The 576,716-nt window shown below is 40.8% G+C and overlaps 31 protein-coding genes and 2 long non-coding RNA genes across 48 annotated transcripts; 18 read left to right on the forward strand and 15 right to left on the reverse strand.

Annotated features, from left to right (window-relative positions):
* Positions 1 to 26,202: 26,202 nt before the first annotated feature.
* Positions 26,203 to 36,760, reverse strand: LOC145449692 (uncharacterized). Its single transcript, XM_080328105.1, has 2 exons — positions 35,385 to 36,760; positions 26,203 to 26,713 (listed from the first exon to the last, which is right to left on the reverse strand). The coding sequence occupies exons 1-2, from the start codon at positions 36,610 to 36,612 to the stop codon at positions 26,541 to 26,543; spliced, it is 1,401 nt and encodes a 466-aa protein (XP_080184231.1). The 5' UTR covers positions 36,613 to 36,760; the 3' UTR covers positions 26,203 to 26,540.
* A 144-nt stretch (positions 36,761 to 36,904) lies between these two features.
* LOC145449689 (amyloid-beta A4 protein-like) lies at positions 36,905 to 265,131 on the reverse strand. 3 transcript variants are annotated; one of them, XM_080328102.1, is made up of 21 exons: positions 265,111 to 265,131; positions 50,760 to 50,870; positions 50,518 to 50,685; positions 49,793 to 49,925; positions 49,336 to 49,463; positions 47,195 to 47,372; positions 46,593 to 46,772; positions 46,121 to 46,309; positions 45,629 to 45,739; positions 45,384 to 45,571; positions 44,890 to 44,955; positions 44,676 to 44,828; positions 44,078 to 44,227; positions 43,700 to 43,772; positions 43,387 to 43,449; positions 43,112 to 43,270; positions 42,422 to 42,501; positions 42,247 to 42,354; positions 41,805 to 41,981; positions 41,161 to 41,192; positions 36,905 to 38,559 (listed from the first exon to the last, which is right to left on the reverse strand). In XM_080328102.1, the coding sequence occupies exons 2-20, from the start codon at positions 50,805 to 50,807 to the stop codon at positions 41,172 to 41,174; spliced, it is 2,373 nt and encodes a 790-aa protein (XP_080184228.1). In that variant the 5' UTR covers positions 50,808 to 50,870; positions 265,111 to 265,131; the 3' UTR covers positions 36,905 to 38,559; positions 41,161 to 41,171. The 3 variants fall into 3 exon arrangements, with proteins under 3 accessions (XP_080184228.1, XP_080184227.1, XP_080184226.1); XM_080328101.1 differs by lacking the exon at positions 41,161 to 41,192 and having other exon boundaries at positions 45,384 to 45,568; positions 45,635 to 45,739; XM_080328100.1 differs by lacking the exon at positions 41,161 to 41,192.
* On the forward strand, positions 67,079 to 84,100 carry LOC145449691 (uncharacterized). Its single transcript, XM_080328104.1, has 7 exons — positions 67,079 to 67,747; positions 67,833 to 67,917; positions 71,443 to 71,594; positions 77,518 to 77,716; positions 77,805 to 77,987; positions 80,751 to 80,872; positions 82,284 to 84,100. The coding sequence occupies exons 1-7, from the start codon at positions 67,653 to 67,655 to the stop codon at positions 82,987 to 82,989; spliced, it is 1,542 nt and encodes a 513-aa protein (XP_080184230.1). The 5' UTR covers positions 67,079 to 67,652; the 3' UTR covers positions 82,990 to 84,100.
* LOC145450029 (signal recognition particle receptor subunit alpha-like) lies at positions 84,353 to 98,754 on the reverse strand. The gene is made up of 13 exons (XM_080328480.1): positions 98,632 to 98,754; positions 98,492 to 98,575; positions 96,486 to 96,649; positions 96,096 to 96,244; positions 95,251 to 95,374; positions 95,016 to 95,184; positions 93,189 to 93,292; positions 91,220 to 91,416; positions 90,776 to 90,948; positions 86,622 to 86,835; positions 85,302 to 85,427; positions 85,081 to 85,217; positions 84,353 to 84,478 (listed from the first exon to the last, which is right to left on the reverse strand). The coding sequence occupies exons 1-13, from the start codon at positions 98,752 to 98,754 to the stop codon at positions 84,353 to 84,355; spliced, it is 1,890 nt and encodes a 629-aa protein (XP_080184606.1).
* Positions 106,945 to 112,576, forward strand: LOC145449699 (acidic phospholipase A2 Cc1-PLA2-like). Its single transcript, XM_080328113.1, has 4 exons — positions 106,945 to 107,158; positions 107,729 to 107,910; positions 111,318 to 111,436; positions 112,401 to 112,576. Exons 1-4 carry the CDS (start codon positions 107,042 to 107,044, stop codon positions 112,520 to 112,522), a joined length of 540 nt encoding a protein of 179 aa, XP_080184239.1. The 5' UTR covers positions 106,945 to 107,041; the 3' UTR covers positions 112,523 to 112,576.
* LOC145449693 (choline/ethanolamine transporter FLVCR2-like) lies at positions 113,200 to 116,329 on the reverse strand. The gene has a single exon (XM_080328106.1). It carries the CDS (start codon positions 116,326 to 116,328, stop codon positions 114,934 to 114,936), a length of 1,395 nt encoding a protein of 464 aa, XP_080184232.1. The 5' UTR covers position 116,329; the 3' UTR covers positions 113,200 to 114,933.
* On the reverse strand, positions 116,369 to 118,677 carry LOC145449695 (choline/ethanolamine transporter FLVCR2-like). The gene has a single exon (XM_080328107.1). It carries the CDS (start codon positions 118,584 to 118,586, stop codon positions 117,219 to 117,221), a length of 1,368 nt encoding a protein of 455 aa, XP_080184233.1. The 5' UTR covers positions 118,587 to 118,677; the 3' UTR covers positions 116,369 to 117,218.
* LOC145451015 (uncharacterized) lies at positions 138,878 to 140,910 on the reverse strand. Its single transcript, XR_013918672.1, has 2 exons — positions 140,772 to 140,910; positions 138,878 to 139,072 (listed from the first exon to the last, which is right to left on the reverse strand). It is a non-coding gene; the product is annotated as an uncharacterized LOC145451015 (long non-coding RNA).
* On the forward strand, positions 140,926 to 156,833 carry LOC145451013 (sodium-dependent proline transporter-like). The gene is made up of 15 exons (XM_080329501.1): positions 140,926 to 141,141; positions 143,299 to 143,437; positions 143,794 to 143,925; positions 144,734 to 144,903; positions 145,588 to 145,709; positions 145,786 to 145,924; positions 146,330 to 146,464; positions 148,839 to 148,942; positions 151,249 to 151,373; positions 151,677 to 151,789; positions 152,014 to 152,145; positions 153,532 to 153,631; positions 153,714 to 153,859; positions 155,268 to 155,444; positions 156,361 to 156,833. Exons 1-15 carry the CDS (start codon positions 141,139 to 141,141, stop codon positions 156,535 to 156,537), a joined length of 1,914 nt encoding a protein of 637 aa, XP_080185627.1. The 5' UTR covers positions 140,926 to 141,138; the 3' UTR covers positions 156,538 to 156,833.
* Positions 167,952 to 171,227, forward strand: LOC145451014 (methyltransferase-like protein 27). Its single transcript, XM_080329502.1, has 5 exons — positions 167,952 to 168,191; positions 168,254 to 168,359; positions 168,648 to 168,762; positions 170,097 to 170,217; positions 170,360 to 171,227. Exons 1-5 carry the CDS (start codon positions 168,021 to 168,023, stop codon positions 170,600 to 170,602), a joined length of 756 nt encoding a protein of 251 aa, XP_080185628.1. The 5' UTR covers positions 167,952 to 168,020; the 3' UTR covers positions 170,603 to 171,227.
* Positions 260,028 to 277,010, reverse strand: LOC145449704 (uncharacterized). Its single transcript, XM_080328118.1, has 19 exons — positions 276,765 to 277,010; positions 276,491 to 276,695; positions 276,195 to 276,361; positions 275,954 to 276,135; positions 274,819 to 274,934; positions 274,594 to 274,760; positions 272,846 to 272,963; positions 271,683 to 271,858; positions 270,722 to 270,946; positions 266,569 to 266,905; positions 265,907 to 266,051; positions 265,777 to 265,840; positions 265,311 to 265,475; positions 264,368 to 264,569; positions 263,481 to 263,764; positions 263,255 to 263,422; positions 261,772 to 261,848; positions 261,568 to 261,710; positions 260,028 to 260,361 (listed from the first exon to the last, which is right to left on the reverse strand). The coding sequence occupies exons 1-19, from the start codon at positions 276,924 to 276,926 to the stop codon at positions 260,222 to 260,224; spliced, it is 3,243 nt and encodes a 1,080-aa protein (XP_080184244.1). The 5' UTR covers positions 276,927 to 277,010; the 3' UTR covers positions 260,028 to 260,221.
* Positions 277,011 to 296,091: 19,081 nt separating this feature from the next.
* On the reverse strand, positions 296,092 to 325,693 carry LOC145450376 (uncharacterized). 3 transcript variants are annotated; one of them, XM_080328893.1, is made up of 18 exons: positions 325,551 to 325,693; positions 323,641 to 323,775; positions 319,158 to 319,324; positions 317,817 to 317,993; positions 316,548 to 316,919; positions 316,403 to 316,483; positions 315,678 to 315,797; positions 315,165 to 315,373; positions 312,176 to 312,342; positions 311,435 to 311,520; positions 310,689 to 310,847; positions 310,520 to 310,621; positions 309,679 to 309,828; positions 309,476 to 309,616; positions 300,684 to 300,762; positions 298,311 to 298,467; positions 297,765 to 297,963; positions 296,092 to 296,632 (listed from the first exon to the last, which is right to left on the reverse strand). In XM_080328893.1, exons 2-18 carry the CDS (start codon positions 323,741 to 323,743, stop codon positions 296,477 to 296,479), a joined length of 2,625 nt encoding a protein of 874 aa, XP_080185019.1. In that variant the 5' UTR covers positions 323,744 to 323,775; positions 325,551 to 325,693; the 3' UTR covers positions 296,092 to 296,476. The 3 variants fall into 3 exon arrangements, with proteins under 3 accessions (XP_080185019.1, XP_080185017.1, XP_080185018.1); XM_080328891.1 differs by having other exon boundaries at positions 298,311 to 298,470; positions 325,551 to 325,692; XM_080328892.1 differs by lacking the exon at positions 325,551 to 325,693 and adding an exon at positions 323,935 to 324,175 and having other exon boundaries at positions 298,311 to 298,470.
* LOC145450379 (fibulin-7-like) lies at positions 302,101 to 307,064 on the forward strand. 2 transcript variants are annotated; one of them, XM_080328898.1, is made up of 8 exons: positions 302,101 to 302,348; positions 302,810 to 302,946; positions 303,021 to 303,130; positions 303,251 to 303,425; positions 304,269 to 304,475; positions 304,598 to 304,700; positions 304,875 to 305,097; positions 305,986 to 307,064. In XM_080328898.1, exons 1-8 carry the CDS (start codon positions 302,224 to 302,226, stop codon positions 306,388 to 306,390), a joined length of 1,485 nt encoding a protein of 494 aa, XP_080185024.1. In that variant the 5' UTR covers positions 302,101 to 302,223; the 3' UTR covers positions 306,391 to 307,064. The 2 variants fall into 2 exon arrangements, with proteins under 2 accessions (XP_080185024.1, XP_080185025.1); XM_080328899.1 differs by having other exon boundaries at positions 302,102 to 302,348; positions 304,875 to 305,070.
* Positions 319,902 to 322,086, forward strand: LOC145450385 (uncharacterized). 2 transcript variants are annotated; one of them, XR_013918482.1, is made up of 4 exons: positions 319,902 to 321,227; positions 321,305 to 321,370; positions 321,429 to 321,521; positions 321,743 to 322,086. It is a non-coding gene; the product is annotated as an uncharacterized LOC145450385 (long non-coding RNA). The 2 variants fall into 2 exon arrangements; XR_013918483.1 differs by lacking the exon at positions 319,902 to 321,227 and having other exon boundaries at positions 321,253 to 321,370.
* A 222-nt stretch (positions 325,694 to 325,915) lies between the features above and the next one.
* On the forward strand, positions 325,916 to 343,931 carry LOC145450375 (uncharacterized). The gene is made up of 16 exons (XM_080328890.1): positions 325,916 to 330,358; positions 330,418 to 330,570; positions 332,723 to 332,901; positions 334,084 to 334,255; positions 334,874 to 335,154; positions 335,221 to 335,358; positions 336,758 to 337,412; positions 339,840 to 340,034; positions 340,635 to 340,820; positions 340,967 to 341,123; positions 341,503 to 341,705; positions 341,770 to 341,922; positions 342,511 to 342,766; positions 342,824 to 342,954; positions 343,355 to 343,417; positions 343,485 to 343,931. The coding sequence occupies exons 1-16, from the start codon at positions 329,468 to 329,470 to the stop codon at positions 343,539 to 343,541; spliced, it is 3,870 nt and encodes a 1,289-aa protein (XP_080185016.1). The 5' UTR covers positions 325,916 to 329,467; the 3' UTR covers positions 343,542 to 343,931.
* LOC145450377 (uncharacterized) lies at positions 337,432 to 354,715 on the forward strand. 4 transcript variants are annotated; one of them, XM_080328894.1, is made up of 14 exons: positions 337,432 to 338,584; positions 346,057 to 346,186; positions 346,247 to 346,359; positions 347,600 to 347,688; positions 347,912 to 348,118; positions 348,180 to 348,385; positions 348,445 to 348,569; positions 349,306 to 349,438; positions 349,831 to 350,011; positions 350,341 to 350,401; positions 350,918 to 351,116; positions 351,175 to 351,275; positions 353,350 to 353,424; positions 353,967 to 354,715. In XM_080328894.1, the coding sequence occupies exons 1-14, from the start codon at positions 338,528 to 338,530 to the stop codon at positions 354,609 to 354,611; spliced, it is 2,322 nt and encodes a 773-aa protein (XP_080185020.1). In that variant the 5' UTR covers positions 337,432 to 338,527; the 3' UTR covers positions 354,612 to 354,715. The 4 variants fall into 4 exon arrangements, with proteins under 4 accessions (XP_080185020.1, XP_080185021.1, XP_080185023.1 ...); XM_080328895.1 differs by having other exon boundaries at positions 351,178 to 351,275; XM_080328897.1 differs by lacking the exon at positions 337,432 to 338,584 and having other exon boundaries at positions 346,012 to 346,186.
* On the reverse strand, positions 344,122 to 345,698 carry LOC145450381 (sphingosine-1-phosphate phosphatase 2-like). Its single transcript, XM_080328901.1, has 5 exons — positions 345,294 to 345,698; positions 345,079 to 345,228; positions 344,921 to 345,010; positions 344,615 to 344,852; positions 344,122 to 344,559 (listed from the first exon to the last, which is right to left on the reverse strand). The coding sequence occupies exons 1-5, from the start codon at positions 345,681 to 345,683 to the stop codon at positions 344,225 to 344,227; spliced, it is 1,203 nt and encodes a 400-aa protein (XP_080185027.1). The 5' UTR covers positions 345,684 to 345,698; the 3' UTR covers positions 344,122 to 344,224.
* LOC145450380 (cation channel sperm-associated protein 1-like) lies at positions 354,599 to 369,041 on the reverse strand. Its single transcript, XM_080328900.1, has 12 exons — positions 368,925 to 369,041; positions 363,044 to 363,207; positions 360,602 to 360,829; positions 360,300 to 360,539; positions 358,724 to 358,870; positions 358,312 to 358,381; positions 358,206 to 358,251; positions 358,086 to 358,139; positions 357,804 to 357,879; positions 357,626 to 357,695; positions 357,447 to 357,561; positions 354,599 to 354,675 (listed from the first exon to the last, which is right to left on the reverse strand). Exons 1-12 carry the CDS (start codon positions 368,981 to 368,983, stop codon positions 354,646 to 354,648), a joined length of 1,299 nt encoding a protein of 432 aa, XP_080185026.1. The 5' UTR covers positions 368,984 to 369,041; the 3' UTR covers positions 354,599 to 354,645.
* A 2,634-nt stretch (positions 369,042 to 371,675) lies between these two features.
* LOC145450382 (uncharacterized) lies at positions 371,676 to 380,538 on the forward strand. Its single transcript, XM_080328902.1, has 11 exons — positions 371,676 to 371,849; positions 371,937 to 372,110; positions 372,937 to 373,170; positions 373,254 to 373,369; positions 373,774 to 373,886; positions 373,953 to 374,066; positions 377,911 to 378,013; positions 378,086 to 378,212; positions 378,578 to 378,673; positions 378,738 to 378,908; positions 379,170 to 380,538. The coding sequence occupies exons 1-11, from the start codon at positions 371,718 to 371,720 to the stop codon at positions 379,443 to 379,445; spliced, it is 1,656 nt and encodes a 551-aa protein (XP_080185028.1). The 5' UTR covers positions 371,676 to 371,717; the 3' UTR covers positions 379,446 to 380,538.
* An 8,048-nt stretch (positions 380,539 to 388,586) lies between these two features.
* Positions 388,587 to 389,785, forward strand: LOC145450384 (lipopolysaccharide-induced tumor necrosis factor-alpha factor homolog). Its single transcript, XM_080328903.1, has 2 exons — positions 388,587 to 388,924; positions 389,215 to 389,785. The coding sequence occupies exons 1-2, from the start codon at positions 388,626 to 388,628 to the stop codon at positions 389,435 to 389,437; spliced, it is 522 nt and encodes a 173-aa protein (XP_080185029.1). The 5' UTR covers positions 388,587 to 388,625; the 3' UTR covers positions 389,438 to 389,785.
* A 56,568-nt stretch (positions 389,786 to 446,353) lies between these two features.
* Positions 446,354 to 450,903, reverse strand: LOC145450748 (uronyl 2-sulfotransferase-like). Its single transcript, XM_080329257.1, has one exon. It carries the CDS (start codon positions 449,118 to 449,120, stop codon positions 448,182 to 448,184), a length of 939 nt encoding a protein of 312 aa, XP_080185383.1. The 5' UTR covers positions 449,121 to 450,903; the 3' UTR covers positions 446,354 to 448,181.
* Positions 450,904 to 466,311: 15,408 nt separating this feature from the next.
* Positions 466,312 to 470,368, reverse strand: LOC145450622 (WD repeat-containing protein 31-like). Of its 2 annotated transcripts, none has more exons than XM_080329131.1 (2): positions 470,159 to 470,368; positions 466,312 to 467,464 (listed from the first exon to the last, which is right to left on the reverse strand). In XM_080329131.1, the coding sequence occupies exon 2, from the start codon at positions 467,456 to 467,458 to the stop codon at positions 466,454 to 466,456; it is 1,005 nt and encodes a 334-aa protein (XP_080185257.1). In that variant the 5' UTR covers positions 467,459 to 467,464; positions 470,159 to 470,368; the 3' UTR covers positions 466,312 to 466,453. The 2 variants fall into 2 exon arrangements, with proteins under 2 accessions (XP_080185257.1, XP_080185258.1); XM_080329132.1 differs by lacking the exon at positions 470,159 to 470,368 and adding an exon at positions 467,854 to 469,997.
* Positions 470,369 to 471,607: 1,239 nt separating this feature from the next.
* Positions 471,608 to 474,162, forward strand: LOC145449430 (DNA replication factor Cdt1-like). The gene has a single exon (XM_080327791.1). The coding sequence runs from the start codon at positions 471,729 to 471,731 to the stop codon at positions 473,739 to 473,741; it is 2,013 nt and encodes a 670-aa protein (XP_080183917.1). The 5' UTR covers positions 471,608 to 471,728; the 3' UTR covers positions 473,742 to 474,162.
* On the forward strand, positions 474,130 to 475,549 carry LOC145449432 (TBC1 domain family member 13-like). The gene has a single exon (XM_080327793.1). It carries the CDS (start codon positions 474,213 to 474,215, stop codon positions 475,404 to 475,406), a length of 1,194 nt encoding a protein of 397 aa, XP_080183919.1. The 5' UTR covers positions 474,130 to 474,212; the 3' UTR covers positions 475,407 to 475,549.
* A 2,947-nt stretch (positions 475,550 to 478,496) lies between these two features.
* Positions 478,497 to 479,757, forward strand: LOC145449433 (U11/U12 small nuclear ribonucleoprotein 48 kDa protein-like). Its single transcript, XM_080327794.1, has one exon. The coding sequence runs from the start codon at positions 478,599 to 478,601 to the stop codon at positions 479,655 to 479,657; it is 1,059 nt and encodes a 352-aa protein (XP_080183920.1). The 5' UTR covers positions 478,497 to 478,598; the 3' UTR covers positions 479,658 to 479,757.
* A 580-nt stretch (positions 479,758 to 480,337) lies between these two features.
* LOC145449431 (tyrosyl-DNA phosphodiesterase 1-like) lies at positions 480,338 to 482,233 on the forward strand. Its single transcript, XM_080327792.1, has one exon. It carries the CDS (start codon positions 480,457 to 480,459, stop codon positions 482,149 to 482,151), a length of 1,695 nt encoding a protein of 564 aa, XP_080183918.1. The 5' UTR covers positions 480,338 to 480,456; the 3' UTR covers positions 482,152 to 482,233.
* Positions 482,234 to 482,309: 76 nt separating this feature from the next.
* LOC145449434 (phytanoyl-CoA dioxygenase, peroxisomal-like) lies at positions 482,310 to 488,181 on the forward strand. Its single transcript, XM_080327795.1, has 7 exons — positions 482,310 to 482,499; positions 482,912 to 483,088; positions 483,157 to 483,294; positions 483,591 to 483,672; positions 484,639 to 484,823; positions 487,556 to 487,705; positions 487,771 to 488,181. The coding sequence occupies exons 1-7, from the start codon at positions 482,440 to 482,442 to the stop codon at positions 487,957 to 487,959; spliced, it is 981 nt and encodes a 326-aa protein (XP_080183921.1). The 5' UTR covers positions 482,310 to 482,439; the 3' UTR covers positions 487,960 to 488,181.
* A 4,102-nt stretch (positions 488,182 to 492,283) lies between these two features.
* Positions 492,284 to 506,462, forward strand: LOC145450520 (uncharacterized). Of its 3 annotated transcripts, none has more exons than XM_080329041.1 (13): positions 492,284 to 492,439; positions 493,941 to 493,988; positions 494,070 to 494,141; positions 494,598 to 494,633; positions 495,122 to 495,163; positions 498,189 to 498,224; positions 498,346 to 498,378; positions 498,511 to 498,748; positions 500,422 to 500,490; positions 503,268 to 503,411; positions 504,330 to 504,416; positions 505,648 to 505,722; positions 505,789 to 506,462. In XM_080329041.1, the coding sequence occupies exons 1-13, from the start codon at positions 492,389 to 492,391 to the stop codon at positions 505,914 to 505,916; spliced, it is 1,059 nt and encodes a 352-aa protein (XP_080185167.1). In that variant the 5' UTR covers positions 492,284 to 492,388; the 3' UTR covers positions 505,917 to 506,462. The 3 variants fall into 3 exon arrangements, with proteins under 3 accessions (XP_080185167.1, XP_080185168.1, XP_080185169.1); XM_080329042.1 differs by having other exon boundaries at positions 494,070 to 494,114; XM_080329043.1 differs by lacking the exon at positions 494,598 to 494,633.
* A 2,959-nt stretch (positions 506,463 to 509,421) lies between these two features.
* On the forward strand, positions 509,422 to 510,213 carry LOC145449702 (BPTI/Kunitz domain-containing protein-like). Of its 2 annotated transcripts, none has more exons than XM_080328115.1 (3): positions 509,422 to 509,582; positions 509,752 to 509,925; positions 509,987 to 510,213. In XM_080328115.1, exons 1-3 carry the CDS (start codon positions 509,504 to 509,506, stop codon positions 510,157 to 510,159), a joined length of 426 nt encoding a protein of 141 aa, XP_080184241.1. In that variant the 5' UTR covers positions 509,422 to 509,503; the 3' UTR covers positions 510,160 to 510,213. The 2 variants fall into 2 exon arrangements, with proteins under 2 accessions (XP_080184241.1, XP_080184242.1); XM_080328116.1 differs by having other exon boundaries at positions 509,423 to 509,582; positions 509,758 to 509,925.
* Positions 510,214 to 513,181: 2,968 nt separating this feature from the next.
* Positions 513,182 to 515,978, reverse strand: LOC145449688 (GATOR2 complex protein WDR24-like). Its single transcript, XM_080328099.1, has one exon. The coding sequence runs from the start codon at positions 515,976 to 515,978 to the stop codon at positions 513,357 to 513,359; it is 2,622 nt and encodes an 873-aa protein (XP_080184225.1). The 3' UTR covers positions 513,182 to 513,356.
* A 56-nt stretch (positions 515,979 to 516,034) lies between these two features.
* Positions 516,035 to 517,359, reverse strand: LOC145449696 (protein FRA10AC1 homolog). Its single transcript, XM_080328108.1, has one exon. It carries the CDS (start codon positions 517,144 to 517,146, stop codon positions 516,208 to 516,210), a length of 939 nt encoding a protein of 312 aa, XP_080184234.1. The 5' UTR covers positions 517,147 to 517,359; the 3' UTR covers positions 516,035 to 516,207.
* A 20,457-nt stretch (positions 517,360 to 537,816) lies between these two features.
* Positions 537,817 to 540,028, reverse strand: LOC145449698 (uncharacterized). 2 transcript variants are annotated; one of them, XM_080328112.1, is made up of 7 exons: positions 539,687 to 540,028; positions 539,453 to 539,605; positions 539,073 to 539,231; positions 538,968 to 539,013; positions 538,849 to 538,907; positions 538,279 to 538,446; positions 537,817 to 538,180 (listed from the first exon to the last, which is right to left on the reverse strand). In XM_080328112.1, exons 1-7 carry the CDS (start codon positions 539,780 to 539,782, stop codon positions 537,986 to 537,988), a joined length of 876 nt encoding a protein of 291 aa, XP_080184238.1. In that variant the 5' UTR covers positions 539,783 to 540,028; the 3' UTR covers positions 537,817 to 537,985. The 2 variants fall into 2 exon arrangements, with proteins under 2 accessions (XP_080184238.1, XP_080184237.1); XM_080328111.1 differs by having other exon boundaries at positions 538,849 to 539,013; positions 539,687 to 540,027.
* Positions 540,029 to 541,291: 1,263 nt separating this feature from the next.
* LOC145449697 (uncharacterized) lies at positions 541,292 to 543,632 on the forward strand. 2 transcript variants are annotated; one of them, XM_080328109.1, is made up of 6 exons: positions 541,292 to 541,611; positions 541,693 to 541,845; positions 542,067 to 542,225; positions 542,285 to 542,449; positions 542,852 to 543,019; positions 543,118 to 543,632. In XM_080328109.1, exons 1-6 carry the CDS (start codon positions 541,516 to 541,518, stop codon positions 543,310 to 543,312), a joined length of 936 nt encoding a protein of 311 aa, XP_080184235.1. In that variant the 5' UTR covers positions 541,292 to 541,515; the 3' UTR covers positions 543,313 to 543,632. The 2 variants fall into 2 exon arrangements, with proteins under 2 accessions (XP_080184235.1, XP_080184236.1); XM_080328110.1 differs by lacking the exon at positions 541,693 to 541,845.
* The last annotated feature ends 33,084 nt before the right edge of the window (positions 543,633 to 576,716 follow it).

A 576,716-nucleotide genomic window follows, 5' to 3' on the forward strand; every position in this document is an offset into this window, starting at 1 on the left:
ACCTAATTGTCGGAGGTTTATCTAGGCTTCTCCTCGCCACATGGTCCGCGTAAGTAGTCTCTAAAAAAGCTTAGAAGTGGCCAATGTAGTCGAAACACCATGAATATCAAACAACAACAACAAAAACAAACACTTTCGCACTGTGACAGTGACACATCACATACGGCTTACTGTCTCCGTAAGTCTGTTGCGAAATCGATCTTGGAAAATATCTTAGCGAATAAATATATGAATGAAAGCCGTAAACTTTAGAACACTGTTCAGAGGACGTCATCGAGATGAAGAATACGCAATCTCATCTCCCAGTTCGGTATGCGTAAAATATATTGAGGTATTGGCTGATCAAGTGATCAGCTGTTAGTCGACATGACATGGACAACAAAATAGCTATCGAACTTGACAATGCGGATTGTTATCAAACGGCCCGAAGGCTGTAGATTCACGGTAACATCGGCATTGGAGAACAGAAAATTAAATAAATATTTAATTGCAAACTTTATAAACTGTTACATGAGATCATTGAGATATACCTTTCGAAATATCATCACCTATCTCGGTATGGAACACAGCTAAAATTATCACAGACCAACACCGGCATTTGCGTGAATCCCCGATGCGGTAGGTAAGTGTCAGATAAGCGGACATCTCTACCATACTTGACCTCAATAACAAAATTACTGCCCTAATCTTTGAGTGTGAACGTTGATACTGAAATCAAGAGATACCTTGCAAAAGATCATGACAGATCTATAGGTATTAAGCATCCTTAAAATCAATACAGGCCAATACCAGCTTTTGCATAAAATCTGTTGGTGATAAATAACTAATCAGCTCTCACCAGACTTAGGAAATGAAATCACAACCCACATAGTCCAGTGACAAACTTGAAACTTGGCACCGCCTTCTTTACTAAAATTAAGACATATCGTGCCAAATCTCATGACCCATCTCGGTATGCAACATCGTCCAAATAAACGGATACCATTACCGGCTTTTGAGTAAAATCTGTTTGAGATACATCACGGATCAGCACACACTAGACTTCGTGACGAAATTACTACCCTAATCCTTGAGTAGAAACCCTGAAACTTGGATCAGTGTAGGATACCACCATCACGACATGACATGCCAAGTGACATAACATACCAAGTTTCAAGAATTATCATGGTGCGAAACACCGTCAAAATCGACCTATACCAGCAAAGGTCGACTCAAAGGACAGCATAGGACGGTAGCAGAGTTCAGATATAGATACCATTATTACATCACACTGGCAGGGCAACTCGTCAAGTTGCCCCGCTTGCTGTGATAAATGGAGAGAGTAGGCTAGGCATTTACAAAGCAAAAACTCAGAAGATAATTTGATTTTCGCCGAGACTTCGCTATATATAGGCATTTACAAGCGAAAGCAGAAGAAGAATGCGATTATCGCAGTGATTTCGGTATATCCTGATTGCTGTGCGTGAATAAATAGTAAATCATTGATATAGAACATAATTTTAGGGGGCAGTGCCACAGTTGTTCTATAGGACGAGTCGCCACTGGATTTGGTTAAGGTGATCACCGAGCACCGATTACCAGTCTATAGAACGTTGTTATATTAATTAACGTACGCTGTGAGCGGTCAATATATTAGTGATAGAACAATGGAGGTTCAGTAAAACGCAAAATCATTGAATGAATGAGATTTATCGCTGCCACAAGTCACACCAGCGTATCGAGAACAATCCGAACATTTGTAAAGTATACAGCAATTTTGATCGACACCGATTACTTGATGACTTGAAATTGACTGGTGAATTTATCTCCGAGTAACGAGGTAATTCGCGTTTCTGAAACGCTGAGTCAAGTCATTTTTGCAAAGTGACTCGAGTCAGGTCAAGTCTTATGAAAAAGATGACTCGAGTCAAGTCATGACTCGAGTCATCCCAACATTGGACACACTCCGCAATGTTACAGAAAGGAAATCATGTTCCAAGGCCGTAGGGGCCTTTAGAGTTGGCTGGCTAGGCTATCAGTATCAGTTTGTTAATATTTTCATCATGTCAAAACACCACAAAAACTGAGATACAATGAAAAGATAGGAAGGTGCCGACACGAATACGAATAGTCTATGAGATCAGACACCCACTACGGTCTAGGCCTTGGGCCAGTGGTTCCCAACCGGGGGGAATTACCCCCTTGGGGGGATTTTAAAATTTTTAGGGGGGAATCTGGCTTTGGCATTGTATCGGAAGATACGCTGGGTTCACAAGGTTTTTTGATTTTTATGGTATAGAACTGTTGAGTAGAAATTAGTTCTTTACAATTGCATGTTTCTTTGGCGGATTTCAAGCTTGGTATATGTTTAAATGCCTTCCGTAGCTATTACACCCCATGATAAAGTGAGGCTCACGAAACGATTTCGTTGGGTCCGCGACAGCCTCTCGACCAAATTGCTACTAAGCAGGAAAACGTCAAGCCGAGTTCAGCACAAGGCCACTAGTGAAATTTGTTTAACTTTTTAAGCCAACATATGAGCTAACGTGAAAAACATACCATACCAAATCCATCTATTCAACTCAAGTCCATAGCAAGCGGACTTGGTCAAATTTGACTGTACCTTACCAAGGTTTAGCGCGGTCCGGATTCGCCATAGTTCGGACATATCTGAATATGTTTGGCCATTAATTGCTCAGTCAACACATGGTTGCGCGTTAAAAAGCACATTTTTTTAGTCACAGGCAACTTTTTCATAGGGGGGAATTTTAGCTCAAATATCGGCCAAGGGGGGCACGAGACGAAAAAGGTTGGGAGCCACTGCCTTAGGCGAAGTAAAGAAGAGTCATGCACGCAGACGCACTCGCAATGGAAAGTAAAGCAGAGAGTATAAAAGGCAAGCGACAAAATGAGGTGACGTGTGGCGGAAGGCGAGATCGATAAGCTATTTCCAGATTTTTCTGAAATTTTTCACCAGAAACCCTACCAGTGGATTAGCAAAATTCCTAACGATGTTGTGTTGGCCTAAGTTTCACAACTTCAATATAAAATCTTCCAACAGAATGTGTAGAAGAGAATAAATGATGTTACTGGCAAACTCCGCACAGGCCGTTGTCTACGATAGAAAATCTTCAATATCCAATCCCTGAGGTAATCGGCTCTCTCTGTGGTGAGGCAGACTCGATTCATCACCAACGCGCTACCTTTAATCCAAGATATATAGCGTTGTACCGGTCATATATAGTTAGTCTTTTTATATTGACAGCTCTTATTAATACACGTGTATTAAGCTATATATCAGCTACATGAGAAGCGTATAACCTGTTCAAAGTGCTGGTTGAATACAGAAAACGAATTTCGCGGGTATCGGCAAGAGCAGACATACCGAATCTTCCACGGACAGCGAACACGATTCACCTAATCTAAGATATATTGCATTGCAGTTGTCACATACCGGGCCTACGATATCGCAGGCCCCGAATATACTGTTACAGTTCTGTTTTATCGATGTCTTTTATCACCAGACATGCATCCAGGCATTTATCAGCTATTTCATGATCGTAAAACCTGTTCAAAGTGCAGGTTGAATACTGAAAAACATTTTACGCGGCTACCGGCCGCGGCAGACAAGATTGATTTTTCACAAACACGCTTGCGATAAGGCAACATATTTACTATTGTGAGAGTCGTAGGGAGTTGAAAATCATACCATTAGATAGCTGTAATTCATAAGAATTCATTACTATCAATATCTTAGACACTGGTATTGTACAATATTGCCAACGTGACTAGTAAGGAAATACAAATAAGCCCGCGAGCTGTGTTTAATCCAGCTATGTGTAATGTGACATAAACAGGGATATCATCCCTTTTAGATGTCATAGGCTTGGGATGCTGATCATATTGACACCAATAAACTGCACTTGGTGACTTGGTCATGTGTAAAGCGATTCATATTGATATGAAAGAAAACATTGCTACTGCGCAAAAACGACGCCCGCATGTCACCTATGTAATGAGGCACTATACCGTGTATTTTGATTGTCTTGCAAATTTATATTGGTAGTTTTGATAGATGTCTAATGTTATAGATAAAATTGTTGTATCAGTTAGAATCACACAGATTCAAGAGCTTAGTGGCTGCCGCCGTGCACGTAATCGACACGTGGTATGAGTCATCGTAGGACCGACCGCAAACCGGACGGTTCTATACCAATACAGAGAAAACCATTAGCGAGAATGGACATTACCGAGAATGCCATTACCGAGAATGGACATTACCGAGAACGGACATTACCGAGAATGGTCATTACCGAGAATGGACACCACCGAGAATGGACATTACCGAGAATGGCCAATGTCAAGAATATAGCTTACTGGGACTGACGTTGCCGAGAAATTTATACCTGAGCATCGATACCGAATGTGGCAACGCCGTGATGCACTCACACGACCTGTGCATATGCATAACATGCCTGCATTGCATATATTGCAGTCTCGGTAATGTCCATTCTCGGTGGTGTCCATTCTCGGTAATGTCCATTCTCTGTGGTGTCCATTCCCGGTAATGTCCATTCTCGGTGGTGTCCATTCTCGGTAATGGTATTCTCGGTATTGTCCGGACACCAAACCGGACTCCTCGGAATCCGTGGCGAGATAGCGTAGTGGTATAGTTCGCAGCTACAACATCAATGGGTTGTAGGTTCGAGTGCGACCGACGTCGATTTAAGAATTCCTACTGAAGTGTAGGAGGTTTATCAAGGCTCCTCACATCCGCGTAAGCGGTGTCTTACCAAAAGCCTAGAAGTTAGCCAATGGTCAATTGGTCATGCTACAAGTCGGCAGATACGGAAACAAAGGTAAGGAATATCGGCCTGGTGTCAATGACCATAGTAGTCGACAAATACCATGAATACCATGACCTGACGTGTAGAACAGTATCCCGGCGGTCATCCGGCAGTCGACGAGCATGTCCAGTCCACGTTCAAGTCGAAATACAAGCAATTTCTACCAAATGAATACTAGTCCGCCCGCAAGATTACCGGACCACGACCTGACCTATCGATCTCGTCTTCCCTGACATGCCATCCAATTTGTATCGCTTGCTTTTTCTGTACAATCTTCTTTTACTTTTCGTTCAGTGTGCATGCCTCCTCTTTACATCGCCTAGGCCAAGGTGGGTGTCTGATTCCAAAAATTACTCCTAGTCGTTCGACACCTTCCTATACCTTTTCATTTTATCGCAATTTCAGTGGTGTATTGAACTGATGAAAATTGCTAGTGAACCAAACCGTACGCGCAAAGCGCGCGTACATCTAATTCATTTCTACAAAAGTCCGTACGGAAAACACGTAATTCAGGGCTCTTTCGAGAGATGATATCGGTCCAAAGTTAGTCAAGCGATCACCATTACATAACAGCGATCACCATTACATAACAAGGTTTATAAATGACGTCACGACAAATCGAATAATAGTTTTATCTTTTCTTGATGAGAAATCGAGAACACTTGGGTTTATTGTACTACGATCTCACGTCTTTACAACAGTCGAATTGGCTCAGTCCATTGTGCATTGATACGCGATTTCTGGAAATGCTTATGTCGTTGATTCAATTCCGGCAGTTTGGATTTTATGAACAATTTCGTGAATCCACCTAAATTTTGGCATAGAAGCCCGCCGTTCAAGGAAGGTTTAGAGCAGAAACGCGGCGATAAGGACAGACAGTATGGCGGCTAATCAGACAAATGCTTGCTGTCGTGACAGCATAATGCAATATACAATGGAATATGACAGGGTGGACACTGGACAGACCTGCTTCATGCGAGATCCGCATATCGAAAATGATAGCTTTAAAAGAGCCACAACATAAAAATTCAATAATACCAATTTATGATGTCACAATGAAATAGGGGCTATCGAAGGACGTTTATTTTTGTGCGGTGATACGGTGCGTCTCCACCTGGCCTGCAAGGTGTTTGAAATCAGGCTGATATGACGCATAAGCAGTGCGGAGCAGTTCCTTCACGTGCTGTTGAGAAGATTTCAGCTCGGTAATCTCGACGACATTTTCTTTGCCAAACTCTGCACTCTGCAGTTATTGCCAGACTTTACAATACAAATGGTATTTACCACGAGCCCGGAAATGATTTTGACCTGCGCTGGCGAAATTATATCAATTTCATTGTTGAACACAATTATTTATCATTAATTGATGACGAGGCATCCATTGTTTCGGGTGATACGTTTGTGAAGTCGAATGGAGAGTTCAGTTGCAAATATCTAACCCTTATTGCCACCTTCCCCCGAATTTTTGCGTAAACCATAAGGAAAGAAACAACACGAAAACAATACGGATATTGTTAAAACCCGATAAAATGCATTGATTTATATTCAGGTTAACCTCTCTAGCAAGATGGCGAAACGCAGGTACAATCATTATGAGTCGCAATCAAAAGGTGAAACAGTCGCTTGCGGCTCGCGAGCCGCAGTTTGCCCACCCCTGGTATATTGATGTACTCAATGTTGGATCGCAGCGATAACGTTAAAACACCCGTCCGCGTCTCTGGCGGAATTATAAGCAATACGTTACCACTACCCATCCTCAGTAAGCCAATAAATTCCCCGTGTTTATGCCTGAGTTCTGATGTTCAGTTGGCCAAAAAGATTTGCTTCGTTATAATTATGAGAAATAGACTGTAAAATTTTTATTAAACTTGAGAGACGCATAAAATGAATAGTATATGGGCCGAACTACACATGAAGCTATAACGACAGTACGGGTAGTGATGACAAATAGCACGGTCTTATTTCGCCAATCCATTCACTGTGTAATCCTAATTTAATTTTAGGCAATACTAGACAAGCAACATCGCATTTACACCCGAAGAAGGCCAGATCACAAACAATCAACAAAAACCGTAGCCGTCTGCAAACAGACAAACATTCTGATGAGTAGATTTAAAAACGCTTATCACATTTGTAACTAATGTTGAGATGTTTTGAAGAAAATTCTAATGAAATAATCCCTCAACACAGCAAATGTCTAGTATGTTCATTGTTCATGTCATGCGGACCACATTTTATAACCACCATACTATGGTATTCGGTTTCACTCTTGTCACCACTAGGAACAAGTCGGTGACATTGTTACCCAATTCCGTAAAACCAAAAATTGCGCATTGACTTCGGAGTTTTATGGAAAATGGAATAAAAAGTAGTTCTTCACAGAAGCGAAAACGCCAATGTGGAACCTTTATATGCAGTTTTATGCATGGAAAATACATTAGGTACGCAAAAATATAATTCAAATATCTCGACTCGACTCGAAAGGTCCCCGGAATTCAGAGAAACCCGTAGCGAATTTACTAATGATGATAGCCAATTCCCAGCGTCTGTCTTTGCGGTTGCATCTCTTGCGTTCCTCACAACGCATACACAGGGCTAACGCCGGATTACGACTACAGCAGAGGGATCACAGAAATATGCCGACTTCTATCGTCGTTAGTGCAGTTTTTTTAGCGGTTCATAACTGTATTCAATCGGCCGATCTCGGTATTTTTATCAATTTCATTGTTCGCTGATAAGGCTGGGCACAATAATTCGAGTACTCGAATCTGAATCCAGAATTCATTTTGATGATTCGAGTCGAGTAGCAAAAGACGATTTTTTCGAGTACCAAAATTATGCTCTTCTCGCAACTGAAAGTTAATGTACTAACGAATTATAGTTTTTATACCATTTTCCACTGTAGAAGGCTTGAGACCTTGATTGGCCGTGTCGCAGCATACGAGGCATAAACTACAAAGCTACGCACGTTACTGGAAATACCTCAATTCCGAAGTCATCATCATCCCACAGCGGTGTCAGAAGTGCAATGAAATCGGTATGGACCAAAAATACTAAAGTATCTTTATTGTGACAGATAACAGGCCTTATTTTTTTTCTGGTGGCATGACAGGTACATATTTGAACTTTGACATAGTACATTCTGTTAAGACGACATATCGAGTGATACTCGAATACTCGACTCGGCTCGAAGCGTAATACGTGATTCGGAATTGAATCACTCAGATACTCGATGTTGCCCAGCCCAATACCATTCAATTGTATATTGAAGTTCTGCACCTCTAAGAAGCTGTTCAAATGTTTTTGTATCGTTCTTTATTTCAAGCCATGACGCCACGGATATTCAATTGTGACGTCATCATGGATTGACATGGAAAATTGAAAATATAAGGTAGACAAAGACATAGCTTCTTTGACGAAATAGGCTTCGAGCCCCTGTCATGTACGGACTAGTAGTATCTTTAACCAGGACTAAATCGTCATGAAGCATTTTACGGTCGGTGATCATCATCACCAGAACATCCGCATTCATCCGTACCTATGACCTATATCTACGTAACTGTATCTGTTCAACCGATTATTATGAGGGTTCCAACCATGCCACATCGTATACGTCGGTTATATCGGGTGGTAATCGACCGTTGGGCTCATACAACATGTCTTTGGAAAGTATTTATACAATTATGGCATAATTATACAGCTTGAAAAAATCGTCTTTTTTGAAAAAGTAATTTGTTTTAAATGCAACCCTACATATACCTACGACTCTATTGATGAAAAATATGGCTCTTTGATAAATTTGCAATTTGTCACTTTGATCGCACTGCAGAGATATTAGGGTTTCCTGGGAGTAGAAGTATAGCTAACTAATGTATCAAGGTTCAGCTGGCTGGCTACTTAACCTGGAATCCTGTTCTCCTGGGTGAGATCTTCATAAGACACAGATATTACCTAAGACATACGAATGTATTTCAGACGATAATGCAAGTATGTTTAGCAAATGAATCTCCCTGATTCTCTCGAATCAGGGGTTATGTAACAGAAGTAATTTACGACAGGATGTCTCTCGATTGCCGGAGTATGGCGCGATAATATACGAGATATAAATTTCATGGTTGAACGATATCAGGGATCTCCTGCAGCATCTTATCTATCAATATCGCCGCAAGTTTTTCATAAATATTTATAACGGCCGGCATCATTATTCTCGTGGTAGCTGAGACAAGTCTTTACGGGGTCAAAATAGTTCCCTATCCAGTGGGTTAGGGGTTTAGAAAACCCCTCTCAACATCTTAAAATTCAATCCAACTATTGACTGCTGATAATTGGTTATTTTCCGTCCAATGTAATGGATTTTCTATTATAGGGTAAATACGGTACTGTCAAGTTATTTAGCGGTAGCCTATGCATCGGACCAATCTAATCCGTCGAATTCGATACGAAGTTTACATAATGGTTAAAACAAAGTTGACGTCAATATCATATCCAATTTCATAATCAGTGTACCCCAGGGATCACCAACGCGGTGCCCGCGAGCGACCAGTAGCCCGCGAGGACCAACAGAGTCGTCCGCGGTCGCAATAGCAAATATTCAAATGAGAGTTTTGAAAGTTGATGCGGGCGCGGATTCATATGTGTAGCAGTTGATCATGCGTCAGTCGACCCCAAGGAACATAATTATACGAACGAAGTTTTCGATCGGGCCGTTGCTCATCTTCGCCCACGCGGTGGCTTAACGGGAATCTAGTTGATATTCCCGAGTTTCGACGCGTACATAGACGCTTCGGCGCGCAGAGCGGCAACGCAACTGAGCCAGGAGATGCTGGTGCGAGTCTGTTCTGTTCTTGGTAAGGGGCGGAAACCCTACCCGTACTTTGAATGTATAAGTGAAGAAATCCAACTGAGTGGAGAGAGTAACTGGTAGCCCGTCGCATTATTCAGTGCCCAAGAAGTAGCTCTTATGGTTTCAAATAGGTTGGTGACCCCCGATGTACCCAATATTGCACACCTAGCAATCTCGCGTTTCATAATCGCAGATAAGAAGACGTGATGAAGGTTGTATGACAATGCAGTTTTTGAATCTGAATTGTCTTCGTGATCATCGGACTGATCTTATCCGTCGAATTCGATACAAATTTACATAATGGTATAAACTAAGTTGACGTCAATACCATATCCTATGTCACAATCGGTGTACCCAACATTGCACACCGAGCAATCTCGCGTTTTATAATCCGAGAAAAAGAAGTCATGATGAAGGTTGTATGACACATGCAGTTTTTGAATTTGCATTTTCTTCGTAATCATCGGACTGATCTTATCCGTCGAATTCGATACGGAGTTTACATAATGGTAAAAAAGTTGACTTCAATATCATATCCAATGTCATAATTAGTGTACCGAATATTGCACACCGAACAATCTCGCGTTCTATAATCCGAGAAGAGAAGACACGATGAAGGTTGTATGACAATCCAGTTTTTCAATCTGCCTCGTCTTCGTGATCATCAGCGCCAAACTAACTCCTTTGGAATTGACATCACCGATTACGAATTCTAATTCTAAACATGATCATCTACATTGCAGCTTATTAAGTAGCTTGCTCGCACTGCCGTTTAAACCTAAGCTTGTTGCGCAACGTCATGTTACCACCGAAGAATTAGAGATTTGAGTAATGTTAACCAAATGATATCAGTTAATTATATTCTCCATCGCCCAAGTTATTATCCAGGTTTTGACCAACTGATTGACCGTGCATGACTGCCAGTACAACAATTGACTTATGTACCCCCCACGCATAATGCAAGGATTCCTTGAAAGCCGATTAACTGTAAAAGGTTAGTTACGGAGGAGGAGACAGAGATTCACGCATCTGATTTCGCGTTAAAATGTGCAACCTAGTTGTATTAAGTTCCGAAAAATATCATATGGCTCTCACAGAAATGAAAGGAAAATGTGAAGCTTGGAAAAAGCTCCAGACCTTAGTAGCTAATCTATAAATTGTCTCATGCTTAAATGTCGTTTTTCATTGTGTCGCATGTTCAAATGTCCGGAAGCCAGCTTGGTTATTGTAGGCGTTATAAAATCGCATCAGTGTATACTGTAGCGTGGACACAGAAAATTTCGTGCACACGGCAAATCATAAGTCGTGAACTTCTATTTCGTGCCACCATGATATCATGGGTTTTCTATTGTGGCGCAACAGTCACTTGAAATTCCTATATGGCTCTTTCAGAATTACAATTGAAAATATAGGGTCAACATGATAGGGTTACCATACTTTGTGAACCTGAAAAGAGGTGACTTTTTCAAAATTTTCAGACTTGCAAACCGGAGGAAAATTCTGAAAAAATGGTAAATATATTTTGCAGTTCGTGATCTGTTGACTGAAAAAAAGGTGAACTTCCCGGATTAGCTCCCAAAGTAGCCGCAGGAGCGTTCCTTCAGTGCTGATTTGCAGTATCTCAGTCAAGTTTTGCCCTTGACCAAATTCTCAAAAAAGAGGACATAATCTCAAAAAAGGGGACATTTGGGAGTCCTCCGAGGACAATTTCAAGAAAGTCAAAAATAAGACAAATCCTCTTAAAAGAGGACGTATGATAAGTAGGGCAATTTTTTTTGACCTAAAAACGGAAGATTTTGACCTAAAAAATCTAAATTTTGACCTTTTTTGACCTAAAAAAACTGAAATTTGACCAAATTTTGACCTCACGTATGCAAATTAGGTGTTTTCGCATATAATGTTAAAATTGTACTACTTATCTTCATTTCTGGTTGGAACTGTCTGTCCTTACAAAGTAGATTGGCCTGAAAAAACGTTTTTGGCTCAAAAACTGACAGATTTTTACATGAAAAACTAGTTTTTTAACGGAATCTGGCCCTATGAAGAGTTCCAGTAGTTACATTACGTATTCTGGTGGAAATAATTAAAATTTGTTGTAGTACAACGAAAGATCCTTTCCTACATTCTGGGGTAGAAAGTGTCTGTCCTTACTACGTAGCTTGCCAAGAACGGAGAAAGAACGTTCAACAGCAGCATTTGTTGGCTGACAACCTCAAGTCGTGTGCACACTGCTGGTGACAAACCGTGTTGCTTCATTCTGACAATGTTGTCGCTATCACAATTTTTCAGCTTGCGCTTCTTGATATAAGAACCATGCAATGTCCAAGCAGTCTTGCTTCAGCTAAGATATTGCGGTACGTTGACCATAAAATCATGTCACTATTTGTTTCATTTGACCATTTATGATTCACAATGAGCAGACGATGGTCCGTTTACAACGGTAGGCCTATAAAGTAGGCTACAAGCTGTAAAATATCAAATGATAAGTTCACGGACAGCGCAAAATCTACGATACAAACGAAATGCAGAGGTCAAAAAATGTATGACTTTGTAAACAATTTTGACAAATTTTGACCTAACGCTACAATTTTGACCTAATTTTGACTTTTTTTGACATGTCAAAAAAAATTGCCCTAATGATAACCCTATATTACTCGTCTCACTCGCTGAACGCGATTATGCGTGAGTCATCATCACCCACAGTTTATTAATAATTTTATCCTTTCAAAACACACATAAGATTGCGAAAGAATGAAAAGATAGGAAGGTTTAGAAACGACATGAAGTGGCCTTTAAAATCATACAGCCACCTGGGCTAACACGATATTTGTTTAAAGCTTGTTTTATTGAGATACAGGCCTACAACAGTGTTACGGGTAATGAATGTGTTCAATGCTCTTACGAACGTCTTTATCTTGCTCGCTCTCTCTCTCTCTCTCTCTCTCTCTCTCTTTCTCTCTCTCTCCCTCTCTTTCTCTCTCTCTCTCTCTCTTTCTCTCTCTCTCCCTCTCTTTCTCTCTCTCTCTCTCTCTCTCTCTTTCTCTCTCTCTCTCTCTCTCTCTCTCTCTCTCTCTCTCTCTCTCTCTCGTCCATGGGCCCTTCATCAGATCGTTGCTGCCGCCTTATAGATCGGCTCAGTCTCATTACTTGGCTTTATGAAGAAACTGTAATTGTAGTGAGTCGGCGATTAGAAGCCCATCATTGACACATCAACACGTAGAAGACATGTAGAACAGGTAAGAAAGGTAGATTGTTTACAGAAGGCTCATGCACAATTGCGAACTGTATGATAATAATTTAGGACAGGGGTTCTCAGCCCTTTCTTGGCCGTGGCCCTCGGTGGCCCACCTCTTGTCTTAGGTTCTTAATCCTGTTCAATGCGTGGTAGTCGACTGCGACGATATGCCTATATGTCTAAAATAGACGCATTTTTCTCTTAATTTACTGCTGATATTTAAATCTACACCCCTTGAGACATGAAATCGCGCGAAGCGCGACGAAAATTTTCGAGTTGAATAAATATCCTCCAACAAACGACCAACGAAATAATCTTGGGCCCCTTAGAGCTCCCCAATCGGGGTTTGGGTGCGGCAGTTACTTCCCTCGTAGATCATAGGCTAAAACTTCTGTGTGTATTATGATCGTCCGCTGTTCCATTCTCGTCGCGAAGCACAATGATCAAATTCCCGCATCCACTTTGTGATTAGAGTTTTAGTTCCACTATTGCGGGGAAAAATATAATCATTCTGGACCAGCTTCAAACAATTCATTAATGAATGGGGTGCTAGTACTACAGAGAAGTACCCGGTGGACCCGGTACCTTGGTCCACCGGCCGTTGATGATTTGTTCCGAGGTCAAATTGAATAGTGAACTTGAGTACATCCGTAAAATTTTCTTTGACAACGGATACCCAGAGTATGTCATCAAGCGGACAATAAATAATAAGTTAAGTCGTCGGAATGATACCAAACCAAATGAAACCCCCGAAGAAGTCTCTCGTGAAAGTAGGGATGTGTACATTCATCTACCCTGGATTGGTCCTGTTTCTTATCGATTTGAGAAACAAATAACTTCAGCAGTCTATCGCTGATATCCAGCGGTGAAAACCAATGTTGTTTTTACCACGATACCAATGTTTCCTGCAGCCCGAAAGGACGTTCTCCCGGCTTTACAACAAAGTAACGTTATTTATGAATTCAAGTGCCACTGCGATTGTCGGTACGTATAGGGAGAACTTCCAAACGGTTGCAGGACCGTATTAAAGAACACATCCCACCGTCTGTCAAATCTTATATCTAAAAATCGCAGCATAACAATCCGCTTGTTCTCGAGCATAACCAGGCCATGGGTCAAAAATCTTCTATCGGCAAGCATTTACTAGAAAATCATACATGTGCTGTTAACTATCACGAGGACATGTTCTCTATATTGGCTAAGGGTCGCAATTTGTTTCATTTGTCTGTTCTTGAGTCCACCATCGTCACTGTGAGTAAACCTGGTCTGTGCCAACAGAAAGAATTGTTGCGTCATTTGAAAATCGCGTTTTGGTTCGCTATCTCCATGCCCACGCTTCAGTTCTCTCGTTTTCCTAACTTTGTATATTTCTGTGTGACGTCATAATTAGCGATATATATTGTTGTTGAACATAGTTATTCGAATTCTCGCAATACTGCTGACGATATCCCCTGACGAGGGTCAGCCGAAAAGCTTCGGGAATAAATATGAATATTTTATTCAAATGTGTTAAAACCAAATTTGCATTAATTCTAAAATTTTCTAAATAGCCTCGTGCCCCACCTCAAAATGCTCTGTGGCCCACCCTTTGAGAACCCCTGGTTTAGAATAACATAAAAAGGCAAGCGGTGAAGATAAAGTGCAAGTGGCACGTGTCAGAAGGCGAGGTCGATATATGATATTATGGTCCGGTAATCACGAGCGATGGTTAGTGTTTATCCTGCACAAGTTCCCTGTATGTTGACTTGAATGTGGACATGGCCGGTGACTGTCGGATCGCTGTCGAGAACGAGCGAGAATGTCGATACAGCTACAGCTACATGATATGCGCTATGCAATGTGAATGTTACCAAATAATGTTTTCTGCGTTTCAAGGCATTCATGTATGATAACTAGGGCAAGTTTTTGTTGCACTCAAATCGTGAGCAAGTTGCCCTTTATTTTAATGAAAGTTGCATTAAAAAGTTGCATGTATAATTTTTTTTAGAAATATTAGTGTATAAATATTAGTGTATGAGATGATCGAAAAGTTTACGATTTGCAGGGTATCCACATGTATCGTTGGTTTCTTTGCCATTCAATCGATCATGCATACATCTTCAATTCTTCATGTTCTTTAGGTTTGAAACCTACGTGACAGCAGAGAGCATAGGGTTGGTAAAATTTGTGACTTTTCCATTTCACGGACGGCCTGATAGCCGCCGAAAATTACGTTTGCCGGTATACGCAGCAAGGAGACAACGCAATACGGAATTAATTTTCCACAAAAAGTGAAACAGCAAAGCAATAATTCATAGAACGAGTCAGATAGCAAATCCGAAACCTCCTAGCTCAGCAAACTTGACAGAAGGCATTGCAGCAAAACTCAAGTGTGCGACCGGGGCCTACGATATCGTAGGCCCCGGTGCGACTTTAGCGAAATCAATAGCCTGAAAACGTAATTATCAGCGGTCTCGCCTGGGCCCGTCAAAGTGGAAAGAACCTCAACTTAAACGACTGTGAAACAATCAAGCGATATATTTCTATATAGTTGAGGGCTTGAGGCACTCTCGTGTCTCGTGCTTCGCTGTGGTTTTTGAACTTCTAGCTTGCAAGAAATTGCGTCATAGATAACATTGAGATGTGGCAAATCCATCGCATAGATTTTTGTTGAGCAAATCAAAGAGAGAACTATATAAGAAATTGCTTTCTAGCATGCTTTTATCACCACTGTACATTTTGCGCAATAGGCCTACTTAATCAAAGTTGCAGTAAAAATTTGCATGAAATATTCCAAATAGTTTCAATATAAGAGCTGAAAACACCATACTACGTAGAGCAGGGCTGGCCAACCTTTATGGCCAAAGGGCCACATTCGATTGACGAACTTTTGCGCGGGCCACTATCCGCGCTAAGCGCGAAATTTTTTTGAAGTTCATAGGTCAATAATATTGTCACTAGACTATATTGCGGGTCTGATGTATATCGCTGGGCTAAGTTTGCGAGGACTGGGCTATTCGGCGCATGGACTTATCGATATCGAAAGCTGTGACCAACATGCGTCAATCATTTCGTGCCTAGGTTTCATGGTCGACGGTCTTACTGCGAGCGCAAACGCAAGGTCGCATATGTTGAACGACACTTTGTCTCGTAATCGCGAATATAGTTAGACTCAATCTGATACATGAGGTGTTCTTCCATTTTCACAAAAGAGCAACAATTTTAAAAACAAGAAATCGAGTGACAACATATTGCGCTAAGCTTGTAGAAAATTTTTTCCTTTGATAAATCTATCGCAAATCATTCTGCTCTATTGTAGTGTACGAAGATATACCAATATGTGAATGGCTGATGGATCTGTCAATGCGTCGGAACTGATATTTTAGTCATCGCAGCTCAAGTATTGCGGCCAGACTAATCAAATTTTTAGTTGGCCTTGCAAGCTCAAAATCTGTGCAATTCATTTTTGATGATATTCGAAATTTCGGAAATTACCTCGCGGGCCACTCAAAACCTTCTCGCGGGCCACATGTGGCCCGCGGGCCATGGGTTGGCCGGCCCTGACGTAGAGTGTGGGACGTGCGGATATATAGGAGGCTGTCAAATAAGTTGCAAAAGCTTTCCCTAATGATAACGATCACGATGATTGATATCCTGCTCAATTAAATTGATTTAACTGCAGGTAGCCTATTATTGTTTGACAAGCATTCCTCCATATTCAAAAATAACTTTTACGCAAATATCCAGTAGATCACGTTTTAGATTCTGCTCCAAATATAGAGGGAACTACGTCTCGGACAAATAGGGATCGTGTGGGCCCTGAACAGTTTTAGTTGGTATGAACACGAACCTATGACGTCACATGATGTAACAATGTTAATCTCAAACACTACTTTTTCGTAAGAATATAACTGTGTGGTGGGTACGTCTGAATACTTCAGACTGAGACAGGGAACAATAATTTTACATACGCAATGATACCTGATTGCCGATGTTCCGTTTGAAAATATAAAATCTGGATAGTCAATCTTCAGCTCGTTATTTCACCCTGACTAGATTCATTAGCATTGGTATAATTCGTACATTGTCCAACGTACAAATGTATATAGACCACATAACTACTGTATCTATATATTTGGAAAGATTGATAGATATATATCAAATTCCGGATTGATTGTTCCTAATGTCTAAAGACTGGAAAGCACATTCATTCTTCCTTTCCACGTCTCGCCTGTACAAAGACATATTTGCCTTGCGCTGGTAGTCGTCAACAGGGCTGGACAAAATATAGTATCTGAGTCAGTGGTTCCCAAACTTTTTCGGTGTGAGGGCCAAATTTAGAATTTCAGAGTACGGTCGGGGCCGCACGAATACTACGGCTATGAAACGGACCCAAACAGTCATCATGGCTATTTCGGAGTAGTTTTATTGCCCTGGCGAGATTTCAAAACTCTACACTGTTTACCGCTACTTATCTGCAGCATTGGATGTCCGTTGAGTGAATCAGCTTTTCTCGCCTAAACGCGCGAAGCGCGAGAAATTTATGTAGTCTCATGACTGAATCGGTCAATATGATCGGGAATTGCATGTATTGCTATCAATTTTCATCCTGTCTCTGTTCACGTAATCTGATTTACCGGTAGAGCTGAGTGAGGTGTGTTTGAAAAGGTATAGGTCGCCTCAATAGTAATTAAACATCTCCGGCGGTATACCTGTTGGTAGCAACGTAACTGCACTTCGTCAGGACCCCGGGCTCCCATAGGGTAATAACCTGACCCCGCATCACGTTGTTCGCTTTTGCCACAAAATTAAACTGTTTAGTGAGACAGCGCGACGCGCGAATATTTCGATAATTCATGATAAAATCGGTGAATAAGATCCGGAATTGCATTGTTGTCCTCTTTGCCCACGTAATCAGATTTACCGGTAGAGCTGAGTGACAGGTGTCTTTGAAACTGCTGACCCCGTAAAATTAAACATCATCGGGCAGGCGGACCCCTAGGTACGACTTCTTTACGTGATGTTATTTCGTGACCTCCTGTCTGCTATATCAAAAAATGTAGAATTGCCCAAACCTACTAAACTGAAAGATCACACGATTTCAGATTGGCATTTCTTCACTGGCATATAATTTTCTTTCTTGCGGGATAAGATTTGTCTTGTGAGGTACAGGACAAGAACATTCGGCGCCAGTCATTTAGGCGCCTATATGGACAATTAAACCTATATGTATTTTGTTTATATAACGAAGTTTTTGGTATTTCGAAGTTTTTTGTCAGCATAAAAGCAGTCCTTTACGGCCAAGGCTTTCTCGCCGCCGACCGTTCTGACACACTTCTTGGAGTCACATGTTACATGGCCTGAAACTTTATATGTCTTGGTGCGCTGTGTTGCGGTCATGGCCAACGCTGATATACCCATTTCTATAAATCTTGCGTATTTTTTCTTGGGGAAGAGTACCCAATAATCAAGATATGTGGCCAATCGAAATCGCACATAGCGCGAAAAATTTTGAAAATGTTGCATAAATTTTCAAAAAATACTCGGTAATTTATGCTAATTCACGAAATAATTTTGGGCCCCCTTCGAGCTCCCCCTCAATTGGGGGGTTTGGGGTGCGGCAGTTACGGCCCTGACTATAAGGGTGGAGTGAACAAAAGAAAATTTTGAATTTCAAAAAGTGCCTCTGATATTTGGTCCCAAATCAAAAATGAATAACTTCTATCATAATTTCAGGTTCTTACGCCCTCTAGTGGCCGAGCTAATTCACCAAACGAGTCGAAAATAGATAATTTTGCCATATCCTGATAACTGCTTATACTAGAAAGCCAGTTTTGGGTTTAAAATCTGCGGAAGCAACATGTTTCTATCTCACTTCCATAGAATTTTGTCCTGAAAATGTACAGAAAAAAAGTTACAAGCAAATTGTCGATTTTTAGACCGCAATTAAAAGTGTTGGATGGTTGTATCAAATTTGCAATGCCAATTAGCATGTGACTGTTTGTTACATTGCTGCTTTAACAACAAAATCTTGTTTGAAGGAATTATCAGTTGATTTTTATATCAACCTAGTATAATTTGGATAGTAGAGAGCATGATTGAACTTTCTTCATAGTTGCAAAGGAGCTACATGACCATTGGATTTGGTACAGTGTATTTTCCATAAATGAGTTTCCTATCGCGCGAAAAGTCAATTAACTGATATTGAAATTTAGTCAACTAACTCAGTATCACAAGAAATCTAGAACATCAAATTCTTATAAAAAAATGGAAACTACGTTCTTGCAAGATATTGATAAGCTTTTCGGCATCTTCTGCTGCGATAGCAAAAAGAGAGATGAAATTTCACTCCAATGTGGCTTAAGGATGGCACCGAAGGATTTGAAGATCAAAAAGCAGAGCGCAAGGGAAAATGTTTGGTTGACGCTGTGTCTCTTTCATCAGCTGACAAAAGATTTCGAAGGCAGTCAAGCTCAATCCAACAACCCGGTGCTTCTAATGCAGGTGCCAGCACTTCTATTGGGCAATTCAGCTTTAATCAAAGTGATTCAGAGTCAATGCAATCTTAATCAACATCTTCTGGTAATGATTCAACTTTTATGGGAGGTGCTCAACCATCAAACCAAAAGCATGTGTTGGGGATCAACAGGGCAAGCGTTTGTGAACGGTATGATGTATTGTACCTTACAGGAGCTGCTGCTCCAACTTGTGTATTGCAATATGTTGGAATAATCAACTAAAAAAGTGATTCGTTTGTGGTAGATCACGGCAAATAACGAGGAGAGAGAGAAAGGTGCAGAAAAGAAATTCAAAGAAGAGAAGCAGAAAACTTAAATCTTGTGTATGGACTCTACTTTGACGGAAGAAAACATGACACTTTAAATATGGTTGAGGCACCCACTGAGAATTCTCTATGACAACAGAGCTGGAGGAAAATATTGTTTTAGTAGGAGAACCAGGTGAGTATTACCTCAGTCACTTGTCACCTCCCAATGGAAAAGGTCGTATTTTGGCAAGAAATATATCAGTTTATTTCCAACACCGACCTCTGCAAAAACCCAGCTATTGTGAGATCAGACGGTGCAGCTTCAATGACAGGGAGATTCAAAGTCTGCATTTGTGCAATGGAAGAAATTTTACAAAGACCACTTCAATGGGCTATCTGCTTGCTTCATGGTAATGAGCTGCCATTCTACATATCCGCCTTGAAAGTTGTAATTTATAATCTTGTTGCGTGTTTGAATTACGCATTGCTGTGAAAACATATCGTAATGGCAGCTCATTACCATGAAGCAAGCAGATAGCCCATTGTAAAAGTTCATTGCACGAATGCAGCCTTTGAATCTCCCTGTCATTCAAGCTGTGCTGTCTGATCCCACGACACCTGGGTTTTTGCAGAGTTTGGTGTTGGAAATAAACTGATACATTTCTTGCCAAAACACGACCTTTTCCGTTGGGAGGTGACAAGTGACCGAGGTAATACTCACCTGGTTCTCCTACTAAAACAATATGTTCCTCCAGCTCTGTTGTCATAGAGCATTTTCCAGTGGGTGCCACGACCATATTCAAAGTGTCCTCTTTTCTTCCATCGAAGTAGAGTCCATACACAAGATTTAGGTTTTCTGCTTCTTTTCTTTGTATTGCTTTTCTGCACCTTTCGCTCTCTCCTCGTAATTTGCCGTGATCTACCACAAACGAATCACTTTTTTAGTTGATTATTCCAACATATTGCAATACACAAGTTGCAGCAGCAGCTCCTGTAAGGTCCAATACATTATACCGTTCACAAACGCTTGCCAAGTTGATCCCCAACACATGGTTTTGGTTTGATGGTTGCGCACCTCCCATAAAAATTGAATCATTACCAGAAGATGTTGATTGAGATTGCATTGACTCTGAATCACTTCGATTAAAGCTGAATTGCCCAATAGAAGTGCTGGCACCTGCATTAGAATCACCGGTTGTTGGATTGAGCTTGACTGCCTTCGAAATCTTTCGTCAGCTGATGAAAGAGACACAGCGTCAACCAAACATTTTCCCTTGCGCTCTGCTTTTTGATCTACAAATCCTTCGGTGCCATCCTTAAGCCATATTGGAGTGCAATTTTATCTCTCTGTTTGCTATCGCAGCAGAAGATGCCAAAAAGCTTATCAATATCTTGCAAGAACGTAGTTTCCATTTCTTTATAAGAATTTGATGTTCTAGATTTCTTGTGATACTGAGTTAGTTGACTAAATTTCAACATCAGTTGATTGACTTTTCGCGCGATAGGAAACTCATTCATGGAAAATACATTGTATCAAATCCAATGGTCATGTAGCTCCTTTGCAACTATGAAGAAAGTTCAATCATGCTCTCTACTATCCAAATTATACTAGGTTGATATAAAAATCAACTGATAAGTCCTTCAAACAAGATTTCATTGTTAAAGCAGTAATGCAACAAACAGTAACATGCTAATTGGCATTGCAAATTTGATACAACCATCCAAGACTTTTAATGGCGGTCTAAAAATCGACAATTTGCTTGTAAATTTTTTTCTGTACATTTTCAGGACAAAGTTCTATGGAAGTGAGATAGAAACATGTTGCTTCCACAGATTTTAAACCCAAAACTGGCTTTCTAGCACAAGCGGTTATCAGGATATGGCAAAATTAGCTATTTTCGACTCGTTTGGTGAATTAGCTCGGCCACTAGAGGGCGTAAGAACCTGAAATTATGATAGAAGTTATTCATTTTTGATTTGGGATCAAATATCAGAGGCACTTTTTGAAATTCAAAATTTTCTTTTTTTCACTCCACCCTACTGACTATAGGACTACCAATTATGCGGCTTTTAGCCTGCTAAGCAGTATGCATCTCGGTGTATTCAACCGTGAGTCACGTGTTGCACATCTAGTTATCATAGGGTTACCATACGTCCTCTTTTAAGATGATTTGTCCTCTTTTTTGATTTTTTTTAAAGTGTTCTCGAAGGACGCCCAAATGTCTTCTTTTTTGAGGATTTTGGTTACATATAGGGCCAAATTCGACTGATATACATTAAGTCAGTACTGTAGGAACGCTACGGCGGCTATTTCGGGAGCTTGACAGGAAAGTTGACCTTTTTTCGGTCAACCACCTGTTAATGTGAAAGAAAAACTGTATTTTCCGTGAAATGAGCCTCTTTTTCTTTTTTAGTCAAGCGACCACGAAGTGGGAAAAATTTACCATTTTTCCAGGATTTTCCTCCGGCTTTGAAAGTTATCAATACCTATTTATATCTATAGCTACTGCTCGCTCAACTGGAAAGTTAGGGCACATTACATTGAAACAGCAGCGACGTAACGTTAGCAGTCTATACTCACAACTTTCCTACAATTCTATAATTAAAAACTACAGAGGCCAAGCCGAGCAAGAGTATTTTATAAATATAAATTTTATTTATAGTCATAACTCGATTTCTTAATATATTTTTGGGGCCGCAAGAAGGTTATGTGGGGGCTGCACTTGGGAATCACTGATCTGAGTGATTCGATTCTGAATCACGTAGTACGCTTGGACTCGAGTATCACTCATTGTGACGATCACACCAGAATGTACCATGTCAAACTTCTGATATGTACCTTTTATGCCACTACAAAGAATATAATACCTGCTATCGGTCATATTAAAGATACTTTGGTATTTTTCCAACCATACCGATTTCATTGCACTTCTTGACAATGTTGTGTTGTGATCATGACTTCGAATAGTGCTATTTCCAGTAACGTTCGTAGCTTTGTACTATGTCTCGTATGCTGCGGCACGGCAAATCAAGGTTTCAAGGCTTCCTCAGTGGAAAACGATATCGAAACTATAGCCTAATTCTTGCTAATAAATTAAATTTCAGTTACAAGGAGCGTTTAATTACAGTACTCGAAAAAAATCGTCTCTTACTACTCGACTCAAATCATTAACATAATACTTCATTCAGATTCGAGTACTCGAATCATTGTGCCGAGCCCTAGTCGTCAATAATGAAGATGTACTTGATGCCATTCGTAACCTGAGACACGCATATAGATCTGGACACTGGAACGAATGCCTTATGATAAGATGTTATAGAGACTATAAAGCAGGGGGGTCAAACTTAACTGGCGTCGTGGCAGGGCTGTGGAGTCGGAGTCGGAGTCGGAGTCGGTGGAGTCGGAGTCGGAGTCGGGGTAATTTTCGCTTGATGGAGTCGGAGTCGGAGTCGGAGTCTTGAAAACTGTAATAGCTGGAGTCGGAGTCGGAGTCGGAGTCGGTGGGAAAATACTGACTGGAGTCGGAGTCGGAGTTTGTGAGAGTGACTATGATTTCGACTCCGACTCCGACTCCAACTTCTCTATCATGAAAACATTTGCTTTCAAATAATTTTCAATATAATTTTTATGTACCACCAATCACTGTTATTATTAACCATACAGATCAGCTGCGGCCAGCCCGTGGCACGCAGGCCAAATTTGGCACACGAGAAGGTTAGGGTGTGGCCTGCGAGGTAATTCTCGAAATTATTTATGACATCAGGTACAATTGCAAGGCCAACCAAAATCTGATTAGCATGACCGAATTTGATGATGACTAAAACAACAGTTCTGAGGCATTGACGTATCCAGGGGTCAGCCACATTTATCCCAGATCTTCGTATATGACCATGAAGTATAATATTTCATAGCAGATTTATTTGACTTGAAATTTTTGTCGGTACTTCGCATGATTCATTTTCACTAGATTTCTTGCATTCAGTATTTGAGCCCCCTTTTGAAAATTATACATACATATTCTTCACAGAATTGAGTCTAACTATATTCGCAATTAGGAGACACGGCTTCGCTTGTGCACTGGCAGCGAGATCGTCGACAAAACATTTGCACAAAATGATAGAGGCATGTTCACTGATACCGGCGATTTTGCTATGTGCAAACGTCGAATAATCCTGTCCTTGCCAAATGAGCCCAGTGGTATACAGATGCGACCCCTAATGTATGTTAGCGACGTATTCATTGATATAGCTATAGCCTAATTCAGTCGTTATCTTGCAAAAAAAATTTCGCGCTTTGCGCGACCAGGGCCTGATTGCGCACTGCACAGTTGGATGAATTAATGTTATCAATTTTAGAGCGTAGTAATATAAGTCTTGTTTGCAATGTTTCATAATTCGGTTCGCTCCTATCGACGACTAAAAAAAGGTTATCAACATTCCCGTTGCCCGCGCAATGGTTCGTAAATCTCAGGTGTCCCTTTCGCCGAAAAATTTGCCCACCCCTGATATAGATAAAAGACATTACTTGCAAATTACAACTCAGTTGCAGAGGGAAAGAAAATCGCAAGATGCGTTTTCGCGATGCAGTCAAAATTGATGCAATTTTTGGAATTATACCATGATACTGTGACAGAGAAAATGCATCGGCTGGTTTTGTAAAATTGTCAAAATATGTAAATATGACCAAATGATGCTTCCCATTTGACAAAATTAAAAATATTTGTAGTGTAGCTTAGCTGTTTGGGTCGAACAAATGATTAAGAAAGACTGCAAGTCCCAATCCTTGAATACTTGATTAAGTACGTGTAGACTAGACATACGCTATGGTCTTTGACTACTTAACTAAATTCCATTTATGAACAATGTCTATTACTAGTAGTAAGAGTGTTTGTGCTTGTAATCAAGATAGTGTGTAATGACAAAATTAGTAAGTTCAATTTCTTTATTAGTTGCTAAGTCATACACCAGAGCTTCACTTGGATTTTTTATCTACATTTTTATTATACAGGATTGGATATCTGCCATATTTGAATGATTCATACATTTCAGGATATTAGAGAGTCCATGTTATAAAAACTTGAATAAGGAAGGATATTTAGCAAATCTTTATTTCATGTTAATTGCATGGTGGATAATTCGAGCTGTGCAACAATGAAACAATTCAGCATGCCACAGTTAACCATATGTTTGCATATGTTTAATGGTTGTATGATAGTCATTCAACCGACAATGTGGCATATAATTTTCGAGGTAAATTGGTAATAATGCTGGAGTCGGAGTCGGAGTCGGGAGTCGGAGTCGGTACGTTTAAAGACCCAGGAGTCGGAGTCGGAGTCGGAGTCGGTACGTTTAAAGACTCAGGAGTCGGAGTCGGAGTCGGAGTCGGTATATTGAAAATGTGTGGAGTCGGAGTCGGAGCCGGAGTCGGTGGTAAAATTTACCGACTCCACAGCCCTGGGTCGTGGGCCGGAGTCAAACCTTTAAATCAACCAACCAACTATAAATACGGACATTAGAATTGGTCCTTTATTATTAAATCGCGATTAGGGTTTCTATGTCTATCTTGGAACTTTTTAGTCAAAAGTGACCCAGTGATGCGACCAAATGTATTTTAATTGTACTTTTTTGTTACTATTATGTTATCCATGCGACCTGCATATAACAGTTTCGCTTTGGCTTTTTCGCTTCAGCGACTAACTACTTTTTGGTTCATATTACCATGAAAATCCGAACTCAGCGTCCCGGAATTGGATGTCAGTGTCTCCAATTTGTTCCTGACTGTGACTATATAAAACCGGTGTAGATGATCATAATGTGGCCTATATATGATCTTGATATTTGCTGCCATGAGGAAAATATTTCTTACTATAAGATCTCAACATTTGTCGGCAATGTCCTGGATATGACAGACATTTTTCAATTAACTCAGAATTGCTTCGCGGGCCGGATGAAATCGTCTGGCGGGGTAACCCGTCGGTAACGTTTTATCAGATCAGATCTCTTCCAGGTTATTTTTGCCTGTTTGAGAAGGGGTTCCCAGCCACGAGCTCGCGTCCTCCATGGCAGTCGTTCGTCTATTTTCTTGGGATCACGGAGAGGAAGAGAGATCAGATTTATTTTCGTCTGCATATTCGAGATGCTTTGACGATGTAGGCCTACATGCGATAGAAACTTTAGGTCATGCTATCAAGTCTGCACGGTTTTTCTCTTCCATCCCCGAATGCTGAGAGGATTCTTTTTCATTAAGACTATACGCTGTGTTGACAATATACATACACACACACGGTAGGCGCGACCGAATAACTTACATATCGCGGGACCCCTGGGGGATACAAAGCACCGAATCACAGAGTACGAGTTGTATCGTGGAACTACACCGATAAGCTCTCTGAAACCCGAAATTATTTTGCAAACCAACAAAAAGGGGACTATTTTAACGGGAGATTTCTTTAAATGAATTTTTTTCAATAATAATAGAAGTTGATAAGTAGTGATATGTGGCTATTACTTTGCCAAATTTACGGCCCTTCTAACTAAACCATACAGCAAACACTTTCACACAGACATTTTCTTTTTGTCTATTACATCCTGTCAAAATCGCCAATGATCCAGCAGCCTACCAACCTTGAACTGTTAAGTGCCCTCCACCAACAGCTGCACCCGAAAGGAAGAGGAAGTAATGATGTCAAAATGTGGTTCGTATCCAACAGCTATTACCCCAATAAAATGATAAACTGAAATTATTGAAGTAGCTGAATAGAAACAATGATATGACATCAGATACCAATTCAACGAAATGGAAATAGAAAATTGCTAACAAAACGTCGATTTTGGCACAGCTAGACTAATTTGTAGTTGGCACTGAGCAGCGAGTGATTAGGAACAGATCTGCTATAAATCCGGATCGCCACATGCATACTTTAGAGACCTGAAGTTATATACAAATACAGCAGTCGTGCATGCAAGTATCCAAGTAATAATGAGAAGGCAGAGTGAAACGAAGATCCATTGATTTCTTTTCTTCATGGTCTTTCTGAGACGATCCTCGAGCTCACTCCTGGACACTGTAAGAAAAGCAGTTCAATAATATAAAATCAACATGATCTTCTCTAAGAACAGTAATTGAAGACAAACGTATGTGACTAACGGGTCGATGATTCCAATGATTGCTGTAACGTAAATAGGCCGTCGAAACCGTGACGGTTGTTGTTGTTATTTCCACCAGCAATCCGCTGCTGAGTACCCTCAATGGGCAGTTGGGTACATCATGGATGTATGGTAAGACAAACATGTTTCCCTCATTATCTGAACGCCTGGAGTTGAGGTGCGACAAAAGTGTCTTTGAAAACAGCGGCCTCAGCTTGAATAATGGAAGTATATGAGGATGTGTTGGGAATCAAGTCAGTATACCATCCGGCTACAAGGCTTTTCGACTCGGGCCAAGTCATGTAATTTCAAACATTTTCAAGTCAAGTCACGCGCATTTTCAAAGATACTCGAGTCAAGTTGAGTTAGCGTATCTGAAATTTTACAATTTCGAACCAACCAGGTCATAAAATATTTTCAGTTTTAGTGTTGCTTGATACATGTGCAATTGTGCATAATTTGATAATTTTGAAATGGTTTCATGCCATTTCTAAATTACTAAAACTATATGAGAATGGACCCCTTGGGAGTACGCAACACCAAATTAGGGGATACGAGATGTGTGTGTTTGTGTTTTTGGGGTATTCATGGTGTTTGTCGATTACTATGGTCATTTGCACCACGCCGATATCCTTCTTATTTTCCGTAACTGCCGACTTATAGCACCTAGGCTTTTGTAAGACACCGCTGACGCGGATGAGGTGGCGAGGAGGAGCCTAGGTAAACCTCCAACACTTTAGTATCGGAATTCGGAAAGTCGACCTCGGTCGGACTCGAACCCGCACCCATTGGTGTTGCAGCCGCGGATTATACCACTGCGCTATCTCGCCACTGACGGGGATATGAGATGCAATGAGCAATTATAAGCTTAAACATAACATTATTTGACAGATCATCAAAAAGTAAAATTAATTTAGAGCAGATTTGTTCAATTGAAAAATTTCAAAAAATTTATTTATGCTTCGCGAGGTTTCGTACAGAGTATACTATACCTTCCGATAAAATAATAGTGGGCCTAATACTAAACGACTCAGGCCGCATTATGCCACAATACTGAAGTGCATGCTGACGTTTCAGACGTCATCAAATGTATCAACTGGAGCAATGAAATGATATTATAAATACAATATCTTCTGTCTCTTTGTCAACAATTTCGACGAGGACTTACAAGGGAATATATGCTTACGCCTTGACGGTCTTGGTCAGACCGGACAATGTACAGAGGTGGTCAGTAACAAAGTACTTCTACTTTTTTGAAGTACTCAAGTAGTTTTCCGCTACTTGGGTACTTACTCAAGTATATATAATTTCCCGCTACTTTAACTTCTACTTCGTAATATTTTGTGATCTGCTTACTTACTTTTCGCTATTTTTAGTTCGTCAAGTAGCAGTAGTTTAATCCTCCAATCAGGAAGACAGCCTGAGAAATTTCGGGGCTGTTTTCACGGAGTATCAACATTTAATATTCATGAAAGATTAGTAAAGCCCAAAATTTTCGTCGCGCTTCGCGCGAGTGACCAATATGATTTTACGAAAGTATCGGTGAATATAATTTAGGTATCGGGTTGCGTGGTTCCGTTAACTCCGCATTGTCGCCTATATGAAATAATTCATCACAGTATATATGGCTCATCATGACGTTTGAAACTGATGCTTCACAATTTAGCATTTACTTATCATATCGTAATCTAGCTGTCCATGGCGTGTCTTAATCTGGAAAAGTGGACTCCGCTTTTAGAAGTAGTAGCCTATTTATATTTATATTTAAATTCCCAGTATCATACTTTGAGTTCTAATTAGTATCAGTTCTTTTGCCTGGAGAACATGCATGCTGAAGTATAAAAGAAAGCGCAGTAATGCGTCTAATTTCCGGAAATACAGCTACACACTATGGCATTTTTTACGATCTACTATATTCTTTATTGACGTTCACTAATCGCGCAAAGTGTTTGCATTTACACCGTATCCGATACAACTTCTCCGTATTGCTCGTCGACTAAACTACTGGCCTTATAATAAGGGGGAGGGTGCCATACCATGATATTTTCTAAATCGTGCTGTTCGAGTAAAAAGAGGATTAGTATCGCATTTCCATATCAATACTGTCATTGTCATCCCATGATGTGGACGTATGCTTCTGCTGTCGAAAATTGGATGCCTTCTGGTATACATCAATATGAAACAAGCTCTGCACCTTTCGCATAGCTCAATTTGCAGCTTTTGACAATCCATGCGAACGAACTACGATCGTTTTCACAACTACTTACTTGAGTAGATTCAAAGTCAGTCAATTATACTTCTACTTCAAATAGTTTTAGGGTGCTTATGGACAGAGGTGGTCAAAGTAGTCAAGAAAGCTACTCAAGTAGAAGTAGAAGTAGCGACGAAAAAATCTACTCAAGTACGAGTAGAAGTACTTTCTCCATAAGCAACCTAAAACTGCTGGAAGTAGAAGTAGAATTGACTGACTTTAAAAGTACTCAAGTAAGTAAGTAGTTATGAAAACGATCCTAATTCGTTCACATGTATTGTAAAAAGGTGCAAATTGAGCTATGCGAAAGGTGACGAGCCTGATTCATATTGATGCATACCAGCAGGTATCCAATTTTCGATAGTATCATGGGATGAAAATGATAGTATTGATATGGAAATGCGATACTAATCCTCAGTTTTCTCGAACAGCACGTTTTAGAAATAGCATGGTATGGTGCCATCCAATGTTCCCTCTAATTTTTCGCGAGTCTGCGAAAGCACGCCAACTCACTGCGCAGGCCCTTGGACAACAGTGCGCAACCATAGGGTGATTAATCGGACTTATGGGGGGCTTCGCCCCCCAGACCCCCCTCGGGCTATGCATTTTTTTGCGGCTGCTTATCATCTACATTGTAACTCTGTTTGGTGGGTGTGTCGCCTGAACGCGCGAAGCGCGAAAAATCTCTGTAATTTATGATTGAGTAGGTATATTGCTATCAATTTTTATGCTGTCTCTGCTCACGTAATTAGATTTACCGGTTGAGCTCATCGAGTCAGGTGTGTTGGAAAAGGTATAGGACCCCTAAATAGTAATTAAAGGTCTTCGGGCGTACCTACTTATGTCTTCCGTTTTCACATGCTCCGACAACCAGTCCATGTTAAACGGCTCGCACTTCAATGTTAATTTGGCTTCTTGACGGGATGTCATCATTAAAAGCGATCAGTATAAACAGTGACAACCAGAATTAGCGAGTTTTCACTCAACGTTGGCCACAGGCAAGCACCTAGTCCAGAGGTCTCAAACTCAAATGTGCTCGCGGGCCAATTTTCCAGTTTTTGACGACGCCGCGGGCCACAGCATCAATAGGCGTATTCTATGTCTTTCCAAGTAGGCCATATTCGACTGGATGAAATTGTCCTATTCAAAAGCAACCGACCTATCAGACTGACATTAAACACACATAGCAAAAATGTGATTTACTTTTGAACAATTTGGACCTGGCACGAAAAAGATAATCACATTTATAACAATTTGAATAGGATTGCCGTTGTACTTGATAGATAATAATTATAAGATATAGATACCATGCGGATGGACAAATGCATGATGTCATCCTAAAAGCTATCGCGTTATAATTTTGAAGCTACTATGAATATTTTGAGTTTAACAGATTGATGTTGGATATTGATCTGATATAATCACAGCATTTAGGGTTGAGCAGTGTAGCGTAGCCCAATCCAGGATTGGGGTACACTCCCGATAACTGGGCTATTAATCTCATGATTGTCCTTGGTCAAATACCGTGGAATATTGGGGAATATAAACAACAATATAAAAATATTATTGAATGTGTCATAGTAATAAAAATGTCGGAACGCCGAACATCGTCACATCGTTGGAGCGTACCACTGCGGTATTCAGTAGTCAGTATCTTTAAGTGGCCTTAATAACATGGATATAGGGACCCACGATGTAACTAACAAATTGCCAATTGTTGCCATAAAGACTTGCTTGGATAGCGGAGTACCAAGCTATTACCTTCTGATCTATTACTATTCCCCATGACACGTGAATAGTTTGTTGCGTCCATATATTTGTGACCAAGTTACGGCCTTCCGAGTCAACTTGAGTCATTCTCATTTTGTCATCGAGTCTGCCGGAGTCCGAGTAATTCTATGCAAGTTCGCGTCCAAGTCACAATAACTTACAAATTTCAGTCATGAATCATCTAAGGGTCCGGATTTATCATCATGAATTGGAAATGTGGCAAAATAGTGAATCTTTTACAGCATGGTAGCGTTTGCAATTGATGTGATGGTGAAGTTTGATGAATAGTTTCAGGCTCTCGGAGCAATTTGAGAAGGAATTTTAACTTTTAAACATAAAAAAGATATATGTCTGTCACTTAGATATTGTCAAATACTTGAAATTCTAAAATGTCTTCACGGGCCGCACATAATAATCTGGCGGGCCGCGTGTTTGAGACCTCTGAGCTAGTCAAAACACTTGTAGCGACACAAATGGACGCTTGTAACCGCAAGTAGACGGCGAATCGTAATTTTGTACGACCATATGGGACGTCACAATAAATCCGTGTACGTACATGGTACATATAGATTACTAGTAGGCATACACAGTACACACCCGACTGGCACGAGAACGCACTTCAAATCAATACATGCGATGGATGTAGGCCTACCGTGTTAAAACACTGATGTGACGTCTTCCGCAATGCACTCATTACTATCAAGACATATAGTAATTTATAATGATACGAATATTCAAGTCTGACTGAAGCAAGAACAATAATAGTGTATGACCTTATCGACAGAACATTCCCGTTAAAAACGAATCGAATAAAATCAAAATTGATGCTGCTCCGAAGCTGATTCAACGTTGCGCAATTAAGCATATCCCGATCAACGTTTGTAAGGGTATTGATATTTTCAACAATATTGGTGCTTGTACTTGCATATTCTGCATATTATCCTATCTCATCACACCTGATTAGATTTGCCTGATGGAAATGCTGACTTCGAAAATTCACGGCATGTAATTGTACAGTAAATCTTATGCAATGTTCATGCAACGCGGAGAATACTATTCGTTAGTTTCCCGCAGAATAACCTCAATTGTTATTTATAACTTAGTTAAACCATGTTATTTCGCCATTCCCAGAGAAAGACTGCGCTATTGAAATGATATTATTATCGCTGACGCGTACGAGACCATACTAAAAGAAACATTTTCTTCGTGAGGCCCACGTCATTGCAAATTATCATTTCTTCACAGTGCGCAATTGTACCTCGGTTTCAGACTTCAGTGAGAACACTATCTGCCCTTGACAATGTTCCCTCTAATTTTTCAAGGGTCAGCGCGCTTGCGCGGTACCTTGGAGAACAGTGCGCAACGACTAAAAAAAAGTCATCACTTCAGATTTTTTGTGCGCAGCGTAGATTTTCTGTGCGAAGAGACCGTTTCAGCACTGCGCATTTGCGCACGTGCGCAGCTTAGAGGGAACATTGCTCATAACCCTAATATCGTTTTTGGTGATCATGGTGTTTGTCGACTACAATGGTCATTTACATCAGGCCGATATTCCCTATTTTTGATTCTGTAGCCCCCGACTTGTAGCACGAAACACTTCTAGGCTTTTGTAAGACACCGCTTATGCCAGGGGTCGCTAACTCAAAACGGGTCGCGCGCCACTTTTCAAAGGTCGTAGCAGCCGCGGTACGCATGAATTCAATATCGAGATAAAATAGGCCACACAGTTGAACAACGACGCTATCACTTCACCTATTCAGCCCTAATGAATCGATATCTTGGTAAATTTGTGGTACTGAGCTTATCGAACGCCTTGAAATCTTAATTAGTGATTGCTGCGTGTGTTGATTGATCAGAGAGCAGACATGGCGGCGCCTGTATGACAATGATGTTCTCAAATTCACATTGTCTTCGTCATTATTGGCGAGAAATGGCTTTGAAGTGACATTGCTGTCGTTAAATACATTCATTAAATGCGATTTACACCTTGTATATGTGGATAAATAATCGAATAATGTATCAATTCAGCAATCCGGCCCGCCAAGTACATAATTTCACTATATCCGGCCCGCCGACTGGAGAAGTTGCCCGCCCCTGCAATAATCAGATATCTTACAATAATAAAACGCGCGTAGCGCGAAAAAAATTCCTGAAAAATTCCAAAAAAATACACCATGATTTATGTTAATTCTTGAAATAATTTTGGACACCCTTCGAGCTCGGCCCCTCCAATTGGGCGGTTTGGGTGCGAAAGTTACGGTCCTGAGTAAATCTTACGCAATGTTCATGCCACGCGGCGTTTCTCGGAGATTAACTTCGAGCTAGCCCATTATTATTTATAACTTTGCTAAACCATGTTATTTCGCCACTCCCAGAAAATAATGCCCTATTGAAATGATATGAGTATCGCTCACGCGTACGAGGCCATACTAAAAAATATCTTCCGTGAGGCGCACGTGATTGTGAATTCTTATTTCTTCACGGAGCGCAATAGTTACCTTTGTGGGGCGAACTTGTACCTCGATTTCAGACTTCAGTGATAACACTATTTGGCCCTGACAATGTTCCATCTTGATTTTCACGAATCTGCGCGCCTGCGTGGTCCATTGGACAACAGTGCGCAACAACTATTTAAAAAAACATCATTTCTGATTTTTTGTGCGCAGCGTAGATTTTCTGTGCGCAGAGACCGTTTCAGCACTGCGCATTTGCGCACGCGCGCAGCTTAGAGGGAACATTGGTGCCATCCCCCATATTATAACGCCCGTAGTTTAGTCGAAGAGCAATACGGAGAAGTTGTATAGCATATGGTGTAAACACTGTGCGCGATTAGTAAACGTTAATAAAAAATTTGGTGGACCATAAAAAAGCCATATTGTGTAGCTTTATTTGCGGAAATTAAAGGCATTTCTACACTTGCTTTATACTTCAACATGTATGTTAACCAGACAAAAGAACTGATAATAATTATAACACAAAGTACATGATACTGGGAGTTGAAAGTGAAACATAAATACTACTTATAAAAGCGGAACATGTAATTCATGCCTTCAGTCCAGAAAGTTTCAAAGGTGGTATGCTAAAACAGCTCTAAAACTAACAAAAAAAAGTCAGAGTCCACTTTTCCAGGTTAGGACACGCCATGGACATGCTAAATTAGGATAGGACAAGTAAATGCTAGATTGCGAAACATCAGATTCAAACGTTATGATGAGCCATATATACCGAGATGAATTATTTCATTTGGGCGCGACGAAGCGCGACGAAAATTCTGGGCTTTACTAAACTTTTATGAAAATTAAATGTTCATAATCCGTGAAAGCAGCCCCGAAATTCCTCAGGCTATCTTCCTGATTGGAAGATTGAACTACTTCTACTTGACAAACTGAAAATAGCGAAAAGTAAGTAAGAAGATCACAAGATATTGCGAAGTAGAAGTAGAAGTAGCGAAAATCAGAGTAAGTACCACAAGTAGAGGAAAACTACTTGAGTACTTCGAAAAAGTAGAAGTACTTCGTTACTGACCACCTCTGCTTATGGAAGAAGTACTTCTACTCGCACTTGAGTAGATTTCTTTCGTCGCTACTTCTACTTCTACTTGACTAGCTTTCGTGACTACTTTGACCACCTCTGGATGTATTAGGCGTCTGACTATTGCTACAGAGATATCGAGCAGAGTGTAAAACGGGTTTCTACACTTGCTACCGATAATATACCATTAACAAGTTATACAGTAGCCAAGACTTCAATAACATGGATTTGCTTTTTATGATACGATAAACGTATTAAATCAAAATAGGTCCCGTGCGCCTGCTAGATTTTTTACAATGATGTGTTCTTTACATCAATTTCATTGATTGGTTGAATAACCATCATTCGCTGACTACCAACATGAAGGTCAGTGTATTTCGTCCGTGATGCTGTGTGATTGTGAGTCAAGCTCACAGCAGAAAGTCACTAAATATTCACAAACGGAAAGCTGAAGATTCCGCGCAAACTTTTGTATCAAAGCAAGTCACATTTTGGAGATTGGCAATGTGCATGCTTGTTCAGTGATGATATTTTTATGCTGCCAGCGCCATGCATAGATGGTCCGAAGTTGAAATGTGAAGAATTTCAACCAAAGATGTCATAGTGACGTCATAAATTGTAATGTATAAAAAGGTTCACAATGCAGAACCTTCCAAGCTCGTTTGTGAATGTGAAAATAAACCTTTAAATTTCTTAGGTTCACACACAGAACGCGAACATGAACCTCACGTTCACGCCATCTCTAATGCATAGTGTGTTTGTGGTGTTATCTTTTATTTTCGTTTCGAACATACTTCAGAGGTTAGTTTCATGAGATTGTAAAAACTATCAATATCCATTGGACAAATAACGTCGTGAACCCTCGCCATGACGAGAAAGGTTGATGCGAAATTACCGAATAATAAAAGAGAAAAGAGACGTTTGTCAAGATATATCTCGTCTAAATATCCTTGCGTACTGAGTTAAGTATATCAAAGTCTACTAAAACTCTTAGAATAGGATGAAATATGTTAAAAGTAATCCAATACTCTACTCACACTCTTCAATTTCCAGTTCCTTTGGTTCAGATTCATCGACATCTATCCGAGTTTCCAAATTCTCGGAGTACCGCAACCTTTTTTCGACGGTTGCTTTACCTCGCGAGTCCTTCCCATCCAACTCACCTCCGGAAGATGAGGATGATAGTCTATCATCGCTGCCAATCGCATCGACTTCGTCATTACCACCAGCAGTCCCACCGTTTTTCCGGTTTGCGTCGGCAAACGACACACGATGCGCTGCATCTGGAGGCTGAGATATCGTCTCATGATCAGATTCGTTCACGGACGACATCGACGCTGACACCGTGAGATATTTGAAATCAATGTCGAGATTTGCTGCAACATCAGGATCAATACTTCGTCTCGATTCGCGCCGAATATCACCACTCCCGCCATGTATCTCGTTTGCAGATTCAGTGTCCGAGTCAACACTATTGTTCCTCGCTTCGCTCGACTCTTCAGCTTCGCCCAGCGTTTCTAAGTCAGTAGGGTTTATTGTTTGCTCTGTTTGGACGCATTCTTGGGACAGACGGCCCGGTAGAATAGTAGAGTCTGCTTCATTTATGTTAGCAGGATCGACCGACGTCTCAAAATTCAAACCATTTTCGTCTTTTGTTTGGTCGCCCGAATCGATGCATTCGTCCTCGTCAGATTCAACCTTTCCAACGGTTAAGTCAGTAGGGTATATCGTTTGCTCTGTTCGGACGTATTCTTGCGACTGATCGTCCTGTGGAAGAGTATCGACTGCTTCAATTGTCTCAGCTTCTCCGAACGACATCTCGTAATTTATACCATCTTCGTCTTTTGTGCGGTCGCCCGAATCGATGCTTTCGTCCTCGTAAGACTCAACCTTTGCAGCGGGTAAGTGGACGCCGGTTGAATCGACCGAATTTCCATCGTTGCCACGGAAATCGCTTTCCTTGTCGACGGAATCGATTGGTACGCTCGTTGGCCGATCATTGTTGTCAAATGACTCGCTGATATCCGATTTCTGCTCAAGCTGGATACCAGATGACACCTGGTTCGAAAATATCACATCGTTTTCACCCGTTGAAATTTCGCTTACGCTAGACGTCCGGCTACGCGTATTTTCACCTTCACCGCCCATAACTTCACTGGCCGGCGATATGTCATCAACCTGTACTTCAGATTCCAACACAGGCTGCGATTGAACTTCTAGCGTCGCATCTTGCTGCGTTGTGTCAGCATGTTCAACGGCATCCATCTTAACTTCTGTCAAAGCGTATTCGCGTTGCGTATTAGATATATCCGTTTATCCTAATCCAATATCCTGACACTCGCTATCTGTTCATTAGCTAACTGAACTACAGAAAAGCGATTGATCTGACAGTTAGCGTAACTGCATGGACGTCACATAGTATAGATTCGTTCTCCGTATAATAGTAGCGTAATACTCTAAACATAATTCGGACGCAAGCCAAATCGTGCTACATAACAGACATCACTAAATTTGAACCGACAGTCAGCCTTTCATTAAAACAAGCAGCACAAAAGTAAGGGATAATATTCCATCTATTTTACAACTGTCAAATCGCATTCTTCCACAATACGAAAAGGATAGCAGGGCACATTATATACAGTGTCGATAAATATATATCTGTAGACCGTACGTCAGATGCACAAGGGATTGATGCAACAAAGTTAGGGATGGTGCTGATGGTCGGCGGTGCGAATGGTAAGATGGTCCACGTTCGCGAACCAGCCGTGACCTGTTCTACCACGTTAACATTACTTCGTGATATACAAAAATTTTGCAATAATAATATTACCGATTAAAATTTCATGGATTTCAATACCGAGATTTGAGAATGCCGCTTGACCTATCACGATATTTCAGCTGCTAATAAAAGGACTCGCTTCCGTCACTGCTAGATGCTTAGGACAGACCTATGAATTCCTGATTAATGTGGATGTTTTCTATGTCTGGTGAGATACAAATGATTCATTTACTTGGAATCCGCATTGTGATGTCATAGGATTGTGTTCACAGGGGTACGCCAATCCCTAAAAAATAGGACCGCATCCACACGAAAAGAATATACGCAAGGACGGTTCATGCAAAGAAACGGAGAAAATTGTAACATAAAAACAAGATAAATGTAACACGCTTCATATGTGGTTAGTCGAGCAGATTGAAATAATGACGAAGGGAAAAATACGGCGAAGTGCAGCGCGGAAATTAACAGCGTTTGGTTTTCGTAATTAATCGAATCAGGGCAGTGATGCGAGTTAGCGCCTCCCGGCATTATATCTCGGGACCGAACCAAGACTTCTAAAATCCGCTCCGCTATACGATACCGACATAATCCACAAACCATGGGCACTCACAATATATTTACGACCATATATCGCCTAATAATATAGAGCACGTCCCACAATTGGGCGTAAACCGTTACTTCAGATGATAGAACACAGGCATACACAGAGAATTACTAAGGAAACGGAAAGGGATGAATAATTATCGTATAATCGAGAGAAAATCGTTAAAAACTGCAACGCAAACGCTTGTGTCACGTTCCGTTACTGATACGATATCACAATCTCGATGGCGTCACAATGGCGTTGAGGACAGGAAATATTGTCCGTTACTCGCTGACTGCTGCCTTCGCCGTGCATTTCATTCGGATATAGTGAAATTGTGAGTGTATCAATAACTGCAAAATCGGTACCTAATATCACTTGAACCGACCCATGTAGAAATAAAGAACTGCGAAACTAGGGAGTTATAAAGCTGCTTCCTAGAAAAGGTGCTGAGAGGAATGGCTTTGGGGAAAAGCCAACATAACAACATGTAGGCTTTTGGGGGTTAATGGTGCGTACAACGGCATTAAATCTATCTGAAGAATTCGCCATATCGAAGCAAAAAAATACATACCACCATAAAATCTTAGTCATCAGCAAAAATAGAGAAAAATGCACGAGAATAAATTCATTAGGGAAAAGTCCATTCGCACCATATAAGCCGTCGCCACGCGAGCTAGACAATAAAGTCTAGCGATGAGTTTCAAAAATATAATAAAGTAACTATATGTCCGCTTCAAGCCATGCGCTTTTCGAAGAACTTGTAAGTGGGGTTTTCGTAGCCGTTCTGCTGCAGCGCCAGCAGCTGTTTTTCTTCGGGAGTTAATTCCTTCTGCGCCTTGTCTCTGGGCTGAAAGCGGAGTACAGAATTTTAGGTGTGTACTTGATAAATTTCGTATGTACATAATGTAACGTAGGGTATTTCGTAACATAGAGTAGGCAAAACCTACTTGAATACTACGAAACAGCGGAAATACTTCGTTACTGACCACCGCTGATAAAGATGTACCGGTACTAAAATAGTGAATGTAGCGTGAGCATTCCCGGGTATATTTTAAGTATCATGCTCTGATAGTCGTGCCGCAGGACGGTCTGATTATAGATAGCGAACTATAGATAACTAACCTACGGATAGATAGGCAACACGTGACTCACGGTCGAGTGATGCGACAACGGCAGATTTGTTGTCGCTTCATAGCATGAAACGGGAGCGTAATTGCTAATCCCATAGATGACGACCCGAGCGCTCAAATTAAATAAAGTTGATCTTATTTGAAAGCTACGGTCGCACTGATTCTGATGATATACATTACGCTTTCATCAAGGCAATGGAATCACCTCGAAATAGCCTTCAAAGTCTGGAAATCAGCATTGTTCTAAACAATCGCAACCACGCACGGACCGTTGTTATGGTCATTGTGCTGCGCCGTAGCAATTGTTTACAACAATGCCGATTTTCAGACTTTGAAGGCTATTTCGGGGTGGTTCCATTGCCTTGATGAAAGCTTAATGTATATTATCAGAATCAGTGCGACCGTAGCTTTCAAATAAGATCAACTTTATTTAATTTGAGCGCTCGGGTCGTCATCTATGGGATTAGCAATTACGCTCCCGTTTCATGCTATGAAGCGACAACAAATCTGCCGTTGTCGCATCACTCGACCGTGAGTCACGTGTTGCCTATCTATCCGTAGGCTAGTTATCTATAAGCGAACCTACGGATAGAAGCGCAACACGTGATTCACGGTCGAGTGATGCGACAACGGCAGATTTCTTGTCGTCTCATAGCATGAAACGGCAACGTAATTGCTAATCCCATATATGGCGACCCGAGCGCTCAAATTAAATAAAGTTGATCATATTTGAAAGCTACAGTCGGTGTGATTCTGATAATATACATTATACTTTCATCAAGGCAATAGAACCACCCTGAAATAGCCTTCTAAGTCTGGAAATCTGCATTGTTCTACACAATCGCAACCACGCAAGGACCGTTGTTGTGGTCATTGTGCTGCGCCGTTGCGATTGTTTAAAACAATGCCGATTTTCAGACTTGGAAGGCTATTTCAGGGTGATTCCATTGCCTTGATGAAAGTTTAATGTATATTATCAGCATCACACCGACTGTAGCTTTCAAATAAGATCAACTTTATTTAATTTGAGCGTTCGGGTCGTCATATATGGGATTAGCAATTACGTTGCCCTTTCATGCTATGAAGTGACAACAAATCTGCCGTTGTCGCATCACTCGATCGTGAATCACGTGTTGCGCATCTATCCGTAGGTTAGTTATCTATAGCCTAATCCGCCTTTCCAACAGGTGTAGAGACACGAGGCTTTCAAGCGACACAGAACCAGCGTTATCCGGTTGGAGACAGACAATTGGGGTCTGCCCTGAGTATAAAAAGGCGAAAAGTACATGCAAAAGATTGTAATGTAAGCGAGAGCGGAAAAGGCCACCGTGATCGAGGCACGAAAGTGGAATGTGAAATCGAGGATTCCAAAATCAATCAGCCACTAAGTTACTAATTGGAAGAGCGAGAAGATGCATCATTCAACCAAGCTCGGGCACCCATACGCGTTACACAATTAGATGTAAATGTCATCAGCCGTCCGGCCGAAATTACCGGCAGTAATTTGTACACCTCAATGACATGGATTGTGATGTGCATTACGGTACACTGATGATGTCACGAGTATTCGTCGATAAAAAAACACAGCCTCATTATTTCGTAGCTGCGCACACGACCATCCACACCTTTCTCCAATAGAGGCGATATTAAACCTCATCACGCAATCCACATCGAGCGCAGTCCTACTTAAGAAATTCAACCCTCATGGCATATGTGGAATATTGAACAGCCCAAGACGGAAGCTATGGATTACTACGATCTCCACACACATACGGAGTCTACTTTCTACAGCAGGGGTCGGTCAGCTTCTGTGGAGGGTAACTTACAAAAAATTGTATAGGAAGGCAGGCCAGAAGTACGCTGCGGCAATGTTAAAATGTTAATATGTGGCATATACGTCTATCGGCGTATAGCTAGGATGAAAATTCGTAAGGGTTCAAATAATTCCCACGATCTATCATCCGCTGGTCGGCGATCGGACCAAAAAGTTTGAGGTTACCGAAACCAGTCCCACACAGTATTTTTGGATAGGCATCAACTACGCGGTTGATTATGTCAACGTGTATTCTACAGCCTCAACAGAAACTGACCGACTAATAAAAGCAGAAAATGAAAAGGTGCTGCCCTCATTCTGAATCAGAGAATCAATCACAGCCGAGGAGACCTCTGTCGATTCGTATAGTCGCAGTGATTCATGCAAGTCGGAATAAATCATTTCTATTCGCTCGATTAACATTGTCAGGCAACAAGAAACAGAGATCGCAGCCACAGAATCAAGATATCTTTAGCACTGGATTTTAATGCAGCATGTCGCTCACCCGGCAGGCTTTCACACCAAAAATTCCGCCTCCTGATAAACATGTAGCATCGTAATCTACGGACCAATCTCCGTGATTTACTACGAAATGCAGTTATTCGATCATGTCAAGCAGACTGCTACGATATATATTAGTTTGATAAATTGCACTACATGCCGATCCAAATCAACGGTGTTAACCCCTCATTCAGACAACACAAAATAGCAGATCCCCATACCCATGGTCTGTGTTTGGATAGATTTAGCTCGGTAAGGAAACACAATTTCAAGAATTGAACTAATCCAAGGCTGTACGGGGTCATTCCCCTCCTGGATGATGTATTTTGCAATTTACAAATGCGTCATCAGTGCTTAACTAGGACAACTCAGTGACGCCCCATCTCAATCGACAACTTGGAGCTAATTGATCGGTATTTCTTTCCGATCTTGCGTAGTTTACATCTACTTCCAAGCAATATGGCCGTGTGTTGAGAAGGTCTACTTCCGACTCATATTTGAGTAAATAATTCCGGCGGAATTGGTACTCTAGAACAAAACCCTTTCACTTAAGCAGCATCGTAAGGACCCTTTTCTTTGAAAGGTCATATTAGAACAATTTGAGCGTTAGAATGGGGCCGGAAAATTCAGATCCCTCAAAATACCGACCTTGTCCACCACAATCTTCGTGGGTGGCCGGTTCTGATTTTTCTTGACCAGGGCGACCGCAATCACGATGAGAAGCAGTGCGGCGCCGCCCGCGATTCCGAGTACGATATGAAAATTGGTGCCGAAAGATGCCTCGTTAACCGGGTCCGCGGCAGCAAGATACTGCGGTCTCGAATTCTGAACAGACAAAGGACCAGGATGCATTCTCTGTACACGTTACCAGAAGATACTGTTTGAGGTACAGAAATTTGCCGGATATTTTAGACTGGTTAATCGTTAGCAGCTAGTAGCGAACTGAAAAGAACATTGTATAATATCAACAATCGTACCACCGAATATGACATCGCCGACATAAAAATTCAATTAAGTGAAGTGAACAGAGAGCTTGAGCTTCATGTGAGCCCATTCTGTTGGCACAAACTGGCTTGCTGGAAAAACTCACCATGTCGGGGTCGACGGGATCTCCGTAGACATCGAAATGGCTGTCCACGTCAGCATCCAGCTCAGATTCCTCTTCCGTCTCGTCTTCCACAGTGATTCGGTTCGAGTCCTATTGTCGCAAAAAAATCAAAATCAGACCTACACACACTCGGAACGTAAGGCACGTCGAGTCTTACGTAGTCGGAAACGCCGGGCAATACAACTTCGCTATCCAACACATCTCCTGCGTCAGGGTCGTCGAATTCGGGGGTCACGCCTGTAACATTAAGGGGCTTCAGTGAGAAGACAGTGGTGTGATGCGGCGATCACTTTCAAGAGAGTACGCCAGTAGTTTTGAGGCTACACGAGTTTGAAAATTTTCAATTTACAGTAATATAAAATATTAACAACTAAAATTTAAAATTTTACTGGCCACCCCATGAAATTGTCAAGTCGTCTAAAAAGAACGATATATAACGATTTTGGCTAAATTCCAACCAGTAGAAGCGAAGTTATTGCAGTTGAAAGTTTCGAATTTGAAAACACAGCATTGGAAGTGGGTAATCCCAGAATAAATACCGAAAAACTCGAATAACTTTGCTTTTACTGGTTGGAATTGCGTCAAATTAAATTTGCATCGTTTCTGTTGGCAACTAAACAGTTTCATGGGGTAGCCACTAAAATTTCTCAGCCCGAGCGTATGCGCTTCAGCACCATCAGCAAGAATTTTGAAGATTCAACAAAACAACTTAGGAATCAAAGAATTCCGACAAGGGGATTTCAAACAGTAGTGAAGTGCTGTGAGATTTCGGAACGGTGATAAGATGGTGTGGGTACTTCGGCGCCCAGCACTTTCGAGGCACGAAAACAGAAGCGGCAAACCTTACCCGGGCATGCAATTCGGCAATCCTCAATGCTGTCAAATTTGTTTTCGTTTCCGCCGCAGCCTCCGTAGATAAAATGCTTGCACTCGCGCGTCTCGGCGTCGAAGTAAAAGGCGTCGATTGAGGCCCGGCAGTTTCCGACCTTGTACGGCAGAGCGCATCCTGTTGTTACAGACGCCGGGATAAAACAACAACAAAGAACATGGAGACGTTTAGACAATCGAAGGTATGCCAGGATCCCGCCGCAGTCAAAAATTTTCAGCAAACGTAATACTTACTATTACTGAAATCGAGATCGACGTCAAAAACTGGCGTGTCGGGTACAGTGGCGATTATCTCATCTGAAAAGATGAACATGCCGTTATACCAGGACGGAGTTGAAATTTCGTTAAATTTTCTCTTCGCAACAATCTTGTAACTACTTTTGCAGTCAGAGATGGAAAAACATATTCTGGCTGAACAAGGACCTTGTCAATATGATCCGACTCCGACTACTTCAGAATGGAGCCAAACTGCCTAGTCCTACATTGCCGGCAACAAGCTAACATAGCGACAACTAGGCATAAAGAGACCTCACGAAATATTTCTTACCCACTTCCTCCTGAAATCGAACCATGACAGTTGGTTGGCCGTCCAGCACGGTCCTTGTTTTTGTGATTCTCAGCTGAAAACAAAATCGCACTTTTGAGGAAGGTTATCAAGTAAACTGCAAGCCCATCGATATCGCTTTTACATGTAGCCGTTTCGTTTCAAGGCAGTGATGGTTTCAAGGCAGTGTTGGGGTATGTCGAGTCAACTTTTTCACAAGAATTGACTGGACTGGACTCGGTTCAAAATGTGCAATGACTCGATAAGACTAGCGACTCGAAGGCAGTGACTTGTTCCCCACACCGTTTCAAGGCAATTGGTGTCATTTCGGCATGACGTCACCGCCAAATTTTCATCAGCTGGAAAGTGTCGGCTACTTACGTCAATTTCACTTATTCGCTCCTTCAGCTGAGCGACGCCATTTTCATCAAAGCTCTCTTCCAGGGCCATGTAATAGTGCTGAATGACGTGAGACTTTTCCTTGGCCTCGACGTCGATATACTTTCGCAGCGAATCGACGATATGCCGACCCTAAAATACGGAATTGAAATTGTCGTAATTCATCTCTCGCGTCTATGGCTATGGACAATGATTCGACTTGAGTATCAATATTGAAATTAAACACTCCTGGCAGTGGTCACTAAGAGTTGATATATCAATAAAGTTATAGTGCTTTCCACCAAGGCAGCCTTGAAATGTCGATTGGTCGTATCGCAGTATATGATACATGTAGTAAAAAGCTACAAATGTTAGTGGAAATGGAATATCTGTGAAGTTGTAATCAACACACAACATTTTCTTGAAGTGCAATCATATTAGCTTGGTCAAAAAAGTACCAAATTACATTTGTGTGGTGAAGATCTGGCATTATATAGTTTGTGGTAGGTATCGCAAATTCTACATACTGGCACTTTCCATATCAGTCATAATTATCAGTCGTAACACGATTCTGACCAGCCATCATGGGCCGGTGGGTTACCTTTGGCGTTTTCACGGTGTCAAGGAACTTGTCGAGGGCTTTGCTTCGCTCTTGAATGAACATGGCGTCCATCCGAGTCATATGGAATTCGTTCAGCGTTCTCATCTTGCCATTGAACTCTTCTTGAACGACGGAAATTCGATCTTGCAGCTCCTACACAATTAGAAATGAAGCTCGCGACAAAAATCGAGATTGAAGCAAGACCGCCACATACGTCCTCCTTTTGTAACTTTGCAGCCTGGTCCAGTCCCTGGGTCTCCGCCTCCCACTGGGCAAGAAGCTGTAAACAATTTTCAAGTAAGACTTCAGCTTGCGCATCACCAAAAGGGGGACGCAAACATTAGCACATTTAGTCGGTTCTATTACAAGCTGAGGACTTATCCAGCCCGCAAAAAGGTGGAAAGAATCAAACCAGGACACCAATTGAACTAGCTCATTAATTATCTCTACTTTGTAGCGATGCGTTGATGAAAGGATTCAATAACTAGTATTCCCCAGACAATATGAGTAAGAAAAAATTAGTAGTAAAGGCCAGAAAACGAAACTACTTGAGTGAGGAAAACAAATACATGAACACTACTTGAGTACTGCTGTAAAGCAGCACTTTATGCTGGTGACCATACGGTTTTTGGGGCGATGGTGCGATAAAGCCAAAATCGTTGGGGAATCCGTGATTAGAGATCAAGGAGCGGAGCACGAATGACCCACCTCATCCATCTTATCCTGACGATGAGCCCGCAGCTCCTCGAATTTGTCAGAAAAGACGTCGTGCTCCGTGTCCAGCGTGGTTTCGGTCGTGTAGAATGGTGACGAGCCACTCGTGGACGTCGTCGTAGTAGTGGTCGACGTAGAAGACTGTGCGGTAGTGGTAGCTGTAGTAGCCGTAGTAGTTGGTTCTGTATGTTAAGCTTAGGTAAAACCGGTGCATCGAAACTATAGTATAGTTGACATACCTTCAGCTATCACGTCCATGGTGTCGTCCGGAATAACAGGTCCAAGGTTGAACGTTGGTAACGCCAACGGTTCTCTCTGCAATATATCTTCGGCGCCAGGCTTCCGGTAACCTGCCGAGTATGGTGCGTTTGTCAAGAAACATGAGAGACAGTACCAAAGAGGTGCAAAAGTGAAATGGGCATGTTGAATTGAGCAATTGCCGATCCCTCATAATCCTAATCTACCCCTACCCTAACGCAAATACATACATACCGAGTGCCGACTGTCAACTGCTCACAGCTCGGGCTCGTATTCAGTATAACATTGATTTTAGAATTGATTAAAACAGTATTGATGAATCATTTTCATCATATCAATAGTTATTACATCACACTTCTAATAGCAAATTCAGCTAGCGCTCAATTCCACATGCCGAATTAACTGGTAACCAAAGAAAGCGTCTGACCATCACGAATCCTATCCAAGCCACGTACCAAAACGACGGTGTTTACCTGAGCACGTCTTTTCACAATCGTCCTTCCTGTCGAACTTGTTCTCGTTACCTCCGCAGCCTCCAAACACAAACTTTTTACACACCCCGGCCCGCGCATCGTAGTAGAACTTCTCAAAATACGCCCGGCACATGCCTGTTTCGGAGGGCAGTCCACAGAAAGTATTGTCGCTGCCGACATCTGCCTGACCTGTTACGAGGCAACAACAGAAAACAAATAAATACCAAGCACTCGCGCGGTGTGTAAAGATGAGATGGGAATTGCAAGAATTTACATATTCTATATCAAAAAACCGTAAAACTGCGAGAAAACAGCAAGAAATCTAAATTTTTTACGTTCTTAAAGAGAGAACGACTTCAGAATCAAAAGTATGATTTGGTCACATTCCATTCCACACCAACATAGAGCTCTAATCAGATATATCACAGCACAACAGCCGTATAAATATCGATCAAATCAAACGTCACTTCACCTGTCCTGGAAAGAGCGCATCTGCGCCGGCAATCTTCCTTGGTCTCGAAATTATTCTCGTTCTTATTGCATCCGCCGTAACTGAAGACTTGGCATTCGCCGGACTCCGAGTTATAATACCACTTAGGTATAGAAGCCCGGCACGGCCCTATTACTTTCGGAAGTCGGCAAATCTCATCGCCTGAACACAACGGACGAGAGTTGATAACATACAAGCAAGAAAGGCAGTTTAATTTCGTCTGCGATATCGAGGTGCTTTGACGATAGAGAGGTGAAGGGAAACTGTAGAGTCAGGATATCAAGTAAGCACCACCATTTTTCTTTTTCCTCAAGCTCATAGCAGGAAAGCCGCAGATAGCCTACTAGTTTTACAAACAACGAGACTAAAAATTAATAACAGACCACATCAAAATACAATCCTTGGAGAATTGATCAGTTCCACAACAAGACCGCAGATAAATAACAGAAAATTAATCCGTTCCTTGTAAAGCACACAAAAAGTGGCATCTAACTAATAATTTAAGGCATCAAATTGATCGCATCTCGAACCAACGATAGGATATACAGAAATCCTCGGAAGAAAAAGAACAATGTTGATCTTACCGTCGAGTTGCTTTTTGACGATAGTTGATCTGACGGCAGGAACCCTTTTACCTTTGTTTGGTTTAGGGGCACGCAATATCGGAGCAACGGGACGCTGACAACATAAGAATTGCACTCCGTGATATTGGCCTGCTGCAGGGCAACTCTCCAACAAGGTAGGCTTCGACATTATCTTGCCCTGCAAAATGAGAAACAGATGATTGACGGTACCTAACCGAGCTGGACGTAGCTTGTTGGGTTGGTATGGTATCAGTAATATACAGCACTCCCAATTTGACCATGAGTAATAGTTGAGCAATATTTTAATACTGAGTACAATAATTCCACACCACATGATGATACCTTGAAAATTACCAAAGACGGAACTTTCGCTTTGAAATACGTCAAGGGGATCCAATCGTTAACAAAGCTAGCTTTAAAACTACACAGAGAAAACAGAAGAGGCCAAGTACACACAGACCATTCAACCGTGTGTAGCACTCTTTGAGTTTATTATGAAGAGCTTACTTCACGCCATCTTGAAATCATCAAGCACTCTTCAGAATAAACAAAAGGCCTATTCACACCCATTGGAAAACAAATGAGTATTTCTGAAGTCCAGACAAGATCACAAATCAATTACAACGCACATCTCGGTATTCTCATATGGACCAGGGTATAAGTAATACATAATTCAGTGAGGTGTAAGCGGGAGGTAGACCCAGTCACTTCTACCACACTAAAATGAATTTAACTAGAACAAACAAGAATAAGGATGTCACTGTGCGGGAAATGTGTTTTACTTAAAAATTTAAGGAATCACAGCTAAATGTTACGGTACCGCGATTAACACCAATATCCACTTCATCGACATGAACGCCAAATGTACCAAATAAAGGCGAATAGTCAAACAAATGTTTAATTAACATTGCTGTTTCAACTTATAAGACATGTTTGGTCCCTAACAGGGTATGACATCGAGACGAAACGTTGCTATTCAGTAGCCTTTAATTAGAAAATTGCTATGAAGTCGGATGTCATTACCGACTTAATCATGCTATCTCAATTGAATGAGTTGGAGTTTGTAAGAGGGGTGTACTGCATCTAAGTAGTGAGCACAGTATGGAGTTACAGTGAATCAGCAACTCGACTATAAGACGGCAAATAACACAATTTGTGATATTTGCTTTGGACAGAAAACAGGGTTTCCTAAATATCCGTCCAAGTCGAAGAATAGACACATATTTGATTACCGAAGGATAGTCCCACAACAAACAAAGAAGTACATATCAAATTTCACGAGAATTGAACAAATGCTCTGTCACATGTGGCACTTCCCACATATAATCGCCCTGCGACATGACCGTATTGATCCAACAGATACATCGAACATCAGAAAAAAAAATTCATGAAACTTGGGGCTGAGTGAAAACAGTTAAACTGGAGTTACGAGCTTAAATAATTCATCGATATTCAAGACCGGGCTGTGCTGGAAGGTATTGATCAAGAATTTAAAATAAGCTCACACGACGGCTGTTATATCAATTTTTCATTGCATATTGACGAAGATATATATGCGGCATATCATTAGAAGAGATGAAAATGGGAGAGATATCAATATGGAAAGCGATGAAAATAGCCGGGGTCGCGAAGGTTTAGGCTGCAGCACATTATAATGATCAACCGACTATCAGGTCAGTAACCTTCGTAAAAAGTCTTTTAAGTTCGCAATTTATATACATTTTTTGTACAAAATTCATGGTCAGTAACAGCACAATATTGATGAATCAAAAGCACAACCTACGGCTGAGAATCGCCGATTTCCCATACCAGACTAGAAAGACATGGGGTGACCCGTCTGGCATCTTAATTTATAATGGATAGGTAGAGTGAATGGCAATCAATATCAATTATTCAATAGGAGATGAAAGCGTAATAGACAAGCAAGACCATGATTATGCAGTGGGGATCCTCTGAAAGAGCACAGTGCTCATAAAAATTGAGAAAGCCCAAGACACTGAAACACAGTGATTAAATGAATCAGCTATCTACATTAATGATTGTCATGTAGTTTGTTCAACTAAGGTTATCCTTTGATGCACTTGCCAAATCACATAAGCGGCGGAATCATTTGATATTATTGATTTCAAATCATGTCCCACCTTGGCCTCACACAGACTTGAAGCGACAGTTTTCCAATGTCCCAATTCGAAGCACTGGGTGTAGTCGATCTCGTGATGATCGGTACATCCCTCCGCCAATTCCAAAGGCGTCGCAACATATCGACCAACTAAAAATAAATTTCCATGTTATATATCAGCCACAAGACACATTCAAGTTGGAGCATGTGTGCTATGTCTGTCAGCAACACAGCTTGACATATCTAGAATTAGATCTTCCACTAGTTGTTGGGCAGTGCGCTGTGCACACAAAACAAAGACTCTGGTCTACAAAATCTATGTGCCAGTAAACACATGTCTGTGTGACTTCACAAGTTAGTGGCAGATTATATGACACAGCTGTTGTCCTCATCGTCCAGACAGTGATTTGACAGCAGAAACATTGTTTCAGCATTCATATTTAGTTCACAGGACATAATTTCGATAAGATGTCACTGACCGACACATCTGACAGGCTTCACTGTGTGCCTATGTCCACGGCATGGCGGGTTGGTTCCGGCACGACACCAATGCGATATTGTAACTGATTTCTCTTCCTCCAACACATTTGTAATCATCAGATTAGGATAAACCTATGAAGAGAGGATAATAATATTGAGAAAGTGTGCCACACCACAAGCTTTTTGAACAAATCATTTAGATATATCCCATAAACCTATAAAGATTATTATTCTGTATCATAAAAACCTGATTTTGCTTGATAGAATATGGGTATGAATCCACTTCCCGAACAAGTTAGCTAATAAAAGTATGGATTAAAATGGCCGCCAACAAAGAGTGTAGTACAGAGTACACGTTTCTATTCAAGAATGGAATTAGTCATGAAATGAAGTAGCTGTTCTCTGAGCAGCACTATCTTGTCTGCAGTATTAATCATGATTGAGTGAATACACAAGAATTCATGTCTTCTGAAAACAGAGACTGGCTTTTGATAGCATTTCATTTACAAAATCGGGATACGGTATGTTTATCTATTTATAGACACCAATTACTTTTCAATAAGACCTCCATTGATACAGAATTCAGTGATCAACATAGAACTAAATGCCACACTGATATCCTGTATTGTAAAGAAACTAACAAAAAAGGGTCGGTACATGGTGTTTCTATGACAGGTAAATGCCGTACTCCCATTCTTTAGCCATGAAGCCAAAAGTATCTTACAGTCTTGCAATAATCCAGTAACTCCTCTGAACCGTTTATGCAGTCTCTGCCAGATGATATCCATTCACCAGTGTTTACATTCCTGTACTTAGTGGCCTTGCCACATCGCATCGCAAGAGCAGGCGTGAACTTCATAGTGGGAGGTTCATCGATCACGCTCAATGCTTCCTGAAATAGGTATGGCAGTGTTGAAAGTTGATATCGTTAATTTGGTAATGGTCACATTGTAAACGGCAACTCACCCTGAACACCAGAGAAACAAAGAGGAACCTCAGAATTCCTTTAGTCATCGTTTTGATATACCTTAACTGCAATCAGAGATATACTATTCTTAAAAATAAAACGCTTGAAATCTGAAAATCACATATATCCGATAGTAATTGGACATTTAACTCGATTAACACACCAATTACAAGGTACAGTTTAAAATTTCATGTAAAATTTCATTATACATCAGTATAGTATAATGAACACTTTGTTTAATAACAAGACAACTGTTCCAAGATCATAAAAATGTGACCAGGCACCTCACAATCCAGCAGGTCCCTTATACGAGTGGGCCTATATTAAAAGTGCACCAAATCGATAGATATGTGATGGATCAAGAGTCAGAAACTAGCTACAGTACATCTCACTGCCCCATGTCTCATCAATGCCTAGAACTTGAGATACGTGACAACATGTCCTTACCTTGAGTATTAAATTACAAGATACTCGAGATAAGTAATCAAAATATCAGCAAAGATGGCACTAGGTAATAAGGTATGGGTAAATCATACACGTGACCCTAATAGAACAAAGACTAGTAAAGCAGGCAATACAGGATATTCCTGCCCACAATAGTTACTGCATAGTTGAATGTAGCTCACTGTCAATCACATATCACAGCGACAGATTGAGGAAGTGTTAAAATGTTGAGTCAAAACCGCAGCTTATACGCAATAATGTATTATTTGCAATGAGGTATGCAGCAGAGGTTGGCAGTGCCTACGCATCACATCCATCAAAATACACCACCCTATTGAAAACTATTATAGTGTAGGCTATAAAAACCCGCCATGGAAACAGAGCTATGCCTCTATTACTAGTAAGGTCATCGACCCTCAACTGTAAAACAAAATTAGCTAGATTCAAACCTGCTACGCTGACAGGAAATGAAAACAAACTCCATGAAAAATGCAACAAGAGTAACTGAATCTCACCAAGGATTCACTTCTGGAATCACCACTGCCTGACAAAATATGGAAGTCGAACTTTCAGATTACTCACATAGTCACATTACTAACCTTTGATAATAAAGGATACCATCAGTAACTATTAAATGAATGCACAAACTAAGAATAATGTCGAGCACTCAGCTTAAATAGAAAAAAAATGCCGCTATGCCTTTGCCATAGTTTTTTCATACTGTGACTCGAAAAATGAACATGTTTGCAAAGATGAACTGATAAGTATTTTCAGCAGTTTCCAATGTCCAAGCAGGAATTGGCATAAAAAGTGTACTGCGAGTCCTATTTAATTGATGTATCACTAACACAAAGTCCTACATATCATAAAGGTAAGTCAAGGTTTGCAACATACATAATAGGTACTAAAGGTCAACTGCGAAATTCACAGGCAAGCTATATTAAAATAGAGTTCTGCAACTCAAAGCTATTTTATACGGATATCCAATCGCCTTGTCTGGTATAAAGCCATCTGGTTCCACAGTGGGTGGCTGAATGATAAATAAAATCACGAAATTTGACCACGAACCCGAATAAAACCTTCCAGCAGTCCAACTGTGCACTATCCCTTAATGGTTCCTTCAATGATAGATAGTACTTCTAATGTCATACTGTGACAGGCAATAAATGACGAAGTATTTCCTTCTAGTTAGATTACAGGCCTAGCAGTATATTTCATTGTGAATGTATTACCTTCCTGAAGTGGAACACAAGATAGCAACCTAATACCACATTAAGCAACATCAATATGACTCTGACAATGAACCTACCGCGCGCGCGACATTGCGCGAGTCCGTTACAATTCGGTATCGTAATTGCGCTATCACAATGATATCCTACCGTGCGCTACACAGATACACAGCGGTCTGTCAATTGTCACCATGAAACCATTTCATAAAATATGACGTGGCTTCGGTGACCAGTCGATTTTGACTTCATCAGCGAGATTCACCGTGCAGTCGGATTAGCACATATTCGACGCATAGCAAGGGCACATGACGCGTAATTGTCATAAAGTCGAAATACGTGTTGCGAATATACAAAGAACTTATAATCGTCGAAGAACTACAACACAAAATACATGTCGATCAGATCCGATGATTGGCCGTGAATCATTACCGCTGTCGCAACAGGGCAGACACAAGATAATGCAATATTGTATCTGGCGGATCGCGTCGCAACGTTTAACCGTTGTCTAGAAATCGAGCCTGGAAACAGATAAGGAGCAATCTATCAGCACCGAACAGGGGAAATATGGCGTGAATCGATAGTTTTTCGTGAGAAAAGGTGTACGCGCGTATATCCCTCGACATTTCATGCACTACGACTTTCATGAAACGTAGCTCAAGATCTGAATCCGCGACACAAATTTGAAGGGATTTAGTGAGAGGCCAAAAACCAACGCATTCACTTTCAACGCAGATTTGAGCGAAACCGTAATTGTTCACAGACGGAAGTAAACATTAACGCGCATTCCGCCACTTCAACTGCCCGAAAATGCATTAGATTAAATGCCGATTCAACGAACCGCAAGTAACACTAGTCTGAAATTCAAGTTCGAGGTTGCGAGTTGCGGCCAGAATAATGACATTTTCGACCGGCACAAATAAGCGACGCGTCACGCGTGGTATTGTCCCGATTCCGCAACACATCTTTTTTGCTTATGCGCTAGTCGCGCTCGCGAGACAGAAATTTAGGCTTAGCGCATCAACGGGGCGTATTCACCCAGACAATCGCAGACACGTGCGCACTGGCGTCAACAAATGACGTAATCTAGTCTGCGCCGTCGTAGAATCTAAAAGAAATCAAACGGATCGACCAGGACCATCGCATTTTGATTCGAATAAAATAGTATTTACGGTGAGCACATCTACAATAAATAAACAAAGAATCGGTCACCGTAAATACTATTTTATTCAAATCAAAATTTTTAGACGGCAATATCTCCGCTTCCACTGGTTGGAATTGAACCAAATTTGGTGAGCATCGTTTCTATAGACAGCCTAACACTTTCACGGGGTTAACAGAACATTTTCAAATTTTTTATTGTTTATTTTTATATAATAAATATAAACTTTCTTTACCTGTAGCAAAGCGGTTACTGGCTGGAATTGAACCAAATTTTGTGTGTAGGCTTAAATTAGGTAACCTAACAATTTTATCAAGTAGCCAGTACGATTTGAGAAAAAAAGTCATTTTTGAAGAGCCCTACGGGACAGTCGCGTAAGAAACGAAAAGATAAATACACTGTAGGGAATGAAGAGAGTTTCAATTTGTCTGTGTCGTCGAGGTGCTCGGGTGTTGTAGATGTGAAGGAAACATAACTTTATCACGCCAGCACGATCATTTTCCTGGCCAAGCTATCCCGAAGTAATGAGTAGGGCTGGGCAAAATCGAGTATCTGAGTGATTCGATTCTGAATCACGTATTACGCTCCGAGTCGAGTCGAGTATTCAAGTATCACTCCTTATTACGTCACAAAAGAATGTACTATGTCAAAGTTCAAATATGTACCTCTTATGCCACCACAAACGATATAATGCCTGTTATCCGTCACATTAAGGATACTTTGGTATTCTTCCGACGCTACCGATTTCATTGCACTTCTTGACAATGTTGTGGGATGATCATGACTTCGGAAATGTGTTATTTCAAGTAACGTTCGTAGCTTTACACTATGTCTCGTATGCCGCGACACGGCCAATCAAGGTTTCACGGCTTCCTCAGAAGAAAATAGTATCAAAACTATAATTCTCGTTAGTAAATTAACTTTCAGTTGCGAGGAGCGTATAATTTCAGTACTCGAAAAAATCGTCGTTTACTACTAGACTCGAATCATTAAAATTAATACTCGATTCAGATTCGAGTACTCGAATCATTGTGACCAGACCTCGTAATGAGCGACAATCGGAGAAGCCGCGGACACCAGTTGGCTAAAGCGAGTTTCTGGTCTGAACTGAACATTCTACCAGCGAGAGGTCAAGCGCGCCACCACTACACAATCTCGTCGGTCTGCTAATACATCTAATCAGGACTAGGCGAGCGTTCTAAGGCGAAAAACTGAATCCCGACGTAAGACTTTGATTCATGAAGTTGATGATCGGAACAGCAAACCAATGTCAGGCGGAACCAGCGTGCATATTAAAACGCGATAGTCCGGTAACGCGGGTGGCATGGGTTCTATATCATTGAGTTCCCCAATACGTACTCTTTACTTGGCGCATCTACTCAAGCTAAATCAAGGCATTACATCAGCCCCACTATTAGCGGAAAGGGTGTGAATTCCCACCAGTGTAAACCCCTGATACACGAGTGTGAATTATACCCATGGGCCATGGCACACGAAACGATTTTACAGTGGGACGAGGCGAATGCATCTGAAAGAGCAAATATTTCTAGTCTAAGTATTTCCGGTATTCCACTGCAAAATTCGGTCGCCAACTACGGAAATCATGATGTCATCAATAGCCGCTCGACAGGAAACAATACAACCGCTCGAGACGTGGTGGTGACCGCGTCGAGAACTTATCTTCTGGCTTCTCGATGCTCGCGGATAAACAAAGTTCCAAACGTGGGAAAGGGAATATCTGCTGTGCGCCTCTGACCTGCCTCTGCCTTATTAGATATATTCGACTAAACCTCAACCAACGATAATGATTTCATTAAGCCCATCCAATAATATCGAAATCACTCACCGACGTCTTATGATTTACATAAGAGCGACTGTGGCGCGCGTCGCGGTCACAGGTCTGCGAATTCAAGAATTTTTTACGCGGAACGGGCTTTTCTCATTATACTTGCGATTATTTCCGTAGCACAAGCGTTGTTATCGTGCTTAGTTGCGATGTTGCGAGAAACGCTGTTGCCAGAGGCGGTTGAGCTCCAGCGAGTAGGCATGGGGCAGAGCGGAGAGCGCATTCAAGTATTCGAATCCAACGAGGGTACGGATTGAAATGATTGCAAGTTGAAAGTTATCCATAATGACATTGCGCTTTCGGTCGAATGCATTCGTCACAACAGAGAGCAGTGCGTGCCTCGTTCACAGCGTAATGCACACACATCGGACTCGTGTTCTATAAAATCCTTACCTAAGCAAATGACAAAAAATCAACTCTCCGGCGGTTTGTACTGGATGCATGACCCCGTTTACTCCGTTACGCGACGCGAACGCAATCCACGACGAATTTTACCGAGACCTAGCGCCGAAAATACGCAGGAAATTAATAGCAATGGAATTCACGCGAGTGACGCGACCAACGCTGTTTTACTTTCAACTCGCTTACCGAAACGAATCTCAATCAACATTCGAGCAATATGCATCACACAGCGTCAGACGTCGGCTGCGCGTTTCGGGGCATTATGAATGGTAATGTATCGGTTGGCAGTATTTCCAAAGTCACAAAAAACTTTGTCGCGTTCAGTCATTCCAACATTGAGGAAGCCCAGTGAGATACAGTATAAACCTTTTCCAGTATAGGCCGTTTCAATTTCGTCCACCCTTTCTTTTACTGAGACGAAATACGTCCGTGTCATTTGAAAATGCTCCAAAACTGTTACTGATTCACTAAACAGACGGGCATTGCATAGGAAGCCGCGCTTTGCGCAGAGAACCTGTCGCTTACGGAACAGACGCGATTCGGCCTAGACGTGAATTTGTAAGTAGTCACACGCCAACCTTAAAAGTAACCGCATACCGGAGAATCCTTGGCATATAAGGTCACCAATTCAAACGCGAACTCGGTTAAACCTACGGCGAGATCGTCGTTCTTGTGATGAGAAGAAAAACGAAACAAAACATGGTATCCATGTTGTTACGTTCCGTCAAGTCGCATTACTTCCCAACGTACAAAGCGAAATATGGAATCATCAGTGGACTATGCGTTTTTCAAACGTTCATTAACTATTCAATGAATAAGACCAGCCGAAGGTGAAATAAGTGTCCGACAATTGATTCAGGTTCGGGCTATGGTAAAAAGTTTTTCGATTTGTTCAGATTCTCAAACACCGCAGGTTAGGTATTTCCGTCGTCGTGCACGGCAAGCAATGACAAATGGACAATCAGTGCAGGGAGTGGGCCATGGCTATCTAGAGTTCTGGATATCCCTGGGAGTGAGCGCACATCAGTGTGGTGTCGCTCTCAACTGAAGCATATCCAGATCTACGAAATTGCATCATCAAGGTGGAATGGGCATTGCCCACCATCAAGCCTACCAACAAATGGCTTGACATGAAACTAACCCTCATGGAAATAGAAACACAGTCTGCGGAGAGAATTGAGATTAATGATGACAAATGGAACATTGAGGGTACGGAAATATGAAGCAGTGAAAACAAAACATACTAACACGCCTATGCAACTTAGCTTATAGTTCACATTTTAGCACAGGCAGTGAGGTTGGTGTATTGCATAGCAATCAATAGTCTGCTACGGCTATGACCTCAACTAGGCATAGCCGTCAGTAATAAGATCTTTGGTATGGGTGATTGATAAATACATCTGAAAGCCTTACTAGCCCATAAATTTCTAAACTTAGCAATCAGCTTGTATATCCGATGGAAAAATTCAAGATGTATGACACTGCAACATTTTTAAAAAGCTCTATCCATCATCCATGTATTATGCATAAACGAAAGCAATGCTATCAATACTGCCATGGATTCTATGTATGATATAGCGGTACTGAGCTAGATGCAGATATCGATAGACTTATGCAGCTAATATATTTTCCATCCGGTGGAATGAGTGAGTAGGCAATTGATGGATACATTGCATTGCAGTCCTGGTGGTTTTCAAAGTAGGATGCCCTCAAGTCTTGTCAGTATTATATTATGAAATTCATGAATTTTGAATACAGTTGTATCTTGCATCTATGTGTGTACTGTCTACCATTACTACCAATTTTCATCCAGATCAAAACGTGTAATTTGGAAACATAGACTGACATGATCCATGATCACCGACTGGCTTGGGTGAAACATCCATCATAAATAGATTGTTTTATAGAAAATATTTCATGTCATTACATTCTTTGTCATGGAGTACAATAAACCAGACACCGTCTTCAGTAGGAAACTGAAACAGAAATCCTTCAACTTGCTAAAAGCCTCAAGCAGGAATTCAAATCTAGGAGATAAATAAGATGACTCAGGCATCAGTAGGGCCTATGCAGTTGAATTTTCCGTCCATAATTCTAACCACATATAGATAGAAATCACAGAGCTAATAATATCTTTCTCAAACAATGTGTAATGTAGAATAGATATCAAGCCTAAATTAGAGATTCCTGATTATATAATAACTATAGTACCATATAACAGCAGCCTAAATACATTTACAGTAGGCCTCCGCCTACACTGCAGATGAACACAAACAACATGTCTGTCTCAACATGACATCTTGCGGAGTAGTATATGCATTTTAAATCAACAAAATAAACTGATCGTGGAACTCCTTTGCGGATAACATTTGCAATGGAAAATTCAGTTCATGTTTTCGGAAAATTTAGTATTACTACAACATGAAGTAAAACTGTAGCAGTATCGTTGCTACAAAATATTACCAGGACACAAATGAATTTCAGCCTCGGCCTATAGCCGGGAGGTCATTCGAATTGACCTCGTGAGTAAACAATATTCATACGAAAGTACCGTAGGGCCTACAGAACAAAAATTTGGCTGCAGTTTTGCCCCACATATCTAGAAGATCTACGATCTAAAACGGCGGCGAGAGTTGGTTGGTGCGAATACTGATCTGACATGATCTGTTTATGCATTTCCTACTTAAATTAATCTCAATAACATGCAACAATATTGGTAATCATTATCAGCTTGGAGCCTCAATCAACAATCAATATAACTCAGCACAGTATCTAATCACATTATGATCGATTATGTACAATTGTATATTGAGCCATGCCACCATGTCAATGATAACTGCTTGCAAAAAGCGCTGTATTCACAAACACTTACCTGTTTCTTCTGTGTGATATGTAGATCACTTAATTATTACATAACATGAACTCAAGGTGAATCGTGTACATATATAATGAGGCCACAGTTCTACATAGTGACCTATTGACGTCAGACGTGAAACTCACTAACAGAGCACTCAAGTCTCCAAGAAACGACATGATACAGTAAGTGACAACGAAATTTTCAAGTTGAAGATGTATTTGATTACGTGACGATCAAGTCAATAATTTGGAGTTATACCAAGATTCAGCTTTTCTGGTTGAGGTGATCGATCACTGACATCATGATCCTGGCCCTGGGAAAGGATCCGGAATAACCATTTTCCCAAAAAGCGACATACAGCGTACGATGGTATGATTATATTCCCTCTCTAGTCCTGCGTCGGTGTTAGTACATATCGACACTGATAACAGTAATGTAAAATACATAGATTACATCAATATCATTTCATCATATCTATGCTGAACTTGACGAGTGACAACTATAAGAAGACCAAGTCAATACGATACGCCTTCGCGAGCAGAAGGTATGACAGCGAGTCGCTACGCAGTGAACTTCGTACTTAAGGCTTGTCATTCGTAAACGCAGAGTTGGTTTACATAAAAGACTGACACCATGCGACCAGAGAAGATTTGCGAGTCTCTACTCCAGGGCCTCCCAAACTAGGGGTCGCGACCCTGATGGGATCGTTGACCTATAGATATATAACCTACCTGCGAATAGATACGTCATCATCATCGCCATTGGTTTATTAGCAATTTTATCAGTTCAATGCACCACAAAAAATGTGATACAAACAATGAATAGACAGGAAGATGTCGAAGCGACTTGGATTTGTCTATGGAATCAGACACCCACCTTGGCCTAGGCGATGTAAAGAGGAGGCATGCACACTGAATGAAAGTAAGGACGACAGTATAGAAAAAGAAAGCGACAAGAATAGGGCGGCATGTCATGGGAAGCTATCGATAGGTCAGTCGTGGACCGGTAATCTTGAGGATGGACTGTATTTATTCAATAGTAATTGCTTGTATTTCGACTTGAATGTGGACATGCTCGTCGACCGCCGGATTACCGGCGGGATACTGTTCCACACATCAGGTCCGGCATATTTTATTGAGCGATGATCCTTTCGGTCGATCATACGATATTTGGACGACGTGGACGCGCGTGTGCTTTTGATTCCGAGGTAAAGAAGTCATTGAAATATTCGGGGCAACGACCGCAGTGGAACTGATACATAAACTTGGCGATTTCTAGTTTCCGCATATCTTTTATGTTTAGGACGCCGAATCTCTTCAGCAGCGACTTGTTGGATGGGCAACCAGGCCCCTTTGGGGCCCTAGCTATGATTCGGAGTACTTTATGCTGTCGTTTTTGCAGTGACTTGAGTGCAGTTATACTTGCAGCCCCCCATCAAAGGATGCCATAATGCAGGGTTGTAAAGACTCGAGTCAGACTCGAGTGACGATTATCTGATGACTCGACTTAACTCGAGTCATTTTCTCAAAATACGGAAATGACTCGACTCGACTCGAGTCAATCTGTGTATTGACTCGACTTGGACTCGAGTCTGCGCATGACTCGAACCAAGTCATATGACTCGAGACGCAGACGGCCAAGACCGATCTTTTATCGTAATAACGAAGAATAGTAAAGTAACCACCCTATTGGGATTTCGTTTATTGGTAGGCCTACTAGCACGTGAGAATGCGACCAGAACCTGCTAAAAGTGAGGAAAATTACTATATAATAAATGCGAACCATTCAAAATCACCAAACAGAGTAATAAAAAGTGAGTGTAACAAGATTTTAGCTGGGAACTGAGCGATCAACGTATTTACTTGGACTCGATTCGAGTCATAATACCATGACTCGGACTCGACCCTCTGATCGATGACTTGAACTCGGACTTGACTCGGTGGTGAGTTGAAAATGACTCGACTTGACTCGAGTCAAAATCATAAAAGTGAAATTAACTTGTGACTCGGAGCCGTGTGACTTGTGGTTACAACCCTGCCATAATGTAACTTCGATTGGATTAAGGATTTATAGAGTATCAGAAGAACCCATGATGGCATGAAGCGCCTAAGGCTGTAGAACAGGCCGCACTTCGGTGATAATTTAGTGTCTAGGGACTGAATATGACTCTTCCAGGACATGTTCGAGTCCATTAAAACCCCAAGATATTTGGCATTATCTGTGTTGGAACGGGCTAACCAGCGATATTAACGGTTAGGTTATTTTTTTAATTTACTGTCAGCAATTGGGATTTCGAAGCGTTTATGCAAAGGTTGTTCTGGGCCGTCCACTCACGGACTTTAGGTATTTGGTCACTAGTCAGGGCACCCAGCTCTGCCGTCGAAGATGCGGAAGAAAGGAGGTGAGTATCATCAGCGAACAGTGTGGTGTTCAATGAGGAGGTTTCAAAAATGTCGTTGACATATAAGGTGAAGAGGACCGGTCCAAGTACTGCGAGCCTTGGGGTACACCACAGGTCACCAGCTTAGGAGAGGACAAGGTGTTTGAGATCGCAACCATTTGTTGGCGTCCAGTGAGGTAACTTTTCATGAGCTCAAGCTGTGAGCCCCGAAGTCCGTAACGCGCCAATTTCGAGATGAGAATTTTATGATATACGCAACACCGCGACAGCTTTCAAATAAGATCGACTCTATTTAAATTGAGCGCTCAGATCGTCAGCTATGGGATTAGCAATTATGCTGCGTTCAAATTGCTGAGCAGTAATTACCTCTGGCGTGAGAACGTGACGACGGACGTTGCGTATCTATCCATAGGTTAGTTATCTACGGTTGGCCTAATCTCTGGGGTAGCATAGACAAAAATAAAATACCGATGACCATTACATGCTACCCGGTATACAAGGTAAGGTATTATATCCGTCAAAGCGTCATTAAAAGTGCCACCTATATAGGCCTACTTTAGAGCAGTTGTTCTCAACTGGGGGTCAGTTCGGGTTTGAGTACACGCTGGTGATACGAATACGATACGTCCCCACCAGCGCTGCAAGGTGTTCAAAATCAGGCTCATATGTCGCCTAAACAGTGCGGAGCAGCTCCTTCAAAAGGCGATGAAAATTTAAGGAATATATCAGCTCGGTAATCTCTACGACATTTTCTTGGCCAAACTCAGCCGTTATTGAGCCTTTAAAATACAAATGGAAGAGTCGATGGTGACCTGTGCTGGTGTAATAAATAATTATCAAGTTCATAATTGAACAAAATGATTTATCATTGATTGATGACCAGGCCAGGGATATCTAGTTCTAGATATCCCTGGACCAGGCATTGGTCGATGCGGGTGAAACGTTTATGTCCCGGGCGGCCAACACGTGGCTCGCGGGCCAGATGTGGCCCACGAGAAGGTTTTGTGTGGCACGCGAGGTAATTCTCGAAATTAGATGGGACATGGTAAAATTGCAAGGCCAACCAAAAATTTGATAAGCCTGATCGCCAAATTTGATGATGAATAAAACATCAGTTCCGACGCATTGACGTAACCAGGGGCCAGCCACATTTATCGAAGAGCTTCGTATGACAATAGCCTAAAGTAGAATATTTCGAAGCAGATTTATTTGATTTGAAATTTTTCTTGGCACTTCGCATGATTTATTGTCACTCGATTTCTTGCATTTAGTATCGGAACCCCTCCTGAAAGTTATAAATACCCGCAATTTACAGAATTGAGTCCAACTATATTCGCAATTAGGAGATAACGTGTCGTTCAACATGCGACTTCGCTTGGGCGTCGCAGCGAGATCGTCGACGATGAAATCTTTGCACAAAATGAATGAGGCATGTTCACCGAATCCGTCGATATTGCTGTATCTAAACGCCGAATAATCTTGTCCTTGCCAAATGAGCCCAGTAGTAGGCCTATACAGAGGCGACCCCCAATATATGCAATGCAAGTAACATATTTATTGATCGAATTCATCCATTACCTTTGAAAATATTTCGGGCTTCGCCCGACCCGGACATGAATGCACAGTGCACACAGCACAGTTGCACTGCACAGTGCACACAGAGTTGTCATGACATATTTGTTATCAATTTTAAAGTGTAGTAATATAAAAGTCTTGTTTTCAACGTTACTAAATTCCGTTCGCTCCTATCGGACGACTAAATAAAGATCATTAACATTCAAGTGACCCGCGCAATGGTTCGTAATCTCATGTGGTCTTTGGCCGAAAAGTTTGGCCACCCACCCTGGTTTATGTGAACTCTATAGTGATGGAGTGAACGTGAGGCTCACATTCGCGTTCTGTGTGTGAACCTCTGAAATTTAGAGGTTCACGTTCGCAAACGAACCTTGGTAGGTTCTGCACTGTGAACCTTTTCATATAATACAATTTTCACGTCATTATTACATCTTTGCCTGAAATCTCTTGCATTTCAACTTCAGGCCACTCAATGCATGGCGCTGGCAGCATAAAAAACAACACTAAACGAGCATGTACCTGGACAATCACAACGATTTTACACGCGCTGTTACAAAAGTTTACTCGAAATATTCAATTTTCCTTGTGCGAATATTTAGTGACTCGGCGCTAACATCAAGACCGAAATACACTACGTGTAAGTAGTCAGCGAATGATGCTTCTTCAACTAATGAATAAAGTTGATATAAATAATACATCGTTGTCTAATGTAAAAATTCAGCAGACGTAAGGGATCAATCTTTATTTGATATGTCCATTGTATCATGAAAATCAAATCCGTGCGATTGGGGGTGTTGGCTGCTGCATAACTTGTTTCTGGAGTAATATCGGTAGCTAGTATGGAAACCAGTTTCACACTCTGCTCAATGTCTGTGTAACAATAGTCAGACGGCGAATATATTGTCCGGTCAGGCCGTCTGGCCTAGACCGTTACGGCGCAATCTTTGATATTAATATATCATTTCACTGAAATGTAGGGTTGAAATGAGTAATAATATGACGGGACGAGACGTCATAAGGTTAGCGTTTGCGTTCACACATAACCTTTGAATAAGGTTCGTGTTCACACGAACTTGAACCTTTCGGGAGTTCACATCATCCCCAGTGAACTCAATTCGAGAGTTCAATTGCAGATTTCTAACCCTGTAGTTCTACCTTCCCCTCCTAAATTTTGCATCTTCCGTAAACCATAACGAAAGAAACAACACCAAAATAATACGCATATTGTTAATACGCGATAAAATGCACCAACTTATAATCATGTTAAACCTCTGCACAGGGCCGTAACAGCACTTCGCCAGGCCCCCCCAAAAAACTTTGGTCTTGGGCCCCCCATAGGGGTATAAACCGAACGTCTGGGGGGCTTCGCCCCCCAGACCCCCCTCCGGCGATACACTGTTTACCACTATTCATTGGGAGTTTCTTTGGCGAATCAGCTTTTGTCGCCTAAACGCGCGAAGCACGCAAAATTTCTAGAATTCATGATTTCATCGGTCAGTATGATCGGGAATTGCATACATTGTTATCAGTTTTTATCTTCTCTCTGCTCACGTAATCAGATTTGCCGGTAGAGCTGAGTGAGGTGTGTTTGAAAAGCTAGGACCACTCAATATTAATTAAACATCTTCGGGCGTATACCCGTTGGCAGGAACGAAACAGCACCTCGTCAGGCCCCCAAAAACGTGGGTCTTGGTCTCCCATAGGGTGACCCCCTGTTGTTTGCGTTGCGACCCCCATCCCGTTGTTTGCGTTTGTCACGAAATTACCTGTACTGCATTGTGAGCCGGCGCGAAGCGCGAAAATTTTCGATAATTTATGATAAAATCGGTCAATCAGATCGGCGATTGCATATATATTATGCTATCAATTTATTGTCTTCTCTACTCACGTAATTAGATATACCGGTAGAGCTGAGTGAAGTGTCTTGAAAACGGGAGGGCCCGTAAATAATGATTAAACATCTTCGGGCGGGCGGAACCGTTGATATGACTTCGTTACATGATGTTATTTCGTGACTTCCAGTCTGCTATATCAAAAATATAGAACCGCTCAAACGTAGGCTTCTAAACTAAGAGACGCACACGATTTCAAATTGGTATTTCTTCAGTGGCATAAAATCTTTCCCAGCGGGATGGTATTTGTCTTGTGAGGTTCAGATTGCAAAGACAGGGACATTCGGCGCCAGTCATTTAGGCGCCTATGGACAATTAAACCTATATGTATTTGTATATATAGCGAAGTCTTTGGTCTGCATAAGGGCATAGACCTTTTCGGCCAAGCTTTTCTCGCTGCCAATCGTTCTGGCATACTACTTGGAGTCGCATGTTATATGGCCTAAAACTTGATTGTATGTCTTGGTGGGTCGTGGTGCGTTAATGGCCCAATACCCAATAATAAAGATAAATGGCTACTTGAATTCGCGCGCAGCGCGAAAAAATTTTTAAAAAGTTGCATAAATTTTCAAAAAATACTCTATGATTTAGACTAATTCACGAAATAATTTTGGGCCCCCCATCGAGCTCGGGCCCCCCCAATTGGGGGGTTTGGGGTGCGGCAGTTACGGTGCTGCCTCTGCAGCGAAATTGTGAAACACATATGCAATCATTAAAGAGGCGCAATCAAGGGCTGAAGAGCCGCAGTTTGCCTCCCTGCTATATACGTTGCTGTAGCGTCCCTGATACGGCATGAAAAACCTAACAGGGACTTCGTCGTGTTCGTGGGCTCGGGACCTCGCCTTTCCGCGATCGCACGCACCGGTAACACAAATCCGCATTGCTTCATACGCATATATTCATACAACGACATAACACCGCAAAACATACACTGGCATAATACTCAACCAACTACGTTACACAACATAATTCACTGCACGAAACCCAGTAGCCCTAGACACTTCCTACTGTACTAATCCACTTGAACTACTACTTCAACTTCAGACCCCATAACATACTCGCTCACAACCAGCACCTCCAGCCACACTCCCAGCCAGACCAAGAACTCTTCCACTTCTCCCAGACTCCCACGTGCAACTACCACGAACATTCTAGAAAACAGCTCAATGACAACACAATGCGATTACCAGAGCGTTACAGTTGCTATAGTCTTGACTGGCGGAAGTTGAAGAGTACATATAGTTGCATAATTGCTAATACTGCGCACATAGTCGGCAGCTTCTCACATGGTCCGTGAGTAGGTTTGAGCGAAGGTGCCAACAAGTTTTTTAATAATCAGCACGCCAAACTGAATGGTGAAGTCGCGGAACATTTTCAAATCAAAATTTGGGGTCGCGACTATAATAAGTCTGGGAACACCTGCTCTACTCTCTAATAATTATTCGAACTTCCATCTTGATCTACAGGTCATTTCTCCGAGCCGGCGCCCGAAAACCTGTTTCCTCGGCTAATTTCCGTTGGGTTGACCTTCAACCATCGCGTCAATGGTATAAAAAAGTCAGTTTATACGTGTTTTCTCAGCAAATATTTTCATTTCTAGTTGTCTCTATGTCATCAACTATAACACTGACGGCAATAAATAAGGACGATTTGCGAAAAAAGAGGGCATTTGAGCGTCCTGGGAGGACATTTCAGTTTTCTTGAAAAAAGAGGAGTAACAAAATGGAAGAACGTGTTCAACTGTGGCATGCATGTTGTACAAGTACAATCGTCGCGATGTACCGAGAAGGCCTTCGATATCTACCCATTGACGTAATGAGCATGAGCAGAGAACAATGAGCACCGTGGTATCGGACCCGCGGATGAAAGCGAAACCCAAATTTCCGGCTTTTTCGGAGCAATTTCTAATCCCTCTAATATTTCCATCGTTTGCGATCGTGTATTTCTTCAGAACAAATTGATAATTTGATGAAAGGTAGGCCTATATTGTCTTTCTTGGACCATTGGATCATGAATACCGAGATTTAACAATTTATTGAGTTTAATGCGACATCAAAAACGCCTATTTGTGTGCTTCTAAATAACAACTGGTCACAATGGTTGATCTGAAACATGTTTGTCAAATTCGTTTTATTAAGACGCGATTTCATGTTTACTGAGATCATAAAGAATATTTGTTCCGGCGTCTTTGCGAATAAGCTGTTGTATACGTGGGTAGGGTACATAGACGGGCATAGAGCATAGGCTAATGACAAACAAATGTATCAACAGAAACTGTAGCAGTTACAACGCTGTTACTTTGTAATATAAGGATAATGATATGTTGGGGTTAGAGTAGGCGAGATACGTTTTCAAGAATTCAAGACCTTTTCTATTATATTTGAAATGCTAAAACCTAAAATTATAACCGTAACAGAATTGAGTGGTATTCATTCGTTCATCGAGTATAGTCAAGTATACGTAGAGTGCTTTTCCAATGTAACGGAAAGAGCTGCCACCTTGGAGATACGCTGATATATTATTGTAAGTTATCGTCAGCAGTAGTATTCAGCGACCAGGGCGGCTCTAATAAATATACGGACTACTGTTTAACGAAAAACTTATATCAGCATATCGATAATGGTAGTTATCTTGTAATGGATCTCAGTTACAAGAAGGTAAAAGGAATCCAAGCACCAAATTCAAAAGGGATATTGGTGCTTTATTGAACCTGTAGGAATCACTTTCCAGGGAACTGTACGAAGCACTATATTGAAACTGTATACATATTTGAAGCAGTGTACTCTATCAAAATTAGACCATGGCTTCATTTTGCCACAGGCATTTCAACCCTTGAAGCGTAATTATTGAAGGTTATAAACATATAAAATTATATATCAAACCATATGTTATGAAAATGTAGCTTATATATGTCAATAGACCTATCATACTACAGTATATTGAAGCTTCTCGTTTTGTCCATCTTATTTGCAATTATTATTGTATGTATATTATTATGCACTCAAAATCAACCGTATCAAATCACTTATTCATATTGCTTGCGATGTGTAGAATCACATACAGTATATTTGATCTTCATCGATTGTTATGGCAACTAAATCAAGAACGAGAACTAGAAACAAAAGAGAGAAGTGGGAAGAAAGGGAAGCGCGTCTTCTTTGTAAAAGTGTTTATGATCATTTGTAAGTTCAAACATCTATGAAGAATAAATGTAATTCGGTGACAATTATTATATTGTTATCATCGTCATGTACTTGATGGTCGCAGGGCATACTATATCCAAGTGCAATTGCCGGAAGAAAGATTCGTTGGAAATGCGCAACTAAAGAGTGCGGGCTCGTCAAGGATAAATGTACGTATATAAGTAAAAATCGACGACAGAATTTATAGAGATTGCGTCCATTGCAATCGACATATTAGTTGTGTTGTGGCAACGGATTAAGGGGATGGAAGCCGTCTAAATTACCTCCAATTACGAATTATGTAGAGTATGAATTCATTTTGTTGTTTTAAGTATACTTGGCAATACGGCAAAGATTCAACAAAATCGATAATCGTCTCACTTTCGCTTTTGTTCAAAAAACATTCATGTGAATTGGAATCAAAATGTGGAAGCTATATAGGCTTATTTTATCCCGGCTTAAGTTGAAATTGATTGCATTGCGTCAGAAGCGAAAACTTTTCCACCATCATGCAAGGCTTAGGACATTCAATCTTCAAAATTCTGGTTCTGGTGATTTTATTATTATATTCCCCGATTCAAACAAGGTCAACTAAACATATTCAGTTGGTCATGGTTCAAAGCACCACATGATTTTGATATGATGATAAGATATAGGAAGGTTTAGAATAAGACCGATATAATTAGTCCGTTACAAGTAAAGTTACAAGTCACTGTTTCCCTATTCAAGTTAAAATCTTGTTTATTTCCAGGTATGTGATGTTTATGTGATGATAAACTGTTATGTCATACGTTTCCAAATCATGATTCGTAAAATATTGCAATCAGTGCACGTGATTGACGGTTATCCACACTCACGAACGGGGGCGGGCAACATACGGCTCGCGGACAGTTTCCCGTCTTAATTGATAATGTGGCCCGCCGGCCGGTGTCCGGTCAATACCGAGAAATCCATTTCCGAGAAAGCCATTACAGAGAATGGGCCCCACCGAGAAGGGACTTTACCGAGAATGCAATGCAGGCATGTTATGCATAGGTCGTGTGCTTGACTGCTTGTGCATGACGGCTATGCCGCATTCATTGTCGATTCTCAGCTATAAATTTCTGGACAACGCCTTCTCAGTAAGTTAGATCATTGGCATTGACCGTTCTCGGTAATGGTTTTCTCGGTATTAGTAGCCTACAGAACCGTAAATGCCGATAATGCAGTACTCGCTTCTACTTACTTACGCGTTAGTTCCACTCTCGCACGCTGCGCACACACGCAAAAAATAACATACAGTCACTATAATTTGACGTAGTAAGCAAGTAGTGGAGGATCTCGGTAGACTAGGGCCGCGGGGGTTCTATACCAATACCGAGAAACCCATTGCCAAGAATGCATGCGAGAGTGAAGCTTACGCGTAAGTTCGTAAATGCGAGAAGACTTGCATTATAGGCCTTTACGACGTACTCGACCCGAATGAATTGATATCTTGGTAAATTTGGGGTACCGGACTAATCGAACGTCATGAAATCTTAATTAAGGATTGCGCCATGTGTTGATTGATCAGAGAGAAGACATGGCGGCGCCTGTATGACAATGGTGTTCTCAAATCCACATAGTCTTCGTCATTATCGACGAGAAATGGCTTTGAAATGACATTACTGTCGTTACAACTTACAATACATTCATTACTTGCGATTTTTTTGTATATGTGGATAAATGGGCGAATAATGTATCGATTCAGATATCCGGCCCGCCAAGTACTTAATGTTCCTACATCTGACCCGCCGACTGCATGGAGAAGTTGCCCGCCCCTGCTCACGAACGATCTTATGTCAAGCAATGAACGATGCGACCGAAGGCTGACATTTCAACAAGATTTGTAGCACTAAATATTTGTTTACTGAAGCCAGCTATTACCCGTTTTGTAGTTTATGGTGAGCATCGAGATGGTCTCAGCATTTAAAGGGGCACTGCGCTCTAAAAATGATGTGGTCTCAAATTGAAGGTAAAAACGAACAAAAATTTTTGGCCGCAGCCATTTCCTTCAGAACGCCACCGTAATGGAGCTGCAATTTATTGAAATTTCTACAAGACCAGCTGCCGCGGCTGCTTAACGCGTTACGTGGCACGATGTCCTCATCGTCGCACTTGCTCAACGCGATTAGGCAGTCACGCAGAGAACGAAATTTAGACAGTTGTCAGCCGATGTTATGAAGGAAATGTGTCCAAGTTTCGTTCTCTACGTGACTGCCTCATCGCGTCGAGTAAGTGCGACGATGAAGACATCGTGCCATGTAACGGGTTAAGCAGCCGCGGCAGCTGGTCTTGTAGAAATTTCAATAAATTGCAGCTCCATTACGGTGGCGTCCTGAAGGAAATGGCTGCGGCCAAAAATTATTGTTCGTTTTTACCTTCAATTTGAGACCACATCATTTTTAGAGCGCAGTGCCCCTTTAAGGAATATAATTTTAGTCGGCATTATGGGGGAAATAACGCTGTGTATACCTAAAACTGGCTGATGCGGACCTGCTAGCAAAGCAAGCAAAACAGTCAGGCTATTGTACCAAGCCACACCGTATTGTACTAAGCCACTCACAATAATAACGCTACCCCTTAGCAACATGTGTTTGTGTAATTGTGTGTAATTTGTGTAATGTAATTCACTGATGCTTTCAATTTAGAAACAAATCTGCACGCCTCAGAACATAGTCTAAACCAGTGGCTCCCAAACTTTTTTGAGCTACCGTCCCCTGGACAACGAGGGGGCGCTGGCACCCACTTTGGGAGTCTCTGGTCTAAACCTTTTGTCTCGTCCCGCCAAGATATTTTCTGCTTCACATTTGGCCCGCCGGGAAAAGTAATTGCCCACCTTGATCTAGGCCGTGCATTCTATTGTAGGCTAAATAAGAGATATGTAGAGTAGGGCTCTTCAAAAATGACTTTTTTCCTCAAATCGTACTGGCTACTTGATAAAATTGTTAGGTTACCTAATTTAAGCCTACACACAAAATTTGGTTGAAATCCAGCCAGTAACCGCTTTGCTACAGGAGAAGAAAGTTTCTATTTATTATATAAAAATAAATAATAAAAAATTTGAAAATTTTCTGTTCACCCCATGAAAGTGTTTGGCTGTCTATAGAAAAATTCGAAAATTTTGATTTGAATCAAATAGTATGTACGGTGAACACAACTACAATAAATAAACAAAGAATCGGTCACCGTAAATACTATTTTATTCAAATCAAAATTTTTCGACGGCAATAACTCCGCTTCCACTGGTTGGAATTGAACCAAATTTGGTGAACATCGTTTCTATAGACAGCCTAACACTACCATGAGGTGAACAGAAAATTTTCAAATTTTTTATTATTTATTTTTGTATAATAAATAGAAACTTTCTTCTCCTGTAGCAAAGCGGTTACTGGCCGGAATTGAACCAAATTCTGTGTGTAGGCTGAAATGAGGTAACCTAACAATTTTATTAAGTAGCCAGTACGATTTGAGAAAAAAATTCATTTTTGAAGAGCCCTAATGTAGAGTACACTCAATGAAAATTAACATAAGATAACATATGAAGAACAAGTGATAAAAATGAAGTTGCACGTGTCGGTAGACGAAGTCGATATGTCAGACCATGGTCCGGCAATCTCGAGCGCTACCAATCCTCGCCGAGTAATGGTTTCGTATCAAATTATTTTTATATGCAGAAAACTTCCCTGCCTCGTGGATACAATTCCGAAGAGAAAAAGCCCGAGGAAGGAAAGTTCCGTTCTACCAAACCCAGCACATCTTTCAAGTCTGCTAGCTCGGTCACTCAGGATCAAAATATAAAAGCTAATACCAGATCGCAACGAACGAGGTATGCCACGAGGTGTACATAAAATACACACAGGAAATAGTCCACTCCAGTATAATAATGTTTTGTGGACTATAGAGACCTTCAATATTGTGTGTAACTGTGTATCTGTCAACTCGTATGCACAATTGCACATTGCATCGACCCCGGTCCTCAAAGGGATAAAGATGAGTTGGTGACGGAAATAACGTCACTTTGATTCGGTCAGCAATGTCTGATGTCCATGGCTAGTGTCATTATCGCAAGAATGTCACAATAACAACGGCATCGATACCGGTGAAATTCTCATGCCATCGTTCTCAATTGTCACTGTCACGGCCGTGCTATAAGGCAGATACTGACTCATAATGTATTACCAGCCTGGTGTAAATGACCATTTTAGTTGAAAAACAGCGTGAATATGAATGCCACAAACAACAGCCACTGTTACGGGAAGCCTTGTGGCTATAAATGTTTTATTCTTTTATGGATACACTTACGATTCGAGTCAGTCTGATATATACGAAAATAGGCAATGATTACAGGGGTATTCACGATGCTATCGATCGATGTATACCTATTAATTATATAATACATCATATATATCAGATCATAGGTGACGACTATTATTTTTTTACGAGGTGGCGAAGTGTTGTGACGTTATAGTTCTTCCTTATGGATGACGTCATCATCGCCATAAAACGCACTTTTCTACATGCCGCTGGTGTACGTGGAGCGTTAAACCATTCGCGTGACGTTTTAATATCGGCCCTGCAGCCTGCATTCGTTAATATCAAACCATGCAGTCGAGTTAATAAATGGAATCTTAAAACGGTACGATTATTCTCTAAAGTGTAACTGCGGCCTGCGCTACCAGTCCCTCGGTCCGACGGAATGCATCGAACAAAAATCAGAATTTACGTCGCTGAGAATCTGGAATTGCATCAATGCTATTCACGCGCAACGCGCCGTGTGAGTAACGAAATACACTAGGCAGTGGCCTGCCAAGTGACACACGACAACTCTCGAATATTGCAAGCAGACAATAATGATGATTACAAACGCGAAATCGCGCAGCCAATCAGTAATTGTCTCTTGCGGGTTCTTGCTTCGCGTTGACCAACTCACATCGCGGCAATTATTTGCAGATTAACAGAGCGATTAGGGCGGCATTGGTGCATTTCTTGATTTACGTTCGCGAAGCATTTCGGGAGTACATCGGTCAATTCGTAAATTCAATTTGCATGTCGACGGCCGCCAACACATACCAATTGATTTACGTGTTGACGGCCGCACAAATCTCCCTCTATGGTCGCAGGTTGGTCACCCCTGGGTTACAATTAATTCCACACTTCCGGGCGCATGCCGCGATGATCAATAGAAATCTACTGTCTACCTAATGCCTATTGTTTATTATTCGATATTGTTGTTCTCGATACGAGTACCTCCAGCAATCAAGTTTATCGGAATGTAGAAGGTTCCCTGCTCAAACGAACCGTATAAAATCAGAATTTGTGCCACCCAGAATCTTGTGATGCATCAATATTTGACAATGGCATAGCATGGCCTACTGCACGTTAATAATGAAAGGTACACAGAAAAATGACTTTGTGCGACAATTTCGGTGTACGAATGTATTAAGTAGATAACAAGAAATATGGATGATGGCAAATGAGAAAGCGTGTATTCTAATCAGTATCACCACGAATGGGTTTTGAGTCTGACACCGTATTGAGTAGCTTTCGTCGCGACAATTGTTTTCTCATTATATCGGTATTTAATCTGTATTGCTGCATTACCAAATAATGTCACTAGCAAAGCCTTGTTGGAGAAACGAATCTGCGCAGAAATGAATTCCAATTTGCAGCCACACACCAACACACCCTCCAATTTCGCGCTCCGATTACCAAGACTATCACGAAGCTAGCTAGCTCACGAATGGTTTTGTAAACGAATATGGGCGGACATAATTGAGATTTCAGAAAAGCAGAACGTATATTTGGGCGCCTGATCGGGAGAGGAGATCTAGGATGGTGCTTCTCAGCACATGCTAGGCGGGTAGCCAGTCGAAAAACTGGCGGGATTTAGATTTTTTTCAAATTTACTAATATAGCATCAATTCAATTCGGGTCAAGTACATGTGTAAATGGCGATCATGTAATCTCCACGTATTGACGATTTAAGGTGTATGATAAGCTTGGCAAAGAGCCGGGGAGTGCCATCAATTAGCGAGTCCCTGATCTCTGGTGAACAATTAAATACGCGCGCGTATTAGCGTATTACGCAGTCTCGGCGACAGTTTTCGCAAATCAAAATGTCCGAACTTGATGGACACCGATTTCAAACCTTTGTCGCCTTTCAGAACTCAAGCCATGATACACATCTTCTAATCGTTACGTTCAAGTATTAGCGGGAATCAATTACGCACGTTAAAGTCTGTTTGCAGCGATTAGATGTTATTCAGTTTCGCGATGTCGCTTTTTAATCAATATGACATAAAACAATCACTAATTAGCGCAAACCCGACCGCATTGTCTCCAAACCAGCGAGAGATAGGAGCCAAAGCATGCTATGCCCGAGACGCGATAGCTAGGTCAGCAATGATATCTTTCACACCAGGCCTATCGCAGATGCTATTGTGTAGGCCAGCGATGATATCGTGCACACCAGGCCGAAGCCGCCAATGCAGATGCGATTGCGCAGCCAAGCGATCATATGGTGTGAAGTGCAGACTTGGACAACTAGATAATTCTAGTTGTCTAATTTTACTAAATTAGAGCGAAATGCCAGTAATCTAATTCTAATCTAATTTGTGAAATGTTTCCATGCTCTAATTCTAATTCTAATCTAATTTGCGAAATGTTATTATGCTCTAATTCTAATTCTAATCTAATTTGTGAAATGACCCTATGCTCTAATTTTAGTTCTAATCTACTTTATTGTTTTCCTGAAAATGCCTCTTTATCCGAGGCATTCTGCAGCTAGTTAACAAAAATTCCCCTCTCGCGTAGGGAAATCCAGCGACAAGCCACCATCGCCTTACTTAGACCGTGCAAGTTCAGTCATAGAAGTTATTGTGACGAATAACAGCCTGCTAACATAGTAGCTTCACTAGCTTGTAGTCTGCGAACAACATTCTAGCTTTCAAAACTTACGTTCAAAGTACAACGTCGTTCTGACTGACATGGGCCGTGCTCATGGTTACCACAAAAGAAGTAATATTTTATTAAAGTAGTACAATACAACAAGAAATATCATGATCATAAACGACATTTTATTTTGAACTATATGAGCTGTGCACGATACCCGACAACGCTTTCGATGTTGGGGCTATCCTAGCGAGACATCTTACTGGCTGAAAGACTATCTCATTCATAAAGATTGATCTTGTGGGGAAGTCCTATACCGTTTTCTAATCGTCTCTGTCTTGGCAGTGTCCGAGCCAGCCATTGCACGTCAGGGGAATATGCTTAGTGATACAGCTAACTCTCCACCGATGGAATGCTGTTGCCATCGCAGAAGCCGTTTGAGCTAGTGTGGAACAGTGTTGTTGTGCACAGGCGAATAGCTTATTTTGAAACAACAACAATAATTTATAACTGATATAAATTTTAGCATTTCAAAATGCTTTATTTCGCGTTTTTCCAAAATATCAAATCAGATCGCCGGCCGCGATTGCGGTGACCCCTGGTATAGTAAAAAACGAGCCAAGATTACTGTACACCAGTGGTTCTTAACCTTTTTTCTTCCAACGCCCCCTTTCAAAAATTATCGTGCTCCAGCGCCCCCCCCCCCCCAACTTGATATTGCAAGGAATGTAATAAAGACAATGAGTAAGAGGGAGGGCCGTAACAGCACTTCGTTAACCCCCCTAAAAACGATTGCCTTGCGCACCCATAGCGTGATAAACCGAACTTCTGAGGGCTTCGCCACCACCATATCGTGATTTTGATGGTCAGCAAAGTTTATGTGGCCTGGTCGCCCTAGGTACCAAATTTTCCATAATGCATGAATGAATAGGTGGTAATTACATATATAAGTCGCTATAAACTTTTTATCCTCCTAGCCCACGTAATCAGATTTACCAGTAGCACTGAGTGAGCTGTTGTAGAGGAAAATAAAGGGCACGTAATTCATAATTAAACATATTCGGGCGTGCCCGCAGGTACAATTATTCGTTACCACTCTTACCAGGGCCGTCCGCTATTTGCCGATAGCCAATTAGGTATCTACATTGGGTGTCCATTTACTGAGGCAGCTATTCTCGCCTATTCGCGCGAAGTGCGAAAATTTTCACTAATTAATGATTGAATTGGTCAATATCATCGGGAATTGCATGTAAATTGAGATCAATTTTTATCCTCTCTCTGCTCACGTAAACACATTTACCGGTAGAGCTGAGTGAGGTGCAATGTTCCCTCTAAGCTGCGCACGTGCGCAGTGCTGACACGGTCTCTGCACACAGACAATCTACGTTGCGCACAACAAATCCGGAGTTATTACCTTTTTTTAGTCGTTACGCACTGTTGTCCAAGGGTCAGCGCAGTGAGTTGTTGAGTGTGCGCAAACTCATCAAAACTTAAAGCGAACATTGTGAGGTTTCTTGGAAAATGTAGGCCCCGTTACTAATAATTAAACATATTCGAGCGGGCGAACCCGTTGGTATGACTTCGTTGCATGATGTTATTTCGTGACCCCCTGTCTGCAATATCAAAAAATATAGAATCGCCCAACAGGAATATCCCTGTCGCCCAATCGTACTAAACTAAAAGACGCACACGATTTCAGATTGGTATTTCTTCACTGACATATAATTTTTCCCTGCTAGATGGAATTCGTCTTCTGGGGTTCAGATTGCCAAGACTGGAACATTCGGTGTCAGTCATTTAGGCGCCCATGGACAATTAAACCTATATGTATTTTGAAGGCTATATGTAACGAAGTTTTCGGTGTTAATTTTCTCTGAATACTCATTAAGGATACTTCCTATCACCACATCATCTACTGCGAAGCCATTTTTCTCCAGCGCCCCCCATACCGCCCCCCTGAGCCCAGCGCCCCCCATATCGCCCCCTGAGCGTTTCCGCCCCCCTTCAAGATCGCCAGCGCCCCCTGGGGGGCGCTGGGGGCAAGGTTAAGAACCACTGGTGTACACCGTACAGACGGTAACCATTTTTGTGGTTATGGGAATGCACTGTGATTTGATTTGAGCTGGTTGTTGCTGTATTCATTTCCCATTCACAATTTCATTCAATTTCCAAGTTTTTGCGAATTTAGTAATTCTAATTCTAATCTAATTTGAAAAAAATGTTTAGGTCTAATTCTAATTCTAATCTAATTTGGAAAAGCTGTGTAGTTCTAATTCTAATTCTAATCTAATTTGGGAAAAACTGTGTAGCTCTAATTCTAATTCTAATCTAATTTGGAAAAAACTGTGTAACTCTAGTTCTAATTCTAATCTAATTCAAAAAAGCTGAAAATTTTCTAGTTGTCCAAGTCTGGTGAAGTGGGCCTATTGCACGCACGGTAATGAATGACCAAATTTCGCGACCATCTCAGCGGGAGATCATCACAGGCTCTTCTCGCTAATTGACAATACGTTTCTCTCAAATCAGCCGCGCGGAACACTGATAACACAATTATTGAATTGCAACTGAGCATTAGAGTTAGAATGATCATTGATCATTTCAAAATGACGGGGTTTCGCGTTTCAAATAGGGCAGTTCGACCCCGAAACCATCGTGGCTACGCGCCTGCCACACGCGCGTATTGAAATCGAAGACGTCTCTAACGAGGTCGCATCGATTCGCCTGATTAATTACTAATTATTGGTCACAAATCACTTGGGCGTTTGAGCATTTTGTACGAGGTGGCCGCCACCTCGTAAGGTCTGCGCCACCTCGTAACCTCGTAAGTCGGCGCCTATAATTTTCATTTCTGATTATAGGTGCTCCAGGTCCATCAAACAATCTACGATAAACACCAGAAGATCAAAAAGCTCTGGCAGTGTCAATACGCTGCTACCTCCACTCGAAGCAAGCCCATATCTTACCAATCCTCCTCAAACTCTGCAAGCAAGAAAGAATATGTCAGGATTCATGCGACGAGAGGCAGAAAGGGTTGCTTCTACAGCTTCCCAACTATTGGTTGGTTACATTCCGATTTACGATCAATGCTCTGAGACTATTTGCCTTACAATTCCGAACATGTTCCGTACTGAAAAATCTTTTTCAGAGTAACATATCCTTGAATGAGGTTATGGTTGTACAAAAGTATCGCTCTCCGTGTAAGAGTTGGATGGCATGTTCTAGCAGTTTGTCAGACCACCCGAACGGGATGTTAACTTCGAATACGGCCATAAGATACGCGGCTGAACACGATGATCGAGAGGCTGCGAGAAAATACGCCGAGAAGAAGGTAATGTAGGTCTACGCGTCTACCTAGAACAGAAACCGCAGGCGGTAGATTAGCAGAGCTGTCGTATCCTCCACAATTGTAAGGGTAGGAGTTGGGATATTACAGGCGATTTCAGCCACGAATATGTATATTTATTATTAAATATTTGGAAACATTTCGCTAATATTATTGTTATATTTTATTATCTGGCATGTGTATATCCCATCATTGCACTGCTGAATATAGGCAGAGGTGGTCAGTAACGAAGTACTTCTACTTTTTCGAAGTACTCAAGTAATTTTCCTCTACTTCTGGTACTTACTCAAGTAGATCTGATTTTCGCTACTTCTACTTCTACTTCATAATATTTAGTGATCTACTTACTTACTTTTCGCTATTTTCAGTTTGTCAAGTAGAAGTAGTTTAATCCTCCAATCAGGAAGATACCCTTAGGAATTTTGGGGCTGTTTTCACGGATTATCAACATTTAATTTTCATAATAGTTGAGGAAAGCCGTGAATTGTCGTCGCGCTTCGCGCTCAGTGGTTATGGAGTAACCAAAATGATTTCACGAAAGTATCGGTGAATATAATTTAGGTAGCAGATTGGCGTGGTTCCGTTCACACCGCATTGTCGCCCTTCGCCATATGAAATATTTCATCACGCTAAATACGGTCCATCATAGCGTTTGAAACTGATGTTTCGTAATCTAGCATTTACTTATCATATCGTGATCTATCAGTCCATATGGCGTGTACTAATCTGGAGAAGTGGACTCTTTTCTTTTTAGTTTTAGAGCTGTTTTAGCATACCACCTTTGAAACTTTCAGGACTAAAGAAATGAAAAAATTACTTTGAGTTCTAATTAAGATCAATTCTTTTGTCTGCATAACATACCTGCACGTGTAGTAATGCCTTTAATTTCCGGAAATGAAGCTACACAATATGGCATTTTTACGATCCACCATATTTTTTATTAACGTTTACTAATCGCGCACCGATACAACTTCTCCGTATCTTCGCCTTATAATACGGGGAGTGCGCCATACCATGATATTTTCAAAAACGTGCTGTTCGAGTAAACAGAGAATTAGTATCGCATTTCCATATCAATACCATTATTTTCATCCCATGATGCGGCCGAATGCTTATGCTGTCGAAAATTGATCACCTCCTGGTTTGCATTAATACGAATCAAGCTCGGCACCTTTCGCATAGCTTAATCTGCAGCTTTTGACAATCCATGCGAACGAATTACGATCGTTTTCACAACTACTTAGGGGAGATGTGGTACCGATGGATCAAAAATCGAAAAATGATCGCAGACCCTGAAATGTTCAGCCGTAAACAGCAGATCTTTTGCTGGCTCAGCACTTTGATACAAGCTCTACCTATCGCGCACATATACATGAATATCCGTCTTCTCAAAAAATATTAATGGACGTTCAAAATTTGTTGCTCGAACGTGTCATCGGTCCCCACCCGGTGGGTCCAATGACACACGACCCGGGGACCTACGACACATATACCCTAAAAAACTCAAATGTCACTACTTTTCTTTCTCAGTATTATAATCTAAGCTGCAGCAAGCCAAAGAAGAATGTTTGGTCGTAACGGTCAAAAAATAGAATAAATAGTAACTCGAATGTTGTCATAAAATCACGTTTCGATTTAGGCTCGGACTTATAAATTTGAGGGTACATACATATTGCATGAAAATCGACAGTGTGACTTCCAAATACCTCGTTATAGCGATAAAACATCATATGCAATTATTACATAAAGATTTTCTATACGTAAGCATGTTTCATTTGTTTCGTGATTAGTATGCTTGATTATTTTGCTTGATTTGGCTATTGTATCATCGGTCCCCACCCAACGAATTTTATACATAAATCGAAAAAAGTCCACTCAAGGAAAGTACTGAAAAAACTAATAGGTGCCATTATATAGCCTGATACAAGCCCTACACTTCACAATAAAAATGATTGCTGGTTTTTTCGTGTTGAAGGTTACAAAGAAAAATGTATATGTCGATCTAAATTTAGTTTACACCCCCTAAAACAAAAATCATCTGTGAGAGACCCCATTGCTCGCGCACGTCGATTTTTTTTTGTATGTGAGGAAAGATTTTGCCAGCATGCAATTGTAGACAAGTTTACGGAGTGCAATCATGGAATTATCATAGAGAATTTTCAAAGTATTTTCGGTCCCAGTGATCCATCGGTACCACATCTCCCCTACTTACTTGAGTAGATTTAAAGTCAGTCAATTCTACTTCTACTTCAAGTAGTTTTAGGTCGTTTATGCAAGAAGTACTTCTACTCGTACTTGAGTAGATTTTTTCGTCGCTACTTCTACTTCTACTTGAGTAGCTTCCTTGACTACTTTGACCACCTATGAATATAGGATATTTGCAGTTGCCAATCACCTATGTATGTAAAGTCCAGAACTTATCCTATTGTATTAAGACATTATTGTTATTCTGTTGTATTTAGGCTGGAATTTAAAACAAAATGTGTTTTATACAGTAGTGTTTTGAATAATATCTTTAAATTTTCTTGTTTCAAAATTTGTATGATTAGGCCATAATTGACTACTTCCGAAAAAAATATGTAGCATGAGCCTACGGACGATTTGCACCCGATCGAGAATAGGCTACGTATGAAATATGGAATGGTTAGATTCCTCGCTGTAGAACCCTGATCTCTATAGTCACAAAATATCGAGTATTTTCGAGTTTAAGTCCCAAAAGTCATCATACATTTGCATGATTTCCTACAGCGGAAAAAGCAAAAACGGACGAAGAAGAACAACCGTCAAGAAAAGACGAACAGATTGATTTCATCCAAACCTAATTCGGAGCGATATAGAGCATCTACGATGCTTGTGAATGTTTCTGAAAGGTAAAATAGCTATTGCCTCAATATAGAGGGTAGGCCTAGTCATAACATCCCGATTTTTCAGATTTGTCCTTATTTTTAAAGGCAGTGTCTGATAAAACTATACATTGTCTTTTTTCCGGCATTCCTGGCGTGTAGGGGACTAGGGTTAAGCCTACTTTTCCTAGAGGCGGTAATCTTTCATAAATCGTCAATGATAAATTCTCGAGACATTAACTCGCGAGAAGGAAAATTTTCAAATGGAATATATCGAACCCGAAAATACTCCGTGCTATATCAAGTAACGAAATAATTATAGGCCACATCGAGTCTGCTTCCTCGTCAATTAGGGGTTCAGGGTACGGCTGTTATGGCTCTGCAGACCAGCTATATCAGGGGTGGGCAACATACGGCCCGCGGGCCGGATCCGGCCCGCAAAGGGATTTTGTCCGGCCCGTGGCGGACAGTTTTCAGTTTTACATGATAATGTGGCCCGCGGCCCTAGTCTGCCGAGATTTCCCACTACTTGCTTACAACGTCAAATTTTAGTGACTGCATGTGCATGTTATTATATACGTATATGCGCAGCGTGCTAGAGTGGAGCTTACGCGTAAGTTCGTCGAAGCGAGAAGACTTGCATTATCGGCATTTGCGATGTACTCAACCCTAATTTCGTTTGTGGTAATCATGGTGTTTGTCGACTACAATGGTCAATCACACCAGGCTGATATTTCTTATTTTTCATTCTGTAACCGCCGACTTGTAGCACGGCACACTTCTAGGCTTTTGTAAGACGAAAACACTGCTTATACCAGGGGTCGCCAACTCAAATTGGGTCACGGGCCACTTTTCAAATTTCGTAGAGGTCGCGGACCGCATGAATTCATTATCGAGATTTCTCAGGCCACACAGTTGAACAACGATGCTATCTCGTCACCTACTCAATCCTAACGAATATATGTGTTGGTAAATTAGGGGTACCGGGGTTATCGAACTCCTTGAAATCTTAATTGAAGATTGCACCGTGTGTTGATTGATCAGATAGAAGCAGACATGGCGGCGCCTGTATGACAATGTTATTCTCAAATCCACATTGTCTTCGTCATTATCGGCGAGAAATGGCTTTGAAGTGATATTACTGTCGTTAAAATGTATTCAATAAATGCGATTTATTCCTTGTATATGTGGAATGTGGATAAATGGGCGAATATTGTATCGATTCAGCAATCCGGCCCGCCAAGTACTTAATTTTCCTATATCCGGCCCGCCGACTCGAGAAGTTGCCCGCCCCTGAGCTATATGATATCACATCTGCATTCAACCCTGACCCCGCAGCACTGTTTACAAGTATACCCAACTCGAAGAAGTCTGCGACAGACATACTGATGATCGTAAACGTTGTGGTTACTCCACTACATCAGAATTTCTCGTTTAGTTCGTCGTCATCGGAAACGTCAGATGACGAATCGTGCGACAGCGAAGAATCGACACCGCGAGCGAACCCTACGAAAAGGGTGGTGCCAGAACGTTCTTCGTCATCCGTCTTCCAAACTAACGAAGAACCGAATTTCGAAAGCCACAGAACAGAACAAAACGAGTTTACGGCGGACGGACGCTCAGAGTCGTTAACGAATCACACACAGCTCGAAGCAATGTCACCAACAAAATCAGCAAGCCATGACTTTGCGTATTCGCGGGAAGATGAATTGCACGGAAGTGACGGATCCGCGACCAAAATCGGCGGAGGAAGTAAACAAGCTACATTTCATTCGCTCACTAAACACCCCAGCGATCATGGAGCACCAGCCGGCCGCCAACCTAAGTTACCAAACACCAATGGAACGAACGGAACATTTCAAGCGCAACCGCGGGATGTCAATCATGAAATTGCAGTAGCATCAAGTCAAGCGAATAGCCTATCAATATCCGACTGGCCTGACCCGCAAAAATCTACTGATACAGAAGTATCTGATCGATCGCAGCTCCGTCACCCTATTGACTGCCAAGAGCTACTAAACCAAAACGTTTCCAGTGACGACGAAAAATCTTCCACCACGTCGTCGGTCAGGCGATTGATCGAGGAGGCGCGTTCATCTCTGTCAGTGCTTGGTTCGTCCTCGTCATCAAGCGAAGAGGATTAGACCAGTTATTTAAACAACTGCTGACCATAGATTAGAATAAAGGGCTTCGTTCTCCCTTCACTGTATATATAAAACACTACATCGCTCAAAGATATATTTATATACATACAAACGCGAATTTTCTCCACATGCTGTCTTTCATCCTAGATCAAGGGTGTCAAACATACGGCCCGCGAAGCAATTCTGAGTGGATTGAAATTTTTTTATATTATCCTGTACATTACTAACAAATGTTGAGACGTTTTGCAGGAAATACTTCGATCAAATATTTAACCCAGACATCAAATGTCGAGCATGTTCATAGTCCACATAAGCACCCGGTTTCACTCTGATTACCATCAGGAACAATTCGGTGACAGCGACACCTCATTTCGATAAGGCAAAAACTGCACAATGAGGTCAGAGTTCAATGGTAAAATGGACCAAAAAGTAGCTATTCACAGAAGTGAAAGTGCCAATGTAGAGCCGTTATATACAGTCTACATGGAAAATATCTTGGTTATAGAAATAAATAATCGAAATATATATGGTTGCACCGCTGTGTCACTTCCGACCCAACATTTCCATGGACTCAACAGAAACCCGACCCGAAACGTCCTCGTTTACAGTTAAATAGCTTGGATTCCCCACAATGAATACTCAGGGTTAACGCCAGATTACGACTAAAGCAAGTAAGCTTTAGCATATAGTAATACGCCAACTTATATCGTCGTTAGCGTCACTGTTTTATCGGTTCTTACCGGTATTCAACCGGAAAATCATCGTTTTTTGCCAGTTCCATGATTCGCGAATAAAGGGTGTTGCGACTTGCTAAAATTAAACCCATATCATCCACGTGTTATCTACAGATGCATGAAAAAAAGTATTGAAGGGAAAAGCAAAGGGCACGCGATAACATTTTGGAATCAGTGAACTGGTCTGGCCCGCGACACAATTTGACTTTGACACCCCTGTCCTAAATCAACAGTCGTAGGGGTATAAAGAGATTTTCGTAGTCGCACAGCAACGATATTTATTCTCAATAAGGACAACAGATATCTCGAAACTGTACATAGAATGGGTTATTGCACCTCGACACACACAAATAAATAAGCACGCAATGTACCCAGAACTGCAGAGGAATATCGCTATAATAACGACTGGAGCCGCACGATCAAATACCCGGCTACCGAAAACACCATATCAAATCTTTGCTAATACACAAAAATAACTTCACATATACCACATCTCCGCAAAACCGCCTGACAGACACGTTGAAAATTACGCAGAAGTATAGAAACAAATTATCATGAGAAAAACAGGAGCAAGAACCCGACAAGTCTCGTGGGAACGATTGACATATCCTTACGATCCACCGGGTAATCTATTTTAGCAAAGCATTCACAATGGCTTTCGCGTTGAGGCTACGTAGGTCGGGGTAGGACTGTCCGGTACCAACGAACACAATGGGCTGCCCGGTGGTGTATGTCATGGATATGGCGGCACCGACCTAGAATAGAATATACATAGTTACATACAATCATTGTATTTGAAATCGCTGCTTATGCTTGTAATAAGCAGCGAATTACGGCATTACTTAACTTGAGTAGCGATAGTGACTATACCCAGCATAAAGCAATGATCTCTTCAACATACGCATGCGTGATATGCCACGAATGTACAAGCGAAACGGTGACTAATAACTTGGTAACACCGCGGGTTAAACGTGTTCGCGAATGTGAATACAGAAAATTAACAATTAATCAATATATTCATATCGAAATGATCCCGAATATTTTAGTAGTACAAAATACCAGTAGAGAATTGGAAAGGACACTGTATGTCCACAATTATGTCACAAAATATGACGTCACGGGCATGTAATTTCGAATAATCGGAGCGGAATTTCATGCCGGTGACGTCATATTTTGTGATACGATTGTTGATATACAATGTTCTTTCCGATTATCTACTAGTTGCTGACGAGTATCAGCCGAAAATATTAGGGTTCATTTCAACATGAATATACTATTCAATTGTACATGGAAGTTCCGTACCTTCAAGAAGCTCTAGAAAATTAGGGGTCGAAAAGTCGGTTAACACTTTTCTCACCTTGTCGTCGATAGTATCGAACTTGGTAAGGACGATTCCGTCGATTAATCTCGGATTTTGCATTTGCGAGAAGTCGGCAAGAGCTTGATTGAACTTCACCAGCTGGTCAACAGCCTCGTTGCCAACCAAAGCTTCGCCTGTTCGCAGACAAAAGACAACGTCACGGCACGCCTAGATCTCGCAACGCTAGAGACTAGAGCTGAATTGACAACGGAACTCACCGACGAAGAGTACCAAGTCTGGCGAGTTGACTGCGATCAATTTGGCGAGGGATCTCATCAAAGGCTCGTTGTCCTGCATACGACCGGCGGTGTCGACCAAAACCACGTCGTAATGTTGGTCGCGGGCTGGAAAATATACGCGCGTTCACAATCGCCGAATGAATAACCAACTCTGTGTAAGCTTTAATAGTGACGACACCTTCATTTCATATAAGTCGTTTAGTGGGCGCTGCCAAGACAAGGACGGGTCGCGTTTGGCAATCGGGTTAACATTTAAAAACGAGTGTCAGCCGAAACAATTCTGATTCATTTCAATATCAATATATTGTTCAATTGACAATCGATCCCGGCACGGACCTATTTTTCGCGAGTCCCTTCACCAACAAATTTCGGCCAGAAGACAACAGTGCGTTTATGAATTAGTTATTCACCGGCCTGTAACGAAAAACTTCAACCTTTTGGTAGTACTCAAAAACATCTTGTCTGCTTGTACTACAAATTAGACTGGTAATATTTTTTGGACAACTTCCACCTTTTCACAGTTTTTTTTAGGCAATATTACTTCTGTAATAAGAATATAGTTTGGGTATGTCTCCATCGCGTTCAAGACTGAAATTGCGGTAACGTCCCGGCAAAATAGCGAGGAGGCTTGGTTTGATTATGTTCACAGCAAGGTCAGTCCACGGGTAAGAGTTGGCGTCATTATGGTTGAAGATAAGGGTCCTAATTAGGGTTGCATTTGAAACAAAAATCAATTTAAAACAAACGTGTTTAAAACAAGGCCCTAATGACAAAATAACCCTTAATATTGGAGTGACGTTATTGTGAACAAAGCGACTGACTTTATTTTTAACATGATTATTGGACTAACCTCATCGTGATCATGAGACTGACCTTATTTTGAACAAACCTGACCATATTTCGAACATATCAAACCAACCCAGAAGAAAATTGCTGCCGCACGACTGGAACTGAACTTTTTCTTCTAAATTTCACCAGTTTGAACTGTCATTAGTCATTCGCCACAGTCGCAAAGATGCAGCCCGCAATTTCAAAAATTCAATTGGCTACTAGAAGCATGCAACGCCCAAACCAAATCTCGGTTAATAAATGTCTTATTCGAGCACTTTTTCGAACTTCATCTCCTACTCCCAGTAGAAGCAGTTTTGAAAAGTCTCGAAGTTACCATTTCTACTTGCAAAGAAGTAGAAATTTACAGCGTTACTTCTACTTCTACTTGAGTACTGACGGTTCTTTGCGTTCGCACTAGACTCAAGGAACAGTGTCCCTAGATGATGATATAATCAGACGCGATCGTACCGGCGCTGACGGCTTGCTTGGCGATGCCGGCGGCGTCCTTTCCGTAGCCTTTTTCGAACAGCAGTACGCTCTGGTTGCCGCCGTGGTTCTCGGCTGGGTGAAGCGCGTTGAGTCTCGCCACGTGCGTGCGCAGTTGCTCGACGGCGCCCGCTCGGAAAGTGTCACAAGCGGCGATCAGGACGCGGAATCCGTTCTCGACGAGCCAGAAGCAGATCTGCGGCGAGAGTATTGATGTTAACGGCCCTGTCTGGCACAATGTCCTTAAATTTCTTTCAGCGGGAAATCCTAGAATTTTTTGGCCCCTAGAAGTGTCACTTTCGCCAAGCCCTAGCCGCTGCCTCATTACTAGTTGGGGTGCAGTTATTAGTGTTCATATCGTCGTGTAGCTATCTTAAGATGTGGCGAGTGTTGAAATGATGACAAAACAAAGGATATAGGTAAAGACAGATTTTATAAATATGGATAATGCAGTTTTGTAGTTAGGAGTTACAACAGTCGTTATTCATGGAACCCTGGAAATACATTACACAGCGTAACTAATGCAGTGTCTGTTGCTATTTTGTGAAACAGAATGCCGACAGAGCTCACCAACTTTTTGCAAGCGACAAAGTGAGAGCAACTACACAGGATATATTTTTATGATCGCACCACATGATGTACATTGTATAGTGTACCGTATGGTAGATTTCCTGTCACTACCACATGGATTACCTTAACAATTGCAAGACTTTCATCAAGTCGCGAGCGAGGTATTCCGAGACTGAGACTATTTGAATTTCACGATTGAACTGTAGTAAAACCAAGGCATCTACGCGGCTTCTTGAAAAAGTATCATCGATATCATGTAGAACATTGCTTACGAACCGGTGGGCCACGAAATATTTCTATATAATACAGTTTCTCTTTGCCCAATATTCCAAACACTATTATCTTCTCGCGATTAGACTAGCAAATATACGTTCTCCTCTGAATTAATTATTTTTGCGCCCATAATCGCCACAAGTCCAATCTCCGCGCTCACAACAATTCGCAAGCCAGATTTTCGTGACAGTCATTTGAGAGTACCGGTAGCGCGAAATTTGGCAGTGCGTTATTGCGTATGTCTGAGAATTGGAATTATTTCCTTCCTCCAAAGACTTTGCGAAGGGTGAGCGTGAAATGGCGCAATCCCGCCCGATTTGTTGTTTTAATCAGCCAACCATTGGGGCGACAAAAGTTACTCGGAACCCCTTCGAAGTTGAATGGCAGGAGTAGCAATATGAGCCCATATCGCGACCTCATCAACTAGAATTCGCTTTCTACTAATTTCCCAGAGGTTTGAGATTCGACAATGGCCCGTATTGTTGTCCGTTAGAATGAATCCAATAAAATAAGATTTTGAGCCACTGAGAACCCGGTGTTGGATCAATAGGCTATGTGACAACGTAATCGAAAGGCAACCTCGGGCACTTCACGCCGTGAGTAACGCGTTAAATACAGGACAAGTGGCATTGATCGACAATACGGGAATCCGGGTGTATCGAGCAGACGAAAATTAATATATGAAACAGATGATTACGAATGAGAAAGCGGGGATCTAATCAGTAATTCGATAGTAACGTCCAACACAATGGGGTTCTGACATCATTTTGAATACAGGAAATGCAGAGCCTCTAGGCGCAAATACAACTCAATTTAGATAGAAGGACAAAGTGCATTTGCTCGTATTATCGAGAGAGCAGAGAGCACGCGCGTGTTGAAATCGATGCCCCTAACGATGTTTTGATTTGCAGTGATTTCGCATTTGATTACTAAATTAGTGACGTAGCTTTCTGCAATATACATGTACAGTACATTGTACCATGTACATTAGGGTTGTCCAAAATTTGGAAAATCTCAAAAAGTCTCCGTGATTGTGTCTCATTCTATAGATTATTGATAAAAAACAACAATTAGCCTGAAAAAAGCTTACAGGAAAGCCGTTAAGATTTCGGTCAAAGCGTTTGAAAGTAGCTGCTCAAGAATGGGCGTGCCACTGACCATAGAACGGCGAGAAGACTAGTAATGAAATAACCACGGCTTTTGATTGGCTAATTGGCTATGCTTCAATGACCACGGCAGCAGCAGCTCGCTGATCAGGTGTTCAAGAAGTCTGCTACCGGCGGGGATTCTGAGTGCGCTTTGTTAGTAGTTTAGCAGGTGATGATTTAAGATTAATTCAGGACATGTTGAGGTACGAAATACATTATGAACAAACAACAACTGCTTCACAGAAGCTTTTACATCATGACTGCTTAATTGTGAAGGAAACGGCTGAAGCCTTAATGACGTGTTTTCATCGAGAGAAAGCAAAGGCGCTTATGCAAGTGTTGAGCGAATTCACCGTTTCAGTACGGATCCACCATCAGTGAATACAAATATATAAAGCTTAACAATGACACTATACGTTGTGTGATCTTATTGGGCTGAAGCTTTAGTATATAGGTGACGTTTTGAATGCTCGGTTGATCGGCGGAATCAGCCGGTTATGCTTGGCCCTTATCAGATGCTTACAACAAATTGAATGCACTTGTAGGCGTGTCAAAGTCCTTAATGATAACGCAGAAAAGAGGTGGTAATGTACGCACACTCGCACAGGATATGGTATGTCAAAGTCCTTATTGATCCCGCAGAAAAGAGGTGCAAAGAAAAGCACAGACTATGCTGCATATAGTATCCAGCATAGTTTGGATATCATATCCAGCATAGCCTGTGCTTACCTTAAACCTCTTTTCTGCAGCATCATTAAGTACTCTGACAACTCTTATAAGTGAATTCAATTTGCTGTGAATTCAATTTGCTGTAAGTATAACTGTCAAGCATAACCGGCCGACTCAGTCGATCCCTAGAACCTTCAATACTTCACTATATACTACAACTTGGATCCAATAAGATCACACAAAGTATACTGTCATTGTTAAGCTTTATGTATTTGTATTCACTGATGGTGGATCCGTACTGAAACGGTGAATTCGCTCAACACTTGCATAAGCGCCTTTGCTTTCTCTCGATGAAAACACGACATGTAGGCTTCAGCCGTTTCCTCCACAATGAAGCAGTCATGCTGTAAAAGCTTCTGTGAAGCAGGTGTTGTTTGTTCATCATGTATTTCGTACCTCAACATGTCCTTAATTAATCTTAAATCATCACCTGCCAAACTACTAACAATGCGCACTCAGAATCCCCGCTGGTAGCAGACTTCTTGAACACCTGATCAGCAAGCTGCTGCTGCCGTGGTCATTGAAGCATAGCCGATTAGCCAATCAAAAGCCGTGGTTATTTCATTACTAGTCTTCTCGCCGTTCTATGGTCAGTGGCACGCCCATTCTTGAGCAACTACTTTAAAACGCTTTGACCGAAATCTTAACGGCTTTCCTGTAAGCTTCTTTCAGGCTAATTGTTGTTTTTTATCAATAATCTATAGAATGAGACACAATCACGGAGACTTTTTGAGATTTTCCGAATTTTGGACAACCCTAATGTACATCTAAAGGTTGTTAGTTTTCTCAAATAAGCATTACTAGGTAATGATCATATGTTTCGAACCGCATTATTGGTCGGAAGGTGCTGATCAAGAAATTGCTGGTATGCAGCATACTCGCAACACAATAATCACAGGGTACGAGCGGCACTCAGCACACCCGGTTCGGCGTCCATGTCTTTGTGTGTGTGGACCGTGCAGTTTCTTGTCGGTGTACGTACATACAATTCACATAACCGAATCAGGAGATATGGAAAGATGACTCTTTAGGTAAATTATCAGGCCAGGTGCCTCGATGTAACCACTAATAAGGATGTAACACCGCAAATAGTAACGCTGCAGATCTTACCATAACGGGCAGTTTTACGAGAAGCAGCATATCGCGTAATAGGCAAGGAATAACGTCTCAGGACAACTGCAGCGAGACGTAGTATAGATGTCAGTTGGAATCAGTCCAAATCAATTAGGAAAAAAACGTTACTACAGCACATTAGTTGATGTCATCATATCTAAGATTAGAAATGAAAGAACGTGCTGCAAATCAAAATTGGCGTGATTTGAATTTAATAACATCTGCGAGAGGAAAGCAAATACTGCAAGCCAACAGACTTGGAAAATACATGGAAATAACATTCATCACTGCCAGTAAACTCACCTTTGCAAGATTGGTAGATTTTCCGACCCCGTTAACGCCACAGAAAGTAATGACGTACGGGGCCTTGTTTCGTTGAGCATCTAAGACATCGCGCAGGATATCGACACGACGCTTTGGAGTGAGGATTTGAACGAGAGACTCATCCAAGCATTGCTTCACAGTTGAAGCGACGGCTAAAAATCAAATATACTTTGTCAGAAAAACTTGTACTTGTACTTGAGTGACAATTTATGTCATAAAAGACAGTTTGTCTCGAGTTACATGACTTGGTCGAGTCAATGGACAATGTGACTCAAGTCAAGTTTAAGAAAATGACTCCAGTCAAGTCGAGTCACCGAAAAATTGCGACTCAATTTGAACCCAAGTCAATTTAGGCCATGACTCGAGTCATTACAGCCCTGGCGTATGCAAACTGACCACTGACAACGCAGTGTCAACACTCACAGCTGAATGTGCCGAGCACTCTCCCCTCCAATTTCTCCGCGACAGAATCGCACAGCTTCTCCGCGATATCGGCAGCGACGTTCTTGCCGATGAGATGGTCCCGCATCTTGTCCAGCACGGGCGTCAGATTCTCTTTCGTGAGCGCTTTCGCGCCAACAAGTCCGCGGAAAGCACTGAAAATCCCCGTAGACTTTGCGCTAGAAGATATAACACCAAGTCAGAGCAGACAAAGACAGTGAGACACCACATATTTTAGCTTCATGTTCATCGATTCCAGATGTCGTTAAAGTAGTCAGCGTTGGTACTCAAGTGCAAACAGAAGTAACACCCTAAATCAGTGACTCCAAAGCTGTGCGCTGCCACAGATTGTCAAGTGTGCCACGAATCTTTTTGTAATTTTTGAAAAGTACTAATATATGTAAAACAAGTACTAATATGTAAAACAAGACATGCTGGCAGTCTGGCAAGCATATGTTACAATTAACACATTTGGAAGCAATGAATCAAGCAATCTTTCTGCAGAAAAACAACTCATTGATATGAGAATGAAACGTCCTGTTTTTTTAAAAAGCTGTGTTTCTACAGATGAGATACTATGGTGTGATTTAAAATCCTATATCGCGATAGATAAAAGAGCAATCAGAACTTTGTTGCCATTTGCATCAATGCATTCACGACCGTGAACATAGCTTCTTTGTTTTGGCTGAAATTAAAAACGGTGCACGAGAGAGACTGCTTGAAAGCGAGAGAATTCTTTTATTCGTCAAACCATGAAATACCATATGGGCAAAAAGGGCAATGTTCACACATAGCCTATACACGTAGAATGGTGACATAAATTTATTATTTACCTAAATATATATTACAAGGTAGACTAGGAGACCCGGTATGACGGAAGTCTTCAAGGCCGGAGTCACTCAAGTATATTGGCGGTATTAAGAAAAATAATAATCAATTTCTCTCTCAGTCGCATAGCAGAGGAACGAGTAAAGAAATAAAACTTAAGTAACCAAAAGGGGAAAAACACTAGTGAAGGACAGTTTCCATCGTTGACAGTGTAATTAGAAAAAAAATTGACTAAAGTACACTGTGGTAATATTATTGACATATAAAATGAGACAAAACAACAGCCTTTCTTCAAAATACATCACTGTGGTCACAAGATATATTATTAGTAGGCCTACTTGGATAAGACAAATTTGCAATAGCGAGCTTTAAATGGTAGATTGCGGGTACGTTGAAATCGAAGACGAAATGCAGTATGTTGGGAACAGTGCTATGTAACCTCGTTTCAGTGATATACATGCTCGTATAAATAAGCATAGCCCTCGCATTACCACATAAATTTTTTTTGTCAAACAGCAACATTTTTGCAAATGTGCCGCGAACGATTTACAATTTTTCTAGTGTGCCACAAGTAGAATTGTCGATTTGCAAGACATTTAAAAACTGAATGAACATGAAAAGACCTAAGTAAGTAGATTTGGTCCAGGTATCGCACAGCGTCTAAGATTTGTTCTAATTTTGAAGGGTGATGGCTAATATAACTACATTGTCCTTATTTTCAAGATTTTTCATTATTTTGAAAGTCGATGTCTTGTATAACTATATTCTCCTTATTTCTAAGCGGTGTCCTTTTTTTTGGACTTGTGTGCAAGGTGTTGACCTTGAAGTTTCTTGAGTTTTAGCTGTTGTTACTTTTCGATCCCTGCCGATGGCAGCCCTGCTTAGCTTGGCAATGCAGATTCCAAAAGATAAACAAGGCCAAACTGTATTGCAATCCCTGAATTCGTTCATATTAATAAAAAACCGCCGTTCACGACGAATCCCACATGAGGTAAGAATAAAAAATGCATGCAATGACACCGTGTCACGTTGCTGGTTAAATCACCAGAATATATGTTGAACATCGGCCATCATATCATCTCAAACCTGAGACCGACAAAGCAATCGCAAGTGTATCACCAACCTCTGAACCTCTTCTTCCCCTCCATCATCGCTCATTTCTTCGAAATTATCGTCATCGATCTCCAACCCTTTGATGTCTCCGCCGCCGGTGCCAACTATCGCGAGCTTAATGGAATATTTCACCATTAACTGCACGGTTACAAGTACAACCAAAGGTGTGGAGTCAGGGTTTGCCAGAATTTCTCTTTATCGGAGTGGGAGTCACAGAAATTCGATATTACCCTTTGAAGTCGAAGTGTGTAATACATACTGGGTGGAGTCGAAGTTTGTTAAAATACTTCTTCAAAATCGAACCAAGCGTTTTCAAATATTGCTAAAAAGTGCTGTTGTAGTTACAGAAGCTATCAAGCATGTAGGCGTAGGCTACCTTGACAAAGTTGATTTCATTCTGCAAGTTAGGTTGATTCACTAGATCAGGGGTAGCCAACTCAAAACGGGTCACGGGCCACTTTTCAAATTTCGTAGCGGCCGCGGGCCGCATAAATTCAATATCGATATAAAGTGGGCAACCACGTTCTAAAACTCTACGTCAGTACAACGCTGTTCTACCTAACATAGGCAATGCGCATAGTGACCACAAAAAAATTAATATTTTATTAAAGGATTAAAAATACAACAAATGATCACTGTCATCAATTTCATTTTATTTTAAACTGCGAGCTGTGCACGATACCTAGAAACGCTCTTTGGAACTATAGCGAGATACGTAACTAGCTGACAGACCACCCCCACTTGAAGCTTAATCTTGTGGGTAAGCCCTAAGCCAGTGGTTCTCAAACCTTTTTTGATATGCCCCCTATATGATACTTAAAAATTTCGCGCCCCCTTATCGTCATATCACAAAATGCATCCATAATGCTGGCTATCCGAACGGATATTTTGATGGTATGGAAAGTTATGAATGTTGACGAGAGAATTCTATAATATGAATTCCGGATTATACACAGAGCACTATAGCTATAACTATGAATTCGAGGAAAACCGCGCCGAGCGCGATTTTTTTTTTAGTTGAACGCAGCTCCACGGCCCCTTCAGATGCTTTCACACCCCCATATGGGGGACGTACCCTCAGTTTTGGAACCACTTCCCTAAGCAGTTTTCTAAGCGTCTCGGTATTGGAAGTGTTTGGGCCATTGCACGTCAATTTCAGAATTTCAAAATGTTTTCTTAGCTTTCTTCCGAAATCTCAAATCATGTCGCGGGCCGCAAAATATGACCTGGTGGGCCGCATGCGGCCCGCGGGCCGCGTGTTGGTGACCCCTGCACTAGATATTAATAAGGTTGATTCACTAGATATTAATAATAATTAAATGTGTACCGTAATAAACGTACAATATATAGATTTATACAATAGTTACAGTTATATATGACTGTTGGAATTGGAGTTGTGAGAAGACGCAGTCGGTGTGTATATAATTTCTTGAGTCAGATTCGGTGGTAAAGTGAGCCTGCTCCACAGCCCTGGTTATAAAGCTCAATATACTGTTTCGAATCCATCAAGCACAACGCTAACCAGGGTTGCAATCCAAGAATTACATGTCGCACCCTAACACACCAACTTGCATAGACAACGCCAAGAGAAACGAGTGACACTAGGCAAATTTGAGTTTCCACTCTTTGCGTATCCACTCTTGGGTGTATTAATTAACCCATGAAAGAAACCCATAACCACCAATATAATCGGCGTCCAACGTGATCACAACTAGGGCTGAGAACAATGATGCGAGTCGAGTAGCGCGAGTCTATTTTTTCGAGTACTCAAGGCACACATGTCGTCCAGCCCTAGTCGATCGGTTGTAGAAGCTTGAACCTCCCGTATAGAACTCACGTCATGATCCAGTTTTTCTTGACGGTTGTTCACAAGTACGGACGAAGCGGTGTCACCGTTCGTTTTGTCCTTGGGGCTGCTGTAGTCGAGGGCGGGCTGGTCCTTTGTGGTGCCGCCCTGCTCCCAAACTCGCGCCTGCTTGCCCTTGGGCTTGGCCTCGGCCTTTTTCCTGAAAACACAGACATCAGTGAAGAAACAGCTCTAACAAAAAGACTCGCTATTAACGGTGGCTTACGTCGGCTTTTTATTACGTCCGCCGATCCGGTTTGCCATCGCTTCCCGATTTCTCTGTATTACGTCATCGCCCAACGAGCTCCCGTTACTGGGTTTGCTGGGTTTGGGCGACGGCTTCGGACTCGCTGTCGGATCAAAAATCCCAGTTAAATCACTGTTGAATATTGGCTCCTTGACCGACAGTTTGTAACGCAAAGACATTGGCAGAGCCGTGTGGCGGTCAGTATTGATATAATTCTACCTTTTGGAAGCACTCCAGTGAGCATTGTCTACTCCCACTGCTTACTGTAGCACTTTTACTTTATTTTACACCAATTCTACTTCAGCAGTTCTTGAAGCCAAGCTTCTGATGTTGCACGTTTGAAATTTTATGAAGCGTAAGCATTGATAGGTTCGAGTCACTTTCATTACCTGTAGGCTACCTATGTGTGAAATTGCCACAGCGAATGACCGATGGCCGGCAGGCGCTTACGATAGCAACAGACAGTAACTTTTTGATCGCTGTTAGTTGAAGTTGAATCTTGCACTTGTGAAGTTTCAGAAAACTGGCGCTAGCGATTGACTGACCATAAAATCTGTAACGTGTCCTGGCTTTCATCCACATCTACCTCTTCAAACTACTACAATGAGAGTATTTCTAAGACATTTCATTCTCTACTTCTACTTGAAGTTGTGCTGGCATGCCCTGAAAATCGCAGTTCTACACAAGTACCAAAATGACTACCTTGACACCATCTGGTCATGTGGTTACGTTAATACAGTTGGACTAGCCCTAACAGATCATATCGTCACCTCCATTCAAATTTTATGTTTGACAAAGCAATAAATGTCTGTCTGTCTGCCTACCTTGCGAGATAGGTGCAACGTTTTCCTTATCGCTTTTCGACGGCGCCTTTTCCTTTTTATCTTCAATCAGAGACTTGACGGTTTTCTTGGACTTTTCAGATTGATGGAACCCTTTCATTTCCTTTTGCACTTTTGAGGCCTCCGCATCTCTGAGGGAGTAAACGTGAAAAATGACTTACAGAGAACAAGAAAAGTTCATGTCCTAGGGACCTCCTGAAGATGTCCCACATTATACCGTGAAAACCGGAGAAAGTGCCACCAAATTACTGCTAGTTAGCTTGGCTTCATGGGTTTTGTTCTGCATGATTGGTAATTACAATAAAATGACCTCATACATAACAATAAACACGAGGCAACTACAGAATTTAAGGAAATAATTTGGAAGCTTACTTCAGCATCTTCACAAACTTATCCCCGAAACCAAATTCCATTTTGATTAGCGCGGTAAATCCACCGTTTTGCAGCTTCTGTCGGTACGAATCTCGAAATGTACGATGAACATCGTCGATAAACTTATCGACGTACGTTAGAGACAGGATTTTTTGATATCCAACCTGCACAAAAAACAAATAAACTGCTATTGTAGATAGATAATTTCTGCTAATGGTACATGTAGGCTATGATGTATTATTGTGTAACGCTATGTCAGTTTTTTGTAATTGGATGACCAGGATTTCTTTCAGACAGATGTCAAAATGGGAGCGGGAGAGAGATAAGATATTCTTTTTTGCCTGCACCATCGAGATGCTTTGACGACAGAGATGCGATACGACTGTAAGGTCTCCTAGTCTGCACCCCGTTTTTTATTTTCCTTCATGCAATCCGTGGATGCTGAGCGCCTAGCAGGATAGCTGCGGATACCAGTTTTTGAGTCTTTGGTCTGACCCGGCGGCCTGGGATCGAACCCACGACCTACCGATCAAGAAGCCGGAGGAGGCATCACCATTAAACCATCTCTGACATTGGACCTATTCAAGTTCAAAGCAGATTGTATATGATCATGAACAATTTCTGGATTAGAATCAAAATTTAACCTGGCTCATTTTCATTACCATTTCCATTGGAAAATACCTTGGGTCAGCAAGTGGGTGTTAAATAAGAATGGAAAAAGTATTTAATTTTGTCAAGATAAGGTGAAAACAGCACACCCACTGCTGCGAGTGCGAGTAAATGTTTTTCATAAGTGAATCTTGCAAGGATTCAGTCTCCCTGCAAAGAATGCAGTACCTGAAAATTGTGAGTAGCAACATATTAGACAAGAGACAGAGAAAATGTCATTCGGCCTTGGTGAGAATTTTTTTCATCAGGTAAGTATAACACCACTTATGACCTTTGAGTTCTATTACACGTACTAAACTGTGATTAATCTGGTAGATGTTGCCAAGTTAACTATTAATTGACCTGCATGAATGTCCATATAAAGTAGGCAGGATTTTAGACATATAAAATTTGCCGATTGCGACAGATATAAGAAGCATCAAACAAATTACACTCCACATTTTGTACAATGAACAGAAGTACGGTATTGCAAGTTGAGGATAGTTAACGGTTTCCAATCAAGTTAGTTCAATGCCTCCTTATAATATGATCATACAAATTTCTGTATCATATACGTATCGAGGAACGGAGGAAGGTATATTTAGATGCAGCTTATACCAAATATCTTGTATCTCAAATTATGAGGTACCGGCAACGGCGATAATGCATGCTTAACTCAGCAGATACTGATGAAATTGAAAATATGCAGATGATTTAAATGTTTGAGGGGTAAACTTACGGAGTTTTGCTAGTACCTCATTACCATGGAATTTCATTACAGGCAGATATTCAAGATTATAATGTAGCCTACTTCCACACAACTTCCTGTGAATCAATCAAATTTCAAATTTTGATACCAAAGTCCAAACAAACTAAAGTCAGAGCAAACAGACACGCAAACAATTGGCCTTGGAAGATCTTATACGAGTTTGAAAATGTAGATCTGAATTGCGAAGTCAAATTGCAAAAATCTAACACCACTGAATAACAGGGCAATCCCAAATGCACATAATGGTATAAGGCTATTGACCACTGCAATCAAGCGAATTAATTGCGTGTGATGGGAAATTCTTTTGGAGGTAACAAAATTCTCATACAAAAATTCTGAAAAGTTTTACTAAGAAAACACAATGAGCCGTATACAGCAAAAATGCAACCTGCTCAACCAATACCGATTGTAAACTACGCTGTCAAAAATATCAATCTTACGAACCTTATTCACTACTTTTCTAGTCAGAACTGAAGTAACATCAGTCATTGTTAAGGGCCTTAAGACACCTACAAATTATAAATGAAAACCTATAGGCCCTATAGTATGGGGCCTACAACCATCTAATTATCACAATACAATGTCTCACCACAAAAACAAGTTCAAACTCATTGTCGAGTTGATACTTCATGGTTAACTGCCCGTGATCAAAACGTGACGAGCCTCCACGCTCCTGAAAAATGAAAGTTTAATTACTTTGTTGTAAACCTACTATGCTATAACACAAACCTGCAGGATCACGCTTTTGATCAGAGCGTTCACTGGCTCCGATATATTCGTTTTAATTCCTTGGAAAGTATAGCACCAAAGAACAAAACCGCCTTTGCTTAGAATTGCGAAAAAATCCAACATCTTGGTTTAGATACTGTTACTGCGTAGAGAACCTGAAAATCTTGATGAAAGTATCATTGATTAGTGGCGCTGTGTAAAATCTAGTAATTTAAGATAAACGAATGAATTGACCCAGTCGGTATATATATGCATCAAGTAGGCTACATATAAACTGCCGGGAGGGATACGTATAGAAGATTTCGAAAGACAGAAGTGTGAATGTAAATAAAATAAGAAAAACCAGACCCTGGGCTACTTTCCATGGATATTATTACGAGATATAGCTGCGAAACACTATATTATTGAGTCCCTACTCACTGCTATACTTTAACAGATGTAATTTGCTCTCTATGTTATAGAAGTTTGAATGTTAGGAATTGTATTAGCCAATCAATTATATCAACAGACAACAAATATTCATTCTAGTGCTAGTGCTATAGTCAGTCAATGACAAACTGCTTGAATGACCGTGTAAATTTATATGTGTTTCAATATGGCAGGAATTCCATCCACGACCTAGCCAGTAGGAAATGGTGACAACCAGATATCAAAATTCAGGGTGATCGACAGTGACCAGCTGATGAACCTTCTATTTCATGATTTAATGCTAGTCAATATGCCCCGGTGTAATACTATGAGCTATTATCAAGTCTGCTGCCTCATTCAATATCTGGTATACACAACTGGATATGCCTACGGGCTCAGGGCCCTAGTCTACATACGATTTCATCTTAATTATCTGAAATTAGGGATATATGAAGTGGTTTTATCGGGTGATCGTGAAACGAAGATGTTATCCGGACAGGTAAAGTCAGCAACCCAGATTCTACTAAAAAACAAAACAGTGATAAAAAATCGACGAGATCTCTCCAGAAACGAACCAGAGATGCCACTGGAATATTTTGGAAAAACCCGGATGCGGACGCTAAATAAACCCAGAAAAAAACATCCTTTATTACACTCAAATTGCTATGAGATAGCTGTGATACTGGAAACTGACAATCATTATTACAGTCATGCAGTTATAAAAGTAAGTTTTAGTCCTTGATAATCAAATTACAAATCTTTCCTCTCAACGCATTGCTATGAAACAATTCGTGCGCGCCGTCAACACTCAATAGTGCCGGGTTGGAATCCCGATACGTTTAGCGTAATATATTTGGTGTGCCAAGACAGTTTTCAGCGTCACACCTGCATGTATTCAGTAGAATCTTTGATATGCACGAGACACCGATTCCATATTGGCAATAGTGTACATATCACCGCGCCGCAAATGTTCGAAACAATGCCATTCATAATCTTGCCCATCTCTGAGGGTGATTTTCGGGTATTTCCATGCTGTGATCTGACCAGTTGAAAGTATAGCTTTTTGAGCGTAAAATTGACTTGACGAATATGATGTTGAAAAAAACTAGATTTCAAGGACAAAAACCCATCAACCCAGGAACCCAGGTGATGCTCGAAAAATCCAGATCTGGGCGGCGAAAAAAACTAGGGGCGGCATGTCTGTGACACTATAGATAACTAGCCTCCGTAGGTTGGTTATCCATAGTATCGCTATGATAGCGATACCATACTAACTGCTGGCGAAACGCTTAACCAGCGAAGCTGATCCGCTGATGTGGAATGTCGAGGGGGAAATCCCAATAAAGTACCACTTCTCTATATCTCCCCCTATGGTGAACCGTAATTTTGCGGCCCGCGACATCTTTCATTATAAGCGCAATTACTAATAACACGGTATTGTTACAAATTAATTTAGATACTTAGCTCTTTTATCGCACCGTCTCTGTTTCGTTTGATTACTCATTCTTGAAGACAGTTGTTCTCAAACTGGGGGGTGCGCCCTCTTTGGTGCGTGAAGCATCTGAAGGGGGCGCGAAGCTGCGGTCAACTGAAAAAAAATTTCGCGCTGCGCGCAATTTATTCCCAATTCATAGTTATTTATCTGTCTATAGTCCGAATTTCATATTTGAGAATTCTCTAATCAACGGCTCTAACCTTTCATGCCATCAAACTAGCCGTTTGTATTGCTATCATTCTGGTTGCATTTTGTTATATGACGATAAGGGGGCACGAAATTTTTCCCTAACAAAAAGGGGGGCCGTGACTAAAAAAAGTTTGAGGACCACTGCTTCAATGTGTTCTTGTTTCTTGATATATGCTCGACTTCAGATTGTTATTGTTTTGAATCGTTATTCGGCTGGACTCTGGTTCAAGAGAATCCCGCTACGTAATAGGCCTACACTTGCGAACTGTTGTTGAGATTGCCGACGATGTTACAGACGCATCGTTTAAAATTGCTTCGAATATCGCTAAACCCAAGAAATCTGATATAGAAGGTGTGATTTCAATATAATCGTAACATAGGCTACTTTGCGAATATTTGCTGTTTCCGGAACTTGGCAGCAAGGACAACACCACCTGACAAATTTCGAAGATACAATCGTCTGATTCAATCGTGACCAGACGAGTAACATCAATATCAGTCAATCTTTTATCGCATGTTCTGAAACACGTTGCCGCGTAGACTACTTTAACACAGCCTTGGATGAATCCACCGACATTGCATCATCATCATCATCATTGGTTTATTAGCAATTTTATCAGTTCAATACACCACAAAAAATGCATAACTAATTATCTGGTTGAATTCTATCAGAGTGCACATCTATGCAGAGAAATGCTGGCGGAGCAAACGTGGGGAGGGGACCAGCGAAAAATATCATATTGACAAAGCTGACTTCTGTAACTATTGGTACAGGGCCCCAGGCATGAACGGAAAGGAGAAGGGTTGATTGGTTTGCTCAGAAATGTCCCCAAACACCAGACTTCTTCTCATATCACTCAGAGCTCAATGTGATAATGGCCTCTGTAACGCAAAAGTTATAGTAATTTTATACTTGCTCGCCCACGCATTGGAACAGAGAGTTCAGCTCTCTGGTGGCAGGATTTGAAGTTGCATATACCGACTTGACAAAGAATGTAATGCACGCTCCATGAAGGGATTTACATGCGCCGCTAGAAGATACATATTCTCACAAGCTGCTGCAGCTGCAAACTTACGAACGCTGTCCATTATTACTTTATAATGCATAGAAATGTACTAAATGCCGGTATACGACTGGTAAATAGGCTACAATAGACTAAATTTAATAGTAGCCCATGAATACAAGGTAACATTGTTCTGCGGCCCGCAGCGTCTTTTGCTGTTAAAATGCGGCCCGTTATACGAGGGAAGTTGAGAACCCCTGGTATAGAGTATGACATACTCTATAGTGAGAGTATCGAATGTGACTGAGAGAGTGAGAGAGACTGAGACTGACTGAGAGAGAGAGGCTGAGTCGCTGGGACAAGGAAATTTAGATGCTGTTTTAAAGGGGGCGCCAACAAGATCTAATTTTCGCAAAAGTTCAAAAAAGTCAAGAATTTTCGTCCCCCCGTCAGACTAATCGTGCTAAGCGCAAAAATTTTCTATAATTCATGATTGAATCGGTCAATGTAATAGCTTAGCAATTTACCACGTGGTTGCCAGTGAACTCGGCACCTGGTGAACTCGGCACCTTCAACTCGGCACCTTGAACTCGGCACTTGGTGAACTCGGCACTTGATGAACTCGGCACTTCGTTTGACCGTGGATGCTGTGCGATATCTATTGTTTCAATTTTATGACAATACAATGTTCCCCATGACACCAATAAATGTTTCCCACGAACACATCGAAACTTATGAAGGCCAAAATAATCAGTTTTTGCCTTCAAAGAAACGGATATTATAAATTAAATATCGCCCTTTAACTATATTTTTTTAGCAGGATGTTTCCCTAATGGGCAATTCCCTACACAGACAACCGATGTTCCCACCACTACCTCTTCAAATCTCCTGAAATTTGGTACACGCACAGATGAGCTAATTCCAAACAGGATGAACTTTATTTCATGAAAATTGGACTTTGGGGTCAAAAGCTACGTCGCTTTGAAAATTGACAATTCTCTGCTCATTTCGGGTCTGCACTTTCAGGTTTTATCAATGCAATATTCAAGAAGGTGTAGCTAGATGATAGACGACAGTTGAGATACGGCACTTGGATTTATTTGAAGCTTGTCTGATCGTCTATATTTTCAAGTGAAATTTAATGCCCTGTAGGTTAGGGTCAAAGGGTAAATTGAGGGGGAATTTGGTCAATGGTCTAAAATCAGTCAGGCGTTACACGATTTTGACTGCGGATTGCTCAAAAACATATTAAAATATTTTGGAAAATAGGATCTTAAATGAAAGATTGCTTCAAGGAGACTTCGTTCATAGCTGTTTGATTTTGGTGTTTTGACCGTAAAGTGATGAAATTGCAGTTTCAAGAGCACACTTCATTTGCACATGGAAATGCAGTAGTAGTAGGGTGTGTTCGGACATCTATTCGGGGGTGCGTGTATACACCATGTCTGGGGTGTGTTCCGACATCATGTCTTGGGTCTGTTAGGACTGTGTTGCCATTCGAACATCGTGTCTGGGGTGAGTTCGGACTGTTTTGTCCCTCGGACATCGTGTATATGAGGGGGGTGTTCAGACACCATGCCTGGCGTGTGTTAGGACTGTGTTGTCACTTTGACATAGTATCTGGGATATGTTTGTGTTGCGCCAGACATGACTCAGACCTGATATCTGCGCACTAATTTTATCCGGACATGCTCCGGAGCTGATACCTGTCCACTAAATACCCCCAGGCCCAGTCCGAACCGGATATATGCGCGCTTAATGGGCACAGATATGCGTCAGACGTGATACCCGCGTCCTAAACGACGCGTTTTTGCTGATATCTGCGAAGCTGGGTATATCCACAGTAGTGGTTGGATAATCCGATTTGTGCGAATAATTATCGAGACGACCGATTTCGAATCGTAGGGCGAGGCCGTTTACAATTCCATTTGTGTGCCTTGGAATCAACTTTTATCAAAATACACCAACCAAAACTCTGTCAACAAAAGGAGTTCGTGTACCACCTAAAAATAGTACATTGAACGCTCTCTCATTCGAAATTTCATGCTGGTGACGTCATATTTTGTGATACGATTGTTGATATACAATGTTCTTTCCAATTCTCTGCTAGTTGCTGACGATTACCCCTGACGAGTGTCAGCCGAAAATATTCGGGTTCATTTCAATATGAATATACTATTTAATTGTATATTGAAGTTCTGTACCTCCAAGAAGCTCTTCAGATACATTTTCCTACAATTTTCGATTACAATATGATCTACACTTGGTGTGCTGTTCACTCGTGGGGTCCGGAAGAGGTATGCTAAAAATACCTACTTTTTTCAAACTTTTCGGACTTACAATACGGGAGTAAAATCCTGATAAAAATGTAAATGATTTTTCCCGACTCTGTGGTCGGTTGACTAGAAAAAGATCGTCACTTACGTCGGAACCACGAATCACAATTTTCCTGTTTAGCGTCATTTATGACCATTTTCACTCGAATCAAAATCAGTCATCTTAGCTCTAAAATCTGTAAAGGAGGACGAATTGCCAAAAAAGAGAACATTTTCAAAAATCCTCCTAAAGGAAGACTTATGATAACCCTACCTATTTTGAGTTGATGTCCTTTCTGAAACGCAGCTATTTTGTGACGTCTGTTCACTTATTTTGTTACGTACGTTTCATAGGCATGTAAGATTCGTCATTATATAGGCTATGTGCAATACGTATGAGCCGGGCTTCTGAAGTATAACACTGTAAATATCCCATAACGGATGTTATATAAGCTCCCCGAATGGTTATGGTCAGATGATTTTCTAATGAATTTATTAATAAACACTAACCACGCCACGTCGCATTATTATGTTTGGCTACTTAGGCTAGTTCTATGATATTGTCAAGAATGCTTATCTCGTGATGCAAAATGTAATAAAGGTCAATACATCCGAAAGTTGCAGCAACTCATCTTGTATGCATATAGCTCAATCAGATAGCTCTTCTATTAGCAGTTCAAATTGACCAAGCAATGTGCCATTTAGGCCAGGGGTGTCAAACATAAGGCCTGCGGGCTGCATCCGGCCCGCCAGACGATTTCATCTGGCCCGCGTAGTAATTTTTAGGAGATGAAATAATTCCTGTATTTATCCAGCATATATCTAAAAAATGCTTAGATTTTCAGGAAGAAATACTTCCATCAATTAATCCCAGTATCACTAAAACGTTGCATTTATGGACAAGTTCGTTGAAAGTATTAGGGTATGAGATACTAGAATCGATCCGTATTCAAGGTACTGTAGCAAAACTGAGTGTTGGCGACTTCAACAAAATCAATAGCCTGAAAAAATAGACCCAGTGAAAATATAATTTTTGGCAGTCTAGACTGAATGTACGTCAAATCAGAAAGGACCTCAAATTTAAACGACAGTGAAAAAGTCATGCGATCTATTATCATATACTGCCAAATATTTCCAGTAAAAAGTTAGTTGCATGCAAAATCGAAAAACTTGAAAAAATTTCCGTGAAAAAATGAAAAAAGTTGCAAAAAGTTTCATGAAAAATCGAAAAAGTTACATGAAAAAAATGGAGAAAGTTACAAAATGTTTCGATATAAGAACCCTCCAAACAGCTTAAAACATCATACTACATAGCTTCTGAGTATTTAGGAAGCTGCCGGAAGCTGCAAAAAAAGTTGCAAAAGTTGAAAAAACTTGCCCTAGTAATAAGGTATTCAAGTGAAATACAAGGGCTTGTATTTTGAGGTAACATTTTAGAATCATTTGATTAGTCCGGCCCGCGAGCGATCTGAAGGTTTCAATCCGGCCAGCGACACAAGTTGAGTTTGACAGCCATGATTTAGGGTATACCGGTACCAAGAGACCATTTCTTTCCAAAGTGACCCTCATATATTCTAACTTAGATATGGAATGGCTAATATTCGTCCCGCTCGCTGAATGCGATCATGCGTGAGTCATCATCACCGTCAGTTTATTATTAATTTTAGCCCTTCAAAACACCACATGATTGTGATAGAAGGAAAAGAGAGGAAGGTGTAAAAACGACATGAAGTAGTAGGCTAGTCTTCGAAATCATACTCCCACCTGGGCTAACACGATATTTGTTTATTGCTTGTTTTATTGAGACATACAACAGTTATATGGGTAATGAATGTGTTAAATGCCCTTTTGATCGTCTTTTTCTTGCTCGCTTCCTTGCTCTCTCCCTTCCTCTCTCTATCTCTTTCTCTCTTCCACGATGCGGTCTCTCTCCCTCTCGTCCATGTGCCCTTCATCAGATCGTTGCTGCCAACTTGTAGATCGGCTCACTCTCACTTCTTGATTTCTTGAAGAAACTGCAATTGTAGTGAGTCGGCGATGAGGATCCCATTGACACCTCAACACGTAGAAGACATGTAGAACATGTAAGAAAGGTAGATTATGTACAGAAGATGAATGCACAATTGCACACTGTATGAAAGTAATTTAAGATAACATAAAAAGGCAAGCGGTGAAGATAAAGTGGCATGTGTCAGAAGGCGACGTTGATATATCATATTGTGGTCCGGTACTCACGGGCGAACGCTGGTATCCGTGACCTCCCCGCTTGGCGCTTATACATTACTGGGATAGCATGGAGGGTGGTGCAAGAGTTAGAAAGCTGTACAAGGCTATATCTGTACCTTCCTTGTCCAGCAGCGTATCCACATCATGCACTCATGGTATGCGTATGCACAGATCGTGTGTATGTATATCATGAGTCGGTGTATATGCCGCAAAACATCAAGGACAAAAATAAACTACGTCCCTTCCTTATACAAATCAAAGAAATTGAACTATAACAAAAGAAAAAGAAATTTAAAAAACGTGCTAATTTCAAAAGGAGAATTTAGTGTTCTACGCGGCGAAAGATCACAAAAAGATGCTACACTCCGCCCTTCGCATCTCCAAGATTTCATAATAAATCCTGTTCAGTTTTCAACCACTGTCACTGGGCATGTCAGGTCTTGGAGTTTTTTTTTGCGGAAGCCCAATTGATGAGGGAAAATGATAGACATCTTGACGAGGACTGATGATAGGCGGGAAAGCAGCAATTTTTCGAATACGATCCCGATGCACGTGTAGTGGAATTGTATGTAATAACATACGATAGATGTACCAAACATAAACCCTGCGGGTAAACTTTTAGTCGCGGGTGCGATCGTATTACAAATGATCTGATTTGAACCCGCGAAATATATCTATACGTATATTTCGCGCTTTTATCGTTGTTTTCTAATTTTCAGTGTACGCGCGATATAATTTTGACCGATTATACTGTGATAATCAAAACAGACATCATGAATTCCGGAAGTGCATCACGAGGCTCAAAGTGTTTGTATATCTCAATGATGAAGTTAAGGCTGACTGTTATCTTTGCTGTGATACTTCTTCTTACCGGTCGAACATCAGCTGAGGTAAGATTGAGAAATTCATCATTATTCGTTGCCCGGAATGGGCTTATCGGTCTTATATTGTGTCGGTTCAAAACATTCACAGTCTGTATGATCCATGCTCATGCTCATGCTCAACCAAGGGTGAGAGCTGCGATGGCGGGGCGAGTGCCGACTATATATTACCTTGGAAAAATTAACGGCTGTTATTATCAGGTTTCCTCGTGACTAATTTAGGGTTCGGCGAATTGGGTTCTTTGCTTTGACGTGTAAGTTTTCAAAGGTACATATCCCCATATATCGGCTGACAAGAAAGGTATTATCGTATATGAATCAACTGTGTGGATCTAAGCCAAAGGGCATGCCTAAGGAAAGTGCGATTTGAAGTAGGCTATACGTCATCCACTCCTATAGTTACGATCTTAGACACGTTGTAGTGGTAGCTCTATGGCGCCACTAGGGTGTGACGACATCGCCGGTGCTTCGGTGCTTGGTCGTCACTGAATACATGACTGCTTGAGAACTCACGTCTCGTATATTAGACAGACCGTCAGTCACGTTACTACACACGTGTCGTTGCTTCATTGTCTGCAGAATGAATCACCGGAACGAATAATCCGGAAGCGGAGTCTAAGCGATCTTGGAGCAGTTATTGCCTGTCCCCAAGTCAATTTACCCCGGGTTTTCGCCATATTCTGGAGCGCACTGCATTATGGAACATACGGCTGTTACTGTGGTATTGGAGGACTTGGATCGCCGGTTGATGAAACGGATAGGTAAGTCGATCAAAGCTGATTTCTGAAATATCACCAGCGAGTGATGCATTTTATAGATAGGCTATAGTCCTATGAAATTAATGATTTTTTGGGGAAATATTCATCAGTACGTAAATACGTTAGAGCAGAGGTCTCAAACTCAAACGTGCTCGCGGGCCAATTTCCTAGTTTTTGAGGACTCCGCGGGCCGCAGCATCAATAATAGGGATATTCAATGAATAATTTCCAAGTAGGCCTTATTTGACGGGACCTTGCAGACAGGCATTCCACACACATCGTGGAAATGTAATTTACTACTGTACTATTCACGCTTGACGCGGAAAAAAATCACATTTTCAAATAAAATTGTTTTTGTGTCGAGCATGATTTTTTAATGAATGAGTTATAGACATCGTGCGAGAGCATGCATCATGACATCGTAAAACTGTCGGGTTATAATATTGCAGCTAGTGGACCTTTGACGTGTCACAATTTCATGTAGAATATTTTGAAATCTACTGAAGATTGATCTGATATCAGAGCATTTGAACGATGTAGCCTAATCCTGGTTTGATATACCGGCAGTCGTGATAAGAATGGCCTATTCTTACTGTCATCGCCAAAGTCAAATTAAATCAGCGTTAGATTTGGTTTTCGAATTTTATTGGAAGATATCAATATCAACCTAAATATAATCAATATATAGCCATAGTAATAGCATTGCTTCTTGACCTTTTTAACCCTTGTGCTTCCAATAAGATTTCTTGTAGCCCCTGACCATTTTCAACACAATTTCTGATGGTACCCAATTACCCATATTAAAATCAGGAAGCCCATTCACATAAAATCGTGCGTAGCGCGAAGACTATTTTCCAGTTGAATAAATTGGCCAAGAAAATAGTCCACAGCATACAGGCCTACTTTCTCGTACACCCTGTGATGTGGTGCTTCGTACCCCGATGGGGTCTACGAACCCTGGTTAAGAATCCCTGTAATAGAAATGTACAATCGGCGAAGAAATCATTGGTGTTACAGCTGTAGAGCGTACTACTACTAGGGATGGTGTGAACGCGAGGTTCGTGTTCGCGTTCTGTGTGTGAACCTCGGAGATTTAAAGGTTCACGTTCACAAACGAACCTTGGTAGGTTCTGCACTGTGAACCTTTTTCATATATAAGACAATTTTCATGACATTGTAGCATCTTTGGTTGAAATTCATTGCATTTCAACTTCGGACCACTCTATGCATGGCGCTGGCGGGATAAAATATCAACGCTAACCGAGCATGCACCTTGCCAATCTCAAAAAGTTACTTGCTTTGTTACAAACGTTTGTTCGAAATATTCAGCTCTCCGTTTGAGAATATTTAGTGACTATATGCTGTGAGCTTGACCCGCCATCACACAATATCAAGAACGAAATACACCACATGTATAGGAAATCGGGGAATGATACTTGATCAACCAATCCATGAAATTGATATCGAAGTCTGATGCAGAAAATGTCGCAGGCGTACGGGGTCAATCTTGAATTCATATGTTAATTGGATCATAAAAACCAAATCCGTGCGCTTATGGGGTGTTTGCTAGGCCTACTGCTGTATAACTTGTTAATGGGGTAATATCGGTAGCAAGTATAGAAACCCCAAACCCGTTTCACACTCTGCTCAATAACAGCGTAGCAATACTCAGACGATGAATACATTGTCCGGTCTGGCCTAGACCGCTAAGGCGCAAGCTTGTATTCCCTTGCAAGTCCTCGTCAAAATTGTTGGCAAAGCGACGGAAGATATTGATTTTATGGGATTATGATATCATTTGATTGCCCCAGTTGATACATTTAGTGACGATCAAAACATCAATCTGTACTTCAGCATTGTGGCATTATGTGGCCGGAGTCGTCGCAGGGCACGTGTACATTAATATAGGCTATCACTTCACTGAAAGGTATAGGGTCGGAATTAGTAATATGACGTCACGTGACGTCACGAGGTTCACGTTCACGTTCACACAGAACCTTTCAAAAAAGTTCGCGTTCACACGAACCTGAACCTTTCAGAGGTTCACACCATCCCCAACTACTACCTTACTCGCCGTCGATAATAACACGGATAAAGAGAACATCAACACCCAGCATGTAACCAACCGTATACGTCACGGGGGTCACAGAATACCAATGGTTGCCATACTGACCTGATTAGATAGCTATTTACCCTACGCAACGCAAGCTACGACCTTTTGATATATTACTATTCCCCATGACCGTTTCATAGATTGTTGCGTCCGTAGGAATACCAAGTCACTGTTCCGAGTGGCAAGTGCTTCTCTGATTTTAACGTTTGACCCGACTCAACACGAGTCCTTTTTATTCAATCCCCCAGTCAGTCCGAAATCGAGTCGTTTTAAGAAAAGGTCGCACCAAACCAAATCACAATTTTCAGTCACCAATCATCAACGGGTCATGTTTTATAATCATGAACTGGGAATGTAACGTAATCGCTGATCTTCTACCGCAAGGTAGCTTTTAAAAGTGAGGTGATAGTGAAGTTGGTTGAGATTTCAGTTATTTTTATAGTAGTTTTAGCGTGCATTTTAAGTTCTAAAAAAGATATATGGCACTTGAATATATTGTTGAATACTTGAAATTCCAAAATGCAGTCGAGGGCCGCACAAAATAGTCTCGCGGGCCGCGTGTTTGAGACCTCTGCGTTAGAGGCACAGGCGTTAGAGCAGTAAGCTTGCGTGTGCCACCTGATATCATTATGGCGGTGAATAACATTGCTTTGATGGAATTGAGACGTATTGGCGATTTAGTTTATAGCGGAGGGCCAGACATGGGGTGATCACGTCATGAATGTAATCGATTGCGATTGCGATTACGATTACTTCTGAATCACGCGATTACGATTACGACTACGATTACAGCAAAATCAGGAGGTAGTCGATTACGATTACGATTACGATTACATTGCAAAAGTAATCATGGTTACTCACGATAACATTTATTTTGCTTCTTCGAACTTATCATTGAAGATATATTTGACTAAATGACGGAATAAATTCATTTTTAAATAACGAGCCATTACCTCGTCACGACACATCAAGACGTATGCAGTTTCGGCCAACATGATACTACACAAAGTGTGCTACCAAAGAAAGACCCTGGCCGAAACGTTCTATATATGACTTTGTATTTTTTCCGAATGTAATCGATTGCGATCACGACCACTTGAAAACGCTGTAATCGATTACGATTACGAATCACGATTAAGCCATGTCTGGCGGGGGCTCGCCTGATTCTCGGGAATTTTGGGTAGTAATAGCTATAGTGTGTACTAAATATGTCACGAAATCATTTGCATGCTATTTGAAGGGATATTTTTGTAACTGTCTATTTGGTGACTCGACACATATACGATTAACGTTGCAGATGCTGTGTTCGACACGACCAATGCTGGGACGACGTGGCAAGGTTTCACGGTGAATCAACCATGACGCTCCGTCGCACCTCATATAATTACGGATGCTCGCTGTCGCAGATTACCTGTCGTGAGAGCATTTAGCGTGTTTAGTTTTCATGGTGCTACGATTGAGCTTGTAGGACAATATACTTAATATCCCCCAGACGGTTAATTGGTCGATTCCCGTACTGTCACCTCTTTTTGAAATTGTTCTTCGTAAAGGCGGGCCCGATTCTACACGGAGTTCATCACGCCTTTTGAATATAGAATCGGAAGAATATAGGCGTTTCATTTACCGACACAAATATGTTCCGTTGTGGCTATCAATTTTTGACTAAATATGTGATGAAAATTTCATTTCCTTACACTTGCAAGCACCTATATGCCGTGTAAGACCGAGAAATTGCTTTTAAAAGATATATTACGCTGTTGCAGTTGTATTTTATTTTTGGGGGCACAACTAGGAGTGTATTTAAAACAAATGGTGCCTTGTTTTAAACATGGTTGTTTTATGTAGATTTTTGTTTTAAATGCAACCCTAGTCACAACGGATCTTCTTATCAGTTGATACTGCGTGTTGGGTTCACAGAGTTATACTGGAAAATGGCTGAATATTTGATTCGAGGGATATTCATTTTTTACTGTCGTTCCTTCTCTTCAAACCCCACTGCACTGGCAGTGTGGCAGCAGGTACATTGCAGTGACTGACAATGTGGAGTGTTATGTTGTATCGTTTCTTTGAAACCACTCTTCAGTCTTCACGCATTCACATTGTAGCCTACATCACTGCAAGTGGCGCGACAATGTATGTTCTACCAGCACCATATTATCATGCACAATGACACTAATGTAACAGGAAACAGTGTTCGCAAGCGTCAAACTGACGATTGAACGGATGTTAAGAACAAATGAGACTTTGGTGTGCGTGCGACATTACTTATGAGATCTTGCGGTGTCACATGTCAGTCTGCCGCTAAACTCTCTCAGTCACATTCCTTGAGTTTCATCGTTCAATCCGGCTGTGTGCCATTATGATTCGTTCTGTCTTGCAGATGATAGTACCGGACTGCAGAAGGACCTATGTGAGTGCGACAAAACACTCGCTTACTGTCTGCTCCATCATCGCCACACATACTCCAACTGGTACCGCCACCATCCTCAATCATTATGCTAAAAGATGGATGCAAATTCCGTTATCGTGACAGTAAACACTCATGCCTCGTTCGTATTGACGTCGTGTTCATTTTTTTTGGAAATGGAAATATTAGCTGCATGAAGATGTTGCTTCGTCGCATGTATATCAGATTGAAACAAGCTCGCAGCACGTGGGCGAGAGTTATTGAGACAATGCAGTATGCATGCTACAGACATATATCAAGCAATGTCGTAGTCTATAGCGGTGTGACGAACACGGTCATTCGATCAGAACTAAATGCATTCGTTGAGTTCACCGATTCACGGCATTGATTAAATAAATTTCGCAATTATGTGTCTGAAATGTAATTCGAAAAAATGGCCGCATGCTGTTGACGAAACAAAGCGGATATAGCTGTATGCAAACGCTTATCCTTTAACGAACATTACAATATTGATCAAATCGTTCAGCAGAATGACTTGAAAAAATAATTCAACAATTAGCATAGTACTAGACTAAGCCTAGTACTACGATAGTGTACCACTATATCAGAATATACCCAAAAGTAACTCGCCGACTTCCTTGCCAACTAGGTTATTTTTTGCTCAACCTCAACCGCGAACTTTGTGCTTAGATTCATTGTACTAAAAGGTTATCCTTCCAGTTATCTTTGCTGATAGAGACTATACAATAACTGTTTAGTGTTGACCCACACATGCTCGAGTACACCCATTCTGATATTGAAATTTGTGACTGAAACAAGTATAAAATAGACAATAAGTAGAAATTAAATGGGCAAAGCAGAAAAATCGTGATTTAAATTTAAACGGCAGACGAACGTAAAATATAGTCCGTAGAGACCATGCAGCCAGCGGATACGGTGAAATTATTTTGTGATCACGTAATGATTTGCAGTTTTACTTCATGGGTTGTAGTGGACTGCGGCGATTTCCCCCAGTTTATTGAAGCAGGAGCAGAACAAATGTTTGAAAACGACGGCATTAGCATATGCAGTTGGTTAAGCGCCAGCGTCACGACACCAATGGCAGTGGTTCGAATCCCGGTTTGGACCGACTTCCATGTGTCAGAGGTTTATCTGGGCTCCTCATCGCTAACCTCGCTGCGATCGCAGTGTACGAAAAACCCCAGAGTTAAGGTGAGCAGAGCCAAGTGGTCGGCAGCAAAGACTCGAGATACGGACGCACGAACAACGAGAGTGACCGATGGTGGGAGAGTGCGAGCATGGAAGTCGACCGTAATATCACAAAAGGACCGCACAAAGACGATGATCTTAGTTACAGTTCTGAGCGCAAATGACCTTCTAGGCGACAATGTTGTGAATAAAAACGAAAACGAAGCACATTCATGACCCCAAACAACGACCATTTCACCACCGCAGACGAATGGTGAAGTATTGTAATTAAGCGCACAAAGCACCGCGTTATCGTTGGTTCAGTACTGCTTGCAAGGTAGATAACCTCAAACTTACAACAGACCTAATAAGTGATCGACGAGATTGCGCAATGAGGGGCATAGTGTCCTACAATGGTGTGGACACAAGCAAATCTCACGGCTCAACGCGATTGGGTTACGTCATTCTTTCCATTTGACCAAAGGCAATTTACGGCACTATTTAGACTGGCTTGCCGAGCGGGGAGTCTGATAAAATTGGTATCAATCGAAAGCTATCGCAGTGCTGATTGTGGAAAGATAAACTTTACTCTGCTCGTGGTTCTGGAACCCCCAAAATCAGCCTCGAATTGTGCATTGTAACGGATTTTGGTATTGTGACATAACAAGGCCGTCTGAAAGCAAGTGAGGAGCAGCGCAAGCCGCAAGCGTATTGGTCGTTGTTTTGCAGGCGATTGAGCATCCACACTCTCACTCCAATGCGCACTTGTTCCTGAGCTGCGGCATATTATTCCGGAAGGCATTGTTGCGTCAAAATGCAAAACCTCGTTACAATGCAAAATTCGAGGCTGAATTTGGGGGTTCCTTCAGTACCACGAGCACAATCAAATTTACATCAACCTAATCGGTGCCGTGGCAGCTTTCGGTTGGTAACAATTTCATCAAACTTCGCATTTGGCAAGCCAGTCGAAACACTGCCGTATAATGCCTTTGGTCAAATGGAAAGAATGACGTAACCCAATCGCAGTGAGATTTACTTCTGTGCACACCATTGTAGGACGCTATTGGTGGAGCGTCCGGCTTCTTGGTCGGTTACTCGTGGGTTCAATCCCAGGGCGGGTCAGACCAAATACCTGATCGTTGAAACTGGTATTTGTGGCTTCGCGGCTTGGCGCTCAGCATTTCCTGATAGCATGGAGGAGTGGTGCAAGATTTAGAAAGCGGCAATTACACATCATGCACTCATGGTATGCATATGCACAAATCGTCAATGACAAAATGTATAGCGTCCTATTCCTTATCGAAAAATGTCAACTATGTTAGCCACCATCGACCAGAGCCATGGCCTCTTCTGATAGTGACTGGTAACGTGTTCTTTTTAAATCGGGCGATATAGTGACTAACAACATGCATATTATAGCAGAAAAAAGAGAAGTAAGAATATATAACCATTTTTCTCCATATTTCCCAACACACGACGGAAATAACAGTGAAAATATAATTAAAACGAGTCCCGTCAGCAAAGTCAACGCGATTCCTTGTGAGCTCTCTGAAACGGTTGGATACGATTGCTGCTTTAGGAGTTGGCCGGAGAACGACACCACGGACAATATCACGAATGTAAAGAGACATATTGCAACTTGAAAGGCCACCATGAAGTCGACATGGAAAAATACTAGCATTTGAAGCGACAAAATTACCGACAAAACACCGAGCACGCACGTCAGATACGTGTGACATTTTGTCTTGTCCAGAACGGCACCCAAGATTGCTGACGCAATAGCGCCACCTAACGTTGGTAATAACATTGCCATGTGCTTCCGATCGATCGTGCATATGACAAGAGAATCATCAGAGCCATCTTGGCCCGGTTGCGAAATTGAAATAAGGAGATATTGCTGGTAAAACACATTTAAACCCACAGAACTGGACAAGAGTAAGAAGAAGCTGATTCGATTGGAAAACAGGTGTCCTAACTCATTAACAGATTGGCGTATCGCCTCTCGCACATCCACGGAATGGTCGTAAATAATCGCTTGCAGTCTTTGAGCCTCGACTTCGGTCGGCGGGTATTTCGGAAGGGATGGGATGAATATCCAAGAGATGACGGTAACTAGAAATATTAAGATGCAGGAAATGGCGCATAGCAATATGTAAACAGATCGATAGTCATCCTTTTCTTGAAGCACATCGGCAAGCGACGACTTGAGCAAGGTAGGGACAATTACGACAAGCCCATTTCCGACAGCTAGCGACGAGTATCCTACGCTGAATATCGTGCCTTGCTCCTCTTCGCCAAACCACGAGGTACTCACAAAGATGACCAGGGTCACGAAAATCGCAGTGGCCATCGAGCACAAGACTTGGGCGATAAAGATGACGAAAACCTGGCTTCTCTGTATCAATGCGCCGATCATACCAGCCAAGCCAATCGACAATAATATTGTAACGGTGAGAATCCATCTTTTAATGTTGAACGGGTGAATCTTGGTCCATACGGCGAATCCAAAGCTGGCCAGTATCGCGACAATAATGTCGCCGAATATATTCCATTCGTAGCTCTTCACGTCCAGCTCATAATCCATTGCGAGATATCTGTAGCTCGCGGCGAAGAATAGCCGCGTAAATCCATTCGTGAGCCCAATGCACGCCAGCGCTATTGCCACCAACCATCTGATCGGTGACAATTGTACGTGGACGATATCAGTGACCATTGTGTCGCATTAACATGACCAGATGCTATTTTGTTGCAGCTCTATAGCGGAAGTTGAAAAAAATATGCAGTAACAAACCATCGATATCGGCATTTAGTGGTTGTACCATATTTCGAGCACAAATCCTAGTCACATAAAATTGTTAGCTACTTTTAAACATGAAACAGGCGCACCACAAGCCAATATAGCGAGTCGATACTGTCTGACACTCTCCCTCTTATCCTAACAACGCCAGCAGTGTATTCGGGTTCATAACGTAGCACGATATATTTCCATATGCAAAGCTAAGCTAGCAAAGGACACATATACAAGCTGTAGCACATGGAACGTGAGTTTCGAACACACACTTTTTGACTGGCTGAATTGCCGTCATCGAAAATCGCATTTCCGATTGACCATTTGCACGTGTTTCGCTAGTTAGGAGTTAAACGACTGTATTGCAAGATGCAGCACACATGTAACTTAGCAATGACTATCGATATAATAATTTGGCCGCACATTTTGCACATAAATCCCAATCCTCATTTGCAGCGTCTGTTTTATACCTCGATATGATTGCAAATGTTCGACATCACTTGTTCCTATTTGGAAACAGGGCCGTGGCAGAGTCGTTCATATACAAACGATGAATACTATATTTAGTTAATAAATACCAACGGCAAAATTATAGCATGAGAAGTGCTTTTTTCAGCAAGGTAAGGTCTCGTTACATAAACGAACCGAGATATTTCTATTCGAGTGAAATCGATATCTATAGATTCCTCAAATATAGCACAACGCTTGAGTATTCTTTATGATAGAAACAAATGTATTGCGGGCAATAATTCGCAGTAGAATTGGTAAAACAGCGTTGGTAAACCATCGAACTATCGCGACTTGTAATCGTCGTATCACGGAAGACTTTGATAATTAAATCTGTTTAATCGTGGGTTTATAGTGAACATCAATATAGGTAAACAAGAACACCATAAAAACATCATCAAATAAAACCAGATCTCCCCATATGCATCGATTACGGACCGGAAAATAGGAGATATGACTAACTGAAGCAAAGAGCTTGAACAGATAAACGTTATACCCTGTGTTATTTCAGTCACGTTTGGGAAAACGTACTGCTTCAATATTTCACCACAAAAAGATGCGATAGGAGCTAGGCTCGCCCCAAATAGGAATATGACAGCGTACGGAACTAGAGGTACGCGATACCGTACGGACAGGAAAATGAGCACAGGAAAAATAACGCAGCTAAAACCCAGAACGCATGCCAGGATTCGATATGATTTCAACTTATCTAACGCCCGACCGAACACGACGGTGCCGAACATACCTCCGAGAGACATGCACGAAAGCATGTATGCCTTATTCGCATTCAGTTCGATAACTAAGCTACCGCTTATGTTTTTCATTGGCGAAGATATTGAACTGGGCAGGAACATAAATTGAAGAACCAATGCTGTTATCGCTACGTCATAAGCTAATATTAGAAACAGTGACCTTCTGTCTCTTGCCAATATCCGAAGTTCTCGAAAGAAGTCGCGGCATTGCTCACAAAACCCTGTTGCCAGCACGGACTCAGCTATCTGCAGCCGGTGGGCTTCCACCAACGTTGGTGGGAATCGTGGCAGATCTGGTAAAAAACGCCATGTCACCATAGTGACGCCGACGCAACTGACACAGAGCACCCCAAAGATAACCACCATGACAAGTTGAAAACGACCCACACTATTTGAATTGTATATGAGCGATCCTAGAAATATCGAAGGCACTATTGTGGCAGCACCGTTACCCACCAACCCTGCCGCATACCCCAGTCCATACACTGTGGCCTGCTCTTTTTCACGGAACCAAACCGAAGCCGTTGTCGGCACCAAACCCATAACAGTGACGGTGGCGAATCCATTCAGGAATTGCCCTAGAAACATCAACGGAAGTAATCTGGCCTCGAGAAAAGTAGCGATGATTGCGGTAAAACAAATCAAATCGAGGATGAGGGCTACTAGGAACCACGTTTTCAGCGTCACAGATCGGTATTTTGCCAGTGTGCCCATTAAACATCCGAAACAGACGGAACCGCACGCACTACCTAGGTACAGCCAATCCACAATTTTATCGTCGATTTTGAAGTACGACGACAGTAATCCGTTAATAGTCACGAATATGAAGACCGTAAATCCGTTTATCGCGCCTACGTAAACCAGCAATGCAGCCACCAGCCATCTTATAGGAGATGCTTGAATTATCTCATCGTTCCGATTCATCCCATGCGATCGGCAATGTTGAAGGCTCTGCTTTTTCCGACGCCGTAATCGTTCCCCGCACTCACGGCGGAGTTGCAAAAGTCAAGAATCGCAGTACAGGAAAAGTATATCGATCACATGAAAAGAGGAAGTGGCTGCATTGAGAGAAGTCATCGATACACTTCGGTAGTAGGTGATGCACCCAATTTTGAAGCTCGTTTACGCATACAATTACGCAGTGAGTTTTCACTCGCTGCGCAGTTAATAGTAATGTACATTGTCGACTTGAGAACACACCGCTTTTCAGAATATAGAACCTATCATAAATGCAACAGAACGAGACTTCCAGAAGCATTCTCATGAGTCTTGAAATGCGTGTCACATGAAGCTGTTACGCATCCGAATGGATCCATATATATTGAGTATTTTTAGTCTGGGAGTTGGTATCTGGAAACACGTGAATCTATGAGCAACGTCTACAAAACAGTCTTAGGTGAGACCGTCCAATGTATTCTCAAGTAGTCAAAACTATTACTACAATCACATTGATCAGAGTGAGAACCGGTTGTTATGTTCTTGATTTTGTTTGAACAATATCTCATACGACGAGGTTTCAATATGAAATCAGTATATTATCAGCAGTATAACTTTAAATACAGGCGACACCATCCGGAGCGCAAGTAAACGAAAGGCGTAGACACCAGAACGCAAGGGTATAAATACAAGCACGACGCTCGAGGAAATAATGATTGGCGGTAATTACTCTAGAAATCAAGAGTTGAACGACATGCATGTAAATTCGTGAACATAACACCGGTTTCGATACTTGTTGCGTATTAGTTCAAAAAGTGACTGAACAGCCAACACCCTAATCGGATAGATTTGGTTTGATGATATAATAAACATATCAAATAAAGATATATCCCGTATACGCCTTCTATATTTCTTCCGTAAGACGACTATGCACTCATTAAATCAATCCATAGCAATTTATATAATTTACGTCGAATGCGGGTCAAGGAAACGGCAGAAAGTTACTAAATATTCACAAGTGGGTAGCTGTAAATTTCGAGCAAGCGTTTCTAACAAAGCAAATGAAAGTATTGAAAATGGCAAGGTGCATGCATACTGCATACTCATTTCGTGCTGCGGAGTTTCCTTTCTTTACTGCCAGCGCCATGCAGAGAATGGTCCGAAGAAGTTGATATGGAATAATAATCAGTAAATCGTTGAATTATGTTTTTACCTGAACAAGACGCACACAATGTACAATGCGATAAGACAGAATGCGATGTGATGAAAAGATGGGTGATGCCGAACGACGCAAACCAGTTTCTATACTTGCTACCGATATTATCCCATTAACAAGTTATACAGCGGTAGCCAACACCCCAATCGCACGGATTTGGTTTTTATGATACAATAAACATAAACATATCAAAGCAAGATTGACCCTGTACGCCTGCTACATTTTTTACATCAGACCACGATATCAACTTCATTGAGTGGTTAAATAAGCATCATTCGCAGACTACCTTAATGTTGTGTGATTGCGGGTCAAGCTCACAGCAGAGAGTCACTAAATATTCGAGAAAACTTTTGTAACAAAGCAAGTCAAATTTTTGAGATTGTCAAGGTGCATGATCATTTAGTGTTGATTTCTTTGCTGTCAGCGCCATGCGTATAGTGGCCCGCAGTTGGAATACAATAAATTTCAACCAACGATGTTATAATAAAGTGAAAATTGTAATATATAAAAAAGGGTTCACAGTGCCAGGGCTTTGGAGCCGGAGCCGGAGCCCGGAGCCGGAGCCCCGGAGCCGTGCATTTTCACCGGAGCTGGAGCCGGAGCCGGAGCCGGAGCTGGAGCCCGTTATTTGAGGAGTAGTTCCGGCTCCGACCTATTTCCTAAGATGCCATTATATATATGCAACAACCACATCTGCTGATTTATCATAATTGAACAGCAGGCCTGAATATTAATGGCGTGCACAGCAATGGCATAGAGTAAAAAGCAATCTAGTGCAACTATGATGTTGTCGACAATTGACAAGTATTCAGTATGACGTCACAAGCCGGCACGGCGGCACCTATATGTCTTCGTTGCTATATCGGATGTTACTGACGGCTGACAGACTCTAGATTACTATAGATAACTAACCTATGGGTAGATTAGTAATCTATATAGACCAGGAATGGCCAACCTTTTCGGCTAAAGTGGCACATGCAATTGACGAACGAGTGTGCGATCCACTAGCCGCGCCAAGCGGGTAAAATTTTCTAAGTTTATAAATAAACTAGGTCAATAATATTATTACGTGAGTATTGCGGGTCTATTGTATACCGCCCACTAGGCTCAGTTTGCAAGGACACGACTATTCGGCGTCTGGTCACATCGATATGGAAGGACTCCGATAATATGCGACAATCATGTTGTGCCTACATTTCACCGTCGACGATCTTTATGCGAGCGCAAACGCGAAAAGCCTTTCTCCCGTAATTGCGAATACAGTTAGATTCAATCGGGTAAATTAGGCGTTTTTTTCATTTTCGGTAGGAGGTAGGCTACCAAGCAAGAAATCGTGAGACAATTAAACACGCGAAGCGTGAAGACAAATTTCGCTACTATTTTAGTTTATTGTAATGTACGACGATTTACTGAAAATGTGACTGGACCCTGGGTCTGCCAATGAGTCGGAAGTCGGAACTGATATTTTGGTCAGCAACATCCCAAGTGTCGCAGACAGAATTGTAATTTTTGGTTGGCATTGCAAGTTCACAATCTGAGCAATTCATTTTCGATAATATAACAGGAAATTACTTCGTGGGCAGGCCCATTCGATAATTTCAGAGCCGGAGCCGGAGCTGGAGACGGAGCAGTGGTAATAATGAGGCTCCGGAGCTGGAGCCGGAGCTAATGTATAATAGAAGAGAGCTCCGAAGCCGGAGCTGGAGCAGTTTAAATTTACGGCTGCTCCAAAGCCCTGCACAGTGCAGAACCTACCAAGGTTCGTTTGTGAACGTGGACCTAACGCGACCAGAACGCGAACGTGAACCTAACGTTCACAACATCCCTACTGACATCCACCTCGGCCTAGAGCAGTGGTTCCCAAAGGGGGCAGCAGCGCCCCCTGGGGGCGTTCGCGAGCGTGAACGGGGCTCTGGCTATGAAATAGACCAGTGCTTTTCAACCTGTGTGACGGTTCGCACTTGTGCGAATGAAAAAAAATGCAGTGCGAATGACGAAGGTGGTGCGAATAGTGCGAATGAAAATATGGATCAAGTGCGAATGACGAAGGTGGTGCGAATAGTGCGAATGAAAATATGGATCAAGTGCGAATGACGAAGGTAGTGCGAATGGTGCGAATGAAAAACCGCATCAAGTGCGAATGAAAATCGTGATTAACTTTTCTGACGTGGAATAATTCAATAGGAAATTGAAGATCAGTATAACTTTTGTAGTTGCGAAGCAATTGTAAAAACTTAATACGACGAACCACTTATCATAGCTCTCACAAGCCGTAGTGAATTAATATTCCCGCACTCTAATTATTACGTAACCAAAAGCCTAGGTTGAAAGCTGGTGTAGTGGCAGTATAGAGATCTCTACAATCTTTATAGTGGAAGACATACAGTGTAACAGCCCGTGTGAGCCTGCGACAGGCTTGGAAAATGACGTCAAATTGACTTTCTGCTTTCTTTCGTTAAACAATCATCATATCTTCGTAGTAACTGCCCGATTTGCGCGAGGCACAAGGATAGTAATAAATACCATCACTACAGACTCACATTCGCAAGTTACTGTAATGCAAATTTTTACCCCTTCAAGGGTTATTAAAGTATGGACCGCAAAGGGTATAATTTTGGGACGACACGGTGCCGGAGCTATTTGTTAATATGTATGTAATATGGGATGAACTAGTGTAGGGGTGTGCAACGAGTAAGTTCAGGCCTGTGAGACTCATTCATTTTGAGGCCAACCCCTTCTGCGTCGGGGCACATGAAGACGTAAAGTTTTGGCAAACAAGCCGCTGATAAAATATGGTGCCAAAAACATAAGCGGCGACAAAACCTCGGTCTGAAAATGACCCACGCTGGATGGCCAAACCTTTCGAGATGGATTGGATATGGCACGGAATAGTCCCGTTCTTGCAATCTGAGTACAACTGTGATACGCGTAGGAATTTAATTCGCCCTAGTTAGAAATCGCGTGCGTCAGGCATGTAGGCCTATTCTAGAGCTGTGCTGTGTAGAATTGTGGTGTGCGCGTTCTGTATGTCATAGGCTTACATGCCCGTAAAATCGTAGCCTACAACTAATATTAAAAATAAATTCGTCTTCATGGGTGAGACTCGGGTCGCGAGACGCCACAAAAACCCAGATTTTTGTGGTAGTCTGAAAACTGCTTTACCGTTATTAAACTGTCATGAATTTCCAAGTTAGATTGAGCTAAAGAAGAGAACACACAGTATCGTGAGCTATTTGCTCTTCTCAAAAACTTGCGAGACATAAGTTGGAGCAACCTATCGTCACTCGTCAGATAGATAGCTCTAATTCTTCTTAATCGTTTTGTACCTTATGTTCCAAAGAAATAAAGCAAAAGCCCCAACACAAACATGTGGGTTTTTCATCCTTACGACAAACTGAAGCCTCGCGGAACCTTTGTGTAAGCAAATAAATACGAATTCTGCCAGCAAGCATTTTTCACTCGCGAAAACTACGCTGTATTTTGGATAGGAGTGCAGAAGAGATTTCAAGACCTGGCCATTCAAGCACTAAGTAGACGTTTTTGTACAAATTCCCAAGAACATTGTGTGGCTGAAAATGGTTTTAGTGAAATAATTGAGAGCAAAAAGAGCGAAAAAGTTGCCTTTTTGATGAGACACTTGATAGCTTAAACTACATAGTAGCCAATTTGTTGCACATCTGAACAAAATGTTTTTAAGTAGGCCTATCTTCGTCTTCTTTTTGTATAACAATTTTCGATTAGTTTGTGCGAATGAAATTTATTTTACAAAAAAAGTGCGAACGGAGCTCAAAAAGGTTGAAAAGCACTGAAATAGACGATATGGGGCACTGGATATATACGAGGGCGGTAGGGGGCGCTGAGAGCAAATATGGGCGGTGTAGGTTTAGAAGGCAACTGCTGCATAATGTTGAAAAGATTGATAAAAAGTAGCTAAATTCGCAGTGAATATGCATAATCGATTCATTCGAGGCAATTTAGGGTCGTCCGTCCATTTATTCAGCTGTACCGGATAAGTCCAATGTTACTTGACTATGTTGATCCTGCCATTCAATGGACAAATTTAGCAGTCGTTAGTATCCCTGATAAGCGTGGTTCATTGTGTGCTGTGAGAACTATGAAGTATTTAAGCAGTTATTGCTCGCTGTAAGGTGTGATGGCTTTATTCTCTGTTTCAAGCGATCGTGGATTTTCCACAGCGCTTTCGACACGGCGTGACTCGTGACCTTCGACACGACGTTCTAGTTGCGATAAACGATATCGCTTCTACTCGGCGGGCATATTTTGCAAAATTTATAAGAATATATCCGGTCTAAGTAATGATGAAACCTGATGAAGGTGAAAATGGCACTGTCCGGATTCAGTGATAAGCCGCCCGCGATATTTCAGCAAACCTTTGCGACACATGAACTGTTCCACTTCTCAAGCTTACATGAGCTACCGATCCAGCTCAAATGCCCGATTTTGATGGAGAAACATAAATCGATCATTTCCGAAAATTTCACGACAATATAGTGATTTGATTCCAGGATATATTCCAATTAGAGATTCCTCACTGGATAATCAGTCCATTCTGTGAAGTTCTCGACCATGAAATGATTGAGGAGCTGATTACATTGTAGTGTAAACCAATTTTGAGCTCAATCCAACGTTCTATATCTCCGATAATTCGTTCTGGACTTACAATTGAATCGAATAGAATTACTCTCATTGGAGTCAGGTTGACTGTTTCATCGTTGCCCTTCCCCGTTCATATTTGAAAGATCGTGTTGTCAGTGCCGTGACTCAGTGCTGGGATGACTGGAGTCATGACTTGACTCGAGTCAGACTCGAGTAATGACTTGACTCGAGTCAGACTCGAGTAACCTTTTTCGTATGACTTGACTTGACTCGAGTTACTTTGCTAAAATGACTTGACTTTACTCGGCGTATCAGAAATGTGGATTGACTGGTGACTCGAAGCAAAGTTCACGAGTCAATTTCAAGTCATCAAGTAATCGGTGGCAATACAAATTACTGTATCTTGCATATGTTCGAATTGTTCGCGAAACGCTGGTGTCACCGGTGAGAGCGACCAATCAATCAATGATCGTGCGTTTTACTGAACCTCTGTGGTTCTCTCACAAATAAATTGACCGCAAACGAAGTGGTCGAAGCTTACAGCTTACGTTGTCGTAAACTAGTATGATAAAGTGATTTAGTAGCAAAATGTCTATATCTGTTCTATGTTCTTACCTTAACCAAACCTCTTGTTCTATTGAAATTGAATTCTAATATAATTTATCTAGTCCTCAACCATTGGCACAGGCTCGAATTGTATCATATCAATTTGTAAAGGGGTAATGTATCGCATCTTATCAATTCGTTTCTCTATTTTCTATTTTGACTGGTAATTATAAAATGAGGCTATGCAATTAATTACGTAGTTTAGCAGTTCTACGTATATGTGAGCGATACAGCGCCTTCCCTTCGTGTATATTGAACTGTATATCTGTTCATCGGTTCAAAATAAATGACCAGTCAATCTGTATTTCAGACAGCTAGCAAAATGCAATGATGTTATCAGGCCTTGACTTGACTTGTGTCTTGACTCGTGACTTGACTTGACTTGACTCGACTTGACTCGAGTCACCTTCAAAAAGCAAGTGATTTGACTTGACTCGAGTCACCTTCGAAAATCGATTGACTTGACTTGACTCAAGTCAAAAGGTGCAGTGACTCGAAATGGCTCGTGACTCGAAGGTAGTGACTTGATCCCAACTCTGCCGTAACTGGAGATTTTGGAATGAGGTTGTTCTTATCAAAACTCACCCCAATATGACGAGAATGATCATAATAATAATAATACACCAGCTGTATCCGTCTCATTATTAGCTGTAATAAATGCAGAACAACTTTCATTTTATGATGAAGGAGTGGTGAAGGGGGTATCGGGGGCGCCGGCACTTTACTCGTTGTCCAGGCGGCGGTAGCTCGAAAAAGTTTGGGAACCACTGGACTATATGCCCACCGTCACAGCTCTTTTCAATGTTGCTCTTTTTGAAGCCGCGGCTCTTTAGTTTTTTCCATTCCTGGTGCGTGCTTTCTTTCGTCAGATATTTCTCTGGGCTTTTTGTCCCCGTAAGAACGGCGACGGCGGGGGATGAGGAGGCTATATAAACCTCAGACGGGAATTGAACCGGGGGTCGCCCAATAACTAGGCCGCTTATCGTCACCACTATACGCTATTTCCACCAAAGATTTCATAATTGCGTGAAAATAGTAATGCGTGAAATGGTTCACAGTGTTTGTAGATAGATTGATTGATTGACTAAGCACAATTCGCTGTCTTCCTATGTAGTGTGTTTAGCTCTTGTTATTGCGCGGTTACGGGCAACGCTCACTGCAGAGAGTCACTAAGGATTCACAAACGGAAAGCTGAATATTCCTAGAAAAGGTGCATGCTCGTTTAGTCACCTTTAGTGCTAAACTTCTTTTCATGCTGCCTGCGTCATGGGGATAGTGGTCCGAAGTTGAAATGAAAAGAATTTCAACCAAAGATGTTATATAGGCGTGGGAAATTGTAATAGGTGAAAGAGGTTCACAATGCGAAACCTACCAAGGTTCGTTGTGAACGCGAACCTTCAAATGTCAGAAGTTCACTTCACACACAGAACGCGAATGTGAATCTCAACTTCACATCATCCCTAATAAGCAGGGTATAGTTTAACGCAATCGACACCATAGTTGTCAGTGTCCAACTGTGCATGTTCTTGATTAGTAAGTAGCTTTGTAGTACCGGTGTTAAAATGAAAGCGCATTGCGCAAGGTTATGTCACCGCCGAATACTCAAGTTTCGTAAAATATCATAAGGCTCTTACTGTAATACATTTGAAAAGATGACACTTGCAAAAGGTCTATGTAACTCAATTTTCGTATACTCAAATAAGGCAACCAGCATGATTAGTATACAAGTTTTTACAGAGGAATGTGACGCAAACTACGATCCCAATGTAGGGAGTTCGAATTAGTATCATGATGATGACACAAATTTTCAATTGTAACGTAACAGTGGATTGATCTGTATGGCTCTTTCGTAGTTAAAATGGAAAATATATGGCGAATATCGCGACCCCTGTCCTATACGCTCGTTAATTCATATCAAGATGAAGATCTTAGGGATTACAGGCATAATGATCACGATTTAAAATCGAAGATGATTCAGAAAGTACAGTAGTTTATCAACACGAGTTAAATGATCTGACGTAGGCTTTGGTACTTGGAAGAGAAATATTCAGTACTTTTAGCATCCTTGCGAATTGGGAACAGATTACAAGAAAGCGAAGATATATCACTTTTTATCACGAGAAACGACATTTTCATCGTAGGACCACTTTCGGTAGATTCGTGTATTGCCGTAATACTGGCATTGGCATGATACTGTGACCATGGGTTGCTGGAAGAGATAGGAATCCCGATTTACCACTCAAGTGAATGGCTAATGTCTATTGGTAGCTCAAAAAGAATCCTAGATTGTGACATTCTCCAAAATGACAACGTCTTAGGCGCAGTAACAATTGTACAGCGTACACTCACCTTCGTGAATCATACAGAAACATTGAAAGTAATACAGAAACATAGAATTGATGCAATATCACAAGCACGATTGGGACTGGATTATATGTGTCAGCTTTGGAATATTGTGTTTTCTTAGTGGTTAGACAATAAGGATGCACATGTAGCCCTAATACACATGTGCCACTGCCATATGCTTATGTCGGACATTTAAAAAAGCTAAAATATATATATAATTTCCCTGAAAACCTCGGCATAGTCAGCGATGAGCAAGGGGAAAGCATCCCCCAGTATATGAAAATGATGGGGGTAAGATACCAGACTAGATTGGAGCTTACACATCTTAGCTTACTATTGGTCGAGTATCAAGCGAGACAACCCGCAGAATTATGAGTACTTAGCGGAAATTTCGACCCTGACACTCGCATTTTATTTGTCCTGCAGAAGCAATATCAGGTTAAATCATCCAAATGAAGCAGTGCAAATGTTTATATGAAGTCTATTGGTTTACTTTCGACTGCTTGTGGTTGTGAAACGTTTTATACAAAAAATATTAAAAGTATACTTTTGCGTGGGATATGAGTAGGGCTGGGCACAATGATTCGAGTACTCGAATCTGAATTGAGTATTAATTTTAATGATTCGAGTCAAGTAATGAAAGACAATTTTTTCGAGTACTGAAGTTATACGCTAATCGCAACTGAAAGTTAATTTACTAACGAAAATTATAGTTTCAATAGTATTTTCCACTGAGAAAGCCTTGAAACTTTGATTGGCCGTGTCGCAGCATACGAGACATAGTACAAAACTACGACCGTTACTGCAAATAACACATTTCCGAAGTCATGATCATCCCACAACATTGTCAAGAAGTGCAATGAAATCGGTATGGTCGAAAAAATACCGAAGTATCTTTAACGTGACGGATAACAGGCATTATGTCCTTTTTGGTAGCATAAGAGGTACGTATATGAACTTTGACATATTATATTACGTTGTGACGTCGTAATGAGTGATTCTCGAATATGAGCATATCGACATTGCCTTCACCTGGGTTCCAGGACATAGTGGCATCTCCGGCAATGTTCGTCCTGGCCAGAAAAGCAATATTTTAAGCCATTTGTAGGTAATGACTTGTGATATGTGCTAAAAAATTGCCGCTGTGCACCAGACCGATAAGGTGATAAGCGTCACACTGTCTCATTTTTACAATTAATAATGATGGTAAGTGACTTCGCGAAGTAGAATATTACATTACTATAAGAAATTGCTCAAAAGTTTGTCTTCGAGTCACTATAGTCATTTCAGTCGAGGCATACGCCGAGTCTGGACCTAGTCAGGTTATTTTGGGCAGTAACTCGAGTCAATTCTAGTCATCTGAAAAACGTCAATCGAGTCATCCCAGCACTACATTACCAAACTATAATGTTGTATGATTTCCTTTGAGTGGGGGTACATACTTCTTCACCATAATGAGTTATTATGTCTCACGATATATCTATCGTTATGTTTTCCCGTATAATTATAAAATTACGATCGACTTACACCAAAATCAGTCTCGGTAAACGTGAGGCCTCACCTCATCGTGTTCGGCAGATATCGAACACCAACGTCCTTCGTCTTCAATACTGGCCCGTGGCCCAATGTGTTTGAAGAAATGGTTAGGTTCCAGCGCATGTCCCACAGGCCTACAGAAAGTATATCTTCAGTCTGGCGGGGTTTATATGACATGCTAGACTTCGAAGTAGCGTCATGGTAACATGGCACTAACTGCACGACATTTCAATGTCATGGCGGAGCATACCACGTGATCTTGTACGCAATAAAATACTTGCGCAAATACTGCAAAAGAGAGTGGTATATAGCGGAATCAAGCAGCTGGTATTTATATCGAACCGTCTGTCCTTAATTACTGTCTATGGTGCGCAAGGCCCGTAAAAGGCCAAAAGCATAAGCAAAACTCTAAACTCTACAACACAATTCATAATAATAATATCATCATCATATGCCGAAACATCTTTTTTTTACAATTCGGCATGGAAAAGAGTTTGGTATGAAGAAAGCACATTTGTCGTGATCATTATTATTATTATTATTCTTTATTCACAGTAAAACTGGTAAATACGGACATAATCCGGGGAGCAACCTGCCCCCAAAGGAGAATGGCGAGATTGGAGAAAATTTTTAAATTTTCAGTAATACAGTCAAATTGTTGTTCCTATGCAATATATGAAGAGGTCAGATTACAGAATTGCGGTAGATGAAGAATTGGCAAGGGTTGCAGAGCAGAGGTAGAGATTATTGAAAATGAAATTACAGGAATTTTGCTATGATCTTGGTTGCTTTCACACCTTATTTAGCGTCCACTTGCAACGTAATAATTTTATTGATTATGCTTTGATTCACGCGCACAAGTGTAATTTTAGTCCAGTTAGTCCGTTTAAGACCTTCCGAAGAATATGCACAGTGCCCAATAACGTGATGTTTTGGATCATCTCGAATCGAACATTTCCCTCAATCTGTTAGACTAATTATAATTACTATTAGAGACAGCAGTGGCGCTTTTAACCAGTTTAAGGCTTTGAGCTGAGTGACATTACAATTTTTGTGCAATACAATGAATAGCACTTCTTCGTGTCTTTAATTTTCTTGTACTCTCTCAGGCAGTCTCTGTCACACGCGTTCTATCATCATTTCTTTCGCTGCCGACTTCTAGCTCGGCTCACCGTGATTGGGCTTTTTAAGTCACTGCAACTGCAGTGACGTCGGCGACGAGGAGCCCATATATAACCTCCGACACGTAGAAGTTAGTCCGAAGCAGGATTCGAACCACTCGCTTTCCCCATTTGTCGTGATTAACAAAGCTTCAAAGATGCTTTTGCAATAGATTTAATAGCATCAACAAATTGCATGTGGTTAGATGGCTTAGTTTGAGGCCTATTACATCGAATGTGAAAATGATTTCTCAACAAGTTGCGAGAGTCATAAATACAAGTTTAAATATTCTTGTGAAGTGTTATCATTTCAGCATCGGCGACCATCACCTAAGCTAAAGGTCCGAAGTCGTTAATTTGAAGACTGATCTAAAATAGTGATACATCTAACATGGCCTTACATGAATCATCGTTACCTAAATATTGATGTCGCACACGTATAGGCTCTACACCAGCTCAAATATAGAAACACACGTAGAAATTGCGCCGCGCATCTTGTACGTCATTTACGGTTTGCGTTTGTAAGTCAATGTTTTTCGATAAAGCAAGGGACATCCGAGGAGGTAGATCTGAAACAGAGATTTGAATTGTGTGGAATGATTGAATCAGGTATGTTAAATCGGAAAGTATCATTTACCGCAGAACGGTGTTACCCAACCTTACCAATGTCCATCTGTGGATACCTTGCCGACCATATAGAAATATATCCACGAATTGGTATCATAGAAACATGAGGGATATGCAATACAAATATCTTGCAAAAACGGGAGACCACCATCTTCACATTGCTTTGTGACGTACCTTTATGTATTTAGAGACCGGGTGTAGATCACCACAGGGTTGGATTTGTGCTTAAGGGGATTTAAAGATTGTATGCTACATTCGCAAAGCAGATCTATGATATGGACTAAGGAATAACCGGTAGTTTTTGTGTGACTTACTGACAGATTGGGCTCCGAAGTCGGGTTTTTAAGTTTTAGACGGCGCCTAACCGAGTCAGAGTAATAATATAGTCGTATGGCCGAAATCGAATGAAAATGGGATTTTTCATGTAGCCACTCCCATGCAAAATTGTCACGAGGTGGACTCGCAGAATTCAAACACTCGGCATCGGCGTCAATAAGATCATTTATTTCCGAATTTATCACATACCTGAACCCCACTTAAACTGACCAAATGATGACTTCTAAAACCCTGTCGAGAAGAGGAAAGCGATGCTGTCGGCAGTACAAAAGTTCCTAATTGCAATTTGTGGGTCTGGTGTATGTATAACGAAAGACGGCGGATAGGCGATTGAACAAACTAAACATAAGTGTCAATACTCGGTGCCCAGTTGTCCAGTGTCGTAATAATTTATAGATAACCAGCCCGCGGATGGATGCGAGACACGTGACTGCGCGGTTGGAGAACGAATAGGGATGGTGGAAACGCGAGGTTCACGTTCGCGTTCTGTGTCTGAACCTCGGAAATTTAGAGGTTCACGTTCACAAACGAACCTTGGTAGGTTCTGCACTGTGAACCTTTTTCATATATTACGATTTTCACTTCATTATATCGTCTTTTGTTGAAATTTATTGCATTTCAACCGAGGGCCACTATATATGCAAGGCGCTAGCAGTTTTAAAAAAATCAACACTAAGCGAGCATGCACCTTGACAATCTCAAAACTGTTACTTACTTTGTTACAAAAGTTTCCTCAAATATTTAGTGACTCTCTGCTGTGAGCTTGACCCGCAATCACACAACACCAAGAGCGAAATATACACTAGATGTAGGTAGTCAGCGAATGATGCTTGTTCAACTAACTAATCAATGATATTGATATCGTTGTCTTATGTAAAAATTCTAGCAGCCGTACGGGTTCAATCTTGATTTCATATGTTTATTGCATCAAAAAACCAAATCCGTGCGATTGGAGTGTTGGCTATTGCCATATAACTTGTTAATGGGGTAATATCGGTAGCATAGAAACCCGTTTTGCACTCTGCTCAACATCAACGTAACAATACTCAGACGCCGAATACATTGTCCGGTCTGGCCTACACCGTTAAGGCGTAAGCTTGCTTGTAAGTCCTCGTCGAAACTGTTGGCAAAATTAGTGATTTTATGGGATTATTATATTATTTGATTCGCCCAGTCGATACATTTGTCGACGTTTAAAACGTCAATATGTACTTCAGCATTGTGTCATTATGTGGCCCGAGTCGTCGCTAGGTATCGTGTACATTAATATAGGCTATCACTTCACTGAAATGTAGGGTTGGAATTAGCAATATGACGTCACGTGACGTCGTGAGGTTCACGTTCGCGTTCACAGTTCACACACAACCTTTGAAAAATGTTCGCGCTCACACGAACCTGAACCTTTCAGAGATTCACACCATCCCTAGTAACGAGATCCAGCTAGAAATTCCTGGTAGCTCCGGAAACAAATTAGCAATGTTATAGCAATCGTAATGCAATCAAGATGACAATGAGCGATTTTTCGCAACAACGCCAGTTTTCAGCTAAATCTGGTTGTCCGACAGTGTATAGTCACGTGATGCGCATCTATTTATAGGACAATTTTCTATATACTAATATTGGCTACATATTTTGACCAAGGCCGACCTCGCAATAAATCACACGCACTGCGCACGAAGGACAGGCGTCTTTATGTGAGGGCGAAAGGTGCCCGCCTCGTCACGATTATGTGGCTTTTGAGAATTCTTGAAATCGGACGCGGACGGTCGAACGCATACCAGCTCAAAGTTCCAGCAGTCAGCCGTGACTCTTCTTAGGTTGAGCAAGTCTTTCAAGCATGCCTGAAAGAATCGGGATTCGGGATTTACATTAAAGCTCAGAAAGCGAACTCCAAATCACATTGACTGTGTAGAAAATATGAAAGGCAACCAATTCTTTCTCGTATCTTTAAGTGACTTTCATTTTCATATTACTGATCTGCACGTGAGAAAAGTCGCTGCGTGTCCATGAATTCGAGTGACCCAGAAGCTTAGATGAGAATATCTGTGAAAATCATGACTCTGCATGAGTTGCACGGATGATTCACATAAGTGAATTTAGCGCAATACAATAAGAAACCGCAATCGCGACACTCGAAATTATTGAAACGCCGGGAGCGTAAGAATCCCACCAAATGGTGTAGTCTGTTCTATTTCCAGTAGAACGCGTAGGTGAAAGTAAAGATTCGGAATAGCATAAAATAGGATTCATGCTCAGTTGGTGAATTTGAGAAATCACCTGAAAGCAAACTAAGGTATGAACTAACTAGAACTGCTGGCAGTGACGTCGGTGCCTAAATAATGCCAGGTCAATCAACCGCGATCGAATTTCAAGTTCACGCACTGAGTGCAAAAAAAACACATTTACTTATAAACTGTGACAACAAAAGTTAAGCAATGAACAATGGAAGTGGGAGACACTGAAAAATATACATTTGAATATAATCATAACGGTGGCAAATCTTTCGCACACTCAAAACCATGTGAGTTGTAAAGTCTCACACATTCCTCAACCAATTGACGATTTCGAAATAATTACCCCTATACTTTATACATCGAGCAAGGGTGTCAAACTCAAACCCAACATCGGTAAAGCGCAATGGTGGCCGAACCTTTCCAATCATTCCAACATTTTATCTCTAGATCTGAACCTTCATTAATCTGTGGAATACTTGATTTTTAAGCCTGATATGATTACGGTTGACTGGGGCTCAATTCTGATAACACCTCTTACGCAAACAATGGAATTGGCGAATATGCAATGATTGGCCGATTAAATAAGTTATGAACCACTAAAATAGTTGTTCTAACCGACGGGTCACGACGATAATGTTGGCATATTTTTATGCTTACTCGATTTAGTTCGCGTAGGCCTGGGGTGTCGAATTCAAATTGTGTCGCGGGCCGGATTCACGCCTCCAAATCGCTCGCGGGCCGGATTGATTACAAAATGTTACCCCGCGCTCTTGCTTTTCATTTTAATACCTCAAAAGCATAGATAATACACGGATCATAGAGTTTTCAAAGTATCAAGTGGCAACACCTTTATTCGCGAACAATCAAATTGGCAAAAATACGATGATTGTCCAGTTAAATACATTCAGAACCGGCAGAACAGTGGCGGTAACGACAAACAAATTTGGTAAATTCTATTCTCCATGTGATTTAGTCGTAGTCTGGCGTTAACCCTGCCTATGCGTTGTGAGGAATACAATACATTTAATTGGAAACGCGGACGTTGAAATTTATTATTAATATACCGCGAGTCCGGTTCCAATCATGTCTGGGGATCTATTGGGTAGAAAGTGGCATAGCAGTGAGACCATAGATATTTCAATTATATAGCCTATTCGTGCAACTAATGTATTTTCCATGTAAACTGCATATAACTGTTCCGCATTGGCGTTTTCGCTTCTCTGAATAACTATTTTTGGTCCGTGTTTGTAGGGTTACCATACATACGTCCTCTTTTTCAGGTTTCTGAAAATGTCCTCCGAGGACACCTAAATGTTTTTTAAAATTTTTTTATTGCAGCAAACAATACGTTCATATTGTCATATTTATTCCACTGGAAGCTTTTCGACTGGCTCTCTTCAGCAGTGAACGAAAGTAAATGAGGTTAACCAAGTTCGAAATATAGAAAGAATTTTGTCGTTGTGACGTAATAATGACTAGTGCACATAGTCGCGAACGGCAGTAAACAGCGCACGGTTACGGCAGACTTGGACAACTAGAAAATTTTCAGCTTTTCTGAATTAGATTAGAATTAGAATTAAAGCTCCACAGTTTTTTTCAAACTAGATTAGAATTAGAATTAGAGCTGCACAGTTTTTCCAAATTAGATTAGAATTAGAATTAGAGCTACACAGCTTTTTTCAAATTAGATTAGAATTAGAATTAGAGCTACTAAGCCTTTTCCAGATTAGATTAGAATTAGAATTAGAGCTATACTTAGTTCGCAAAAACTTGGAAATGGAATGAAATTGTATATGGGAAATGAATAGGCTACAGCAAAATGCAGTTCACATCAAATCACTGTGCGTGGTGCAAAACGCCGTGAGGCGATAGGCGCCACATATTTTTGTTTAATAAACAACAACAATAGTGCATTCCCATTAACATGAGAATGGTTAACTTCTGTACACCACGCTTGGCTCGATTTTTACTATACTTTAATAAAATATTACTTCTTTTATGGTATCCATGGGCATCGCCCATGTTAGTCAGAATGGCAATGTACTAACGTAAAGTTTTAGAAACTAGAATGCTGTTCGCAGACTACAAGCTACTCTAGCAGGCTATATTCGTCATAATATCTACTATGACTGCACGGTGTAAGTAATGCGATGGCGGCTTGGCACTGGATTTCCCTGCGCAAGGGGGCTATTCTTTTTAACTCACTGCAATAGTGCAATATGCCTAGGACAAAGAGGCATTTTCAGGAAAACAATAATTAGATTAGAACTAGAATTAGAGAATACGGACATTTCACAAATTAGATTAGAATTAGAATTAGAGCATACGAACATTTCACAAATTAGATTAGAATTAGAATTAGAGCATGGAAGCATTTCACAAATTAGATTAGAATTAGATTACTGACATTTGGCTCTAATTTAGTGAAATTAGACAACTAGAATTATCTAGTTGTCCAAGTCTGGGTTACGGTACAGCACACACAAAATCAGCTGTAAAACAGCCGAATGACAAAACAACACTAATGGAAGATTCCCAGCGTGTAGAGATGTTTCTTCTGGCGACAGAGGATCGGCTTTTGCAGCTCTATAATGGTTGATTCAAGGACCTTTAAATGAAAAAGAGATGTCAATTTCATGACTTGTTGTTACTAATGGTAACTAGAGTGAAACCGCAGCGCCGTAGTCGGGTGGTAATAATGGGACCTATTAACATGGAAGTTTTTCCTGCAAAGAGACTCAACATTTGTTACAAATGTGCTGGAAATTGTAAGAATTTTTCAATCAGAATTGCTTCGCGGGCCGGATGAAATCGTCTAGCGAGCCGCATGCTTGACACCCCTGACGTAGGCTCTGCGTATGCGTTATGGAGAATGCAAGTGATTCAACTGTACACGCAGACTCTCCGCATCTGTTACATTTAATAAACCCGATTCGGTTTTCCACGGATACGAGTATGGGTCAACATATAAAATAGTTATTAAAGCGCCGCATTGAACCAAGTACGAAGAAAGTGGATTATTTGATAATATTTTTACCCAAATTAAATCAACAAATGGAATAGACAAAATGGCTTCGCGAGCCCGGGAACATTTGAGCAAGAAGTTATATTGCATAGTGTCACCACAGATATTCGCATTATATTCTTTGTGCACTATATCTAGCTTGAATACTGCGATTTAGCATTGACCCTTTCCCCTATGTGGACCTTCAAGTCCATTTTTCCGAAAACTCTGAACTGAGTCTGAAATGTAGTATAATCTCTAAATTTTCAGCATATGCATTTTTTGACCTAAAAAAAACCTGATTTTGACCTCACGTATGCAAATTAGGTGTTTTCGCACATAATGCTAAGATTGTACCACCTATCTTCATTTATGGTCGGAACTGACTGTCCTTACGAAGTAGTTTGGCCTGAAAAAGCGTTTATGGCTTAACGACTGACTAATTTTTACATGAAAAGACTTGTATTTTAACGAAATCAGACCCTATGAAAAATTCCAGTAGTTACATCACGTATTATCGTAGAAGTATTTAAAATTTGTTGTTGTACGACGAAAGATACTTTGCTACATTCTAGAGTAGAAAGTGTCTGTCCTTACTAACTAGCTTGCCAAGAATGGAGAAAGAATGTTCAACAGCAGCAGTTGTTCAACACCGATGTTGTGCGTATACTGCTGGTGACACACCGTGTTGCTTTATTCTGACAATGTTGTCTACATCACAATTTTTCATCATGAGCTTCTTGGTGTAAGAACCATGCAATGCCCAAGAAGTCTTGCTTTAGTTAGGATATTGCGGTACGTTGACCATAACACCAGGTCAACTTATTTGTTTCATTTGACCGTTTATAATTCACAATGAGCAGACAATGGTCCGTCTATACAACGGTAGGTGTATATAGCAGGCTACAAGCTGTAAATATAAAATGATAAGTTCATCGACAGTGCAAAATCTACGATGGAACCGAAATGCATCGGTCAAAAACAATTTGACTATGTAAACAATTTTGACAATTTTTGGACATAACTCTACAATTTTGACAAAATTTTGATTTCTTTTGACATGTCAAAAAAATCGCTCTATTCGTCACAAACAGAGCCAATGGTATACGCTGTACATTAGGGCTCTTCAAAAATGACTTTTTTTCTCAAATCGTACTGGCTACTTGATAAAATTGTTAGGTTACCTAATTTAAGCCTACACACAAAATTTGGTTCAATTCCAGCCAGTAACCGCTTTGCTACAGGAGAAGAAAGTTTCTATTTATTATATAAAAATAAATATTAAAAAATTTGAAAATTTTCTGTTCACACCATGAAAGTGTTAGGCTGTCTATATAAACGATCCTCACCAAATTTGGTTCAATTCCAACCAGTGGAAGCGGAGTTATTGCCGTCGAAAAATTTTGATTTGAATGCAATAGTATTTACGGTGAGCACAACTATAATATATAAACAAAGAATCGGTCACCGTAAATACTATTTTATTCAAATCAAAATTTTTCGACGGCAATAACTCCGCTTCCACTGGTTGGAATTGAACCAAATTTGGTGAGGATCGTTTATATAGACAGCCTAAAACTTTCATGGGGTGAACAGAAAATTTTCAAATTTTTCATTATCTATTTTTATATAATAACTAGAAACTTTTGTCTCCTGTAGCAAGGCGGCTACTGGTTGGAATTGAGCCAAATTTTGTGTGTAGGCTTAAATGAGGTAACCTAACAATTTTATCAAGTAGCCAGTACGATTTGAGAAAAAAAGTCATTTTTGAAGAGCCCTTCTGTACATATATATCTTGATTTGATAACTTTCGCTCGCAGACGAAGTCAGTAGCAGAATGATGTAGGAATTTATATACTTATATTGTCAATTTACTGAAGTTTTAGTCTTCATGGCGATGATTGATGTTATGGATAAATAACCCCAAACATTTTAGTCTCAAAACGATAGCCGTGACAGGTTTAAAACGTGATACATATCGCCATTGTTAGTCTAAAATCAACAGTGGCTCTATAGCGCGGCAACAACGAACAAATAGTAGCGTACCATCCGTCTTCAAGGTCTTTTTGCGAAATGCCCTGCTAATTCGCATGTATATAGCTGCTAGCTGGAAGTATATGCTGTCGGTTATGGGAAAAATAACATGCAAACATTGAATGCCGACGTACGAATCATGAACCGCAATGTGACTTCGTAAATTGTTTGTTACAGAAAGTTTTGAGTTTGATGTCAAGATAAAGATATCGTCCACTTGCATTTCAAAATTCATCTGATTTAATATTGGATTCTTACATAGATACGCTCTAAATCATATGAAGTGTCATATTACTAAATCTGATGTGTCATAAAACGTCATCAGGTTTCGAACCATGTTTTCGAGATAATTATGAGTTTATGAATAATGTGTGAATGTAACAATCGCAAAACATAAGCTTGAACTTAAACAGACGAGTCTAGACTAGCGAGTCACACATTCGTGTGCGAGATTTAATTGTGTGTGCTTTGACCGCGCGTGTTATTACAATTTGCCTAAATTCCCGCTGGTTAGTCATTGCCTTTGTCCTTCGCAACGTGGTATCGGTGTCGCGACGCTATCGTATAAATTTATCCACGAAGACACCTTTGCAGCTGACGTTAAACCCGTAATAGCATAATCACTTTACGATGCTCTCCCACGAATTCCTCAGAGGCAAATGCAAGGAATGTGATCACGAAAAAATCCACATCCTCCGTAGCAAAGATATTGCACAACGCGCAGAATAGCATCTTGGTACCGGGTACAGTCACGGAACCTGTGGAATGTCGACGTTACTTGGATTCTATGATCGTTGTAAAAAGAAATTGTCGGACCAAATCATCATTATCTATAGGGAGACAGAACTATGTAGATGTCACATGGAATAATGATAAACTAAGTCATTTCCGCCATATTGCCAGTCGGAGTGGCACATAATATTTTGATGCAAATCACACTTCGGTGTTTTGTCATCTGGTAAATCAAATTAATACGCATCACACACCCGCTTAAAACGAAATACAATGCCTCAGCTGCATCGACTGGTAGGCCTTCAGATTGACTAACATACAAATCCCCAACGACAACGTACTAGGTTGAAATGTGCACAACAATCAACATCCGAGTATTAAGCTTTTATTATCATATGACGATCGGTGTACAATTGTGTAAGCTATGCGATTATAGGGTGTAGTCACGCGTGCTGCTTTTCGATGTGATAGATTTACCATGATGTTACAGCAACTTCCCTAAGCTTTCCGCTGTCCAAACAAAGGCTTAACTACTCAGAACTCAGTATTCTCGCGACTCTCGGACAATTACCGATTGCAAGCGGAACCCGCCCCTGTATTTCAGGAATAGTTCACATTGATCTGCGCAATGCTGATTATAAAAATGCATTCATATATGTCCTACTGTGCCTGACGTAAGTAAGTCACCAGTATAGTGACCACATCAAGTTTATTATAGTGATACCCATTCTCCACCTGCGTTTACGAACTGCCAAGTTTACTTGGCCTAAACGGATGTGCAGAGAAGCTGAACGGCGGCAGTCACTGAACGAATAGGCCAAATTCCTGCATTGTCCTTGAGAAAACGCGTTCGAAAAAAATATCCACCCAAAACGCGTATATTCCAGGAAAATTTTATATCCAAAATGCAATTTCAAAGTAATCAGAAGCTATTGACGAAAACGGATTGACTACAGGACGCCACAAACATCGTTTGATGGGCGTATACAATGTCGCTAAAACAAGTGAAAGTTGACAATTAGTGAGGCATCGCGTAAAATCGTGTAGAATTTTTATAAATATCCACGGTATAATATGGTATATATAGTACTAAGATCGTTAACTAATTTAACAATCACCCTGTTGCTTCACCAGTTTTGTTGATGTTCCTGTATAATCATTCTGTAAACGTTTCAGATATATATGCTGAACCCGAATAAACACTCTCCCTCATTTCGTCCAAACAATGTTAACAATTATGACCAGACTTATCGGCAGTTGTGGCGATCTAATAGACAAATGGAAAATATGGCCAGTGTTTATTTGACAGCAAATGCGAAGTCGATCTTCTTAACAAGATCGCAAATTGAACGCCAACGGATGTAGATGTTCGTTAGGCTGATCGTTCTCATTCATCAATCAATTTGTAAGCAACAATATATCCTCGATGGCAGTGACGAGCACACGCTCATTCTTACCACTTGTGATAGCGATTCATTATTAAAGATGGTTCAGAAAAGGCGTCAGTTATTGGCAGCTCACAAGTCTATCAAAACTTCTGTCCGTATTTAATCTAGATATGGTGTAATAAAGATCAGCGCAATTATCTACAGGGCATCGACTTTTACGCGTACAATGCAGGACTCATACTAATTAAAATATTATGTGACTAAGAATATGATGACGTACATATCTCATCTATTTCCAGTAGGTTCAATTTGATGACTCAGTTGTGAGTGAACTTACCGATGAAAAAGTCCCAACCTCGAACATCGTTGGGCGTGACGACAATTGGAAGAATACTCCCTGCTGTGCCTTTTTTCCGGATTATCTGAGCAGCAGCATTCTCGTCTTTATATAACACAAAAGGGCGTTTACGACCACTTCAGCTCTTTGTAGTCCGCTTCATTGGCAACGAACAGTTTGGTGCTGTTTAGTATAAATTGAGCTGCAAAATATCCAATCTAGCAATACTGCAGACATACTAATCTGGAACATTGCGTCGCAGATCGTTAGCGCGGTTGAATCCATACATTCCTGGAGCACACTCGGCTTACAGCGGACACAGAATACGTGAGTGCACGGATTCTAGCAGACACGGGTTGCAAAAATCATGGTGAGTTTCTGAATGAGAATTCTGATTACGTATTTATGCTACACTGCAAGGATATGTTTTCGCTTCTTGTCCTAGATACCCACAACTTTCATAAACTACCAATTGATTTAGATATTGATATAATTAATAGCGCATATTTTGACGGTCTATCAGAAGGAAAACAATTACATCGCTGATAGCAGCATCCAAGATAATATCTGTAGACAAAATTCTTTGTGAGGATATAAGCAATTTTTATATTATCTGAAAGAGTGTTTTGGTAAAGGAACTTTGACAAAGGATCACCACTCACCACTCTAGACTCTGTCTTCTAGAATCTGGATCTCAATATGTATATAGCTTAGGCAGATTGATTGTGTTCGCCTTCAGCGGACTTGTATGCCTATAGTGATAGTCGATGTAGTCGATAGAGCTCATGAACTTTGTGCCATCTTGCAATTTGCGGGTTTTCATTTTCATCTGACATCTCTTTGCGAATGCCCAAGGCCAGTTCAAGCAATGATACATCGGATCTAGTACTGGCCGTACTGTGAATGAACCGGTTTTGCTTTATGTCAATTTTGAGTGCATAATTCCGATACACAATTACCATCGTAACTTGTCGTCGTATCTCGTTACCACACTAACTTAATTGAAAATTTAGTAGATCTTATAATGATATATGGTGCAATGGATTCGACTCTCATGTCACTATACACGTTTCCTTCATCCGGATTTTCTTCAAGTACACTCAGAATCATAGCGAGTGTAAGAAAGAATGCCTCTTGAAAGAATTGCTCGAATTGTTCAATGTAATCCTACTGCGGAATCTATAGGCGTTTTGAGAATAGCCTTAGCATAATACGCTGTAGGTGAGTAGATTTCAAGTTACCAAGATAATTTGGAAAATATCGGGCGTTTAGGTGATATTTTCAGCATGATGAAATTTTAATGATTATCTTCGTTTTGTTCGTGGGGAACGGGGTAGTTAGCTCGTTTTGTGCATATATGCATGCAAGATAAAGGACTATGAAATCCGGGCTTGGCATGGATTTTATTGAAATAATAGATCATCGCCTCCAACACGTAACCCAGTTACTGGAATGTATATTGTGGCGTGCTGCGTTTCTCGTGATAGCATGATTTAACTTTACAATACAAGAATTTGATCAATTTGTTTTATTGAGCCGCCGCGACACAAAACAAAGGAAATACGAAGGTGGTTCATTATTATGTATACGGATATTAGCGGAAGATCAGTCGATGACGGAAAATATGACATACTGACATTCAATTCGAGTAGCGGTTGGTAACTGTACTTGCTTTGTTCTTTCAAAAGAATGCCAGCATATCAACAAACCAAAGTACTTCCATTTATTGTGCTATTTGCCGATTGCTTTAGGAATAAATAATAATATATTACCTCGTGAATGTGTCGTTAATAGCCCGGAATAGTCGTGGTGTTCGACACTTCACCAGCAAGGGTAATATTGTCAGAATAGCGCATTTAGTCCTAACAAATGATGAATAATTCTGATAGAGAATGAGAACTTTTCACAAATACAATTTTTTTCTGCGGATACGCCCATCATACTTACACCGCTGATTGATAGGGAAGAATAAAGGTATTGAATAGCACGAAGCGAAACCTTCGTAGAATATGGGTATTTATCGTCGGAATTCGAGAAGTAAGTCAACATCGCGAAAGTAGAATATACCAGTTTGAATCACGGATTATATTAATAGCTGTAGTCATGCAGGGAGTGAACACATACCAGTACAAACGTGAAATAAACATCAATTCAATCTACTCTCGCAAATACAAACTACGACCTCAGTTTATCCAGTACTTTCGGTTATTCAAATGAAGGGGCGCATGCGGAGAATACTAGCTGGCGCACATAAACAATAATTTCAAGATAATAGGTCACATTTCGCGTTGTTTCAAAAATAATACTATTAGTACCCTCGTCGAATGTCCTTGTGTAAAATGATTCTTTAAATATTAATCACTGATGCTTTCAATACTGCCAGCTTTAAAACCGATTCTTCATGCATACTAAGGTGTAGAGGGGTAGGAATTTGAAATTAACTGCTTGAGTGCTGTATGATGAGCTGACCTATAAGAAACTTGGGTAATGCGTGGTTATTAAATAGCTTCGTCTTCTCATATTTCAGGGTTCGGATAAAGGAGAGGTCGGACAAGAAAGGGGGAAGTGGGCCAATCATGCCGAATTTCTTCTGTCCTGCATCGGATATTGCGTAGGTTTGGGAAATGTCTGGAGATTTCCGTATCTTGCATATAGTAACGGAGGAGGTAAGCAGAAATTTATCCAAGGTTTTAAACAATCATAGAGTGTCTTAACTCCAGCGTAAATGTCCCGGTATTGATAGCTTCATAGTTTCTATCCTATATTCGTAATCAGGCGGCGATTCACTTGCTAATGCGAACTTTTCTTTGATACATCCTTCTCTAATGCTAACAAAAGAATGATGTTGGTTAGATATATAGAATACTGACCAAATATCATGAGTTAAATTACAACAATGAACAAGTTGGAAACAGCGATGCGTCTTATAGAGTTCATATCATTGTACGGTTAACGATATTGCTATCAAAATAGGAATGCGACCGTGTTTATTAACCTGATATTTACCAATTTTGCATTTCAGGTGCCTTTCTCATTCCTTATGCCATTATGTTGTTCCTCTGCGGCATCCCGTTGTTTTTTCTGGAAATGTCCCTCGGTCAGTTCACGGGACTCGGACCTGTGACTGCTTTTAGAGCAGTGCCCCTGTTTAAAGGTAATTCCGGTGTTCCTAACTGCCTAGCGCCTATACAATGAGAAGTTCCGGTGCGCTATTTACGTTGCATATGCATTTCGCCTAATCCAGTCCCGGAGTAATGATTGCAAATGTTGCGGTGTATTCCGTTGCTGACATAAGCATGCAAAATCTCAAATCCAAGTTATTAACAACAAATTATCTCATTGATAGCAGTCGAGAATTCTCTTTCACGTCGAGTTATTTGCGACACAGTTGAAAATAGCCCACTCAAACCGCAGCCATGACACTTTACTTCCGGATAGTGCCTGTTGAATGGTGTTTTCATTTTTTTTCTAATAATCTCCACGAAAACAAAGGCATGTTTGGTCGCGAATTTGAGAACAAATGACTTTCTAAAATAGATAACATTCCCGTCCACAATTGTATCAATGCGTTATAGATTGTAATATGTATTGTTATTGTAGCGATACGAAAAACAAACCCAGCGCTTAATCATACGATAAGAAACATTTGTTGTTGTTGTGTATTATACATCCCGGCATTGGTATTATATAGACTTGATTTCAATTCTCACTTAGGTGGAATATTATCTGTTTGTTTGGTCTCCAATTGCAAATATAAAGTTAAAACGAACTCAGTCTCGGAGTAAGGATAACGAATGTAATGTATATGCACATTTAACCCTCACTAACCTAGTAGATATCGAGATTTAAAAGCTGCGGTTTCCCCATTTTTGCGTATACGAGTCATGGTATAGTTAAATAAAATCACTTGTTTTCCGACAGAAGTGTGTTACTCAGTGTCAAAGCTTGAGATGTTGTTTCAGGGGTTGGATATGGAATGGTTCTCGTCTCGTTCTTTGTCATTATTTACTACAACGTGATCGTGGCCTACTCGTTTTACTACCTCTTCGCATCATTCGCGTATGTCCTGCCATGGACTCAGTGCGACCAGTGGTGGAATAAAGAAACGTTTTGCAACAACACGGCATCTGGGGTAAATACATCTCGCCCGCGAAATCGGTAGTCTGTCACTATTTCCACCTTTCGTGGCATTAACAGTCTGAGAAAAACTTCAGTGTTGGGTGTATAGTGTATAATTATATATTGGGTTTGTGAGGAAATATGAAGCCTTTCTGGTGGTCCAATACCATCACTGGTAGAGTTTCGTCTCTTACTTACATTCGGTTCCCCAGTTAAATGAAGATCGCGGGATGGAGTAAGATCCATGAAGCTCATAAAAAAAAGTTACACCTTTCCTTATGTCGCAATTGACTGGCAGACATGAGGTGCTAGATTTGATTTGCAGGCTTGTCCGCTCATTATCAGGACGTGTTTATTGATGATACATGGGGTTCGAGAAAATGAAATTTCAGAATTCTTGTGATACGTCCACAAGGACACGATTGCATGTCAAAATGCAATCGAATATAACAATCTCAATCCCGCTTCTACAAGCCAACACTACTGTAGACGGCATAGCCTGCTTTAAAATATTATTTCTGATCTTTTTGGTCCAGAATATCGGCAATGATGTCCATCAGTAGAGGATTGCGGATGACTAGCGGCAAACTTGGTCATATTATGTAAACATTACGTTATCACCCAAAGAATTCAAATTTCGTCGATACGCATTATTTTGTAGGTAATATGCCTCACTTAACAGCCCTCGTATTTTTAGACTTCTAACGTAACAACTATGGCAACAACAACGGAATCGTACACCGTAACTGCGGAAAGCGCTAACCAGGGAAGCAGCAATACGACAGCTGTGCGTATTTCGAGAAGCGAGGAATATTGGAAGTAAGCAATTATCCTGATAAACTAGATGATCTTCGTGGTTACATTTGACAAAACATCATCGAATAACTTATTGCAGATATCGCGTTCTCCGCATCAACGATAGTACCGGAATCGGAGACCCGGGCCCTGTACTTTGGGATTTGTGCCTATGCTTGCTTTTGTCGTGGATCGTAGTGCTGTTGTGCTTGATCAAAGGAATCAAGTCGTCTGGAAAGGTGCGGAAGAGTTTATCCCCCCAAATTCGCTCATGACGGAGCTAATATCTCCCATCGATTGTCGAGAATCTTTACAACGTGATGTATTCCGTACTGATTTAAATATGCTGATATGAAAGTATCCTTCAACTCCAACTCCGAACGTAGATAGATGAAAGATAGTTAATTTCGACGACGACGGCCCCAACTTCATGACTCATATGTTTGTTCTACCGTACCTACTGTGGAAAGGCGACGTGTAAATGTAAACAGGGCCCACAAAGGTTATGGAATTGAATCTTGACGAGGTGGTGAGGTTCTCGGCATTCAGGACTTTGGTCGTGTGTATATTCATTTCATGGGTGTAATGTGAAACCATTTTCGCTTCATTTCTATTGAGGCTGTGAGTTTGCAATGTCATTGCAGGTTGTGTACTTCACGGCTACTTTTCCGTACGTGATATTGATCATTCTGGTCATAAGAGGATGCACTTTGGATGGGGCGGGAGACGGAATTTCATTTTACCTCAGCGCAGACTGGGCAAAGTTATCTGATCCAAAGGTACTGTCCCCATTATAATATCCCTGCATTCGCCTGCATACGTGAGAATAAGCGCCTGATCCTATTTATTTATCTTTATAAGAGGCACATATCCCCGCCCGCCCGTTTCAACGATCTCCTTACATTATCTAGCTTGGTATTGGCCATCAGTGTTGCTCCCGACATGCGTACAGTCCAAGGACTTCGAAGCGAATTACATCATTGTCTGACGTGACAAGGGTAGAATCCTAATCCCCTTGGATGGTGGCTATGTCATGTTATTGGACCCTGGTACACAAGCCGCTGGCGCCAGCATAATTCTGGAAAGCAAACTTTCCCCGCGGGTCTTACATCGTATATGAATCATAACAGCTCAGTCGTGATTTCTTTTAATTTGGATTTCTAGGCTCGAAAATCTCGTGATCTGATGACGCCTGTGTACAATAAGATCCATTTTCCGCTTGAGGGATCGATTGCTCGGTGTGAATACCACGTAGCCGACACATGATACCCCGTTACATATATGAACTGCGATGAAGCAAGTTCGTGACCCATCGGGCTAGTGGTAACGAGAAACCTCTCCAGTAACAAATCTATCAAAGCGTCACGGAACCGAGTTTATATATTTTTGGCTCGCAACGGTCACGTCTTGAATTCTTGACCTAGCGGGAGAAATCAAAACGCGCCGCGCTGCCCAGTGATTCACCTGAAAACAGGGCATTTGTAGATTCGGAAATGACTGTATCGATAATATTACCGTTCAATGAATATATTAAGCAATCCGATAACATGTTTACGAGTGCTTACACAGTGCACAAGCTTTTAACATGATCTGTATCGTCGGAAGAGTAGCCCCAAATCGCGTGTTACAAATGACTATCGCGGTTACGAGTCTTTGCGCTACAATCACTTACCACTACGCCTGCCGATGCAATAACTGTTAATTGTAGAACCGTCAACGTTTATGCTGATTGATCATCCCACATTTCCATACTGAACCTGATGTGTTAGGCCTACAGCTTCTTCCGTCTGCAATCTTTGGTTTCTAGATCAATACTACGAACCATCTATTTCTCACTTTTTCACTCTCGCCTGCAATATGGGATCGTAGTGTGGGTAAATGCATGCAAAACATTTTTGCACAGAATTCGAACTCTGCAAAACCGTGCGAAACGGCTGATCTCATCTGTACCTTACGTACCAAATTATCGCCTTACTACCGTAAGCATCGAATTTTGCGAGTTGACGAACTATATCGCTTCGAAGTATCAAAACTTATACACAAATATTTTTCCAAGAGTTTGCCTCATGTGTTGGATGACTTTTTCATACCTGCTAAAAATGTCCACTCCCATTACACGAGATCCTCCTCAAAGGGAAATATCTACTTGCCCCCACCCAATAGCAACCTAACTAAGAGATCTATCGACCACTCAGGACCTATCGTCTGGAATGAATTACCACAAGATATCCGTGAATCACCTTACAATAGATTCAAAAAAGACCTACTTAATCACCTCTTGTCGTTATAACACTGTTGTCCTACCTTGCCCAGACATTGCTTCATTGATCATTTGCTACGAGCCTAAAACTTATTATCTTTATGTTTTTTGTTTCCTGTTTTCTTTTGCCCTTTTCATTTTATTTTATCTAATTGAAAAGTCGATATTTATATATACCATTGTTTACTTTTTCGTTTTATTATCCTTTTTAAACCAACATTTTTTAAAGCCTGACTGTGTAGAGTCAAGTGTACCTGTTTGATGCTGGTGTGATCAGACTAGTTTACCTTCATGGTCGTATCGATCATTCCTATCTGATACCGAATACTGTGCATGCTTTTTTTCTGTACCACCATCATTGCCGTCTGTTTTTTTTTATGTATTTTGGTTGGATGAAAATGAAGACTCCCTCTGGCAATACAGCGCCACCATCCGACGGAGAATCTGAGTCGATCACCCATACGCACAAGATTGTTTACGTCTCCATCAAGAGAGAGAGAGAGAGTTCTTTTATTCGTCAACCATGAAATATAGTAAAGGCAATGTCCACAAACATTCACGTCCAATAGTATACATTTTTTAAATTTTCCTAACTATAATTTACACGGTATAGACTGGGAGACCCGATATGACCGAAGTCTTCTAGGCCGGAGTCACCCAATTCAGACTCGCTTGCTAATTATTGATTTATAGTAGGGCGGGTGTTAGGGTCACAGAAATTTTTAGACATATGGGAAGGCACACACTCGACGTATCTTTAAATTCAAACCACCGTCACGTCGGTGGCCTTTCACATATATTCTGGCTTCACCCATCCCATCGACACATCGAGCACTGTGATTTAATGACACCATCCATTTCCTATATCACTGAGAGCAATTTTGTTCTTGCAGGTTTGGAGCACGGCTGCTGTTCAGATATTTTATTCGCTCGGAATCGCGTTCGGAAGCTTGCTGGCATTTTCGTCTTACAACGAATTTAACAACAACATTGTCCGGTAAACTGTCCTCGATAGACATTGTGCTTTCGGCTTTTATTACGCTTGACTTGTCGCCTGCACGCGCAGGTTTGGTATAATTTGAGGACATCTTGCGGTTGTTTAAAACACTTTGTTTAAAACCTGTTCTAAACAGTGTTTTAAACAAAGGCCTCTTTAAAAAAAAACTATTTTTTCAGTTGTATAATCATGCCATAATTGTGTAAATACTTTCCAAAAAGCATGTTGTATGAGCCTACGGACATTTACCACCCGATATAGCCGACGTACACGATATGGGATGGTCGGAACCCGCAAAATAGTAGGTTTAAAAGCTATAGTACGTAGATATTTCGTCAAAGAAGCTATATTTACTATTTATTTTTAATTGTCAATGACAATCCTCTATGACGTCACAATTGAATATTGGTGACGTCATGACTTAAAAAACAATTAAAATATGTTTTAAACAAGGGCCTTGTTTTAAACCTGTTTGTTTTAAATTGATTTTTGTTTTGAATGCAACCCTAAATATTGATATATTGTGTCGCATCTGAAATCGGAGCAGATTGCAATGGCTGTGATTACTGGGATATTGCTCTTGCAAAGTCCGTAATTCCAGTATTTAAAGTATAGGCCGTGGTTAATTTTAGATTGATGGGCCATACTTTGTCGCAAAATAACTTTTTTGATGTGTAAAGTAGAAAGTAGTTTTGTGATAAGTTAGCATCACTATTATGTGAAATAGCCCCTGCATCACGATAACTGAATATATTTTCGAAGATTGTAGATTTGTAGTGGGATTAGTCATTCAGTGTCAGTCGCACAGATGCATGCTGCAATTCCGAAAGTAGCCACCTCCGTTCAACCGCTATACTTATACAGACCCTCGACCAAATCTACGTTTTGAAATTACATGTTCGAGTGCTTTTAAGGGCTGTGATTCAGGCCTTTCATTTCTACTGCCACTTGGAATAACTTTGTTGTGTCTCGGAAAATGCTACTTGTATTCGTAATTCAGTAGAAATGTACATTGTCTGTATACTTCTCTTGGGTAGCAAATATCAACTACTTTGCTCACCTCTTTACATATATGTATCTATATCAGAGGTCTCAAACACGCGGCCCGCGGGCCGCATGCGGCCCGCCAGAGCATTTTGTGCGGCCCGCCAGAGCATTTTTGATTTTTATTCTTTTGACACTATACAAGAGTCACATATATCTTTTCAGATTATAAAGTGAAAATTCCCTCTTAAATTGCTCCGAAAGCCTGAAACTATTCATCCAACTTCACTATCAAGTCAAATGCAAACGCTACCATGCAGTCGAGGATTCACTATTTCGTCACATTTCCAATTCATGATGACAAAACCTGACCCTTAGACCATTCATGACTGAAATTTGTGAGTTGCACTCGGACGCGAGCTTTCGTAGAATTACTCAGACTTGGGCTAACTCGATGGCAAAATGAAAATGACTCGAGTGGACTCGGAGTGACTCGGAATGCTGTGAATTTGTTAGAACCATGGACGCAACACAACTATAATCGCGTATCAGGGGAACAGTAATTGATCAGAAGGTCGCAGCTTGGTATTTCTCTATCTAAGCAAGTAATTAGGGCAACCATTGGCAATCTGTTAGTTATTCATTTTTGGTCGCTAAACCATGTTATTATGTAAGGTCACTGAAAGGTAGTGGTATACGCTCCAACGATGTATCAACAATGGGCAGCTCGGCGCTCCGACATTTCAATCACTAGGACACATTAATTAATATATTTATAATATTTGAAGATATTTGGCCATGCGATTAATAAATAGCATAGGCCTACTTATCAGAAGTATACCCGAATCCTGGATTGGAATTACAATGCTTAACATAAAATGTTTTGATATCAGATCAGACTCTATTATCAGTCTGTTAAATTCAAAATATTCATAGTAGCTGCAAATTATAACCTGATAGATTTTATGATGGCATCCTACATTTGACCACCCATATGGTGTTAATATCTTATAATTAATATATATCAAGTACTACAACAATTCTATTCAAATAGGTATAAATGTGATGATTCTTCGTGCCAGCGCCAGGCCTAAATTGATACAAGAGTAAATCACATTTTGACGATGTGTGTTTACTACCAGTCTGCTGCATCTGCTCACTTTTAATAGGAAAATTCATTCCCATGAAATAAGGCCTACTTGGAAAGATATAGAATACCCCTATAAATGCTGCGGCCCGCGGCGTCGTCAAAACTGGAAAACTGGCCCGCGAGCACATTTGAGTTTGAGACCTCTGATCTATATCATGCTTATATTTTACAGAGACACCCTGATCGTCACGATTGGCAACTGTGCTACAAGCGTGTTTGCAGGATTCGCTATATTTCCCGTGCTTGGTCATATGGCGTTAAAGCAAGAAGTTCCGGTGGGCCAGGTGGCTGATAGCGGTAAGACATGCGTAATTACCAACTGAGAGAGAGAGAGAGAGAGAGAGAGAGAGGGAGAGAGAGGGAGAGAGGGAGAGGGAGAGAGAGAGGGAGAGAGAGGGAGGGAGGGAGGGAGAGAGAGAGAGAGAGAGAGAGATCTGTACATGCGAAAATGGGTTGACTGTAAATGTCGTGAGTTTGCTATGAATATGTTCGTTCGCAAACTAGGTCTGTGCATGTGTACTTAAACTTTGAACTTATTTACGGCTTGAGAATTGCTGACATTCAATGTGAATAGATTTGCCACTATTGAAATCTTTTTAGGCCCCGGCCTGGCTTTCGTCGCCTATCCCGAAGCCGTTTCTCTGCTGCCAGTGCCACAGTTGTGGTCGATATTATTTTTCTTCATGCTGCTGACTTTGGGACTGGACAGTCAAGTAAGTCTCTTCTGATTCATCATAAAAAAATAGATCCGGTAAGATAGCTGTATTATTCATGTAGAGTAGCTCAAGCTTGACTTGATATTAGGTTAGATTTCATCACAAGTGCCTAATCCATCTCGAGGCATTGAAACGCGTAGTCTCATCCACCCACTACGCATTGTGGATTTATATACAGCCGAGGTCACTACAGTTAATAATCTCTGGTTTTACATCAACAGTTTGGAATGACAGAAGCAGTGTTAACCGGACTGATGGATGAATTTCCCGGGACACTGGGGAAATGGAAAAAAACCTACACCACCGTTGTTTGCACAGTCTGCTTTCTCATGGGTCTTATCATCGTGACACCGGTAAGTGTCTATTCGCTTCGCTATATTTGCAACTGTCTCATAGTACCGATTGCATTATTGATGATCAAATGTGTATCGTTGGCAAACATAAACCTTCATTGCACGCTGCACATTGCGCAACCGCAGACATCACCAGGAGTATGAGCCGGATGGTCTCAAATCTTTGCTACACGAATAATTCCACTCGACAACGGAGAACTATCACTTGCTTTGTCATAATCCTTGTCATGACACGCAGTACATTCGGCTGAAATCGTTGCCGCTAATGCCTTGGTATAGTGTTGGCACATGCTTTTCCGACCCGCTATTATAGGCCTACGCTATACAAAATAATGGCATTTAGGCAGATGTTTTCAAAGTAGTAAGCTGCTTAAATAAAACTAGACGTACTACTGAATTGCACGTAGAAGTAGCAAAAACATGTCAAAACTACTAGAATTAGAATGAGGATATGAAAAGTACTCAATTAGCCCAAAACACTATTTAGTAGGAGTGAAAGTAGTCTTAAAACATGGTCACTTTATCAAGTATAGCGGAAGTCAGCAAAACCTACTTGAGTAGGTAGTACAGTAGAGGTAATATTCTACTGATCGCCTCCTGTTACCACAAATGCCTGTACAACTCTACGCACACTGTGTGCACACACATACGGTGCCTGTCGACATTGGTACAGCACCCTATGCAGTATACAGGACAACAATGTCAAAACAACTAGTTTTTTAGGACAAACATATGGTGCATGGAAACTAAAATGATTCCTCTTCACTTTGGTTAAAGGTGTCAATTTGTTGGTGATGGCAGGCATCGTGATATAGCTTCGGGGAAGGATTGTTTTATCTCAGTAGTTACCAGTGGTATACGCGGTGAGACGCGTACACGTCGTTTGTTATGGAAAATTGAAGCTTTTTCCATTTCACCATCAGTATTAGGGTTGTATTTAAAATAAACGGTGTTTTAAAACATTTTGTTTAAAACATGTTTTAGATACTGTTTTAACCAAAGGCCTTAACAAAAAAAACAAAATTGTGTTTTTTATGTTGTAAAATTATGCCATAATTGTGTAAATACTTTTCAAAAACATGTTGTATGAGCCTACGGATAATTACCACCCGATTTAGGCGACGTCTATCGATATAGGATGGTTGGAACCCTCAAAATAGTCGGTTCAACAGTTATAATACAGATATTTCTTCAAAGGAGCTATACTTACCCTATATTTTCAATTGTCAATGTCAATCCAATATGACGTCACAATTGAATATTCGTGACGTCATGGCTTAAAAAACATGTTTTAAATAAGGGCCTTGTTTTAAACATGTTTCTTATTAATTGATTTTTGTTTTAAATGCAACCCTAATCAGTATGAGTATTCCATTACACTTTTAGGGTGGTTTCTACTGGTTCAACCTGTATAACAACTATTCAGCTTGGTACGGACTCCTTTTCTTGGCACTTATGTTCTGCTTGGTCATCTATTGGGGATACGGTAAGGACTTCTCCACGTTTATATTCAATATGTTGTGTATAGTACATTTCGCAGTTGTCACATCCTATATATATGTCGACAGGATTCCTGTTCACATATGCGTGGAGATTCGACAAAGACTTGAAATTGATGACCGAGACACAATCAAGAATCATGCAACTAATCACGAGCGTTCTAATGTGGTATTTCAGAGTCTGTTGGGCTTTCGTTACGCCGGCTATGCTCATTGTAAGTATTTAACGTTAGTACTTTCTTGATTACCTATACAATATCCAGGCTGTACCAGGGAAAACAGCTACCCGACTGGATAGCAAAGGTGGTCAACGGTATCAAATCACCACTGCTACTCAAGTATAAGTATACTGGGACTTCAACTTTCAAAATTCCACAATTGTATTCCTAAGTTCTAGTCATGGTGCGAACCCTTGAGAAATTGCTAGCCTATGACGTGTCTTTGCCAGTATATATGAAACGTATATCAATACGCCGTACTGGCAGAAACCTGATGACATGACAGTATGCTGTGGCGTTCCATGCCTTTAGCATCGCGTGCTGTAGTTATACCAGTGACGTTAGCAGAATGCCCAATTGCACACGCGCGGTGTACACCAGTCTTTGCTAACGTAATTCGTAACGATAATTCGGATGAGTTCATCTCGATTGCACAATGCGCTATGTCTACTGTGTGTACCCGTCATTAGCTAATAAATAACGCAATCCCACCAAAAACCTTTCAAGTAATATGCTTTTGCATGATAAGTCAGCCATGAATTGATAGATTATAGTCTTGAGCTGGATCTTTTCCATCATGCCGACGCGATGCAGCGAACACTTTCCAGGTTACATTGTTTCAAAATCAACAAAAAGGCGGTGTGATACTCCGTAAAATTGTGATATGTTTCTGTGAGGTATCCACCGCGTTGCTGTATGGTTAACAGGAACCCGAAATATACGAATGCGTATATCTAACACTTACACAATCTCGAGGTTCGCACCATCCCTCGTTTGCATTATGCAATTACATGTGTTACTGTGTACCTAGGGATGCATTTAAAACAAAAAAAAATTTAAAACAAACATGTTTTAAACAAGGCTCTAATTTAAAACATGTACTACCACGGAGCACATTGATTCCATAGGACCAAGCACTAAATTTCATGTGTCGCTTGAGCGGCAAGGGTCATTAGAAACATTTACAACACTTGCGTAAAAATTTCGACCTCAAATATTACAGCAGTCTGACGTTACCCCTGAACTAATTCTTGTTGAAACGGCGGATCTAAACGCTACATATCCGAATGCCAGCTAAAATGAGACGTTCATGGTCTATATGACATCGGATTCAGTTCACTGCAGATCGTTCATGCCGAGTTTTGCAATGCGGCTCTGTAATCTACTCCGAGTCAAATGCGATAAAGCCTGTAACGAGCCATCACCTGTGGCCCAGGGGCCGTAATTAGCCTTCCTATCTTTGAACCGTAGATTCTTCTCTGGTTAGACTTTTCAGGTGATATTTCATGTATTTTATATTGATCTATGATGGAATCACGCGACGGAATTGATATATTACCGTTCTCGGATATGGAGATATCCTCGAATTGCTTCCAATCATTTATGCAGAATTAATCTTTTTCAGTTCGTAATTGTAATGGCATGCTTGAGTTACGGTCCCACTAAAGTCTACGATCTTGAGAATCCGAAATGGGCGGACGATCTCGGTATGTGTATGTCGGTCACCGTCATTGCGGTAGTACCCATTTACGCGTTTTATGCAATAATAAAGAACGTTCTGAAAGGGGAAAGCGTTTTAGCGGTAAGTTTTACATTTCTATTTTTATATGAAATGTTTCTCATACCTTATCGTTGAACTGCACGGTATACTTCACAACATAAGCAGCGAGTAACGCTGGCTATGATAATGTAAAAACTTTACCTTGACGGCGATATATATGCAGATGCACAGACGGAGACTAATTTTACAAATGGAATTTTTGTGGTTTTGACTGGATCCATTGCATATATTTTGTTTCGCTACGACAGCAGGCACTCCTCATTAAAATGGACGCACTTGGATGCGCAACATTACAATTTATCACAGACATAACTATATGTACAGTTTTCTTTGAATAAAATCGATGGCATATGTTATGTATACTAAATTTCTCCATATGAGAGCCAGAGTATGAAGCTTGCGTACTTTATTCAAAGAAACAATTTTGTTGTTGTTGTTTATTAAACTTTTGGTGCTGATCACCTGATGGTGCTTTGCACCACGATCAATGCACCATAGGGTCAGTAATATACTGTACCATGCGAGGTGAGATATGCGAATGAGCTTTCGGTAGAATCGGAAAATGTAGGTATTATGATACAAGATGAGGTATGGAAATGGGCTTTCGTCAGAATCATAAACTATAAATGACGATTACATGATAACACAAATTCAATGGCGTAATATTTTCGTTACTGAGACGGGTCGTAAGGCAGAAATGAACATTCAGCTCGGCACATTTCGCAACGAGAATACTATACGATGAAACGCGTCTTTCGAACAGTGGAGTAAAATACTTCCAGGGTTTTTGCGATACCGACAATTGACATCATATGATAATGCTTGAACTATTATGCTGTTTGAAAGTAGAATGGTGATTACGCCTGTCATGTACTCCGTCTGATATTACATTCGGCTACACACGTCTGAGTTGCTCATCGCGACATCTATTTTCCAGTTGCTGAAGCCGGATCCAGCATTTCGACCAGCGGATCGTACCATTCCGTACGATCATATCGATGGTGTAATGCAGTCACAATCGCAGAAAATGGATACCTATAAACAGCCGGTGCCAGTGACATACGAACAAGCTGTAGACGACATAACTCCAGATGCATACCCAACTAAGCTCTGAACCTTGTAATTGATTATGCATTCGAGATTTTGATAACATGCGTGCGGGCTCGGATATATCGTGCTCGTGAAATTTCGCTACCTCCAAGATCGTCTGCGTAGCATACGCATTATATGCCTTTTTAGTGTATTTTCATAACGTCTTTAATACAAAATACATAGTCGTAAAGCTATTACGATTCCTAATAATTAAAGCATACAGCCGTAGCCTACATTAGGTCACTGCTCGAATAAACGATAAATGTTCTACAATATAATAATGTAATTTTATGCTTCATAATAAACATGAATCTGGAAGATTCGGTGTTTTGCTGCAATCACTTTGAGTAGAACATGCACAGTTCCATCATCATCATTGGTTTATTAGCAATTTTTATCAGTTCAATACACCACAAAAATGCGATACAATGAAAAGACAGGAAGATGTCGAAGCGACTTGGAGTAGTCCAGTGGTTCCCAACCTTTTTGTCTTCATTCCCCACTTCAGATTTTTTCCGAGCCTTCATTCCCCACCAGGACCGTAACATCACTTTGTCAGCCCCGCCAAAAAGACGTTGGCGTTGGCCCCCAAGAACCCCCTCAGCCCGCTGGGTCTGTACGCTTTATCCCTGCAACTTATCAGCTACATTGGGTCTACTGTTTCGTGCGTCGCCTTATGTCGGCTAAACGCGCGAAGCGCGAAAAATTTATATAATTCGTGTTGGAATCGGCCAATATGATCGGGAATTGCATATATTTTGCTATCAATTTTGTATCCCCTCTCTGCTCATGTAATCAGATTTACCGGTCGAGCTGAGTGAGGTGTGTTGCAAAAGGTAGGACCCATAAATAAGAATTTAACATCTTCGAGGGGACCCGTTGGTATATTGACTTCGTTATATTATGCTATTTCGTGACGTCCTATATCTGGTATGTCAAAAGATATGGAAATCGTCAAAACTAAAAGGCACACACGATATCAAATTGGTGTTGCTTTACTGGCAAATAATTTTTCCCTGCGGGAAGGCATTTGTCCTGTGGGGTTCAGATCGCCAGGGCAGGTACATTCGGCACCAGACATTTAGCCAATTAAACATATATGCATATTGTAGGCTATATATATCGAGGTTTTGGGTCACCACCCTTAAGGGCATTCTTTCTCGGCCAATGTCTTCTCGCTGCTGATCGTTGTGGCACACTTCTCGGAGTTGCATGCTACATAGCCTATAACTTCATGTTCCTTGGTGCGTCGTGACGCACTAATGGTCAACGCTGAAGTCTCCATTTCTATATATTCTACGTATTTTCGTGGGGGTAGGGTACCCAATAATCAGATATTCGGCAATATTAAATCGCGCACCCGGCGCGACATTTTTTTGAAAAAGTGGCATAAATTGAAAAAATACTTTAATTTATGTTAATTCACGAAATAATTTTGGGCCCCTTCGAGCTCGCCCACCCCCTAATAGGGGAGTTTGGGTTGCGGCAGTTACGGCCCTGTTCCCAACTATACCCATCACGTTTGTCATCACAGAGCAGCTATTTGCTGGTTTGACTAAACAAGACACACAGCCACACCAGTATGCAAGACAATCGCCTATAACTGCAACATAAAACGTATTGGTGACCGATACCAGTATCGCTCAAAATTTCGCGAAAGCGTTATTTCACGTCAAACTAGTCGTGCTGGATGCGTTTGTGACGCCATTATTGGCCATCCAGAGTTCAAAATGAGGTTTTGTGAACAACACGCAATATAATTTTCGATACATACATTCCAGAGCAGTTAACTGACAACGGTAATTGCGCATGTGTCTGCTGAATATTTTGACTGTCTGTCCTCTATATAATTTTTAACAAATGCGTCTATTCCCCACCAGAAACCATTGAATTCCCCACCAGTGGGGAATTCCCCACCGTTTGGGAACCACTGGAGTAGTCTATGGAATCGGACACCCACCTTGGCCTAGGCGATGTAAAGAGGAGGCATGCACACTGAATATTAATAAAGAAGATAGTATAGAAAAAAGAAAGCGACAAGAAATAGGGCGGCATGTCATGGAAAGCTAGATCGATAGATCAGTCGTGGTCCGGTAATCTTGAGAATGGACTGTATTTATTTAGTTGTAATTGCTTGTATTTCGACTTGAATGTGGACATGCTCGTCGACTGTCACGTCTCAGGTACTGGTCTTCAATTGTAAGGCTACCTCAAATTTTTCACCAAGTGTATCTGACGTCATTATTGCACCCTCAACCCATACACGATATCTGGGAATTATCATTGACTCCAATCTTAAATGGAAGACCCACATTTTCAATCTATGTAAAAAGCTATCTGCTACGGCCGGAATTCTAGCGAGACTGAGACATTCTCTCCCTAGACAGACGTTGAGAACCATTTATTTCTCATTATTCCACCCTCACCTGCTTTATGGATTATGTGTATGGGGGAAGGCAAATCAGACGGATTTAAACAGAATCTGTGTCATCCAAAATCGAGCCATAAGAAACATATGTGGCATAGATTCCAGGTCATCTGCTACTCCTGGTTATTTAGCTCTTAAGATACTTAAGCTACCTGATTTGTATAAGTATGAAGTAGCCAACCTGATGCATAAATTTGTCAACGGAAATATCTCCCCTTACTTTAATTGCTTGTTTGAGCAATCTTGTACTGTACATGGGTATTCTACTAGCTAGATCATCGAAAGCTGGTCATCTTTATGTTCATCGCATGGGTTCCGGACTGGCCCAGCAGTCCATTGAGTATATGGGCCCAAATGTGTGGAATGGCGTGCCCGACCATGTCAAGGAGCTGCCTCAGCATGAATTTAGAACACAATACCTGGATTACCTTTTTTCAAATTACAATAACATATGAGAGAATGTACCCGTTAATTTATATAATCCATTTATTGATATCATATTGCTTTACCTGGTGTGTTACCATGGTTGCTGTCTTTGTTATATATTTGTGATTATTATTTTCTTCTATGTTGCAGACTGTCCTCTGTTATGTTTATTTATATGAATACACTTGATCACTTCACTGTCATGGAGGTGACGAGTAACAAGGCCTTTATTGGCCATATCGTCACCTCCAGTCAACCTTTTATGTTTGACGAAGCAATAAATGTCTGTCTGTCTATCTGTCTGTCTGTCAGATGGCCGGCGGATACTGTTCCACACATCAGGCCCGGCATATTTGATTCAGCGATGATCTTTTCGGTCGATCATATGATATTCAGTTTATGGCGTGGTTTTTCATGACTAGTGACAATCTGATCTTCGAGGATCAGGAGAGATAAAACGGTGATGTTGACTCGATAACTTAATGGCTCCATCGCATCTCCGTCATCGAAGGTCCTCGGCGGTGCAGGCGAAGATAAACTGCCGCCCCCTCCTTTCCCGTCTACATTCGCGCGATTCATTTTTCACACGCAGTAACCGCCGGATTTTCCATGTCTCCCAATTGTAGATTCATTTATACGTCACACCAGTGAAAATCCGGTACGGACCAGGATGACGACGAGGGGCCGTGAGGTCTTAGTACACAGTCGTCATGGAACACTCAATGACGCATTACATATATTATACATAATCGGTGCAAATGAGATGGAATATCCTAACAACCAAAGTTCATTAAGAGTAAATCACCAGAGTTAAGACAATGGAGTCAGAGATATTGGATAATTAATATCGAATTACAATACCGCATGCCTATTCTGCTGCGGTTCAACTACGTTTTAAATAAATTATATATTGACCGAGGACTGTGATCGTTTTGTTATTTTCATTGGCTCAAATTACTATGTATAAAGCGCGATACATAGACACGATGAGATGTAATGAAACGATATGAGGATGTCGAAACGACCAAGTGCGATCTCTCAATCCAACTTCGACATGGGCATAATACCCGATGTAACAGTGTTCGATCTTGATCTTTAGGATTTTGCGAATGCATGCTATTCTATACCCACACCGAACATGAGGCGATTATTGCATGCAATCGATTGCGATTACTATTAACTCCATAACGCGCGATTATGATTACAATAAATGCCAGAAGTAGTCGGTTATGATTATAATTGTATGGAAAAGTAATCATGATTACACTCATGTTGCTCCTTGAACCTGAACCTTTAACTAGGGATGGTGCAAAAGTGAGGCTCGTGTTCGCGTTCTGTGTGTGAACCTCAAAAATTTGGAGGTTCGCATTCACAATCGAGCCTTAGTAATAGGGATGGTGTGAACCTCTGAAAGGTTCAGGTTCGTGTGAATGCGAACCTTTTTGAAAGGTTCTGTGTGAACCAGAACGCGAACCTCATGACGTCACGTGACGTCATATTGCTAATTCCAACCCTACATTTCAGTGAAGTGATAGCCTATATCAGTGGTTCCCAACCTTTTTCGACTCATCGCCCCCTTTTCAAGCTCAACGCCGATCATCGCCCCCCAAATTTTGTGAGCCGAAAAATCGGTATACAAACTGTAATCACCGGGGGGTTGACTAAAAATAAAAACAAAAAGGTCAACTTTGCCGTTCGATGTCGAATTTAACCCTTTTGCAACTGAATTTTCGTGGGATGACTCAAAAAAGAAAAGAAAAAAGGTCATTTCTCCGACTTGACTCCAATATAGCCGTTTTAACGCGACATCGCCCCCCTATCGCCCCCTTCGCTATTTTCGCCCCCCGTCGCCCCCTTTGTCCATTTTCACCCCCCTATCGCCCCTTCGTCATTTTCGCCCCCCTAGACCGCCAAATCGCCCACGTTGGGAACCACTGGCCTATATTAATGTACACTACACCTAGCGACGACTCGGGCCACATAATGCCACAATGCTGAAGTGCATATTGACGTTTTAAACGTCACCAGGTGTATCAACTGGGGCAATTAATTTATATAAGCATGCCAGAAAACCAGTGTCTTCCACCGCTTTGCCATAAATTTCGACAAGGACTTACAAAGGGAATATATGCTTACGCCTTAACGGTCAAGGCCTGGCCGTACAATGTATTCGGCGTTTGAGTATTGCCGCGTTGATAGTGAAGCAGAGAGTTTCTATACTTGCTACCGGTATTACCCCATTACCAAGTTATACAGCACAGCAGTAGCCAACACCCCAATCGCACGGTTTTGGTTTTTATGATACAATAAACATATGAAATTAAGATTGACCCCGTACGCCTGCTAGATTTTTACATCAGACAACGACATCAATTTCGATAATTGGTTGAATATGCATCATTCGCTGAGTATCGATACACGTAGTGTATTTTGACCTTGATTTTGTGAGATTGCGGGTAAAGCTCACAGCAGAGAGTCACTAAATATTCACAAACGGAAAGCTGGATATTTCGAGCAAACGTTTGTAACAAACAAGTAAAATTTTTGAGATGGTCAAGATGCTCGTTTAGTGTTGATTTTTTATGCTGCCAACGCCATGCATAGAATTGCCCGCAGTTGAAATGCAATAAATTTCCACCAAAGATGTTATGATGAAGTGAAAATCGTAATATATGAAAAAGGTTCACAGTGCAGAACCTACCGAGGTTCGTTTGTGAACGCGAACCTCTAAAAATCGGAGGTTCACACACAGAACGCGAACGTGAACCTCACGTTCACACCATCCCTAGTAAGTAGGCTCTACACCAGAGGTCTCAAACACGCGGCCCGCGGGCCGCATGCGGCCCGCCAGAGCATTTTGTGCGGCCCGCCAGAGCATTTTTGATTTTTATTCTTTTGACACTATACAAGAGTCACATATATCTTTTCAGATTATAAAGTGAAAATTCCCTCTTAAATTGCTCCGAAAGCCTGAAACTATTCATCCAACTTCACTATCAAGTCAAATGCAAACGCTACCATGCAGTCGAGGATTCACTATTTCGTCACATTTCCAATTCATGATGACAAAACCTGACCCTTAGACCATTCATGACTGAAATTTGTGAGTTGCACTCGGACGCGAGCTTTCGTAGAATTACTCAGACTTGGGCTAACTCGATGGCAAAATGAAAATGACTCGAGTGGACTCGGAGTGACTCGGAATGCTGTGAATTTGTTAGAACCATGGACGCAACACAACTATAATCGCGTATCAGGGGAACAGTAATTGATCAGAAGGTCGCAGCTTGGTATTTCTCTATCTAAGCAAGTAATTAGGGCAACCATTGGCAATCTGTTAGTTATTCATTTTTGGTCGCTAAACCATGTTATTATGTAAGGTCACTGAAAGGTAGTGGTATACGCTCCAACGATGTATCAACAATGGGCAGCTCGGCGCTCCGACATTTCAATCACTAGGACACATTAATTAATATATTTATAATATTTGAAGATATTTGGCCATGCGATTAATAAATAGCATAGGCCTACTTATCAGAAGTATACCCGAATCCTGGATTGGAATTACAATGCTTAACATAAAATGTTTTGATATCAGATCAGACTCTATTATCAGTCTGTTAAATTCAAAATATTCATAGTAGCTGCAAATTATAACCTGATAGATTTTATGATGGCATCCTACATTTGACCACCCATATGGTGTTAATATCTTATAATTAATATATATCAAGTACTACAACAATTCTATTCAAATAGGTATAAATGTGATGATTCTTCGTGCCAGCGCCAGGCCTAAATTGATACAAGAGTAAATCACATTTTGACGATGTGTGTTTACTACCAGTCTGCTGCATCTGCTCACTTTTAATAGGAAAATTCATTCCCATGAAATAAGGCCTACTTGGAAAGATATAGAATACCCCTATAAATGCTGCGGCCCGCGGCGTCGTCAAAACTGGAAAACTGGCCCGCGAGCACATTTGAGTTTGAGACCTCTGCTCTACACTGTGAACCTTTTATAGACATTAGATTTTGTAAAGGTATTTCAACATTTTTGATTGAAACGAGTTCTATTTTGCACTTTGCCAATTTCAAAAACTTACTTGCCTTGTCAGAAAAGTTTGATAGAAATATTCAGCTTTTCCGTTCGTGAATATTCAAAGCACGCAACGGTAATTGCTGTTAGGTTGGCCGCAATCACACGACCTCGCGAACATAATACACCGCACACAAGACGTAGGTAGTCAGCGAACTCCGCTGGCTAAGCCAATCAATTGGCAAGTTAACGAAAATGATGATGAATCGTGGTCTGAGGTGAAATGTTGTGCTTTTTGTACCCATAATAGATATATGAGGACTGTAATATTTTTCAGATGAGACAAAAGGCGGTTCCAACGTCATAGTGGCAAGCTGCTATTATTGCATTAAAAAGACTAATATATTATGTCCATCAAATATGGTATCCACTCTCTGCAATATACTCGTAGTAGACAGTTATGTCCTTACGGAAATATCGTGTTTGAAATTGGAATTGTGACGTCACAGGACGACCGACGTTCGTGTTTATGTTCGCGTTCACACGAACCAGAACCATTCAGGGGTTCACACCATCCCTACCTTTACCACACCGAGATATCCGAAGAAATTCGAACGATTGCGATGTGACTGCATCATGAGACAAGATGCATTTGAAAATTGTGATCCATTCTAACACAAGTGGGTCGCTTACGCCGTCCGACTTGAATGTGGAATAACGAATTGTGAAATAACGATTGGTGCCCTCTCCAAGCATATAAAAACTTAAGAGAATATCACAAAATGACCACGAAAATCAGCTGTGACAGGTGATATTTGTCGTAACGTATGAGTTACGTAACACGTACGTAGAAAACCAATTTGACATAATATAGCCGCCATTGCGAATAAAGTCAAAGAACAACTCTGAAATATATCTGATTCATATCAGCAGACGTGGAACCATAACGAATCGATATCAAAATCGTCATGTGTTAGTTGACTGGTAAAATATTTTCAAATTTGTAATCGGCTTGCATATTATTTGCCTTGTAACAATTTTCACACTGCGTTTACTCATCAAGTAGCCTATTCACATTGGACAATCACCAGTTTGACCAATGTCGAGAGTGTCGAGGGCGTAATTAAAAAAAAGATTGAATCCGAGCAGAGAGGTACTTGTTATTCTCCTTCGAGTTAATGGTACTATGTTATGTATAGCAAAACATGACAGAGCGTTGGTTTTCTTAAAGCATAACGAAATACTCTACCAAGTATATATGTACACGTGGATAATTCGTTACAATGCAATTAATGACCGTAACTAATGCTGGTGGTGCAATATTGAGAAGTGAAGTTCACAGTCGATATATCGCACTATTACTTTTATATATGAATTGAAGAACGAAGAAACTGAGTAAACGTCTTTTTACAAGCAATCAAATACGCAAAATAATCGATTACGAATACACTTTTAAATATTTTCAAATGCAATCCATTGCTATTACAAATTATGATCACCTTATGCCTGCCACACACTATACACCAGACAAGGCGGTTGCCATTATTGATCGGCAACAATCGGCGTGCTATGTCACGAAGTCATAAACGGTTGGTTTCGTTATTATTAATTTGCAGTGGCGGCTCGTGACAATATCGGGTGGTGGGGCAAGGGCCGCAAGCGACTTGTTATCAATATGACGTCACAGTAGCGTTTTTCAACGTTCATGATGGCCACATGAATTTCAAATGATTATTTTACAAAATGTACGCGAACTAAAAATCGTTCCCATGCCACGAATCAATCATCAGGTTATCCTTAGTAGCATGCGTTATGATTTCGTGGTAGAGATTACGCAAGCGCCGAGTAAGACTATACCAAAAATACACAGACCAACTACCTACAAAGAGCATTCGCATGACACCTTGTGGTGTTTTAATCGTTCCATGCTCAGCAATTCTGTAAAGTGCTGCAGCGCCTCCGACCCGATTTGTATATGGATTCTCGTCCCGAAAGCGAGTCAAATCGATTTGCCCTCGTCCGAAAGTGTTTGGTACACGATCCTGATGCGTTACGACCAGGGGATAGGCAATCAAAGCGGTGGCACCCATAAACGTAAAACATTATAAAAAGCCAGCTGTTATCCATGGAAGATTAATTACGAGTCTGCCTGCCATCATTCAAGCAGGAATCAAAGCATTGTGTTAAATTGAAATGCGAGCACATATCGCATTAAACAATTTCATGAATAAATTATTTCATCTTGATGAATTTTTCACTTTTTTTCCATAGCCATAACAAAATATATCGGTAAATTAACTGTCAGTGTGCCTCGAGTAATAAGGATGAAAACCACTCACTTTTCCTTAGCCATAGACATGGTTGAGTTACCTGGGCTCACTTGATTGAAATTATTCGGAAAGAACATGATGTGTACAGTCGTCCGCCCACGAGCATTAATTTATGTCTTGTATAAGTATTGTGCGCGACGTGATTTCTTATTAGCAAAATGTTCAATAACGAGTTTATTGAAATCTGGAATTCCCAGAACCACGTCGTTGTGAATCGAGAGAACAGCCAACGCATTAAGCCTAAGGTCAACGAGTTCGGACACATACGCAATTGTTATCTCATAGATTGGACAAGGAAATGTCATATTGAATCCAAAACATCATTCTGAAGAACTACGGATAGCAGCCTCGGAAATTCGGTCCCGGTACAGCTTGGGAGATTCTGGCCTTGAGGCTGGAGACTGTCACACGACACATACGGCTTACGGTCTATAGTGTCTATATGTCTGCTGCAAAATCGCCTTCGGAAAATATATTACCGAATAAATACGTGGATGAAAGCCGAAAACTTGGTACACTGTTACATGAAATCATCGAGAAGTATAGCCTCATGACCGTTTTCGGTATGGTACACTGTCAAAATTAATACGAACAGATCAACGCCGAATTTTGCGTAATATTTACTGAGGAATCGGCTGATCAAGCGATCAGCTGTTAGCCGCCATCGAAAACGAAACAGCTATCGCGCTTGACAGGGGTTGTAATTGTGAGCAAATGGCCCGAAGGCCACCATTCCACGGTGAAATTGACATTGGAGAATATAAAATAAAACTAAATATTTGAATGCAAACCGAGGATGTTAGTAAACTGTTTCATGATATCATCATCTCATCACCTATCTCAGTATGGAACACAGATACACCGGCTTTTGCGTGAAATCCGCAATGCGTTAGGTAGGCTAAGTGTCAGATCAGCGCATATCTCTACCATACTCGAACTTAATAACGAAATTGCTGCCCTAATCATTGAGTGTCAACCTTGAGACTTGGCACAGCGTTCGATACTAAAATCAAGACATACCATGTAAAAGTTCATGACGGATCTAACTAAGGAGCATCGTTAAAATCAATGGAGACCAATACCGGCTTTGCGTGAAATATGTTTGCGATGCATGACCGATCAGCACACACTCAACTTTGGAAACGGAATTACTACCCTAAACTTTGAGTAGAAACCCTGAAACTTAGGACAGTGTTAAATACCACCATCACGACATGACATACCAAGTTTCAAGAATTATCATGGTGTGAAACACCATCAAAATCGACCTGTACCAGCAACGGTCGACTCAACGCATATCACGGTATCCGAGTTCAGATATAGATACGATTGTTACATCACACCTTAGGGGCGAGCAAGCATATTTGCCCCGGTTGCTCGGCCATTTTACGAATAGGAGAGAGTAAAGCAACGTTTCTTAATTGTGCGCAGCTTTGAGAGAATAGATAGTGAAAGCTTGTTATGAGCGCTACCGGGGCAAGCCCCGGCTAGGCATTCACAAAGCGAAAACACAGAAGAGAATTCGATTTTCGCGGAGACTTCGCTATGTATGGGCATTTGCAAGCGAAAGCACAAGAAGAACGCGGGTTTCGCTGTGATCTCGATATATATTGAGCGCTGTGCGTCTATAAATGGTTAAATTGTTATTGAACAGAATTTTAGGTGGGGCAATGCCCCAGTTGCCCTATAGGACGAGCCGCCACTGTTAATTTGAAATCCATAATATGTTACGTTAGAAATCCCGGTTGTTTAACGCTATTAACGCTCGCAATATTGATATATCAGAAACATCATATACTTGTACTCGCCAAGTCAGAAAAACGCTACCGGGGCCTACGATAACTTATCGTAGTTATCGTACGTCCCGACGCTAGATTTGAATAGTTCATTATTGTACCTGAAAGTAGTAGGTAAAATTAATAATCAGTGCAATAAGAGTCCAGTGCAGTCGCGGCGGTTGAGGTTAACCAGGCATAAATAACCAACGGAAAATCCCATTCATCCGAGTATATCCACCGCAGTAAAAAGAGTTTAGAATCTGGATATTATGATAGTATTCACGCCTCAGGGAGACACCGCGTGGCTTCGATACCCACACTATTGTGACAACAAAACACGCTCCGAGCGAATGCACGTTTCAAAGGGGACAATGGAAGAGCGATACACATTGTGTCGCCGGGTATAGAGTTATAACGAGCAGAAGCATAAAACAATGACGCCGATCCGCAACCCCGTCAGTCGTCTGAACATTTACGCCGGCGAACGCATTCAAGATTTCTGCCATGTCTGCGGGTTCCACAAAGATAGTACCGGATTCGCAATGGAAAGCGCCAGCGACCGATTCCGCCAAAGAATCTTTAACAAGAGTGCAAAATATCATTGGCGACTTCGACCCTGACCACACCATGAAATATTATGACCATTGGTCGCAACATTACGAAGAGGACTTAAAGGTAAATATTACAGTGTCAGCTACAGCATCGCCGTTGCATAAAGGTTGTGTTTGCACATCAAGGTGTTAGACTACACGGTTCCGGATGAGATGGTAGAGGCCATGAGAAAATTCATATCCGACGATGATTGGAAACTGGATGGCTTTCAAGTTCTCGATATTGGACTTGGTTAGTGAACAAATATCATTATCTAACCTAGACGCCAGACATGTCACGTCACCGTCTTGCATAGTCGCGAAAACTATCACAGTGATTGCGTAGCTCATTGCAGCGCATACGGAACACCGATCTGTGGATATTTTCTTTTGATTTTGATATAACTGGCCTCAAAATTCGCCAGATCGATTCGTTCTCGAACCGTTCAAACGACGAATTATAAAAGGCAACCGTGTGATGAACCACAGAATCTTTATTACTCAAACATATAACTATCTGCGACTATATACTCGATTTTAGGTACCGGTCAGATGGCAGAAGCTCTGCAAAAGCACCTCGAATACAGGGGCCACATTGATGGCGTTGACGCCAACGAAAAAATGATGGAGAAGGCGCGGACAAAGGGAATATACAGGTAAGTTGTGCTTATTTAAAATCTTTTTTTTTGCTGGGGACGGAGGTGGATATACTATACGACTGGATTCCATACTGGCTCCATCGGGAAGTTTTTTAATCCGTGTTTGTAATGTGCATGTAATAGTGAACAGGATGAGAATTATTGTAGATTCCTGATTTTTCGCATTTGTGAATCGAATATGGTTTTGCATTAGCGCAAGCGAAATTTGGAATACTATTTTTCCGACCAAGAATCTTGATGAAAGCTAGATCATTGATTTGCCGAGACTAAACCGGGGTTATATTGTTTTTTTTTGACGTATTCACAGTGTTTGTCTACTACTATGGTCATTTACACAAGGCCAATTTTCTTCATTTTATACCGCAGCTGCCGACTAGTAGCACGGCCCACTTCTAGGCTTATTATAAGACACCGCTTACATGGGGGTTTTCAAAAATGACTATTTTTCTCAAATCGTACTGGCTACTTGATAAAATTATTAGGTTACCTAATTTAAGCCTACACACCAATTTTGGTTCAATTCCAGTCAGTAGCCGCATTGCTACAGGAGAAGAATTAGGTAACTTAACAATTTTATCAGGTAGCCAGTACAATTTGAGAAAAAAGTCATTTTTGAACACCCCTAGCTGACACGGATGAGATGGCGAGGAGGAGCCTGGATATTAGTATTAGCAATATCCCCGTGAGGAACAGTTACCGCTTTAAATCCGTTAACCGCATCTTTCTAAAGCTATTCCTGCCTTAAGTTTCGAACGAGATTATGATTAAAACATTTATTATTAGGGCAAGTTTTTGCAATTTTTGCAACTTTTTTTACAGCTTCCGGAAGCTTCCTAAATACTCAGAAGTTATGTAGTATGGTGTTTTAGACTGTTTGGAGGATTCTTATATTGCAACTTTTTGCAACTTTTCTCGATTTTTTTCATGCAACTTTTTGTAACTTTTTCAATTTTTCATGAAACTTTTTGCAACTTTTTTCGAAATTTCATGCAAATTTTTGCATTTTCAGGCTATTGATTTTGTTGAAGTCGGCAACACTCAGTTTTGCTTCAGTGCCTTGGATACGAATCGATTCTAGTATCTCATATCCTAATAATTTCAAGGATCTTGTCTATAAATGAAACTTTTTAGTGCAACTTAAAAAAATGCAGCTTTTTACTGCAACTTTTGTAAAAAATAAATGCAACTTTCCTCGGATTTGACTGCAACAAAAACTTGCCCTATTTATTATTAATGGTGAGTTTAGTGACTTTCGCGAACGAGAAGATCATCGACTTTTCGCACACCCGCTTTTTAGCGTTCTTTCTAACATAGATATATTTATTAAACAGGGACCTCGTGCAACATTTTCTATTGAGTGACAGTCCAATGCCACTTCATAGCAACAAGTACAACGTGGTCGTGTGCTGCTGCTCCATGGTTCCAGCGTTGATTCAACCCGAATGTATACCAGTGAGTATAACTGATCCTTTGCTTGTACTCTGATTGTGAATTATAGTTATGAATGTGATAGAGGTAGATAGTACTACTTTTTATTGGTTGCGTCGTGTGAAATTGGATATCCGAGATGCTGAAATGATACCATTTTTATCAGGATATGGCTCGTGTGGTAAAACCGGGTGGTATATTCTTCTTCACAACGCGATCGACTGACGGTAATATAGGCTTCCGTGATCGTGTCGAATCTCAACTGGATAAACTGGAGAAAGAGGGATGCGTTGAAAAGCTTACGTCTAAAGTCATTCCACAATACAGCTGGCCTACTACAGAAGACGAGAAGGAGAAGCATTGCATATCGGCAATGCTATACGGCGTACGAAAACTCAAAGAGACCTAATGTGATTAAAGCTCTGTGGAAGTTCTCGAGACAATCTAGTTGCACAAACTGCACGAGTATAGAAGTGGAGTAATATCCTAACAAACTGGCTGGGTCATAGCCTGTGCTGTTTTACTGAAGCAGGAAAACATTCGAAATAATTTCCCACTGGGCGAATGGAAAATACCCAGTTACTTTCTCTCTAACCCGGCGACGCGAAAGGTCACAATAGTAAATAATCGACATGGCATGATACGTGTGGGGGACTTGTACGTTCCCGCCGATGTCATACGATCCTAGGTATGTCTGGAAAATACAAAGGACGTCGGAAGCCTTTGTCAAATTTCGATCTCGTAGCATTTGGCTGGCGGTCTGTTCTGTTCTCCACGTTTTTCCGATCGTGCGTACGATGCCGCGGTCGTTCATACCCAACACATTTAACAAAATGCTTGTTTCCTGGTAGATGAATCGCACTAATATTTCGCATTCGTCGTACTGTGTATAAGTCAAATAGATTTCAGGAGCTGGGGCATGGAAAAGTCAAGAGTTCTTTACTACTTTCAATGTCACATCCATACTTTACTACTGCGTTTACGTTCTCATATCATATGATGGTTGCTTCTGTCCAATACTAGTATCCACAATGGATGTGCGTCATTACAGCAGTGTGAAGGGTTCAACTTCTATGATTAGTGCTAAGTAACCCAGTCACTCTCGCAGATTCTCATAAAATGTATTAACAACAGGTTCTGTGTCAATAAAAAAGTCAAGAGAGTTTATCGTGTCTATTGGTTAAGCCGTGAACCTGATGTCGTATTTCACAACAACGTAGGGTCAGTAAGCCCAGCGGCCTGCCAGGCCACGAGTATCATTATGTGAACGTTCCCTGTTCAGTAAACATGGGATTTGCATGAGTTGCATGTTCATTGGATATATCTGGCATTCCAAACCCAAGTGTTGAAGGCTAAAGAGCTAAAGAGTAACTATGGGCCGTGCTAGTTAGCTAAGTTGGCAGTTCATGAACATTGAACAATCAATAAGAATATCGGCTTTATGCGAAATGACTATATGACCATATATGTCTTAACACCACGCATCCCACGAACAACAACAACAACAACAATAACTTGCAATCAATCAGTATTCCGTTGCAATAATGGATAAAATTGCCATACAGGCTGCTTTATCTTTTATCGCGGCCAGGCTGCTGTCACTGGGTCTTGGAAACGAACAAGAGGCCACCGAATATATCGAATGATATGCTGGAATTGCTCAACCTCTTGTGCCGTACCTCAGACCGATCTGTTTCAGGTCATAGTAGCAATTTAGAGTTTTCCTTGCTTGGATAGTCCATGCCAGGGGTGTCAAAAATACGGGCCGCGGGCCGCATCCGGCCCGCCAGACGATTTCATGCGGCCCGCGAAGCAATTCTGATTAGATCGAAAAATTATTATATTATCCAGCACATTTGTAGTGAATGTTAGGAATTTTTGCAGGAAATACTTTCACTAAATATTCCCTCAAGACTATAAATGCCGAGCATGTCCATTGTCCATAGGCCACATTATAACCGTCAAACTACAGCGTTGTGGTTTCACTCTTTCTAATTCGACAATACAAAATGTGCACACTGGGTTCAGAGTTTTAAGAAAAAATGGACCGAAACTAGCTATGCACAAAAGTGAAAACGTTAATGCGAAACGGCTATATGCAATTTACATGGAAAATATTATAGTTACACAAATATATAATTCAAATTTGTATGATCATACTGCTGTGTCACTTCCCAGCCAATAGGTCCCCGGACTTGGGAAGAGAAAGTCGATGTGCGATTTAATAATAATAATAATACAAATACATGCGTCCGCGTTTACAGTTAAATATCTTGTATTCCTCAGAGCGCATACGCTGGGCTAACGCCAGATTACGACTACAGCACAGGGAGCATGGAAATATGCCATCTTATATCGTCGTTAGCGCCACTGTTTTTTCGGCTCTCAGCTGTATTCAGCGGACAATCATCGTATTTTCGAATTCCATTGTTCGTGACTAAAGGTGTTGCAACTTGCTAGAATAGAAACCCAATGATCCGTGTGTTGTCTATATATGCTTGGTAATATAGTATCCAAGTAAAAAGCAAGGACATGAGTACGATTTGGGAATCAGTTGACTTAAGGGAGAGTTACGACATCTGACATTTTTCAGTAAATTGCGTTGATGTACGAGGCCGATACTCTACCTGGCGGCAATTTTCAGACAAAAATCACACTCCCGAGATGGCGTCTGAATAACAACTGCTCTGATAATGCTCATAATCAGTACAATATCACTGGAACTGAATCAACCCTTTGTGGTCCAGTTTCCCTCATTCACCAGCGCCAGGGTCATAGTATCTCGGGTGCAAGTGTTGACGCAGTTGATGTAAAAGTAACCCAGACGTGGGGTAATCGCGATTAGTAATCGTAATCGATTACGACGATTACAGCATTTTCAAGTAATCGTAATCGCAATCGATTAAATTCGAAAAAATCCCGAAGTAATCGTAATCGTAATCGACTACTTCCCATATTTAATCGATTTATTTGTGAAAGAACGAATACTTTTTGTTTGTACATTGTACAATGTACAAGGACTGTGACATAAACTGAACAGTGAACACTCGTGAACAAGGGAGAGATATTATACCAGTTATTGAGAGCACAAACGTTTGATTTTCAAATGCCACTGCTCATTATTACGTCAGAGGTAGCCTATTAGCTTTGCTAGTCTTTGCGTAGGAAGTATCCACACATAGTAAATAGATATTCGATGTACATTAGTGTGATTGTAAGAAAACCCACCATGCTGTATATCGGTTTATCAATACGTTTCAGACGCCACTACCTCGCATCACCTCTCTGCTCAAGTTAAAATAGCAACTTTTGTATTGATGTTTGGTTATGCTTAATTAAACTATAGAATGTAGTAGTTCTAATTCTATAGTTAAATTCAATTTCACCGTTGCTGCTTGGCGAGCAGTAGGCCTATATGGTACGAACGTACAGTACAGCAGACCAAGGTTTAAAATTCTGTACTCGCCAAATAAAACATTACGATTTCCACAACGAAGCATTAAAATCAACAGCTGCTGATATATATCATCATAACTGTCCCGTTGTTTTTCCGTTTCTCGTAATGGCAGCTTGCATTACATTATCTGCATTAAGTTGAAGGCAGAATTTTTTGTTCACTTTCTGTTATTCTCATATTATTCTACTCAAAACGGGTCGCTATTTCCCAATTCTTTACTGAACATTTAGACCTGCCGCCATAGCCATCGGCTTATATATCATGTCAGCGACTTAGCGTGGGTTGTAGCTAACATCAGGATCAAAACAGCAAAAGCGTCCCTCAACCAAACTTTGGTCTTGGGCCCCCATAGGGTAGTCAATTTTGAAGTTGAAGATTTAATTTCGTCAATAATATTGATAATTGCATTATATTGCATTTTTAATCCTATCTCAGCGCCCGATGGTCAGATTTACCCGAAGAGCGGGGGGAGGGGGGCGTAATTCATGATTATAACATCTGGTTGTTGTTAATTCGTGACCTCCGGTCTGTTATATAGCCAAAAGATATTGATTGTAGTGGCCCAAACAGCAGACTAAAAGAAAAACTTGCGTGAGACGCACACACAAATTGTCATGTCTAATGCTCTCTGGATGCCCGGGTGGCATTTGCATCGTGGGCTCAGATTGGAAGGAATGGACCGTTAATCACGCCCACCCAGCGCGGCTATTAACAATGGACACATACCCTAAGTTTTGGCCAATGTCTTTCTTTAATAGCACACTTCGTAGAGTCTCATGTTGGCCGAAACTGCATATGTCTTTTGTTTTTGTTTTGTTTTATTCGCACAACATTGGCGCTTATCGCCTATAAGGTCATTTGCGCCCAGTACATCAATTGCAGTAAATTTCAAGTGTCTTTTACGGTATTTTTCGTCATATTACGGACGACTTCCATGCACGCGCTCTTCCACCATCAGTCTCTCTCGATTTTCATGCGCCCGCAACTTAGTCTTTTGATGCCATCTTTCTGGAGTTCGGCTCTCTCTTCCTCTGGGCTTTTCAAGGCGCTGTAATTACAGCGGGATCGGCGATGAGGAGCCCAGATAAACCTCCGACACATAGAAACATAGCAGAGCCGAGACTCGAACCACCAACCATTGGTGTCGTGACTGCAGTGTTTAACCAACTGCGCCACTCGCTTCCCCGCATATGTCTTTTGATGTGTCAGGGAGCGGTATTGACTGGCAGCTAAATGCCTATTACTATGAATTATGCATGCTTTATTTCTTTCTTGAGGGGGAGACTTATGCATTTCGAAATCAAGCTATCTAGAGACATTTAAATCGCAAAGCTCAAAGAGAAATTCCAAGTTCATGAAATCTCTCGAAATTGCTCTATAATTTATGTTGGTTTGCAAAATACTTTTTGAGTCCGCTCCAACCACGCTCCCAACCCTATTGGGGGTGCGGCAGTTATGGACCTGGCAAGAATGCAAATCATTCGGTGCGATAAACCGTCCAAATTGTCCCAAATGGGCAATGCGTAAATTATGACGTAACAAGGAAACGTCCCATCTTTTTTAGAGACAGTTGTTATATCATTGGGCCTTTCCGGCGCAATCCATGTATTGTCTCCCAATGTAACTACTACGATGCAAAATAAATGTAATCGTGAGTAATTATGATTACTTTGCCAATGTAATCGTAATCGTAATCGACTACTTCCCGATTTTGCTGTAATCGTAATCGTAATCGCAATCGATTACATTCATGAAGTAATCACCCCGTGTCTGAGTTAACCTAGGAGACGCGAGCAACTTTCACGGAGGAAAGCATCAGGAGGATCTACACTACATATACAAGCAGAAAACAAAACAACGACACTATTGCCAGTGAGAAAGAAACAAAGGTACTAGAGACACGTAACGATTGCATGCAAATCGTGTTCTCCTACTCCGACCTGCTGGACATAATCTGCGGTTGTGACAATATAGATAATATCGCCACTTACGAAAGCAAGTGCAGCTTGTAAACCAGAGGTCTCAAACTCAAATGTGCTCGCGGGCCAATTTCATAGTTTTTGATGACACCGCGGGCCGCAGAATCAATAATAGCGATATTCAATGTATAATTTCCAAGTAGGCCTTATTTGACTGGACCTTGGAGGCAGGCATTCCACAAACATCGTGGCAATGTAATTTACTAACGTACTATTCACGCTTGACACGGAAAAAATCACATATTGCCAAATATTTTAATAAAATTGTTTTTGTGCCGGGCATAATTTTTTAATTTATGAGTTATAGACATCATGCGAGAGGATGCATCATGACATAGTAAAACTGTCACGTTATAATATTGCAGTTAGTGGACCTCTGACGAGCCATAATTTTATGTAGAGTTTTAAAAATCTGCTGAAGATTGATCTGATATCAGAGCATTTGAGCGGTGTAACCTAATCCTGGTTTTGATATGGTCGTGATAAGTATAGGCTATTGTTACTGTCATTGCCAAAGTCAAATTAAATCAGCGTTAGATTTTGCTTTCGATTATTATTGGAACATATCAATAAAAACTTAAATATAATCATTATTGCGCCATAGTAATAGCATTGATTCTTAAGCTTTTTAGCGATCGTACCCCCTTTGCTTCCACTAAGATTTCTCGTTGCCACTGTCCATTTCAACACAATTTCTGATGGTACCTATATTAAAATCAGAAAGCCCCTTCACACAAAATCCCGCGTAGCGCGAAGACTATTTTCCAGTTGAATGAATTGGTCAAGAAAATATTCCACAGCACATAGGCCTAATTCCACAATGCATCTCGTACACCCTGATGTGGTGCTTTGTACCCCGATGGGGTCTACGAAAGCTTAATAAGAATATCTGGAATAGAAATGTCCAATCGGCGAATAATTCATTGGTGTTACAGCTGTAGAGCGTACTACTACATTACTCGTCACTGATAATAACATGGATAAAGAGAACAAACAAAACCCAGCATGTAACCAACTATACGTCACGGGGGTCACAGAATAGCAATGGTTGCCATACTGACCTGATTATATATAGCTATATACTTAATCCCAACGCAAGCTACGACCTTTTGATATATTACTTTTCCCCATGACAGTTTCATAGATTGTTAAGTCCGTAGGATTACTTAAGTCACCGCTCCGGGTCGCAGGTCATTCTCTGATTTTAACGTCGCTCCGAGCCATTTTTATTTAATCACCCAGTCAATCCGAAATCCAGTCGATTTACGAGAAGGTCGCACCAAACCAAATCACAATTTTCGGTCACGAATCATCAACGCGTCATGTTTTATCAGCATGAACTAGAAATGTGACGTAATAGCTGATCTTCTACCGCATGGTAGCTTTTAAAAGTGATGTGATAGTAAAGTTTGTTTAAATTGCAGTGTTTTTTTTAGTAGTTTTAGCGTGAACTTCAAGTTCTTGTATCAAAAAAAGATATTTGGCACTTGAATATATTGTTGAATACTTGAAATTACATTATGCCGTCGCGGGCCGCACAAAATGCTCTCGAGGGCCGCGGGTTTGAGACCTCTGTTGTAAACCGACGACAGAACGCGTGCAACCACGGTAAACGGCTGTGATAGTTTGTTTGACAAAAACACGCATTCGTTGAAGATTGGTTCCGTTCTGCGACACGAAAACATGTCACCTGTCTGCGAAACCAAAATGAGAAATGGTACTTCTCTTATTTTTGACAATGCATGATACGAAGTTGAATTATTCTCACAAAGTATACATTCTCTCGGCGATCTATTGCTGAAATTTCGTTGTTAAACGAAGCTCAAATGTGGTAGAATAGAAGATAGGGGTTGCGATTGCGGATTCGCGTGACGTAATTCGGACAATCTGCGGTGTTTTCAGTTGTCAGTTGCAAGTAAATTAAAAGTAGGCATCGTGTTATAAGCTGGCCGAATTCTACCGCACTTTGAAATGTAAGTACAAGCAGTAGAAATATTTTAATTCAGTTCGCATACACCAACTCAGACTCGGACAACTAGATAATTCCAGTAGTCTAATAAGTCTAATTGGAGCGAAATGTTGTTGGTGTTTATTAAAAGAAAAATTTGGCGCTTATCACGTCTTGGTCTTTTGCACCACGGTCAATAATGGCGTCAGAAGAAATAAAAAACAGTCAATGATGGCATACGTAGGATAGAAGACATAATATTGTAAAATAGCATTTCAGCACCACAAAAAATATCAAGGCCAAGAAAAGGAAATTTCCCGGCGGTGGGAAAATGAAACAGGCACGGACATTCACGTATGACGGGTGCAGGGCAACACGAATTCAATGATGAATGGGATAATTTTGTCCGCGGTGAGGAGAATTTCAAGGCAAAAATCAACATTCAATGTAGCACATTAAGCAACAAGAAAACTACGATGATACTCCTATTTTGGGCAGCGGATCAAAAAATGTTCAGAGGTTTCTCATGCTCGTAAGTAAAAACGGACCATGATTTGATATTAACGAAACTTGATTCAATGTCCAGGATTTCGCGTATTTAGTCATTCTAATTTAAATCTAATTTGAAAAACCCGGAAATAATCTGTAGCTTTAATTATAACTTTAATAAAATTTAGAAAAAAAGTGTGTAACTATAATTCTAATTATAGTCTGATTTGGAAAAAGAATGTTTAGATGTAATTATATTTCTAATCTAATTTGGATAACCTGACAGTTTTGTAGCTGTCCAGGTCTGCACCAGCTTACCCCTGTACGTGGAAGAATAACTTATTATTTAAAACAGGTATTTCATCCATTAAGGCAGGTATGATACATCAGCGGTCAAAGTTCCAAATAAGATGAATATTGAAGTATAAATGAACATTGACAATTTCCAAATAGGTTGCAACTGCTAAATCTGATATCTCACACGCGATTTTGATAAAAGTATACGACCAGACAGAAATTGCTCAATTTCAGCAATCATCAACACAACGCAAGACGTCAAACCACGCGTGCCAAGCATTTCTGACTCACCTAAAGTTGCGACAAACCACAATAAGACTTATATAGATTTACTGGATATGGCGATGAAATTCGGTCCTCAAGAAATTGAACAATATAGCGACGACCGTACATGAAGACGTACCGATAGGCCTTCTTCAAAATGCGCACATACACTTGCACGACATTGTCAACCCCCAATAATAATATGAATCTCGTTGATGATTACCAATCCTAATTTTGCATCGCTAACCTTCGATCCAAAACCGTGGAAAATCGGATTTATCTCATTCACATGTTCCTACCTGTATGAGCCTGCCGATACATATATATATCATTTTTGGAACTTTCTGAAGTAAATATCCACAAAAAATGGTTTATTGCAGGGGTGGGCAACCTGCGGCCGCAGAAGGAAATTTGTGAGGCCGTCCATACGTATTTCAAACAGTATGTGTTGGCGGCCGTCGACATGCAAATTGAATTTGCGAATTAACTCCCGAAATTTGGAGAGTTTCATTATTCTTGAATTTTTTTCGCGCTAGGCGCGATGCAATGCGACTTCATATTCGATTTTAGTTAGTAGCGCCCTTTGCAATCAGACCCCACAGTATAAATGCGAACAGCAGAGAATCGTGTGCTCCTCACGAATTAAGATTATGTTTCTGGTACGTTACGGCGATTCTAATATATTTCCGCCATACAACAATCCTGATGGAAGGTCCAGAGATAACAGCACGGAACAAAGTCACCAATACAATTGACCCACCAAAAGATGCATCATCATTTATAACTTACTCCAAGTTTTCGGAGACACCCCTTCCATAATCTCTTTCGGTGAATCTGATCACGTGGGCTAAGAAAGGAAATATGTTTGAAAGTAATATATGAAACTACTAATATAACGACGAAACTCATCCGTGAATTTAAAAATTTTTCGCGCTTCAAGCAATAATAACCGTCCCCTTACGTGACCAGCACTCGCGATTTCGTTGTGTATAGTAAGCCGTTATGAAAAAATAAATTATTCCGGAATTCACCGGAATGGACAGGGACAGTTTAACATAGGTATTGGGCGTCCAGCTAGTTCACTACGACTGTCCTGGAGTGCGGCCGTGGGCTACATGACTAATCGAAATGCGGCCGTTGATAATAAAAAGTTTGGCCACCCCTGGTCTAATGTATCGGGATTATGTCTAATTCCAAGGTATTATATTTATTATGTATTATGCTCTCGAATTCATACAACGAAGTGGGTTTAGGAGAAATCATATTGAGTACAGCAGCGGTGTGCAATCTTTTTGGCAAGCGAGCAGAATGTAAATAATGTGATGAATCACCGAGTCAAAGCTTTCTAATAGTCGTTGCGACGACCGCAATCGGTGATGACGAGACTATAAAACTCTGTATCGCGCTATGGAAAACATTCATGAATACCGGAAGGCAAACCGGGCGAAGCGCCAATTTCTTTTCAGGTTATCGAATATATTTAGTCAAAGCATTCAAGTGTCAAGTCAAGCACCATTATCAGCATTCTCATAGCACACGTGGGCTTAGCTCAAACGTTTCGCATCACAAACAATTTGAAATCTACTTTTCTGACCGCACACCATGCGAAACTGTTACCTCTTCGCGGATCACACAAATTTGCTCTGTGGACAGCAGAGCACACCTCTTTATACTTATTCACTATGGTGTACTTTTAGTATGTCGTCAGCATATTCTTAAAGCTTCATAAAGTGTCAACCGGTAAGTGAAAATGTCTGAACTATACAGTTATGTCTTTTACGTATTTTTCTAAAATTAGATCAATCAATAAATAAATAAATATATTTAGTATCGCAATTTCACTATAGTGTATCACCCTCTTACTAAATATTATGTATATAATATTTAGATCTCACCCTTCTTGAACCAATCCAGGCCTACGAGTTCTCTTCGAAGTACAGTAGGCAATATTGAACTACGATCAAAATACATTTCAAATTTCGTTCATTGAAATCTACGTTTCTACAGCCGCGTCTGAAATTCAATTCTTCAAAAATCTACACGAATTATCTCACCGTGAAAATTGTAAAATTTCATTTTTTTCGCGCAACACATAAGAACGACCGACCTCATCATCATTTATGACGAAGTTCTTATTTGCTTCGAAATCGATTGGAAACAGGCAAGCAAAAATGGATCCAGCCATTAAGATTGCATTTTACGTACTATTCGGTAGCTAAAATCGTATTTGCATCTGTACGATAAAGGTATGCGATAGATTAGCTGCTGTTATGGCTCTTGTCAAAAATTATGTTCATACGTTAATCCGCTCAACCGCAACCAGATTGCGATTGCCATCATAGCCGATGGAAAACATAATAAAGGAAAAAAGTCGCTTTGATCTGTGCGCTATATAGAATCTGGTCAAATCATGAAGTATCTCACTTGGACATAGATTTTATTTCACCAACCGACACAAGTCGTTGATTTGGGCAAGAGAGAGTGGCAAGAGGATTAATGCGTCTATGCGTCAAAGACGGTCACTAGAGTGATCGTTATCTATACCGGTAAATTGTAGAGCCATTTTAGGCAATGCGGGCGGCATTTTCGTCAGATTGTGAGAGCCTTTAGGCAGCTATATTAATTAAAGGTTGTATTGGCCGAAATGGGCCAAAGTATAACCGACACGAACAACACAAAAGACATTTTAATGATAATACCCTTTTGTAGTCAGCAAAGTCGGAAGTGCTGTAAATGGAGGTGGGAGTGTTGACCTTTTTTAGTCAGCAGGTTGGTAGATCGCGGTGACATCTTCAACCGAAAAGTATGCACCAGTACGAAAAGGTAGACATTATTACATCACAAACTTGTATCAATGAACATGAGATTCTTATAGTGGAGTCAATAGACCCCTTGCGATTCCATGACCTAGTTTTAGTGGGTTCAAGAAAGAACAAAACATCTTATGGTCGAGGCCAAAAGGCATTGATCAATCCAGCGATTAGGAAGTGGTCTTCTCACCGAAAGTTAGGATTGTCTACTCTATATATATAGCAATGCTTTTCAACTTTTCTGAGCACCACCCGCATTCGTTTTGCAAAAAAATCATTCGCACACACCAACCGAAAATTGTTAAACAAAATGAAGATACTTAACGATATTATTTCGATGTGCAACAAAAAGGCTACTGGTTGATTATGTTGTTTATGTTCCGTCACTGCCGACTTGTAGCACGGCCCACTTCGTAAGACACCGCTTAAGCGGGTGAGATGGCGAGGAGGAGCCTAGATAAACCTCTAACTATGGCTACTGTTTGCACTATAGCACACTAAAACCCTTTTCGGCCTTGTTGGATTATGTAAAGGAACGTCTAGTGCTCGGATGGCCAGGTCTTTAAGAGAACCATTCAGCACTCCTGTAGTACCCGAAACAGCAGTGACCTTGGATATGCAAAATCTATTCACTGACAATCGCGCGAAGAATTTTATTGCAATACTTACACAACAAATTTACACACATATCAACAGATCGCTCTGGTGCCGTATCGACCCAAAATCGCCCCATACTTTAGGGACCTCTAAAGGGGGGAAATTACAGTACAGCGTTACAGTAACTTGCAAATGTGGGTCTGTAATGATGGTATTTACTACTATATCGGTGCCTCATGCTAATCGAAAAGTTATGACGAACATATGATTATTGTTTAGTGAAAGAAAGCAGAAAGTCAATTTGAAGTCGTTTTCCGGCGCGTCGTCGGCTCATACGTGTTGAATTGCTGATGGACTGTATGTCAGTCACTGCATCCGCTTTCGAACCAAACTTTTGATTACGTGATAATTATAGTGCGCAAAAAGTAACTCACTTCGGGTGGTGCGAGACAAAGGTATTGTAAAAGCTACGATTAGTGATGCGTCGTAAGTCAAACAAGGTTTAACAATTGCGTCGGATAACGACAAAAGTCAGGCGGCCACTGCCTTCGAATTTCCGATTCGGTTTATTTGAATTATTTCAAGTCAGACAAAGCAACAACTATTTACGATTTTCGTCCGCACCCACCCGGATTTTCATCCGCACTCTTCCGCACCACGTTTGTCATCCGCACTGCACATTTTTTCACCCGCACAACTGCGCATCATCCCACAGGTTGAAAAGCACTGGTCTATATATAGTAATCGGTGGATTTAGGAATCCGTAAATAAAAGCACAAATGTGGATTTAACACATTGACTATATACATTCTCTAGTTGTTAGCGATCTGGTTCTGCTATATTCACTTCTTTTTTAAACGTATCTTGGTTCTATGGATATTATTCATACTATATACTCACTAATGATAAGGTCAGTCAGCAGTGTCAGTACCCTTCCAATGGTTATAACTAGTGATGTAATTTGTGTGAATGCCGGAATTTGCGGCACGCGTATAGAGAGAAGTCGCACTCCGACAGTGTTGAAAAATTATCCATTCGTTCATTCCGTGAGTGAACAGAGTGTAGGGATGCATGAGTTCGTCAGAACAAATTTTGGGGTTCATGAAATCAAAAATGGTTGAAGAGCACTGTTCTAGGCCACCAACGGGATGATATTTCAATCCAAATTCTATCCACTTCATTTTCGGCACAATTTCGTAACAATATACAGCAGTGGTATTCAATAGTGTTGGGACAACTATAGTCGTGACTTGACTCGAGACAATATTTTTACAGGAATTGACTTGGGTCGTGTTACTATTTAAAAATGACTTCACCTTAATCAGACTCGGCGTTTAAGAAATGTGGATTGACTCGTGACTCGAAGGGAAAATTTGGGGTCAATTTCAAGTCATCAAGGTATCGGTACCATGTTCTCGACCAATAAGAGCAACCAGTCATTCAACGATAGTGCAGTCAGGTTTTACAAAGACATCACTGCTATTTCACAAATAAATTGACCGCAAACGACGTGATTACAATAGGGGTTCTGGAACGGCGTTCTATGGCAGGGGTGGGCAATTATTTTTCTCCGCGGGCCAAATGAGAAGCAGAAAATACGTTGGCGGGCCGAGTCAGAAATTTTAGCTGTATTCTCCCGCGTATTGATTTTATTTCTAAATTGAAAGCAGTGGATGTGTTGATATTGGGAAATGAGAAATTGACGGTTAATTACCAAAGAAATATTTATTTGCCGCCATATTTCAAGACAATGTTAAACATGATACATTTTTAACTCTGTTTAAACCTCTACCCGCGTTTTTCAATCAATATATTAAAATGTATTTGCAATGGTCGAAACAGCCCGTCGTCAGCCCCCCGAAACGTTGGACTTGGTCCCCTGATGGAGTTATAAACCAAACTCCTGGGGGCTTTGCCCCAGACCAGACCTAATCGGGATGCACGTTTTTAACACTGCTTCTGAACGAGATTTCTTGTATACACTAATTGGCAATGTTTTGTGCCCTAATCGCGCGAAGGGCGGCATTTTTCCGTGATTCATGATCCAATCGGTTAATAATATTGGTAATTGCACATATATTGCTACATTTTTTATCCTCTCTCAGCCCGCGTACTCAGTTTTATCGCTAGAGCTGAGTGAGGTGCTGTCTTGGAAATATTCGGGAGCCCCTGTTGGTTTATGTTCATTCAAGAAATAATTTTGGGTGCCCTTCGAGCTCACCCCCCCCCCCCCCAATTGGGGAGTTTGGGATGCGGAAGTTACGGTCCTGGGGATACTATAAGGCTTATTGTCTTGGTAGCGGGTTTCTGAGAAGTGTGCAGCTTGCCGAAATGGCTTTCTTGTTGACCCAAGCTTGCCGCTATTCCGAATTTCGCCGTCTCTTGATCGAGTGTAGCCTACGTCTTCGTGTTTTTGTCATAGAACCGACCTAAATTATACTCCTTAAACACGACGACGTGCGCAGCACTAACTACTAAAAAGACGGTTACTAAACAAATAGCTAGTCCCCCGAACCTTCTTTGAATTTCAACTTTCGGCTTTTCTTTTTTACATCCTTTTCGGGTGGTGATATACTCATAGAAATCACGGGCACTGATCGATTTGTTTTACGTATTAGGGATTTGGAACTTATCACGTAACAATTTGAAACACAGACCGTTGTAATGCGTAATGTGACAATGGCAACAAAGAAGGTTTGGTGACTTCTTGTGACTTTAGTTGTAACGGCAGAATTTTGACATTGACTCTACTTTGAATCTGGATTAGGCATGTGATGTACGTATAGGCTGCGTAATCGCGGCAGGTTAATGAACAGGCTTGATAGTAAACGAATTTATTGTCCAATTCCTACAACCTAAAAAGTTGGTTTTATATTTTCAATTTCAAGCAACCTTACGCGGGCCGCACACAATAGCTCCGGGGGCCTCACTTTGCCCAGGCCTGTTTTATGGGATACCAGGAGTTCCACTGGTTGTCAAGATACAAAGTCTACTAATAAATGATTCATGAAGACACCCCCGTCTTGGCTATCATTGGCTGCAGGCAATTATGCTCGACCTGTAGTCGAATTGTAACTGTTGTGGTTAGGGTTGCATTCAAAACAAACGGTGTTTCAAGACACTTTGTTTGAAACATGTTTTAAACAGTGTTTTAAGCAAATGCCTTTTTTTAAATGTTTTTTTTTCAAACGTTGTATAATTGTGCCATAATGTGCAAAAACTTTCGAAAAACATGTAGTATGCGACGTATGCGGTATGGAGTGGCTGGAAAAAAGAAAACATAATCAATAAAATCAGTATCAGTTCAACGAAAATGAAGTTTAAGTCCTTGACGAACCACAGTGGAGTACGCTGACTTGGAAGGGATATATTGCCATCTTTTCTTCGTTGATTGCTGTGTCTGTCCCGAAATTTCGACCGTGTTGTGACTTACACGATTTTCCTGTTGTCCAGTGCCGCTTCGTTCCATACCGTAACTGTGATATTGCGCAGCCTGAAGTCTGTGCTATAATAATATTACCAACAGTATATTATTTATAGACGCAGAGCAATTAAAATAGCGAAATGGCGGCGAATATCCCGGTATTTTGTTATTTTCGCTTATAAATGACTATAGCCAAGGCATACTTTCCCCGGTAGCGCTCATAGCTTAACTGTAGCTAGTCATGCATTCTCCTGATCTGTTCACAAAAAATTGCTTTCTTTCCTTCTTTATCTTACTATGCGAAATCGGTGTGCTCTGCTCATAGACACCTTTAGATTTCCCCTGCAGTTATGATGTCGCATTGGTGCCTGTATCTGAACTCTATATGACAAAGCATTGGCTCGACCGTGCTGGTATATGCCGGTTTTGACGGTGTTCCACAACGAGATTAGTTCCGAAATCACGTATGAGCTGATTCGTCGATTTGTCTGAAGAAAAAATCGTGTCGCAGTAGATGGTGTATAGTTAGAAATATTTTGTTGTTGTTGTTTGTGGTATTCATGGTGTTTGTCGACTACTATGGTCATTGTACACCAGGCCAATTTTCTTCATTTTTATTCCGTAGCTGCCGACTTGTAGCACGGCCCACATCTAGGCTTTTATAAGACACCGCTTACACGGATGAGATGGTGAGGAGGAGCCTAGATAAACCTCCAAGACTTAAGTAGGAATTCTGGAGTCGACCTCGGTCGGACTCGCACCGCAACCCATTGGTGTTGAGGTGGATTATACCACTATACGCTATGTCGCCATGTGATTATACTAGAACAATGGTTAATTAACATTCGACATAATCTGTAAAACCTCGAAATTTTTCGCGCGAAATCTGTGTCTAATCAACGATATTTGCAACATATTTCCATAAATGCATTGGTTTATTATAATTCATGTAAACTGTTTCCCAGTTTCCCGTTAAAACACTCTCGTCGCACTAGCTCATATTCTTTTCGACGAAAGGTCTCGAACTATAGGTATTGTATCCTGCACCGGACAGCGTGTCGAAGTCAAAAAAGAGGTGCTGTACCAATTTTGAGAGTGAGAGCCATGAGGTTCACGTTCGCGTACACACAGAACACTTCAAAAAGGTTCTCGTTCATACGAACCTGAACCTTTCACAGGTTCAAAACCCAACTGTATACGAAGTGCGAATAAAGCACTCTGCGATCCGAAAGCTAGCCCCAGGTATCTTGAAATATTTACGGAAAAGTTGTTATAAAAGATCGTGGTATGAGCTTTTACTACACTTTCGTCGTCATGGGTGACTTCTCACGAATGGTATAGTAAGCGTGCGCAAATTAAATAAATACGACACCGGCAATATCTTATGCAGACAAGAAGGTCAAAAGCGATTTGTGTTTGAAACAGCATTGCGACGTCATACGTAAATATTCACAGCAAAGCCTCATTGGGGATCTCGCAACCCTAGCTATTTTACTATGCCCTGGACAATTATAATGCATCTACGAATTTCAACCGCACCATTCTAGAAAAGACCGTATTCACATGCAGAAATGTCCATTACGGAATCGTCATTCCTGATCCGTAATATTAGAAAACAATTCTTATGTGCATATAGAGCAATTGAGAATATTTTCGGACATATTCGTGCGAATACCACGGGCCGGTATCGAATGACATGCACGCTATATCGCAAGTAGTTGAGCCACGCGATTTCTGCGAAGTGGGCGAGTGAACAACATGGATCTAAGATGTAATTGAAGGAAATCACAGATTCCCCACGAAGATTTGAAGAATACACCCGAATACTTAGCATCAATTGACGCACGAAATTTGGTGGAGTGTCAAAGGTGATCTTTTCCATTTATCTGCTCGCACGCGCACTACGATAATCCGTAAAATGCTGGTGATTCTCTAACGTACAAGGCACTATAGCATATTTGGTAAGACAGTTATACATCCGGCCCCCATCGGGTATACACAGTTGGAGATCACACATGATCAACTGCCGTCCTCAATAAATTATGCTCACTTTTGACATCATTTCCATCCCCTCAATAATGCTACATGATGACGTGAAAAAGGACATCACTTTCTCCCCACCCTCATCACACCCTGATATTTCAAATGAGTTACTGTAGACTAGTGGACATCTGAAGGATTTGCAATAAATCAATATATCAAACTACATCACAGCATTATATACGAGTGTATTATTGTCACATGTCGCAAGCAACGTTATACGAAAATTTCGCTTGTTGGTGTGTGTGTGTGTGTATGTATCTGTGTGAATGAGTTTGTAAGGAGTTTTAACGCCGTTCCACCTTCTAGAATTCAAGATTTAATAAAGTGATAATGCACAAGAGGATGCCAAGATGTTAAATATGTTTCGATAGTTTCCTCGCATATACTTTCCTTTTTCGCCAAATGATACACACAGTGTGGTATACGCGATATGATCACGTTGTTAGCTTCCACTTTCCTCACCCGTCGCGCATAATCGCGACGGGTTACAAAAGGTTAAATGGATAATTTGAGCAAAGTGATTCCCAAGAGGTATCCTTGCCACCTGGCGATTTAGTTTCATCGGTTTTAATCAATTTCATGATGCAGATATGAAACCAAGTATCCAGACTATGGGGTTGTTATAGGTTAATACGCTGCGCTGGGAAATGATACATTTGATTCATTTTCTATCCGGTTAGGAATATCCTGAAAGCTTTATCTTTGACTTGTCACCAATCAGGCCACCCCTCTTTAGCAATAGTATGTGCACCGCTGGTGTGAAGCGGTTGCGAAATACATAACTGTCATACATGAGACACGAGAACAAGATCCACACAATAGCGGCCCACATAGTTTCTCATCGCGATAGTAAAAAATGAGAAAATCGGTCGAAAATATGACTTTGCGATTACATGTGACTGTCAAGGTCGCCAGGGTAACGTAATTTTTCAAAGAGATTTACTTTCAAATGGGGAAAACGGCAAGTCAGTTCAGTGGCGTTTAGAGGTTCTCCGGGCACTGTGCACCAGACATCGACATTCACAGAGTTCAGTATCTTTGACATAGTAAGCCTTCTGTGCTTCGCCAGTTAGCTTTCAATCATGCGCTCTTCCTCTTTTCATAAACGATCTCTCTGCAGAGTCTATAGCGATTTAGCGATTCCGGAACATGGCAAGTCAGAGGAAGATACGTATAATGAGAGTACGTATCAAAGTGCATACCGTACTATTGCGCCATATCTGCGAAATCTATTGGTTCAAGACCCGCACGCGTGTCACAACTCAAGTTTAGAAAATGAACATAATGCTAGTGCATATTACACGCACCCATCCTTGTGTGATTGCCATTTCGTTTGACTTTTGTATTTATCGCCAACACTATTTTCGAAAAATCACCCAACTCTCATGTTAAATATCCCAAATTATATTTACAAAGGCATATTCTTTTCTAAATGTAATTTGATCTGTCCAAAATGCCTTTCCTGCAATTAGTAGCGCGATTTCGGGCAGATGTTGCACGATTTATTGTGGTGAGCCAGGTCATTACGTTCGAAATAATTCCATACTTTTCAACTTCAGGTACTTTTCTTCACTGACACCTTTTGAAAGTTAGTGCCGTTCTATCCCTTGTCAGCGCAATTATTTGCGTTTGCGACAATCATTGGGGTTTGGCACACTGAACCGCGTTATCTGTACCGGAATGGTCACTCAAAATCTGGTTCGTGAATCACGTCAACTGTATATACGCCGCTCATTTGTAACGTGATCTGACAAAAAAATGTTATTAAATGTGAGCCAGCTGCATTCATGTATAAAAAGAACGGAAGACAACTACAAAGAATTAGTATCGAGAGCTTTCAGATAGGTTCATCAGTAAGAATTTGGCCTGCGTCATCTATCAACGCCACACTTAGAGTTCTTGAGCAACTATGCATACTGCACTGACATTTAAGTCTAGGCTGAATGCAACAGCGCACGGGTGCATGCGTATAGCATAAGAGGTAAACGCTGGCTTTGAGAATACCATGCGTGTACATTTTTTTTCGTTGAGACTGTCTCCCAATTCATGTATTATCTCTCTAGAGACATCACATAAATATTCAGTATAACTTCGAAGTTACATTCGAAATAAATTTTTAGCTGTCGTACTCCAGCACTCAACTTGAAGCTTTTGTAATTATTGATTGCTCGTAATTAATAATTATCGAAAAAAGCTTCTCGGCTGACTCTCGCATATTGGAAAACGAAATTACGGGATAGTTTCACTGTTGCTATGCCAAGCTTGGTTGCCGTTTTGATATCTGATAACTTTCGTGCTGCTCTTTCTTACATGTGTTACTTGGGAAGTATTGAAGGCTGTGTAAAAATCGATTGCGAAGAACAACCTTTTAGTTTGAATGGCTACGAGTGGCACCAAGCAACTGTCTCTATATAGAAGTTGGAGGTCGGTATTCCACACTCATCGGTTAGGAGCGTGTTGCTTGTGGCAATCGTTTAGTTGCAATATGGCTATTATTTGATTATAATATGGAGTAAACAATTAAAATTTCCATAAGTTATCCAAGGGTCTCTAGGTCTAGACATCAGGTGGTATACCATCGGTAGTTATTTCCTTCATTACCTTACGTCCAGCACTTCTCGTTGATTTTAGTGATGATTTTCATACAATAGTTATGCTTTGTTCCGTGCAATAAGCTCTTGACACGTACTAGATTTTATAACGTCTCCCTTCAATCTTCAGAAAATCTAGTTGCATTCGTAAATTTGCTATTTCGGAGAAAGTGCGACCAAATATGAAGATATTAAATGGATGCTGCGGTAAAAAGCATGTATCCACCGACTCCTCGGGGACGTCACCTGGCGAGTCCATCAGTACAATCGAGCTCCATACTCCACTTGAAGACGCTTCTTCTCGCCCGGTGTCTCCATCAGATTCCAATCGAAGGCCGAGCACTCACAAATGCATCCGTCCGCCAAGGCTATCGGAAATTGAGGGGAACCAAATTCCCGTACAAAATCCGGCGCAACACCGCGATTGCGTGCGATTTTGCATTGTAATGTAACTTCCAAGCTTGCGAACTCACTCGAATAGCTTGCAATACCGTAGACGAACAATCGCTTGTCTACGCGGAACACGGCAACATGGTTTGGCTCGGAAATTTAACCGGAGGAAAGACTCAACAAGAAAGATACGGCAGGAGCAAGCGCTTTGTTGGCCGCGCAGCGAAAGCAGTTACTTAGATTTGTGCGGAATTCATCTCACAGAATGTATTTGAGATTTGACATCACAGTACCATAAAAATGATACTACATTGCTGCGATTATATTGTCTGGCTTCGGTCAAAATAGCATATAAACCGCTTCTTTATTTGCGCTAATTTCTCGTTTAATAAATATGTTTAAATTGATATATGCGCTGAATTAATTCTCCCAATATCTTGCTGTCACACCGATAAGTCATGATAAAAGAGTCAAACGAAAAGTCTTCGAATTATATATCTATCTAGTTTAGAACGGAATATGATGCTTGTGATCATTCGACTGCCCTGGAAGGACATATTATAAAGTTGTGATTCATTCGTCCATTTAATACATAAGATCAAATGCACCACAAGTCCATGTATAGAGCAAACAATCAAGATGTATCGGGATGTATTTTTTAGATTCTTTGAATCATTTGCGGGTGCGCATTTTTTATCTTATTGAATTGAATTGATTGTGACTTTTGGAAACATGACCGCCGTTTGAAATCAACTAGTCTTCGCGTGTGTTTTACTTCAAAAAGGGGCTTTGATAACGGTGTCGCAATAGCGGTAAATATGCTCAGGTACACACCGACACGGACAGCTACGGAGTTGCTACGAAGGGAAATCGGAGTCATATCCTGATTTTAGTTCTGCGGACGCGATAGCAGATTCTGAGTAATAAAATTGCAATCGCATGGAGTCATGAGCCGGTAGTCCAATCGCAAAGATAGTGAAGTCACATAAAAACTTATATAACTCCAGGATCCCGAATGCATTCGGATCGAATGCGGGAAGTATGCGAGGATCATGAACGTTTGTACATGCGGTGGACGTTTGGATATAAAGTATTCGTTGAGATTCGGTACAGTTTTCGGAAAAGCTGAGCAATTCAGAATTGTAAGACCGCGCATTTCCGCGGGTTGAAACAATAAATAACATGATATACTGTCAAGAGGATCGGGATTTCTATTTTTATTATGTAAGCTTCGCAGCGGATAAAACGTCAAGCCGATAAAGCTATAAATGTGATGTTCTAGAATGCTACCGAATTTTACACTATGGGATTTTTACTGTTCAAATGTCCAGCTTAAGATAACCGAGAGTAAGTCGAGTGAACGATTTGAATGTACTATAAAATACATTATACACGAAACAAAATGATGATAGAATGGGACTATGTACTAGTCTATCAGTATTTATTTTACAAAGTATAGCGAAATCTAGGATCTTATAGTGGATACCCAGACTGTGGGTTAATAAAAACGTAAACAGAAATGACATTATAACCACCCGGGCAATGTCCAAAATGAAATCTGATACTTACATGATATAGATCACAGTGACAATAATGTCATTTCGTACTAGCAATTTCGTTTCTAATGCACCAAATATTTTTGTCAAAAAAGTGGATATCAGCAGATATCAAATCCAAAATTTCCTTCTATGATTCTGATGTGAGATTGCAATTCAATTATGAAGATACCCACGTATCACTTCATGTCGACGATGAATAAACAAGGAAATACGTCCTCACAGTGAGCGCGCATCTTTCGTTTAAACGTCGACCAACAACATTTCTAGGAATGTTTTGGAATATATACATAATTTCTGGTAATTATTCTTCTCATTAGGTTATCCATAAGCAGTCGTTGTTTTCTTCTGCATGTATTAACGACCGGACATCGTTTCTACATGTTAATGGAAGTATTTTAACTATCTCCGAGGTATGGAAATCTTGCGTTGACTCACATCGCGGTTTCTGTCCTTTGTGCTGAGATTTTACTTCGATTATATTATCATGCGATTCGTGACAATAATCCATAATATCGCCCATGCGGCTCAAGTACTCGACTTGGATAGCTATTCAGACATTATCACATATCGCCTATTTGAGGAATAACGGCCGCACTTGAAGACATGAAAGAAAATGGTCTTGCAGCATTACCAATTATTGAATATTCATCACATTGCGATTTCAGCACGAATGATCCGGCACAATAGAAGTGGAAGTTTTGGCAATTGTATTAAATATCTTCGAAGCTTATATAATACCTCACTATAACGTTGTAAACGTGTTTGGCATAAATTTATAGTGGCACAGGTATGGGTGTTGAGCACAGGTATAATATATCTCTATGGCTCACTTGCGTGATCATATACAACTTTATAATGAGTCATACGCCAACTTATTTCGTACCGATCGAATTTGCGATGGGTTATGATCGAACCCCTCTCTTATTCGATCCTTAATTACAATGAAAACCATACCCCGATACTTATGGCATGGTGTTCTGAGCAGGTAGCTATACCAGCAACTCGAAATTCCATTCTGGTTGTTGTTGTTCCTGGTGTTTGGACAGCATTAGTGATTTTATACCAGACTGACATTCTTCATTATCATTCCCGAGTTGCCGGATAATATCAATCTCAGGCCCAGGTGGATGTGAGGACACATGCACGACTTATACTGCAAATGTCATACTGATTTGCATAACCTATATAGGCCAATACTATGATATTTTTGTTGCGATTAAAAATCAAGTTTTCTTTTTCTTTTTTCTTTTAACACTGTTGGTGATGCACGCAGGTCACTTTGTGCACCAACATTTTATATAGTAATGTATGAGATGTGAAATTGGGTAGAATTTCCATTTTTAGACTCACCGGAAATTTGGGGTTCGCCGAAGGCCTGTAGATTTTCCTAAGGGCTCGCCAGGTTAAATTATCCAGGAATAATATACACAATTACACATATTCGTTTTTCGTTTTTTTTTTGTTTTTTTTTCATCCTATCAGGTGGCTCGGTACATACCAAAATTAGACGTCACGATCATTCGTCATTAAGCGAAAACTTCTTGAAACGAATAAAACGACTAATAGGACACGACTTACTCAGAAATTTGCGGGATGTAAATATTGCCTCTACGGATTACCGCATCCGTTGAAGTGCCAGCGGAATCGATATTAACACCTAGGAATTCCACGTTGCATCGGCCAAAAACAATGTCCTTTATGTTTCGCGATCATCCATCATGATTTACCAGTTAGGATCCATCAATCATACTACAGACAAGTCGTAAATCGCCTGTGGGGCGACGATTTTCAATTACATTTGCTCTATGCAGAATATCTCACCTTCATCTTGCATTACCCCAGTTCATGTCGAATTACATCTCACCACCACGTGAGATACGTACGATAGCAAAATAATTACTTGAAATTGTGACGATGCGACCAGTGATGCCGGAACTTACCGATTTAAGTAATCCGCAAGCATGCCTGACAACTCTTTTTAGGGATGAGCAGAATCGGGTATAATAGTTCATTGATTCGATTACGAGCCGCGTTGTCGAGCATCACCCATGACGACATCATAGATCTTAGAACCAAGTGAAGGTTTGACATAGGTAGGCTACCTTTTTGTTGTTTTCATAGACACGAGTAGCCTTACGTCCAATGTTCGGGACGTTTTGATACGGTTGAAATGGGTTTCAAGGCTCCCTTGTTGATTACATAATCCTTCGTCGCAAGCGGCGCATAATTTAAGTGTTAGAAAAGAATTACTCTTCCTTCTCGGATCGAATCATCAAAATCACTACTCGACTTACATTCTAGTACTCAGATCATTGTGCCTAGCCCCATTATAAACATTAAGCCGAGAGATTTGATCGCTGTTACAGTATAGAATTGCGTAATCGTGAGATTGACGTAGCGAATCTACAATCTACATACTTTAACATTGTTGGATTGCTCGATGACTGTGGGAAGTTGGATCGGAACTGCATATCGAGCTTCTTACGTTTGAAAGGTTCTGCGACTGGATATACCATGGCATTGGTTTTAATTGTTCAAAATTAACAATGGGTATATTTGGTGCTGGCAACTCATCTTCGCCGAGAATAAATAACCTCGATATTTCAATCACCCCATTTGGACGTATGGATGGGAATTATTAGCGGCCCGATAATAATTCATTAGCAAATTTGGAAGATATCAATCATATATCATGAAATAAAATGCACAATATATGTGCTGCGTCGACTGGCAATGCAAAGAAGATCTTGACTAGCATCACACAAATGTTACCACTTTACATCTACTCCATTACGTCATAAATGATACACATGTAGTCTTGTCATATTCCGCATTCTCATCACAGTCTGACGGGGCAAAACTTGATTCCGAATCGTGAGCGGAACTATGCAATCATTTCGTGAAATGGCATATTGAGGGCGGGAAAAAATAATTATCGCCGTTATCCTGCACCATCAAAAAATCAGTGTTCGCGATACGATCGAATCGAAAAGAGATTGTGTGTTTATCACCTGATAACTAAATCTCTTCCAGGAAGGAACCGCGCAGAATCGCAGATTCGGTCAACCATACGAGCTCTAAAACGACAGGGGTTGGTCTAATTGAGTCTGGTCTAGGCTCGCAGTTGAATTGACATTGCTCAGATATGAATATGCGTATCGCATCAATTTGCTAGATAACTGAACTTGACGTCCGAAACCGGTAATACAACTTGAAATCAAGATAATTAATGCAGTAGTGACTGTGTGGGTCAAGACGGAGTTCTGAAATTTGAAAGACCCGCCCGGAACGGCGACATTTTTGCAATTAAACACAGTGGCTCTCAAACTTATTTACAATTTTTATAGTTTGCTCCACTGATCAAGTAACATTTTCAATTTAACTGGCCCCTCGTACAACCGATACACAATCAGTCAACATAATTTTCTCATTGTGTTGTTTGATCCTTTCGAGTGTAGACTTTTAAATTCCTAGAAAGCAGATTCAGGCCGATTTATTAGCATTGAAAAGCAAAAATATCGCAACGCACAGTTCAATTAGTGTTCAGTTCAAACATGCGACAGCTCATTATAGGTTCGTTTTATGGAAAAGAATAGCTTTGCTCTTCACTGCGAATCTTGTTGAGGAACTGCCTTTTACATAATTATTTTTGTCCTCGATCTATGTTATTGAGATTTCAACTTCACATTGCTTGCTGCGCTGTATCACATAACCACATCCAAACAACCTTTTTCGGATATGAACAATATAGGTGCGTTTAAACCAGAGTGTGTCGTATAACAGAGGGTCTGCTGGTATGTTATTATGCGTTACGTGGCGTTGTTAACTTTATTGGGAACCAAGTTATTTATGAACAACACGGCCTGCCAAATTACATTAACGTTGTTTGACAAAAGTCTACGAAGTAACAAAGTGAAACACAAATAATAATAGCGAGTCATAGGCATATATACAGCTTAGGATACTGCAACATTAAATTTTCTATTGCATGCGTAGAGTATTATGCCGAAGCTTGTGAATTGAAAATTAGGATTCTCAATATTTATGTTACATTATGACATTGTGTGGTATAGGCAAACAATCCTATGGGTTAAAGATCAGTCGATATAGGCGCCCAAGACCCCGGTTATCAACCAATAGATCAAAGAATATTTGACCTTCGGAATCACTTCTATCACGCATTATGATAGACGGTCGGTAACGGTGGTATGAATAATGCACCTGCGGAAGAATTCCATATCAAGATACCAACATTGTCCGTCTGTAGGAACCCTTTTAGGGCCGTTGGTATACCGCGTAGTATTAATTGTCCGTGGCGATCATGACACCACCAAATCGTCGTCAGGAAATTTAAGTGTCCGTTTATCAGTCGGAATTCACCTTAATCCGAGATGTCAGCCAGGTGTTAAAATGACAGCTCATGCCTAAGAGATTACACAGGCATATATATTAGAAACTACAAAGATTCAAATGTTTACGTCGGTATTTCGTCCATAATCTCAAGCTAATCTATTAGTTGCACAACACGCCACCAATTCTTATCTCATTCCCGGTAATGTAGGCGCCTGTTATAGGCCGTTTATGCACCGTGTATATAATGGGATTAACTAAAAATGTAAATGTCATCCAAAAACTGTCAAGTACCATCCCTTGATATAGCCTATTGCCATAGTAACCCAGATACTGATTTGTACATTTCCATCTGGCACAGTTAATCAAACATGATACAGCGTAGGCCTACTCTCTGAAGTGATTACGTCGACATCCAATCACCTCACATAAATTGATGCTGTGAAATATCAGAGACCGGGAAACCCTGATATGGTAGACAGACAGTAAGCTGGTAGTCGTATTCAACAAATATTATGAAAAGCTACCACAGTAATTGGTCTGATAAGGCGAACATATATCATAATGGCTCCACCATGGTCTAGCTGTGCTTCACAAGTGGTTGGTAAAGTCGATATGATCGATGTGTCTATGCGATCTACGTTTCCTCCAAAATACATCGAAGAATCAGTACAGAGAATATTATTCAAAATAAGATACGTGTGGTTCTCAAAGTCACGAAGGGTATAAAAAAAGGGTATAAAGAACATAGCTGCCGTTTGAATATTTGTCAAAACAATTTAGCTGTGGCTTCGCGCCATATCTTTCGCGTCTGGTACATTCACAAGTCAACTTTATTGGGTGCCAAACAAGAAGTTCACGCGCAGACAGGTGTTACAACAATATGACCTGATCATAAAAAGAGTACCCACCTATGCATAACACAAGTAATTGTTCGATGCCATAGAACGATTTGAGATTTGGTCGGTTTCGAAAGCTATGGCCTACGCGGGTAGAAGAGAGAATGGGGGAGAGACAGTTGGTGTACTGGATGCGGTTAGACCACCGATGACGCAGTCACGCTTGTCACACTTGTTATCTTTTGTCATCGGTTACCGTGTTTGCGTGTAAAATGTCGACGCCGAATATATAAAACTTATTGAAGTTTTGGAAGCAACATTTCGCATGCGAAAAGCCGCACATTGTTGTTCAATTACTGGTTTTGTAAAATCGTTGTTAGTACCAAATCAAACGATTCAGGATTATGCAATCTTTGGGAGTTTTTTCTATGTCCATTTCTTACCGTCTAACATTAGAACTGAATGTCCTTGTACGTTTCACGGCTGGGAGCCACTGCCATATATCACTGCGATACAAATATGGCTCAGTGGGTGCATTATCATAAAAATGTGACCAGTATGTGAATTGTTGCATGCAGAATTATATCATAAAACTAAAGACTTGTCTTCAGATTTTAGATTTTCAAACAAAAAATTGATTGAATAATAGGAATCCATTCTTTTACTCATAGAATTGTAAGTATTTGGAATTTTCTGCTCGAAGAAGTTCCACGTCCCATCGTTATATGACTTGAAATTTTGGTTGGATAATGCATGGGAATATAGATAATCATTTTCTGCTACAACAATAACATAAGTGAATTATATTTTAATTTATTGTAAGATTTGTAAGAAGTCGAAACGGTATCATATTGTTGTCGTTATTACTCTTAACCATCATATTCGTTCCATTATAGATACTCGCTACAGACTCACGGTGTTATTGAGTATTATTATAAATCAAATATTATGGAGAGCATTCTCTTGCATATATTGTTTTGATGTTTATTTATTCGTCTTACTTATATTTGCTTATAATGCTATTTATTCCTAGGTGCACTCAGGATCTAGGTACAGGCTAATATCCAAATGACAGATCAATTGTCCATGCCATAACTGTAATTGAACATAGGTCCATACGTACGTATATGCGTTCCTCAAGACCTTTGTTTGTTTGTTTTTTTGTTTGATAATCATGTTATTTCGACTACATTGGTCATTTTACACCTCCCCAATATTCTTTATTTTTGTTTCCGTATTTACCGACTTGTAGTACCTCAAGACCTTCCAAATAATGGTAGCAGATGGTATGCTCGTCAAAGTCAGCACTTCGGTGCGGATGAGAATCTTCACGATTTATTCGCATTAAGAAAGCAGACGGAATTATATAAGAAATATTTAGCTTACTACTGGTACAAGCTCTGGTCGGAGATGGTTCAGGCGTAATCTGCTAGGTAATCAAATAAATCTTTTTTGTAGATAACACATCTGGTCATGAAAATCACGACTGACATGTTACATACGATTTTGTGTTTCGGGTGGCAGCTTTCGGTAATTTTACGTCAGAAGTTAGAAATGACTGACACGAAATGTGCACTTTTGTGCAGTATTAACAGCTGATTAACCATATTCCAGATTGCAATCTTGGCAGGTATCAAATCTTGGAAGAGCAGGTGGCCGACATCGACCCAGTTGCCTAAAAATGGCAGCATATTATAACTTACATGTATGTGCGCTTACATACTCACGTATAGTCACGCATCACTCTGATCTCGTCATAGTTCCCCGTTACATGTGCTCGACGCATCTCGATATATTACTTTACTTCAAGTGATCCCGAAATGAGACAAGACCTTATCGAAACAATCAGGTAATTAGATATTACGATTCGCTAACTTGTACGACTGCACGTATCGAGCAATCTCATTATGATTCGCACATGCAGACAGAATTCGCAAGATATTAAAAATATGCACTGTATAGTGTATACTGTATAGTCTTTTCCGGCTATGTAACGACAGAGCGAATATAATAATGACCGTTTATTCGGGGCTCTTTCTCGACATGGTTTGTTTGTTTGTGTTTTGTTCATGGTGTTTGTCGACTACAATATTCATTCACACGAGGCCAATTTTCTTCATTTTGATTCCGTACCAGCCGACTTATAGCACGGCCCACTTATAGGCTTGCGCGGATCAGATGGCAAGGAGGATCCTAGATAAACCTTTAACACTCATAGGTAGGAAATTCTGGAGCCGGACTCGAATCCGTACCTACACCCGATTTGTGTTGCAGCCGTGGAGTATACCACTACGCTATATCGCCACCTCACGACCTTGCTATTATACCATCCTATAAGAGGTAATTTGTGTCGGAGTCTAGGGTTTCATTAAAAACGAATGGTGTTTCAAAACACTTTGTTTTAAACACGTTTTATTCAGTGTGTTAAAAATACCTTTTGAAAATATCTTGTTTTTTTCGCTGGTGTATAATTATGCCATAATTGAGTAAATACCTTCGAAAAATATGCAGTATGAGGCTATGGACGATTTGCTTCCACTGTAGTTGACGTAAATGCGATGTGGGGTGACTGGAACCCTTGAAATCGTCGTTGGTTCAACAGCTATAGCATGTAGATATAGATGTAGATCTTTGTACCGAATGGGTATTCTAATGATGATGACCGCCGACCGTAAAAATGCTGCATAACGATGTAGTTCCGATTAGGGATAGTTTTGGTATGTCTATGACTGCGATCGGGAGTCTTTTTATTTGAAGGAGCCATATTTACCCTATATATTTTCAAATGTCAATGTCAATCCACTGTGAGGTCAAAATTAAGTATTTGTGACACCATGACTATAAAACAATAAAAACATTTTTTAAACAGGGGCCATGTTTGAAACATGTTTGTTTTGCATTGATTTTATTTAAAACGTAGAACCCTAAGTTAGGGTTACCATATTTAGGAAACGGGAAAGGAGGACACTTTTGGAAAATTGTCAAACTTGGAATACCAATGGAAAATACTGATAAGATGGTAAATTTTTTCCACTTCGTAGTAGGTTGACTAAAAAAAGGGTCAACTTTTCACTCAGCTCCCGACATCACTTCGGTGCTGATTTTCGGCATCTCAGTCGAATTTTGCTATGAATTTGACCAAAATTCAATCTAGAAAATGAGGACATTTAGGCGTCCTCGGAGGACATTTTCAAAAACCCGAAAAAGGAGGACAAATCCTCCTAAATGAGGACGTGTGGTAACCCTACCCTATGTGGGTCAGCCTGCTAGCCCGTTTGATTGAACTATCTTGTGCAAGGTTTACTTTGAGAACACTGTATCTATTTTCCGGTTATTAACAAACTGTCAGGACCAGGGATTTCTAATCCACTGGCCGCATTCTTCAAAAATTTCATAGCCATGAAGATGCTAATGGCAGTATAGTTTTAATTTCTTTTGCGCCGATCTTGAAATAAGATTAAGGAGCAGAATACCGACTCACCATCAATTTACGGAAACACGAAACATGGTTTTAATAAAAAAAAACGGGGTGTTGAGTAAATCAATGAACTGATTTATGGCCTCGCTGTAACTCAGGGGTTCTCATTTTAGGAGTCACTACCCTGGAGTGTCGTTTGCGTTTACTCTGGGGTGGTGACAATTAAATACCAATGACTATTACTAAAATGTGAATTAACTGCATGCTTTTGGCGTGTCAGTGCTGAAAAATTTTGGTTCATTTATATCCAAATAGATATAAACAACCTTTCAGGGATACCAACACGGCAAATAATGCATCAGTCGAAGCGTGGTTTCAAAACGCCACCTACAATAGCAAAGAACGGTGTCTAGTGCAATGTTCTTAACCGGTGTATCATGAGCTCAGGTGTCCCGTGGAGGTCAAGAGACACACCCAACTCGCACGTATGATTTTTTATGATACGCCGGTCTAGACCAGCATGGGTTGCAGGTAATTATATAGGCCTGATCAGAAGTCGAATTATGACTGCTGGGGTGGCACGTCGTGAACAGTGACGTACTCAGGAAAAGCTTTGGTTCGAAATCGAAACCCCGTCCTTCTAAAGTAACAATTTTATCCCTAATATTATTGATAAGCACATTTGTAATTACGCAATTCGTATCACGCTATTACGTTTCGATCGAACAATACGATGACGCCTTCCAAGGTAAAGCCTCTCATTTCTGAACTAAAGGGAACAACAGAAGTCGCACTGATTTTCAGTAAATATCCATCATGTTTTCGTTTTGGGTAAAAAATAAATTTTATTGGTTTTGTTATTTTCACACACTGTTGATGCACAAGTTATTTTGCGCACCGATAATCTATATAGCAATTTATTAGATGTGTAGTTGATCTATTGTGACAGAGTTATTTTTTATGGCATCGAAATTTGGATTTCCGCGTTGGTTTGAAGATTAACGTAAGTGTTTCACGTGTTAATGAAGGTTACGCGCGGTGGCGATATAGCGTAGTGGTAGCCTATAATCCACAGCTACAGCACCAATGGGTTGTGGGTTCGAGTCCGACCGAGATCGACTCCAGATTTACTACCTAAATGTTGGAGGTTTATCTAGGCCCCTCCTCTACTAGTTGCTGACGATTACCCCTAACAAGTGTCAGCCGAAAATATTCGGGTTTATTTCAATATGAATATACTATTCAATTCAATAATGCGAAAAACATAACAAAACTTTCACTATTTCTAGAATTTTCCAAATACCTCTGTGGCCCGACTCAAAATGCTCCTTTGGCCCGACTCAAAATGCTCCTGTGGCCCACAGGTTGAGAACCCCTGGTCCACCACTAGTAGCGTAGGCCACGATGTGACGTAACAATCAGAAGAGAAGAGAAGCGTAAAAGAGCAACAGCGACATCGTAGGGTCATGCTATGGATGGAAATACACTATAATAAAAGGTGGCGGTTTGAGGTCTGATCCCGAAATTTCGTTCTTAAATGGCCTCGCGATCCTGCTGAATTCATTCTCCAGTGCTTGTTATAGTTTCAGTCTGAATTTATCGGAGAATTGTCACACTCTCGCTCACTCTGAAAAACTACAACAGTGCCACCAACCAATGTATCTGTAGAGCAGGGGTGGGCAAACTACGGCCCGCGAAGGCATCGAGACTAGCGTTGGGACCCCGGGAAATCCCGAGCCCGGGATCCCGGTATTTGTAGCAATCTCGATCCCGGGATTAACCCCAATGAAATCCCGGGATTTGTAAACAGCATCTACCAAGGCCTACATAGCGCTATATCTCTTATTTTGGTAATGAAGCAGTGTCACAAACTCGACTGATTGTCTAACTCCAAAACATTGTTTCTTAACCTTTTTTCCTGCCGCACCTCTTTTTGAAAATTGCCTAGGTCTGGCGCCCCCACCCATATTTTAAGGATATTTCGGCAACAAATTACGAACCGTCTAAACGACGATACTCTTGATCAGTGGTTCCACCATTTTGGATGTCGGAGCTGCATTTCAAACTTCAGAGTATACGTAGGGAGCCGCATTAAAACACTCGAGTAGGCTATATATTTATGACGAAAATTCAAAGGTAGCTAGTAACCTACCTCTGGATTTCACCATCTAGCTATCTCAAAAGCATGCACAATGCACATGCACATGCACATGTACTTCTATTGATTCTATATCGGTTATACTAGCATTTATAGACGCAGATTGGCAACTGCTATACATTGAAATAAACTGAAAATGCATATCATTAGTATAACTTATTATTTTGTCGTTATGTGATACCTCCTCAATCCTCATACATTCCAGCAATTGATACACAACGTTGCAGGAGAATTATTCGCTGAATAATATGGGAGTAATTGCAATTTATACTTGAATAAAAGCCGTTATTTTGAAGTCAGTAAAATTTTGTTGAAATTTACTGTTCACAAAGTCGATATATAAAGGTGTACGATCAGCAGAACTCAAGACATATCATTGTCTGGCGGGTATTCATCCATGCGTTTGACACTAGTCTGCAAGAATTCTGCTTCCCTGTTTTCACAAGCTACCTTGGACGGCTTTAGGCATAACTAATATCCCTCATTTCAGCATTCAGATAGAGAAATAACCTATAACTATTCATAGACACAAACAATAACTGTTGTCCATTATATTTTTGTGGCATATTTAGAGGTCACTCAAAGCCGTAAGAAGGCCACTTTAGAGCCGCGGTTTGGAATCACTGCTCTTGATGTTCTCACGTTTTGCGTCAATATTACAAGGGATAAATGCTATTTGTGTAGCTTCAATTGTAGGTGTATTTTAATATTTTGCTAATCCTGGGAAATCCCGGGATTGAGAAGTTAAAATCCCGGGAAATCCCGATCCCGGGATTTCAAATTTGATCCCGAAGTCCCAACCCTAATCGAGACACGTAATAAAAATATTTATAAATATTTTATTGTTGGCGCAATAGCCCGTCCTCGAGGCCAACCCTGTACTAAACAAAAACACGCACACGATTTCAAATTGTCTTGTGGGGTTCATATTGTCGTGACAGGAGTATTCGGCTCCAGTCAATTAGGTCCTATGTTCAATTAAACAATAAACATATGTGGATATACCGATGTTTTCGGTCAGCATAAGGTTTCCGAAGTTTTCGGCCAAGGTTTTCTCGCTGCCGATCGTTCTGGCATAGTTATCGGAGTCGCATGTTACATGGCCTAAGACTTCACATCTCCTGTTGCGTTGTGGCGCGGTAATGGCCGACGTTGAAATGCCCATTTGTATAAATCATGCGTGTGCGGGTTTGGGTACCTAATATTCAAGATATTTGACAACATTAAATCGCGCCTAGCGCGAAATATTTTTTAATAAAGCTGTATTAATTTTCCAAAAAATACTCTACATAATTTATGTTCATTCACGAAATAATTTTGAGCTCCTTTCGTGCTCGCTCGCCCCCCCCCCCCCCCCCTTCAATTGCGGGGTTTGGGTGCTGCAGTTACGGTCCTGCATGTGTATAACCTTGAATGTAAATTTCTGGCACTAGTTAGGTCTAGGTCAGGGGGGCAAACTTTTTGGCTCGCGGGCCGCATTCAACATCTTGATCCATTCGCTTGCCGCACTGTATAAAATTGGGATTATAACCACAACGCAATATCGGTATTTGATTATATAGTGAGGATATGGAAATAATGTATATGTTTATTTGAAACAAACCAATCATTGATTTGATGATATCGCACACGTGTCAGAAACATTGGCGAGATTCCAGAAGCTGGCCAACCTCAATAACCAATTTTCAAAAAAGTCGGTTGTCCCGATTTTTAGAATATATGATGGAGATTTGAATCTGAGAGCAGTGATCTGTTTATAAATTTCTGAGTCTACTTTTGGTTCAACTCCAGGGCACACAATGCTGACAGCGACATAACAATGTTAGCTTCAAATACTCTCCCACTAAAATGTTGATTTTATAAATATATATACCTCTGCACATACAGAGAACGAATCTACCTAACACACGCGCGAATCGGTTTTTCCAAGTACAGCATGCACTAGAAGTAATAAACTTTCTGGAGTAACTAAGGTAAAATTACCCTCGCGATCCGTAAGTCATTCCCGTTTTGACTTTCTGCGATGTTTAGCAGTTAAAACCTTTTAAAATGTGTGGGCCTTGAGGTCGGGCTGTCGCGCCAGCCATGAAATCAAAATATACTATAGTTAAGAATATAACATATAAGTATCTCGATGAAATATAATAAGAAAAAGTTTAATTGAGTCCCTGCAGTAATTATATTTTCAGTTTGCATTTTATCAATATTTTTATCATGTTTCTTGAACCTTTCGCAGGCTGCACAAAACGGTGTTGCGGGCCGCATGCGCTCCGCGGGCCGTAGTTTACCCACCCATGGTCTAGGTCAGGGGTGGGCAAACTTTTGAGCTCGCGGGCCGCATTCAACATCTGAATCCGTTCGCGGGCCGCACTATATAAAATTATGATTATAAACTAAAACGCAACATTGATATTTGATTATATATATGCCATATTTGATTATATATACCATGTTAGCTTCAAACACGCTTCTACTATGTGTAGATACAATATAAATACCCCAATTCTACGCATACACACAACGAATCTACCTAAGACACGCCCGAATCGTTTTTTTATAAGCACATCACTGAAATAATTAAAAATTGAGTGGCCAAAATCCCACTCGTAATCCAAAGTATGTCAATCTCGGTGAAGCTATTCCGCTGTGATATTAAGTATTCACCTAAGATGAGTGGTTCTCAAACTTTTTAAGACGCCCCCCCCCCCGCATGATGATGGAAGACTTCGCGCCCCCTCATCGTCATATCACAAAACGCAACTAGGATGCTAGCAAACCTAATGGGTAGTTTGATGGCATGGGAGGTAACGACTGTGGATGAGAGATTTATAAACATGTAATTCAGACAAAATACACAGCAATAATAACTATTAATTTGGTGTAAATCGCGAAATTTTTTTTAGTCGAGCTCAACTTCGCTCCCCCCCCCATCATATGCTTTCACGCCCCAATCAGTTTGAGAACCACTGTCTTGGAATTATCATGGTGTAATATACTAAGAAAAAGTTAATCAAGTCCCTGCAATAATTCGATTTTAGTACGCATTTTGTCAATATTTTTTAAGTTTCTTTAGACTCTCGCGGGCCGCACAGAACGATGTTGCAGGCCGCATGCGGCCCGCGGGCCGTAGTTTGCCCACCCCTGGTCTAGGTGCACGATGTCTGATAACCCCGTTGATGACGTGAGTTAGGCTGCACCGGAGTCGTCCTAATATTATATCTTGTTCTATTTCATCAGATTTTCGGTACCAAGCAGTGTTAATTATATAACTCAATAGAGATGATACATGATTATGGAGAAGATGTTAATGTTCCCGGAAGATTTAACTCGGAAAATCAACCAGCCCTGCAATCAGTTTCAATCTTATTGTCTGAAGGCCAATGGAAGATTGAAATGAATGGAATCCCACAGATTATCTTCGGATACTGTTAGATATTCTTTATGTCATGTAAAATTGGAATGTCTTTGAATATTTTTTCTACCGTATGCAAAAAGTGATGCAGTTAGATGTAAGTAAGAAGCAGTGTTTGATTCGTTGGTGCAGTCACTCAGGTCATGGAAGACAGGAAGGTTGTTAAGGCATCATGACACCTATACCTGTGTTTCGACAGTTCTGGTAGAATTCACCAGTCAGCCGACGCTTGCGGGCTCTGCCGAGTAGGCTACTCATTCAACGCCAGTGTGCAATGTACATCGCGACGCCATCATCATCTATGAGTAGTGAGTACTCTGGCTAACATTAGACGTAACACCATGTCACCACAAGTTTTCAGCTACATATATTCGTAATTATTGTTGTACAATGTACGTGTAATATGGTACATATACCTAACAATGCATAAGCTAAATAAACACGCAAAAATTTTAACAATTGCAACAACATTGTCAAGTAGTAACAACAAAAAAAGCAGTTATATGAAAGCTGTAGCAACAATTTCAAGTGCCGAATATAATTAGAATGGTCATAAGATATGCGTCAAACCGACTTCATACAGCGTCAAACGAATTCCTCAATACTGAAGATCAAGTGCATAGTATATAAAACGAAATAACTTTCCGATGGCGCAGTTGTTAATAACAGATTATTTATATTTAGTTTTACACATTGACGTCCATTTGCTCTGTGCAACTTCGTCGATAAACCAAAATCAATCAATTGATCGATCTGAAACGTTTTGCATGACACGAACACCGTCAGAAACATAGAACAAAATGCATTTGCCAATTAATCTACTCCAAAATTAAAATCACGGGGATGAATCCAACTATATCCCCCTCCCCGGCCTACCTGAGGATAACTCTAGAAAATACTGCACATCTGGTCCGTCTTGACATAATATCATTGCTAACATAGGGATATAACTTGGATGCCAATTACATATAACGTGGTAATCACGGTTTGCGTTTTGCATTGAGCATTATGCTTCCGTTATATATAGTTTACGTATGCCAGATTGGTGAAATTTTACCTCAACTACATGTGGTTTGCAAATAAGTCACGAAGAAAGATTTGTATAGGCAATCAATGGTCTATATTTAGTTAATCGTCTTTTAGCATGATAGTATCTGTTGGTCGTTAATGTAAAGGTGGAAAATGTTCGAATAATAACAAGAACGTGTATGTCTCGCCAACGTATTACAGGGGATGAATCTCTAATTCCAATATCCAATCCAATATCACCACAGGTGGCAGCGCCGGAAGAGTCACGATGGATTCGTTAGAGAGATGAAAGAGTCTCTATTGCAGGTAGCTTCTTGTGCTGTGACACGACCGGTTCTGTAAAGCAATATTATACTGTAATTGGTGTTGATGCTTTTCTTTTGGCTGCGATGAAGAAACTTGTATTACCCTATTAAAAATGCAAATTCATTCTTCTGTATTCATAGCAAAGTGCTAGATTCCACAAAATATCAAGAACTCACTTCCGAGGAGCGATCCAAAGGACATCGCGCACTCCAAGTCTTGTAAGGACAAACTATCGCTCTCCAAACTATCGCCAGATATGTCGAGCACGCACGCAGCCGGAAACTGAAAAGCCTAGATAAAAATATAGGGTTTAAAGGAAATAATGCTACTGTAGCTGGAATACAGGTGTAAATCGATCGGTTTCGACATTTGAAAACAGCAAGTTAATCGGATAATCTGATAAGTGATGCCACTGTCCCGGGTCCGGTATTACAGCGGGCGGTTCCATATTACCATGTGTATGATATGTCGTTTTTAAAATTCACTAGCTGCAAACACAGTTAACGCCTAGCCCGTTTCTATCTCAAAAATGGTTTTCAACAGTTGTTCGCAAATCGAAGAGACAAACTACTCGAGCTTATTAACATATACGATGACTAATTAGCACTACCATTAGGCCACGGTGTCGATAACTATATCAACGTAAACGGGCATTCGCATCTTCGAAATGCGTCAACAGCATCGATAGCATCGCCCGATTTAATCTCGCAATTAATCTTAAATTTCATCACAGCCCGAGGACACGAGCCAAAACATGAGCTGCAGACTTATGCGGATTCCGGCGACGTAACACCGCAAGGAAAAATAATTCGGCGATTGCTTTCTCCTCGGCTACGTCTGGCGCGTTTCTCATTTACACTCAAAATAACTTTAGAGGCTATGCGTAAGTAAAATCGACAAGATTTGTGGTATTATTTTAGCGCGCGACGGTTAATAATACAACCGTGGCTTCGATCCTCCGGTACTCAAAAACAATGCAGCGCAGTTTCGGCTCGTAAATGTTTCGATTTCTAACTAGGGTTTCACATGCGAATAATCTATGATTTAAGTGACATCATGCCAAAATGCGGTTCTGTTTTGCATATGATATTGAGACTCTCGTGGAATATTGACGGCGCAAATAAACACCCATTTAGTCCACATGTGTACACTACAGAAAATTATAGATATTTGCAGTCACCGCAATGCGAAAATGAATGCTATTTTGCTAATCCTCTCCTATGGAATTGAAATCTAAACTAATTACATATATCCGGGAGTCCGGAAAGTTCTACATGTACGGTATACAGTGTACACCCACACACATATTGCCGTCGGGTGGCGTCTTGAAAAGCCTAGAAGTGGGCCGTGCCACAAGTCGGCAAATACGGAATCAAAATAAAGACAATCGGCCTGGTGTAAATGATCATTGTAGTCGACAACACCATGAATGCCACAAACAAACATATTGCCGGCATAGTATCCAAGTGTCAGGGAAAGGGAGAGATGTAGTTCTCTTTCTTATTGGTCACGTGTTTATAAGTCAATAAGTTGGCAACTCAATAATCCAAATTTCTGATTACAAGTCCCCATTCAATACCCTGACCATAGTGACCACGCACCCAACGCTTCGCCCGCAGCTTTAAGAGCCTTCACGACCTTTCCATCAGTACTTGTGAGGTTTCAAGGGGTAGTATGACCAATGACCAATGACCAATGACAAGCATATTTATAAGTATGGCGATTTTTTTTCCTAAACATCGGAAGATTTTGACCTAAACAATTAACATTGTGACATTGTTTACCTTAAAAATCTCAATTTTGACCAAATTTGACCTAACGTATGCAAATTAGGTGTTTCCCACATAATGTTGGAATTGTACTTATCATCATTTTTGGTTGGAACTATTTGTCCTTACGAAGTAGTTTGGCCTGAGAGAAAGACTTTTTTGCCTCAAAAACTGACAAAATTTTACATGAAATAACTTTATTTCAACGAAATCTGGCCATATGAGGAATTCCAGTTGTTACATTACGCATTAAGGTAGAAATAATCAGAAAATTTTGTAGTAGAACAAAAGATACTTTCCTACATTCTCGGGTAGAAAGGATCTGTCCTTACTAAGTAGCTTGCCAAGAATGGAGAAAGAACGTTCAACAGCAGCAGTTGTTGGCTGACAACACTGAAGTTGTGCGTACACTGCTGGTGACAAACCGTGTTGCTTCATTCGGGCAATGGTGTCTACATCACAAATTTTTATCATGCGCTTCTTGATAAAGAACCATGCAATGCCCACGCAGTCTTGCTTCAGTTGGGATATCACGGTACGTTGAGCATAACACCATGTCAACCTATTTTGTTTCATTTGAATATTGATGATTCCCAATGAGCAGACAATGGGACATCTACAACGGTAGGCCTATAAAGTATAAAGTAGGCTACAAGCTGTAAAATGTTAAATGGTAAGTTCACCGACAGTGCAGAATCTACGATACAAACGAAATGCAGTTTGCAAAAAAGTTTCAACTTTGTAAAAAATTTTTACATTTTTTGTCCTAACGCTGCAATTTTGACTGTTTTGACATGTCAAAAAAATCGCCCTAGTTAAAACATAATCTCATGTGTAAGGTCTAGCTAAATTGTCATTATAGCTGTCATAAATTGTCATTAGGAATGATAGTAATTGCTCGATAAGTAAGCATTGCCTGAACCAGTGGTTCTCAACCTTTTTGACTTCGCGGACCCCTTTTTGACCGTCACGGACCCTAGCGGATCCCCTCAAGTTTTAGTTCAAATTTAGCTCAATTATAGTGCAACCGTCATCTGTTTTGTGCAGATATGAGCTGTAGGCTTGTGACAAACAGCACCAAAATGACTTTTCTTGATAATAACATCATACTAATTATGTAGAAATTATATAGACTTTTATTATTTCAAAGCTAACTTTGAAGCTGTATTTCTTGAAGTAGGCCTACGTGGTCTTCAAAATCCGCGTCCTCCATTTGATATGGACGAGTGCCGAAAATCCCTTTCCACAAAGATAGATGGACGCTAATTTAACATTAAAACGTGACGCTTCCGACGACACTTTTGGTGCGATAGCAACATTTATGGCCCAATAATGAAGAAAGATATTATTAATGAACATATCACGTCCAGCCTACGGTAGTCATTTTTATCTAGCATGTCATCTTGTAAGTTATTCTGAAATAGCGGTTATGCATATCACAGGATAAAAAGGATTTCGTGGCGAGGTCTCAATCCCTTCATTGGGAAAAATTAGTAAAAATACTTCAGGAGTTTTTATTTCAAACGACTCTACTAATACGATGACACTGACTATGATGTCACCCTGATTGATCTTACTATCTCCATATTTTCATTTTTTCCACAAACTCCAACAAAACGTCTCGAAAGAGCAATATGTTTGTATCAGTTGGTTACTGGCAATTTGGAAATTAAAATAAAATTGCATGGTAGGATATTTCATGTCATACTATTATTCTGATGATGTGAGTAATGAGGTTTTAGCAGTTGTGGAGGAAAACTGCCTTGGGCTTTCCCTGATTTTAAAAAATGCAAATTCGGTTAACAATACTTTTGCAAATTTAGTGGTCTCGCGGACCCCCTGAAATTGCTTCGCGGACCCCCGGTTGAGAACTACTGGCCTAAACCAAGGGTGCCTACCTTGGCCCGCAGAGAAACTGGGGGAGCCCCAAGAAATTCGGTTTATGACCGTATGTTAGCCACGACCAACGTTTCAGGAGCTGACGAAGTACTGTTTCGACCCTGGTTGGGGGTTAATATGGGCTCCTTCGCGTCATTGGGTCCGCGTAAGCGGTGTCTTACGAAAGCCTAGACGTAGGCCGTTCTACTAGACAGCAGCTACGCACTCATAAAAAGAATATAGACCAGATGTAAATGACCACTGTAGTCGAAAAATGCCATGAGCAACAACGATGCCAACACATGGTCTAAGATCAGCATTTATGACTTCGTTGAATATCCAGGCCACTACCAGTTAACGTACGAGGTCTTGGGTCGTTCGAAACCTCTCGTTATACTTTAAACACATTTATGATCATTAATATATGGTGTATGCATTGGCCACTACAAACATCTCTTATATGTTAGTTGAATGGGGAACAATAGACCCGTTAAGGTGTGGTGGGGAATACTCTCGAAGTTTGAATGTAACGATTCACAGGTACATCGAAAACTACAATCAATCTTCAACGCCGTAACTTTTCTTTCTACAATATGATGGTGTCGGGATCAAGTTACCAACTACCTTCGAGGCTCAAGTCATGTCTATAGTTACTGCCCATTTAGACTTGAGTCAAATCAAGTCATTGTAAATATTTTCTAGTCGAGTTGCTATAGCCAAGTCACGCAAGACTCCAGCTTAGAGTCAACTTTTCAGGTTGAAGCTATTCAAGTTATTATGCGGATGCAGGTGCATATTAATATGCTAAACCGTGTTGATCTTGTTGAACTTTGTTTCAATGTCATTTCGTTACTAAGACAATACAAGAGACAGGTCAATGATGTAGGCTACAGAGAATGCCGCTCATATCTCTCCTATGTCGAGTCCGAGTCAAGTCAAAAAAATTTAAGCCATTGCAGGAGTCATGTCGAGTCATTAGGAAAACATTTTCACGATTCTGACTAGTGGACTCTGGTCATCTCAACACTAGAACGCGGAAGAGTAAATTTACCTCGATTTGGTCTTCCGTTATCACCGTGTCGGCCGATCCCGAAAACTCTGCGAAAGTTAAAAAGAGCTATTGAAAATTAAGGTCGCGGAATACATGTTTCGGCATAGAAAGGTATCAAAGGGCGAAAAATTTGAATATAAAGTGGATCATTTTCACGAGGCATTTTAGATGTCTACATGTATGATGTGCTGCAGTGGCTACAGGGTCTGGGGCTGCGATGGTCAACGGTCACACTCCTGTGTGCAATAAACAAACTATTTCGGTAGTTTCTATCCCAAGGACGAAGGCGTGCGTATTCATTGCTGAGTAAATGCAGGTTCGCAATGATATTCAACCATTATATTGACATAGTTTCACCAAGTCTGCCGAACTAGACTTTTTACAAACACTCATGTCAAACACACTTTGCAAAATGAATCAGCAGAACTGTACCAACAATACTCATTTCCCGCCGCTGCTCAGCAACAAGAAAAACACGCGACCATGTAACGTATACGGATTCATAGCATTCTCGTGCTACACATTGTACCAGTCCAGCCACTTTGAAAGGAAATGCATTCAGCTGTTGGTTCAAGTCCACTTGCAGCAACAGTCTATCTTCAAGTATGCGAGTGTGCATGACGCTTAATTAGGCCTGTCTACATTCCGACAACATGTTCGGCATTCGTAATTACCGCGCTACTTGAATGCCCTGCGGTAAACATGATACGGCGTGACAAACAGTCTACCGCGTGATTCAATAACCCTCCGCCAGGGATATATAGAACTCCGGGATGGCTGACTGCGTCGATTGCGTCATCGCGGTATTACCTAAGTGGGTCCAGATTCGCGCATTCAGTTTGATGCACGTTCTGGTCAGCCGCTTCATCTGTGTGTTATTTTAAGTTTTTGAGAGGGGTAGAGGCATCTAATATCCATGTTTATGTTATTATATAAAGCTAGAGGTTAACTAGGTTATGAGATGTTCAGGTAGTCTGAAACTTTGCGGTATTAGCCCTATTCCTTCAGCAGCAATTTACCGGTATACCGGTACGGTCATTTACTCGCCTTCGGAATATCTCTGCTTCTGTAGTATCTTATGTAACATGTTTTGCTGCGCTGATAATCGTGAGAAGATAACAAAATGTATAATAATTTCCAACGTTAACATTGATATCCGCAGTATGATTTTGATTACGCCTTACGGTATGTTTTTCATTTACCTGTATGTTATGCGAATGTATGTCACCATCCAAGGCTGTACAACATTGTACAAGTACAAGTGTACATTTACACTGTGCCGTGTCAACTATGAAGGCGACCGTTAGGAGGGACTTCGTCAGTTAAGATCTTGTACTATAGATTAATATGTGAATATGCAGGTAGTGCTGGTATTGCAGGCTTACCGGTATTCCAGATCATTGCTGGATTATTCCTAGTAAGAATTGGAGCCACTGAGTACACCACCGGTGTGCAAGATTCAAGAGGCATTTCAATTAGGGATAACCAAACATTTGAATCTAATACAAACACAACACAACACGTCAAGGTCGTTGCAGTTGTGTAAGTGTCCATAACAACTGTTGAATCCAATCTCTTGTTACAGATACTATTCATCAGTTACATGTCTGGTAAAACAAGGCAGGCATATGTTTGTTAATGAACGGCACCTCAATGCTACAGTACTGGAATTATACTTCAACAGAAGTGCACTGTTGTGAACTGCCAATAGCTGACTCCCAGTAGGCCTATATGGCCACAACATTTGTTGGCCATTTGCTCTTACTGAAGCCATGAAGATGCCCACTCCCTTGAATGGATAAGCCAACACAATCGTCAGGACACGATATGACCCTGAGATACGGCCTGTCTTTACCATATAAACACTTATAGCCCATAGGCTATAGGCCTGTACGATGGAGGAAGAGAAAACTCTGAAGATTGCTTTCAATTTGCAAGGTTTAGTCAAATCGTCGCAATAACGCATGGACCTCTCCTCAGTCGGCCCAAGGTAAGTTTGGCTGATTCTAGTGATACGTTATTAAATGAGCGATTTACATTAATCCTGATGTGGTTAAAGTAGTCTGCATTGCTACTCAAGTAACAGTCGTATTCTCGAGCGTACTGGTATTTAAACTTCCTCAAATAGCTGTAGAAAGTGAAATGCCTGCAAGGTACTCAAGTTTGGAGATGGCTGCTTCAAAATTACAAGATGTATCTTCGAAAATAGGCAACAACTACTTGAGTACTGCAATGAAGTAGAAGTTCTTCACTACTGACCAACTCTGCATACATGTATATATATTCTTAAGGTTAATTTGTGTCTCTAAATACATCATTTGTTCATTTTTTGTTGCAGATTCCGGAAAAACGAACGCGATGTTCCAGCATTTGCATCACGTAAACAGTGGATATCCTGATATATTATACTGGGCACATTCCATTGAAATCTTGGCAAAGATGGCCACGATCTGAATATTTGGATCTCGTGCCTCCTCACCGAGATGATTTTTTTACATTATCGGAAAATCTGCAAGACAATGATACTGAATATTTCTTAACTGATAAATGGCATGAAATGCTTCAGGAGGCCCATTCGTGATGTACCGTTAAGCCATGGTGGTAATTTCTTCACTGCGGTCATGAAACTATTTCTCGGTGAACAAAATATCAGCTGAATTCAACAACTGGGTCTACCGAATGCTTCTTGAATTGATATTGATATGTACCAAACTTCTACCCCCCGAGGCTACATTTGAACCTGAAGAGAAGTATCAATGATGTGTGATTTCTTGATCAACTTTCATTGAGTGACATAGAAGCTGACAATGCTGCTATCACAATTTCGAGTCCTTACAGGCCGTGCTATATTTTCGTTATTGGAAATGCTCCATGGTAGGGGTGCATTTAAAACAAACGGTGTTTGAAACACTATGTTTAAAACATGCATTAAACAGTGTTTTAAACAAAGGCCTTTTGAAAAAAATTCTTTCAACGTTGTAAAATTATGCCATAATTGTGTAAATACTTTCTAAAATACGTGTTGTATGAGCCTACGGACGATTACCACCCGATATAGCCGACTAATATCGATATGGGATGGCTGGAACCCTCAAAATAGTCGGTTCAACAGCAATAGCACAGATATTTCGTCAAAGGAGCTATATTTACACTATATTTGCAATTGTCAATGTCAATCCAATATGACGACACTATTGAATATTCTTGACGTCATGGCTTAAAAAAAGTATATTTTATACAAGGGCCTGGTTTTAAATATGTTTGTTTTAAATGCAACCCTATACTCAATGGTAATTGTCGGTTAACGCGAATCGAAACAGTTGATTTAATCAATCCTATTACCCCCCCCCCCCCTTCCCAACTGCAAGGTTTCCGACAATAGCTTGTAAATAGGTAGAAGACGCTGATATTATTCGTTATTCACTCTGTTATTTATGGCCTGATGCAGATTATATATGTAGAAATTAAACACATTCATGATTTACTGAAATTCAGAGTTGTCATACTTTACTAGGTTGGCTATACAGCAGTAAGGTTGTGATAATGGAAGAATGTCTAGCTTACTCACTAACTATTCCGCAAAAGGTTGAGGATCGTTATTCTAGAAACAGCTGTATCGCTAGCGTGCAGAAAAGTGGATATTTCGAGGCAGATTGCGGGTAACTTTCTGGACCTACTTAGGTAAAGGCCAAAATGAAGTCAGCCATCCCGGAGTTCTATATATCCCTGCCCTCCGCAAACCTTAAAGCGTAAGTGATGTTCTCAATGCCGACACTTTGTGGTCGGAAAGTTTGCCTGAGGTCAATCGTGATTGATTGATGTCTTAGCGCTGCGAAGTCGCGGACACGATCGTCCATTTTGATGGAAGTATATGTAACGTTGGAGCTGGTTAAGGCAACGATCGCAGGCAGTGTTGTCTGGAAGACTGGAACTTCTAGATACCCATGGTTCGCAGAATGTCCTTTCCCGAGGGAAATGGGGGAACCATTCACATACCCAGAACCCTGACTCCCAACTAATTAACATGTGTGACTGTACGTTCCATCTGTACTCCTTTATATGTATATTGTATATTTTATGCGTTCTGTTATTGACCGTGCTCCAGGATGTCTCACTGTAATGCCGGGAAGGAAACGGGGTAGTACAAACTACAAAATGAGGGGCAACAGGTTGGAGCGCACATAAGATACAGTCCACTTTTCCAAATTCGTCTTTCTTCCACGAAACTTGGGGCGCAAGCGTGATTAAAAACGATGAACCAAATTAGCTCAATTCTAATTAAATTTTTACTCGTACTAGCGCCCCGCGTAGACATGCAGGATTGCAGGTGTAAGCATGGCGACTCTGTCTCCGAATCTATGTATCGTAACTCATGTGCACGTTTGATTTACACTTTTCACGAATGAACTGAACATGTAGAGGACGAATTAAACTTACGGAATTGTGATAAACAGGGCCGTTGTTGCTCACATCTAACCAGTAACCTAAAAGGATATTAGAAGCGTCGGAAATTGTGGATTATATCGTAGTAGTAGGTATGGCGTATGGTCTAGGGTCGCAATAATAGTGCAAACGGTGATACCTGCGTTAAGTCTCACTAGCATCCCGGATAGAACAGTGAAATCCCCCATGATTTAATTAAAATTTACATAACAATAAATCTATCACTTCGCTTGCGCGTTTGACATATGATAAATCACGCAGTGAGTATGATTAATAGCGTGTATGTGCATTGGGCACCCATATCTGCACACATGGGAAAGACGCGTAACTTGCGATTTTATATGTATTTCAGTATATATGAATCGATGAAACGGACGGAAAAGTTGCATTCAAAAATAGCTTAGAAAAGCAACAATCGATTGACGCACCGTTGCATGACATACACGTATGTATATGGTTAAAGCAGCATCACCCATCGCAAATTTCATAAAAAATTAGACTCAAGAAAATTATCAGTCGAGTGATTGGCAAAGAAAAACTCTTCTTCAACACTAGGCATAAACGTACCTTTCGCCAAAACATTCCTATCAACATTAGACTCGTTCACCGCTGACTGAATAGAGTCGAACTCGCTGACGGCTTGCTGCAGGTGACTCGAGGGCGCCGCGGTAGTAGACATTGTGCAGTATGGGGTTCTACTACTCTGGTGTGTGACCTTGGCAATATCGTTCAATAATTCAAAGTCTGTGGAGTGGTTGGTTGTGGGGATGATATTTTGCTGGCATCCCAATTGCAAAAAGTCTGAATTCATTTGCGAATTGTTCTGGCAAGGCGATAATATTGAAGACGCCGGCGACGGGTTGCGTAAGTAGTCCGAGTTTACCGGGGACGAGGCAGCGCTTTGGTGAAATGGTAACATTTCTTGCGTGTTGTAGCCAGTTGGATACGTGGCAGGCGGACTAGTCGTACTGTATTGGTACACATTGTTATTGCGATAATAACAGGAGGGTGAACCTGGGTCTGACATCGCTTTTGATGCTGGTGACATTGCGCCTTGGGGCATCGGTTGGTACACTGTCGCATTTTCGTCGTATTGACTTTGTGGTGAAAATGCGTCTCTAGAGCTGTGACTTGGCGATACGTGCCCGACAGCAGTTGAGTAGTCGTAACATGTTTGGTTCTCATTTCCGTTGTATGGAAATATATTCGAATCGGACAAGGAATGCTGCATAGGCTTGAATCCCTCATCAAATCCGTACAGTATGGAGGCATGTCCTGTCGTTTTTGTGACGGCTCCACTAATGGTCTGGATGTCTCCTTCATTTCCACCGTACATCCATGTGTTTGATTGTTGTTGAGAGTTGATTGGCTTGCCGAACTGAGCTGGCGACTGCGAGAATATGTTATTGGTGGTGCTTGCAGTGTCATTTGTCGTGGAGTAATTCCATTGGACGTGCGGCTGAGGGTAGCTTAGTGCCTTTGCGCCCTCCTGGGTGGGATTGCGTGTGATGGTCTTCCTGGCTTGCTTTCTTTGCTCGTGGTTACGGATCCGAATGTGCCCTGCAAAAATAATGGAAGCGGTCATTAACCTTTCGAGATTTATGCCTGCGATATGTCCGTATATGAGATCCCCATATGGCGTTTGTAAGGTTTTGGTCTTTGGAATATAAGTACGCTACTATTTGCCTAACTATGTCGTAAAGACAATTTAAAGCGATCGTAAAAATCGCTATCCATGTGTTAGGTTTGGGCTGATTCTAGGAAAGCGTCAATTGAATTCCAGCGTCTCATCATTGACTGAAGTTACATTCAAAATATGCGTGTCTGTATAGAAAAGTCCCGGCTTATACAAAGCTATCGTTACATGCCCAGCGATAAAATAACTTTCAAAACAATCAAGCATCTCTTACGTTTTCGCGGAGTCGCGGAAGACGTGGTGGTGAGCTTGAAAACGCGGCAAGCGTCGTCGCCCCGTTTTTTCGCCATCGTTTTGTCTTCGTGCACATCGGGCAACGAGTGCAGTGCGCAACGGAATGTAGCTTTCAGGGTTTTCGGGTGCGCGTTATGCACGCAAGATCCTGCGTTGACACGAAGTTTTAGATTTTCCGATCAAGTCCAAATCGCGACGTATATAGGGACGTACCTGTATGTTCAGCCCAATCGCGGAACAAAGCGCCGTCGCTGTTCTGATCCCAGCCGTGTAAGGCCGCGTGTTTCCACGGTATCTTAAAGATCTGCTGTTCCTCATCAAGCCACACCAGCCCCGGGTAGCGCGGATTTCCAATGCGAATCTTCAACCAATCTTTCATTCTGAACATTGCAAACGAAAATAAAACATCCGTGGACAACTATATTCCAAGGTTGCCCACCGACCTTAATCTTTTTCCTTCTGGTATAATCTCTTGCTCGTAAGGATGCATTGTAGCGCCGACAGTCATTTTTTCAGGTTTATTCGATTGATCCAGATAACTAACTATGTTTGCGAAATTAGACTTAACAGTTTCCCATGCGTAAACTACGTAACTGCAAAAATGAAATTACACGGTTATGAAGATGGAAGTGCTATAATCGAAGCAATGATTAAGCATAGAAGCTAAAACGTGTGTTTGTCTGCTACGCTTATCCGGCTCATATAGATATATTTATTTCAAAATATCTTGAAATCTGTCCGCCATATTTGATGTTCAAATGAGATTCGTATTTGGCTAAGTCATACGCATATATATCCAATCGCCTCAATATCCCTGATGCTATAAATGTACCAAGGTAGATCGGCTCGATACGAGAGCTGATCTCGGTATGATCGTAAATTTACGTTCGTCGGTATATATATACGAAAATACTCGATCCGATAAACGATCTATCCGTCCGAGATATATTGGGCAGTGCGTATCAAAAATAGTAGTTTCCGCTATTTTTAATCCGGTTGGTGTATCTTTGTAGGGATTGCGATGGCTATTTTTAGGAATGGCTTCAGCTTGCGGTCGACGAGTTTTCTCCTATGCCGAAACGAGAGAGCTGCCGGCGGTCTATCCGTCCGACGTCTCTCGTAGTGCGACCGTTGTGGGCCCTAGGCCAAGCTCGTAAATTCCCCATTTGCTACAAGCAGCATGCCAACACCGTCATTTGCGTCAGTTCAGAGATAACGTGCAATTTGGCAAACCAAATTCTTAATAGACAACTGATTCACTTGCATAGCTCCAACTTATTTTTACTCATTGCGAGACACGCACTGACGTAAAATAATAAGTATCATCAATCTAAAACTAATCGGAAATTATCGGTTATTTATTAGCTTTCATGCTTTGTTTATTTTTCGGTCTCGGAACACATCTGCACACTGGCAAGGTTTGCGAATAACGATGCCACTAGTAAAAAATATACTGGTAATAAATGCAACAGTATTTTGGCATTCATAGCGTGTAAACACAAGAGCGTGCAGACCTGCAAAGTAACGTCATGCGCCGTAACAGGATTTCCGCATCAGGCCGGCGCCTATCGCAGAATATCACAAAGTCAATGCCAAATATTTCTCGAACTGTTGATAAGATCTCGGTGACGGTAGATTGCGGAAATCATCCCAAGTATTTTATATCACAACAAAAATCTTCTGATTCATATCATCTGACGTATGCGACAGCAATAGTCGCCAATCTAACCTGAATGATAGCACGCAGTGAATGGTGTCGCTACACATGGCCGATACATGTATTATTCCACTGTTTCTGATGTAACAATATGTTTTCGTCAAGTTGGAGGAAATGGATCGCGTATATAGTAAATACGATAGCGCAGTGGTTCCCAACCTTTTTCATCTCGTGCCTCCCTTGGCCGAAATTTAAGCCAAAATTCCCCCCTCAGGAGAAATCTGCCCGATGATTAAAAAAGGTCATTTTTACCGCGCAAACACCTGTTGACTGAGAGAATAAGACGCGCAGTACCGAGTGTTTGTTTCTAGCAGGGCTGTAACAACACTTAGTAGACCTCCAAAAACAATGGTCTTGGTCCCAATCAAACAAATTCTGGAAGGCTTGACTCAACAGACCCCCACACTTCCATTTGTGTTTTCGGCTTACCATATGCACCAATCGCTAATATAACTGCTGTAAAAAATCAGTATGCATAAATTTGCTGGTATGGCGATTTTTTTCTCAAGTTTGCGTATGCATTTGGTCATTGGTACTTTCATAGCAGGGTTGACCAGACTCGAGTCTGACTCGAGTCTCCATTTTCTGATGACTCGACTTGACTCTAGAGTCTAGACAATCTGTGTATTGACTCGACCTGGACTCGAGTCATTGTGCATGACTCGAACCAAGCCATATGACTCGAGACTATAAGACGGCAAGACCGACATTTCATTGTAATTTCGAAGAACAGTAAAGTGACCACCCTATTGGAATTTCGTCTATTGATCCTGGTACTTGAAAATGCGACAAGAAACTGGTCAAAGTGAGGAAAATTAATATAATATAAATCCAAATCATTCAATATCACCAAACAGAGTTATAAAAGTGGGTTTAACAAGACTTCAACTGGAAACTGAGCAGTCAACACATTGACTTGGACTCGGACTCGAGTCATAATACCATGACTCGGATTCGACCCTCTGCTCGGTGAATTGGACTCGGACTTGAAACAATGGTGAATTGAAAATGAATCGACTTGACTCGAGTCAAAACTATGAAAGTGAGATTGACTTGTGACTCGGAGCCTCGTGACTTGGTTACAGTCCTGAGATATAACATACACGTGATAAGATTTCCTGCTGGAGCTCATTAAAATTTAGGACACCCATTACGTTTCGGCAACATTGCACCAAGTTTAACATGTCTTTTTTCGTTCGGGTAGCTGTTCACTAAAAATAAAGCAAGTCTAGCGATCTTTTGACTTGAATCGATGACGTTGGAATATTTTGTCACTGTCTGAAAATGTTGACATGAAAATATAAGATAAATACTTTCACTAGATGCCTTGTTGTGAAAGATTCGCACGACATTTGCTCGCTCAGGATATATTTGATTGAGAGGCCGTCACTGGCATACAAAATTGTCTTGCGAACTGCAGCACATCTGAACTAGTTTTCTTTTTAAAGAGGGGAGAATTTGTATGTGAAAAAGAGATTTCAAATAGCATTTGAACACACTTTAAGCAACAACGAAAAAAAAACAGCCACAAGGAGCATACGTTCGGATATAACTGGTTGACTACATAACAATTCGGACGTGAACAATTTGGGAAATCCGTTACAATTCTAAAGTGGAATTCCTCCCTAAAAATTGCAAATTTCCCCCCAAGGGGGGAATTCCTCCCCTGTTGGGAACCACTGCGATAGCGAGATTCAGTAACGTCAAATAGCGACCAATGGTATGATGGCAATTGTGCTTTTGTTTCAGACCTATGACACCTAAGCGTGTAGTTGTTTCTTGTCATCAATTCATAATAGAGTGCCCCCTGCAATGCTCACATTGTCTCTAGTAAGTGGCCCATCCATGTCTATCGAAAGTGAAAGGTCTTGTTGTCAGACTTATACAAACGAACAATCTAGCATTGAGGTCAACTGACCAGTGGTTGTTTGAGTAGTTTTAGTTTGAAAAGCGAGTAGTTCTAGTTCTAGCTGTGGATTTTGAAAAGTGAGTAGTGCTAGTCCTAGTTGCATATTTAAAACATAACTAGAAAACACATGTCGTCATGTGGCATGAATCGTGATACCGGTGTTCTGTTGCGTTGCTCAGTGTCGTCATTACTAACAGTGGCGTAGCCAGGCGGTGCGTGGGTTTTCGAACACCCGTCTATTTGAAATGCCGATTCTAACTCCAATGTTTCTTAGATCATTTGTAATTCGGTATTCGTATTATCACTTAATAATTAGGCGTATTTCAGTTAGTTAGTCGCGGGTTTTAAAGGTCGTTACTTCTAGTTCTAGTTTCGCATACTAAAAATCCAGTAGTTTGCACCTTCCTATCGCCCGCAACTGGCGCTGACATGGATTAGAGGCAGTTTTCCCCACCTTCCTTCAAACAAATTATCACATTGACACAAGCACCAAAATGTACGTTGGTCAAGTATAGCTATAGGCGCTGGTATCCTTCTAATGAATAAAGAGAAATTATTTCCAACCGCCTATCAAGTACAGGAGACTATTCCGCAGATTTCCAGCAGTGACTTCAATGCAAATGTGAAGTGGCAGAATGATGCTCAAAATGCGATATGAGCTTTAAATTCGTCCAATGGTGGGATGCTGTTTCGCGAGACAGTGATGTGTCTATGAACGAAAAACGAAATAACTATGATGGAAACAATAAAGCTGCGCGCATATATTATGCCAAGCGTCACAACAATTTCTGCGTTTGACTTTTTATGACAAGTTGAATATAAAATGAAGCCTTGAGGGAGTGAGTAGTAAGAATTTGAATCAGGGAACTCAATCGGCAACTATTGCAATTGACGGTCGCAACGTGAAAGTATTGATTATATTGTTACTTATTCTGTCGATATCAGTGTCTAAAACACTGGCACGGATCCTTGGGTGTCTGTAGAGCCCAAGTTGAGAACCAGTGGCCTACATTGTGCACTACGCACAGATTTACCGCCAAAAGCAAGTCTATGCTCTCAGTGTATACATATTGAAGCTAATCTCGCAATATCATTTGCGTCCGTATAAAGATAAACGATATGCCGGTATCGCCGAAAGCGATCTAATCCGCGTACCGCAGATACGTTGGTGATGATAAGATGATGCGATTCGAAAGCACCGTTGGAGAAAGTGTGCGGTGATTCACGATACATGCTCCTATACGTTTGTGCGCAGACGCATATCGATGCAAAACTTATTCATTTGATGCGATACGTTGTTTCCTTCGTTTCACTGCGTTATTCGGAGATTCTAGAAGTCACTGATTTATGACGGCAGTGCCGGCGTCGTGTGTCAGTTGAGTTAATGACTATGCCCAGAGCAAATACCGGCGAATGTCATAAAATGTGCGATTCCTTTACCTTTTAGTGCACTCGTACTGAGACTCTCTGCGATTTGCATACGCAATAAACATTAATATTAACATTAAATGGTTTGGCGGTCCATTTCGCGTAACTAAATCTCCAAGCCCCGTAAAATAGCAAAATTCACGTAGGATTGTATTGCTGGCTATATTTTACCTACACTCGGTCCCAAATTCTGTGACATACAGAGATCGATTTATCCGTTATCCGTATGCTTTGTCACATAATCGCTATCCGATATCAAATTAGAAGCTTTTTGATTCGTTCGCAAGCTGAACTATTTCAAACACATCCATCGTATACGCGAGATTCTTGTCGCTATCAACAATTTCCTTCCATATGTTTGCGAAATTGTCACCCGATGATCAATCGCATTTTGATGGTGCATTAAAGCACTAGGCCCTCTTCCAGATCGCGAGTGACTGGTACTTGTTCAACAAACAGATTCCCGCCCGTTAATCTGCATAGTTTCCCCGCCATGGCGACACCGATAACGTAAAGACAAATTGGACCGACGTAGGCTACATATGGGTTGTTGAAAATGGACAAACTTTCAAACTATTTCAATTTTCATTCTATTTCTCGTTGGCAGTACCATATAAACGGAAATATTAATTTGACAAATTCCCGTTCATGCAGATGGTACCTGTGCGTTAGTGAATGCACCATTGACCAAGTCTGGCCGTTATATATAGTCAGATCTGTGAGTCTAATTACAGAGTATAAACTAAGAACTGTCACAATCGGTCATTGCATGCAGCACGGCAGTAACACGACAGTATGAAGGCTCTGTAGAGTACTACCGGGGCCTAAAATAACTTTTGTACTACACATGGTAAATTTGAAAAAATTGCCGATTTTTATGCAAATCTAACTCCCAGGTATCGAAACGAGCGCGTCATAATTGAAAAGGGAATGAATATGCAAACAGGCACTAACATTTCTGAGACGAAACGCAGAATTTGCACATGCGTTACACGCATTGCACTTCTGTGTCGAGCTGTATTGCATAATATTTAATCGAGATTATCACAGCATGCGCAATTCCAGTTCAAAGTACGAGCAGAGGTGAACGGGACGCTGGTATTGTCATTTGGTCCAGTCCAATCCATCCAGTGCCTAAGCGTAAAAAGATGAATAATGTCGTATTGGACGCATATCGGCGATGCCGAAACAGTGAAATTATCGCGGCTATAGGCTGTAATTCAGAGATACAACGATTTTGTTTCCTTGAAGCAATTATAATCGCTTCCGAATAGAAAAATCATACTAGTTATCATAGTCATCATTTTTGTAACGCAACATTGAAGGAATTCTTCAAATGGGATACGGCTGCATATCTATACTGAAAACATAATAATCCAACGTTTGTTTCCTTGCAAATCGCTGGCTATTCCTTATCATATCTAGCAGGATGAACAACAATAATTGACGATATCCATCCTCGGATCTAAACGCAGCAATGCATGCCAGCGTGGCACGGAATAAGTCGCTGAGACACCGCCTTGGCCATAAAACAACACCAACAAAGTTGATAGTCGTGGGCCTGTTTGCAGAGCCGATAAATCCCGTAGTCGTTAGAATTCGCCACATTCTTGTCCAGACTTGTGTGAGAAGGCTCTCAAATGCATATTAGGTGATATGAATGTTTATGAAAAGTAATTACAAGCGGTGGTTACTGGGAATCACGAGTCCGAATAAATAAGTCGGATAACGGCTATGCACGGCGGCTGATAATAGCACATCGTCGAGCTATTTTCGAGAGAGTATATTCCTGCGCGTCTATTTTGAAACGTCGATAACCATCGCGTAAGTCTCGGAGAATTTCATTTGCGAGAGAAAACGTTTAGGCAAATTTCGATCGATTTCAAACATTTTTAGCGCCGTCACTTGATTTAGATTCTATTTCACGTACGATATATCTGCGCCGCCGTACGTCACACGTAATTTGACATTGACTCGACGGAACTTAATTTTGGATACTGTAAGCCATAATCTGTTAACTATTCACTACATATTTTAATTAGTTAAAACATAATCGACCGTCTACGCATATATAACGTATCACGCCGTGTGCGTGATCGGAAAATATACGCGTGATCTTCGCGCATCAATTGATTACGCCACGTAATCTGACCGGGCTCTATAGCGCTGCTTCATCACATATGTCACCGGACGACATAGTGTGTGGAGAGATTGCTGCGTACACGATGGAAAGTTAAGTATATATATTCAAAAGATTGGTCCTCAACAAAGCTTACGTCGATTCCGGAATGATTCCTTCTAACCCACTTCTTCTGTACCGTAGATATGAATAAAGTATAACCTGTTCTGATACACGCGATGTGTATATACGGAAGCCATCCGATATTACAGTAAACAACCTCTGTATTTGGTCATTTCAGAACGGTTTATCGGCAGCTCACAAGCCATTGGATGGACTAGCGAGCACTTTATGGTTATTATGTGTCTGCTAACATCGATGGCTTTAGGAATGTTTGCTTGTAAGCCTGTTCATCGAGGTAATAGTCTGCGGTTACACAATGGCGAAGTTGAGGATTTACGACTAAGGAACCAAGGACCGTAAAAGGTGGTGATTTTCCAAATAATTATCCAGATGGTATACTCGAAAGCGTACCCATGGTTAGGGCTGGGCACAATGATTCGAGTACTCGAATCTGAATCGAGTATTAATTTTAATGATTCGAGTCGAGTGCTAAAACACGATTTTTTCGAGTACTGAAATTATACGCTCCTCGCCACTGAAAGGTAATTTGTCAAAGAGAATTGTATTTTCAATACTAATTTTCGCTATTGATGCCTTGAAACCTTGATTGGCCGCATCGTAGCATACGAAACATATAGTACAAAGCTACGAACGCTACTGGAAATAGCACATTTCCGAAGTCATGATCTTCCCACAGCATTGTCACCAATTGCAATGAAATCGTTGTCGTCGAAAAAATACCAAGGTATGTTTAATGTAATGGATAACAGGCATTAGATTTTTTGTGGTCGCATAAAAGATATGTATTTGAACTTTGACACATTACATTCTGTTATGGCGTCATAATGAGTGATACTCGATTACTCGACTCGACTCGAAGCATTTTACGTGATTCAGAATCGAATCACTCAGGTACTCGATTTTGCCCAGCCCTACCCATGGTGTAAAACGATTGCCTTGCAATGCCAGATGCATTGCGCAGTTATGTTACCACCTGATACAGCTGACTGCGATCAAAAGGAAATGCCAAGTACCATATTGGCGGGTGCTACATAAAATTTAGTCCACCAAATGTAAAATCACGTGCCATGTACAATTGTACAATGTACAGTACATACTCGGCTCGGCTGTTTTAGTATTCGTTGTGTTTTTCCATCTATGGTCAAATTACACCGGGTATCTTTTCTTCATTCTAATTCCTGAGCCACCGCGTTAAGCGCGGCCCGCTATCATTCTAGGGTTTTGTATAACATCCCGTATAGCTGGGGCGGGCAACATACGGTCCGCGAAGGGATTTTGTTCTGCCCGCGGACAGTTTCACGTCTTACATGATAGTGTGGCCCACGGCTCCAGTCTTCCGAGATTCCCCACTACTTGCTTTCATGCGTCAGATTTTAGTGACTGTATTTCATTATACACATGTATGCGCAGCGAGCGAGGGTGGAGCTTACGCGTAAGTTCGTCGAAGCGAGAAGACTTATTGCATTATTGGCATTTACGAAGTACTCAACCCTAATGTCATTTGTGGTAATCATGGTGTTTGTCGACTACAATGGTCATTTACACCGGGCCGATATTTCTTATCCTTGATTCCGTAACCGTCGACTTGTAGCACGGCACACTTCTAGGGTTCTGTAAGACACCGCTTATGCCAGGAGTCGCCAACTCAAAACGGGTCGGGGGCCACTTTCAAATTTCGTAGAGGCCGCGGGCCGCAGGAATGCAATATCGAGATAAAATAGGCCACATAGTTGAACAACCACGCTATCTCGTCACCTACTAAACCCTAATGAATTGATATCTTGGTAAATTTGGGGTACCGGCTTATCGAACGCCTTGAAATCTTAATTGAGAATTGCACCGTGTGTTGATTGATCAGAGAGAATCAGACATGGCGGTGCCTGTATGACAATGCTGTTCTCAAATCCTCATTGTCTTCGTCATTATTGGCAAGAAATAGCTTTGAAGTAACATTGCTGTCGTTAAAATACATTCATTAAATACGATTTATTCCTTGGAGATGTGCATAAACGGGCGAATAATGTATCGATTCAGCAATCCGGCCCGCCAAGCTCCTAATTTTCTTATATCCGGCACGCCGACTGGAGAAGCTGCCGGGCCCCTGCCTTATAGGGATCGATTGGCGATAAGAAGCCTAGATAACCCTACAAAACGTAGAAAGTGACTGTATCGTCAACCTCGGTCGGAGTCGAACAAGTAACCCAGTGGTGTTGCAGCGTTGGAATGTACCACCACGCTAATCTTGATCTTTGTGCACGGTTTCACTGTTACACTGCGCTAAATACACATAACGCTCCTTCTGTAAATTATAGTCCGATTGCAAGTGTACACTGTACAGATATGTTTGTCCTGGCTACATAATAATCCAGGAGTCATTGCTGGAAGAATTATCAATCTGAACACGTGCGTTACTCTTGCGGGGCTCTCCAGCTCCACTGATTCAGGGATGTAACGATATGCCCCATATATATATATGTCTGTACTTATGTCCAATATCAAAAATTAAGACTCCCCAGCAAATAATGCGATCTGACTCCATATGCAGTTATACACAAACGATAATATATAATCGGCGAAGAAAGCGATATAGTATATAAACTATATATTTGCAATGCCAGCAACGCCGTTGCGGTACCATGGCTTTTCTGGAATATCGCCTGAGAAGCATTAGTATCGTGAATGTATAACAAATCGCTTTTGTCTTTCGGTTTTTCGTAGTGACACCGTCGCTATTTTTTCAAATTCTTCAGCACTACCCAGTCTGTATACTACTCAATGTTTATATACTCTCGATGTGATATGTCGTTTTGTTTATAAATGGCTATGACCTTACCGACTTGAGGGGTGATTAGCAAATTGACGATTGCAAATCAGGACACCGACTACTGTCCGTACAGCAGGAGGTCATGTACTCCTAACTTCAATATACAAAGCGCGATAACGAAGCGCGTAATCTTTATCATATACCCTCTGTTTGTACCCGATAGGAAGGTATATCATGAAATAGGTTTGAGTATACCTACGTTGTTTATTGTCAATAAAAATATAGAACTATGCCTCATTCCGCTCAAGTGCCTTCGGTATGCTCGCCATGCGAATTTGCACATTTGGGAAGATCTGTGAGGATAAGCTCCGCCTATTTTTCGATCGTGCACGTCTTCAATACATTATAATATGCATTGAACCATCGTAAATACCTTACCGTCTGCTGGGCTCACCGCCCAAGCATTCCAATCAATCATTTTGGTTGGTTGGTTGGTTGGTAGAGATAATCGCATGACGCTCATAAATACACTCGGAAGTTATGCATACTTGCATAGGCTTCTACCGCTGCATTTGCAATTTCTCAAAATTACAGTAATATAGACAATGCGGCAGGTGGGTATGATTTTGCAACAATAGAGTGACATCATGGATGGATGTGCATTGTGCAACTTAGTTTCCGATAATTTGATGACATGCAATTATTTCATAATATTGGTCGTATTGATTTTGTAGATATTTTCGGTATCGCTTGAAGTATTTTAATTATTTGTATGTCAAAACTACACTCCTTGCTAGTCCCAACCCGGTCGGTCATTGAATAACCACCTCAACCGGATGTTGGAAAATACCCGTATTTAGTTGCATCCGTTATTTTACCTCTTTAGTCCCTATTTTTCTTACCATAGCTCTGTATTCTTCAGCTTATTCAGTTTCAAGCTCATAAACTGTAGCTCTCATATCTGTACTGTGCAACAGCAGAGATCAAATATCGATTTGGCTATATTTGCATGATTTTCGATTTTAAACGAATTTGACCCTCAGCCTTTACATATCTCTCGTTCGCCTTTTGCATCGGAATTTAAACCCCACTATCGAAACTAAAGTTACTGCTCAAATGAAGCCAAGCATTACACACGCCTTCCGGATCCTAAAAATACCGGAAAAACTGTTTTTCGAAACTTCGTTCAAGCACGCCAGTTGCGTTTAGCAGAATGTTTGACCACGTCTATAAGCCACGGCTATATATAGTGCTTTAAAAGCCACTGCAATTTCAAGGTATGCATGTATTCAATCACTTTGCTACCACCGGGAGGGTCTTCCGTGTTTCATGTTAATGTGTGTGATCTGCAATGTGACTATAGCTATTTATCAGTTGCATTTCTTCATCATATTTCGTATAGGGGCATATATAATGAATATAGATTGCCTTGGTGCAATCACCAAATGATCGGCAAAATACCGATAAAACAACCACACTCATTGGGGATTCAGCTATCGCATATATGCGTGGCATTAAGTTATTGCCTGCAAAAAAGTCAGGTGGAAACAAGTTTATATTGTAAATATATGGTTGAAGAATGTGTATATTTGCCGTAACGTAAGGTGCAAATCAGACTCTAGGCACTCTCCGACACCAAATTTTGCTTTCACACCCATTCCGATGGGTGTGAACGAGTGAAATGCACCAATCTTTATGGAGATATATCCCAAGGGAAGACGGTTCGTGTGCCACCTTTCGATTCCAAGGAGCGATGCACGAAACATATTCCATTTCATCCCGGGGTATTCATTGTTGGCATTCATTCATTGACATTGCAATGGATGTGAAAGCAAGTTTGTAACAGATAGTGACGTTTACCTGATTCTGACTTACCTTTAAAGCGAATCGGCGAAATACAAGATTTTTTCGTTTACAATGGTGGACTGCATCAGCTGGCGTATAATTGCCCACATTTACCATCGCATACTTACTAGAGGCTGAGCGATATTGATTTTTGCAGGCCGATGCCGATACCGATATCGATTATCGACACACTCACAAGGCCGATAACCGATATCATAGGCCGATATTAATATGGAAGGAGCTGAGAACCATTGCGCCAAAAATATTATATTAGGCAAGACGGTACTTGTACATGCCACAGAAAGTTGAACAACAAACGAGAAAACTGTAATTTAAAAAAATTATTGCTTAATTGTGCAGATATGCATATTCATTGAAATTTGGGATAACCCATAAAGATGAACGCGATACGGAATGGCAGATCAGTCCAGTAGAGGTGGATTATAATGCAGCAAGCATAGTTTCAATGTATGCTCAGTTGCTCACTGCTCACGCAGTTAAACTTGTCCTGCAAGCGTAAATCTGTTACGAATCTCCCTTTATGCGTCGTCGATTTCTGAAGATTGAGAACACGTAGCATTGAATTTCCAATATTTTTTAATGTTTTTATATATAAAATAACGGGAAAGTTTTAAATATCGGCCTCGATAATCGGCCGACCTCTAATACTTACGAGTACTGTTTGATCTTATGCTCATCAACTAATAATACATGATACCGACTTATCGCGAGTATCATCAAGATCGCATTACCGCGTTTCATTCAATACTTAGCTGAATTTATGCTTTAGAGCAGTGTTTCTCCGTCGGTGTTCCCGAGAACCTCAGCGGTTCCCTGGAGATCAAGATATACACACTCAATTCGCACATATGAAATGTGATGACACGTCCGCCTTGGCCATCATGGTTTCAGGCAATTATAGGTCCAATCGGTACTCAAATTGTGACTGTTATGGTGATGTGTTGTGTGCAGTGGCGTACACGTGCAGTGGGAGGCATGGGTTCGAAATCGAAACCCCCTACTTCTAGAATGCCAATCCATCACCAATATTAATAAGAATTAATTAGAATGTTTTCATTTTGTGTTGAAATTATGATTTAATGGTGATCTGTATGCATTATATGTGGTTAATTTTTGTTTTATGCCTCAGCGTATATTTAGTAATGTATTCGATGGGTCGTTAGATGCATAGCATGGGTGTTGTGGTAGATTAAAGCTTGTATAACTCGGCAAAAATTTGAAAAAAAAAAACTCGCAAATTTGAGTTTCCCGAATGCCTGCAGGTTAGCTTGAGTGCTTCCCTGGTTAGTAAATGTTCAGAACCACTGCTTTAGAGACTTCTCGAGACTACAAAAATACAAACATCCGATCCGATAGTCTCGATGCCGTTACAGCTTTTATCTTTCGTACCATGTAACTTGAGTTTACAACAATTGTTCAACAATTTGATATTACTCCTTGCATTTATTCCATGAAAAAAAAACAATGATAACGTCATAACTGGACGGTTCACACATACTTCACCCCACAAGGCAACCATCTACAGACTGTACAGTGTACTGTACAGTTGGGCTGTTCAAAATTAACTTTTTATAATTAATACTGGCTACTTGATAAAATTTTTACACACTAATTTTGGCTCAATTCCAACCGAAGCGAAATTATAATAGTCGAAAATATTGGATTTATTCAGTAAAAATAAACATAAATTTTTTTTATTTTGCTCGCTATACCCCCATTAAATTGTTGGGTTGTCTGAAAAACCGATGCACAAAAAGTTTGGCTCAATTCCAACCGGTGTACGCGATGTTATTGATGTTCAAAATTTAGGATTTCAAATGAAAGTAGTTACAGTGTGTAGATCTATGATAAATGATGAAACAATTTGTCAACGTACATACTATCTTTTTCTAAATCCAAAACTTTTGTATTCCAAAACTTCGCTTAGTTGCAATTGGACCAAATTTTGTTGCGCATTGTTTATTCAGGCAACAAAACAATTTCACGGGGTGGCCGGGTCAAATTTGAAAATTTTTTATATTTTTTTTAGGTAATTCCAAAATTCTGTACTATAATAACTTCGCTTCCACTGGTTGGAATTGAGTCAGAATTGGTGTGCAGCGTTTTTTTTTGGGGTAACCTAACAATTTTATCAAGTGGCCAATAAAATTTGAAAAAAAAGTTACCAAATTTACTTGGGTTGTCATCCAAAGTTCTATCAGTTACCGATACAGTAAGATCAAGGAAGAAACGCCATAAGGTAGAACCGGCAGAGTTTTGTCAAGTATCAGTTATCTTTATCAAATGAGATCTCATAAATATCATATACATCCATGCGTTTCAACTGGCATAGCATCGGTTGACCCTATCATGTATGATATGCCAGTCAACTATACCATACTTAAACGGTCAATACCAATTCCCAGGGCTATTGAGGTCAAGTATTTACTCGAAGAATCTGAAAATGATAACTTTTGTCTGACTGGGTTCAACAGCGCAGCTTTACTAATTTAGCGCATAACTTCTCTGAGTAGTTCTCTATTCTACAATTTTTTTATAGCAAAGGACACTGTCATAGTGTCAGATTCACGAAAACTTATTCGTCTTGCTGGACCTAATCAGGTTCCTTCGTCGATAAACGGATCCGCCGTTGTTATTTTGAACAAATCGAAGTAGATTTTCAAGATGAATTGTATTCTTGAAGGACAAACGAAATTTCAAACAATTGGCCTATAGCACTCCTATCTTTGAGAGAAGCTGGAAAGATGTAATCAGCATAATATAACAATATCAGTATTATACTGCTTCTCCCGGCCTCGAATACATGCTCTTCCAAAGATCGTTAAACCGGACTATAGCCACTACGAACAATATACTATAGATATTCGATGGTTTGATCGGGGTGCCATAAACTCGCAAAGTTGATTGCAGGAGTTCTGTTCTGAACAAATTAATTGACCTTCTCCCGTCTGTGGAATTTTCTATTGTACATGAAAATGACAATTCCTTCAGGATTTTGGATGTCTTCATTGAGAAGGTGATTAACAATTCTGTTACACCTTTCTGACTATAGAAATATTCAGTCGTCAGTACTTTTCGTGAGATTCATTTTGCCCCTGCAAACGTGTGAGCAATATGATGATAGCCCATGTTCACCGAACACTCGCGATTTGCCGTGGGGTGGGCTGGATTCTGAAATAAAAAATACCAATTCAATTTTTTGCCAATGATTATCCACATCACGTTGTCATAATAACAATCGATCGTAATCCCGACGAAGAAAAAACTTCGGACCAAGAAAATATCAAGTTCATCTGCATCTTCCATGGATAGACACAGTTTGTAATAGGCTCGAAAAGAAAATCTAATCCTCCGTGTGAGAAATTGTTTTCCACAAGTGGATTCCCGGACCAATATTGCGCAAAGTAAAGCTGATAATGTATTCCGGCGTATCGTAATGCCAAGTATTATGTGAGATTGATAATAATAGTTTTTTTTCAACTAATATTGTCATGTGAAGTGACTTTAGACAGTCGCATGGCGGTATATAGAGAGCTGAGAAACGACGTGCGTTTGTTTATCGATGCAAATTTATGTCGGCGTGGTATTATTAGTGGTTTAAACCATTCCACTGCGTGGGACGCATGTATTGGGAGTACTTACGCATCGTCACTCCAAAGATACCGCAGCGTATGCGCCATAATAAGCCGACTCGATGGCTTTATACCGCACTAAAAGCGAGAGTTGCGACGTTTACGTTATTTTTACTCTCGGAAGCATGATGCGGTCCAACGCTGAATCGTTACGGATAACGGACGCTATTTCGCATTCACAGAAATCGTACGAGATAGGGTGACATTCCGAGCCCCTGGATTACATCATCTAAATACTATTACGCAAATATCGCGTGGGTATCGCTAACCCTAATGTCCCTTTCTCGCGTTGATAGGAAATGTACCTGTTTTATACGCGGGCGTCCATTCGTGATCACTATTTAAATTATTGCTTACAGTCCTTACAGCGTGTTAATGTTGAGTTTGTTCCGCTGTATAGTCGATTTCGATTCCTTTCTCCTAAAAAACGAACAATTACAATAAATTTGGTGCAAAACATAGATATTGTGTTGCAATCATTCGCTGTGACAAACACAACCCTCGTATAGCAATCTGAGAAACCAAGCTTCCAATTTGTCAATATTTTTTAAATACTTCATCCATGTTTATAGCGACCACCTACAATTTTATATTAACTCACAAGCTACGACCTCGTAGTGAAGGTTATGAAACAATACGGGTAAGGAAAGAACACAGTACGAAAAACTATGAACTATGATTGAAATGGCGACACCCTATTTTGTCGAACGTTGCCCAACTCCATATAAAAATAGTGAAAGATACTTTGCACATGAAAAATTTCCGATATCACCCCACATACCAGTACTCATCGTAGATTTTATGTGAAATTGCTGTTGTCGGTGTGGTCGTAACCTATATATCACATTGTGGATGGCACGGTAATTGTGTAGCATGTGTTTTATGCGTAGTGTATTATATAAAATATGAGTTTTGTTTGCTTCTAAACCGAATTTGACGAAGAAAACATTATTGCTTAACATGGGATTCGTTGATATTAATGATATCCGTGACCATACCATTTCTGTACACAATTTCAACTAGAATTTAACAATCCGAAGTCAAATCCAGCTGTTGGTTCTGCAAAAGCACGTTTTGATACGTATGTTTTAGAACAAAAGTTCCATTGAACATCATGCTAGAATTGTTTTGACTGTACGGGAGTTCACCTCTGCAGCCAGTTCATCGAAACTTGAGATCGAAACTGCGCAATTACGCGACACAATACCTGAAATGTTACGCTTGCGTGATTGTCTGTAGGGGTCAAATGCCTATCTCTCGAGATGGGGTGACATCGACTTACAGTAAGGAATGCTAACTATTTTACCGGAATCAACACGCGAGTTTTCGTAGGAAGAGTGTCACGAGGGCGACGTAAATGACTATTTACGCCACAACTATATAACGGGCCTACAATACGAATTGCCTTCTATTTCACGTTGATACCGAACCCAACTGAAGTGGTACCTAAGCCCGCAACATATAAGCAGAGGTGGTCAGTAACCAAGTACTTCTACTTTTTCGAAGTAATCAAGCAGTTTTTGCCAACTGGCGCTACGCACTTAAAGTGGTTATAATTTTAGTCTACTTCTACTTTTACTTCACAACTGCCAGTTTTTTAAGCAAAAGTAAGTGTTCAGTACTTACTTTCTTTCTTACTTAATTGGAAGTCGCTACTTCGCTAATTGCTAGTTTTACATCAGCAGAAATTAAAACGTTAATTCTACCTCTACATTAGTACCAATTATGACTACCTTGCTCATCTCTGTAGATATTATGGACTTCCTAATTATCTGAATTCAAAATTTCAGAAGAATCAGAGGGTTTTTCCGGCTTTCTTCCTCAATGCCTGGCACAGATTTTCGTGAACCCATGCATATGCAACCTCCCGTGACCCATATAGATACGCGACCTTTGCACATGCGGTGGCGAGATGCGTAGTGTATAGGTCGACTTCAAAGTTCGAAGTCCCTTACTACGTGTTGGACTTTTATCTATCTGATCCTCATTGCCAACCGATTCGTAAGCGGCTTCATACAAAAGATTAGAACAATTTAGTGGGCCGTGCTAGTCGGTGGCTCAGGATTCGTAATTAAGAATACAGCCCTGTTGTAAAATGACAAATTGACCATTGATGTCGAACCGCCATGATGAACACTACAACAACGACACAAGTGTTGTACAATAAAACGAACTGTGCTTGGCATTGTGCTCTGCGCCCTCTGTCATTCGCTGAAAGGATTTATCGTGTCTATGACTAAGGACAAATCGTGCTTTATCTTTATTGACAATGGTTATATTTGCATTAGCAATCCATGCTATCCAACACCGCATGCTCGTCCCGACTCAGGACAGCTCACAATTTGTCACCCCGTCGGTGAACCTATAAAACAATCAGCAATAAATTTCATGTAAAGAACATTCTCTTGTTTGGTCGATTCGTTTCAATATTTTCACATTTCAATCACCATATTTGCCGAATTCGGGTATGTGACGCTACAATCTCGTACGAACCCAGGATTAGCCGCGTACGTTCATTCTTCACTCTCGCGCGTTATAATTCGTCGCGAAAGATGTCTCAGAGTCCGCGTATAACCCGCACTGTTGCATTCCGCTTCGAAAATGGAACTACACGCCCATATTACGCCTTGGACTTGACGTATCAAACTCAGCCGCGAGGTATGAACCAGTGGCTGCACGCGCGCTACTTGAGGTTTACCATATATAAATCAAGGAGCAAGAAATCAAAGTGGAAGCACAACCGTGAGAATTTCGCAAATATCCTTTGATTACTCCGCCGCAGCAACATTCCGCGTGAATCACAAATGTCGCTGATTGGTGTGAAAATGAAACACACACTGTCCGCAGACGTCAATCTGGACTTTGACTGTATTCGCGAATCGACCATCTTACATTTACCTTAGTACGGCACTTGCAGTACTACTGGTAAAATTTGAAAGTGTAAAAATCAATCATTGGGACGATCTTGAACAATACCCTGCCAAATTTATTTTATTCCAATACGATGATTCTTGACCTCTACCAACTGTGGAACACATGCGCTAATCTGCATGCCTTCGCGTAACCCCAAGTTCACGCTTAGTCATAAAAAGAAAAATCAACCGCAATATACAACTAACTCCACGTCTAATACGTTGCTATAGAGATTGCTGCTGCACAAATGAACTGTGCATCAACACATTCTTGAAGAATCAAAACCATTAAAGTATAATTTTCTCACAAATCGAAAATCTTACAATGAATATTTATTGTCAATCACTGTGACATCTGTTGTTTCTTTTCAGATTCCAGTTCCGACATGCAAGGCTTTAGTTTGGAAAGTGTCATCGTACTGTTCGGGCGAAACACAACAGCGCGATACCCTTCGCTTAATTGTAAATTAGCTAATATATGTTGGAGATAGAATCGGCATTTCAGAAGTCCGAGGCTTCGATTTCAAACCGCAACCACCACTGTGCACGTCATTGCACAATGCACACGACATACCACCACATCAGTCACAATTCAACTACTGATCGGGCCAAATTACCAGCAACCAATAATGGCCAAGACGGTCGTATCATCACAAATCATACGTATAAGTTGAATGTACGTTTTGACCAGGGCTTTGGAGCAGCCGTAAATTGAAACTGCTCCAGCTCCGGCGCTTTCTTCTATCATACATTAGCTCCGGCTCCAGCTCCGAAGCCGCATTATTACCACTGCTCCGGCTCCAGCTCCGGCTCCTGCTCTGAAATTATCGAATGGGCATGTCTATACCAGGGGTGGCCAACCCGCGGGCCAAATGTGGCCTGCGAGAGGGTTTTTCATAGCCCGCGAGGTAATTTCCTATTATATTATCGAAAATGAATTGCTCAAATTGTGAACTTGCAATGCCAACCAAAAATTACAAGTCTGGCTGCGACACTTGGGATGTTGATGACTATTAAAATATCAGTTCCGACGCATTGGCAGATCCAGGGTCCAGTCACAGTTTCAGTAAATCGTCGTACATAACAATAAACTAAAATAGTAGTAAAATTTTTCTTCACGCCTCGCGTGTTTAATTGTCACACGATTTCTTGCTTGGTAGCCTACCCCCTACTGAAAATGTAAAAAACGCCTAATTCACCCCACCGAGTCTAACTGTATTCGCAATCACGGGAGAAAGTATTTTCGCGTTTGCGCTCGCATCAAAATCGTCGACGGTGAAATGTAGGCATAAAATGATCGTCGCATATTGTCGGAGACCTTCGATATCGATGTGACCAGACGCCGAATAGTCGTGTCCTTGCAAACTGAGACTAGCGGGCGGTATACATCAGACCCGCAATATACTCAAGTAATATTATTATTGACCTAGTTTATTTATGAACTTTGAAAATTTTACCCGCTTGGCGCGACTAGTGGACCGCAAACTCGTTCGTCAATTGTATGTGCCCCTTTAGCCGAAAAGGTTGGCCATTCCTGGTCTATATAGATTACTAATCTACCCATAGGTTAGTTATCTATAGTAATCTAGAGCAGTGGTTCTCAACCGCCGGTCCGCGGACCGGTGCCGGTCCGCGAGGTATATTACAATTTTATACTTTAATTTCAAGATGCAATGTTGAAGGCTTGTCCTTTGATAAAATAAATATAACATCAAATTTTAAACTGATTCAAAATTTCGTGAGGTAACATTAGGGCTTGAAACATGTTCGATTTGACTTAAAGTTCAAGACATTTCATTTGACGACATGCGAGCGACAAATACAGAACAGATACGAGCTCACTCATCGATAGACAGCGCAGTTTGATCATTGGTTTTCGATTCGTTTATTTTGTGCAGGACCGTAACTGGGGCACCCCAAACCGCCCTATTGGAGCGGGGCCGAGCTTGAAAAGGACCCAAAATTATTTCGAAAATGAGCATAAATCATAGTGTTTTATTTGAAACTTTTTCCAACATTTTTCAATTTCTTTTGGGGCATTGCACGATTTGGTGTCCCTAAATGTCTTGCTTATTAGGTGCCCTTCTCCGAGAAATACGCATGATTTATATGCCTTTCGGCGTCAGCCATTACCACACCACGACGTATCCACACATAATGAAGTTTAGGTTAACATATGGGACTCCGAAATTTGGGCCAAAAATTTGGCCGCGAGAAAACCGCTTCAGTCGTGAATGATCGAAAATTTTTGCTATTGTCGCGCAAAGCTACGTAAACTCTCTACTTACGCTGAGTAGAATGGATGTGATCACAAGTACAGGTGAAAACATCCATCCAAGTATAGGGTCTGGGGACGAAGCCCCCGGAAGTTTGGCTTATCGCCATGTGGGGGCCCCAAGACCAACGTTTTTGGGGGTTGGCTGACGAAGTGCTTTTTCGGCCCGGATTTGCGGATAGCCGGTATAGCTGCTGTAATGTGTTTTCTTGCAGCACGCATGGTATTCGTAGTTGCCAGAGTATAGCCTGCGTCTGGTGGCAGTGGGCAATCAACAAGGTAGCACGACAAGGTGCTTGGTTCGACTCCGATACGCTTCTTCTCTTGATATAGTCAAAGAGATGAATATTATTTGAGTTGGCGTGGCCGTTTAAACCCACGGCCTTCGGCGCGAAAGACTGTAAACGACTCTCGGCGGTAGCACGTTTATCTGGACAAGGCAATTTGACCTCGACTCAGCATACTCATGCACTATACCATAAAATCGCATGGATTCCATCTTGAATATAATTAAATACGATGAAAACCCTCTAAATGTCACTCGCTAGCATCACATAATTGCAAAAAACGGTTGCATGCTTTACATTTTGGCTTCATTTCAATATTTGACAGTTCACCGGTCCGTCCGGTCCCTAGGGCCTAGGGTGTACCAAAATTTTAAAAGGGTGTACCACTCACATGGGGTGTACAGGGGTGTACCAGATCTGAATTAAAATGGACCGATGACTATATAGGTATCTCAATAAATAGGCAGTGGTATGGTTCAGAACATCAATATGTTGACCGGGCGTGCATTATCGAAAAATATATTCAATTTTTCGTATCAGCTGTACGAGCTTGTACGCTATATTCCTTTTGGTGTATCATAAGCATATGTCTGTGCACATCACTTAAATGTTGGTATGGACTTTTTGATTCCTTTTGGAGTAGAAAAGGATGGAGATGACATGTGTTCCGCTTGCAATATCCGTCTATAATGGTGCGTGAGTAAACCACTGCGACGGTTCAGAAATATTGAATAAGTACTTTCTGTGAGCTCCTTATAAATAGCGCAGTGCACACCATTAGGCTACAGGGGCGTGGTCAGGGTGTCTCGAGGGGGTCTAGTTTGAGAACCCCTGTGCTAGCTGGTGGTCCGGATCCTCGACCCCTGATTAGTATTTAGCATTTCTAATACGCTGCAGCATTGTTGATCCTTATTTCAACAGGCCAGCACCAGCAGACATACGGTCGCATGCAGCCGTTAAACAATATTTATGCAAAACATATTAATTAAATTAGAGCGTGTTTTGGCGTCCGTTAATATGAAACTTTGAATTAACGAATAGGTTCTCAAATCTTTGAGAGATTTCAAACTTGAAAATTTTATTCACGCTTGCGCGATTCGGGGAGGAAGAAGTGCTGTTTTTCAGTTCTGTGGAGCTTCAAAAGGGGGCGATGAGTCGAAAAAGGTTGGGAACCACTGGCCTAAACCTTCATATGTCTTGGAGCGTCGTGGCGCGGTAATGGCCGACAGCGAAATTTCCATTGCTATTAATCTTGCATATTTTTTGTTGGGGAAGGCTACCCAATAATCAAGAGATTTGACATTAAATCGAGCGTAGGACGAAAAAAATTGAATGAAGTTGAACAATTTTTTAAAAATATACTCGATAACATATGTTTATTCAAGAAATAATTTTGGAACCCCTTCGAGCTCGCCCCCCTCCCAATCGACGGGTTTGGGGTGCGGCAGTCAGAGTCCTGATTATATGACGTCCAGATGGGTCATTACGACTCTGCGCCGGAATGCGGTAGTATGCTATGTAAGGAATCGAAGCACGGCCGTGAATAACAACGAGGTTGAACTTATTACACGGAATCAGTGAGTTATCTGGCCAGGGGTGTACCAGTTTCAAGTAAACCTTAAAAGGGTGTACCACGACGAAAAAGGTTGAAGAGCACTGTTCTAAAGCATTAATGGACAGCGTTCATAAGTTTGTAGTTGCTGGTTTTTGTGAGAATATCTATCTTCCAGCGGCGCAAGTAAATCCCTTCATGGAGCGTGCATTACATTCGCTGCTAAGTCGGTATATGCCACTGTAAACCCTTCCACCAAAGAACCGAACTCTCTGTTTCAATGCGTGAGCGAGCAACTATAAAATTACGGCAACTTCTTGGTTACAGAGGCCATTATCAGTTTGAGCTCTCAGTGATATGAGAAGTCATGCGTTCGGGGTCACTTCTGAGCAAACCTATCAACCCTTCTCCTTTCCTTCCATGGCTGGAGCCCTGCACCAATAGTTACAGAAGTCAGCTTTGTCACGTTGATGTTTTTACTGGTACCGTCCCCACATTTGCTCCGTCAACATTTCCTCTGGAAATATGTCCAGTCTGATAAAATTTACCCGGATAATTAGCTATGCCAAGGGTCGGCAACCTACGGCCCGCGGGCCGGATCCGGCCCGCCAAGCGAAATCGTCCGGCCCGCGACATGATAATTAGTTATCACAAGAATACGGCCCGCCACTTCATAATGAGTTTCAATCTGCAGTGCAGCGCTGCATGAAAAAAATGCGGCATTGCTACGATATAATAGTAGCCTACATCGTATTAGTCTATTGTTACGCCATAAAACGAAGGTGGTTGAAGTAGGAGATGGAGATAGACTAGACTGGATCAGTGCTTATCAATCGGGTGTATCTCGCAACCGAAGGTGTTCCATACTTTTTAAAGGGCTGATCACTCTAACGGGGTGTGACAATAAAGGTGTTCTTCCTTAGCTTCAAAAGCGCTTGGAGCATCTCAGACGCAATGACGGAATCTCAAACTATTAAATTATAGATAACTAGCCTCCGTATGTTAGTTAGCCTGTCTATAGTTTGATTTTCCAGAAGGCATTGTGTGCCAAGACAAAAAACCTGAATAGTGTTTTGGCCACAATGGTGAAAACTGTTAATATGATTTTTGTCTCATCAACTGTATCAGTTACGCCATATATCACTAGATGCAGAGAATCAATATGGCGATGTCATGTATATCTGTCATGTTCGCTCATTGAGTCGAGCAGCTATGCTTACACGAGTGTATGATCTGCGAAATGAAATAGCAACTTTCCTCGAAAATACAAATATCGCCGACTCATAATCTTGTAATCGAAAATGGGTATCTCATCTTGCTTTCCTGGTACATTTAACGTCACATCTGAACAAATTGAACTTGCAACTTCAGGGGGAAAACAACTACATACATGAGATGTTGAGGCGCATTCAAAACAAATCTGTGACTCTGGAAATGTCAACAGTACAACGAAAATTATGCTCGCTTTCCTATACTGGAGGAGAGAAAACCTAGTACCAACACTACATTTGTAACTGTGATACGAAATTTAACTACTGAATATTCACCCGCTTTTTCGACATTGCTTGTCTACAAAATGAATTCTGACTATTCAGTACTCTGTTTAATATGGACGCCAATACCATTGCCTGAAAATTTCAAATGGGCCTTTCTGAAATGCGATGCAGTTGAATTGAATGACAAATTTCATACAAAGAGCATATCGCTGCATGACTTTGACAAAGAGTACGTTCTTGAAATTGGTCTTTATCCCAGCTTGACCAGCAATGCAAAAAAATTGCATCGATTTTTGAAAGCACGTACGCATGTCAACAATAGTTTTGAGCAATGAAATTCACGAAGATCAAGCTAAGATCACGTATTTCGGACGTCCATTTTGAATAGGGTCTGGTTCTTGTTTCATCTGACTTGTTACCAGAAGTTGAAAACCTTTCACAAAGCAAGCTGCGTCAATTGTCACAATTATTCTGTGTCGTTGAAGTGTAAATACATGTGTCTTCGGATTGGTATGATTGAGATTGCAGCAATGTAGGATAATATACCGAAGTGAGCGTAAAATATAGTACTAAGAAAAAATCCGGCCCGCCGAAAGGTTGTACACCCGAAATTTGGCCCGCGACTAGCAAAAGGTTGCCGACCCCTCAGCAATGCAATGTGTGTGAAGTCGGTGGATTCGTCCAATGCTAGGCTGAAGTAGTCTACGAGGCAACGTGTTTCAGAACATGCGATAAAAGATCGACTGACATTGCTGTTACTCTTCTGGTGACGGTTAAATCAGACAACTGTAGCCTCGAAATTTGTTGGCCTTGCTGCTAAATTCCGGAAACAGCGAATATTCGCACAGTACGTTAAATTTTTATTGAAGTCACATATTGTCTAGCAGATTCTTGGGTTTAGCGATATTTCAAGCAATTTTGAACAATGCATCTGTAACGTCGTCGTCAATATTAACAATGCATGGAAATATGGATTGCTGGGCTTTTGACACCTAGTAACATTTTCTCTAAGATCAGGTTATACGTATAACTCCAGAAGAAACTATCGTGGTATCATTTTATGCTTCCACGCTTCGTTACAACAACTGTTCTTCGACAAATATGACACATCGGTCTTCAATAACAATACCGTTCCAGTAGTAATTGCGTTCATAATGAAAGATGTCGCAGGCCGTAAAATAATAGTCTGCGGTTTGAGAACCCCTGCTCTATGCCATTGCTGTGCACAGCATTAAAATTCAAGCCTGCTGTTCAATTATGATAAATCAGCAGATGTGGTTTTGCATATATAATAGCATCTTATGAAATACGTCGGAGCCTCAAATAACGGGCTCCAGCTCCGGCTCCGGCTCTGGCTCCGGCTCCGGCTCCAGCTCCAGTGAAAATGCACGGCTCCGGGGCTCCGGCTCCGGGCTCCGGCTCCAAAGCCCTGGTTTTGACCTCCATGAAACCCCTGAAACTGACTAACTGTACCGATAGTGTTCCTGGGAACGCCGGTAATGAACCACTGTTCCAATATATTTTTGACATAGCTACAGCGCGCATACGAGCTCTCCGAGCAGTCGTCGAAATAATAAAGAACTGTGCGATATATACGGATGTCATACCACTGAGTCGTTTTTCGAATGCCGGAGATCGGAAATCCGCACGCTGTCAATGTCATAAGCATACTTTCGACATTTTAGATGGAATATTTGGGCAATATATAGCGTATACCAATGGAACGAACCGTGTACATATCGCCATATACATGGAGTTAACGTCCATTAGCCCCATGCAGCAGCCGTCATGTTGAATATGTTATATTTCATACGTATTCATTGAAGCGTATTTATTGATGTAGTAATAATTTCTTATTCCGATTATTCTATTTGAGTATCAGGCCCCCGTTATTCCAATTATTTGTCCGCAGTGTCCAGTGTTATGCTTATGAAGTATACGCTAGATATAGAACTCAAATTATTATGTCTGTCATCTAGTAACATGCATTTTTTTGTCTGTTTTGACTCAAACTAGACTTCTTTGCTTATCGCTATCAACATAACATAAGACCAGACCATATCATAACATAACATAATATTATGGTCTCATATGGACCTATATAACCAGCGGTGGAATAGGAAGTTAATATGATATTGACTTGAGCTGCATTACGTATTGGCGTTTACAATAATATATAAACTGTTACTTCCAGTAAGAAGACTTGGTAGTATTGAGTCCAACAGTCTCTCTGCCTATTCTTTTTTGTGCGTGTGTTGGACGCTATGCCGTTGTGTCTTGTATATATTTATGGATCTATTTATCAGCCGAAAGAGATACACATAATAAATCAACAATGGTGAACAAGATGTGGAGAAAAAGAAAACGTTACGACCGAGTAGGAATATTTCGAAAGGAAACGCTTTCCAGATATTTACGGCTCTGATAGCCATTTCAATAGTTTTTGTTGTATAGGAAAGTTTTGCAGCAAGAGAAAAATCCGATTTTATGATGTCATAACGAATGTTTATTTTGGAAGGCACCGTAACCGATGTGGGTGTCGCGAAACAAGAACTAACTACCCATGCATTCGATAACGAACTACTAGCAGTCAGAACGCCTGCGAACTCACTTGCGTATAGTATTACGTAACGCTCACTTAAAAACGCAACATCGTGATCAAGGTGGAAATCGTGGAAGCTCGAAAATACTACGCTACTCCAGCACCGAATGTTACGAAATAAACAATGGCATTTCGGGAGCCAGAATAATCATTAAAATGAGACAAATTATTTCAAGACAATAATGATTCATTGCACACAAGTTCATAGAGTCGCGGTGGAGTTAACTTCAAAACTGCTATATTGAGAGTCATCTTGAATATGTTAAATTCCATACGTTGTCCCGTGAAACGTGTTTATTGCTGCAGCAATAATATCATATTCCTATTATGTTATTTGAGTAGCAGGTCGACATTATTTCAAATCTTTGCCCGTAATGTCCAGTATTATGTTTATGTAACATGCTAGATACAGACTACAACTCAAACCCATCTAGTAAGATGTTTTTTTTTTTGTCATTTGTGACTCGCACTGGACTTGTTTGCTTATCGCTATTACCACTACATAACATGCCATAACAGAATATAAACGGTCTTTTGGTATATTCATATGGACCTATATCCAATTGTAGCGGTGGCATATGCAGTTAATAAGTTATGATTTACTTAAACTCAATTATACGTATGTATTTATGTTTACAATAATATATAAACTATTACTTCCGGTAGGAAGATTTTGTAATGTTGAGTCCACCAATCTCTCTGCTTTTTCGTGTGTTGGACCTTGGACGCAACGTTGTTGTGTTGTGTATGTATTTATGGATTCATTTATCAGTCGAAAGAGTGACAAATAATAAAACAGTACTAGTGAACAAGATATGGAGAAAAAGAAAACGTTACGACCGAGTAGGAATATTTCGGAAGGAAACACTTTCCAAATATTTATGTCTTTGATAGCGACATAGTTTTTGTTGTGTAGGTAGGTTTCGGAGCCAGAGAAAAATCCGATTTTATGATGTCATAACCAATGTTTATTGACGCGACCTACTTTGGAATTTTAGACTTATTATATAACAATTTACTAGCAGGCAGAACGCCTGGGAACTCACTTGCGTATACGTAGCCTACTATAGTATTACGTAACGGTCACTTAAAAACGCAACATCGTGATCAAGGTTGAAATCGTGAACGCTCGAAAATACTACGCTACTCCAGCACCGAATGTTACGAAATAAACAATGACATTTCGGGAGCCAGAATAATCATTAAAATGAGACAAATTATTTCAAGACAATAATGATTCATTGTACACAAGTTCATAGAGTCGCGGTGGAGTTAACTTCAAAACTGCTATATTGAGAGTCATCTTGAATATGTTAAATTCCAAACGTTGTCTCGTGAAACGTATTTATTGCTGTAGCAATTATATCATATTCCTATTATGTTATTTGAGTAGCAGGTCGACATTATTTCAAATCTTTGCCCGTAATGTCCAGTATTATGTTTATGTAACATGCTAGATACAGACTATAACTCAAACCCATCTAGTAAGATGTTGTTCTTTTTTTGTCATTTGTGACTCGCACTGGACTTGTTTGCTTATCGCTATTACCACTACATAACATGCCATAACAGAATATAAACGGTCTTTTGGTATATTCATATGGGCCTATATCCAATTGTAGCCGTGGAATAGGCGGTTAATAAGTTATGATTGACTTGAACTCCATTACGTATATATTTATGTTTACAATAATATATAAACTGTTACTTCCGGTAGGAAGATTTCTTAATATTGAGTCCACCAGCTTTTTGGTGCGTTGGACCTTGGACGCAATGTCGTTGTGACGTGTATGTATTTATGGATTTATTTATCAGTCGAAAGAGAGAAAAATAATAATAAACCAGTAATGGTGAACAAGATATGGAGAAAAAGAAAACGTTACGACCGAGTAGAAATATTTCGGAAGGAAACGCTTTCCAAATATTTATGACTCTGATAGCGACATAGTTTTTGGTGTTTGGGTGGGTTTATTGACGCGGTCTATTTTGGAATTTTAGACTTATTATATAACAATTTACTATAGCAGGCAGAACGCCTGCGAACTCACTTGCGTATACGTACTATAGTATTACGTAACGGTCACTTAGAAAGCGCAACATCGTGATCAAGGTTGAAATCGTGAAACCTCAACAATACTACGCTACTTCTGCGCCGAATGCTACGAAATAAACAATGACAATTCGGGACTTAGAAACATTATTAAAATGAGGCAAATTATTTCAAGTCGATAGTGATTCATTGCACACAAGCTCATAGAGCCACGGCCGTTTGCTGACCCCCTGTATTGAGAAATCTGCACTTGCTTCAAGTGCTGAGTAATTAGACACTTCTCCACATTGGAGCACTGAGGTGTTGCGTGTGCAGCTAAAAGTGTATAGGTTGAGATTTGGCTTTGTGCTGCGGTCGTCTCGGGAACTCGAACATAAATTGGTATGGTTTCAGAGAAAAGTATTATTTTCCGGTTCGTATGTTAAAAACAATCGTGACTAAATAACACAACTGAAACGAGATGTAAGTATATTTGATAAAGATCAGCACTATATTCAACTGACAACTGTTTCCATTTCATTTTCAACGAAGTACACCGGTAAAACTGTTATTCGCGTAAGATGTAGAGTGCAAAAGAGGAATGCTGAGATACTTAACCAGTCATATTCAAAATATTTGTTAAATATGACACTACGCTGTGAGGAGTGTGTCATATTATTGCTAATAGCAATACCAGGGTTGCATTTAAAACAAACATCAATTCAAAACAAACATGTTTAAAACAGGGTCCTTGTTTAAGACATGTTTTTTTGTTTGTTTTTTGTTTGTTTTTAGCCACAACGTCACGAATCTTTACTTGTGACGCCACAGTGGATTGACATTGACAATTGAAAATATGGGTTAAGTATGGCTCCTTCGACGAAAAGGGATTCCAACCACTGTCATAAACAGACCAAAATACATCGTTGTGCAGCATTTTACGGTCGGCGATCTTCATCATCAGAACACCGAATTCTGTACCAATGATCATAACTGTTGAACCGACGACTATTTCGAGGGTTACAGCCACCCCTATCGTATACGTCGACTATATTGGGTGTAAATCGTCCGTATAGGCTCATACTACATGTTGTATCGAAAGTATTTACACAATTATGGCATAATTACACAACGTATGAAAAAATATTTTAAAGGCATTTGTTTAGAACACTGTTTAAAATATGTTTTAAATAAAGTGTTTTAAAACACCGTTTGTTTTAAATGCAACCCTAAGCGATACCCATCGCAGCATCCTCATTTTGACACGTCGTTTCGTCCTCAAGAGTATAGTATTGAGATTGTCAATGAAGTGACGTGCTGATTGCTGTTTGCGTTTTGTAGTAATATGGCATGATGGCCATGCAACATTGACCTACCATGAAGTTGGAGAGGTGTGGCGTGCAATACAAATAAAAACAACCGACAAATCAACGTGCATACCGCTTAGACATGCTCAGCTGAGCAAGAATGTCTAGAGGGGAATCTTATTCGGGAGCATTTTCGATACCTATTTCGAGATATTGCTCATTGAGAAAGTAGCGGACATAATCTTTGTAGTTACCGCATATAAATTCTTCATCAAAGTCAACCCATTCGTATATTTCCGAGGGTTTGGGTTTTTTGGCTGGCTGTATTGTTAGTAGATCCCATCACATTTTATTATGGTGAATAACAATTACGAAAACGCCTTGGAATGTCGCTTGCAGTGAGCAAGAGATGCACAAATGTGATTTGTCAAAACACAGTGTATAGGAGAATCGCCATAGATATAACACCATTATTAGCGGTTGATGTGCTCATGTGCTGTAAACATGGAGTGGATTTTCGTTGAGTTCTTTACGCACAATGCTGATTTACGCAAGGTCCGTGATTACTCGACGCTTTGAGCTATTTCACTGTGTGGTTGTAAAGTCTTTCGATTCGATGGGTTTGTTTCCGCATTCTTCTCGGTGCACTTCAATGAAGAATAGAAAGGTCCGATAATCACCATTATTTCCCATAGAACTGAAAAATACAATCAACAGTTGCAATGTTATTGACGATTTATATCCATTATCCACGTCCCAATTATCGTTAATTTTATTGTTTTGATTTCATGTTTTCGACTGCTGGACCAAACCTTTTGTTGATGAATGCATGTCAATCTACTAACACCGCATCCCACTTTTGTTCTATTCCAGGGGTCACCATACTTTTTGAAACCATAAAGTTACTTTTTGGGTACTGAATAATGCGACGGGCTACCAATTACTCCCGACGCTCAGTTGGACTTCTTCACTGAGACATTCAGAACACTGCCAGGTTTCCGCCCCTTACCAAGAACAGAACCGACTCGCACCAGCATATCCGGGCTCAGTTGCGTTGCCGCACTGCGCAACCAAGGGTGTCCGGTCAATACCGAGAATGCTATTACCGAGAATGCTATTACCGAGAAGGACAATACCAAGAATGGTCTTTACCGAGAATGGACAATATCGAGAATGGGCATTACCGAGAATGGACACCACCGAGAATGGACACCACCGAGAATGGACATTACCGAGAATGCAATATATGCAATGCAGTCATGTTATGCAAATGAACAGGTCGTGTGTTGCATCACGACGTTGCCACATTCGGTATCGATTCTCAGGTATAAATTTCTCGACAACGTCCGTTACAGTAAGCTAGATTCTTGGCGTTGGCCATTCTCGGTAATGTCCATTGTCCATTCTCGGTAATGTCCGTTCTCGGTAATGTCCATTCTCGGTAACAGCATTCTCGGTAATGTCCATCTCGGTAATAGCATTATCGGTAACCGCGACCAAGCGCCAATGTACGCGTCGGAACTCGGGGATATAAACTAGATTCCCGTCACGCCTCCGAGTGGGCGAAGACGAGCGACGGCCGGATCGAAAACTGCGTTCTAGGGCTCGTCAAAAATGACTTTTTTTCTCAAATCGTACTGGCTACTTGATAAAATTGTTAGGTTACCTAATTTAAGCCTACACACCAAATTTGGTTCAATTCCAGCCAGTAACCGCTTTGCTACAGGAGAAGGAAGTTTCTATTTATTATATAAAAATAAATAATAAAAAATTTGAAAATTTTCTGTTCACCCCATGAAAGTGTTTGGATGTCTATAGAAACGATGCTCACCAAATTTGGTTCAATTCCAACCAGTAGAAGCAGAGTTATTGCCGCTGAAAAATTTGGATTTGAATAAAATAGTATTTACGGTGACCGATTCTTTGTTTATTTATTATAGTTGTGCTTACCGTAAATACTATTTTATTCAAATCAAAATTTTTCGACGGCAATAACTCCGCTTCCACTGGTTGGAATTGAACCAAATTTGGTGAGCATCGTTTCTATGGACAGCCTAACACTTTCATGGGGTGAACAGAAAATTTTCAAATTTTTTATTATTTATTTTTACCTAATAAATAGAAACTTTCTTCTCCTGTAGCAAAGCGGTTACTGGTTGGAATTGAACCGAATTTTGTGTGTAGGCTTAAATTAGGTAACCTAACAATTTTATCAAGTAGCCAGTATGATTTGAGAAAAAAAGTCATTTTTGAAGAGCCCTACTGCGTTCGTATAATTATGTTCTTTCGGGTCGACTGACGCATGTTCAACTGGTGTACGTATGAAACCTTCTTCGCTTCAACTTTCAAAACTCTCATTTGAGTATTTGCCACTAACATCGCGGGGGACTCATTTGGTTCTCGCGGGCTACCGGTCGCCCCGGGCACCGCGTTGCTGACCCATGTTCTACGGACCATCTTCATAGTACCAAGGCGTCTAATTTTTACTTCAAAATTCTGAAAAGTGGGATAATATTAATCATGGTCTCTGGCTAGATTCGGAACATTCTGCGAATGAAATCGTTACAAGAACACGGGGCGGACGCAGAGTTACAGCCCATGAATTACATTCACCGAATGATTTTGGGACTTGTGCCAGCGTTTGTCATTCTTTCTGTGACTCATACTTTTCTGGAACCGTTTCAAGAGGTCCGTTTTCTATTTCTCCTAGTATTAGTTCAGCAATGTCTTATGAATGGCGAATCTACACCTACTTGAGTGGAAAGGGATTCCTTCTATGCTATTACTATAAATTATAATATATGTGACTGGTTTTCGCGCCTCAGCAATGAAACTGGTCGAAAAGCCCCAATGTCAAAGTCACGGACGTATTGTGATGAGTGTGTGTCGGTGGTTAAACGTGTCTAGAACGATTAGCCATAGAAATGATAGTCGATGACACCTGTTTTTGTTGAATCTGTACATTATGACTATGTATATAGGCAATATAAACGACCTAAAAGGATAATATATAGTGTTCGTGCGACAAAACCAGCACATATGCTATGGTTGTGTCACGCATACGTGTAAATACGGATTGTTAGTTTCTCCAACTAGATGCAGCGCTTTGATACAGCTTTAGGGTACTATAATAATCTTGCTCCTTATCTTCAGACATTGATTGATTACGGAGAGCCTTCTGTCGCAGTCAAATAGGCTTTTTATTCTTACGCCCTGTCCTCTTGATCGTCATACTTGCAAGAGATTGTATGGAATGTATTGTAGTGTTCAACTCTAAAAGACACTCTCTAACATGGCGTGCAATCTCAATAATGTGGTTTATTTGCACGAATAACATCATATAGCTAGAGCCGTCGGTAATCAAACACGGAATAACGACGGGGAATTGCCTTTGCTAGGTGATTTCCCGCTTATTCCACGGAAATAGTCTGGGTAATTGAGGGTACTACATGAAATATTGCCAAGCAAATATGCATTTGCGTCATATCGTCGATATAAAATTACCTGCAAGGGGCAATCTATAGAGTCCTCACCTTGAAATTAACAAGACATATGGTCCGTCGATAGTATAAATCATTGGTTGTTTGATATGATTCCGCCTACACAACTGACCTTTTGACCTGTGCGACGAAATGGCACATCGATATTTGTCAGGTGCCAGAATACTGTAACATACAAACCGTGTATTTTCATAGTCTATAGCCAGGAAAGGTATATTGAAAGCCCTCGTATGCGGCGAACTGTGTAAGTTAGGAATCCTACTGAAAACCCGATGAATGTATGCTTTACGCTACGCAATTATATCGGATAACCATGGTCATTTGGTCATATTGCTGACGTTTCTTTCTGACGCGCATTTTTGGTAGAAATTATCCACACACGGCAAAGCAATGGCTATTAACCGCTCCCTCTTTGAAATTCAACAACTACAGTTCTCGCTCCCCATCTATAACGACGGAAAAGCATGTTGGTTGTTGAATGTGTTATGTCTAAATATCATCTTTTACTGAAGTTAAAGATTTAGATTTGCTAGATCCGCTTATCTCTGGCTAGTCTGGATATTATTCATATTATTTTATATGGTAAATTAGAAACGGCTCATAACACCGCGAACGTTCTGGTGCACCGCGTGCAAGGTTGCAGTGGGCAACTGATTCATTTCAATGATTAATCAGGAATAATACCTATCGCAATGTTAAATTACTCAGAGCTATAAATCACACGAATCCAGTAATTTTATGACGACCGTAAGAAATCACGTGTTAATTAAGAAGCTTTAAATCGGGACGGGACATGTTTCCAATTGAGGAACTCTACGGCCGTCGGCCATGTATAATGTATATTGCATATGCTTACGCAATACCCATCAAGCCTTGATGGTTTGCGAGCATTGCATTTGAAAGCATGGCGCTTCCATAGGACGCACCGGAGATGTTACGCACCACACTTCTTGGTAGCGGACGGGAACGCATATATAGAACATATAGTCATAATTTCAAGCTCGTTTTCAAGATGATTTGAACCATAAGCACTTTACCCTTTAAGCTGCGCGTGTGCGTAATTGCGCAGTGCTGACACGGTCTCTGTGCACAGGAAATCTAAGCTGCGCACAAAAAACCGTAGTGATGATTGTTTTAGTCAAAACCACAAAATGAACAGAAGAGTCGGTAATTCGGCAGTCCAATCAAAGGGATACCTTTTTTTTATTATTTTAGTCGTTACGCACTGTTGTCCAAGGGACCGCGCAGTGAGTTGCTAAGTGCGCGCAGACTCGTGAAAAATTAGAGGGAACATTGAACTCAAGTGAAATTTTTTGAAGCGCCCATATGTGAGTTGGATATTTTGGTATTATGTCCGAACTCTTTTTGATATGCATGACTGCGGTCGTTCGCCTGTACTTACTCAATGGTCCTTCAATATCCATGCGTGCTATGTCACGCTCTTTGAGATCTCGTGGCATTCATGTGCTCTTTTCCCGATCATAACAACAATCAGATTCCTGCAGATCGTGCGGTTTGCGGACATGCAGGATTCAACCGAGTCGTTTGGTCCATTAGCTTCATGCTAAATTTAAGAATCAGGCCTCGGATCCGGATCGGATTAGAAGGATATTTAACGGAGATTGTCATAGTTGTCGCCATTGGTTGAGATGACGTCATAAATTTCTACTTGTGGAATTAGAGATGTCCAAGTAAGTATCCGAGACCTAGTTTCGCCTGAATTCTGAAAAATGTTGAGTAGAAGTATAAAATGTAGTCTACAAACATAACCTCTTGAGTAAGTCGTGCAGGTAGTCAAAACTACTTGAGCACTTGTAATATTAGAAGTAATTCGTTATTGAGCACCTTCTATATACATTTTAGAAATCCGACTCCGACTGCAGACATTTTAAATATACCAACCCCGCCTCAAATATTCCTGTAAGTCCACTCAGTAAATTAAGCGTTTATCATAATTTTAGTTATTATTAATAACACTTGAATCAATTTTTTTGTGAATTTAAAAAATCTGCTCGCAGAAAGACATTAAGTTTGTGAAGGTCTACCGACGAGAAATAGCTTCTGTGAATGCTACGGCACTTTTGGTAACATTCGGGACAGTGACGTGCGGTTCAATGAGGCAGGTGAGGCAGTGCCTCACCTGTCGTCTGGGTGAGTAAAAGTGAAAATTATGAAAACCCTCGAGGAGTCGATGATTATTGATATTTTACATCGATATTCATAAATAACTAAATTTGAACATTTTTTCACCCAATATCATCAATTTGCATCATTACTGTTGAAAAATACAGCGCGAAAGGAGAGGCGAGGCACAGGTCGTGCCTCACCTGCGACCATGCAATTCATTATAGATAGCTCAGAATTCATGATAACTGGTATCAATCAAATGCTATCGTCACACTGATTCCGAAAATCCAAATATTAACAATGTCAGAGCACCAGAACCCCCCAAAATCGCCAAGGAATGTGACATTCGGAATTATTACAGACAATGCCATCGCGGAAGACAATGGCCAGGAGAGGCACAAACGAATCTGCCTCATGCACGATTCGCTAACAATTGGACATCGCAGCACAGTGAGACGCACTATCGATTTCGGAATCTAAAAGTCTTATAGGAATTATATAGTATAGCGACGACCAATAGGTAATGCGAGGCAAATACATTCCCTTACTTTTGTAGCTATTATGTATTTTCCATCCATATCTACGTTGAATTGTGGTATGTGATAGCTACTTGCATAGGCTGCATTGTCGTTGTTTGCGGCCTTTATGCAGTGTTGGACTGCAATACCTATAACCCTTAATTATGGTAGCGATAGCTACACTTACATAGCCTGCGTTGTCGTTGTTTGTGGTCAGTGGTATCACGGCAAGTGTTTTTACACTAGATCTAGTGTATTTGACTTGACTTAGTGTCCTAGTGGATTTTCTTTCGAAATTCGGCAAATCTAGTGTCTTTTTATTGATAAAATTTTTGTAAATGAGGATGCTATTTTCATGTGCTTCGAATAATTTATACCGGTACTTAAAGAGATAGTAATTATTATCTGTCTAAACTTGCACATTCAGCACAATAGCGACCAATCCTACGTATTGTAGAATGTGGAATTGCAACGGCTATCAAGTGTGCAATCAAAATCCCCTCTATACCCGCTACTGTTGTTGTTCACATTTTGGGTCTCTTTATCAGGTACTTTATGTGCGTGCTTGTTTGTGTGTGTGTGTGTGTGTGTGTGTGTGTGTGTGTATGCGTGGGGGGTCCGTGCCTCGCCAACCATGAACCTCACCGCATGTCACCGATTCGGGGTACATTTGGTTCTATTTTTGAGTAAAGTTGGAGTAGGGGTCAGAGCATTTTAACATACTCCCACTCCGGCTTCAGCCAGTGGTGTTTCCCTTACTCCGACTCCACAGCCCTGCCGCTTACCACCGAAAACAGTTCATCAAGTCCACTGAGCTATATAAAGTTCGAATGAGACTATCACGTCTTGAATGCTCGTAGCCATTTTAAACCGGATTATTTTTATCATTGTTCGGTTACCTTCAGTTACACCCGCATGATTTTGATGGGCCTGGCGTATGATAACAAATGTAACATCGATTTAACGATGCCCATATCATGGGAATTATGGGTCGTGTTGGATGCTTGATTATTTTACCTGACTTCATTTAGCCGTTTCGATACTTTCCCGGTTCGCTTCGTGTTGAAATCATATGATATTTTGGAAATGATCTAAAATCCATAAACAAGGGATATATGACATTATATGATGATGATTGTACTTTCGCTTATTTTGTACGTTTTTTAAATATTTCATCTTCTGTAACATGCAGACATATCTGACACATTATTTATAGTTTCGTAGTAGTAAATAAATGGCATCGGAGTCGAACAGTCTGAAATTCACCACGACACAATTTAACTCACGCCCGCCATCTCCCGGCCGTGCTACTTTTCAGTAAATATCCGACTTGACACGCCTTTACCAGACATTACAGTTCGATTTATTATTTGCCGTTTTATCAGATCAATGCACCACAAGGTTCAGGTACAATGAAAATATAGCAAAGTGTCGAAACGACTTCTAGTAATCTTTGAAATCAAACACCCATTTTACCCTAGCTAGGGCCTATGCTAGGCGATGTAAAGAAAAGACATGTGCAATGTACATCATACGGCCCGCCAGAAGATTTCATCCGGCCCGCGAAGCAATTCTGAGTAGATTGAAAAAGGTTTATGTTATCCATCACATTTGTAACAAATGTCGAGTTTGCTTCATTTGAAATAGCCTAGTTTCATTAAATAACCCCTCAAAACAGCAAATGTCGAGCATGTTGTTCATGTTCATAGGCCACATTATTACCACCCGACTGCCGAGTTGTGGTTTCACTCCAGTTACCATTAGGAACAAGTCGGTGACATTGACACACAACTTCGACGGGGAAAAAGTGCGCATTGAGTTTTATGGAAAATGGACCGAAAAGTAGTTATATTCTCAGAAACGAAAACGCCAGGATGCGGAATCGTTATATGCAGTTTACATGTACAATATATATTAGTAATAAAATAGAATTCAAATATATGAGTTCGCGTGGTTGTGTCACTTCCGACTCAAAAGTTTCCCGGACTCCAGCGAAGCCCGAATCGGTATACAGTAATACAGTAATAATAATATAGACTACGCATGGATAACGTCAGATTACGACTAAAGCAAAAGGAGCATAGTATGCCATTTTCGTCATTTGCAGCACTGTTTAACTCTTTTAATGGGGGGTCACATTTTGCAGAGCTGACCATCACTTTTCAAATTCATACCGTGACCTCACCAAGACTGTTCCATTTTAAAAGTGGCCGGAGTATAGCCGTCTACCGTTTCCACCCTCGATCGACACCCCATGCCATGTCTAGGGTTCTTTATTCGACTAAATATATGAACTTTTTCTCTGAAAAATCTCTTTCTCTCTCTCATTTTCCCCCGACTGACCCTTAGGATAGCGTCATAGAGTCACAAATGATGCCTCAGTGCGTAGCCCCCGTTGCCTGGTTTCAAACAATCCGTCAACCATGACCGTAAACCGCGCGGCTCGCCAGATATCGAAAAATCACTAATACATGAAAAATTTACATATGGGCGTGGTCAGTGAGTGGTCATAATGGTCAAGTTCAAGATCAATACCGAATCGGACCCCTACCACCCAGTTAATGGCATGAAACAACGTGGTATACTTTCTCTTGTCATATTTCACTATTTGCAGGCATAGTAAACCAGTTTATGACTCATTTTCCGTCTTGAACTTGGACTTAAACTTGGCTATGTTCTTGAAAATCACCGAAGCGTGACCACAATTAACAAACCCCATCAGAAAACTCCCCAGAACAAGGTTTGATGTTCCAAACGGTGATAAATCGCACAGAATACCGCACAAGTCGACTTCTTATGTTCTGGCAGAATTTTCGACTATATTTCCCATTCGGAAAATATCTGGAAATTTTAGGCATGGATATTTTCAGTCGAACTCCTCATGTAAGATCGTCGGTATTCGAAAATTTTCATGCCCTATACCTTCAAATTAGGTATCATATAAAACAGAAGATAGCGGGCTTTCCATAGAAACCAAAAGCAGTCCGCTTCGACATATATCTTTGGATAGGCTTACCATACGTCCTCTTTTAAGAGGATTTGTCCTCTTTTTTGACTTTTTTGAAAGTGTCCTCGGAGGACGCCCTTTTGTCCTCTTTTTTGAGATTTTGTCCTCTTTTTTGAAAATTTAGGTCAGATTTAGAGGAAATTGCGAGTGATATGCCGCAAATTAGCGCAGAAGTGAAGCTCCGGCGGGTATTTCGGAGGGAAAAGTGGTGATTTCAGCTCTGAGCGAAAAGAAGACCTTTTTTTTTTTTTTTTTTTAGTCAACCACCTGGTAATGTGGAGTGAAAAACGTGTTTTTGAGCTCTGAGTGGAAGTGATGACCTTTTTTTTTTTTTTTTAGTCAACCGATCATGAAGCGGGTGAAATTTACCTGATTTTGAGAATTCTTCTCCAGTTATGCTTGACTGAAATTTCTGAAAAAGTGTCCTCTTTTTTCATTTCCGAAATATGGTAAGCCTATCTTTGGAGAAATTGAGAGATGAACTTGAACGTGGGTCACCAGTGACCCCCCCCCCCCCCCCCCATTAAAAGGGTTAAGCGGATCATCACTGTATCAAACCGACGAAGACCAATTCCATTGTTCTCAGATATTGGCGTTGCCACTTGCTATAGAAGAAAACCCCTATGGTCCGCAATACAATGCAATATACTATTATCCATGTATGCTTGGTAATAAAGCATTCACGTGAAAATCAAGGGCACGAGGTAGCATTTTGAAATCCGTTGACTGGTCCGGCCCGCAAACTATTTGAAGGTTTGAATCCGGCCCGCGACGCAATTTGAGTTTGACACCCCTCTGTTGTACATTGTACACATGTAGGCCTACAGTTTTGTACATTGTACAATGTAGCCTACACATGCAGGCCTACAGTGTACACTGAATGAAAAGTGATATAAGACAGACGCAACGTCGTATACTCATATGTTATAGATTTTCTACTTTTTGTTTGATGTGTCGTAACTTTCCCTGATATTTCGGAAATTCTGCGTTGCGGTGTCAGGGAGAAATGCAAATATTATATCTGAAACCCAGTTACAGCATATGTTATATTACTACCTTTCGAGATACATCCGAGTTGGCTTGTTCTCTAGAAATAGTTCCACTTCGTTAATATAGTATAAAGTAGCTGTATCCTTCTAATGAAAGTTGGCTACGCACTGTTCTAATCTACGTGTGGTCGTAAAATAATCCCGTTGCGGTGCACTTGATTTGTCTTGCTGAAGAATTCAGGAGCATCTCCAAGTCTGGATCAGTAGAAACGAGCAAATGTGATGTTTCAAAATATAACTCGGGAGTTTGTTTCATATGACGCACAAATCCAAGTACATGCCCTGAAGCAGAGACATTAATACGTTGAGAAAAAAATCGTAGATTATTGAGGGATCGCACATTATTTAATGCCCGACCAGTAGTTATAAGATCCAGAATAAATTTTCTGAGAGAGAGAGATCAGATTTATCCTCGTCTACGCCGTCGAGATGCTTAGACGGTGGAGATGCGATATAACCTCTAGGTAAGGTTATCATAGTCTGCACCACCATGATTTTTCTCCTCCATGCTATCCCTGGATGCTGTGCGCCGAGCATGATAGCCGCAGATACCAGTTTTCGAGTCTTTAGTCTGACCCGGCCGGGGATTGAAACCACGGCCTACCGATCAAGAAGCCGGACGCATCGCCATGACGTTTTCTCGCTATCTCTGTCTGAATACATCTTCACTGACGCCTCAACCAACACTACAATTGACTTGTGGTAGACATCACAGCGGTTGCCCGATATTTGAACATGCGACTGCATGAAAACAACATTTTAGTTTGTGGCTATAACCGCAGACCTAACCTAACCGTAAATCGATCCCTATCCCAACCCAAACGCTCACATGCCGCATGCTCATACGCCCACCGACCCTACTGAGCGAGATAGTGTAATGGTGATCCGTCTGGCTTCTTGATCGGTAGGTCGTGGGTTCGATCCCCGACCGGGTCAGACCAAAGACTCGAAAACTGGTATCCGCAGCTATCCTGCTAGGTGCTAAGCATCCACGGAAAGCATGGAGGAGAAAAAAACGGGGTGCTTACTAGATGACGTTACGGTCGTATCGCGCCTGCGTCGTCAAAAGCATCACGACGGTGCAGACGAAAACTGATTCCCCCCCCCTTCTCTCTACCGAACATAACACCAACAGAAAATCTGTCCAGAATACACATCACAAATATTTATAATAGGTAATTTATTTTTTTCTTTATAGCTTCAGATCGTATCATGAACTACTACGTGCTACCCGCGAACAGTGGTTGTTAGGTACATCTTACCCACAAACAAAAACGTCAAATGATTTACAATGATGTTAGATTGGAATCGATGCCTTGCTACAAATATCAAAGTCGATGAGAGTATGGCATCGTGTCTAAATCCAGCACTTGAATCTGAAAAAAGCTTCCAAGTCCGGATCGTCCACGTCTTTTTTGTGAACTCCGGCGTAGACGCTCTTCAGTAAACTGGTCATGAATTTATCGTTGAGCGTGTCCATGTACTTTTCGAGAACAGCTGGAACGAATGGTGACAGTGTGTGTAGGGGCGAAGTTGAAATCGTGGCGATTCCGACGTATGTCATATTTCGTGTGACATTGAAAATGGAAAGCAGTAGGCATGGACGTGTCAGAATAGGTAGGCTACGGATTACAAGTAAAGCAGAATTCCTACAAGATATTACGGTAACCCAGCATCGGCGTTTTTAATATATAGGGATAACCAAATCAACTCGAATAATAATAACCAGTAACCACGCCTAAATCGAACCACCCTTCTCATACATTTCTGTAGCAACTGAAAGAGACTCCAACTAGTAGTTCACAAAACACCAGAGCTCGTGGAAATATAGTCACTGCGCTTAAGTACAAGTCGAAGTAGTACCATAAATTTCTACTAGATTACAAGGAGAGGCATGTCACAACTACACCGAGGATAAGCAGAATATCAAAGGTCTGAGAAGCACTCAAACAAGTAGCTTGATGAGGTAGATTGGGATGAGGCTTTGCAGATTTTTGATAGTCGATCGCCGGGGCCAGTTTTCAAAATCGCAAGATGCGCGACTAATGGTGATGCAAATAGCTGCGATTTTCGAATTTACATCTGTTGCGCTGTAAACTAATATCGCGTATTTCGCATATTTCCACCCTAGCGTAAGGTGCAGATAACGTAAACAACACTTTCTGGTTAAAGATTTTGTTTTCTAACCCTTTCCAATGGGCGAGAACGATTCAAATGCACCAATTCCCATGGAAATATATCCTAGAGATGGAGTGCGTTCTGATTTCGTGTATCATCCCTGGGAGTTATATCCGAATTATGTATTTGCGTATTTGACGCGTTTTTTCCTATTGCAATTGGTGTGAAAGCAAAGCTTGGTCCCAGGAAGTGCCAATGGCCTGATCTGCACCCTACGTTATGGTGGAAATTTGGTAAATACACCTATTTTCCACCCATGAATTTACAGCGTACCCACACACAGTGGTTCACAGCCCAGCTGTCATGGAAATTTCATCAAAGTGAAGCAAATCTATACCTAAATTCTACTGCCTGTCAGATAAATTCCGAAACGTAAAAAGTAAGATTATCAAATCCAAAAACTTTTTATACGGAAGTGCAAGTATAGTCTACCATCGGAATCACTGAGTAAGTAGCAACAAAGAAAAGCACTTGGGCACTTCGAAAAGTAGAAGTACTTAACCGCCCACCCAACCGGGCTCTTACCGAGTCCCATTACGCGCCCATACGCGATCATGTGCTCGCACAGTCGCGGGTCTTCGAATTTCTCGTTTTTCATCAAGATATGGACGATCTCTCCGCTAAGATACGCGTCGTCGAACGATTCCCCGTCGCCGCTGCGTGGGTACCTGTCAGAAGGGTGTCAGAACAGCAGGCGCTTTGTAAGGGTGCTATAGCGCGATGTGTTACCGGCAGTACACGTCCACGGCGGCTAGAGGGTCGGTCTTGATCAGGATATCGGCGAGCTCGATGTAGGCGTCGTGTACCTAAGCGCGAAAAGGATTTGATCCGATATTTAGTACGATCCAGTGATTTGGCGTGGGTGTTAGTCGTTAACGTAACGTATTTAAATGGTTTGTGTTTTACGTATAGAGTATTTAAGTATTCGAGATTCGAGTGGATATGTTTTCAGATAACTTCCACTTCTGCTTGAACAGGTTTTTGAGCAAATTGATTTACTTTTTTCAGTTTGGATTTCAAGAGCGTCTTGGAGGTACAGAACTTCAATATACAATTGAATAGTATATTCATATTGAAATGAACCCGAATGTTTTCGGCTGACACTCGTCAGGGGTAATCGTCAGCAACTAGTAGAGAATTGGAAAGAACATTGTATATCAACAATCGTATCACAAAATATGACGTCACCAGCATGAAAGAGAGAGCGTTCAATGTACTATTTTAGGTGGTACACGAACTCCTTTTGTTGACAGAGTTTTGGTTGGTGTGTTTTGATAAAAGTCTGTCAACAAAAGGAGTTCGTGTACCACCTAAAAATAGTACATTGAACGCTCTCTCTTTCATGCTGGTGACGTCATATTTTGTGATACGATTGTTGATATACAACGTTCTTTCCAATTCTCTACTAGTTGCTGACGATTACCCCTGACGAGTGTCAGCCGAAAACATTCGGGTTAATTTCAATATGAATATACTATTCAATTGTATAGTTTGGATTTCGTAGAGTAGAAAATAGCTTTAAAATAAGTTTACAACACTTTCAGGTGTGAAGTTGTCATAGCCCGTGTATTCGAAGGTTGCAGGTAATTGTAGCGTCATCACATCACTCATTTGCGTTAGTCGCGAGGATGCACCTCGCAATTTCAAGAGAAGTGACCTCTGATTAGCTGAACATTGTATATATACATTGAGATTGATATACAATGTTATTTCCAATTCTCTACTAGTTGCTGACGATTACCCCTGACGAAGTATTCATTTCAAAATGAATATACTATTCGATTGTATATTGAATTTCTGTACCTCCAAGCTCTTCAAATTCTTCAGATTATACTTGCAGTTCTACTAAACAGTTTTCAGTTTGTTAGGCAGAACTAGGCTTAGATTACTTACTTTTTCTGCCTCGGAAATCGCTAATTCTACTTGAGAAGAAGTTCACTCGAAAAACAGCGATGACTGCATTCACCACCTCAGGTGCTGCCAAAGTCAGAGTGGGCGATAAAAGACATATAGCCTGGGAAATAGATCACTACATCTATATAGCATGTGACACTCGTAGAGCGGAGGCTGTATTTGAAGTGACATTGCCGTTGATGATTTGATTGCATTGATACCTTCTTTGAGGTAAAATATACTCGATGTATATCCTTCATATTAGAGAACAATGGTAATCAATTACTCTACCTAAAAGTTACATCTAATATCACCAAACCTCGGGAGCCATTTTCATAACCTCTTCGTAATAAGCCCGTGAATCGTTGAGCGTGTCGGCTGTCCTCGACAAGGCCCTCGCAAGTACAAGCCTGGCGTGATAGGTTTTCTTGTTGATAGGCCCCGGTTTACTGGGTTGCGCCGGACTCGCGCTCTCTGACTTTGCAGGCTGTACGTAACAACGCAACAATTGAACCGGAATCGAATACGCTGACGCTACACCCTACCTCAGCAGGCTTCGGTGGTTCTGACTTTTCGCATTTTGTGTTGCTGGATGTAGCGGTGGGTTTAGCGCTACCCCGGCCTCTGTTTGCTGTTGGGGCGCCTCTCCCGCGCCCGGCTGGCGTCCCGCGGTTTGCAGCAGCTCCTCTACCTCTAGCGGCAGGTGCCCCACGTGTAGGTCCCCGCGCTGGCGCGCCGCGACCCCTGGTAGGCTGTGCCGCGGCAGGTTTTTCACTGACTTGAGTTTTCGGGTTCTTTTCAGCCTGATAATCTTGCCACCATTTTTGATCTGAGATTAAAGAGAATCTGTTAAACCTGGTTACGGCGTGATTTAAACGGTTTCCAGACATTTGAGCATGCGGCATGGCGAAAAACGACGATTGAGCGATGAGCATGAGCCGAGCATGTTGCTAACCCTAACACTAACTCCAAAGTCAACCCATACCCTAACCATAAACGAACCATAAAGCAGGAGTTCTATGACTTTTTTAGCGTGGATCCCTAAATTGGGTGGTTGCGTCGGCAGCCTATCGACGTGGATCAAATATATTCTAATTCTAAGTAGCCTAACCGTTGATGAAAGGAAGGTCATCACTTTTTCCCAATCCTAATCACGGCCTCGTGGCCATCTTGTCTAGTCAATACCTAAAAGTCTACCTGAGAATAAAAAGACAGATCTTCATTTTCGTCCAGTCCTAGTAACGGCCCGATTATTACCAGTTGAAGCACAAAAATCCGCGTTTCTGGTCATTTCATAGAGCCACTGTCCGTTTTAACCCCAATTTAAGAACCCCTGCCCAAACCAAACCCTAAGTGCAACTGTAAATAACTCATATGCTCAATGTCGCATGCTGATATGTCCACGGACCGACTTGAACATCATATGACGCACTGCTGATCTCTTCTTTGGCGCTGCCGGTGGCTGGTTTCCCTTCTAGCGCTATGCTGGCGTGCAGACTGAGCCTGGAATCCTTGAGGCAGCGCTCGCCGAAGTCGGATTTGGAATCGTTGTCGTAGCGCGACAGCTGGGCCGTCCCGAGCAGGTACAAAGCCCGGCTGCTGTTCGGCTGGATCCATACCAGTTTTTGACACACCTAAATTTGGAGGTTATCCACAATAATTCGGAATTCATAATAAAGAATATCGGCCTGGTGTAAATGACCAATTGACCATTGTAATCGAAAATCACCGTGAATATTTTTTTTTATTTTTTTTTTAGGGGTAACCTGGAGGAACCGCAGTAAACCTCCACCCCGTTACGCTTGTGGCAGCCGCATGGCACTACACCATGTTGCTATTGCCACAAGCGCCTCAATAGGTCACTCTTGGGTCGAAAGGACCCAAGAGCTCCCAAAAGGTTGCTTCTGGTTGCCATTTTTCCCTTCAATAGTTTCTCTTCCATTTCAGGTTCAAACGGCTGTCACAAGCAGGCTTTGGCTGGGGGCGTCTGCGGAGGCTTGTCCCGCCGCCACCATACTTGTGACTGGGATACTGCCCCGTCAAGCGGTTTCAGATCCCGGGTTCAGGAATATGAAGGCCAAGGGCCATACTCTTCCTGGGTGTGAGAGTGATTGGAAGTATCGGTTGTACCACGAGGGTTTCGCACCGCCCAGCGTCCAGTAAGGCGATGCTTACCTTAATACAACCAAATACTCCAATCACTTCAAACACTCCAAAATCACCGTGAATACCGCAAACATCAACAACCAAGGCATTCTAAAACTACTTGAAGTGGAACAGGAAATGAAGAGTGGCGAAATTACTCTTGCTCTTCAAAAGGTAGATTTGGTTGCGAGCTCGCCTTCTTTAAACAGTCGATAGTGTTGACTTTATACCTTTTCTTGTAGTTTTAGCAGTTCGTCGCTGCGCGGGATTGTGACGTTTCGCGCGATGGCGAGCAAGTAGCTGCATCGCTGGGCGATGAGGTCTTCGTCCCGATTCTTTTCGTTCACGAGGATTTCGAGGAGGCTGTAGTGACAGTCCAATACAATCCATTCCAGCTGCAAACAATACGGCACTGTATATGGAACTATGGAAGTAAAACCGCCTACTGAAGCGGTCGACAAAAAGCGTACCAGGTGGTTGCTTCATGGCTGCTATTCGACTGCTATATAGCCGATACTATTGACTGTCATTAGATATTGGTATGATTAGGCCTACATCACAAAACGGGGAAAATTGAACTTGACTGACACAGTAAATGTAGCACAGGTAAACATGGTCTGGGTATGCTAGAGTTTTATGCATATATTAGGGATTATACAGTATATCGCAAACTGTTACATAAACGCACAGTCTTACCTGTTTGAAAATATCATTGCGAGCATGGAATGTTGTTAAAGCGATGGCAGCTTGAAGACAAACACTTAATTAAACAATGGAACGAGATCAAAGATTTTATTCAGTGCCGTTATTACAATAGTAACTGTACCAATGGAAGATCTCTTTTGCTGTTCTGTAGCCCGTTTGTGGCTCCTTTCCGAGGCATTGTGCCAATGACAATAAACCTCGTAAAACTTGCGTGTTCGATATACGCCACGGGTTCTCGCAAAACAAATCAGTGCTGGCCTGGTTATCTGTGGAAAGTTTGAAAACGCAATATTGAACAACTAAATTCATTGTAGAATTAGACATTTACGTCGGATACGTGTATTATTTTCAACCCTTACAGAAACGTTACAAAGGGCGGAATCGGAAAGACAATATCCCACAAACAACCTCATAACCAGGGCTTTGGAGCTGGAGCCAGTTGTTTGAAGTATAGCTCCGACTCCGATGTGTTTCATAAGATGCTATTCTCTTTACTATTGGCTGAATTCGCATAATTTAACAGCAACACGTCACAAAATTAAGAATTGTTTCCTCTTCGGGTCACGTTTTCGAACAAACCGCGTTGCTGGGAACCCAATAGATAGCGTTCACACGGATATTTATCGGAGCCGGAGCTGAAGCCGGAGCGGCGGTATCAATGAGTACCGGAGCTGGAGCTGAATAGAATTTATGATAAAATAGAGCTCATGAGCATACACTACACATTTATTCCAACTCCAATGCCCTGCTCGGAACAGTACTCGTAAAATGGAATATTACCACCGGCAGAAGCTTCCTCCAATCGTTTCAGCAGCATGTGTTCCAACCCGTCGTGCAAATAACCCAAAGCCTCTTTCGCCCGTTTGCCTGCGCCTTCCTTCCGCGTCACCAACGCCAGGCCGAGATAAAACCTGGCGATCGCGCTAGTCGGTTTTAACCCTACGGCTTGCTGCAAGCGCGCGACGGCGCCGTCGTAATTCTCTTGCGCTATCATCATTCTTCCTACGTGGATGTTGTTGACGGGGTCGTTGGGATTGATAGCGAGCGCGTCCAGGTATTTGAGGTAAGCCCGGCCCAAGGGATTGTTGTCGTCAGCGGCTTTCATGCCGGTTTGACCGCCCTGAAGGATGGAATGTTTCCGATTATTAAACCGGAAAGAGGTGGTCAGTAACGATGTGCTTCTGTTTCTTCGAAGTACTGAAGTATGTTCTTGTACTGATTACTCAAGCGGTTATTTGAAGAGCTTCTTTGAGATACAGAAATTCAATATACAATTGAATAGTATGTTCATATTGAAATGAACCCGAATATTTTCGGCTGACACTCGTCAGGGGTAATCGTCAGCTACTAGTAATACGATTGTTGATAGACAATGTTCTTTCCAATCCTCTACTAGTTGCTGACGATTACCTCTGACGAGTGTCAGCCGGAAATATTCGGGTTCATTTCAATATCAAGCGGTTATGTTTCAGACTGCTTCCACTTGTATTTCACAGTTTTCAGTTACTAGGCTTGACTTCTATATTTGTACTAAAGTAAACGTTTGTTCTACGTTACTTCTACTTGAATGCCGACGATAACTGCTTTTACCACCTCTGACCGAAACCCATCAGCAGACTGTAGACTAGGCATCTCTGTGAAATAGTCATTGACCCGTAGCATTGTGCTAAAACGCTATGAAATTATCTTCAATGGTCGTGGCGAGATAGCGTAGTGGTATCATCCACAGCTGCAACACCAATGGGTTGAGGGTTGGAGTCCGACCGAGGAATTCCTACGTAAGTGTTGGTGGTGTCTTATAAAAGCCTAGAAGTGGACCGTGCTACAAGTCGGCAGTTACGGATAGAAATGAAGAATATCGGCCTGGTGTAAATGAAAATAGCAGTTGACAAACACCATGTATACCACAAACAACAACAATCTTCCATGTAGTGTTCCTTAATATATATTAGTTGTGGCCGAATAGAAGAATATTTCGTAAAAGTGGAATCGAAGTAGCTCATGTCCATTTTTTTAGATCCCTTTTTCGAAATTGATAGAAAATTAAGTTTTTATAAAAGTTTCTTATTTATCAGCTTGATCTTGGCCATATTTATGCTTGTCACATTTTTTCTGAGTTAACCATGGCCAAGATATGGCCGAAATCGCCTAGGCCCAGGGTGTTTGATCTCAAAGACTACTCCAAGTCGTTTCGACACCTTCCTATTGTTTCATTGCATCAGAGTCTTGTGGTGTTTTTAGATGATGAAATTTTAATAATAAACTGAACTGAAAGACAATAAAAACTTTATAAAAAGTAAATTTCCTATCTTTTCATTGTATCGCACTCTTGAGGTGTTTTGAAATGATTAAAATTCTTAATAAACTGAATTGCATGTGTAAAATGGACATTAATTACATTGATTACGAAATGACGATTTGTATTTTATATGTTTATATATTGTATATGTTAATGGCGTCATAATACTCAGCTATTATTTTTCACACCTTCATTCTTCTAACATACAGTAAAATGCGTTAATGGCATAAAGATGTCGGCCGCAGAGTAGTCTGAATTGAGTTACGGCCCACGACCGCCCCGCTTATCGCACTGCACTGACGCCGCCGTCGGATCGTGTCTCAACAACCCGCAGACGCCGCGTCCACCCGCCGAGGCAAGGCTTCCACCGCGTTAGCGACGCGAGAGGTTTCTAATACGTCCGATCGAGGGCAATTGCGCCCGTGCCTTCACGGCGCCGATGGCATTGTCTCAGACCTTCCCCAGGTTAAAAACCGAGTCAAGGATTCAACCTACAAGCGAGCTTACAGCCGACACCAGCTGCCGGTAGCGTTGTCTCATATATACGCACTCGACAGATATTTACTAACATTTAGGGTGAGTGGCAGAAAAATAATTTCAAGCCAACTCGAGTTCATCGTTGACTACTGACTAAACACATGAATGCGTATGGCAAGTCGGGTGTGTGCTTGATTAATTTAGTGTTGGTATGAATTGCAAGCTATGGCTACATCATTTAGAGGTCACAACAAGGTGAATGTTTGAATAATAGACTTCACCAAGTCATTTGAAGTTATGCTACAGTCGATCCCTCCATTACATCGCTATCTAGTGGTGTTTGGAGAGGATATAAATAGTAATAAGACAAACTGCAGGTAACACTGGTCAACAAAATGAAAAACAATTTTTTAGGCAGAACATCTGAGAGCTGTTTCTGGGGTTTTTGAGGCTGCTGAATATGAATATCACATTAGGTTTGTCAGATTGGCTCTTTGTCAGAAGATATTTATACCCCTAAAAAAGCCTAAAGTTACTGTATTCACCCTTAAATATTTCACTTGGTAGGAAGAAAATCGTAGTTTTTTCTAATTTTATACTGCGCATAAATACCTAATTGACTATGAAGAACCCTCATAACATTCTCAGTCATTCTATCAGTATTAACATGACATGATGTGAAATATTTGTTTATCAAAAAAGCAGTTTGTCAAGCCTAAAAATTGTACTTTTGCACAGCGGAAATACGTATTCTCCTGTATCAATTGGTAATTCTACCAAAATTAAAGAGGCGTAATAAAGCTGTAAAATTTGTCCTTGAAAGGCTTAACTACAATACTCATATAAGTGTCATTTTTATTTGACTGGTAAATGGATCATTTTCCGCCGAGTCAACTAAGTGGATATACCTAGTAATCCTATCAAACGAGAAGCTTAAATCTGTTATTTGGTATATTCAAATACCGATGAAAGATTCCAATTTCACATTATAAAGGAGTTCACTGCATGTAATTTCTCTTAGGATGTAGTAAATTAAACTTTTTAGATGATGACAAAGCACCCACCTACAAACAGTTGGTCCGAAAATTCGTATCTGCATATCTAAAACTTGACCACAAACATGAGCATAAAAGTTCACTTCCTGTTCAGTCATCTTGATATATTTCCTGATCATCTTGTTGATTAGCAAGGGGAGGGGTTCTACCAAGACACCAGAACAACAAAAGAAAGATATCAGGGCAGATAAGATGAGCTATTGAACATATTATGTCAGACCATTGCCGGAACCTATCGAGAAACTGCACGAAATAGCTTACAGGCGAAAATCGTACAAAAAACATTTGTGCTTTAAAATATATCAATAATACTATATTCCAACAGATTATTTAAAATTTACAATAGGTGGTTGACGCAAAACTGATTGAATTAATGCCACGTTATTTGAGCATCTAAGTAAATACTTATGTACATGACTGGAGTTTAGTTATGTACATGATATCCCTGGAAGTCTGTAACCATGATATATCTATTATCCCTAAATATAGTGCTGTTGCTGTATTTTGATTTAAAAGAGTCTTCTGTGTGTAAAAATAACGAGTAGATTGAATTTCTAAACTTTATAGTATGACTGAGCCGACTTTTTATCTAGTCATTACCGCGAAAATGGGAGATTTTGGTCAAAATAGCCCCATGGGTTATCTCCACTACAAGAGCCAATTTGAAAAAACGAAGGTCATATTCGGAATCAGTGCCCTTCAGAACCCCCAAAACCACTCTTACTTTGTCTGCCTAAAAATATGTGTTGACCAGTGTAATGAGTCGGAATTTGAAGCAAGCTGTTGGTACAGAGCGAAAAATGAATAATAGCTGCTACAAAATCCTGCATTCTCAAAATAAAATGTATAACAAATGTTGGCTTGATAGGAACGGACATTAACTGGGGGATAGGCCAGTACCCGAAATTTACATCGTATACCTCTACTTTTCTGTTTCATGGGTGAATATTTCTTTAGCTGATGCCGACTCTTATCTCCAACTGGACTTTAATGTATGTACTGCAATTATAGGCTTTGGTGCTGGCTGCTGGTTGACCAGCTATGAGTCCTCGTAACGTCATATCCGGCCAAATCATCATGCAAAGAGCACAGAACAACACATCACCTTCACAGCTTGTTTAGATTTCCAGGCATACAAAGCCATGACATAATCAGCCTTTTGACTCTGGCCATTGTCGAGCAATTGGTGATATTCTTCGTCAATCGCTTTCAACTGCGTGGCGAGCGGCGCGCCTGGCCCGATGCCTCGTAGTTTACATATAGCCGCACAGTCTTCGTCTTTTGAGCTTTCTTGGGCAGCTACGTTCACTCCCGCGGCCTGGTCGTGCTCCTGTTTGCGGAATGTATGCAGAGGTGACATGCAGTAACAAAGTACTCCCACTTTTTCAAAGTACTCAAATAAGTTTTGCCAACTTGCAGTACTTAATCAATCAGTTGTGTTTTTAGAATATCTCCACTTCTACTCGAACAGTTTTTTGGGCAGAACTAGTTACTTTTTAAACTTTGGCTTTTGAAAAGTAGAAAGTCGTTTTAGGATAAGTTTGCATCACTTTTATATGTGAAATCATCATAAAAACCGCGTGAAACAGCCGTCACAGTGACCGCTGAATATATTTGTACCGAAGATTGCACCTATTGGTAGCGTCATTATTCACTTAGCAGCAGCTGTGAATAAGCAATATGCAATATCTTGCGATTTTCAAAGTAAACCACAACCACCATTTAACTAGCAAAAATACATGAACCCTTGGCCAAATATACTTTCCGATTCCACTCACTTGAGTACTTTTCAAACTTGAGTACTTGAAGTGGTTTTGACAAGTCTTGGAAATCAAAACTTCGTTATTGACAACCTCTGTTTTTCACTAACAATAGGCACAGACTACATGGACCAGACAAGTAGCAAGGAATGCGTCTTTCCAAGATCAAAGCTATCTCAACAACAGTTGGTCAAGGGGATCCGTGAAAACTGATCAGCCCGCATGCCGTTACATTTATGCGATCTACGGTGGGAGTATATCACAGCAAGAAATTCCAAAATATTCTGAATAGTGTCGGTAACTTACCGCTTTCTCAAGACCATAAACTTCTCCCAGGTAATACTGTTCCTCCAGTACAAGCCCCAATCTGACGTGCAATGCTGCGTTTTTTGGCTGGTTTTTGATAGCGGCAGCGTAATATGTGGCGGAATCGTGGAGATGATCCTCGGGTGAATCGCCGACCTCATATCGCATCATGTCCCCTTGACGTGTCGTAAAGAAATGAGTCAGCAAAAGTTTTCGATCCAGGTGTTATACTGTGTCCTTACGCATAGCAGACGATTCAAATCAGATACTGAAAGTTTGGCTCCAATCTAATTGTGGCTTTTCAATATTTAATATTGATCGAAATACACAGCGGAACATTAGTCAATCGAAACAGAATTCAAATCATGGATCATAAATGACCTATCGCAGTCAAATTGCTTCCAGCAGTGGAAATAATTTAGTCCTTTTAAAGGCGTAATGTGGACGAAACTTGAAGATATTTGCCTGATCGAAAAGCCAAGAAAACCTTCCCGTCAGAAGGCATTGTCTAACGTGGATGCTTTATTATTAAACTACACCAATATACTGCATGATTTCTAACTGCTGAAGTCTCTCGCACTATATTTCGTAAGATAATTTCTATCATATGGCTGAAATCGACTGCAGTGACATCGCCAGCTTCCCGTTCATCATTTATGTGCAAGGCATCTCAGCAACTGCATTAGCATGGATGAGAATGATTCTTGGATGAGTGCGTTGATTGACACTATTAAAGTGCCTTTTGCTTCAAGTTCGAAGCGATTTCTGAGCGTGAAATCGTCTCGTGCATGCCAGCAATGTTTCCTCTAAGCTGCGCAATTGCGCAGTGCCGACACGTTCACCACGCACAGAAAATCTCAGCTCCGCACAAAAAAGCCGATGTGATGACCTTTTGTTTTTGTTTTTTTAGTCGTTGCGCACTGTTGTCCAAGGGACCGCACAATGAGTTGGTGAGTGCGTGCAGGCTTGTGAAAAATTAGAGGGAACATTGCATGCCAGTTGACAGTTATAACTGTTACTGGAATATGTCAATCAGAACCGCTTTGCTAGCAATGTGGTTATTCCTGTTGACTCGATTCGACACACTTGATCCTATTCATACGGCATAAAGAATGATTCAATTTCTAATCAGTGATTCGTTTTGCCCATCCGCTAGTTCTTACCTATTCGTTTCGGCAGTTTCTGTTTGTACGTCTTTATACTGTTTTCGGCAGATTTCTTCAATTTGTCCACGTTTGTCTCGACCGCTATATGCTGAAGACGCTTCTCCCAGTTCCTAACCTGAGAGCAATTAAGATTTGAGGAAGTTGTGATATAGGCGATTGAGTTTAAGTACATGCAGTAGGACGCAGCTACAAAGAGAATGAGTCCTTGGGCTTGCCCCAAATATGATCAGTAGGGCAAGTTTCTGCTGCACTAAAACCATGAGAAAGTTGCACTTAATTTTAACAAAAGTTGAAGTGTAAAGTTGCAATTATAATTTTTAGAATTATTAGGGTACGAGAGACTCAAAAGGTTTCGTTGTATAACCCAACAGTTTAAAATATACAGGGTGTCTGCTTGTCCCATTTCTTTCTTTGGTGTTCAATCGATCATGCATACCAGGGTTGTAATGACTCGAGTCACGATTTTTTGATGACTCGACTTGACTCGATTCATTTTCTCAAAATACGGGAATGACTCGACTCGAGTCAAACTGTGTATTGACTCGACTGGGACTCGAGTCATTGCGCATGACTCTAACCAAGTCATATGACTCGAGACTCAGACAGCCAAGACCGACATTTCATTGTAATTTCGAAGAACGGTAAAGTAACCACCCTATTGGGATTACGTCTATTGGTACTGGTACTTGAAAATGCGACCAGAAACTGTTAAAAGTGAGGAAAATTAGTATATCATAAATGCGAACCATTCGATATCACTAAACAGAGTTATAAAAAGTGAGTTTAACAAGACTTTAACTGGAAACTGAGCAGTCAACACAATGACTTGGACTCGGACTCGAGTCATAGTACCATGACTCGGACTCGAACCTCTGCTTGATGACTTGGACTCGGACTTGACTCGGTGGTGAATTAAAATGACTCGACTTGACTCGAGTCAAAACCTTTACAGTGAGAATGACTTGTGACTCGGAGCTTTGTGACTTGGTTACAACCCTGATGCATACATTTTTATGTTATTTAAGTTTGAAACCTACATTTTGAGCAATACTTGATAAAAGTTGCGGTAAAAAGTAGCATGAAAAAATAGAAAAAGATGCAAAAAGTTACGATATAAAATTCCTTGGAACCGCTCACAAGATCACACCACATAAATTCTGAGTATTTAGGAAGCTCCCGGAAGCTGTATAAAAAGTTGCAAAAACTTGCCTTAGTGACCAGCAACGAAGTACTTCTATTTTCTCCGAGTTCTGAAGTAGGTATTTCCCTTTTTGTACGACTTAATCAAGTGGTTTTGTTTTTAGCCTAGTTACCTTTACAACCTCTATTATGTAGAGTAGAAAGTAGTTTTTGAGAGATGAGTAAAATTGTCATACCAACAGGGCACAATAGCTCCTGTATCACGGTAGGCGAATTGATTTTACCAAGTTGCACCTACTTGTCATTAGTAGCCTATGCATTAGTCACGAAGATACATCTTGAAATTTCAAACGTAGCCACCTCCAATTAATTTCGAAAAGTAAATGACCGACCAACCAAATCTACTTTTTGAAAGTACTTACTTGAATACTTTCAGACTTTCATATTCTATTTCCACTTGAAATATTTTTGGCCCACTACTTCTACTAATCGCTTCTGCTACTTCGACCTGAGTACCAACGCTAACTACTTTGATCAACTCTGACCCCGAATAACTACCACAGAAACTAAACTCTTGGCGTTGTGGATTCAGTATATAGACATGCCTGCGCGGTGTGCTCGATATCGGAAGATTTCGCCGATGAGTCTTCGAATTCCGCCTTGTACCAGTCAGAGCCGGTCACAACTGCAGGATCCAATTCGGCTTTTGGCTTCTGTTCCGATTTCGCCGCATGGTCGGCCATCTTGCCAAGAGCTACCTCGTCCTTACACCCTTGAGATATAGTTTTCAGTAACAACGGTGGTGATGATTCCTCATGAATCGCGCTCACCCCGGTATTCGTAAACTGACTTGGCTAACGCGGACGTGATCTCCTTGTCAATATCGTACTCGATGTGTCTCCATTCGGGATTCAGACTTGTTTCGTCGATCGGATTGACTTTAGATCTAGCAGAACAGATCAGATTCAAGTATCATGGTCACTTGTCACCGACATTACACAAGTTGGATTAGGATTGCAATATGGTAGAGGTGTACCATGGGAGAGGCCTAGCGAGGTGGTCAGTAATGAAATACTTCTACTTTTTTTGCGATAATATAAAGTACTTTTATCCTTCTTGCACTAATTAATCGAGTGGTCATGTATTGCGTGACGCAAAACGACCTACTACAAAACTACCTACACATAATCATTCCAACATTGTCCTATTCGTTCATAGCAATGTATTCTGTCGCATGTCTCAGGGTGTGTAGCTTACAACTATACTTTGCAAGCTTATCCGGACATACTTTGAGTAGAAGTAGTAAATAAGCGTTTTAAGAAAGTACTAGAATGTGAAGGTTTAAAAATTCGTCGGAGTCATCCAGTCCCAAACTAGCCTACATCAATTACTGGGTAGGCCTACAGCCTTGAAAATTTCATAAATCAGCTTCACAACTAGTGCAGTGTAACTAATTCTGTGTAAATGTGTTTTTTCAAAAACAATTAGCCGATATACTACCGCACATCTTACGATTATAATTACAGTCCTCAAGACAACACGAATAGCTCATTAGTAGGGCGATTTTTTTGTATTACAACGAAAGATGCTTTCCCACATTCTCGGGTAGAAAGTGTCTGTGCTTACTAAGTAGCTTGCCAAGGATGGAGAAAGAACGTTAAACAGCAGCAGTTGTTGGCTGACAACACTGAATGTCAAAAAAATCGCCCTACTCATTAGCGATAAAATCAGAAAATGCTGGAATAAGGAAACACTTGAAAAATCATCAGGTGGGTGACTGATTGAAGGAATGTTCCAAATTGTTTTGACTCTTCACTACCTATTCATCGTATACAGGTAGCAATTTTGTAGTTTTATAGTGCTTTAAAATGATGAAATTATTAATAAAGTGAACTGAATGAACCCACCATGCAACCACCCACTGGCCACTATCACACATGATCCATATAGACTGCCACAAATTACCTTCTTGTCAGCATGTCCATACAGGGCTGAGAAAAAACTGTTTTTGGATCGCTGTCTTTTACTCCAACTGGACAGTAAAGTGGAGCCAAAGTCATCGGGCATTCGGACTTCGTTGAAAGTTTCTTATCCACGAGGCTCATGGGCCATAAAAGCTGGTTTCTCACAATGTGCACAGTGTACTCCTGCAACAATAGAGGGATATTTCACGAGTAAAACGACTGGTATTTAAGCTCTACGTCACCTTTGTATTCTTTCCGTCCACCGATTTTACAGAGACAATTGCCTTTGTTTCTCCCATATTCAACTTGACCGGGTCATCTACTGGGCCACCGTCCACCAGAATTTCACATTGTTTATCTGGAGCCGTCCCTTTCACAGTCACCGCTTCAGAGTTGCACGGAACTTTGCCTGATATATTGGAACAGCTGCATGAAAAATCCCACAAGTACTAAAGGCATCTATGTGACTGCATCCCGTAACCCGTTATTTACACTACAAGCCTTGTAGTACAAGGCATACGGTAACTGGTCAACTCACATACATATTCTGTTTCTTCAAGTGCAAACGGCGGTTCGAGAGTGCTTCCAATAATGCTCAATGATGACAGTATAGCATCGGAGGCAGACAAACGCTTCACAGATATGATATAATTTTTCATGGTCCCATCCTCAGCGGTAACTTCGATCTTGATCTCAGTGACCGCACCCTCCACGAGTGGAATAGTTTTCTCTCCGCCGGATCCCTAAATTATATTCAGGTGCTCGCTCCCAGACGATCAATAAACGCTTGCGAGCAATATTAGGCTACTTACTATGATTTGATATGAAGCGCCGCTGTCGCTTGTTAACGCATTTATTTTAACTTTTTCTACGCTACTGGGTACCGTGGCAGAATAGTCTGTCACTTTTCTGTTAAACTTTGGTGCAATTTTCGCTGGAGCAGCGGTTAGCTTTTCTAGGTCGCAATCATCCATCGCAAAATTGTCTCTACCAAGGATAACGAAGTATGAAAAATGAATTGCCCTCGCATACGACGCAGAGGCAAAAGTCGGCGTCTGTGGTTACAAAGGTTATCATTTCTCTGACCCGCTATCTAGCGGTTAACCCGATCACATATTGGTAATCGTCAAGTGGCTGTCGAAATATAGATAACTAACCTCTGTAGGTTAGTTATCTATAGTCGAAACCACTGTGACTTGGTCCGCCCGAGAGTCCCGAGTATAGATAACTAACCTACGGAGTTGTAGGTTAGTTATCTATAGTCCGAGACAATTACACTCAACTTTCAATGTTGGCTGACTTCGGCTTGACAGGTAGGCAAATTAATCAGGATTTGAGGATTGTCCTCTTTTGTGACTTTTTTGAAAGTGTCCCAGAGGACGCACAAATGTCCTCTTTTTCGAAAATATTGGCTAAATATAGGTTAAAATTATTGGACTGAGATATAGGAAATCAACACTCAAGTAACGTTCCGGCGGGTATTTCGGCAGTGGAGCCAGAATGTTGACTTTTTTTTAGTCAATCAACCACAAAATCGGGAAAAGAGTTACCACTTATTCTCAATTTTACGCCAGCATTCTAAGTCTGAAAATTTTCAAAAAAGTGTCCTCTTTTCAGATTTCAAAAATATGGTAACGCTACTTAATGCCGCAATACTTTTCAATCACCGTGTCCATTTTCAACGTTACTAGCGCATCTACATAATCCGTGGTGACAAGAGTTAATTACTACGTTGCCCGCTGTCGATAGAATATCGGAATAGTTTCTACCAGAACCAGTATTGTGGTGTATTGAACTGATAAAATTGCTAATAAACCAATGAGGATGATGATGATATCATCTGCTTGTCATGAAGTCTGAAGCATTGGCGCTATATATTGCAATCTTCAGTGTTTTGCTCATCTAGTCCACTGTAGCGACTCTCCAAGGCGCGCTCTTCTCGATTGAATATTTGATCGGATGGATTACCAATTTGTGAATCTGTCCGTCGTGTTTTCAATGTATTGTGCTGTGTACATGTCGCTGTAGTTTCGGGCGCAGTTACTAAGAACGCTCGCAATAAACGCAGCTCTCGCTTCGTTGGTGACCCCGATAGGCAGGAACGTATTTATGAACTCTGAGCATTGAGCATGCATCATCTCGGCAAGCAAGCAACGAGAATGCCAGAGGAGCCACGATATCAATATTATTATATTAGCGTTACCATATTTTTGTGGAGAAAATCCTGGACACTCTTTAGCGCCCGCTAGCGGATTTTAAAATGAGGTATGACACGTTGTACTGTCAATATGACGTCAGACTAGCAAATCTTTGCCTATCGACCATAAATGGTCACGATCCGGGTCAAGAGCCGCTATAATGTTAGGTCGGCGCATTTAGGTGGTTGTGTGTTGTAACCAGTAACCAACATTTTTTCAACCCCCACCCGTCCAAATAAACACTGATCTTGAGCCCACCATAGGGTAATCGATGCAACTTCTAGGGCCTTACTGTATACATTTGGTTTCTATAAGTAGCCTATCTGGTCGTTAAATTTTGTGAATTAAATCGGTCTATAATCCTAATTCTTCCATGTATTCTTAAAATTTTGATCCTTTCTCCGCCTACACGATCATAGTTAGCGGTAGAGCTGGTGGAGGATGATGACATCGAAAATACAGGGAACGGAATTATACATCGTGAAGTCATGTCATGTCATGTCACACTGATAAGATTATTTATGAGCCTAAATGCAGATCCGCACCATCAGGTTGCACATCCGGTGGTTTTCAACCTTTCATGGTCGCGACTCCATTTCTAATTTGAAAATGTTTTGTGGCCCGCCAGCTCAGAATTTGATAAGCTGATTACCGATCAGCACCTTGTCCCAGACTTACTCGAGGCCTATTTTGGAAGCTGATTACTTTCAACATCTTCGCGAACCCCAGAATAAAGACAACGACCCCCAGGTTTAGCGCCAATAGCTTTGACTAAAAGCATTTAAATGGCCTTAACCGACTCCAATATTATACCGTTATCCTATAATTGCGATTACAATTAGACTTTATTATTTCAGTAAATGATGGTTATTTTTAATAATTTTTGATTTCATATTTTGCGAGGGTGGTGGATCAACGAATGTGACACTAAATCGCGCTCAGCGCGAATAAAAATTTCAAGTGACGTAAATCTCCCCAAAAATAATGTCGTTTCTGTTGATTTACGAAAACATTTTGATCCTATTCCAAACCTTCTAAATTCCGGACATTAACGCGTATTTTAGAAATTCCTCCCGGACGCAGTTAAAACAGCGAAATTCCGCACATGTCCGGGAAATGCCGGACGTATGTCAAACCTATATCGTATCAATATCTAAAACTGCATTTCACTTTTTTTACCTTTATTTAACTACTTATTACTATCGCCAATGTATATTGCACGCACATTTTGAAACGAATAAAGAATCCATCTCCACTTACAGCTGTGACTTGTGAGAGTTTTCCATGCATGTCATTTTCCGTTTAGCATAATTTGCGCGTTTCAAAACACTTCCAAAACAGATTTACTCGCGGAGTAGCGTCAAGCTAGTCAAGATACTCCAATGTATTGAAATGATGTCTGAAGATGTAAATAGGCCTACATAGTCTGTGGTGATTTGTCTTTCAATTGCTCACACTTTCTAAGGGTAGTCCTAGCCTACGTGCCATACATGCAAAGAGTTTGTAAGGGGTAGGCCTACGCAGTGGGAAAAAGTTTGACAACCCCTGACGTAGCTGGTTTTTCGGTATCCTCCTATGGCTCCTATCTGTCCATTACGCAACTTATTGTGTATTTATTGTGTATCGCATTGCACATTGTGCGTCTTGAGCGGATGAAGGCTAAGGGTGCCGAAACGAATTGGAGTAGTCTTTTAATCAGATACCCACATTGGCCCTTGGCAAATTTGAGGTGGCATCAGGGGATCAGTAAAAGGCGAGGAGGTGAAGGAATAATCGAATCGTAATTGTGAACAAATTGTAACGATTCAAGGGGATAAGTGAAATAATATTTTTCTATTACTGATATATTACGCTCCTCATCGCTACTACGAGTATCATGGCTCTATCAAATATGCCGGACCGGAAGTGTGGAACAGTATCTCGCCGGCTATCCGACAGTCGTCGAGCATGTCCAGTGTCCACATTCAAGTCGAAATACAAGCAATTTCTGCTGAATGAATACTAGTCAGCCATCACCATTTACCGGACCGCACGACCTGACATATCGATCTCGCCTTCCGTCAGTTTCTACCTAATTTTATCGCTTGCCACTTTATATTATCTTTTACTTTCATGCAGTGTACATGCCTCCTCATTACATCGCCTAGGCCCAGGTGTCAGGTGAGCGTCTGATCTTAAGACTACTCCTAGTCGTTTCGGCATCTTCCTAGCATTCATTGTATTGCAGTCTTGTGATGTTTTGAAGTGATGAAATTTTATGAATAAACTTGAACTTGAATTTGAACTTATCATTCTCCGACTCCGACTCCCGCTCTCCAAAACGTTTAGCGCATGGTAGCGCCGTGAGCACGTTAGCGATACTAACATTTCCGTGAAGTAATGACTGAGCCTCAGAATTTTCATAAAAGTGCTATAGATATAGCCGAAAAATACCAAATTATCTTTAATGTTAACGTGAAATTGCACTTATTTTAGTTGTGGTCGTATAAGCGTCATTCATCAAACTTTGCAAGTCCTTCATACTGTTATAGTGTACTATAATGAGACGTAGGCCTACTCGAATGCTCGACTTCAGAATAGAATCACTACGGTGTAGGTCTACCCTGATTTGTTCAGTTTAAAAATCTTGATCGAGATTGCAATGTTTTGTTCCCGGGAGCTCAATACCGCCATTCGTCGCTATAAAAACGGTTTTGACGTTAACAACAGCGGACTCTCAAAAGAGGACAGGCCGCCAGGCCGTTGAGAATGTGTCGAACTTATCCCGACTCGAGCAATGAGCAAATCGCTAACAAGCAGTGTTGGGATCAAGTCACTACCGTCGAGTCACGAGTCATCTCGAGTCATTGCAGATTTTGACTCGAGTCAAGTCAAGTCAATCGATTCTCAAAGGTGACTCGAGTCAAGTCAAGTCACTCGATTTTTGGAAGTGACTCGAGTCAAGTCGAGTCAAGTCAAGTCAAGTCACGAGCCAAGTCACAATTCAAGTCAAATTGAATTTTCGAAGTATAAGTGATGATTCAGAACCATTACATTTTTCTAGCTGTGTGAAAGATAGATTAATTTATCATTTATCTTGAATCAAGTAACAAATATCTAGGTAAATTACATGTAAAAAGACGTTGTATCCCTTACTGCTAATAACATACGCGAGTAACTGTACAGCTACATGCTACAGTCAGTTAGTATCAGCCAAAATATAGGACCTGATGCGAAGCTTCGATAAGTTGAAACAAATTGATGTGATACAATAGCCTGCACTACCCATCTACACATCCGTGAGAATATAAACGCACAAACCGTATTTGTTTGATTTAAATCATACAAGAGGGTTGGTAAATGTGAGCACCGCGCAACGCAAGCATTGAGCCGTCTAAGAAACAGAGGCACATTGCTATTTAGATTAATCTTCTACTACTACTTCGACAACGTAAGCTGTGATCGTTTAGTTTGCGGTCAATTTATTTGTGATATAACGATGGGAGATCAGTGTAACGTAGAATCAGTGAATGACTGGTTGCTCTCACAAGTGACACCGGCGCATCTGGAACAATCCGAACATACACAAGATGCAGCGATTTTTTTGACACTGTTTACTTTATGACTTGAAATTGACTCGTAAATTTTACTCCGAGTCACGAGTCAATGCACATTTTCGAAGCTCCGAGTCAAGTCAAGTCAAGTCATTTTTCCAAAGTGACTCGAGTCAAGTCAAGTCATACGAAAAAGTTGACTCGAGTCTGCCTCGAGTCAAGTCATGACTCGAGTCATCCCAACATTGCTAACAAGAGCTCCACATCTTTCTCTCTCTCTCCGGTGCTTAGCATTCTAAACATTATACGACACTCCCTTATTGTTGTCAATTTTGGTTGCGTTGCCTTTTCTAATGATGAGAAGCAAAATTAGTGTGTATTCACATCACGCCAAAAGGGCCGAAAAGAGTGGTGGAGCCTACACGAAGACAGAACCCAACTCAGAATTATATCTCGGTCATAAATACTTCATGCCTACGTGCATACGTTCTTAGGTGCATGCATAATTTGGATTATAATGTCGTACTCTATTTATACTCTATTTATAAGTCGATGTAGGTTCAGGTACAGTGACATATTCGGATCTCGTCGTCCTCGCAACTATTGACATCAGAAAGGAATACAAATGTTTTGCAAACACCAACTGCTCCCGACTCTAGTAGGCCTCCTAATCGAGACTCTGACTTACTGCTCCCTCAATCAGAGAATACCCCTGCGAATCTGCCTCCAGAATTGTTCAGAACGGATATAGCGTCTACTCCCCAGTAGGTTTGTTCAAAAATAACCTTTTTGTCGTTGTTAGGTTGCCTAAAAAACGCTGCACGCCACATTTGACACAATTCCAACCAGTAGAAGCCGACGCAAAACCATTGAAATTTATAAATTTATTTAACAAATTTTTTTTTTCAAATTTCACTGTCAACCCAATGAAGTTGGTACTTTGCCTGAAAGAACTATACATAACATTTTGCCCACTTTCAACCAGTAGAGGCGAAGTTGAAAGTTTTGGATTTGCAAAAATAGCATTGACGGTGGGTAATCCCAGAATTATTAATAAAAAACGCAAATAACTTAGATTCTACTAATTGGAATTGAGTCACATTTGTTTTGAATCGTCTTTGTAGACAACTAGACATTTTCATGGGGGTTGACAGTCAAATTTGAAAAAAAAATTATAATAAATTCAAAAATATCAATTGCTTCTGCGATGGCTTCTACTGGTTGGCATTGAGCTAATTTTGGTGTGCAACTTATTTTAGGCAACCTAACACATCAATTAGTGAATCCCTGGCATCCTGAAAAAAAGTCATTATTGAACAACTCTTCTCCCCAGCCTTGACTAATACGAGTTGTACCACGAGAAAAATTACAAAGAGTGCATTCGTAAAAATTGGTAATAAAAGCTTGGCACAATTGTGTAAGTCCCTGGATTACGCAACGCCGGGTTTTCCCGAATCTGACAGAAGAGTAAAATGTGAAAGTAATGGATCTGCTCCTGATATTGACACTAGCAAACCAACGACCCATCGCTGCAAAGCGCTTCCAGGTATCGGGTTCTGTTCCTACTACGCAACAAAAGTCATGCAATTAACTCTTATTTGTTGGATTTGGATTCAGTTGAAACACCGATTTCTTTTAGAACTGTCTACCACCTGTGTCTACCACACGGTATATCCATCTACTGCCTTCACCACTTTGCTAAATTGCTAACCAGGTGCAAAATATTAGGCGTCTATATGTAAAACTTGAGGCGTCTATCAAGTTCGAAAAGTGTCCCGCTGTCTATTTGGAGTTGGAGACCCTTGTTTTAGATTTTTACTTAACTTAACAGTTTTCAGTTTTATAGACAAAATGAAATCCTAGAATACATACGTTTTACTTACTCGAAAATCACTACTTCTACTTATACTTGAGTAAAAATATTTGACGTTACTTCTAAATCTACTGGAACACCAACGATGACTATACTTCGACCACCTCTACCAGAAAATCAGCTTCCATGTGTCGTTCATTTAATTTGTGGATACCGTATATATATATCAAATGTATGATTTCAGCATTGGATATTTTTCAATCGGACTTTTCCTTCGGGTATGGTGTATAGATTCATGCGAATTACATACGTCACAATATCTTTTGTCAGCAAATACTCACAATCAATCGTATTTTAGGTATATCTGCATGACCTCGCGGACAAAAATAGCTGCATTGCCACCTGCGATATCGCGAGTACAGCACACTAAATTATGCGCGAAAAGCATTTTAATCTTCCGGTATTTCGTGTGATGCCGGCGGGCGTCAAGAATGTTACATCATAAATGGGATACCCAAAAAAGCATGGTTACATCATTTTCTTCGTTGTGGGATGTTTATGGTTAGCTTGCATTGTAACGCCGTGCAATGTATCCCGCATTGTATGGCTTCACAATCAGCACCGTAACTGCCGCACCCCAAACCCCCCAATTGGGGGGGGCCGAGCTCGAAGGGGGCCCAAAATTATTTCGTGAAGTAGCATAAATCATAGCGTATTTTTTGAAAATTTATGCAAATTTTACAAAAATTTTTCGCGCTGCGCGCGAATTCAAGCAGCCATTTTTCTATATTATTGGATATTTGGCCATTACCGCGCCACGGCCCACCAAGACATACAATCAAGTTTTAGGCCATATAACATGCGACTCCAAGTAGTGTGCCAGAACGATCAGTAACGAGAAAAGCTTGGCCGAAAAGGTCTATGCCCTTATGCAGACCGAAAACTTCGTTATATAGGCTATACAAAATACATATAGGTTTAATTGTCCAAACGCTTCTGAATGACTGGCGCCGAATGTTCCTGTCTTTGCAATCTGAACCTCACGAGACAATTACCATCCCGCTGTGGAAAATTTTATGCCAGTGAAGAAATACCAATTTGAAATTGTGTGCGTCTCTTAGTTTAGAAGCCTACGTTTGGGCGATTCTATATTTTTTGATATAGCAGACTGGAAGTCACGAAATAACACCATAACGAAGTTATATCAACGGGTCCGCCCGCCCGAAGATGTTTAATCAATAATTACGGGCCCTCCCGTTTTCAAGACACTTCACTCAGCTCAACCGGTAAATCTAATTAAGTGAGTAGAGAGGACAAAAAATTGATAGCATAATATATATGCAATCACCGATCTGATTGACCGATTTTATCATAAATTATCGAAAATTTTCGCGCCTCGCTTTCGCTCGGCTCACAATACAGTACAGATAATTTCGTGACAAACGCGAACAACGTGATGGGTGCCTGACGAGGTGCTGTTTAATTATTATTGAGTGGTCCTACCTTTTCAAACACACCTCACTCCGCTCTACCGACAAATCTGATTACGTCAGCAGAGAGAAGATAAAATTGATAACAAATACGCAATTCCCGATCACACTGACTGATGAAATCATAAATTTCCCGCGCTTCGCGCGCTTAGGCGACAAAAACTGAATCACTAAACAAAGTCCCAAAGTCCAAGATGAATAGTGGCAAACAGTGTATCGCCGGAGGGGGGGTCTGGGGGGCGAAGCCCCCCAGAAGTTCGGTCTATAACCCTATGGGGGGCCCAAGACCAAAGTTTTGGGGGGGGCCTGACGAAGTGCTGTTACGGCCCTGTTCACAATATATAACCTGTTAGGATGTATGCGGTGTTTGTATGCGGATTGCAGGCAGGTGGTAGTATAGAAGGAAGCGTATATTCTCCCCGAATGTTTTGACGGCATATTTAACTTGCAACGTGTGAATAAAATAAAGTTCAATCACTATTAGTATTGCCGATAATCCGCTTCGTAATTTGGGGTGTACATATAACTACATACGTATAGCTAAATTGAAAAACCGGGAAAACTTCATTAACAGTGAAGTTGCGTCAAATAGATATACCGTACACCGTGAGTAATGTTAGAGATTTAAGCGAGCGACTACAATTGCGTTTACCAACAGCTACCTAGTGGACGGCTCATCACATTCTTGTCCATTATGCTATAAAAATACTAGGTTACACCTTACAACCACGGACGCAGCAAAGTATTCTCGTACCATGGAGAATAGTAATAGATCAGAAGGTCGTAGTAGCTAGCTATTTCGCTATCTAAGCTAGTCGTAATGGTAACAATTCGCATTCTATGGCACCTTTGAGGTATAGTTACTAGATAGTTACATCTTGAGTCCCTTTACCATGTTTTGAAATAGCCATTCAAGAGGTGGCGAGTAACGTAGGGCTATAGCCTATAGTGGTACGCTCCACCAATGGGGTGTTCGGCGATTGGATATTTCTATTACTATGACAACTTAATTATGATATTTATTTATTTATTTTGTTATTTACCTGTTCGAAGGTACATCTAACGATGTTTCGATTTGACTTGGGCAATGACATGATCAATAACCTACTTTCCAGGAGTAGGCCCGAAGCCTGGATTAGGCTACACTGCTCACAGTGCTCAGTGCTCAATGCTCAAATGCTGTGATATCAAATCAATCTTTGTTAAATTCTAGATTAGTCTACGTCAAATGTGCACTAGCTGCAAAGTTATAGCGTGATAGCTTTTGTGTTGGCATGATGCATTTTTCCTCCCGCATATGTCTATATCTCATAATTTTGACAAATTATGATTACTCTCTACCAAGTGAAATTTGATTCAAATATTTATAAATGTATCTTTTCGTGCCTGGTGTGACTAGCTCCAATAGTAAAATCACATTTTCGCGAGGTTTGTGGAATGTCAGTCCGCAAGGTCGGCTCACTTTCAATCGGGCAATTTTATCTCGTCATATAAGGCCTACTAGGAAAGACATTGAATGATGCTGCGGCCCGCGGCGTCATCAAAACTAGGAAAATGGCCCAGGAACACGTTTGAGTTTTATACGACTGATGTAGAGTGTGTTTTGCGCATTTCCAATGACATATGTCCCATATTTATTCGTGCATCAAAACCAGTTGATTACACACCTAAAATATGTTTATCATATTATTCATTTATTCCTTTTCGTATTTCAATAACATTCATTCGCATGTATTGTAATTTCGCAATTATTAATATTATCAGGTATATATATTGATGATATTAGAATTAGTTTTTCCGATACGAAAACTACCACATTCCTATTCGCAAATCTAAACTAATCGCATTCTACTGTGACAGCAATAGATTCAAACGTCTGAATTGGAATAAGGCGATTATATTATCTTAAAACAACAAAATCAATTCCGCTCCAGTCCCATTTCGTCGTAAAGCACGTAGTACAGAGTGATTGCTATGAGAAGTTACGCCCTCTTGTCATAAATATGGTACAGGATGAAATTTTGAGAGATACGAGACGACCTTCGGAAGCAGCTCTAAAGTAAACTGACCAGTGACCAGTCGATCAAGTGTCAATTGAATCAGTTGTCCGCATTTATTGCTTTTGGTTCGCACTTAGTTTACCTTATAGCATTACACATGATGTTCATATTAGCCATTTACAATGATACGATTTAGGATTTAGGATCTGTCGTTTGCCAAATCCGTGTTTGCTAAGTACTGCGACATGTAGAGGAGCTCAGTTACTTCATGAAATGTGTCCGAAATCCTTGCACCAATTTTTCAGTAACGAGTATTTTTTCTTGCGCAAGGGTGAAGTATTAACCTTCAACTATTCTGGTTGAAAGCGGTGTGGATTTAGCGAGCGATACGGTTCATGAACTATATAGTCTGCCGACGGCACATCTCTATTATGAATATTAGTCGTGGCTTCATGGAGGTTATATTTCAGCATCCGTAGCTGAACTGCGTTTGAGTCGTGTGGATGATAGAAAATATCAGATAGACAGACTTGGTGTAATCATTGTATGTGGGCGCTTTCGGAAATGAATGTAAACATCATTAATTACCACTACCATGTTTCTGAAGTGTGTAATGAGCACCTGGCAGAGAAAGAGTAACATCGAACCGGTAGAGTGGTAGGCGTATCGTATACGTGAGAATGCGGTCCATTAGCTCGGATGTGGCAAACCGAATTATAGAGCGGATAACATAAATTTGTTAGTACCAACGCGGAGGATTTCGATAGGTGGTTACCGCATATTTTACACACTGCTCTCATTCATCCGTTCAGGTATGTTCATTTGTAAAATTCATCGTTTCAAAACATCGTAAGATTGCCACTTCACGGAAGACTAAAGAAAACTATAATGTGACGAAACGACGCTGACGGAGACTCTGACTCCTGGTTAACGACGTAATAGCGATGAAATATATTTTCTTTTCATTTTCCATTCCAAGATACAGCTTGCATTACAGTCACATGAACTTCAAAAATATATGAATCATATCGGCATAGCCCAAGATTCGGTCCATCTTTACTTCGCTACGGTATACGCTGCACCTGTCGTATAGCATTTGGGGCTATATAGTTATCGGCGTATAATTTAGTCAGAGTGCAGAATGGGAAAGTATACGGCATACCATAATGACAGTTGACTGTAAACCCTGTTATCATGTAGCTATGCAATATACTTACTTCTTAATTCCCATTTACTCTACGCTATAAGTTGACCATTGCCAATACGTAGCAATATTATGGAATTTCTGCATTCGTGGAACGAATGCTGTAAGTAAGGAGGTAGATCTCGCTTAGCGCGCTTTAACGTTGTTTTGATAAGCGTATTAGTATTGTGAAGGGAGCAGGAAGATATTATTTCAACTAGCCTGAAAGATTTACACTATGTCGCTAATGCAATGATAGAGGGCCATGTTCAAAATTCTTGACATAACTTAAAAAATTTTGTCTTCACAACATTAACTGTACATGAAATGGGTATGCAACTGAATACTTGGAAATGATATATTTGTATATATACTCGCAAGTCCCGGGTTTCACAATAGCAAAATATGACTCGGGGCGTTCGCTGCGACTTCGCTATATTTTAAGAACTGTAATTGCGTTCGCATGGCGTTCAATAGATACAGCACAGTATGTCTCGTAATGGGTGCGGTTGGGTAAAAGATAGGCGAAGAATGCTGATTATTTTACACCGGTGCCGACTATCGCAAAGGAGCATATGTCTTTGGTTTTCCGGATCGTGGCGGATGGTAAAAGCAGTTCAGGGAAGTACCCTTCTCTGAGAAATTAAAATTGACAGATTTTATTCAATTGATCCACAAATCAGCAAACTAGGCGCAATATAGAGATGCACCTGGTTTGAGGTGAGCAGGCTCAGCAGATTTTACTTTGAAGATACAGATTATTACGTTTTATCAATTAGGATGTACAGTGTTTGATTATTATCCATATAGGCCAAAGTTGCCGTAAATTTAACTTTAAGTCTGCTTTCACGTATGAAATTTTGTGAAGATGCAATAAGCAACAAGTTGGTTTTTGTACGAGACATGTAATTTACGATCATGAAATGTCGCATATGCGTGGGTGGGTAGGGTATAGGATGTAATTATTTCAAAGGGCACATTTTGTTTGATTTTCGAGTTGCGTAAATTGTGACGTAGCCTTTACGTCACCAGATATGAGGATGCAAACGCGAAGGAATACCTGGGTAACATAATTTCGTGGACTATACGGACTATACTATTGGATGTAACGGTTCTACTCATTATGAAATATAAATGATAGGTTGAGAGAATTCGCGACTGACTTAGATATAAGAGATTTCAAGATATTGGGTTTAAAGGAAATTGTGACGCTGAGAGATGAAATGCCGATAATTTTGTCATGGTGAAATAAACCTTGGCACGCAACGTCGATAGTTTCATGTTTTGTGGGGAATGTCGTAAAAATGTAAGAGTCAAACGTCGTCTTGCCTGTCTACAAAGTGTAGACGTAAGATTCGCATGCAGCGTTCAAGGATCCATTGTGAGTTTTACCGAATCTTCCAAAGTTTGGAGCAATACAGCAGCTGTGGTGAGATAAACTGTGGCGTCGATCGTTTGAACTTCACAGCCTGATAAGTGGGCTTGCCATAAGCATACCACGCGGCATATCAATTACAATTACACGAATTCATGGATGGATTTCCACGAGCAGACAGGCAGATATGCAAGGGGATTTTTGTTCAAGGTTCATATTTGATCAACTGGGATTCGATGTGCTTTTCGCAAACAATGAAGTGCTTCAGCCAAGATGTTCAAATATACTCATCACCTTCTACTCAAGAAATTCGGTGATATCAGTTCAATGAGCGGATGTTACAGTCGCGCCTTCGAGTCAATATAGAGAATAATGCGGATTCGATATCGAGCATTCTTATCGCGCGTCAGGTCGGATCGGACGTTCAAGATGTATTTACTTTCATATCGAACTACTGTAAGTAGACGATACAAGGTTATTACCATACGCTTATACATGCTCGTGGATTCGGTATCGATTACTTGTATAGATAATTCCGTGTCAAGTGTGGCATTTTATAATATTTCATGTCATATAGGGATTCTGTGTCGTGCTAACGAATTTACATGTTCACTATATATAGGGAGTATAGTTGTTCTTCGCCGTGTAAATTTGGATCATCGATAGCACAAAGTTGTTGATCAGTTTGTGACATCCCATGAGAGACGTGAAGTCCTTAACGTTGGTACACTTGGATGGATGATTTTGACATTGGACGACTGGAGAGAAAGGCAATAGTTGCAATTTACCAAATCCTCAGTCACGAATGCCTGACCTGCCACAAATACATGACGCTTCCGTTGCCTGTCTTGTAAACATGTTTCCTGTAAAATATAATTTTCCAAATACGGCCAACGAATTACATGACGAAGAGTGAATATATCTATTCACGAGAAATAAAAATTCTTGAGTCTTTACGTACTTATGAGCGGCACTTACAATAAAATACCGCTATCCTGCATTCCTCAATGACCGCTAAGTTTACAATCCAGTAACCGGGGGCTCGATCAGTCAAATTTTCGGACTTTAATCCAATTTCATTGATAGATATATCTGTCCATGCGTCATCCCCGGTAGTGATGGATTGAACTGATCAATTAAAACAACTTCGCATTTCAGCGTGCGCGGAATCCTTTCTCCACAATCCGATACAGCGTATGACAAGTCAGGCTGTCTTGCTACTTCGTGGAGATAATCAAATCCGATTGCTTTGTTTTGTAATCCTTAAATTAATGTGTCAACGCGTATACGTTGTAAGGAATATGAATTCCGTAAGACGATTGACTATGAGATTGCATGCTTCGCATGAGTGACTCTAATTGGTGATGGCAGTTATTCGCGGTATCAGGGGCAAGAGAAGAATCTCATGCATCAATCGCGATGTCCATTGTACCTATATGACACGTGAATGCTTGGCCTCGCGTTCGAAACATAAAGTGTCAAAACTGCGAGTATCGTGATAGTGAGGCATTTGAAGTCGGGAGGCAATAAAAAACGACGCATTTAAAATAGCTAGTTTCGAAATAGCGAGTGTCATGATAACCGGTCCCAAGCTAGCCGTAACCTCTCACACTATCCAAGCACTCGTCAACCTGACCTCTAACCCAGACCTTAACGCAAGCAAACCCTAACAGCATTAACTAGCTATTTGGAATTCCACGCTGTTATGACACTCGCTGTTCTGAAATTTGGTATTTCGAATGTATTCGGATGCTGAATGCTTGATGTATTTTCCTGTCGTGTGTGTAAGATCAGGAAACCCACAGGGTAGCCGAGACTGGAGTATATTACTGTCGATAAGATTATGCGAAGAAACGCCGTTATACAAAGTTGAAATGAGTTAGTCGGGGATTAGGATAGCTCGCGTGGGTATTAACGGGATATCGTATAAATATTTGCAGCTTAAAATTCGTTTAGCGATAAAATATGAGCTCCATTGCTCAATCAGGTGTTTCGCTAACGACCCAATCGCTGCGACGGACACGTTGGGACCATTACTAGTAGGATTTCTTATAGCAACAGTCAGGCTATTAAAAATGTATTATGTGAAATATGATTGACAACTAAGTGAGTATCTTTTATAAGCAATCATATGCCTACGTTTACATTCTTCTTTCAATGTGAATGATGTTATGTTTGCCCCAAGACTAGCTGGTCAAATTGGAACCGAATGGAGCTAGACGTCTTGTTATAACCTGACGCTGTCCAGGTGGATTTTTGTTGCCATTAGTCTGCTGGCATAGTCATATTCAAGGAAGCGGCAAACTATATTTTCGAAATATATGTTGAGAAGTCTTACCGCATTCGTGAAATATAGGGAAGATTTACACTTATATCATTCCTTGAAAATGTTGAGATGCGAACCTTTGATTAGATATGTCATCGAAACTAAATAACCTGTTTTGTGCTTTCTGTGGTATTACACCGTTTCCAAGTCCACGAATGAGGTTGGTTTTAGCATAGAGATTGTTTTGATCATTTATAACTTATAGGAAACTGTACGGTGCCCAGCCTATAATTCCTTTTTCGCTAGGCGCATTTCGTAATCAGCTGAAAGACTTTCGCCACGCGTTTGTTTGTATATACCCAATTTTTGGCGCGTCACAAATATTCGATGTCCGGCACTCGCACGACAGCCGTCATGCTTCGGGCAAGAAGCGTGCGAAAGCCCTTCTTTCTGCCGATTCATAAGACGTAAACACAGCAATGCATTTCATCTAATTGTAAACATTGCGGGGCGAGCGAATTATCTATTCAATGGTCATTGGTCAACCTGTAGTTGCACGCGTCTACCAACTTCTTTACTAGCGATTATATTCGTAATTTCTTCAACATGTAGTCACACATTGCTTTCGGGCGCGTCAAGTTCATTGATCCAATCGTCCCTTCCGGAGTTTTTACATGCAAGCCTAATTGAAGCAGATTACGTTGACCATATGCTTTCCTTTTTGATGAAATGAAGACACTTTATTAAAATATTTCTGGAAAGTCCAGGTCGATCATAATCATCTAGATATCCTCCTTAGGGAAAACCGGCAATATTATGTCCTACTCTAGGATACTCGAAGCAAACCTACAAATATGTAGCTGAAATATTATAGACTATGTCATAATCGGGAACGTAGCGTCGAAGACAGCTTGGGTCGTAGGTCAGACAGGTATGTCGCATGCAGTCTAGTACGCGGTGAAATAGTTGATGATTTGAGCGATAGCACAACTTGGATGAAATTTCGATCTTGTCCACCATCAGGCTATTTTAGGGATACATTTCAAGTGAGGATGAAGAATGCCTTTAGCCCAGTGGTTCTCAAACTTTCTTAGACACGCTTCCCTTGATCATAGTGGAAAATTCCGCGCCCTCTTATCGCCGTATCACAGAACAATAACTATCAGCTGGAGGTAAATGACGCGCAGCGAGAAAATGTTTTCAGTAGAATGATTTGTCAAAAATAATCACGTCAATGGTTTTCGTCATTTTAGTGTATAATATCTTCTATTTCTTGACATCGGCTTGGCTCAAGCGTACCTGACGATAAGCTAAATAAAATACCAATAGCACGCCGTCCTATGCCTTTTCGATTTAAATCCACATTTCTGAGTTCAAAAGGTATGCTACACATCAGGAGCAGGCAACATACGGCCCGCGACGGGATTTTGAGCGGCCTGCAAAGAGTTTCTACCCTCAAAGTGAAATTCTAATCTGAAAGTGTTGCGAATTTTATGCGTCACAGAATGAATCCAAGTTTGCCGAGATGGTCATGAAACTACTTGTTCTGTTCGGGTCTACATACATTTGCGAGCAAACATTTTAGACCAGTGGTTCTCAACATTTTTCACCTCGCGGACCGGTAAAATTAAAAATAAAATGTCTGGCGGACCGGTGCTTTTCGAAAATTGAAATGAAGCCAAAATGTAAAGTAGCCTATGCAACCGTTATTTGCAATTATATGGTGCTAGAGAGTGACATTTAAACCAAGCACCTTGCCGTGCTACCTTGCTCATTGCCGACTTCCATCAGACGCATGCGCTACTCTGGCAACTACGAATACAATGTGTGCCGCAGGAAAACACCTTGCAGCAACTATACCGACCATCCGGAAATCCAGGCCGCAAAAGCACTTCGTTAGCCCACCCCCAAAAACGTTGGTATTGGTCTCCCACAGGGAGATAAGCCAAACTTTCGGGGGATTCGCCCCCATCAGACCCACAGTTCGGTGAATGTTTTCACCTGTACTTGTGAGCACATTCATTTTACTCGGTGCAAGCATAGAGTTTATGTAGCTTGATCGCGGCAATACCGAATATTATCGATCATTCATGAGTCATGACTGAATCGGTTTTCTCGCTGCCGAATTTTTTGCACGCCCTTCGGAGTTCCATGTTAGCCTATACTTCATTAGGGGTTGATACGTCGTGGCGTGGTAATGGCTAACGCAGAAATGCCTATTTCTATAAATCATGCTTATATCTCGGAGAAGGGCACCTAATAAGCAAGACATTCAGTGACACTAAATCACGCAAAGCGCGAAAAGAAATTGATAAATGTTGGGAAAAGTTTCAGAAAAATACGCTATGATTAAGGTTCATTTGCAAAATAATTTTGGGCACTTTTCAAGCTCGACCCCTCTCCAATTGGGGGGTTGTGGGTGCCCGAGTTACGGTCCTACACAAAATGAATGAATTGAAAATGAATGATCGCGCAAACTGCGCTGTTTATCGATAAGTCAGCTCGTACCTGTTCTGTACTTGTCGCTCGCCAAATAACACGTCTTGAACTTTAAGTCAAATCGAACATGTTTGAAGCCCTAGTGATACCTCACGAACTTCTGAATTATTTCAAAATTTGATGCTTTATTTATACTATCAATGGACAAGCCTTCAACATTACATCTTGAAATTGAAGTATAAAATTGTAATATACCTCGCGGACCGGCAGGAATGTCGTCGCGGACCGGCGGTTGAGAACCACTGTTTTAGACCATGAACATAAACAAGACAAGGCTGCTTTCCAATATAACTGGCGTTCACGTCAGTGATGAGCGGATAGTGCTTTTCGAGACTCCGAATCCCTCCGACAACTTTAGTGTCTGAGGAAAACTCCCTCCGACTCCGAACAGCTCAATCCCAGACTCCGAGATACTCCGACGAATCTCGTCAAGTATCCGAAACAGTGGCAAGCATGGTACACTTGGTAATGTGTTTTACTAAATTAATGTGATAATACGGTTCGCGTCATAGTATTGTCTACTCTCCAGTCCCAATTGCAGTGCAGATGGCTTATTTTTATGCACTTGGCAATCATTTTTGCATGTTACCTGTCATATTACAACTTTACAAGGTGTCAACTGTCTGTGCTTTGGTTTGTAATCATAATCAATAGTGTATTCTGGTCAGAGCTATCCAAAGATATCGGAGAAAAAAGTTGCAATACTCCGAAATTCTCCGAAAAATTATCTGTAGTAAACTCCGACTCCGCTCCGACTGTCACAAAATCGGCAAAACTCCGCTCCGAATCCACTCCGACTCCGCTCCGATGCTCATCACTGGTTCACGTGCACTCTTTACAAAGGGTTTCTACGTCCGTCATGCAGTCAGAGTTCAAAGAACTTGCTGAAAACTTTTATCGACCACAGATGTCTGGTTGACTTCAACAACTATAGAAATACATTAGTTTACTATATTCAACAAATGCTGTTTTTTTGGTCTCTATGCTTCAAGCTTTGATGGATAAATACGCGATTAATGAATGTATCGATTCTGCAATCCGGCCCGCTGACCGGAGAAGTTGCCCGCCCCTGCTACACGGTATATGGCATGATCTCAAAGAAATATTTCATTTCTCCATCGACTTGTGTCTTACTGAGCGCTCTGTACAGATGCTTGACAGCCAGACCACATCAGCTAACACCGACCGACACGCATTCACCAGTTACTCCTAATTCAGGAACATATTCTGACCGGTGCAAGGTCCCGCATCAGTCACAATCTGGCATCGGTTTACGGATGGTACGATGCAACCATGACATTTAACATAGCTACGGGGACGAAAGGCACGCATTTCCCCTCCAAATTTTCGACCCGCACATTGCGACGTCACTGCATTGTCACAGGAAAATATAAGCATACCGAGTTGTTGTCTGCACAAATAGACCAACGCAATATCACTTTGCATATACTATAGCAAGAATAACAAAACAACCATTCGGGCAGCAAAGAGACATCGTCAGAGCAGGCTAAGATTCTTCTTGAGCCCGATTGCTAAGGGTGCTTCAACCTTCATGGTCACCTAGCGCCGAGCCCATCTTATGCTAACATTCGAAGGTCTATATCCGCTCCATATCCATTTCAAACACAGGTCGAGAAAAACGAAGTACCATTTCGTTATTCAACATCACTAACCACACACCTTCAAATAGTCACGTGTTACGAGCGCACTTATATTTACCTTTCAGGACATCGCTAAAAATATCCCGCCCATTGAGAACAGACACAACACCAGCCGAGCACATAGCCTCATTACACTGTATTGATGATAGAAGACGGCGCGTAGCGACCGAACGGACAAAAGTCAAATCAAACAACGAATCAACCACCACGAACTCATACGCGGCGAGAGTCTTTTGCGACTGGCCGCGCGTTCGCGAAAGCAATACGTAGAAAAACGCGCGCTACATTGACGCGGATGCTTTTACAACCACTTACTTGCCACGGCACGGTTTTCAACTTGGCAAAAAAACGCGGAAATAACAACAACTGAAACATGGTAGGAGCAATACTACGAACGACATCACACGGCATGATCCTCTGGCGCAAATGAAGGCGTCGGGGCCGCCCGGCGGCGCGCGCGCCCGCCCGAATATCCAACACTAGAAACCGCAGTTCCGCGCCGCGATTCAGGTTTCCGCCTGCTGACCGTCCAAAGCCAAGAGCGACTCCACGGTTTCCATTTGAACTGCCTGCTGCGTCGCGGCGTTCAGCGGCGTTGTGGTGCCGTCTGCGTGTGTGATGTAAATCACCCCGTCTTCTCCTTGCGATATGGTGGTGCCCGGCTGCGAATTAGAGAAGAAACTAAATTTTCCAAAAGCTACTCCTGATTAGGGCTGGGCACCATGATTCGAGTACTCGAATCTGAATCGAGCATTAATTTTGATGATTCGAGTCGAGTAGTAAAACACGATTTTTTCGAGTACTGAAATTATACGCTCCTCCTCGCAACTGAAAGGTAATTTACTAACGAGAATTATAGTTTTGATACTAATTTTCACTGAGGAAGCCTTGAAACCTTGATTGGCCGTGTCGCAGCATACGAGTCATAGTACAAAGCTACGAACGTTACTGGAAATAACACATTTCCGAAGTCATGATCAATCCACACAATATTGTCAAGAAGTGCAATGAAATCATTATGGTTGGAAAAATACCAAAGTATCTTTAATGTGATGGATAACATGCGTTATGTTGTTTGTGGTGGCATAAAAGGTACATATTTGAATTTTAACATAGTATATACTGTTGTGACGTCATAATGAGTGATACTCGAATACTCGACTCGACTCGAAGCATAACACGTGATTCAGAATCGATTCACTCAGGTAGTCGATTTTTCCCAGCCCTACTCCTGATGTGACGACGTTCGTCGGGAGGTGGGATTGCGACGTCATAATAGCGACGCGAGACCGTTATTCGTTGTGGATCTCACAACGCTGCGCTAATTATCCTACTTCAGTTTTCATTTTTTTTAAGCAAAGGTAGGCTTAGAACACTTACTTTTTAATTACTTGTGCGATAACTATTTTGACCACCTCTGTATGCTGGTATTGTACATGAGTGAGCGCGAATTGTAAAGATAGGTTTTCGGATGAATTCCGGCATTTCAAGTAACCTTGAACTTACAAGCGACTTTTGAAAGCATCCGACCCGCACAATATGCAAGGACTCCGATTTCTAGCGCAAATTCGGAACGGGGTTTCGATTTTACAATATCAAATCCGCTGATCCCAAGTATTTAAACAGTGCACTACCTCGCGCTCAAATCAATACAATATAAACATTATTAGCATTCCCACGCGCGGCAATCACTTATCCCCAACGTTGCCGTAAACAACACAACAAAGGTCGCCCGCCGCTCCGCGTTTCGTAAACAACCGCCCGCAAAAACACACAAACAACCCGCCTAATTACCTGCGACATGACGAGGCCTTCCGGCGTCTGAATCAGGGTGTAGCCTTCGGGCACTTCGATAAACTGCTGGTCTTCCCCCTGTCCGATTTGAATCAGCTGCGTGCCGGTGCCGGCCGCCGCTGGCTCGGCCTCGCCCGCGATTTCGCCGCCGGCCGCCGTCTCGACCGCGGCCTGTGCGGTCTGCTCGGTCTCCATCGGACTGGCGAAAACAACATAGGCGGTGAGACACAAAGTACATTTTGCCTACTTGCACTATTTACTCAATTGGTTATGATGTTAGCATACTTCTACTTGACATGATTCAGTTTTTCAAGCAAACCTCAGTCTAGAATTCTTACACCGCTATTTCGTAATTTACTTGAATCGAAATTTACGCTACTTCCACCCGAGTATGATACCTACTTGACCAACTTTGGAAAACAAGCAAGCGAATTTTGTGGAGCGACTACACTATACTTTCGCGATGTTATTTCAGCGACGAGCTGCGCTCCGATTGATGTTATCTCTAAACGGTAATTCAATTACCCTACTGTCCAATCTACTTACGCGGGTTCGTCTGCGACGGGCTGAGTCAGCGTTTCGGCGGCGGCCACGACGGGCTCGGTCGGCGCGGGTTGACCCATCGGTTTCAGCGGCGGCATGTTCGCGCCTTGCGCGGGCGCGCTTAGCATTGTCGAAGTCGACTCGGTTTGAACGGGCTTCGCTGCTGTGAAAATAGGAATATTGTCAAGTACGTCGCATTACATTCTCGGAGAGTATGAATGTTTGTATATTGAACTTATTTTCTTAAATATGTCTCGCTGCTCGATTAAAATGTCAGGTCGCTTAAAAACGCCACGCATCGAAGTTCGATTCCAACCATTAGAACCGAAGTTGTCACAATTGTGTTGCATACAATAATTGTTATTTACGGCGCGAATCACAGGTACTTGATTTTACCCAGCCCTCTACTTACAGTGCAAAGCAATATTTCACGGGTGTATTGCGAAACGAGTGCCGCCAATTTCCAGGATACGAGGATACCGACGGGGTCAAGTAAATATCCCGATCTCGAGTGCCAAAAATTAGATTGCGCTCAAGTGCGTTCGCCGATAAGTATCAAACTCTAAAGCGGAACCCGCCGATTGTAGCGGAAACTGCCGCTGTAATCTAGATCAGGGGTACACGAGTTTCCCGCGGGACAAGTTCAGAATGGATTGGCCGCGTAACTCAGCACGGTTCAGAAGCAACGTGCACAAGCCATGAAGACGCAATTATAAACCTCTCTCGTAATATCAGTAATACTAGTCTGGTAGCCAGACGCCAAACCCAAATTATGCAGTCACACAAGGACACGCAATCCGCGCAATTCCCGGAAAACCGGCAATTCAATGGTCGAGATATCGCAGCAAGTAGGTATATATCGACATACGACAGTCGACAATGAGCACCAACAATTTTCAAGGATTTTTAGGATTTTTTCAAGTGCGCAGCCAAGGCTTAAGTCCGCGACACCACCACAGCAACAAGGTGTCCCGCAAATTGAAGCACGCAGCCGAAAAGAATTCTTTATGCCACTCGATCGCGCACCGCTTTGAAGCCGCGGCTACGAGATAGAGATAATCAAAAGTGCGATCTTTCTCACGAGCGCAACGCTCGCCGGCAATCTCAAATCTATTAATACTCGGAGAGGTATAAAAAAGCGGAAGTTTACGATGTTATCGTAGAGACGCGAGCCCGCGAATTGGGTCGCAACGCGTAGCGATCGACAGGGTTACAAATGCGCGCGCGCCGCCGCCGTGAAATCCGCGTCTCTATGCGCCGGGATTACCGGCGTAGCGCGAATTCGAGCCGGCAACGACACCGTTAATATCCGAGCGGCGATTACGAGAAGAGATTATATTGTGCTAAAGAATTCGCCCGTATTTCGTAAACAAAATAACGGGACCGTAGCGGATATGAGATAACAACGGAAAATCTTCGGATTTGACGCGGTTCGGCAGGACAATCCTATTAGCGCGGGACATATATATATATTGCGGAGCGTGGTAACACTCTAAGCACCGACAATTTCAATATCACAATCGGATTATTCGTTGGAGCCGTTCCGATGGAGTTGTAACTAGGACCGGGCGGAATGACTTGAGAACTCGAATCCGAACAGAGTATTAATTGTAATTCTTCGCGTCCATTAGCGAGAGACAATTTCCTGGAGCACCGAAATTACACGCCTCTTTCTACTAAGTGTTACATTATCGACGAAAATTATAGTTTCGATACTGGCTTCCCATCGTGCGAGCCTTGAAAAGCCGATCAGTCCTATGCCTGCATCAAAAACGTGGCGCAGAAACTTCCGTGAAATCGTGAGGTGATCAGCCCGAAGCATTGTTACAAAGTGCTAGGTACGGACGCAAACATACCAAGTTATCCTTAACGCGATGTGTAACTGGCATAATTCTTTGCGGCCGCAAAAAATGGACATATTTATTACGTCATAACGAGTGGTATTCGAATGCTCAAAGCCTCATGGTACAGTTCGGCTACTCGATTTGGTTTAACCCTAGTTTACTGCGAAGGGTCTTACCACTAAGACAGGATTAGCGGAATTCCGAACACGGTAAAGCGGTAGTAAAATCATCGATAGACTCTTCAGTCTTGGAAAACCCACATTGCCGTTTCGAATCACTATTTCTGTTTGGTATCGCTATATAAATACCACCGCTCGGTCACAATTCGGCACGCGCCGACAGCACTCGCATCGCTGTCGAACGTTAATGTCTTATCGCCCGTTTATTTGGATGAATAAGAACGGTCGATTCCGCGTTGTTTGTTGATAGAGTTTACGGTAATCGCAGGAGAATCCAATTCGAAGAGCGATAGAGTCAATAGAAAAGGTCAGGGCGACGCCGCGCGTCGGAAATGCTCGAAATATCTGCTTACCTTCGACAGCGGCGCTCGCCGGCTGGTCTTTCTTCGGGTCGGCCACGGCGTAAGCGGCGTACGTATTCTTCCTTTTATCCTGTCAAGAAAAGATCGAAAACGCCTCAGTATTTCCGTGAAACGCGCGTTTCTTGCAAAGGAATTCAAGTAACGCGCCGAAAGCCCGTCCGCTCTCGGAGATAGGCGACTTGCGTACGGGATTATCCCCTTGATGACCTCCGTAGGCGTTTGAAGTGTGCAACGTCTATTGCAAACACTCGGGCGCTCTATTACCATGCATGGTCTGCAGATATTTTGATAACCGCGCTAAAACACTCTGATATTTCAAGGTCCGTCTTGGCTGAATTAAAAGGATCGCTAATTTGATGCCGCCAGCATCGTTAGATGTATATAATGTGTCGCGTGTAATAGCTCACTAATACCGTCGCTAACGAGGGCTGGCGCCCTTTGAAACGCATAAGGCGTGAGAAAGGATGGGTAGCTATTATGCATCGGAATGTGCGATATGCCCACCGTCTACTCCGGAAACCGGCTCGGAAATATTACTTTAGAAAGAGCATTGGGTGTGCATTTAGCCTTGATTAATGTAATCATCACCATGTTATTAAAAACAACTACATTCGTGGCGAAAAACAGCCCGACACATAACAATATCTGCCTTTGAAAGTGTTGCGCATACAAGACGAGAACTTGGCGGTACGACCCTGTGCAGTGTGCATAGAACAATTGGACGGTGGCAGTACACCGGTACGCCATGATGTGTAACAATTCGCTGCCATGCGGCCGATATGCATAATATGCTTTCCAGGTGCCATCTGATGACGTGAAAGGACTTTTCGCGTTCAGTACGGATTAGGCATCGACTATTCTCCATATCTAAAGCGACTTGAATAGCCTGCCAGAGGTGACAGTATTTGGTACCTATTAACATTGGCATGGTAATGATCTTTCATTACTGCCATAAGGGTACAAGCGAGTTATTAACACCTCTCCATGAAGCAATAAAGTGAACGGAAACGTATCGTTGTAATTCCTCGCTTATTGTGGAGATGGACGCAGGAAGGGAAGCATAGTACACGTTCGGCCAGAAAGCTTTTTGGTCAAGGTATAGCAAATGTGTTAGCTTGATGGAGCGTACTCGTCATCTTGGCGGAAATCGCGTGGTGAGCAGACGCATTTCTTTTCTACTTCTGGCCAATTATTTCCCACGTAGTGTACATGTTACGATCTCGATTCACTCAGCAAACGAGCATTTATAGCATCGACTATTCATCAGTTGACAAAGCGGATAATATTACATGATAGAACATTAGCAACCACCGTAATCTTTTCAATGGCAATTATGTCAGTCTCCCAGTGGTATCAAAACATCGCACAGACCATCAGTGCGAGTGCAAGAGCGGGACATGTCCTAGCTTTCGCCAACAGTATGTGAATTTCGTTTCATTTACGTTTAGATTTGGAGTTTGTAGTGCTCGGCGTTGAAGCATAGGATCTTCAGTTGCCTATATAGATATCGAGCTAGATAATTATTCGCAACATGAAGTCCCTTGCGGGGATTGTCATATTGGGACTGGCAACCCAGATGTGCTTCGCTGACGAAGTTGTGGAAAGCGTGCTCGTGGCCACCGGAAGGGATGGACCTATATGCGCGGCGGGATTGAGGTACACTACGCTGTGTCTTTGTTAGAAAAATGTACTGTTATTAGATATTGACCGCATACTTGTATTGCTAATACCGACAAGATTTGGGAATTGAAGAATGGGAGATTTGAATGCCACTGTCTTCAAAGCTACATTCCTTATAAATGTACAGTATTAATAAAGTCGGTCCTCAAAACGGGATTTTCAAGGTACATTTCCCCCAATTCTTAGAGACTGCTAGGTGCATACAGTGCACGAGTTCACGAATTCAGATAAAGTGTCCAAATGCATGAACGCACGCGGAATTATTCCTCAAGGCTCAAAAGTGCAGCTCAGCATTGCTCAAGGGAAACACGATTGAATTGACGTTCAAAATTCAGGAATTCGGTCACAGTTAATTTTATTCAGTCAACTGCGCCCACGCGAGATCCCACTCTCGAAATAGCCAAACGCAGGATAAACTAATAGTAGCTGGTTGACAGGTATGTTCCCGGCGGTGGATGTGAAGACGTCGATGAATGCCAGGAGTCAGACGCCTGCAGACCGGGACAGATTTGCAGAAACGTATGGGGAAGCTTCACGTGCTTGTGTCACAGAGGATTCATCATGAACGGCGAAGGTACAATCTCACAAAGCACGCGAATGCGCGATTGCTATGGCACATAATCATCTCTCTATTCAATACTTCGCTAGGTCATTGCATCGATATGGATGAATGTGAGCTGGGATACTGTGGCTCAGGGATAAAATGCGTCAACACTTTAGGGTCATATGAATGCCAATGTTCACCAGGCTCCAAGAAGGTAAGCAGATCACCGTATTGAACTAAAGTGCATTTGTTTCAACTTAAAATCGAATATCTCCAGAACCAACTTAAACCTAGTGTTGTGTTGTCGCCATCAAATGCCCATATTTCCAAACAGATGGGGCGGTTCTGTCGCGACATAAACGAATGCATGTACAATCCATGCGACTCCAACCAGTACTGTATCAACACGAGAGGCTCGTACCGATGCGAATGCAAGAAGGGGTACCTCGAAAACGGGAACGGAACATGCCGTGACAGAGATGAATGCGAGGACTCAACGATGTGTAGAGGTAGGAAAATATTATCTTGTCGGATTACTCGGCGCGTGATGTCATGGTCCTAAGGTACGTGTCTCGAATGTACTGCGCCAAATGCATCACGCTAATGGCGAAAGTCGACAACTTGATAAAAACTGATGAATGTTTTCGCCAGCCTTAAAATCACAGCAGACAGCTATTAATACAAAAACAGAAGTAATGCAACTACACATGGCCAATGAGCGTAGCGATAAGATAGCAACAGAGAGAATTACAACCCAGACACAGGAGCATAAGCGAGGGTGCCAATATCAAAAAGTGTTTGACATATAAACACAGAAGCTGAATTAAAAAATAAATTCAATGACTCACTGCAAGGAATGTGTCTCTGCTTGACTCATTGTAATTGTAGGTACACCAGACTGCCAAAGTAATGCAGGCACGAAGGGGGATTGAAACACGAAACCATAATGATGACATACATTAGACCACACATAATACTATCGTTGAATGCGGGGGGACATGGCTGTAGGTATATAGAAGAACTACGACCACGGTTCACATCCTCGAAGCGGAAATTTCCACAGGGCAATGCGAGACTAAGGACACATCCATTATAACAATTCAAAGGGTACCTTATTCTTGGGAAAGCGGCAGCCAATGTGATATCCGGTCGAACAATACGACATTATGTTTGTTTTCAATACTAACAATGATGACAGACGTCAGCGATATCTCACATAAGTCAGCGAACCGCGAATGCTCAAAAGAAAATGCCACAAGTCAAGTTTCCAGACGATTTCCAAACTCGTTTGACTTCACATTCCTCTCCATTTCGCATCGGAAAACGTTAGAACTAATTGTCATATTTTGCAGCTTTGGGCGAAACGTGCAAAAACACTGTCGGCTCTTACGAATGCGAATGTCAAGACGGGTATCAAAAAGACGAAATGACCCACGGCCGATACTGCAAAGACGTCGACGAATGTCAAGTCAGCACGACCTGTCCGGAATACTCGGAATGCTACAATTCGCAAGGGTCGTTCCATTGCAGATGTCACAGAGGATTTACGTACATCGGCGGTACGTGAATTACGTGTGAATGTAATGTGTCGAAATATGTTCAGGGCCTATAGCGGAATGGGTAGTGATACATAGGTGATGATCATTGTATCGTGTGAGTAATATTGGGGTGCCACCCGCAGGTCTCTGTCTGGACGAAGCCGAATGTGCCTCGGGGAAAGGAAAGAAATGTCAATGGAGATGTCTCGATCTGCCTGGATCTTACCAATGCCTGTGTCCGGACGGGTAAGATTCTTTCACTATTTCACCAGATTAATGTGGTATAATAAAAGGAATGAGCCCATCAACATGCCTACCTTAGACGGTATGCGACTCCCAAGACACATTCGGTTTCATAATTTACTGAATTACGTTACATAATTTCCCGACTGCAGTTGAATCTTCGTAATGTGTTCTTAGATACGAGAAAATCGGATTCAATTGTGTCGACATCAACGAATGCGACCGCAGAATGACTAAATGCACCGAAAACGAGACTTGCGTGAACACTCACGGCGGTCACGAATGCGTGCAGCCGCCGAAATGTCCCGTTCGCGATGACGGGAGCAGCATTTACAGAAAAGTCATGAAGACCGACGAGTTTGGTTATAGACAGGTGGGAAATACCTCCCAAGCAAACCTAGTAAGTGTGATTGCCGTGCTACTAACAGCCAGACTGAAGCAACAGTGCTCGCCGGAGCGACCCTTCATAAGTGCCGAAGAAACGATTCGACCAGAAGATTTTTAGCATATTTTCCACGCGTTTTTGTCCATTGACCACGATTAATCAACGATGAGTTTGCTGTGATCGTAGCGAGCTACCATATTGCATTGCCGTCCGTGTCGCATGATAATTTGGCTTGCTATCAATCACACATCAATTTTTCACTTTCACAGTAGCATGTGTCACGCTGATTGGAATCAAAATGGTTGATTTTGAAAAACTGAATTGCGATCAGCACTTATCTTGTCAAAGTGGGACCAGGGCTGGGCGCAATGATTCGGGCGCTCTGTTCTGAATCGAGTATCAATTCTCATGATTCGAGTCGCGTATTACGAGACGATTTTTTCAAATATTGAAATGATATGCCCCTTTCCGCCGAGAGTCATAGTTTCTGTACATTCTCCCGCTGAGCAATACTTGAAGCCTCGGCTATTGGTATCACAGCATCCAATGCATGTAATAATATATTAGGAACATTAACAGAAATGAGATTTCTTTGATGTCGTGATCAACCCACACACCACTGTTAAAAGTGCAGTGAGATAGTAAATTAAGGTATGGTCGAAAATACACCTAACAACCTTAAATGTGGTGGAGAACGGGTATTATTTTCAATTTGAACTCATCAGTGGTACCCCAATACGCGATTCTTTATTCGCACCTGAATCAGTCAGGTACTCGATGTTGCCCAGCCCTGGTGGTGACTTCACTGTTGCTTTAATCTTGCAATTTCACGAATCGATACACTCTTCTAGTTCCAATCTGACGGTGGCATGAATCTCTTTTAAACGAATCCTTTGTTCAAAGGTGACGACCAACATCTGCCGTCGACAAAGATGCGGCAAGATGGCCGACGAAGGACTGGCAACCAAAAAAGAATGCAAGCGAGCGGCGCTCAGTATATCCTATCACTACATCGCGATACCCTCCAGTATTCCATCAAACACCGCTCTCCTTCACATGTCATACTCGGCACGGCGTAGACGCCAGAAGTACAACTTCAATATCGTTCAAGGCAACGATGAGGGATTGTTCATGCTGAAACAATCGTCAATGTACCATCCGCGGGCTAAGCTCGTAGTGTCAGGAGACTTGATGGGTCCAAGTACCCACGAGTTAAAGATCGACATGGCCACTTATCATCCGAGCGGCAACATGCGCGACAGTCGCATGCTCACAGTTACCATTTACGTTTCCATGTACGACTTCTGAACACAAGCTAAAGCAGCCCCCATGATGAGACATGCCAAGGAGACCAGGTACACAGCGTCATTTCTAACAAGCAAACACCAGATTCAGGGTTCCGACACTACAAATGAATCCGTTGCGGAAGAAGCAGCGGCTCTCAAACATCTTTTTCCTAATTAACCGATACACAAAATGAAGATTGATGAAGATCAGGAAGCCACTTCAGAGTTGGCTTTTCGCATGGGTAGCAGCAAGCAGTGCCCAGGGAGGTCAATATCGTATCCTCTCCCGAACGATTTATATCATGGTGAACATGCATACTTGCCTCAGAAGAGTAGTTTCTATATGCTTTCATTGATGGCCTAATTTGTACCCAACTGTCATTACTGAGTTTATTCTATTTTTACTTGATTTATTACAAATATTTTCATCTTCCTATTCCTAATGCTCAATTTTGGCATGCACAGATCTAGTTGTCAAAGATTTCAATTGCCAAAGAAAGTATTTTAACAGCTTATGTTGCATTTTATTAGTATGCCCGCATGTACATACGTTTAGATGGCGTGAGTAGCATCGACGCGAATGGAAAATTACAAATTAATGATATACATAAACATACAGCTTAACGTCTTTGTGTATTTTGTTAGCTTTCTAGTATATTGGTTCATTTCAATAAATTTTAACCAACACCAACAAAAGTAGTAGACTTGTATTTGGATGAACTTGGAATTGGTCAGTTTAGCAGCAAATGTTTAAACGTGGAGTTTCAAAAGTTGGAGATATCAAAAAGTGCACCTTAATGGACAAATAAGTAACATGATAATTTATTGCGCATTGTTGTATGCCGACCCTGCACATGGCTGGACAAAGTCAGATAAATGCAGAACATCATGCTCTTTTCTGCTGTGCTACGGTAATAAACAGCAGCCTACCTGCATGACGTAGTAGACCAGACCCTTACCTAGCAAGGTGCAGAGGATGTGTCGCAACGCATGCGAGATGTAATGTAATTTGAAGATCATTAGTAACAACATGACTAGGGCAAGTTTTTGTTGCAATAAAATCACGAGAAAGTTGCATTCAATTTGTTACTTTATGGTAATTTAACCCACGATCTGGTCAAACTCCCAAAAATTACATTTTATCCGGCACATAGCAAGAAAATTACGCAATACGAGAGTAATTTCCCCCCCCCCCCCAAAGCCAAACAGCATAGCTATAACCCCTCCCCCTAAAACAAGTCAAATAACACACCCCAAACCCCCTAGGTCTGCAAACTTGACGCAATGCATTACAGAAAAACTCACTCTCGGCGGTGGGAAACTATTTCAAATTTCAACGACAGAATTAATAAACGCGAACTATTTACATATTGTTCGGGCACGATCGTGCTTGGCAGGGGTAGTTGAACTTCTTGCTTGCAAGCAATTGTGTCATAGATAACAGTGAGATGCAGCTAAGCTATCAATAGCTCTTTGTTTTGCAGATCAAAGAGAATAGAACTATACTAGAAGCATTTTATAGCACTCCTTTACATTTTAACGCAATATTTGATAAAAGTTGCAGTAAAAATTGGCATGAGAAATAGAGAAAAGTTGCAAAAAGTTGCACTATAAAATCCCTCCAAACAGCTTAAAACATCATAGTACATAGAATCTGAATATCTAGGAAGCTGTAAAAAAAGTTGCAAAACCTTGCCCTAAACATGACTAATAATACACAGCAAGACATATCATACGTGTAAATAACTGGCAATTATTAAAAAAAAACGTAACAAATGGAGGTAACAATCAAAATTTCTATGGTTTTGACATGTTCATAGGGAAGTTTCAAATTGAAACGCCAATTATTCTTAAGTGCCTATTATTTAGTACAATGTTTGCATCACAACAATACCCCCAACAAACACAAATTCTTGGATTCGACATTCCTGCTCATCGCTTTAGTTTAGAAGTCCCCATCGTATTTACCCTTGAAATGAAGTCTACTGCGTTGCTAAAGTCTCGACAAAGAAGCTATTATTCGCATGCCATTCTAGCACAATGGTCAAACATAATAGAACTTTTCTATGAGAAATTTGACAATGACACAGCTAATGTGCGTAATGATGGAAATGTCACAACAAATACTTCCAAGAATTCCACCACCTGTGAGATAGCGGTAGCTGTAAGCTATTACTGTGACAGCCTAGCTAACAATCTATACACAGTACACTCACACACATTGCACATTTCCAATTTTATATCGAACGCTGGAGTAGTAATGATTGTTTACCTTTGCTTAACTGTGTATGTGGCCTGGCGCGAGGATCGTTTATATTGATAAATGGGTAACTGTGGAATAATGACTCTCTCAAATGTGGGAAAATTACACGAGTCCTTATCCTCTCTAGTTTGGTATTGACAGTACGCAATGTGATAGCAATTAATATGGAAGCAACAGTTTAATGATGCTTAATTTTGCTGATGTATCAAAGCAGGTCAACTCCGATTGAACTTTTGGATCCATTTTCGTTTACTAACAACTATTTGCCCGATACACACGCGAATTCTATATAACAGAGCTGCAGCGCAGCTGTGAAATCAAGTTGCTTGCCTCACATCGTTCAAAGCAGGGGGTCCCAACAATTATCACACCTAGGCCATGTTTGAAGATTTTCAAACATCAAGAGCCTCTCCTACATATTTTTCAATTGTTTGTAGAAATTAGGAATTGTTATTTTAATGAAGAACACGGTTTTACATTAACCAGTAGGCAGTAGTAGTTATAATGATTAAAAAAAAAAAATACAACACACAATAATCATGGGAGTACATTAAAATATAATTCGTTGTTACATGTTCAGTTGATGTGTTGGTTTGGAGGTGGAGGGAAGAAACAAACTCAAGATCAAGAAGTACCTTAGCGATGCACCTGTATTTTTATTCAATTTTAATTTCTTTCGTTATAGTGGAGTATGGGTCCCTAGGGAGTCATGGCCACCAGATTGGAAACCCCTGTTTTCATCAAGCCTCAAAAAGTAGTAGCGTTCGGAAGTAGGCCTAATAAGCAATTTGAAGATGCACCAGCTTAGTGATGTAACCTCTACTAAGAAAACGTGCAGGCTTACCTCATTCTTCGAAGCGTAACCCCTCCTTCCACTCGAGTTGATCATGCCCATAATCCTCGGTCCTATGGCCTCCTCCGGATCAAGCAGGCTGATTTCTGCGTTTTCCAGAGTGCCGCCTTGCAGTCCCAGAGATTCCGCCAGCTGCAACAAGCCCACAATTGAAATTCTTCGGCAGAACGACGAACGTTTCCAATCTCGCCTACCTTTGCGAAAAGAACTTGCACCTCGCTGCCGGCTTTCTCGACATTCTCCTTTTTCGTTTCCTCTTCCTTATTTTCTCCAGTTGCGGCCGTCTCCACGTCTGGCACTTTTTCCGAGGTTTCGGGATCGGCAGACTTTTTCTCCTCCAGAGCCTGCGTAGAAAATCAAAACGTCACGAAACCGCAACTTATGGACTGGCTTCAACAAATTCGTCAAATTTTCGCGACAGCACACTGTAACGGATCGGGTACATCAAAAGAAATGTCATTTTCTTCTAGCGAAAGACTGTGAATAGATTTCCGCTTAACATAAGGTCCTTGAAAGCAGATCGTATAGACACAGTTTCGGAAAAGAGAGAAGTGCTTCACGACTGACCGTCGGTATCAGTCAGGAAAGGTATTGAATAAGAAGAAAACAAATCAGGATGGACGCCAAATCGCGAACCTTCGAAGTAGTCACGTAACTTTTGCGCCGTAGTAGAAAAAAACGTGCACCATCGCTAGAATTCCCGCAGACAGTAATATGATAGCGACATGATACAACCAGAGACATGATATGGCAATCATTATGCAGCAAGATATTATTGACAAAACAACAGCTATTTTGCCCAACTTCGGGATGCGCGTGGTTGTAGTTATATGTGTTTCAAGTCTGATTTATATTGTATCGAAGAAATATACCTCGGGGATCATTGAAAAAGTTATTCCCTTGTTGTACCGTAGTCATGTTTCAATTAGCGACTTGGACCTACATTATACAGATACGACTCAAAACCTTCTTGTTCTAACAAATCTTAGATTTACCAACAATCTTTGAGCAGTGTAAAGTGAACAAGCGATTCACCTGCTTATATTTCTCCGCCAGTTTTGCGATATACTTGTGCAGGCATTCGTATTCCTTGTAGATATCGGCGAAAAACACACGGGACATCTTGTTTTTCTCCACCTGAACAATTAGAAGGCACAACGGCGTGAACACCCACCATCGCCAGGGTCCGGCAATGCTCATTTACCTTGGTGACCAAAAATTCCCACAGCGAAAAGACCCTGGCTATGTGAGGCATCGCGACCTCCATGATTTCGTCTTCGGAGCAGGCTCCCAACATTTCTCGAAGCCGATTCTTTCTTCTGGTCGACAGCGCTTGCTCGATCGGCGTCAAGGTAGGCTTTGGCTGGAAACGTATGCGTATATGGTACAGCCATCGAGAAACATGAGTAAGGTATCGGATAAACTCGGAGGTGGTCAGTAACACAACACATCTATTTTTTTCCAGAGTACTCAAGTAGGTTATGCCTACTTTCACTACTTACTTCAGTGATTATGTTTCCATGCCACTTCTACTTAACTGTTTCAAGGCAAAAACCACGTTACATCATGTTTATGAGTCAACAAATGGGTATACCGGGTGCAATAGGCCGAGGCCCTATATCATGGCACATGTAACTGAAAAAATTTACGAAAATTGCGGTGCTTGGCGCATGTCAGGTGTCACACCTGATAGATAGAAACAGAAAAAATTTACACCTTTTCATATGTCAGAATGAAAACTATAACTCCAGCGATCACGCTTGATCAAAGGATTATGTTGAATCGCGTGATTCTAATCATGTAATTAAAAACAGACACGCGTACATAGTGATAATGGCGGTTGGACAATGGACATAGACGATTTGCAATTGACAGACGTTTTCGATCACAGAGGTTGACTAGGATTTTATTACTCGTATCATAACGCCCAGCCATAATCCCAATACATACCACAGGTAGTGTGAAGAAATCTTCACTATCCCTTCCTTGCAAGGCTTCGATTCTACTGGCATACGATGCTCTCTTCACCGCCTTCACTGGAATAGGAATATGCAAGCTTTGAAAAAAGATTTCTTCAAGCGAGATATTTACGTTTCGTTATAAATCTTACCCAACGGTGGACAATACTTAACGAGGTTCGTTCGTCAGAGGGCAGTCACTCTAAGCTCTATCACAGCACAAGAATGAAACTTCAAGAAACAACGCTCTTACATTATCAGGTACTAAAAGAATTTGTACGGTATGTAATTTTGCTAGTCTATCCAAATGTATTGTTGACCAGATTACTCCAGATACTTCACATGGCATCACTTTTAACATACAGGAACAACAGCTTAACAGACAGAGGTGGTCAATATAGCCATCGTTAGTACTCGCAATCTCATATACAAGTAGAAACAACGTTGTAGATCAACTCAAGTAGAAGGAGCTCTTTCCAAATATAAAAGTAAGCATTCCAGGCCTGGTTTTGCTTATAAGACTGAAAACTGTCAAGTAAAAGTAGTCTAAATCTATAACCACTTGACTGACAAGGTAGCGAAAATGGGCAAAAGATTCAAAGCAATTCAAAAAATTAGAAACACTTCGGTACCATGTACACAAAACTACCAAGCCGTATAAACTGCTATCAGAATCATGGAATTGTTTTGTATCCCCGGAGACGCATAGACCAATCGGCTAGCATCAACTTACGAGGCGGTCTTCCCCTGGGTCTTTTCTCCGTCATCACCATCTGCGATTCCGGCTTGTTAGGGGTGAACATGTCGTCAGCAATGTCGTCCCCTTCGTCCATCTCCTTGGCTATTTTAGGGGTCAGGTAATCCTTCGTGTACACCGGTCGTTTGGACACCCGTCCGCACCTGTTCAATTGAAAAGGTACAGCTTTTGTTCAAAAAGTTTCAATTTACATAGTTGTCACATCGTTATTGTGATGTAATAAAGCCATGACGTATATTTGATTCATGAAAAACTGCGTATATAACTGTCAAGATAGCGGAACGGCGGAACGTCCGGCTTCTCAGGTCAGACCAAAGACCTGATCAGTAAAACTGGCACCGTGGCTTCCCCCTGCTTCGCGTTCAGCATTACCGTATAGCATGGAAGGGTGGTGCAAGACTTAGAAAGCCTTACACGGTTATTTCTGCACCTTCCATTTTCAAAGGCATATGGTATCACGTACTCATGGTATATGGATATGCGTTGACCGTGTGTGTGTGTGTGTATATCACGAGTCGTTGTATATGCCGCAAAAACATCAAGGACAACACAATGACCTATACTATTCTTATAACCTATATAAAATCCAGACGGGCTGTTTTAAAGGGGCACTGCGCTCTAAATTTGGCCTCAAAATAAAGGTGAATGAGAGGAAGACATTATTGGAAGCAACTACCTTCCTCAGAGAGCCACCGTATTCGAACTATAGCTAGAAGACCTACACGAAAGGTACCATTCCCGTCTAGGTCACATGCTATCGCTTCTCGACCCATTGATAAATTTTGCAAGCATTTTTTACTAGTGCACTGTTTCCAATTGCAACCTCTTTTCAGATGTAGTCGCTGTTACGCTTTCCGATCGCCGGTAGTGTACACCTAGACAGGGGCGTAGCCAGCCGAGGATAAAGGGGGGTGTTCTAAATTAGAGGGGGGTGTTTCGTCAACAAAGGATGTTCTGAATTCTACCTGATTTATCGGGCTAATTGTATGCACAGATGCTTCTACTACAAGAATCGGATAATCTCGCCCGTGTTAACAACTCCATACGCTTATACATAGCCCTGTTATATTAAAATATAACGCCAATGTCGTACGCTACGATCGATAGCAACCAGAGTACGCCTCTTCGTAGGCGCGCCTCTAATTACTGAGAGCGAGTTACGAAATCGACAACACGCGCGCGCAGATCATATTTCAATCAACGCAACAGCGGGAGATCTTATAATTTCGCATTCAGATAAGTAGCGGCCTCGACTTGACATGGTACGATAACCAGATTCACGAATGTTAATATATGCAATGCAGTCGGAATCTGTTACATCGTGATGACTTGTGACATGATTCAGTTCAGTTTGATGTAACGCCTGTCCTACGTTCCGTTCTTTTTTGTTTCGGCCCGTAACTCATCCACATAACGCAGTTGTATTACTACGATATAGCATCACAACTGGTAAGCCGACATAGCAGCCGAAACAGACATAACTTGCCCTCAATTACTAAAAGTGAGCAGTGTGATCAAGTTACAGTACAGCCAGAGATATTGCCGTTTCGCGCTCACATAAGAACGCGACCTCGAGTCGGGTATCATAACAGATTTCAAAATAGATAATGTCGAATGCGGAATCTCTTAATTATTGATGAAATTGGCGATGAATTAGTTCGGTTGTTGGAGAAACGACTGCCCGTCTTGCTAATCGTTGCTCAGCCTCTAACACATCTCCTGATTGTCATGGTTTAATATCCGCGCAATCACGCCTTCACCTTAGCTATGAATTGTTCACAGATCGTTTCTGCGGATCCGGATTGATTCAAATTATGCACCACGAGTTTAGATTTAACATAATACCGTTCGCTAAATTGATGTAGCATTTTTCTATGTTAGTATTGTAAAAACCAATGTGTGCGGAAGTGCGATGTAATCGTAATATCAGTAGTCCGTCTCAGGCCCAGGCTTAGGCTCAGGCTCGTAATCGCAAAATCATTCCTTGATTGGATTACGATGCATAAGAGACAAATGCGGATTATCCAGGACTATATATCGTCACGTTATTACCACATTACATCGAACACTTATAGTAATACATAGCTAATCGCTGAAATATCTAGTTTTTCGCGCCTCCGATGCCTCTATGATTATGATTATTTATATTCTTGGCTGAATGTGTGAAAGCAGGACAAGAGATACCATTGCACTAAAAGGCGGGCAGTCGTTACTGACATAACCGAGTTGTATCAAATTCATTCATGTATCGAACAGATTCCGCATTCGGCATTTGATTAATACATGGCAAGATAGCAAGCCGAGTCGCCAATTTATTTGTAACGCGAGATCTCCCGCTGTGCTGTAATTGTAACATGACACCTGAAGCACTCTCGTTATCACAGACGAGAGAAGAATCGGAGAAAAAGGACACATTGGCATTGATCGTGCAGTGAAAACACTCGCCGTGCATCAACTACGAATGCGTGATTATGCCACGAAATATTACCTCTAGATTTGGGATTAAAAAAGGGGGGATATTCTAGTTTGGAAAGGGGGGTGTTTGGACACCCGAAACACCCCCCCTGGCTACGCCCCTGCACCTAGATACCGGGACTAAATTTCAGTGGTTCGAATTATCAGTTGACAATCTAGAACTACTTTTATCTGGCTCAATCGCGCCGAGAAAGTGTTACACAGTGAAGAAATGGACGACAGAAATTTCGCAAAGGGTTAGGAAACAATGACGCGCGACCTTGATACCACAGAGATAGGAAGATTGGAATGGTACGTTTTGCAAAAATCCGTTAGTCGCAGTTAAAACACAATGGCTTTGAGGAAAATGGCTGCTGTCAAAAGGTTTTCCACACTACTTTACTTCGAGACCACATATTTAGAGCGCAGCGCATCTTTACTGGGAGTGATATTCCCGATTACCACCGATACACCGCGAATCTAAGGCCTGTGCATTGGAACATTCCCTGACCTAGTCTTAGCGGGTGGGTCTTCGATTTCAGGTTCCGAGTCCGGCTTTTCCGACATTATCTTGGCCGTCGGGTCTTCCAGATTCTTGCGGGGCCTGCCCCGTTTCTTTGGCACGATTGGCGTGCTGCTCGTGTGGACTTGAGGCGATGCTTGCGGCTTTGGCTTGCTTGAGCTTGCGGGCCGGAAAACTAATCTCACGTTCGGATTGTCCTGAAATAATAAGATCGAGTCGCATGTCTATAGATTCCAATTGAATATTATCCTAATCAAATAAGCCTGAATATTGTCAGCAGACACTTGTGAGGGGTAATCGTTAGCAACTACCAGAGAATTGAAAAAAACTTTGCATAACAGCAGTAGTGTCGCCTGATATGATGTCACGGCAAGGAATGGATGGACCAAGCTCAATGTACTATTTTTAGATTATGCACAAACTCATTCCGTTTGCATGCATTAGATTGGTACTATCTAAATTCCCTAAATTTCATATTCCCTTCTCATCCAGAAATCTCACCTGCAGCGCCTTCAGCTGGCCCGACGTGATTTGTGATTGGTGAATTCTAATAACTTGACTGCCGTCTTTCCCGATCTCCACTTTCGGCATCAGATTCGCAAGCGCGGCGGGTATCTCTGGCTGCAAATTGAAATTGAACCAGTGCGTATCAAAATCCCCATCGAGTACTAATCGCATCCGCAGAGTTCCACATGACTAACTGCATATTCAAAATCAAGTGATCAAATTGTAGATACATAGGTGCTAAGTTGGTAAGCGGCAAGAAACGGTGATAAACTAAAAACTATAGAACTAGCCAAGATAGCCTTGTTTACGGCCGTATAATGGCTATGGCACATAGCTTTCAGGATCTGTCAAGTAAACAAAAACAGTCAACCAGTAAGTCAAATTTTCTGGTATACCACCAAAAGGCCAATTAGGGCTTCTAACCATAATGGAACTTTTAAAGTCATAGCCAGGTCTTCGAATGTAGTGTTGAAAACAGCCAAGCGTTGGTCGGTTTATTGCCAAGGCAGGAGCAACAGAAAAACATACATTCCTCACAGAAGCAAGGTTTTTAGGACAATGAGCGGAGTAACGATAAAAGGGGCACTTTGATTAGCATAATCAATGAATCATCCGGTTACATCATATAGTTCGGGACCGAGGTCGTTCTACATGCAGTCGGCTGTCATATTTTGCCCAATCTAAGGAAGAAATGTTTCTTAACACTCAACCACCATTACCTGTTTGACAGGCACTTTCACAACTTGAGGCTGGCCCTCTCTGATGACAATCTTCTCCGAGTAGCGCACCTCGCCATCATTCTGCAAGCAAAGAATTGACAAATCTCCGGCACAGCTCGGGCCAAAGAAAGAGCTTGATAGCCACCTTAGTATTCGGCGCGTTAGCCCGCACGCCCATCTTCATCTTCTCCTCCAGTTGCTTCTTCCTCACGTTATTGGCCAGCGTCTGAACGATTTGCGAGGCGCTCGTGTTGGGCGACGCCAAATCGAAAGCGTTTCCATTCACGGAACGGAAAACTACGGGTTCGCCGGTTGACGTAACGGTTGTATCAGCAACCGATCCGTCCATCCCGCTAGACACCATGATGGGCTGCGTCGCGGCCTGCTGCTTCTGTAGAGGCGGCGGCAGTGCGACTTGCTCTGCAAGTGACGTTGAAGTTACCGCCTCGGAGTCCGTGGTAGCCGCAGCGACTGAGTCGCTTTGCGCTTGAACGGCCTCGCCATCATTCTGAGTTCCCTGAACGAGACAAAATAAAAATCAGTGTTCGCGATACGTGCTACTCTGGAATTGTGCAGATAGCATTAGATCGAAGCAGTTACCATTTCTATCAAGTAGAAGTAACGCTGTAAACTTCTATTCAATTACAGGTAGAACTGGCAATTAGACATCTTAGCTTAGCTAGTTAAGTGGAAAATGAATGGCTTGAAAAGTAGTTTCAAGTAGATTTTGTCAATGCGGTTCATGTGTTCAGCAGTTAATGAGAGACAAGCTACATTTCGACGCCTCCACACGACTAATGCGAAACGACACCGGGAATAGGGTCAATCTTTAAAAATTGAAATACGCTTCACATGTGCGGCACATTGTAACACTTCACTCTCAACAGTGCAAACATATCATATAATTACTTTCTATAATTCTTTCTATAACGAAATTACAATCAGGAAGTTCGCCTGAAAGACCGTTAAGTAGCGCACAAGCGGAAGAAACACGGTCATTGGAGCAGGAGTGTCAAACTCAACTTGAGTCGCGGGTCGGATCCAAGCCTTTTGATTGTTCGCCGACCGGACCAGTCTAATGATTACAAAATGCTTTCTCAAAATTAATGCCTTTGTTTTTCATAGGAATGTTTTGTTATCAACGCTACATACATAATAGTCTGTATTGCATAATATCACAGATCATGCGGGCTCTATTCTAGTAACACTGCGATTAGGAAACAACGGGAATTTGCAAAAATACAATAATTGGCCCAGTTCGTACGTAGGCAGACTTGAAAACGGCGCACATACTTGATCGGCCCACATATTTATCGAACAGCTACTATTTCAGGCTGCAAATTAACTAGCTGCCTCACAGCTCCATTTCGAGAACAGCACCGGTAGGGCGTCTGAACGCCACGAATAAACCAACCTCCTGCATGCCGGCCAGTTGCTGTTCCGCTTGTTGTTCGGCAAGGTGCTGCTGGAGGGCGGCCTGGACGAGGGCTTGCTCTTCTGGGGTCAGATCGGATTGGTTGATCGGGGTTCCGTCAGCCGTGTATAAAACAGACGGATTGGCAGGGTCGAATTGCAAGGAAGTTGTCACGACCTAGAATGTAGTCGATATATAAGACTACGATGGGACAGTAGGCTGTTTATTTGCGACCAAATCCCTTATTTGGGGTACAATTACAACAATAAACAATGTCACTGTTCTACTTACAAGAAGATGCAACTTCGCAAAGACAGAATTTGGGACCAAAGAATAGGTCGTATTGTTGGGTGTCTACTGATTACTGAATTTACAAGCTACTCACGGTTCCTATTGAAGTTATGTGAGCAGCCTATAGAAAGTGTAGCAGGCTACATGCCAGGGCTTCATTACCTTGAAAATTGGCTTACGCTGCACGGTCTAACTACTTCCTTGAGCAATTTCCAGACATTTTTTACTATCTCTACTAGTTTTGATATATCTTTATAAAATTCTGTAATCACCACTATTAGGCCTACTTGTGATTGAGCAGCAATTTACACCTTTACTTATACTTGACTATCATTACTCGCTGCTATGACCATGACTGCTAACGCCATCTGCATACAGAATGGATTGATAAATTGTTCCTGGTACCGTATAGCATTTGACACCAAGCAGCAAATATCAACTTGATACACTGAAATGACCAATATCAGTAGGCTATAGTCCAGGGTTGTAACCAAGTCACAAGGCTCCGAGTCACGAGTCAATCTCACTTTTATAGTTTTGACTCGAGTCATTTTCAATTCATCACCGAGTCAAGTCCGAGTCAGTGAGCAGAGGGTCGAGTCCGAGTCATGGTATTATGACTTGAGTCGAGTCCAAGACTGCTCACAGAACTCAGTTTCCAGTTAAAGTCATGTTAAACCCACTTTTATAACTCTGTTTGGTGATATCGAATGGTTCGCAGATATTATACTAATTTTCCTCACTTTCAGCAGTTTCTGGTCGCATTTTCAAGTACCAGTACCAATGGACGAAATCCCAATGATGTGGTTACTTTATTATTCCTCCAAATTACAATGAAATGTCGGTCTTGGCCGTTCGAGTCTCGAGTCATATGACTTAATTCGAGTCAACACACAGATCGACTTGACTCGAGTCATTTCCGTATTTTGAGAAAATGACTCGAGTCACCAGAATATCGTGACTCGAGTCATTACAAGCCTGGTATAGTCACAAATTTTGATCACTAGTTAGGCTCTAATATGTAATCGCCACTGCAAACAAGTGGATTACTTGATCTTCCTCTTCTGTGTTAGCTACAACACCAGCAGCCGCTGCTTCTTCAGGAGTCATTGTAATGTACTCAACATTTCCATCGCCGCCATCAGCAACAGTTGTGAAGGCTTTGGAGACAATGTCAGCTGCCTCTGTACTAGAGGCCAATGTCGTCACCGTTTGACCTGTACAAGGAATGCAATAGTGTATGTAGGCAAAACGAATATATGGCTGCAAATTGACTCGCTATGAATGGACCACGATTGAATCAAATAAAATCACTAAATTGAAAAACGAAGACAAATTATACAGTAGGCCTTGCCTGAGTCAGAAGCATCATCCACATTCCACAGTTCATACTTAGGCTACAGAGGCATTATAAAGAATTAGGGTGGGTTTCAAATAGTCAACTTAGGCCCGTCGTCGGGCTTAAGCTACACCCCTCAGCCCTAAGTCAATTTCAAAACTGTGACTTGAAGGGATTTCCCTCCCAGCGCGGTCTTTGTTAAGACAGATATCCAAGCCTGGTAGGGGGTAGGCTGAAGTCTCCAGTGTTGGTAACTGTTGTGCTGTTTTTTGGAGGAGATAAGCCATTTTTCCGATGAACAGCTTGTCAAATCAGATGATATTATTGTTTAGTGCTGTCAGGCAATTTGGAGCAATATTTTATCACATAACATGATCCATCTTGTCATGAACGTGACAATCTGATATGATATACCGTTATATAATGGGATCTACAGTGAAATGCTGCAGGGTCTTCATAACTTAGCACATCTCATTTAAAATGGATAGCCAGAGCCCTGAGCACTGGACACCTCAGCACTTCTCCCATAACCGCACCATATTGTATCAAGTAATGTTCCCCATGACCATCGTAACCCTCGTCCTCTGACTCCAATCAATTTGGTTACTAATATGATATGACTATGGTTACGAGACACGGGAAGTGATATTTGGGGTAAGGCGTAAAGGTGTGCCTAGCGTTGGACTTGCGAATCCCGCCCATTTGGGTAAAGAAAGGTCAGCGATAAGAATCCGCTACGGGTAATGATGCTGATCAGTGGTCATGGGGAACATCAGTTAATATAGTGCATGTATCGAAGAAGCCCCAAGATGAGATTTTAGGTTGCGGCAGATCAACAGGTCCTTTATTGATAGCCTACGTGCTACGTCAACTCATCATTATAGTTTTCTCGACTGGTTACGTCTTTTAACTTAGGCAGGTTGACCTTTTGACAGTTTGGCTTTGCTGTGGTTGTATCCAAAAAGTGAACACACGACGCGTCACCAGAAAATGGAAAATATGTATCATGCTCATTTCGTTGAGCCTAATCAATGTTGCACCACTTGCACGCAACTGTGATTGATTGCAGGGTTTCCCTCAATATCCATTTTCGCTCCACCCCTATGAGCATTGTCATAAATATGTTTAACCGCTACTTTCTAGAATAGTGCCGACTACATGGAACTTTGATCAATATGTGTTTTTTCAACCAGCATTGTATTGATATTCCGTTCACTGCACGCGCACCGAATTTCAGCATAGTGGATAAAGATCCAGAAGTTTCGGAAAGAAAAATGACATGACTTGGCATGAAGTTGTTAGTGAATTGCTATAGATGTGAAGCAATGTTACCTCTAATTTTTGACGAGTCTGTGCGTACACTCAAGAACTCACTACGCAGACCCTCGGACAACAGTGCGTAACGACTAAATAAAGGATCATGACTTCAGATTTTCTGTGTGGATAGACCGTGTCAGCACTGCGCATTTGCGCAGGTATGCAGCTTAAAGGGGCCATTGATGTGAAGTGATGTATGCCAATAATATTCAAAGTGCAGTACATGCTAACGCTACAGTAATCCAAATTTTTTGAGATATATGTCAATTCAACATTGATTTTCACAGATTTGCTACCCAGTCATAGTATCGTCATAGTAGCATAATCAGTCAATGTAGAAATTATTATATAGCTGTGCAATGTGTCACCAGAGTGAGCTGCAGGCTGTGCAACAAATGATAGCACCATTCTTTTGGAACACAGAGAAAATCAAACAAGCAGTGATGTGCCAAGCCATCAAATAGGTATTTATCTATCTATCTGTATATGTGAGTGTGAATGCGCAATGCGCATACCAATATCCAGTTCCTTTTAAATTAAGGTTTTTCTGAAAGCGCTTTGCTCGAGCTTTATCCAGTTCCTCACACGGTGATGCCAACACTGGGCTGTAAGTATGTCATTTCCATTCATATTTATACCATGCTTGATAAGTTGTTTTGTGATAGATGCTGACCCATCTGATCTGCCAACTTATGGAGTAGCAGTTGGGAGCTCCATCTGCTGGTTGTTTTGGCAGCAACATTTCCAACCAAATCAAGGTAAATTTGCATTCATTACTAGGTCATCAATTGTATGTTTGTTATCTCATTATTATTGCTTATTATTGCTATTAATTATTATCTCATTATTATTGCTATTAACATTCGTATAGTTTGCTGATGCTATGTATTACAATAGACTATTGAGTTTTGTATGGATAGCAACAGTATAAAAATTAAAAAATTAGTTCGAAATTCATCAGTTATATCTCTACCAACAGCTCACCGAAGTCCAGGCTCAAAGTCAACTATGAAGCAGCGAAGATTTGAAAATCAGTGATGAAGCAGAAGTGAATGAAACAAGTTGAGCATGGTCTCAACGTTAATAATCATAGAAGATGCTGAACAACACTAATTTGAAGCTAGCCGAATCTAGAGTCAAAACATGTCTTTTGTACATTTGATTCAATTTTGTCCAGCCGTTCATGTTCGCCTGCTCCAGTTTTCCAAGCCCCTTGCAATAACTTCGCTATCTTGTGTCACAAATTTATGAACTTGAACTTACTTAAAGCCATAATGCACATTTTACCTCATTTTAACGTGTCACAAGAAATAAAGCACGAGTATGATTGGAATGTGATCAAATGTATTGCAAACAAGAATACTCATGAATGCTAGCTAGAAAAAATCTCTGGATCATGTGTTGTGCAGATTTCTCTGTAGGAGTCAATACCGTGCGAGTGCGTTCAACGCTTCCAGTTGCAGTATGTCATCAAATTCAGCTCCATCTGCTTTGTCTGCATTGCTATGATTGTGAAGGCAGAGGCAGGCTATTGTCATATCGATATTCTGAGGTTCTTCCTTGAATATAGCCAATGCGCGAGATATTTTCTTCAACACAGAAAGCACTGCGCTCTGCCAGAGGGTAACAATATGTATGAAAACAATAGTGACTTTTTTCGGTCAAAGTTCTTGGGCATAACAGTGGCGTGAGTAAGTAAGTCCTCAGTGGATATTCAGCATCTCCAAGAGCATAATCTTCATCATTTAATATGCCAAAATGCTGGACAGTTGTGTCTTCAAAAATCGGAATCACAGGCGCACTATTTCTTCGAATACTTTGCGATAACGTCCTGAACATCTGCCAGATACTTCCTCAGGGTTCCGTTCTGATCATCCGTCCGTAAATTTCAACAACTCATGCAATTCCATATTCCTTCACTGCATCGCTATACTCAGCGACATCAGCGAGCAACTCAAAACAATAACAATCTGGCCTCAGTTCCGTGTTGAACTCGCTACAGCGACGAAGTAGACAGTAATTACTCGCAACTGACGGACTTGGCCGAGCGCGGCGCCAAATTGACATTTGAAACCGATCTAAGACCGCCGACGCCTGGCGTCTTGGGCAAGTCATTCACTGGCCTTAAGCCAGGTCTAAATTAAGACAACTTTTTGAAACCCACCCTTATTCAGACAATGCAGGTGGTTAATAAAACAAGACCAAAATTTTAACAACATATCAGTAGGCCTATCCGATTATCTATCAAACAAATATCTATCTCATTATGCAAGTATGATGAGATTACAAGAGTAGACAAAAGACCTAGGCTACTTTATCCTGGTACTCAAATCACATTTGATCCTCACACAAGTTGAGTTATATCATTCACAGCAGAAGTGATTGTACTATCATGAAAAATTGTCACCAATGGTACTTGCATTGTCAAATCTTAATTTATGGAGCACACAACACATTTAGAAAAAATGGACAGGGCTGTGCGCAGGGTTCTAACCAAGTCCAATTCACTGCCGAGTCAAGTCCAAGCGTTTACTGCTCAGTATCGAATTCAAGGCTCAACTCACTTGTGAAACTCTTGGGTGGAATCGAAGGCCTAGGATTCATAATATACTAAATTACTCATTTTTCTCACTCTAAACATATTTTCAAACAGAAAAAGGACAGTTCTGGGTCTATTTGTCAATTATCGATACTTGAATAAGTGATGACTACAAACTGTACAAGTTGTGCTGATGACAAATCAAAGGTGTGCCACATACCCACAATAATTACAGTTACAGGGTCTGCACGATATACCCTGGTTCGGCTCCTAAGATTAAAAATGATACAAATTCACTGGTAACGCGACAACACTTGATATAGAGACAAAAGTCTTACCATCTTCAGTCTGGTAAGTTATCTGAACAGAGTCATCATTTCCACTTGCAGCTTGCAGAACACTGGAATCCACATCCACCGGTTGCTCACCGTTTTCAGCCATCTTGCAGTGGTCGAGGCCCTTCCCGCTTTATACTGTACACAAACGGTCAGTATTAATAGTAATCTTTTCATCGAGTAGTGTCAAGGTAAAACAGGCGAGTATTATCTCTTTAAGGCAGGGATTTAAAGCAAATACTTCGATAAAAATGTCAGAATGTCAGATAAAAAGCTATGCAGCGTCAGATCTCTTACTTTGGCTATAATGAAACTTCACATCAGTCGATTGTCTTGAACACTCTACATTAGTGTGATAGTAATACTGATGTTGACATATACTCAAATCATTTTAGTCGTCACACTGGCATAGATGTCTGTAACTCAACAAGCTGCTGTTACCTTACGAAGAGTAGGCCTAGTCTTGAATAAGACATGAATATCATCAAAAACTCTAATTTTTGACTTATTCATAACTGCCACACAATAACCAATTATTAAAATTTGAGGGAAATTATGGTCTATATTTTGCAGTTGTTAGCCTACAGATTACTGGTGAGTTGCCACTGGGATTTCATGACATCAACAAAACTGGCACGCAAAATTGCAAAACATACTGAGATTCCAACCAGGGTTACTGGCTTTCTGCTAATTCTGCCTTAGCTTTTTGTGAAGATGAGTTTGAAATTTAGCTTCTTAAGATAAATTCAACAGAAATGCTGTTATATAAAGCAAGATGCAGCATTGAAAAGTATCTAGTCCGAGAGCTCGTGTAGAGGCTGGCCATGGCCATGCATTATCAGCTTTTGGATATATTGCCAGCAAAATATAAAATCCTCGTAGCAACCGGAGTAGAACTGGTGGCGGCAACATCACAAGTAATTTTCCATCAACTCCGTAACTTTAAATGTGGTTTGTGTAGGCTGCATGTGCATCTTCCTACTTCGCTAATCCCTGTACTACCTAAGCAGTGAACACAACATACCGTACACTACCTAAGCCTTGAGAATTGATTGGTTCGTTCACAATTATTATATTGCTAAAGGGATGATTTTATTCAGTGTAATTGAGCTGAGTTTCTTAAATTTATTCAGGGATCTTATGAAAACTTTACCGAATTACAAATAGATCACGAACCGAAATAAGTCCTTAGAAAGACTGATACAACGCACTCTCAGCATGCGCATTTGGTTTTAGATATGTCTTTACTGTGACATCAATTGATATTGGTATAGTGATATGACATATATATAATTATAGTTACCGTACAATGGTGACAGTCGACATTATTTAGTCAAATACCAGATCATTTTTACGGTAGCACAGTTACACACAACACCTTTCTAGACAGGGATAACAAAAACCTGACGAACTCTACATGTAGGCTTATCGGTTGCATGAATTCAAGCCTATAGTCTGTGAGTCAGTTTGCACAGATCCGTCCAACTTCACCTAGGCTAATGAAATGCTAAAAACTTTACTCAATTGTCATTGCTAGCTTACATGCCAACGGTTTCTAGAACGATAAAAATGTGTAACATTTATCGTCAGTTGGGACAGGCACTCTATGCCAGGTGGACGTCGTTCGGCATCCTCCTACTATCCGTTCATTACATAGCGTTGTGCCTTATCGCATTGTACATTGTGTGTGTCTTGTTCAGATGAAAATATAACTCAACGATTATCAATTATTTCATGTATAAACACTCCGTTGATGTGGTAGCTTTGTATGGTACACTGCGCGGTAGAGTCAACTTCGGGGATTTTGGATAACATACCATATTCCCGCCATTCACAAATTACACCAATTACATCCAAAAGATACAAGAGATGATATATAAAATATTTTCAAGCATTATTATGAATTTACTCACCCAAAACAAGCCTTATAACCGACTGCACAGTATTGCATAAATTCTTCCAGGTCAAAGAGACAAGGCCTTCGAAGCGTAAAAATGGCGTAAAGTAAGTGTACCTGTAACGCACGGCTTCCACTGTCTGCAACAAGCGTGATGAAGCGGTATCTCAATGCGTCAATTTAGCGAATTCAACGTCTTAGATGTAGCAATCGGTTGATACGGTATCAACCATGATATCAGTTAATATACTTGAAGGAATAAAAATAGGTGAACCTTAACTTATGAAGAAATTGTGATGGAAAGTCATTCGATTTCAAGTTTGAATGGAGGGCGTGCTGTACTGGCATACGTACACAAGGACGCGCGCCGCCATCAGAATGATTAAATTGAAAATGGCGAAAATGGATGGTTCGTTGGGTACACGTTTTTTCGCTCAACACAATAGTCCATTCCGCTTAGGAATGGTTGGAATTTTAATATATATTAGGCTTTGCTATTACCAATATTCCTGCCGGCCGAAGTCCTGCTCAACACTAGACAATTTATTTACGTGTTTTCCTGTCGTATGAGGGGGGTATGGCTCTCCTATTATTATCCAGGGTAAATCTGTTGTTCTATCAGCGGGAAAGTCAAAACAATTTGGTTTGGAAGCAGCAGGAGGAATACTAGCTCGTTTTTGTCATTCATTTCGCGATATGGTGTGAATTACTTAGTAATATTTATCTAAAAGTCCAGAATTGATCGTGTTCGCCCGGTTACTGATGTGAAGAGCGCCAGCGCGGGAGAAATACGTATGGTTTCAGAATCGGGATGATCGTTTGGTGGAGCGGAGATGCCCAAGGCAACGGGAAAGCGGGAGGTCAGTGACAGAGCTTCATTAAGAAGATCTGCAGCTAAGAAGCGCAAGTATGTTGAGGAAGCGTCCGCTGAACCATCTGTGCAAATCAATATTTCTGGTGACCTAGCAAATCAATACATTGCTGAGAAAGGTACCTTGGATGATAATATGTTCATGGAAGACTTGCTCAAAGCGTATCGGATGTATAAAATAATGCCCACCGACAAAGGAGATATCGCTGGAAGTTCAATTTTGGATGTAAACAACGTGACAGATGACGGTCAAACAATTTCTATCGAGGATCAATCAGACTCGTATGATAATATTCCGGATAACAATGACACTACTGAAAATGAGGTTACAGTTGTTAAAGTTGAAATTGATGGAAGTGACTATAATGCAGGCAATCGGCCAAATCCTGAAAATTTGACGCCTCAAGAATTAATGAATTCAAATTGTGTCGAAATTTTAATGACAAAAAGCAATTCAATTTCTCCTACTAAATGTGAAATTTGCGAACATTATGTAATCGGTGAAACAAAACGATTCCATACCTTTTCAGAACACTTTATACTACATGCGATATGTGATTTGTGTGAATCGAAATCAGAACAGGTTGATGCTTGTGAATTTCCCACAAATATAGTTGAAATAAATGACTACTTCAGTCATCGACATCGCGCGCACAACGATACGTTGCAAAAATGCCCGTTTTGTGAAAAAATAATTGACAATAAGGTGATGTTCCTTTCACATATGATAAACGTGCATTGGAAACATCTATATTGTTACTGTGTGACTTGTGTCACGGAGTCCACTGTCCCTGACCCATCACTTCTTCTGAAAGGCGTGTCTGTAGTTGGACATATCCTTAAAAAACATAGCTACCCCGAAACAAAAAGAGTAACTTGTGATACATGCGGTGTGATGCTTTTGCAGTTCAACCTGGCCAGGCACATCAAACAGGTGCACCAAACTAGCCGGGGAGTTTGTGAGTTATGTGGCAAGAGCTGTAATGATGTCGTCCGTCATAAAAAGAGAGTTCATGATGAAACTCGTTCTAAATACGAGTGCGAAACATGCGGAAAAAAACTGACTTCAAAATGGAACTTGACTGTTCATAAAAGGCTTCATACAGGCGAAAAGCCTTTCACATGTGAATTGTGCGGAAAGTCCTTCTGTCAAAAAGTCGAATTGCAGCTTCATATTAAAAGTAATCACACAGGCAAAATGGACGATCAGTCATCCGAATTTACCGAAAAATCGAAAGAATTTGAAAATCAATCAAAATGTTCGTCGCCCATGGTTACCTTCTCGAATCAAGTCATACAGCAAGACATCCTGCACACCGCTGTGTCGTGCAGTGAATTGTCACAATCACCAGGTTTATACGCCGTTATCTCATCACAAGGTGGTGGAAATATAATCCTCAGAAATGCTGTGAGTTCGTCTGCTGTCGCCCATGGTATTGCAGTCCTTGATGTTGACAAAAACAATCGGGTGTCTCATAATGAATAGTGATAATACGGACCCAAGAAGAGTGGTTAATAATAAGTTATGCCAACTACAAAATCTTTTGTGAGTGTTCACTGTAAACACGTGCAATAGCCTAACCTTGTGACATTAAGGCCAGGCGCGTAGCCAGAGGGGGGTTTTGGGGTCGTAACCCCATCCTTTTGAAATCCCCGTTGCGAATCAGTAATTCGTATTAGCAGTGCTGCGTGCCGCCAATTAGACTGTGCTCAATGGCGCATGATCTCCTGCTGAGATTGCACAAAACTAGGTCATTCATTGCTGCCATGGCGATGGCCGGCTTGATTTATTGCGTGGAACAAGCCTGGTGCGTACGATAATCACCGCAGGCCTGAACAGTCGCATCTGCAACAGGCCTGGTGCACTCAATATCGCCGCTGGCCTGAACAATCGCGTTGTAAAGGCTCGGTACGTGCGGGGTTTGTTCACACGATATAATCGCTGGCCTGAACGGCTGCGTCTAAGACTAGCTTCCCATGCCATGCTGGTTCAAGGGTGGCATCGCGACATCCGATCTCAGCCAACAGACTTCAACATGTGTAATTGGACTCCGCTAATATTAAAACATAACCATTGTGTTCAGGCTCGAGATATAAAAAGAAAATAAAGTTGTGGATCACCTGAAATCGGTGCCATTACAGAACAGATTCCACAACAGACTTCAAAATTTTGATTTGCATAACGCAATGCGTATTCAATTGTTTTCGAGAAATTAGGGACTAACTAATAGACGGACTCGCTGGTAAACTTATACACGCAAATTCGTCAACACGAGAAGCTTGCATAATAGTCATATCCCAGTTAACTCCAATGTGAATTGATGCTATAATGGTGTATATTTGAAAAAAATCAAAACACCTCCCTTTTGTTCAAACGCCCTACTTTTTTCTCGGCTGGCTACGTGCCTGCATCAGACCGATAAATGCACTAATCCAGTGACTTTGCTGTATGAGCACCATGTCTACCCTCTATTTTCTGTGATGTCAAGAGTTTGAGTGATTTGGTACTGATGCAATTCTTGTGCTTTTTAACACACTATGATTACCAAAATGTGATTACCAAGATCCTTCTCAACGTTTCTTGTTTAACTCAATTGCGCATCACATTTTAACTACCGTCTGTGAAGTAGCGTATTTCACTTGGATTACCGGTACACTTGCGGACTCTATCTGCTGCACTAAAGTTATTGTGACTTGTGACATCAACAATGCTCAATTAATCTCTTTCGGTATGATTTGGAGCGGATTCTGTGTTCTCTTAAATGTATATTTTTTTCGCTATCTTATGGTCAAGTCAAATATTGTGAGCTTGAGGTGAATTACTGGACCGCTTGTATTTACACTTTCTGATTCATTTTTACACATCGCTACTGTCTAGTACTCTTGATGTTTTGTTTGTTCTTGAATCATATTCTTAATTTGTTTTTGATAGATTTGAGCAGGACTCAATGATCGTGACTTTCTGACTTTTCTTTCTAAATTTTTTTCAGCAGTTGCTAGTACCATTTCTCTTCTCAGTAGAACAATAATCTAGTCTAGTACCTTGGCTTCTAGTGTCAATTATGGAGGTTGATCCTACTCCTGTAGAAGATGGCCAATCTACAGCTAACGCTATTGATACGCTGCCTGATGAACTCTTTATGGACACAGAAGATACGCCCATGGAAACTGACGTGCCTACTGATAAATCAACGAGTTTGGTCTCCAGCCAACCTGTTACAAGTCAAGACATTGTACCAGTTGTTGAAACCAACTTCACTAACGTAACAGATCAAGTGGTGGAAAATCAGAGGCAAGCATTACCTGTGGATAGTAAGAACTCTGACGAAGGAGCAGCGGATATATTAGGCGTTGAGCCTGTTGTCGATCTGGGTGGTATGACGACTAATGAAATGGTCCAATTAGATGATGAAACTGACAGCATTCTACCCGAGGAGCCGGTTCTCAATCGCGATAATCCGCCAGAAGCGGATCAGACTTTGGAAGAAATTCTAGACGCCGCTACTGGTCGAGACGATCGGGCTCTGGCAGAATTCAATTCCGAGGCTCTCGTAGTAAATCAAAACAATGTCACAGACGTAGATTTACCTGAAAAAGATGACTTGCAAAATCAGGATGTTGCTACTGAGCAAGAAACCACTGCACCGTCAATAGAGCAAGAAGCCGCAGTGCCATCTGTGGAGCATGTTGATGCAGAGCCATCTGCGGAGCAAGAGGCCATGGTGCCATCTGCAGAGCAAGAATCCGTGAAGGCAGCTGCGGAACATGTTGACACACCGCATTCTATGGAACAAGACGCCACATCGTCATCTATATTGCAGGATATCGCCACAGCCACACCGCCGACAGAGGTTAACGGTGCGACAACAGAGCCAGCAGGCAACGAAACAACGCAGGCGGAACCTGTTAACGTTGACAAGGACACCACAACGCCCGCACAAATACATTCCAAAGTGCGTTTTTCTGTTGTTCTGTTGAGATTTGGTACATTGTTAATTACTGCTGTATTCAGACTGGGAGCACATTCAATTTGGGCGTTCCAGGACTGACGTTCTCTGCCAACAACGTGAAGACAGCCAAGGACGGTACGAAAATGGTTCAAATCCACCAGTCCCAGATCACGCCCGAGCAGCTTTCGGCTCTTCAGAACAATCCTAACATAAAGGTAATGTGGGTTTATGTTTTGGTGTGTTTACGTTCGTCTCATATGTAACTTGGGCCGAAGTTTTGCTTTTTGAAGTAGAATTCTTGGATCTCGGCATTTGGAGCATTCATTTTAAGGGGGGTAGCATGTCAACAGTGCTATCTTGGGGATGGCTACCATGACCATGGAATTTTTATAACTGCTAGGTGTCGCTATGCTCTACACCGGTGGTTCTCAACCTTTTTGTCTTCACGGACCCCTGTGGACCCTCTTTAGTTTTCCTTCAAAGTTAGCTCAATTATCGTGCAAATGTCATCTGTCTTGTGCCAATATCAACTGTAGGCTAGTGAAAAACAGCCGCAAAATGACTTTTGAAGATAACACCAGTGGTGTTACACCACACTATATGTAGAAATTGGTTAGACTTGTATTCTTTCGAAGCGAATTTTACAGCTGTATTTATTGTCTTGGAAATACGCGTCTTCGATTTGATACGAGCCAGTGCCGAAAATCCATTTCCACAAATATAGGTGGTGGCGAATGTTATATTAACGCGAAACGTTTCCGACAACAGCTTTTGGTGTGAGTTTTTACTGAACATATCACGTCTGGCCTAGTCATTTCTATATAGCATCTCATCTTGACGTTATTTAGTGGTTAGATTCCAGGAGAAAATGGATTTCGTTGCAAGAGTTTTCAATTCCTTAATTGGGACAGATGAGGAAACAAATTCTATTTCAAACCATTGTTTACTAATTTGCTGAGACTGACGATTCCAAATCCAAAATGTTTTGCAAACATTTCGTAGTCACCCTGTTTGACCTTGCTATCTTCAACATTGTATTTTTCCACAAACCCCAACAAAACAACTCCAAGCAGGAATTGCAATTGCATATTTGCAATTTGACAATTAAAATGAGTTTGCGCAGTAGGACATTCCATATCAGACGACCATTTTAATGATGCGAGTCCTAAAGTTTTAGCCATTGTGAAGCGAAACTATCTCATGCTTTCTCGAATTAAAAAAATGCAAATTAGGTCATCAATAATTTTACAACTTTATAGGTTTCGCGGAGCCCCTGAAAATGCTTATGCTATGCTAAATTTTGAAGGAATATGTGCAACACATCTTAGAGAAATTTGAGGTTATCTGTGAAATGATGATATACAATGTTCTTTTCAATTCTCTACTAGTTGCCGACGATGACCCCTGACGAGTGTCAGTCGAAAATATTCGGGTTCATTTCAATATGAATGTACTATTCAATTGTATATTGAAGTTTTGTACCTCCAAGAACCTCTTCTAATATGTATCAGCATTCATCTGCATGATCCCAATGTCAGTAATAATTTACAACCTACCTCTACACCCACGTCAGTTTCAGGACTCGGCCTGCGTGATTCAGTAATTGGCACATCTGAATATTTGAATGTTTTTGCGAAAGCAAAATTCAGCAACACATGATTTATGTCAGTATTTGTCCTTTGTCGATTTGGTTGATCTGTGACCTTGAAACGGAATCAACGAAAATATATGTATATGCCTTTACGCTAAGCGAAGTATTTTAGTAGTTTGTTGTTCAATGTAGTTTCAATAACTGTACTTAATTTCCACTGTCAGAGCCCTGAGACCCCAGTTAGCTGTATGTCGGCGTCGAACAGCATGTTGGACAAAGCTACACATGTGCAGTTCATTGAATGTTATTTCTGTCGAGTTGTGTTCGATGCCCACAATTTTTTTCCATGGTGTGTAGCTAGCATCATTTTCACTGTGTCACTATTACCATGAATCATCGAGATATGTGGTACTCATTTACTCGGGTAGGCCGGGGTTGCCACACCTTCTTATTTTGAAGTGCGGTGACTGATAAAACTATATTGTTGTCGTTTCTCCGATCTGTCTGTGTTTTTGACTTTTGTCCTTACTTTCGGCGATGAGATCTGATTAGGCGTTGGTAAAACTTGCCAGAAAGATCGTAAACAGATGACGCTGGTGCTGGGTAAAATTGTTCACCAGTTTCTTGAGCCATTGGTTTACAAATTTCGTGGTTTGTTTGACTGTACTTTCCACCCGTGTCGATGTTGCCACCGGACCATGCAGTTTGACACGGTCATCAAATCTGCCAATGTCCCGGAGAAGATTTGTTGATGCTCGTATTTTTTCCTTTGGCAGGTCGTCTTTCGCCATGTCCCTTCGGGAAAGAGTTACTCGAAACCTCCGCGACATATGCTCTCCGGCTCACAAAGTAAGAAACGAAAAGCCACCGACGACCTGGACGGGTCAGACGTGTACAGTTTCGACGACGGGGAGGAACTGTGGGGGCCTGCAAAATCGATGAAATTTGATTCTAGGTAATTTTGCTGACCATCTGTTCTCTTTTAATATGTTATATGCATATAATATAATCAGGCGCGTAGCCAGCCGAAAAATAAGAAGGTGGTTTTGAAATAAAAGGGCAGGGTTTCGATTTTTTTTTAATTCACTAATATAGCATCAATTCATTAGGGTTAAGTACATGCGTAAATGACGATTATACAATCTCCTTGTGTTGACGATTATATGCGTAGGATATGCTTGTCAACGACTCCGGAAGTGCTGGTAATTAACAACTCCCTGATCTGTTGTGAACAAATAAATATGCACGCTTAACAACGCGTCTTGGCAACGATTTGCGCAAGTCAAAATGTCCAAGTTTTTATGGAATATGTGCTATAATGACGGCGATTTCAGGTGCTTCAAACCTGTCCTCTTTTATAACTCAAGCCTTGACACGTACATCTTCTGATGGTTATGTTTAAGTATTAGCGGAAATCAATTACGCATGTACGCACGCGTCGCACATGTTTGCGGACATTCAGTTTTGCGATGTCACTCTTTAATCACAATCGCTAATCAGCATACACGTAACGGCATTGTCTCCAAGCCATAGAGAGATAGAAGCCAAACCGTGCTAGGCCCGAGACCCGATAGTTAGTCTAGCAATGATACATCTTTCGTATTAGGCCTATTTCAGATGCGATTGTGTAGGCCAACCGATGATATTGCGCGCACCAGGCAAAGCAGATGCGATGCGATTGTGCACGCCATCGATTGTATAGTGCGCACCCGGCCTATTACAGATGCGATTCTTCAAGCCAGCGGAACTAGGCTGGTTGGAGACATGAATATATATCAGGTCACGATTGCCGAGCGTGCGGCAATCAATGATATGATTTTGCAATAATCTCAGCGAGAGATCGAGTCGCATTGCATTGTGCAGTGCAATGTGCACTAGCACTGACAATCTCGCTAATTGGCAACACGCCACTCGCTAATTGGCGGCGTGCAACACTGATAATACGACTTATTGAATTGCAACCGAGTATGAGCGTCTGAACAGTCATTTCAAAAGCACAGGGTTTCGCCTTTAAGGAGGGGGTTTCGCGCTTCATAAAGCGGGAATTTCGACCCCCGAAACCCCCCCTCTTGCTACGCGCCTGAACATAATATTATAATCCTATGATTTATATAACGCATTGTTGTCTCTTTGTCAGGTTAAAGTTTAGTTATGGCGGAGGTAAAAAGAAAGGAAAGAACCGCGTGTTGCCTGATTCGGGGCCTTACGCGATGAACTACATGTCCACAAATCGGCAGTCTGGCATTCCCGCCAAGGTGATGTTAACGGATTTACTCGCGAGAGTCAACAGTCCACGTGCAAAGAAGGAGGTAATAAATGTGTTCGATTTGTTGTTGTTTGTACTTTGACAGTGACCTTTCTGTATTGATAATTTTATCGATGCTATAAAGTACTTTATGTAAACGTATGATGCGTGTTGTCATCGCTTGAGGCATTGTCGGTTTTGGTATGGATTTTAATATGCCCAGCGTTGAGAACATAACTACGGGTACACCCTGTCCCAAAGGCCCATATTGTATTGGATACCGTTGCATGTAAATCATGTAATGCCGATTGCAAATACCCTACGCATGGGTGTGAGTGGTATAGGACATAAGAAGTGTCTGATCTGTGACGAAATTTTTTACGTTGAGCAGTACTAACTCGCAGAGGATCAGTTTATTAGTAAATCCCCACTTCTCTAAATATGTTGCTGCAATCAACTGTATTACTAGCTTGAATTTTTGGCCCAGCTATCTCTCTTATGTGCAAGTAGATGTGATGACGAATTACCAAATAGGGTTGATTCTTGAATAGGTTTCATTTACACCTACGATTCCTTGATAGCAACCCACCCGCATTACAAAACCTTCTCATCGGTTACATATTTGATCAACTGCTTTACAACCCTTTCATTAATCCCTCATCTTAACGACATAATTTCTCAGATTCGCGTCCACACGTCCCAAATCAACGCCGAAGTCCTTGCCAACATGGAGCTGAACCCGTACTACAGAATTGTCCTGACCACCAAGCAAGAGCTACCGCCGCTGGTGATCGAAAATGTGGACGCCGTCGAGCAGGCCAAATTGGAGGAAGATGCCGTCGAGACAGACACGCGGACGGAATCTAGCGAGAAGGCGGAGAAGGAAGAGAATATGGAAATAGACGAGCAAACGGAAGCAAAAGAAGCGGAGGTTGAAGAGACGGAGGAAGAGAAGCAAAAACGGTAGCGTAGTGACCTTCCTACTCTATATAAACGACTTTTCTAGTACACAATCCCGTATTATGACAGGTTGGAAGAAGAAGAGAAATCGAAAAAGCAACGTGAAGCGGAATTGGCCAAGAAACTGGCCGAGGAAGAGGAGGAACTGAAAAAAACGGTGATGCAAACGCAGCGGTCTCGATCGGGCAGGATTCGCAAACCATCAAAGTAAGTGATGACAACCCCGCCTCCACATCAGTTAGGATAGCATAGCACGTTGCATATTTTTTTGCGTCATGTACACCAACTCATGATATACATACGCACAATATGTGCATATTCAATTATGCACACAAGAAAGGTGCTGATATAGCCTTCCTGACCCCCCTCCTCCATGCTATCCTGATAATGCTGAGCGCCATGGATACCAGTTTTACCAATCAGGTCTTTTGTCCTACCCGGCCCACGACCTACCAATGAAGAAGCCTAACGCTCCAACATTGTGCTGTGTTGTATGTCAAAGTAGTATGTGTTGCTACTCAAGTAGAAGTAAAACTGACTCTTTTAATTTCCAAGTGGTTACAAGTAGAATCACCTATTTTTGAGACGTGAAGCCCCAATTCAACTGGAAGCATAAAGGCATCGTTTTGTTAAGGGATCGCATATTGGTGGCTGGGAATCGAACGCGACTAATTTTCCAAATTGTGAAATGCATCTTAGTGACTATCTTGAGAGGACTAGTGATACTCTGCATCTCGGAATAGTACTCGGTTACGGCTATTTCGCACGGTTTTTGTGACAATCTATTGTGTAAAAGTCCCTAAACTTCTTTCTGCTGTTCGAAAAAAGAGCAGTAGTGCCTAAACCGCACATGTACGAGTGGGAGCAGTCTAAAAGTAATTGCCATGAGACACTACAAATTGACGAAATCTTTGAATATATATTCAGTTTTATTTCATGAGTTTTCAGTGACAATTCGCTTCTGAAAGCGAAGCGAATTCGTCCATAAACTGATTTCCACCATTTGAAATTCAGTGTAAATCATGGGTTCCCAACTTTTTTTACACCGTTATCAGATGATGTTTCAAGTATAAAACGGGTTTATACAGTAACTTATAGATAGAGTGAAAATGATACAAATACAACAAATACTAAACATGACAGATCATTAATTAGTTATTACACATTTTCATATTCAGTTACTGTGATGGTCGAGCTTGTGTTTGCTCTGACAATGACTCAAAGGCTGACTCGGTGTTGGTACGAGCCCTCCGGATGTCATATTGAATATCCAAGTCACTTTGCTGATTTGTCTTCAGAAGTAACGGCGCGTCAATTTCATCAAGCATAGGATCCGCATTACTGAGTTTTGCCCAAAGCTTAGTCAATCTATGATTCTGACATCTCTTGCCAGTTGAACTTCAATATATTAGTGTACTTATAGATGATGACATCCTTAAAAATGATTTCATGGCCCACAGAAGTTTTGCCTAAAGAGTGTTCGAGTGGACGCAGAAGTAGTGTAAAAACGGTAACTGCTCGAGTAAGCAGTACAAGTAGGCACAACCTGCCCGTTGCTCGAGTATAAAAATGTTGGCTCGAGTATAAAAATGTTGCTGTTTTCTAGGTATGCTCTCGATATCGCGCGCTTGACCAAACGCAAATCGACGAGCGCCACGGGAGGCGAATCGTCTGGCGACGAGGCCGAAGACAAAGTCGTTAAGGCCGTCGTGAAAACAGAGGTCGCCGCCCCCAAAGGCGTGCCGACCCCTCCGAGAGGTCGGGGCAGGCCGAGAAAGAACCCGATGCCACAAGTGCTCATTAAAAAGGTCGACGCCATAGAGAGGATCGTGGCGAAGGAGAACGCGGCAAAAACGAGCAAGGACGACGCGGCGAAAACGGGGAAGGCCGATACGACGAGTGCAGAGAAGGATGAGGCTGCAAAAACGGGGAAGGATGTGACAAAAACAGGGAAGGATGATGCGGAAAAAACGGATACCGTTGAAAAAGTGAAAGACGAAGTCGAGGACAAACGAACTGAAAAGGTTGGTGGTGACGCCGATGCTGAAATCACCAAACCGGGAGAGAGTAAGTCGGCACCCGATAAAAGCGACGAGGTCGTCGCGGAAAAGGCTACCTGCGAAGATAAAGTGGAAAAGGGCGACGCGGCTGACGAGAGTGAAAAGACTGATACGGCCGTCAAAAATCTCACTGCCGAAGACAAGCCGGGGCAAGATAAGCCTGTCGAGTCCGCCTCCGATGCCAAGGAAAACGCACCTGGGGTAAGATTTAGACAACTAGACTAATTATAGAGCGACATGTCGGTAATCTAATTTGTGAAATGTTTCTGTGCTCAGGAGAACTGTATATAGTGCGAAACAGGCCAAGCTTGCTGCGCAGTGTGCAGACATTTGCTATTCTCATGCTTATAAGAATGAGCTATGATTTGATATTAACGGTACCTGATTCAATGTCCGGATTTTCTCGAATTCAGTAATTCTAATCTAATTTGGAAAAAAAACTGCAGCTATAATTCTAATTCTACCTTAATTTAGAAAAAACTCCGTAGCTGTAATCATAGGCGCCGACTTAGTAACCACCATATTTAGTTAGCAAAGCGAATCGATGCCACCTCAGAGACGTCTTCGATTCATATATGCGCGAGGCGAGAAGCCACGGGGGTTTCGTAGGTCGAACCCATCTATTTTAAACGCGAAACCCCGTCATTTTGAAATGACCGTTCATAGCACTAATATTCAGTTGCAATTCCACAAATATCTTATCAGCGTTCCGCGCGGCCGATTTTCGAGAAGCAGGTTGACAATTAGCGAGAAGAGTCTGTGTTTGGAGACAATGTGGTCAAGTTTACGCTGATTAGTGATTGTTTTATGTCATATTGATTAAATCGCGAATCTGAATAACATCGAATTGCTGCAAACAGACTCAAACGTGCGTAATTGATTTCCGATAATATTTGAACATAACGATCAGAAGAAGTGCACCATGGCTTGAAGACGACAATGGTCTGAACCACCTGAAATTGGTGCCATCAGGTTCAGACATTTTGATTTGCGAAAACTGTCGCCGAGGCTGCGTAATGTGTGCGCTTATTCAATTATTCACCAGAGATCAGGGACTCGTTTAATTGACAGCACTTCCGGACTCTTTGGCAAGCTTGTCATACTCCTGAAATCGTCAACACAAAGAGATTATATGATTGTCATTTACACATGTACTTAACCGGAATTGAATTGATGCTAAAAATTTTGAAAAAAATTTAAATCCCCCTAGTTTTTCGACTGGCTACGCGCCTAGCGTATGCTGAGAAGCTCTATCATAGATCTCCTCTTCCAACTGGGTGCCCAAATGATCGTTCTGCTTTTCTAAAATATTAATTATGTGCGCCCATATTCGTTCACAAAAGATTCTTGATTTTCGGACGCGAAATTGGAGGGTGTGTTGGTGTGTGCCTGCAAATTGGAATTAAATTCTGCGCATATTTGTTTCTCTAACAAGGCTTTGCCAGTGATATTAATCGGGGAAACACAGCAATACAGCTCAAACACCAATATAATGAGAAAACAATTGTCGTGAAGAAGGCTGCTCAATACGGTGTCGGACTCAAAACCCATTCGTGGCGATACTGATTAGAATACGCGCTTGCTCGTTTGCCATCATCTATATTTCTTGTGATCCGCTTGATACATTCGTACTATGAAATTGTCGCACAATGTCAATTTTCAGCGTTCTATCCGTTATTACTGTGCAGTAGGCCATGTCAAATATTGATGCATCACGAGATTCTGGGTGGCACAAATTCTAAATTTATTCGATTCGTTTGAACAGGAAACCTTCTGTATTCAGATAAACTTGATTGCTGGACGTACTTGTATCAAGAACAACAATATCGAACGTCAAACTATTGGGCATTTGGTAGACAGTGCATTTCTATTGATGAGATCGCGGCATGCGCCTGGAAGTGGGATTAATTCTAGCCCAGGGGTGGCCAACCTGTGGCCGTAGAAGAAAATTTGTGCAATTCAATTAGTACGTGTTGGCGGCAGTCGACATGCAAATTGACTCCCGAAATGAAGCAATGCCGCCAAAATCGCTGTTTTAATCTGCAAACAATTGCCGCGACGCGAGCTACTCGACGCTGAGCCAGAAACCGCAAGAGACAATTACTGATTGATTATCTGCTTGAAACCTCATGTTCGAGAGTTGTGTGTTACTTGCGAACTTGCCGGGCCAGTGCGTAGTGTATTTCGTTACTCGCACTCATTGATGCAACTCCAAATTCTCAGTGACATCAATTCTGATTTTTGTTCGCTGTAGTCCGTCGGACGGACTGATAGCGCAGTTATACTTTCGAATGATCATACCGTCTTAAGATTCCATTGAATAGCTCGACGGCATGGTTTGATATCTATGGGTACAGGGCCGGTATTAAAACGTCACACGAATGGTTTAACTCTGCACGTACACCAGCGGCATGTAGTAAAGTGCTTTTTAGTGCGACAGTGACGTCATCGATTATGGAACAAATTATGACGTCACAAGACTTCGCCACCTCTTAAAAAAATAAGAGTCGGGAGTCGGTGCCTATGGCTGTAATTGTAATCTAATTAAGAAAAACTCAAAATTTTCTAGTTATCCAAGTCTGGGTCAGCGGCCAACGCGAAGCCATAAGCTTGTATTGTTTACTGCAGGTGGAGTCGTCAGACGTGAAACCGGCTGAGGCTGCGGCCGTAGCCACTGAGGACAAAGAAGAAGAGAACGAGGTGATTGACAACAAGTACAGGCTTCGGAAGTTGTTGGAGCAGTGCTCGACAGAGGAGATCAGAAGCGTGCTACTGCCAGAGGCTTTTGATTCGATAAATCTCGGAGATTTCTTGTTATACAAGGTATGAGTGGCGTAGACAGCGGTTAGAACCTGAGAACCATCTACCCCCTTTCCAAGCTCGACTCTACCCCCTTTTAAAACCCCTTATGGTTTTCTTGGAGAGAGTAATCTCCTTAGCCCTCATCCCGAATACATACATTCATATTGTTCCTATTGTTTCTTCACGTCTTAACGACTCAACTCTTTATAAGTAACCGTTCATACTAGATTATGTCCCCACATTCTGTACCCCCCCCCCCCACCCAATCGTCAGCAGCTAGTAGGGAATTGGAAAGAACATGTATATTTTAATATACCGTAACTGGCACATGTTTATGCGTATGGAGACGTTAACATAAGCAAGATTATCTGATCCTTGTTGTTGCAGTGGCCTTTGTTCATTGATTTAACGCGATTAATCTATTAGAATTTAGAACAATGTCTGTTTTCAGAATATCACTCATCCCCCCTTTTTGTTTTACCTCTCCCTATTTTTCTCTCGGCTGGCTACATTCCTGTACCTGCCTCCCAACCTCAATGAAGGGCTTGAGCCGGTCTGATGCTAGACGACCAGTGAAAGTGTCGCATTTCAGTTACTGTTTTTTCCTTGCGCGATCCGCAGGCCGGGCAAACGTGTAATCCACACGGGAAAATCAGCTTCCCGAAGCTGTACCGAGAATTCGAGGCCCTGCACGGTGACGCTTTCAAGGAGGCGACACGATACAACACGCTAGTCAAGCGGGCCAACAAGGTTGGCGGCGACAAGAGAATGGAGAAGATTGTGCTCATGCCGGTCTACAATATCGAGGTGGGTTTGGCAAAAAGTTAGTTTGATGGTTAGGGCAGGTCTTACGACTTGAGAATAAATTTGAGTGGCCTTTACCTAATTCCGGCTCAAGTTGACTTGGAATTGGATATGGGAATGTTAAAATCGTTCGTCTCTGTCTGTCGCAGGCCGCCAACTCGCTGCAAATCAGCTCTTCGAGCATAGACGCTCACATTTGCGGCATACAGCGGACGATAACCACCGAGATGATCGCCGCCAATTCGTTTTTCATCAAGTCAAAAATGGAGACACCGCTCATTCGACTCAAGCTCCCGGAAGCCACGGGTATTGTGTTACGTTTGTTTTTCGACTTTGTAGATGGCATTTGTGTTGAGGTCCATTCGGTGTCACCTGGGTATCGGCTGACGGAGGCTCTACTCGATTACAAGTAGAAGTTGAGACATCTCAAAGCGACCTCCTCTCTCGGTTGGCTCGTAACTTGCCGTATTTAAAGTGTGTCGAATAGTATAATCTGAATCTGATTTTAGGAATGATTTTAAGTACATTGAAATAACGTCAGTGCTGATACTGGAAAATTCGCAATAGCGCAGCACCGGCAATAATAAAAATCAACGCTACATGTAGTCTGGCTCTGGCAAACATCGATTTTGCTACGTCTCACTAAAAATTCATTCGCGTTAATGCGCGAAACTCTCGTGTTCAGCGCCAAAAAATCTGAAACCGAAACAGACCAAGCCGCTGTACATGAACCAGCACCAGCAGATGTTCACGGGCAACGGGCATCAAGAGCCCGACACCGCCACGCCGGACCGGCCCAAGCCCTACAAGAAAGCGACGTACGGCCAGAAGATAGCGTCTATGAAGTACAGCACGCTACAAACCAAGAGTCAACTCGACGGCTTGCAGGTGAAGGTTTTGAATTTCGACTGCGCCCGGTGCAGGCTTACTGTTGAATTTTGTCACATTGCAGGTTCGCAGGCCGGCTTACCTCGACCAGTTGAAGAACACGGGGCAGATCACTGTCGGGGGCATGAGCCATCAAATTTCTTCCAAAGCCAGCGACCAGTTTCGTGCCACGTCCGTGGAATCTAGTCTGCTACGGGCCGACGTACAGTCTGCACAAGTAAGTTCATGCTTTCGGTGTTGGTTCGGTGACAAATTGGTCGGTCTATTTTGAGTACTCAAGTCGATTTTGTCTACTTCTGCGACGTACCCAAGCGGTTACATTCGCAGGTAATTTCCACTTGTGTGGTTTTGGTGGCATATCTATGTGCTCTTTCATCTTTCGATTTTGATGAGTAAAATGTAGTGCGTGAATTAATCCGCATTGCTTGGCATGCCTCAAAATTGACTACTTGTACTTGTAATTTAGTATAAAATTATGATGGTATTACTTCAACTTGTGTTACCTACTTGACTTAATTACCTACTTGTAATTGCAGTAGAGATTTATAGTATTACTTCTACTTATGTTTCCTACTGGAATTAGTTTGGACATGCCTTGAAAATCACTGCTTCTACCAAAGTGGTGGAAATGTATGACATTACTTCAAGTTCTACTGGATCAGTATCAATTCAACCTGTGTTTTCTTCTCGAAAGTAGTTTTGACATCCCTCGAAAGTCACTTCTACTTGTACTGGAAGACTGCTTTGACCACCTCACAGTGGGCGCACTAGTAATGAATACGCCTTTTTCGAATGAATCCTACAGGTTGCAGCCTCGGCCACTTCGGCGCTGGCTCAACTTCAAGCCACCGTGCAGCAGCAACAACAGCAGCAGCAGGCCTCGGTGGCAACAACACGAAACGTCTCGGCCAGCATGACACTGAACCCCGTCACTGGCGAGCTGATGCCGGCCGCGGACTCCGTCGCAACCGAGGCCAACGGCGACATCGCCGGTCATACGGAACAGTACTTTGTCACGGAAGACGGTGTGCCGATTTCAGCTGCCTCCACCGAAGAACCGGGTAGGTCAAGTCGTGTGGGCTTGTGGGGGGCGTTGCTGACTTGTTCCTTGTCTGAAGCGGAGGGTGAGGTCCGGAAGCATCTGGTGCCAATCGGAGACGGGCAGTACGTGGAGCTGCCGGAGGGATACAGCCTGATTCAGACGGACGAGGGTTACATTATCGGACAGCCCGGAAGTACCTTCACACAGGTAATTTTACTGACAATTGCATTTCGGAATGATGCGAACTAGCTGGGAAAAATTCGAGAGATTTGAGACGATCAAAAAAGTTCTAACACCGCAAATAGTCTCGTATATACCGCAACAAAATGAATGACGTCACCAGTGCGTAGTTATAGGGACCTTTGTAGCCTTCGATACGATATGTATCAATGAATGAACAGCGTCACTCTGTGAATCGTATTTTCGGGGACATTCTAATGCGTCAGTTCTGAGGTGGGAAATGCAGTTTCTCACCTTCGATGTTAACGACCATAATCAGCTAACATTGAACATTGCTTCGTTTCGATTTAGAATCACTGACCCGGTGAACAAATTTTTATTCATTTAGCCTACTCTACCGAGATCATAATGTTTTCACCTTCTTCAGGGCGAAGACGGAAACGTGTACATCACGAACAGCGACGGAACAACCACAGAAATAACTCGAGAGGTGAGATAGCATTGATTGCTGTATGACAGTATTTTTGTTGCGATGCACTAACACACATCCTCTGCAGGATATCGCCGGTGCAGGCGAAGACGGTGTTGTGACCACTCAGGAAACGGAGGGTTGAGATTCGCTCGCCTGTCTGTGCGATCCAACAATAGACGGTGAAGGCAGCAAGACGGCGTCGCCAGAAAGTGTCACGCCAACGGACGGTTTACCGCCTTATGTTTTGGTTCCCGTTTTATTTCTATTAACATTTTTTTGATCGCCGCATTCGCATCCAGTTACATTTGCCGTGCCGTTCTAAAATTATGTGTTTTCCCTCATCTGGGATTGTGCCTCTGACGGGAAACTCTTATCGATCATTGGGTCTGTCGTTCATACGTGTGCGTGGCGGACTTTGCGATTTTCGCCTTCTATTCCCGTTTCAATTAAAATTGTAAATAAGATTTAGCATACTTCTCGTTTTGTGTTTGCGCCCATGCATTGGGGAATAGACGGGGCTTTTATTGTGTAATCGATTGGTCAGTGTGGTTAGTGACGGAGAAGTGGCTGCTTATGGAGCTGAAAAGGCAGTTGTTCCGTTAATCCCAGGCATAGATAGGTAAGATCCAGCATCAATGCTTGCTGAATTTGGAACGTGTTGTGTAGATATCTAGTTCTCATTTCTCTGCCACATATTTCCATTTTACATGTCCATCACTGTGTACTAGCTACAACACAAATGATTTTATTGCAAAATTTAGTGTACACAGAGTTCACTTCCTAACGTTACAGATAGTCATAATAGAAATTTTCAAATGATGTAAGTTACCACATGCCGAGCTTTTCAAGAAGCCATGGGACAAGAGAGGTGCTCAAAGACCCGGTGATAAAACAACTCAAATACTTATATGGCAACTCGACGCGAGGATCTCTCTTTGCCTCATCTTTACGTTCGAGAGACACTCCGTTTAATTTGGCGAAGAACAAAACGGACAGTTTTCTGGCGATGACGTATAGCGGCAGAAAGATAAGTCCGCCGACGGCCATTTTCATTACAGTTCGTTTAACGTTCAACGAAGGCAGTACACTCAAAACTTCTCCGTCACATCGGTAAATGTAGAGACTCCGTGATGTGGCCCATGATGATCCAACCAGAAGACCTAGACGCAGCACAAATTACAAGTGCCCTTAATACAAATAGTCAATGGTCGCCACCTGTGGTGAATCCCATAATTTCCACTTGATCACCCCGTGCTGTATTCCACCTCGGACGGCCAGTGCAAGGGTCTAATCCTGAGTCCAAACGGAATATCAGTAGGGATAGCGCCGCACTTACAGCCGTTGCAACTGCGGTCATCGACTGGCTATTGACCAGGGCTTGATCGAGACGATGCACAAATGGAATGGCATTGTACAGCAGCCCTCCAGCGCCAGCAACACCAACCAATACTTGCTGTTATGTAAAACTATTTTAAAACGAACTGCAGTTTATAAACCTAGCTGTCTTGTTAAAGCTCTTACCAAAACGGTGTGCATCCCTAGATATAGTCTGCTGATTGCTACGAAAGTTGCATACCCGCATGCAACAATTAGACAGCTCCTTTCGGGAATCTGAAAGAATGTTAATAAGGATGATCCACAATCTCGGGTAAGCAATAACTACAGACAATTAGACACACCTGATAAATGGATTTTCCGAAGACGTATAACGCAAATGGCGCGACGGTTCCAGCCATCGCGTGAGTGGACGGCATTCCATATTCTGTGTCATATTTCGCTTCAAGCCGAATTACAGGAGGTGATAAAGGCCTTTGTATTCTCAAAATATCCTAAGATTGAAGTGATTAAACACGACGGACTTGCAATTGAGATTTGACTTCATCTGATGGCGTACCTTTGCACTTTGGCCAACATACATTACCAACGCCAAACTGGTCAGAGTCTTTCTGGCAACGCTAATATCCAACACCCAGCTGCATACAGGTAGAAATGTGTAGTAAAAGGATTCTGCTGCCAATTCAGAACCCAGTTGCATAAATCGATACACGAAACCGTTTTTAATCTTGATTGCGTTTTCCCGCGACTGGTGCTTCATTAGCAACGGAAAAATCGGCTTCGTTGGATCGGGATACTTCCATTGTAATCCGCACAATTTCTGGAAGTGAGCCACAAGATGTGGGCTAGAGAGAGATTCGATCATGCTTGCCATGATATAATATGATCCTCTGCAACAAAACTGACACAGCTGTATTAATCTTACTCTTACTCTCAATAGTTCAAGCATATGCCTCAAAAAACTATAACAGGTGAGCTAGTTTGACTCGAGCGTTTTGCAACTGAGTGACCAGTAATCGAATCCCAGTTCTCTACATAACTGAAACCCTATATCCAACACTACTTATCTGTTTATTGTCAAATAAAGTCTCAATAACGGCCTATGCTCTGCATCTTTGCATGACCGCGTACTTGCAAGCAGCTCTATACTAGTCTGCTACGTCTGCAATCCTAGTCACTAGTGAAATACTTAGCGACTATTTGTTTACGGTGGTGTGACGAAGGCGTGTTCATCCTATGGCATTGTTGTGTCACACTCTGGTAACTGCTGTGCCAAACATCGTCAAGTACTATTTCTGAAAATATATTTGAGAAATTGTAAGCGCGCATATGACATATCCGACCACTCAACTATGCAAGCAAAAGCAGTGGCGGCGGCAAAGCTAGTTTTGCAAGATCTCGATCCAGGTGCTAAAAAGAAGAGACAGTTGTTCACTAGTGGGCCTCCTCAAGGTATATGCAGTGGGAAATTATTGTCTTTAAATGATGATTCTAATTCGTATTACCACGCAGGTAATCTCACTCTGCATCTAAAGAAAATCGGAAATTTCAGAAAGACGTTTACCCTCGCCTCCTCTTTCACGTCGAGTGTTGAAAATCGATTGTTTCTCAAAGTAACAGTGCAAGTTAGTCAACCTATGACTTCAGCTCGTACAATTATGAGAATACGTGACCAAGACCGAACTGCACTTTGTCAGCCCCCCGAACAAAAACTTGACTTGGGCCCGACATATGGTGTTTGGGGTGCGTCAGTTAGGTAGGGTTACCATATTTTGGAAATCTGAATAGAGGACCCTTTTTCAAAATTTTTAGACTTTCAATACCAGAGGGAAATCCTAAAAAATGGTAAATTTTTCTCACTCCGTGGTCGATTGACTAATAAGGTCAACTTTACGGCGACTGAAATATAGTCAACATTCCGGCTCAGCTCCCGAAATAGCCGCCGAAGGGTTACTTCAGTGCTGATTTAGCCTACTGTATTTCACTATAATTTTACCCTATATTTAAACGAAATTCTCAAAAAATAGGACATTTGGGCGTCCTCCGAGAACACTTTCAAAAAAGTCAAAAAGAGGACAAATCCTCGCTCTAAAAAGAGGACGTATGGTAACCCTGCAGTTAGGCATTGTACGTGACGCTCTACAGTGTCTCACCGCAATGAATTTACAGTCCGACTGCGAAATGTTTAAAAATGCTCATGCTCTGCACCGTTTCTCCTATTTGTATAAAACTGGGTTGACCCGGTCAATCAAAAGGAACCTGTTGGTTTGATCGTGGTAATGAAAATGAGAGAAGATGACCAATTAGAGCAGGGGTTCTCAGCCCTTTCTTGGCCGTGGCCCATTTTCCGGTTTAAAAATGTGCTGTGGCCCACCTCTTATCTTGGGTCATAATCCTGTTGAATGCGTCGTAATCGACGGCGCCAATATGCTTATTACTCTAAAATATGCGCATTTTCTCTTAATTTACTGATGCTATTTAAATGTAGACCATGAAATCGCGCGAAGCGTGACGAAAATTTCCATGTCTAATAAATATCCTCCGACAAACGACCAAGGAAATAATCTTGGGCCCCTTCGAGCTCCCGCAATTGGAGGTTTGGGTGCAGCAGTTACGGCCCTGGTAGATCATAGGGTAAAATTCAGAGTCGGATGAAAAGCTTTACGTAGCCTACGTATAATTCGATAATATGAATATATTTTTAACGATTAATATAATATATATAACTAAACTTAGCAATTGCACAAATCATTATGTCCATATTGGTGTGGATAAGCGCGCCTTTATTTCAAGACATATACCATTCTCGGTCATCAGATCTATTTGCGTTTTCCAACAGCGCCGAAAGTTATAACATTTTTGTAGGATCTTATCAAATGTTCGAGGATCGTGCAGTCGCGGAGGGACTCGTTTTATCCGAGACAGAAAGCCAACAGTGGATTGTGGTCCAAGAAGTATTGTATCATTACCGCACTACATGTATATGTATAGGCTATTCATAATTGCACCGCAAATGTTCATATCAGTACATCCGGTTGATGTTTATCAGTCGATCAGTGTTGTGAATAACCTACACCGCTACAGACTTGTCCCGTGTTTAATTTGAGGCCAGAAGATCGTGTATCCAAAACGGAGTCTCCGGCAATGCTTATCATGCCCGTCATTTTCTTGCTGCAGTTCACTCGGCCCGCAAGACTTCTGGAACAAGGAAAAGAGCTTCAGCAATCGCGGTAGCATATCGGGTGCTCCGTCTGAGATCCATATTGACGAGATGAAAGTATTTAATGTTGACATTTCCAACAGTAAGGATGACCTCAGCAACAGGATACACATCGAACTCATAGAAATCGAACCGGGGCATACGCGTCGAGCCAGGAATGTCGGGTAATGCGGTGGAAGAGCAGTCGCATTTGTACTTGACAACACTTTTGCTTATGTATTTCAGCGTTGCCACGCTTCACCTGTTTGACCTGATCAAGGAAATGTACTGCTACAAAACCGTATCCCTAACAGCGAACGAAAAACCAATCGCAGATCTAGAGATTGAATACGTTTTTCGATACGGGTCGTTCGGATACGGCTATTCCCACCAGCTTGAACAACATGATATTCCGGTGTCTGACATAATGAAAGAATCAATGTTCTTCAGGCGTAGGCAATGAGCCAAAGAGGCTCTCTGTTTAAGATATTATTGGAATTCTTAATCGCAGTGAATCCGCCTCCTAACATGTGTGATGATGACGGTCTATTAGCGCCAACGCGGATGAAAGTGCCGTTTTCTATAAGATCGAACGATGCCGAAATGTATAGCTCGCCATCAGACACTGCAGCCATGGTTGGTATCCGAAAATTCACTTCACTCGTCACTTATAAATTATATACGATCCGATAGGTCGCAAATAGTATGGCCTGTGTAAGTCATGTACTTTCTGACTACCTCCGCTATTTACTCATGTGGATAAATTTTCAGACTATAGCCTATTTACACTCCCATTTATATTGCCGGTTTTTGCAGCGAATCTACTTGAATTTTTCACTTCGGATGTTGTAACCTAGAACGTGGTTTTTGAATGACTCTTGACTCACTTGCACATGCGAAATTGTCATAACGGCCTGGCATAGAATAGCCCTTAAATCGTGATACCTGAATATTCTTGCGGGAAGTGCACACTACACATATTTGTAGTTTCTACATAGTTTGGGCGCCGCTATTTCTATACTTGACTAGCGATGCTGAGAGCTGCATCTCCGAGTTAGCATACTATAGGGTACGTACAGTGAAAATACAGCGAAAGAAATTTTCCGACCACTTGAACATAAATCAAGCAGTATGGAGTAAGAAATACGAAGCTTTACCCCATAGCAGCTACGTGTCTGACGATAACATGCGCCTGCGGATAGTCGTAGACCTATAGTACAACTCTAAATTGCTGCTGGTGCCGCTATGATTCACTGTGATAACCTTCAATTTTTGTACCTTCAATAGGCACTATTCTAAAGTGAATAATATATAATAGCATTATTCTCAAATTCTGACGAAATGTTTCGGTGATTTGGTGAATTCGAAACAGAAAGACGATGCGTCAAGCGTAGATCAATTGATCAGCAATCGAGGCAGACTGGACCGGTTGAAAAGAGAGTATTCGGCGCTGAAAACCAGACAAGGCAGGCAAAAATATCTCAGGACGCTATTGTATAAGAGCGGTAAGAAACATCACTCGGCTTCTTCGTATTTGTCGTTATATTTCAATATTACGCGGCCTGGAATTCAAAAATTTATGTGATTGTCTCTCTATTTTATCCGCTTGTCTTATCCATTGCTATCATTGCGCCGCCAATCACAATGCCGTTTTTACTATATGGTGTGGTAGCTTACTGCATACAGCGTAGGCCGCACGTTTCCCGAACGATCCACACACTTTTTGATGTCAATATGAGGTATTTGTCTTACGTGGCGCGGAAATTACGGGTATGTTACTAATTTTGTTCATCAAAAGTCATCATTTGCCCCTGCTTGTTGTGGGCCACACGGTAATCCCCACCGAAAACACCAAGCGAGACAAGCGTTTCGTTATCTTTCAATATACCATTCACAGCCTTGACGGCCAGCAATTGCGATAATATCGATACCGAAGAAGGCCCAGCTGACCGTTCCCTATCCACGGTTAGCCATGACAAGGCCTCGCAACGACGCAATGACCCGAGAAAGGAAGTGATTGGAAACCTTACCCCACTCCTGCTCATGGCTCCTGGACTTCTACCTCGTTCTGATACAAGGTATACGGTTTACCCGTGATTCTTTCAATTTAGGAATATCGCGAGCTTGATATACAGCGTTTCTTCGGTGTGTCCGTTTTATATAGAAGTGAGATTCCTTACTTACTTTCCTCCGAGAACTTCATATTCTTTGAATCGTCCATAGTTTTCACAGCTCCAGGGAAAGTAAAGCAGTCGGTTAAAAGCTATAGGGCGACAATGATTATGACGCCAGGAACCGTCGAAACCTGAGACTTGTGACCAACTTATGCTTTGTCAATTCCTGATGGCCATTCAAATGGTCGTCACTAAAGATAGCCGCGATATAGTATAAATACTGGTAATTTCAGGCCTGCCAGCTCCACGATACCGCGAGATGAGGATCAAGTTCCGGAAAAGGATCTAATTGAGGTGCGTTGGTGAATAACAAGTAATCGGTTTAAGCGAAATTATCTGGACTTGTGATATTAATCACGCGATGTAGGCCTACATGCATAGAACATAAAATTTGGCTGAGCGTAAAAAGTAATCCTGAACACGGAGGTGTGAAAATACATCTAGTGAATATATTTATTTGCGATAATGCGCCTGTAACATGATTGCGGAATCGCAAGGCTGGCGACAGGCATACGTAGAATTCGCACTTGGCTTCCATCTATAGCCAGGAGCGGATTGAAAATACAACATAGCCAGTCGGTTATGTTTTAGATTCAGACTACTACTGCTTGAGTATAGCTGTGTTCTTTATCTACTTCCATTTGAAGATAGTTTTGACATGACTTGGATATCGTTGGTTGTGTTTTGAGTAGAAGTTCACGACGTTCCCTCTAATTCTATTTAAGTAGCAGCGACGATCACTCTAACCACCTCATGACGCTATACTTCGCCAACGGCCTGCATGCCGTTCATCGACCGATCTCGTTACAGCGACTTCGTGAAATGTACACCGAATCTGTGGAAAGCAAGCCTGCAAGTGACGATTTAAATAGTAACAACGACAGTCCGATTGAATCCGAGCCCGTTCAGCCATCATCGGATGCACCAAAGGAAACTCATAAAAAAGGGTTTCTCAGTATCTTACGAAAAAAAGTTTTGACACCGATACGCTTTGGCAGAGCGATCAAGGGTATCTTTACTGTAGAAATGCATCTAACAGTCAATAATTTCTTACCGTTTTTAAATAGCAGACACTTCAACGGATGCGACAAAGGACGAAGCAGCAGAATGCTTCGATGTCGAGAAAGGACTAGTTGAGTCGGACAAGACCATCACCCACCAACCACAAGTAACATTGGCGTATGCCGGTGGTTCTCAATCATTTCAAAAAATTTCACGAAACGGGCCTTCGGCAATTTTTTCACGGTCCCTTTCAAAATATACACAAACAACCAGTTTGATTTCATGGTGTCAATGTCACAGGTGGTGCAGATTTTTTTGCGACCAGATCGGCCATGTTTGGTTGCGATTTTGAGAACGCAACTCTAATAACGTGACGCCGGTTCAAATTCACACTCAACCCCCGAAAACGGTGGTTTAGGCTCTCTTTGGGCGATCAACCTTAATCTCTGGCCTCACCCCTTTACGGGTGATATTATCACTATACCAGTTATACATTCGATTCACAAACAGTATCACGCGATTCACGGGCGAGTCGAAATAGCTATTGCCGAACGCCAGACTTATTAATTCGTTTCTATCGGCTTAGTAAGCACCAACCAGTATTATTAAAATCAGTGTGCAGTTATTTTTTTGCCAAGTTGTTGTTGTTGTTGATGTTGTTTCTGATAATCATGTGTTTGTCGACTACTATGGGCTACGACTACACCAGACCGATATTTTTTATTCCGTATCTGCCGACTTGTAGCACGGCCCACTTCCATGCTTTTTGTAAGACGTAGCTTACGCGGATGATATGGCGAGAAGGAGCCCAGATAAACCTCCAACTGTTAGGTAGGAATTCTGAAGTCGACCTCAGTCGCAGTCGGACTCGAACCCATAACCCATTGGTGATGTAGCTGTGGATTATACCGTTGCGCTATCTCGCCACATTTGTTTTCAAGTGAATCGCGAAGTTTCTTAGAGTTCAGGAATCAATTTTTTCAATATTTATAATCACTTTGTTAAAGCATGTTGTTATTTTGAGAACTCAGGTAATGATTGTGGCTACTCAAACGATATTGGAATCGCCCACACACACATACCAGACCAAACTAAAGGAAAAATCCTTTTAAATTCTCATTTCAACTCGTGGAGCATTATTCTCTTCCGTGGGTCGCATTATATCGCATGGGACGTACTTACAATTTTCATTTTAACTATTCGGTGCCGGTGCCGGCAATATCGAACATTCCGGCCTACATGCGGTGATAATTTTTAGTCACGGCTTTATCGCCAGTGATATTTTCGGCAGCACGCTTCTCGTGAAGTCGCAGCATGTTGGCCAAACCTTCATATGTCGTGGTGTGTCCAGGCGGGAAAATGATGCGAAATGCCGACGATGCACCCGCATGATGCGCACCCCTAAACTTCCAACAGCGTCAAGCGATGCTCTCATAATTGCGAATACAAACTTAAGACTTATTTCTGATGCGTATTTTGTTCGGGGGTGGGTACAATAAAATCAAAAAATGCATAGTTCCACTAATACGCGCCAGGCGCGACTAAGATTTAAAATTTTATAATTCTGCACCAAAACACTCTACTTTGTTTATTAACGATCTAATATCCAACCACCATCGAGTTGTAGTATTTACGGTGACCGATACTCCATTTATTATAGTTGTGCTCACCGTAAATACTACTGTATTCAAATCTAAATTTTTCGACGGCAATAACTCCGCTTCCACTGGTTGGAATTGAACCAAATTTGGTGAACATCGTTTCTATAGACAGCGTAACACTTTCATGGGGTGAACAGAAAATTTTCAAATTTTTTATTATTTATTTTTATATAATAAATAGAAATTTTCTGCTCCTGTAGCAAAGCGGTTACTGGCTGGAATTGAATCAAATTTTGTGTGTAGGCTTAAATTAGGTAACCTAACAATTTTATCAAGTAGCCAGTACGATTTGAGAAAAAAAGTGATTTTGAAGAGCCATAACGTGTACATACACTCGCCAATAATAGCTTGAAACATCTGAGATATTTTTCTATTACGATGCTTCTTCCGTCAATATTGTCTTTCGGTAGGAGTTTCACCTAGATACGTGCATATCTCACATGAACCTTACTTGTAACACAAAATCTACACTGGTGTTCCCCGTATGTGTGTTCGATCAAATAGTGCAGCGTTTAGGCACACCCGAGAGAACTGATTTTTCAATTCGATATCGAAGCTAACTTATCTGTAACCGGACAGGCACGGCCCACTTCGAACATCGCTAGAATGTTTGACGACGTCTCTGACCAAGTTCCAGAAAAGGATACAATAAAGGTGCGTATGTGTTCGGAATCGAAAACAACTGTTCCTCAAATTTACGTCCTCAGTTGCTCGATATAGCTGTCGCCGCACCTTCTGTTTTCACGCGTTCCACGGAAATTCACAAAATTTGCAGACCATCTCTGCACGTAGTGTACTGAGTGCAAGTCTCGATCTCTCCGCTACCAATTCTTATTGAGATGATGCGCCGTGCAACTACTGGTCAGGCCTATGTGCGGCTAGGGGTTTGACGGTTGCCCGACATATCAGCATGCGACACAATGAAAAACGACAGATCCGTATGCGACACTTTAGCATGCGACACTTTGGCATGTGGTATCACGACCCCAAACCTACCCCTTACCCGATCCTCAATCTAAAGTCTACCCGCTCCACCCCAAATTTTACCCCCATGCCCAACTGTCTCCTGCTGAAGCGCCGCATGCTATTATATCCACGCAGCGGGTTTGACATCGTGGTATACATCTGATCCGCTATCAAATACGTTGCTCATCCCGGCTATTGCATCTATTCAATATTGTCATCTTTAATTTAAGCCTGAGCAGAGTGACGTTACGGTAACAAAGAATAGCAACCAGTTACTGTCTACCGCTAGCCGTTCATCGCAAGCCAGCGAACAGACCTTAGCAACCGTGGTGACTACCAGCGTGACTGCGAACATTACATCCAAATCGTTAGCCGTGATGCATTCGAGTGACGATACTTCGAGGAAGAGTAGCGAGCTGACACTGCCTAGCACTAGTCATTGTTCGCAAGCTAGCACATGTAGTCCGACGCCGGTAACTCCAACAACGACTTCCACCGTAACATTGCAATTGCCAACTCAAGTGCATTCAAGTGACAATACGGCACTCGAGATTAACGACGAAGTACTGTCTGACACCGGTCGCGCGTCGCAGGCTACCACACGTACCCCGACACCTACCAGAGTGACTCCGAGCATCGCAACCCAATCACGGACTTCGATGCGTTCAAATGATGATACGACAGCGATAATTAGCGACGAATTGCTGGCAACCAATGACAGTCGCTCATCGCAACCTAGCACTCCAATCCCAACTCCGGTAACCACCGGAGTGGCTTCGAACATGACATCCAACTCAGCGACTGTGATGCATTCTAATCACTATGATCCGGAGATGGAAGAGAGAAAGAGACGAAATACAACTTTCCATTCGTGAGATGATGTATTGGCAGGCGAATATTACATCTTTTTCATGTTCTTTCGAGCAGATCGTCGGTGTTCTTCGAAAATTGAAATCGAATAAATAACACGAATACGAAACACGCAGAATTAAAGAAGGTAATCAAGGGTAACCACGTGACCACTGACCAGGAAGTTCAGAACAAAGATCAAACTTACGAAGTAGAAAGTAATTGGAGTTACGTTATTTCAAAACCACTGCTAGGGGTTTCAGAACCACGAATTTCCTACTTCAACTTGAATCAGTTATATTCTATAATTTCTTGTTACGTCACGGTCACGGTCAGGGATATCTAGTCTAGATATCCCTGGTCACGGTACTGCGCTACTCTCAATTGAGTGACATAATTGATTGCAATTGGTATAATGTGGTGTTAGTTGTATACAATACGAGACCATCGATCCATGACCTCGCGCCATAATATAAAAGTGGCTACAATGCTCAATATTCCACTTATACAAAAACCAAGTCCGCCAGCTGGAGAATTTGCTTAGTTCTCAGCCTTGCTCTATGCCTGCGTGACAGATTTCTGCGTTAGAAGACTATTTCTTATTTATAACACGGAAACTTTTAAATCCTGTGTTGAGCGAGGAAAAAAACTATGAGCGAGCCGATTCGAACTTCTCCCTATATAGGTGCAAAGGGATGGTGTGAACGTGAGGTTCGCGTTCGCGTTCTGTGTGTAAACCTCAAAAATTTAGAGGTTCTAGTCCACAAACGAACCTTGCTACGTTCTGCACTGTGAACCTTTTTCATCTATTACAATTTTTCACGGCATTGTACCATCTTTGGTTGAAATTTATTGCATTTCATCTGCGGGCCACTCTATGCATGGCGCTGGCAGCAGAAAAAATCAACACTAAACGAGCATGCACCTTGACAATCTCAAAGGTTTTACTTATTTTGTTACAGAAGTTTGCTCCAAATATCCAGCTTTCCGTTTGTGAATATTTGTGAGTTTGTGAGTCTCTATTGTGAGCTTGAACTCGTAATCACACAACATCAAGAGCGAAATAGGCTACATGTATAGGTACAGGTAGTCAGCGAATGGCGCGTATTCAACCAATCAGTGAAATTGATATCGTTGTCTAATGTGAAAAAATCTAGCAGGCGTACGCTGCTCATCTTGATTTGATATGTTTATTGTATCAGAAAAACATCCATGCGATTGGGGTGTTAGCTACTGCGTATAACTTGTTTATGGGGTAATACCGATCGCAAGTACAGAAACCCGTTTACACTCTGCTCAATATCAAGGTAGGCCTATAGCAATACTCAGAAGCCAAATACATTGTCCGGCCAGGCCTAGACCGCGGTGTAGGCTTATATATAATGTGGTCTGAGTCGTCGCCAGGGCCGTAACTGCCGCACCCCAAACCCCCCAATTGGGGGGCCCGAGCCCGAAGGGGCAACTTTTGCAAAAGTTTTTCGCGCTGTGCGCGATTTCAAATTGCCAAATATCTTAATTATCGGGTACTCTTCCCCCAACAAAAATTACGCAATATTTATAGAAATGGGCATGTCGGCGTTGGCCATTACCTCGCCACGACGCATCAAAACATGCAAAGTTTTAGACCATGTAACATGCGACTGCAAGAAGTGTGCCAGAACGATCGGCAGTGAGAAAACCTTGGCCGAAAAGAACTGCCCTTACGTTGATCGAAAACTTCGTTGTATATACAAAATACATGTCGGTTTAATTGTCCATAGGCGCCTAAATGACTGACGCCTAAATGTTCCTGTCTAGGCAATCTGAACCTCACAAGACAAATACCACCCCGCAGGAAAAAATTATATGCCAGTGGAGAAATATCAATTTGAAATCGTGTGATCTTTTAGTTTAGTACGTTTGGGCGATTCTGTATTTTTGATATATCAGACAGAAAGACACGAAATAACATAATGTAACGAAGTCATATCTAGGGGTCCGCCCGCCCGAAGATGTTTATTATTATTTACGGGCTCTACATTTCCCAAGACAAGACCTGACTCAGCTATACCGGCAAATCTTGATTACGTGAGCAGAGAGGACAATAAATTGATAGCAATATACATCCAATTCCCGATCTTATTGACCGATTCTATCTTGAATTATCGAAAGTTTTCGCGCTTCGCGCTGGCTCACTAGACAGTATATACGTCTAAAATTTCGTGGCAAAAAGTGAACAACGTGATGCCGGGACGGTTTATCACCCCATGGGATCCCAAGACTCAAGTTTTTCTTTTTGGAGCCTGACGAAGTGCTGTTTCGTTCCTGCCAACAGGTATACAATACACCCGGAGATGTTCTTATTGAGGTTTCCTATCTTTTCAAACACACCTCACCCAGCTGTACCGGTAAATCTGATTACGTGAGCAGAGAGAGTATAAAAATTGATAGCAATATATATGCAATTCCCGATCATATTGACCGATTCAGTCATGAATTATAGAATTTTCTCGCGCCTCGTGCGTTTAGGCGAGAGAACCTGACTAACTCAACGGCCCCCCAATGTAGATTATATGTAGCGGTAAACAGCGCAGAGCGTGATGGGATCTGGGGGCGCAGGAACTGGGGGGCTGACGAAGTGCTGTTACGGTCCTTGTCGTCGCTATAGGTATCGTGTCTGTACAGTGTACATTAATATATCACTTTACTGAAATGTAGGATTGGGATTAGCAATCTGACGTCACGTGACGTCAGACGGTTCACCTTCGTGTTCACACAGAACCTTTCAAAAGGGTTCGTGTTCACACCAACCTGAACCTTTCAGAGGTTCACACCATCCCTAGTGCAAACTCGTTCAAATTAGGATTGGCATTCATACTTACATCGACAATCATATCAATGATTTTATCGTGACAAAACCATTGGTTGTGGTAGGTGTGGCTCTGCTTCTCAATTGATGCCAAAACATTGTAGTACCGCTGCAATAAGTCCGACTCCCTGCAGTTCGCATTGTAGTAACGTTACTTCAAAGTTTAGCTATTGCGCATGTACTGATACTGACTCGACAGCAGCATTGTCCATGAACTCGCTATATTCTTTTTCCGTTTCAATCGCGTCTTCGTTGTCTTCAGCTGGAATGAAGTTGAGATATCAGGGACTTCGACTACGTCTACGGTAATCTTATCTGGATAAGGCCTATACGCTGACTTGCGTGCAGTGTAGCATTAAACCAAACTCACCGGCATGCATGATTTGGATTCTTAGAGTTTCCAGATCATCCTCGGCCATGCTGTCTCCGTCGTTACTGTCTTTTGCCTGACAAATCAAACAGGGAATTATGCCGAAATTCTTGTATGCATGGTGCATGCACACTTGCACAGTTGCGCATGCGCACTTGCACAGTGCACTACACACCACAGACATTATCGTAGGGCTCCACGCTTCTCAATGATCAACAATGAGTACTAATCAAATAATGTGATTAGAATGTATGAGAGATGTAGGATGTAACGTAACTCTACCTTTATATTCTTCGTTAATTGTTCTTTTTCTTCCGCTTTCTTGAGTAGTTTGTCCTGTTAGAGGAGCGACTATGAGAGTAACAGCTAATCTCGTGGCGATGCATTCGAATCGTGTCTTACCTTGAGGGTGAGCTGGAAGTTGTCTACCAGCACAGCAATGAACAAACTGAGAACGGTGTGAATCAGTGAAATTCATTTCGATGGCGTATCACAATCAAACACTTACTTCAGAAAGACGAAGTACTCGATAATGATATATAATAAGAGATAGAAGAATGCCGGTATGTCAAAATAACCTGTAAAAGTGACATATACACGGTCTGTGGTAAGCAGTGATTATTATAGCATGAAATCCAAAGTCACTGTGAGCCATCGTAAATGGATTTTCGTTGCCCAATCAATCGGGGGCGGAAAATTAAAATTTCAACCTCTAATCTTAAGATTTTACATGATGATAGTTGATTGAGCGTTGTGAGGTCGACGATATATATTGCTGAATCCTGTAAAGAGACCCATCACCGATCTCGATTAAGTATGTAGTGTGGGGCGTACATGCCTAAATGACGGGCGTGTATAACTGTATAACTAGCTTCATCAAAGAAAAATCTGTTATGGTAGTACATGGAAATTGAGCTTACCCTGCTTGTCACTCATCAATGTAAATATTTCGAACCAGTCGTCCAATGTCAATAACTGAACAAGAGTGAAAGATGCGGACCAAAAGCTGCCGAATTGCTTCGGGTTTTTCAGGGCGAAAAGTCCTCGACCAACGACAGCAAATATGACTAAACAAAATACAGTGTGACGATCGTTTTCATAAACTTGTATAGCCTAGAGGGTGTGTATTCACACCTAGGAAACAATTAGAGCAGGGGTTCTAGAACTTTTTGGACCGCGAACCAAATCTTAGCTTGATTTGCGTATCATGCGACCTAAGCCTCATGCATCGAGATAACTCGATTTTAATGTCAGTATGCGACGCTGTGATATGAAGAAGGTGGTGACAACCAGTTGTACGCGACGCAGTTCTATAAAACATGTGTGACGCACGTGATTTCAAATCGGGATGCATTATTTTCCTCTGCATGCAGGCCGCATTTGTACTGCAGGGCTCACATTAAACGAACGAGGTTATTCGATGCTGACCATTTCGAGGACCGTCGTTTTTGACGAACCATCGATGGTAATTTTGAGCGAAGATTTTGTCACCGCCGATCTTTTGCACCGCATTTTGCCCGACTGCATGTTGGTCAAAACTTCATCTCTTCACGTGTCTCGACGCGGAAAGGTTCAGTCCAGAAATACCTGTGTCTAACTTTAGCGCACCCACCCGTTGCACACCCGCAGACTAAAGCATCCCAACGGTCTCCGGTGGCGTTAAATGGAACTAGATTAGGGATATACCGTTCTTTCGCAATTGCGCATAAAGTTAGCATCATTTCTGTAAATAATGAGTAGTAAAAATATATGGGGTGCGGAAGTTATGGTTCCGCTCTTTCCCTCCCTCTAATCTACCAAAGTGATTACCGAGCAAGGTCTTTCCAGCGAAACCAATGTCAGACAAATTGTATCATGATATCAAACCAATTTGTGTAATACAAATATCGACACATTTTCAAGATCCAGTCATATAGTTGTAACCCCTTTTCTGAATGTCGCCCATATTGACTATAGTAGCTTACCCAACATACAGTCTCCAGCGACAGAATAGGAGATCGCGGGAAGCGCGAAGAAAACTCTTTGTTGTGCACAAGAAATTCAGCTAATGTTATGCATATTAAAAAACGTTTTGGGCGGTCGCGACCCATACTTTAAGAATCCCTGATTTATGCATTAGCTGTTCCCATGAAGCTATGTCTTATCTAATGAGCAGACTTCCCGAATCTCAGTGATAAATAAGATAGCCACGGATATTTACGGAATAGTGATTGTCGACTAACTGCTACACCGCATTTAACAATTCAACTCAACAACACGCCGGATCGATATTATTTTATTATTATTCATCAGCTGCCGACTATCGTAATGTAGTCCACACTTTGGTCAGACACAGCTCAAGCGGATTGAATGGCGAGGAGGACACTTATATAGGCACAAATTCTGTAGTGGACCTAGGCCGGATTATAGAACTACCATCCCATTGATGTTACAGCGGGGAATCATACTACAACACTACTCGTCACCATGGCGAATGCAGATCGCCACACCACTTACCTAAAAATGTTGACATCAAAGCAATGATCGCTCCCAGGGACTTGAACGAATGAAGGCACGTGATCAAGATCACCTGGATATTTTCCAAGAACCTTATCGTTCGCAGCACCCGCAACGAACGCAAAGCTCTTAACACTCTCAGAATGCGAAATATGTTCGCTCCTCCGCTGTTGAACTGCCCGGTGCCCAATGTCAGCGGGGCCAACATCTCGAACAGGCTGGTGCAAACGATTATGAAATCTGAATCAAAGACGCCGTGTCGTTTCAAGTGTAATAAGTGCAAAATACTACCATGATCACACCGAGGATGTCCCAGCCTTCTTTAAAATACTCTAGTCTTTTCACTATTATCTTGATTATGCATTCCAGCAAATAAATCGCCATCAATATCCCGTCGGCGACAGTGAAATAATAGTCAAGTTGCATTTCGATGTCTTTCCACGTTGACAAAATCAACATGAGGGTGTTGATGAGAATAGCCACGAGGATAACGACACTGAAAGGTCGCGATTCCAGAACGTATTGCATCACTGGAACACAAGAAGATATAAATTGCAATCCGAAGTGATGACCTTTTTTTAATTGTTACGTACTGTTGTCCAAGGGACCGCGCTGTGAGTTGGTGAGTGGGCGCAGACTTGTCAAAAATTAGAGGGAACATTTCCCCCTATTATTTTAACCTTTTGACAAAATTAAGGAACTATTGTGAATTGCACACTTCTTTGTCATGTATAAGCCAAGCTTAGGAAAACCTCATCATCCTTCCTTCTTTTATCAGCGGCAGCCATTGCTCAACTGTTCAAATGCGAATAACAATATATCTAAAAGTAAAACAAAGAAAGTAAACTCAAGATCAATATGAGACTTATTTTAATAAATTTTGGTTTATTTATTTTGTTATAGTGGAACAGATGTCGAGATGAAAAATAATTTGTGTCAATATTTTTCATGTCCTTCTGAAAAAGGCTCATGACCCCCAGGTTTGGAACTCCCCTGTAAACTCATTTACGCAACCTATACAATAACAACGTATCTGACCACCTTTAGGGCAGCAGCGGACGCAAGGTCAAGTTATTGAGGACGAAACCCATAATTTGAATAGCTTTTTTTGTAGACTACTTCAGGCTCATCAAGTCCGTTCAAATGTTGCACAATAATGGAATAGATTGTTATGGTGACAGGATGGATCAAGACTGCAAGCGGCATCTCGGAGGAAAACACCCCATTCTGTACCGCAAAATGGAAGACTCCTCATATTTTCCTATGGCCTATAGCAGGGGTGGCAATTATTTTCCTCCGCGGGCCAAATGAGAAGTAGAAAATACGTTGGCGGTCGGAATAACAAATTTTAGCTATATTATCCACCATTTTAATTTTATTCCTGCTCTGTGAGTGTGTTGATGTGACGTAATGAGAAAGTGACGGTTAATTAAAAAAAACTGTGATTCACAAACTTTTTTAGGTACGCCTCCCTTTATGATAGTGAAAAATTTTGAGTCCTCTTATCATGATATCACAAAATATTCAAAAGTGCAACCAGAATGCTAACAATCTGAAACGGATAGTTTGATGGCATGGTAGGTTATCTAATGGCTGTTGATGAGAAAATTCTGAAATATCAAAGTAGGACAATACACAGAGCGATAACTATAAGTATGGGTAAATCGCGCCGAGCGCGAAAATTTTTTTCCATGAACTTCGTCTTCGCCTCCTCCCTTCTGATGCTTTCACGCCCCCCCCCCCTAGTTCGAGTACCCCAGCATGGAAATGTATATGCAATAATGCAAAGCTTAGTTTCTTGGTCACTGCCTTCCAAGCAGTGTGCCGCTGTTTGATGTTGAGTGAAGTTGCTGTTTTTCTGAACTTCGGTCTCCCTTGACCGAGTGTTTTTTGTTTTTGTCATAAAACCGACCCAAATTAAAATCTCTAATCCAGGCGATATGCCCGCCAAAAACTAAAAGGACGAGTTTACTCCTGACCCCAGTATACAAATATTTAGTGCTCTGAAGTCTATATCCCTTCTTTGATTCTCAGTTTTCGGTCTTCTTTTTTTGACATGCCCGTTGATCCCTATCGGTAATCGATGTAATGAGTCATGTAGTAATAGCCAGCACTGATTAACTTGTTTTACGAATCATCACGTAACAAATTGAAACACACAGTATAGTGCGTAATGTGACAATGTCAACAAAGAATGTTTGAACTAAACTATATAGGAACAGTAATTTCTTGTGACACTAATTGCTACTCATACTTCGCCACATATTGCCTTTATTTTAAATCTGGATTACGCATGCGAGGTAGCCTACGTATAGGCAACGTAATCGTGGCATATTAATGAACATGCTTCAAAGTCAACTAATTTCCTGTTGAGTTGATACAGCCTATTGTTTAAGTCATTCAAAAAGCATGTTTTATGGTTCGAATTTCAGGCAACCTTTCGCGGGCCGCACAGAATGGCTTCGCGGGCCGCACAGAATGGCTTCGCGGGCCGCACAGAATGGCTTCGCGGGCCGCACTTTGCCCAGACCTGGCCTATATTACTCATTTCCCTCAGACATGCTGTGGTGACACATTTTCTGGCAGTCATCATGTCGCGGGGTATGTTCTGACTGCGTTGCCACTGACACGGTTGGAATATGTCTGGAGTCTGTTCGGACTGATCTGCGAGACATGTCGGACTGGCGGCGCAATTCGAGTATACCCCATGCATACATACGTCTCACAGAAGAAAGATTATATACCTTTACGAAAATCACTTGCCATGTCTTCAAATTCCTTTCTTTTCTGCATCTGCGTTTGAAGGCGTTTGATTTCTTGTAAATGAAAGTTGACTGTTCTAAAATCTACTAGCTCTTCTGTTGACCTAGATGACCCCGATGCAAGAGCAATTCTTTGACCGTTGTTGCTAAAAAAGTGAATAGATGCTTCATGAAACCCCATAATATGTGAGTAAGTAACGGTGTCTCTTTGCATTTTTGATTTAAAAAACAGCCAATTTACAATCGGGCCGTCACTAAACATACCACTTATTTAAAATAATGCGCTGTATAAACGTACGCTATTTCACTATACAATGTCCGGTACGGTGGTGGATCACTATACTGACTTTATTATAGCTGAAACTATATGATGTCAGATGTCACTGACGGATCGGTTCCATTTTCCGCCATAGATTCATGCACACCGTAGAAAATGTCTGTTTCAATTTATCTGCTGCTATTGCAACTACATATATCTGGGAGATTGTGAATATATTTTCAGGTTGTTTCATGTCCGCCGCTCGCAATGCCGGAAATGACAATAGGCTAGTGCTCTTTAACATGGGTGTATCGTACACCCTGAATAAGGAGTGCGGGCTTACCATAATTTTTAAGGGGTATACCACTTTAATGTGGTGTACTGGGGTGTATCAGATACCGCAATAGTGTAGGCCAATGGCTATTAGCTATCACAATAAATAGGCAATATTTTGCTTCAGAACTGGACGACCGGATGTACATCAGGGTTATGACTTGAAAAAATAATATTTGCCTGTAACATGCAGGTAATGAACATTTTGGTATAAATTAATAAAATTATGCTTACTTTGTTCAAATCGAAAAAATTTCCCGCTCAAACTAACTTCAATTTTCGACACTGGTCCAAATATAGAAAACATTTACCCTTCAAACGCACTCTTTGCTACAAATTTATCTTTATATATATGCCCTTTTGCACTTCTGGTAAAGTTCATCCTTCAATTTGACTTCCCTTTTTGTTACTTTGTTAGTGCCAGAGACATCTACAACGAACATATCCGACTTCCAATGGGATTTTAAGGCACTTCATCGCTGCAGGACATTCCAGCGCAAAGATAGCAGCAAATAATCTTTGGTATATTCTAATGCCCGACTGATATCGGATTTTTGGATCGATACCGATAAGTATCGTAGCCCCGTTCCATCTTTAGACATCTGGTTAGAATACCAGGCTTCCTGACACGCATTTGCGATGAATAAGCATGATATCTCCAGCCAGAGTTACTCTCCATCTGGGGACTTGAAAGTACGGAATTATAGCCCTTGAGCTCCATCTCGCATTGCGTAAAGATGGAAGTTTATTCCATTTGATTAGCGGTAATCTATACTATTTTATTTGAAAGAGCGGTATGCTCTGTACAGGTCATAGATAAACTTAAAATCACCCCTACATCCTCGGTTTTCTAATATTTTATCTGAAATTCTGGCTTAGTGGATTGTACCAAGTTTTCGTAGTGTTTTACCATATCATCTCCAAATTTGTAGCTGAGAATTGGATTTGTTGAAGACGTTGGATTGAAGAACTCTGATATACGCTTCAAGAATCGATAATATTATATTGGCAACCAATTTATTGTGGTTTATGAAAACCCTTGCTAATCATTGCATTTTGCAGTTTCATTAAAACGCCATTCCGCAGCCCAGTATATCAACGGATGCTGAGTAACATATGATATGACATTTTCAAATTTTCATCATATTCCTCCAGTCGGTTTTCTTGACCGCTGAAAATATGTTGAGTTGTTCTACTTGCACCTTTTCGAACACCCAGTCCGATTTGTGTCAGTAAATTTGAAATTATACGATATATATACACTACACAGTCTACATCTATAATCGAAATTATTAATTATTTAATTTTGACTGTAAGCAAGAAAACGATATGATTAAATCAATATGGGCAATCCTAATTTACCAAAATACTTTTTTAAGTCTTCGCCATTGGAATTTTGTCAGTTAAATTCAAATCAGTCGCTATATATATTATATACTATATAGTCTGCATCTACAAGAAAGCCTATACTTCATACAATGAGAACTGGAAAATTTTTGTGCGAGAGGGTTTTTGTTTAAACAGTCTTAGCTTCTGTTAATTTTGAAAACAGGACACAAAAGTTCATTTTTTGTGACAACAGGACACACAAAAGTTTGAATTTTTCTTCAAGTCATAACCGGAATGTCCATGGTACAATGTTTATCTCAAGCACACGCAGGTTATAAATTTCGTTCCATTTCTGATGTCATAACTATAGGGATGGTGTGAACCTCTGAAATGTTCAGGTTCGTGTGAACGCGAACCTTTTTGAAAGGTTCTGTGTGAACGCGAACGTGAGCCTCATGACGTCACGTGACGTCACATCGCTAATTCCAACCCTACATTTCAGTGAAGGGATATAGCCTATATTAATGTACACGATACCTGGCGACGGCTCGGGCCACAATGCCGCAATGCTGAAGGACATATTGACGTTTTTGCATCAGACAACGATATCAATTTCATTGATTGGTTGAATAAGCATCATTCGCTGACTACATACATGTAGTGTATTTCACTCTTGATGTTGTGTGATTGCGGCACAAGCTCACAGCACAGAGCCACTAATATTCAAAAACGGAAAGCTGGATATTTCGAGCAAACGTTTGTAACTTTTGCTATAGCAAGTAAAATTTTTGAGATTGTCAAGGTGCATAGGCTACTCGTTTAGTGTTGATTTTTTATGCTGCCAGCGCCATGCATACAGTGGCCCGCAGTTAAAATGCAATAAATTTCAACCAAAGATGTTATAATGAAGCGAAAATTGTGATATATGAAAAGGTTCGCAAAACCAACCAAGGTTCGTTTGTGAACGTGAACCTCTAAATTTCCGAGGTTCACACTCAGAACGCGAACGTGAACCTCACGTTCACACCATCCCTAGTCATAACCAAATTGTTCATCTGAGAGATTAATCAATGGTAGTGGCTCCTTTCGGAGTTAAACAGGATGCAGTTAACACAGTGGTTCCAACGTGAGCGATATCGCCCTCATGAGGCGACTTTGAGAAACAAGGGGGCGAAAATTCCAAAGGGGGTGACTGGGGGGGCGATAGGGGGCGAAACTGCTATAGTGTCCGGTAATATATTTAATTAACACGACCAAAAATGCAAGTAAAGGCGGCTTATTCTGCATACGACGCGAAGAAAAGGTCGACTTAACGGTAGGCTTACCATACGTCCTCTTTTAAGAGGATTTGTCCTCTTTTTTGAATTTTTTGAAAGTGTCCTCGGAGGACGCCCTTTTGTCCTCTTTTTTGAGATTTTGTCCTCTTTTTTGAAAATTTAGGTCAGATTTAGAGCAAATTGCGAGTGATATGCCGCAAATTAGCACAGAAGTGAAGCTCCGGCGGGTATTTCGGAGTGAAAAACGGTGACTTTAGCTCTGAGCGAAAATATGACCTTTTTTTTTTTTAGTCATCCACCTGACAATGTGGAGAGAAAAACGGTATTTTGAGCTATGAGCGGGAAAGATGACCCTTTTTTTAAGTCAACCGATCACAAAGTGGGAGAAATTCACCGGTTTTTGAGAATTCTACTCCGGTTTTGCAACTTGCAAATTTCTGAAAAAGTGTCCTCTTTTTAGATTTCAAAAATATGGTAAGCCTACTTAACGGAAAGTAGACGCGAAAACTGGTTTTCCGAGCCCCTATAGCACCTCGGAAAAATAGCCTTTTTTAGTAAATTCACCAGCGATCAGAGTTAGGTGAAAAAATTTCCCGATTATATGTCCTCTTTTTTGGATATGAGGGGGGGGGCGAGAATTTGTGTCGAAATTGATAAGGGGCGGCGAGTCGGAAAGGTTGGTAACCACTAATTTAACATGTGTGTAGCTTGCGACTCTTGTCTTCAGTCCAATATACATAAATGCTATATAAATTATAGGTTAAAGTTTTCAATTAGTTGTTTGAATGCATTAATAATAATGGTCGCATAGCGTACGCTCTTGAGGAATTTCAGAGGTGGCCTCGTAAATTGAAATAAAAGACAGTTACACTCTTAGCGAAACGAGTGTGTATTCACACCCAAAGGGCCGAAAGGGGGGTATACACGAATACATAACCTAACTCGGAAATATTATATCTCGTTCATAAATCCTAAACGTGCCCACGCGCATATACCATGCATATACATATACGCACTCTGCGCGAAATATGCATTAACAGTGTTTGCAGCATGTTTCCACGAATGCTGTGATTATTGAAATCCATGTAAAATGAATTGCGCGTACTTTAAGATCGCGAATTCCCCGTTAAAACACTTTCGTCACGCAAGCTCGGGTTATTTTCCACAAATTGTTTCGAACTAGGTATTTTATCCTGCAGCGCACAGCATGCCGAAATCGAGACGGAGACACTGCACCACTTTTGAGAGTGAGAGCCCTTTTTACATCAAATACGCATTCAAGCTTTTTGGTGAAAATGATCAACTGAATATACTTGTATTTGAGAGCTACAAAATTAAATCACCAGAATATAACATTGTCTATAGTGTTGTGATGTGACCCGCAACCTCACATGAACGTTATATAATATGGGATACTTTGTTTGTAATACATTCATGTTAAAGTTAATAACTGCGTGTGCAGCAGAGATGAGCACGGATTTGGATTAGAATCTGAGAAAACCGGATTTGGGTAATTTTGCCGGATTAGGATTGGATTAGGATTTGAGATTTTACTTCTAATGGATTAGCATAAGAATTGGATTTACCGATTGACCAATGGTGACTAAGTTTTTCGTCCGATAACGATTTTACAGAGCTTGCAAAGTTATTACTCCATGTACTTTTACACTAGTTAAGCGTCTTATTTCTTCACACAGAATTATATAGGCATAAGAAGATGTAGGCTATAGCTTTCTAAGTGAAATTCTAAGTTGGAATCGGATTAGGTTTAGGATTAGAATTTGAAGCTTCGGATTCGAATTGGATTAGGACATAGAAATTTCAAATCCGCTCATCTCTGGTGTGCAGCACTAAATTCAATGTGAGCAAAGATCTCTACCCCTATCCCAGTTGATTTACTATTCACAGAAAGCAATAAAGAATTAAGGTCCCCGAATTGCCAATCGTAGAGGTGAATTCGGGATGTGTACATCGCGTTCGAAGCAGATGGTAAGAGTTCATACCCGAAGGTTGCTATGCTTGTTATCACAACCTTGATTTGACCCCGAATATAGCACATACACTTATTATGGCGTTTATTAGTCGAGTGGTCCTCGGGTGCGATTCAAGCTCATTCCAATAGTGAAGTCTCAAGTCGAAAAGATCGACCGGAAATATGGGGGGCGCCAGATCTAGGCGATTTTCGAAAAGGGAAGAAGGATAAGAACCACTGTGTTAGATCGTGGTCCAGTAATGTCGAGCGCAGATCGGCATCTAACATTCCTATCTTGTGGTATTCCTAATCCTCATTCCGATTAGGATTACTATACGGTCAAACGGATTCGATGTATCATGGGTGTCTTGACTGTTCAGTAAGAGTTATAAGGGTATACCATTCCGAAAAGGTTGACGAACATTGCAATAGGCGTCACTACGGTACCAATTTGCATTAGTAATTTACTAAGAGTTATTCCGGAGAAACAAAACTCGAAATCAAGTATGTTGATAGCTATTCGTCGAACTCTTGGCTTCCTGCACTCATCGACAGATTGACGTCTATTGCGCGAAAATGTTACCATGCTATTGCAAATAATTCAGTAATTGTATGTACCATAGAACGCAAATCCTTTGCCTCAGTATTTCAGATTAATGAATAGGATAACATCTTTTTTTACGTAAGGCAAACCTGTATCTCTTTGAATTTGTATGGAATGCTCGACTGATGCGAAAGCTCCCTGACTCCATGATGCTTCTGGAAGAATTGTCGTAGCAAAATGTATTGCTAGAAGTGTAATGCGATGGGTTTTGATCAGCGAATCATCGATATGGTCTGTGACGTAAGAATGTTCACTCGATTGGATTTGTAAATCCCGTGTACGGAGGTATAATAGAAACACCTATGGTGAACACTATGGAGACTCCTATTTTGAAGCATTTTTCTCTACCTATACAAATGCTGCACTATTGGACCATATCTATATTTGGAAAACGCGTACTACGGACTATGTACTACAACTCCCTCCAAATCTATATTATGGGGAATGGGATAGGCCGGATTCGCCGACAGGAGTCAGTTCCTCAACGACAAACGAAATGAAATATAACAGTGGTTCTCAGCCAGACAGTCACCGCGGTTCGTGGCGAGTTTTCTGCCTGTCCGCAAAGTCGCACTGGACTTTTGCATCATAATTCCAAAAAGCAGGAAGTTCGACTCTTCTCGAGAGAAGTGAAACATCAAATTTTAAATACATTTCAAATTTTGATTGGAATCTGCATGTTGTCATAATATAGAGTCTTCTTTGGACTTCGCGAACGTCACAATGCTGCAAGTGTAGTAAGCAGGACCGTAACTGCCGCACTCCAAACCCCCCAATTTGTGGGGTGAGATCGAAGGGGGCCGCAAATTATATCGTGAATTAACATAAATTATAGAGTATAATTTTGAAAATTTATGCAATTTCTTCAAAATTTGTTCGCGCTCCCCGCGATTTTGTGACTCCTAATATCCTAATTATCGATACCCTTCTCTCAGGAGAAAATACGCATGATTTATAGAAATAAGCATTTCGGCGTCGGCCATACCGCACCACGACGCACCAAGACATATAAAGTTTTAGGACTTGTAACATGGGGCTTCAAGAAGTCTGCAAGAACGATCGGCAGCGAGAAAACTTAGCCGAAAAGGACTGTGCTTATATGCTGACCGAAAATTTCGATATATATATACATATATGTTTAATTGTCCAATTATTCAGTTAGAAATTATACAAAATTTTCGCGCATTGCGCGTTTAGACGAAATAAGCTGTATCACTAAACAGGACAACAAATCTTGCTGATAAGTAGTGGGAAAAACGTATATGCGGGGGTCTGGGAAACGGTTATATGTAGGGTCGCATTCAAAACAAACGGTGTTTTAAAACACTGTGTTTTTTAAAACATTTTTAAAACAGTGTTTTGAACAAAGACCTTTTAAATAAATAAAAAATTTCAAGTTGTAAAATTATGCCATAATTGTGTAAACGCTTTCCAAAAAACATGTGGTATGAGCCTACGGACAATTACCACCCGATTTAGCCAACGTCTATTGATATGGGATGGTTGGAACCCTTAAAATAGTCGGTTTAACAGTTCTAGTACAGGTATTTCATCAATTGTCAATTGTCAACAAAAACAAAAACAATCAGAACCGGTTTTAAATTAGGGCCTTGTATTAAACATGTTTGTTTTTAATTGATTTATGTTTTAAATGCAACCCTAGTTATATGTGAAAGCAATAAGGACACGATTAAACAAAATTTCGACAGTGCAGTTGAGCAGTAGAATAGAAGCTAGCAAATAGCAAATTCGCATTTCTTTCAACGGAAACAGAAGAATCAAACTCAAGTTAGTGATTTTTAGCACCACTTCGCCTCGCACAAACATCCACAGAACCACCTATAAAACGTCTAATATCAAAAGGTATCATTAAAGGAAGTTTCTAATATTTGACTTTTAGTTGCGATACATTTGTCGTAGTTTCGATTTAGTTTAATTTTGGTTTTTGTAGCTTCGCCGGTCCGCAGAATTTATTTTAACTACCGGTCCGCAAAGTCAAAAACGGTTGAGAGCCCCTGAAATATACCATAAATGTAATGGTGCTCCGTTCTGTGTCTCTGCTCTGGGGATAACATGATTTTAGATATGCACGATCTGCTCATCGTAGGACTTTTTTTTTTATCATTGATCGATTGCCAAAACTCATCAGTCATCAATATAGGCCCACCATTATTATCAGTCCCGGCCGATTGTTCTGTCCCAGATTTACTTCACTCAAGACTAGGCTTGTTTTACAAGCAATACTTGCCATTTTCTTAATCCCTGCCGTGGCAGTGTTGATGCATGACTAGTATAGGCTGTCGATTGCATTTTCTCCACAGTTTCCTGAATAGCATATGGTAGGAACTAAGAAGGAACATTGCCTATATAAACAATGAACCGAGATTTCGACGAATAATGGTGGGCGTATGGCATTGATGATGTGGAGACCGATATAGGAAGGCTGTAAATTGATATCACGACTGTAAATTCAATTTGCAATGCTTGGATAAGTTGACTCTTGGTATAGTAAGTCTATGATATTTGCGCAGACGTCGTAATGGTTGAACGGGAAACGGCTGTCATATATGGTTACCTACATAACGCTAGTGTTGAGCAGTCAAAAGTAACAACTATATATGTATTTAGTCAGCAGTTGCAATTTTGTTATTAGACAGTTGGGCCAAAATAGTCCCCGCCATATGGTATTGATTTAACTATAAAACGAAAGTCATGGATGTAAACTAAATCAATGTCTACCCTGTCTTCCATTCGCTGTAACTTTCTGGGCCTTCTGACCACGAGTCCACAATAGGCACTTGATTTTTTTATGGCCAGTGATCGACCTTGCAGGGCGACTCTTTTATTTATTTTTACTATGCAGTATTTCAGATGAAAGTATTATGGTTAATCACTTAATTTTGGGGGCGTATCTGAATGTTTTGATATTGCGCACCAACGCAGATCAATTCAGTTGTCACCTCAAGCCATTCGGATGTTACAAGCCCCCTACCGTAGATGTTGAAGAATTTACTGTAAGTCTTAAGAACGATTTGATTGCATTGCATCATACCTTGGTTAATGTTAACCAGTATCGACTGCAATTTCATATACGTTTATAGGTGGAAGATGCACCCGTGCCGGAGGTATTCTTCAAAAGCTACGTGAGTCAAGAAAAGGCGGCTATTTTCAGATCGGTTGTGTCTGAAAGTGACGCCGCACAATTATGGACCGACGAGTATATCAGCGAAAATTTCGGTGACATGGAAGTGCGTCTTGAAGCGAAAAATGAAACGGTAGGTTTGTACGAAATGTAAATCTATAGTATTGTTTAATTAAAAGTAGAGAATCTTTACATCGCCTAGGCCAAGGTGGGTGTCCGATTCCATAGACAACTCCTAGTCGCTTCGACATCTTCCTTTCTTTTCATTGTATCGCATTTTTTGTGGTGTATTGAACTGATAAAATTGCTAATAAACCAATGATGATGATGATGATAACTGAACCTAACGTAGAAAAAGAGACGCGGTCTTGCCCTAGAAACAATAGCCGGAAGTAACTGAAAACTAAAATCTTGTTACGCATATATGCTGAGGTTGGTACATACAGCCGCTCGAAGAGTCAAGATATTTGGGCTTGTATTCTACAATTCACATCAATAGGCTACTAATCCGTGATATCGCGTCGTGCAAAATCCGTTTGACAGTCATCGTCAGTACGTAATGACTGGGTGCGTATGACCAATCGTTATGACGGATTGGCAAATGGACATTTACATCATATATTTTAGCGTCTGCACATGGACTTGGGACAAAATACGGTACAGCATATAGAATAAAATATACGAAATCATATCATCTTTTCTGGAGGAATATATTCATTTTATGGAGTCACAGTAATGTAAATGAGTCGACGAATTATAGAAGAAGTTTACTGTTACGACAAATTTATAGTGAGTCCTGCTATTCAATGAGAAGATGGTGACGTCACATAAGTAATATGCGGAGAGTAGGCCTATTGCCGCAGCTTTTGCTATCTAATGAAGACATATAAAATAAATGTAATTCCCATATAAAGATTCAGGCGCACGTATAATATTACACAGTTTCTTGCCTATTGCAGACGCACCTGCCTCCAAAAGGCGAGAAGTATCTTGGACGTGACAATCTCAGACATTTCACGCGCACCTACCACCAGAATCACAACAACGTATACATCGTTTCCGACCTTCCGAAGTCGATGTACAAAGATGTTGGGGTTATTCCATCATTCGGTGCATGTGGAGAAATGGCGAGGCGAATAGTGGAGGTGGATATATGGTGGAGTGGTGGTGGTACTTCAAGCATTATTCACAAGGTGGGAACAATGAAAAAAAATTGAATGGCAAGGCACACAGTTGAGGATGGTGAGTGATCGTGTAAACATGTGATGCGTTCCAGGATGAACACAATCAAATTAACTGCCTTCTCAATGGGACCAAGTACTGGAAGTTGATCGAATCCAAGTATGAGAAGTTCTTGTATAAGCATCCCGAATCCGATTTCGAGCTGGGCGGGTAAGTCTTCTGGATTAATGCGAAGACAATACACATCACACACGCGACCACACAAATACCGTATCGCAATATTCGTAAAGGTAGAGTGTTTTCGGGAAAAGATGCTATTGAAAATACTGATGTTACGCCTGTTTCTACTCAATAACCAATGTTGCAAGGGCTACACACTTCATACTTTCGTCATCATCTAACTCACATGTTATAACACCATCCATGGGTATAAATTAATTGTCAGGGTCAACTATGTCATTTGATTGTAGTGGATTACATTAGGAACATCGCTTTCCCTCGAAAGACTACATCTCAAACACATATGCGTAAGCCGGATTGATAGATTCTTCATTATAGTGAATAGCAAGAATGATAAGTTCCCATCACACTGCTTATGACATAGCCTATCTAAGGTTCTCAGACATCGACCCAACTGCTATCGATCTCGATGAGTTTCCTGATGTAACCAAGATAGAATGGTCAGAATTCACCATGCATTCTGGCGACTGTTTGTTTTTGCCGAAAGGTAGGCTATGATGAAGATTCTGATTAATATCTTATCGCAAATATTTGGATGTATAATCTCTTGCAGGATACTACCATCTTGTGTCTTCAGAAGGAACACATAATTTGGCTGTTTCTCTTTTATTCTCACGATTTGACGGAGCGGATGCGATCGACTTCTCGGATTGCGAAGTGAATATTGGTAACTGGGGAAGATGACTATAATGCTGTACTCTGTTAGCCCAGTATATGAGTCCATGCTCCTCCATTCCAGTTCATGACCTATAGAAACTAATGGCATATACTACAGGGGTCACCAACCTATTTGAAACCAAGAGCTACTTGTTGGGTAGGTTTACGGATTAATGAGACGGGCTACCAGTTACTCCCACCGCTTATCCGTGCTCAGTTGGATTTCTTCACTTAGACATTCAGAGCACTGGACAGGGTTTCCGCCCGTTACCAAGAACAGAAAACTCTCACTCATCAGAACTCACACCAGCATCTCCGGTGGCGAGATAGCGCAGTGGTATAATCCGCGGCTGCAACACCAATGGGTGCGGGTTCGAGGTCGACTTCCTAATCCCGATACCTAAGTGTTGGAGGTTTACCTAGGCTCCTCCTCGCCACCTCATCCGCGGTGTCTTACAAAAAGCATAGAGGTGGGCCGTGCTATAAGTCGGCAGTTACGCAAAAATAAGAAGAAAATCGGCCTGGTGTAAATGACCATAGTAGTCGACAAACACCATGAATACCCCAAAACAAAACAAAACCAGCATTGCCCGCCGAAGCGCCAATCTAAGTGTCCAGACTCGGAAATATTAACTAGATTCTAGGGATGGTGAGAACCTCTGAAAGGTTCAGGTTCGTGTGAACGCGAACCTTTTTGAAAGGTTCTGTGTGAACACGAACGTGAACCTCGAGACGTCACGTGACGTCATATTGCTAATTCTAACCTTACATTTCAGTGAAGTGATACACATTAATGCACAGTTGTACACGATACGTAGCGACGACTCGGGCCACAGAATGCCACAATGCTGAAGTACATACTTATGTGTTACCTGGAGCAATCAGATAATGTAATAATCCTATAAAATCAATAACTTCCGTCGCTTTGCCAACAATTTCGACGAGGACTTGCAGGGGAATATAAGCTTACGCCCTAACGGTCTAGGCCAGACCAGACAATGTATTCGACGTTAGTGTTGCTACGTTGATATTGAGCAGAGTGTAAAACGGGTTTTACCCCATTAACAAGTTATAGGATTACAGCAGTGACCAACACCCTAATCGCACGGATTTGGTTTTTATGATACAATAAATACAAGAAATCGAGATGGAGCACGTACGCCTCCTAGATTTTTTTACATCAGACAACGTTATCAATTTTATTAGTTGGTTGAATAAGCATCATTCACTGACTACCTACATGTAGCGCAATTCGCTCTTGACGCTGTGTGATTGCGAGTCAAGCTCACAACAGAGAGTCGCTAAAATCACACAAACAGAAAGCTAGATATTTCGAGCTAACTTTTATAACGAAGCAGGCAAAAACTTTGGGATTTTGCGACGTGCATGCTCGTTTAGTGTTGATTTTTTATGCTACCTGATTTTTTATGCATGCATAGAGTGGCCCGCAGCTGAAAAGCAAAACCAACCAAAAATGTTATAATGACATGAAAATTGAAATATATGAAAAAGGTTCACAGTGCAGAACCTGCCAAGGTTCGTTTGTGAACGTGAACCTCTAAGTATCCGAGGGTCACACACAGAACGCAAACGTGAACCTCACGTTCACACCATCTCTACTAGAGATTCCCGTCAAGCCTCCGCGTGAGCGAAGACGAGCAACGCCCCGATCGAAAACTGCGTTCGTATGTTCCTTAGGATCGACTAACCCATGTCCAATTGTTCAACTGCTGCTCGCATGAAACCCTTCTCTGCTTCGACTTTCAAATCTCTCATATGAATATTTGCTACTGCGACCGCATGCGACTTATTTGGTTGTCGCGGGTTACCGGTAGCCCACGTGCACCGCGTTGGTGACCCCTGGCTATACTATATCGTATGAGATTCGTTTTTGTAATATTTGACTACATGCTATATACCAGTTCGTGACCCACTTTCCGTCCAAATTTCCAGTTCGCGACCCACCAGACGCCCTTTCGCGACTAACGTTTAATCCAGCATTGCTCGTTGGCGCCAGTTCTTATGTTGTCAGTGCGTGGCAGTTAGGCTATCTGGTCGCGCCTATCGTGAATTCCTGGTGACATTGGGTCGATGAAATTGGCAATTGCATATCCTACTGAATTTTCGTCGACAGCAATATTTGGTGACAGTCGCCTATAGTCGCCTATAGTCAATGGAAAATTCGACATATATTTACGGAAGTGTTCGATCCTTTTCGGCATAGGTTTTCTCACTGTCGATCTTTTTTCATCACATTTCTCGGAGTGGCATGTTGACTAGGGTTAACATACGTCCTCTTTTAAGAGGATATTCCTCTTTTTTGACATTTTTTGAAAGTGTCCTCGGAGGACGCCCAAATGTCCTCTTTTTGAGATTTTGTCATCTTTTTGAAGAATTTTGGAAAATATAGGGCAAAATTGGACTGAGGTACGGTAAAGTAACGCTCCGGTGGCTATTTTGGGAGCTGAGCCGGAAAGTTGTCCTTTTTTATTTATTTTTAGTCCAACCAACTAATAATGTGAAAAAACTGTATTTTGGGAGCTGAGCCAGTAAGTTGACCTTTTTTTAGTCACCCGATCAAGAACTGCGAAGAATTTACCATTTTTTCAGGAGTTTCCTCCGGTGTTGCAAGTCTGAAAATTTTGAAAAAGTGTCCCTTTTTCAAATTTAAAAAATATGGTAACCCTAATGATGGCCGAAACTTCATATATGTCGTGGTATGTCGTGGCGCGGTAATGGCTGACACCGAATTGACTATTTCTATAAATTATGTGTGGTATTTTATAGGGAGATGGGTGCCCTATTAAAGCCAAGACATCTTACGATGTCAAAGCGCATAGCGCGAAGAAAGTTTGAAGGAAGTTTAATAATTCTCCAAACAAATACCCCATAATTTATATTGATTTATGAGATAATTTTGACCCCTCTTCGAGCTCGATGCACCAATTAGGGGGTTGGGTTGCGACAGTTAAGGTCCTGCATGTAACAGATATGATTACAGACGTGAAAGGCTTATCTAAGCTCCTCGCCATCCGATCTGCTCAAGAGATGCTTTAAAATGGTCTGGAAGTACACCTTGCTCCAAGCCATCTGATGCGGAATCATAAATTAAAGATTATCGGTTTGGTTTAATTGACCATTGCAGTAGAAACACATCATGAATACCGCAAACAACAACAGACGAGAAAGCACTATCCAATCAGCAATTCGTCTATTACTTCGAACACAAAGAGGTTATGAATTGTTATGATTAACGACAAGTCGGGCTGGATTGCTGGATTTTCCAACGTTCGCAAAGCCTTTCGAGGAAAGAATGAATTTCAATGTCACGTACACACAATAACGCACCGTCAGATTCCATGCTCCAATCAATATGACTGTGACGAAAATCTGGCTCACGAATTATTGTGAGCACGGCAACGTGACTTGTGGCGCTTATGGGCGCAAAACAATTCAATATTTTGGAGAATGTGTATTTACTCTTCTAATCTTGAGAATATAAATTGTTTGGAATATTTGGAAAATTGAATACGAGAGTGTAACGTTTAGAACTTCTTTGCGACCCACCGGTATGGATCGCGACCGGTTGAGAAGCACTGCATATACCATATATATATAGGAAAGAATCTACACATGTCTTTGCGTGATTTGATGATACGCCCGTTTTTATCGTATACAGACGTTTGTTCTATGTAGAAAAAAAATGACAGCCGCGATTCTTGGATATTGTGCACATATTTACACTCGTATTCATGGTAAATGTGTCATGGCTTACGCAACAAATTATTATTTGCCCCACATGCTATTTCTTTCTCTGTGCATAGATTTAAATTATATCTATTACGCTATTGCAGATATGAAATCGTTACGGTCGCTGGCAGATTTCGAGGTACAGTGGCAATGGGAAGGAAGGGGCACTATGGTGATGGGAAGGCAAGATTTGGAAGAGAGATACAGGTCCATTATATATCAAAATAAAAAATAAAAAGTTTTTTGTTTTGACAAAATCCTTCACAACACATTTTTCAGAGCGGTGTTCGAACAATACGTAAGAACAATGGGCGGGTGTAAAATCAATCGAGATGGGATATTAAACATGATAAAAGAAAAATTCACCCCAGGAGATCTCGTAATGAGAGTTGGTGACGTAAATAATGTAAATACAGTTTATTATTGGCAACGTGTGGTGTGTTGCTGTTTATTTCCATCTTGGTCATTTTCCAACAGACCGATTATATATCTATTATACTATATTCCTAAGCTGTCGACTTATACCGCAGTCTAGTTCAAGGCTTTTTGTAACACATCGCTTATGCAGATCGGGTGGCAATGATGAGCCTACCTATACGTCCAATGCTTATCTAGGTTGAATTTAAAGCTGTAACCCATTGTCGTTAAAGCTCCAGAACGTATCGCTACGCTACATACCCGTCCCCTAACGATGATATACACATGTTGTAGTATACAAAAATGCATGTAAAACTTATCAAATGCAAATCAATAACGATATGCTTATTCAAGGTCTTTCCAATTGTCGACTTGAATAACGACGGTTTTGTGACCTGTGAGGAGATAAATCATTTGACGTCGAACGATCTCATAGCGGTTGCAGGCGAGGTTTGTTAAATTGTCAATTGTCAGCTTCGATCTATTTTTAATTTTATTGAATTTTCCTTTTTAGATTGAACCTTACGAGCCCTCGGCGGTCTATTGGTTCGAGTATTCCGTGATTCCATTTGAGAATGTTTGGGTTGCTTTGAACTATTGCATGACGACATATAGTACTTTCCAGGAAAGCGTATGGCTAAAGCATTACGTTCAACTCGGGGGAACATCTAGTTTTGGCAAAGAGGCAAGTCCATTTTTCCTCGTTTTCACAAGAACAACATCCACATTCCATGCTCGCGAGCAGTGAAAAATCTCGCATGGCCGATTTGGTGTTAAACCGCTTAATAGAAATGGAAGTCGAAGTTGTGCGGCGCGCGAAATTTATAAAATGTACAAATGTTTGAAATGAATATGCTTCACTTTGAATGTATATACAAAACACACTCTATTCCAACGCGATATGTCTCTCTGAAGCACTAACGTATTTTCAATCGTGTCCTCATAGATATATGAGCGATTAGTGGGTGGCAACAGCACTGGCGTCAAAAGCAGCGAAATCAGCGATGACTTAATTTGGCATGCCATGGAGAATTGGGTAAAGTATTGGGCTCCCCAGTATTCCAATCTGTCAAAAATGCCCACCAGGGCTGACAGCAGAAGCCTCTGGGCGGCTGCGGGAACGGACGCAATCGACGAGGACGAAGCGATGGAAATGAACGAGAAGGTTTCCGGTGCCACAGTCCCATCTGATGACTATGGAAATTTACGCGAAGAGTTGTAATAACAAAGGCGGATGGGATTGATATTTTCTAGCTCATTAAAATCAGAACGACAAAACCCGAGACCTTCTATTTCAGAGATCATTCCATAGTAGCGTGTTTCGTACCTGTCGTTACGCGGGAACTACATTGCAGTGTTGTATATACGATGGGGTCTCAAATTAAAGTCTAAAGTGTAAACAAATTTCCGCAGTAGTCATTTGCCTCGCCGTATTCGAATTCGAACTGCAGCTAAAAGATTTTCACGAGAGGTCCTATTGCACTCGTCGACCTCTGTGGTATCGACATTTGTGATTAGGTTTGTAAAACAAACTTGTTTAAAACATGTTTTATTGTTATTGTTTTGTTTGCTTTTAGCCATGACGTCACGAATATTTAATTGTGACACACAATGAATTGACATTGACAATTGAAAATACAGTCTAAATATGGCTCCTTCGACGAAAAGGGCTTCCGACCACTGTCATAAACAGACCAAAAATGTCTTAAACCAGGACTACATCGTTATGCAGCATTTTTACGTTCGGCCGTATTCATCATCACAACACCCATTCCGTACCAATGATCGATATCTACATGCTATAACTGTTGAACCAACGACGATTTCGACCGTTCCAGCCAGCCCGCATCGTCTACATCGACTATATTGGGTGCTAATCGTCCGTGGGTTCATACTTCATATTTTTAGAAGTAGACCTATATACACAATTTTGGCATAACTAGAGAACGTTTCAAAAAACGCAATTGTTTTTTTCAAAAGCCATTTGTTTAAAACTCTGTTTAAAGCATGTTTTAATCAAAGTGGTTTGAAACACCGTTTGTTTTGTATGCAACCCTGTTTGTGATATTTCTGACTAATATTGGCTGACCAATATCGTACCTTCCATCGATTGGCAAATGGTAACGATCCGAAATTCGTTTTCTGAGTGACTGCGTAGGGGGAGATGTGGTACCGATGGATCACTGGGACCGAAAATACTTGAAACATTCTCCATGATAATTCCATGATTACACTCCGTGAATTCGTCTACAATTGCATGCTGGCAGAATCTTTCCTCACACGCAAATAAACTTCGACGTGCGCGAGTTATGGGGTCTTTGACAGATGTTTTCAGTCTTTTTTTCGGGGGATGGGGGTGTAAAATGAATTTCAATCGACGCATACATTTTTCTTTGTAACCTACAACACGAACAAACCAGCAATCATTTAAATATAAATTGTAGGGCTTGTATTAGGCTCTATAATGACTCATATTTTTTTTATTCAATTCCAATACCTTCCTTGAGTGGAAGCTTAGTAGAAGTGCAAGCAGTATGAAAACATAAACTATTGAGTAATTAATACAAGTAGGCAAAAACCGACTGGAGTAGTTGACGATTTCATACGGCCCATGAAGCAATTCTGAGTAGATTGAAAAATGCTGGAATTATCCCGCACATTTGCAAAAATGTTGAGATTTGTGTAGGAAACACTTCCAATAATGATTCCCTCAAAACAGCAGCAAATGCCAGGCATGTTCATTGTTCATAGGCCACTAACTATCGGACTGCGGCATTGCGGTTTCACTCGTGTTACCATTAGGAACTAGTCGGTGATATTGAAACCCAATTTCGAGAAAGCAAAAAGTGCACAATCACTGCAGAGTTTATGGAAAATGAATCCAAAAGAAGTTGTTCACGGAAAGGAGAACGCCAATGCGGAACCATTATATGCAGGCTACATGGAGTTAAATACACAAAATATAATTCAAAAATCTGTTTAGTCGCACTGTTGTAAAACTTCTGACTCAAAAGATGCCCGGCCCCCGGAGCAACCCTAATCGCGATTTAATAATAATAATAATAATAATAAAACCAAATTGCAACGTCCGCGTTTACAGTTAAATCTATTGTATGCCCCACAACGCATACTCGACGCCAATAACAGGTTACGACAACATAGGAAGCATAGAAATATGCCAACTTATATCGTCGTTAGTGTCACTGATTTAGTGCTTCGTAACTGTACTCAACCGGCCAATCATCGCATTTTTGCCAATTCCACTATTCACGAATAAAGGTGTTGCTAGAATATAACCCCTATGATCCGTGATATGATTTAATATACTATTATGTATATATGCTTGATAATACAGTATTCAAGTGATTAATAAGGACATGTGGTAACATTTTGAATGAGTTGACTGATGATCCGGCCCGCGAGAGATTTGAAGGTTTGAATCCGACCCGCGGCGCCATTTGAGTTCGACACCCCTGACCTAGGTACATTGGGCTCGAACCCGATAGGTTTCGAGGTACCTACAGGCTACAGCTATTTGGAGGTTGCTTAACAGCTAGGCCTATTTGGACCCGAAAATAGTACATACAATAGATCGCTATTTGGTCGAGCAGTCATTGAGCGAGATCCAAGAGCGAAATATTCAATAGCAAAGTCCGAAAATCCCGACCGGACTTCGACCTCTTATACTCAATCGTCTTTCGTGGCAGCAGCCTTTAAATATGAAGGGCGCCAGACCATGAAAATTTCTGAAAAGGAAGCTGTAAGAAAAAAGGTCAAGAACCACTATTGCAGTTAACCTCGTGCGCTCATGCAAACATTGCAAATAAATGCAAAAACTGCTTTATAGAGGGAAAAGATTTAAAAGAATGAACTTTACGTTTGAAAACAGGTCAAGTAGTCATGGCAATAATTTGAAAACAAACCGACTGAGCTAAGGTAGAAAGATACGTGATGCTAGATACGTGGTAGATTAGACTAATTATCTACTCAGATTGAAGTAGTCTCTGTCCACACTTCATTACGGGCCATGCTGATTCGGGTCATCCTGGTTGTCGCGTTAATGAATATATGTCATATATACCGCACAATCTTTTCACCGTTCTATCGCAGATAATCGTTCAATTTCCTCGCATTGAACAGCTAAACATTGTTCGCATTACTGCGCAGTGCACACTCAAAACATTTGATGCCCTTACGTCATCGAGCAATTACCGTCATCGTACGTCGCGTTCCGAGACGAGGTAACGCCTACTACAGCGGTGAACAATTCTGAGTTCCTGAGATCGACGTCGCAGGGCTTAGCTAGAGTTAGAACTGTCTTCGTAAAATATGGACTCTGGCAGATTGTTTTGGGTACGAGTGCACAGTGCACACCATCTAGCATGTTATCTCTTCGAGCTCACTATAAAACAGTGTAATACGCCGTCAGTAAGAGGTACTTGGATATTTTGATAGCTATTTACATATGATAGTAAGGCACTCTGCAGGCGGCAAGCGCGAACTGCAAGCTAGTGACAAACAGCTGTTTGCACGACAATATTCGCAAAATACAGACGACGTTTGCACGATAATTGAGCTAAATTTGAACGAAAACTTGGGGGTCCGCGGGGTCCGTGACGGTCCAAAAGGGGTCCGCGAAGACAAAAACGTTGAGAACCACTGGTTTACAACCTTTACAAACGATATGGCAGCAGCAATAGTCGGAAAGCTTCATAAGATTCAATTCGTAGTATAGTAAATATCAATTCTTCATAACTATTAAAAAACTCGTCTCTAACACGAGTCTTGATTTCACCCGATAGAAAATCAGACACATAAGGCAGTCTGTATATTGATCGGCGAAACAGCTCTCTTCAACCGAGTCATCGCGCTTGCCGCCTGCAGAGTGCCTTACTATCACCACACTATTTATATGGAAATTGGGTAGACGGTGGCGAATTCTGAAGCTGCATCTATCGAAATCCGTGGCCGTGTCTTGAAAATCCGCGCCTTCGATTTGATATGAGCGAGCGTCGGAAATTAATTTCTACAAATATAGGGGGTGACGAATGGCATAATAACGAGCGCCGACGACCTCTTTGAGTATGATCGCAGCATATATACCACCAAAATCGAGACTCATATTTTTTTCTGAACATACCACGTCCATCCTAGTCATTTTCATCTAGCAGCATATCTTGAAGTTGTCCTGGGATAGTGGTTATGTAGGCCTATATCACAGGAAAATGGATTTTTGCAAAGCATTTGAAGTCACGCCGATTGACCTTACTATTCCAACTTTTTTTTCACAAACCCCAACAAAACATCTCTAAACGGCAATATGATTGTATCAGTAGGCTATGGGAAGTTAAAATGAGTTTGAACAGTAAGATATTTCATCTCAGACGGCCATTATGTTGATGTGAATCATGAAGTTGTAGCTGTAATGAAGCAAAACTGTTTCGTAATAATCATTCATTTTGCAAGTTTAAAGGTTTCGTGGACCCCCGGGTGAGAACCACTGTTGTAAACATTGTAAAGGATATGCTGCTGCAAGATAAGGACAGGTAATATTGTTTACAATCGAAGGAAAGAGAGAGAGAGAGAGATTTTTATTGCTTCGTCAACCGGAACATTAACAACAAACGAATTGGGTATGTAAAAAGTATAGCTCAGTGAAAAATACCCATAAACACATACACAATAATATCAGTGTGTAGCTTACTAATTTATACAACGGTATATAGATGGTTGCCATCGATGTGTGAGTTTGTATGGTTTTGACGCAGGTACACAGCATGCTTTCAAAGAAGTGTATCATACGTGTTACGAAGTCAAGACATCGGACGGTACAATTTTAGCTCTGTCTTGTTTGATCGGGCTCATACTATCATTTCTTGGCATTCGTTCATTCATGGTCGATCGGTCATGCATGCCAAATCTGTGAACAATGTATTATGGTATCATGTGACTGAAAACTATAAATAACATAGGCTCGCGTTGTACGGTATCGAGGTTCCGGTGGATGGCAAATACGGGTTGGGTAGGCGGTTCTAAATTGTAGTTTATTCAAGCAGCTACCCGCAGCGTCGGTAAAGCTCATTTTATTGATTGATCATTCCCTTGGCTGAAGGCTGCCAAAATTAGATATTCATTAGCTGGGTGCGAACTGCGGAGGTTAGACAGACAGTGTACTTTCACAAGACACGTCCTGTACTGCGCAGTGTACCGTGTAGGAACAGCCGCTACTGGTTATAGTTATCACTGGGGTTCTGTGAGGTGGATGCAACTAGCCATGCGTCGTCGCATTTAGAATTCTACGTGCTAGTCCATAATCTTGCGGTTATCAAATAGTAGCTTCTTAATTTACTGGTAACTGCGCCTGTGGCCATTGAAGAGATACACATGTACTTTTCTTACGGCTTCTGTATAAGATTGTTGTTCCAGTATATCTCTCTGTCTGATGTTGAAGGCAGAGACCCGTAAAGCATTGTGATGACGAGAAAAACACTTTCGAGTATGGACGAGGTCACCAATCTATCTTTTGTACAGCATTAAGTTCATTGCTTCAGTTATCATCGCTATGCTATTGTGCCATCCCCATGCTACATAGGCCTAAAATGCAATACGGCCATGTAGCAAAGAGCTTTAGTGCTAGCCCTATCCTTATTTGCCTATGTATGATCTCGCAGACATGTCCTCTTTGTCTGACGAGGCTGGAATAGGAAGCGGACTCGATTTAGTCGATCGATTCGCTTTTCTTTTTCTCGGGGTTATAGTCCACTGTCCTTGTGAAAATGCGAAGGCAAGTTATCTCAAAATTAGTACAAGTCATAAATTAAACCGCGGTTCGGTCTCGGTTTGTATAGAAAGCACGGAGTTGTTACATGATATATTCATTCAAATCTAATCGGCACTCTGTCCATAATCCACTTCATATCATCATTGCCCAAATGCTCAGGACAGAGTGAAATTCGCGAGTGCACGCGTAGTAGAATTTTGTGACGTCACAATTTATGTGTGGACCGAAAGAACCTCGAGTCTTCTCAATAATAATATTGTGATTTTATCAGGGATGGCCCTATTACGTGTAGTGTTGTTGTGTCGCCGTATTTTCTTCGCTGCCGTATATCCTTTCTCCTAGATTCATTGCGTCGAGGAAACTAAGAATGTTCACGTGATGTTTCGCAATAGGGAAAATTCAAAACAGCCGAATAATTCCCGTTGAGTCGCGGTGGTATGTGGGAATCGATGTAAGATGTACGGCAACATCGGCAGTACTAAATCAACTCTGTAATATTAGCACAAATGCCAGGGGAAATCTTCGGATAGTGATGTGATAGGAGAGCCACCGTGGAATGTAATGGAAACTAAAGGCTTTGCGAGATATCAATATGATATGTAAGTCAGGACCAACTTTCGACCTTGATGGTATTGGGAATGGATTATATAAAATCGACACGGCGTTGGTAAAAGTGCCGTGAATGTTACAGTCGCGATTTTAGCATTCAAAAGTTTTGACTTGGTCTTGAAGCTCCCTTTCACAGTACAGCTAACACTGAGACTAGCTAGCTCTTAAAAGTACGCCAGTCACAATGAAAATGGAACTGTAAAATTCCAACCATAAATTCCCATCTCTTCATCTGAGGATAACGAGTAACGACTCTTGTACACACAATCTATTCACTCGTTTTGCTGGGTTGAATAAGTGTCTTTGTCGCTGGAAAAATAATATCCGAGTTAATTTACACCGCAGTCTACCATCAATCGAGTGTGTACTGTACTGTACGTGCATTGAAGTTTTGCCCAAAACAAAACCGTCCTTTGTTACAATAAATTTATAGAACGATATGAAGGATTCTAATCTTGAGTGCTTCGAAATACTTCATTCCATCCACATCCCGCAGGTATCTGATGGTTGATTCGCGCGGTTGAATCTTGTGTTGCAAGCGTATTTGATGGTAGTGACTGTCAATGAACCTTTTGCTGTCGGAAATATTCGCCCTGAAGTGTTTCTCTACACTTGGCTAGACACGCAGTGTGTGCGTATTGAATTATTTCCTCTTCTTTATCATCGTGGAAATATGTAAGAGATACCGAGCTAAAATTTAGTATCACTTCATATCGACTGGCTTACAGACACGATCAAAACAAATTAGTCGCGGCCAGCTCTATTGATTTCATTTTTTGATTTTTCGGTTAGTGTTTCACTTCACAACGAGAATCGTAAGTGGGGATGATGAATAGATGCCATGATATTATAAAGCGTGTTAGTGTGTGATAATAGCGATGGATGTATTTCGTCGCTTTGACCCGGTTTGTCATCTTTCGGCAACATTCATTTCCTATAAAGGTAACCCAACGTGACTTGCCCGGTATACTTGAAATTGGTGAAGCACTGAGAAATGATCATGAACGATTGCAGTATGCCAAACCAGCTGCGAAAGTCGGTCGAAATTTCACAAGAATTCGCAATCGAATCGTTTTACATATATTCGAATCGAATAACCAACAAAAGAATCGGGTTCGAGTAATCGCCATTTCACACTATAGTGTCAAATGGCGATAACTCGAACCCGATTCTCTTGTTCACTTGCCCAGTGGTTCTCAGCCGCCGGTCAGTGGCAAGTTTCCTGCCAGCCCGCCAAATATATTGGAACTTTACATCTCAGTTCCGAAATGCAAGAAGTTGGATGCTTTTCGATTAATTAGAGAAATAAAACATCCAATTTTAAATTTATTTTGAAGTTTATAACGTATTTTTCTACATTGCGTCGTAAAGAGAGTCTACTTTGGGCGTAAGTCACAATGGCTCACGTGTTGTACGGAGTTGTTTAAAAGTAGCAACTGGTTTCGGGCAAGTTATATATGAAAGCTACGAAGACTTTTAAGCGAACTTTCCGACAGTGCAATCAAACGTCACTTGGCAGTATAATAGAGGCTGTAGCAAACAGAAAAGTCCCATTTCTTTCAAGCGATACCGAACAATCACAATCAAGTTAGTGACATTTAACTGGACTTCGCGAGCTTCGATTTGCAGAAACTTCAATAAAACCATATACAGATATATTCTATCAAAAAGACAGCAGTAATTGAGGTTTCCGATATTATATTGAGTTGCATCGTACTTAAATTTAGAGTTAATTTTCACTTTCACCGGGCCGCACCATTTGTTTTGAAGTTTTATCGGTACGCGAGTTCAAAAAGGTTGAGAACCGCTGCACTAGCCCAGGTCCATACCCAGGCTGGCTCACATACTCGTACACGCGGACGCAATTGAGATCGGAACCTAATTGTTTCCTGGCTCTCTTGTCTTGCTACTTCGGTGGGGTATTTGAGCGGTCATTAGTAGATCTGGATTTGTATTTCAAATTCTAAATATCCTGGTAAAATATGCCAGGCCGATTGATATCAAGACACTCGCGCAGCTTCGCATCATGTTGCTTCCGTATCCCAACTTGTTAGTATCATGAATGCAGCGCAACAATTGCCCGATTGCTCAACAACGGCTATCTATACTGGTGCGTCATGAAATTATCATGGTTTCATTTACCAAAGGCACGTATTTTTGATTTAGAAGACAAAGCTTTGTGAACGTGAGTGGTACTATTAATATACGGCCTTCGCTACTGTCATTCATGAATCACTGGTCGTTTCCTTGTTGCACGTCACGCACACCATGCGTACTGTCGCGTATGACCGTTGTGCTGCGTCCCACCACAGCAAATAGGATTTTCGCATTTTGCTGACAATGACATGCGCTAAGACCGATTAAGTTGCGCGAAAACGTATATCAAGGACTGGGATGTGCAAATTTCTGGAATGATAATATAATTTTAAACTTTCTTGTACAGATGAGCGACCAAAATCGTTGAAGATTGCAACAGATAGCCTTGTCCCTGCTGTGTTTTACTGTTGGAGACATCCACGGATTTCCAAATATTTGTGGCTCCGGATATAAAAATACCGTTCTTTTGCCTCGCCACCAATCTCTGGATTGTGGATCTTGGAAATTTGATGTCGCATTAATTAACAATTCCTTGCGCGGACCGTTGCAATACGAATTCATGATAACTCGTCACGTATGTTAGGCCGCAATCACGAAATTAACAGCTTCCCTTAGTTCTCTCGCTAATCCAGGGTAGATTGTTGGGTACTTATGGCGAGGGTAGATTGCAACCCTGCTTGTTATTGGTATGTGAATCATCTTGTGCAGTTTTTTTGAAATTCCGAGATGTAATATATGTATGCTATGCTATAAATGCTATGCATATCGCGGACCAGTTTTGCACACAGGTTCGCTGCTATTTGTTACTATTGATCATGTTTGTATTCCACCGAAGCCTACGCAATCATCAATAATTCACTAACAAAATACGTTTACAGTGCTATTTAGCCATACAGTCGGTAGAATAACTTGAGAATGGCTGAAAAATCAGGACCTTACCCCCCAGGAGATCACCCTCCCGCCTACCCGGGAGCTGGCACATCCGTAGGACCGCCGTTACAGGGGTTTGCACCGCCACCGGGACAGGGGCCGCCTGGAGGATACCCGCCACAACCAGCTGGCTACTCTCAGCCACCTGGTTACGCTCAGCCAGGTTACGTGCAACCTGGAGTACCTGCCCCTCCGCCTGGGACATACGTGGCGGGACAACCTGTGGGCATGCAGCCAGGCATGACAGTTGCACAGCCGGTACTCCTTATGAACCAACAGTTCAGGTAAGATGATTTCTGAATTTCGTGAGCTTCACTGTTCAAGATGCATCGACGGCATTATTCCAGCAGATCGCTGTTAAAATGAATATTTCCAGAATATATTCGTTCACGAGCATAAAACATCACAAACGCATAATCTACGATCAAAAGCTTCTCTGTGCTATCAACTGGTATTGGTATTTAGCTCCAGCGAAATTTCTGATATTATGTCGAGAGTCAAATTGTTTTGCAAGACCATGATTGTTGTTCCTCGAGGCCTATCATAAACGTAATGCTGTTTCTCTTTTCGACAGACAAAATCCAGTCAACACGGTTTGTCCTCACTGCTCTCAGAACATCATTACTGCCACGACCAGCGAAGTCGGCGGTCTCACTTGGCTGCTGTGCGCCGGGCTGTGCTTGTTCGGTTTATGGCTAGGCTGCTGCCTTATTCCGTTCTGCATCCCGGATTTGCAGGATGTCAAACATTCCTGTCCGAATTGCAAAAACACGATATACGTCTACCGCCGTCTTTAGACGGAGATCTAATACCGCTGAGTCCCGATGATCGTCTGCTACATGATCTTTCGCTAAATTTCTATTTCGTTTCGTTTCATGTTAAGTCAGTGCGGCGTACCGTACATGTGGCACTAAATTTTAGCTGAGCCTGACACCGAAGTCATATAATTATTAGCGTTAGACAGCGTGAGTCTGAGAAGAAAACCACATTGCGTCGTCGGCTTGATCTGCCATGTTCCAGTATTGTGCTATTTTGGATAGCGTGTGTCCGTGTGTCTGTTACCCGTAATACAATCATGCCTGCGCTGAACATGATTTAGGAACTCTAGGCCGTAAACATTTTCGACAACGGTCCACTTCAAATCAGTATCGATTTTATTAGTCTTTTCACGTTATCGGTTTCGTGTCTTTCGTTTATATCAGGGGTTCTCAACTTCCCTTGTATAACGGGCCGCATTTTAACAGCAGTAGACGCTGCGGGCCGCAGAAAAATATTTACATGTATTTGTGAGCTAATGTTAAATTTAGGCTAATGTAGCCTTTTTACAAGTCGTATACGGCCATGTAGTACGTTTTTATGCATTCTAAAGCATTAATGGACAGCGTGCGTAAGATTGCAGCTGCTGCTTGTTGTAAGACTATGTATCTTGCATTGGATACCAAGTCTGTATATTCAACTTCAAACCCTTCCAGCAGAGAACCGAACTCTCTGTTTCAATGCGTGAGCCAGCAATTATACAATTGCGGTAACTTTTGCGTTACGGAGGCCATTATCACATTGAGCTCTGAGTGATATGTGAAGAAGTCTGGTGATCGGGGCCATTTCTGAGCAAACCAATCGGCCCTTTTTCTTCCCAGCCAAGCCTGGGCCTTGCAGCAATAATTACAGTAGTCAGCTTTGTCAAGTTGGCATTTTTGCTAGTCCCCTCCCCTCCCCACGTTTGCCCAGCCTGCATTTACTCTGCATATACGTCCACTCTGATAAAATTCAACCAGATAATTAGTTATATCGGTGGATTCGTCGGAGGCTGGGTCGTAGTCTACGCGGCAACGTATTTCAGAACATGCCCTAAAATATCGACTGACATTGATGTTTCTCGTCTGGTCAGTAGTCACGATTGAATCAGACGACTGTATCTTCGCAATTCGTCAGGTGATGTTGTCCTTGCTACCAAGTTCTGGAAACCGCAAATATTCGCACAGAATGTTGAGGTTTTATTGAAATAACACCTTCTTTAGCAGATTTCTTGGGTTTAGCGATATTCCAGCCAATTTTGAACGATGCGTCTGTAACGTCGTCGGCAATCTTAACAACCTTTCGCATTGAGTCTAACACTCTTTAAAAGTGTAGGCCTACTACGTTGCGGAATTCTCTTGAACTTAGAGTCCAGTCGAATACTGATTCAAAACAATACCAATCTGAAGTCGAGAATATATCAAGAAACGAGAACACATTAAAGCAGTGGTTCTCAAACTATTTTAGACACGCCTCCGTTTTTGATAGGTAAAATTTAGTGCCCCATTCTCGTCATATAACAAAATGCAACCAGAATGCTAGCAACACAAACGGCTAGTTCGATGGCAAGGAAGGTTATGGCTGCTGATGAGAGAATTCTAAAATATGAAATTCTGACCATACACCGAGAAATAACTAGGAAACGGAGATAAATTGCGCAGAGCGCAAATTTTTTTGTTCAGTTGACCGCAGCTTCGCCCCACCCCCTCAGATGCTTCAGGCCCCCAAGGGAGCGCACCCTCCAGTTTGAGAACCACTGCTTTCAAGAATGAGTAATCAAATGAAAGAGAGACGGTGCGATAAAAGACCTAAGTATCTAAATTAATTTGTAAAAATACCGTGTCAGAACTAATATTGCGTTTATAATGAAAGATGTCGCGGGCCGCAAAATGATCGTCTGCGGGCCGCATGCGGCCCGCGGGCCGCGGGTTGAGAACCCCTGGTTTATATATTGCATCGATGTGACGCGTTGTGCACTCATGGCAGTCACTGTTGCTTCCGCTTGGCGCTTGGTGTTGTCGCGTCAGTGCGGTAATCGGTTCTGTCCGGTTGTTGTATTGCGGACTTTGTAAGATATATTTTACCGACATACAGTTTCGAACTTGAAATAAAATTGTAACTATTTGGTTGCGTGTTGCTACTGGCGTGTGTTTCAAAGGGATGGTGTCCAGATCAAGAGACGTGCATAATTGCACATGCACACTTGCACGGTTCTCATACCTTCGAAAATACAGGCCGATAGGCACCGGAGGATGATCCTATCTCATTCGTGTGAACTGAGCGTTTGTCTCGTGCCAAAGAATTGATGTCACCGGCACTGTTCCCTCTAAGCAGCGCAGTGCTGACACGGTCTCTGCGCACAGAAAATCCAACTTGCGCACAAAAAATCCGAAGTGGTGACCTTTTTTTTAGTCGTTACGCACTTTTTTCCAAGGGTGTGCGCAGCGAGTAATGCGCTTTGGTAGGATGATCATCACGCAATACCTATTTGACATAACCATCATTGTAATTTAAAAATATGTAGCTCGTCTTGGAGCGACGTTACGATGTGCCGGCCTCCAACACGCATTAAACTTCATGAACTTGGTTATCTATGATAAAATAATAGACACCCTGATCTTGGTTAATGAATTTAATGCTGTGTGGTCCACAAATTGGCGGAAAAATGGACATTTGATCCGCTGTACCAAAATGATTTTAGTGATGTAGATATTTATTCTAAGATATATTATAATCAGGGTTGCCATACCGTCCTTATTTCTAAGATTTGTCCTTATTTTGAAGGGCCACGTATTAGAAAACTTAACTTTCCTTATTTCTAAGAAATGTCCTTATTTTCGACTTGCGTCCTTATTTTGTCTTATTTTCAACCACTACAGAACTTATATCGTTTTCCTCTGGTATCTGTGTTGCATAATATTCTAAAATCATGCTTTTGCGTCGAGATGTTATGACATCATAAATGAAATGAACTCTCATGACGTACACTACACACCATAAGATTTGAAGACCAAGTGGTGAGATAGCTAGGGCAGTGAGTGGTTTCGTCTGTACCAAGCTACCATGGCGGACGTCATTTTAGCAGTAAACAGCAGTACCAGGTTCCCGCTGTTTGGTCTACGGCAGAATAAGGTGAAGCTGTGGGAAAGGCAGCATTTACTGCGCAGTGAAAAAAGGCGCAGTGAAGTCGACACATAAAAAGTAGTAAAGCTACTTATCATTGATAAATTTTTCTAAATTATATTGCAATTGCGCACATAGTTTTAGCTACTAATAAGGCTAAATCTGATTAGTTGAAACGAGCAGGCGTAAAAACGTTTTTCGTGGCGATTATGAGAGAGAATTCAAAGGTATCTAACGAAGCTTGAAGGGCGAGGGTTTCGCACATTGCAATATCTGCAATTGTGACATTAACCTGGAGCTGGAGGACATAGGAAAGACCGCTATTTGAGCTAGTCAATGAATAATTTCCCACAAGTCGATCAGCACCAACGACCACAAACGAGGCAGGCAGCTGCAGAGAGTACCTGGACATTCAATACTGTCAAACACAAGCAATCATTCCTCACCAAGGATTGCGCATCGCTATTGTTCAAAGCAATATTCCCCGATTCCCACATCGCAAATAAGTTTTCTTCGGACAGGACCAATACTACAAGCAATGTTCCCACTAATTTTTGACGACCCTTGGACAACAGTGCGTAACGAATGAAAAAAAGGTCATCACTTAAAATTTTTTGTGCGCAACTTGGATTTTATATGCGCAGAGACCGTGTTATCATTGCGTAAGCTGCGCAGCTTAATGGGAACATTGACAACAAGCATTGTTACTGGAGTTCTTGCTCCATACGCCCAAAATTGATTTTTTCTAAACGAGCGAGATCGGTAATGGTTATGCGTCCGGCTTCTCGAGCGGTAGGTCGTGGGTTCGATCCCCGGCCGGGTCATACCAAAGACTCGAAAATTGGTATCCGCAGCTATCCTGCTAGGCGCTCAGCAATCACGGATAGCATGGAGGAGAACTAAAACGGGGGCGCAGACTAGATGACCTCATGGGGCCGTATCGCAACTCCGTCGTCAAAGCATCTCGATGGTGCAGGCGAAAAAGAATACCATATCTCTCTCTCTCTGGTGTACGGTGTACGGCCTTTATTCATCTCGGTTGACGCCTCTAATCAGAACGAGGTGAAGAAGTTTGGTTTATAACCCTATGGGGCGGGGGTAAGACCGACGTTTTATTGGGGGGGGGGGGCTGGCAAAGTGCTGTTGCGGCCCAGAGTAAAAGTAAACCTTGAACTGAGCTGTCGTGATATCCATGAAGCACTTTCTAATAACAGGGAGTTGCTGGAGCAGATTGTTTCTGGCGAAAAGTATGGAATGTGATACGCCACGGCTCGTATAAATATAAAGTATGTTCACAAACGCTTTTTCATACTAATCCAATTTTTCGACTGTCCTTATTTTTGGATCCATGTCGATGGCAACCCTAATTATAATGCGGTGGTTTCGAACCGGTGGGTAATTTAGGGGTTCTGGTCGGGCATGTGCTCGCCAAGCAGCAACGGTCAAACTGGGTTTAACTATGCAGAAACAAACATCAATACTTAAGCTACTATTTCAAACTAGGCAGAGTGGTCATTAATTATCCTGCTGCGAGGTAGTGGTCTGTGGAACGTGTTTATATCTGATATACATCACGGCGGGTGTTCTTACAATCACACTAGTGGTATCCTTGTTCATTAATGTTCAGCGTATGTCATAGTCCTTGTTCAAACGAAAAGTAATCGTTCTTTCACGAAGAATTCGCTTAGATATGGGAAGTAGTCGATTACGATTACGATTACTTCGGAAATTTTTCGAATGAAATCGATTGCGATTACCATTACTTGAAAAGGCTGTAATCGTCGTAATCGATTACGATTACTAATCGCGATTACCCCATGTCTGGTAGAGACTCACTTGTAAAAAAAATTCACATTATTAACCTCGTTTAACAAACTTATGTATGAAATGCCGATCGTATCTCTAATATTTTAGGCTTACCATACGTCCTCTTTTAAGAGGATTTGTCCTCTTTTTTGACTTCTTTGAAAGTGTCCTCGGAGGAAGGCCTTTTGTCCTCTTTTTTGAGATTTTGTCCTCTTTTTTGAAAATTTAGGTCGGATTTAGAGGAAATTGCGAGCGATATGCCGCAAATTAGCGCAGAAGTGAAGCTCCGGCGGGTATTTTTTTTTAGTCATCCACCTGGCAATGGGGAGAGAAAAACGTTATTTTGAGCTCTGAGCGGAAGTGATTACCTTTGTTTTATTTTTTTTTTAGTCAACCGATCACGAAGTTAGAAAAATTTACCGGTTTTTGAGAATTCTTCTCCAGTTTTGCATGTCTGAAATTTCTGAAAAAGTGTCCTCTTTTTACATTTCCAAAATATGGTAAGCCTATAATATTTGGGCCTATTAGCTCCATTGCAATTCAGCAATTCGTATTATAGTCCTGTAGAATTTGGTCTAAAAATCGGTCAACCTAGAAAAACTTCTTACCAGCTTTTCAATGGTAGGTTTGTCACTTTTTTAATTTGGGGAATAAAAGTTATGACCAAAAACGTGCCAAGTGGTAAAAATTGAAATGAGGGAAAAAATTAAGATAAAAATATGAACTAAAGGCTAGAAACTAATGAATTATGAACAGAAAAGCAGAATATAGATGCAAAAGTAATATATGAAAATAAAATAGAATTATATATCTGTTTCAGGGAGTAAGATTGAGCAAGATAGAGGGATGGGGGGGGGGGGGTAGGCGCAAGTAGACCTTTCGTTGTTCGTTATAACTTCATTATGTTATTGTTTGCTTACTATACTCTGTTTCATTCACCTTGCTTGGTATTTTAGATAGTGCTTAGTCAAAAAGATACAGCAATTTGTGTTAAGTGTAGAAAAGGCTATCGGACTGGAGATTCACTGTGTCATTTGGGAGCTTATTTCTGCGAGAGTGATAGTACCACACACCCTTTAGGCTAGGGTTGCATTTAAAACAAAAATCAATTTAAGACAAGCATGTTTAAAATAAGGCCCTAATTTAAAACATGTTTTTATTTGTTTTTTATTTTTAGGCCATGAAATCACGAATTTTCAATTGTGATGTCATATGGATTGAAATTGACCATTGAAAATATAGGGTGAATATAGCCCTTTTGACAAAATATCTATACTTCAACTGTTGAACCGACTATTTTTGAGGTTTCAAACCATCCAAAACGATATACGTCGGGTAAATTGGGTGGTTGTTGTTGTTTATTAAACATAAATAATGGCGCTTATCGCCTGACGGCCTTTTGCGCCACGGCCAATAACATTGTACATGAATAATGGCGATACGGAATAAATTGGATGCAGTCAGATCATAACAGGTGGTATCACAAGAACACGAGGGTAGACCAAAAACACGAGGGTAAGGCGGTTGCACAAGAAAACAAATCAATTATCAGAATAGCACGATAAACTCAAGTTACAAATTGCGGTTGCACGATAACACAAATTCATTTGAGGATTAGGGAGTAAATCGGTAATACAAAAATTCACTTTTAATTGCGCACATTTATCTATAAGAAATTCACGGCGAAAAGCATATTTTGAACAACATATTAAAAAGTGTTCGACGGTTTCGGGTTATCGGCAGTAACTACAATATAGAGATTCAACTATTCCAATTTTACACAAATGAGCGTTCAATCGGCAATTTCCAGATTTCAAACGAAACATGATGCCTTCTATAAGGCGGTTTCTACAAGTAGGGGGAGAATCACAAACCGAGGATTTGAAGGATTTACATTGATATCCTTTTTCGGATATACGGTATTCCTGATTCCACAACGTCATGCAGTGACGACGTACAATACGGCGAGCTTCTTGTTCCGAGAGCATCGGCAAATCCCGGTAATTCGGCGGGGAGTCGGAAACGGTTTTGGCCAATCCGTCCGATTTTTCATTGCCGTGAATGCCTACGTGACCAGGGATCCAGAGGAATGACACGCTGACTTCACGTTGTCTGAGTTGCTCAATAGAGGACAAAATCTCATATACGAGGCTATGAACAGGATACAAGTTGGAATTACTAATGCAAGCTAGAGCACTTGAACAGTCTGACAAAATGAGAAATTTGTTTGACGAGGATCGGTTTCTGGAGATCCAGCTCAGTGCTTGGTCGATCGCTAGGAGCTCCGTCGACAGGACCGAATGATCCATTGAACAGGCCTAACAGGCCTCAGATACTGCCACATCAAGTGACGGGATGCAAAAAGCCACTCCACCTCCAACTAGATATTTAGACCCGTCTGTAAATATAAGCACGTGTTCATCGTAATGATCGGCAACATGACTCAAACAAATCTGGTTGTAGGCTCCGAAAACGTCCCTTGAAGACCTCTGCGAGGAGAGACAAATCCACACTTGGTTGAGGCAACAACCAAGGTGGAGACAAGGGTAGCCGGGACCTGTCCAATCTGAAACCATTGAATAGCGATGATTTAGTATAAGTGTTGAACGTTTGAAAGCTTGGATTAACGAAACTGTCAATATCGTGCCATGTTTCTTCAATAATTTTGCAAGTGAAAGAGTTGTTCGAATCCTGGTTCAAGAGGTGACAGCGGTAAGTCATAGAAATACACTTGTGCCGCAGATGTAACGGCATTTCCCCACATTCGGCTTGAAGTACACAGATCGGGGTACTCTTCATGGCATTGGTACAGATACGCAATTAAGGCTGTGCTCTGTATGGTCTGGATCTTCTTCAGGTGGGTAGCGGGCGCAAAGAAGTATGCCGGCATTCCGTAATCGATGATGGAGCGAACGAGGGATCGGTAGACACACAGGAGACTCTTCTTACTAGCTCCCCAACTTGTGCCAGTGAGAGCTCTCAACAAATTTAGTCTTTTGTTACATTTAGAAGAGATGTAGTCGATATGTGCTTTGTACGATAGCCTCTTGTCAAAAACGACGCCGAGATATTTGAATGTTTCCACAAACGGTATATTTGAACCATCCAGTTGGAGAGCCAGAGGAGGAATTTTCCTTTTATGTGTAAATAACATTGCGACGGTTTTGGATTTAGACAAGAGCATGCCCCACGTGTCACACCATTCTTGTATAGAGTCCAGGGAACGCTGAATGGACGGAAGTAGATTTGGGATAGAGAGACCGCAGTCCCAAAGCAAGAGGTCGTCGGCGAAGAGTGCATGGGAGGTGTTGACCAACAACGTGAGGTCGGCCATCGTGACTGCAAAGAGCAGAGTACTGATGACACTACCTTGTGGCAGGCCATTTTTTAATTCATGAACGTTAGATAGTGAACCACCGACTCGAACTTGAAAAGATCGGTGTGACAAAAAATTCCTTATCCAAATCAGCGTTTGCTCTTTTATCCCAAGCTCCGTTAGTTTGAACAAACGACCGTTGCGCCAGACCATATCATACGCGGATTGGATGTCTAAAAAGACTGCAATCATGGAATACCGATTGTTTACCGCTTTATACACGGTATCATGAAGTTGCATGATGTTATCCAAAGTGCTACGTCCATGACGAAATCCAGACTGAGCGGCGTTAGTAGTTATGTAGATCGGTCGTGACGGGCTATGGGCTCTTATGGGCGGGGTGGTGACCTGCCTGAAAACCCGGGGTGATGACCCCACCCTTTTAGACCCCCCTTGTGGTGGTGACCTGCCATTGTTTCTTATGGGTGCGGTGATGACACCACCCTTTCAGGTATAGGCTGCGGCGATGATATACCTTGAAAACTCGTGTTGGTGACCCCACCCTTTCGGTATAGGCTGCGGCGATGACCTGCCATGGAATGTTTGGTAGTGAACTAACGTTGTGGGTATAGGCTGCGGCGATGACCTGCCATGGAATGTTTGGTAGTGAACTAACGTTGTGGGTATAGGCTGCGGCGATGACCTGCCATGGCTTGTTTGGTAGTGAGCTAACGTTGTGGATATAGACCGCGGCGATGACCTGTCTGTCATGTATTCTTACGCGGTCTCTGGTGACTCGCCATGTGTTCTTATGGGTGCGGCCGTGATTCGCCCTTTCGGGTATAGTCAACTCTCGCGCTGTGTTGAAGAAGTATCAGGAATAGTAAATAGTCACGTGATTGATTCTTAGTTAATGTGTATATTACAAATTATTAAATATGACCGATTCGAGTTAATCCCAACGTTTGCGGTGAATGCGACTTCGATATATCGTTATTCTTATGGGCGCGGCGATGATTCGTACTTTCGTTGATAGAATGCTAGCGGTATGTCGTACTTTCACCAAAAAGGGTGTGAAATAGTTTGCTAAATCTAGGAATCAGTCGCTTGGTAATTAGTTTACCACGGAGCCGGCGTAGACGGCGATTCCAATACCAACAATAGCCGCGTTCACATATTAACACTCCAAATAGGTGTGAAATAGTTTGCAAACCCTGCGATCGCTGACAAGATAATGTCTCAGACATACGCGACTTGATGTTACAGGCATATCGATCACTCACGCGGTCAAATTTTCGTAAGCAGTTTGGGACAGAGCTTGATTTCACTCGTAAGATTTAATAAGTAACGAATAACAGAGCCGTCACAGACGATGATTCGAATACCGACAAATTCTCACTTATTTCTGATCCCACCCTAATCCTTTGCGAAGTTGACGCTTATTCGAAAAGGTGTGAAATAATTGTAAAATCCTACGTCGGTGACGCGATAATGCATCAGACATAGCGATCTAATTATAGTACGGTGTCGGAATCCATTCGCGAGATGTTCTATAGGTAAATTGAGATAATCCGAAACGATATATTTTGACTTTGGTGTAGTGTGAATTGAAATAGGATTGACAAACATGACTATCAACTTTCCCACAGTCCCATATTGATATTATACGCACATTGATTTGAAACAAGTAATGGAACATTGCAACTCTATTCGCGATCCGACTTTTCGTTTGTCAAAGCGACATTTTAACATCTTACCATACTCAAAAGAATTATTTACAACATTAACAAGTGTTCAAAATCTAGTTTTCACTTACTTGATTATATCGCTGCAACCCACAAATTTGAATTAATTCATCCTGGTTGTATTCGTATGATCGGTCTTTTTTATTCAATTGTAAAGGTCGTTACTATTCTGAAGACAAAGTAAGCTATTTACTAATCGACACATAAATGACTTGACATAAACATATTATATTTTGAGTATACGAGATTTGAATGTCTGAACAATAACTGAGAAATAATTTATCACAATAAAATCCGTATATTACAGCGTAAAAGATGTTTGAATGTCAGCAACTCTGTACGGTCATAGTTACTACCACTAATTTACCCGACCAACTCGTCATGATCATTCCTGAAATCAACACAAATATGACCACTGACTTGAGTTAACCACAAAACAGCATCAAGTTTTAAATCCACTTGTAGCTTACGGATTATTTGAATGCTGGTTATGTTTTGTTGTAATTGAGTTCACGGAAATAGTATTACGTCTCGACATCTGACCATCTTACCATATTCAAAGAATCAACCACGAAAACATTGTCAAGTAAATCCGTTAACCGACCAACTCAACAGTATCAATATGAAAAACAGCCAAACATACACGAATCCATACAAGCACTAAAACCTAAAATCCATAACAAGCCTGGTTGTATTCATATCCCTACATGTCTTTTTTATTCAACTTGAAAAGTCGTTACTATTCTGTAAGACAAAGTAATTACTATGCGGCATATTTTGTAAGATAAAAGTAATTACTTCTCGGTGCCCGCGACTTGAGATTAACATAATATGTTTGAGTATGCGAGATTTGAAAGTCTGCCCAACATGTTGAGAATTCATTTCTTACAATCGAACGCAGGTGTTATATTGAAAATTATCATGATGTAAACATAAGGATTGACACATTGATTTGACATATGTAATAGTTGATCATGACTTGACTATTAAATTATTTGCGTTAATCAGACCCGGCGTTGTGGTAAAGATTATTGTGACAGCAACAAACTTTTCAGTACCATTGTTATTAACATATCGAGTTGTAAACTATGTGTGTCTAAAATGTTCTCGATTGGAAAATTATTCAGCCTTGGTACAAACCACGCAGAGTATTGTGGATATCAGGAAATATTTTACAAATGTCTGCATTAAACAAGACTAAAGATGAAACAACAATTTCCTTTGTTGAACAATAACCGGGGCAATACTTTATTGTCGGTGAGAATTGAAACACTTTCGCGCATTACCTGGTGTCAAGATATCACACTAGGTGAATTGACATACCACCATTTGATTAATGCTTAATCCGTTCGCATCATTTCACACTCACTTTGATCCTTACAAAAGTAAATTGGAATATGTTTGCTAGGCACCACCTATTCAACTATACTTGAGTAATACAGAAACCTCTCAGCATTAATAAAATCGAAATGTGCGCTACACTGAAATCTACAAAAATGTGTTTGTATTGCTGTTCGTAGTAGCGATATCGATTTGAACCTCCATCATCTAACCAAACTACTGCATGAGAGTCGTTGTCAATTTACATGACGTTCACTGATTACATACTAGAACTATTTGTGCAGCGCACACGATCAGAGAAATTGGACATTTTTCCATTGCCATCCGTCAAAGTAAATGTCGTCACAATAATCAGTCACTAAAAGACCATATACTTGTATGTGATTGAATCGCCGACAATTAACTCGGTAAATCAAACCCCTGAGAAATTTCACTCAGTCATTGGATAGGAAACAGCGTCGCTTAATCGGTGTGAGTCGTTATTTCTAAATACTAATCATATCTGTCCAGCCAAGAACAATTTTCACTCACTTGGGTAACGAAACCAGTGTCCAATATCAATACAAGATATTTTCGTCACACAAAAATAATCAACTTCACTCGATATTCCCGTACTACGAAACTGTACAAAGGTTACATGCTTTTGTATGACATGGAATCAATACCGATCGAAGTAACCGTATTGGAGATAACTTTTAAACAAACACACTCTACGTGGTTAACATTCTCGTCGATTCTATTGTGATTAATGTATACTTCATGTGATCTGGATTCATTTCGATATGGCTAAACATTCAACCTCGACGGATACGAATTGTCACACACTCAAGTAATATCATACCAAATAGGTATTTACAAGACACAGAAATTTGTTTTGGTCGTTTCGACTTTATTACTGGAGATACTCATCACTTCGCTTAATACAATCTAGATTCAAACTCCATCGAACCTTTGGTGTCTATCGTTTTGCTGGATACGAATTATGTTAGTCTAAGAGTACACAATTTTCACTATCTTGGGTTATGAACTCAGTGTGTTAGCGATCATTCAATATTTTGTAGTATCAACTAGCTACTTCGTATAGGATACGAATGATCATCCTCACAACTCTTACAAAAGTACGAAGGATATTTACATCACACAAAGTAATCGACTTTACTCGATATCCTCACACTACGAAACTGAATGGTTATGGTTTGACTCTACAAACTGTTCTGATGTCACAAGAACTTTTTCATACGAATGGTTACGTATCTAAATATTCAAATAATCCAACACACGACTATAGCACTTACAGAAATATCATAGTTCTTGTAACAAAGTTGTATAAGTATAATGTTTATCGTAAGTCCTACATAGCCATGATATCCGTCCGAGTTTGACTTTTAGAAAACATTATACCGACATCGCGACATCTTTCAAAATTAAAACCACGGTGACTGCTTCAGAGACCTACCAATGAAATTGCAGTATTACAGTTACTTCCACAAAAGAGTATGTATTCGACTTACTTACCACAAATCTAACGCACAAAACAATTTACTTTACTAACGAGAAGCACCGAGCCTCACATCAAAACAACTAGAAAGTGGAACTATATTAAAAAACGTCGCTAACCTTTGTGCACCAGCTGTAAATCACACAAGCAACATGTTTCAAGATTCTGGTTATTGAAAAACGTTAAAGTGTTTCTCCTGCACCAAGTCGTTATGTTGATGAAAGCGTATATTGTAATACCATGATCGATTTGCATTCGTTGGTCACAAACTGTCACTACTCTAAATAATTATTTTTCACTCAAACACAAAAGCATACTTGTCGCCAATCGTTTTCATCAAGCACGAGTTCAAGAAACCTGCTACGACATGAATTGTTATTTTGATGTTGTGTAAATAGGTAATAATTTATTTTAGTAACACTACATCAACATCATCGAGTTGTGCGAATAGATTTACATGTGGTTTTAATCGAAGTACACAGCACGGTCTAATGTAGATTCATCTCTATTGTACAGCAACTCGGTAATCGAAATGCATTAACATTTAAACAACGATCTTGGTTCGTCACGCGAAAAATATCTTTACTGTCGCAACACTCTGATACTCTGCACAAGATGTGTAAATCCTTTTCACACTCATAATAATACACTAACGGGATACCGATGTCAAGCAACAACGTTTAACAACATCACTGACACTGAACATACCATACCTACCCAAGTAAAAATATCATTTTCACCAGGAGGTCAGTTGTTACTTGTGTACAATTACCATTTTCCCTTGGGAGTTTAGCGTTACCCGAGTAACAAAACCATTTTCACTTGGAAATATATGTTTTCCCTCAACATCAAACGTTTTTCACTTGGAAATATATTTTTTCCCTGGGTAACAAACCCCTTTTCACTTGGAAATATATTTTTGTCCTGGATAACAAACCTTTTTCACTTGGAAATATATTTTTTCTCTTGGTAACAAACCTTTTTCACTTGGAAATATATTTTTTCTCTGGGTAACAAACCTTTTTCACTTGGGAATATATTTTTTCCCCGAGCAACAAACCATTTTCCCTGAGCAACAAACCCTTTTCTCCCCAGGCAACAAACCCTTTTCGTTTGGAAAACTATCATTTATCTGAGTACCAATACCATTTTCGTTTTGAAAACTGACAACTACACCGGTCAATTTGATATTTTTTGTATATTGTTACAGCAGACAGTGACAAAATATACACCAACAACGACTCCGATACATTTGTGTAATCAAATATTCACTTGCTCTGATGCATCCCATCAAAATCATTGGTTACTCACATACAATAACAATGTGCTGTTGTACATCGACATGTATGTTTTCGGAATTGACGAATAAAGGGGTTTCTGATATGTCCGTGATGTCCGGGTTCGTGCTTTGGATTTTCCAGAGTCAAAATGTCTGAATAAAACACCTCCTTGACGATGGTTGGTATGTGGATAACGGTGTTCGGAAAACGGTTGGATTTATGTCGCCCATCGCGATAACAACTCCAGGTCGAGTTTTCCTCCCACATGTTTACTATATTGTGTCTTTATTGGTCAATGTATGTCTCGACATTCAGTTTGAAATCGGAAACCCTGATAAAGTACGTAACCGGATCCGGATATCAACTGTGAATCGATAAACCAATGAACAATATTCAAAGTAAACATGTTACACCCTGTGTTTCCACGACAAAATACCATCCAGACATACGTCGCGCTTGTTTGCCCACACCAGTATACGCGTAAATGGAGGTGTGTGACATTGCATGCAATGTGTTGGTATACAAACATCGATCCACAGACATTATCATAGCCGGTAATTTTGATGTAGATCGAATGTCACCCGATAACAATGTCATACCAATAAGCCACATTGCAATGACTCTGAGTCCGCGCTATGACATCGATATTTCGACACCGTTCACTGATTTACTCGATGGTGTTATCGTGTTGTAACATTACAAGATAGTCATGGCCCTATCTCCGGACAGATCACCCAGACCAATTGGATACATCGGTCAATATCCGTCGTGTTGTCGACACCGAAGTTTTCTGCTGAGACTACAGCGTTTGATCTAGGTGAACTATCGAAGTACGGTGCTCGAAATGATTGCGATCAGTCTTTCAGTCACGATCAATGGATGTCGCTACTCCCACATAACGACTCCAGAAAAATATCGTGCAAATGTCGGACTGATATTGTGATCCAATAAGGTATGTTTCTGTGGAATGAAGACTGCAATCGTACACCACAATAGAACACTACCTCGTGATTTCACACGCAATCATAAAACACACTTTCGTAAGGGTCTAGCTCGTCCGGTGACATTTCGAAACGGTCATCGCTACAAGAGATCGGGTTGGTCTCGTCATGTCGGTAGCATTTTGACACTGTCATCACCACAAGGCTATTGAGGTCGATTCTGTTGGTCGTGTCAATCCGTTTTAGAATGTACCGTTTTTCAAGTCCCTGCACCATAGTGTTACGACACAGGCAAGAAGCGCCGGTGGAAATAATAAAACACGAAGGCACACTTTGGTGTTATTTGACATGGATTTTACACCCGACGAACCTTACATTCGAGCGATGCATTTGAATGGCGATTGTATTATTGATGTCCAGAGAAAAGAAATGTATCGATTTATTGGTTTCGTACATATCCAGCAAAAACCTGGGTATATGATTGTGCACGGTTCGCATATTTGACTGTGAACACTCTATTGGTATATGCTGTACAGTTCACTTTCACCGTCGTGCGAATACCCATGTTACGGTTTCTATGTTTGTGTGTCTGTATGTCATGCTTCAGATTGACTCAGAGTCATTGCAATGTGGCTTATTGGTATGACATTGTTATCGGGTGACATTCGATCTACATCAAAATTACCGGCTATGATAATGTCTGTGGATCGATGTTTGTATACCAACACATTGCATGCAATGTCACACACCTCCATTTACGCGTATACTGGTGTGGGCAAACAAGCGCGACGTATGTCTGGATGGTATTTTGTCGTGGAAACACAGGGTGTAACATGTTTACTTTGAATATTGTTCATTGGTTTATCGATTCACAGTTGATATCCGGATCCGGTTACGTACTTTATCAGGGTTTCCGATTTCAAACTGAATGTCGAGACATACATTGACCAATAAAGACACAATATAGTAAACATGTGGGAGGAAAACTCGACCTGGAGTTGTTATCGCGATGGGCGACATAAATCCAACCGTTTTCCGAACACCGTTATCCACATACCAACCATCGTCAAGGAGGTGTTTTATTCAGACATTTTGACTCTGGAAAATCCAAAGCACGAACCCGGACATCACGGACATATCAGAAACCCCTTTATTCGTCAATTCCGAAAACATACATGTCGATGTACAACAGCACATTGTTATTGTATGTGAGTAACCAATGATTTTGATGGGATGCATCAGAGCAAGTGAATATTTGATTACACAAATGTATCGGAGTCGTTGTTGGTGTATATTTTGTCACTGTCTGCTGTAACAATATACAAAAAATATCAAATTGACCGGTGTAGTTGTCAGTTTTCAAAACGAAAATGGTATTGGTACTCAGATAAATGATAGTTTTCCAAACGAAAAGGGTTTGTTGCCTGGGGAGAAAAGGGTTTGTTGCTCAGGGAAAATGGTTTGTTGCTCGGGGAAAAAATATATTCCCAAGTGAAAAAGGTTTGTTACCCAGAGAAAAAATATATTTCCAAGTGAAAAAGGTTTGTTACCAAGAGAAAAAATATATTTCCAAGTGAAAAAGGTTTGTTATCCAGGACAAAAATATATTTCCAAGTGAAAAGGGGTTTGTTACCCAGGGAAAAAATATATTTCCAAGTGAAAAACGTTTGATGTTGAGGGAAAACATATATTTCCAAGTGAAAATGGTTTTGTTACTCGGGTAACGCTAAACTCCCAAGGGAAAATGGTAATTGTACACAAGTAACAACTGACCTCCTGGTGAAAATGATATTTTTACTTGGGTAGGTATGGTATGTTCAGTGTCAGTGATGTTGTTAAACGTTGTTGCTTGACATCGGTATCCCGTTAGTGTATTATTATGAGTGTGAAAAGGATTTACACATCTTGTGCAGAGTATCAGAGTGTTGCGACAGTAAAGATATTTTTCGCGTGACGAACCAAGATCGTTGTTTAAATGTTAATGCATTTCGATTACCGAGTTGCTGTACAATAGAGATGAATCTACATTAGACCGTGCTGTGTACTTCGATTAAAACCACATGTAAATCTATTCGCACAACTCGATGATGTTGATGTAGTGTTACTAAAATAAATTATTACCTATTTACACAACATCAAAATAACAATTCATGTCGTAGCAGGTTTCTTGAACTCGTGCTTGATGAAAACGATTGGCGACAAGTATGCTTTTGTGTTTGAGTGAAAAATAATTATTTAGAGTAGTGACAGTTTGTGACCAACGAATGCAAATCGATCATGGTATTACAATATACGCTTTCATCAACATAACGACTTGGTGCAGGAGAAACACTTTAACGTTTTTCAATAACCAGAATCTTGAAACATGTTGCTTGTGTGATTTACAGCTGGTGCACAAAGGTTAGCGACGTTTTTTAATATAGTTCCACTTTCTAGTTGTTTTGATGTGAGGCTCGGTGCTTCTCGTTAGTAAAGTAAATTGTTTTGTGCGTTAGATTTGTGGTAAGTAAGTCGAATACATACTCTTTTGTGGAAGTAACTGTAATACTGCAATTTCATTGGTAGGTCTCTGAAGCAGTCACCGTGGTTTTAATTTTGAAAGATGTCGCGATGTCGGTATAATGTTTTCTAAAAGTCAAACTCGGACGGATATCATGGCTATGTAGGACTTACGATAAACATTATACTTATACAACTTTGTTACAAGAACTATGATATTTCTGTAAGTGCTATAGTCGTGTGTTGGATTATTTGAATATTTAGATACGTAACCATTCGTATGAAAAAGTTCTTGTGACATCAGAACAGTTTGTAGAGTCAAACCATAACCATTCAGTTTCGTAGTGTGAGGATATCGAGTAAAGTCGATTACTTTGTGTGATGTAAATATCCTTCGTACTTTTGTAAGAGTTGTGAGGATGATCATTCGTATCCTATACGAAGTAGCTAGTTGATACTACAAAATATTGAATGATCGCTAACACACTGAGTTCATAACCCAAGATAGTGAAAATTGTGTACTCTTAGACTAACATAATTCGTATCCAGCAAAACGATAGACACCAAAGGTTCGATGGAGTTTGAATCTAGATTGTATTAAGCGAAGTGATGAGTATCTCCAGTAATAAAGTCGAAACGACCAAAACAAATTTCTGTGTCTTGTAAATACCTATTTGGTATGATATTACTTGAGTGTGTGACAATTCGTATCCGTCGAGGTTGAATGTTTAGCCATATCGAAATGAATCCAGATCACATGAAGTATACATTAATCACAATAGAATCGACGAGAATGTTAACCACGTAGAGTGTGTTTGTTTAAAAGTTATCTCCAATACGGTTACTTCGATCGGTATTGATTCCATGTCATACAAAAGCATGTAACCTTTGTACAGTTTCGTAGTACGGGAATATCGAGTGAAGTTGATTATTTTTGTGTGACGAAAATATCTTGTATTGATATTGGACACTGGTTTCGTTACCCAAGTGAGTGAAAATTGTTCTTGGCTGGACAGATATGATTAGTATTTAGAAATAACGACTCACACCGATTAAGCGACGCTGTTTCCTATCCAATGACTGAGTGAAATTTCTCAGGGGTTTGATTTACCGAGTTAATTGTCGGCGATTCAATCACATACAAGTATATGGTCTTTTAGTGACTGATTATTGTGACGACATTTACTTTGACGGATGGCAATGGAAAAATGTCCAATTTCTCTGATCGTGTGCGCTGCACAAATAGTTCTAGTATGTAATCAGTGAACGTCATGTAAATTGACAACGACTCTCATGCAGTAGTTTGGTTAGATGATGGAGGTTCAAATCGATATCGCTACTACGAACAGCAATACAAACACATTTTTGTAGATTTCAGTGTAGCGCACATTTCGATTTTATTAATGCTGAGAGGTTTCTGTATTACTCAAGTATAGTTGAATAGGTGGTGCCTAGCAAACATATTCCAATTTACTTTTGTAAGGATCAAAGTGAGTGTGAAATGATGCGAACGGATTAAGCATTAATCAAATGGTGGTATGTCAATTCACCTAGTGTGATATCTTGACACCAGGTAATGCGCGAAAGTGTTTCAATTCTCACCGACAATAAAGTATTGCCCCGGTTATTGTTCAACAAAGGAAATTGTTGTTTCATCTTTAGTCTTGTTTAATGCAGACATTTGTAAAATATTTCCTGATATCCACAATACTCTGCGTGGTTTGTACCAAGGCTGAATAATTTTCCAATCGAGAACATTTTAGACACACATAGTTTACAACTCGATATGTTAATAACAATGGTACTGAAAAGTTTGTTGCTGTCACAATAATCTTTACCACAACGCCGGGTCTGATTAACGCAAATAATTTAATAGTCAAGTCATGATCAACTATTACATATGTCAAATCAATGTGTCAATCCTTATGTTTACATCATGATAATTTTCAATATAACACCTGCGTTCGATTGTAAGAAATGAATTCTCAACATGTTGGGCAGACTTTCAAATCTCGCATACTCAAACATATTATGTTAATCTCAAGTCGCGGGCACCGAGAAGTAATTACTTTTATCTTACAAAATATGCCGCATAGTAATTACTTTGTCTTACAGAATAGTAACGACTTTTCAAGTTGAATAAAAAAGACATGTAGGGATATGAATACAACCAGGCTTGTTATGGATTTTAGGTTTTAGTGCTTGTATGGATTCGTGTATGTTTGGCTGTTTTTCATATTGATACTGTTGAGTTGGTCGGTTAACGGATTTACTTGACAATGTTTTCGTGGTTGATTCTTTGAATATGGTAAGATGGTCAGATGTCGAGACGTAATACTATTTCCGTGAACTCAATTACAACAAAACATAACCAGCATTCAAATAATCCGTAAGCTACAAGTGGATTTAAAACTTGATGCTGTTTTGTGGTTAACTCAAGTCAGTGGTCATATTTGTGTTGATTTCAGGAATGATCATGACGAGTTGGTCGGGTAAATTAGTGGTAGTAACTATGACCGTACAGAGTTGCTGACATTCAAACATCTTTTACGCTGTAATATACGGATTTTATTGTGATAAATTATTTCTCAGTTATTGTTCAGACATTCAAATCTCGTATACTCAAAATATAATATGTTTATGTCAAGTCATTTATGTGTCGATTAGTAAATAGCTTACTTTGTCTTCAGAATAGTAACGACCTTTACAATTGAATAAAAAAGACCGATCATACGAATACAACCAGGATGAATTAATTCAAATTTGTGGGTTGCAGCGATATAATCAAGTAAGTGAAAACTAGATTTTGAACACTTGTTAATGTTGTAAATAATTCTTTTGAGTATGGTAAGATGTTAAAATGTCGCTTTGACAAACGAAAAGTCGGATCGCGAATAGAGTTGCAATGTTCCATTACTTGTTTCAAATCAATGTGCGTATAATATCAATATGGGACTGTGGGAAAGTTGATAGTCATGTTTGTCAATCCTATTTCAATTCACACTACACCAAAGTCAAAATATATCGTTTCGGATTATCTCAATTTACCTATAGAACATCTCGCGAATGGATTCCGACACCGTACTATAATTAGATCGCTATGTCTGATGCATTATCGCGTCACCGACGTAGGATTTTACAATTATTTCACACCTTTTCGAATAAGCGTCAACTTCGCAAAGGATTAGGGTGGGATCAGAAATAAGTGAGAATTTGTCGGTATTCGAATCATCGTCTGTGACGGCTCTGTTATTCGTTACTTATTAAATCTTACGAGTGAAATCAAGCTCTGTCCCAAACTGCTTACGAAAATTTGACCGCGTGAGTGATCGATATGCCTGTAACATCAAGTCGCGTATGTCTGAGACATTATCTTGTCAGCGATCGCAGGGTTTGCAAACTATTTCACACCTATTTGGAGTGTTAATATGTGAACGCGGCTATTGTTGGTATTGGAATCGCCGTCTACGCCGGCTCCGTGGTAAACTAATTACCAAGCGACTGATTCCTAGATTTAGCAAACTATTTCACACCCTTTTTGGTGAAAGTACGACATACCGCTAGCATTCTATCAACGAAAGTACGAATCATCGCCGCGCCCATAAGAATAACGATATATCGAAGTCGCATTCACCGCAAACGTTGGGATTAACTCGAATCGGTCATATTTAATAATTTGTAATATACACATTAACTAAGAATCAATCACGTGACTATTTACTATTCCTGATACTTCTTCAACACAGCGCGAGAGTTGACTATACCCGAAAGGGCGAATCACGGCCGCACCCATAAGAACACATGGCGAGTCACCAGAGACCGCGTAAGAATACATGACAGACAGGTCATCGCCGCGGTCTATATCCACAACGTTAGCTCACTACCAAACAAGCCATGGCAGGTCATCGCCGCAGCCTATACCCACAACGTTAGTTCACTACCAAACATTCCATGGCAGGTCATCGCCGCAGCCTATACCCACAACGTTAGTTCACTACCAAACATTCCATGGCAGGTCATCGCCGCAGCCTATACCGAAAGGGTGGGGTCACCAACACGAGTTTTCAAGGTATATCATCGCCGCAGCCTATACCTGAAAGGGTGGTGTCATCACCGCACCCATAAGAAACAATGGCAGGTCACCACCACAAGGGGGGTCTAAAAGGGTGGGGTCATCACCCCGGGTTTTCAGGCAGGACACCACCCCGCCCATAAGAGCCCATAGCCCGTCACGACCGATCTACATAACTACTGGCGTTGAGAAGGGAGTTCGATTCCAAGTGCCATCTCAAGCGCCTCGTTACCATAACTTCCATTACTTTATATAAATGACTGGTCAGCGAAATGGGACTATAGGATTTAGCCGCAGCCGGGTCTTCCTCACCTTTCAATATGGGGACAACAACAGAGTGTTTCCAGGAGTCGGGAAGAAAGCCATTTCTCCATGAAGAGTTGATCAAATGAAGTATATATGTTAGAGAATTGTCAGACAAGTGCTGCAACAGGGGTAAGCGATATCGTCCAAGCCCGGGCTGGTATTTCCTCGAGACGAAATGGCCGATTTCAGTTCGGCCATGGAAAAAGGGCGGTTGATGACATCATTGTTAGGTGCTGAGAGACTGGTGATTCGGGAGGTTATTTGATCCTCTATTGCTTCCTTCCTTGTTCGGAATGCTGACGTATAATTGCTGTCACTGCTAACCGACGAAAAGTGCAAGGCTAGAGCGTCAGCCTTCGACCTGTCGGGACCACCAGTAACGACGCGATATTAACGCAATATTAATATGAGTTGGCGAGTTGCTATTCAACACAACCAATCCATTTTGGTCGAAAGCGTCCAATAGGAGGCGACCCCGTCGGTTATTTCTTTGGCCCCAAGAAAGATGGTGGGCATTAAAATCCCCGAAAATTATTGAACGATGTGACAGCGATTCCAAGAAAACAAAAGCACTCTCTTCTGAGACTGCGGTAGGGCTCATATAGACATTGCAGATGCGTAGGTGGCCAATGGATATACCCAACACTTCAATGCAAGATGGGGTGTCAAGTTGGATCTGCGTCGCGAGAAGAGATTCCCGCACAAAAATGGCCAGGCCACCGGAATGAAGCGAGTTGTCTTTACGAAATACCCGAAAACCCGTCAACTTAGGGGTATACTTATCGATGAGATGAGTCGATAGTCGATGAGTCGGACTCGCTAATTGATAGCATAGTTGGACTAGTTACAGATTAAATGACCTATTTCTTTTCGAGTCAAGTATCGTGCGAAAGTGAACTTATGACGGCTTTATCGAACAGCAGGAAGTTTATCTGACCCATGCATTGTTTGGCATTTACACATATAAATTGATGCTACCTCGCTACATTTGGAAATATTTCAAACCCTTCCAATTTTTCCGTCGGCTTACACATACATTTGACGGAGGCGCAACATTGCGTTTACGGTTACCAGTTCACTGCTCATTCAATTCATTGCGTGCTGTTCAATTCTGGGGGTCTTAACTTTCACCAATAGCAAGTCTTTACTACAAAACAAAGTCTTGCCAAATTTTATTGGAGGGAGCAATTTTAAAGGGTGGAAATATATATTTCAGGTTGTATGGAATAAAGGAAAAAGGGTTGGGAAGCAATGATCTTCTAATTTCACAATAACTTTGGTTTATGTAATTTTGTAGATGATGTTTATGCGAGTGTAGCTGTCCGTTACCATATTAGATTTACATGTCATGAGATTCTGTTTGTGATTTCCAAATAATCCTGTGTGCAGGCCTATATATTATACGTTCCGTCTTCGATGATTAGGTAACAGCATACATCGCTGACTACATATGATATAAAGAAACTGGGGATATCATTTGGTGCATCAGGGCTGTTTAAATGGATATTTTCATCCAAAATAATTAGAATAAAAACGCCACAACATTTCCACATATAAAAAATAGAATATCACTCGAGAGGTTGGGCAAGTTGCGAAAGTATGGATAAAGTATCAAATATGGTATGGAAGAATGTTGCTATGGTATGGAAAATCGTCAACTATGGTATGGAACGATTGGACGGGTATGGAGCAGTGTTGGGATCAAGTCACTACCTTCGAGTCACGAGTCATTTCGAGTCATTGCACATTTTGACTCGAGTCAAGTCAAGTCAATCGATTTTCGAAGGTGACTCGAGTCAAGTCAAGTCACTCGTTTTTTGGAGGTGACTCGAGTCAAGTCGAGTCAAGTCAAGTCACAATTCAAGTCAAGTTGGTTTTTGAAGTATGAGTGATGATTCAAAGTCATTACATTTTGCTAGATTTGTGAAAGACAGATGTATTGGTCATATATCTTGCATTAATAACGAGTATAAAGTCTAATATACATGCCAAATGGCGTTGTATCGCTCACGCAGACGTAGAGCAGCTAATAAAATACTTGAGGCAAAATAGAGGATCGAATACGAAGCGTCGAGAAGTTGAAACATTATTGATATGGTATAATACACTACCCATCTACACATCCGTGAGAATATAAACGCATAAACTACATTCGTTCCATTCAATTCATACAAGGAGGTCGGCTAAGGTGGGCACTGCGCGATGTAAGCCGTCTAAAAAACAGAGATACGTTTGCTGTTAGATTATACTTCTGATTTCACATAAACGTAAGCTGTCATCAGTTCGTTTTCGGTCAATTTATTTGTGATGTAACAAGGGGGGCCACTGAAAGGTACGATCAGTGTATGACTGGTTGCTCCCACAAGTGACACATGCGTATCGCGAATAATCCGAAAATAAAAAAGATACAGAGATTTAATCGACACCGTTTACTTGATGACTTGAAATTGACTCGTAAATTTTGCTCCGAGTCACGAGTCAATCCACATTTCTGAAGCGCCGAGTCAAGTCAAGTCAAGTCATTTTTTCAAAGTGACTCGAGTCAAGTCAAGTCATACGAAAAAGTTGACTCGAGTCTGACTCGAGTCAAGTCATGACTCGAGTCATCCCAACACTGGTATGGAGTATGGGAAATTTCCATTCCATACCATGCCATACCATGCCCTGCATTCAGGTACTCGATTTTGTGCAGGCCAACTCGCGATCCTCGCTCGCTCACCGAAAGGATGTCATTGCTGATGCTTTCATGCTACGTCATATATCATGTGAAATAGACAAGGCGCAGACAACCATCAGTTGCTGCAGTACTTTACACCGTTCCATGAACTTGTTAGAAAAAAAGCATTATAATTGTTTCAGTGATATTGGTGTCACTGGAATTTCCCCTTAACAAATGTTTTATCGCGGGACTATTGTATACTATGCGCAATGCGTACATCATCATATTCAGCGGTTCTGATATTTTCATGTGTTTAGTACACACACAGTTTTGCGGTGTTTTGAAATGATGAAAATATTAATAAAACTGATACACAACACACACACACACACACACACACACACACACACACACACACACACACACACACACACACACACACTATACAATGCAATGCACAAGAGAGAGAGAGAGAGAAAGAGAGTCTTTATTTTTTATTTAATCAAAATACAAAACAAACAGACGGCAAACAATGATGACATAAAAAACATGCAGCGAAGTATTTGGTATAGGATGGGAATGATCGACACGACTCTCGATGCCAATTATAGTCTGACCAGTGACAACATCACCATCAAATATGCAACCTATACATTGTTTCTATACACAAGACACAGTGCCATGTATAGGGCTGCATTTAAAACTAACAGGTTTTAAACAGTGTTTTAAAAAGATGCCTTTTAAAAAAACTCAATTTTTTTAACTGTTAATTATGCGATACTTCACATAAAACATGTTGTATGAGCCTACGGACAATTACCACCCGATGTAGCCAACGTATATCGATATGGGATGGTTAGAACCCTCAAAATAGTCGGTTCAACAGCAATAGTACATTTCGTCAAAGGAGCTATTTTTACCCTATAACTTCAATTGTCAATGCCAATCCCCCATGACGTCACAATTGAATATTCATGACGTCATGGCTTAAAAAAACATAAAAAACATGTTTTAAATTAGGGCCTTGTTTTAAACTTGTTTGTTTTAAATTGTTTTTTGTTTTAAATGCAACCCTAGCCATGTAATGAAGAGATAGAATGCAATAGGGCAGTGGTTCTCAACCGTTGGATGAGTAAGGTTCACGGTGACTTCGAAATGTTTACAAAAATCCATTTTCTCATGTGATATACTCAACCGTTTTTCCATTAACGATAGACTGTTGAATAGAAATGACCAGGCTTGACGCTATATATTAAAAAAATTGTTTGTTAATTTTGGTGCCTTGTTTGTTGCAGTCATACCGTAATGTGTCGTCGGAAGCGTTACGCGTTATTATTATATTCGCCATCACCTATATTTGTGAAAATGGATTTTCATATTGAAATGAACCCGAATATTTTCGGCTGACACTCGTCAGGGGTAATCGTCAGCAACTAGTAGAGAATTGGAAAGAACATTGTATATCAACAATCGTATCACAAAATATGATGTCACCAGCATGAAATTTCGAATGAGAGAGCGTTCAATGTTCAACGCAGTTGCAGAATTCACTTTGAAATAGTAGAAGTCAACCCAATTTCTACATGAATAGTATGATCTTATTTTCAAGAGAGATCATTTTGCTGCTGTTTATCACTAAGCCTACAGTTGTCATTTGCACAAGACAGATGACGATTGCACGATAATTGAGCTAAATTTGAACTAAAACTTCGTGGGGGTCCGCGGGGGTCCGTGACGGTCCGAAAGGTGTCCGCGAAGACAAAAAGGTTGAGAACCACTGCAATAGGGGATGTTCAAACGACTAAGTGTCATTACCTTTCAACCTCACGCCAGATTCAAATTGGTTTTCATCTGTGTGACCCCGTGACGTTGGCAGTTTAACCTTGCAGCAAGGCGACACCAACTCACCCTTCCCTGCCTATCCAATGTTAATTTTATCAAACATTATGCAAATCTTACTATGACATCACTGCCCCGAAAATTTCGATGACTTCTTTACCTCGGAATCAAAAGCGCATAAGTACTACACTAGCACCTCCTCGTCGTCCAACTATCATATGGTCGACAGGAAAGATCATCGCTCTATCAAATATGCCGCACCTGATTGGTGGAACACAGTAACTCGCCGTCTATCCGACAGTCATCGAGCATGTCCAGTCCATATTCAAGTCGAAATACAAACAATTTCTACTGATTCAATACTAGTTAACCCTGTAGTTTACCGGACCACGACCGGACATATCGATCTCGCGTTCCGTCACATGCCACCTCATTTTGTCGCTTGTCTTTTTGTATTATCTTCTTTTACTTTTCATTCAGTGTGCAGTGCATGCCTCCTCTTCACATCGCCCAGGCCCGTGTATGGGTGTCTGATTTCAAAGACTACTCCGAGTCGTTTCGACACCCTCCTATCTTTTCATTGTATCGCAGTCTTGTGGTGTTTTGAATGGATGAAAACATAGTCAAAATACTAAACTGAACTTAGCTGAGCTGAACATCAGACCGACGTGTATATTCTGTAGAGGGCGCACTTTTATGATCATCAATATTGTTGGCAGTTGGCACAAATGAGATTTCGCGTAGAATTTCAATTTACTTTTGTGCGACCTATGCCAACCACTTTCTTAGAAGAAATGGGGTGTTGGCGTGGTGCGCTGGATCAGTTCTCGACAACGAGAATTGCGGTTTATCTGGGCTGCTACTGTCACTGTTGTTACGGCTCATATCCAGTGCAGGACGAATACATGGAAAGCGATTGAAAGCACCGGAAAGACAGCCGAAGAGATCAAGATCGAACACTCTTACATAGGGCATTAGACGAGGTGGATGCTATAGATCAATGAGACGTAGCCTACTTAGTCGTTTCAGCCTCCTCTTATCTGTCTTGTTTATCGCATTATTGTGCATTGTATGTATAGAACGGATAGAAGTATTAGAACCGGCCGCCCGTTATAATTATTATGCCGAAGCACTAGAGTTGTTTCCGGTGTTTAGTATCGTCATGAATCAGATTGCTTCATTGATAATTTGCTATCATCGTTTACTTTTTCTTTTCCTTTTTTAACTAACATATTTTACAGCCAGACTGCATAGAATCAAGTGCACCTGTTTGGTGCGAGTGTGATCAGACTATAGTTGACCTTCACGGTCGTATCGATCATTCCTATCTGATACCGAATAGCCTACTGTGCATGCATATTTGCTGTACCACCATCATTGCCGTCTGTTTTTATGTAATTAGGTTGGATGAAAATGAAGACTCTCTCTCTCTCTCTCTCTCTCTCTCTCTCTCTCTCTCTTTCTCTCTCACACACACACACACACTGCTTTCGATTTTCTTACTGTCAAAATCGCTCAATTATTTTCTGCTGCTCAAATGTAGCGTATACGGCTGCATCAGCGACGTAGGTAGACCTTCTGAAAGCACATTTGATCATTGGGCTGATATGGTAATTGACTTGTGCTTGCTGCTGTTCCTTCATCGATGTAATGTTCGAATATTCGGCTGGGCTTCGTACCACTATTAGTCAGTGACATGATTAGTCTTGCAGATTAAAAATATAACCGCAATGTAACACACGAGTCGGATATATATAGAGATACTGCTTCGTTCGGAATTCATATCTGAATGTTAGATGGAATGGAATTATACCCGATTTTGGAATACAACTTGAAGCCTAGAGTACGAACTACGAATCAAAACCGCTCAAGACGACTTCTCGAATTCCCGCGTACTTGCACGTTTGATAATGACAATATCAAAACGTCCAAAGTTACACAGGAATCGAGACCGCGAAAAGTCATACAAGCATAGGTCACCCTGTATTCGCAGTCACCCATCCAAGTACCACGGTCCCAAGAACAGGCGAGATCAGTTGTATTCAACGCAATTTGGTCGCCGACTCGCCGGTGACATCAATCCTAATCCAATAAACGGCAGTAGCCCAGTGCTGAGAGAAGACATCCAAACCAATTATCTGTATTGGTCTCAGTATGACAAATCTCGTGAGATTGACTTGCTATTTGCTAAATTATAGATGTTTGAAGTATGGTGGTTCAACATGTAATAAATATTGTATTGGTAGCCTACTGTGTTGGAAAAATACTCAATACCATGTTCGAGATCCCAACAGATCCCTGATTTAAACTAAACGACAATGGATGCAGTGCTGTATAGTAGGTAGTAAGTACATTAGTTTCGTTTTGCGCCAGCCCTCTATTTCATCAGTGCCTGATTGTCCGCTTGGTGCCATGTGATAAACCGAGAAAAATATTGCCTGCAACCAGAACGGACGTCCGAAAATATTTGCAACAGTTTTCTTTTACCTGTAATCGGGCAAAGCCGCTACACAGTTTCGGCATACCTGATATGCGAGGAAAGGCACCCAAAAGTAATATTCCCGATCGGTCATGCATCCTCCGTAATAAAAACGATAAATTTATCGGAATGATGGTCTATTTATTCATAAGAAAAACAGAGGATAAGCAATTATTTCACGATTGTTAGGAAATAATTGTGTGGCCAATCTTGACAAGGAAACAAAGGGTATATGTATATGTAATAGTTATTTGTGGTGGTCTAAATTTAGGATAAATCCGAGTCAAGTGACAAGAAACAATGTACACAGCGAAATCGAAGAAGGCATTCAAAGGAGTCTCCAAAAAGAGTTTATCATAGCTCAGACGGACTTAGCGCCTTATTATCATGACAACCAACCTGGTATACGAAAAAGTCGCCTCACCTATACTCATAACGACTCCTAAAACTAGGTGATATCTAAAACTCTATAGCTTCTCGCTAAAACTACTGGTGATCCATCCTACCTACTCCGGTGCACATCAGTATATATAGAACAGCGTTCCATTCCGGGTAGTGGACAATATATTTATAAGAAAATCAAAAGATTAAACAATTACCTATAGCGTACTCAAAAATATATATATATAGATAGAAAGAATGAATGTTAGAAAGATGAAGATTGAAGATATATACATATAATTAAAAATAATAATTACAATAGTTAATATATTATTCCCATTACTTTTGCTGAAGATAAACAAAACAGTTCATCACTTGAGCATCGTCGCGATGTAAATCACATTCTGGCAACATGGGCATTCATGGAAAACGTCGAGAAAGCGAACGAAAACGGCATTCTTTGGGAGCATGAACGAAATACAGAAGCCAAGGCATCGCAATACCGGTCCGGAGCGATACCGAGTGTACGTTATGATGTCTTCTTCGCAGATCGGACAGACGCAGTCAGTGGGTGCTCTCACGATGGTCCAAGAATCGTTCAATTGCAGCTTGGAATACCGCAGTTTGGATTGATTCAATGTAGCCTTACATCCTTGCATATCCCAACAAGATTTTCGTGGTTAAATGTTACTTCCGCAATAAGTCAGTTCCTTTCGATCGGCGCGCTCTTGAATGCTGTCTCTCTTGTAACCTGGCCATTTTATGCATCGATCAGGAAGCAAGTCAGCATATCTAGTTATGTTGTAAATACTAAATTCCACACGTGACACATTGTCCAAACGTTTGAATCATTTGAGAATTCGCTGGTCACGAGGATGAGCAATATATTCGTCTTGTAAGCACGAATACGGGAATTTCAGGTTACAAATAACCTATAAAATCCTGTACCACTATAAATTCACATGAACTACGGTTACATTGACTGGAACTGCAATGTAGTTTTATGTGATCTTGGCGTGCACGAAATTGTCCTGGAAAAAGATATCAGTGATATGCTATTACGCAACGGTTAGTCATGGTCAAAGTCCACGTTATAGCAGGATTAATCGTCATCAACATGTCACTTCTCAATGACGCTAATTGGATCGGTCATGTGACTGTAGTTACCTTGCAAAATCAATAATTCCATATTATTTATGTGGTCTGGTCACGTAGAGGGCAGGTGGTGCTAGCTGAAGTATCTTCCTACCGAACGAGAAATCATCGACAAGCAAAACTCTGGCCAAGTCCGTCACGGATTATAAGGTGCGGGCGGTATGCTAAATTAAGGATTAGTTAATTCTATTGCGAAATTAGTTTAGAGCATTTACCGCTCGGAAGAAAGGCAATGCGGTCACGTACGGATCTAAAATGATCTAACTAAAACGTGAAGACTGACCACTGACCAGGGATAGGTATGTTGCTTCATCATTCCTCAAAAGAATGAAGATTGTTCGTTCAGGCCAACTTGGGCTGATAACTATTAATGAAACTCGCGACAAAATATCGGCTGTCCGCGATTTGGTCGAGGCTTCAAACATATGTTATACAGTAACTCGAGCACATATTTGGTATTCCCCATCAGCGGGCAACTGCTTCGCAGGACCATTTCTGATATCTATATTTACTAGCGGTTTCGGTAACATCGAAATATTGCATGATTACGACTGCATTGCAGAATATTTTTCCAGATAACGTATAATCCTCATTCATGCATTACTGCACTGGGATTTTGTTAGAAAATATTTGTGTCCTCATAAGTAGAAGAAGACCAAAATCGTACGTGACTGCGGATTTGAATTACTTCGCATTTAAAGATAATTTGTAACCTTTTTGTAACGTCACTTCGGCACTTCAATAGATTCAGCCAATAGGCAAAGCATTGCTTTTCGAGATTGGCATTAAACACTTCCTTCCTCCTGGCATAGAGTATATAGTACAACAGATGTCTAGTATACTGAGGAAGAAACAAGCGATATCAAATATGAGAGTGTATAGGCCTCCACAGCATCATGTGCACATTGTGCAGCGTGCATTGCAACACCTTCGATGCTTTGCATCGTTTCAGGTTGGGGAGGGCAGAATTTTGTCGCAACTGATCGGGTCAGACGTTTCACAAGCTGATAGAAGACTATGGCTTGGCTTGATTCGGCTAGTAGCCATTGTCCATAAGGCAGTTTCTCTGTTGTTAGAGCGGGGCTCAAGCATTACTCTCCAACCCACCCTCACATTAATAACGATAGGCCTAACCTCTCGTGACTTGGTGGTCTCACGAGGCGTGAATGATCAACGGTGACTTGATGAATTACACCATTGAAATATTAGGGAGTTAAGTAATCTTTCTCGGGAATTCTATATTATGCCAACGCCAATCAGTGCCGCATCTTTCTACAAAACGTTACCCCGATCGCGCGTTGAAAGAAAGAACTTTGCGAGCCAAATAGATCCTGGGAGATTAATCACTAACTGACTACTATAACTATAGGTTGTTGGTTGGCATTATCATGCGTTATCGTCGCAATCTGAGTTCTTTGCTGCCATTATCTGACAAAACCACTTATTATTGAACTACACTAGGTGGCGGTAACATTTTAAGCTTCCAATCTAGAGCTGGATCGGCCTTCCACCTACTGTTTCTCCGTATACACACAAAGAGGCCCGGAACTACGTAATGCGTAGGTCCCTCAGGCCTAAACAGGCGGTCCAGGTTTTGACTACGACTCATACGCAACTAGGCGTTGTCTACGTCAGTGCTCTTCAACCTTTTTCGTTGTGGTAGACCCAGTGACGGCCCTACAAACGGGGGGGCCCTGGGCGAGACTTTCCGGGGGGCCTCCTATAAGTATCTAACCGTAACTCTGGGGGGCTTCGCCCCCCAGACCCCCCTTTCGTATCTGTTATTATTATATATCTTTCACCACGTGAAGGTTGGGCCAGGTGATGGGTTCGCCCATATTTATTATTGCATGTGTGCAAAGGATAGACAACATCAAAACTAAGTGATTCTACCGCATGCATAGACGTAATAATTATCGGGGTACGGGACTTTTCTAACAAATGCAGAGATTTGATGATGATTGACACATCTGTACGGTATCATATTCTTGCTTGGTACACCGATTTCCATGTTTTTTCGCTATTATCCTTGAAAAAGCGCATAAACCAAAGAGGGGGGGCCTTCGAGCAGGGGGGCCCTGGGCGACCGCACACCTTGCCCACCCCAAAAGCCACCACTGGGTAGACCCTATTCACGCTCACTCAAAACTCGTACATCTCTGACAACATAACACCGATTCCGTAGTAAGCCAAATCCGGGGGTGTTCAATGTTCATGTTCAACCTAATTCACGATCGCATTTTGATTACATATGTAGCATATTCATCCGCCTTCCAGTGGATAATCCTCATGGCCAATCTGGAACACAAATACTCATGCTAAATTGTCCACTGTGAACTTAGCACTGCGAAGAGCCCTTGTGGTTTACTGTGTCATCACTGTTTTCATGAAATATAACTTGAATATAAAAATTGTAGGAGCAGAACACCCCCGCAGGCTTACTATATATGCAGAAAAATCCCGAGTATTAATGTTAGGAAAACTTATTGGGATTCGTTTTCTAGTCACGCGGAGAGCGAAAATTATTCAACCTCGTGAATGAATTTCATCAATAATATTGATATTTTCACATATCAGTGTCAAATATTTATCAATTCTCAGCTCACGTGATCAGATTAACCGGTAGAGCTGATGAGCTGATGGACGGGGTGCCCTGGGCACAAAATTAATGATGATGCATCTTCCGGGTCTCACCAATCACGTTGTTGCATGTTTTTATATCTTGACTATTTTCGGCAGAGTCAAAATATATTGGAATCGCCGACCCGTACCAGAAAAACCCTTAATTGTCAGACGCACGCGATTTCAACTTGGTATTTCTTTTTGGGGCGCATCATTTCCCTTTGCGGTGTGCATTTGTGCGATGGAACTCATATTGCAAGGTCACTATTATATTAAAAGCGAAAATTCCAAGACACCCAGAATCGCGCGGAGCGGGAAGAAAATATTCAATGTTAATAAAAATCTCTCAGAGATTTGGGAGCCAATTCGTTAATTCATATTGCATATATTGTCGGCCGTCAATACACGCTAATTTACTTATGCGTAGCCTGCCGTATAATTATTGTTTTAAATCTGTATGCGATCGTACGTCCGTATCTTGTCCCCTGGCATATTCGAAATTAAGATCACCAAGGCTTCAACATATTGGAAATGCTAAATACTAATTAGTGCTGCGGAGTACCATCTAACACACTGGTTCTCAAACTCGACCCCAAGACCCCTCGCTACGCGCGTGCATGTACAGCGCGTTATTTATAAGCATCTGACAGGAAGCACCAATCCAACGTGTCTGAGCTATCCCAGAGTTTTTTTCGAGAATCTTTATGGACAGATATCGCAAGCTGAACACATGCTAACGTCACCCTGTTACTCCAAAACCATTAAGGAAGACTGCAAGTGTAGTCCTATGAATATTTGGCTATATATGTCATTTGAGTATACTCCCTAAAGTTCGTTTCTGACCAGCGTTTGTTAGCAGTAGGACAGCGTGTGCTTGTCATCAATACAGTGTGTAGCGAGAAAATGTGTACATGTCTGTATTAGTTGCTGACTCATACACAAGAGCTACACTTTTACTGTTTTATCCACATTTTAATTAGTACAGGATGGGATATATATATAATGTTTGAATGATTCATACACATTAGAATATCCGTGGCTTGTCTGTACGTTATAAAAGCTTATAACATATGAAATAAGGAAGGATATTTCGAAATAAATACTTCCGTCTTAATTGTACAGTGAGTGTTCCGAGCTATACCACGATGAAACAATTCTGCATGCATGTCATCGTGAGTAGTATGCTTGCATATGTTTAATGGTTATATGAAAGTCATCACCATCGCTGTGGCATATAATTTTCGAAGTCAATTTATAGTGCTATTGGAGTCGGAGTCGATATATTAGAAATGTCTTGAATCGGAGTCGGAGTTGTAGTCGGTGGTACCGACTCCACGGCTCTGTTTTGCACCAATCTTAGAAGTTGATAGTAGGGATGGTGTAAACCTCTGAAGAAAGGTTCAGGTTCGTGTGAACGCGAACCCTTTTGGAAGGTTCTGTGTGAACGCGATCGTGAACCTCATGACGTCACGTGACGTCTTATTGCTAATTCCAACCCTACATTTCAGTGAAGTGATAGCCTTTATTGATGTACACGATACCTAACGACGACTCAGACCACATAATGCCACAATACTGAAGTACATATTGACGTTTTAAACATCGCCAAATGTATCAACTAGGACAATCAAATGATAAAGTAATCCCGTAAAATCATTGTCTTCCGTCGATTTGCCAACAATTTCGACGGGGACTTGGAAGGGAATATAAGCTTACGCCTTAACGGTCCAGGCCAGACCGGACGATGTATCCGGTGTCTCAGTATTGCTACGTTGATATTAGGTAGAGTATAAAACGGGTTTCTGTACTTGATACCGATATTACCCATCAAGTTGTACAGCAGTAGCCAACATCCCAATCACACGGATTTGGTTTTTATGATAGAATAAACATATGAAATCAAGATTGGCCCCGTACATCCGACTACGATATTAATTTCATTGGTTGGTTGAATAAGCATCATTCGCTCACTAACTAGATGTAGATTATTTCGCTCTTGATGTTGTGTGATTGCGGGTCAAGCTCATAGCAGAGAGTCGCTAAATATTCACAAATGGAAAGCTGGATATATCGAGCAAATTTTTGTAACAAAGCAAGTAAAATTTTTGAGATTGTCAAGGTGCATGCTCGTTTAGTGTTGATTTTGTATGCTGCCAGCGCGATGCATAGAATGTCCAGCAGTTGAAATACAATAAATTTCAACCAAATATGTTATGATGAAGTGAAAATTGTAATATATGAAAAAGGTTCACAGTGCAGAACCTACCAAGGTTCGTTTGTTAACGTGAACCTCTAAATTTCCGAGGTTCACACACAGAACGCGAACGTGAACCTCACGTGCACACCATCCCTAGTTGATATCCAAAATCAAATCTCTAATTTTGATGTTGAAACAGCGTTTTAAAAACAGGTCATTGCGCAAATAACAGGGATATCTCTTCTAGATATCCCTGGCAAATAAATGAACCGTTCTTCTTGTTCTACAGAGTGATTGCTTGATTCATTGCTTCTAATAGCATAGCAATGTTGCTGTACAAGCTGAAGTTATGACGGTGTACTCGCTGCTCATGATTTATCGAATGATTCTTGTTGATGAGTTGATAGGTTGATTCATTAGGATTGGGAAGCAAATCACAGTCACATATGCTTCTCTCCATGCCATTTTAGTTGATATCTGTACGGTTGTTTCCACAATTCCAAAAAGATTCGCGTCACACTTGAGAATCAGCGGCGGCAAACCAGCGTGCTGTGCTGTGGCACACAGTTTGAGAATCACTGCCATACGGATATTGTGCTGCGCTGTTACGTTACGAATATTGCAAGTGGATGACACATTGTCCAGCGATTTGACAGATTACGTGGATTTGACACCTAGACGCTGAATATAGGGGGAAATTTAATGTTTAGTTTGAACACCTTCTGAAGATAACATTGAATTATATGAAAGATATAATGTGAAATAGTACGTTAACAAGACTAGGACGTGGGACAGGGCCAAGATTTTGTGGTGGCAAGTAGCGTTAGCGCAATGATAGTGATATTATCCATCGCTGCAACGCCAACTGGCTGCAAGGTCGATTCCGGCCGGGCTCGACAGCATAATCCCTGTACGGGTTGCAAAATCATAATATACGAAAGTATATAGGCCGTGCTACAGGCCGGCAGCTCAGGAGAACGATTATTATCGGCCCGTCCAAAATGATCAAAATGTCGAATCACGTCGAATATCAAACAACAAAACAAAAATATATCAATCCTTATGCAGGATCCCCATCCCATACTAGTCCACCTCATGAGTCTGACTACACCACTAATTACGGGGTCATTGATCGTGTGTTTAATGCGTGTTAGTAGCTAAGCTAGATTATCGTACATTAGGGTATGCTGTAAGAAATTGATTCCCGACCATAATAGTAATTAGATACTATAGCTAACAGGTCATGAAAGTTTGATAACTAACATACCCCCATACTTGACTACATCGCCATTTGACGAAGCTAAATTATTGAAGAAAAATGGATTCGAGACTGTACCCGTTAAGTTAGTTTAATTAGCCGAACTCTAATACCAGTCCGATTTGAGCATATTACGTATCAAAGCTACAGTACGGTTCCAAGCTTACGGCATTCGCGTTGAACTTTTCTTGGCTGTTGGCCAATAGGTTCCATAACACTGGGTAGAAAAAATTAACATGTAGATGATCCATATAGATTAAGTCTGCAGATCAAAATATTACATTACAAGTGGTTGCATAATTGTAACCGATGTATAGGAAATGCCTTCGAGATTCGCTACTATGTTTTGCAAATAAATATAATAATGAGATCATCACTAAATTTGAGTATATACCGTCGTTATAATCCTGATTTGTACAAGGATCTCTCGCATTGTCGAATATTCCAGAACGCTTCCGACTTTTAGCATCGTCATGGATACGGGTAACATCAAAACTATCTATTTTTAATTTCAGGTCAATAGGTAGGAATGGGATCACTAAACGGGTTCGATCCAATTGGGAACAATAGAATTTTTGTAAATCCTCATTTTAGTCGCGTTCCGCATGACATGCAACTATGTACAGAGGCGATCGATAAACAAAGTCGCTGTAACGTAGTATATTCCTTGCCTCTTTGAGGCATCGACAGGGTCACATGATCAAAGCGAATCCCATACTCAGGTTCACAGCGCATTGACTTTCAATTGAGCCATCTCAAATTTTAACGGTGTGAAAATATACAAACAACTACGATCCAAGAGCTTTACCGATCTACTGTGACTTTGAGTGACGTATCGTTCGAAAATAATCCGACCTATTGGAAACGACTTTGAATCGCGAATACTGGTAGGATATCAATCACTGATATTCAACACCGCTGTCTTCCAAGATGGATTTGTAGTAATGTCTGTGTGGCCCGCGGCTTACGTCACCAAATGCGCGTTATGAATAGGTGACTTGTAAGGGAATGTCAAGTTGACAAACACAAATCCGCTTTGCTTGAATATTGTTTTCTCTTTAGTCAGTATACAGAATGTAGCGTTTATTATTGCGGATAACAAAATAAGATCGATATTTCACATGCGACTGGTTTTACGTGCGCGAATTACATGCTTCAATACGCTTAGTAAGTATAGCTGAGTTTAATAAATATTATATTGGCGTATTTTTCTCTTGCTTATTTCATGCATGCGTATATTTTACAACGGTGTTCTGGGTACGTCCAGTTCGTGAATTCGAAAATTTAATGAAAGGTCATTCGGAGTAATTATTTTGGTTTTGTTGGCTATGTTGTTTCATAATAATTTTTTTCAGTCTTCGTTACATTGATTGCTCCTAATTATATTTCAGCAGAGCACTTCTCCTCTTCAAGACGGGGCCAGTAGCCGGAAATTGGCTCTTCCCGCCCTGACTGGTTAGGACTCGATCGTTCTGATTGTCTTCGCAATATTATTTTTATGTTATCATAGCGTATTTGCACCTTTTGTTTTCTGGTTGGTGGATGAATATACAATATAATTATCGTCTGAATTGTTTCAACATATGCTACTTTCAGTGATTCACTATGTCCTACATAGCAGTGAATCTCTGTGGGGTGGTCGTCGATCACCATCGAATTTCAAAGCTTTGCGTATTTTGATGTGAATTTATTTCGGAGATAAAGACTACACGCTCGGTTACTCTTTGTGAGGACTTGTTCTCGATTTGATGATCTCCGGAAACGAATTCGTATGTATTTGTATATGCAGCCGGCACAACAGAGAAAATTTTTGTGATGAGATGATTTTCAGGAATCCGTATATGAGTAAGCAATTTAGGCAATTCAAGCATATGCATTCAATTTCTGTTCCGAATATGGCTTGTTTAGCGGCGGTCTCTCATGCGCCCCTTAAAATGCAGAATTATACGGAAGATTTGATGGGTATAGGCAACTTCAAAAGCATTTTTGCGGCGGATCTGTTTACTCCCTTTAATTATCCGTGAATTATCATTTTTTCAACACCATGCACATCAAAGGACCAGAGCGTATCGTGTTTACCTTCCGAATTCAAAGGCTTGTGTTGCTTTAATCCGGCATATATACTTCCCCGTCCATTACTGACATGGAAATCGGCGATTTTGTCACGGTTTATTGTTATGAAATATAGTCTCATATCCTTCCGGAAGGATATGCGAGATTTAGTCGTGACTTTTATTAGCAGAGGTCATGATGCAAAGCTTTGTACTTGGTGAGATTATTTTGAATTTTTCTGCACAAGGTCTGCTTTATGGATGATCTGCTTTGGGGCTGTTTTCAAGCAGCGTTGAATGGAGTCTGCGTACGGATCAACATTGGCAAAATATAGTTTGGAGGGATAGACCAGCCAATAATATTTAATAAGGCTTTTTGGTGAAATAACATATTTTTCGTTACAGACCTTGGTTACCAAGAATTAGGGTAAAAGATTACATATAAGCTTTCTTTGGTGATCTTAACGTACATAGTACACGTTATGTAGACAAATCCCTCTTTTGTTAGTGTCGAGCAATAGTTTGAAATTTTCTCAGATCACGCTCGTCTGCCTTTTTTCGTTTTTTGCACCAAAGTGATCACCGACGCATAACCTTTACTCGCTGATCACTGTTTTTAGTCTCGAATCGAGCTGCTTGTCAACCAGTTTGAAATCTGACGCGACAGACAGCGGTCAACGAAACGGTAGCTTGGAATTAAAGAACGTAATAACGGCGCACTTGAAGCAATTAAGACTGAATCATGAGGAAAATCGTAAGGAGAAGCAACGCCAAAGAGAAACGTACGGGAATGCTATATTCAAGGGAGATGGAAGTCAGGAAACGAACGCCTTTGGTGAAAACGACAAGCCTGCTTCCCGCGATTGAAGAAGACACGGAGCCAGAGAAGGCCGAAGAGCTGGATTGCTTTTTCAAAATCCGACGTTACGACGCGAAGCGAAAGGCCGTCGAAAAACATTTCTTTGTGCATCAACTAAGACACATCACGATGTCTTGTACGAAACTGCCCACTATATCGGAAATAGCGGAGTATCCTTGAAGCACACATCGAACGCGTGAAATCATCAGCAAGATGTGACAAAAGGTCCGAACGAAATGTCTGGAGTTGTGATGATATCACGCTTCAGGAGAAGAGCAAATTAGGAGCGAGCGATCTCTTTTGGACTATCGTGGTGACATCGGTGGCTATCAAATCGAAATTATCGTCAACCTACAATGTCATCTCTATAATCGGCGACGCTATCGTACCGGAACTACATGCATTCTATTATTTATATTATAACGTCACTGTATCCGTATGTTCGGTGTCGTCCGCGAGTGATAAGCCGATAACGGAACAAAGATGAAATTGTCAAACACTTATCGCTTTTGTCTATTTTATTTAATCCGCAATATACGTTTATTGTTTTACTGTGACGCTTCTTTTATTTTTGTTTACAATTTTCAATAAACCATGATAATGAATGGAAAGGAATTTTGAATGCACGCACCGAAGATGTGTATGTACAGACTACAATGTGGACGTTTTCAGTCTTTAGTCAGGTCTTGTTGTTGTTTGTGGTATTCATGGTGTTTGTCAACTATTATGGTCATTAACACCAGGCCAATTTTCTTCATTTTTATTCCGTAGCTGCCGACTTGTATCACGGTCCAATTCAAGGCTTTTTATAAGACACCGCTTGCACGCATGAGATGGCGAGGAGGAGCCTAGATAAACCTCCAACACTTGGGTATAGGAATTCTGGAGTCGACCTCGATCGGACTTGAACCCGCAACCCATTGGTATCGCAGCTGTGGAACGTACCAATAGGCTATCTCGCCTCCTTTTTCGTCTTTAGTCAGTATGGTTACAGTTACTTTACATATAAGTGCGCTTTTGAAGGGTCCAAAGCCCGTTGACGTAAAAGGAAGTCTATAATGTGCAGGTTGTATGTATCTTAAATAAACCCGCCCGTCTCCTACTGTGGCCGGTAGGGGTTACATCCGCTTTGCCCAGTAAACACAATGCATTGTGACGATCACTTGTGCATTGCTTGCTTGTACCAATTTGTTCCGCCATCAGAAAGGTGAAGACTATGACGTGACCAGCACCTCGACCGTGTTTTTGGTAACCGCAATGAATGCATTTGTAGCCATCATCGTGTCTACAGGATGCTTGCTGCACTGACAGTATTGTTTATGATGGTGACAAGATATCCTAGCATATACGGCAATATACTTGACGCATTTGGGATGTCGTTTCAGCGTATTGGTATGCTGATTAAACTCATTAGCGCCGTGGGGAATCGGAGATATCGCAGGACATCATTAAAACATTCAACTATAAACTTGACACTAAAGATGATATACAAATCGTTAATATCACTACCAGTCGCTTATAGGTTAACGATAACCATAATCGACAAATTATAAAATACCACCGAAACTTTACGATTTTATCACATATATATTCACGCAACTCGGAACGCCTCTAAAGTATAAACAGGTATAGCGTCGCTCAGTAGTACGAAGTCAACAAGTTGGAATTTGTGTTAAACCTAAATATTTAGGATTATCCATTACTTCCGAACACTGTCGGACGTGAAGTTTTAGCGACTGTTGCTATAAATAAGTACGATTAAATTATCGACAATGACACCGACGTACACGTGATTCTCGAAGGAGTCGAACATCCCAAATGTATATGACGATTCCGTTTTCGACAATTTGACACTTATGACGAGCGTGGCCAACTGGCCATGATTCGGGATCAGGAGTAAAATATATTTTTCGCGCCTAAAATAATTCGAAAACAAAATCACCAACGACGAAGGTATCGAGTCGCATGGTTTTGTTTGGTTGGGACACCATGGATATCCAGTGGAAGATGGATTTGATCGCCAGAATATCCATCATGAATATCTACACAGGACGCTATCCGATATTATCAATTAACTTAACATCCGTGTCTCTGCATGGCAATGTCCTTGGGCAGGGGTGACAAAAATGTTTTGAACAGCGAAGTGACGTCAAGATTTCATTTCGTAGTCGCGATGATGTCACAGAACTTCGAATTTTGGTGATGTTAAATTGATCATTAACACCGCTTGAATGTCTGCCATGTTGCCATATATTATCTACGTTCGGTATATATTCTAACAGTAGAGAAACACACCGCATGGGTGGTTCATAACTTCATATCCGTTCAATTTTCTGTCCGTATCTGTGACGACGTAGGAAACGTGGAGAATAGTTACATATGTATGTGCATTTGAAAATACCCGCATACAAGACATCTATCGTTGGGAAAATTCATTAATTTCAAATTTAATACTCGGGTTCTCCTTTGTGCGATTTGTGTAGGGCCTATACTAATATATTTATGCTAGAGCTCTGATCGTCCGTTGATAACTTCATGTAAAATCGCAACGTTTGCCTCCACTGTTGAATTCGTCATGTCATGTAATTTATCGATTCGTATTGTGACCATCGATTCCTGTTTCGTCCGATTTTACGCGTGTCGAAATCACCAGACCGGCTACGGTGAGGAACTCTACTATGAACTTTTCGCAGCAAATAACAGTCGTCGATTTTTACGCATAAAACACCATTCCGAACGATCTCGTACAGTCGATGAATCCGCTTGACTGGCGCAAAGGAGTCTTAATTGTGATTTTTCTCGCAACAATGAAGTATAGGAAAGTAGAACGCATTCCTTCGAGATAAAGTAATTTCGGCGTCATAACCAAGTTATTATAGGGATGATATTCAGATGTTCACTTTTATGAATATTTTCATTCTCGGCGTTCAACTATTACGCTCGAATTAAATGCCATGTCGTCATGATTGGGGACACATTGTAACGGAGGCCCAAAATATGTTTAGAATATCGAATAATAATTATCGGATGTACAGACCTCGAGTAAACCCGGACAGAGATGCTACATCTTAAACTCTAACATACGGTTCGGTGATATATTTGAAATACGTCGAAAATCGGGATATCGACAATGGCCGCACGTGTACGATGTTTAAATTTGAATCAATTAATTCTCTTTTTATGGTATTTCTACAGCTATAGTTACTATAAGAGCGACTATATACGACAAAATCGGCCGATAAAGCAGGCTTCCTATAATCTACTGAAACCGTCAATATCTGCAAAATCGCGTTAAAACACTATACGCGCGTTCCCGCACGTAGCAGATGGATGGCGGAAATTGAGAATGTATTGGTGACAGACTCGTAAGAGCTGTACTGGTGCCTACGATATTCATGATTCGATACTCAAGAATATCGTAGGGACCGGCTGTACCTTTTAGTGTGCGGGGAGAAGAAGGAATGCTGTCCTCGAGGAGTGAAAGCGGTCCTATATACACCTGTTGTGGTTATATAATGCCTGGGTTATATATATATAAGCAATGAGCAATTAAGTATACCAATTAAGCTCAGGACTCAAGAAATATTTATATTAACAGAGCGGGGCCGCTTCGTGTTGCAATTTATACGCATTGCCGCGAACGACTTCATCAGTATGTCAGCAAAGACAAATGAGCAAAGCGCATATAATACATTTTGTTTACTGTGAAACCGGCCGTGATTTGTAAATAGTCTGTGAACGAACCCCGCCCGTATCCATCGTATACAAGTCACTGGTTTGTATTACGATGATAGACATTCATTGAAAAAATCTCTGTGAAAGTAAAATGTTACACAGCAATAAAATATTTGTGTCAAGTGCCAGCATGGCGGTTATTGCGTTGTAAATGATGTTCTTCGCCAAATTACCTTCTGACCTCACTCTCACTCACTCAAAACTGTTAGCGTATGACATGAGCCAGATAAGTTACGGAGGACATGCGAGACCGACCTCGCAACGCCCCCGTCATTCATCACGATTATAAGGCCACCTGTTATTCCATCGCTGCCTTGCGAAAACTTCGCTGTCCTAATATGGAATGGTGTTAACGCTACAGCGATCACGTATCCTCGAATTACATGAGAATGTTTTCATTACGGCGAACTGTGTATGCTGCCACCTACGAGTAATATATGGTGACATGGGAAAATTGCGAATACGAAATAATAGCCTTTACTTACCACCAATCTTTGCTCTGATAAGACAAAGGGGACTTTTGATATTGGGCCGGCCAGGATATACGTTGTAGACTGCATTACGACAGCATGCTTCTAAAGTACTAAAAGAACCCTTGCGTCAATAATAATAATCATGACCATGTTAATAATAATAAGATTGTCCGTGTTGCCACATAAGTGTGATTTAATACATTCTCATCTAGCACTGTCATTAGATTATATCAAGTCCAAATTATACAGCAACAACGGCTGTTGTCTACACCAGTTTACGGTATCGATGAAGATGATATCGGCGTCTAGATAATTATAGTATTGTTCGACGGATAACCGACCGCGCTGATCAAGTGAAGCCGAGACTTTACGTCCTAGAGTTCGAAAATTCTGATATTTCAAGACATTCCAAAGTGCCCAATCAGGCGGTTCTATTGCCTTATGCGCTCTTATTTTCAGAACGTGCGATTGCTTTCGAAAACATGTAGACTAGAGGTATTCCATCATCTCCACGACAAAAATAGCAGATGCCATATTCACTAATTCATGTATTTACTATTGACCACCGGCTGTGTAAGTTAGTATGGATGCATACTACCGGTGCTATTCCTACAACACCTTGGTTTGGTGTACAAGGCCGTAGTTGCTAAGCACCATAATCCCCATCACTACCGGTGTTGATGTTCCATTTTTATCATTGCATTCATCATCATTCAATATCCCTAGAATCTTTCCTTTACGATTGTGGGCATTTGTCAGCAATCGACAATCATCCTATATAGTAGGGATGGTGTGAACGTGAGGTTCACGTTCGCGTTCTGTGTGTGAACCTCGGAAATCTTGAGGTTCGCGTTCACAACAGAACCTTGGTAGGTTCTGCACTGTGAACCTTTTTCATATATATTACAATTTTCACTTCATTATACCTTATTTTGTTCAAATTTATTGCATTTCAACTGCAGATCACTCTATGCATGGCGCTGGCCGCATCAACAATCAACACTAGATGAGCATGCACCTTGACAATCTCGAAAATTTTTCTTACTTTGTTACAAAAGTTTGCTCGACATATCCAGCTTTCCGTTTGTGAATATTCAGTAACTCTCTGCTGTGAGCTTGACCGGCAATCACATAACATTAAGAGCGAAATACACTAAATGTCGTCAGCGAATGATGCTTATTCAATTGAAATCGTTTTCTGATGTAAATATTTGGCCGGTGTACGGGGTCAAACTTGACTTCATATGTTTACTGCATCATGAAAACCGAATCCGTGCGATTAGGGTGTTGGCTACTGTTGTGTAACTTGTTAATTGGGTAATATCGACAGCAAGTACAGAAACCCGTTTTAGACTCTGCTCAATATCCATGTAGCAATACTCAGACGCCGAATACATTTTCCGGTCTGGCCTGGACCGTTAAGGCGTACGCTTATATTCCCTGGCAAGTCCTCGCCGAAATTGTTGGCAAAGCGACGGAAGATATTGATTTATGGGATTATAATAACATTTGATTGCCTCAGTTGATACATTTAGCGACGTTCAAAACGTCAATATATACTTCAGCGTTGTGGCATTATGTGGCCCGAGTCGTCGCTACGTATCGTGTACAACTGTACAGTGTACATTAATATAGGCTATCACTTCACTGAAACATAGGTGGTTGAAATTAGCAATATGACGTCACGTGACGTCATGAGGTTCACGTTCGCGTTCACACAGAACCTTTCAAAAAGGTTCGCGTTCACACGAACCTGAACCTTTCAGAGGTTCACACCATCCCTACTATATAGCCTATACACCATACAGCCGTATTTCGAAATTATTAGCACATCATCCTACTTTGTGGTTTTTCCCCGCAGTCAGGTTTCCAATTCCACGATATCTGATGTATATCACTGCGCTATTACGCCGGAATTCCTAACGTCAACAGATAAACTTTCAAAATATAAGCAGTATGGTAGTAGAATGATACAGCATGGTGCAGAGCGAATGTGATACATCAGGGATATCGCGGCCTCCACCGTCGATGTGATAAATAGCTATAGATAGGCTACGGTACATGACTAAAAACCGCAAGTTTATGATTGCCCGCAAAAGCGTATACAATTCAACAATCGCGATTAAACCGATATAGACAACGAGCCTTCTTCATCATCAAGCCATGGACAAGTCATCTCAATATTTCAACACTGTGTCAGACAATAATTATACATCGGGCATGCACGCGGATTGCCTCATCCGAATTCAATCCGTTTTAACAAAAACAGAATCTCAATCCATTGCGGACTATGACTCTTGGTCCTAAACGCATGTAACGGTTATTGATGGACCACGTTGGTTAGCCAGGGGCCTACGATATTCGTATCGTAGGCCCCGGTTAGCCCAATTAATGACATGCCGTATCCTGAAAATGTGATGCATTGATAACCCCTGAGCTTCCAAATTATGCACGCCAAATATATATTCCTAACATTCGTAATTGCCATGACCCTGTTTTGAAAAAATGACTCGCCGCCATGTCCATTGTCTATGCAACATACGGATTCCGATCATCCGTACACAATTTTGTGTGAAATTGTGATAGATTGTCAGTGAGGACTATGTAAAATTATGTCCGAAGACGCGGACAATGCATAATACACATGTGCTGACTAAACTTTACATGGGCTATTCGCAGGTATAAATCTTTCGTATTATCCGAAGCATCGGTATAATAATCGATTGACATTACGATTACTCCTGAAATGGACAATTAATATTATGGCAAAATCTCGCAGTAGTCGATTACGATTACATGGAACGATGGAGGATAATAATCACGATTATTCCCGATTACCTCAATTTTGCTTCCTTCAACTAGCCTTGAACACATGTTTGAAAACAATATAATGATTTAAGACAGTGGATCATGAGAGAGCAATTTTTTGAAAATGATGACGGGATTTTCTTGTTACGCCACAGTATATCTATTAGGCAAATTTATCGCTCACGATTTGTCACCACCACCGATTTTGTTTCTATGCCATCGAACGACCCATGCTAACATGATATAAGCCGGAGCTTGTGCGCAGCTGTAGATTCCAATTTTCAGTGAAGAATGGCGCAATAATGACTGTTGCCCGGTTCAAGTAGCACGATAACGGTTCCCTACTATTACCGAGAATGCTATTACCGGGCTGAACCGGTTCCCTACTATTACCGAGAATGCTATTACCGAGATGGACATTACCGAGAATGCTATTACCGAGAATGTATATTACCATATCATCGTAACATATTTGATGGGACTGACACTGCATGACTATGGTACCGAACACAGTGGACGTGGAGACGACCAAAGTAACCATAGACCAGAGGTGGGCAAACTTTTGAGCTCGCGGCCCGCATTCAACGTCTGAATCCATTCGCGGGCCGCACTATATAAAATTGGGATTATAAACCAAAATGCAATATTGGTATATGATTATAGTGAGCACATGGAGATAATGCGTGAGACGTGAGACGTGAGGTCGCCGAGCATTAGTGCGCCAAAGTGTATTGTCGGTAGTGTCCATTCTCGGTAATGGTCGTTCTCGGTAATAGCATTTTCGGTAATGTCTAATCTCGGTAATGGTCATTATCGGTAATGGTATGCTCGGTAATAGACATTCTCGGTAATAGCTTTCTCGGTAATAGCCATTCTCGGTGATATCAATTCTCGGTAATAGCATTCTCGGTAATGTCCATTCTCGGTAATGGTCATTCTCGGTAATAGTATTCTCGGTAATAGACATTCTCGGTAATAGTAATCTCGGTAATAGCCATTCTCGGTAATAGCCATTCTCTGTAATAGTATTCTCGGTATTGTCCATTCTCGGTGATGTCCATTCTCGGTATTGTCCATTCTCGGTAATGTCCATTCTCGGTATTGTCCATTCTCGGTAATGTCCATTCTCGGTATTGTCCATTCTCGGTAATAGCATTCTCGGTATTGTCCGGATACGCACGATAACAGAGTATGGGCCTATAGGGCAAAATGAACGCTAGAGTAACTACTAAACGTAAACTTCGGGAACGAGAAATTCCCACTGGCCAGTGTCTATGCATCTTCCGTGGATTGGGCTAGAGGTTTGAAGATTAAATGAAATCCGCCGCTAGTCAGTTGTTTTCCAAAAGTGGGACCTCGTGTTATATCTATACCATGAAATATTTTCTCCTTAGAACACGAAAGGATGTGCTACCTGCGATCAATTGGAATAACATCATTTGTCAATAAATGTGCCGATGCGCTGTTTGGAACAGATCAGAATATTAGGCTAATAAAACAAACCAGAACCAGAAACACCTTGGCATTTGGAACAAAGAATTCGTAGACATGTTTCAAGTCAAATTGCAAAGTCGCAGAGTAATGACATTTTTATACTATTATCACAGTCTCGTATACCAGAGGTGACCAATCTGCGGCTGGAGCTTCTGATTGCGGATCCTGTGTGATTTCATCCGCATTTCCTCCTATTATAGGATTGCCCTACGTCCGGAATTTCCCGGACATGTCCGGAATTTTACTGAAAAATCTGCGTCCGGGAGGAATTTCTAAAATATGCCTAAATGTCCGGAATTTTGAAGGGTTGAAGTAGGCTCAAAAGTTTTTCGTAAATCAACATAAACAATATTTTTTCAAGCAGATTTATGATATTCGAAATTCTCCTTCGCGCTGCGCGCGAGGTAATGCAACGTATATTGATATTAGTATGGGCACCAGGAACCACATTCACCAAGAAATGCAATCAAAATAAATATAAATTACCATCATTTACTGAAATAAGTCCAATGGTAATCGCAATTATATGCAAACGGTATAGTACTAGAGTTGGTCAAGGCCGATTGGATGCTTATAGTCACAGATAGTAGTTCCAAATCTTGGGGTCGTTTACCTTTATCTGAGGATCGCGATGATGTTGGACGTAATCACCGTGCTAGGCTGGGAGTAAGTTTGGGCAAGTTGAATTTTTTTAGTAATCAGCTTATCAAGTTGTTAGCTGGGCCGCGGAACATTTTTAAGTTTGAAATGAGGTCGCGCCTATTAAAGGTTGGAAATCACCGGATGTGCAACCTGCTGGTGCATTTTATAGTGGCCTAATGGAAGACTCAATATTATTGAAGAATTTATTCATAAAATTTCACAGCCAAATGCATTATAGTAATTGCCCAAGAAGTTACATCGATTACCCTATGGTGGGTTGGATATCAGTGCTTTTTTGGGCGGAAGGGGGCGGAAAAAATGTTGTTTCGGACCTGATTAAAATAAAAACACACAATGAGATAGCCGCACCGACCTAACAGTGTAGCAGGGCTGTCAAACACAATTTCGACAGGCCAAACACGGCCCGCGAGACGATTTCATCCGGCCAGTGGAGAAATCTATTGCATACCATAAGTAGCAATCAACAGAGCTCACATTACAGCGGGCCCAATTCATTACCTATGCTCCACTCCATTCCTGTATACAGTCGTTTGGCAATGCTTTGCTAGTGTGACGTCATATTGTCACTCAATGTGTTATACCTCATTTTTAAATCCGCTAGTGGGCGCTAAAGAATGTCCGGAATTTGCTTCACAAAAATATGGTAACCCTAACCTATTAACAGTATGCGCATTGTATTCGTGTTGTTTCATTTTCCTACCGTTTACGTAACAATAAAAATTGGAAAATTTACGCGAGTGCATGCTGCTGTACAGTACCAATTGATCGCTCGAATGGAGTTCACATAAAAATTTCAAACACGGCAATGGTGCATAGTGGATAAGTGATCAAGTGTTATATTGATTATAATGGTGATAGCGCAGATCACGTTAAACACTAGGTGGAAAACAGCGCATAAGACCCTTTCGGATTTCGATTGAATTGTCGGCTACACGAGAAATAGCTACAGAGTTTAGCCTATGATTACAGCCGAGTTATGGAAAAATACCCGAATCTGGAGAAAATGGCCATGTGGCTGATTTCTATTTCCAACATGGCATACTGCCGTCAGTCCTTTTATTCCACGGTGAAATTTGCGAAGTCAAAGCAATTGTTCACTTCTGACAATTAAACACTTAAAGGCACTGCTGCTTTGACGTTATGTCTGCCTGATTTCAAATATACCTTGCAGCCCAGATAGAGTGTGCTGTGATTGTATATGGCTTGGTAAAATCGAGTACCTGATTGATTCGATTTGCAATCAATAATAATCCAGCTTCGAGCCGAATCGAATATTCGAGAATCACTCAGTATGAATGATTTGAAAAGATCAAACACGAACCTTTTATATGACCACAAACAATATAATGTCTGCTTAGCGCCACATTAAAGATAATTTGCTATTCGTTCATCGCATGTTGTAACAAAAACAATTATGTGGGTTGATCACATCACTTCACAGGTATTTCATTCCCACTAACGTGCGCAGCGTTGTACCACAGTGTCCTATATGGTGTCGACACAAGCAAATCTCACGGCTCAGTGAAATTGATTCACGTCACAATGTCCAGTTGGCTACAGGCGATTTGACGGTCATTTTTGACCGGCTTGCCGAGCATTCAATTTGGTAAAACGGGTATCAATCGAAAGCCGACTCTGCACTGATCACGAAAATATAAATTTTATTCTGCTCGCGGCCCTGAAACCCCACAATCAGCCTCGAATTTTTCATTGTTATGGAGATTGGCATTGGGACGCAACAATGCTGTCTGGCTCTTATGCTGTTGAGCTACTCTCTCGGTTCGCCAGACAGCATTGTTGCGTCCCAATGCCAATCAGTAATCAGTGCAGAGTCGGCTTTCGATTGATACCCGTTTTCTAAATTTAATGCTCGGCAAGCCGGTCAAAAATGACCGTCAAATTGCCTGTAGCCAGGGCCTTAACAGCACTTCGTCAGCCCCCCCACAAAACGTTGGTCTTGGGCCCCCCACATAATTATGATGAACCGAACCTCTGTTTACCGTTATACTTGTAATCTAGATTGGGCGCCTTTGACTGGGCCAGCTTTGCTCGCCTATAGACGCGCCAAGCGCGAAATTTTTTTATAATTCATGATTGAATCGGCCAATGTGATCGGGAATTGACGACATATTGCTATTAATTTTTATCCTCGCACTGCTCACGTAATCAGATTTACAGGTGAGGTGTGTTTGAAAAGGTAGGACCCCTCAATAATAATTAAACACCTTCGGGCGTATACCTGTTGGCAGGAATACAAAACAGCACTTCGTCAGGCCCCCAAAAAAACTTGGGTCTTGGGCGACCATAGGGTGATAAACCTACCCCCAATCACGTTGTTCGCTTTTGCCACGAAATTAGCCGTGCTGTGTAGTGAGCCAGCGCGAGGCGCGAAAATTTTCGATAAATCATGATAAAATCGGTCAAAAAGATAGGGGATTGGATATCTATTGCTATCAATTTCGTGTCCTCTCTGCTCATGTAATCAGATTTACCGGCAGAGTTAAGTGAGGTGTCTTGGAAATTGTAAGGCTCTTTGGTATGACTCCGTAACATGATGTTATTTAGTGACCTCCTGTCTGCTATATCAAAATATATAGAATCGCACAAACGTAGGCTACTACGGTAAAAGACGCACACGATTTTAAATTGGTATTTCTTCACTGGCATATAATTTTCCCTGCGGGATGGTATTTGTCTTGTGAGGTTCAGATTGCCAAGACAGGAATATTCGGCGCCAGTCATTTAGGCGCCAATGGACAATTGAACCTATTTGTATTTTGTATATATAACGTTTTTGGTCAACATAAGGGCGGTCCTTTTCGGTCAAGGTTTTCTCGCTGCCGATAGTCCTGGCCCACTTCTTGGAGTTGCATGGTACATGGCCTAAAACTTTATATGTCTTGGTAAATCGTGGCGCGGTAATGGCCAATGCCGACATACTTATTTCTATAAATCTTGCGTATTTTATGGAGGGGAAGAGTACTCAAAATTCAAGACATTTGGCAACTTGAAATCGCGCGTAGCGCGAAAAACTTTTGAAAAAGTTGCATGAATTTTCAAAATAGACTCTATAATTTATGCTAATTCACAAAATAATTTTGGGCGCCCTTCGAGCTCGCCCCCCCCCCCCATCGGGGGTTTTGGGGTGCGGCAGTTACGGTCCTGCCTGTAGCCAAATGGAAATTGTGACGCGAATCAATTTCACTGAGCCGTGACATTTGCTTGTGTCGACACCATATAGGACACTATGGTTTTACTTAGGGTTGCATTTAAAGCACGTTGTTTGAAACATGCTTTAAACCAGGGACGGGCAACTTCTCCGGTCGGCGGTCCGGATATGGGAAAATGAAGTGCTTGGCGGACCGGATTACAGAATTGATACACTAATCGCATATTTATCCACCTATACAAGGAATCAATCGTATTTAATGTAAACTCTAAGAATAAAGCGTAGAGACCAAAAACAGTATTTGATGAATTTATTAACAATAGCTGTTGAAGTAAATCATGTATCTGCGGTCGATCAAAGTTGTCAACAATTTCTATGAACTCTGGCTGCATGTCGTACGTAGAAACCCTTAGTACAGACTGCACGTGAACATCGGTTATATTGGAACGCAGCCTTTGTCTTGTTAAGGTTCGTCGTCGAATATGGTTGCTCACAAATGTATGTAGATCCGAACAGAGCAATAAGTTTCGTGACCATCTTTCTCGGGTCGCTGTGACGCATAAAATTTGTCAATACTTTTAGATTAGAATTTCACTTTCAGGGTAGAATCTCTCTGCGTACCGCTCAAAACCCCGTCGCGGGCCGTATGTTGTCAGTCTCTGGTTCTTAACCTTGTCTCCAGCGCCCCCCAGGGGGCGATTAGGATTTTGAAGGGGCGGAAATGCTCAGGGGGCGAAAACGGGGACGCTAGGCTCAGGGGGTGGTATGGGGAGGGGCGCTGAAGAAAAATGGGCTCGCAGTAGATGGTGTACTAAGAACAGAAGATTATATAGTGGAACAATAGTTCTATGTATCCCTGAGTTCTCATTGCAAACTGACATTCGACAAAATCTGTCAATTAACAACGTTTTTCGTTGAGCTCATCGCGAAATATCCAACGACCATGTTTTCATGAATGCGGTGGTTTATTTTAATTCATGTAAAATGAATTTGGCGTACTTTTGGATTCCCAATTCCCCGTTATAACACTCCCGTCATGCTAGCTACTCCAATTCGTTCCGACACCCTCCTATATTTTTTCATTGTATCGCAGTTTTGTGCTGTTTTGAAATGATGAAAATGTTAATAAACTGATGCTTATACTGATAGCTCGGATTGTTTTCCACAAATTGTTTTGAACTAGGTATTTTATTATGCAGCGCACTGCGTGTCGAAATCGAAAAAGCACTGCTGGCTACTGTACAACTCTTGAGAGTGATGCCCTTTGTGCATTAAAGATGATTTGAAGCTTTTTATCTAAAATAATTAACTAAATATACTTGCATTTGAAAGCTACAACATTAAATCGTCAGAATATTTCTTCATCGTATCATAAAGGATGATACTGCTTAGTGTTGTTACCCCATTCATGCTAAAGTTAAGAGCTTGGTGCAGGACTAAATTTAATGCGAGCAAAGCTTTAACCCATTCTCAGTTGATTTAGTAGTCACACAAAGCAATAAAAAAAAACAATACAATCAACTTTGCCTGGACCTGGATTTGATCCCGAAAATAGCTCATACAATTGTACCGTTAATTATTCGAGTTGTTTAATAGTGAAGTCTCAACCCGAAAGCGGACCTCGACCACTTACCCATTTTACTACAGTCCTTGAAAGGGGACGCTGCAGAAAAAAAGGTTAATAACCACTGCTTTAAATAGAGTTTTTAAAAATGCGATTTAAAATAAAAGTTTATTTCAAAAGTTGCATTATGATGCCTTAGTTGTGTAAAAACATGTATAGTAATGTAGTATGAGCCTACGGACGACATGCACCTGATATAGTCGACGTTGAGTTTGACATCCCTGGCGTGAATACTTTCAAAAACCAGGTAGTACGAATATGGTTGCATTTAAAGCAAAAATCATTTTACAGCAAACATGTTTAAAAACATGGGTTTTACTGTTTTTTGTTAGTTTTGTTTTAGCAATAACGTCACGAATCTTTATTTGTGGCGTCACATTGGATTGGCATTCACAATTGAAAATAAGAGTAGATATGGCTCCGGCGAAAAAGCCTTCCGACCACTGTCATAAACAGACCAAAAATATCTTTAACCATGCAGGACTAAATTTTTACGGTCAGCGGTCATCATCATCAGAACACCCATTCCGCATCAATGATCTAGAGCTACTTTCTATAACTCTTGAACCGAAGGCAAATTCGAGGGATACAGCTACCTACTCCACATCGTATACATCGACTATATTGGGTGGAAATCTCCGTAGGCCCATATATACTACATGTTTTTCGAAAGTATGGACACAATTATGGCATAATTATACAACGTTTGAATAAAAAACAATTCTGTTTATTTCAAAAGGAGTTTGTCTAAAACACGGTTTAAAACATGTATATTGTATAAAGAAAAGTGTTTTAAAAACCGTTTGTGACGATTTGCACTAGATGGTTGAAATGGTTGGAACCCTCGAAATCGTCGTCGTTGGTACAGAATGTTCTGATGATAATGACCGCCGCCCGTAAAAATGCTGCGTAATGATATAGTCCTGGTTAAAGATATTTTAGGTCCGTTTATGACAGGGGCGGAAGCCTTTTTCGCCAAAAGATCCACATTTACCCTATATTTTCAATTGTCAACGTGAATCCACTACGATATCACAATTAAAGATTCGTGACGTCGTGGCTACAATATAACAAAATAAAACAATAAAAACATGTTTTAAACAATGGTCATGGTCATGTTTTAAGCACGTTTGTTTTAAGTTGATTTTTGTTTTAAATGAAACCCTATTTGTATTGATGTTTCGTATGCCGTGATACGACAAATTGAGGTTTCAAGGCTTCTTCAGTGAAAGATAGTATCAGAACGATATAACTGTTGTTGATAAATCAACTCTCAGTGGAAAGGATCGTGTAATTTCAGTACTCGAAGAATCATGCTATAGCATGGGCCTCGAATAATTAGAAGTAATACTTTATTCAGATTCAAGCACTCGAATTGATTGTGCCTTGCCATAGTTGTGATGTGCCGTTTACGAGTATGTTTACTCAATGACGTTCGATCAAATGGGAGTTAGTGCAAAAACTTGAAGTGGAATAAATTTCGTAATATCAATGTATTGTGTTGCGATATCCATGTCTTCGGGTTGCTACCGCATAACCCGCGCATGCGCACTACTGCAGGTAGTACGGAAACTGACGCAGCAAAGGCGCAACGTCGTCAGCCTATGTACATCTGGCTAGCTGTATCAATATCCGAGCAAAATGATAAAAAATATATTGTGATAACCTTAACGTATGAAGTTTCGTCGCATATAGGCTACACTATTTTCAAATGACTTTATTCAGGGTTGTAATGAATCGAGTCATAACTCATTGTAACTTCGAATAATATTGAAGTTACCTCATATTTGGTATTTCGTCTATCAGTCCTGATACTTTGAAATAGGGCCAAAAACTGTTACAACTGAGGAATATTACTATAATATGAAGACGATCCGTTCTATATCCCTCGAACAGTGTTGACAAAAGTGTATTGACCCGGATTGAACTGAAAACTAAACAGTGAACATAATGACTTGGACTCGGACTCGAGTCAAAACACTATGACTCGGACTCGGACTCTACCCTCTGCTAGCTGACTTGGATTTTACTCGTAGATGAATTGAAAATGACCCGAGTCAAAACTATAAAAATGGGATTGACCTGTGACTCGGAACCTTGTGACTTGGTTAAAACCCTGACTCTATTTCCGGACATCATTTATTTAGTACTAAGGGTTACCATATTTTGAAATTGGGAAAGGATGACACTTTTCACAGGCTTCAAAAGTAACTGCCGGCTATGCGGCAGTCGTCGAGAATGTCCGTACTCAAGTCGAAATACAAGCAATTTCTTCCAAATGAATACTAGTCAGCCTTCAGGATTACAGGACCACGACCCAACATATCGATCTCGCCTTCCACCACATACCACCTCATTTTGTCGCTTGCCTTTTATATTCTCTGCTTTACTTTTCATCCATAGCGTGCATGTCTCTTCTCTACATCGCCTAGCCTCAGGTGGGTGTCTGATTTCAAAGACTAATCAAAGTCGTTTCGACACCTTCATCTTTTCATTGTATCGCAGTCTTGCGATGTTTTAAAATGATTAAAATATCAATAAACCGATACTGGCTGAAGCTGAATAAAAAAATCGTATTTATACAGCCCATTTCATTGTATTGACTATTAAAAGGTCATTTTCAGATTTTACTCCCGCGTAACCCGTCGTCAGTCATTTAGGCCAAAATTTATCGTCTTTCGTGACCTTTTGGGGCATTTTAGGCTAAAAAGGAGGACAAACAAAACAATCATTATAGTTAGCCCTGCTGCCGTGAAGGTAAATGAGTTTATAAGTAACTCTTAAAAGTCGCTGACGTTTCCTTCGACACTGCAGAACTTTGCAAACAACATGTCACATATCGTATAGGGATACTATTCAAAGACGACAACTATACCACCACAACATATAGCATCGGCCCAATCAGAAACAATTGCAAGTATGGGAATGAGGTCAGCTAGAAAATTGGTAGATACGTGTCATATGAAGTTTGATTTGTTAGATTGTTATTCAGTGATGACTGGATGACAGGCTGTAAACTTGCTAAGAATTATCATCATTAAGAATTAAGTTACTACTAATATAATTATCAAGTAATGACGACCATGGAGTGACGCGAAATTCAGATTATCATGAGTTGGACATAATGCATGGCGGAAGCTGTTTGAAACAAATATTATTTAGATGCTATACGTATGGGTAGGATTGCTTTCAAAACATATATCAACTTAGAACAAACACGTTTGAAACATGGCGCTGTTGTTTAAAACATGTTTTTATTGTTTTTCTTCAGTCATGACGTCACGAATCTTTAATTGTGACGCCACAGTGGATTGACATCTATAATTGAAAATATAGGGAGATATGGCTCCTTTGTCGAAAAAGACTTCCGACCCCTTCCTTATAATACGGACCAAAAGTATCTGTGACCAGGACTACATCGTTATGCAGCATTTTTACGATCGGGGGTCATCATCATCATATAACATCCATTCCGTGCCAAGGATCTATACTACTTGCTATAACTGCATGTTGAACCGACGACGATTTGGAGGTTTCCAACCATTTTATATCGTATACGTCGACGTCGGGTGCCAATCGTCCGTAAGCTCATACTACATGATTTTCGGAAGTATTTAGACAATTATGGCATAATTATACAACTTATAAACGATAAATTTTTGTTTCTTAATGGTATTTTTTTATACATGTTTTAAAACCCGATTTGTTTTTGATGCAACCCTACGTATATGAGCGACTGTGCGACGTGCGTGGTCCTAAAATGACGTCTTGTCGAACTGTCGACGCAAGATTTTCGCGCGACCGTAAAAGGTCTGAATTGCACTGTATCCTGGGGTTACCATACGTCCTCTTTTAAGAGGATTTGCCGTCTTTTTTGACTTTTTTTAAAGTGTCCGCGGAGGAGAGGACGACCAAATGTCCTATTTTTTGAGAATTCGTCCTCTTTTTTGAAAACTTTGGTTAAATACAGGCGAAAATTCTACTGAGACGTAAGAAATCAGTACTGAAGTAACATTCCGTCGGTATATCGGGAGCCGAGCCGGAAAGTTGACCTTTGTTTTAGTCAACCTACTACAATATCGGGAAAAATTTAACATTTTTTCCGGATTTTACTCCAGTATTAAAACTCTGAAAATTTTGAAAAAGTGTCCTCTTTTCTCATTTCCAAAATATGGTATTGGTAACCCTACTATATCCATTTGCTGATTCCAACGATATATAGCCGTAGTTCTAGATATATCTCCTTAATTGAAGCGGTTTTCAACGGGCACTATATGTAATCCGCGATACTGTATGGAAGCGTCTAATAAATTATAGCATGAAATTTTTACGAGCATCGTAAGTCTCTAGATGCAAGAGGTCGGCGTCAGTAATTTTCAGACCAGAGTCTAGTACAGAGAAAGACAGAGAGGAAAAAGAGAGAGAAAGAGAGAGAGAGAGCGGAAGAGAGGGAGTCGTTTATTTGTCAAACATGAAATACAGAAGGCACTGCTAACAATCATGCAAGTAATAAAAAGAAATAGTATTTTCATTGCCGAACACACATTGAATGTTATTGACAGCGAAACCCCTTGAAGGACGAAGACTCCCGTATATATTTGGATAAAGTTATCGTTTCTGCCAACATCTAAGTGGAAAAATAAAATGAACTGAGAAACGCACACAAAACCAAGCAATTATAAATGAGAGCATCACTAAAATGAAGTTATAGCTGCTGTTGTTGACAGTGCGAGCTTGTGTCCTGCAGGTAAGCATCAATAGGCTACACCGGGAAAACCAATATGGTTTGCTCCTTGGTGATCGCATAGGAGTACAGTACAATATACAAGTTGGCGTTGGCGATCAAGAAGATATCCACCCCATACGGGAAGCTCTAATTTCTCCAAATATTGGAGGTTGTAAGCTTGTAACTTTCGGCGTGACCAGCAGCAGAGGAGAGCAAAAGGCGAAGTTTAATCTTTCATTTTTTTGATTACGACATTATAAAGTCATAATCGTTTCATACGTAACTGTCTGTTTGTCCGTCACGCCACTTCGTGGTGGGTGGGTGCCTGTGCCAAGTCGTTTCGACACATTCCTATACAAATGAATAATAATTTATGTGAGCTTGTGTGCTGCAGGCAAGCAGCGATAGGCTACACCAGGAAAACCAATATGGTTTGCTCCTTGGTGATCGCATAGGAGTGCAATATACATGGATGGTTGACGATCAAGAAGCTATCCACCCAATACAGGAAGCTCTAATTTCTCCAAATATTGGAGGTTGTAACTTTCGGGGTGACCAGCAAAAGAGAGGTGTCTGGTGTTCTTGATAATCCCGTCAAAAAGTCTCTCAGCGATAATAATTGAAATGCTACTCGATTCCGAATTTTCTTTTCTGGTCGTAGAAACGTGCTTTAACCCAATGGTACAATATGTAGTCTTTTTGGAATCTTGTTCTCATTACTTCCCTCGACGATTGCATCAATGTGAATCGCTTCTTGGATTTCATATCTCCAATGACATCTTTCTGGATCTTATCCCAGACCTCCCTTGCTCCCTCGTAAAATTCAGGCAGCACTTTCTCCAAGACCGCAAGGGTCGCGTTGAATTCTTCGGTCAGTCCAACGACAGCATAATCCCTTTCTATTGTTTGTTCGGCAACCGACAACGCCTTCGATTTCTCGAAACATTGCTTTTGGTGACCGCAAAAGAAGTGTCCGATATGAAATGTAGGGCGGCATTTTTTGCTCTTCATCAGCACGCACTTGTTGATATCCATAGGATCTATTGGTGTCTTCCTTGCAACTCTGTTGTCCCCAAATAATTGGAAATTGTAATCAGATACGAAACGATTTATTGGGTCTCTGATGATATTGATGTAAATTATAGGAAAATCAAAATGTTGCTGTTCAAAGTTCAAGTAATACAAATGGGGTGCATAAACTCCTGGCCTGTGCAGACTTTTTATGAAAGATATTTCCCTCTTCAGTCTATGTTCTGACAAACGATATGTCCCTTTGGCGTATTTCCGGCCGTGGTAGGAGTAGCCCTTCATCTCTCCCAATTTTTTAGTAATCTCAATCAAAGATCTACTACCGCACTTGTCCACTCTGTTATAAATCACCAAGGGCGCACTATCATTTTGATGGTTTGAATCGACTGTTGGCTGCACTATATTTAAAACGGATTGTTGTTGCTTCATCGATTCAGTAGCGATCCGGTAATTTTGTCCAAGTTGACCAGAGAATACGAAGATCAGAGCGATGCTCGTGAAGGTTAAGCATAACAGAATGCCCAGTCCTCTTGACATAACCTTGCCAATCTGAGAAACGCTTACAATGAACTAACCAGTGAAGTTGTAATTTGAATCTTACATGTGTAGGTTAAATGATGAGGAAATAGGAGCTGTTTAAAATCAATGGAATTCAAGAGAATGACGGCGCAACTTTACAAGAAATCGAGGTATGCTACGAACTGTGATTATTATATCCACAGAAAGGTCTCTACTTATTTATAGAGATAAGACAGCCGTATAGACAATGTACAGTACAGGCACTATACGCACACTTCCATACGCTGCTACTGTGATGAATTTAAAATAGCGATTCCTCTATAGAATATTTATCAATATCTGATACCCTCGATACCTCATATAACCGAGCCGGTTGCGATGTTCCTTTCGCTATTACTACAGATAAATAGCATCTGAACCTGCGACATTGACAGCTCAGACTACATGTCAACAGCCGGAGGCACTTATTAGAACGAGATAACGGAGAGCTTACTCTTTCTTACGATTGTCAATTATACTGTTCGTATAGTTCTATTGCTGTTGCTTTGATAGTCCTGGTGTTCCGAATCGACATCTATCCCTGAGCTGCCGACTTTTTGCACTGACCCACCGTCTCTAGTTTCTTTCAAGACCATATAGATACGTAGGTCAATCTGGTGTCCGGTCAATACCGAGAAAACCATTACCGAGAATGGACACCACAGAGAATGTACATTACCGAGAATTGACACCACCGAGAATGGACATTACCGAGAATGGACACCACAGAGAATGGACACTACCGAGAATTGACACCACAGAGATTGGGCATTACCGAGAATTGACACAACAGAGAATGGACATTACCGAGAACTGACACCACAGAGAATGGAAACTACCGAGAATTGACAGCACAGAGAATGGACACTACCGAGAATGGACACCACCGAGAATGGACATGACCGAGAATGGACACCACAGAGAATGGACATTACCGAGAATGGACACCACCGAGAATATGGTCATTACAGAGAATGGACATTACCGAGAAGGTGGACATTACCGAGAATGGACATTACTGAGAATATAGACACCACCGGGAATATGGACATTACCGAGAATATGGACGCCACCGAGAAAGGACATTACCGACAATGGACATTACAGGGAATGGACGTTACAGGGAATGGACATTACCGAGAATGTATATTACCCGTTGCGCACAGCAAAATCGGTGGCGCTCATAAAAAGCCGTAGTGATGACCTTATTTTTTAGTTGTTACGCACGGTTGTCCAAGGGACCGCGCAGTGAGTTGATGTGTACGCGCAGCCTCGTGAAAAATTAGAGGACACATGAGTGATACACATACGATTTGTGCATGTATGTGCATTGTGCAATGTACATTGTACATTGTACAATGGGCATATGCATACCATGCGTGCATGTTAGGCATTGTGCCTATGCTGCTGGACAGAAAGGTGGTAATCGAACCAGTTTACAGTCAAATGCCTCGTACCATTTTCGGCCGCGGCGCACCAGACCGATAAGGTGATAAAAGTCACATTGTTTCCTTCTCAACAATTAACAAATAATAACAATATGCCGCTGGACAAGGAAGGTGCAGAATAGCCTTATAAGGCTTTCTAAGTCGAGCAAAGTAGACATCATTGAGAGGACATTACCAGTAGCCTAATGTATACTATGGCCAACCGTCTATTGAAAATGACTAAGCAGCATCAACGGAAAATATAGGCCACGATTCGCCGGAATACTTGTTTATCACTTTTCCAAGATTTGAAAGAATTGATGCCTACTTGCTTTAAACCAGTCACAGCAGCTCGATTAGCATAGGTAAGTAGTTATATAGATCGCTCGCGATTCGTAATTGTTTCTTATGGCGGGGTGGTGACTCGTATTGAAAACCGGGGGTGGTGACTCGTACTTTCAGACCCCCCTTGTGGTGGTGAGTCGTAATGGGTTCTTATGGACGCGGTCGTGATTCGTACTTTCGGGTATAGGCTGCGGCGGTGACTCGTATTGAAAACTCGGGGTCGTGACTCGTACTTTCAGGTATAGGCTGCGGCGGTGAATCGTAATGAGAACTCGTGGTCGTGATTCGCACTTTCAGGCATCTCTCGCGCGGTGTTGAATATGTACGAGTCACCAACAATAACCGCACAAACGGAAACGTGGCTTGTTGTGAGGATTAAGCAGTGCGTGCGACCTATATTTCGAATGACCTGCGCGCTGAATTGTTTCACAGCCAACCGCGGTGGTCGTGACTCGCCTTTTTTACTATAGGTGGTGACGGTGATTCGCCTGTCGTGTATTCTTACGGGGTCTGTGGTGACTCGCCATGTGTTCTTATGGGTGCGGTCGCATGCGGCTATTGCGTCTTATGACGGGGGTGGTGAGCGGCTATTGATGCTAACACGAAACCCGGGGTGGCGAGCGACACTTATTTCTTATGGTGGCGGGTCTTATTTCTTATGGGTGCGGTCGTGATTCGTACTTTCGGTATGACTGCGGGCGGCATGTCGTACTTTCAGCAAAAAAGGTGTGAAATAGTTTGCCAAGTCTAGGAATCACTTGCAAGGTAATATTTTGGTATTTAGTTTACCACAGAGCCGGCGTAGACGGCGATTCGAATATCAACAATAACAACGCTCACGAATTAACACTTCAAATAGCTGTGAAATAGTTTGCAAAACCCCGCGATCGCTGACAAGATAATGTCTCGGTCATAACCATCTTTAACGACTTGGTGTCATAACCATACCGATCGCTCACGCGGTGAAATTTTAGCAATCAGTTTGTCACAGTACTTGATTTCGCTGGTAAGATTTAACAAGTAACGAATAACAGACCGCGGTAACTTGAATAGCGACAAATTGTCACTTATTTCCGCTCTAACTCTAATCCTTTGTGAAGTGAACGCTTATTCAAAAGGGCGTGATATAATTTTAAAATCCGACGACCACTCACCGGATAATGCTTCGGACATAGCAATCCCTCATGCCCGCTCACAAGGTAATATTTTGGTAATTAGTTTGTCCCAGAACCATCGCAGACGGTGATTCGAAAACCAACAATTTGTCACTTGCCCGCGATCGCTATATGTTTCACACCTCTCGAATAGTGGCTGACTTTAGTTGCGTGATAAGATCCATGAAAATATTCAATCAATGTGTTAGTTTATCAACTTGAAATGAAACTCACTACACAAATCAAGTCGATTCGTATCTGAATGTTTTAAATCGGTACAACTCTAATCCTTTGACAAATCCCTTACCGCGTTTTTGTTGAATCGAACGTAACCCGAATATTACTGACGCCGACTTTCAGCCGCATCGAATTATTCGCACATTCCGCGCCACTGTTTTCACACTTATAGAATCAATACCAACTATAACTCTACAAGAATCAAGAATCACAAGTATGTGCATTACACAGTTATTGTCTTTATTAACTTGAAATCAAACACTTAACAAAAACACACAACTAATCATTTGGCAACTCTAGCATTACCAAAAAATTCCAGTATTGTTGATTGAAAATCCTTGAGTCATTATTATCAAAAATGTTATAGTACCGCATCGGAATCCATTCGCGGGATGTACTAAAGTTAAATCCAGATAATCCAAAATGAAATATTTGGACTTTGACATAGTCTGAATTGAAATATATTGACAAACATGACTACCAACTTTGATCCAGTCACATTTCAAGATCATACTTTGAAACAATCCTTGAAACTTACAACTCTATTCACGACTGAGTTTTCCGTTCATCAAATAGAGTTTCAGTAAATACTATCGCGATATTTTAATGTGTTACTACACACAATAGAATCAATCAATGAAATAGCACCTGTTGTAAATATTTCTAACTTGACAACCACTTGTGCGTACCGCGATCGACTTGCGACGCGATGAGTTAAATCGGAATATTTCAATCTATTTGTCGAAACCTTGAACAAACTATCAGGTTATTTTTTGTTGTAATCGAGTGAACGGAAATAGTATTACGTCTCAACATTTTAGCATCTTCCCATAAACAAAAGAGTAAAATACAAAAAACCTTGTCAATTCAATCCGTTTGTAACTTACCCAACCAACTCAACAGTATCCTTACGAAAAGTAGACAAGACTACGCGAGTAATCACTACAATCCAAAATCCATAGCAAGTTCGGTTGTATTCATATCCCTACGACGCGTCTTTTGTTTTTCAACTGTAAAAGTCGTTACTATTTTGCAAGACAAAGTAATTACTACTTGATATATTTTATAAACCAAAGTAAATACTACTCGGTGTGTGGTTTGAGATTAACATATTACATTTGAGTATACCGGATTTGAATGCCTGACCAACGTAGTTGAGAATTCATTTCTTACAATCAAACGCCGGTTTTACATTGAAAGGTATCATACTGTAAACATAAGGATTGACACATTGATTTGATATATGAGATTTTGTAATGCTCGACCACGACTTGATTATTAAATTATTCACGATAATTAGACCCGATGTTGTGGTAAAGGTTATTAGAAAATATCACTTTTGGCATCGAGTACCAGTCGAAGTGGGTGAACAATAACACCGAAAATGATAAATGCGTTTCGTGCTACTATTGATACAAGTTCATTTCTATCAGGTGAAATAAACGCCATCACAAAACTCAGAGCATGCAAAGGTCTTGATTGATATGAATTTCGATTTGTGTCTTATGATTTTAGAAATATTATGATTCGTTAAACCAAAGTCGTATGTCCGATTATTAATTGATTGGAAACTTGATCACGTACCTCGATCATTACAGAAGATTATAACCCCATTGTCCGACAATCTTTTACAAAAGGATCGAAACCAAGTAACCCAAAGTCGTTGCCGTCGCATAAACAATTTGTACGACGTTTGATAATTGTACCCTATACGTTGGTGTACTAGAGATATTTGTAAAACACACTCTGGTAAAGAAATCGAAAAGATATCCTACACCTAAATCTGATAAAAACATTTTGCACTTTTTGTTCGTCAGTAGTATCCATTTTAATTTTCCCATTTCCTCTCGTCAAAGTAGATGTAATCATAGTCACTAAAGAACTTACTTGGATGTGTTTGAATTCTAGACATAGTTATGATTTACTCAACGCAAGACCCAAGAACAACCGTAGTTAACAACCGTGCACACATATCCAAAATATCGCACACTCCGCTATTCCTAAAGTACAAACACCCGATACAAAATATCACTTGTTGCGGCATCATCTTCACAATATCACCATTTTGTTTGTGTCAATTAGTTACTTTGTATGTTATCCCACAACTCTTACAAAAGTACGAAGGATATTAACATCGCACTAAGTAATTAACTTTACTCGATATTCTCACATTTCGAAACTAAAGAATGGTTGGTTAGACTCTACAAACTGTTTCGATATCACAAGACCTTTATTGTCTGAATGGGTGTTCATGTATCTTAATAATCAAATAGTTCAACACAGAACTAGTACTAACAGAAACATCAGAGTTGTTTACACAAAAGTTTGTATGTGTACAGTATGCGAATACCATGTGTAAGTCCAGCACAATTGCAGTATCCATTCGAGTTTAGTCAACACAAATTTATTACAACGGAGCCACGTAAACTTTCGTGAAAGAAAAGCATACTCACTTCCAGAGGGTTATGTCAACACCATAGCAGTTCCCCAACAACAAAGTACATATGTTTCTAGCCACGGTCCTTACATCTTTCACATAGATCAATCTACTTTGCTAACGAAAAGTGCTGAGTCATCACATGATCGCTCTCACAACAAAACAGCTAGTAGATATTATCATTCAAAATATTCCTAACCCTTTACACACCAGTGACAAATCATACAACGAATATGCTTTGTGGGTCGAATTGTTGTTCAGTGTCAAGTCTACCTGTTGAAACGTACATTAAACAGCGCAATCCAATTAAAACCACGAATCTATTTTCATTTCGTCACATACAGAAAAATAAATTTTCTTTCTCCAACACATACTTGTAACCAATCGCTTTCATTAAACACACAACACCATAAAAGTATTTACTTTCTACAACATAGACATTCCGATGTAGTCAAGAAATATTTTTATTAATCAAAATCATCGATTTCTGTTCACGGCGTTAGTGTGTGCATGTCATACCTGTGGGCCCCGTATTAAAATGGACACGACTGACTGTAAGGAGATAGAAGTCTATCACATCGATTTACATGTGGTCTTCGCTACGGTTTCAAAAAACGAATCATCTCTTTTGCATTGATCTAGACCGAGCAAGTTAGTTAATGGCCATGATTGTGTTTGTCATATGCGAATGATAGGGTTACTGTCAAATCTACATACAACAATCTTCTGACGATCATAATAGCAATTTCATTTTCCGCCCCTTCATAATTGTACAACTCGGTAACTACGTTTAACAAGACCAATCACACTACCGGCGTTGAACACAAGATACCTATCCAAGTAAAAATATCATTCTGGTTTGGACAACTGACGTTTACCTGTGTAAAATTATCATTTTCACTTGGAGGTCCACCGTTACCTAACTAAAATACCATTGTCCTTTGGAGATTTATCGTTTACCCAGTGTAACAATCCCCTTTTCACTTGGAAATCTATTTTTGGCCTGAATAACAAACCCCTTTTCACTTGGAAATCTATTTTTGCCCTCGATAACAAACCTTTTTCATTTGGAAATATACTTTTTCTCTTGGTAACAAACCTTTTTCACTTGGAAATATATTTTTTCTCTGAGTAACAAACCTTTTTCACTTGGAAATATATTTTTTCTCTTGGTAATAAACCTTTTTCACTTGGAAATATATTTTTTCTCTGAGTAACAAACCTTTTTCACTTGGGAATATATTTTTTCTCTGGTTAACAAACCTTTTTCCCTGAGCAACAAACCTTTTTCACTTGGAAATATATTTTTTCCCCGGGTAACAAACCTTTTTCCCTGAGCAACAAACCTTTTTCACTTGCAAATATATTTTTCCCTGGGTTACAAACCTTTTTCACTTGGTGATCCGTCGTTTACCTGAGTAAAAATATCATTTTCCTTTGGGGATCTGGCGTTTACCCAGTGTAACAATACATTTCTCTTGGTCATCTAGCTTTTCCTAGAGTAACAAAACCATTTTCATTTTGAAATCTGACAACTACACCGACAATTTGATATTTTTGTATTTTCTTACAGCGAACAGCGACAAAATATACACCAACAACGACTCCGATACATTTGTCTAATCAAATATTCACTTGTGTTGGTGCATCCCATCAAAATCGTCGGTTACCCACATGCAATGCGCTCTTGTACACAGAAATGCGTGTTTTGGAAAATTGGACAATAGACTTCGATAGTTCTGTGATGTCCGGGTTCGTGCTTTGGATTTTCCAGAGTCAAAATGTCTGAATAAAACACCTCCTTGACGATGGTTGGTATGTGGATAACGGTGTTCGGAAAACGGTTGGATTTATGTCACCCATCGCGATAACAATTCCAGGTCGAGTTTTCCCCCGCATGTTTACTATATTGTGTCTTTATTGGTCAACGCATGTCTCGACATTCAGTTTGAAATCGGAAACCCTGATAAGTATGTAACCGGATCCGGATATCAACTCTGAATCGATAAACCAATGAACAATATTCAAAGTAAACATGTTACACCCTGTGTTCCCACGAAAAAATACCATCCAGACATACGTCGCGCTTGTTTGCCCACATCAGTATACGCGTAAACGGAGGTGTGTGACATTGCATGCAATGTGTTGGTATACAGACATCGATCCACAGACATTATCATAGCCGGTAGTTTTGATGTAGATCGAATGTCATCACACCCGATAACAATACCAATAAACCACATTGCAATGACTCTGAGTCCGCGCTATTACATCGATATTCGACACCGTTGACTGATTTACTCGATGGTGTTATCGTGTTGTAACAGTACAAGATAGTTATGGCCCTATCTCCGGACAGACCACCCAGACCAATTGGATACATCGGTCAATATCCATCATGTTGTCGACACCGAAGTTTCCTGCTGAGACTACAGCGTTTGACCATGGTGAACTATCGAATCACGGGTGCTCGAAATGATTGCGATCAGTCTTTCACTAAATCACGATGCATGGATGTCACTACTCCCACATAACGACTCCAGATAAATATCGTGAACAGTGATTCTGCAAATCTCGGACTGATACTGTGATCCAATAAGGTGTGTTTCTGTGGAATGAAGACTGCAATCCTACACCACAATAGAACACTACCTCGCGATTTCACACGCAATCATAAAACACATCATCGTAAGGGTTCGTCCAGTTTCGAAACGGTCATCGCCACAAGAGATCGGTATCATTTTGAAACGACATCGTCACAAGTCTATTGACGTCGATTCTGTTGGTCATGTCAATCCGTTTCACAATCCATCGTTTTTCAACTCTCCGCACCATAGTGTTACGACACAGACAAGAAGCGTCGGTGGAAATAATAAAACACGGAAGGCACACTTTGGTGTTATTTGACATGGATTTTACACCCGACGAACCTCACATTCGAGCGATGCATTGGAATGGTGCTTGTATTGTTGACGTCAAAGGAAAACAAATGTATCGATTTATTGGTTTCGTACATATCCAACAAAAATCGGGGTATATGATTGTGCACGGTTCGCATATTTGACTCTGAACGCTCTTTTGGTATAGGCTGTATAGTCCACTTTCACCGTCGTGCGAATAACCCATGTTACGGTTCCATGTTTGTGTGTCTGTATGTCATGCTTCAGATTGACTCAGAGTCATTGCAATGTGGTTTATTGGTATTGTTATCGGGTGTGATGACATTCGATCTACATCAAAACTACCGGCTATGATAATGTCTGTGGATCGATGTCTGTATACCAACACATTGCATGCAATGTCACACACCTCCGTTTACGCGTATACTGATGTGGGCAAACAAGCGCGACGTATGTCTGGATGGTATTTTTTCGTGGGAACACAGGGTGTAACATGTTTACTTTGAATATTGTTCATTGGTTTATCGATTCAGAGTTGATATCCGGATCCGGTTACATACTTATCAGGGTTTCCGATTTCAAACTGAATGTCGAGACATGCGTTGACCAATAAAGACACAATATAGTAAACATGCGGGGGAAAACTCGACCTGGAATTGTTATAGCGATGGGTGACATAAATCCAACCGTTTTCCGAACACCGTTATCCACATACCAACCATCGTCTAGGAGGTGTTTTATTCAGACATTTTGACTCTGGAAAATCCAAAGCACGAACCCGGACATCACAGAACTATCGAAGTCTATTGTCCAATTTTCCAAAACACGCATTTCTGTGTACAAGAGCGCATTGCATGTGGGTAACCGACGATTTTGATGGGATGCACCAACACAAGTGAATATTTGATTAGACAAATGTATCGGAGTCGTTGTTGGTGTATATTTTGTCGCTGTTCGCTGTAAGAAAATACAAAAATATCAAATTGTCGGTGTAGTTGTCAGATTTCAAAATGAAAATGGTTTTGTTACTCTAGGAAAAGCTAGATGACCAAGAGAAATGTATTGTTACACTGGGTAAACGCCAGATCCCCAAAGGAAAATGATATTTTTACTCAGGTAAACGACGGATCACCAAGTGAAAAAGGTTTGTAACCCAGGGAAAAATATATTTGCAAGTGAAAAAGGTTTGTTGCTCAGGGAAAAAGGTTTGTTACCCGGGGAAAAAATATATTTCCAAGTGAAAAAGGTTTGTTACCCAGAGAAAAAATATATTTCCAAGTGAAAAAGGTTTGTTAACCAGAGAAAAAATATATTCCCAAGTGAAAAAGGTTTGTTACTCAGAGAAAAAATATATTTCCAAGTGAAAAAGGTTTATTACCAAGAGAAAAAATATATTTCCAAGTGAAAAAGGTTTGTTACTCAGAGAAAAAATATATTTCCAAGTGAAAAAGGTTTGTTGCTCAGGGAAAAAGGTTTGTTACCCGGAGAAAAAATATATTTCCAAGTGAAAAAGGTTTGTTACCCAGAGAAAAAATATATTTCCAAGTGAAAAAGGTTTGTTAACCAGAGAAAAAATATATTCCCAAGTGAAAAAGGTTTGTTACTCAGAGAAAAAATATATTTCCAAGTGAAAAAGGTTTGTTACCAAGAGAAAAAATATATTTCCAAATGAAAAAGGTTTGTTATCCAGGGCAAAAATAGATTTCCAAGTGAAAAGGGGTTTGTTATTCAGGCCAAAAATAGATTTCCAAGTGAAAAGGGGATTGTTACACTGGGTAAACGATAAATCTCCAAAGGACAATGGTATTTTAGTTAGGTAACGGTGGACCTCCAAGTGAAAATGATAATTTTACACAGGTAAACGTCAGTTGTCCAAACCAGAATGATATTTTTACTTGGATAGGTATCTTGTGTTCAACGCCGGTAGTGTGATTGGTCTTGTTAAACGTAGTTACCGAGTTGTACAATTATGAAGGGGCGGAAAATGAAATTGCTATTATGATCGTCAGAAGATTGTTGTATGTAGATTTGACAGTAACCCTATCATTCGCATATGACAAACACAATCATGGCCATTAACTAACTTGCTCGGTCTAGATCAATGCAAAAGAGATGATTCGTTTTTTGAAACCGTAGCGAAGACCACATGTAAATCGATGTGATAGACTTCTATCTCCTTACAGTCAGTCGTGTCCATTTTAATACGGGGCCCACAGGTATGACATGCACACACTAACGCCGTGAACAGAAATCGATGATTTTGATTAATAAAAATATTTCTTGACTACATCGGAATGTCTATGTTGTAGAAAGTAAATACTTTTATGGTGTTGTGTGTTTAATGAAAGCGATTGGTTACAAGTATGTGTTGGAGAAAGAAAATTTATTTTTCTGTATGTGACGAAATGAAAATAGATTCGTGGTTTTAATTGGATTGCGCTGTTTAATGTACGTTTCAACAGGTAGACTTGACACTGAACAACAATTCGACCCACAAAGCATATTCGTTGTATGATTTGTCACTGGTGTGTAAAGGGTTAGGAATATTTTGAATGATAATATCTACTAGCTGTTTTGTTGTGAGAGCGATCATGTGATGACTCAGCACTTTTCGTTAGCAAAGTAGATTGATCTATGTGAAAGATGTAAGGACCGTGGCTAGAAACATATGTACTTTGTTGTTGGGGAACTGCTATGGTGTTGACATAACCCTCTGGAAGTGAGTATGCTTTTCTTTCACGAAAGTTTACGTGGCTCCGTTGTAATAAATTTGTGTTGACTAAACTCGAATGGATACTGCAATTGTGCTGGACTTACACATGGTATTCGCATACTGTACACATACAAACTTTTGTGTAAACAACTCTGATGTTTCTGTTAGTACTAGTTCTGTGTTGAACTATTTGATTATTAAGATACATGAACACCCATTCAGACAATAAAGGTCTTGTGATATCGAAACAGTTTGTAGAGTCTAACCAACCATTCTTTAGTTTCGAAATGTGAGAATATCGAGTAAAGTTAATTACTTAGTGCGATGTTAATATCCTTCGTACTTTTGTAAGAGTTGTGGGATAACATACAAAGTAACTAATTGACACAAACAAAATGGTGATATTGTGAAGATGATGCCGCAACAAGTGATATTTTGTATCGGGTGTTTGTACTTTAGGAATAGCGGAGTGTGCGATATTTTGGATATGTGTGCACGGTTGTTAACTACGGTTGTTCTTGGGTCTTGCGTTGAGTAAATCATAACTATGTCTAGAATTCAAACACATCCAAGTAAGTTCTTTAGTGACTATGATTACATCTACTTTGACGAGAGGAAATGGGAAAATTAAAATGGATACTACTGACGAACAAAAAGTGCAAAATGTTTTTATCAGATTTAGGTGTAGGATATCTTTTCGATTTCTTTACCAGAGTGTGTTTTACAAATATCTCTAGTACACCAACGTATAGGGTACAATTATCAAACGTCGTACAAATTGTTTATGCGACGGCAACGACTTTGGGTTACTTGGTTTCGATCCTTTTGTAAAAGATTGTCGGACAATGGGGTTATAATCTTCTGTAATGATCGAGGTACGTGATCAAGTTTCCAATCAATTAATAATCGGACATACGACTTTGGTTTAACGAATCATAATATTTCTAAAATCATAAGACACAAATCGAAATTCATATCAATCAAGACCTTTGCATGCTCTGAGTTTTGTGATGGCGTTTATTTCACCTGATAGAAATGAACTTGTATCAATAGTAGCACGAAACGCATTTATCATTTTCGGTGTTATTGTTCACCCACTTCGACTGGTACTCGATGCCAAAAGTGATATTTTCTAATAACCTTTACCACAACATCGGGTCTAATTATCGTGAATAATTTAATAATCAAGTCGTGGTCGAGCATTACAAAATCTCATATATCAAATCAATGTGTCAATCCTTATGTTTACAGTATGATACCTTTCAATGTAAAACCGGCGTTTGATTGTAAGAAATGAATTCTCAACTACGTTGGTCAGGCATTCAAATCCGGTATACTCAAATGTAATATGTTAATCTCAAACCACACACCGAGTAGTATTTACTTTGGTTTATAAAATATATCAAGTAGTAATTACTTTGTCTTGCAAAATAGTAACGACTTTTACAGTTGAAAAACAAAAGACGCGTCGTAGGGATATGAATACAACCGAACTTGCTATGGATTTTGGATTGTAGTGATTACTCGCGTAGTCTTGTCTACTTTTCGTAAGGATACTGTTGAGTTGGTTGGGTAAGTTACAAACGGATTGAATTGACAAGGTTTTTTGTATTTTACTCTTTTGTTTATGGGAAGATGCTAAAATGTTGAGACGTAATACTATTTCCGTTCACTCGATTACAACAAAAAATAACCTGATAGTTTGTTCAAGGTTTCGACAAATAGATTGAAATATTCCGATTTAACTCATCGCGTCGCAAGTCGATCGCGGTACGCACAAGTGGTTGTCAAGTTAGAAATATTTACAACAGGTGCTATTTCATTGATTGATTCTATTGTGTGTAGTAACACATTAAAATATCGCGATAGTATTTACTGAAACTCTATTTGATGAACGGAAAACTCAGTCGTGAATAGAGTTGTAAGTTTCAAGGATTGTTTCAAAGTATGATCTTGAAATGTGACTGGATCAAAGTTGGTAGTCATGTTTGTCAATATATTTCAATTCAGACTATGTCAAAGTCCAAATATTTCATTTTGGATTATCTGGATTTAACTTTAGTACATCCCGCGAATGGATTCCGATGCGGTACTATAACATTTTTGATAATAATGACTCAAGGATTTTCAATCAACAATACTGGAATTTTTTGGTAATGCTAGAGTTGCCAAATGATTAGTTGTGTGTTTTTGTTAAGTGTTTGATTTCAAGTTAATAAAGACAATAACTGTGTAATGCACATACTTGTGATTCTTGATTCTTGTAGAGTTATAGTTGGTATTGATTCTATAAGTGTGAAAACAGTGGCGCGGAATGTGCGAATAATTCGATGCGGCTGAAAGTCGGCGTCAGTAATATTCGGGTTACGTTCGATTCAACAAAAACGCGGTAAGGGATTTGTCAAAGGATTAGAGTTGTACCGATTTAAAACATTCAGATACGAATCGACTTGATTTGTGTAGTGAGTTTCATTTCAAGTTGATAAACTAACACATTGATTGAATATTTTCATGGATCTTATCACGCAACTAAAGTCAGCCACTATTCGAGAGGTGTGAAACATATAGCGATCGCGGGCAAGTGACAAATTGTTGGTTTTCGAATCACCGTCTGCGATGGTTCTGGGACAAACTAATTACCAAAATATTACCTTGTGAGCGGGCATGAGGGATTGCTATGTCCGAAGCATTATCCGGTGAGTGGTCGTCGGATTTTAAAATTATATCACGCCCTTTTGAATAAGCGTTCACTTCACAAAGGATTAGAGTTAGAGCGGAAATAAGTGACAATTTGTCGCTATTCAAGTTACCGCGGTCTGTTATTCGTTACTTGTTAAATCTTACCAGCGAAATCAAGTACTGTGACAAACTGATTACTAAAATTTCACCGCGTGAGCGATCGGTATGGTTATGACACCAAGTCGTTAAAGATGGTTATGACCGAGACATTATCTTGTCAGCGATCGCGGGGTTTTGCAAACTATTTCACAGCTATTTGAAGTGTTAATTCGTGAGCGTTGTTATTGTTGATATTCGAATCGCCGTCTACGCCGGCTCTGTGGTAAACTAAATACCAAAATATTACCTTGCAAGTGATTCCTAGACTTGGCAAACTATTTCACACCTTTTTTGCTGAAAGTACGACATGCCGCCCGCAGTCATACCGAAAGTACGTATCACGACCGCACCCATAAGAAATAAGACCCGCCACCATAAGAAATAAGTGTCGCTCGCCACCCCGGGTTTCGTGTTAGCATCAATAGCCGCTCACCACCCCCGCCATAAGACGCAATAGCCGCATGCGACCGCACCCATAAGAACACATGGCGAGTCACCACAGACCCCGTAAGAATACACGACAGGCGAATCACCGTCACCACCTATAGTAAAAAAGGCGAGTCACGACCACCGCGGTTGGCTGTGAAACAATTCAGCGCGCAGGTCATTCGAAATATAGGTCGCACGCACTGCTTAATCCTCACAACAAGCCACGTTTCCGTTTGTGCGGTTATTGTTGGTGACTCGTACATATTCAACACCGCGCGAGAGATGCCTGAAAGTGCGAATCACGACCACGAGTTCTCATTACGATTCACCGCCGCAGCCTATACCTGAAAGTACGAGTCACGACCCCGAGTTTTCAATACGAGTCACCGCCGCAGCCTATACCCGAAAGTACGAATCACGACCGCGTCCATAAGAACCCATTACGACTCACCACCACAAGGGGGGTCTGAAAGTACGAGTCACCACCCCCGGTTTTCAATACGAGTCACCACCCCGCCATAAGAAACAATTACGAATCGCGAGCGATCTATATAACTACTTAGGTATTACAGATATCCGTTCCTTCGAAGAAAACTATTATGTCATAGTTTGCCTTTTCGCTTTCAAGCAGATAAAACGGATAATACGAATCACAGCAGGTTGATGGCTTATTAGAGATATCCATGCCAGTGAAGCGACGGGATTCATTATCGCACCATAGTTTCTTTAGGGGCTCTTAACCGTATTATACTGGTTTGAGATTCGGATCACAGCAGATGTTACAGATTTGTGCACCAGAGAAGCGAAAATATCCATTGTTATGCCGTAGTTGTTATCGTCATCACACGAATGTGGAGTATTCGAGACAATCAGCTGATATTGTTGAGCTACTTTAAAAACCAACTCTACCGGTCAATCAAAGGCTTTACGAATAAACGTCATGATAGATGTTGGTCAGCTAAGAGAGGTGGACGGCGAAATGACAGAACAATCAGGACCTAATGTATTAGCAAAAAACATTCTTTCGACGCGGGGAAATACGTTAATCGCTGTCGGCGAGTTCGTATTCATGAGACTGAAAGTTTCGAATGATACTTCGTACTGGATATATGCACGCATTATGACAAAAAATGTCGGTGTTCATTGAAAGTACTTGAAGGATCAGACCCACCAATCGTTCTGAAGCAATCTCAAGAACACAATCACTGTGCTACGTTTGGCATAGCACTTTTTAATCAACCCGACTTTATTATCTACGCCCTACATTAAATTGTGTTTGCGCCCAGAATCACCGCTAGACACGTTCCCTAACAATAATTCGTGAGCCAGATTCTCGTGACGGTCAATACTGATTGAATACGCACTTTCTCCGTTATAATCATCTGCTACCAATATTAATTCTTTTCTACTGTTGCACTCATGGGCCTATTCCCATATTTTACTCTTTTGAGATATGCATCACAACTGGATGCTACAGATTTCCGTATCAGTGAAGCGGAGTAGGCTAATTCGTATGTCCTGGTTAGTACACAAATCGGAAGCGTTGGAGACGATCAGCTGATATTGTAAAACCACTTTAAAACCAACCCTATTGATCGATGTTCACATGTTTTAGGACTATAAGTCCACATGTACAATTTATGCATGCACTCATGCAGGCATGCCATGCATATGTAGTAGGTACAGATCGCGTGTTTGTGCAATTGTGCATCACGGCGTTGCCACATTCGGTGTCAATTCTCAGGTATAATTTTCCCGACAACGTCCGTCTCAGTTAGTTAGATTCTCGACATTGGACATTCTCGGTAATGTCCATTCTAGGTAATGACCATTCTCGGTAATGTCCATTCTCTGTAATTTCAATATTCTCGGTAATGTCCATTCTTTGTAATGTCAATATCCTCGGTAATGCCCATTCTCGGTACTGTCCAATCTCGGTAATGTCAATATTCTCGGTAATGTCCATTCTTTGTAATGTCAATATCCTCGGTAATGCCCATTCTCGGTACTGTCCAATCTCGGTAATGTCAATATTCTCGGTAATGTCTATTCTCGGTACTGTCCATTCTCTGTAATGTCAATATTCTCGGTAATGTCCATTATCGGTAGTGTCCATTCTCGGTAATGTCCATTCTCTGTTGTGTCAATTCTCGGTAACGTCCATTCTCGGTGGTGTCCATTCTATGTAGTGTCCATTCTCTGTGGTGTAAATTCTCGGTAGTGTCCATTCTCTGTGGTGTCCATTCTCGGTAATGTCCATTCTCGGTGGTGTCAGTTCTCGGCAATGTCCATTCTCTGTGGTGTCCGTTCTCGGTAATGTCCATTCTCGGTAATAGCGTTCTCGGTAATGGTTTTCTCGGTATTGGTATAGAACCGGTCAATCTACAGTAAGACCATAGCAGTTTACAGCTGAACGCGGAAATAACTACGCGTGGAGACACATTACTTGTATGACATCGTCATGGCCCGCTTTTTGTTGGAAGTATTGACCTATTCTGGATAAAAGCGAAGTTATATTTATCGTAAAGTGACAGTTTTGAAGTTATTTTTTGCTAAGAAGGAGTCATGCGTAGAATTTACGATTCAGTTGTCCTTCTCTAGGTGTGAGTGAGGGAAACGTCGATTGAATAAGAAGTCAATTTTGTTCAAGAGTCATACCTCTCTCGCGAAATTACTAGACATACAGGCAGTTCTATTGATTTTGATAAGGTATATTCACAGATTTACAGAACAAATAGGCGATTTGAACACACTGACATCGACCCAAGTACTCGTGCATCGTAAATAAACCATGGTAGCAGTGGTTGAAGTCATCGAATTTAATCTGGCTACTTAAAAAGTCAATGTGTTGTGACTCATGTTTATCAATAAAACTCCTTTATCATAACTGCAAATTAAAATCGTATTGTCGTCAGCTACAGATAAAGATGACAATGCACCCGCGCTAGGATGCAAATTGGAGCACACAGACCATTTACTGTCGCTGTTTTGACTCCATAATTTCACAGTGGCATCGTGAGAGCACGACACCAGATGGCGACCGATGAACTTACATCCCGACACAGTCTCCGTATGCTCTTTCAAACTGTGCAACAAACGTCTCTGGCGCAAGTCCCAAATACAAATTTCACATCCCTGCCCCGAGAAGCCATTGTTAGTGGTAACACAAATGCTATCTGAAACACTGCAACTTGTCAATATCTGGTTCTGTGTTGGGAACGTGAATGTGCATTCCACGTTTCTTGGATCCCACAGCTTAAGCGTTTGATCCTCCGAGGTTTGTGCGAGCAAGTTCATTTCCGGGGAATAGCACAGGTCTGTAACTAAGTTTCTACTTAATTTGCTAATGGCTACACAGTTTGAAGATTCCACATCCCACAAACGTACAGTATTGTCACGAGATCCAGACCATATTCGGCATAAAGCGCTATCAAACGCAACACCCGTGACACTTAGCTCATGTCCGGTGAGACGACATTGTTCTTTACTGTCTCTCCAAACCTTTATGCTCTTATCTCTTGAAGCACTTACACAATTTCCAGTACCGCGATGCAAACATACTTTGGTCACTTCTCTGTTATGGCCTGAAAATCGGTTGACTAGCTTGTCTTTCCGAATATTTTGCAATATGATAGTCCCATCATTGCCGCCCGAAACACACACCTCTCTACAAATATCTACACATGTTACGGCATCCGAGTGATGAAACTTGACGGGGTTTGGTGAAAACTGTTTTGTAGGCAATGGTTTAGTCTGACCATCGTTATTTTCTGGAGCGCTGTAAGCTTTGGCTTTTTTCGAAATGCCTTTCTTGTGTTTGCTTGCCCACTTGCCCATCAAGCACTGAAATAAAATTAGAAACTACCGAATATCTCCTCCAAATAAAAATTGAAAAATACAATGACAGAATTTAGAAACGTATTGGAATGTAGTATTAGTTTTGAATAATGTAACCTTCGGATTTCAAACACAGCATTGGAAATCAAGCTCTTCAGTAACGATCAAGGAAAAGGTCATCCAAAATAGCCTACACATATAATCTTATCATAGCCAATGTTAGCATTAGGGAGGCCAATCACATCGTGGGATAGTGCAGGAGTATAATTGATCAATAATAATGAATTTAGTTGATTAGACCCCAGTTCCCGAGACAAGTTTGTTACAATTCTAAATAGATGTAGAAATTTGGTAATAGATTGTTTGCAATATGCTCTAGGACAGTAGTTCCCAACCTTTTTTTAGACACGTCCCCTTTATGATGGTGAAAAATTTTGCGCCCCCTTTATCGTCATATCACAAAATCCAACCAGGATGCTAGCAACTCCAACAGATTTTTTGATGGTATGGAAGGTAATAGGCTAACTGTTGATTAGAGAATTAAAAAATATGAAATTCAGTGTATATATAGAGAAACACGCCTGAATTGGAGGTAAATCGCACAAAGCACGATTTTTTTTGTCAGTTGACCGCTTCTTCGCGCCCCCCCTTCCGAGCTTTCAGGCCCCCTAAAGGGGAGCGCGCCCCCCAGGTTGGAAACCACTGCTTTAGGAAGAGGATCGAGTGTTCACAGACGTTGTCAAAGTAGACAAGAAATTTAGTAATGTCGATTCCACTCAGGTACAAGTAGAAGTAGAATTTGCTAGATTTCAAAAATTACTCAAGTAGTTATGAAAGAGTTCATAAACGCTTATGAACTGACATATGCGGATGTTGCTGCTACGTCCCAGGTTTAAATTTTCCATAATTGCAATTAGCACCTGCTGGTTGATCATCTATAAGGGTTCCCAACCTGTGGGTCAAACTCAGGAGGTTGTTTGCTTTTTCTATGGGGGACGCAGAGACGATAATTGAATGCCAATGACTATTACGAGAATGCCAATTAACTGGATGCTATCGGCGACTCATTTCTGGAATATTCTAGTTCCTATATCAAAATAGAAAAAAAAAAAACTTTGAGGGGCGGAATGCTGCAAACAAGGTACGGTATCAGTCAAAGCGTGATTTCAAAACGCCACCTACTATCGTGTCCAGCCGCTACGCTGAAGATTAAGGCGATAAAACACTGAAGCAAAATAGAAAATCCCAAATAGAGATGACGACAATTACATCATAGAAATCAATGGGATGGGAATCCTTCCAATAGTATTACAAGTGAGCCATTCCACTATTTCAGCTCAAACGCAGTAGTGCTATATGTTAACGGTATGCTATATATATACTCTCCGCACTACCTAAGAGCTTATGAATTGTCATCTGGTTTTGGTGTGACACAGGACTTCAATTAGCACTTCTTCGAGTGGATGTATAGATTAAAATCGTTTCAAAAGACCTATAAACAATAAACATTGCTACATTCTTGATATGCTTTTGAATCGAAATTTGGGTTGAGACAACATAAAGATTGGGAACCCCTGATCTCTATTCAACTAAAGCCTGATATTATCATTTGATTTGGATGTAGTTGAACAAAATTTCTAAAGCATTTCAACTCGTATCATGATAATAAACATTCAAAAAATGATGGTGGAACACCCAATTGATGAAGTGGATGATCGTAATAGAAAATGTTTGTAGACTCTATGTGTAACGTGTAAGTAAGTTTATTCATATCTTTAGTTTTTGGGGAATATATAGCAAGCATTTTAATCGTGAAAGTGAGCTACCGTACAGAACACCGGCACTGGGACTGGGTATATACTGGTAGTGGTACTGGTAGCATACCGGATGGTCGGTATATCCCGGCTATATACATGGATAAAACATAATTTACTCAAGTGCCAAGTGATGTTTACACAACATGATATTCAAAGTCAAGCAACTTACAAATACAGCATCATTGAGCGACATATTCTTACAGTATGGGCTAATTACAGGTAAGTCACCTGAGGTAACTATATACCTAATATACGTACGTTACGGCTATAGTGATTATCGTTAAGAAAAGCAGTTGTTGTGATCGGTTCAGCACCGTACCGGCGTATGCCGTACGGTGTCGTTTTATTACAAGATTCAATTCAATTTTTTATTAACAATTTCATCCTTTCAGAACACCACAAGACTGCAATAAAATGAAAAGATAAGAAGGTGTCGAAACAGCTTAGGAGTAGGAGTAGGCATGCATATTGAATGAAGAGTAAAATAAGATTGTATAAAAGGACAGGCGATAAAAAGAGATGGCATGCGTCGGAAGGCCAGATCTACTAGCCAGTCTTTAGGATCACTGGACCACGACCTAACATCGACCATGCCCTCCGCCACATGCCACCTCGTTTTGTCGCTTGCGTCTTATATTCTCTGCATTACTTTTCATTCAGTGTGCATGCCTCTTATTTACTTCACCTAGGCTAAGGTGGGTGTCTGATCTTAAAGGCTACTCCAAGTTGTTTCGGCACCTTCTTATCTTTTCATTGTATCGCAGTCTTGTGATGTTTTGAAACGATGAAAATATTAATAAACCTGATTGACTGGTCCGGTAAAATTGACGGCTGACTTTGATACGACAACAAGAGGTATACATCGTTGAGTTGAGTAGTTCACCTGAAATTTGGATGTATCGCAATTCTTGTTTCAAATACTGTAGCACTTCCGTGGAAACGAGCTCAAGAGGAAGAAGTCAGCTGTATCTTTTACCGCTACGCTAAATATCGTTGTTACTCGTTGAGCGTCGCCAAGTGTAAATAAGGTTGTTTACAAATTTCACGGGTCAGTAAGAAAGATGCCATGACCGGGTGAAGATCAGAAATATCAATAATAATATCAATAATCGGCAGATTATATTTTTATCCAATCAAGACACGCGCAATTCACTATGCGATATATAAGACACAATGCGACGTAATGAACAGATATGAACCTAAGGAGAATGCCGGGCAATCCCGCAATATAGCCTAATCTAGCATGAACCATGGACCCGCCAAATAAGTGTAACCCACTGAGCTATGATGACAGTACTGCGATTAGAACGGAATATTATTTTAGCATTAAGGATAGCAGCATAACGAAAAACGATATATTTGAAATAATTCTGCTGGCTCTTTTGAGGTATTCCGAAGGTTGAAATATTTTGATGATGTGCGATTCGGAAGTTGTCACCTAAACATCTGGGTGGCCTCAGTGCGTGAAAATAATTTTCGCAAATTATTCTGTAATCTCTTAATGAGCTTGTATTTTAATCTGGGAAACTGGACGATGCGATTATAGAGACGGAATAGGACATAATCAGTTGATTCTTTGTAGCACTTGTGAAGTCACCGAAGCGATACAATGACATAATCTGGTAATGTTCTTCACATTGTATAATATGCGGGTGGAATTCCGTACTTTAAATGTAGAAGCACGTGCACATTGCTACACCCGATCATCGTCTTGCAGCTCGTCTTCTCAGCAGCAGAGACGAACGATTTCTCAAAATTCAGTATCGCAATCCATATGGCTCACTGAACTATATAAGCTCCGGCTCCGGCTGGTGAATTGAAATTCTGAATTTTAAGAATCCGCTAAAATCCTGCAAAATACTGCTAATATATCAGTACAAAAATGCTGCTAAAATCCTACTTTTAAACCCGATTAAAAATCCGGATCCTGTCCACTATCGATAAAATCATAGCCTTTGTAAAGGCTATGATAAAATCCTGCACCGGCTCCGACTCCTGAACCGGATCGTGAATTTGGTGATCATTTCGTCTCAGATCTCAGAGATCATCATCATTGGTTTATTAGCAATTTTTATCAGTTCAATCGTGGAAAACCCATTCTGTTTTCCATGGTTCAATACACCACAAAATGATCTGTTTCAGGAGATGGGGTGGAGGCGAGGATTTTCTGAATTTATCGAATTTTAGCGTAACCGGACAGATACTATATACGGTAGTCACTATAGTGTTGTTATGTTAATTCTTATGAGATACAGGTATACAGCTCCGTTACTCCGTACAGCGTGTCTGAGATTACCCTGCAAGCCATACGTATATATCTATGCATCAATAAGCATCACGTGATAACGTTTTCTATCTACATAACTTATGAAGATTCAGAATTACCACTCGGTCTTGATAATGTGATAATTTTACAGTGGTTACCGTACTGGTTGACATGCACCAAGGATAAAATGGCCCAAGCAACAGTTACTGACTACTTCAGTAAGAAGAGAAAAGGATTTAATGTACCAGCGGCGAAACGGCCCAAGATCTCATTGCCGGAAGATGAACAGAAAAATGATCCTTCACTTTCGAAAACAACTGTACAGTTGTCGAAGAAAACGCGTACCATGACAAGGGCGAGAACTAAGAGGAGTGCACCACGTAAAGCTAAAGATTTAGTTTCATATTTTTCCAAAGTTGTTGAATCTGCTGACAACAACAAAGATGAGTCAACGTCAACTGGTACGGAACAAACAAGTTCTTCACCGGCTCAAAAATCAACAAAGATCATTTTGAGTGATGAATCTGAAATTCAAATCGCTACATCATCAAATGAGATCAGTACTACAGAGAAGGAGGTCAATACTGACAATCCGCTGGAGAAAGTCGAACCAACCACGGTAATGGCATCGACTAGTTCTTGTTCGAGACAAGACATTTTATATTCCAATTCTCAATTGAAACCTGAAACGATTCAGAATGACGATACTACGTTGCTACCTTGTGCTAATGCAATTCCCTCCAGCGAAGAACCTGATGCGAATAAGGTAATCTCGAACACCGAGAGACCTGACATATTCTATGAATCGTACAAAACTCCCAACACTAGTAAAAAAAATAATCACGAACGATTTATTAAAGTTGCAGAAAAATTGCAGACTCGAAGCAACTGTGAATGTCTGAAAAATAAGTTGCATGAAAGCCGTGACTTGAAAGGTCTTCAAGATCATCTTCGAGAAATGATCAGACTGAAAAAGGAACTTAAACAAAAAGAACTTGCGTCAAAAATTCAACAATCACCAGTCAAGGCAACCCCGTCAGCAGTGCAAGAGCCATTATACCAAAGTTTGCACAGTCTTGCTCAAGATATACCCGCAGGCTTGCCATTGCCCAACTATTACAAAGTACTTCTCGAGCTGTTCCGATGCTTGGACATAATTGCAGGCATGTTTTTCAATCGGAAACAAGTCGCGACCTGGGCGAATTTACAGAAATCCGTGCAGGAAATGTCCCGTCGAAATTTCGAGATTGAACACCTAGCGCAGATCAAAACCGTTTTCCCTTCCGCATACCAATATCGCCAAGAAAAGGGGCTGGTTACAACGAAGGATCGCGGTAAGCAATCGGAATTTCAACTGACGATAGAACCTGTCTTCGAGGAAATCGACCGATTTGGTGGCGAGAAAAAGTTAACCGGCGGAATACTGTCTAGAAGGCGGCACCATTTTCATTTCGAGTTGTTAAAGATTGTCCGCGAGCACCATGCAAAATTTTTAACACAAATAGGCCACCCTAGCCACGTCTCCGAAAGTGACCGCGTCCGCCGTTGGCATAAAGATTTTCCATTGGATTCTGTGCCGAATCCAAAGAAGGCCGAACTGCCTCAGCCTCCTGTAAGTCTAGATAAACGCCTCAATGCGAAGGACGTTCTGGAAAAAGCTAGATCCCGGTTCACAAGAAAGGCCTACGGCGGCCTGAAGAAAGTTACCGAAAGTACTCCATCGTCGCCAGAAAAGGTATCTGTAATCTCGCCCGAGAAAAACAACAACGTCTCTCCTGCGAAAGCGACACCTGCTGCCCTCAAAGGAATCCCTCAGTCCCTTTTAGACAAAGTAAGAGCGAAAGAAGCGGCTCGGAACTTGAACGCCGTTTTCCGGTCGGACGAACAGTCCAAGAAACTTGAGCAGCTAGACAACCTTCCGCAGTTGGCCAGGGCTCTGCGAATGCTGTACATGACCGAAAAGAGAGCCAGCCTCTCCTTGGAGTTTCTCTATAAAAAACTGGCAAAATGCACGACCAGCATACTGAGCGAGGCATCCGCTAAAGAACACATAATGCTTCTTGTTCTCACTGTACCAGAATGGCTCGAAAGGTTGCGTGTAAAAAACTCGGATTACATCAAAATGAACAGGGACTTGGACACAAATGTTGTGTTACAGAAGATCAGTGTGAAGAGAAAAGAATTAGCAGATACAGTGTAACCTCAAGCATCAGCATAATAAGTATCAATCCAAATCTGTGTCCTGTCTGATTCAACTGGTGCTGTTAGGAATTTTCAACTGTTGTGTACCCTTACTTGATGAGTCATTTATAGGTTATAGTGTTTTCATTCTTTGTTCACGGATGATTTGAATGTTGTGTTGTGAAATGTTTTTTCTGCTTATGCTGCTTCCAGTTTTCAGAATCTCGCATGATATTCAAATGGCGATATGATCTTGTTGTCAAACAGTTGATAGTTGGCACAATTGAAATTATGATGCATTTTCGCCAAGACTCTGAACGATATCATTTTTAGAAAGTCAATACGGAACTGAATTTGTTTTTGAACTTTTGAGAATTACGGCCAGTTTTTTTACGGGTAAATTTTGTTTTTAACACGCACTGTGTTTCTCGTTTGTACAGGTATGTGTTATAGATTTGTGCATAGCCTAAACTTGCAATATTAGCTCTTCATGGCTGAGCGAGAGAGCAAGTTTTTGGAATTACTAAGTGCCCCGGTCATTGAAGTGGAGGAATTGGCGCAGTTATCATGCTATGGGATCGCCGAATCTTGTGGAATACGTGCGCTTACATGGCGAGTTTTATTGAAATATCTGCCGTCGAAACGTAATGTGTGGGACGCCACGCTGCTGCGTACCAGAGAAGAATATCATGGATTTGTGAACGATCTTATTATATGTCCCGGGAATAAGGGGTATTCTGAAAAGCGAGCCGATGTCACTCTGGAGGATCACCCCCTGAATCCTAACCCGTGCAGTGAGTGGAATTCCTACTTTCAAGACAACGAGGTGCTGAACCAAATCGATAAAGACGTGCGTCGCCTGTGTCCCGATATATCGTTTTTTCAAAACGCGACCCCATACCCGTGCGACGCACTCGTAGATCCGTCGAATCGCTCGGAAAGATTGCATAGAAGGGTTCAGAAAAACTCGCTGCACTACCAGAACGTTTCCAAAAATCGTTTAGGAATGATGGCAGGCGTGATAAGTAAGAAAAAGCAAGCGGTGCATGAGTACGTCGCGTTGCCGGAAGGGTCAGAAGCCCATTGGGAAGTCGTCGAAAGAATATTGTTCATTTACGCGAAGCTGAATCCCGGCACAGGTTACGTGCAAGGAATGAATGAGATAATAGGACCGCTTTATTACACGTTCGCCTCCGATCCTAACAAGGAATGGGCCAAACACGCCGAGTGCGACACCTTTTTTTGTTTCACCAACCTGATGAGCGAAATCCGGGATCATTTCATAAAGACTCTGGACGATTCGACCACCGGGATAAACGGCTCCATGGACCGCGTCGTCAATCTGCTCAAGAACGCCGATCAGGAGGTGTGGCAACTGCTGCAGGAACAGAACATTAGAAAAGAGTTCTATCTGTTTCGGTGGATGTCGTTGCTGCTGTCACAAGAGTTTTCTCTGCCGGACACAATTCAAATGTGGGACTCGCTCTTCGCCGATCAGCATCGATTCGATCTGTTGGTTTGTGTGTGTGTGGCGATGATCGTATTAGTAAGAGATCGTCTGCTTCACGGCGACTTTGGACATAACATGAAACTGCTACAAAATTACCCGGAAACCATCGATATTTCTGACATTATAAATAAGGCTCACGATGTGGCGAAACACATAAAAGGGCGCAATTGGTGATGTAAACCGATAGACTGACGGACTATGCTTGTCCTTAACTCGTTGTATTAAATCGCAATCCGAAAGTTTGTTAGTTGGTTGGAGCAATATTCCTAGTGTTCTTTCATCCTTATATCTGTACCGACTGTGTGATGCGATAAAGCAAAGACGTACTGTCTCTCGAATGTTACTGAAGAGAATGTCTCGAGACTGGCCTTGGCCTTGTTAGGCGAATCTGAAACTCTTTCTAGTTCTGAGATTACATGTAAATTAACTAACTGACTTCGAACCAATTGAGGATTTAAATGACAAATTGTAGTTCTTGGGCGTTACCGGTAGTTTATTCCACATGCCACTGATGCTCTCTAGTTAGTGTTGTTTTTGCCTTCTCTTTGTGGTACATGACTTTCTGTCTATCCCGATTATGTGAACACGATTCTCTACCTAAAACAGATCGACAACAATAGACGAATGAGTATAATGAGATGGGTTTCACCATATTGTTAAAACCAAAAGTTCTTGATCGAAAAAGCCAACATTAATCCTGTTTGTGTCTTTGCCGAAAGATGGTTTTGTTATTTCCTGCGGATGTAGGACTTTTGCCCCACAACTCGTGTGTGCCTATAACAAGGTGAAAATTGAACAAGAATTCCTGAGTTACTCAATGTGGTGGGTTCTGTAATTTTGGCACTCTTACTTTGGACAATGAATCAATGCAACTTGATTATATTTTTGTGATCAATTTCTCAAATTTGTTATTACTTCGTAGCGTTTTCAACTCGGCAAAGTATCTGATTCGCCAGCTTTTTCAGTACATGAACAATGAACATGCTGCTTGCCTTGTTGTGCACTGTGCATACTCCTGGTGCCTTCAATTGTACTTACTAATCGGTTCAAGTGCTGCATCTTATGCTCTTTCTAACCTGTGCTGAAAATCGATTTTTCCGATGTGGTCTAAGCATGAATGGAATTTGACATTATAAACACATATGTTGTGGGTTGCCGCTGTAACATCAATTGTTAACCTAAATACCTGTCAATCATAATGGCGGATTGCCCAATTTCATCTTGCAACCTGAATGCATCATTGGCTGCACGATTGATGGTCGCAAGACTCGCAACTAGCCTGAGTAACACATGATAAATAAGCTGAATATTTGAAATTATAGGCTACTGTAAGTTGACATTGTGTATTGTTTTGGCCTGTTGTTATCAAGATGAAACATTATAGTCAGAGGTGGTCAGTAACGAAGTACTTCTACTTTTTCGAAGTACTCAAGTAGTTTTCCTCTACTTCTGGTACTTACTCAAGTAGATCTGATTTTCTCTACTTCTACTTCGTAATATTTTCTGATCTACTTACTTACTTTTCGCTATTTTCAGTTTGTCAAGTAGAAGTAGTTTAATCCCTTAATATGAAAGATAGCCTGAGGAATTTCGGGGCTGTTTTCACGGAGTACCAACATTTAATATTCATAAAAGTCAAGTAAAGCCCAGAAATTTTGTTGCGCTTCGCGCACAGTAGTTATGGAGTAACAAATAGGTTTTCACGAAAGTATCAGTGAATATAATTTAGGTACCGGATTCCTTGGTTCCGCTCTCACCGCATTGTCGCCCATATCAAATATTTCATCACAGTAAATATGGCCCACCATAACGTTTGAAAATACCGTTTCGCAATCTTGCAATTACCTATCATATCGTAATGTAGCAGCCCATGATGTGTCCTGCTAATCTGGAAAATCCGGCTTTTTTAAACGATACACCTGTTTTAGCAAATCACCTTTGAAGCTTTATAGACAAAAGACATGAAATATATTTTCTGCTTTCTAGAAGTGGTATTTGTATTTCACTTTCAATTCCGGGTATGATACTCGGAGTATCATACTTTGAGTTCTAATTGCTTACAATTCTTTTGTCTCCAGAACATACATGTTGAAGCATTAAAGCAAGTGTAGCAATGTCTCTATTTTACGACAATAAAGCTACACTAAATATAAATTTTACGATCCACAATATTTGTTATTAACGTATACTAATCGCGCAAAGTGTTGAAACCGTATCCGATAAAACTTTCCCGTATTGCCCTTCGCCTAAACTTGGGGCCTTGTAATATGGGGTAGGGGCCATGCCATGATATTCTCTAAAACGAGGTCTCCTAGTAAACAAATGGTTAGTATCGAATTTTCACATCAGTACTATAATTTGCATCCCATGATGCGAAAGAATGCTTATTCTGTTGAAAATTGATACTTCCTGGGATGCATTAATACGAATAAAGCTCTCTGCACCTTCCGCATAGCTCAATTTGCAGCTTTTGACAGTCCATGCGAACTAATTAAGACTGTCTCAAAACTACTTACTTACTTGAGTAGATTTAAAGTCAGTCAATTCTACTTCTACTTCAAGTAGTTTTAGGTGGCTTATGGAAAAAGTACTTCTACTTGTACTTGAGTAGATTTTTCCGCCGCTACTTCTACTTCTACTTGAGTAGCTTTCTTGACTACTTTGACCACCTCTGATTATAGTGTAGCCTACCTGGATCTGATACCCTACTATGATAGGCCTATTACTTATGGTTGTTGACCGTAAGTACGTTGAAGATATGATTTTGGGTTATAGCAAACTCATATCATAACTTGCCGTGTGCTGCATTTGTTGAGATATACATATTAACAAATTGTGTACCTTGAAGCATTTTTTACCATACCATTATTATCTCCTGACCAACGTGGCCTATATTCTGCAGCTCCAATAAGCTAGTAATAGAAGCATACTAATTTGCCATACTCGCTATAGTTGATAATGTGCAGAGAATTCAAACTGTAGCTTCCGACAATATGTATATTTTAATAGGATAGTATTGCAAAATTGGTTGAAAGGGTGATCACAGTCACTAATATGCCCTACATTGTTTTGTATTCTGTGCTTTGTTGCTGGAAACTTGGACACAATTACGAAGAAGTTCATGTGTTAAATACTAAAAGGACATGTAGGGCAGTTGCTCCGAAGAATGATGATTGCAATCACAGCTTTGCCAATTCTATTAACATTGGTCGACGAACAAACTTTTTTAGCCGATTACATTTATTATTATGCGAGATCGCTTGTTATTTCATGATTATATAATGTATTTTAATAAATTCTTTATATGATTTAGAGCAGACTGTCTTAATTAAATGCAGGTTAATTATAATAGATAGCTTCGTTATCATGGAACTCGAGGAACACAGTTCGAGTCATACTGATTCAGGTCCTACTGACGGGGATTTAGATCAATATGTATCAAACGCGAGGGGCATATTGGCGCATTTTGAAGGAAAGATTGGCTGGACGGCACCGAAACTTGACAGTGAAACTGAGTGTACTCCTTGTCCATACAATCACCATCATATTATCATGCCTAAAAGCCTGGAGTCACACCAGAAATCCTGTGAATGGAAGGCGATGGGATATTTGCCGGAAGAAGTGACTGAAATTGTAGATGAAGAACAGCGTGTTAGACATGACCATGCTCTATGTGTTAATTACGATAGTATAATAGCAAAGATTTCGCCCTCTTCTCCTTTGATACGGTCTGATAAGAAATACACGTGCCACTTGACTCCAGAACAACGCTTAACGGTCTACAACGAAGAAATCAAGCAATGCTATTCAGAAGACAAACCGCTGACAGATAAGGCTCTTTTTGTCGATCTAGAAACGCAGGCGGCTGAAAAACTTTATCAAAAAGAAAATCCCGATAACCTCAGCGACATTGAACTCCTGCAAAAGATGCGCGATATGAAAAAACGGCGGCAGTCATACCGAGCGAAAAACGTACACATCACAAAACGTTCGCAAACCGAGATCATAAGGAGCGTGCTGGAAGTTCACATGGACGAGTTAAGAAAGCTGTGGAATACGAAGCACAAAGATGATAACGAGATTGGCAATGAAATCCATGAAGAAAAACGATTGACTGGAATTGTGAAAGATAATATAGATAGGGACCGAACGAAAGACTGCATGCCTAATGATACACCATCGTCATCAAGGCATAGGACATATTACTCACAGCGTCCAGGTCAAGACTGTGAATCGTTTCGCAAAAACGATGAATCGTTCTATTCCAGCAAGTCTCGTTCTCACAGAAAGGAATCTTCGCGGTCCGGTGAGAATCGTTCGAAAAGCTCATCGTCAAAAGACAGAAGGCACGATAAAAAGAGACATGGTGACTATGAGTCACGGTCGCATCATAAATCTAAGCGCAGTAAGCGCTCTCCGAGATAGAGTCGGAATGAAAGTACAAGCATTGTAGTCGTGATTTTAGGTTAAGGTATTTGATACGCAAACATTAGAGCCTGGCTGATATAAAAATTTTGGAACGAAACCGATTTGTTCTTTCGTAATCGCACCATACGACCCCATACATTAATTTATTCGCCCTAAAATGCAGTAAAAACTAGTATTTCCACCCCAAAAGGCATATATATTATGCAATAATTCAGAAAGACATTTTTTCCACATATTCAATCAGATCAGTGGTTCTCAAACTGAGGGGGGGCGTGAAAGCATCTGAAAGGGGGCGCAAAGATGCGGTCCAATACCTAGTTATTGCTCTGTCTATAGTACGAATTTCCTATTTGAGAATTCTCTCACCAATAATCATAACCTTCCATGCCATCAAACTATCCGTTGGGATTGCAAGCATTTTGGTTGCATGTCGTAATATGACGATAACGGGGCCGCGAAATTCTTCACCAATATAAAGGGGGGCGTGTCCAAAAGTTAGAGAATCACTGATATAAAATAAGTGAAAACGTCACACGAGTAGACCGATACCATATTTTGACGAAGACACATATACCGATATATCGGTCGGGCTCTAGTTCACTGTCTGGTAGAATTACCTTGAAACATTTACTTCAACATACATCATGCATCTTCTAGTCTTCAGACGATCTATTGCCATTTTATGTTGATGTGCCTTCAATTCCTAACCGCAGCAAAAGTTAACCAACTCATAACTTCATTAATTTATGCCGCTCAACTAGTGTTCTGAAAAAGACTGGTATCTGTAGCCTATGCAATGATCAAATCATCGCAAGGGTGGACGATATCGGATAGCAGTGAATCAGAAGATGAAGACAACGCATCCCTTCTCAAACCGATCAAAGCGACATCTGATTCTAATTCGAGTAATGTACCAAGAAAATATGCAAGTCCCGCTCGAATCAAGCAAAAGCAGTTATTACAACATACGTTGCATCGTGATCATAATTCTGGTAACGCCACCAAATCACATGAAAAAATATTCCCGGGATCACAGACCACGTCAAAAAATACGCACGACATCCCAAAATCGGATTCGCAATCCAAACGTCGCAAAGCTGATAGCCCCAGTCGCGATCCCGTGGTGGTATGGAGAGAATCATTGCCTTTAAATTATGTTTTGTCAACTGTAACAGGTCTGCCTGATCAGTTCAACTACCACCACCCCGACACTCCGCTGGGCTCTCTTGATATCAAAGATATATTGAGTGTAAAATTCGGAGATCTGCTAGAAACAGCACAATTCAACTACTGCGTCAACGCGGCTTGGTTTCTCGAACAGCTTCCCGCACACAAGCGACAAATTCCGATTTTGTTAGTCCACGGCGAACGTGCCGCAGATTACACAGGATTGAATAGGGACCGATATCCCAACCTCAAAACATGTAAAGTGGAACTTCCCCCTTTTGGTACGCATCATACTAAAATGATGTTATTACACTATAAGAGCGGTTTGCGTGTTATCATACATACATGCAACCTCGTTGCGAAAGACTGGCATCAAAAGACGCAAGGCATTTGGATAAGCCCAATGTTCAGCTTGGTAGGAAGTGCGGATAGTGCTGTCAAAAGTAAATTTTGTTTCAAAACTGACCTCATTGATTACTTGAAAAGCTACAAGCGGCACGGTGTGTTACAGAAATGGATTGACTTGATTGAGCAACACGATTTGTCTTCGGCAAAGGTGGTTTTGATAGGATCGGTACCAGGGAGACATAAAGATTCTTCTTTGTCGAAATGGGGTCACTTGAGGTTGCAACGTGTTTTGCGGGAGTATGTGGAAGATGTGTCGAATTGGCCCGTTATCGGACAGTTTTCGAGTGTTGGATCGCTCGGAAGCGATAAAGACAAATGGTTATGTGGCGAGTGGCTGCGCAGCCTTTCTTCTGCAAAGGTGAAAAAATTCGGTTCGATCGGCACTTTGTCTTCAAACGCCCCGTTGAAGTTGATTTTTCCGACTGTCGAAAATGTAAGAACGAGTCTGGAAGGATACCCGGCTGGCGCGTCCATACCGTACAATTTTTCTGTGGCGAAAAAGCAGATTTGGTTGGAGAATTTCCTGCACAATTGGAAGTCGCGGTACCTTGTCCGGACTCAAGCTTCGCCTCACATTAAAAGTTACACTAGAGTGGATAAAGATTTCACGAAGGCGGCTTGGTTTCTGTTAACAAGCTCCAATTTATCGAAAGCAGCCTGGGGAACGCTTGAAAAGAAAGGCTCCCAACTGGCCATCAAGTCCTACGAGTTGGGAGTTTTGTTTCTGCCGCAAAGATTTTACAATGATGACACCAAAACATTTAAGTTGACTTCATCGCCTGGCGTTAAACCCGAACTGGTCTTGCCGTACTCTACTCCAATCATTCCATATGCTGAAAGTGATGAGCCTTGGATTTGGGATATACCACACAAAACGTTACCTGATCGACATGGCAATATGTGGGTCCCGTCGTAAGGTCGATAGAGTTGTGTGGTTGTACTTTTGGTCGATATTTCATTGGTTACTTGTCATGCAAATAAATATGGCGTGCATTGCTGCTGCGTTCACTTTTATTTACTCTTGGTAAATGTTTTCTCATCTATATAAATTGAAGTATCATCAAGATTTTTTGCAATGCTCTAATGATGCGACTCAGCTCTTGGTTGAATGCATATGAGCATGTACTGCTAGGTTGCTATCCTTGAATTTCTATCTGCGAATTGATTACTTCTTTTACGCAGTATTGTAGCACACAGTTGGCTAATGGATGCAAAGAGACTTCAGATCATTCATAGCCATCTGAGGTCAGGACGAAAGCAGCTGGTACGTTTGTTTTACTGAGTAGAATATTAGAAATCATGTGCAATTTATCAATTCACCGATAAAATTCCACCTCGGTGCTAATATAATATATTTTTAAATTATGCTCTGCATTTCGCAAGTGCTTGTTTACTAGCTCATGAGACAATAATATTCGTTGTATTAAGTAGTGGTGCAGACAAAGGCTATCATAATACCATGTCAAAAACACTCCCTGAGGTGTATTTACTTGACCTAGTCACAAGTTTGCTGAAGCACGTCTATTTTGCTACTGTACTGTACCTAATTATCAAGGGGCCATGGAGCCAAAGTTTTGTCGAGCTATTTTACCAGTTTATCTTGTGTTCCTGTTATCATGGAAAATATTCATCCTGAATGTAGCCTGCGATGATTTTATTGCAATTCTTCTCTTAAGGTGCCAGAAAACACCATTGCGAAAGAATTCAGGTACACCATTGATGGTGCAGGAATATTGACACATGAGCAGAGGCGATTTTATGAAGAGAATGGATATTTGGTTATCAAAAAGTTGATTCCCCCGAATGAAATTGAAATGTATCGGCAGCGTTTCGAGGAAATATCCAAACGACAGGTATTGGATCTGCTATTCCTTTGCACTTTCTAGAAAGCCATAGATTATTTTCAAGTTTTCAATTCTAGGTGACAATTCCCGGAATGACAATAATGAAAGATGTGAGCATCGCAAAGAGTGAGCACGTCGAAGGAGAAAAAGCAATCACGAAAATCCAAGACTTTTACAATGACCCAGTGCTATTCAGCTATTGCCACAATGCCAGGGTGAGAATTGCTGTATATTTTTCTTTCACCAAGAATTTTTATGGCTGCAACACCGTGCAGATTTTATTGTTTCCATAATGGAATGTGTTTGTTCATTTCTCCATGCTTATTGTAATAAAACTGTATCTCATTGTAACTTTCAATTGCTGTCTGTAAATCCCAAGTTTGAATATACTTGTTTGCATGTCCGCAGCATAATACACATATTGAGCAAATCATATACTGTACATGTAAGGGATGTCGATGAAGAATATTAAGGCTGTGTCGTAGAAAATTAGTTATTTTTCCTATTCCAGATCCACCAATACGTTGAATCCATTACGGGATCAAACATCATGGCTGTGCACAGTATGCTGATTAATAAACCCCCAGATACAGGTTGGCAAAATATTGTTTCTATGATAGGCTAAATACTTGATGAATTCTGTCCAAATAGTAGGCTTAATCTGCCATCATATCGCAAATTTCGCAGCTATTGGTGTAACGCTGCATTTTGTAAGGTTGTGGGTTCATGTTTGTTTGCAAACATCTGTTGTATGGAATGTTTGCGCTTGTTCCGAGTTTACGTGAGCAAACGAGACTGCGCAATACTGTTGCTGATTCACTGAGTAATGGGTGGCTAGGGTGTGTCACGCACAACCAATTTCAAGGTAGTCGGATATAAATGGTGGTTCGTGGTTGATTAGAAAACATGCTTACACATTACTCTGTGTATTAAACTAATTAATCGGTCCTAGTGTTAAGACGATTGTATCAACTTGTCAACGGCCAAGACTCTTGTACTTGATGAATTACTCTAAAAAATATTTGTAGAGCCTTTGTTACCTTCTCTCATAAGCATATTCTGGAAATAGTCTAGACATGCTACATTGATCCCATTACTTCTTTTCAAACCCAGTCAAACCCAGCCAGTAAATTCCCTGGTGTCTGGCTGTATGACTGTAAGACCTTCCACCTTATTATATTGAATTAGGGTTACCATATTTTGGAAATCTGAAAAGAGGACACTTTTTCAAATTTTTCAGACTTGCAATACTGGGGTGGGGGGGATTCTGAAAAAGGGTAAAATTTGTGGTCGGTTGACTAAAAAAAAAGTCGACTTACTGGCTAAGTTTTTCTTTCACATTATCAGTTGGTTGACTAGAAAAAAGGTCAACTTTCCGGCTCAGCTCCCGAAATCGCCGCTGGAGCGTTACTTAAGTGCTGATTTACTATATCTCAGTCGAATTTTGCCCTATATTTAGCCAAAATTCTCCAAGAAGAGGTCAAAATCTCAAAAAAGCGGACAAATCCTCTTGAAAGAGGACGTTTGGTAACCCTAATTGAATAGACCGTTTTGTTCAGGTAAAAAGACGTCTCGACATCCCCTTCACCAAGATCTTCATTACTTCATATTCCGACCCGCCGATCAGATATGTGCGGCGTGGACCGCCATGCAAAGAGTAGATAGGTCGAACGGCTGTCTCGTGGTGCAACCAGGCAGTCACAAAGCAGGAGTTTTAAAAGAGCACGGATACCCTCAGTGGGAGGTGAATGCTTGTTTGATATTTTTGTTTTTTTGATGTTGCACCAATATGATAGTTGTCATGAAATGAGAAATAATGCCATGAATTTCTATTTGGCTACAAGTAGAAGTAGCCAGTAGCTAGCTTCTGCGAGATTGATAAAATGAAAGATTTGATGTGTAGTCCTACCCATGTATGGCATGAGTAGCCTACTTTTGAAGTAAATACAGTGAACCTGGTCTAAAAACAAAGGTTAAAATGAATACGGCCCACAAGTAATTTAAAAAAAACTAATTTAACGGTTTGTTCTGTATATGGATAGGATTTGGATTAAAGTATGCCAACAGTATAGCATGAAGTTACAGTCATGAAAAAATCTGAATATTTGCATGCAGTCATCAAGAAATTTGAATATTCATTGCTGTTGCAAAGAAGTCTGACAACCTAAAACCTACTTCTTTTAGCACATTTTACCATATTTGCCTTCAAGGTCTAATTTTGTGCCATGTCGCGGAAATTCCTGACCTATGGCAACCCTAATGTTGATATCAGTAGCGCCGAGATATAGTGTTTGTTTTCCCATTAACACCCCCAGAACATGTTGATACAAATTAAAATGTGTTACAGATAACCGAACTCTGCGCCTACAAGGCAATTATATAATGTCACACACAAATCAATATTATTAATATTATTCTTGGCCATCAATCTATTAAGACAGAAGCCAAATTTCTTATCCGGTCCAACATTTACAAGCAATTGTGGCATAGGTGTACATTAGGGTTATGACTAGAAAAAAAATTTCAAAATTTTGTGTGTCCTGTAGTCACAAATGATGAGCTTTTTGTCCTGATTTCAAAACTAACAAAAGTTAAGACTGTTTGAACAAAAACCTCCCGCACAAAAATTTTCCAGTTTTCACTGTATGGAGGATAGGCTTTCTTTTGTAGGTACAGACTATATAATTTATTTATCGACTGATTTGAATTTAACTGACCCAATTCCAATTGCGAAGATTTAAAATATAATTTTGGTACATTTTGATCGCCCAGATTGAATTATTCCTATCGTGTTCTTGTTTACAGCCAATATTAAATAATTAATAAATAATTATTAATTCAGATTTTAGATGTAGACTGTATATATCGTATAATTTCAATTTGTCTGGCAGAGTTCTTCGATCCAACGTCTTCAAGAAATCCAACTCTCAGCTACAAATTTAGAGATGTGGTAAAACACTACGAAAACTAAGTGCAATCCACCAAGCACGAATTCCAGATGAAAATATTAGAAAACCGAGGATGTAGGGATGATTTTAAGTTTATCTATGGCATGTGCAGAACATGCCGTTCTTTCAAAGAAAATAGTATAGATTACCACTGATCAAATGGCATAAACTTCCATCTCTACGCAATGCGAGAGGGTGCCTAAGGGTTGCGTTGCGTACTTCCACTTCCCCAGATAGAGAATAACTCTGGAGATGCTTATTTATCGCAAATGCGTGTCAGGAAGACTGGTATTCTAACCAGATGTCTAAAGATGGAATATACTAGAGCCCGACCGATTATCGGTTCGTCGATAATATCGAGACGGTATCACACTTTGAAAGAATTATCGGTATCAGCCGTTGGAGTTGAAAATTTAACGGCAATTTGCGTGTGACGTCACAACATGGCGGAAGGAAGCCAGAAAACTATAATCTTTGATCGCTAGACTGAGAATATTGATATATTTCATATAGCTTACACTTTACAGGTGTCCAGATGCAGCCTTTCTAGTTCATTTCATGTTCAAGTATAACAATGGTTGTAAAGATGTCCAAATAAATCCCCTCTGAAGATTTGAAAATGTGCTTATGTATAGGCCTACATCCAACTTCTTTTGAATATCGGCTGAATGTATTGGGGTTATCGGCTAAGGTGTGAGATATTGGTTTTATCGGTATCGACCCAAAATCCAATATCGGTTGGGCTCTAGAATATACCAAAGATTATTTGCTGCTATCTTTGCGGTCGAATGTCCTGCAGCGATAAAGTTCCCCAAAACCCCATTGGAAGTCGGATATGTCCGTCGTAGATGTCCCTGGCACTAACATAAAAACAGAAAGGGAAGTCAAATTGAGGAATGAACTTTACAATAAGTGTAAAAGGACATATATTTGGAGGTTAAATTTGTAGCAAAGAATATCTTTGATAATTCAAAGTCGAAAATTGATGTTAGTTTGTGCGGGACATTTTTTTCGATTTGAACAAAATGATTATAATTTTATTAATTTATACCAAAATGTTCATCAATTCCTGCTACAGGCAAAAAAATTTTTTTTTAGTCATAACCCTAGTGTACATACCACCTGAAGAAACTTGATTTTGTTAACGAGGATGAAAATTTTCGCTGCATGATACAATCCAGCATCACTGTTCCACTGTCTCAGTACTGAAGCTCAGCATCAGATTATACTCCCAAGGCGACTGGCGAGTTAAATTATTGCTGTCATCCGCCCCACTGCTAATACCCATGGTGATTGATTTTCAATGGCGAGGGATCGTACCGCCTTGCATGGCCTCTTGCCAGTGCTATTTTTGGTGAACAGGCATATTATAATCAGGGGTGGTCGAATTGGTTACCGTTGGTATTCAATACGAGGAAAATAACGTAAATGAAGTAGAAGCACTTCATTACTGTTCACCTCTGATTAAATAACATACAATTGCGACGGCTGTATCTGGAACGCTAATTCTGCGCCTAATCATGCACAGGGAGGAGTTAACAAATTATATCACGGCATTCTTGATTACGAGCCAAACGCTCCGCGTGTCCATCTCATCATGGAAGAAGGCGATACGGTGTTCTTTCATCCGCTATTGATACATGGATCTGGAACGAATGTTAGCGATGGATTCCGAAAGGTCTGCATAGATATGCCCGCATACTACGCTTTACTCCTGAGCATTATCACCCTCCTTTCTCACAGGCAATAAGCTGTCACTTTGCTTCGAGCGAGTGTCATTACATAAAGTCTGCCGATACAAGCCATTCGGAGGCGGAAAAAGAGGTTTTGGAGGTGGTGAGGCGGAAACTCGGTGCCGACGTGGATGTAAGCTGGGAGGATGTGTCTCGGTGGCGATTCCGCCTTGTCAAAGGAACTCGGATCAATTTATAACCGCCAATGCGCCAATCTATCTTATTCGGTTTACTGTAATTTCGAATCACTGTGATTTTATATGCATATACATTTGTATATCTCTAATGCTGTGGTATGTTTTAATCTGTGTTGAAATAATCTTATGTTTGGTAACTGGTGATCTGCGGTTGCGATGTTTCCTATTATACTGCCGTATACACGAATACAAACTTAAATGATTGATGAGGTAGATTTGACGAAGCTTGGTTAGGACTGAAAATGCAGGATAGAACTCGCGTCAAGGCTACATTGCTCGTTGCTACAGACAGGACCACACTACCGACCCCGAATTGAGGAATGAAATGTTGCAATCAATCAGGTTTATTTATATTTCCATCGTTTCAAAACATCGCAAGACTGCGATACAATGAAAAGATAGGAAGGTGTCGAAACAACTTGGAGTAGCCATTACGATCAGACACCCACCTAGGCGAAGTAAATATGAGGCATGCACAGTGCACACTGAATGAAAAGTAATGCAGAGAATAGAAGACGCAAGCGACAAAATGAGGTGGCGGTTATAACTCAGAGGTTGCGGCGGAACGAATGGGCCTAGGCCTATATAAGGAGAACAAAAATTAAGTCGCGGACTGGATTACGTGCAAACACTGAAATGTGCTCGCGCTTGCAGCCAGAATAAAACAGCTGACGGACCGGTGGCTCCCACCCCATGGGGTATATAAATTAGGGTTGCCGTACGTCCGGAATTTCCCGGACATGTGCGTAATTTCACTGTTCAAGCTAGCGTCCGGGCGGAATTTCGAAAATATGTCAAATGTCCGGAATTTTGGAAACTTGACGTAGGCTCACAATTTTTTCGTAAATCAACATGAAAGATAGTGGTTCGAAACGGGGGGGGGGGGTCGTTTGCTTTTATTCTGGGGTTCGCGAATATGTTGAACGTAATTAGCTTACAAAATAGCCCGTGAGTAAGTCTGGGCAAAGGTGCTGACTTATTTTGGTAATTATAGCTCGTCAAATTTTGATCTAGGCCACGGAACATTTTCAAATTGGAGATAGAATTGCGACCATGAAAGCATAGTGTCCTATATGGTGTCGACACAGGCAAATCTCACGCCTCAGTGAAATTGTATCACGTCACAATTTCCATTTGGCTACAGGCAATTTGACGGTTATTTTTGACCGGCTTGCTGAGCATTAAATTTGGTAAAACGGGTATCAATCGAAAGCTGACTCTGCACTGATTACGAAAATACAAGTTTTATTCCGCTCGTGGCCCTGGAACTCCCACAATCAGCCTCGAATGTTTCATTGTTATGGAGATTGGCGTTGAGACGCAACAATGCTGTCTGGCTCTTTTTCTCTTGAGCTACTCTCTCGTTTCGCCAGACTAGTGAGCGCTGAAGAGTGTCCAGGATTTGGGTCGCAGAAATATGGTAACCTTAATGTCCTTTCCTTATAGCCGTCAGGTTAGCTACTGAATCCGACGCAATGGTCAAGCGTCCGGCTTCTTGATCGGTAGGTCGTGGGTTCGATCCCCGGTCGAGTCGGACCAAAGACCTGATTAGTAGCACTGGTATCCATGACTACCCTGCTTGGCGCTCGTGCATTACTGGGGTAGCATCAGTGGTGGCTTTTGGGGTGGGCGAGGTGGGCGGTCGCCCGGGGGCTCCCTATTTGGATTTTGCACTTTTTTCAAGGAGAATGACGAATAAACATGGAAATCCGTGTACCAAGCAAGGATATGATTCCGTACAGATGTGTCAATCATCATCAAATCACTGCATTTGTTAGAAAAGTCCGTAACCCGATAATCATCACGTCTCTGCATGCGGTAGAATTACTTAGTTTTGATGTAGTCTATCCTTGTACACATGCAAAACAGACATGGCCGAATCCAGGACCTGGCAAACCTTTTGCGGCGGTGAAAGGTAGATAATAATAACCGATGCGGAAGGGGGGTCTGGGGGGCGGAGCGGAGCCCCCCAGAAGTTACGGATAGATACTTATAGGGGGCCCCCGGTAAGTCTCGCCCAGGGCCCCCCGTTCGTAGGGCCACCACTGGGTAGCATGGAGGGGTGGTGCTAGGCTTATCATATTTTGGAAATCTAAAAAGAGGACACTTTTTCAGAAAGTTCAGACATGCAAAACCGGAGAAGAATTCTCAAAAACCGGTAAATTTTCCCCACTTCGTGATCGGTTGACTAAAAAAAAAAGGTCATCACTTCCGCTCAGAGCTCAAAATACTGTTTTTCTCTCAACATTGCCAGGTGGATGACTAAAAAAAAAATAAAAAAAAAGGTCATCTTTTCGCTCAGAGCTAAGATCACCGTTTTTCACTCCGAAATACCCGCCGGAGCTTAACTTCAGCAGTGTTGGGATGACTCGAGTCAACTTTTTCGTATGACTTGACTTGACTCGAGTCACTTTGCAGAAATGACTTGACTTGACTCGGCTCTTCAAAAATGCGGATTGACTCGTGACTCGGAGCAAAATTTACGAGTCAATTTCAAGTCATCAAGTAAACGGTATCAAATAAATCACTGTATTTTGTGTATGTTCGTATTGTTCGCGATACGCTTGTGTCACTCGTGAAAGTAACCAGGCATTCACTGAATGTACGTTTGAATGATCCTCCACTATTGCATCACAAATGCATTGATCACAAGCGAAATGATCACAGGTTACGTTGTCGTAGTATTAGTAGCAGTAGTAGTAGAATAATAATAATAGCAACGTGTGTTAACATTGCCCAGTGATCACCTTTACCAACCCTCTTTTATGATTTAAATCTGGCGAATATAGTTGATGCGTTTGTTTTCTCACGGATGTGTAGATGATAGTGTATTGCACCATATCAATTTGTTACAACTTCTCGAGGCTTCGTATTCGATCCTATTGGCTGATATTAACAGACTGTAGCATAGCTGTACAGTCAGTCACGTAGTTTATTGGCGGTTCTACGTGTGCGTGATAGACACAGCGCCTTCTTGCAAGCATATAAAACTTTATATTCGTTATTTGATGCAAGATAAATGGCAAATTATTCTGCCTTTCTCAGAGCTAGCAAAATGTAATGACTTTGAATCGTCCCTGATACTTCGAAAATTCAATTTGACTTGAATTGTGACTTGACTCGTGACTCGACTCGACTTGACTTGACTTGACTCGAGTCACATCCAAAAAACGAGTGACTTGACTTGACTCGAGTCAAAATGTGCAATGACTCGAGATGACTCGTGACTCGAAGGTAGTGACTTGATCCCAACACTGAACTTCAGTGCTAATTTGCGGCATATCACTCGCAATTCCCTCTAAATCTGACCTAAATTATCGAAAAAGAGGACAAAATCTCAAAAAAGAGGACAAAAGGGCGACACTTTCAAAAAAGTCAAAAAAGAGGACAAATCCTCTTAAAAGAGGACGTATGGTAAGCCTAGGTGGTGCAAGACTTAGGAAGCCGTCAAAGGCTATATCTGCTGCACGTTCTTTGTCCAGCGCCATATGCACTGCACAGTGCACATGCACATCATGTACTCATGGTATGCATATATGCACAGATCGTGTGTTTGTATCACGAGTCGCAAAAACATCAATGACTAAAATAAACTACGTCCTACGAGCCGTAAAAACATAAATGACAAAAATAAACTACGTCCTTTCCTTCCTTCCTGAATCGGGAGGCTAATGCCGCTGTGTTAGTAGGCCGGCGTGATCCCGTTACGGCCCTGGCTAACAGTTACGTGGAGGATGCCTGAATTTGTTATACAGTTGCTTGCCACAACTTAATCGTTCAAAAATATCAGATAATTTTAAGCTATGCGAATAAGGTCGGAATATGCCGAGCCTTTGGTTCATATGGCAACAATTCCTATAGTTAACAATAGGGGACAGAAATGTCCATGAAAGGACGCTTAATTTAAAATGGACGGTCAGTTGTTTCCATGCGAATGTGAGTTCGAATCGGTGGCGCATTTCTTTATGTATTTGTATCCATAGTGAAGTTCTCAATTTCCATCGCGCCATAACGATGATTGGAAACATTCATAGAAATAGCCACATACGTCAAATGTGAAGTTTATTTAGTGAAAACAGTTGCTCGTGGCGATTTGAATCGCAGCAGATATTTCTTCAGATAGGTAAGCTACATATCGTTACAGTAGGGTTATTAGGCCCCAACAAAGTTATATTTAGACTCTACAATGTAAAGTGCTACGTTTCTTCTTTACATTACTACTATGCGTATCCCGTTCTATTACGCCGATCCAAAGAAAAGCGCGAGCGTGACAGCGCATTAGGCGATTTAGTAATCAAGAAACAATGTTGGCTTCTCATTTAAATTTCGATCATCCTCAATCCATTATAACTTAACGTTAACAGTGTAGTCGTCATTCGTGGATATTTTGGTTCGAGCTGTAGGAAAGAAGAAGTCAAATCAAGATTCGAGATGAACATCCCACACACCGTTTTTCTCGTTGCAGGATTGCTTGCACTTGAGGTAAAATTTATGTGCATTGTATAGTTTTGCATCTGCCGTTTTTAGTGAACATAAGTTTATTAGATGCACTGTATTATTTGCTGTAAATAAGCGCGTTATGGGGAATTCAATTTAGAACAAGGGGTTGCGATGATGAGATTAGGCGCAGTGTTTCTCAAACTTTTTCCGGTCGCGTACCACTAATTTCTTCTAATCCTACACCGCGTACCACTTATGATCCCAAATGACTTATTTTAGTCAAATGTACCAGCATTATTTGTAACTGGCATTAATAACACACCATATCACCAATTAATGGTGAGAAAACGGATTTAATTTGCTAGATACGACTGTTTCCTGTAGACCAGGGCTGACCAACCTTTTCAGCCAAAGGGCCACATTCGATTGACGAACTATTGCGCGGGCCACCAGCCGCGCGATGCGCGAATTTTTTTTAAGTTTATAGGTCAATAATATTGTCAGTTGACTATATTGCGGGCCTGCTGTATTTCGCTGGGCTAAATTTGCGAGGACTGGGCTACGCGTTGCCTGGACATATCGATATCGAAAGCTGCGACCAACATGCGTCAATTGCTTGGTTGGTTTTGAGGTATTCATGGTGTTTGTCGACTACTATGGTCATTTACACCAGATCGATATTCTTTATTTATATTCCGTAACTGCCGACTTACAGCACGGACCACTTCTAGGCTTTTTGTAAGACACCGCTTACGCGGATGAGGTGGCGAGTAGTAGCCTAGAAAACCCTCCAACACTTGGATATAGGAAATGCGTCATTATTTTATGCCTAGGTTTCACAGTCGACGGTCTTACTACGAGTGCAAACGCAAGGTCGCATATGTTGAACGACACTTTTTCTCGTAATCGCGAATATAGTTAGACTCAATCTGATACATTAGGCGTTCTTTCATTTTCACAAAGGAGCAACAATATCAAAAACAAGTAATCAAGTAACAACATGTTGCGCGAAGCTTGTCCAAAATTGTTACATTTGATAAACCCATCGCAAATTATTCTGCTTTATTGTAGTGTACGAATATCTACCAATATGTGACTGGCTGATGGATCTGCCAAAGCGCCGGAACTGATATTTTAGTCATCACATCTCAAGTGCCAGACACTAATGAAATATTTGTTTGACCTTGCAAGTTTACAATCTGTGCAATACATTTTGGTGATATTAGAAATTTCGGAAATTACTTCGCGGGCCACTCAAAACCTTCTCGCGGGCCACATGTGGCCCGCGGGCCACGGGTTGGCCGGCCCTGCTGTAGACAATATTGTCTATGCGGGGTAGAACATTATTCATATGGCACATTGGCAAACGCGTACGCGTACCACAGTTTGAGATTTGAGAACCACTGGATTAGTGCAAAAAGAACGCACCCCACAGTTTCATCCTATGTGCCCTGTGGCTCATTTCATCCGTGTGGCAATGTACTGGGTATAAGCCTACCGTAGGCCTATACGGTCAGAATCATGATGGCTGCTTTTGTTACAGTTACATAACGGCGAAGCAGTATCCGTTCATCATTCTGTTAGCCATTCGGTGAGTTTTTGATTTAAACATTGCTAATTGTAATAATAGTCCTTATCGAGAGGGAGATATTGTCTTCTACTATCGTTTCAGTTTACTTCGCACGGGGGATCTTCTAGCAGTCATTCTAGTCACGTTGTGAGTCATGGTGGTCACGGTCACCTGGTAAGTTTGTATCGTACACAATTTCTTTGCTGTTCCGTCCACATTTAACTTGCCAGCTGTGAGAATGTAGGCTATATGTATTCTTAGAATTATTATCGAATGTATAAAGGACGTGTTGGATTTAAAACAAATTGTGTTTAAAACTTGTTTTGAATACTGTTTTATAGAAATGCCTGGTATTAATCAGAGTTGTCAAATTTTTTTTTTCGAAAGACTTGTAGCGTGAGCGGGAGATCGAAATAACTTACGCATATTATATGGAACCCTGTATCTCCTCCTTACACATCTAATTACGCTACATTACAATGTCATTTACTTGTTAGTTCTTTCTAGTTCTTATTCAACGTCACATTGAGTATCATCGGTAGCTCACGACGGCCGTATGAGAAGCTTCTGTCTGTATCAATCTCAATCTTCATCCTTACAAAAAGTAATTGCTGTTAAATGTTCTGACAGATGGGAATGATCCATAACTTTGCATCTGCGCCGATGGTAAGTGTGTGTGGCCTAATAAACCGATAAGGTATTGGTGATTTGCAATCGTTTGATATGGTAACGTTAGAAAACTCCTGGACAATCGCAAAGCACTCATTCAAGTATCTTGAGAATTTTCGACCAGCAGCCCCACATTTTATACCAATGTAATGACTCGCAAGCCGTGTGTAGCATTGCTCATTTGAGATCTCCTCTCTGATATATAGGCCTACTCTTTCTTGAAAACCTACTTCTTACGCAATTGCATGTGGACCTACTTTCTGCCAATTAACCCGATGCACACTATTTTAACAATCGGGGGATGTGGAGCACCTTTTGCCGATATATTTGGTCTGATTATTCAGATTCAGACCAATAGAGCTCACGTCAATAACTTATCATATCACTATTGCTATATCCAATTCGTCAGTTCATCTGATTCGTTTTGCTATATTGTGTTGGTGGACTCGTGCTTCTATCCAACCTAATATATCAATCCGTTTTAGAATAACCACGGACAATACCACAATCTTGGAGCAGCGCCAATGGTAAGTATTGATTGCATCATGATCAGATTGTATTAAGAACTCGAACCTTGATATTCATTTTGCCAACTAAAGTACAACACTGCTCCGTGAACCCAGTGAACACGATAGCAATTATATTATTACTAGGGATGATGCGAACCCCGCCTGCAAGTTTCTGATTCGTGTGAACACGAACCTCTGGCGTCACAGTCAGTGGTGGCCCTACGATCGGGGGGGGGGGGGCTGGGTGAGACTTCCGGGGGGCCTATAAGTATGTATTCGCAGCTTCTGGAGGAATCCGCCCCCCAGACCCCCCTTTCGTCTACCTACTTAACAGGCATGCAGACACTTTATTATTGTCGGCGTATGGGACTTTTATAACAAATGCGGAGATTTGTTGATTGACCAATCTGAACGGAATCATCTTCTTGATTGGTGCACGGATTTCTACGTCATTCGCTACAACCCTTGAAAAAAGGTGCCAAAACCAAAGAGGGGGGGCCTTCGACCAGGGGGGCCACGGGCGACCGCCCACCTCGCCCACCCCAAAAGCCACCACTAGTCACAGTGCCAATTGCAAAAATTACCTCTCCGTAAGGATGTAACAGTGTATGTGCCGTGAACAATATTTGATGGAGAAAGTACAGTAGTTTTCCAAAATGCAATAATATCAGATTGCCATTGCGACTTTCGAATATATAAAGTCTGGATAGTCATCCTCCCCTGACTACATCCGCGTATTGTGTGTATATACCCGCACGTTGTATCTCAATTCAGGCTTTGTGCGACACGACAGTGCATTTGATATATAATATATATTACAGTTACAGTTTCAGTAACAGTTTCTTTCTTAAATTTATCTCAGTAAAAAGGTATAGTCAAAAGACTCATATTGACCACAAAGCGACGTGAATTATACATAACGTACATCATTATTAATCGTTAATCCTATATATTGTCATAATTTGTCTGTGCACTGTGCAGTTAGTCTAATTCTAGCACGCAATTCAAACTCGCCACTTTGTTAGCTTGCGAGACGGCCTCATGAGAACAATTCTTCTTTTTTAAATATGACGCGCCCAACGATTTATCATTTTTCGCGCCCAACGATTCATCATTCTATAATCTATAGCAGTGGTTCCCAAACTTTTTTGAGCTGCCGCCCCCCTGGACAACGAATAAAGTTCCAGCTGTTACACCTTGCAGTGAGCAATAACTGCTCAAATGCTTCGTAGTTCTCACAGCACACAATGAACCACGCTTTCTAGGGATTCTGCCGACTGCTAAATTAGTCCATTGATGGGCAGGATCAACATTGTCATGTAACAATGGAATTTTCCGGTACAGCTGAATAAATAGACCGACGACTCTAAACTGCTCTGAACGAATCGATTTTGCATTATTACTGCGTATTTAGCTGTTTATTTATCAATCGTTTCAACAGTATGCAGCAGTTGCCTTCTGGACCTATATCGCCAAATTTGCTCTCAGCGCCCCCTACCGCCCAATTTTATAGCCAGCGCCCCCCAATCGCCCATTTCATGGCCACCGCCCCCTTGATGCTCGCGAACGCCCCCAGGGGGGCGCTGGCGCCCACTTTGGGAACCACTGATCTATAGCAACAACCCACGCAAACAAGGCATATAAGCGCCCGCGTGGATGACTAATGGCGCCAGATTCAAACATTGAGTAAGAACTGCGATATGACGATTAGTGCCCGTTTCAAGTATAGGGTAATATGAGAACAAGATTAAGTGAATATAAATTCTTCCATAATTAATGAAGTTGTAGTAGAATGTTCTTGTAGTTGAACATAGGTATGCGTACTGACTTCAATCCACTTTACAGATGCTAGCTGCCGTTACGAGCATTACAGCACTGAACAACTTGGTTATGATTTATATTCGTATAGCTGTAGATTTTTAATGTTCTATAATGACGAGTATAATATTTCAAATCTTCTTCCAACTCTTTGTCAAGCAGCAACGTTAAAACAGCGTTTAACTGAGCATAACCAAATATCAATAATTATGTTACTATTTGAATTAAGGAATAGTGGTGACTATTATCCCCCTCCTGCCAGATAGCGGTGTCTGGTGTGTATTGATAACCTGACACACGTCATCAATCATGCTACTACATGAAACATATATTTTCTGCGCGTGATTAATTCGTTTCACAATGACCACCAAAGCAAATGCTCCAAGTAATAATGAGAAGTGGAGTTTGAAAATACTACGTTTCTGCTATCAATAATTAATTTGATAATGTATGCTACTATTCCTTGTTCACGAATGTTCGGTTCATATCATATTCCTCGTAAAAGTAAAAAGTAATCATTCTTTTTACAGATAAATCAATTAGATATGTTGAATATTCGATTACGATTGTGATTACTTCGTTGTTTTTTAATGTAATCGATTGCGATTACGATTATGCTACTTGAAAATGCTGTAAACGTCGTAATCAATTACGATTACTAATCACGACTACCCCGTGTAGGAATACTACTAATCACAAATCATCAATGTCGATCGCAAGATAATACAAATTAACAGCATTTCCATGTATTGATTGCATTAAATGTTAATTGCACTTACATTGATAACGGAACCCGTGAAACTACCCAGATAATAGTAATTTCAGGCATTTTAAGTCTCTTAATTGCCACTTCGTCCAATTCTATAGTAAAATATGTTTTCAATTGTTAGATCAAATCGAATGATGAATTTAATCAACCCGATTCTCATGACAGAAGAAAGCTAACCACATATAATAGGCTACGATAAACGACCAGGAATGCAAGATAGTAACCAAAGTCAATCATCGGCCTTACGTGTCATTTATATCGAGCGACTTTCGCTGAATCGACAGCAAATTCCTTGTTTTTATATTCATTATAAATATATCAGTGCAGTGCACCAGTACACATTATATTTACATCAGTCCATACATTTGCCTACTGCCTATATATAAACTTGATTGCGATTCACGATGGTAGCCTACAATGATGAACCGTGTTCAAAATACATGCTTTATCTTTTAGTCGGGAGCGCCGCAAAGCATGGGAGGACCACCAATGGTAAACTCTTTAACCACATTTTCAATGTATTTCATGTTTATATTGCTGTTGTGCTGTATGTCAAAATATATTCATATTTGATGTATTGCAAGCACTTTACAACACAAAAATTTTATTTCAGCATTCAGCTCCCAAGCCTGAATCAAATGAACCGGTAGGTTATCGACTTATTTCAGTTTCGAGTTCTCACTAGTCCTGAGTTAGAGTTAAATGACATAAAGCATTGCTGCTTGGTTTATTTCTACATATGACTGCCGAGGTTGACGGCATATTGGTTGCTTTACAGCTCGCAAGAACTCTTATGGCTGCCTTGTCCAACTCCTCTGCAGTGCAAATTGTGTTGGATTATCTCGACGAGTCCGTACGCGACCTTGCTAAAACAGCAATGACGGATTGCCTGGTGTCCTCCAATAAAGCAGTAGACATGCTCATCGATCAAGATGTATTTAGAAATTTCTTCAATTGGGAATTGAGGTTTTGGAAATGCTACAGCCAGCGCCAGAACCACGTGACCGGCGGTACCGGTAAGCTCAGAGCAGGGATTGCTTGTGTTTTTCAATACATACAACTGTGACGTTTTTCGCCTATGAAGGTGTGTGCCACGATGTATTAAATCGAGACATAGATAGCATTATCTTCCGTCTGCAATCTGGTCACTTTTTTTTTAAATCGGAATAGTAGACTATCTTTTTTGTAGTTATTACGGCTACCGTAAAACTGTGGATCATTTTGTCCTTATATAGTTGTCCAACATATGATTATGATAGTAGATTTCTTATCGATAAATGTGCCCAATCAAAACTGAATTTTTGAAGACCTATTAGCTATTACCACTTTGCTCAGTGACTCTCGCGTAACTCCGTACGTTGTTGAATTCTTATTATCGTGTAACCGCCATTTGTGACATGAGTGGTTTACTCACGCATTCTGTATTTGATCATTATTTCATACGACCACCTTTCGCGGTCTCCACTGTGCAAAAGTGTGCAGTTGGCATTACATTGACCGTGTTACAAAAACTGTCAGGAGACAAGCACCAAATCTTTTTGTTAAATACACAACAAAAACAACAGCAGCACATACAAAAGAGCACAATTGTTGCCTATATATAACGGTTATGTGTGCCACGACAATGACTTCAGTAATGTTCAGTAACTATGACTTTGAAGGGATGCAAAACTCGCGGCCCGCGGAAGCCTTGTAAGTCGGATGATTTGAAAATGAATAGATGAAAACGGTACGTGAACCGAAAACATTCTCACTACTGCGCAAGAGAAGTCAGCCTAACAGCTTCAAATCGGAAATTCGCATCTTTAGCACACCGGCATCAGATTTGTATGATTGGATTATAAAGCAGGATGCAACGTTGCGAATATACACACACGAAGTAATTTTAGACCACGAGATTTATGCCGGGACCCCGGGTTATGGAAATTCGTGGGGCACAACCCGCTATATAAATAATTAAATCTATCACATCCATCGGTTTCTCACTGACAAAATTGTGTGCTGGCATTATTTTTTTTTATAGTGATGAGCATTTAACACTTCAAAAGCAAATTCCATAATAAGAATGAACCAAGTATGACGATATAGAACAGACTTGAATCGACGACTTACAGTTACGGTTGCATTTCAAACAATAGGTGTTTAAAACAAATGCCGTTACAAAAAGAAATCGTTTGTTTTTAAGTGTATAATTGTGTAAATATTTTCAAAAAAGCATGTAGTATGCGATTTCCAACGACTTGCACTGTGATTAGACTAGATATCTAATCGACATATATACGATACGGAATGGTTGAAACCCTCGACATCGTCGTCGGTTCAACAGATATAGATAGCACGCAGACGCAGGTAAAATATCGCTGGAATAGAATGGATGTTGATGATGATAAGCGCCAACGATGTGCTGCTTGACGGCTTTAAGACAGCGTTCGAAAACCTTTTTTGTCAAAGGAGTCATATTGGCCCTCTATTAGCAATAGGTGTTCTTAAAGGAGACATATAAGAATATAAATCAACTGTGACGTGATAATTGAAGATCAATGACGTTTGCCTAAAAAATATGGGTCATGTTTTAAACATGTTTGTTTTAAATTGATTTTTGCAACCCATTATGCAACCCTAGTTACAGTCGATATGGAATCAAATTGGTCGTGTAGTAGTTCAAATACATTGCTTAGCGTATTTCTAGATGAATGCGAAGCAGGCTGGAATGTGATTCCGTCCTTCCTGATGGGAAACACCTTGGACTTCGTGAAAGGTTGGTACCAGCATGCATGCAGATATACGTATGCAAATAATACGCCAATACGCATTTTGGTATGATTTGAATGGTCCGATCAGCAAGGGATAACAACGTTTGAATCAGGCATGAGCTGATTACTGCATCTACGCAATCAATTGAGATTACTATTACTTCTGAATTGTGCGATTACGATTCCGAAGTAGCTGATTACGATTACATGGAAAAATTAATCACGATTACATTTAGGTTCCCCCGAACACAGATTCGCTGACATTATGACAATTGCGATAAGACAGCTGACAGATCGCGTAACTATTTCTTTTGAAAAATGTGACCTCATTTGTCAGTCATTAGGCTTACCATATTTTGGAAATCAAAAAAGAGGACACTTTTTCAGAAATTTGCAACTTGCAAAACCGGAGTGAAATTCTAAAAAACTGGTTAATTTTTCCCACTTTGTGATCGATTCACTAAAAAAAAAAAAAAAAAAAAAAGGTTATCACTTCTACTCAGAGCTCAAAATAACGTTTTACGCTCCACATTGCCATCTTTTCGCTCAGAGCTAAAATCACCGTTTTTCACTCCAAAATACCCGCCGGAGCTTCACTTCTGTGCTAATATGCGGTATATCACTCGCAATTTGCTCTAAATCTGCCTAAATTTTCAAAAAAGAGGACAAAATCTCAAAAAAGAGGACAAAAGGGCGTCCTCCGAGGACACTTTCAAAAAAGCCAAAAAAGAGGACAAATCCTCTTAAAAGAGGACGTATGGTAAGCCTATCAGTCATACGTCACAATATATTAATTGCTGAACGTTATGATTTCAAAATGTGATAATAGAATTGCCAAATAACGATTGGTAACCGTTTCAAGCGGGGTCACGGGAGAAAATAAAATAAACATGAAGAGAGATGATTGAGAGGTATAGTATTATCTGTGGAGGACGAGGCATACGACATGGCGGTGGTTCTATCAATCATACTACTGCATCGACTATTTACAGACTTTGTGTGGATAACTCATTACTACGGCAAGTTTTGCAACTTTTTTCACAGCTTCCGGCAGCTTCCTAAATACTCAGAATGTATATGCAGTATGACGTTTTAAGCTGTTTGTAGGAATTTTATACTGCAACTTTTTTCTATTTTTCATGCGACTTTTCACTGCAACTTTTATCAAGTAAGAAGTGATATAAAAACATGCTATAAAACCATTGTTTGCCTAACAAAGAGCTATGTAATGAATGGATGTCTATAGTCTTTCGATGTCAAGTTAGTTAGTTGAAGTGTGTGTTTATAAAAGTGCATTCGTTATTTAGCAAGAAGGAGTAGTAACCTTGATATTAGCAAAGATGTCCATTGTCCAACCTGCGGTCCACCTGAGATTTTTGTGCGGTCCGCTAGTCATTTTTCCTCAAATAGTGTTAAGCTTTGAATCTTACCCTAATTAAAATGTACCAGTCATATTTTAGGGGGGAGTAATATAAGTATAGTATGCGGGAGCTGTTACTCTCTCCATTCGCGTTTTTATTTCTCGCGTGTGAGTGAAGACTTAAGAGAGATTACTGAACAATAATGTTTCCGAAACTGATTGAATGAGGCTAGAGTGCTAGTTGTCAGTTGGGACACTTGTTTTTGCAGTGCAGTGTTGATTGACTGTTGTATTCTGTAACTTGTGCATAAATGCAACTTTTTACTGCGACTTCTGTTAAAATTAGGTGCAACTTTCTAACGATTCAAGTGCAACAAAACTTGCTCTACTCATTACACAATGACCAGCGTATAGCTGGTGCTTTTGGAGCTCTTGTTGATTAGCAAGGGGAGAGGTTCACCAAAACATCAAAACAAGAAGAAAAAAAACTATATTAGGGCAGATGAGATGAGCATGATATGGCAGACCATTGCTGGAACCTTTCGAGAAACTGCACCAAATTGCCTACATGCGAAAATCATACAAAAACAATTGCGCTTTAAAATAAATGAATAATATTAAATTCCAACTGATTATTTCATATTTACAATAGGTGGTTGACGTAAAACTGATTAAATTAATGCCACGTTATTTGAGTATCTAGATAAATAATTTAATATGCTTACATACATGACTGGAGTTTATTTATATACATGATATCCGTGAAAGTCTATACTCTATAACTATGATGAATCTAATACCCCTTAATATAGTGCTCTTGCTGTATTTTGATTAAAAAATATCTTCTGTGTGTAAAAATAACAAGTAGATTGAATTTCTAAACTTTGTAGTACGACTGAGCCGATTTTATATCTAGCCATTACAGCGAAAATGGGAGATTTTGGTCAAAATAGCCCCATGGGCTATCTCCCAAACAAGAGCCAATTTGAATAACTAAGGTCTTATTCGGAATCAGTGCCCTTCACAACCCTTAAAACCACTCTTATTACTTTGTCTGTCTAAAGATATGTGTTAACCAATGTTGGGTTTGTCTAATAATCGATTGCGATTACGAATGCATCGTATTTTTTCGAATAAAATATCGATTGCGATTATACGCTTGCTTGAAAATGCTGTGATCGTCGTAATTGACTACGATTACAAATTACGATTAGCCTACCCCCTACCCTACCCCATATCTGCTCCGGATAGAGGCGTGGCCAACTGGCCATACGTCATGCGTAGGCCACGTAGGTCTCGATAGAGGAAGAGTAGATCCACAGGTCAGTTAACATTTACGATAGTATTAGCGCTTTGTAATAGTCGTAGGAAGTATGATCATTCTGTCACTATCCGAAGTATCTTTCAATCTTTAATTTCAAGGTCTGCCTATCGATACTGTGAATAGCAATGACGCTGAGACTTTCAAAAACCAGAAATGGATGGTCTCGCACATGATTGAAAGGGCTTGTTACCAGGCCAACCAGGGTAACCTGGAGAGCTTTCAAGAGACATTGGATAACGGTGGTAAGTATTTCAGTAGTAATGCAGCGACTTACATACCCTATGGCCTACCACTGGTTCTTAACCTTTTTCATATCGTTACCCCCAAGAAGAAAATGGCGGGATGCAATTACCCCTTTTCAAAAAATAACAAATTACAGCTTGCCCTCAATTAATTATAAATCTGACGTCATAATGTACACTGAAATGCCTGTTCAAAAGATCAAGGCTGATGCTGTTTTCGTGTTATGCAGTGGTCAAATCTAGACAAGGAGGAGGATAATAGACAGCACCTCATGTAATTATAACTATCGCTAACTTATCATTTCGTTCTGATAGATGCATACCATTACAGAAAATCCTTCTTCACAGCAATAAGTTGGAGGAAATTCAATCAGAAAGTTCAATGCCATTCCGACAACGATTGGGTATTCATTTTGAGGACGACCCAAATGGTTCCGAAATCTTCCCTCGTTTCTTCGAAGGCATTTTGATGATTTCAGACTTAATTTTACTGACTAGCCTAGACCACAACACTTTTCAAAACTAACAACTATATTCCTGCGATATTGTTGCTGCATTATAGGTGTAAAGCTAACCTAGACGCCCTTTTCAATTTGGCGAATTTGCCAGCATGCGCAGCAACATATGATCCACAATCCTGCAAAATAAATTGGACTTACCTAGCACTGTCATTCATAATTACTTATGGTTTCTATGATATCACAGCAGGCACGGTGTGCTAATTGAAACGAAATATATATACAAGCTCGCAAAAAGATATGTTAGTCTACATTCATATTTACGTTTGAAAATATTTCAGTTCAGCGTTATAAGTAGGCCTATATATAAAAAAAACGTCAATTTGAATTGCCCAAAAAATTTGCTAAATTACCCATATGCTAAGAGCCACTGGCCTATAACAACAATATACTTGCCTAGTAAACAACCCGAATACGCCCGCTGGACCTGTGCAACAAATTTTGAGGAACGTGAGGATTGGAAGCTTGGAAACGGCCCTTCAAAATGGTAAGATCGGCAAGACACTCTATAGCCAAAGGGGCCGGACTGCGCCTGTAGAAAAATAATTATGCGACCGTGTACACGTATGATCTAATTAGCATGTGTTGGCGGTCATTACCATTACTGATTTACGAATTGGCTTCCAAATTTTTGAGAGACTTGAAAATCTTCTTCGCTGCGACTTGAATTTTTGATTTCATATAGTAGTGTCCTTGCAATCTGATCCCGCAGTAATAATGCGAACCGCAAAGGTAGATGATGCGCTCCATCAAGAAATACCAATTTGGAATCGTGTGCGTCTCGCGAAAGAACAAATTTATCTAGAATTGGTTTGGGCGATTTCAATATCTTTCGACTATACCGACAATCCTGATGGGGGGTCAAGAAATAACAACATGCGGAAAAGTGATTAATAACGATGGGTCCGCCCGACGACGCATCATCATTAAATTAATTGTATCGCCTTAATTTTCGAAGGCGGCACCGGTAAATCTGATCACATGGGCTACGAAATGATAAATATTATATATTAATATGTGCATTATGTGCAATTACCAATATTATTGGCGAAATTCATTCATGAATTTGAAAAAAAAAATCGCGTTTGGCGCGATTAGAGTACGAACCCCAATATCTTTTTATAACATCAATGCTAGCAATTTCGGTTCCGATATATATAAATAGATGAGTCCGGAGTTCACCATTACCTGTTCCGGCGCCTCGGAGGATAACGTAATCTATACCGGACTTGGTTCTCTAAGTATATAGTATGTGTTAGTATTTTAGAATGGCATGCGTAAATGGGGGAGTTGAAATGGCCAGTCTTTAAAAGGGGTCGCTTCACTCCCAGAAGTATTGTTGATTTCCGTATATGTAGGTCTTATACCAGCATTTTGGGTGGGGGGCGCTGGGAAAGTGCTGTTTCAGCTCTGTCTATACTTGTCACAGGGATTGTCTGTGAGTCACCACCATCAGCCATCAGTACGGAAAAGTAATGTTGCATGAGCCTTGTTAGTTTTTTTTATTCTTAGGGTGTGTCATTTTTCAACAGCTTGTGGTCCGATAGTGCTGACGTGAATTCACTTTCACGTTTTCTTTCATTAATTGGTCTACTTTATGAACTATCCCGTTCGCAGTTCGAAGTAAGCAATGTGCAAGTGTTAGTGCCATATAATTATTTAAAGAACGGCATTATCTAAATCTAAATCAGTATGCGGACTAATTTATCTGATTTCAGGTGAACATACTTGCTACCCATTCCAGGAGGCAGAAGCTAAAGTGAACGTGGTACGGGATTTCGCGTGGAGCGCGGGTGAGTCAAATGATATTATGTATTCGCGATTCCTATTTGTTATTTTTGTGATGCATTGAACTCCAGGTGTCAACTGCGCAGTGTTTGCCGCAATGGGACAAACTCGTGAGCCACAATTCCCACCAACCTATCAAAGTAGTGCACGGTCGCCGCCTACTAGGTCTGCTCAGTTGGGACCAGCTCCTGGAAAGTAATTGCGGGAATGCGCTTCATGAAATACCTCGAAATGACACAATATGCTTATGATATATATTTAGCTTTAGTATGTAGTAACCAATGTTCCCTCTAATTTTTCACGAGTCTGCGCGCACTCACCAACTCACTGCACGGTCCCTTGGACAACAGTGCCTAACGACTAAAAAAAGGTCATTCAAGGTCATTCATTTCGGTTTTCTTGTGCGCGGCGACTTTGTCAGCAGTGCGTGGCCGCCCATCACGCGCGCAGCTTAGAGGGAACATTGGTAGTAACATGTATTTATTGGCACGGTCGGATGAGTCGAATTTGAAAAGTAAACCTTTCTGAGTTCACTGGCCTTATAATATACTCGTGGCCAGGATGTCTGCTTTCATATGCCTCACCAGCCTCAGGCACACGGGTGGACTGGACATCGAACTCGGTAATCTTATTGGTGGTACTTTTAGAGGTCTGGTTGTTCATTTGTTTGATCACCATTTCCATTCACTTTATGCGAATTATTTGCTTATGTTTCAAGAGTCGTTTAAATAAATCTGACTGCTTATTTGCGACATCTTACTCGTGTAGGCAATAGGTAGTGATCTGGTACTATACTATAACCGCTGTATGCAAGGAGCGAAAAGAATTATTATAAAAATCGAACAGTGAGCCGGCACTATTGCGGTAGGTCAGAGTTTCTCAAACTGTGGTACGCGCGATAAGTCCATAGTTTTTTAATTTTATTGAAAAGGCTACCTACAACTAATGTGTTTTTCACTGCTATGTGTACCAAACTGTCTCCTGGATGACTTATTTTACTCAAATGCACCTTGAATTCGTGTGTTCTAAAATACTCTACTTTCTAGTAGTGTAGTAGGGGAGACCGGGGACAATTGTAACACTTTTGTATTTTCTAACATTACGTGTTTTTCTCGTGGATATTTCATTTCCAAAGTTTTATATATAGAAGCCAACAACTCTATAGTTGACATAAAAACTAAAATGGAACTCAATCAACAATCAATCATGGAAATTTTGGGTCGCGAAAATCGTCGCTCAAATGTTACAATCGCCCCCTACCCAGGGGCAATTGTAACACCCATTCAGGGAAATTATAACAGTGTTATTTATAACTAAAAACAAACGAAATGAACAACGAAAACGGGAGCACAAATTGTAATATAGCATTAAACTAAAGAAAGAAAAGTTTGAACCTTCCAGGATACGCCCCATCCAATTTTTGGCATCTGAATACAGTATCACCCTTCGTGCCTTCTTCATGAGCTCAAAGTGAATAAGAAACACATTCATTCCATGATCTTCTACCAGGGTACTGTTGTTCAGTGTGCATAATGAGTTGGAGATTCAGTCACCGGCCTGCGAAGGTGCGAAACCGACCTGGCTAAAATATCTTAGTCAAATGGGCCGATGATAGTGTAGCAAACCGAGGACGCAACATTGTGTGGCGTCAAAGCTAATGGCATTCTTCTGTTCTGTAAAAAATTAAAATAAATTGTTCACACCAAATGACAAAATGTAAGTGGGCCATGCTCAAAGTCAGGGGATGAGGATTCAGTCATGGGCAAGTTCTTAAGTGACCAACTGACCATTGAAGGTCGACACAACAAAAGTCGATCAACATGAAAAAGTGTGGTAGAATCACGGGAATAACCGAACCCTAAGATTCACATCACCACTTCTGCATGGCCGTTCTGGCAGATGATCATTGATCAATGATCATGTTAGAATTGGTATGGCAAGGCAGTATCTGTTCTGGTATTGAACTTCTGGCTGTTGCAAGATTCTTCTGCAGTAGATAAATGGTTATACCAACACATGAACAAAGGTATTCAGCATTGAAAAGAAATTGTAACGGGGCAAAAGTAACAGTGTTACAATTGCTCCTGGCACGCTCGACTATGATCAGTGCCTCAGTACCTTCCCGGCGATGCAAGTGCTGGTTTCCTATCATCACGGTAGACTACGGTAACATTGTTCCAGCTACATATATTACTTTGCAACCACTTGAGGTATTATTCTTCTAAACAAATTATTGTAGCCCAGAAAATATTTACTCAAGTGTCCAAAATTTCGTTTTTAAAAATTATTCCGGGGCTTCGTGTCGTAGCTTAACGTAACTTAATTTAGGTATGTTAGGAGACATAACTACCGCAAGCGCACTCAAAATATCAAGGCGATTTCTCCATCCTACTAGCCGTGAGGTCGATTGTTACATTTGCCCCTAGTTACATTTGTCCCCGGTCTCCCCTAGTAGAAATTTTCGAAAAATATTTAGGGAGAATAGCATGCAATGTGTGTGTAAGCTGGAAGCAGACGGAGCATTATGCTGCTCTGACTTGAATTAATTGCTGTAGCCTATATAATTGCGCCGCATTCGTTGCGACTCAGCCGTCGAATTTGCAACTCTCTCGATTCAGTTGAACCAGAAGTAGCTTAGCCATATCCTCTTCTGGCAGTTAGACAAATAGACAATGTCAATAGACATGCATGTTGCATTATCCCATAAAAATACAACATATCATCGTAGGATTTGATGTGTTAATCGAGCAAAATGTATATTATTCTATGAACTATTGGAATTTCCATATCCAGGACTAAAACATACTTCTATGTCGGTATGACTGTAATTGATAATTGTCGGTTTCCAGTTCACAGCTAACTCATAGAAGTTTGAGTGAAATTATAGGATCTGTTTTAGCGTCCTCATCTGGATTTTCCGAAATATATCAGTGATATCCTTAGTTTAATTGCTACAAATTGGCTAGAAAATAACCAAAAAACAACACATTATAATCAATGTAGCCTATACCCTCTAAGCCGGCCGCGCACTGCTGACAAAGTCTGCGCGCACAGAAACAGATCTGTGCCGCGCACAAAAACATAGAATATTACTTTACCTTTCGCAGAAGGCACTGATGATCATCAGACCAAATTGACAACCATTTTCGATGTACAAATGTAGAAAATGTCGTAAAATGCGATGAAAAACTCAACGCCGACGCAGCGAACGCAACCGTTTCGGAAGAAATCGTGGAATTTGGGAGCCTAGTCAAAGTTATGACCTTTTTTAGTCAACACCATAGACTACCGGAAAAATGGGGTAAATCGGGAGTCCAGCCAAAGTCATGACCTTGTTGTCCGTAAGGGTGAGTGAGTGAGTGAGTCAACATTGATTTATAATGAAGTCTTCTCAGGGTGTATAAGACACTTTCCTTCTGTCGGAAAAGAATTGGCTGATGCAGCTTTATGATCGTCGATTCAGCGACGTTTCAATGAAAAAATGGGCTATAGATAATAAATAATTGACCATCGTTGAAATATTGGACAGCGAACACCCACGGAGTTACATTAGATAACTAACCAACGAGATGGAGTGCATTGTCGTAATGTTGCAATTTTCCCATTTGACTGCGGGAACGTGAGTGCTAAAGTGCTAATGTAAGCTAAGTTAAGCGTGAATTCCTGGCTTACTTTACTTTTCATTGCATGACGTAACAATCGTACCGTGTGCTACAACTTCTTCGGAATTTTATCTTCTGCAATTTGCCCGAAAATTTAGAGGATATAGCGAAGGGTGACGCGAATATGAACAGATTGTGCGTGAAGGTCGCTGCTTTCATGCTGATTTGGACTGGAGTGGTAGCAACTCAGGTGGAGTTAGAAGGTCTGTAGTGACTGTCAGCTTTTGGTCAAATCGATCTGTTCCGTACCGGTATATAGTGCGAGTAAGAGCCTAGCTACATGTCATCTCTAACCGCTACACGTAGTCGAGTCATATAAGACTTCAGGACCCAACAATATCCTATTACTCAATAAATGCATATATTGCCAAGTTTCAGGTCAGGACTTGTGTGCGTTACCATCAGAGACAGGACGGTGTAGAGCAGCCTTCCCGTCTTGGCATTATGACCCCGTTGACCGAGATTGCAAGCCATTTATATTCGGCGGCTGCGGCGGAAACAGAAATCGATTCGAAGCGAAAGAAGAATGTCGTTTTCGCTGTCCAAGTGATATTGAATACGGCCTGATTTTTGAAAAATCATTCAAGTATTTCTACTATTGTTACAGTCGATTGTTCATTGCCACCGGATCCGGGCCCTTGCGATGAAAGTGAAAAGAAATTTTACTTCGATTTACCAACGATGGAATGCCGTGAATTCGTACACGGTGGATGTGGAGGGAATCAAAATAACTTCAGAAGATTAGAAGACTGTAAAAGTTATTGCAGAATGCACTATTAGCATTTTTCTCGCGCTGATATTTTTAATAAGTAATAAATAATAATTTTCATTGCATGGTGCTTACTAGGAATTGTAGGTTCTGCAATGTGAATGAACATGTTTTTCACATATCACAATTTTATAGCAATCCTCATATTTACGATAATTTCTACCGTGCGTTGCATCAAGATGGTAGCAGAATCATAATCAGCGGTATTTAATTACATTTACATCAGCCCATGACTAGGTACGACGATTGTATTATGCGAATTGAACGGATGAAAATATGGAAGACACACAAAGCCGACGATTACGAATCGAATATCAAGAGGAATTCGTGCTACGCAGAGGTGGTCAAAGTAGTCAAAAAAGCTACTCATGTAGAAGTAGCGAAGCAAGAATCTACTCAAGTACGAGTAGTAGTCCTTTTAAAATCATCCTAAAGTTACTTCCAATAGAAGTAGCGGCGCTGAAATCAACGCAAGGCCCGTAGTTAATAAAAGCAATACGGAGTTTTATAATGAGAAACCGCATTACCGATTTGCGCGGTGATTGTTACGTGAACAACAATATGGTAGCTCGTAAAATGTCATTTGCGTGCAATTTTACTTCGTAATTTCCTCCGAACAAAAGAACTCAGATTAATTAGAAGACCTCTCAGCAACGATACCGCGCATAAGAGAAATAGAACTACAATATTTGAACAGGGGGAATATATTTCATGTATTTTGCCCTTACAGTTTCAGCGGTTTAACGCTGAAAGTCAAGAACCACTTTTTCCCTATCTGAAGAGAGAGGTGCTGGTGGTGTAACCCACAGCTGCAACACCAATGCGTTGCGGGTTCGAGTCCGACCCCAGAATTCCTACTCGATTGTTGCAGTTCATCTAGGCTCCTCTTCGCCTTCTCATCAGTGTAAGCCAGGGACGGGCAACATACGGCCCGCGGACAGTTTTCCGTCTTTATGATGATGTGGTCCGCGACTACAGTCTGCCGAGATTACCGCTACTTAATTGCTTACTACGTCAAATTTTACTGACTGTATGTTGTAATCTACATGTCTGCGCACTGCGCAGCGTGCGAGAGTGGAGCTTACGCGTTAAGTTCGTCGAAGCGGGAAGACTTGCAGCATCGGCATTTCCGATGTACTCAACCATAATATCGCTTGTGGTAATCATGGTATTTGTCGACTACAACGGTCATTTATACCAGGCCGATATTTCTTATTTTTGATTCCGTAGCCGCCGACTTGTAGCACGGCACACTTCTAGGCTTTTGAAAGACAGCACTTATGCCAGGGGTTGTCAACTGAAAACGGGTCGCGGGCCACTTTTCAAATGTCGTAGAAGCCGCGGTACGCATGAATTCAATATCGAGATAAAATAGGCCACACTGTTGAACAACGACGCTATCTCGTCACCTACTCAGCCCTAATCAATTGATATCTTGGTAAATTTGGGGCACCGGGCTTATCGAACCCCGTGAAACCTTAATTAGTGATTGCTCTGCGTGTTGATTGATCAGAGAGAAGCAGACATGGCGGCGCCTGTATGACAATGCTGTTCTCAAATCCACATCGTCTTCGTCATTATCGGCCAGAAATGGCTTTGAAGTGACATTGCTGTCAATAAATACGATTTACACCTTGTATATGTGGACAAATGGGCGAATAATGTATCGATTCAGCAATCCGACCCGCCAAGTACTTAATCTTCCTATATCCGCCCCGCTGACTAGAGAAGTTGGCCGCCCCTGGTGTAAGTGGTGTCTTATAAAAGTCTAGAAGTAGGCCGTGCTATAAGTCGGCAGATAACGGAATAAAAATGATGAAAATTGGCCCGGTGTATATGACCATAATAGACGATAAACAACCGAAATACTACAAACAACAACTTTCGTGAAAACATACTGGTCACACAATATCTGTTTTGCGCGATACACGACAAAAATTCTGAACTTTCCTTAACTTTTGTGATAGTTAAATTATAGTTAAATACTTCAATTATTATGGCTGGTACTACACGAAAAAAGTCTTATTCTCTCTCTCTCTCTCTCATTGGAAGAATATAATACTTCTACATCACAAACTGTTAATAGCAAGAAGTACGTGAATCACAAAATATTATCAAGTAGAAGTAACAAAAAATTGGTTCTACTCAGGGTTGTAATGACTCGAGTCATGACTCGACTCGAGTCCGACTCGAGTCACGTTTTTCAGATGACTCGACTTGACTCGAGTCATTTTCTCAAAATAAGGAAATGACTCGACTCGAGTCAATTTGTGTATTGACTCGACTTGGACTCGAGTCATTGCGCATGACTCGAACCAAGTCATATGACTCGAGACTCAGAAGGCCAACACCGACGTTTCATTGTAATTTCGAGGAATAGTTAAGTAATCACACTATTGGGACTTCGTCTATTGGTACTGGTACTTGAAAATGCGTCAAGAAACTACTAAAAATGACGAAAATTAGAATATTATCAATGCGAACCATTCGATATCACCAAACAGAGTTATATAAACTGGATTTAACAAGCCTTCAACTGGAAACTGGGCAGTCAACACAATGACTTGGACTCGACTCGAGTCATAATACCATGACTCGGACTCGACCCTCTGCTCGGTGACTTGGACTCGGACTTGACTCGGTGGTGAATTGAAAGTGACTCGACTTGACTCGAGTCAAAACTATAAAACTGAGATTGACTTGTGACTCGGAGCCTTGTGACTTGGTTACAACCCTGGTTCTACTTGAGTAAGTACTAGAAGTAGAGGGGAAGTGCTTGGTTACTTCAAAAATGTAAAAGTAATTCTGTTACTGACCAACTCTGGTGCTATGTGCTATAATATCATAGAAACTCCCTATCCCTCGAAACTGAACAGCGAAAGCATATCGTCACACCGAGACGAATATATCTGGAGCTCGTCAAAATGCCTAGTTTCGCTTTTCACGCTCTAAACTTGCGGATTACATGGCTGGAACCAATCAATGGTGGCGATATTATTTCCCAATGTGTTCAATACTAATCATAGACGAATCCTCATTCATAAAGAGATTGTACTTCTATGTACATTATTGTACATGTACAGGTACACTTGCACAGTAACAGAGCACAAGTCTTCGTGTTGCATAGATGCTCTGACTCAGCAATCCCAGCATCAACAATGGTTCATTGACGAAGTCACCAAACATTATATTGAACACAGTCAGTTTATCACAGACATCTCGTACAAACATGACCACAACCTGTAGGACAACGTCCCTTACTGTGAGGGAATTCAAACCATTCTTCCATACATTGTGTGTGACCGCCATGTCCACAACCTTGGCACCAAGTATACAGGCCTTTGATCACAGTATGGCAGAGAGCACACTTTACCCCAGAACCAAGGCCGACTTGCCTATGATCGGGATCCTGGTGCTTTGGACAAATCCAGCGACCGCTGAATGACAAACGTTTGCCGCACAATGAGCAGTTACTGTGTATCACACAAGCCGAATTCAAACTTCGAATAGACAGAAGATTGCTAAGCTTCAAAATTTCGGCGAAATGATTCCACAATTCAAACTTGGTAACCAGATTCAAGTAGGTGCTCTGCAAATGCTCAATTCTCTCGTCGCTAATAGGCAATTGCAACGTGGGACAGTAGTGACACAAGATTAATATTGCACATGTTACTATTTGAATGCCATTATCGTTGTTCAGAACGTCTTCGAGTACATCTTTGAGCAGCTCTGCTTTCTCGCTAAGTGGAAGGTATGGCGATTCAGTCGGATATAGATGCACTACAGGAGACGTTGGAGAAGAGCCGGGTGGCGGAGGCGATTGAGCTGTAGTCTTTGAAGACATGCTCTTTTTATTACTTTTCTTGGACTGTTCCGCTCGCTCAAAACTACTTGCCACATATTTACCGTTGGGAATAGTTATAGGGGAAGCAGTTATTAACCTATCATCTTCTACACACGTATTAGGATCGGCGATATTCTCCAGTTCATTATTTTGATAAACTAAACGACGCTGAATGGCTTCTGTAGGCAGCCAGTTTGTGTACATAAATCCATCGCCATCAGATGTGATCATGTTGCTACTGAAAGCTTCCGTATCTAACATGTCTTCGACTTCTGAATAATAACAATCTTGTTCTGAGGTCGCATTGCCCCTGGCAATGTCTGTCAGATAATGCTCCGTCTCGGCGTCAGAATGCTGATCAGAGTCTTCAAAATTGCTTTCCGTTGTCATGGCACCGTTCTTTTGTAAATCCCTGCCAAGTTTTGAGGTATGTTTCTCCAACGAACCGGTGTGGAATGAGTTTGAATTACTGCGTTCCGGCTTTTTACATATGGCTCCGTGGAACAGGACTTTGATATACAACCAGACGCATTTATCTCGAAACATGCCCAATTGATCCGCCACACCAGCGTTGTGATCACAAAGATCCGCAAAGGGCATTCCGTGAAGCTTATAACGTTTCGCAGCTTTCACAAAATACATAGGATATAGTTTATCGGCATGTTGCTTATCGGGCTTTTGAAGTTTATCAGGTTTTACTTTAGTCAAATGCACCGCAAAGTCAGAACTCGAGTTCAAAAACTTTGCCAGCTTTGCGTTTACGCTTGGATGGGTCATCGTCTGTAATGATGACGTGACGTCAAGCCTCAGCTGGTTACCGACACCGACAACCGTACGAAAGCCAAACCTCGCGTGTTTCTTGGCAGTCGTAGGATTTTCAACGTAAGGAGTATTGTCAGTGCTTGCATAGCCTAAATATCCGCGGCAACTTACGGCGAGACCTGACAAATTACAGTGTTCGCCTGGTCTCTCAGCGTCTTTCATTGTATGCTGATATAAAGTACCATCTTTGGAACATGAGAAGAGAACCTCCGGGTCGCCGTTTTTCCAAACGATGCCTTTGGTCACGTCAGTGTGTTCAGTGAAATGAGCAAACGGAACGAAAGGACGTCGCAAATCCCACACATTAATGGAATGGTCCAGCATTATCGCCACGCTCGCGATTTGATTACTTCGATTAGGACGCCATCTGGCCATTGCGACCGATGAGTGCGTGGGGATAACAACATGCTCGTACATCGCATGATCGTTCATCTCCCACACTTTAATTTTACTGTCTCTACCGCCGGTGGCTATTCTGTTCTTTTCTTTATGATCTGGATGCCACTCGAGACTGTAGACACATCCCTTATGGGCAATGAACTGCGTCAGATACGTGGAAGTATTCCTATAGTCCCACAATTGTACCGAACCGTTATCGAATGACGCGGCAAACTGAAAGTATTCATGCGGACAGAATTGTACACTTCGGACCCCATCGTGCGCATCAGCAAAGCTGGCAACGCAGCTCATTTTACGGATATCAAACATTTTCATCGTACAGTCTTGTGACCCGCTGAGCAATCTCCCGGGTTCGGAATTGTGAAAATCGATACAGTTTACGTAGCGGTTGTGATCCACAAACTCGGTCATTTGCTTATTTCTCCCAGGAAGATTAAGGTCCCATATAATGATATGTCCGTTTGTGGCAGCCGTGGCAATTATGTTTTCATTGACATGGTTCCATGCTACATCAGCACAGCTCAAGCTCAATCCCGGTCGCCGGCCTACTCGCATATTGATTTTTTCGTTGAAGCAAGTTTCCTCGACAGAGAATAGCTTCAAAACGTTGCGTCCACAGACAACTATCATCGAACTGTCCTTATTTGTGGACAGCATATTGACAGGACCACCCACATGAACCTGCATAGTCTTACTGTGTCTCGAGACAGAACTTCCATGAGACATAGTTGACCCTAGTTCCGATACAATCTGATTCTTCTTCATTTCGGTATACTGTGCAACCGCGACAACATACAAAATTTGGTAGATTAACTAGTAACTTCTGAAAATAGAATATAAGTAGAATTGATTGCGGCGACATATAAAACTCAACTTTAAGAATGTGGACAAAAAAACTTTTACTGACCAGTAAAAGAGACGTATGTTAATTGTAAGTTCCGGGATAACGTAAGTCAGCAAATACAAGATAGATCTTAAATTAAATGAACAAGATTCAAAGAAACATATCATCAAAATATTTATCAAATTCGTCTTCTCTGCTTATATCTTCCTGGACTGGTGGACGGGTCCATTTATCCTGTTGATCTCCTGTATCTTTAGAAATAGGTGTCGGATTCCGTTCTTTGGAAGAGCTAGTTGATGGTATCAAGGTGCTGCCAGGAGCATCTGATATGACATCATCATGCTTTTCTTTTGTAGACGATTTACGTTTCTTGCGTTTAATCTCCCGTTTCTTTTTGTGATAATTGAGCTTGTAAGAACACTCGGGACAAAGTCGTAATTTCACCAGCGCGTTTTTTTTCTCGCTGTTTTCTATATAGGCAAAATTGACCTCCCAGCTTCTCAAGCCTTCCTGTTCCTGACATTTTTTGTTACCGCAAATGAACTGCCCTTTTCCGCTCATCACCTCCTTTTCGATACGCCATCTTAAAGCGATTTTATTCTCTTTAAAGTGAGACAAGTCCGCGATGGTGTATTCTTTATACAATTTCTTCCAGTATTTCAAAGCAAGTCGTTGTTCCCATGAGAAGTTACCTCCTTCGTCATCCCATAGGAATTTGTTATTTTGCTGAATGATTTCCTTTTCGGTAATGGAGTTAGCAGGAGCTTGCTTGAAATCCCCACGTTGCCCACCGTAGTAGATAAGGTAATCGTTAACGAATTTCTGATGCCTTGCAAACGCATTCATTGCTAGTATGCCGTGATGTCTCATTCTTCTTCCCTCCTGCTTATCAAGTTCAGCGCTAAATGTTTTCTTCGATGGAATTTTGTGGGTATTTGAAAGTCCAGAGCTTCGAAATAAACCCATCTTCGGAGGATGAGCGGATCCCATAAGACTATGGTCGTATTTTGCTTTCTTGGCATGTTCAGCTTCACTTTCCGAACCACTGAACTCTGACCCATAATCATATTTATGGCGTTTAGAATACATATCAATTATCTATCCGTTGGGAGTTCTGCAACACACAATACACATGAGCAATATATATACACATCACAATTTAACGAAATAGCTAAAATAGTTGATCAACTTCAAGTTATTGTAGTGTAGTAATCTCCTTGGTTATTAATTGTATACCCTTGACCTTATAACTAGGCCAAGTTTTGTTGCACTCATATCGTGAGAAAATTGCACTTAATTTTAACAAAAGTCGCAGACCGCGGAAAATTACATTTTTGCTCGTAGCAGGAAATAACGCAATGTCAAAATAATTTTCTGCAAAAAGCAAAATAGCAAAGCGATGACCCTCCCCTCAAAAGAAGTCAAATACTCCACCCAATACCCCTAGGTGTGCAAACTTTATACAAGTCATAGCAGCAAAAGTCAGTGTTGAAGACTCAAGAAAGTCAATGGACTGAAACAGGTAACCCAGTGACCCCAAATTTAAAAAAAAAAAGTAAATTAATTAATCAAGCTATCTATTTATATATAGTACGGGCACTGTCGCGCTAGGCTGGGCCCTGGGGTTGCTGAAATGCTAGCTTGCAAGCAAATGGTCATAGATAGCATGGAGATGTAGTTAATCCATCACTGCATCACATCGCTTTTTTGTTGTACAAATCAACTAATACGGAATCAGTGTCTCGTTCACGCCAAAGATTTTACTGACTACATACAGGTGACGCTAAGAACCGTCTTGTCACACTAAATATATTACCGGTACGCTAAACGTACCGGGATTCCAACACGGCAAATCAATTGAAATCATTAATCAAAGCGAAGCGAATAAAACCGTACTAGAAATAGTATTATAACGTGTTTGCTAAATCACTCCTTTACATTTTGCGCAATAGGCCTATACTTTATAAAAGTATAGCAGTATAACTTTGCATAAAATAGATAAGTCGCAATATAAAATTTCTACAAACAAATTAAAACATCATACTGCATAAATTGTGAGTAACCTATTATGATATAGGAAGCTGTAAAAAACGCTTGCCCTACTTACTACAATTTCACAGTAATGTAAATTTTTCGCTAGCCTATCAACAAATTTCACACGGCCCGTGGATACTGAATATACTCAGCTATCGCAGCTCCCGCAGCTATCGCAGCTATCACTACTGTGTATATACTCAGCTATCACAGCTATCGCAGCTATCACCAAAAATCGCAGACATACAGGTCATTTAAAGGTCACGTATCGTTTAGGGCGCAGCTATCAGCTCCGGAGCACGTCTGGGTTCAAATAGTGCGCAGCTATCAGCTCCGGAGCACGTCCGGGTTGAAATAGTGCGCAGCTATCAGCTCAGCAGCACGTCTGGGTTCAAATAGTGCGCAGCTATCAGCTCAGGAGCACGTCTGGGTTCAAATAGTGCGCAGCTATCAGCTCCGGAGCACGTCCGGGTTGAAATAGTGCGCAGCTATCAGCTCAGCAGCACGTCTGGGTTCAAATAGTGCGCAGCTATCAGCTCAGGAGCCCGTCTGGGTTCAAATAGTGCGCAGCTATCAGCCCCAGAGCACGCCCGTATGCAAATAGTGCGCAGCTATCAGCTCAGGAGCACGTCTGGGCTCAAATAGTGCGCAGCTATGAGCTCAGGAGCACGTCTGGGTTAAAATAGTGCGCAGCTATCAGCTCAGGAGCACGTCCGGGTTCAAATAGTTCGCAGCTATCAGCTCCGGAGCATGCCCGGATGCAAATAGTGCGCAGTTATCAGCTCCGGAGCACGTCCGGGTTCAAATAGTGCGCAGCTATCAGCTCCGGAGCACGCCGGATTGAAATAGTGCGCAGCTATCAGCTCAGCAGCACGTCTGGGTTCGAATAGTGCGCAGCTATCAGCTCCGGAGCACGTCCAGGTTGAAATAGTGCGCAGCTATCAGCTCAGCTGCACGCCTGGGTTCAAATAGTGCGCAGCTATCAGCTAAGGAGCACGTCTGGGTTCAAATAGTGCGCAGCTATTAGCTCCGGAGCACGCCCGTATGCAAATAGTGCGCAGCTATCAGCTCAGGAGCATGCCCGGATGCAAATAGTGCGCAGTTATCAGCTCAGGAGCACGTCCGGGTTCAAATAGTGCGCTGCTATCAGCTCCGGAGCACGCCTGGTTGAAATAGTGCGCAGCTATCAGCTCAGCAGCACGTCTGGGTTCAAATAGTGCGCAGCTATCAGCTCCGGAGCACGTCCAGGTGGAAATAGTGCGCAGCTATCAGCTCAGCTGCACGTCTGGGTTCAAATAGTGCGCAGCTATCAGCTAAGGAGCACGTCTGGGTTCAAATAGTGCGCAGCTATTAGCTCCGGAGCATGCCCGTATGCAAATAGTGCGCAGCTATCAGCTCAGGAGCACGTCTGGGCTCAAATAGTGCCCAGCTATCAGTTACAGAGGTAGTTCGGGTTGAAATAGTGCGCAGCTATCAGCTCCAGAGGTAGTCCGGATTGAAATAGTGCGCAGCTATCAGCTCCGGAGCAAGTCTGAGTTGAAATAGTGCACAGCTATCAGCTCCGGAGCAAGTCTGAGTTGAAATAGTGCGCAGCTATCAGCTCCGGAGCAAGTCTGAGTTGAAACAGTGCGCAGCTATCAGCTCCGGAGCATGCCCGGATGCAAATATAGCAGTGTTGGGATGACTCGAGTCATGACTTGACTCGAGTCAGACTCGAGTCACCTTTTTCGAATGACTTGACTTGACTCGAGTCACTTTGCTAAAATGACTTGACTTGACTTGACTCGGCGTATCAGAAATGTGGATTGACTCGTGACTCGGAGCAGAATTCACGAGTCAATTTCAAGTCATCAAGTAATCGGTGTCGATAAAAATCACTGAATCTTGCATATGTTCGGATTGTTCGCGAAACGCGTGTGTAACCCATGATCGCGACCAATCATTTAATGATCGTGCGTTTTACTGAGCCTCCATTGTTCCCTCACAAATAAATTGACCGCAAACAGAGTGATCGAAGCTTACAGCTTACGTTGTCGGTTATTAGTATAGTAAAGTAAATAATCTCTGTTTTTACTTTAACCAAACCTATTCTTTTATTGAAATTGAATTCGAATACAGTTTATATAGTCCTCAACCATTGGCACAGACTCGAATTGTATCATTTCGATTTGTAAATGGGTAAAGGAGTTCGTGTACCACCTAAAAATAGTACATTGAACGCTCTCTCTTTCATGCTGGTTACGTCATATTTTGTGATACGATTGTTGATATACAATGTTCTTTCCAATTCTCTACTAGTTGCTGACGATTACCCCTGACGAGTGTCAGCCGAAAATATTCGGGTTCATTGTATATTGAAGTTCTGTACCTCCAAGAAGCTCTTTAAATGGGTAATGTATTGCGTCCTGTCAATTCGTATCTATTCTCTATTTTGGTTTGTAACTATAGACTGTGGTATAGCAGTTATACGTACATGTGAGCGATACAGCGCCTTCTTGCGTGTATATTTAACTCTATATTCGTTCATCGGTTCAAAATCAATGACCTCTCAATCTGTATTTCAGACAGCTTGCAAAATGCAATGCAGTTATCATGCCCTATGCTTCGAAAAGGCAACTTGACTTGAATTGTGACTTGACTCGTGACTTGACTTGACTTGACTCGACTTGACTCGAGTCACCTCCGAAAATCGAGTGACTTGACTTGACTCGAGTCACCTCTGAAAATCGATTGACTTGACTTGACTCGAGTCAAAATGGGTAATGACTCGAAATGACTCGTGACTCGAAGGTAGTGACTTGATCCCAACACTGAAATATAGTGCGCAGTTATCAGCTCAGGAGCACGTCCGGGTTCAAATAGTGCGCAGCTATCAGCTCCGGAGCATGCCCGGATGCAAATAGTGCGCAGTTATCAGCTCAGGAGCACGTCCGGGTTCAAATAGTGCGCAGCTATCAGCTCCGGAGCACGTCCGGGTTGAAATAGTGCGCAGCTATCAGCTCAGCAGCACGTCTGGGTTCAAATAGTGCGCAGCTATCAGCTCAGAAGCACGTCTGGGCTCAAATATTGCGCAGCTATCAGCTCTGGAGCGTGCCCGGATGCAAATAGTGCGCAGCTATCAGCTCCGAAGCATGAAATGTCGGTCTTGGCCGTCTGAGTCTTGAATCATATGACTTGGTTCGAGTCATGTGCAATGACTCGAGCCCAAGTCGAGTCATTACACATATAGACTCGAGTCGAGTCGAGTCTGTTCCGTATTTTGAGAAAATGATTTGAGTCAAGTCGAGTCATCATGAAAATTGTGACTTGAGTCGATTCAGGACTCGAGTCGAGTCATGACTCGAGTCATTACAACCCTGACTCGAGTCATGACTCGGATGTTGAATTTGGTTCCATTCCAACCAGTAGCCGCATTGCTACAGGAGAAGAAAGATTCTATTTATTATATAAAAATAAATAACAAAAAATTTGAAAATTTTCTGTTCACCCCATGAAAGTGTTGGGTTGTCTATAGAAACGTGTTCACCAAATTTGGTTCAATTCCAAACAGTGGAAGCGGAGTCATTGCCGTCGAAAAATTTGGATTTGAATAAAATAGTATTTACGATGGGCACCACTATAATATATAATTAAAGAATTAATCACCGTGAATACTATTTTATTCATAATCCAAATTTTTCGACGGCAATTACTCCGCTGTAGTCATTATGTAAAACGTGAGACTTTCGTTTCATCCAATCGCGGATATATTTCATGAATGTTTGAATCAAGCTTGTTGGCACGTGCCCTTATGCATGGAATGTGCAGCGGCTTCATTTACTCACAGTAGTTTGATATAGTTCCCAGGCAAGTAGGTCTCCGAGCTATATTTCATTCGTGATATACCAATCAAAGTAACACACAATTCTTCTGGTGCACCAGTATCGAAATATTGTCTTTGGGGCGTGCATTATATTAATTAGATACGTATAAGGCCCGTGTAGTGAGTATATAGGCCTAGGCCTCCATATACTATAGGCTAGGCTTACCATATTTTGGAAATGTAAAAAGAGGACACTTTTTCAGAAATTTCAGAAATGCAAAACTGGAGAAGAATTCTCAAAAACCGGTAAATTTTTCCCACTTCGTGATCGGTTGACTAAAAAAAAAAGGTCATCACTTTCGCTCACAGCTCAAAATAACGTTTTTCTCTCCACATTGCCAGGTGGATGACTAAAAAAAAAAAAAAGGGTCTACTTTTCGCTCAGAGCTGAAATCACCGCTTTTCCCTCCGAAATACCCGCCGGAGCGTCACTTCACGGCTAATTTGCGGCACATCGCTGGCAATTTGATTTAAATCTGACCTAAATTTTCAAAAAAGAGGACAAAATCTCAAAAAAGAGGACAAAAGGGCGTCCTCCGAGGACACTTTCAAAAAAGTCAAAAAAGAGGACAAATCCTCTTAAAAGAGGACGTATGGTAAGCCTACTATAGGCCTACCTGCAGTCGCACACGCCCGATATCAGATCAGTGAATATCTATGATAGGCAGAGCCGTTAGCAGTGAAGGCCTACACTACATCCACGGAATAGCACAGGTGTTAGTCAATATTATAACAAATATTTATTTACAGCTGCATAATTATTCGTAAGCAGAGCTTTTAATGCAAAGTAACGAAATTTCTTTTGATCCCGTGTGGATGTCAGAATATCTGTTCACCGCCTGTACAATGAAAATCACGAAGATAGTCCTTGCATGCAATGTAATGAATGAATTTGAATCCGGAAGTGCTCCGGAGCTGATAGCTGCGCCTAATTCGAGTCCACTGGTGCTCCGGAGCTGATAGCTGTGCACTATTTGCATCCGGACTTGCTCCTGATCTGATAGCTGCGCACTATTTCAACCCGAACTTGTTCCGGAGCTGATAGCTGCGCACTATTTGAACCCAGACGTGCTTCTGAGCTGATAGCTGCGCACTATTTGAACCCGGACGTGCTCCGGAGCTGATAGCTGCGCACTATTTCAACCCGGACGTGCTCCGGAGCTGATAGCTGCGCACTATTTGATCACAGACGTGCTCCTGAGCTGATAGCAGTAGTTATATAGATCTCTCGTGACGCGCCATTGGTTCTTATGGGCGGGGTGGTGAGCGGCTGGGAAAGCGGGGGTGGTGAGCGGCTCCTTATACCTTATGGCGGGGTGGCGAGCGGCTATTGCATCTTATGGCGGGGGTGGCAAGCGGCTCTTATGTCTTATGGCGGGGTCGCAAGCGGCTGGGAAACCCGGGGTGGCAAGCGGCACTTATTTCTTATGGCGGGGGTGGTGAGCGGCACTTATTTCTTATGGCGGGGGTGGCGAGCGGCTATTGCGTCTTATGACGGGGGTGGCATGCGGCTATTGTGTCTTATGGCGGGGGTCGCAAGCGGCTATTGTGTCTTATGGGTGCGGCCGTGAATCGCCCTTTCGGTATAGGCATCTCTCGACCGGTAACCCTTTTCGGTATAGGGATCACTCAACCGGTGTCGTGGTGGTAATTCGTACTTTCGGGTATAGGCATCTCTCGCACGTCGTACTTTCGCATGTCGTGCTTTCGCGCATAGGCTGTGTTGGTGATTCACCATGTGTTCTTATGGGTGCGGTCGTGATTCGTACTTTCGAGTATAGACATCTCTCGCGCGGTGTTGAATATGTACGAGTCACCAACAATAACCGCACAAACGGAAACGTGGCTTGTTGTGAGGATTACACAGCGCGTGCGGCCTATATTTCGAATGACCTGTGTGCTGAATTGTTTCCCGTCCAACCGTGTGCTACTATCGATTATTACGCTAGTCCAGTCAGTGCGAAATAGTTTGCTAAATCTAGTAATCAGTCGCATGGTGTTACTTTAGTAATTGGTTTACCATAGAACCGGCGTAGCCGGTGATTCGAATACCGACAAATTTTCACTTATTTCTGACCCAACCCTAATCCTCTGTGAAGTTGACACTTATTCAAAAAGGTGTGAAATAATTGTAAAATCCTAATCCGAAACCGATTATTTCGACTTTGGCGTAGTGTGCATTGAAATAGGATTGACAAACATGACTAGCAACTTCCCCACAGTCCCGTTTCGATATTATACACACATTGATTTGAAACAAGTAATGAAACATTACAACTCTATTCTCGATCCAGCTTTCCGTTTGTCAAAGAGACATTTTAACATCTTACCATACTCAAAAAATTTATTCACAACATTAACAAGTGTTTAAAATCTAGTTTTCACTTACTTGGCTATATCACTGCAACTCGCAAACTTGAATTAATTCATCCTTGTGGTATTCGTATGACCGATAATTTTTATTCAACTGTAAAAGTCGTTACTAATCTATAACACAAAGTAATCACTACTCGGGAAATCTAGTTTTCACTTACTTGATTATATCACTACAACTCATAAATTTGAATTAATTCATCCTGGTTGTACTCGTATGATCGGTCTTTTTTTTTATTCGATTGTAAAGGTCGTTACTATTCTGAAGACAAAGTATTTACTAATCGGTGCATATACGATTTGACTTGAACATATTATATTTTGAGTCTACGAGATTTGAATGTCTGAACAATAACTGAGAAATAATTTATCACAATTAAATCCGTAAAAGGTATTTGAATGTCAGCAACTCGGTAAGGTCATAGTTACTACCACATTACCTAATTTACCCGACCAACTCGTCATGATCATTCCCGAAATCAACACAAACATGACTACTGACTTGAGTCAACCACAAAACAGCATCAAGTTTTAAATCCGCTTGTAGCTTACGGCTTATTTGAATGCGGGTTATGTTTTGTTGTAATTGAGTGTACGGAAATAGTATTACGTCTCGACATCTCACCATCTTGCCATCAACAAAAGAGTAAAATACACAAACCTTGTCAAGTCAATCCGTTTGTAACTCACCGAACCAAAGCAAAAAGTGTCCATACGAAAAGTAGACAAGACTACGCAAGTAATCACTACAACCCACAAACATATCAAGTTCGGTTTTAGGCATATACCACCAACTCGTCTTTTTTGTTCAACTGTAAAAGTCGTTACTATTTTGCAAGACAAAGTAATTACTACTCGATATATTTTGTAAGACAAAAGTAATTTCTACTCGGTGCAGGTGACTTGAGATTAACATAATATATTTGAGTATACGACATTTGAAAGTCTGATCAACGTAGTTGTGACTTCATTTCTTACAATCGAACGCTGGTGTTATATTCAAAGTTATCATGCCGTAAACATAAGGATTGACACATTGATTTGACATATGTTATAGTTGATCATGACTTGATTATTAAATTATTCGCGTTAATTAGACACGGCGTTGTGGTAAATGTTATGACAGCAACAAACTTTTCAGTGCTATTGTTCTTAACATATTAAGTTGTAAAACTATGTGTCTGAAATGTTCTTGATAGGAAAATTACTCCACCTCGATAAAAATCACTCTGTGTATCGCGATATCAGAAAATATTTTTAGAAATGTAATTGTTTCCAGTAACCAAGACTAAAGATCAAACAACAATTCCGTTATTCAAACATTGAACACCCGATGCAAAATGCTTTATTGGTCGAATTCGTGACGGCTAATTGAAACGACTAAGTGTAGAATCAGTATATCACAATATCGTTACTATTGAATCCAACGATTTATTGTCGGAATTTGTGACAGAGAATTGAAACATATGCACTTTACAGAGTGTGAAAATATCACTTTGAGTATCGAGTACCGTTCGAAGCTAGCGATCAATTCCTAATAATTTCAGTAACTCCCATTGTGCGTGATAAATGTAAAATATCGCGAGGTTATACACTCTAAGACTTTGATTATTGCAAAAGTAAATTGTGATATGTTTGTTAGATGCATCCAATTCAACTATAGTGTCTGGTGCCCAACACTCGTAATATCGAAAAAGTACTTGCTACACTGTTATTTGCTAAACGTGTTTTGCATTGTTGTTCATTTCTAGTATTGATTGTTCTCGAACCCTCAAATAATAATTCCCGACATGAAACCAAGCCGCTGAAAGTCGTTACCATCACGAAGAAACAATGTTTACGATGTTTGTCAAATGTGTCCTACCTGACCAACAGAAAACAATTTTCACTCACTCGAAATGAAACCAATGTGATGATCTCCATTCGATATTTTGTTTGTGTCAAATACTTTGCAATGAACACATTTGCGTGGTTGAGCTTTACATCATCAAGCTGTTATTTGTAAATCAAGATTTCGGTAAACTTGTAAATGTATCGTTTAACTAACCGACATTTAGTGATTGGGGAACATACCAAACGATACACACCCATCTCCGAAATACTGCATTGATCTTAATTTCCACCATCGTGATAATCGAAGTACATTTCTTTCGAATTCGTAACAACCGGTGTTTCTACGACACGATAAATTTTTGACAAGTTATGCTTAGAAGATTGGTTGCATATCGCGAAAAAAATAATATACCACTCATATTGATACTGTTACTCCATTGATCGATATTTTCAAACGAGTAAAATTTATTACTTGAGTTTCTCCGCTTAATGTAAATGAAAACTCAGCCGTCTTTTAACATCACAAAGACATTGATAAAAAGTAGGCAATCAAACACAACACTTTGTACGACACTAATTATTGTTCCACACATCTCATTTCATACTAAGTGTATACGAAAGATATTCACGACACATGAAAATATTCGATCATGCTACGAACATACGCAATGATTGGTGGTGCTTTCAAACTGTTTCGATACCACAAGAACTTTATTGTCTGAATGGTTGTTCATGTATCTTAATAATCAAATAGTTCAACACAGAACTAGTACTAACAGAAACATCAGAGAGTTGTTTACACAAAAGTTTGTATGTGTACAGTATGCGAATACCATGTGTAAGTCCAGCACAATTGCAGTATCCATCCGAGTTTAGTTAACACAAATTTATTACAACGGAGCCACGTAAACTTTCGTGAAAGAAAAGCATACTCACTTCCAGATAGTTATGTCAACACCATAGTAGTAAATCAGCTACTCCAACAACAGAGTACATATGTTTCTAGCCACGGTCCTTACATCTTTCACATAGATCAATCTACTTTGCTAACGAAAAGTGCTGAGTCATCACATGATCGCCCTCACAACAAAACAGCTAGTAGATATTATCATTCAAAATATTACTAACCCTTTACACACCAGTGACAAATCATACAACGAATATGTTTTGTGGCTCGAATTGTTGTTCAGTGTCAAGTCTACCTGTTGAAACGTACATTAAAACAACACAGTCACAATTCACAATTCAATTAAAACCACGAATCTATTTTCATTTTCCTCACAAACTGTCACATACAGAAAAATAAATTTTATTCCGCCAAAACATACTTGTAACCAATCGCTTTCATTAAACACACAACACCATAAAAGTATTTACTTTCTACAACATAGACATTCCGATGTAGTCAAGAAATATTTTTATTAATCAAAATCATCGACTTCTGTTTACGGCGTTAGTGTGTGCATGTCATACATGTGGGATCCGTATTAAAATGGACACGACACGACTGAATGTAAGGAGATAGAATTCTATCGCATAGATTTACATGTGGTCTTCGCTACGATTTCAAAAAACTAATCATCTCTTTTGCATTGATCGAGACCGAGCAAGTTAGTTAATGGCCATGATTGTGTTTGTCATATGCGAATGATAGGGTTACTGTCAAATCTACATACAACAACCTTCTGGCACTCATAATAGCAATTTCATTCTCTCCCTTCGTAATTGTAGACTCACGACAAGTATATTGTACAACTCGACTGCTACGTTTAACAACACCAACGACACTAAACATACGATACCTACCCAAGTAAAATTACCATTTTCACCTGGAGGTCAGTCGTTACCTGAGTAAAAATACCATTATTCTTTGGAGATTTATCGTTTAATCAGAGTAACAAAACATTTTCACTTGGGGGTCTATCGTTTCCAAGAGTAACAAGCCCCCTTTCCTTTGGAAATCTATTTTTCCCTGGGTAACAAACCTTTTTCACTTGCAAATATATCCCCCCCCCCGGGTAACAAACCTTTTTTCGCTTGGAAATATATTTTTTCCTTGAGCAACAGATCATTTTTACTTGGAAATATATTTTTTCCTTGAGCAACAGACCATTTTTACTTGGAAATATATTTTTTCCCTGAGCAACAAACCATTTCACTCGGCGGGTCGTCGTTTACCTGAGTAAAAATATCATTTTCCTTTGGAGATCTGGCGTTTACCCATTGTAACAATACATTTTCACTTGGAAATCTGTCGTTTACCTGAGTACCAATACCGTTTTCACTTGGAAATCTATCTTTTCCCTGGATAACAATACCATTTTCGTTTTGAAAACTGACAACCACACCGGTCAATTTGATATTTTTTGTATATTGTTACAACAGACAGCGACAAAATATACACCAACAACGACTCCGATACATTTGTCTAATCGCATACTCACTTGTTCTGGTGCATCCCATCAAAATTGACGGTTAGCCACACACACACACAATAACAATGCGCTATTTCGATATGACTGCGATGTCCGGGTTCGTGCTTTAGATTTTCCAGAATCAATCCGTCTAAAGTTGTAATCCCCCCGACTTTGTTAACTGGTTGATACACGGATAACAATCTTCGGAAAATGTGGGAATGCATGCTACCCATCGTGCTAACGATTCCAGGTTACTTGTAAATAATTTTCTTGCCCACCCTATACAGATTATACGTACAGGGATATGTAACGGTAATCGATTTGGTCAATACATATCGCCCCATTTAGTATGGAATTACAAACCCAACACAGGTCAGCCCATAACCGGATCCGGATATTCAATGCAAAGCGATAAAGCAGAACCAATGACCAAATGTAATTAAACATGTAGATTCACAACCCTTGATTTTTTTTTCGTGAAAAATGACAATACATATCGAATATATTTTACGATTGTTCAAACCTACCAAGTATTCACGTAAATGTGGTTTATGACATTACATACAATGTGTCGGTGTACAAATGTTGGGTGTTTATGCACACATCGGTATGACCTATAGACAACATCATCATACCCTCCAGGACTTCGTTATTGCATCGCGAGTTCAATAAAATCAATTTTGTATATTCAATCGGTGGCATAGACGACGGAAGGCTTGGAGATCCAATGTAAAATTCAGACAAACAAACGGGTATATTTGTCCGTCTTGGTTATTCACTCAACTACCATTGGTGCTCTCGATACAGCGAACGGTACAGTATGCAACGCATATCATTAGAGTGATATATCCACAGGTAAATATGGGGCCTGGTCAAAATAATTGTACGACGCCGACAAATCGATGCACGCAAGGTGTGGTTGATAATAATTGTTTCATGTGTCAAAGAGACAGCACTCCCTCGTAAAGGTTAGCAGATCCCACAGAAACACACCTTGGATTACATTATCAAATCGATTTCAAACTTAAACCGAATCACTGGTGTTGAGAGTAGTGATATCCGATTTTTCGAATATTCATATCGACTTAGTGAACGATCGGTAACGGCAGTAGTATAGTAGATCGGTCGCACGCGGCTATTGTGGCTTATAGGCGGGGTGGCGATTCGCCTGGAAAACCGGGGGTGGCGATTCGCTTCTTATATCTTATGGCGGGGCCGCGATTCGCCATGTGTTCTTATGGATGCGGTCGTGATTCGCCTTTTCGGGGATAGGCCGCGGTCGTGATTCGCCGTGAAAACTCGGGGTCGTGACTCGCTTTTTTTGCTATAGGCGGTGGCGGTGATTCGCCTGTCGTGTATTCTTACGGGATCTGTGGTGACTCGCCATGTGTTCTTATGGGCGCGGTCGCATGCGGCTATTGCGTCTTATGGCGGGGGTGGCGAGCGGCTATTGATGCTAACACGAAACCCGGGGTGGCGAGCGGCACTTATTTCTTACGGCGGGGGTCGCATGCGGCTATTGCGTCTTATGGGTGCGGTCGTGATTCGTACTTTCGGTATAGACTGCGGGCGGTATGTCGTACTTTCAGCAAAAAAGGTGTGAAATAGTTTGCTAAGTCTAGGAATCACTTGCAAGGTAATATTTTGGTATTTAGTTTACCACAGAGCCGGCGTAGACGGTGATTCGAATATCAACGATAACAACGGTCACAAATTACCACTTCAAATAGCTGTGAAATAGTTTGCAAAACCCCGCGATCGCTGACAAGATAATGTCTCGGTCATAACCATCTTTCACGACTTGGTGTTACAGGCATATTGATCGCTCACGCGGTGAAATTTTAGTAATCAGTTTGTCACAGAACTTGATATCGCTGGTAAGATTTAACAAGTAACGAATAACAGACCGCCAGTGTCGGTAACTTGAATAGCGACAAATTATCACTTATTTCCGCTCTAACCCTAATCCTCTGTGAAGTGAACGCTTATTCAAAAGGGTGTGATAATTTTAAAATCCGACGACCACTCACCGGATAATGCTTCAGACATAACAATCCCTCATACCCACTCACAAGGTAATATTTCGGTAATTAGTTTGTCACAGAACCGTCGCAGGCGGTGATTCGAAAACCAACAATTTGTCACTTGCCCGCGATCGCTATATGTTTCACACCTCGCGAAAAGTGGCTGACTTTAGTTGCGTGATAAGATCCATGAAAATATTCAATCAATGTGTTAGTTTATCAACTTGAAATGAAACTCACTACACAAATCAAGTCGATTCGTATCTGAACGTTTTAAATCGGTACAACTCTAATCCTTTGACAAATCCCTTAACGCGTTTTTGTTGAATCGAACGTAACCCGAATATTACTGACACCAACTTTCAGCCGCATCGAATTATTCGCACATTCCGCACCACTGTTTCACACTTATAGAATCAATACAAGAATCAAGAATCACAAGTATGTGCATTACACAGTTATTGTCTTTATTAACTTGAAATCAAACACTTAACAAAAACACGCAACTAATCATTTGGCAACTCTAGCATTACCAAAAAATTCCAGTATTGTTGATTGAAAATCCTTGAGTCATTATTATCAAAAATGTTATAGTACCGCATTGGAATCCATTCGCGGGATGTACCAAAGGTAAATCCAGATAATCCAAAATGAAATATTTGGACTTTGACAAACATGACTACCAACTTTGATCCAGTCACATTTCAAGATCATACTTTGAAACAATCCTTGAAACTTACAACTCTATTCACGACTGAGTTTTCCGTTTATCAAATAGAGTTTCAGTAAATACTATCGCTATGGTGTCGCTATATTTTAATGTATAGAATCAATCAATGAAATAACACCTGTTGTAAATATTTCTAACTTGACAACCACTTGTCCATACCGCGATCGACTTGTGACGCGATGAGTTAAATCGGAATATTTCAATCTATTTGTCGAAACCTTGAACAAACTATCAGGTTATTTTTTGTTGTAATCGAGTGAACGGAATTAGTAATACGTCTCAACATTTTAACATCTTGCCACCAACAAAAGAGTAAAATACAAAAACCTTGTCAAGTCAATCCGTTTGTAACTCACCGAACCAAAGCAAAAAGTGTCCATACGAAAAGTAGACAAGACTACACCAGTAATCACTACAATCCAAAATCCATAGCAAGTTCGGTTTTAGGCATATACCACCAACTCGTCTTTTTATTTGTTCAACTGTAAAAGTCGTTACTATTCTGTAAGATAAAGTAATTACTACTCGGTATATTTTATAAACCAAAGTAAATACTACTCGGTGTGTGGTTTGAGATTAACATATTACATTTGAGTATACCGGATTTGAATGGCTGACCAACGTAGTTGAGAATTCATTTCTTACAATCAAACGCCGGTGTTACATCGAATGGTATCATACTGTAAACATAAGGATTGACACATTGATTTGATATATGAGATTTTGTAATGTTCGACCACGACTTGATTATTAAATTATTCACGATAATTAGACCCGGTGTTGTGGTAAAGGTTATTAGAAAATAGCACTTTTGACATCGAGTACCAGTCGAAGTGGGTGAACAATACTTAATCCTTTCAGTGACTCGCTGTTGTACGTGCTAAATGTAAAACATTACGAGGTTAAACTCTAAGACTTTGATCAGCACAAGAGCAATTTGGACTATCTTTACTGGCTGTAACCTATTCTACTAGACAAAACTCGCAGCATTAATAAAATCAAAATATGTGCTACACTGAAATCTACAAAATGTGTTTGTATTGTTGCTAGTAGCGATCATGCATTATCATTTGAATCTTCTAAAGTAATTGTAATGATAAAACCAAACTACTCAAAGTCATTACCAACACAAAAAACGATTTCTATGATATTCGTCAAACGCATCATACCCCAGTATGCAGAAATTATTCGTAGAGTGCATATCAACAAAGAAATCAGGAACACAACCAACACCGAAAATGATAAATGCGTTTCGTGCTACTATTGATACAAGTTCATTTCAGTAGTAGTATAGCCTGTCTTTATACCCCCTCCAATCAGCGTCGAGTATTTGATCACGTGACATCTGTTAGCCAATCAGAATGCAGAAGGATGTGGGTTTGGTTCCAATACGAGAGAGGTTTTGGTTGAGCGAGAGATAGCATAGTTCCAGTCCAGTAACGCTGAGATATTTATTACGTCATTGCGTAAGTTGATTACCTATGATTGCGTATTGCAGCATGTTCATGATTGCGTCACATGCGTAGTTGATTACTTTATTTATTACGAGAGCGGCTTTGCTTAGTTCCACGTGTAACGCTGAGATATTTATTACGTCATTGAGTAAGTTGATTACCTATGATTGCGTATTGCAGCATGTTCATGATCACGTCATATGCGATTACTTTAGTTATTACGAGAGCGGCTTTGCTTAGTTCCAGTAATGCTCAGATATGATTACGTTATGATTGCGTCTAGTTCCAGTCCAATAACACTGAGAAATACGTTAATACGATTGTGTAGTTGAAGCATGTTCATGATTACGTCGTATGTGTAGTTGATTACTTTAGTAACACCGAGATATGATTACGTTAATATTGCGTTGATTGCCTTTGCAGTTGAAGCAAGTGCAAGGTAATATATAACGTATAATATTTATTACATGATTATTCGCTGTAGGCTGTAGATTGAATATGTCAAAGATTACTGCTAATGATATATACGTCATAATGGATCGAATTGACCTGATGAACTGGTATAGGTTTGCACGTGAAAAACTTGAGCTATCTGACAATGAAATTGCCGAATGTCAATACATGGATTGCTATAACTTAACTGAGCAACGATATCAAATGATACAGTTATGGATTCGTAAAAATGGTCGTTACGCTACGATGAACAAACTTGAAGAATTAGTTCACAGCTGTCAGATACCTTCGAATAGCAATTCAAATGCTCTGTTGAAAGACATAACGTACTAAGAGGAGAATTGCGCGGACTAGTGAATAATGAAGATGCTCTCAGAAGACTTCAATATCGATGAAAATGGCTAATTTCACGTAAAATCATAAGATATTCTAATCATTGAAATCATGTAGATTATAACAGTGAACGTCTTTTGTACAAACTAATTCTTCAACAAGATAATCAACAATTTAACGAAAACTCAAATAGATATTCACAAAGCAACAATATTAAAAAAAAGATGTTCACCGTTATAAGCCACAATGATGTCAATGAATATAGAAAAAATATTAATAATATTAATACTCCTCAGTTAGAATGAAATATTTTAAAAGATTCAAATCATGTTTTGATTCTTATAATAACGTAAGCTAATTATTTTCATCAACATCACAAGATAATTGATAAATTAACTAAATAATAAATAAGATATTCACAAAGCAGCAATATTAATAAAATAATCAGTGGTAACAACACATGGAAATGGCTAATTTCACGCAATATTATAAGATATTCATATTACTAGGTAATTTTTTGATATTATTACGTTGATTTGTGTGTCAATATTAGTGTAAAATGAAAGCATTTTGTAGTGCATACGCTAAGGTACTGCGACACTATCCATTAACCAAGAAGGTATTCAGTTAATTCCCTATAGAGCACAGCTGTTGTCACAATGAAATGTTGACTATCGAATGAAGTTTATTATTGTGTATTGATAGGATACACCTTCATGAGGTTGCAAGGTATTTGAATTTTGTGTAGCGCTAATTCTAATTAAACTTGGAGCTTGTTGTACAAAAGATGTTCACCGTTATAAGCTACAATGATTTCAATGAATAATGAAAGAAATAATAATAATCATTAATATTCCAAAGTTGGAACCAAAGTAATAATACTTGAAAAATGAAATATTTTAAACATATTTAAATCCAGTAAATTGTACTTCTACTCCAAGTAGCAATTCGCCTACTGACTGGAATTTAATCGAATTTGGTATGCCGCAATCATAGAGAAAAAGTAGATTTTCTCAAATATTTGATGTAGGTATTTATTGTTAGCTGCTGTTATAGGGATATTTCGCAATAGCAGTGCATTCGTATCACCGACTGTTTGCGGTCAAAGGAGATCGCTATAGACCAATAAATTACTTATAGCGGAAATGATGTTGAGCTGTACCAACGTAGTTAACTATCAAGTTCATCGTTATACACAATGATTTATCATTGATTAATTATCCACTTCGATTCGAGAGTTCAATTGCAAATTTTTAATCATTTAGTACCATCTTTCATCAAATTCTATAAGTCTTGCATTATATTGAAATCCCAGAACAACTAGAAATATGTATTAAAAATCCAGTGACGTAAACATTTTGATAGCACTGTGTAAATGACATATCGCAATATTATTACCCTACTCGCCTCACATATGTCTCACTAAACAATGCATTCGCTATTTAGTATTAATATTGTTCCACGCATTAGCCTGCAAATGTAGTATAATATAATGAGATAAGATTGTTTGATATGCAGGTCGCGCATGAAGCAGATCTCTCCACCCTGTACTATAGTAATGTGTTAGATGTGTGCTCAAATGTTTATTGTGAATAAGACCAGTTACGCTCCAGCTACCGTGTTGGTTAACCCGTTGTGAAATTTCTGCGGCCATATCTTCACCGTCACACTTATACTCTACGCGAACGCTATATTGTAGCTTAATTTCTTTATGTAGTACGTGCAAACATATGATGTGTGTCTCTCAATTTCCTTTCAAAATCCATATGATACAACAGCTGGCCTCTACAGGGAATTAACTGAATACATTCTTGACCAATGGATCGTGTCGCAGTACCTTACCCTATGCACTACAAAATGCTATCATTTTACACAGTAATAATGAGACACAAACCAAAGTAATGATATCAGAAAATTGCCTAATAATATGAATATCTTAAGATTTTTGCGTGAAATTAGTCATTTTCTAGTGTTGTTATTGTTTCACTAGCACTGATTTTTCTAATAATATTGTTGCTTTGTTAATATCTTATTAATTTTTTAGTTAAAGTATCAATTATCTTGTGTTGTTGATGAAAATAATTAGCTTGTACAAAAGACGTTCACTATTAAAATATACACGATTTAAATGATTATTAAAAAATAAGCTGATGCAAGTTTCCAGAATGCTGATGCTAACTATGCTGTTGGAGCCTTTCCAAATAGCAATACGCAGTACAGTTATCGCAGATGGATGCAAAATAGTCCTAATTCTCAACAATTTGAATTGTCTCGAAATCACACTTATTGCGATATCAAATCCCCGCATTTAGTTGTATTTAGGGCTATTGCACAAGCTATCTCCAATATGCTGCAATATAGAGAGGTTCAAACTTGTCTAGGGTATTCACTTCCCGTCAACTAGCTTTTAAAGACACATTGATAAGCGCGCCTATTTAATTACCTAATTTTCTTGACTGTCTTCGAATATTTCATCGACTATCATAAGGAACATTCGCTCATCGCTCATCATTCGCTCATCATATATATATTACATTGACTTTAATATCACTATAACGGAACTATAACGAAATATGATGTGTATGAGAGCTGTCGGTGTAAATCAAGAAGTAAGCATATAATAGGTGTATGTAGCAGGTTTTCACCATAATGTAGGGTGCTTATCAACAATTTTTGTATATCGAATGTTTGTAGCTCTAGGAAGATATTCGTATTGGAGACTACGATTATATCTTCAAGAATATCAACATAACCAGCATATCAACCAGAACTTTTAGGTTCGTTTTCCGATAGAAACCTCGGAAATATCTCATCATAAGCAGCGTATTACGCTTACTCTTGGCTGTTCCATCAAGCTCCGTACACCTTGATCTTTTCGGATACATTGGCATTGCGGAATATGCAACGTTCAGCATTGGATGAACATTCCTAACAAAGGCATAGGTGTCCCCAGGGAACCAAGCTAACTTCGCTTCTATTCTTTTACATTGTTTGCAAAGCACGGTATTTTGTAATTCCATGAGACTTCAGTGGTTCTAGAATACTAAATTATTGAGAGTCGAATAAACTGTCAATTAACTAAGCATAAAGTATATGATATTCAAAAATATTTAAAGGTTACGTCGTTGAACAACCCCGATATGATCATACAGCGAAAGTATAGCCCCAAATAGCGCTAATATCTCCCAAGCATAAACAATAACGTGGTCGAAATGTACGTTTTATTGCAAATTTATCTCTAAACAGAATGAGCTGTAGCTTATCACATTCGAATTACTGAGTGAAATTGACATAGAACTATTAGGTCAAGCCGAAACATCTTCACTTCAGTTATCATTCCCATGAGGCTACTAGTTATAGCAGAGGCGGGCAAACTGCGATTCGCGCCTGTAGCACTTTATTGATTTCACGTGCGTTTCGCTATTTTGTTAAAGAAGTTCAACCTGATTATATGTTAATGCATCTATAGCGTATTAGAAATATGCGAATGGTGGCCCTATACAGCCTTCGAAATTAGCAATTGAACTCTCGAATTCAACCTGATCATCAATCAATGACAAATCATTGTTTTCAACGCTATTTTTTGTGGTTCACTGACTCACAACCTTTAGTGACCCGCAGAGCACTTACGTTAGTTGAACTTTGGCCTCAGTTGGACTGTAGATTACTAACCTACGGATAGATACGCAAGTCCCGTCGTTACGCTCCGACAAGCAGTTACACTTGTTGCTGAGCAATCCAAAAGAAGCATAATTGGTGGAGTTATAGCTTGCGTCCCGAGGGCTGAAATGTAATGAAACTGGTCTTAATCGAGAGCTACTGCCTCACTGATTCCGAAAATACAAATTCAAATCGTGCCGGGGATATGGAACCACCTCAAAACATCTCTCAAAATCTGAAAATCGACATAGTTCCAACAATGGCACCACCGCAACAGGATGAACATAACAATGGCCAATTTCGTCAAGCGATTGTTCAGAGCAATTTCGATTTTCAGACTTTGAGGGATGGTTTGACATGGTTCCATTTCCCTGACAAGATTTTAATTTGTATTCTCAGAATCAGTGCGACAGTAGCTCTCGATTAAGAGACCAGTTTCAATAAATTTCACCTCTCAGGTCGCAAGTTGTAATACCACCAATTATGGTGCTTTTAGATTGCTGAGCAATAAGTGTAACTGCTTGCCGGAGCGTAACGACGGGACTTGCGTATCTATCCGTAGGTTGGTAATCTATAGTTTTACCACCCCTGCTCTAAACCATAACCATAACAACTTGAGTAAGTACTGTCACTAGGCAAACCCTAGCAGAGTTATGCTCAAATTATATCAAATATTGCATGGAATATGGCAAATGAACACGCCAAGTATTATCAAGTGAAGGAAAACGAACGCCTAATTCCCTCTAGATACATATTTATTCGGAAAATCTCCCATTACAGGGTGAGTACAGTTGATTTCTCAAGGTCTTCCTATCTTCCCCACTTAAGCGCGGTAAGACTAGTTTGACTTCGCGGCATTCAGGATTATATCTCACGAAGCTCTGAATGGAATTCACGTATTTCACGTCGACTATCGTTCTGTTGCTATCACTGAGGTCGATTGCCTTTAGCTGTTCATTGAATAATAGGCGATTTAGATCAATTTAAAAAATACAGAAACGAACTGCATCGCTACATCGGGATCTACTATTGAGCAGAAAGATCTTACTGTAGCGCATCGCTTTCCCGTCTCTTCGCTCAGATTCCTGATTTGCATGGAAAGCATCTTGCAATTACTCAGATTAAATTCTTCCACACGGGAATTGCACAGGACTTTAGTTAGTGTTTTGTAGCAGGATGAAATGCCAGGATTTCTACTTAAATCCAGCGAGTGCAGCTAAAACATGGTGTAATGTTCAAATATTTTACGAGACTACAAATGACTCGACACCTGTAATAGATTAGTCATAATATTATTTATCAACAGTTGAGCAATTTTCGCGATGTCTGCTCCTAATAGCAAAACTGATGCAACACCGAAGACAATAATGAAGCTCGAAAGGTTATTGAAGAAACCATCTAAACTAGATTTAAAATGAATGAACGATTGAAAAAACCTCTTGCTTAGAAGCAGTGATAGTATTTATTTTCAGACGTGATCAGAAACACTTTATTGATGATAAAAGTTCTATCGATCGATGAAATGTCATGCTTGAGTATGACTGAAACTCACATAAGCATTAGACTGTGATTGATTATTTCAGTTACAAAACATAACGGATCTAGTTCAAATGATCACCTCATGAATTCCGAGACCTTTATTTAATACGATTAGTGAGTCTTCGTCCAATTCGCAAGCTGAAAGTCGAACGTTTTTCGTGTTATGCTTTCTTACAAAGCATCCAACTTCTTTCAAACCTGTCGGTTCCATATCCGTATTATAACTCAGATCAAGGTTTTCGACCTACAATTACAGTAATTTATTTCAAAATGACACACAAAACTATAGAAACGAGTGAGTACCTCGATAGAAGCAAAACTTTCAAAAGCGCGAATTTCCTCTGGTGTAAGGTCACACCCCTTCATGATAAGAGTAACCGCTTTGTCTTTACAAAGTAAGGCAGGCAGCGCGGTCATACACTCTTCATCCAGCTGATTGTAGCTGATGTCAAGATATTGGAGCTGAACAAATATAGGAAACTGTCAATTTACGATCAGCATTGATCAGATATAAAACATTTCAAACTGATAACAGAAAAAAAATGTTGATTAGCCACTCACGTCATAATATACGCGAAATGTGCTAAGAGTAAACTAGAATTTCCTCTATCCATCCATCTCTGTACAATCGCTCACACAGAATGTGATCATTAACGACTATACCCAGCAATAATCGCACATACCTTACTGTTTTTGAGCTGTAGAGCAACGAAATCTTTTGACTGCAAGTGCGAGTTCACAAGTGACAAATAGGTTAGATCGTTCGAAATAATAGTCGCGAGTTGCGTAAAGTTAATGTTTTCCCCGTAGCTGAGATTGAGGTTTCGTAATTTCACCTATGGGAACGAGGTATTAGGAAATCTCACTTCGAGAGGTTCTATACTAGATTAGCGCCTAGCTTTTCCCATCATCAATACCTGATGCCGCCTGATAAGTTGATCCAAAATGATTAGAAAATCTTCGGATCCATCACTTTCTTCCAGATTGAGCTCCGTCGAACCACACTCCTTCATCAACTCGCATATTACTGGGAGGAGGTTTTCAATGTTGTCGTGTGCTGTAACGCTGAGTTTTCTTATTTCGACCTGAACGAGCGCAAAACTTCACACATAAAATGCTAAATGAGCTATGAACAGTTTAACACTGATCAACTTTAGCTATAGCCTATCTAATAAGGCTATTGAGACTGATTCCTATACAAGTAGCAATTGAGCATTGTTCGCTACGTTACCTTCAATTCTCGCCTTAACACATCAGTAATAGGGAACAACGCGATTACGATAAAAGTTTTTTTAAAGTCGTATCTGAATACTTATATTGAACGTGAATTTATAATGATCAGTGACTACGAGTGAATGTGTGAAGGCGTTTACCACAAATTCAAATCCACGAATTTTATCCAGTAGAATCTTTACGAGGTTTTCATTGAGATCGCATTGGCGAAATTCTAACTCATACACGCGACATTGCTGAATAAGACCATTCGCGATATTATGTATATCCAATTCAGTCGTAGTTTGGTGATAGAGCCCATAAGGAATATTCACGTCATCATGATCCGTAAGTACTAATTGATGGTACATCCTCTTTTCAGCTTAAGGATGTAAACTAAAAAATGTTGTATGCCTCCCTGATGAGTTTAATTATAATATACTTATAATGGTACAGTGATTTTTCAATAACGAAACTCTTTTACAGCATGAGCAGAATAATTTCATAATAAACATAAAATACCTGCTGTCGATGATTTGTACTAATTTGCGGCGCGTTCAATTACCTCATGCGGCTCAAAAATATAGTAAGCATGGCGATTGGTATTCGTTGAGTTGAATAAACATTAAAAACAATATATTTCCGCGCCCTTGGGTTGTAGGGTTAGGAGGAATTAGGTTTAGGAGGGCGCGGAAATATATTGTTTTTAATGTTTATTCAACTCAACGAATACCAATCGCCATGCTTACTATATTTTTGAGCCGCATGAGTTAATTGAACGCGCCGCAAATTAGTACAAATCATCGACAGCAGGTATTTTATGTTTATTATGAAATTATTCTGCTCATGCTGTAAAAGAGTTTCGTTATTGAAAAATCACTGTACCATTATAAGTATATTATAATTAAACTCATCAGGGCGGCATACAACATTTTTTAGTTTACATCCTTAAGCTGAAAAGAGGATGTACCATCAATTAGTACTTACGGATCATGATGACGTGAATATTCCTTATGGGCTCTATGACCAAACTACGACTGAATTGGATATACATAATATCGCGAATGGTCTTATTCAGCAATGTCGCGTGTATGAGTTAGAATTTCGCCAATGCGATCTCAATGAAAACCTCGTAAAGATTCTACTGGATAAAATTCGTGGATTTGAATTTGTGGTAAACGCCTTCACACATTCACTCGTAGTCACTGATCATTATAAATTCACGTTCAATATAAGTATTCAGATACGACTTTAAAAAAACTTTTATCGTAATCGCGTTGTTCCCTATTACTGATGTGTTAAGGCGAGAATTGAAGGTAACGTAGCGAACAATGCTCAATTGCTACTTGTATAGGAATCAGTCTCAATAGCCTTATTAGATAGGCTATAGCTAAAGTTGATCAGTGTTAAACTGTTCATAGCTCATTTAGCATTTTATGTGTGAAGTTTTGCGCTCGTTCAGGTCGAAATAAGAAAACTCAGCGTTACAGCACACGACAACATTGAAAACCTCCTCCCAGTAATATGCGAGTTGATGAAGGAGTGTGGTTTGACGGAGCTCAATCTGGAAGAAAGTGATGGATCCGAAGATTTTCTAATCATTTTGGATCAACTTATCAGGCGGCATCAGGTATTGATGATGGGAAAAGCTAGGCGCTAATCTAGTATAGAACCTCTCGAAGTGAGGTTTCCTAATACCTCGTTCCCATAGGTGAAATTACGAAACCTCAATCTCAGCTACGGGGAAAACATTAACTTTACGCAACTCGCGACTATTATTTCGAACGATCTAACCTATTTGTCACTTGTGAACTCGCACTTGCAGTCAAAAGATTTCGTTGCTCTACAGCTCAAAAACAGTAAGGTATGTGCGATTATTGCTGGGTATAGTCGTTAATGATCACATTCTGTGTGAGCGATTGTACAGAGATGGATGGATAGAGGAAATTCTAGTTTACTCTTAGCACATTTCGCGTATATTATGACGTGAGTGGCTAATCAACATTTTTTTTCTGTTATCAGTTTGAAATGTTTTATATCTGATCAATGCTGATCGTAAATTGACAGTTTCCTATATTTGTTCAGCTCCAATATCTTGACATCAGCTACAATCAGCTGGATGAAGAGTGTATGACCGCGCTGCCTGCCTTACTTTGTAAAGACAAAGCGGTTACTCTTATCATGAAGGGGTGTGACCTTACACCAGAGGAAATTCGCGCTTTTGAAAGTTTTGCTTCTATCGAGGTACTCACTCGTTTCTATAGTTTTGTGTGTCATTTTGAAATAAATTACTGTAATTGTAGGTCGAAAACCTTGATCTGAGTTATAATACGGATATGGAACCGACAGGTTTGAAAGAAGTTGGATGCTTTGTAAGAAAGCATAACACGAAAAACGTTCGACTTTCAGCTTGCGAATTGGACGAAGACTCACTAATCTTATTAAATAAAGGTCTCGGAATTCATGAGGTGATCATTTGAACTAGATCCGTTATGTTTTGTAACTGAAATAATCAATCACAGTCTAATGCTTATGTGAGTTTCAGTCATACTCAAGCATGACATTTCATCGATCGATAGAACTTTTATCATCAATAAAGTGTTTCTGATCACGTCTGAAAATAAATACTATCACTGCTTCTAAGCAAGAGGTTTTTTCAATCGTTCATTCATTTTAAATCTAGTTTAGATGGTTTCTTCAATAACCTTTCGAGCTTCATTATTGTCTTCGGTGTTGCATCAGTTTTGCTATTAGGAGCAGACATCGCGAAAATTGCTCAACTGTTGATAAATAATATTATGACTAATCTATTACAGGTGTCGAGTCATTTGTAGTCTCGTAAAATATTTGAACATTACACCATGTTTTAGCTGCACTCGCTGGATTTAAGTAGAAATCCTGGCATTTCATCCTGCTACAAAACACTAACTAAAGTCCTGTGCAATTCCCGTGTGGAAGAATTTAATCTGAGTAATTGCAAGATGCTTTCCATGCAAATCAGGAATCTGAGCGAAGAGACGGGAAAGCGATGCGCTACAGTAAGATCTTTCTGCTCAATAGTAGATCCCGATGTAGCGATGCAGTTCGTTTCTGTATTTTTTAAATTGATCTAAATCGCCTATTATTCAATGAACAGCTAAAGGCAATCGACCTCAGTGATAGCAACAGAACGATAGTCGACGTGAAATACGTGAATTCCATTCAGAGCTTCGTGAGATATAATCCTGAATGCCGCGAAGTCAAACTAGTCTTACCGCGCTTAAGTGGGGAAGATAGGAAGACCTTGAGAAATCAACTGTACTCACCCTGTAATGGGAGATTTTCCGAATAAATATGTATCTAGAGGGAATTAGGCGTTCGTTTTCCTTCACTTGATAATACTTGGCGTGTTCATTTGCCATATTCCATGCAATATTTGATATAATTTGAGCATAACTCTGCTAGGGTTTGCCTAGTGACAGTACTTACTCAAGTTGTTATGGTTATGGTTTAGAGCAGGGGTGGTAAAACTATAGATTACTAACCTACGGATAGATACGCAAGTCCCGTCGTTACGCTCCGGCAAGCAGTTACACTTATTGCTCAGCAATCTAAAAGCACCATAATTGGTGGTATTACAACTTGCGACCTGAGAGGTGAAATTTATTGAAACTGGTCTCTTAATCGAGAGCTACTGTCGCACTGATTCTGAGAATACAAATTAAAATCTTGTCAGGAAATGGAACCATGTCAAACCATCCCTCAAAGTCTGAAAATCGAAATTGCTCTGAACAATCGCTTGACGAAATTGGCCATTGTTATGTTCATCCTGTTGCGGTGGTGCCATTGTTGGAACTATGTCGATTTTCAGATTTTGAGAGATGTTTTGAGGTGGTTCCATATCCCCGGCACGATTTGAATTTGTATTTTCGGAATCAGTGAGGCAGTAGCTCTCGATTAAGACCAGTTTCATTACATTTCAGCCCTCGGGACGCAAGCTATAACTCCACCAATTATGCTTCTTTTGGATTGCTCAGCAACAAGTGTAACTGCTTGTCGGAGCGTAACGACGGGACTTGCGTATCTATCCGTAGGTTAGTAATCTACAGTCCAACTGAGGCCAAAGTTCAACTAACGTAAGTGCTCTGCGGGTCACTAAAGGTTGTGAGTCAGTGAACCACAAAAAATAGCGTTGAAAACAATGATTTGTCATTGATTGATGATCAGGTTGAATTCGAGAGTTCAATTGCTAATTTCGAAGGCTGTATAGGGCCACCATTCGCATATTTCTAATACGCTATAGATGCATTAACATATAATCAGGTTGAACTTCTTTAACAAAATAGCGAAACGCACGTGAAATCAATAAAGTGCTACAGGCGCGAATCGCAGTTTGCCCGCCTCTGCTATAACTAGTAGCCCCATGGGAATGATAACTGAAGTGAAGATGTTTCGGCTTGACCTAATAGTTCTATGTCAATTTCACTCAGTAATTCGAATGTGATAAGCTACAGCTCATTCTGTTTAGAGATAAATTTGCAATAAAACGTACATTTCGACCACGTTATTGTTTATGCTTGGGAGATATTAGCGCTATTTGGGGCTATACTTTCGCTGTATGATCATATCGGGGTTGTTCAACGACGTAACCTTTAAATATTTTTGAATATCATATACTTTATGCTTAGTTAATTGACAGTTTATTCGACTCTCAATAATTTTGTATTCTAGAACCACTGAAGTCTCATGGAATTACAAAATACCGTGCTTTGCAAACAATGTAAAAGAATAGAAGCGAAGTTAGCTTGGTTCCCTGGGGACACCTATGCCTTTGTTAGGAATGTTCATCCAATGCTGAACGTTGCATATTCCGCAATGCCAATGTATCCGAAAAGATCAAGGTGTACGGAGCTTGATGGAACAGCCAAGAGTAAGCGTAATACGCTGCTTATGATGAGATATTTCCGAGGTTTCTATCGGAAAACGAACCTAAAAGTTCTGGTTGATATGCTGGTTATGTTGATATTCTTGAAGATATAATCGTAGTCTCCAATACGAATATCTTCCTAGAGCTACAAACATTCGATATACAAAAATTGTTGATAAGCACCCTACATTATGGTGAAAACCTGCTACATACACCTATTATATGCTTACTTCTTGATTTACACCGACAGCTCTCATACACATCATATTTCGTTATAGTTCCGTTATAGTGATATTAAAGTCAATGTAATATATATATGATGAGCGAATGATGAGCGATGAGCGAATGTTCCTTATGATAGTCGATGAAATATTCGAAGACAGTCAAGAAAATTAGGTAATTAACAGTGTTGGGATCAAGTCACTACCTTCGAGTCACGAGTCATTTCGAGTCATTGCTCATTTTGACTCGAGTCAAGTCAAGTCAATCTATTTTCAAAGGTGACTCGAGTCAAGTCAAGTCACTCGATTTTTGGAGGTGACTCGAGTCAAGTCGAGTCAAGTCAAGTCAAGTCACGAGTCAAGTCACAATTCAAGTCAAGTTGCCTTTTCGAAGTATGGGGCATGATAATGTCATTGCATTTTGATAGCTGTCGGAAATACAGATTGAGTGGTGATTGATTTTGAACCGATGAACGAACATAGAGTTAAATATACACGCAAGAAGGCGCTGTATCGCTCACATATACGTAGAACTGCTAAACCACAGTTTATAGTTACCAGCCAAACTAGAGAATAGATACGATTTGATAGGATGCAATACATTACGCATTTACAAATCGATATGATGCAATTCGAGCCTGCGCCAATGGTTGAGGACTATATAAAATATATTTGAATTTAATTTCAATAAAACAAGAGGTTTGGTTAAGGCAAAAACAGAGATTAATTACATTACTTTACTACTAGTTTACGACAACGTAAGCTGTAAGCTTCGATCATGTCGTTTGCGGTCAATTTATTTGTGAGAGAACAATGGAGGCTCAGTAAAACGCACGATTATTAAATGATTGGTCGCTCTCACGGTTACACCAGCGTTTCGCGAACAATCCGAACATATGCAAGATTCAGTGATTTTTATCGACACCGATTGCTTGATGACTTGAAATTGACTCGTGAATTTTGCTCCGAGTCACGAGTCAATCCATATTTCTGATACGTCGAGTCAAGTCAAGTCAAGTCATTTTAGCAAAGTGACTCGAGTCAAGTCAAGTCATTCGAAAAATGTGACTCGAGTCTGACTCGAGTCAAGTCATGACTCGAGTCATCCCAACACTGGTAATTAAATAGGCGCGCTTATCAATGTGTCTTTAAAAGCTAGTTGACGGGAAGTGAATACCCTAGACAAGTTTGAACCTCTCTATATTGCAGCATATTGGAGATAGCTTGTGCAATAGCCCTAAATACAACTAAATGCGGGGATTTGATATCGCAATAAGTGTGATTTCGAGACAATTCAAATTGTTGAGAATTAGGACTATTTTGCATCCATCTGCGATAACTGTACTGCGTATTGCTATTTGGAAAGGCTCCAACAGCATAGTTAGCATCAGCATTCTGGAAACTTGCATCAGCTTATTTTTTAATAATCATTGAAATCGTGTATATTTTAATAGTGAACGTCTTTTGTACAAGCTAATTATTTTCATCAACAACACAAGATAATTGATACTTTAACTAAAAAATTAATAAGATGTTCACAAAGCAACAATATTATTAGAAAAATCAGTGCTAGTGAAACAATAACAACACTAGAAAATGGCTAATTTCACGCAAAAATCTTAAGATATTCATATTATTAGGCAATTTTCTGATATCATTACTTTGGTTTGTGTCTCATTATTACTGTGTAAAATGATAGCATTTTGTAGTGCATAGGGTAAGGTACTGCGACACGATCCATTGGTCAAGAATGTATTCAGTTAATTCCCTGTAGAGGCCAGCTGTTGTATCATATGGATTTTGAAAGGAAATTGAGAGACACACATCATATGTTTGCACGTACTACATAAAGAAATTAAGCTACAATATAGCGTTCGCGTAGAGTATAAGTGTGACGGTGAAGATATGGCCGCAGAAATTTCACAACGGGTTAACCAACACGGTAGCTGGAGCGTAACTGGTCTTATTCACAATAAACATTTGAGCACACATCTAACACATTACTATAGTACAGGGTGGAGAGATCTGCTTCATGCGCGACCTGCATATCAAACAATCTTATCTCATTATATTATACTACATTTGCAGGCTAATGCGTGGAACAATATTAATACTAAATAGCGAATGCATTGTTTAGTGAGACATATGTGAGGCGAGTAGGGTAATAATATTGCGATATGTCATTTACACAGTGCTATCAAAATGTTTACGTCACTGGATTTTTAATACATATTTCTAGTTGTTCTGGGATTTCAATATAATGCAAGACTTATAGAATTTGATGAAAGATGGTACTAAATGATTAAAAATTTGCAATTGAACTCTCGAATCGAAGTGGATAATTAATCAATGATAAATCATTGTGTATAACGATGAACTTGATAGTTAACTACGTTGGTACAGCTCAACATCATTTCCGCTATAAGTAATTTATTGGTCTATAGCGATCTCCTTTGACCGCAAACAGTCGGTGATACGAATGCACTGCTATTGCGAAATATCCCTATAACAGCAGCTAACAATAAATACCTACATCAAATATTTGAGAAAATCTACTTTTTCTCTATGATTGCGGCATACCAAATTCGATTAAATTCCAGTCAGTAGGCGAATTGCTACTTGGAGTAGAAGTACAATTTACTGGATTTAAATATGTTTAAAATATTTCATTTTTCAAGTATTATTACTTTGGTTCCAACTTTGGAATATTAATGATTATTATTATTTCTTTCATTATTCATTGAAATCATTGTAGCTTATAACGGTGAACATCTTTTGTACAACAAGCTCCAAGTTTAATTAGAATTAGCGCTACACAAAATTCAAATACCTTGCAACCTCATGAAGGTGTATCCTATCAATACACAATAATAAACTTCATTCGATAGTCAACATTTCATTGTGACAACAGCTGTGCTCTATAGGGAATTAACTGAATACCTTCTTGGTTAATGGATAGTGTCGCAGTACCTTAGCGTATGCACTACAAAATGCTTTCATTTTACACTAATATTGACACACAAATCAACGTAATAATATCAAAAAATTACCTAGTAATATGAATATCTTATAATATTGCGTGAAATTAGCCATTTCCATGTGTTGTTACCACTGATTATTTTATTAATATTGCTGCTTTGTGAATATCTTATTTATTATTTAGTTAATTTATCAATTATCTTGTGATGTTGATGAAAATAATTAGCTTACGTTATTATAAGAATCAAAACATGATTTGAATCTTTTAAAATATTTCATTCTAACTGAGGAGTATTAATATTATTAATATTTTTTCTATATTCATTGACATCATTGTGGCTTATAACGGTGAACATCTTTTTTTTAATATTGTTGCTTTGTGAATATCTATTTGAGTTTTCGTTAAATTGTTGATTATCTTGTTGAAGAATTAGTTTGTACAAAAGACGTTCACTGTTATAATCTACATGATTTCAATGATTAGAATATCTTATGATTTTACGTGAAATTAGCCATTTTCATCGATATTGAAGTCTTCTGAGAGCATCTTCATTATTCACTAGTCCGCGCAATTCTCCTCTTAGTACGTTATGTCTTTCAACAGAGCATTTGAATTGCTATTCGAAGGTATCTGACAGCTGTGAACTAATTCTTCAAGTTTGTTCATCGTAGCGTAACGACCATTTTTACGAATCCATAACTGTATCATTTGATATCGTTGCTCAGTTAAGTTATAGCAATCCATGTATTGACATTCGGCAATTTCATTGTCAGATAGCTCAAGTTTTTCACGTGCAAACCTATACCAGTTCATCAGGTCAATTCGATCCATTATGACGTATATATCATTAGCAGTAATCTTTGACATATTCAATCTACAGCCTACAGCGAATAATCATGTAATAAATATTATACGTTATATATTACCTTGCACTTGCTTCAACTGCAAAGGCAATCAACGCAATATTAACGTAATCATATCTCGGTGTTACTAAAGTAATCAACTACACATACGACGTAATCATGAACATGCTTCAACTACACAATCGTATTAACGTGTTTCTCAGTGTTATTGGACTGGAACTAGACGCAATCATAACGTAATCATATCTGAGCATTACTGGAACTAAGCAAAGCCGCTCTCGTAATAACTAAAGTAATCGCATATGACGTGATCATGAACATGCTGCAATACGCAATCATAGGTAATCAACTTACTCAATGACGTAATAAATATCTCAGCGTTACACGTGGAACTAAGCAAAGCCGCTCTCGTAATAAATAAAGTAATCAACTACGCATGTGACGCAATCATGAACATGCTGCAATACGCAATCATAGGTAATCAACTTACGCAATGACGTAATAAATATCTCAGCGTTACTGGACTGGAGCTATGCTATCTCTCGCTCAACCAAAACCTCTCTCGTATTGGAACCAAACCCACATCCTTCTGCATTCTGATTGGCTAACAGATGTCACGTGATCAAATACTCGACGCTGATTGGAGGGGGTATAAAGACAGGCTATAATACTACTCATTTCTATCAGGTGAAATAAACGCCATCACAAAACTCAGAGCATGCAAAGGTCTTGATTGATATGAATTTCGATTTGTGTCTTATGATACCGGCAAGCATTTTAGAAATATTATGATTCGTTAAACCAAAGTCGTATGTCCGATTATTAATTGATTGGAAACTTGATCACATACCTCGATCATTACAGAAGATTATAACACCATTGTCCGACAATCTTTTACAAAAGGATCGAAACCAAGTAACCCAAAGTCGTTGCCGTCGCATAAACAATTTGTACGACGTTTGATAAATGTACCCTATACTTTGGTGTACTAGAAATATTTGTAAAACACACTCTGGTAAAGAAATCGAAAAGATATCCTACACCTAAATCTGATAAAACCATTTTACACTTTTTGTTCGTCAGTAGTATCCATTTGAATTTTTCCATTTCCTCTCGTCAAAGTAGATGTAATCATAGTCGCTAAAGAACTTACTTGGATGTGTTTGAATTCTAGACATAGTTATGATTTACTCGACGCAAGACCCAAGAACAACCGTAGTTTACAACCGTGCACACATATCCAAAATATCGCACACTCCGCTATTCATAAAGTACAAACACCCGATACAAAATATTACTTGTTGTGTTGTTGCGGCATCATCTTCACAATATCACCATTTGGTTTGTGTCAATTAGTTACTTTGTATGTTACCCCACAACTCTTACAAAAGTACGAAGGATATTAACATCGCACTAAGTAATTAACTTTACTCGATATTCTCGCATTACGAAACTAAAGAATGGTTGGTTAGACTCTACAAACTGTTTCGATATCACAAGACCTTTTTTGTCTGAATGGGTGTTCATGTATCTTAATAATCAAATAGTTCAACACAGAACTAGTACTAACAGAAACATCACAGAGTTGTTTACACAAAAGTTTGTATATGCGCACAGTATGCGAATACCATGTGTAAGTCCAGCACAATTGCGGTATCCATCCGAGTTTAGTTAACACAAATTTATTACAACGGAGTCACGTAAACTTTCGTGAAAGAAAAGCATACTCACTCCCAGAGGGTTATGTCAATACCATAGCAGTACCCCAACAACAAAGTACATATGTTTCTAGTCACGGTCCTTACATCTTTCACATAGATCAATCTACTTTGCTAACGAAAAGTGTTGAGTCATCACATGATCGCTCTCACAACAAAACAGCTAGTAGATATTATCATTCAAAATATTCCTAACCCTTTACACACCAGTAACAAATCATACAACGAATATGTTTTGTGGGTCGAATTGTTGTTCAGTGTCAAGTCTACCTGTTGAAACGTACATTAAAACAACACAGCCACAATCAAATTAAAACCACGAATCTATTTTCATTTCCTCGCAAACTGTCACATACAGAAAAATAAATTTAATTTCCCAAAACATACTTGTAACCAATCGCTTTCATTAAACACACAACACTATAATAGTATTTACTTTCTACAACATAGACATTCCGGTGTAGTCAAGAAATATTTTTAATAATCAAAATCATCGACTTCTGTTTACGGTGTTAGTGTGTGCATGTCATACATGTGGGCCCGTGTTAAAATGGACACGACACGACTGACTGTAAGGAGATAGAAGTCTATCGCATAGATTTACATGTGGTCTTCGCTACGGTTTCAAAAAACGAATCATCTCTTTTGTATTGATCTAGACCGAGCAAGTTAGTTAATGACCATGATTGTGTTTGTCATATGTGAATGATAGGGATACTGTCAAATCTACATACAACAATCTTCTGACGATCATAATAACAATTTCATTTTCCGCCCTTCATAATTGTACAACTCGGTAACTACGTTTAACAAGACCAATCACACTACCAGCGTTGAACACAAGATACCTACCCAAGTAAAAATATCATTCTAGTTTGGATAACTGACGTTTACCTGTGTAAAATTATCATTTTCACTTGGAGGTCCACCGTTACCTAACTAAAATACCATTGTCCTTTGAAAATCTGGCGTTTACCCAGTAACAATACATTTTCACATGGGGGTCCATCGTTTCCCAGAGTAACAAACCCCTTTTCCTTTGGAAATCTATTTTTTCCGTGGGTAACAAATCTTTTTCACTTGGAAATATCTTTTTTCCTCGGGTAACAAACCTTTTTCACTTGCAAATATATTTTTTCTCTTGGTAACAAACCTTTTTCCCTTGGAAATATATTTTTTCTCTTGGTAACAAACCTTTTTCACTTGGAAATATATTTTTTCTCTTGGTAACAAACCTTTTTCACTTGGAAATATATTTTTTCCCTGAGCAACAAACCATTTTCACTTGGTAGGTCGTCGTTTACCTTAGTAAAAATATCATTTTCCTTTGGAGATCCGGCGTTTACCAGTGTAACAATACATTTTCTCTTGGTCATCTAGCTTTTCCTAGAGTAACAAAACCATTTTCGTTTTGAAAACTGACAACCACACCCGACAATCACACCGGGTGTGATGACATTCGATCTACATCAAAACTACCGGCTATGATAATGTCTGTGGATCGATGTTTGTATACCAACACATTGCATGCAATGTCACACACCTCCATTTACGCGTATACTGTTGTGGGCAAACAAGCGCGACGTATGTCTGGATGGTATTTTTTTCGTGGAAACACAGGGTATAACATGTTTACTTTGAATATTGTTCATTGGTTTATCGATTCAGAGTTGATATCCGGATCCGGTTACGTACTTTATCAGGGTTTCCGATTTCAAACTGAATGTCGAGACATACACTAACCAATAAAGATACAATATAGTAAACATGCAGGGGGGAAAACTCGACCTGGAGTTTTTATCACGATGGGTAACATAAATCCAACCGTTTTCCGAACACCGTTATCCACATACCAACCATCGTCGAGGAGGTGTTTTATTCAGACATTTTGACTCTGGAAAATCCAAAGCACGAACCCGGACATCACAGAACTATCGAAGCCTATTGTCCAATTTTCCGAAACATACATTTCTGTGTACAAGAGTATATTGTATGTGGTTAACCGATGATTTTGATGGGATGCACCAACACAAGTAAATATGCGATTGCACAAATGTATCGGAGTCGTTGTTGGTGTATATTTTGTCACTGCCCGTTGTAACAATATACAAAAATATCAAATTGTCGGGTGTGGTTGTCAGTTTTCAAAACGAAAATGGTTTTGTTACTCTAGGAAAAGCTAGATGACCAAGAGAAAATGTATTGTTACACTGGTAAACGCCGGATCTCCAAAGGAAAATGATATTTTTACTAAGGTAAACGACGACCTACCAAGTGAAAATGGTTTGTTGCTCAGGGAAAAAATATATTTCCAAGTGAAAAAGGTTTGTTACCAAGAGAAAAAATATATTTCCAAGTGAAAAAGGTTTGTTACCAAGAGAAAAAATATATTTCCAAGGGAAAAAGGTTTGTTACCAAGAGAAAAAATATATTTGCAAGTGAAAAAGGTTTGTTACCCGAGGAAAAAAGATATTTCCAAGTGAAAAAGATTTGTTACCCACGGAAAAAATAGATTTCCAAAGGAAAAGGGGTTTGTTACTCTGGGAAACGATGGACCCCCATGTGAAAATGTATTGTTACTGGGTAAACGCCAGATTTTCAAAGGACAATGGTATTTTAGTTAGGTAACGGTGGACCTCCAAGTGAAAATGATAATTTTACACAGGTAAACGTCAGTTATCCAAACTAGAATGATATTTTTACTTGGGTAGGTATCTTGTGTTCAACGCTGGTAGTGTGATTGGTCTTGTTAAACGTAGTTACCGAGTTGTACAATTATGAAGGGCGGAAAATGAAATTGTTATTATGATCGTCAGAAGATTGTTGTATGTAGATTTGACAGTATCCCTATCATTCACATATGACAAACACAATCATGGTCATTAACTAACTTGCTCGGTCTAGATCAATACAAAAGAGATGATTCGTTTTTTGAAACCGTAGCGAAGACCACATGTAAATCTATGCGATAGACTTCTATCTCCTTACAGTCAGTCGTGTCGTGTCCATTTTAACACGGGCCCACATGTATGACATGCACACACTAACACCGTAAACAGAAGTCGATGATTTTGATTATTAAAAATATTTCTTGACTACACCGGAATGTCTATGTTGTAGAAAGTAAATACTATTATAGTGTTGTGTGTTTAATGAAAGCGATTGGTTACAAGTATGTTTTGGGAAATTAAATTTATTTTTCTGTATGTGACAGTTTGCGAGGAAATGAAAATAGATTCGTGGTTTTAATTTGATTGTGGCTGTGTTGTTTTAATGTACGTTTCAACAGGTAGACTTGACACTGAACAACAATTCGACCCACAAAACATATTCGTTGTATGATTTGTTACTGGTGTGTAAAGGGTTAGGAATATTTTGAATGATAATATCTACTAGCTGTATTGTTGTGACAGCGATCATGTGATGACTCAACACATTTCGTTAGCAAAGTAGATTGATCTATGTGAAAGATGTAAGGACCGTGACTAGAAACATATGTACTTTGTTGTTGGGGTACTGCTATGGTATTGACATAACCCTCTGGGAGTGAGTATGCTTTTCTTTCACGAAAGTTTACGTGACTCCGTTGTAATAAATTTGTGTTAACTAAACTCGGATGGATACCGCAATTGTGCTGGACTTACACATGGTATTCGCATACTGTGCGCATATACAAACTTTTGTGTAAACAACTCTGTGATGTTTCTGTTAGTACTAGTTCTGTGTTGAACTATTTGATTATTAAGATACATGAACACCCATTCAGACAATAAAGGTCTTGTGATATCGAAACAGTTTGTAGAGTCTAACCAACCATTCTTTAGTTTCGTAATGCGAGAATATCGAGTAAAGTTAATTACTTAGTGCGATGTTAATATCCTTCGTACTTTTGTAAGAGTTGTGGGGTAACATACAAAGTAACTAATTGACACAAACCAAATGGTGATATTGTGAAGATGATGCCGCAACAACACAACAAGTAATATTTTGTATCGGGTGTTTGTACTTTATGAATAGCGGAGTGTGCGATATTTTGGATATGTGTGCACGGTTGTAAACTACGGTTGTTCTTGGGTCTTGCGTCGAGTAAATCATAACTATGTCTAGAATTCAAACACATCCAAGTAAGTTCTTTAGCGACTATGATTACATCTACTTTGACGAGAGGAAATGGAAAAATTCAAATGGATACTACTGACGAACAAAAAGTGTAAAATGGTTTTATCAGATTTAGGTGTAGGATATCTTTTCGATTTCTTTACCAGAGTGTGTTTTACAAATATTTCTAGTACACCAAAGTATAGGGTACATTTATCAAACGTCGTACAAATTGTTTATGCGACGGCAACGACTTTGGGTTACTTGGTTTCGATCCTTTTGTAAAAGATTGTCGGACAATGGTGTTATAATCTTCTGTAATGATCGAGGTATGTGATCAAGTTTCCAATCAATTAATAATCGGACATACGACTTTGGTTTAACGAATCATAATATTTCTAAAATGCTTGCCGGTATCATAAGACACAAATCGAAATTCATATCAATCAAGACCTTTGCATGCTCTGAGTTTTGTGATGGCGTTTATTTCACCTGATAGAAATGAACTTGTATCAATAGTAGCACGAAACGCATTTATCATTTTCGGTGTTGGTTGTGTTCCTGATTTCTTTGTTGGTATGCACTCTACAAATAATTTCTGCATACTGGGGTATGATGCGTTTGACGAATATCATAGAAATCGTTTTTTGTGTTGGTAATGACTTTGAGTAGTTTGGTTTTATCATTACAATTACTTTAGAAGATTCAAATGATAATGCATGATCGCTACTAGCAACAATACAAACACATTTTGTAGATTTCAGTGTAGCACATATTTTGATTTTATTAATGCTGCGAGTTTTGTCTAGTAGAATAGGTTACAGCCAGTAAAGATAGTCCAAATTGCTCTTGTGCTGATCAAAGTCTTAGAGTTTAACCTCGTAATGTTTTACATTTAGCACGTACAACAGCGAGTCACTGAAAGGATTAAGTATTGTTCACCCACTTCGACTGGTACTCGATGTCAAAAGTGCTATTTTCTAATAACCTTTACCACAACACCGGGTCTAATTATCGTGAATAATTTAATAATCAAGTCGTGGTCGAACATTACAAAATCTCATATATCAAATCAATGTGTCAATCCTTATGTTTACAGTATGATACCATTCGATGTAACACCGGCGTTTGATTGTAAGAAATGAATTCTCAACTACGTTGGTCAGCCATTCAAATCCGGTATACTCAAATGTAATATGTTAATCTCAAACCACACACCGAGTAGTATTTACTTTGGTTTATAAAATATACCGAGTAGTAATTACTTTATCTTACAGAATAGTAACGACTTTTACAGTTGAACAAATAAAAAGACGAGTTGGTGGTATATGCCTAAAACCGAACTTGCTATGGATTTTGGATTGTAGTGATTACTGGTGTAGTCTTGTCTACTTTTCGTATGGACACTTTTTGCTTTGGTTCGGTGAGTTACAAACGGATTGACTTGACAAGGTTTTTGCATTTTACTCTTTTGTTGGTGGCAAGATGTTAAAATGTTGAGACGTATTACTAATTCCGTTCACTCGATTACAACAAAAAATAACCTGATAGTTTGTTCAAGGTTTCGACAAATAGATTGAAATATTCCGATTTAACTCATCGCGTCACAAGTCGATCGCGGTATGGACAAGTGGTTGTCAAGTTAGAAATATTTACAACAGGTGTTATTTCATTGATTGATTCTATACATTAAAATATAGCGACACCATAGCGATAGTATTTACTGAAACTCTATTTGATAAACGGAAAACTCAGTCGTGAATAGAGTTGTAAGTTTCAAGGATTGTTTCAAAGTATGATCTTGAAATGTGACTGGATCAAAGTTGGTAGTCATGTTTGTCAAAGTCCAAATATTTCATTTTGGATTATCTGGATTTACCTTTGGTACATCCCGCGAATGGATTCCAATGCGGTACTATAACATTTTTGATAATAATGACTCAAGGATTTTCAATCAACAATACTGGAATTTTTTGGTAATGCTAGAGTTGCCAAATGATTAGTTGCGTGTTTTTGTTAAGTGTTTGATTTCAAGTTAATAAAGACAATAACTGTGTAATGCACATACTTGTGATTCTTGATTCTTGTATTGATTCTATAAGTGTGAAACAGTGGTGCGGAATGTGCGAATAATTCGATGCGGCTGAAAGTTGGTGTCAGTAATATTCGGGTTACGTTCGATTCAACAAAAACGCGTTAAGGGATTTGTCAAAGGATTAGAGTTGTACCGATTTAAAACGTTCAGATACGAATCGACTTGATTTGTGTAGTGAGTTTCATTTCAAGTTGATAAACTAACACATTGATTGAATATTTTCATGGATCTTATCACGCAACTAAAGTCAGCCACTTTTCGCGAGGTGTGAAACATATAGCGATCGCGGGCAAGTGACAAATTGTTGGTTTTCGAATCACCGCCTGCGACGGTTCTGTGACAAACTAATTACCGAAATATTACCTTGTGAGTGGGTATGAGGGATTGTTATGTCTGAAGCATTATCCGGTGAGTGGTCGTCGGATTTTAAAATTATCACACCCTTTTGAATAAGCGTTCACTTCACAGAGGATTAGGGTTAGAGCGGAAATAAGTGATAATTTGTCGCTATTCAAGTTACCGACACTGGCGGTCTGTTATTCGTTACTTGTTAAATCTTACCAGCGATATCAAGTTCTGTGACAAACTGATTACTAAAATTTCACCGCGTGAGCGATCAATATGCCTGTAACACCAAGTCGTGAAAGATGGTTATGACCGAGACATTATCTTGTCAGCGATCGCGGGGTTTTGCAAACTATTTCACAGCTATTTGAAGTGGTAATTTGTGACCGTTGTTATCGTTGATATTCGAATCACCGTCTACGCCGGCTCTGTGGTAAACTAAATACCAAAATATTACCTTGCAAGTGATTCCTAGACTTAGCAAACTATTTCACACCTTTTTTGCTGAAAGTACGACATACCGCCCGCAGTCTATACCGAAAGTACGAATCACGACCGCACCCATAAGACGCAATAGCCGCATGCGACCCCCGCCGTAAGAAATAAGTGCCGCTCGCCACCCCGGGTTTCGTGTTAGCATCAATAGCCGCTCGCCACCCCCGCCATAAGACGCAATAGCCGCATGCGACCGCGCCCATAAGAACACATGGCGAGTCACCACAGATCCCGTAAGAATACACGACAGGCGAATCACCGCCACCGCCTATAGCAAAAAAGGCGAGTCACGACCCCGAGTTTTCACGGCGAATCACGACCGCGGCCTATACCCGAAAAGGCGAATCACGACCGCATCCATAAGAACACATGGCGAATCGCGGCCCCGCCATAAGAGATAAGAGGCGAATCGCCACCCCCGGTTTTCCAGGCGAATCGCCACCCCGCCTATAAGCCACAATAGCCGCGTGCGACCGATCTACTATACTACTGTCGTTACCGATCGTTCACTAAGTCGATATGAATATTCGAAAAATCGGATATCACTACTCTCAACACCAGTGATTCGGTTTAAGTTTGAAATCGATTTGATAATGTAATCCAAGGTGTGTTTCTGTGGGATCTGCTAACCTTTACGAGGGAGTGCTGTCTCTTTGACACATGAAACAATTATTATCAACCACACCTTGCGTGCATCGATTTGTCGGCGTCGTACAATTATTTTGACCAGGCCCCATATTTACCTGTGGATATATCACTCTAATGATATGCGTTGCATACTGTACCGTTCGCTGTATCGAGAGCACCAATGGTAGTTGAGTGAATAACCAAGACGGACAAATATACCCGTTTGTTTGTCTGAATTTTACATTGGATCTCCAAGCCTTCCGTCGTCTATGCCACCGATTGAATATACAAAATTGATTTTATTGAACTCGCGATGCAATAACGAAGTCCTGGAGGGTATGATGATGTTGTCTATAGGTCATACCGATGTGTGCATAAACACCCAACATTTGTACACCGACACATTGTATGTAATGTCATAAACCACATTTACGTGAATACTTGGTAGGTTTGAACAATCGTAAAATATATTCGATATGTATTGTCATTTTTCACGAAAAAAAAATCAAGGGTTGTGAATCTACATGTTTAATTACATTTGGTCATTGGTTCTGCTTTATCGCTTTGCATTGAATATCCGGATCCGGTTATGGGCTGACCTGTGTTGGGTTTGTAATTCCATACTAAATGGGGCGATATGTATTGACCAAATCGATTACCGTTACATATCCCTGTACGTATAATCTGTATAGGGTGGGCAAGAAAATTATTTACAAGTAACCTGGAATCGTTAGCACGATGGGTAGCATGCATTCCCACATTTTCCGAAGATTGTTATCCGTGTATCAACCAGTTAACAAAGTCGGGGGGATTACAACTTTAGACGGATTGATTCTGGAAAATCTAAAGCACGAACCCGGACATCGCAGTCATATCGAAATAGCGCATTGTTATTGTGTGTGTGTGTGGCTAACCGTCAATTTTGATGGGATGCACCAGAACAAGTGAGTATGCGATTAGACAAATGTATCGGAGTCGTTGTTGGTGTATATTTTGTCGCTGTCTGTTGTAACAATATACAAAAAATATCAAATTGACCGGTGTGGTTGTCAGTTTTCAAAACGAAAATGGTATTGTTATCCAGGGAAAAGATAGATTTCCAAGTGAAAACGGTATTGGTACTCAGGTAAACGACAGATTTCCAAGTGAAAATGTATTGTTACAATGGGTAAACGCCAGATCTCCAAAGGAAAATGATATTTTTACTCAGGTAAACGACGACCCGCCGAGTGAAATGGTTTGTTGCTCAGGGAAAAAATATATTTCCAAGTAAAAATGGTCTGTTGCTCAAGGAAAAATATATTTCCAAGTAAAAATGATCTGTTGCTCAAGGAAAAAATATATTTCCAAGCGAAAAAAGGTTTGTTACCCGGGGGGGGATATATTTGCAAGTGAAAAAGGTTTGTTACCCAGGGAAAAATAGATTTCCAAAGGAAAGGGGGCTTGTTACTCTTGGAAACGATAGACCCCCAAGTGAAAATGTTTTGTTACTGGGTAAACGCCAGATTTTCAAAGGACAATGGTATTTTAGTCAGGTAACGGTGGACCTCCAAGTGAAAATGATAATTTTACACAGGTAAACGTCAGTTATCCAAACTAGAATGATATTTTTACTTGGGTAGGTATTAAACGATAAATCTCCAAATAATAATGGTATTTTTACTCAGGTAACGACTGACCTCCAGGTGAAAATGGTAATTTTACTTGGGTAGGTATCGTATGTTTAGTGTCGTTGGTGTTGTTAAACGTAGCAGTCGAGTTGTACAATATACTTGTCGTGAGTCTACAATTACGAAGGGAGAGAATGAAATTGCTATTATGAGTGCCAGAAGGTTGTTGTATGTAGATTTGACAGTAACCCTATCATTCGCATATGACAAACACAATCATGGCCATTAACTAACTTGCTCGGTCTCGATCAATGCAAAAGAGATGATTAGTTTTTTGAAATCGTAGCGAAGACCACATGTAAATCTATGCGATAGAATTCTATCTCCTTACATTCAGTCGTGTCGTGTCCATTTTAATACGGATCCCACATGTATGACATGCACACACTAACGCCGTAAACAGAAGTCGATGATTTTGATTAATAAAAATATTTCTTGACTACATCGGAATGTCTATGTTGTAGAAAGTAAATACTTTTATGGTGTTGTGTGTTTAATGAAAGCGATTGGTTACAAGTATGTTTTGGCGGAATAAAATTTATTTTTCTGTATGTGACAGTTTGTGAGGAAAATGAAAATAGATTCGTGGTTTTAATTGAATTGTGAATTGTGACTGTGTTGTTTTAATGTACGTTTCAACAGGTAGACTTGACACTGAACAACAATTCGAGCCACAAAACATATTCGTTGTATGATTTGTCACTGGTGTGTAAAGGGTTAGTAATATTTTGAATGATAATATCTACTAGCTGTTTTGTTGTGAGGGCGATCATGTGATGACTCAGCACTTTTCGTTAGCAAAGTAGATTGATCTATGTGAAAGATGTAAGGACCGTGGCTAGAAACATATGTACTTTGTTGTTGGAGTAGCTGATTTACTACTATGGTGTTGACATAACCATCTGGAAGTGAGTATGCTTTTCTTTCACGAAAGTTTACGTGGCTCCGTTGTAATAAATTTGTGTTAACTAAACTCGGATGGATACTGCAATTGTGCTGGACTTACACATGGTATTCGCATACTGTACACATACAAACTTTTGTGTAAACAACTCTCTGATGTTTCTGTTAGTACTAGTTCTGTGTTGAACTATTTGATTATTAAGATACATGAACAACCATTCAGACAATAAAGTTCTTGTGGTATCGAAACAGTTTGAAAGCACCACCAATCATTGCGTATGTTCGTAGCATGATCGAATATTTTCATGTGTCGTGAATATCTTTCGTATACACTTAGTATGAAATGAGATGTGTGGAACAATAATTAGTGTCGTACAAAGTGTTGTGTTTGATTGCCTACTTTTTATCAATGTCTTTGTGATGTTAAAAGACGGCTGAGTTTTCATTTACATTAAGCGGAGAAACTCAAGTAATAAATTTTACTCGTTTGAAAATATCGATCAATGGAGTAACAGTATCAATATGAGTGGTATATTATTTTTTTCGCGATATGCAACCAATCTTCTAAGCATAACTTGTCAAAAATTTATCGTGTCGTAGAAACACCGGTTGTTACGAATTCGATGTACAGAAATGTACTTCGATTATCACGATGGTGGAAATTAAGATCAATGCAGTATTTCGGAGATGGGTGTGTATCGTTTGGTATGTTCCCCAATCACTAAATGTCGGTTAGTTAAACGATACATTTACAAGTTTACCGAAATCTTGATTTACAAATAACAGCTTGATGATGTAAAGCTCAACCACGCAAATGTGTTCATTGCAAAGTATTTGACACAAACAAAATATCGAATGGAGATCATCACATTGGTTTCATTTCGAGTGAGTGAAAATTGTTTTCTGTTGGTCAGGTAGGACACATTTGACAAACATCGTACACATTGTTTCTTCGTGATGGTAACGACTTTCAGCGGCTTGGTTTCATGTCGGGAATTATTATTTGAGGGTTCGAGAACAATCAATACTAGAAATGAACAACAATGCAAAACACGTTTAGCAAATAACAGTGTAGCAAGTACTTTTTCGATATTACGAGTGTTGGGCACCAGACACTTCTAGTTGAATTGGATGCATCTAACAAACATATCACAATTTACTTTTGCAATAATCAAAGTCTTAGAGTGTATAACCTCGCGATATTTTACATTTATCACGCACAATGGGAGTTACTGAAATTATTAGGAATTGATCGCTAGCTTCGAACGGTACTCGATACTCAAAGTGATATTTTCACACTCTGTAAAGTGCATATGTTTCAATTCTCTGTCACAAATTCCGACAATAAATCGTTGGATTCAATAGTAACGATATTGTGATATACTGATTCTACACTTAGTCGTTTCAATTAGCCGTCACGAATTCGACCAATAAAGCATTTTGCATCGGGTGTTCAATGTTTGAATAACGGAATTGTTGTTTGATCTTTAGTCTTGGTTACTGGAAACAATTACATTTCTAAAAATATTTTCTGATATCGCGATACACAGAGTGATTTTTATCGAGGTGGAGTAATTTTCCTATCAAGAACATTTCAGACACATAGTTTTACAACTTAATATGTTAAGAACAATGGCACTGAAAAGTTTGTTGCTGTCATAACATTTACCACAACGCCGTGTCTAATTAACGCGAATAATTTAATAATCAAGTCATGATCAACTATAACATATGTCAAATCAATGTGTCAATCCTTATGTTCACGGCGTGATAACTTTGAATATAACACCAGCGTTCGATTGTAAGAAATGAAGTCACAACTACGTTGATCAGACTTTCAAATGTCGTATACTCAAATATATTATGTTAATCTCAAGTCACCTGCACCGAGTAGAAATTACTTTTGTCTTACCAAATATATCGAGTAGTAATTACTTTGTCTTGCAAAATAGTAACGACTTTTACAGTTGAACAAAAAAGACGAGTTGGTGGTATATGCCTAAAGCCGAACTTGATATGTTTGTGGGTTGTAGTGATTACTTGCGTAGTCTTGTCTACTTTTCGTATGGACACTTTTTGCTTTGGTTCGGTGAGTTACAAACGGATTGACTTGACAAGGTTTGTGTATTTTACTCTTTTGTTGATGGCAAGATGGTGAGATGTCGAGACGTAATACTATTTCCGTACACTCAATTACAACAAAACATAACCCGCATTCAAATAAGCCGTAAGCTACAAGCGGATTTAAAACTTGATGCTGTTTTGTGGTTGACTCAAGTCAGTAGTCATGTTTGTGTTGATTTCGGGAATGATCATGACGAGTTGGTCGGGTAAATTAGGTAATGTGGTAGTAACTATGACCTTACCGAGTTGCTGACATTCAAATACCTTTTACGGTTTTAATTGTGATAAATTATTTCTCAGTTATTGTTCAGACATTCAAATCTCGTAGACTCAAAATATAATATGTTCAAGTCAAATCGTATATGCACCGATTAGTAAATACTTTGTCTTCAGAATAGTAACGACCTTTACAATCGAATAAAAAAAAAAGACCGATCATACGAGTACAACCAGGATGAATTAATTCAAATTTATGAGTTGTAGTGATATAATCAAGTAAGTGAAAACTAGATTTCCCGAGTAGTGATTACTTTGTGTTATAGATTAGTAACGACTTTTACAGTTGAATAAAAATTATCGGTCATACGAATACCACAAGGATGAATTAATTCAAGTTTGCGAGTTGCAGTGATATAGCCAAGTAAGTGAAAACTAGATTTTAAACACTTGTTAATGTTGTGAATAAATTTTTTGAGTATGGTAAGATGTTAAAATGTCTCTTTGACAAACGGAAAGCTGGATCGAGAATAGAGTTGTAATGTTTCATTACTTGTTTCAAATCAATGTGTGTATAATATCGAAACGGGACTGTGGGGAAGTTGCTAGTCATGTTTGTCAATCCTATTTCAATGCACACTACGCCAAAGTCGAAATAATCGGTTTCGGATTAGGATTTTACAATTATTTCACACCTTTTTGAATAAGTGTCAACTTCACAGAGGATTAGGGTTGGGTCAGAAATAAGTGAAAATTTGTCGGTATTCGAATCACCGGCTACGCCGGTTCTATGGTAAACCAATTACTAAAGTAACACCATGCGACTGATTACTAGATTTAGCAAACTATTTCGCACTGACTGGACTAGCGTAATAATCGATAGTAGCACACGGTTGGACGGGAAACAATTCAGCACACAGGTCATTCGAAATATAGGCCGCACGCGCTGTGTAATCCTCACAACAAGCCACGTTTCCGTTTGTGCGGTTATTGTTGGTGACTCGTACATATTCAACACCGCGCGAGAGATGTCTATACTCGAAAGTACGAATCACGACCGCACCCATAAGAACACATGGTGAATCACCAACACAGCCTATGCGCGAAAGCACGACATGCGAAAGTACGACGTGCGAGAGATGCCTATACCCGAAAGTACGAATTACCACCACGACACCGGTTGAGTGATCCCTATACCGAAAAGGGTTACCGATCGAGAGATGCCTATACCGAAAGGGCGATTCACGGCCGCACCCATAAGACACAATAGCCGCTTGCGACCCCCGCCATAAGACACAATAGCCGCATGCCACCCCCGTCATAAGACGCAATAGCCGCTCGCCACCCCCGCCATAAGAAATAAGTGCCGCTCACCACCCCCGCCATAAGAAATAAGTGCCGCTTGCCACCCCGGGTTTCCCAGCCGCATGCGACCCCGCCATAAGACATAAGAGCCGCTTGCCACCCCGCCATAAGACGCACTAGCCGCTCGCCACCCCGCCATAAGGTATAAGGAGCCGCTCACCACCCCCGCTTTCCCAGCCGCTCACCACCCCGCCCATAAGAACCAATGGCGCGTCACGAGAGATCTATATAACTACTGATAGCTGCGCATTATAAGCATCCGGGCGTGCTCCGGAACTGATAGCTGCGCACTATTTGAACCCAGACGTGCTTTTGAGCTGATAGCTGCGCACTATTTGAACCCGGACTTGCTCCGGAATTGATAGCTGCGCACTATTTCAACCAAGACGTGCTCCGGAGCTGATAGCTGCGCACTATTTGATCACAGACGTGCTCCTGAGCTGATAGCTGCGCACTATTTGCATCCGGGCGTGCTCCGGAACTGATAGCTGCGCACTATTTGAACCCAGACGTGCTTTTGAGCTGATAGCTGCGCACTATTTGAACCCGGACTTGCTCCGGAACTGATAGCTGCGCACTATTTCAACCAAGACGTGCTCCGGAGCTGATAGCTGCGCACTACTTGATCACAGACGTGCTCCTGAGCTGATAGCTGCGCACTATTTGCATCCGGGCGTGCTCCGGAACTGATAGCTGCGCACTATTTGAACCCAGGCGGGCTTTTGAGCTGATAGCTGCGCACTATTTCAACCCGGACTTGCTCCGGAACTGATAGCTGCGCACTATTTGAACCCAGACGTGCTCCGGAGCTGATAGCTGCGCACTATTTGAACCCAGGCGTGCTTATGAGCTGATAGCTGCGCACTATTTGCATCCGGGCGTGCTCCGGAACTGATAGCTGCGCACTATTTGAACCCAGACGTGCTTTTGAGCTGATAGCTGCGCACTATTTGAACCCGGACTTGCTCCGGAACTGATAGCTGCGCACTATTTCAACCAAGACGTGCTCCGGAGCTGATAGCTGCGCACTACTTGATCACAGACGTGCTCCTGAGCTGATAGCTGCGCACTATTTGCATCCGGGCGTGCTCCGGAACTGATAGCTGCGCACTATTTGAACCCATACGTGCTTTTGAGCTGATAGCTGCGCACTATTTGAACCCGGACTTGCTTCGGAACTGATAGCTGCGCACTATTTCAACCAAGACGTGCTCCGGAGCTGATAGCTGCGCACTACTTGATCACAGACGTGCTCCTGAGCTGATAGTTGCGCACTATTTGCATCCGGGCGTGCTCCGGAACTGATAGCTGCGCACTATTTGAACCCAGACGGGCTTTTGAGCTGATAGCTGCGCACTATTTCAACCCGGACTTGCTTCGGAACTGATAGCTGCGCACTATTTCAACCCGGACTTGCTCCGGAGCTGATAGCTGCGCACTATTTGAACCCAGACGTGCTTCTGAGCTGATAGCTGCGCACTATTTGAACCCGGACGTGCTCCGGAGCTGATATCTGCGCACTATTTCAACCCGGACGTGCTCCGGAGCTGATAGCTGCGCACTATTTGATCACAGACGTGCTCCTGAGCTGATAGCTGCGCATTATAAGCATCCGGGCGTGCTCCGGAACTGATAGCTGCGCACTATTTGAACCCAGACGTGCTTTTGAGCTGATAGCTGCGCACTATTTGAACCCGGACTTGCTCCGGAACTGATAGCTGCGCACTATTTCAACCAAGACGTGCTCCGGAGCTGATAGCTGCGCACTATTTGATCACAGACGTGCTCCTGAGCTGAAAGCTGCGCACTATTTGCATCCGGGCGTGCTCCGGAACTGATAGCTGCATGCGCACGATTTGAACCCAGACGGGCTTTTGAGCTAATAGCTGCGCACTATTTCAACCCGGACTTGCTCCGGAACTGATAGCTGCGCACTATTTGAACCCAGACGTGCTCCGGAGCTGATAGCTGCGCACTATTTGAACCCAGGCGTGCTTATGAGCTGATAGCTGCGCACTATTTGAACCCAGACGTGCTCCTCAGCTGATAGCTGCGCACTATTTGATCACAGACCTGCTCCTGAGCTGATACCTGCGCATTATTTGCATCCGGGCGTGCTCCTGAGCTGATAGCTGCGCACTATTTCAACCCGGACGTGCTCCGAAGCTGATAGCTGCGCACTATTTCAAGCCAGACGTGCTTCGGATCTGATAGCTGCGCTCTAAACGATATGTGACCTTGAAATGACCTGTATGTCTGCGATTTTTGGTGATAGCTGCGATAGCTGTGATAGCTGAGTATATCCACAAGTGATAGCTGCGATAGCTGCGATAGCTGAGTATATCCACGGGGCCATTTCACACCGAGTCCATGATATGTTATAAATTCGTGCATAGGACAGCTTCCCTAAATCCTCTAACATGCAAATTCCCGAGTGTTTATGCTGCGAAAATGCAAACAGGTTATTTCAGGAATTCATGACATAATTTCGACATTAAAAAATCAATAAAATAATTATTTTGAGAGACGAGACATCTAATATAATAACACAAAATTATTACAAGATTATAGTACGGAGTAGGAGTAGGGTACAATACGTTCCAGTTCTAAACGTCACAACTATGATTCACAGCAAAATATACGGTACATATTGAGGTGTGAATGCTGTGCTGTGAGACCGACTTCACTCTACAGGGTTGGTGCGATGACATGCAAAATAAGGTCAGTCGCGACATGCAACATAAGGTCAGTCACATGCAAAATAAGGTCAGTCGCGACATGCAAAATAAGGTCAGTCCGCGCATAAATCCAAATCTATACTTCAATTACAAATCCAACTCTTTTTCTTATGAAAACGAAATTCAAAATATCTTTCCTGTATATTAGCCTACTTTCGCATTGAAATTCCTTATCTATATCCTAAATCTTAAGATGTTTCAACCAAAAGGTAATCATGATTATCTTGATCACGAAGTCAGTCCCGTAGAATATTATTATCAGTCCGCGCATAAATCCAAATCCATATTTTAATTACAAATCCAACTCTTTGTCTTATGACAAACAAATTTAAAATATGTTTCCTACGTAATTTCGTGATTGACATTCCTCATCTATATCCTAAACCTGAAGATGTTTCAACAAAATATAATCAGACGATTATTACGATCATGAGGTGATTAGTCTCATGTAGAATATTAACAGTCCGTGTATAAATCCAATTATTTACTTCAAATCCAACATTTTTCTTGTGCCACTGACCCAATGGTCTGCAATCTGCGTGTGGCGACTGACCGTGTTTCGCATGCGACTGACCTTATTTTGCCATGTGACTGATCATATTCTGCATGTAGCGACTGACCTTATTTTGCATGCGACTGACCTTATTCTGCATGTCGCGACTGACCTTATTTTGCATGTGACTGACCTTATTTTGCATGCGACTGACCTTATTCTGCATGTCGTGACTGTCCTTATTTTGCATGCGACTGACCTTATTTTACATGTGACTGACCTTATTTTGCATGAGACTGACCTTATTCTGCATGTCGCGACTGACCTTATTTTGCATGCGACTGACCTTATTCTGCATGTAGCGACTGACCTTATTTTGCACGTGACTGACCTTATTCTGCGTGTAACGACTTATTGCGACCTTATTTTGCATATCACCAAAACATATAAATTCACGGACTGGTATATAATTTTCGTCATGTTTCACGCGGAATATATGTATGGCGTGACCAATCTGCTTCCACTAAAGTCTAGTTCAATATAATTTAGGTAGTGGTTGTGTGGTTCATGCGCGAAATTTGAGGGCACATAGTCGCTCATATAACGGTTTCGTCACAGCAAATATAGCTCAGCAATGAGTTTTGAATTCTACGATCTACCACATTTTCAGTTGCCTTCGTAATGGCGTGAAGCGTCACCCACACAATTTTAGTTTAAATTTAGCTCATCCGTATTGTTTAAATAGGACATAAACGGAGTAATTACCATGGAAGTAGAGGCGAATTTTTTAGTTAACTGCAACTTAGCGCCCCCTTCAGAAGCTTTACATGCCCCCAGTTTAAATAACTAGTATAGAACCTCGTAGCAAAGATATTTATAACATGATGCGGACGAGTCGTCAAGCTGTTTGAAATACATTTCTGCCTGGGATGAAGTAACTAACATAAACCGCACATTCCGCATATTTTCATCATTTTAAAACTGCGATACAATGAGAAGATAGGAAGGTGTCGAAACGACTTGGAGTATTCTTTGAAATCAGGCCCCCGCCTTAACCTAGGCGAAGTAGAGAAGAGGCATGCACACTAAATGAAAAGTAAAAGAAGATAGTAGCCTATAGAAAAAATGGGGTGGCATGTGGCGGCAGGCGAGATCGATATGTTAGTTCGTGGTCCGGTAATCCTGAAGGCTGACTAATAGTAGGCCTATTCATCTAGAACAGTGGTTCTTAACCTTTTTTCTTCCAGCGCCCCCTTTCAAAAATTATTGTGCTCCAGCGCCCCCCCCCCCCCCCCAACTTCATATTGTAAGTAATGTAATAAAGACAATGAGTAAGAGGGAGGGCCGTAACAGCACTCCGTTAACCCCCCTAAAAACGATTGCCTTGCGCACCCATAGCGTGATAAACCGACCTTCTGAGGGCTTCGCCCCCACGAACCCCATATTGTGGCCTGGTCGCCCTATAGGCACCAAAATTTTCCATAATGCATGAATGAATAGGTGGTAATTACATATATAAGTCGCTATAAACTTTTTATCCTCTCAGCCCACGTAATCAGATTTACCAGTAGCACTGACTGAGCTGTTGTATAGGAAAATAAAGGGCACGTAATTAATAATTGAACATATTCGGGCGTACCCGCAGGTACAATTATTCGTTACCAGGGCCGTAACAGCACTTCGTCAGCCCCATTAAACAATAAACGTTGGTCCTGGGCCCCAATCGGTTGATAAACCAAACTGCCGGGGGACTTCACTCCCAGACCCCCATTAGGCTGTCCGCTATTTGCTGATTACCCATTAGGTATCTACAATGGGTGTCCATTTACTGAGGCAGCTATTCTCGCCTATTCGCGCAAAGTGCGAAAAATCTCAATAATTAATGATTGAATTGGTCAATATCATCGGGAATTGCATGTAAATTGAGATCAATTTTTATCCTCTCTCTGCTCACGTAAACACATTTACCGGTAGAGCTGAGCGAGGTGCAATGTTCCCTCTAAGCTGCGCACGCACGCAGTGCTGACACGGTCTCTGCACACAGAAAATCTACGTTGCGCACAACAAATCCGGAGTTATTACCTTTTTTTAGTCGTCACGCACTGTTGTCCAAGGGTCAGCGCAGCGAGTTGTTGAGTGTGCGCAGACTCATAAAAACTTAAAGCGAACATTGTGAGGTTTCTTGGAAACTGTAGGGCCCGTTACTAATAATTAAACATATTCGGGCTGGCGAACCCGTTGGTATGACTTCGTTGCATGATGTTATTTCGTGACCCCCTGTCTGCAATATCAAAAAATATAGAATCGCTCAACGGGGATATCGCCCAACAGGAATATCCCTGTCGCCCAATCGTACTAAACTAAAAGACGCACACGATTTCAGATTGGTATTTCTTCACTGACATATAATTTTTCCCTGCCAGATGGAATTCGTCTTCTGGGGTTCAGATTGCCAAGACAGGAACATTCGGTGTCAGTCATTTAGGCGCCCATGGACAATTAAACCTATGTGTATTTTGAAGGCTATATGTAACGAAGTTTTCGGTGTTAATTTGCTCTGAATACTCATTAAGGATATGTCCTATCACCACATCATCTACTGCGAAGCCATTTCTCTCCAGCGCCCCCCATACCGCCCCCCTGAGCCCAGCGCCCCCCATATCGCCCCCTGAGCGTTTCCGCCCCCTTTCAAGATCGCCAGCGCCCCCTGGGGGGCGCTGGGGGCAAGGTTAAGAACCACTGATCTAGAAGAAATTGCTTGTATTTCGACTTGAATGCGGACTTGCTCGACGATTGTCGGATAGCCGGGAGATGCTGTTCCACCACTACAGGTCCGGCATACTTGATAGCAGGGTTGTAACCAAGTCACATGGTTCCGAGTCACGAGTCAATCTTACTTTCGCGGTTTTGACTCGAGTCAAGTCGAGTCATTTTCAATTCATCACCGAGTCGAGTCCGAGTCCAAGTCACCGTTTAAAGGGTCAAGTCCGAGTCATAGTGTTATGACTCGAGTCCGAGTCCAAGTCACAGCATTGAAGTCGTGTTCAACTAATGTTTTCAATAGTGCTTGGGTGATATCGAATTCCTTGCTTGCCAAACATGTTTATTTTGTCCCTATCAGAGTATTGGCACATGTTTATTTAGGCAGATAACAGACAGTTCCTGGCCTCATTTACCGGTGCCACAGATAGATGAGACCCCCAATATGCTAACTTCACTAATCAAATATCTGTCCTGTTAGTCTGATACATCACAGATACAAGCACTCAGTTATTTTTTTACGTGCTCATCGACGACAGCTCACAAATAGTTGATGGAGAACCAACGAATTCAGGTATACGTATCAGCTGATAGATAATCAACATATGCACGTTTGTGTAGATTGTAGAGGTATTTTCACCAGGCCAGCATGCTATAAAAGTGTGCATGCAGCTATGTGCAGTGACAAAAGAACATATACCTTTTGATATTACTAAAGGCTTTCTCAATTGCATTAAAGACTATATCGCAGTTACAGCATTGGAGAAATAATTTTACAATGGGGCTGTTAAAAAAAAATTTGAAATTTTCTGTCTACTTTTTAAAATTGTTAGATTGCCTGAAAAACTCAAATTTGGCACAATCTCAACCGGTAGAAATCAATGCCATGAGAGAAAATTTTGGATTAATTACGAATAGAGATTTTTGAATTTTACTGGCTATATCATGATATTGTTAGAGTGTGTGAAAATATGATTCATAGCAAATTTGGCTCAATTCCAATTGGAAGAAGCGAAGTTATTAGAGTAGGATATTTTGGATATGAAAAAATAGTGGGCTTACTACCAGTAGCCTATATAATTATATTATATGAAAGAATTTCTCGCAAAAAATATTCTATTAATATTCAAATCCAAAATTTTCTCCTCGCATATTATTGATTCTACTTTTTAAAATTTAGCAAGATACAGTATTCTTTTAATGCAACGTAACAATTTTATCAAGTACCCATCCAGTAAAATGAAACAGAAGTTATTTTTGAACAGCCCTGTTGTACAAACATCACACAACATTAGCCATTCATGATTACTCACATGCACAATGCACATACCTAACAAAACGTCAAATGGACGGAGGGCGTTGTGTGTTTTCACAGACGGCAGATCAAATCAATGATGAGTTACACTTCAAAAATACCAAAGTGGAAAGGAGATCCTCAGATATATTAAATCGGCATGGCCTTAGAATTAATACACATCTACTGAATACACGTTGCACTGGTGCACTAGGTGAAGGAATTGACAAGCATTTTTGAACCTTATTGATGAGCATTGGATACTCATTCTTTCTAGTCGCCCTAAAATGCAAAGAATCATCGCCTTCAAATATACACATGAGCTTATCAGTCTCTTCCAATACTTGACCATCCGAGTCATCGCATTAGCTCTAATTTAACTTTGCTTCGATTATTTGCTTGTATAATTGAAAAGTCTTGAGTGCTTTGATTGCGGAGGATTTGTTATCTCTTCATCACTGGATGATTTTGAACATTGCATTGCATTGCAGTCTCAAACCACCTCTTTCAACTTCCAATCCGTGCATAAGAAGCAAACAATTCAGATTTTCTGGCGCCGGCGGTAATGACGTAATGAACTGACGATCTACATCCTGAATCAAGCATTTCTTCGTAACGGTTGGAAGAACCCACCACTACAAAATTGCTCCCGGTCTTCCCCTATATTTGGATATAAAATTTAAATCATAATGTAGGCATGCAATTTGCAGACAAGCAAAATAGAATTTGGATTTTAAAATGGCCAAAGGAAACAAATTGAACGTTTCAATTTTCACGAGGACGTATAGGCCTACCTGAATTTCCATTCGAATTTGGCAATTTTAATGTTGAAAGTAGTGTTGTAGGTAGCAAAATATATATTTTGATTTCAAGTAGAAAAAAGTTGGATTTGAAATTATGATTTATGCGCGGACTGCATGCAGAATCAGGTCAGTCACATGCAAAATAAGGTCAGTGGCGACATGCAGAATAAGGTCAGTCACATGCAAAATAAGGTCAGTCGCATGCAAAATAAGGTCAGTCGCGACATGTAGAATAAGGTCACACACATACAAAATAAGGTCAGTCACATGCAAAATAAGGTCAGTCGCATGCAAAATAAGGTCAGTCGCGACATGTAGAATAAGGTCACACTCATACAAAATAAGGTCAGTCACATGCAAAATAAGGTCAGTGGCGACATGCAGAATAAGGTCAGTCACATGCAAAATAAGGTCAGTCGCATGCAAAATAAGGTCAGTCGCGACATGTAGAATAAGGTCACACACATACAAAATAAGGTCAGTCACATGCAAAATAAGGTCAATCGCGACATGCAGAATAAGGTCAGTCACATGCAAAATAAGGTCAGTCGCATGCAAAATAAGGTCAGTCGCGACATGTAGAATAAGGTCACACACATACAAAATAAGGTCAGTCACATGCAAAATAAGGTCAGTGGCGACATGCAGAATAAGGTCAGTCACATGCAAAATAAGGTCAGTCGCATGCAAAATAAGGTCAGTCGCGACATGTAGAATAAGGTCACACACATACAAAATAAGGTCAGTCACATGAAAAATAAGGTGAGTGGCGACATGCAGAATAAGGTCAGTCACATGCAAAATAAGGTCAGTCACATGCAAAATAAGGTCAGTCACATGCAAAATAAGGTCAGTCACATGCAAAATAAGGTCAGTCACATGCAAAATAAGGTCAGTGGCGACATGCAGAATAAGGTCAGTCACATGTAAAATAAGGTCAGTCACATGAAAAACAAGGTGAGTGGCGACATGCAGAATAAGGTCAGTCACATGCAAAATAAGGTCAGTCACATGCAAAATAAGGTCAGTGGCGACATGCAGAATAAGGTCAGTCACATGCAAAATAAGGTCAGTCAACTGCAAAATAAGGTCAGTCACATGCAAAATAAGGTCAGTCACATGCAAAATAAGGTCAGTGGCGACATGTAGAATAAGGTCAGTCACATGTAAAATAAGGTCAGTCACATGCAAAATAAGGTCAGTGGCGACATGCACAATAAGGTCAGTCACATGCAAAATAAGGTCAGTCACATGCAAAATAAGGTCAGTCACATGCAAAATAAGGTCAGTGGCGACATGCAGAATAAGGTCAGTCACATGCAAAATAAGGTCAGTCACATGCAAAATAAGGTCAGTCACATGCAAAATAAGGTCAGTCGCGACATGCAGAATAAGGTCAGTCCAATGCAAAATAAGGACAGTCGCGACATACAGAATAAGGTCAGTCACATGTAAAATAAGGACAGTCGCATGCGAAACACGGTAGTCGCCACATGCAGAGTGCAGACTAAGGTCAGTGGCATAAGAAAAAAAGTTGGATTTGAAGTAAATATTTGGATTTATACGCGTACTGTTTATATTCTCTATGCGGCTCACCTCGTAATCGTAATAATCGTCTGATTATATTTTGTTGAAACATCTTCAGATTTAGGATATAGATGAGGAATGTCAATCATGAAATTACTATGTAGGAAATATATTTTAAATTTATTTTTCATAAGAGAAAGAGTTGAATTTGTAATTGAAATATGGATTTGGATTTATGCGCGGACTGATAATAATATTGTACATGCGACTGACTTCATAATCAAGAAAATCATGATTATCTTTTGATTGAAACATTTTAAGATTTAGGATATAGATAAGGAATTTCAATGTTGAAAGTAGGCTACTATACAGGAAAGATATTTTGAATTTCGTTTTCATAAGAAAAGGAGTTGGATTTGGAGTTGAAGTATAGATTTGGATTTATGCGCGGACTGACCTTATTTTGCATGTCGCGACTGACCTTATTTTGCATGTGACTGACCTTATTTTGCACGTCATCGCACCAATCCTCCTCACTTCACTACGGATAACTAACCTACTTACACTACACTATAGTAGGGTTACCGTATTTTTGTGACATAAATTCCGGACGCTCTTTAGCGCCCACTAGTGGATTTAAATGAGGTATGAGCACATTGTCGATCAATATGACGTCAGACCAGCAAAGCTTTGTCTATCGACTAGAGGTGGTCACGATCCGGTTCAGGAGTATGCGGTCGTGTGTTGTAAGTTGTAACCACGGCCGAAGCCCCATTTTGTCAGCCCCCTCCCGCACAAATAAACACTGATCGGGCCACCGTACGGTAATCGATGCAACTTCTGGGGGGCTTACTTTATATGCATCTGGTCGTAAATGATTTAAATGAATTACAGAAGAGTGCGGAGAACTAATCCTCCTCGGTAATCGATAATAATTAATAATTAATAATCGTTAAGTTATATTTCTATTTGAACAAGACCCACAATGTACAATGCGATAAGACACAATGCGTTGCAATGAACAGAGAGAGAGAGAGTCTTTATTTTTTCATCGAACCAAAATACATAACAAACGGCAGTGATGGTGGTACATAAAATATGCGTGCACAGTATTCGGTATAGGCCCCCGACGTTACAGTTTTTTTCGATGTTGATATTTTTTGAAGGCGCAGCCAATCTTGTTCTTTCTATTCCTTGTGAGTGCTTTCTTTCGTCGGATCTTTTTCTGGGCTTTTTACGGCGGAGAAAGAGGAACCCGGATTAGGCTCCGGCGGGAATCGTATCGGGCCCGCCCGATTAGTGGCCCTTATCGTCACCACTACGCTATCTCCCCCGCTTATTGTGGAATTATGTCAATAATATTGGTTCTTCCATTCCATATATTACTATATAATGTTGATCCTCTCTCCGCCCACATGATCAGAGTTAGCGGCACAGCTGGTGGAGGATGATGACTTCGAAAATGCAACATGTCACACCGACAAGATTATTTATCAGCCTAATGCCGGTGTGCACTGCACCACTGAGCTACATAAACACCGCACATCCTGTAGTTTCCAACCGTTTATGGTTGCGACTTCATTTCCAACTTGCCGTGGCCCTGCTGATTACTAATTAAAGGTCGGTAAATCTCGTCAGACTTACAGCCTATTTTGGAAGCTGATTACGTTCAACGTCTTCGAAAACCCCAGACTAAAGGCAAACTATCTTTGAATAAAGCAACCAAACGGCCTCAACCGACTCTATGAATATATCGTTACCTTGTAACTGCGATTACCAATTTCTGTAAATAAATGCTATTTTTTTATTGCAGTTTTTGCGAAGGTGGTAGTCCCCATATTAAAACGAAGATATGTGATAATAAATCACGCGCAGCGCGAAGAAAAATTTTCTAAATATGCTCAAAACAATCTTGTTTATGTTGATTTACGAAAAAATTATGAGCTTACTTCAAGCCTTCAAAATTCCGGACATTTAGGCATATTTTAGAAATTCCTCCCGGACGCAGTAAAAACAGTGAAATTTCGGACATATCCGGGAAATTCCAGACGCATGGCAACCCTACACTATAGTACCTATAAACTTACAATTGCTTAGTAATTAGTACGGTAATTTAGTATAGTAGTATTACAGTACCACCATAGTGTCCTAGATGGTGTCGACACAAGCAACTCTCACGGCTCAGTGAAATTGTATCACGTCACAATTTCCATTTGGCTACAGGCAATTTGACGGTCATTTTTGACCGGCTTGCCGAGCATTAAATTTGGTAAAACGGGTATCAATCGAAAGCTGACTCTGCACTGATTACGAAAATATAAATTTAATTCCGCACGCGGCCCTGGAACCCCCACAATCAGCCTCGAATTTTTTATTGTTATGGAGATTGGCATTGGGACGCAACAATGCCATCTGGCGAAACGAGAGAGTAGGGTTGGTGCTCGCACCTTGCAAATGGGAAACAAATCTTGCAAATGGGTAACGATTTACCTTG

This window comes from Botryllus schlosseri, chromosome 11, assembly GCF_051294905.1.
Source record: "Botryllus schlosseri isolate E-star chromosome 11, Bs_hap1, whole genome shotgun sequence".
NCBI lineage: Eukaryota > Metazoa > Chordata > Ascidiacea > Stolidobranchia > Styelidae > Botryllus > Botryllus schlosseri.

What these genes read in the sequence shown, in the direction of transcription:
- LOC145450381 (XM_080328901.1), bottom strand. Translation starts at nt 345,683, where the DNA reads ATGCTTGAACTATTGAGAGTAAGAGTAAGATTAATACAGCTGTGTCAG. An exon ending in ATGTTGGCCAAAGTGCAAAG is followed by an intron (nt 345,229 to 345,293) that starts GTACGCCATCAG and finishes CTTCAATCTTAG; the next exon opens with GATATTTTGAGAATACAAAG. An exon ending in TAGGGATGCACACCGTTTTG is followed by an intron (nt 344,853 to 344,920) that starts GTAAGAGCTTTA and finishes TTTACATAACAG; the next exon opens with CAAGTATTGGTTGGTGTTGC.
- LOC145450029 (XM_080328480.1), bottom strand. Translation starts at nt 98,754, where the DNA reads ATGTTGGATTTTTTCGCAATTCTAAGCAAAGGCGGTTTTGTTCTTTGG. An exon ending in AGTGCTCGGCACATTCAGCT is followed by an intron (nt 90,949 to 91,219) that starts GTGAGTGTTGAC and finishes TTTGATTTTTAG; the next exon opens with CCGTCGCTTCAACTGTGAAG. An exon ending in AGACTTGGTACTCTTCGTCG is followed by an intron (nt 85,218 to 85,301) that starts GTGAGTTCCGTT and finishes GTCTGCGAACAG; the next exon opens with GCGAAGCTTTGGTTGGCAAC.
- LOC145450384 (XM_080328903.1), top strand. Translation starts at nt 388,626, where the DNA reads ATGGCTGAAAAATCAGGACCTTACCCCCCAGGAGATCACCCTCCCGCC. An exon ending in CTTATGAACCAACAGTTCAG is followed by an intron (nt 388,925 to 389,214) that starts GTAAGATGATTT and finishes TCTTTTCGACAG; the next exon opens with ACAAAATCCAGTCAACACGG.
- LOC145449695 (XM_080328107.1), bottom strand. Translation starts at nt 118,586, where the DNA reads ATGAATCGGAACGATGAGATAATTCAAGCATCTCCTATAAGATGGCTG.
- LOC145450382 (XM_080328902.1), top strand. Translation starts at nt 371,718, where the DNA reads ATGGTTAATCACTTAATTTTGGGGGCGTATCTGAATGTTTTGATATTG. An exon ending in GGATTGCGAAGTGAATATTG is followed by an intron (nt 374,067 to 377,910) that starts GTAACTGGGGAA and finishes ACGCTATTGCAG; the next exon opens with ATATGAAATCGTTACGGTCG. An exon ending in CATCTAGTTTTGGCAAAGAG is followed by an intron (nt 378,909 to 379,169) that starts GCAAGTCCATTT and finishes GTGTCCTCATAG; the next exon opens with ATATATGAGCGATTAGTGGG.
- LOC145449704 (XM_080328118.1), bottom strand. Translation starts at nt 276,926, where the DNA reads ATGGATGATTGCGACCTAGAAAAGCTAACCGCTGCTCCAGCGAAAATT. An exon ending in GAAACTGCCGAAACGAATAG is followed by an intron (nt 271,859 to 272,845) that starts GTAAGAACTAGC and finishes CGACACGTCAAG; the next exon opens with GGGACATGATGCGATATGAG. An exon ending in GCCGTGGACGTGTACTGCCG is followed by an intron (nt 261,711 to 261,771) that starts GTAACACATCGC and finishes CCCTTCTGACAG; the next exon opens with GTACCCACGCAGCGGCGACG.
- LOC145450520 (XM_080329041.1), top strand. Translation starts at nt 492,389, where the DNA reads ATGAACATCCCACACACCGTTTTTCTCGTTGCAGGATTGCTTGCACTT. An exon ending in CACCTTGGACTTCGTGAAAG is followed by an intron (nt 500,491 to 503,267) that starts GTTGGTACCAGC and finishes TTTAATTTCAAG; the next exon opens with GTCTGCCTATCGATACTGTG. An exon ending in GGAAACGGCCCTTCAAAATG is followed by an intron (nt 504,417 to 505,647) that starts GTAAGATCGGCA and finishes ATCTGATTTCAG; the next exon opens with GTGAACATACTTGCTACCCA.
- LOC145449434 (XM_080327795.1), top strand. Translation starts at nt 482,440, where the DNA reads ATGGATGCAAAGAGACTTCAGATCATTCATAGCCATCTGAGGTCAGGA. An exon ending in GCTATTGCCACAATGCCAGG is followed by an intron (nt 483,295 to 483,590) that starts GTGAGAATTGCT and finishes TTCCTATTCCAG; the next exon opens with ATCCACCAATACGTTGAATC. An exon ending in ACGGATACCCTCAGTGGGAG is followed by an intron (nt 484,824 to 487,555) that starts GTGAATGCTTGT and finishes AATCATGCACAG; the next exon opens with GGAGGAGTTAACAAATTATA.
- LOC145449433 (XM_080327794.1), top strand. Translation starts at nt 478,599, where the DNA reads ATGGAACTCGAGGAACACAGTTCGAGTCATACTGATTCAGGTCCTACT.
- LOC145449691 (XM_080328104.1), top strand. Translation starts at nt 67,653, where the DNA reads ATGGCAACTAAATCAAGAACGAGAACTAGAAACAAAAGAGAGAAGTGG. An exon ending in CGGGCTCGTCAAGGATAAAT is followed by an intron (nt 67,918 to 71,442) that starts GTACGTATATAA and finishes TTTTATATGCAG; the next exon opens with AAAACTTCCCTGCCTCGTGG. An exon ending in ACCAGATCGCAACGAACGAG is followed by an intron (nt 71,595 to 77,517) that starts GTATGCCACGAG and finishes TTCTGATTATAG; the next exon opens with GTGCTCCAGGTCCATCAAAC.
- LOC145450380 (XM_080328900.1), bottom strand. Translation starts at nt 368,983, where the DNA reads ATGGAGTCAGGGAGCTTTCGCATCAGTCGAGCATTCCATACAAATTCA. An exon ending in GGCAAGTGATTTTCGTAAAG is followed by an intron (nt 360,830 to 363,043) that starts GTATATAATCTT and finishes CTTGTGTTCCAG; the next exon opens with TGATGCAATACGTTCTGGAA. An exon ending in AATTAACGAAGAATATAAAG is followed by an intron (nt 357,880 to 358,085) that starts GTAGAGTTACGT and finishes TTGATTTGTCAG; the next exon opens with GCAAAAGACAGTAACGACGG.
- LOC145451013 (XM_080329501.1), top strand. An exon ending in AGCAGTGCCCCTGTTTAAAG is followed by an intron (nt 143,926 to 144,733) that starts GTAATTCCGGTG and finishes ATGTTGTTTCAG; the next exon opens with GGGTTGGATATGGAATGGTT. An exon ending in TTTAACAACAACATTGTCCG is followed by an intron (nt 148,943 to 151,248) that starts GTAAACTGTCCT and finishes TATATTTTACAG; the next exon opens with AGACACCCTGATCGTCACGA.
- LOC145450377 (XM_080328894.1), top strand. Translation starts at nt 338,528, where the DNA reads ATGTGCGCCCATATTCGTTCACAAAAGATTCTTGATTTTCGGACGCGA. An exon ending in TTCGGACGCGAAATTGGAGG is followed by an intron (nt 338,585 to 346,056) that starts GTGTGTTGGTGT and finishes AGAAATTGTAAG; the next exon opens with CGCGCATATGACATATCCGA. An exon ending in AGAATCAATGTTCTTCAGGC is followed by an intron (nt 348,386 to 348,444) that starts GTAGGCAATGAG and finishes TCTTAATCGCAG; the next exon opens with TGAATCCGCCTCCTAACATG.
- LOC145449697 (XM_080328109.1), top strand. Translation starts at nt 541,516, where the DNA reads ATGAAGGAGTGTGGTTTGACGGAGCTCAATCTGGAAGAAAGTGATGGA. An exon ending in TACAGCTCAAAAACAGTAAG is followed by an intron (nt 541,846 to 542,066) that starts GTATGTGCGATT and finishes ATATTTGTTCAG; the next exon opens with CTCCAATATCTTGACATCAG. An exon ending in CGGGAAAGCGATGCGCTACA is followed by an intron (nt 543,020 to 543,117) that starts GTAAGATCTTTC and finishes TTCAATGAACAG; the next exon opens with CTAAAGGCAATCGACCTCAG.
- LOC145449688 (XM_080328099.1), bottom strand. Translation starts at nt 515,978, where the DNA reads ATGAAGAAGAATCAGATTGTATCGGAACTAGGGTCAACTATGTCTCAT.
- LOC145449696 (XM_080328108.1), bottom strand. Translation starts at nt 517,146, where the DNA reads ATGTATTCTAAACGCCATAAATATGATTATGGGTCAGAGTTCAGTGGT.
- LOC145449693 (XM_080328106.1), bottom strand. Translation starts at nt 116,328, where the DNA reads ATGGTCACTGATATCGTCCACGTACAATTGTCACCGATCAGATGGTTG.
- LOC145449698 (XM_080328111.1), bottom strand. Translation starts at nt 539,782, where the DNA reads ATGAAGGAGTGTGGTTCGACGGAGCTCAATCTGGAAGAAAGTGATGGA. An exon ending in AACTTATCAGGCGGCATCAG is followed by an intron (nt 539,606 to 539,686) that starts GTATTGATGATG and finishes TCGTTCCCATAG; the next exon opens with GTGAAATTACGAAACCTCAA. An exon ending in AAAGTTTTGCTTCTATCGAG is followed by an intron (nt 539,014 to 539,072) that starts GTACTCACTCGT and finishes CTGTAATTGTAG; the next exon opens with GTCGAAAACCTTGATCTGAG.
- LOC145450376 (XM_080328891.1), bottom strand. Translation starts at nt 323,743, where the DNA reads ATGGCTGAAAACGGTGAGCAACCGGTGGATGTGGATTCCAGTGTTCTG. An exon ending in AACTGGCCGGCATGCAGGAG is followed by an intron (nt 316,920 to 317,816) that starts GTTGGTTTATTC and finishes TGTCTCGTTCAG; the next exon opens with GGAACTCAGAATGATGGCGA. An exon ending in TGAAAGTGCCTGTCAAACAG is followed by an intron (nt 315,798 to 316,402) that starts GTAATGGTGGTT and finishes TTCAATTTGCAG; the next exon opens with CCAGAGATACCCGCCGCGCT.
- LOC145450375 (XM_080328890.1), top strand. Translation starts at nt 329,468, where the DNA reads ATGGAGGTTGATCCTACTCCTGTAGAAGATGGCCAATCTACAGCTAAC. An exon ending in AGAACAATCCTAACATAAAG is followed by an intron (nt 330,571 to 332,722) that starts GTAATGTGGGTT and finishes TTCCTTTGGCAG; the next exon opens with GTCGTCTTTCGCCATGTCCC. An exon ending in GTCAACTCGACGGCTTGCAG is followed by an intron (nt 341,706 to 341,769) that starts GTGAAGGTTTTG and finishes GTCACATTGCAG; the next exon opens with GTTCGCAGGCCGGCTTACCT.
- LOC145449689 (XM_080328100.1), bottom strand. Translation starts at nt 50,807, where the DNA reads ATGACTAAAGGAATTCTGAGGTTCCTCTTTGTTTCTCTGGTGTTCAGG. An exon ending in TCGATTTCAGGAGGAAGTGG is followed by an intron (nt 43,450 to 43,699) that starts GTAAGAAATATT and finishes TCATCTTTTCAG; the next exon opens with ATGAGATAATCGCCACTGTA. An exon ending in ATCCCGTCGACCCCGACATG is followed by an intron (nt 41,982 to 42,246) that starts GTGAGTTTTTCC and finishes TTGTCTGTTCAG; the next exon opens with AATTCGAGACCGCAGTATCT.
- LOC145449430 (XM_080327791.1), top strand. Translation starts at nt 471,729, where the DNA reads ATGGCCCAAGCAACAGTTACTGACTACTTCAGTAAGAAGAGAAAAGGA.
- LOC145449699 (XM_080328113.1), top strand. Translation starts at nt 107,042, where the DNA reads ATGAATTCCGGAAGTGCATCACGAGGCTCAAAGTGTTTGTATATCTCA. An exon ending in CCGGTCGAACATCAGCTGAG is followed by an intron (nt 107,159 to 107,728) that starts GTAAGATTGAGA and finishes CATTGTCTGCAG; the next exon opens with AATGAATCACCGGAACGAAT. An exon ending in GCTGTCGCAGATTACCTGTC is followed by an intron (nt 111,437 to 112,400) that starts GTGAGAGCATTT and finishes TCTGTCTTGCAG; the next exon opens with ATGATAGTACCGGACTGCAG.
- LOC145450379 (XM_080328898.1), top strand. Translation starts at nt 302,224, where the DNA reads ATGAAGTCCCTTGCGGGGATTGTCATATTGGGACTGGCAACCCAGATG. An exon ending in GTTCACCAGGCTCCAAGAAG is followed by an intron (nt 303,131 to 303,250) that starts GTAAGCAGATCA and finishes ATTTCCAAACAG; the next exon opens with ATGGGGCGGTTCTGTCGCGA. An exon ending in GGACTCAACGATGTGTAGAG is followed by an intron (nt 303,426 to 304,268) that starts GTAGGAAAATAT and finishes CATATTTTGCAG; the next exon opens with CTTTGGGCGAAACGTGCAAA.
- LOC145450748 (XM_080329257.1), bottom strand. Translation starts at nt 449,120, where the DNA reads ATGTCAAGAGGACTGGGCATTCTGTTATGCTTAACCTTCACGAGCATC.
- LOC145450622 (XM_080329131.1), bottom strand. Translation starts at nt 467,458, where the DNA reads ATGGGCAAGTGGGCAAGCAAACACAAGAAAGGCATTTCGAAAAAAGCC.
- LOC145449692 (XM_080328105.1), bottom strand. Translation starts at nt 36,612, where the DNA reads ATGGATGCCGTTGAACATGCTGACACAACGCAGCAAGATGCGACGCTA. An exon ending in GGAACTGGAAATTGAAGAGT is followed by an intron (nt 26,714 to 35,384) that starts GTGAGTAGAGTA and finishes CTTTTCTTACAG; the next exon opens with TGTCCAGGAGTGAGCTCGAG.
- LOC145449432 (XM_080327793.1), top strand. Translation starts at nt 474,213, where the DNA reads ATGGCTGAGCGAGAGAGCAAGTTTTTGGAATTACTAAGTGCCCCGGTC.
- LOC145451014 (XM_080329502.1), top strand. Translation starts at nt 168,021, where the DNA reads ATGTCTGCGGGTTCCACAAAGATAGTACCGGATTCGCAATGGAAAGCG. An exon ending in ATTACGAAGAGGACTTAAAG is followed by an intron (nt 168,192 to 168,253) that starts GTAAATATTACA and finishes TTGCACATCAAG; the next exon opens with GTGTTAGACTACACGGTTCC. An exon ending in TTCAACCCGAATGTATACCA is followed by an intron (nt 170,218 to 170,359) that starts GTGAGTATAACT and finishes CATTTTTATCAG; the next exon opens with GATATGGCTCGTGTGGTAAA.
- LOC145449702 (XM_080328115.1), top strand. Translation starts at nt 509,504, where the DNA reads ATGAACAGATTGTGCGTGAAGGTCGCTGCTTTCATGCTGATTTGGACT. An exon ending in AACTCAGGTGGAGTTAGAAG is followed by an intron (nt 509,583 to 509,751) that starts GTCTGTAGTGAC and finishes TATATTGCCAAG; the next exon opens with TTTCAGGTCAGGACTTGTGT. An exon ending in ATGTCGTTTTCGCTGTCCAA is followed by an intron (nt 509,926 to 509,986) that starts GTGATATTGAAT and finishes CTATTGTTACAG; the next exon opens with TCGATTGTTCATTGCCACCG.
- LOC145449431 (XM_080327792.1), top strand. Translation starts at nt 480,457, where the DNA reads ATGATCAAATCATCGCAAGGGTGGACGATATCGGATAGCAGTGAATCA.